At 44.5% G+C, this 534,895-nt stretch overlaps 9 protein-coding genes, 364 non-coding genes and 8 pseudogenes across 375 annotated transcripts in view; 7 read left to right on the top strand and 374 right to left on the bottom strand.

Moving 5' to 3' along the window:
- Positions 1-1,705, top strand: part of LOC121195580 (LIM homeobox transcription factor 1-beta-like) — a 39,126-nt gene extending 37,421 nt beyond the window's left edge. For both annotated transcript variants that reach the window (XM_041059140.1, XM_041059139.1), the window contains exons 7-8: positions 447-614; positions 1,548-1,705. In XM_041059140.1, coding sequence (XP_040915074.1) covers positions 447-614; positions 1,548-1,705 — 326 coding nt within the window. The remainder of the gene's footprint in view (positions 1-446; positions 615-1,547) is intronic.
- Positions 1,706-17,171: 15,466 nt separating this feature from the next.
- Positions 17,172-22,680, top strand: LOC121195449 (nuclear receptor subfamily 5 group A member 2-like). Its single transcript, XM_041058924.1, has 6 exons — positions 17,172-17,282; positions 18,369-18,510; positions 19,502-20,118; positions 20,569-20,688; positions 21,626-21,773; positions 22,427-22,680. Exons 1-6 carry the CDS (start codon positions 17,181-17,183, stop codon positions 22,678-22,680), a joined length of 1,383 nt encoding a protein of 460 aa, XP_040914858.1. The 5' UTR covers positions 17,172-17,180.
- Positions 22,681-44,986: 22,306 nt separating this feature from the next.
- Positions 44,987-101,274, top strand: slc12a2 (solute carrier family 12 member 2). Its single transcript, XM_041059061.1, has 27 exons — positions 44,987-45,979; positions 67,093-67,212; positions 68,264-68,339; positions 69,633-69,728; positions 72,657-72,796; positions 73,135-73,245; positions 73,450-73,558; positions 73,643-73,770; positions 74,028-74,112; positions 74,219-74,376; positions 74,507-74,614; positions 74,756-74,879; positions 75,598-75,699; positions 78,916-79,071; positions 80,008-80,107; positions 81,056-81,167; positions 82,834-82,974; positions 84,107-84,213; positions 85,067-85,146; positions 86,233-86,376; positions 88,259-88,306; positions 90,092-90,214; positions 90,925-91,036; positions 95,007-95,093; positions 96,283-96,418; positions 96,627-96,694; positions 97,156-101,274. Exons 1-27 carry the CDS (start codon positions 45,395-45,397, stop codon positions 97,289-97,291), a joined length of 3,492 nt encoding a protein of 1,163 aa, XP_040914995.1. The 5' UTR covers positions 44,987-45,394; the 3' UTR covers positions 97,292-101,274.
- A 3,305-nt stretch (positions 101,275-104,579) lies between these two features.
- Positions 104,580-108,842, bottom strand: LOC121195782 (major intrinsically disordered NOTCH2-binding receptor 1-like). The gene is made up of 3 exons (XM_041059445.1): positions 108,696-108,842; positions 108,026-108,274; positions 104,580-104,780 (listed from the first exon to the last, which is right to left on the bottom strand). Exons 1-3 carry the CDS (start codon positions 108,840-108,842, stop codon positions 104,580-104,582), a joined length of 597 nt encoding a protein of 198 aa, XP_040915379.1.
- A 23,019-nt stretch (positions 108,843-131,861) lies between these two features.
- Positions 131,862-135,140, top strand: LOC121195781 (apical junction component 1 homolog). Its single transcript, XM_041059443.1, has 3 exons — positions 131,862-132,738; positions 133,453-134,104; positions 134,177-135,140. The coding sequence occupies exons 1-3, from the start codon at positions 131,862-131,864 to the stop codon at positions 135,138-135,140; spliced, it is 2,493 nt and encodes an 830-aa protein (XP_040915377.1).
- Positions 135,141-150,444: 15,304 nt separating this feature from the next.
- On the bottom strand, positions 150,445-167,011 carry mapkap1 (MAPK associated protein 1). Of its 2 annotated transcripts, XM_041059557.1 has the most exons (13): positions 166,862-167,011; positions 164,483-164,955; positions 160,846-160,884; positions 160,627-160,716; positions 159,924-160,072; positions 158,273-158,445; positions 157,994-158,170; positions 156,485-156,594; positions 155,210-155,317; positions 154,255-154,395; positions 153,221-153,358; positions 151,772-151,869; positions 150,445-151,100 (listed from the first exon to the last, which is right to left on the bottom strand). In XM_041059557.1, exons 2-13 carry the CDS (start codon positions 164,763-164,765, stop codon positions 150,978-150,980), a joined length of 1,629 nt encoding a protein of 542 aa, XP_040915491.1. In that variant the 5' UTR covers positions 164,766-164,955; positions 166,862-167,011; the 3' UTR covers positions 150,445-150,977. The 2 variants fall into 2 exon arrangements, with proteins under 2 accessions (XP_040915491.1, XP_040915492.1); XM_041059558.1 differs by lacking the exon at positions 160,846-160,884 and having other exon boundaries at positions 150,446-151,100.
- A 10,027-nt stretch (positions 167,012-177,038) lies between these two features.
- On the bottom strand, positions 177,039-177,202 carry LOC121196058. Its single transcript, XR_005895540.1, has one exon. It is a non-coding gene; the product is annotated as a U1 spliceosomal RNA (small nuclear RNA).
- Positions 177,203-178,363: 1,161 nt separating this feature from the next.
- Positions 178,364-178,478, bottom strand: LOC121196242. The gene has a single exon (XR_005895714.1). It is a non-coding gene; the product is annotated as a U5 spliceosomal RNA (small nuclear RNA).
- Positions 178,479-178,875: 397 nt separating this feature from the next.
- LOC121196618 lies at positions 178,876-179,066 on the bottom strand. Its single transcript, XR_005896064.1, has one exon. It is a non-coding gene; the product is annotated as a U2 spliceosomal RNA (small nuclear RNA).
- A 576-nt stretch (positions 179,067-179,642) lies between these two features.
- Positions 179,643-179,806, bottom strand: LOC121196286. The gene has a single exon (XR_005895755.1). It is a non-coding gene; the product is annotated as a U1 spliceosomal RNA (small nuclear RNA).
- Positions 179,807-180,968: 1,162 nt separating this feature from the next.
- Positions 180,969-181,083, bottom strand: LOC121196195. Its single transcript, XR_005895669.1, has one exon. It is a non-coding gene; the product is annotated as a U5 spliceosomal RNA (small nuclear RNA).
- A 397-nt stretch (positions 181,084-181,480) lies between these two features.
- LOC121196693 lies at positions 181,481-181,680 on the bottom strand. The gene has a single exon (XR_005896134.1). It is a non-coding gene; the product is annotated as a U2 spliceosomal RNA (small nuclear RNA).
- A 576-nt stretch (positions 181,681-182,256) lies between these two features.
- LOC121196428 lies at positions 182,257-182,420 on the bottom strand. The gene has a single exon (XR_005895890.1). It is a non-coding gene; the product is annotated as a U1 spliceosomal RNA (small nuclear RNA).
- A 1,161-nt stretch (positions 182,421-183,581) lies between these two features.
- On the bottom strand, positions 183,582-183,696 carry LOC121196149. The gene has a single exon (XR_005895626.1). It is a non-coding gene; the product is annotated as a U5 spliceosomal RNA (small nuclear RNA).
- A 394-nt stretch (positions 183,697-184,090) lies between these two features.
- On the bottom strand, positions 184,091-184,281 carry LOC121196617. Its single transcript, XR_005896063.1, has one exon. It is a non-coding gene; the product is annotated as a U2 spliceosomal RNA (small nuclear RNA).
- Positions 184,282-184,857: 576 nt separating this feature from the next.
- Positions 184,858-185,021, bottom strand: LOC121196285. The gene has a single exon (XR_005895754.1). It is a non-coding gene; the product is annotated as a U1 spliceosomal RNA (small nuclear RNA).
- A 1,163-nt stretch (positions 185,022-186,184) lies between these two features.
- Positions 186,185-186,299, bottom strand: LOC121196148. Its single transcript, XR_005895625.1, has one exon. It is a non-coding gene; the product is annotated as a U5 spliceosomal RNA (small nuclear RNA).
- A 394-nt stretch (positions 186,300-186,693) lies between these two features.
- Positions 186,694-186,884, bottom strand: LOC121196626. Its single transcript, XR_005896072.1, has one exon. It is a non-coding gene; the product is annotated as a U2 spliceosomal RNA (small nuclear RNA).
- Positions 186,885-187,460: 576 nt separating this feature from the next.
- On the bottom strand, positions 187,461-187,624 carry LOC121196284. The gene has a single exon (XR_005895753.1). It is a non-coding gene; the product is annotated as a U1 spliceosomal RNA (small nuclear RNA).
- A 1,159-nt stretch (positions 187,625-188,783) lies between these two features.
- LOC121196147 lies at positions 188,784-188,898 on the bottom strand. The gene has a single exon (XR_005895624.1). It is a non-coding gene; the product is annotated as a U5 spliceosomal RNA (small nuclear RNA).
- A 394-nt stretch (positions 188,899-189,292) lies between these two features.
- Positions 189,293-189,483, bottom strand: LOC121196616. The gene has a single exon (XR_005896062.1). It is a non-coding gene; the product is annotated as a U2 spliceosomal RNA (small nuclear RNA).
- A 577-nt stretch (positions 189,484-190,060) lies between these two features.
- Positions 190,061-190,224, bottom strand: LOC121196283. The gene has a single exon (XR_005895752.1). It is a non-coding gene; the product is annotated as a U1 spliceosomal RNA (small nuclear RNA).
- A 1,162-nt stretch (positions 190,225-191,386) lies between these two features.
- On the bottom strand, positions 191,387-191,501 carry LOC121196146. The gene has a single exon (XR_005895623.1). It is a non-coding gene; the product is annotated as a U5 spliceosomal RNA (small nuclear RNA).
- A 394-nt stretch (positions 191,502-191,895) lies between these two features.
- On the bottom strand, positions 191,896-192,086 carry LOC121196615. Its single transcript, XR_005896061.1, has one exon. It is a non-coding gene; the product is annotated as a U2 spliceosomal RNA (small nuclear RNA).
- A 576-nt stretch (positions 192,087-192,662) lies between these two features.
- On the bottom strand, positions 192,663-192,826 carry LOC121196282. Its single transcript, XR_005895751.1, has one exon. It is a non-coding gene; the product is annotated as a U1 spliceosomal RNA (small nuclear RNA).
- Positions 192,827-193,989: 1,163 nt separating this feature from the next.
- Positions 193,990-194,104, bottom strand: LOC121196145. The gene has a single exon (XR_005895622.1). It is a non-coding gene; the product is annotated as a U5 spliceosomal RNA (small nuclear RNA).
- A 408-nt stretch (positions 194,105-194,512) lies between these two features.
- On the bottom strand, positions 194,513-194,703 carry LOC121196625. The gene has a single exon (XR_005896071.1). It is a non-coding gene; the product is annotated as a U2 spliceosomal RNA (small nuclear RNA).
- A 576-nt stretch (positions 194,704-195,279) lies between these two features.
- LOC121196280 lies at positions 195,280-195,443 on the bottom strand. Its single transcript, XR_005895749.1, has one exon. It is a non-coding gene; the product is annotated as a U1 spliceosomal RNA (small nuclear RNA).
- A 1,159-nt stretch (positions 195,444-196,602) lies between these two features.
- Positions 196,603-196,717, bottom strand: LOC121196230. The gene has a single exon (XR_005895703.1). It is a non-coding gene; the product is annotated as a U5 spliceosomal RNA (small nuclear RNA).
- A 393-nt stretch (positions 196,718-197,110) lies between these two features.
- On the bottom strand, positions 197,111-197,301 carry LOC121196657. The gene has a single exon (XR_005896101.1). It is a non-coding gene; the product is annotated as a U2 spliceosomal RNA (small nuclear RNA).
- An 8,546-nt stretch (positions 197,302-205,847) lies between these two features.
- On the bottom strand, positions 205,848-206,011 carry LOC121196402. Its single transcript, XR_005895865.1, has one exon. It is a non-coding gene; the product is annotated as a U1 spliceosomal RNA (small nuclear RNA).
- Positions 206,012-207,170: 1,159 nt separating this feature from the next.
- On the bottom strand, positions 207,171-207,285 carry LOC121196143. Its single transcript, XR_005895621.1, has one exon. It is a non-coding gene; the product is annotated as a U5 spliceosomal RNA (small nuclear RNA).
- Positions 207,286-207,679: 394 nt separating this feature from the next.
- On the bottom strand, positions 207,680-207,870 carry LOC121196671. Its single transcript, XR_005896114.1, has one exon. It is a non-coding gene; the product is annotated as a U2 spliceosomal RNA (small nuclear RNA).
- Positions 207,871-208,446: 576 nt separating this feature from the next.
- On the bottom strand, positions 208,447-208,610 carry LOC121196429. Its single transcript, XR_005895891.1, has one exon. It is a non-coding gene; the product is annotated as a U1 spliceosomal RNA (small nuclear RNA).
- Positions 208,611-209,770: 1,160 nt separating this feature from the next.
- On the bottom strand, positions 209,771-209,885 carry LOC121196142. The gene has a single exon (XR_005895620.1). It is a non-coding gene; the product is annotated as a U5 spliceosomal RNA (small nuclear RNA).
- Positions 209,886-210,282: 397 nt separating this feature from the next.
- On the bottom strand, positions 210,283-210,473 carry LOC121196614. The gene has a single exon (XR_005896060.1). It is a non-coding gene; the product is annotated as a U2 spliceosomal RNA (small nuclear RNA).
- A 577-nt stretch (positions 210,474-211,050) lies between these two features.
- On the bottom strand, positions 211,051-211,214 carry LOC121196399. The gene has a single exon (XR_005895862.1). It is a non-coding gene; the product is annotated as a U1 spliceosomal RNA (small nuclear RNA).
- Positions 211,215-212,378: 1,164 nt separating this feature from the next.
- Positions 212,379-212,493, bottom strand: LOC121196141. Its single transcript, XR_005895619.1, has one exon. It is a non-coding gene; the product is annotated as a U5 spliceosomal RNA (small nuclear RNA).
- A 397-nt stretch (positions 212,494-212,890) lies between these two features.
- LOC121196701 lies at positions 212,891-213,069 on the bottom strand (annotated as a pseudogene).
- A 576-nt stretch (positions 213,070-213,645) lies between these two features.
- LOC121196279 lies at positions 213,646-213,809 on the bottom strand. Its single transcript, XR_005895748.1, has one exon. It is a non-coding gene; the product is annotated as a U1 spliceosomal RNA (small nuclear RNA).
- Positions 213,810-214,969: 1,160 nt separating this feature from the next.
- Positions 214,970-215,084, bottom strand: LOC121196140. Its single transcript, XR_005895618.1, has one exon. It is a non-coding gene; the product is annotated as a U5 spliceosomal RNA (small nuclear RNA).
- Positions 215,085-215,481: 397 nt separating this feature from the next.
- On the bottom strand, positions 215,482-215,672 carry LOC121196613. Its single transcript, XR_005896059.1, has one exon. It is a non-coding gene; the product is annotated as a U2 spliceosomal RNA (small nuclear RNA).
- Positions 215,673-216,249: 577 nt separating this feature from the next.
- Positions 216,250-216,413, bottom strand: LOC121196418. The gene has a single exon (XR_005895881.1). It is a non-coding gene; the product is annotated as a U1 spliceosomal RNA (small nuclear RNA).
- A 1,159-nt stretch (positions 216,414-217,572) lies between these two features.
- On the bottom strand, positions 217,573-217,687 carry LOC121196138. The gene has a single exon (XR_005895616.1). It is a non-coding gene; the product is annotated as a U5 spliceosomal RNA (small nuclear RNA).
- A 397-nt stretch (positions 217,688-218,084) lies between these two features.
- LOC121196612 lies at positions 218,085-218,275 on the bottom strand. The gene has a single exon (XR_005896058.1). It is a non-coding gene; the product is annotated as a U2 spliceosomal RNA (small nuclear RNA).
- A 577-nt stretch (positions 218,276-218,852) lies between these two features.
- LOC121196396 lies at positions 218,853-219,016 on the bottom strand. The gene has a single exon (XR_005895860.1). It is a non-coding gene; the product is annotated as a U1 spliceosomal RNA (small nuclear RNA).
- Positions 219,017-220,178: 1,162 nt separating this feature from the next.
- LOC121196137 lies at positions 220,179-220,293 on the bottom strand. Its single transcript, XR_005895615.1, has one exon. It is a non-coding gene; the product is annotated as a U5 spliceosomal RNA (small nuclear RNA).
- Positions 220,294-220,690: 397 nt separating this feature from the next.
- Positions 220,691-220,869, bottom strand: LOC121196699 (annotated as a pseudogene).
- Positions 220,870-221,445: 576 nt separating this feature from the next.
- On the bottom strand, positions 221,446-221,609 carry LOC121196278. Its single transcript, XR_005895747.1, has one exon. It is a non-coding gene; the product is annotated as a U1 spliceosomal RNA (small nuclear RNA).
- A 1,160-nt stretch (positions 221,610-222,769) lies between these two features.
- Positions 222,770-222,884, bottom strand: LOC121196136. Its single transcript, XR_005895614.1, has one exon. It is a non-coding gene; the product is annotated as a U5 spliceosomal RNA (small nuclear RNA).
- A 397-nt stretch (positions 222,885-223,281) lies between these two features.
- LOC121196611 lies at positions 223,282-223,472 on the bottom strand. The gene has a single exon (XR_005896057.1). It is a non-coding gene; the product is annotated as a U2 spliceosomal RNA (small nuclear RNA).
- Positions 223,473-223,976: 504 nt separating this feature from the next.
- On the bottom strand, positions 223,977-224,140 carry LOC121196277. The gene has a single exon (XR_005895746.1). It is a non-coding gene; the product is annotated as a U1 spliceosomal RNA (small nuclear RNA).
- A 1,161-nt stretch (positions 224,141-225,301) lies between these two features.
- LOC121196135 lies at positions 225,302-225,416 on the bottom strand. Its single transcript, XR_005895613.1, has one exon. It is a non-coding gene; the product is annotated as a U5 spliceosomal RNA (small nuclear RNA).
- Positions 225,417-225,810: 394 nt separating this feature from the next.
- Positions 225,811-226,001, bottom strand: LOC121196610. The gene has a single exon (XR_005896056.1). It is a non-coding gene; the product is annotated as a U2 spliceosomal RNA (small nuclear RNA).
- A 576-nt stretch (positions 226,002-226,577) lies between these two features.
- On the bottom strand, positions 226,578-226,741 carry LOC121196276. Its single transcript, XR_005895745.1, has one exon. It is a non-coding gene; the product is annotated as a U1 spliceosomal RNA (small nuclear RNA).
- Positions 226,742-227,902: 1,161 nt separating this feature from the next.
- LOC121196134 lies at positions 227,903-228,017 on the bottom strand. Its single transcript, XR_005895612.1, has one exon. It is a non-coding gene; the product is annotated as a U5 spliceosomal RNA (small nuclear RNA).
- Positions 228,018-228,411: 394 nt separating this feature from the next.
- LOC121196608 lies at positions 228,412-228,602 on the bottom strand. Its single transcript, XR_005896054.1, has one exon. It is a non-coding gene; the product is annotated as a U2 spliceosomal RNA (small nuclear RNA).
- Positions 228,603-229,179: 577 nt separating this feature from the next.
- On the bottom strand, positions 229,180-229,343 carry LOC121196395. Its single transcript, XR_005895859.1, has one exon. It is a non-coding gene; the product is annotated as a U1 spliceosomal RNA (small nuclear RNA).
- Positions 229,344-230,508: 1,165 nt separating this feature from the next.
- LOC121196228 lies at positions 230,509-230,623 on the bottom strand. The gene has a single exon (XR_005895701.1). It is a non-coding gene; the product is annotated as a U5 spliceosomal RNA (small nuclear RNA).
- Positions 230,624-231,017: 394 nt separating this feature from the next.
- LOC121196607 lies at positions 231,018-231,208 on the bottom strand. Its single transcript, XR_005896053.1, has one exon. It is a non-coding gene; the product is annotated as a U2 spliceosomal RNA (small nuclear RNA).
- Positions 231,209-231,785: 577 nt separating this feature from the next.
- LOC121196394 lies at positions 231,786-231,949 on the bottom strand. Its single transcript, XR_005895858.1, has one exon. It is a non-coding gene; the product is annotated as a U1 spliceosomal RNA (small nuclear RNA).
- A 1,165-nt stretch (positions 231,950-233,114) lies between these two features.
- Positions 233,115-233,229, bottom strand: LOC121196133. The gene has a single exon (XR_005895611.1). It is a non-coding gene; the product is annotated as a U5 spliceosomal RNA (small nuclear RNA).
- A 394-nt stretch (positions 233,230-233,623) lies between these two features.
- Positions 233,624-233,814, bottom strand: LOC121196606. The gene has a single exon (XR_005896052.1). It is a non-coding gene; the product is annotated as a U2 spliceosomal RNA (small nuclear RNA).
- A 576-nt stretch (positions 233,815-234,390) lies between these two features.
- Positions 234,391-234,554, bottom strand: LOC121196393. Its single transcript, XR_005895857.1, has one exon. It is a non-coding gene; the product is annotated as a U1 spliceosomal RNA (small nuclear RNA).
- Positions 234,555-235,715: 1,161 nt separating this feature from the next.
- LOC121196237 lies at positions 235,716-235,828 on the bottom strand. Its single transcript, XR_005895710.1, has one exon. It is a non-coding gene; the product is annotated as a U5 spliceosomal RNA (small nuclear RNA).
- Positions 235,829-236,222: 394 nt separating this feature from the next.
- LOC121196640 lies at positions 236,223-236,413 on the bottom strand. Its single transcript, XR_005896085.1, has one exon. It is a non-coding gene; the product is annotated as a U2 spliceosomal RNA (small nuclear RNA).
- Positions 236,414-236,990: 577 nt separating this feature from the next.
- Positions 236,991-237,154, bottom strand: LOC121196392. Its single transcript, XR_005895856.1, has one exon. It is a non-coding gene; the product is annotated as a U1 spliceosomal RNA (small nuclear RNA).
- A 1,165-nt stretch (positions 237,155-238,319) lies between these two features.
- LOC121196132 lies at positions 238,320-238,434 on the bottom strand. The gene has a single exon (XR_005895610.1). It is a non-coding gene; the product is annotated as a U5 spliceosomal RNA (small nuclear RNA).
- A 394-nt stretch (positions 238,435-238,828) lies between these two features.
- Positions 238,829-239,019, bottom strand: LOC121196605. Its single transcript, XR_005896051.1, has one exon. It is a non-coding gene; the product is annotated as a U2 spliceosomal RNA (small nuclear RNA).
- A 577-nt stretch (positions 239,020-239,596) lies between these two features.
- LOC121196391 lies at positions 239,597-239,760 on the bottom strand. Its single transcript, XR_005895855.1, has one exon. It is a non-coding gene; the product is annotated as a U1 spliceosomal RNA (small nuclear RNA).
- A 1,165-nt stretch (positions 239,761-240,925) lies between these two features.
- On the bottom strand, positions 240,926-241,040 carry LOC121196131. The gene has a single exon (XR_005895609.1). It is a non-coding gene; the product is annotated as a U5 spliceosomal RNA (small nuclear RNA).
- Positions 241,041-241,434: 394 nt separating this feature from the next.
- On the bottom strand, positions 241,435-241,625 carry LOC121196604. Its single transcript, XR_005896050.1, has one exon. It is a non-coding gene; the product is annotated as a U2 spliceosomal RNA (small nuclear RNA).
- A 577-nt stretch (positions 241,626-242,202) lies between these two features.
- Positions 242,203-242,366, bottom strand: LOC121196390. Its single transcript, XR_005895854.1, has one exon. It is a non-coding gene; the product is annotated as a U1 spliceosomal RNA (small nuclear RNA).
- Positions 242,367-243,529: 1,163 nt separating this feature from the next.
- On the bottom strand, positions 243,530-243,644 carry LOC121196130. Its single transcript, XR_005895608.1, has one exon. It is a non-coding gene; the product is annotated as a U5 spliceosomal RNA (small nuclear RNA).
- A 394-nt stretch (positions 243,645-244,038) lies between these two features.
- Positions 244,039-244,229, bottom strand: LOC121196624. Its single transcript, XR_005896070.1, has one exon. It is a non-coding gene; the product is annotated as a U2 spliceosomal RNA (small nuclear RNA).
- Positions 244,230-244,806: 577 nt separating this feature from the next.
- LOC121196458 lies at positions 244,807-244,966 on the bottom strand. The gene has a single exon (XR_005895917.1). It is a non-coding gene; the product is annotated as a U1 spliceosomal RNA (small nuclear RNA).
- A 122-nt stretch (positions 244,967-245,088) lies between these two features.
- LOC121195780 (zinc finger BED domain-containing protein 4-like) lies at positions 245,089-246,160 on the top strand. Its single transcript, XM_041059442.1, has 4 exons — positions 245,089-245,187; positions 245,449-245,572; positions 245,787-245,926; positions 246,014-246,160. The coding sequence occupies exons 1-4, from the start codon at positions 245,089-245,091 to the stop codon at positions 246,158-246,160; spliced, it is 510 nt and encodes a 169-aa protein (XP_040915376.1).
- Positions 246,161-246,373: 213 nt separating this feature from the next.
- Positions 246,374-246,517, bottom strand: LOC121196461 (annotated as a pseudogene).
- Positions 246,518-247,678: 1,161 nt separating this feature from the next.
- Positions 247,679-247,793, bottom strand: LOC121196129. The gene has a single exon (XR_005895607.1). It is a non-coding gene; the product is annotated as a U5 spliceosomal RNA (small nuclear RNA).
- Positions 247,794-248,187: 394 nt separating this feature from the next.
- LOC121196602 lies at positions 248,188-248,378 on the bottom strand. Its single transcript, XR_005896049.1, has one exon. It is a non-coding gene; the product is annotated as a U2 spliceosomal RNA (small nuclear RNA).
- Positions 248,379-248,955: 577 nt separating this feature from the next.
- Positions 248,956-249,119, bottom strand: LOC121196275. Its single transcript, XR_005895744.1, has one exon. It is a non-coding gene; the product is annotated as a U1 spliceosomal RNA (small nuclear RNA).
- Positions 249,120-250,282: 1,163 nt separating this feature from the next.
- On the bottom strand, positions 250,283-250,397 carry LOC121196126. The gene has a single exon (XR_005895605.1). It is a non-coding gene; the product is annotated as a U5 spliceosomal RNA (small nuclear RNA).
- Positions 250,398-250,791: 394 nt separating this feature from the next.
- On the bottom strand, positions 250,792-250,982 carry LOC121196664. The gene has a single exon (XR_005896107.1). It is a non-coding gene; the product is annotated as a U2 spliceosomal RNA (small nuclear RNA).
- Positions 250,983-251,559: 577 nt separating this feature from the next.
- LOC121196457 lies at positions 251,560-251,719 on the bottom strand. The gene has a single exon (XR_005895916.1). It is a non-coding gene; the product is annotated as a U1 spliceosomal RNA (small nuclear RNA).
- Positions 251,720-251,917: 198 nt separating this feature from the next.
- On the top strand, positions 251,918-252,913 carry LOC121195825 (zinc finger BED domain-containing protein 4-like). The gene is made up of 4 exons (XM_041059493.1): positions 251,918-251,940; positions 252,202-252,325; positions 252,540-252,679; positions 252,767-252,913. Exons 2-4 carry the CDS (start codon positions 252,259-252,261, stop codon positions 252,911-252,913), a joined length of 354 nt encoding a protein of 117 aa, XP_040915427.1. The 5' UTR covers positions 251,918-251,940; positions 252,202-252,258.
- Positions 252,914-253,126: 213 nt separating this feature from the next.
- LOC121196460 lies at positions 253,127-253,270 on the bottom strand (annotated as a pseudogene).
- Positions 253,271-254,431: 1,161 nt separating this feature from the next.
- Positions 254,432-254,546, bottom strand: LOC121196125. Its single transcript, XR_005895604.1, has one exon. It is a non-coding gene; the product is annotated as a U5 spliceosomal RNA (small nuclear RNA).
- Positions 254,547-254,940: 394 nt separating this feature from the next.
- On the bottom strand, positions 254,941-255,131 carry LOC121196601. Its single transcript, XR_005896048.1, has one exon. It is a non-coding gene; the product is annotated as a U2 spliceosomal RNA (small nuclear RNA).
- A 577-nt stretch (positions 255,132-255,708) lies between these two features.
- Positions 255,709-255,872, bottom strand: LOC121196274. The gene has a single exon (XR_005895743.1). It is a non-coding gene; the product is annotated as a U1 spliceosomal RNA (small nuclear RNA).
- Positions 255,873-257,035: 1,163 nt separating this feature from the next.
- LOC121196124 lies at positions 257,036-257,150 on the bottom strand. The gene has a single exon (XR_005895603.1). It is a non-coding gene; the product is annotated as a U5 spliceosomal RNA (small nuclear RNA).
- Positions 257,151-257,544: 394 nt separating this feature from the next.
- Positions 257,545-257,735, bottom strand: LOC121196663. The gene has a single exon (XR_005896106.1). It is a non-coding gene; the product is annotated as a U2 spliceosomal RNA (small nuclear RNA).
- A 577-nt stretch (positions 257,736-258,312) lies between these two features.
- On the bottom strand, positions 258,313-258,472 carry LOC121196455. Its single transcript, XR_005895914.1, has one exon. It is a non-coding gene; the product is annotated as a U1 spliceosomal RNA (small nuclear RNA).
- Positions 258,473-258,670: 198 nt separating this feature from the next.
- On the top strand, positions 258,671-259,666 carry LOC121195828 (zinc finger BED domain-containing protein 4-like). Its single transcript, XM_041059500.1, has 4 exons — positions 258,671-258,693; positions 258,955-259,078; positions 259,293-259,432; positions 259,520-259,666. The coding sequence occupies exons 2-4, from the start codon at positions 259,012-259,014 to the stop codon at positions 259,664-259,666; spliced, it is 354 nt and encodes a 117-aa protein (XP_040915434.1). The 5' UTR covers positions 258,671-258,693; positions 258,955-259,011.
- Positions 259,667-259,879: 213 nt separating this feature from the next.
- On the bottom strand, positions 259,880-260,023 carry LOC121196459 (annotated as a pseudogene).
- A 1,161-nt stretch (positions 260,024-261,184) lies between these two features.
- On the bottom strand, positions 261,185-261,299 carry LOC121196123. The gene has a single exon (XR_005895602.1). It is a non-coding gene; the product is annotated as a U5 spliceosomal RNA (small nuclear RNA).
- A 397-nt stretch (positions 261,300-261,696) lies between these two features.
- On the bottom strand, positions 261,697-261,887 carry LOC121196600. Its single transcript, XR_005896047.1, has one exon. It is a non-coding gene; the product is annotated as a U2 spliceosomal RNA (small nuclear RNA).
- Positions 261,888-262,464: 577 nt separating this feature from the next.
- LOC121196273 lies at positions 262,465-262,628 on the bottom strand. The gene has a single exon (XR_005895742.1). It is a non-coding gene; the product is annotated as a U1 spliceosomal RNA (small nuclear RNA).
- A 1,162-nt stretch (positions 262,629-263,790) lies between these two features.
- LOC121196236 lies at positions 263,791-263,903 on the bottom strand. Its single transcript, XR_005895709.1, has one exon. It is a non-coding gene; the product is annotated as a U5 spliceosomal RNA (small nuclear RNA).
- Positions 263,904-264,297: 394 nt separating this feature from the next.
- Positions 264,298-264,488, bottom strand: LOC121196630. Its single transcript, XR_005896075.1, has one exon. It is a non-coding gene; the product is annotated as a U2 spliceosomal RNA (small nuclear RNA).
- Positions 264,489-265,064: 576 nt separating this feature from the next.
- LOC121196406 lies at positions 265,065-265,228 on the bottom strand. The gene has a single exon (XR_005895869.1). It is a non-coding gene; the product is annotated as a U1 spliceosomal RNA (small nuclear RNA).
- A 1,161-nt stretch (positions 265,229-266,389) lies between these two features.
- LOC121196235 lies at positions 266,390-266,504 on the bottom strand. Its single transcript, XR_005895708.1, has one exon. It is a non-coding gene; the product is annotated as a U5 spliceosomal RNA (small nuclear RNA).
- A 397-nt stretch (positions 266,505-266,901) lies between these two features.
- LOC121196674 lies at positions 266,902-267,092 on the bottom strand. Its single transcript, XR_005896117.1, has one exon. It is a non-coding gene; the product is annotated as a U2 spliceosomal RNA (small nuclear RNA).
- Positions 267,093-267,668: 576 nt separating this feature from the next.
- Positions 267,669-267,832, bottom strand: LOC121196272. The gene has a single exon (XR_005895741.1). It is a non-coding gene; the product is annotated as a U1 spliceosomal RNA (small nuclear RNA).
- Positions 267,833-268,995: 1,163 nt separating this feature from the next.
- Positions 268,996-269,110, bottom strand: LOC121196122. Its single transcript, XR_005895601.1, has one exon. It is a non-coding gene; the product is annotated as a U5 spliceosomal RNA (small nuclear RNA).
- A 397-nt stretch (positions 269,111-269,507) lies between these two features.
- On the bottom strand, positions 269,508-269,698 carry LOC121196656. Its single transcript, XR_005896100.1, has one exon. It is a non-coding gene; the product is annotated as a U2 spliceosomal RNA (small nuclear RNA).
- A 577-nt stretch (positions 269,699-270,275) lies between these two features.
- On the bottom strand, positions 270,276-270,439 carry LOC121196405. The gene has a single exon (XR_005895868.1). It is a non-coding gene; the product is annotated as a U1 spliceosomal RNA (small nuclear RNA).
- Positions 270,440-271,600: 1,161 nt separating this feature from the next.
- Positions 271,601-271,715, bottom strand: LOC121196121. Its single transcript, XR_005895600.1, has one exon. It is a non-coding gene; the product is annotated as a U5 spliceosomal RNA (small nuclear RNA).
- A 397-nt stretch (positions 271,716-272,112) lies between these two features.
- Positions 272,113-272,303, bottom strand: LOC121196599. Its single transcript, XR_005896046.1, has one exon. It is a non-coding gene; the product is annotated as a U2 spliceosomal RNA (small nuclear RNA).
- A 577-nt stretch (positions 272,304-272,880) lies between these two features.
- On the bottom strand, positions 272,881-273,044 carry LOC121196389. The gene has a single exon (XR_005895853.1). It is a non-coding gene; the product is annotated as a U1 spliceosomal RNA (small nuclear RNA).
- Positions 273,045-274,205: 1,161 nt separating this feature from the next.
- LOC121196120 lies at positions 274,206-274,320 on the bottom strand. Its single transcript, XR_005895599.1, has one exon. It is a non-coding gene; the product is annotated as a U5 spliceosomal RNA (small nuclear RNA).
- A 394-nt stretch (positions 274,321-274,714) lies between these two features.
- LOC121196713 lies at positions 274,715-274,859 on the bottom strand (annotated as a pseudogene).
- Positions 274,860-281,602: 6,743 nt separating this feature from the next.
- Positions 281,603-281,779, bottom strand: LOC121196709 (annotated as a pseudogene).
- Positions 281,780-282,355: 576 nt separating this feature from the next.
- Positions 282,356-282,519, bottom strand: LOC121196270. The gene has a single exon (XR_005895740.1). It is a non-coding gene; the product is annotated as a U1 spliceosomal RNA (small nuclear RNA).
- Positions 282,520-283,677: 1,158 nt separating this feature from the next.
- On the bottom strand, positions 283,678-283,792 carry LOC121196119. The gene has a single exon (XR_005895598.1). It is a non-coding gene; the product is annotated as a U5 spliceosomal RNA (small nuclear RNA).
- Positions 283,793-284,186: 394 nt separating this feature from the next.
- LOC121196598 lies at positions 284,187-284,377 on the bottom strand. The gene has a single exon (XR_005896045.1). It is a non-coding gene; the product is annotated as a U2 spliceosomal RNA (small nuclear RNA).
- A 577-nt stretch (positions 284,378-284,954) lies between these two features.
- LOC121196298 lies at positions 284,955-285,118 on the bottom strand. Its single transcript, XR_005895766.1, has one exon. It is a non-coding gene; the product is annotated as a U1 spliceosomal RNA (small nuclear RNA).
- Positions 285,119-286,278: 1,160 nt separating this feature from the next.
- On the bottom strand, positions 286,279-286,393 carry LOC121196118. The gene has a single exon (XR_005895597.1). It is a non-coding gene; the product is annotated as a U5 spliceosomal RNA (small nuclear RNA).
- A 390-nt stretch (positions 286,394-286,783) lies between these two features.
- LOC121196684 lies at positions 286,784-286,974 on the bottom strand. The gene has a single exon (XR_005896126.1). It is a non-coding gene; the product is annotated as a U2 spliceosomal RNA (small nuclear RNA).
- Positions 286,975-287,551: 577 nt separating this feature from the next.
- LOC121196268 lies at positions 287,552-287,715 on the bottom strand. The gene has a single exon (XR_005895738.1). It is a non-coding gene; the product is annotated as a U1 spliceosomal RNA (small nuclear RNA).
- A 1,161-nt stretch (positions 287,716-288,876) lies between these two features.
- On the bottom strand, positions 288,877-288,991 carry LOC121196117. The gene has a single exon (XR_005895596.1). It is a non-coding gene; the product is annotated as a U5 spliceosomal RNA (small nuclear RNA).
- A 397-nt stretch (positions 288,992-289,388) lies between these two features.
- On the bottom strand, positions 289,389-289,579 carry LOC121196596. Its single transcript, XR_005896043.1, has one exon. It is a non-coding gene; the product is annotated as a U2 spliceosomal RNA (small nuclear RNA).
- Positions 289,580-290,156: 577 nt separating this feature from the next.
- Positions 290,157-290,320, bottom strand: LOC121196267. The gene has a single exon (XR_005895737.1). It is a non-coding gene; the product is annotated as a U1 spliceosomal RNA (small nuclear RNA).
- A 1,161-nt stretch (positions 290,321-291,481) lies between these two features.
- LOC121196115 lies at positions 291,482-291,596 on the bottom strand. The gene has a single exon (XR_005895594.1). It is a non-coding gene; the product is annotated as a U5 spliceosomal RNA (small nuclear RNA).
- Positions 291,597-291,993: 397 nt separating this feature from the next.
- LOC121196659 lies at positions 291,994-292,184 on the bottom strand. Its single transcript, XR_005896103.1, has one exon. It is a non-coding gene; the product is annotated as a U2 spliceosomal RNA (small nuclear RNA).
- Positions 292,185-292,761: 577 nt separating this feature from the next.
- Positions 292,762-292,925, bottom strand: LOC121196266. The gene has a single exon (XR_005895736.1). It is a non-coding gene; the product is annotated as a U1 spliceosomal RNA (small nuclear RNA).
- A 1,162-nt stretch (positions 292,926-294,087) lies between these two features.
- On the bottom strand, positions 294,088-294,202 carry LOC121196223. Its single transcript, XR_005895696.1, has one exon. It is a non-coding gene; the product is annotated as a U5 spliceosomal RNA (small nuclear RNA).
- A 390-nt stretch (positions 294,203-294,592) lies between these two features.
- Positions 294,593-294,783, bottom strand: LOC121196595. Its single transcript, XR_005896042.1, has one exon. It is a non-coding gene; the product is annotated as a U2 spliceosomal RNA (small nuclear RNA).
- Positions 294,784-295,360: 577 nt separating this feature from the next.
- Positions 295,361-295,524, bottom strand: LOC121196388. Its single transcript, XR_005895852.1, has one exon. It is a non-coding gene; the product is annotated as a U1 spliceosomal RNA (small nuclear RNA).
- Positions 295,525-296,691: 1,167 nt separating this feature from the next.
- On the bottom strand, positions 296,692-296,806 carry LOC121196114. Its single transcript, XR_005895593.1, has one exon. It is a non-coding gene; the product is annotated as a U5 spliceosomal RNA (small nuclear RNA).
- Positions 296,807-297,200: 394 nt separating this feature from the next.
- On the bottom strand, positions 297,201-297,391 carry LOC121196594. Its single transcript, XR_005896041.1, has one exon. It is a non-coding gene; the product is annotated as a U2 spliceosomal RNA (small nuclear RNA).
- Positions 297,392-297,968: 577 nt separating this feature from the next.
- Positions 297,969-298,132, bottom strand: LOC121196297. The gene has a single exon (XR_005895765.1). It is a non-coding gene; the product is annotated as a U1 spliceosomal RNA (small nuclear RNA).
- A 1,160-nt stretch (positions 298,133-299,292) lies between these two features.
- Positions 299,293-299,407, bottom strand: LOC121196113. The gene has a single exon (XR_005895592.1). It is a non-coding gene; the product is annotated as a U5 spliceosomal RNA (small nuclear RNA).
- A 390-nt stretch (positions 299,408-299,797) lies between these two features.
- LOC121196683 lies at positions 299,798-299,988 on the bottom strand. Its single transcript, XR_005896125.1, has one exon. It is a non-coding gene; the product is annotated as a U2 spliceosomal RNA (small nuclear RNA).
- A 577-nt stretch (positions 299,989-300,565) lies between these two features.
- On the bottom strand, positions 300,566-300,729 carry LOC121196265. Its single transcript, XR_005895735.1, has one exon. It is a non-coding gene; the product is annotated as a U1 spliceosomal RNA (small nuclear RNA).
- Positions 300,730-301,890: 1,161 nt separating this feature from the next.
- On the bottom strand, positions 301,891-302,005 carry LOC121196112. The gene has a single exon (XR_005895591.1). It is a non-coding gene; the product is annotated as a U5 spliceosomal RNA (small nuclear RNA).
- A 397-nt stretch (positions 302,006-302,402) lies between these two features.
- On the bottom strand, positions 302,403-302,593 carry LOC121196593. Its single transcript, XR_005896040.1, has one exon. It is a non-coding gene; the product is annotated as a U2 spliceosomal RNA (small nuclear RNA).
- A 577-nt stretch (positions 302,594-303,170) lies between these two features.
- On the bottom strand, positions 303,171-303,334 carry LOC121196264. The gene has a single exon (XR_005895734.1). It is a non-coding gene; the product is annotated as a U1 spliceosomal RNA (small nuclear RNA).
- A 1,161-nt stretch (positions 303,335-304,495) lies between these two features.
- LOC121196111 lies at positions 304,496-304,610 on the bottom strand. Its single transcript, XR_005895590.1, has one exon. It is a non-coding gene; the product is annotated as a U5 spliceosomal RNA (small nuclear RNA).
- A 390-nt stretch (positions 304,611-305,000) lies between these two features.
- Positions 305,001-305,191, bottom strand: LOC121196592. The gene has a single exon (XR_005896039.1). It is a non-coding gene; the product is annotated as a U2 spliceosomal RNA (small nuclear RNA).
- Positions 305,192-305,768: 577 nt separating this feature from the next.
- LOC121196387 lies at positions 305,769-305,932 on the bottom strand. The gene has a single exon (XR_005895851.1). It is a non-coding gene; the product is annotated as a U1 spliceosomal RNA (small nuclear RNA).
- A 1,168-nt stretch (positions 305,933-307,100) lies between these two features.
- On the bottom strand, positions 307,101-307,215 carry LOC121196110. Its single transcript, XR_005895589.1, has one exon. It is a non-coding gene; the product is annotated as a U5 spliceosomal RNA (small nuclear RNA).
- A 394-nt stretch (positions 307,216-307,609) lies between these two features.
- LOC121196590 lies at positions 307,610-307,800 on the bottom strand. Its single transcript, XR_005896038.1, has one exon. It is a non-coding gene; the product is annotated as a U2 spliceosomal RNA (small nuclear RNA).
- Positions 307,801-308,377: 577 nt separating this feature from the next.
- LOC121196296 lies at positions 308,378-308,541 on the bottom strand. Its single transcript, XR_005895764.1, has one exon. It is a non-coding gene; the product is annotated as a U1 spliceosomal RNA (small nuclear RNA).
- Positions 308,542-309,701: 1,160 nt separating this feature from the next.
- LOC121196109 lies at positions 309,702-309,816 on the bottom strand. Its single transcript, XR_005895588.1, has one exon. It is a non-coding gene; the product is annotated as a U5 spliceosomal RNA (small nuclear RNA).
- Positions 309,817-310,206: 390 nt separating this feature from the next.
- On the bottom strand, positions 310,207-310,397 carry LOC121196682. Its single transcript, XR_005896124.1, has one exon. It is a non-coding gene; the product is annotated as a U2 spliceosomal RNA (small nuclear RNA).
- Positions 310,398-310,974: 577 nt separating this feature from the next.
- Positions 310,975-311,138, bottom strand: LOC121196263. Its single transcript, XR_005895733.1, has one exon. It is a non-coding gene; the product is annotated as a U1 spliceosomal RNA (small nuclear RNA).
- A 1,161-nt stretch (positions 311,139-312,299) lies between these two features.
- On the bottom strand, positions 312,300-312,414 carry LOC121196108. Its single transcript, XR_005895587.1, has one exon. It is a non-coding gene; the product is annotated as a U5 spliceosomal RNA (small nuclear RNA).
- Positions 312,415-312,811: 397 nt separating this feature from the next.
- On the bottom strand, positions 312,812-313,002 carry LOC121196589. Its single transcript, XR_005896037.1, has one exon. It is a non-coding gene; the product is annotated as a U2 spliceosomal RNA (small nuclear RNA).
- A 577-nt stretch (positions 313,003-313,579) lies between these two features.
- Positions 313,580-313,743, bottom strand: LOC121196262. The gene has a single exon (XR_005895732.1). It is a non-coding gene; the product is annotated as a U1 spliceosomal RNA (small nuclear RNA).
- Positions 313,744-314,904: 1,161 nt separating this feature from the next.
- On the bottom strand, positions 314,905-315,019 carry LOC121196107. The gene has a single exon (XR_005895586.1). It is a non-coding gene; the product is annotated as a U5 spliceosomal RNA (small nuclear RNA).
- Positions 315,020-315,416: 397 nt separating this feature from the next.
- LOC121196658 lies at positions 315,417-315,607 on the bottom strand. The gene has a single exon (XR_005896102.1). It is a non-coding gene; the product is annotated as a U2 spliceosomal RNA (small nuclear RNA).
- A 577-nt stretch (positions 315,608-316,184) lies between these two features.
- On the bottom strand, positions 316,185-316,348 carry LOC121196257. The gene has a single exon (XR_005895727.1). It is a non-coding gene; the product is annotated as a U1 spliceosomal RNA (small nuclear RNA).
- Positions 316,349-317,510: 1,162 nt separating this feature from the next.
- On the bottom strand, positions 317,511-317,625 carry LOC121196222. The gene has a single exon (XR_005895695.1). It is a non-coding gene; the product is annotated as a U5 spliceosomal RNA (small nuclear RNA).
- Positions 317,626-318,015: 390 nt separating this feature from the next.
- Positions 318,016-318,206, bottom strand: LOC121196588. Its single transcript, XR_005896036.1, has one exon. It is a non-coding gene; the product is annotated as a U2 spliceosomal RNA (small nuclear RNA).
- Positions 318,207-318,783: 577 nt separating this feature from the next.
- Positions 318,784-318,947, bottom strand: LOC121196385. Its single transcript, XR_005895849.1, has one exon. It is a non-coding gene; the product is annotated as a U1 spliceosomal RNA (small nuclear RNA).
- Positions 318,948-320,114: 1,167 nt separating this feature from the next.
- Positions 320,115-320,229, bottom strand: LOC121196106. The gene has a single exon (XR_005895585.1). It is a non-coding gene; the product is annotated as a U5 spliceosomal RNA (small nuclear RNA).
- Positions 320,230-320,623: 394 nt separating this feature from the next.
- On the bottom strand, positions 320,624-320,814 carry LOC121196698. Its single transcript, XR_005896138.1, has one exon. It is a non-coding gene; the product is annotated as a U2 spliceosomal RNA (small nuclear RNA).
- Positions 320,815-321,391: 577 nt separating this feature from the next.
- LOC121196417 lies at positions 321,392-321,556 on the bottom strand. The gene has a single exon (XR_005895880.1). It is a non-coding gene; the product is annotated as a U1 spliceosomal RNA (small nuclear RNA).
- Positions 321,557-322,724: 1,168 nt separating this feature from the next.
- LOC121196104 lies at positions 322,725-322,839 on the bottom strand. The gene has a single exon (XR_005895583.1). It is a non-coding gene; the product is annotated as a U5 spliceosomal RNA (small nuclear RNA).
- Positions 322,840-323,233: 394 nt separating this feature from the next.
- On the bottom strand, positions 323,234-323,424 carry LOC121196587. The gene has a single exon (XR_005896035.1). It is a non-coding gene; the product is annotated as a U2 spliceosomal RNA (small nuclear RNA).
- A 577-nt stretch (positions 323,425-324,001) lies between these two features.
- LOC121196407 lies at positions 324,002-324,165 on the bottom strand. Its single transcript, XR_005895870.1, has one exon. It is a non-coding gene; the product is annotated as a U1 spliceosomal RNA (small nuclear RNA).
- Positions 324,166-325,328: 1,163 nt separating this feature from the next.
- On the bottom strand, positions 325,329-325,443 carry LOC121196103. Its single transcript, XR_005895582.1, has one exon. It is a non-coding gene; the product is annotated as a U5 spliceosomal RNA (small nuclear RNA).
- Positions 325,444-325,837: 394 nt separating this feature from the next.
- Positions 325,838-326,028, bottom strand: LOC121196623. The gene has a single exon (XR_005896069.1). It is a non-coding gene; the product is annotated as a U2 spliceosomal RNA (small nuclear RNA).
- A 577-nt stretch (positions 326,029-326,605) lies between these two features.
- On the bottom strand, positions 326,606-326,769 carry LOC121196424. The gene has a single exon (XR_005895886.1). It is a non-coding gene; the product is annotated as a U1 spliceosomal RNA (small nuclear RNA).
- A 1,159-nt stretch (positions 326,770-327,928) lies between these two features.
- On the bottom strand, positions 327,929-328,045 carry LOC121196155. The gene has a single exon (XR_005895632.1). It is a non-coding gene; the product is annotated as a U5 spliceosomal RNA (small nuclear RNA).
- Positions 328,046-328,439: 394 nt separating this feature from the next.
- LOC121196586 lies at positions 328,440-328,630 on the bottom strand. Its single transcript, XR_005896034.1, has one exon. It is a non-coding gene; the product is annotated as a U2 spliceosomal RNA (small nuclear RNA).
- A 577-nt stretch (positions 328,631-329,207) lies between these two features.
- On the bottom strand, positions 329,208-329,371 carry LOC121196384. The gene has a single exon (XR_005895848.1). It is a non-coding gene; the product is annotated as a U1 spliceosomal RNA (small nuclear RNA).
- Positions 329,372-330,535: 1,164 nt separating this feature from the next.
- Positions 330,536-330,650, bottom strand: LOC121196101. The gene has a single exon (XR_005895581.1). It is a non-coding gene; the product is annotated as a U5 spliceosomal RNA (small nuclear RNA).
- A 394-nt stretch (positions 330,651-331,044) lies between these two features.
- LOC121196584 lies at positions 331,045-331,235 on the bottom strand. The gene has a single exon (XR_005896032.1). It is a non-coding gene; the product is annotated as a U2 spliceosomal RNA (small nuclear RNA).
- Positions 331,236-331,812: 577 nt separating this feature from the next.
- Positions 331,813-331,976, bottom strand: LOC121196383. The gene has a single exon (XR_005895847.1). It is a non-coding gene; the product is annotated as a U1 spliceosomal RNA (small nuclear RNA).
- Positions 331,977-333,144: 1,168 nt separating this feature from the next.
- On the bottom strand, positions 333,145-333,259 carry LOC121196100. The gene has a single exon (XR_005895580.1). It is a non-coding gene; the product is annotated as a U5 spliceosomal RNA (small nuclear RNA).
- A 394-nt stretch (positions 333,260-333,653) lies between these two features.
- On the bottom strand, positions 333,654-333,844 carry LOC121196697. Its single transcript, XR_005896137.1, has one exon. It is a non-coding gene; the product is annotated as a U2 spliceosomal RNA (small nuclear RNA).
- Positions 333,845-334,421: 577 nt separating this feature from the next.
- On the bottom strand, positions 334,422-334,586 carry LOC121196416. The gene has a single exon (XR_005895879.1). It is a non-coding gene; the product is annotated as a U1 spliceosomal RNA (small nuclear RNA).
- Positions 334,587-335,753: 1,167 nt separating this feature from the next.
- Positions 335,754-335,868, bottom strand: LOC121196099. The gene has a single exon (XR_005895579.1). It is a non-coding gene; the product is annotated as a U5 spliceosomal RNA (small nuclear RNA).
- A 394-nt stretch (positions 335,869-336,262) lies between these two features.
- On the bottom strand, positions 336,263-336,453 carry LOC121196583. The gene has a single exon (XR_005896031.1). It is a non-coding gene; the product is annotated as a U2 spliceosomal RNA (small nuclear RNA).
- A 577-nt stretch (positions 336,454-337,030) lies between these two features.
- Positions 337,031-337,194, bottom strand: LOC121196382. The gene has a single exon (XR_005895846.1). It is a non-coding gene; the product is annotated as a U1 spliceosomal RNA (small nuclear RNA).
- Positions 337,195-338,357: 1,163 nt separating this feature from the next.
- Positions 338,358-338,472, bottom strand: LOC121196098. The gene has a single exon (XR_005895578.1). It is a non-coding gene; the product is annotated as a U5 spliceosomal RNA (small nuclear RNA).
- A 394-nt stretch (positions 338,473-338,866) lies between these two features.
- LOC121196622 lies at positions 338,867-339,057 on the bottom strand. Its single transcript, XR_005896068.1, has one exon. It is a non-coding gene; the product is annotated as a U2 spliceosomal RNA (small nuclear RNA).
- Positions 339,058-339,634: 577 nt separating this feature from the next.
- On the bottom strand, positions 339,635-339,798 carry LOC121196422. The gene has a single exon (XR_005895885.1). It is a non-coding gene; the product is annotated as a U1 spliceosomal RNA (small nuclear RNA).
- A 1,159-nt stretch (positions 339,799-340,957) lies between these two features.
- On the bottom strand, positions 340,958-341,074 carry LOC121196154. Its single transcript, XR_005895631.1, has one exon. It is a non-coding gene; the product is annotated as a U5 spliceosomal RNA (small nuclear RNA).
- Positions 341,075-341,468: 394 nt separating this feature from the next.
- Positions 341,469-341,659, bottom strand: LOC121196582. The gene has a single exon (XR_005896030.1). It is a non-coding gene; the product is annotated as a U2 spliceosomal RNA (small nuclear RNA).
- Positions 341,660-342,236: 577 nt separating this feature from the next.
- On the bottom strand, positions 342,237-342,400 carry LOC121196380. Its single transcript, XR_005895845.1, has one exon. It is a non-coding gene; the product is annotated as a U1 spliceosomal RNA (small nuclear RNA).
- A 1,164-nt stretch (positions 342,401-343,564) lies between these two features.
- On the bottom strand, positions 343,565-343,679 carry LOC121196097. Its single transcript, XR_005895577.1, has one exon. It is a non-coding gene; the product is annotated as a U5 spliceosomal RNA (small nuclear RNA).
- A 390-nt stretch (positions 343,680-344,069) lies between these two features.
- LOC121196581 lies at positions 344,070-344,260 on the bottom strand. Its single transcript, XR_005896029.1, has one exon. It is a non-coding gene; the product is annotated as a U2 spliceosomal RNA (small nuclear RNA).
- Positions 344,261-344,837: 577 nt separating this feature from the next.
- Positions 344,838-345,001, bottom strand: LOC121196379. Its single transcript, XR_005895844.1, has one exon. It is a non-coding gene; the product is annotated as a U1 spliceosomal RNA (small nuclear RNA).
- A 518-nt stretch (positions 345,002-345,519) lies between these two features.
- LOC121196378 lies at positions 345,520-345,683 on the bottom strand. Its single transcript, XR_005895843.1, has one exon. It is a non-coding gene; the product is annotated as a U1 spliceosomal RNA (small nuclear RNA).
- Positions 345,684-346,845: 1,162 nt separating this feature from the next.
- Positions 346,846-346,960, bottom strand: LOC121196096. The gene has a single exon (XR_005895576.1). It is a non-coding gene; the product is annotated as a U5 spliceosomal RNA (small nuclear RNA).
- A 390-nt stretch (positions 346,961-347,350) lies between these two features.
- On the bottom strand, positions 347,351-347,541 carry LOC121196580. Its single transcript, XR_005896028.1, has one exon. It is a non-coding gene; the product is annotated as a U2 spliceosomal RNA (small nuclear RNA).
- A 577-nt stretch (positions 347,542-348,118) lies between these two features.
- Positions 348,119-348,282, bottom strand: LOC121196377. Its single transcript, XR_005895842.1, has one exon. It is a non-coding gene; the product is annotated as a U1 spliceosomal RNA (small nuclear RNA).
- Positions 348,283-349,447: 1,165 nt separating this feature from the next.
- Positions 349,448-349,562, bottom strand: LOC121196095. Its single transcript, XR_005895575.1, has one exon. It is a non-coding gene; the product is annotated as a U5 spliceosomal RNA (small nuclear RNA).
- A 390-nt stretch (positions 349,563-349,952) lies between these two features.
- LOC121196579 lies at positions 349,953-350,143 on the bottom strand. Its single transcript, XR_005896027.1, has one exon. It is a non-coding gene; the product is annotated as a U2 spliceosomal RNA (small nuclear RNA).
- A 577-nt stretch (positions 350,144-350,720) lies between these two features.
- Positions 350,721-350,884, bottom strand: LOC121196376. The gene has a single exon (XR_005895841.1). It is a non-coding gene; the product is annotated as a U1 spliceosomal RNA (small nuclear RNA).
- Positions 350,885-352,046: 1,162 nt separating this feature from the next.
- Positions 352,047-352,161, bottom strand: LOC121196094. The gene has a single exon (XR_005895574.1). It is a non-coding gene; the product is annotated as a U5 spliceosomal RNA (small nuclear RNA).
- A 390-nt stretch (positions 352,162-352,551) lies between these two features.
- Positions 352,552-352,742, bottom strand: LOC121196578. Its single transcript, XR_005896026.1, has one exon. It is a non-coding gene; the product is annotated as a U2 spliceosomal RNA (small nuclear RNA).
- A 577-nt stretch (positions 352,743-353,319) lies between these two features.
- LOC121196375 lies at positions 353,320-353,483 on the bottom strand. Its single transcript, XR_005895840.1, has one exon. It is a non-coding gene; the product is annotated as a U1 spliceosomal RNA (small nuclear RNA).
- A 1,165-nt stretch (positions 353,484-354,648) lies between these two features.
- Positions 354,649-354,763, bottom strand: LOC121196092. The gene has a single exon (XR_005895572.1). It is a non-coding gene; the product is annotated as a U5 spliceosomal RNA (small nuclear RNA).
- A 390-nt stretch (positions 354,764-355,153) lies between these two features.
- Positions 355,154-355,344, bottom strand: LOC121196577. Its single transcript, XR_005896025.1, has one exon. It is a non-coding gene; the product is annotated as a U2 spliceosomal RNA (small nuclear RNA).
- Positions 355,345-355,921: 577 nt separating this feature from the next.
- Positions 355,922-356,085, bottom strand: LOC121196373. The gene has a single exon (XR_005895838.1). It is a non-coding gene; the product is annotated as a U1 spliceosomal RNA (small nuclear RNA).
- Positions 356,086-357,250: 1,165 nt separating this feature from the next.
- Positions 357,251-357,365, bottom strand: LOC121196091. Its single transcript, XR_005895571.1, has one exon. It is a non-coding gene; the product is annotated as a U5 spliceosomal RNA (small nuclear RNA).
- A 394-nt stretch (positions 357,366-357,759) lies between these two features.
- LOC121196576 lies at positions 357,760-357,950 on the bottom strand. The gene has a single exon (XR_005896024.1). It is a non-coding gene; the product is annotated as a U2 spliceosomal RNA (small nuclear RNA).
- Positions 357,951-358,527: 577 nt separating this feature from the next.
- LOC121196372 lies at positions 358,528-358,691 on the bottom strand. The gene has a single exon (XR_005895837.1). It is a non-coding gene; the product is annotated as a U1 spliceosomal RNA (small nuclear RNA).
- A 1,165-nt stretch (positions 358,692-359,856) lies between these two features.
- Positions 359,857-359,971, bottom strand: LOC121196090. Its single transcript, XR_005895570.1, has one exon. It is a non-coding gene; the product is annotated as a U5 spliceosomal RNA (small nuclear RNA).
- Positions 359,972-360,361: 390 nt separating this feature from the next.
- On the bottom strand, positions 360,362-360,552 carry LOC121196575. The gene has a single exon (XR_005896023.1). It is a non-coding gene; the product is annotated as a U2 spliceosomal RNA (small nuclear RNA).
- Positions 360,553-361,129: 577 nt separating this feature from the next.
- Positions 361,130-361,293, bottom strand: LOC121196371. Its single transcript, XR_005895836.1, has one exon. It is a non-coding gene; the product is annotated as a U1 spliceosomal RNA (small nuclear RNA).
- Positions 361,294-362,455: 1,162 nt separating this feature from the next.
- Positions 362,456-362,570, bottom strand: LOC121196089. The gene has a single exon (XR_005895569.1). It is a non-coding gene; the product is annotated as a U5 spliceosomal RNA (small nuclear RNA).
- A 394-nt stretch (positions 362,571-362,964) lies between these two features.
- Positions 362,965-363,155, bottom strand: LOC121196573. Its single transcript, XR_005896021.1, has one exon. It is a non-coding gene; the product is annotated as a U2 spliceosomal RNA (small nuclear RNA).
- Positions 363,156-363,732: 577 nt separating this feature from the next.
- LOC121196370 lies at positions 363,733-363,896 on the bottom strand. Its single transcript, XR_005895835.1, has one exon. It is a non-coding gene; the product is annotated as a U1 spliceosomal RNA (small nuclear RNA).
- Positions 363,897-365,058: 1,162 nt separating this feature from the next.
- On the bottom strand, positions 365,059-365,173 carry LOC121196088. Its single transcript, XR_005895568.1, has one exon. It is a non-coding gene; the product is annotated as a U5 spliceosomal RNA (small nuclear RNA).
- A 394-nt stretch (positions 365,174-365,567) lies between these two features.
- On the bottom strand, positions 365,568-365,758 carry LOC121196572. The gene has a single exon (XR_005896020.1). It is a non-coding gene; the product is annotated as a U2 spliceosomal RNA (small nuclear RNA).
- Positions 365,759-366,335: 577 nt separating this feature from the next.
- Positions 366,336-366,499, bottom strand: LOC121196369. Its single transcript, XR_005895833.1, has one exon. It is a non-coding gene; the product is annotated as a U1 spliceosomal RNA (small nuclear RNA).
- A 1,166-nt stretch (positions 366,500-367,665) lies between these two features.
- On the bottom strand, positions 367,666-367,780 carry LOC121196087. The gene has a single exon (XR_005895567.1). It is a non-coding gene; the product is annotated as a U5 spliceosomal RNA (small nuclear RNA).
- Positions 367,781-368,174: 394 nt separating this feature from the next.
- On the bottom strand, positions 368,175-368,365 carry LOC121196571. Its single transcript, XR_005896019.1, has one exon. It is a non-coding gene; the product is annotated as a U2 spliceosomal RNA (small nuclear RNA).
- A 577-nt stretch (positions 368,366-368,942) lies between these two features.
- Positions 368,943-369,106, bottom strand: LOC121196368. Its single transcript, XR_005895832.1, has one exon. It is a non-coding gene; the product is annotated as a U1 spliceosomal RNA (small nuclear RNA).
- Positions 369,107-370,272: 1,166 nt separating this feature from the next.
- LOC121196085 lies at positions 370,273-370,387 on the bottom strand. The gene has a single exon (XR_005895566.1). It is a non-coding gene; the product is annotated as a U5 spliceosomal RNA (small nuclear RNA).
- Positions 370,388-370,781: 394 nt separating this feature from the next.
- Positions 370,782-370,972, bottom strand: LOC121196570. Its single transcript, XR_005896018.1, has one exon. It is a non-coding gene; the product is annotated as a U2 spliceosomal RNA (small nuclear RNA).
- A 577-nt stretch (positions 370,973-371,549) lies between these two features.
- On the bottom strand, positions 371,550-371,713 carry LOC121196367. The gene has a single exon (XR_005895831.1). It is a non-coding gene; the product is annotated as a U1 spliceosomal RNA (small nuclear RNA).
- A 1,162-nt stretch (positions 371,714-372,875) lies between these two features.
- On the bottom strand, positions 372,876-372,990 carry LOC121196084. Its single transcript, XR_005895565.1, has one exon. It is a non-coding gene; the product is annotated as a U5 spliceosomal RNA (small nuclear RNA).
- A 390-nt stretch (positions 372,991-373,380) lies between these two features.
- On the bottom strand, positions 373,381-373,571 carry LOC121196569. The gene has a single exon (XR_005896017.1). It is a non-coding gene; the product is annotated as a U2 spliceosomal RNA (small nuclear RNA).
- A 577-nt stretch (positions 373,572-374,148) lies between these two features.
- Positions 374,149-374,312, bottom strand: LOC121196366. Its single transcript, XR_005895830.1, has one exon. It is a non-coding gene; the product is annotated as a U1 spliceosomal RNA (small nuclear RNA).
- A 1,165-nt stretch (positions 374,313-375,477) lies between these two features.
- Positions 375,478-375,592, bottom strand: LOC121196083. The gene has a single exon (XR_005895564.1). It is a non-coding gene; the product is annotated as a U5 spliceosomal RNA (small nuclear RNA).
- A 394-nt stretch (positions 375,593-375,986) lies between these two features.
- Positions 375,987-376,177, bottom strand: LOC121196568. The gene has a single exon (XR_005896016.1). It is a non-coding gene; the product is annotated as a U2 spliceosomal RNA (small nuclear RNA).
- A 577-nt stretch (positions 376,178-376,754) lies between these two features.
- Positions 376,755-376,918, bottom strand: LOC121196364. Its single transcript, XR_005895829.1, has one exon. It is a non-coding gene; the product is annotated as a U1 spliceosomal RNA (small nuclear RNA).
- Positions 376,919-378,083: 1,165 nt separating this feature from the next.
- LOC121196082 lies at positions 378,084-378,198 on the bottom strand. The gene has a single exon (XR_005895563.1). It is a non-coding gene; the product is annotated as a U5 spliceosomal RNA (small nuclear RNA).
- A 394-nt stretch (positions 378,199-378,592) lies between these two features.
- Positions 378,593-378,783, bottom strand: LOC121196567. The gene has a single exon (XR_005896015.1). It is a non-coding gene; the product is annotated as a U2 spliceosomal RNA (small nuclear RNA).
- A 577-nt stretch (positions 378,784-379,360) lies between these two features.
- On the bottom strand, positions 379,361-379,524 carry LOC121196363. Its single transcript, XR_005895828.1, has one exon. It is a non-coding gene; the product is annotated as a U1 spliceosomal RNA (small nuclear RNA).
- Positions 379,525-380,686: 1,162 nt separating this feature from the next.
- LOC121196080 lies at positions 380,687-380,801 on the bottom strand. The gene has a single exon (XR_005895561.1). It is a non-coding gene; the product is annotated as a U5 spliceosomal RNA (small nuclear RNA).
- A 394-nt stretch (positions 380,802-381,195) lies between these two features.
- Positions 381,196-381,386, bottom strand: LOC121196566. The gene has a single exon (XR_005896014.1). It is a non-coding gene; the product is annotated as a U2 spliceosomal RNA (small nuclear RNA).
- Positions 381,387-381,963: 577 nt separating this feature from the next.
- On the bottom strand, positions 381,964-382,127 carry LOC121196361. Its single transcript, XR_005895826.1, has one exon. It is a non-coding gene; the product is annotated as a U1 spliceosomal RNA (small nuclear RNA).
- Positions 382,128-383,293: 1,166 nt separating this feature from the next.
- On the bottom strand, positions 383,294-383,408 carry LOC121196079. Its single transcript, XR_005895560.1, has one exon. It is a non-coding gene; the product is annotated as a U5 spliceosomal RNA (small nuclear RNA).
- A 394-nt stretch (positions 383,409-383,802) lies between these two features.
- On the bottom strand, positions 383,803-383,993 carry LOC121196565. Its single transcript, XR_005896013.1, has one exon. It is a non-coding gene; the product is annotated as a U2 spliceosomal RNA (small nuclear RNA).
- A 577-nt stretch (positions 383,994-384,570) lies between these two features.
- Positions 384,571-384,734, bottom strand: LOC121196360. The gene has a single exon (XR_005895825.1). It is a non-coding gene; the product is annotated as a U1 spliceosomal RNA (small nuclear RNA).
- Positions 384,735-385,899: 1,165 nt separating this feature from the next.
- On the bottom strand, positions 385,900-386,014 carry LOC121196078. The gene has a single exon (XR_005895559.1). It is a non-coding gene; the product is annotated as a U5 spliceosomal RNA (small nuclear RNA).
- A 394-nt stretch (positions 386,015-386,408) lies between these two features.
- On the bottom strand, positions 386,409-386,599 carry LOC121196564. Its single transcript, XR_005896012.1, has one exon. It is a non-coding gene; the product is annotated as a U2 spliceosomal RNA (small nuclear RNA).
- Positions 386,600-387,176: 577 nt separating this feature from the next.
- Positions 387,177-387,340, bottom strand: LOC121196359. The gene has a single exon (XR_005895824.1). It is a non-coding gene; the product is annotated as a U1 spliceosomal RNA (small nuclear RNA).
- Positions 387,341-388,505: 1,165 nt separating this feature from the next.
- LOC121196077 lies at positions 388,506-388,620 on the bottom strand. Its single transcript, XR_005895558.1, has one exon. It is a non-coding gene; the product is annotated as a U5 spliceosomal RNA (small nuclear RNA).
- Positions 388,621-389,014: 394 nt separating this feature from the next.
- LOC121196638 lies at positions 389,015-389,205 on the bottom strand. The gene has a single exon (XR_005896083.1). It is a non-coding gene; the product is annotated as a U2 spliceosomal RNA (small nuclear RNA).
- Positions 389,206-389,781: 576 nt separating this feature from the next.
- Positions 389,782-389,945, bottom strand: LOC121196245. The gene has a single exon (XR_005895717.1). It is a non-coding gene; the product is annotated as a U1 spliceosomal RNA (small nuclear RNA).
- A 1,162-nt stretch (positions 389,946-391,107) lies between these two features.
- Positions 391,108-391,222, bottom strand: LOC121196076. Its single transcript, XR_005895557.1, has one exon. It is a non-coding gene; the product is annotated as a U5 spliceosomal RNA (small nuclear RNA).
- Positions 391,223-391,616: 394 nt separating this feature from the next.
- On the bottom strand, positions 391,617-391,807 carry LOC121196669. Its single transcript, XR_005896112.1, has one exon. It is a non-coding gene; the product is annotated as a U2 spliceosomal RNA (small nuclear RNA).
- Positions 391,808-392,383: 576 nt separating this feature from the next.
- LOC121196233 lies at positions 392,384-392,547 on the bottom strand. Its single transcript, XR_005895706.1, has one exon. It is a non-coding gene; the product is annotated as a U1 spliceosomal RNA (small nuclear RNA).
- A 1,164-nt stretch (positions 392,548-393,711) lies between these two features.
- On the bottom strand, positions 393,712-393,826 carry LOC121196075. Its single transcript, XR_005895556.1, has one exon. It is a non-coding gene; the product is annotated as a U5 spliceosomal RNA (small nuclear RNA).
- Positions 393,827-394,220: 394 nt separating this feature from the next.
- On the bottom strand, positions 394,221-394,411 carry LOC121196562. The gene has a single exon (XR_005896010.1). It is a non-coding gene; the product is annotated as a U2 spliceosomal RNA (small nuclear RNA).
- Positions 394,412-394,987: 576 nt separating this feature from the next.
- Positions 394,988-395,151, bottom strand: LOC121196289. Its single transcript, XR_005895757.1, has one exon. It is a non-coding gene; the product is annotated as a U1 spliceosomal RNA (small nuclear RNA).
- Positions 395,152-396,313: 1,162 nt separating this feature from the next.
- LOC121196226 lies at positions 396,314-396,428 on the bottom strand. The gene has a single exon (XR_005895699.1). It is a non-coding gene; the product is annotated as a U5 spliceosomal RNA (small nuclear RNA).
- A 394-nt stretch (positions 396,429-396,822) lies between these two features.
- LOC121196561 lies at positions 396,823-397,013 on the bottom strand. Its single transcript, XR_005896009.1, has one exon. It is a non-coding gene; the product is annotated as a U2 spliceosomal RNA (small nuclear RNA).
- A 577-nt stretch (positions 397,014-397,590) lies between these two features.
- On the bottom strand, positions 397,591-397,754 carry LOC121196221. Its single transcript, XR_005895694.1, has one exon. It is a non-coding gene; the product is annotated as a U1 spliceosomal RNA (small nuclear RNA).
- Positions 397,755-398,916: 1,162 nt separating this feature from the next.
- On the bottom strand, positions 398,917-399,031 carry LOC121196225. The gene has a single exon (XR_005895698.1). It is a non-coding gene; the product is annotated as a U5 spliceosomal RNA (small nuclear RNA).
- A 394-nt stretch (positions 399,032-399,425) lies between these two features.
- LOC121196560 lies at positions 399,426-399,616 on the bottom strand. Its single transcript, XR_005896008.1, has one exon. It is a non-coding gene; the product is annotated as a U2 spliceosomal RNA (small nuclear RNA).
- A 577-nt stretch (positions 399,617-400,193) lies between these two features.
- Positions 400,194-400,357, bottom strand: LOC121196210. Its single transcript, XR_005895683.1, has one exon. It is a non-coding gene; the product is annotated as a U1 spliceosomal RNA (small nuclear RNA).
- A 1,160-nt stretch (positions 400,358-401,517) lies between these two features.
- Positions 401,518-401,632, bottom strand: LOC121196720. Its single transcript, XR_005896151.1, has one exon. It is a non-coding gene; the product is annotated as a U5 spliceosomal RNA (small nuclear RNA).
- Positions 401,633-402,026: 394 nt separating this feature from the next.
- On the bottom strand, positions 402,027-402,217 carry LOC121196628. Its single transcript, XR_005896074.1, has one exon. It is a non-coding gene; the product is annotated as a U2 spliceosomal RNA (small nuclear RNA).
- Positions 402,218-402,793: 576 nt separating this feature from the next.
- LOC121196198 lies at positions 402,794-402,957 on the bottom strand. The gene has a single exon (XR_005895672.1). It is a non-coding gene; the product is annotated as a U1 spliceosomal RNA (small nuclear RNA).
- A 1,161-nt stretch (positions 402,958-404,118) lies between these two features.
- Positions 404,119-404,233, bottom strand: LOC121196156. Its single transcript, XR_005895633.1, has one exon. It is a non-coding gene; the product is annotated as a U5 spliceosomal RNA (small nuclear RNA).
- A 394-nt stretch (positions 404,234-404,627) lies between these two features.
- On the bottom strand, positions 404,628-404,818 carry LOC121196559. The gene has a single exon (XR_005896007.1). It is a non-coding gene; the product is annotated as a U2 spliceosomal RNA (small nuclear RNA).
- Positions 404,819-405,394: 576 nt separating this feature from the next.
- Positions 405,395-405,558, bottom strand: LOC121196186. The gene has a single exon (XR_005895661.1). It is a non-coding gene; the product is annotated as a U1 spliceosomal RNA (small nuclear RNA).
- A 1,163-nt stretch (positions 405,559-406,721) lies between these two features.
- LOC121196229 lies at positions 406,722-406,836 on the bottom strand. Its single transcript, XR_005895702.1, has one exon. It is a non-coding gene; the product is annotated as a U5 spliceosomal RNA (small nuclear RNA).
- A 397-nt stretch (positions 406,837-407,233) lies between these two features.
- LOC121196463 lies at positions 407,234-407,424 on the bottom strand. The gene has a single exon (XR_005895919.1). It is a non-coding gene; the product is annotated as a U2 spliceosomal RNA (small nuclear RNA).
- A 577-nt stretch (positions 407,425-408,001) lies between these two features.
- On the bottom strand, positions 408,002-408,165 carry LOC121196294. The gene has a single exon (XR_005895762.1). It is a non-coding gene; the product is annotated as a U1 spliceosomal RNA (small nuclear RNA).
- A 1,162-nt stretch (positions 408,166-409,327) lies between these two features.
- LOC121196074 lies at positions 409,328-409,442 on the bottom strand. Its single transcript, XR_005895555.1, has one exon. It is a non-coding gene; the product is annotated as a U5 spliceosomal RNA (small nuclear RNA).
- A 397-nt stretch (positions 409,443-409,839) lies between these two features.
- On the bottom strand, positions 409,840-410,030 carry LOC121196668. The gene has a single exon (XR_005896111.1). It is a non-coding gene; the product is annotated as a U2 spliceosomal RNA (small nuclear RNA).
- Positions 410,031-410,607: 577 nt separating this feature from the next.
- LOC121196292 lies at positions 410,608-410,771 on the bottom strand. The gene has a single exon (XR_005895760.1). It is a non-coding gene; the product is annotated as a U1 spliceosomal RNA (small nuclear RNA).
- A 1,162-nt stretch (positions 410,772-411,933) lies between these two features.
- On the bottom strand, positions 411,934-412,048 carry LOC121196073. Its single transcript, XR_005895554.1, has one exon. It is a non-coding gene; the product is annotated as a U5 spliceosomal RNA (small nuclear RNA).
- Positions 412,049-412,445: 397 nt separating this feature from the next.
- LOC121196641 lies at positions 412,446-412,636 on the bottom strand. Its single transcript, XR_005896086.1, has one exon. It is a non-coding gene; the product is annotated as a U2 spliceosomal RNA (small nuclear RNA).
- Positions 412,637-413,213: 577 nt separating this feature from the next.
- On the bottom strand, positions 413,214-413,377 carry LOC121196291. Its single transcript, XR_005895759.1, has one exon. It is a non-coding gene; the product is annotated as a U1 spliceosomal RNA (small nuclear RNA).
- Positions 413,378-414,537: 1,160 nt separating this feature from the next.
- LOC121196072 lies at positions 414,538-414,652 on the bottom strand. The gene has a single exon (XR_005895553.1). It is a non-coding gene; the product is annotated as a U5 spliceosomal RNA (small nuclear RNA).
- A 397-nt stretch (positions 414,653-415,049) lies between these two features.
- LOC121196673 lies at positions 415,050-415,240 on the bottom strand. The gene has a single exon (XR_005896116.1). It is a non-coding gene; the product is annotated as a U2 spliceosomal RNA (small nuclear RNA).
- A 576-nt stretch (positions 415,241-415,816) lies between these two features.
- LOC121196290 lies at positions 415,817-415,980 on the bottom strand. The gene has a single exon (XR_005895758.1). It is a non-coding gene; the product is annotated as a U1 spliceosomal RNA (small nuclear RNA).
- A 1,161-nt stretch (positions 415,981-417,141) lies between these two features.
- LOC121196071 lies at positions 417,142-417,256 on the bottom strand. The gene has a single exon (XR_005895552.1). It is a non-coding gene; the product is annotated as a U5 spliceosomal RNA (small nuclear RNA).
- Positions 417,257-417,653: 397 nt separating this feature from the next.
- Positions 417,654-417,844, bottom strand: LOC121196558. Its single transcript, XR_005896006.1, has one exon. It is a non-coding gene; the product is annotated as a U2 spliceosomal RNA (small nuclear RNA).
- Positions 417,845-418,421: 577 nt separating this feature from the next.
- LOC121196175 lies at positions 418,422-418,585 on the bottom strand. Its single transcript, XR_005895650.1, has one exon. It is a non-coding gene; the product is annotated as a U1 spliceosomal RNA (small nuclear RNA).
- Positions 418,586-419,746: 1,161 nt separating this feature from the next.
- LOC121196068 lies at positions 419,747-419,861 on the bottom strand. The gene has a single exon (XR_005895550.1). It is a non-coding gene; the product is annotated as a U5 spliceosomal RNA (small nuclear RNA).
- A 397-nt stretch (positions 419,862-420,258) lies between these two features.
- Positions 420,259-420,458, bottom strand: LOC121196690. Its single transcript, XR_005896131.1, has one exon. It is a non-coding gene; the product is annotated as a U2 spliceosomal RNA (small nuclear RNA).
- A 577-nt stretch (positions 420,459-421,035) lies between these two features.
- On the bottom strand, positions 421,036-421,199 carry LOC121196358. The gene has a single exon (XR_005895823.1). It is a non-coding gene; the product is annotated as a U1 spliceosomal RNA (small nuclear RNA).
- Positions 421,200-422,362: 1,163 nt separating this feature from the next.
- LOC121196067 lies at positions 422,363-422,477 on the bottom strand. The gene has a single exon (XR_005895549.1). It is a non-coding gene; the product is annotated as a U5 spliceosomal RNA (small nuclear RNA).
- Positions 422,478-422,874: 397 nt separating this feature from the next.
- LOC121196505 lies at positions 422,875-423,065 on the bottom strand. The gene has a single exon (XR_005895958.1). It is a non-coding gene; the product is annotated as a U2 spliceosomal RNA (small nuclear RNA).
- Positions 423,066-423,642: 577 nt separating this feature from the next.
- On the bottom strand, positions 423,643-423,806 carry LOC121196164. Its single transcript, XR_005895639.1, has one exon. It is a non-coding gene; the product is annotated as a U1 spliceosomal RNA (small nuclear RNA).
- Positions 423,807-424,967: 1,161 nt separating this feature from the next.
- Positions 424,968-425,082, bottom strand: LOC121196066. The gene has a single exon (XR_005895548.1). It is a non-coding gene; the product is annotated as a U5 spliceosomal RNA (small nuclear RNA).
- A 397-nt stretch (positions 425,083-425,479) lies between these two features.
- Positions 425,480-425,679, bottom strand: LOC121196696. The gene has a single exon (XR_005896136.1). It is a non-coding gene; the product is annotated as a U2 spliceosomal RNA (small nuclear RNA).
- Positions 425,680-426,256: 577 nt separating this feature from the next.
- On the bottom strand, positions 426,257-426,420 carry LOC121196151. Its single transcript, XR_005895628.1, has one exon. It is a non-coding gene; the product is annotated as a U1 spliceosomal RNA (small nuclear RNA).
- Positions 426,421-427,584: 1,164 nt separating this feature from the next.
- LOC121196065 lies at positions 427,585-427,699 on the bottom strand. The gene has a single exon (XR_005895547.1). It is a non-coding gene; the product is annotated as a U5 spliceosomal RNA (small nuclear RNA).
- A 394-nt stretch (positions 427,700-428,093) lies between these two features.
- On the bottom strand, positions 428,094-428,284 carry LOC121196556. Its single transcript, XR_005896005.1, has one exon. It is a non-coding gene; the product is annotated as a U2 spliceosomal RNA (small nuclear RNA).
- A 577-nt stretch (positions 428,285-428,861) lies between these two features.
- Positions 428,862-429,025, bottom strand: LOC121196357. Its single transcript, XR_005895822.1, has one exon. It is a non-coding gene; the product is annotated as a U1 spliceosomal RNA (small nuclear RNA).
- Positions 429,026-430,189: 1,164 nt separating this feature from the next.
- LOC121196064 lies at positions 430,190-430,304 on the bottom strand. The gene has a single exon (XR_005895546.1). It is a non-coding gene; the product is annotated as a U5 spliceosomal RNA (small nuclear RNA).
- Positions 430,305-430,698: 394 nt separating this feature from the next.
- LOC121196555 lies at positions 430,699-430,889 on the bottom strand. Its single transcript, XR_005896004.1, has one exon. It is a non-coding gene; the product is annotated as a U2 spliceosomal RNA (small nuclear RNA).
- A 577-nt stretch (positions 430,890-431,466) lies between these two features.
- Positions 431,467-431,630, bottom strand: LOC121196355. The gene has a single exon (XR_005895821.1). It is a non-coding gene; the product is annotated as a U1 spliceosomal RNA (small nuclear RNA).
- A 1,164-nt stretch (positions 431,631-432,794) lies between these two features.
- On the bottom strand, positions 432,795-432,909 carry LOC121196063. The gene has a single exon (XR_005895545.1). It is a non-coding gene; the product is annotated as a U5 spliceosomal RNA (small nuclear RNA).
- A 394-nt stretch (positions 432,910-433,303) lies between these two features.
- LOC121196637 lies at positions 433,304-433,494 on the bottom strand. The gene has a single exon (XR_005896082.1). It is a non-coding gene; the product is annotated as a U2 spliceosomal RNA (small nuclear RNA).
- Positions 433,495-434,072: 578 nt separating this feature from the next.
- LOC121196354 lies at positions 434,073-434,236 on the bottom strand. The gene has a single exon (XR_005895820.1). It is a non-coding gene; the product is annotated as a U1 spliceosomal RNA (small nuclear RNA).
- A 1,163-nt stretch (positions 434,237-435,399) lies between these two features.
- On the bottom strand, positions 435,400-435,514 carry LOC121196062. Its single transcript, XR_005895544.1, has one exon. It is a non-coding gene; the product is annotated as a U5 spliceosomal RNA (small nuclear RNA).
- Positions 435,515-435,911: 397 nt separating this feature from the next.
- LOC121196695 lies at positions 435,912-436,111 on the bottom strand. Its single transcript, XR_005896135.1, has one exon. It is a non-coding gene; the product is annotated as a U2 spliceosomal RNA (small nuclear RNA).
- A 577-nt stretch (positions 436,112-436,688) lies between these two features.
- On the bottom strand, positions 436,689-436,852 carry LOC121196139. Its single transcript, XR_005895617.1, has one exon. It is a non-coding gene; the product is annotated as a U1 spliceosomal RNA (small nuclear RNA).
- A 1,164-nt stretch (positions 436,853-438,016) lies between these two features.
- On the bottom strand, positions 438,017-438,131 carry LOC121196061. The gene has a single exon (XR_005895543.1). It is a non-coding gene; the product is annotated as a U5 spliceosomal RNA (small nuclear RNA).
- Positions 438,132-438,525: 394 nt separating this feature from the next.
- Positions 438,526-438,716, bottom strand: LOC121196554. Its single transcript, XR_005896003.1, has one exon. It is a non-coding gene; the product is annotated as a U2 spliceosomal RNA (small nuclear RNA).
- A 577-nt stretch (positions 438,717-439,293) lies between these two features.
- On the bottom strand, positions 439,294-439,457 carry LOC121196353. Its single transcript, XR_005895819.1, has one exon. It is a non-coding gene; the product is annotated as a U1 spliceosomal RNA (small nuclear RNA).
- Positions 439,458-440,622: 1,165 nt separating this feature from the next.
- Positions 440,623-440,737, bottom strand: LOC121196060. Its single transcript, XR_005895542.1, has one exon. It is a non-coding gene; the product is annotated as a U5 spliceosomal RNA (small nuclear RNA).
- A 394-nt stretch (positions 440,738-441,131) lies between these two features.
- On the bottom strand, positions 441,132-441,322 carry LOC121196553. The gene has a single exon (XR_005896002.1). It is a non-coding gene; the product is annotated as a U2 spliceosomal RNA (small nuclear RNA).
- A 577-nt stretch (positions 441,323-441,899) lies between these two features.
- LOC121196352 lies at positions 441,900-442,063 on the bottom strand. The gene has a single exon (XR_005895818.1). It is a non-coding gene; the product is annotated as a U1 spliceosomal RNA (small nuclear RNA).
- A 518-nt stretch (positions 442,064-442,581) lies between these two features.
- LOC121196351 lies at positions 442,582-442,745 on the bottom strand. The gene has a single exon (XR_005895817.1). It is a non-coding gene; the product is annotated as a U1 spliceosomal RNA (small nuclear RNA).
- Positions 442,746-443,910: 1,165 nt separating this feature from the next.
- LOC121196059 lies at positions 443,911-444,025 on the bottom strand. Its single transcript, XR_005895541.1, has one exon. It is a non-coding gene; the product is annotated as a U5 spliceosomal RNA (small nuclear RNA).
- A 394-nt stretch (positions 444,026-444,419) lies between these two features.
- LOC121196636 lies at positions 444,420-444,610 on the bottom strand. The gene has a single exon (XR_005896081.1). It is a non-coding gene; the product is annotated as a U2 spliceosomal RNA (small nuclear RNA).
- A 578-nt stretch (positions 444,611-445,188) lies between these two features.
- On the bottom strand, positions 445,189-445,352 carry LOC121196404. Its single transcript, XR_005895867.1, has one exon. It is a non-coding gene; the product is annotated as a U1 spliceosomal RNA (small nuclear RNA).
- Positions 445,353-446,516: 1,164 nt separating this feature from the next.
- Positions 446,517-446,631, bottom strand: LOC121196057. Its single transcript, XR_005895539.1, has one exon. It is a non-coding gene; the product is annotated as a U5 spliceosomal RNA (small nuclear RNA).
- A 397-nt stretch (positions 446,632-447,028) lies between these two features.
- Positions 447,029-447,219, bottom strand: LOC121196552. The gene has a single exon (XR_005896001.1). It is a non-coding gene; the product is annotated as a U2 spliceosomal RNA (small nuclear RNA).
- Positions 447,220-447,796: 577 nt separating this feature from the next.
- LOC121196348 lies at positions 447,797-447,960 on the bottom strand. Its single transcript, XR_005895815.1, has one exon. It is a non-coding gene; the product is annotated as a U1 spliceosomal RNA (small nuclear RNA).
- Positions 447,961-449,124: 1,164 nt separating this feature from the next.
- Positions 449,125-449,239, bottom strand: LOC121196056. Its single transcript, XR_005895538.1, has one exon. It is a non-coding gene; the product is annotated as a U5 spliceosomal RNA (small nuclear RNA).
- A 390-nt stretch (positions 449,240-449,629) lies between these two features.
- On the bottom strand, positions 449,630-449,820 carry LOC121196550. The gene has a single exon (XR_005895999.1). It is a non-coding gene; the product is annotated as a U2 spliceosomal RNA (small nuclear RNA).
- A 577-nt stretch (positions 449,821-450,397) lies between these two features.
- Positions 450,398-450,561, bottom strand: LOC121196347. Its single transcript, XR_005895814.1, has one exon. It is a non-coding gene; the product is annotated as a U1 spliceosomal RNA (small nuclear RNA).
- Positions 450,562-451,726: 1,165 nt separating this feature from the next.
- LOC121196055 lies at positions 451,727-451,841 on the bottom strand. The gene has a single exon (XR_005895537.1). It is a non-coding gene; the product is annotated as a U5 spliceosomal RNA (small nuclear RNA).
- Positions 451,842-452,235: 394 nt separating this feature from the next.
- LOC121196549 lies at positions 452,236-452,426 on the bottom strand. The gene has a single exon (XR_005895998.1). It is a non-coding gene; the product is annotated as a U2 spliceosomal RNA (small nuclear RNA).
- Positions 452,427-453,003: 577 nt separating this feature from the next.
- On the bottom strand, positions 453,004-453,167 carry LOC121196346. The gene has a single exon (XR_005895813.1). It is a non-coding gene; the product is annotated as a U1 spliceosomal RNA (small nuclear RNA).
- Positions 453,168-453,685: 518 nt separating this feature from the next.
- LOC121196345 lies at positions 453,686-453,849 on the bottom strand. Its single transcript, XR_005895812.1, has one exon. It is a non-coding gene; the product is annotated as a U1 spliceosomal RNA (small nuclear RNA).
- A 1,164-nt stretch (positions 453,850-455,013) lies between these two features.
- On the bottom strand, positions 455,014-455,128 carry LOC121196053. The gene has a single exon (XR_005895536.1). It is a non-coding gene; the product is annotated as a U5 spliceosomal RNA (small nuclear RNA).
- Positions 455,129-455,522: 394 nt separating this feature from the next.
- On the bottom strand, positions 455,523-455,713 carry LOC121196548. The gene has a single exon (XR_005895997.1). It is a non-coding gene; the product is annotated as a U2 spliceosomal RNA (small nuclear RNA).
- Positions 455,714-456,290: 577 nt separating this feature from the next.
- Positions 456,291-456,454, bottom strand: LOC121196344. The gene has a single exon (XR_005895811.1). It is a non-coding gene; the product is annotated as a U1 spliceosomal RNA (small nuclear RNA).
- A 518-nt stretch (positions 456,455-456,972) lies between these two features.
- LOC121196427 lies at positions 456,973-457,136 on the bottom strand. The gene has a single exon (XR_005895889.1). It is a non-coding gene; the product is annotated as a U1 spliceosomal RNA (small nuclear RNA).
- Positions 457,137-458,297: 1,161 nt separating this feature from the next.
- Positions 458,298-458,412, bottom strand: LOC121196052. The gene has a single exon (XR_005895535.1). It is a non-coding gene; the product is annotated as a U5 spliceosomal RNA (small nuclear RNA).
- Positions 458,413-458,806: 394 nt separating this feature from the next.
- On the bottom strand, positions 458,807-458,997 carry LOC121196547. The gene has a single exon (XR_005895996.1). It is a non-coding gene; the product is annotated as a U2 spliceosomal RNA (small nuclear RNA).
- Positions 458,998-459,574: 577 nt separating this feature from the next.
- LOC121196343 lies at positions 459,575-459,738 on the bottom strand. The gene has a single exon (XR_005895810.1). It is a non-coding gene; the product is annotated as a U1 spliceosomal RNA (small nuclear RNA).
- Positions 459,739-460,256: 518 nt separating this feature from the next.
- Positions 460,257-460,420, bottom strand: LOC121196342. The gene has a single exon (XR_005895809.1). It is a non-coding gene; the product is annotated as a U1 spliceosomal RNA (small nuclear RNA).
- A 518-nt stretch (positions 460,421-460,938) lies between these two features.
- On the bottom strand, positions 460,939-461,102 carry LOC121196341. The gene has a single exon (XR_005895808.1). It is a non-coding gene; the product is annotated as a U1 spliceosomal RNA (small nuclear RNA).
- Positions 461,103-462,265: 1,163 nt separating this feature from the next.
- Positions 462,266-462,380, bottom strand: LOC121196767. Its single transcript, XR_005896195.1, has one exon. It is a non-coding gene; the product is annotated as a U5 spliceosomal RNA (small nuclear RNA).
- A 394-nt stretch (positions 462,381-462,774) lies between these two features.
- On the bottom strand, positions 462,775-462,965 carry LOC121196621. Its single transcript, XR_005896067.1, has one exon. It is a non-coding gene; the product is annotated as a U2 spliceosomal RNA (small nuclear RNA).
- A 577-nt stretch (positions 462,966-463,542) lies between these two features.
- LOC121196340 lies at positions 463,543-463,706 on the bottom strand. Its single transcript, XR_005895807.1, has one exon. It is a non-coding gene; the product is annotated as a U1 spliceosomal RNA (small nuclear RNA).
- Positions 463,707-464,868: 1,162 nt separating this feature from the next.
- LOC121196766 lies at positions 464,869-464,983 on the bottom strand. Its single transcript, XR_005896194.1, has one exon. It is a non-coding gene; the product is annotated as a U5 spliceosomal RNA (small nuclear RNA).
- Positions 464,984-465,377: 394 nt separating this feature from the next.
- LOC121196546 lies at positions 465,378-465,568 on the bottom strand. The gene has a single exon (XR_005895995.1). It is a non-coding gene; the product is annotated as a U2 spliceosomal RNA (small nuclear RNA).
- Positions 465,569-466,145: 577 nt separating this feature from the next.
- LOC121196421 lies at positions 466,146-466,309 on the bottom strand. Its single transcript, XR_005895884.1, has one exon. It is a non-coding gene; the product is annotated as a U1 spliceosomal RNA (small nuclear RNA).
- A 518-nt stretch (positions 466,310-466,827) lies between these two features.
- On the bottom strand, positions 466,828-466,991 carry LOC121196339. Its single transcript, XR_005895806.1, has one exon. It is a non-coding gene; the product is annotated as a U1 spliceosomal RNA (small nuclear RNA).
- Positions 466,992-467,509: 518 nt separating this feature from the next.
- Positions 467,510-467,673, bottom strand: LOC121196337. The gene has a single exon (XR_005895804.1). It is a non-coding gene; the product is annotated as a U1 spliceosomal RNA (small nuclear RNA).
- Positions 467,674-468,838: 1,165 nt separating this feature from the next.
- Positions 468,839-468,953, bottom strand: LOC121196765. Its single transcript, XR_005896193.1, has one exon. It is a non-coding gene; the product is annotated as a U5 spliceosomal RNA (small nuclear RNA).
- Positions 468,954-469,347: 394 nt separating this feature from the next.
- On the bottom strand, positions 469,348-469,538 carry LOC121196545. Its single transcript, XR_005895994.1, has one exon. It is a non-coding gene; the product is annotated as a U2 spliceosomal RNA (small nuclear RNA).
- Positions 469,539-470,115: 577 nt separating this feature from the next.
- On the bottom strand, positions 470,116-470,279 carry LOC121196336. Its single transcript, XR_005895803.1, has one exon. It is a non-coding gene; the product is annotated as a U1 spliceosomal RNA (small nuclear RNA).
- Positions 470,280-470,797: 518 nt separating this feature from the next.
- Positions 470,798-470,961, bottom strand: LOC121196335. Its single transcript, XR_005895802.1, has one exon. It is a non-coding gene; the product is annotated as a U1 spliceosomal RNA (small nuclear RNA).
- A 1,165-nt stretch (positions 470,962-472,126) lies between these two features.
- On the bottom strand, positions 472,127-472,241 carry LOC121196764. The gene has a single exon (XR_005896192.1). It is a non-coding gene; the product is annotated as a U5 spliceosomal RNA (small nuclear RNA).
- Positions 472,242-472,635: 394 nt separating this feature from the next.
- LOC121196635 lies at positions 472,636-472,826 on the bottom strand. Its single transcript, XR_005896080.1, has one exon. It is a non-coding gene; the product is annotated as a U2 spliceosomal RNA (small nuclear RNA).
- A 578-nt stretch (positions 472,827-473,404) lies between these two features.
- On the bottom strand, positions 473,405-473,568 carry LOC121196334. The gene has a single exon (XR_005895801.1). It is a non-coding gene; the product is annotated as a U1 spliceosomal RNA (small nuclear RNA).
- Positions 473,569-474,732: 1,164 nt separating this feature from the next.
- On the bottom strand, positions 474,733-474,847 carry LOC121196763. The gene has a single exon (XR_005896191.1). It is a non-coding gene; the product is annotated as a U5 spliceosomal RNA (small nuclear RNA).
- Positions 474,848-475,244: 397 nt separating this feature from the next.
- On the bottom strand, positions 475,245-475,419 carry LOC121196705 (annotated as a pseudogene).
- Positions 475,420-475,996: 577 nt separating this feature from the next.
- Positions 475,997-476,160, bottom strand: LOC121196332. Its single transcript, XR_005895800.1, has one exon. It is a non-coding gene; the product is annotated as a U1 spliceosomal RNA (small nuclear RNA).
- A 1,165-nt stretch (positions 476,161-477,325) lies between these two features.
- LOC121196761 lies at positions 477,326-477,440 on the bottom strand. The gene has a single exon (XR_005896189.1). It is a non-coding gene; the product is annotated as a U5 spliceosomal RNA (small nuclear RNA).
- Positions 477,441-477,834: 394 nt separating this feature from the next.
- LOC121196544 lies at positions 477,835-478,025 on the bottom strand. Its single transcript, XR_005895993.1, has one exon. It is a non-coding gene; the product is annotated as a U2 spliceosomal RNA (small nuclear RNA).
- A 577-nt stretch (positions 478,026-478,602) lies between these two features.
- On the bottom strand, positions 478,603-478,766 carry LOC121196331. Its single transcript, XR_005895799.1, has one exon. It is a non-coding gene; the product is annotated as a U1 spliceosomal RNA (small nuclear RNA).
- Positions 478,767-479,930: 1,164 nt separating this feature from the next.
- Positions 479,931-480,045, bottom strand: LOC121196760. The gene has a single exon (XR_005896188.1). It is a non-coding gene; the product is annotated as a U5 spliceosomal RNA (small nuclear RNA).
- A 390-nt stretch (positions 480,046-480,435) lies between these two features.
- LOC121196543 lies at positions 480,436-480,626 on the bottom strand. Its single transcript, XR_005895992.1, has one exon. It is a non-coding gene; the product is annotated as a U2 spliceosomal RNA (small nuclear RNA).
- A 577-nt stretch (positions 480,627-481,203) lies between these two features.
- Positions 481,204-481,367, bottom strand: LOC121196330. Its single transcript, XR_005895798.1, has one exon. It is a non-coding gene; the product is annotated as a U1 spliceosomal RNA (small nuclear RNA).
- A 1,165-nt stretch (positions 481,368-482,532) lies between these two features.
- Positions 482,533-482,647, bottom strand: LOC121196759. Its single transcript, XR_005896187.1, has one exon. It is a non-coding gene; the product is annotated as a U5 spliceosomal RNA (small nuclear RNA).
- A 394-nt stretch (positions 482,648-483,041) lies between these two features.
- On the bottom strand, positions 483,042-483,232 carry LOC121196542. The gene has a single exon (XR_005895991.1). It is a non-coding gene; the product is annotated as a U2 spliceosomal RNA (small nuclear RNA).
- A 577-nt stretch (positions 483,233-483,809) lies between these two features.
- LOC121196329 lies at positions 483,810-483,973 on the bottom strand. The gene has a single exon (XR_005895797.1). It is a non-coding gene; the product is annotated as a U1 spliceosomal RNA (small nuclear RNA).
- Positions 483,974-484,491: 518 nt separating this feature from the next.
- LOC121196328 lies at positions 484,492-484,655 on the bottom strand. The gene has a single exon (XR_005895796.1). It is a non-coding gene; the product is annotated as a U1 spliceosomal RNA (small nuclear RNA).
- Positions 484,656-485,819: 1,164 nt separating this feature from the next.
- Positions 485,820-485,934, bottom strand: LOC121196757. Its single transcript, XR_005896186.1, has one exon. It is a non-coding gene; the product is annotated as a U5 spliceosomal RNA (small nuclear RNA).
- Positions 485,935-486,328: 394 nt separating this feature from the next.
- LOC121196540 lies at positions 486,329-486,519 on the bottom strand. Its single transcript, XR_005895990.1, has one exon. It is a non-coding gene; the product is annotated as a U2 spliceosomal RNA (small nuclear RNA).
- A 577-nt stretch (positions 486,520-487,096) lies between these two features.
- Positions 487,097-487,260, bottom strand: LOC121196327. The gene has a single exon (XR_005895795.1). It is a non-coding gene; the product is annotated as a U1 spliceosomal RNA (small nuclear RNA).
- Positions 487,261-487,778: 518 nt separating this feature from the next.
- Positions 487,779-487,942, bottom strand: LOC121196426. Its single transcript, XR_005895888.1, has one exon. It is a non-coding gene; the product is annotated as a U1 spliceosomal RNA (small nuclear RNA).
- Positions 487,943-489,102: 1,160 nt separating this feature from the next.
- LOC121196756 lies at positions 489,103-489,217 on the bottom strand. The gene has a single exon (XR_005896185.1). It is a non-coding gene; the product is annotated as a U5 spliceosomal RNA (small nuclear RNA).
- A 394-nt stretch (positions 489,218-489,611) lies between these two features.
- LOC121196538 lies at positions 489,612-489,802 on the bottom strand. Its single transcript, XR_005895988.1, has one exon. It is a non-coding gene; the product is annotated as a U2 spliceosomal RNA (small nuclear RNA).
- A 577-nt stretch (positions 489,803-490,379) lies between these two features.
- LOC121196325 lies at positions 490,380-490,543 on the bottom strand. The gene has a single exon (XR_005895793.1). It is a non-coding gene; the product is annotated as a U1 spliceosomal RNA (small nuclear RNA).
- Positions 490,544-491,061: 518 nt separating this feature from the next.
- Positions 491,062-491,225, bottom strand: LOC121196324. The gene has a single exon (XR_005895792.1). It is a non-coding gene; the product is annotated as a U1 spliceosomal RNA (small nuclear RNA).
- Positions 491,226-491,743: 518 nt separating this feature from the next.
- Positions 491,744-491,907, bottom strand: LOC121196323. The gene has a single exon (XR_005895791.1). It is a non-coding gene; the product is annotated as a U1 spliceosomal RNA (small nuclear RNA).
- Positions 491,908-493,070: 1,163 nt separating this feature from the next.
- LOC121196755 lies at positions 493,071-493,185 on the bottom strand. The gene has a single exon (XR_005896184.1). It is a non-coding gene; the product is annotated as a U5 spliceosomal RNA (small nuclear RNA).
- A 394-nt stretch (positions 493,186-493,579) lies between these two features.
- Positions 493,580-493,770, bottom strand: LOC121196619. Its single transcript, XR_005896065.1, has one exon. It is a non-coding gene; the product is annotated as a U2 spliceosomal RNA (small nuclear RNA).
- Positions 493,771-494,347: 577 nt separating this feature from the next.
- LOC121196322 lies at positions 494,348-494,511 on the bottom strand. Its single transcript, XR_005895790.1, has one exon. It is a non-coding gene; the product is annotated as a U1 spliceosomal RNA (small nuclear RNA).
- Positions 494,512-495,673: 1,162 nt separating this feature from the next.
- Positions 495,674-495,788, bottom strand: LOC121196754. Its single transcript, XR_005896183.1, has one exon. It is a non-coding gene; the product is annotated as a U5 spliceosomal RNA (small nuclear RNA).
- Positions 495,789-496,182: 394 nt separating this feature from the next.
- LOC121196537 lies at positions 496,183-496,373 on the bottom strand. The gene has a single exon (XR_005895987.1). It is a non-coding gene; the product is annotated as a U2 spliceosomal RNA (small nuclear RNA).
- A 577-nt stretch (positions 496,374-496,950) lies between these two features.
- On the bottom strand, positions 496,951-497,114 carry LOC121196419. The gene has a single exon (XR_005895882.1). It is a non-coding gene; the product is annotated as a U1 spliceosomal RNA (small nuclear RNA).
- Positions 497,115-497,632: 518 nt separating this feature from the next.
- On the bottom strand, positions 497,633-497,796 carry LOC121196321. The gene has a single exon (XR_005895789.1). It is a non-coding gene; the product is annotated as a U1 spliceosomal RNA (small nuclear RNA).
- Positions 497,797-498,314: 518 nt separating this feature from the next.
- Positions 498,315-498,478, bottom strand: LOC121196320. The gene has a single exon (XR_005895788.1). It is a non-coding gene; the product is annotated as a U1 spliceosomal RNA (small nuclear RNA).
- A 1,164-nt stretch (positions 498,479-499,642) lies between these two features.
- Positions 499,643-499,757, bottom strand: LOC121196753. The gene has a single exon (XR_005896182.1). It is a non-coding gene; the product is annotated as a U5 spliceosomal RNA (small nuclear RNA).
- Positions 499,758-500,151: 394 nt separating this feature from the next.
- On the bottom strand, positions 500,152-500,342 carry LOC121196536. Its single transcript, XR_005895986.1, has one exon. It is a non-coding gene; the product is annotated as a U2 spliceosomal RNA (small nuclear RNA).
- Positions 500,343-500,919: 577 nt separating this feature from the next.
- Positions 500,920-501,083, bottom strand: LOC121196319. Its single transcript, XR_005895787.1, has one exon. It is a non-coding gene; the product is annotated as a U1 spliceosomal RNA (small nuclear RNA).
- A 1,165-nt stretch (positions 501,084-502,248) lies between these two features.
- Positions 502,249-502,363, bottom strand: LOC121196752. The gene has a single exon (XR_005896181.1). It is a non-coding gene; the product is annotated as a U5 spliceosomal RNA (small nuclear RNA).
- Positions 502,364-502,757: 394 nt separating this feature from the next.
- On the bottom strand, positions 502,758-502,948 carry LOC121196535. Its single transcript, XR_005895985.1, has one exon. It is a non-coding gene; the product is annotated as a U2 spliceosomal RNA (small nuclear RNA).
- A 577-nt stretch (positions 502,949-503,525) lies between these two features.
- Positions 503,526-503,689, bottom strand: LOC121196318. Its single transcript, XR_005895786.1, has one exon. It is a non-coding gene; the product is annotated as a U1 spliceosomal RNA (small nuclear RNA).
- A 1,164-nt stretch (positions 503,690-504,853) lies between these two features.
- LOC121196751 lies at positions 504,854-504,968 on the bottom strand. The gene has a single exon (XR_005896180.1). It is a non-coding gene; the product is annotated as a U5 spliceosomal RNA (small nuclear RNA).
- A 394-nt stretch (positions 504,969-505,362) lies between these two features.
- On the bottom strand, positions 505,363-505,553 carry LOC121196534. Its single transcript, XR_005895984.1, has one exon. It is a non-coding gene; the product is annotated as a U2 spliceosomal RNA (small nuclear RNA).
- A 577-nt stretch (positions 505,554-506,130) lies between these two features.
- On the bottom strand, positions 506,131-506,294 carry LOC121196317. The gene has a single exon (XR_005895785.1). It is a non-coding gene; the product is annotated as a U1 spliceosomal RNA (small nuclear RNA).
- Positions 506,295-507,458: 1,164 nt separating this feature from the next.
- Positions 507,459-507,573, bottom strand: LOC121196749. Its single transcript, XR_005896178.1, has one exon. It is a non-coding gene; the product is annotated as a U5 spliceosomal RNA (small nuclear RNA).
- A 390-nt stretch (positions 507,574-507,963) lies between these two features.
- LOC121196533 lies at positions 507,964-508,154 on the bottom strand. The gene has a single exon (XR_005895983.1). It is a non-coding gene; the product is annotated as a U2 spliceosomal RNA (small nuclear RNA).
- Positions 508,155-508,731: 577 nt separating this feature from the next.
- LOC121196431 lies at positions 508,732-508,895 on the bottom strand. The gene has a single exon (XR_005895893.1). It is a non-coding gene; the product is annotated as a U1 spliceosomal RNA (small nuclear RNA).
- Positions 508,896-509,413: 518 nt separating this feature from the next.
- On the bottom strand, positions 509,414-509,577 carry LOC121196437. Its single transcript, XR_005895899.1, has one exon. It is a non-coding gene; the product is annotated as a U1 spliceosomal RNA (small nuclear RNA).
- A 1,165-nt stretch (positions 509,578-510,742) lies between these two features.
- LOC121196748 lies at positions 510,743-510,857 on the bottom strand. Its single transcript, XR_005896177.1, has one exon. It is a non-coding gene; the product is annotated as a U5 spliceosomal RNA (small nuclear RNA).
- A 390-nt stretch (positions 510,858-511,247) lies between these two features.
- Positions 511,248-511,438, bottom strand: LOC121196532. The gene has a single exon (XR_005895982.1). It is a non-coding gene; the product is annotated as a U2 spliceosomal RNA (small nuclear RNA).
- A 577-nt stretch (positions 511,439-512,015) lies between these two features.
- Positions 512,016-512,179, bottom strand: LOC121196316. Its single transcript, XR_005895784.1, has one exon. It is a non-coding gene; the product is annotated as a U1 spliceosomal RNA (small nuclear RNA).
- Positions 512,180-534,895: the final 22,716 nt, after the last annotated feature.

The raw sequence follows: 534,895 nt of genomic DNA, 5'->3' as shown, positions 1-534,895 counted from the left end.
CAGTGCTTTCTAGCATTCTCCTCGTGTTTGTTACTTTGCTTTGTTACTTGGTTTTTGGATTTTTTGTCTGCTCCCTGCCTGCTATTGTTTGCCTGTGCTGGATTAAGCACCTGTGTATGACTTCCTGCTTTTTGGAGTAAAGATATTGAAGTTTGAACTTTTTACCTCCGCCTCTGATTTACTCTGCTTCTCTGTTGGTGACACTGAAGCAGCAGTCTCATGGAAAATGGTAATACTGATGTTAGCAGGCCAGCTATGTACACAACATGTGCATACTCAATAACACATTACTGTCCAACACTGTTGGTTAAGAGGTTAAAATAAAAATAGCTCACACAGAGAAAATAAAGGTTGGCGAGAGTGATTCGCCCCACAAATATAGGAAGACAATTTGTCATGTGTGATCGCTACAGCTTGGAATTGTCGCCCTGCTCTGACTGTTACAGAGGTGATATCAGGATGTATGGAGGGCCTGCTCAGCTCCTACTCAGGGCCTCTACCTCCAAACCAGCAGCGGCACCTGGGGACCATGGACCACAAAGGGTACAACATCGATCCCTTCCAGCAGGGCCTCACACCACCACAGATGCCTGGTGACCAAATGAACCCCTTTGGTGAGCATCACTGTGCCTACATGTTTAGTAGGGGGGTCTGTGTTTTTTATGCTCTCTGTATTCTCCCTGTTTCCTCCCATGTGACCATGGAGCAAATGCTGAGCAGCATTTTGGATCAAGACACTTGTTGGACCGGCCTCATAATAAGGAATAATAATAATTCAGCCTAAAAGTAACAAAAGCATGGACAAGTTTTTCTGCATTTCTTTGAAACAGGACATGCCTGATTTTTGTTATGTAACGTAGGTGGGAAAAGGCAGTACTTTAATGTTGTTTCATGTGGGGAATTAGCCTAAAGGACATACGTTGACATACTCTGATCAAAGAGTCCTTACATGTGGTGCTGGAGGTCACAGCAATACCATCTAAAGTAACTATGTCATTAGATAATGTGTTTCTGAGGTCTTTGAGGCCAAGTTCAACAGAACAAGTTGGAGGGTGTTGTTAAACCCTGAGAAAAGTCATAAAGTCTAAAAATGAGATAAATACAGAACTAAGGCTCATTATCAACATCCACATGATAAAAATCACCTGCTATAATTACTTCAGATGAAGTAATTATATTAATTCAGATGAATTTGATGAGCATGAGTCAGGAACACAGCACATTGGCTGTAGTGATTTCCAGGCTGTTCCAGGAGTTAAATGAGTTAAGACTAAGTTTAGGTTTAGAGGTGATTAATAGTCTTAAGCTGAAAATGGCTGCAGCTCCACCTCCTCGGCTGGTGCCACCAAGGAATGTGAGTATTCATATGACTGTGGGGAGAGGATTCATTTAGTCTTAGTCATAGTGAGATTAAATCAATAAGAGATATTTCGGTTTGTGTAGCTACACACAGCTTCTCAGTTCTCAGCAGTGAAGCTAGTGAGCCACACCACAGCGGTTTGTGTTTGACTTCCCCATGTCCCCATGTCTTCTTTCGCTCTTACCAGGCACTGACTCCTTTGTCCACGACATTGACAGTGATGCCTCTCTGACAAGTCTAAGTGACTGCTTCATGGGCAATACAGATGTGGGCTCCTTGCAGGCGCGGGTGGGGAACCCCATCGACCGCCTGTATTCAATGCAGAGCTCCTACTTTGCCTCCTGAGGCCCGCCGGTATTACAGTCAGTCCCCACCCCACCCGCCACACCACCACCTCCCAGGCCACAAACACTGAGCGCACAACAGTGCAGAACGCAAGACCACAGGGTTGTCCTCTAAGACGTGAACCAGCAAGCAGAGAAATATGACCGCAGGACAGAATCCACCAAATATACCTGACCAACCTCCACCAGCCAAAGGAAAGGGAACACTTGAACCTGAAACTTGACAGCCCCCCCACCCCCGCCCTTCCACTCCCACTGTCGGTATGGGTGGTTTGATTCAGCAGATTTAGCTTTTTAACTGGGTTTATTGTGTTGGAGAGACAGCTGTCAATATTTGTACAAATATCACAGCAGAAGGGTTTATCGTGGGACTAAAGTTCATGGCCAGAGATTTGTTTACTCCAAATCAAACAGATTTGCTCACAGAAACATTTGGCTCCATGCTTCTCACAAGGTAACATTAGTTTAGATCCATTATTAATGTCGTAAGTGGTATTCAATGGGACATTTCAGCCGATATAGTTTTGGTGATGTCATTTTATCCAAGCACCAGGTTTTTTCTGGTCTATAAATCAACTTGAAAGCTGTTGATGAACGTACACAGTTTGCCTGTTGTGTGTGTAAATACTGTCCTTCACAAACATCCAGTTTAGCATGTTAGGATAGACAGCCATCTATTTATTTCCTACCAGTGTGTTGGTACCCAATAAATTAAAAAAAAAAAAATCCTATTTAAAAAGACAGTATGATCCCATTGTAATGTACAAAAAAATAAATACGTCCTAACTGACTGATTATTTAGATTCGGATATTTATCATAGTATTTGTGTTGTTTTAATGAGTGTGTAAATTAGTATTGCTTTGCTATTTATTTTTCCATTGAGACCTCCATTGGAGTGCATATTAAATTTCCTAACTTGCCAAACGTGTTGGTGCTTCAAATTAAAAAAAAAAAAAAAAAAAGCATACTCTTGAGTTCTTGTTGTCTTTTTGTTGAACTACATGTGAAACAGTCAGCAAACACTGGCAGGACAAATTAGCCGATCTGATATTGTCACATATGAGCCACAAAATACTGTTTCGTCCAACAGTGGCCAACAAGCTATGAATAACGAGACCGGCAGCTCTGAGTAGCTTTGAGCTAAATGCTAATGTCGGCATGCTAACACGGTAACAGCGAAAGTGAGCTGGACTATTGCATTAGATTGTATTAAAATGTACATTAGCATGCAATGCAAAGTTACTGGGACCATGTATAACCAACAAAGCTGAATGATACTGTACTTCACCCACGCACGCGTGTGCACCATGCATTTCATCTTTAACATAAATATGTGCATTTGTAACTTCAGTGTCACACACACTGTGTCCTAACAGTTACTACACGGTAACCAAAGTTGTGTAGACCTAATGTAACCCACCTTTAATCATCTTAACTCTAAGGCCAGTCAAAATCCCATGTTTCCCCATTTTCTGACCCTTGAGACATTTGATCCTTAAACAAATAGAACACGCATACACACTTGCAGGTAGGCACTAGAAAGACCGATCAGCTACATAGTCCAGACAGTCTCTGCAAACACTCACGCCTCAGATTTGAACCCAGTTTCCCTGCAGTGTGATTTAGATTTCAAAGCTCATACATGACCGATTCACGTGCTGTTCCTGCGTCACTAAACTGCACATGTAGTTCACCCACCTCTCAACTTGGTTTCCTGACTGACAGACGGCAGCAATATTTACCCACCACGCAACAAATCCCTTCCTCCTCTTTTGTATGAGCTGTGAGTGAAGGTGAGTGGAATAACTCCATTTGTTCTGCTCCGTCAGGCTGCTGGGTGAAAGACAAACAGCCGCCTCTTTGCTAAACAATTGATCATAAAAAAAAATGATGCATACACGCGGCCGCAGACAAAGACGGCCCATGGTTTGAGTTCAGTCAGGTGGAATATACAGAGCGAGACAGATGTCAGTGGCTTTCTGCACGATGAAACCTGCCACCCAACAGCGTTTGGTTTCTGTGTTATGGCAAACATTTCCCAGGTGATTCAGAGGCCGAGGTGACAAAACACGCTCACAGCAGTCCTCACCTGGGCTCTCAACAGATACAGAGTAATAATAAAAAAGAAGAAGTACACCTGCGCACAGTTTTTCGTGGTATTCGCTTCGTGTGCTTCGTGTTCCAAGCATCTTGGAGAACTTTCCACAGTAGTTCTTCTCTGGATTTAGGTGGTTTCAGTGTTTCTGTCTCTTTATGTAGTCTCAGACTGACTCTGTGTTGTTGGGTTCAGGGTTTCTTTTAAGGCCAGACCATGTGGTGCAGGACTTTGAGTGTGTGTCTGGGCTTGCTGTCCTTCTGCAGAATGAATGTGGGACTGATCAAATGTCTTTCTGCTGATACTGTGTAAGTGAGTATAAACATCTAGAGCCAAATATTTTGTATTGTATTAAATAATGTTTTTAATGTGAGGAATACACAACCCATATGATACTATAAGGCCCCATTCACAATAGATTTATGTCTCTAGGGGAGGTAAGAGGATTTTAACATTGCCTGTGCCGGTAAGTGATGTTCAATTCCTGATTTATAGTTAAAGGTGCAAGAACCTATTTTATTACCTGTTTTATTTATTACATTTATCCATTATATTCCAGCAAACTCACTGGTCCCATGCAGAATTTGACTGTGAAAATGTGTCAGAATGAAGGAAGTGGGGATGCTAATTAGCTTTTAGCAGTTCCTGTTTGCACTGTATCCATGGATGTTCAGACAAATATCATGGATCGCTTTGATATTGAAGAAAACTTCAAAATTTGAAGATTCCCAGTTCAAGTTCTGAAGGGTCTTTTTTTTCTGAATTCTAAGTGGATTTGTGGACATTTGTTCTGGTTGGACATCAAAGGAAGTCACACTGAATCAATATGTCTTCAGATTTGACTGAGCTATGATTCCTAAAAAAGGAGGATGAAAAATCAACACCTATAATTCACCTCTGAGCTCTGGAGCATTTTTTTCCAAAATGGCTACGCTTGGCTAAGTTCGTGATAGTACTCCACATTTATATTCTTTATTTTGTGAGCTGAAATACTTTAAATGCATTTATATTAAAGGTTGAGCGTGGTTGGATGTGACGATCAGATCAGACACAGATTGTGAGTTGTTTTTTTTTTAAAGAAATGTTCAGGACTGTGTGTTGCAGTGAAGAGCAGGTGAGGTTTCATTGTTAAACGTGAGTGAAGGCAGCTTTACCTCTTCACGTATCTGTAGATTTGAGCTTGCTTACAGGAATGCTAATCCTCACACATGTCACATTCTTGGTGCTCTCATGTCAATACGAGGTACAAGGTCATAGTGAGTGTCTGTTGTCGGTGTCCCCCCCCAAGGGGCGCCGCTCTGGGGGCCCACTGTGACACAGCTCCTGACAACACGGCGTCTAATTGTCACGCTAATCTTGACTTCACAGGTGTGAGAGCGAGCACAGAGCAGTCAGTCTGGCCCAACCACTGCTCAGGCACAGCGCAGTTCTCTAACCCTGAGGGTTGCTGTTGGCTGACCCTGAGCCACTTGGCTGACACGCTGGTTGCCACAGATCTGGGAACAAACTCACTTTCTGCTCAGATCTGTTACCCTCTGCCGTCTTTCACATTACTGCCATACTTTTCCTCACCTCGGACAGTAACTCTCCATCCTGACTGAGTCTGTGTGTGAGCCGAGACAGATGAATGGCTGCCTGAGGGCAGGCTGTGCACGCGCTCCGTGCTGGATGGCTTTCACCCTGTCTTCTTTGAAACCAGGGCTGCCACATTTGACACTTCTTGTCAGACAAATTATTATACTTCAAAAAAGAGCCTGACTGCATTCTCTGAAACAACATGTCAAAGATTTGTCTTCATATATTACACACAGACCAACTTTAACCCTTAAATGCATGGGTGTTTTTTCAAGAACGTCTACCTTGCATAACACAGATTAAACCACGTATTAAAATCAAATTAATTGTAAACCCTCCAGGGCATATTCTTAAAAATTACATTTATTAAATTTTAAGTCTGTTTTTAAAGTCTCTCACTATTTCAGTAACTTATCTGTGGTTTAGAGTTTAGTCTCACTCCTGTGTTCCTGTACTTTTAGCCTTATTTTACTGGTTCCTGATTTGTGTTTAGTTGTATTGGAGTTGTGCGGATGCAAACCACACTTTTCCTGCCATCACTGTTTACTTGAGAGTTTGCTGTCTTTTCTGATGTACTCATCAGAGATGCACTTAACAAAATTAGAATTAAGTCATCTTGGATTATACTGACAAGCTCCCAGAAAAGGGGGTGGGGGGGGACTCTTATTTTCCTTCTTAAATTTCCTAAATTGTGGCTGAACTGTGTATGTAGCATGTTGTTTCATGAAGCATACACTTCCAAAGCAGATCCTTCTATGCTATATGAACCTAATATTTGAGTATATAAGGCTCAGAGCCAGTGAGTACGGCCCATTCTACAGTCTTTCATTGCATGAGGCCCCTGTGGCCCTGTTGTGGCCTGTAATTTGAGTTGTTTCCTCTAACTTATGACGCTGATTTGTTTATTGTTTCATAAAAGAGCTCTTTCTCTCCCTCGGCTGAGATCATTTGACGCTAAGGAATCAGTTTAGGCCCGAGCTCGCTCTGAAACCTAAGCCGCTGCTGCCAGACATTATTCATTAATAACAGCAGGCTCCCGATGACATCAGCGGCACACAGGGAAAAGAGCTCTGTCATAAACATTAAAGATGGCTGACACCTGTCCGCAGCTTATACATTGGCAGCTAACAGATCAGTGCCAGGACCGTGGCTTGAGAGGCTTGTCCTTCTGTGATCTGCTGCTTCAGGTGAGTCTGAGAGATGTTTGTCACCAGCTGGCACTGTCACACAGACTGCGGTTTATACCATGTGAGCTGAAACCATGGTTGTTGTGTAGCAACCAAGTTACACACTTGAAGTGCAAACTGATGCTGAAATGTAAGACCATAATAATGCATGGGTGTACAGGAGAAAGTTCAGAACACAGGTATTTTTACACAAGACATATCACAAAAAATACTGAGTTGGCCATTTTGACTTGAGACCTCAGATTAGTTAAAACAAGTAAAAATTTAAAGTCCAACATTAAAGTGTCTCTCAACACACTGACAGCAACCTGCCATCTTTTGTCAGAATAGAGACACATTCTGAGGTCTGTTTCAAACAATGAAACAGGTCTCAGGTGTCTCTCACAATGATGAAGATGAAGACAAGGAGAATTAACGCCAACTCAGACTATTCTCAAGAGCTGATGGAGACCAAAAACAGAGCTAAAAAAGGATGAGTGAAAACTGGTCTTACATTCATCAGGTGGACAAAAACATGACTCTAATGATGCTCTGTCTGCTGAATGTGCAAACAGGCAACAAATAGTCAATAGGCAAGGTTTCCTAATGCATTCATCTAATATGTCACGTTTGTTCCTCTACCCAAAAATCTGGTTACTGCAGCTTTGAGTTCTGACTACTGCTTAAACGTGTCTGAAACCATCCATTTGTCCACATGTAAAATAAATAAATAAGAACTTTATCATAATCTTGGCATCCTGAAAGTGACATGTGAAAGTATAATTTGGTTGCCAAGCATCCCTTCCAATAAGAAGTATACTTCAGGTTCATTTAATTAAGTAAACTTTACTTGATTTTGAGTCTATTTCCCAAGTATACTTTAAGTAGTAAGTGAACTAATATCCACGTACTAGTAGTATACATGTGAGTGCACTATTTAAATAACTCTTGGGACTAAACTGGGGCCATTTTTTAAATTATAAAAGTTGACTTTTAGGCAGACTTTAAATTTAAGAGTAGTAAACTTTGAGTAGTCGATTAGTTTTTACAACTAACTATACTACAAATGCACTTTAAGTCCACTGCTAGTTATGTGCTTTTAGCCTATTTGAATTACACCTTTAATGTTACTTTAAGTAGACTTGAAGTGAACTCATGTGTTCACTACCGGTGGATTACATATACAAAACACTTCACAAGACAAACTCATGATTGAGAACAAATTAGTATATAGAACAAGCATAACATGATCAGTAGATTAAGTACAGGTAGAGGCCAAATATACTTAAACTGTTCTATGTACTTGTCAGTATAAACCAAATTTACTCATCTAATTTTGTTAAGTAAATCTCTGATGAGTTCATCAAAAGTAGACTGAGAGCAGACTCTCTGATTTTAGTTTAGATCTATGAATAAACTTGAATAAACTTCAAATGTCACGCTGCTTTCCCAAAAGACCTCAAGGTGAAGAAATAATCCATGTCCATTTTTCACTCACAGCACTCACGTCTCTCCTCACAGGAACATTGGATCTCAGGGCTATTTGATCTGCTCTGTGTATTGATTGGTTCGTTATTAGTTTGGGGGGATAAATACAGAGCTCTGGGGATGAGAGAGGGGAAGGGGAAGATGAAAAGACATTGAAATATGATCAGCATAGTGTGTTTCCACCTTCTTCCTGTGCATCAAGTAACATGTAGAAAGGTAGCGTTTGAGGCTTTCTCACCTGATGAGTTGATCAGGCGAGCTGCTGTCATGAGAGGCAGACAGAGATTCCTCCATCTGTGGAACACTTAGCAAAATTAGATTGACAAGTACACCGAAAAAATCGAAGGTACTTGGCCTGTGCTTGTACTAAATCCTTTGATCAAGATACTTAAGAGGATAAGCTACATAGATAATGTATGGATGGATGTAACAGTCTACACTTACAAGTATACTACTGGTACACTGATGTTAGCATACTTAACACATGAAGTATTCAGAATCAGAATCAGAATCAGCTTTATTCGCCTACTACGCATACAAGGAGTTTTTTGCCGGCAGTTGTTGTCTCTCTACTGGTAAAAAAAACAAGGTAACAAATCTATATACAATATGTACAAATATACAAATATGCAATGAAGTGCAGCATGAAACATGAAATGGGTACCAGATATGCTCAGCAGTCCTTACAGTGCGCTGCAGTCTGATCTTTTCCTGCTTAGTGGCAGCTCTGAACCACACTGTGATGGAGGTGCACAGGACGGACTCGATGACTGCTGTGTAGAACTGCAGCAGCAGCACATGGGGGAGTCCGTCTTTCCTCAAGAGCCGCAGGAAGTACATCCTCTGCTGGACCGTCTTGAGGATGGAGCTGATGTTCTGCTTCCACTTCAGATCCTGTGAGATGATCGTGCCCAAGAATCTGAAGCTCTCCACAATGGAGACGGGGCTGTTGAGGACTGTGAGGGGGAGCTGAGCAGGGGGATGTCTAAGTTCACTATCATCTCCACCGTCCACTATCATCTCCATCGTCTTGAGGGTGTTCAGCTCGAGGTTGTTCTGACAGCACCAGAGCACCAGCTGATCCACCTGCCGTTGGTATGCAGACTCATCATCATTATGGATGAGACCAATGACAATGGTGTCGTCTGCAAACTTCAGGAGCTTCACAGAGGGGTCTGTGGAGGTGCAGTCATTTGTATAGAGGGAGAAGAGCAGTGGAGAGAGGACACATCCCTGGGGGGCGCTGGTGTTGGTGGTCCGAGTGTCTGAGGAGCCAGCAGGTGAGGAGTGTCCCAGCCTGGCTTCTGTCAGCCAGGAAGCTGTAGATCCACTTACAGAGGGCAGGTGGCACAGTGAACTGGAGCAGAGGGTGTGGGGGATGATGGTGTTGAACGGGGATGATGGGATGACTGGGACTGGGATGATGGTAGAACACTTGAAGCAGGAGGGGACTTCACCCAGCTCCAGAGATCTGTTGAAGAGCTGAGTGAAGATGGGAGCCAGTTGATCTGCACAGGCCTGCAGACAGGAGGGGGACACTCCGTCTAGGCCCGGAGCTTTCCTGGTCTTTTGCCTCGGGAGCAACCAGGTCACTTCTCCCTTGCTGATCCAGAGTGGCTGTGAGTCGGGGGGGCCTGGAGGGGGGACGAGGTGAGGTTGGTGCTGCAGTGCCAGGATCAATGTTGGTTGGGCTAGAAGGGGAGCTGCAAAGAGGTGAGGGACAGGTGTGAAGTGGTCCTTCTCAAATCTGCAGTAGAAGGTCTAATCTGTTGTAGAAGGTGTATATTTTTCAAGTATTCTTGGGAAATATACTTGAACTTTGCTTAATTTCACTTCATTTGAAAAATAATTAGATAGAATACTGTCACTGATTGATGTCAATCTGAAGAACAGAGAGAAGCCTGTGTCCTGTGTGACGTGGCCACTCCTCTCCTTTCTGTCCCAGACACGACGTGTCCTCACTGTCACCTGTGACTTCTCCACATCTCTTTATTTTCTTCGCAGTTTGGTCATATTTCCTCTCCGGTCTTCTCTCCTTTCGTCCCGCAGCTGTTCCTCAGACTCAGGCTTTACCGTGGATAACTTCATCTAGATCCTCTCCTAAACTCCTCCTTCCTCTTCCTACTGTTAGTTGATTTGAATTTCCAGATTCACACAAACATGATGCACAATTCAAATTACATTTGCGTGCGTCCTTTTATTAATTGTTGATGGTGCTTACACAATTAACCCTAGCTTACCCCCAGTGGACACCAATGTCCATCCATGTTCATGTATTTTTTTGACAGTCCACCGGCCCACTGATACGGAGGCCCACTGCTGGGATTTTTCACATACAGAGGTTATTTAATTTTTTACACAGATTTTTTTTCTTAAAAGCACTTAAAAAATTAACCTGGCAAAGAGTAAATAAAAATACCACTTGCCACTCAGGGCTTCCACAGTTAAAAGTAAGGTTTTTTTTTTCTTTGCAAACCTGAGTTGGCCTTTTTGACTCTGATCTTTCACCTCTTATGACTTCACAACGGCCAAAGTAGCCAGGAGGTCACTGCTATGCAGGCTTGATCCACTGACTTAGTCCCAACCTCCCATCTCCTTAAGGCCATGCCAAACAAACATGGTTCACAGATGTGCCAAACAGCAGCACTAAGCTGACTCAGCTTAAAATTGTTACACATTAGCATTGCTTTCACAATACCAACGAGTTCCTCTTGGTATTCCATCAATACACCTCTTTTATGGTATTGAACCCACAGTCGACCTTACAAATTTTTTCATAAAAACTGGAATAGGGAAGATGCAGAGAAGATCAGGCAGCAGTCGATGTTTGAACTTTTGGTCCTTCCAGTGTGGATCCTGATAGGAAAGCTGAGAGCTTGAGGATCTGGATGGAGTTCACAGGCGGTCAGAGCATCTGCTGGGATATAGGACAGCTTTGCAGGATCCAGGAGCTCAGGGTGACTGCAGGCGCTTCTGGCAGGAGCTGAGGTATCCAGGCTGCTCAGGGTTCCTGCACAAAGTGTATCCAAGCTTTCTTTACTTGGCAATGGCTATGGAGAAAGGTGAGTGCTCTGTTCCTCTTCTTTGAGTATGGAATGTGAGCAACTGTAACCAGCGTGCAGTGATACTAATTTAACATCTAATCATGGTGTTTTAATGTCCATAACCTTAAACCATTAAAGTTAGAGACCGGGTTTCCTCAGGTGGGCTCAGTTCCAGGAGAATTCAGTTGGCTGTTTAACTTTACTTTAGGATTCCGCTCAAACCAATCATATTTTCATAAAGTATTTCTACATGTTTGGAATGAGCTCATCTTTTAATCTGTGTTCCTGTATTAGTCACCACATCTTTTTTTTCTGTGAGTGATCCAGGAATAAAGATAGAAGGAATCTCAGCTTGTTAAATCTGCCACTGCACAGGATTTCTGTATGAAGGAGCAGAGCTTAGGAAACAGAGCTGAGGGCCAAAGTTCCCACACACATAAGGGATAAGTAAATTATGACAATACTATGGGAGTAAACCTGTGTTGTTTAGTGCAACTGAAATGGACTCTGGCTGGTTTTTCCCCTTCCCCTCTTACGATTCGTTTGGGCACATCTGAACACAGCAATTGTCCAGTTCCTTTCTCAGGTAGAGCTTGTTTCCATAAAACAAGGTGAGTGGATGCTTGAATAACTGGAGGGCTGAGGGCACAGGTAACTCAACAGACATGAGTAATAAAAACAAACAGATAAACAATCTTCAACACAAGAACGTTATTTAACAGCAGGGTCGGCCAACGTGTCTCCAATGAACGGGGTCAGACGAACTGGTGATGAGTGGACTGAAGAACTGGTCTTAAATTCATCCTGGAGCTGGGTGGAATGATGACTTGTTTCACAAAAGGTGTGCAGGTGAGTTGGCAAGAAACGTGACATCCCCACGCTCTGTCCTGACAAAAACCTGACACACACACACACACAACAGACAAAACACACATATGGGGACAAAAACCACACACACTTGTGCCAGGGGACGCAGCACAAACCCTACCTAAACCCTAACCAGCCACAGGTGGCCAAACATTTCCATATAACTGTTATGGTGTCATTGTGTGGCCTGGGATATTGTAAAGAAAGGTGCGCTCAGTGCTGCTTTGTCCTGATGAGGGTCCAGATGATCTGTAGACAGTTTTTGTGTGTGTATGAGTGTGGAATACGTTCTGGAAAATTAATCTTTGTTATCTATATCCAACTAACATTGGATATCCAACTATATATATATATCCAACTATATCTAACATTTGTTACACATGTGCAGTGGCCAGGTCCAACATCATTATGACTTGTCCTCTGGGTCCTCCTAACTGGTTGGTTAAGAGAGTGTATTTGTGTCTTGACACACATGAACCCCTCTGTTTTCTGAAGGTTGCAGGTTCCCATGGCTCTGTTCTGTGATATTTTTCATTTCAAAGGCAAAAATCTTTGCCTAGAGGTGGTTCTATCTTGCTGCAAATCTCACCCGGTATTTCTGCGCTGAAGCATTCTGAGAAGCACCTAAGTGGGATTTAGAGGAGAAAATAGGAACCATGTATATTTAGATGGAATAGCATAGCATGCAGTCCGACTTTCACCGGTTTGCTCTGTCAGAGAAAGTTAGAAGTAATTTAGAAAGTCAGAGAACCTCAGATGGTCTGTGATCAAAAACTCATCTCTCTCTCCTATAAGACGATGTGAACTTCAAAGCCGAAGAAAAAAAAAAACCCATAATCATTGATTTTTCTATCATTATTCTAACAAACTGGACAAGTCCAGGGTGGATGGTTCACATTTACAAGGACATTTACCTTAGAATATCAACATCTATTGCACATGTCTGTGCACTGTACATACAAAAAACCTTTAATGTTTCACATTCAGATTGTTAGAGTGTCTACCCCAGGGGGTCGGCAACCCGCGGCTCCAGAGCTGCATGTGGAACCCTATATTTTTATTTTAGCTCTTTCGTTTTTTTAAATGTTATTCCAAATTTGAAGATTATGGTGATCTTGTAACATTAAAATAAAACGTTTTTAATTTTTTGTCGCTCAAAATATGCGTCACAACCGCCGATGTGCGACACCCGGCGCCAATATTTTCAGATTGACAGTTGACTGCACGCTCCAGTATACACGCGATAAAGTGATGGCGGAACACAGCAGCAGACGGCAGGTGGATCGTTTGGATTTTTATTTTATAGAATAGACATTGAGTATTTTATTTGAAAGTAAGCATCAACCAAGCGTCTTTTTCGGAGTTCTGAATCTACAAAGTAAACGCATGTAAATAATTTGTGAATTGGACAAGCATCCATCACAATGTGTAAAACTGAGACTATATCATCTCCAGAAAAATGATAGAGTTGATCAAATTCTTAAAGCCACCATACGTTTACATTTCCCTGACCTATCGTGGCCGTTGAAACATAGTAACAGCTGTCTCTCAGAAGCAGGGGCCTGAGTTTGACACAGTCAGTATTTGTTTCTTTAAACCAAACCTGAACCATCAGAGGTGGAAGAAAAGAAAATGCCGCACCATTTTTAGGGGTCATGTTTATTTTATTATTATTATTTTTTTCATTTCAATATAAAGATTTATAGGAAAAACCAATGCAGTAATAATGATTCCTTTGATTCAAGGATTCAGGGGGTTTATTGTCATTTCTATTACATATGTACATGTGAATAAAAACGAAATTGGGTACTGAGGGCCTGGTAAAGTCAACAAGAACAGGTAATATCAATTGATACGCCTAAATATTATAAATACAACAACAAGAAAGTTGCAATAAAAAAAAAATATAATAAAGAAATAAAAATTGAAATATAAAATATAAATATAGACATGTAGGAGGTAGTAAGGTAACAAAAAATACAAACTACAAGGCACCTAATCACGCATGTGTGGAGCTGTTGACCAGTCCATTCCTAAGGTCTGAAAACTATCATGTGAGGACATCTTATTTTCTAGGTGCTCAGGTGGTGAACAGCCACTGCTCAGTCTATCAAGTGATATTTAAAAAAAACCACAACAAAGACGTACAACAGTGACATCTTCACTGATATTCATATTAGCTTGTTCATCCCCCATATGTAAACTGAAGAAATTGAAGTTATATGAATATATGTACCACAGTACACTGTATTAACTGTTGTCCATCATGTGCTTCAGCTTTCAGTTGGTGTTCAAGATGTTGTTTTTACAGGTCAGTTCACCCAAATCACCCAAAAACTTTTTTTTCTCCCTATTTCTCGACACAGAATTTTCAAAAACATGGATGACAAGCAAACTTTAGAGGTAACTGTCCCTTAAACTTCCTGTTTGCACACAGTTTCCAGATTTCTCCACACGTGTTCTTTGGAGAATGAACATACTGAAATCACATAAAGTGCTCAACGGGTGGTGATAACACAGTGCAACTGTATGGCAACTATTATTGTCATATTATAAAATGACGATCAAGTGATAAATGTAGTCACAGCCTCCAGGAGTTTGAATATCATTTATCTAACACAACTGTGGCGACCCCTGCTGGTGCCCGCTCAGCAATGTTCTTCTGTTTCATCTCCTGACCAACAAGATGCTCATCAGAGCCTTAAGGTGTTAATCAGTCATTAATGTGTTGTGTAGTGTTGCCTTTTTCACCCACAACAGAAACAGGGGAATCTGCTGTAGTCGCTTCTTATGGCCATTCCTATGAGACTATATTTCTATATTTCCACCATGGTGCATACACAGAGCTGTTCTGTGGCCAGACTCATCTGCACCAGTGCTCACTAAGGGAAAGGGGGATTCAGAAAATGTAGTTTCCCTGCCCAGTCTTCTTCCATCCACACTGCATATCCTCTGCACTCAGTCTCTGCGAGCTCAGCGTTGATCTCTTAGCAGTTCTTCAGGCAGAGTTTAATCCTTTCGGCATCACCTGTGCAAAGCCTTTGAGATGGCACAAAAAAAATCTGGAAGTTGGTTCTTCTAAAATAAAAAGGCTGTACGATCACCAGGCTGAACGTTGCCAGTTCAGCCCTGGAGATCACGAGAGCCGGTTCTTATGGCTTGGCTCACTAAAAAGAGCTGGATCTTTCCCAAGTGGCTCCCCCAATTTTTGAAATTAATTTATTACCAAAATAATGTACAAATTATGTGTAAAATGAATTTACTAATCTACAACACATACATGATATCAAATGTTTATTATTTATATGGCTTATTGTATATACTGTGTATACTGTGCAGGTTATTTGTAGAGCTTGCTCATTATGAGATTTTAACCTTGCATACTCTACACTCTGCCTTTGTATTATGGATGTAATTGAGATTTCGTAAGGTCACTCATTTTCTCACCTTTCCAACCTGTTGTCTCCATAGGGGCTGCTCTCTCTCTCTCTCTTTCTATTGGGTCTCCCTCTCTCCTGTTTCTCTCTCTCTCTGTGGTGTGTGTTGTGTCTGTAACCCCCCCGTCCCTCCCCCTCCTACTCAGTGAGGACACACCACACATCATGTAGTTGACCAATCACGTGCGGCTTGAACAGAAAAGAAGAAGAAGAAGAAAAACAAAAGCGGCTCTGGCTCCCAGGCAGAAGTCGGCTCCAAGTTTGCTTCAAAGAGCCGACTCTAAGAGTTGCTTCATCACACATCACTAATGACAAATCATCAAAACCCTGAGCAAAAGCTAGAAAACATGAATTAAAAAAAAAAATCTAAAACTGTAGGCATGATATTGATCCAGCGGTTTTTCCACCAAAGTGCTTTGTCTTTGATTGAATGACTGATTTCAGCCACAAGAGGTCAGCAGAGCACAGGTTTAAAGTGCCCTTGTGATGTTCACCTGTTAAAATCACAGGCACTAAGTGCACTAAGCCCCACCCAAGTGAAAACTCTTGTGCAGGTGAATACATCAGTGTAACTTCAAGGTTTGTTCCTGCTCTTAACTCACTGCATTCCGCTTTAAACATTTAAACAACTGGAGTTCCACATCTGAATGAAAACTGTCAGTGGGCCAGGGTGGATTAGAGTCTCCTAAAGCTTTTTTTCCCTTCTGTTGTCAGAACAACATCACCATAAAGATATAGATGTAGATATTAACATGATCTAAAATTTAAAGTCCTTAAAATTAGTTTTATTTTTTCGTTTGAGTGTCAGAGCTTCTGCACTCAAAAGAAAACATCCCTCAATAAATCTACTTCTTTAAATTTACACCTTTCTGTGCCTGTGTGATTTTGTTGTCATATAATTGTCATCATAGCACAGCCAGTGGATTTTGTTACTGGACCAGGTGAGAAGAAAGGGGGGGGCAGCAGAACCAACTGACCTAAAGCTGGAGGGGGGGGGACCTCATCTGGTGGTCCTCCACACACCCTCTGGCTCAGTCTCTGCACAGTCTCATTCGGTTTCATTAGTAAATTGGCAGAATAGTAATTTTCTCCAGATCACACATCTGGAATGATCTGTGGTATGAAGGTTGAGTTCCTCCTATTTGGACAGCGATGTCCAAATGTCCTCATGATGTGAATGGTATTTTCAAGCTCAGTACGGATGAATCTCTCTCTGTATTTAAAGGGTTACTCCAGAAATTCAGCGGTGCTGTCCCTCCCATTACATTGGGGAAGTAAAGCAATAAAATAATATAAACCAAACCAATATAAAAATCTAAATTTATTATGTGAAAAAATATGAAAATCAGACTGTGACTACACCTTGAAAATTAGACAACCAGTCTGGAAATATACATTAACTGTTATACAGCAGAGCATTAGAGCTTCTGTACACAAACCTATAGAAACAGGTGAGGTCAGTGACTGGACACGCTCATTGGCTGGAGATTCAGACCGGGTCAGAGAGCCGCGGGATCAGGACCCTCACACCGTCACGTACACACTCAGCGTTTCCACCAGCTGTTCACTGAACACTCAGCAGATACAGTATTCAAACCAAGGCCGGACCCTGATCCAGCAGGTGAGATGCTCACGGTCTGATGCGGTAACAGTTGTCTGCTCTGCACAGATATTTTCCAAAGGGGCTGATTCAACTTTTCCATTTCTTTATGTGCTTAAGATCTAGTTTTTATATAGTCACTGTAAGTTGATTGAAAAGGAAACACGTTAAAGTTGCCTTCTTTTTCATGTCAGTTTTCCAGAATGGAGTACGGACACGATGTGGAGTTGCAGGAGCCTTGTCCGGTCTGCGGAGATAAAGTCTCTGGATACCACTACGGCCTGCTGACCTGTGAAAGCTGCAAGGTAGATTTATTTATTTATTTTTTTATTCATTCAGTCATTTTTGATTCATTTTCTAATTTTACCGATGCGGTTCTCGTATCTGGACGGTATCTTGTGCCGAGGTCTACCCGCCAGTTCAGAACTACATGCCCCTAAGTCTCTCAGGTACGCGCACAGCCCATACACTATATATTGTACGGATTTCTGAAGCAAAGTAAAACAAATTTAATCTTCTTTGTCGTTTTCTTCAGCGATAATAAATGATCTGAATTTATTGGAGTATTTAAATCATTAGTTTTAATTAGACTCTAGTGGCAGCTGCATTTCCTGATCTCAGGAAACCAAATTCCCTCTGTCGAGCCAAAGCAGCCTGCTGTGAAAGTTTTGTCTCCACTGTATGAATTTCACACATTTTTTATAATGACCCAATTTGAACTCATGTAGAAGATGTATTACTCAACAGCTGCAGTCAGTTCTGGAATCACATATCATATCATCCGGTAAACAGGTTGACATCTGAGCCTCGCTTTACAGTAACACTTTAGTGTAACTGTTTGAAATGTTATGTATCAAAACGGTAATGGCACCAGAAACCAAACTTTGTGGAGCCTCTGGGCTCAAATAGGAGCTGGATTTGAGTTTGTTGTGAGCTGGATCTACGCTATCCCCAGTCTTTGTCTAGTCCAGTGCTTCAGTGCTTCAGACCCTGCATATAAAAATATGAATGTATCACTTTTCTGTTTAGAGTATTCAGTTTAAATGTATATTCTTCTGCAAGAATTATTCTTTCTTGTACTCAAATGTATATGTTCTTAAATATACAGTATATGATGAGGAAAGACACCTAGTAATTTTTTTAAAATGCCACATACACTATGATTAAAAACACGATACACATCCCGCGATACACAAAGGTCTGAGAGGACAATCGAGCACCAGAATTATTCTTCAGATGTTGTGTTCTGTCCTGCATGCTGTGCCAGGTACACAGGCCCAGTCTGCTTTAATTAATTTCTGTCTGACAAAACAGACATGAGCCAGTATAGACAGACATAGAATAGAACTGCCTTCTGTAAGTGGATCCTTCATTTTCACCAACATTTGCAGGGGTTTTTCAAAAGAACAGTTCAAAACAACAAGAAGTACATCTGTGCAGAAAAGCAGGAGTGCAGGATTGATAAAGCTCAGAGGAAACGGTGTCCCTACTGCAGATTTCAAAAGTGTCTTCGTGTTGGCATGAGACTGGAAGGTAAGGATGGCATCTTTTTGTACATTTGTAGTACCTGCAAAGTTAATGTGAAATAAGTGAACAGCTGCTGTGTGGAAAGCTTTGCACTGACACATATGTTTTCCTGGCGTGACATAGGATGTTCCAGATATCTAACTGTATCCTGCATCATGTAGTGTCATGGAGCTACAGTAGACAGTAGAAAGACAGGACAGAAAATCTGGTCTACATTCATCCTCTTGCCAGAGAGAGCAGGAGGAACATAGCACAGTGCAGGTTCCATGCATAACAGCAAGACTAAAAATAATGAGAAGATAATAAAAGGACTAATAAGACTAACAACAACAGTAGTAAAAGTGATAATAAGACTAATAATAATAATAGTAGGTGGCCCACAGCCATCCAGACTCTGCTCTGGAGGTAGATGAACCTATAGAGAGACGAGAAAGGACAGAACTACAGCTGAGTTACTTCCTCCCTTTGCTCTCATGGATTCAACAAAATGTTGGAAACCTTCCTCTGAGCTTCTGCTCTATGTTGACTTGATTCATCACATCATTCAAGCTGCCAATTTCCTGTTCTACCACATCCTAAAGGTGTTCTACTGGATTCAGGTCTTGAGACTGGGCAGGCCATTAGAAGACGTTAAACTGTGGCCATAAAGGGATAAACATGGTCAGCAACAATACTCAGACAGACTGTGACATTCAGACCATGATTGATTGGTATTAAGGCCCAAAGTGAACCAAAAAAACATTCCCCACACCATCACACCACCACCAGCAGCCCGGATTGTGGACACAGCTCTCTCATCAGCAAGGTGTGGCCGTCCACAGAACCCGAGATTCCATTTCTTTCCCCAGTCTGATGTTTGATTTGAACATTAAAAAACAATGGGTCCTAAAGATACGGAACATGGTGTATGTCAGTCATAATGTTTTTAGGAATCAGGAAACAGAAGGTATTATCTGTCCGAGAGAACTGTTCTAAACAAATTGACTTTTCTCCTCAGCTGTTCGTGCAGATCGGATGAGAGGGGGCAGAAATAAGTTTGGCCCCATGTACAAGAGAGATCGTGCCCTCAAGCAGCAGAGAAAGGCTTTGATACAAGCTAGTGGATTCAGACAAGAGAGCGGTCCTCCACCTCTGGTCCCCTCAACCCACTTGAGAGACTTTACCTTTGCTGGTGGCCTCAGTCCAGATACCATCCTTCACAGCACAGCACTGAATGACTGCACCAGCTACCATCCTCCATCACTGTGTCCCCTTCTGCCCTCAAACTCGCCTGGTGCCACCCAGTGCCAGTGCTTCTCCTTTTCAAACTGGACAATCAAGTCGGAGCAGTCCAGCAACTGTGCAAGTTCACCAGGCTACGCCAACTCAGACGAGTTCTACCGAAGCTCTCCACATGCTCCCAAGATGCCTCAGCTCGTGATGGAGTTCCTGCTGTGCGATCCAGATGAGCAACAGCTGCAGAGTAAGATCACTGTTCGTCTCCAGCAGGAGCAGACTAGCTGGAGGAAACACGGGAACCCCAGCACCTTTGGGATGATGTGCCTCATGGCTGACCAGACCCTGTTCTCCATCGTGGAGTGGGCTCGCAAATCCATCTTCTTCAAACATCTCAAGGTAAGGCCATCCCTGGTGATTTTGGTTTACCAGCTGCTGCTCCTGTTCTGAATCAACTTAAATGGTTTCCAGTTAAAGGTGCAGTGTGTGTACTGTATGTATTGTACGCATTCTTAGCGGATTTTTTTTTTTTTTTTTAAATGATGGAACCCGCGTCATTTACATCAGTGTTCACTTGTTAGCAGTCATCTTCTTTCCTGTCTTTGGTACATTGCTGCCACCTGCTGTAAATCATTGGAGCAGCGTGAAACCACAGTCGTCAAACACTCAAAATCATTATCAATAACTGGTGGAAAACAAATCTGTGTTTGCGCCAGAGGGTGCTGTCAATATCACTGTTCCAGGAGAACATGGAGGTGAAAGGGTCTTGTTCTAAAATGCAGATCCATGATGAGCCTGATATGACCTGTGTGTTCACAAATTGTTTTTGCTCTTTTTTTCTGCTCCAAGGTGAGTGATCAGATGAAATTACTGCACAGCTGCTGGGGTGAGCTGCTGATCCTGGACATCATTTCCAGACAGGTCCTGTACGGCAGAGAGGGCAGTCTGCTCCTGGTCACCGGGCAGGAGGTGAGATGTTTTTTTCATTTAGATCTAGATATCATGGCATCCATGTTAGTGCCTGTTAATGCCCCTTTTTCAGGCAAACAGTAGAATTTTAATACTATTCTTCAGTTCAATCAGTCAATTTCTCACATTATAGATGCAACATCTCTCTCCTTTGGGGTGTCATGACCTGAAATATCTCTTAAGGTGTTTATTCCCAAAATACAGTATGATAAATGTCTTTACAGGACCAGGGGGATTAGGGAATGATTAGCTTTCATGTGACCACACAGTTTCCAACGCTGCAGTTGAGCGTGATGTGTGATTAAAAATAACAAGTTAAAGGAAATTCCTCCAACCATATTTCCTCCTATATTTCCTGGAATTTACAGGTGTTTCGTATGTTGTGTTACAAGTTTACAGACTGCTCAGCAAACTGTAAAACAAAGATTTGAATGCTTTAATTTGATATCTTTTTAGACTGACTTTATTTTACCCCCCCCCCCAAAAAAAATCACTTGTCAGGATTTTTCTCTGTGTTTGTTTGTGTGATACTAATTTCTCCATACACTCAAAACACAAGGTACACACATATTGTAGTTATGTAACATTACTTCTACTCTACACTACTTTCTTTTGGCTTGAAATGTCTTTTAATCAGCAAAGATTTCTGTCCTTTTTTCAACATTAAAGAAGTTTCGTCCCAGTACTGTTTTCTTTCCCATCCCCAAAGGTTCACACTTTTTCCCCTCAGTGACCATGAGCGAAATATTGTCCAGAACCTGGGCTCCTGATGGGGTCACCACAGGCAAACTGCTGACAGATGAGAGGTCAGGTGGTCATCTTGAACCGGAACGCAAGGGCTCACAATTGTGGCCAATACTGAGTATAGTGCTGTTATGTAGTACAGAGTGACTTTAATGACCACTCCTGATGTCAGTACATGGATTCTTTGGTTCAGGTACAGCTGACAGACATAGCCCCTGATAATGGTCCTACCTTGGTCAGCTTGGTCCAGAGAGGGCAGGAGCTGGTTGAGAAGCTCCACATCCTAAAGGTGGATCGTCAAGAATTTGCCTGTATCAAGTTCCTCATCCTGTTTAACCCAGGTTAGTGACAGCTTTTCCTGTTTATCCATAAAGGTTCATAAAGTCTTGGAGATCCACGCAAATTTGGATTCCTGGTGAACTGTGACCTTCAGCTGAAAATATCTCATAATTCCAACATGAGAACATTTCCAGGGGCACAGGATCACCATCTCAAGAACTGTACCTGTGTCTGGACCAAAGGATCCAGGGTCTAGATACAGTTCCTCAGCCCTTCATCATGGTGTCAAAAAAAGTTCCCATTGTGGGGATAGTAGGCTACTTTACGGTGGCTGAACAGCTATCAAGGTAGAATTTGCTGTGCTTGTCTACAGCTCATTGACAATGACTTTTGGCTCCCAGTACCTCAGAGCCAAGAAGTCAAAGACAGAACTTTATTTGTTTCATTGTGGGGAGGTTCTAAAGCAGAAATAACTAATGATACTCCCAACAAACAAACTCTCTTGCACTCAGAAGATTATCCAACATAGGGACAGATGCTCTGGAGATTTGTGTAGGGGCTCCAAAATTCCTGAAACCATTTGGCCTAAAGGGGCTCTCTAAGGTGGTGCCTCAACAACTCACCAGTTCTCCACTCCATGATATGTAAAACTTTTGACAACCTTTGCTCGATGTGTATTTACAAGTTGTTGCTTTCCCTGTCCCACACTGACTAGATGTGAAAGAACTTGAGGAACATCAGCTCATAGAGAGCGTGCAGGAGCAGGCCGAAGGAGCCCTGCTGGAATACACACTGTGCAACTCTTCTCAGTACCTTGGACGCTTTACTCATCTGCTGCTATGTCTCTCTGAGCTACGCTCCCTCAGCAGCCTTGCTGAAGACTACCTGTACTGCAGACACCTGAGTGGTGAGGTGCCGTACAACAGCCTGCTCACTGAGATGCTCCACGCCAAGTGCACCTGGGCGTGAAGACTCAGAGACCGCGACCATCTGCACGTTAGCATTTAGAAGCACTAAGCTGTGATGAATGTACAATACAATGAGCTTATCTCTGATGTTTTTCTGTGCTTTAAGACTGAATTTTAGCAATAATATGCAGTACAACACGTAATATTATAAATGGGAAAATGTGACTGATCCACTGATCCGTTTAAATGAGTAACATTTTACTTAAAGGATCAATTGGACCACAAATCCAGCATCTGATGAAAAGTTTGACAATAATTCAATTTTTATCTCTGTGCATCTTGTACAGACTTTTCTTCAAAGCCAAGTATTAGTTTGGTTATAAATGGTGAAATACTTCTGAGCTCTGGTTTAAGCTGAACATCTCAGCATCTCAGTGAAATTTAGCACAGTCTCCCTGTTGTTTTCGGACCCATTCATTCCAGCATCCATAGGTCAGATCTGTGGGTGGGATGGAGTACTGTGACTTTCACACTGTCATTCTTGATATTATCACAAGGTGGCACCAACGTAAATGAGATTTAGATCCCACACTTTAAAACACAATGCAAATTAAAATAAAAGTTAATTATAATGGTTCAAGTTGTGATTCAGTCAAAACTTCAAGCACAATATTTTGGCACCATGGGGGGGTAAGCAGAAACCAGCCGTAACACACAGCAGTGAGATATTTTGTTTTAAGTCAGTGTACACATCCAGCAGGTGCTGAGCAATGCTGCCATTTATTAGAACTGTGTTTGTGCTCCCCTGATAAATGGAAGTCCAATATTCACTCTCCTTTAGCTCTGATTTGGTCTCCATGAGCTCCAGAGATGAACATGCTCTGCTCTGTTCACCAGCTGGTCTCTAACTAGTGCTGTCTGTGTGGTGCAGGACGGTGTTCAGTGGCTTTAACGTACAATTTCTCTGAAAACAGCTGTCTGCTCCTCCCTGAGATGAGGTTGATGAGTGAACTGAGACTGAACCTACGTAAGCAGTGAGCTTAGGGAACATACATGCTGTTATACACGAAGCTTGTTATTTAGACCAAGATGAATTAATGGAACATGAGGGCAGTGGATGATGGGAAAGCAGGCCCACTTCCTGCAGTTTAAAGTCAGAGCACATTAAACCTTTGTTATCGGTCACTGAGATCCCACTGATTACACCTTCAACCACCTGTTTTCCTCACTCTGCTTTAATAAAAAGCCTTAATCAACATAATGCACTCATCTTGTTGTGTGGAGGCGCCCTATCTGATCTTCACCTTCACTGGAGCCCATTTCCTACCAGACCTTGACATCCAGCTGGCATCGAGCTGGCATCCTGTTCAAGGACAAAACGTGGCAGCATGATTAAATACACAGTGTTACAAGCGCAGAGCAGAGCTTCTGCTGGGACGAGGGAGAATCTGATCTAGCGGTACACTTGCAGAAAGTGAAAAATACTTCATAATTCATTGAAGTTAATGGACAAAGTGAACCAGGTAAAATGATGTTATTGATATAATAAATTAATATCTTTGATTGCACTTCTGATTTCTTTTACTGCTCAGTAGGCTAGTTGTAATTAAGTACAAAGTATGAGAAATAAGTGAATTAGAATTAGTTTCATCAATACAATTAAGTTCACTGTCATTTTCTGCCACTTATCTGGAGTCAGGCTGTGGTGGCAGCAGGTGAAATAAGGTACTCCAGCTGCTCTCCCCAGTAACGCTTTCCAGTTTCTCCTGGGGAGCCCCAAGGCGTCCCCAGAAAAGGTATCCAGGAAGTATCCTGATGGCTGAATAACCTCAACTGCTTCCTTTCAATGTGAAGGAGCACTAACTCTATTCCAAAATTTGACTAAAGTGAAACAGTCATTGTTACCTTGTTTCATTAAAATAATGGGTTTGTGAATATCTGAATTTTAGGTAACCTACATGAAAATAAAAAGGTTTAATGACAATGACAATGAATCAAGATTAGAACGAGGCATTCTTAATAAGCACAGCCATCTTTTCGAGGACATGCAGCACTGTTGAACTTTGGCTCATCCAGATTATGATCCTTCCAGTGCTGTCTATCCATGCAAATAGTTTTGGTTTTATTTGTCCAGGTTTTCAAATATCTGTCTGTGACACCTCTGCTTCCAAAGTGTTATAAATGGAATTCTATCTGTGCCGCTCACAGCATTGAAAGTGGTGTGTGAAACATTCCTCTGCATGGTTGTATACATGTTGAATGCAGAGCAGCAAGGGCACATTTGTTTTTAGTTGTATGGAAATACACAGGGTTGCATTTTAATGCGTATGACAACCCTTCATCTGAATAGCTTGAAGTTATAGTTAAAAATTCAAAGCGACATTGTTCAGTGTATTTTACAGGTTGACATGGGAACAGCACAGAATATGCTCCTGTAAATAAATCCTATTATTGTTTATGGCTCCAAACTTATCTGAACATTTTTGCTTACCTGTATATGTTTTTCAAATCATTTAATTCTTTTCAGTGTCATTAAAAATCTAGTGTTCTTTTGTCGCCCTGTAATAGATCTATCCAGGGGCGGGCTGGCCATCGGGAGGTTTCCCGGTGGTCGGAACATTTTTTTTACCCCATAAAATGCAGCATCAGTGTACCGCAGCAGCCTGTCCTTGCAGCCGCAGGTGGCACAGAGTGGAACGTAACGTTAGTCTGGGATGATTCCGCACCGCTGGACTGGGTCAAACTAATATTTGGCATATTAAGGGGGGATACGAGCGGCCCCTCCTGATTTGAACTGATCCCTGTTTCTACTGAAATGTGATTGCCTCAGCCGCTCAGTCAGTCATCACACTGTCAAAAGAAAAGAAAGACGAGAGGGGTAAATTAAGAAAGAAGCCACAGACACACAGACACAGACACACACACACACACACACACACACACACACACACACACACACACACACACACACACACACACACACACTTAATTGCTTTTATTTGACCAAAACCACATGCAAGGAACACAAAAAGCACGTTTTCTATGCTTTGTGTGTTTCTATGTTTTCACGCTACCAAATAAAGCAGAAATTGAACAGAGTTTTGCCAGTCTTTTTGCTACTGTTCTCTGCACACACACACACACACACAGTAGTTTTAAGTTTTAAATAAACATAGTGTTTGAGTATGCATAGTATGTGTGAGCATATGTAGCTTACTTTAGTACACTCTACTGACTGTATATCATGTATATCATTAGATTGTTTTTATATTGCAAATAAAGTATTCATGTTAAAATCACAGTTCCACTTGTGTCCATCGTGCGATCGGATAAAAAGGCCTCTCCAAACCAAACTCCCAGGCTCGTTGCTGCTTGAGCTCTGTCCTTTCTGCAGAAACTGATTACTCTGGAAACCTTATTTTGTTTACCATCTAAAGAATTTTATTTCACTTCTCATCAGGGAGAAAGTATTTTTCCACCACAATCTCAAATGTGAATCCCAAAAAAGGCACAAATACAAAAGATCAAAACAAACAAAAAAATCACTCATATGAGGAACAATGAAAAACAAAGGCCACAGACCACTGATCAAAACAAGAACGATCAAAGTACAAAAGAATAACAAAACCTGACATGGGATACAAGAGCTAGATACAGATGCTGGTTCTCTTGACAAAGGACAAGACAAACTGGCACAGAACAAAGGGAGACGCAGACAATATATAGACACAAGGTAATGGGGAACAGGTGGAAACAATTAGGGCGGGGAAAACAATCACACTGGCGGGAAACAAGAGGAAGGGCAAGCAACCTGAAACAAGAGCAAAACTCACAGGACAACATGAACACAAGACAAAATGACAGAGCATTACTTCCTGACTATGACAATGTTTTCATTAAAGAATGGTACTTCTTCCAGAGTATCTAAATTATGTAAACCTATGAGCACAACTGAATATAGAAAGAGTTGTAGGTGTCCATAATCATTCCTCCTGACTATACTGGCAGTACAGAGATCCCTTCCTAAAGCAGTTTCAGTGCAAGAGGTGGGTGATTATATTCCACAGTCCTGGTTCTGTGTAAAATGTGTTCTTCAGTTCAGCTGAACCCCATCACTTACACTGAAACAATGTCAGGACGTGATTTTTTTTTTTTACACCTGGTATGGACAAGAGGAATAATTAAAGATCTTTCAGTGTACATATGGGAGGGTCAGTATTGTTTTAAGACATTCATCAGTTTGTTGCTAACCTTGTCTGTCTGCTGTTTGCTGTTCTTGCTGAAAACAGTAGTTAAGTTGATGAAAGTTTGTGGAAAAAAAAAGCTCCATGGAACTGAGGTTTGAGTCCATGACACCTTTCACATTAGACATACTCATTTTTCCATTGTCACATGTAACATGACAGCAAACTTAACAAAAATACTCACAAACACACACATTTGGGGCTCTTGTGTGGTCTTCACAAGATTTCCCCCTTCCTGGGCTGATAGGTACCTTGTGGGAAGCATTACAGAAATTGGAGGATTGTATTTATGTGGCTACTGACTACTGACTACTACACACTGCGGCCTTAAACACCCAAGATGACCAGGAGACTGCCAACAACACCGAAGACCCCAGGACCAAAGAGAAGGACCAGGACACATGTACATTACCAAAGACACAAGGACGACAGAGGACAGGGACACCGCCTACAACACCAAAGACCCAAAGAACACCGCCTACAACACTTTACTGTGGTTTTGCCACGTCATGTGCAGTATCTCAACAGAGCCTTTCTATGACACTTGTGTTTAAGTACTGAGCCTGTAGGTTTATCACTGTATTACTCATTCCACATTCCACGACACTTTGAGCCTTTGAAGTGCAAAGATCTTAAATTTTAGTGTCAACACTAATAAGTACAACGGTTCTTGGTTTCTTCATCTTCCACCACGGACAAAAAAAAAAAAAGAAACAGAATAAGAGATGGGCCGAGGTAGATGATGCACCTTAGAGCACCTCACTGAAGATGGAGTGGATTCAGTGTTTTTCATGTCATTGTGGCTCCGGGTGTTTTGTTTTCTGTGGGAGACGGTCCAAATGGCTCTTTGAGTATTTAAGGTTGCCGACCCCTGGTCTAGTCTCTAATAGCACAGATATTACTACAGTAATACAGATGCCACTTGTTGATGATTAAGGATAAGAACTCTTTCGATTTGTTTCAACATCCTGTTTTGTGTGCCTTGGTGCTTGTAAAGATAGCAGCTGTCTTGACTATATTTATAACTGTATGTATCCGGCTTTCCAATGGTTACAGTGAATCGCTGCAGCTGCATGTGTGATAGATTGAAGATTTTTTTTTATTTTTTTATTGTCCATGCAGTGAGTACAGAAGCTCATCGAGCATTTAAACTGTCTTTAAAATAGACAGTGACACAGAAAATTCATTTATCATACTTCATGGCTATAAAGGTAAAAATGTCCTATTAAAATAGCAGTCATGTAGAAAAAGAGTGCAAATGGGTAAAAAAAAATGTAAAAATCCTGCAAAAGGGTTTAAAATGTTAGAAACAGTTCGTGTGGATTTCAAAAACATGTAAAAAGGTTTAAATATACCTACATTTACTGAATTAATCTACGATCGACTTGTTGATTCTTTGAGATTAAAAATCTGTTATTGATTAGTTACGTCTGTGAGGTCCGACAGGGGGAGCTCTCGCCACGATGCTTCATCCTCGATCCTGCTGCCAGAGAGGAAGCTTCGTGTTTGAGAGTGTTTATTAAAATCTCCCCTTTTCAGGTAAAAAAAATGAGTATCAATCCTCCTGAACTTCGATACGTTTGCTGACACATATTGCTGATGTTCTCTTAACCAGTTTGAGTGTTTGAGCAAGTTTTACTGACGTTATTTATACCGTTTCTGTTAATTGAGGTACGGTTAGCCGGCAGCTAATTCCCGTTTCTGCGGTAGCTAGCATCGGAAGGCACGTGATTAGCACCGCTACAGTATACATTGTGTGCTGTTTGATTGTGCTTGATTTGATTAGATTAAAAAAAAAATTAAATTAAATTTGAAATCATTGTAATACTGTAAAGGAAACTGATCATTTTATTGTAATATGTTGCATCTAAAGACATTTTGTAACTGTGTGAACAATTTTGAAAACGATACAAGATCCTCGATCCTGCTGCCAGAGAGGAAGCTTTGTGTTTGAGAGTGTTTATTAATATCTCCCCTTTTCAGGGTGTAATACATGTACTACATTTATAAAATGTGCACTTATTAAAAAAAAAAACTGAATGAGTCACAAACTAGTGTTTCAAGATGAGTATTTATGTTATGGTATGGTATTTCTTGGAGTGCAGTTCCCCAGGTGGCGTTGTTGGTAATTTCAGTCCCCCCCCTTTCGTGTCCCTTGCCGGACTGTGCTTGTGTTCTTCCTCAGGTTTTCTGCATCACCACCGTCATAAAAGTGCCAGTTGTACAATATGGTAAGACAACGCAAACTGTCTGTGGGACTAAACGCTGTATCTCTCACATAAGAAGACAGCAGGGACAGCCAAAGGGTTTTGATAGTCTCTGAATACTGGCGATGTACCTGGAGTTAAACCTGAAATTACCACACTAACCCCAAATCCTGCTTTGTAGTACAGGACTCTGCTCCAGGTTTTTTTTTTTTTGCCTTAAGAACAGACCTTTCTGCTTTTTCCCCCTTCTCCTTCAAAGAATAGGCCATTTGTTTTTCATTTGAAATTTTCAAATGAAAGCTTTTGTTCTACTTTTGTTCTACTGTTCGTTCCCCATGCCTGGAAATAAATTCAGTTATAGAATTGCTTTCTTCATACTCTAGTGTCTCCACCTTGAGTTTCACTTTTGTCATCAGAAGTTTTTGTACTCTATGTCCATTTTTTCGTACTTTGTGTCAAGTTTTTGAAATTTAGATCCACCTTTAAGTTAGTTGTAGAGAGACCTTACATTATCTGCTCCAACCTGAAACAAATAACACATAATACAGTTGCTTTAACATTTAAGCTTTGTCCCTTTTGCAAGGCTCAACTTAAGAAGGGTGCAAAGATCACACTGACTAGCAGTTTAAATTGAGCTTAATTCATTAACACTTATGATCCTCTTGATCTAGAGGTGGAAGCCAAAGGCTCAGAGGGAGGAAGATTTCCCTTCTCTTGCAAAATTAACTTCATGGCAAAGGAAGCAATTCATTTATTTTCCCGTGTCCCATGTATAGACCACTACCATTCCAAAGTAATTAAAGATAAATCAATTACAATCTCCACACCCTAACTGTGTGTTACAATGGACAAATTAAAAAACTGCATGATATTGGTAACAAAGGACTAAAGCTCTCTGAGCATACAGAGAGTTACAGAAAGCTGACCTTGAATCAGCTTTAGGAGACGGTCCTGGCACTTGCTGAACTTTCTTGAGCTCCCTGAAGCCTTTCTTCACAACAATTGAACCTCTCACTCTTGAAGTTCTTGATGATCCGATAGATGGTTGATTTAGGTGCAGTCTTACTAGCAACAATATCTTTGCCTGTGAAGCCCTTTTTCTGCAAAGCAATGATGACTGTAAGTGTTTCCTTGCAGGTAACCATGGTTAACAGAGGAAGAACAATGATTTCAAGCACCACCCTCCCTGTAAAGCTTTCAGTCTGTTATTAAGTCAGTCAGCATGACAGAGTGATATCCAGCCTTGTCCCCGTCAACACTCTCACCTGTGTTAACGAAAGAATTACTGACATGATGTCAGCCGGTCCTTTTGTGACAGGCTGAAATGCAGTTGAAATGTTTTTTTTTTTTTGGATTAAGTTCATTTTCATGGCAGCAAACACTATGTTGCTTTTAGGCTGGATAATGTGTTTGAAGTCCTTGTATGTTTGTAACATTATAGGTCACTGAAAATATGCCGCTCTGCTCCCAGTACACTTGTCCATATTTGCAATTGGTGATATGCTGCAAACACTTCCCCGCCGCAGATGTCATCACGACATGTTTTGTGTGTATGCATTTCAAACCCCACCACTGAGAGTGAAATGGAAAAAAGTAGCAGCTGATAACCCAAAACCTCAGTATGGTGCCAACATACAAATCACGGAAGATGTGTACCTTCAGAATGAACTTGTTTCAGCTGAATTCAAGCTCTCTCAAGTGTGAAATGGCTTATAAAAGATAGCTTTATGTTTGATTTCCAGAGTGTAAGAAGTATCCACTTTAACAAAGGGAGAAATGCTACAATGTAAACATGCTCCAGTTCAAGTGATTGGTCTTCTTTCCAGGTAGTGAAACACAAGTCTGTTTTCAGTTTCTGGAATTTTCTCTTTTTTTTTTTTTTCTTTTTTTTTAATTTTTGATAGTCTAAGAAGTTTACAAGAGAAAATGATCTTTGGTGGAACTGCAAACCAGTCATAGAAATCTGAAATATGGAACCATCACTACACACTGATATTATATGGGAGATTACAACTCAGAAAAGTTGGGAACCATGGGTAAAAATTATTGTCTGTGTCTTTATGCAAAATATTAATCAGAATTTGCAGTCAAAGTTTAGTGGAGTCAAATTATTAAGTCATATAAATTGGAAATACCCAAGTACAAGTAGCTCAAATTTGTACTTAATGACTATACTTAAGTCAATGTACTTAGCTACGTTCTACCACTTGCCACAATATTTCCCAAAGTGGACGACAAATAGCATGAAATGGAAGGTTTACTCCCAAATTCTATAAGTGTGAGTAAATGTTCTTAGTGACTCCACACCAACAGAAATTACAGGTAGGTTTGTAATACGTTATAAGTGTATAAATTATACTCATATACTGCATAACTGCTTAAAAGATATTCTGATATTCTACCAGTATGTGCTTACAGCTAAATCACAGTGGGTAGTGTGTAATTTGGGGGTTGGAGGATTTAAACAGCAGATGGCACCAAAATGTTCTGAACAGTCACACAGTCAACTGCAGTGTCGTGACAGCCTGTTACACACACTGACGCCATTAAGTTACATTGGTGAGGCATGCGATGAAAACTAGATCTTCCTTGTAATTCCTGCATACTTTCACGTTTTTTGCTGTTGCCTGTATATTTGGAATTTTTTGCATTTCCTTGTGTGTGCTTTGTGAAAACAATGTCAGGGTCTAATCCTGCAGAGGGAAAACTTAGACCGGGTACTGTGAATCAAGTCTTTAATTTCATACAGCATGGAGACAAGACATACAGTTCACAGTGTGTTCTGTAGTGTTCTGTAGTCAGTGTGCCATAAATACCTTCCCCCAGCAGGAGGAACAATAAAGGATATCTTCTGATCACAGCGACTGTAAATAGTCAGGACAACCAAAAGGGGTTCACTCCCAGGGCATCTAAGATATTTCCAGATCAGCAGTTCCAGACAACAGTTCATCCAAGGGGACACCTGTTCTAAATGACCATAAGGTATAATCTTTATTTTCTTCAAACACCACTGGGGAGAGTTTTACAACCTGAAAGAATGTGGGAAAATGTGTACACAATCCTAAATTTATTATCACTAAGCACAGGTACATTTAAAAAAAAATTCCACAACTTCCACAATGAAGTACAGGTGCTGTCTATAGACCAGCAGACATCTACAAACTCAAACTGTACTACCTGAGGCGCTGTCGTTTTTACCAGGGGAATCCAGTGTTTAACATCAAAGAAATGATCCTCTGCTGCCACCCTCAGGAATGTTACAGTAACAGCAGGCATGCTGTTGTCCCAGTAAACATCGTATGAATAAATAAATGGGATAACACCGGTCTCCAGTATTATCAGACCATTCTATCAGCTGGGACTCTTGTGTGACAGGGACTATGACTACAGTGACTATGAAAATGCTACACAGAATGATCTGATCATCATGACAGCATTTATGGTCTAAACCCCAAATTATGGTTAATAAGGTATTACATCAATATTACCCTTGTAATAGTTTATTACATCATTTTAAAGCAGGTATTTCTCCAGTATGTTCTTGCTGTAAAACAGAAATTGAATTAATTGAATGTACTGTTCTTGGTTGAAGTTACTCCACTGTACACATGTCTGTCTTACCAGTAAATATTACATCCATGAAGCAGGAATACTTCAAACCACACCCAACATCTGTCTGTCCTGTGTCCAACCAGAACAGCCACATTGGTTGTTTGTTCTGACCCTTTGAGGGCAACCCATTGAAATAGTTAAAGGTAAATGACAGTGGTGCCCCTGTGTGAAGCTGATTCTATGTCCATGGAGAGCCACTGTGGTGGCTGGCTCTAAAACCTGCAGCTGCCTTGACTTCCCGAGGTCATTGCTGCCTACATTTTACACGACTTAAGAGCAAGTTGGGATCAAGTCTGCACGCACTGTGTGGTCATCACTAGTGATTGATTCTTGCACAGACACCGAACAAACCTGTTTTGACTTGTCAAAGCAGGAAAAGCAAGTCTCCATTCCATTAAGCATTCCAGTAAGTCATGCCAGTGTCATGTGTGTCAGTGTCATGCCAGCCAGTGTTAACATCTTTAATTCCAGCCTCTGCTTTTCCTGCTTTGACAAGTCAAAGAGTCTGTAAAGAGTCTGTTAGATTTCAAAATAGCTGGTACTGATCCAGTCTGAAGGTGACGTTGACTGGAGCAGGAGCAGAAGAAGTGCAGGGACTGCTGCCACGCCCAGAGACAGACACAAGCGTCATGGGGAAGGGGAAAACAGGAGAACACAAGGAGAGGGGAAATATCCTGCAGTCCATACAGGTACTATGACAGAAACATGTATTGCCAACTGATTGGCTGACATTTGTCTGCTGTTTATAAGGTCAAGAACGAACTTTGAAGCTCTCCATTCGATTCAATGGACAAGATGTTGCTAAAAAAAAAAATCCACATCTTCAATTCAAAAGTCTATCCCCCTGATGGAGAGCAGCTACATGGATATCTTGCACATTTCAGTCACAGATGCATTTGTAAATGGGATGGAAGTAAATCCTCTTGGACCAAATACTGGGAAAAACATCAGGCCCCTGTGAAGTAGCTTATTCCAAAGCAGAAAAACTCCTCCGCCCTTCTGGCTGGCCCCTGCCAGAGAAAATAGCCAGAAATCTATAGATAATTTTTTAGTATTTGGACAACGCACCAAGAAAAAAAAAAGTTTTGTATAGATAGCTTTTATGGTATACTGGACACGTAAGGTCCGAGCACCATTAGACTGGTGGGACATCAGCATGTATAGAGCTGTTTGCAGATGTGCGTGTAACAGAGCACAACACTGACAATCTTCACTGGAATGGAACATGCCTTCAGGAGCCCTTCTTGACATTTTACCTCCTGTAGAGCACCATCAATATTGACATCCATAATGTTTACTGTGATTCAAAGTTCAGCCGGTGATCTCAACACTCCACGCTCCATCTGGAAGGATAAATGCTGGCTGTGCCACACAGTGTGTAAGCTGACAACAAGTAGCAGTTTATATGGGGTATCCAGGGAAAAATTTCCACTCTGCTCAGCCCGTACTCACAGTGGGTGTGACCCTCTGTGCCCTGATTTTGTTGGTCAGTAATGTTTGTTAATGAATTGCAAACCCAGCAAGTCTGATCACTCAGACCACGTTTGCAGGGGGTCTGGGCTGCATATGGCCACATTCTTTTAGGACGCAAGTGTGTCCTGGTCCACACCAAAGGGCTACCTTCTCAACTGATGTCCTCTGTGTAAGCAGATGTATGCACTCGTTGCAAACAAATATAATTTGCACATTGTGTGAGCTGGCTTTGTTCATGATATCTGAAATATTTGAAAAGCCCATAGAGATAAATCACGAGTGCATCAAACAACGTGGGCTGTTTGGTTTGTCTGGAACACTCAGAGGAACAAACCCAGTCTGTCATAGGAGTGGTGAGGCTCTGCCATTTTTTTTTTTTTTTTTTTGTCCAAGAGAGCAAATACAATATTCAAAGTTCACATGATCTGGTTGAAAATCATTTTGATTTCTTAAAGTGAAAATCCAATCATCACTAAAGCGTATATCATACAAGAGCCAATAAAAACAAATGGAATGGTAGCTGTTAGTAGCCTTTGAGCAAGATTTGAGTAAAAGTAAAAGTAAAAAAGAATAGGTAGCAAAGCATTCTTTATTCATCCTTCACGCTTCTGACTGTTCCTTTATTTGTACTGGAGATGAAAGTCTGCATAGCATGTGGAGATGCTTGTTAATTCCAGGTGTCAACTGATTTACTTCGAGCTGTCCACTTGTCTCTGTTTCAAGAACATTGTGTATTATTGAAAGTTAAAGGGTCAGTTCACCCAAGCTGCAGTAAAAGGCATATTTTCCCCCAGACGCTGAAGCTGAAACTAAAGGGCAAAAGGAATCAGTGATTTTAATCTCACTGTACGTGAAGTCTAACATATATTTCCTTTGATTCCAGACAATGAATTCTTGCTACAGTCAAAACTGTAATGTATCTGCTGCACTTTGCATCTGCTCAGAGTGTGCATAAAAATATTTTCACCTGCATGCTGTTTGTGATGGTAACCCACTTGTTTTGTGTTTGGCAGAGTATCTGCTCATAGGGAGAGGGAAGGCTCACTGCATCAGTACAAAAATGACTACAAAGATACGTAAAATGATTACAAGGAGATGCAAAATGACCACAAAGAGATACAAAATGACTCTAAAGGGATGCAAATTGACTACAGAGACCCAAAATGACTACACAGAGTTGTAAAATGATTCTAAAGAGATGCGAAATGGCCACAAAGAGACAAAAATCACACAAAACTCAAAATGACCACAGACATCCAAAATAACTACAAAGTTTTGTATTGAGTTTGGACAGTCTGCCTTTATTATGTGCAATCCGCTCAGAGTAGTAGTAGAAATATTTGCCTCTATACTATGACCCTGTGTCTCTGAGACTTCTTTCTCTCCATAGAACATGCACTGAATACATTTTACACATATTTTGTGCAGTCTTTCAAAATCTTCCCCACAGTTTGACACAGTTCATGGGCTCCCCCCCTGCTCAACAGTCAGAGCATGAGCCTTGTTCAGATGGTGATAAGAGGCAGAGTGAAGCAGTCCTCAGTGAAAGTCATAGCACCCTGTTAACTGAAAGGCCACAGATATGGTCAAAACAAACAAAATATGATGATGATACATAAACTCTATCACACCACCATGCAACATAGTTCTCTGCTGGGAAGGAACGAAAACATTTATCACCCATCGAGCTGCAGAACTGAAATTAATATTTTCATCAAAAAAAACGTGTGTTCTGTTGAAGGAAAGGTTTATCTGAGGTACAACTGTACCTCTGAAACTGCTACTGTGTTTTTTTTAACACCAGGCTGTGACTGTAGCAGTATTTGAAGGTGACTTGGCAGAAATCCATTTGTCATCAGAGGTGCTTCATTTGCAAAATTGAAATTATTCACAAAACATCCACAAAATAATGCAAAACAACCATAAGAGGCCTACATTGCGTATGAAGAGACACAAAACAATTACAAAGAGATACAAAATGACTCCAAAGAGATGTAAAATGACTCTAAAGAACACAAACCAGCTACAAAGAGACCCAAAATGAGTACAAAGAGATGCAAGATGACCACAAAGAGACTCAAAATCAGAGGTGTCGAAACTGTCCCATGAAGGGCCATGTGTGATTGGTCAAACTGTATGCTCTTCATCGGTTGGAATAAAAACCTGCAGCCACACGGCCCTTTGTGGAACAGTTTGGACACCACTGCTCAACAACTGTCTGACCGGTGTGGTCACCGGTGTGTGTGCTGAACTTTCCGTTGTTTGCGGCTTACTGAGAGTTCCAATGGGCTTCAGTTAGTTTTACTGTTAACCCACATATGGCTATGACTTAGCATCGAAAACCAAAGTCGATCATGGAAAAAGTAATTTGTTTGAGTAAAACTGACCGTGCTCAAAGATTGGCTGTAACATTACAAGATCAGTTCAGTAGCCAAACCATTCAACTCAGCATTTGAAGTTACAATGACTAGCTTTTCCTGTTTTTTTGTCGATGCTGTAATCTGCAGTGCACAGCATACACACTACATCACACACTTTGGACAAATGGTCCACATTAACTTACAACACATTAACAACAACATCAAAATGTACCCACATCTGTCTGTTACAGTAATTCTGGAACATCATTTTCAATTCAATTCAATTCAATTCAATTCAATTTTATTTATATAGCGCCTTCCACAATCAAAATTGTCTCAAAGGGCTTTACAGAGACCCAGAGCCTGACCCCAGAGCAAGCACTTAAGGCGGCAGTGGCAAGGAAAAACTCCCCTTTAACAGGAAGAAACCTTGAGCAGAACCTGGCTCAGATGGGGGACCCTCCTGCTGATGGCCGGGCTGGGTGAAAGGAGGAAGGTAGGACAGCTAGGAATGGAGGAGAGGAAGAGAAGGACATGAAGCATAATACAGACAGGGTTGGCAATGGACAATGTTAGAGGGTCAGCATTTACATTACAGTTAGTGAACAGTTCAGCACATGATTGGTAATTATTTACATTACAGTCTGCATAGAATATTAATCCAATATTTATCTGAAGCAGAATGGAACATTAAACATGTTAGAAATAGATCATTGTAAACAATAAACAGCAGCAGGTGGGTGGAGCCAGGACCATAGAACATGCAGCTCCGGAGCCAGAGATACCTGCAGAAAGGTACAGAGAAAGGGACTACGGGACAGAGAGGACACAGAGTTAATGACATGGAATAAAGGCTAATAAATGTGAGAGTGGGTCTGAGGAGAGAAAGAGAGAAAACAAGAAGTGCGCAGTAGATCATGGGATGTCCCCCAGCAGCCTAGGCCTATAGCAGCATAACTATGGAATTATTCGGTTACCTGAGCCAGCCCTACTAAGGGCTATATCCTTAAGTGTAACAGTGTCTATAGAGATAATTGTGACTAACTATAAGTTTAGTCATAATAACTAGGACTGTATCTACAACTAATTATAAGCTTTGTCAAACAAAAAGGTTTTAAGCTTAATTTTAAAATTAGAGAGGGTGTCTGCTTCCCGAACCCAAACTGGCAGTTGGTTCCACAGGAGAGGGGCCTGATAGCTAAAGGCTCGGCCTCCCATTCTACTTTTAGAGATTTTGGGAACCATAAGCAAACCTGCCATTGAGGGCCTTATTTATAAGGAGAAGGATTTTAAAATCAATTCTGGATTTTACAGGAAGCCAATGAAGAGAAGTTAGTACAGGAGTAATATGAGCTCTCTTGCTAATTCCAGTCAGTACTCTCGCTGCAGCATTTTGGATCAGCTGGAAGCTTTTTAGAGAGTTAACTGGACATCCTGATAATAGGGAATTATAGTAATCCAGCCTAGAAGTAACAAAATGGGATGTCATGATATAAACATTTACAAGATACAACAAGAACCGTAGGTACAACTAAACCATTTTCTAAAAAACATCAAAATAATAATGTCGATGTTTATTGTTTTTATTTTTACTCTATGCGCCCTACAGTTCCAACATGCATAGCAACAACAACAAAAATGTTTTGTTTTGGCCAGAAATGTCCAAAGAATCACGTCCAGTGGTCCAAAATACAGTCAAAAAGGTCCATAAATGATCAGAAGTTGCAATCGGATCGTTCCAGTTTGAAAATATATCCCTCTTTTTCTCCTTTGTTTCTTCGTTTTGTCGCCTTTGTTTTGTGTTGAAAGTTGACAGGCAAATTTGGCAGGAATGTTAAGCGGTTAATTCTACAGTGACAGATAAAATAACCAATGACTCTTCTATTTGCTTAGATCTCGCTTGAAACATGCTGCAGACATTCCCAGGGTATGTGGTAATTTAATAGGTCTCCCTAGATTGACGCTGGAGGTCACAAAGCTCAGAACCATTACCTTCTGACTAGTATGGATGACTATGCGGGGGTCCATCTGTCAACCTGTTGATTTAGACATGGTCATGACAGAAATAACTCGGATGGGAGGTCAAAACCTGTGGCACACTTCTCATCTTACAGTGAACTAAGAGAAGACACAGCAATTACAGAGCTGATTGAGGAAAAGGGTAGGATTCTATCTTATCTTCTATCTTACCATTCAGATTTTTTTGCTAAAATTTCAAACCTCATTGTAACGACAGATGTGGGATATTGAAAGAATTTTTTCCTTTCAGTCTGGGGCTTATTTTTGTCATTTTGACCTTTCATTGCTGAAATATGTAGTATGCAGGAAGACTCTTAATCCCAAATGTCTTTAAAAAATAGTAAAGCTACAAAGCACTGAACACATTAATGGATATTTTGGGGGAAATGTGGTCATAAACAAAGAACAGTAGAAATACTAAATCTAAAATTACTGTGTAGCAAGATTATAATGCAGTAAGTCCTGCAGGAAGTCCAGTGAAGTGGGTCCATGAGAATGTATTCCCACCATCCTCCATTGCTGCTGTAGCAGATAGCAGCAGTCATGTGTTGCTGTTTGTTTTTCTTTCTAAATGCTTCCATGTTGTCAAAGTGGTGGAGCCCTCTTAGTCACTACAATATGGTGCAGTACAGCTCTTTGTAAGGGGAAGAGACTGTGGATGTCAGGTCTGTCTGTTGACTGCGTGGTGATTTTTCATGGAACTGAACACAAGAGCTCAGGCTTCAGAATGGGTGAAAATTTGGGTGTAACTGGTGTAAATGACAACAGCTCCAAGGTGTTTTGGTGAACGTTGAATATATATTTGTTTAGAGTGAAAACTTCACAAGGTACATTTAAAGGATTCTGACCACATGCAAGTCAACTGTACATGAAGAGTCTGTGAAATCACCCATAGGTTCTTGATGACACTTTCTGCAGGATCTTTTTCAAATCATGAAAAACAGGGAATGTTTTATTATTATTTTTTCGCCATATATTAATTTCTGTATTAATATTTCCGTTTTCCATAAACTGTCTTGATTCTGTAGCCTGGTACTTGGTGCTCTCCTGTATTTTATACTCAGTACAGATTTCTTACATCTCTACAGTATTGTAGAAATCCTTCTTTGACTGATATGAATTTAAGCAGCACACCAAACATGTTACAATACTGACTGAAACATCTGTTTCAATATAAAAACATCATATTAAGGGATATACAGAGAATAAGTCTGGTCTGGTGCAGACCTAAACCAACAATGAATGTGTTGTGTGTGTCTTAGTCCTCTCTGCTGTAGAGCTCCATTGTTGTTTAAAAACCATCACAAGCACATTAATGAGCCATGTACACTGTACACCCTACTCTTGCCAGAAATACTCACAGGAGCACCAAATATGGATTCATCCACCACTGACAATTGTCCCCAAGAAATGAAACTATATTCTTGTGATGTGTCCTCCTCCAGAAGGAACCAATGGGCTTAGTTCCATAGATCATAAGGTGAACAATATCAGTCCAAGCACAGAACCATGTGGAACTCCATGACTAACTCTAGTATAAATGGAGGAATCGTCATTAACATGAACAAACTGGTATCTATCTGATATGAAATCAAACTCTGTTATGTTTTAACTGTTAAGTGCACTCAAGTTCCGACCACCACCTTGGAAGTTTTCCATCCTGGTTGAGGGTGGTGATGATAATGTGTAAATCCCCTGGCAAGCGGGGTTGATTGGCTCTGACAATGATGATGGTGAAGATCTAGTGACGTGAAGATGATGATGATGTTAATCAGCACTAATGAAGACTATCATACTCTCAACCACTCACATTCTCAACAGATCACTCAAACACTTAACAAGAAAACAAGTTTCTGATTCTCAGTTTGTGATAGTGCATATTAAAAGCCCTAAGAGTTTTTTAATGCAATTTTGATCAGAAAAGGATCCAAGTCAAACATAGAGCAATTATTTGAAGCACAAATGCTCTGTTACAGTGTAGAGGCAGTGCCAATAGCAGAGGACTTAGTGTTTGCTACAATAATGATCTTGTGCTGTAGAGAGAGGCATTAACTGGATGAGCAGTCCTCTTGGCTAATGAGCAGGAAAAACTGTCTGGGGGGGGGGGGGGGGGGGGGGGTCTGACCTTCCACACTGCTGTGAAAAGATATAGCAGAGCCTGTCACAGTGATATTATCACCATGACACCCTGCTGAAGTACAGGCAGCCAGCCAGACCTGGCTAGGAAACTGTAGACCTGATGGAGGATGTCATGGAGCAGCATGAGATCTATTTCAATGTTCCTATGTGCTACTTGTGTGCTAGCTGAGCAGTTAAAACGTTGCCTTTGCAGTCCAGCCACCCGCATTTCTCTTTTCTTACCTCGCTGTGAGGATAGTAATGTTGTTGTTGGTTTGTGTGTCCATCAGTTTGAGGGGCCCTGTAAGCCTGACCACCTTCCAGGCCTCTCACATACATTTAGCTTTTAGTTGACTGGGTGGCTTGCTTATATTATTTGAATGGTTTGTTTTTATGTTATTTTATTGGTTTGGTTTTACATTATTTTATTAAGTAGTATTTATGTTGTGTTATTTTAATTGTTTTATTTTTATCTATTTTATCTCTGCGCTTTTGTTGTAAAGCACTTTGAGATCTTTATCTGTGAAAAGTGCTAAATAAAGAAAGTTTACTTACTTACTACTAATTTTCAAATAAACATCATACGCTCACTCCTATATTCATGTATTATACCACCTACAGACTTAGAATTCTTCTCTCAGAGTACATCCACATTAAGCACATCCTTTTTGTCTCTGCTTTAGCCCCCCATCCACACCAAAATAGCCCAAATTGAGAGATGAGTTGCATTAAAACACAGTGATACTGACCACAGAGAGCTGGAGGACTCTGAACAGAGGTGTAATGAGCTAACACTCGGCTGAATAACCAGCTGTGTATGCAGCCTATGGACAGATTCGATTTTCAGTTGCTTATAAAATTCAAATTATTATGGTTTTCCTTTGTTTCCGTTTACATAGCCCCTCATAATGATCCAATGGCAGATAAACCAGACAACTACCACTCAAACTGCCATAAATATTTGGTATCAAGATCCATAGTCCATAGTCCTAATCCTAATGACTTTGCCCATCTGACCTTTCTCTGAGTGTCACCCTAAGACCAAAATGCCCACTTGTCCAACACGGTGGTACGAAGCAGTACTGATAAATACAGTGCACCAAACTTTGCCATGGATAATTCAATTCAATTCAATTTTATTTATATAGCACCTTCCACAATCAAATTGTCTCAAAGCACTCCTCAGAATATTTTGCAAGCAATAAATATAACAAATGAATAGGCAATAAATTTGATATGAAATGTCATGAAAATTGTTTCTCATGAAAACTGTTCAGACTTCTGTTTGCCTTATTTCTTACTTGTTTCACTCAAAGGTTGTTCAGTTTCACATCAACTTGTTTTCACCACACCCACCTCTAATGGTCTAGGCTGTTCTCAGTGTAACAATGACGTTATTCATGAGACCCTGACTGGCTGAGAGAATCTTTAGCTCCTTCATTTGATGGAAACAATAGCTGCTCAACCAGAGACAAAAGATGCTTGTCAGTATACAAACAAACCTGGTCAAGAATTATTGACACAACAAACAACATTATTTGTTCCCAACTCTACATACTGTGATTTATCCCCATCTGTCTTACTGTGTGACAACTTGTGACTACACTCAACCCTGTGCACTCATTTTATAAACAAATCATAAAAACACTAGATAAAAAGCCAAGGGGTCATCATCAGTGTAACATCCAGGAAGAAATATATCATCTCCTCAATTCTGTTCACTTCTTATTTTGCTCTGATGCATGCTTGATTTTTGAAATTCAGAATCTCGCACCCCCTCTTCTTAGGGGACACCCGGCCTATCCTGGCAATGGCAGTGCCTGTGGGACAGTGGCCAGTTCAGAAAGACAGCCTTTGACCAGTCTGCTTTCCCAGGTTAAAGCAGAGGGTAGGTGGAGTTGCCCAGGGACGAGAGTTAGCAACTAGCTAACTCTGTTGCAATACATTTAATTATGTATTGCCCCCTGCAAAAACTAAACAATAAATTACATGATGATTGCAAACAGGCAATATTAGATCCTTTATGGGACAGCAGATATTGCTTCCACTTCATTACCCTTCTCATTGATGTCTTTTTTTGGCTTTAACTGGTCAAGCGCTGCTTGTCTTGCTTGTTCTAACCGCATCATAACTCATGTGTTGACACAACAGCAACGAATATTCACTGGGTGATGATGAACTGCGTAAATTCTGTAGCCTACATTGTTTAAGGAGCAACAGGTATTGTCTAGCGCGTAAATACCACAGATGACAAAACACATCTTTAACAGTTTGTTCCACTAAATAACACGTTTGATTTTGACAAGAGCAAATACTAAACCTTATATAAACGTTCAGAGTTTGTAATAAAACTTGTAACTCTGAGTTCATTTATCCTTAAAGTTGGCCTTTGGCCCAAAAAAGCTGTTATGGTCTTTCAACTGCTGCCAGCCTAGTTTTCACCCTCTACCTATACTAACTGTGAGATGCCCTGAGGTAATGATAGGGGTGTATTCACCTACTTTGTACATACAAAAGCTGTAAAAATAAGGCAGTATATATTAAAGGCCTTTATTAGACCATAAAGTCATTAAGTGCATGAGTTCCACGAGTATGAGGTCAAACAGTTTTCACCGGTCTAATTTAATGTCCCACCAAAACACCAACCAAACTTGATTGTTGTGATTCGATTTGAGAGGACAAAGTGTATCGATGACTTCTCACACGGTATTGTTATAAGGCCAGTGTAATAAATAGGTAATTGTAAAGTCAGCTTAAGGGGAGCACTGGTCCTGATGGCTCCTTCAAGTGACCTGTTTCCATCTGCCTTCACATTATTTCAGCTTGGCTTTTTACTCTAAGACACTGGGATGAAAAGCAACTTCAAAATTAGACTCTGTTTTGAGGAAAGACATCTTGTAATACTGAAGTGGTGATGGAGAATTGCAATTGAATTTTCACTTATAATTTTGCTGATAATGCTTCTACAGAACCTTTCCTTGTAAGGATGTATTCTTAGATTGTGGCATTAGTGTTACTTACACTAAGAATTCCTCTACCCTTGGGGGGAAACTTTAAAGTGGTGTTGTGTTGGTGTCAATTGATGATGAATTAACAGTAAGTAAAATATTACCCATTTTTTAGCCCTCTTTTTGGCCTCCACCAACCCCTAAGAAAAAAAAATCTTGCTCTTTAGCTGCTAAAGGTTCCACTGTGTTCACCAGTTGCTCTCTGACTGTGTCTGTCCATTGTTTGCTGTTGAGCAGGTAGTGGACCCCCACAGCAAAGTGCTAATTACACATCTATGCATCAGTAATAATATTAATCCAAAAACAAAACAAGACAGGGGCTGTTGTTTTTCATAAATACTTTTGATACTTTAAATACATGTAGTTACTAATACTTCTATATTTTTGCGTAAATCATAGTTTAAATGCAGGTATTTTACTTGTAAATGAGTATTTTACATTGTTTTATTGTTTTACTTAAGTAGGCTAAAAGATATGAGTACTTCTTGCACTACTCCCCATCAGCCAGTAAGGATTCCCAACCAATATTAAAAGGCAAACTGATAATTTTAAAATTTCTTTCTCAACTATTTTGAGCAATAGTTGAGAAACAAATTTCAAAATTATCAATCCTTACATTTTACTGTATATAATGTACAATAAGCTCAAGCTCAAGTTAAATGCACTTCGTCGCTTTATATACTGCACCTTGTTTACACTTCTATACTTTATACCTAGATTTCATACTTTAGAATTTGTTCTACTTTTTATAACTGTGAACTTACTCTGTTCTATTCTGTGAATTTCTTTTTCCCTTGTTAATATATATCATTGCACACTGTAGTGGTCAGACCATCCTGCGAGATTAGCCTGCTTAGATTCCTGTGTGACCATACGTGCACTGCAGTCGCTGAGCCATATGTTTTAAGTGTGCTCTGACAGAGAGGTGAACGTGTGTGTGCTGGGGCCTAAGGCACAGGTGTGGTGAATAAATGTATGTGTTCTGTTTTGGGTCCTAAAAGGAAAGCGTTAACCCAACTACACACTAAATTCTGTCCGTGAAAATCACCATGATATTAATTGTTAGACCGCCACTGTAAAACACAAAGATGCATTGGTAGGCCTGTTGGTGCAGTTTTACCCGCTGCCCTCCTCCGCCCCGTCTCTTCCTCCCACGGGAGACTAACGACGTCACGCCTACTGTTTGTGTATTGTGATGTCTTCTCGCGACACTTCCGTCCTCTGGAAAAAAATGAGACACGATAGATGACATCTCGCGAGGTCCTTCACAGCGGGAGCCCACCCTTTAGTGATGCCGACTGCAGTGTGTATAATACCAGCGAGAGAAGCCCTGGGAGTCTAGGAGGAGCTGCGGCAAGGTCGACAACAGCATCTTACTCTGTACAACAGAAAGACCAGAGGTGGACGGGATTTAGTCCAGTGGCTCCGAGCGAGCTAGTGACCGGGGTAATTTTGGATTTACTGCCGCAGAAGAGGAAGGAGGAGAGCGGCTGAAAGTTTCCAGCTTGTAGCCTCATGTTCCGAGTTAGCTAACAAGCTATTCTTCACTACAACCGCTCTCCGAACGTCTCCCGTGCGCGTTTTCTGACCAGGCAAAGCAACGTGTTCTTCCCTGTAAATAGGAAGCCAGCTGTGCCCCGACTCCTGGGCTACCACACTTCCTCCTTTTGATTTTACTAGCCATAACGTGGCTTTTTCTATACATTTTTCGCGTGCATTTGTGTTATTGGTGCCATGTCTGCGCCATCCTCCGCTCCTTCCGCCCTGACAGACAACGCCGTGTCAGAATGTGATTTTCTAGCCCCTGATGCGGGGCCGAAGCCACCCGGCCCGACGCCCAGTCAGAGCCGGTTCCAGGTGGACCTTGTGGCTGAGGCAGCGGGCGCCACCGAAGACAAGTCCCCGAACTCCGACGCCTCCTCCACGCTCCCATCCAGCGATAAGACCACTCCCGGCGCTCCTCAAGAGTGCCCGGGTGCTGATCCAGCGGTCGGCGGAGAGGAAGCCAAGGGCCGGTTTCGGGTGGTGAACTTCGCAGATCCGAGCGGAGCGGGGAGCGCGGCCTCTCCGGAGGCAGCGCCGGCTGATGGGCTGCAGAACGGGGACACGGTGATGAGCGAGACGAGCTTGCATTCATCCACAGGGGGCCAGCATCACTATCACTATGACACCCATACCAACACCTATTACCTGAGGACTTTTGGTCACAATACTATCGATGCTGTGCCCAACATCGATTTCTACCGGCAGACAGCAGCACCGTTGGGGGAGAAACTCATCAGACCCACCCTATCGGAACTGCACGACGAGCTGGACAAGGTAAGCCGCCACACATGGCTGTGAGAGCACGAACTTGTGCAGTCGTGATGCCGGGTAGGTTTACCGCGCATTACCTTAATCTATAGTACAGCAATGTACCCACTGAAAAGGGTACTATAATGTACTTAAAAGGGTACCACCTCAGTGACAAGCTATTCTGTACCTTAAGGAGACAAATGCACCAAGAATCACCCACAATAATTGCTTTTTGACCATTTATTGACAACAAAAGTTCATAAACTATATGGTTTTACATAAAATGTAACCACATCCATCTTTACATTGTGTGTACAGTATGCATCAAAAATATCCACATATCAACATGTTTCAACAGAAAAACTTCAAGGTAAAATATACATTAAGATGAACACATTTATACAGAATATCTGATTGAAACAAACAGTCTATCCAGTCTTTGTCAAGTAAGATGTGGTCAGCATGAAAATGACTGTCATAGCAACAAAGGAAACTACAGTTTTCCACACAAGTGGTGATATAGTGATTTTGATTTTGATGAGGAGCTTCACATGTTTGTTCTTTTGGATTGACTGGCTCCAAAGTAAGGATGACCTCCTTGTAGTGGTTTGTGAAATCTCTGAACTTCAGCTGCTTTTTAAAAGATTTCTCCGAGAGCTATGCAATCATACTCTCTGTTAGACCGCAGTCTACCATTTGTCCATCCACTTCATTGTCTGCAATGTGAATAAAAAACACTATCAAAAATACGGAAGCGCTGAAACTCTGGACATGCTAGGCAAGATAACTAAACTGACAATTCATATTTTTTTCCATCCACATAATGAATAAAACTTTTATCTTAAAATAAATATATATATGGGTACAAGTAATAAAGGAGTCCTTAAGCCTATTTCTCTGCTTTCTCTGATACAAAAAATGTTATTTTAACTATTCAACTTGAAAAGCTGGTTGTTTATGAGCTGCAGACAATAGATGTGAACCACTTAGCAACACCGGCTAATTAGCTTTAATATTTAGGCTGTCTATGAACACAATGCAATTTTCAATGCTGTGTGTACCCTTGTAGTTGAAAAGTTGACAAAATTGTACTCTTTGTTTCAAGTCTCTCTGGGTAGGAAAACACGACCCTTTGCTAACATAAGCTTCACTGTGAAGAAGCTAATATCTGTAAATCATGAGCTACACGTTTCTCAATACTACACGTTCCCTTAGGTTGAAATGATACAGAGTTCTACCTTCGTTTGTAAAAAATCACTTTGTACCCTTTCTGTTAGTCAAAAGGTTCTGACCTCCTAAAGTGCAATGCTGTGCTTTTGAGGGAGCATATGTAAAAAGTGTACCTGTAAGTACAAAAATGTTCTTCTCTTGTACCTCCATTTTTGAGTGTGTAAAGACCCTCTTAATTTATTCCAGGCCATGTGTTGTGCACATCTGCATATGTGCAGACAGAAACAGCATGCACTTTTCCTTGAATACTTCTTCTAGGTCACAGCAAGCCTGCACCACTGCTTTTTTTGTAGCATTTAAGCCCTAAGACAGAATCTGTGCTTGAAAGGAGGTAAACGTCTGATCAAAACGACTTGAGCTTGGTTGGTGTGCAGCTGATGATTCTCATTATGAGCTGTAAGCTTATTAAAGAAATATTGCAGTTTGGGCTTGTTGTAACTGGTAAGCTGATTTTCTTGTGAATGGCACATTTTGACCGAAAGCCATTTTTTGTCACAAGTGCTCTTTTTTTGTAGTGTGTAGTAAAAATTGTCAGATGTTTTCTCTGCCTCGAAATTTGGGCATTAATGTGCTGCATAACATTCTCTACACTCCTCATAGAGTTTTCCACCACAGAGATGAACTGGCTACTCCCATATAGCCAGTTGATCCCAATGCTGTTGGGTAGGGTTGAGGTCAGGGCTCTATGTTCGCCAAACCATTTCTTTTTGGAGCTGGCTTTGTGTAGTGGGGACATTGTCATGTTGACACAGGAAAGGGACAAACACCAACTGTTGACACAGACACTGAAAAACATTGTGTACGGTAGCATCCCGTGTCCACTCCTGACCTCTAACCTCAAGTGCGTGGGCCATCATGTCTGCTTACTGATGGTGTAGCTGATTTCTTAAGACTCTTCTTCCACCAAGAGTCCCTTAAACAAACATTAAAACATAACTAAAATTATGTGGACACACTGGTCTATATACTTCTGGTCATACATCAGATCAAATCAAATCAGGCTTTATTGTGACAGTGTTTCCTGGGGTCAGGAGAGTGAAGGTAAAAAAACAAAAGAAATAAAAATCATCATAATAAATACTAAAGAAAATAAAACAAACACACTCAAATCCCTGCAAACAGCCCCCATCCCCCTGAGCCTCCATCCTTAAGACCCCAACCCCCACTCCCCACAGCTCCCCACAGACCTCCCCAAACATACTGCAAGATGCCCATTGTAAGGTTTGAATAGAAATCTTGGTTATATCACTAAAGCACCCATACACACAATTTCTTCCATCTTATCTGTCGGTTGGTTAACTCAACAACAGTCGACTTGACTGATTAGTTTCTCCTGTGTTGAGATTGTTTTTGGTGAAATCAGCCGCTGTGTTTCAATGGAAGGACACTTGGGTCATGACTGTTCTTGAAGACAATCTTGCTGAAGTAACTTTAAGTGCCCAGATCTCTGGATTTTAGAGAGTTGTTTCTATTGGAGCACAGTGAACTGGAGTGTGTTTATGTGACCCTGAGTTGCCTTTAATTGTCAAGGTTAAATTTTGATAAACTTCAAAGTGACTGTTGGCAGCAATAGCCTGGCTAATACATCATAACCCTGATGAATTTGCATTGGCTGCTCATTCTGGTATAGAGAGCTATTCTAATCCCTGTACTGTAAACATCTAGGCTATGAATAGAAGACATTCATGAAATGCAGTACATAATCTGTGGCCATCCTTTTTTACTATCTGTCCCCAAGTGCCTTTTCTAAATTAGAAATACATTTCTTTGAGTCAACTCCACTTTCAGAACTATTAAAGAAGCCTGACTGATACTGACTGAGTCTGATACTGATATTTCTGAGTAAAAAAATCTGATGACAATTTGCTCTTTTTTTTCACAGAAATGTCTTTGGTAAGGATCCCTTAAATTTGGTTATTCAGGAGTTTTAATCAAATTATGTAATGAGTGGGACATTTTACGTTGTAAAAATGTGTAATGGAGAAACTTGAAAATGTTTTCCATTTCTGTTCAAATACATGTTGTTGCTTATCAGCAGTCTCAGCATACTTTATCACCTCTGAACAAAACCCACGTGATTCTTGAATGTATAATTTGTGGCTGGTGTAACTTCCTATAGGCGCATCTTCTTGCCATCACTAGTTGGCTGATTACAGCCCGTGAATCTAATAAAAGGTTACATTTGTTTACCCTTTAAATCCCTGATGCTCAGGAATGATAATGTGTAAGTGGACAGATGAACTTCAAGCAGTTCTTCTGATAGTAGAATCTGAATGCTGGGAAGTCAACCACTACTATATTCTGTTTATTTTTTCTTTGGGAAGAAAATCAGCATGTACAGACTTGAACTTAGAATAAGTTAGGCAATCTGTCATGCTTAGCATCCTGTCTTCCTGCGTTACCATTATAAGTGCACATAAATCTGAAGATTCTGTTCTACATTACAATATAACAGGACAAACAGGTTTAATGTTCACTATGATGGGTTACTCAGGCATGGCTGACTCAACTGGTGTAGTCCTTTAAATGTGGTAGTGTAGTGCAATTTGGTACTTGTTAGAGGCCCAGTTTGGCCCAGTCCAAGATTACTATACTGCTTTAGTGGTCACTTGATGGTTGAGTCTACATGGTCCACATTCCAGTAGTACAAATAAATTTGAATCATTTCCAATGTAATCAAGGTAATTTTTTTTTACAAAATTTTCAATTTAGTTTCAAGTCAGTTTTAGTTATATAGCGCCAAATCATAAAAGAAGTCATCTGAAGGCACTTTCCATATCGAGTAGATCTAGACTGTACTCTTTATTAAAAATAATTTTACAGTATGAAACAATTTTTCTTGGTTGAGATGGTCTTTAATTTCAATTATCCAATTTAGGTAGCTGCTCTGGGACTCTTGATTATATCACATGATCTTCATTTGCAGATGGAGTTGCAGTTGTCCATGCTAATTTTTGATATTTGCAATTCCATTTCTTCAGAGCACTTTAAGGGCTGTCAAGTGGTCAAGAGGGAACTTCATTCTTTAAGACAACATGAACAAGAAGTCATCATAAAAATGGAAATGGAGCTTCATTAGTTGTCTAATTTCTTTTGAGAAGTTGCATATCTGAGTGCTAATTGGTGACAGATGCCTTGAGTTAATATTTGACCCTTCTCGGTACCAGTTTTTGGACTTGTGATGAAATTAGTTCAATGTTATCCACAAGGGGTTTAAACTATTTAGTCTACCTACTGTATATCTGTATGGAGACAACCAAAGAGATGTTGTTAAACATAACAAATGAAATGATAAAAAGTACAAGACTGCTGCTTTTTATCAACATGTTTTGAGTGCTGTTATCTATCCAAAAGTGAGTGTTTGTTGCCAGATGATGATTTAGAAAAGTGATGACTAACACACTGTCCAGGGTCCAAGCCCATCGTTAGGACTGACTGTTATTAGTAAATCAAAAGCAGCATATGTAGTAGTTAAGCTCGTAATGTCAGTGATCCCACTGACCTTGTTTTCAGTTGATCAGATTAGCGCGCTAAATTATCAGGCTGTTCAAGGGAAGGCCATGATGTGGAATGCCATGTTAACATTCCAGAGAGAGATATGACTTTGAGAATAAAATGGCCAGGACATAAACTGTGGTAAATAGGGCTGCACATCTCTAGAAATATGGCTGCATTGTTGTTTATATCCAAAAACTTTTTTCCACTTGAATTATATTTCATTACAGCTAACTACTGTAAAATGCTATGTCAGTTCTCAACCAAAAATCAGCTACTTGGCGAAATGCAAGAACACGTTCCAAAATGTGTTCTGAATTCTACAGTGTAAAAATCCCAGAACAACAGGGATAGTAATTGGATCAGGTCTGGGTAATAACTACATCCTAAGATTAAAATGTGCAGATTCTATGCACCAACCTATTAAAGCTATGTATCTACATTTCCCACCCTTGTTTGATATAGTTTATTGCTTAGCTGTAAAATTTCCTTAATCAATCCCTGTTTTGGCACAATTTATAAATACCCAGATTCAATGGATTGTTGCCAGAGATGTGTATGTTTAAAAAAAACTGGTCCAAGTGGTCCCATACATGCTGACTTGCATGCAAATTTAGGAAGACATTTACTGCCCTGAACCATACTTTTACTACTGGAAATGGTATACCATTTAGTGCATCAGGAAACAGGATGTGATGCAACATGCACTGGATTATGCATGGTGTTGCTGCATTGAGAGGAGTAAAACACAGCCATTACTAGTGTGTAAGTTGTTCCTGTCCAATACCCCAAGCTATAGTTTTGCTTTGTTTGTTCCATTGCAGATCTTTAGCTTGTCTGGCTAATGCAGTGCTGTGACTACACTCTTGTAAATGGTAAATGGACTGCATTTCTATAGGTTTTCTATTCTTATTGACCACTTAAAGCGCTTTTTACACTACAAGTTATGTTCACCCATTCATACAAGGCTTTTTCTGTACATACAGCTCTTTTACTAATACATTCAGACACCGACATACAGATCAGAGGAGTCAGGCCACATATACCACTTCCTCTGTGCATTGCATTGTGTAAAGTCTTAAGAAAATTAACTGTGAAAACAACTAAACCTAAGTCATATCAGTAGAAGCTTTGTGCAACCCTGAAGCTGACCAAACTTGACTGGTCCTGGGTTTCAGGTCAAGCCAGTTTGTATAGCTTAGGGTCTTGGGTTGACTTATGGTTGCAAATTGGGCACTACCAGTCAGATTTAGCTGAGCAGGGTTCAGATGGATCAGGTCTTATAGATAACATGGGTATGGGTTAGGTTCTGGATCCACACTAGGTTTTCTGGTATATCCATCAACATGAGCAGGATGCCTTTGCCCAAGATCACTACCCTCAGTCGGTTGTATTATAAATTAAAAATGGTGGAAAACAATCTTCCTTCAGTGTTCCTTAATCTCTGAAGCAGTTGAGGAGCTGCTCCTATATCCAGCCATCGAGTAGTTGGTGATGAAAAATGGGTCTCATACTCTCAAGGTTGCGTAGCTGAAAGAGGGCTCCTGTTGTGTTCCCTGGTCAGACTACATCGGGTCTTGATGGCAAGAATCTAGTATAGTAGTAGGAGTTGAGCCAGTTTCATTAACACAAAATTACTGCTGCTAGCAGATATCTATCAACTGATAGACAACAGTATTTAATTAGCTGCTGTGGTTGACTCACATTCATAGAGGCAGCACTGTTTGGCTCAATATCTGGGAATTAGCTTTGGACTTTGAAATTCAGGGGGTTTGTGGCAGTTTGAAGGTCATGTTGACCCTGGAGTATCCGCTTTATCTAGCCTAACACTGAAGAGTTTTCCGCCTCTCTGTACAACATGCTTGGATCAAAATGTGGAATGGAAATTCCACTGTACCAATTGACTGTAACCCATAGACTTTTTCTCACCAATCAATGAGTCATTCAGTGTAGTGTTGGGCAGTTAAAGAGACTGAGTGCCTCCTCATTTCGCTGATGGCAGCTGAACACTTCTTCACGTAACCTGTTTGGGGCAGTGATGGTAAGTTCCATAAGTAGGAAACTGGGTGTATATCGTGGGATAGGACATCACCAGAAGGGACAAGAATGTCTCACTATCCCGGTATATTGGGCCTTTAAAAAGGCAGCAGCAACAACCACAATAGCAGTGTGCTGTATGTCCATATTGACAAGCCAAAAGGGTGACAGGGCAGATTTATTCAACCAAGCATAAACACATTGCGCTTACATATTGATGTCATCCGCAGTGTAGCAGCTACACTGTGTCTGAAAAGCCTGGGACATCATGTGTAGTTGTAGCATGCCCTTTACATGGTATGCATGGGATTACAAACCTAAACTAAACGCACCTCTTATCTTTTACATTTTAATGTAAAAAATAAGAGGTTTCTTGTAAACATGGTTTACATTACTCACCAAGGCACACTGAGTATGTGGTTGAGATCACAAAATCAAAAAAGATCAAAAAATACTGATATAGATCACTATGGTATTAAAAAAAAAATGCTCTCCCAGCCCTACTAGCAGAACCATCTGTAAATGAATTAGTTTTTCTTTTTTATTAAGTGTAACTGCACAGTTTTCATTTTCATATTATGTATTGTTAAAACAGTATGAATTACTGATTATTGAATTAAATAACTGACAAAATGAAAGCTTCACTTATCATGTACCCGAATACTTTTTTGTGAATACTTTCTTCTGGTATATTTTCTGATGAAGTACTGAAAACTTTCAAACAGCGCTCTACTCTGTAACTCGAATTTGTTCAATGTACCAAAGGATAGGCCTGGATAAAAAACTTCCATGACCTTCGATAAGTTGTAAAAACATGGTAGATATGCACCTCTAGTTTTAACTAAATGTAGCTCTAAAGTCACCAAGAGGCTTGAGGCGAGTTTGTCCTCTACAACAAAGTTTATTATTGTGTCAAGCATAACTTGAATTAGAGTTTATTCAGGAAGTTCTCAGCTTTTGTTGTATAAAGTATGATTTAAACAGAGTATAGTTTGCCTGAGTGGCAATGAGGGACAACTGTTGCAGAGTTAAATGTTGAGATGTTTTGAGATTAGTTTACACAATGGAACCTCTGTTTGGGTGTTAGATTTTTTTTTTTTTTTGGGCAAATCTCTCGCTCCCTCTGTTTCTTGCCCCCCTAGTTTGCTACACAGATTGTACACTGAAACAGGAAGCGAAGGACGCCCTGGGCTTCTGGTGTGGCCTTTGACAGGAGAGGGAGTCCTTTTGTCTCAGCATCAGCCATGGCTGATGACCTTACAGCTGTTGTAACACACACACACACACATACACACACACACACACACACACACACACACACACACACGCACAAGCTGTTTGGCACCAGCTCATAAACTTCTTTGTGTGTGCGTGTGAGAGTATATGCTTTTTGTCAGCTGAGGAGCTGGCTTCCTTCTTAAGCCCCACATCCAAGTGCGTCACATGGAGCCTGATGTCAGAAATAGCACAACAACCCCACCCCCTACCCCCCTTGAGACCATTTGTACTAGCTTACATGTACAGTAATTAAACTGGGAGTATACAGACTTTGGGTTTTTTCCCCTTACCTTACAGTATAGGGAGGTATCAGCAAGAATAACTGTAGAAATAAGACCTGGAAATTATCCATGGAGTTTACGTAACATTCCAGTCTCATATGTGGTCTTTTCCATGAGCAAAACATTACATTTACATTTGACACCTTTGGTATTTTTTTGTAACTCTATAGAGTGGTTAAAAATCTAGCTCAGCCTTAACGGTTATAAACCGCTATGGTGCTCTTTCACTTTCCTCATTTAGATGTATTCTGCTAAAAAGGCTGCAAAGTTGCCAGACTGTCTCTAACCCTTTCATGAATGTTTGTCATTATTATTTTTTTTAAATTTTGTGTACCAAAAAAGTGAGTATGATTGTTTGTGCAGCTTTATTGTGTTGTGTTGCTGAGAAGATGAGAACATGAGTAATACTCTACACAGTTTGGTGTTGGCTGGAATGAAAATGTGTTATCACTTGCCTGAAAGTGACTGGTGTCCCGTTCAGCCCATATGCCAGTGGTGGTTAGTGCAGATATAATTTATGGCCTGATAGGCTCGCCTCATCATCACTCAGCTTATACTTTTAATATCTGTGTGATTTTGAATGGTGTCATTGGTTCAAATGGAGTAGCTCAGCTCCTGTCAGATATACTGAGATATACTTATACACTCAAGGGCTTACTAGATGGGTTTCCATCCACCTGCTTTTATGTGTGCTTTCAATTTATCCATTAAAAAAACCAGAGTGAAAATGCTGGGAACTTGAGTATTTTAATACTGCAAAAAAGATTTTACAGTTGGCTGAAGTTGCATTGACAAAAAGCAAAATGGAAACAGACCAAGTGAAACTATTATGACATATATGAAGCATGACCTAAGTTTCCACTGAAGAGACTGAAAATAACTTCAGATGAAAGCATCAGAACATTCCTTCAATTCATACATAAATCGTGAAACGTAAACACCATATTTCCATCATGTTTTCTACATTGCACTTCACTTTTTGAGTTTGAGTTTGAATGTGTCATCTTGTTGCTCTCTATTCTTCTGCATTGGATTTAATGGCATCTGACTGGAGAATTAGCATCTGGAGAATTTGCAAGGATTAGCGTCTTGAAATTTGGTTAAAATGGAGGGAAACACACCTACTGTCCTAACTGAACCACAAAAAGAATAAAAACTGCTGTGAAGGACATGCTTAGCCTGTATATTTGGCCTAATGTCACTTCTGACCTGACCTTCTGACCTTTGGAACATGTATACATGCCACCCTTTATTTTTATAGACCTGTCACAGAAATTGTAGCATTGCTCTGACAGTGACAAAGCAGGAACATGGATCTGGAAACAGGCCATTACAGAATAATTTGTTGAGTGTGTTGAGTTGAGTGTTTGAGTTGAGTTGAGCTGTTTGGAGTTTTGGCCATTTCTGTGGGTATCTACCCCTACTCTTAACCCTAACCCCAAATCGCACCTTATCAGGCTGGTGAGGGAATTTATTTCAAAGTGAAGATTATTTCATAATTGATTTTTGACAATTACATTTATGTATAGAAAATGTCTGGAAAATCAAGTAAAAGCAAGAAAAACCTGATATGTACAACCAAAGTATATCACCCAATTGATTTTCTGCTCCCCACTCTCACCCACATGCAAAATATTTCCCTCCTCTGCTTTCTCAAAAACATGGGATTTTCTCCCCTTCACAGAAGACAACAGTGATGACCTTTATAATTACATTTCCTGTTGCCTGCAGTCCTCGCCCCTGCAGTACTGTGCACTACACGACAGATCGACTGTCCGCTCCCAGCACTGCTAAGCTCAGCACTTCACAAAGCACATGCGCTATTTTCACTTAGGGGCTCAGTCACGGTATGAGGGGTGAATGTTGACATTACTTTCTCACATGATATCGCTCCCCACCCCTATAGAGTGGCACAACAAACTCTCTACTGTGTATGCCTGAGAAAAACAAAGAAACGTGTTTAAAAACTGTCAATGTCAAAACAGTTGACTGCAGTCAGTACATTAATTTGACACTGACAACTGGCAGCATTAAAAATGTGGCCAGAAATTGGGTCTCCTGGCAAATAAATGTAGATCTGTATTAATTCAATTTCTCAGAATGCGTGCTAAGAGGCAAGCTGAAAACAGCAAAAAGCCTGCGCAAATTTATAGTCTTCACTTAATCTTTGAACAGATAGTTTCTGGTTTATATATTTTTTTTTTTTGCCAGTTTCAGACTGTTTTATTTAAGCAAAGGTTTTGTATGACTGTGTGTTTAGACAGCACTCAACATTTGAGAACCTTGGTTTCTTTTTTCAGTGAAAGAGGGTTTTTTAGGAAAATGTTTGTTCTTCATTGTTGGGTATTGGTACCAAAACTCAGGTGGCTGGCACTAGTATAGAAAAGTATAGAAAAACTATACTAGTATAGAAAAACTAGTATAGAAAATTTTCAAATGATATACAGTCCTAAATATATCTTAACACTAAACAACCAACACACTCTATGCATTTGTAGGAGCGTTAAAGATAGTCTTGTCCCTAAACAGGAAATAAGTGCTGTCTCTTGTCCCATTCAATAACCTTTTAAGAAGAAAGTCAAGGCTCCCAGTTCCTAATTATTCACCTTGAACTGAGGACACTCTAACAAAGAGAGCTTCTGTCTGTGTAGATCAGTTAACATACCAAACATCTAAAGAGCTGACATGTGCGTCTTGTTCAGAAGGAAACTGTTCCAAGTCAAGATGTTTGGAGGTCAGTTTCATGTGACAGCAGTAGCCTCTCACTCTGCTTATTGAAGCAGCCTGTGCCACGAGGAGGGAGCTAAAATCAACTTCCTGTGAGATCACAGTTGGCATCATGGAAAATTGGCAGATGTCCTTTATAGACAAGTTTACAAGCTTCCACGTGTGTTTGTGTGTACACATGCAATTTGCATGGCAGGATGTGCCTGCAATCTGGTTACTTTTCATTCAATTACCAAATGAAGTCGCTCTTGGTGGCCCACTTCTGTAAACATACACAAAACAGGTATGATGAAAAATTGGGTATGTGTATTGGGAAGTATTTCTGCCTGTTTGGGACACAATGTTCTGCTTAAAGTCATGAATGTAATTAAACTAAGCACAATAACTGATTTTGTGTCAGACTTCTTTAAACAGACCTACAAAGAACGAAACAGTAATATCATCATAGTAAATGGTAAAAATTGTAAATAGACTGAAATTAAAAGTATACCACAGACTATAAGAGTAAAACATTGTGACAGGAAGAGTTCTTCTCTAAATAATTAACATTACAAAATAGTGAGGTGAGGCTCAGCGCACACACCAGTAACCAAGACAACAGCTTACATCAGGTTCAGACTCAGCCGTCAGCTGGCAGCTGTTTTCAGACAAAAAAAAATAACTCTAAAAAGCTTCTGTTCACCACCTGCTCAGCAGCAAACAGCAGACAGACAGTCAGAGAGCAGCTGGTGAACAAAGTGGAGCATTTAGCGGCTAAAGAGCCAGATATTTCCCCCTGAAGGTGGTGGAGACCAAAAATAGAGCTAAAAGCGAGGGAATGCTGGACTTTGATTCAGTAGGTGAACACAAACACCACAAAGACTGTTTACTGTATCAGCTTATAAATTGATGATAACTTCTTGTGTTTACAGCTTATTCCTGTGACCAAGCAAAACAGACAAAAAAATGCAGGTTTAAAGGTAGGTTTCAGTGCACCGAATTATACTCATAATCTAGTTTTAGTTTACGATAACAGTTCACTCTCCACTTTTGTTCCAGGGATTTAAGTAAACAGTTTGAGTTTAAGCTGATGTGTCTACTGATAGTCTGCATATGAGGAATTCAATCTGTAAATTCAATCTGTACAGAAAATATTCTGGGTTACACGCTTCCCCTCTAAACTGCATGAGTCTCTGCTTGCACACTCTTTGGAAATGTGTACTTGCATTATTATGCTGTTATATGTTATATATATTATTGGGTACCATAGTAGATAAAAACTGCTAAACCAGTAATGGACCTATACCTGCTTCCATTTCCAAACACATACTCCCTTTCACCCCAAAGTTAAAACTGCGTGTTCCCAAAAACTGCCTCTCATTCCGAATCTATCCACAGATGCCATTACTTTGCAGATCAACAAAGCTCCTTTCTGTTTGCAGGTGCCTCACTCGTCACCTCTTTCACACCAGAGTCAAGCAGTAATTTGACACAATTCCAAAACAAAAATCTCTCCAGTGTGAGGCCAGGCTGCTTCAGTTCCATCAGCAGGCCTCAGTGGGCAGCAGGGAATCCAACTCTGTGAGAGTTTCAGAATAATGGACTGAGTGGTGGGAGGTTTTTCCAAACAATGGGAAGATGTCTGAGTTGGTGGATATCTGATCGTTCCTCTCAGTAACTGATTGAGTCATGCAGAGATGGCGGGGAACTGTCTGTACCACTGAGATGTAAACTAATACGTATATTGGACACAGTGTACCAATGGACAGTGCTACTGAGGTATTAGCAAATGCTAGTTTTATAAGCCATTTTAACAGCACATTCTCTCAGAAGCAAATTAAAGAAGTCTTCCAACACCTTGCTTTAAATGTAGGCATGAGTAAGTCACCTTCAGCATATGGCTTTCAATTCAGAAGTGCTCTACTCTTGCGCAACCCCACACAATCCTCTCTGTTCAGGAAAACTAAGTGCCCGTAGTGATGTCTGTTTTTCCATGATGTGGTGTGTAGTTCAGAGGAAAACTGGCAGCTCCAGCCTCACTGACAAACAGGGGCATTTGTTTTTTGATTAGGAGTGTTGCGTCAGTCCTGATAATTTATATGGCATGAATTATTCATTAATATGTAGCCAGCACAACATTGCCAGTGTTTCCTGGAAATGAAACTCTGGCCCTTCCTGGCTTGAAAGGTCTCTTAAAACCTTACTTTGATGTCTGTGTTTGCCCAAAGTTAACTTTTTTAAAATCTAATTGCATCATTACGTTTTCTTTTTTGTAACAATGCCTTTCGTGGCAAGTCATGGTACAGTTTGCACTGCCGTGCTAAGCTCTCGATGCTTTGTCATTGTTGTGCAAAGCCAGCCATTGTGTTGCTTCAGCCATGTAGATAATGTTCACTAACTCATCCTGTGTCACCTACATTGTTCTCTAGGCTGTGCATTCAGCAGTGAGAGCTCTCAGCCACACAACATACAGTTCTTGAGGTGAATTTAGAGCATCTGCATCTAATAACTGCTAAGTGACATATAGAGCTGGTATTGCACAAGAAGAACGCCAAACTGTGGAAGAATGTTAGGGCTGGCTTGAAATCTGATGACTCCAATGTGTTCCTATTATAGACCATGTTTAGACCTGGCATCAGCATGCGTCTCAGGTGATCCCTTCACAATGTGGACAGCTCTAAGTACGTCAGTTCACATTAAAATGCATTGTCACCTGTGTCTTCAGTGACCACTTGAGATCAGATCTCACCTCCCCACTTTCTATGCAAATAAACACGTACATCACTTCTGTTTGCAAAGACCAAATGTGTTGTTTTTAACAATGAACACAAGGATTTTGTTTTGAATGTTTTCATTTACTCACTTGTGCCAAGCAAATGAAGCCTCATTGGAAACATCCATTCAGAGGAAAAGTATTAGTGCAGTGGATTAGATAACTAGGTAGGAAAAAAGTCATTTCAACACCAGTGACTTTTAAGGTGGAATGTTTTCATGCATGTTACTCAATGCATGAGTTGGCATTGTGAGTCAAAACACCTTAAATGTCAATATGACAACTTTGACTCTTCCATTTTTTATTGGCTCTTGCATGATGTATGCTTTAATGATGATTGGATCTTCATCTTAAAAAATATAAATGAATTTCAACTGGATCATGTGAATTGTGAATATTTGCTCATTTGGACAAAAACATGGCTGGGTCTGTTCCTCATGTTCCAGTCAAACCAAATCACCCAAGATGTTTCACGCTCTTGTGATATATCTCTATGGGCTTTTCAAAAACATGGACAAACCAGCTTACAGGATTTGTATGACTTCTATTTGTTTATAAATGAATACGTGGCCCAGACCACCTCTGCGTGTAGTCTGAGTGATCGGATCTCAAATGCGTCCTCAATGCACCGCCACAGATCAAGCATATGAACTCATTCACAAATTTTCCTAATATACAAGGGCTGGGCGATATTGACCAAAAATCATGTCTCATTGTTTTTAGGCTGGATGGTGAGACACGATATGTATCTCTGTATTTTCTTCGAAGTTAAAGCCACACGTGAGATGTCACCTATTTATTAAAACAGAGTGCAATCAGAATAAAATTTAAAGACAGGGTTTCCTGTCTTTCCCCTTTCCTTTTCCCTGTTTGAAAATATGTAGCTGCAAAACATGTAAATGAAAAATTATATAAAATAAAAAGACTTGTCAATAGGCCTATCTCTGAGAATGCTCCTTCAGTTGTTTTCATCAACAACCGAGAGTGCAATTACAGGATTTCTTCCCCTGCGTAACAAAACACACAGCTGTGCAAATGATGAAAATGTAAACAGAACTGCTCATCTGATCTTTTAAATCCAAATAAATGAATCATTGTATTTTTTTTAATTTACAAACCATGGCTTCACTGTTTCTCACAGGTATACAGAGCATAAAGAGACTCATGTAGTTTAGAGGGGGAGTGTGTGACCCAGGTTATTTTCTGTAGCCACAAGTTACAGATATCCCCTAAACTCCTCATATGCTGACTATCTGTAGACTGTACAATTAACCAATGTCCGATATACCGCCCAGCCCTGTAATATACAGAATCTGTTGTAGCTTTCCTCATTTTCATCCAATGCTCACTGACATTGCTAAAAGTTTTTCAGTTTTTGTAGGTCCCACCTGCTTCCCAAGAAGATGTTGTTTTGTGTAGTTTCCTGTAGTGATTTAGAGTCATTAGTGTGGAACTGCTGTGGCAGGATGATTTGGACATCCTCTCTTGATCCCCAACAAAAACAAAATGCTGTAAATGAAATGCAGATTTCAACCAACATCAGGGATTCAGACCTGTTTCCACATTAGTTTCCCAGGTTTTGTGTCACTTTTAAAAACAGCTGGTTGCTATTTTTGTCTGCTGCTCTGTGATTTTTCTCATTGGCTCTAAGGAGTGGGAAAGATTTCAAACAGCAATGAGCAAAAGTTTTGCCTTCTGTTTTACTGTTTTTTTTTTTTTTTTGTATTCCAGTTCCACCCACTGTTTCTGTTGCAAATTGACCTAATGGACAAAATTTGTCAAAACCCTTGATCATTCCTGACAGTTTGGTGTAGTTGTGCTGATAATGAAGATGATGCTGAGAAGTCAGTGCTTTCATATTCCAGAGCTTGAACATAATTAGTGTCCTAAAGATAAATTGGTCAAACCAGACAGGACCCATAAATTGAATAAAAGCATTCTTTCAGTAGTCTGTAGAAGACAAACAGAAAATATACCAGAACAGTGAGGAACACCGTTCTTTGTTAGATAGGACATGAAGGGAACATGTCCCATCTAATGAACATGTTCAGAATCAAGTCTGACCCCGTTCTTTAAACCAACCTAACAGATTGTCCCTGCTAAGCAGCGTCCCTCTTGCCACACAAGGGCAGCAGACCTTGATTTCAGTATTGCATGATGACATAAGCAGAGGTGACATCACCGTTGGCTAAGAATGTCATGTCCCATTGCCCAGCTGTTTTAATCATTTGTGCCAAGAGCAGATGTAATTAGTTTTGAATTGTTAGGCCAATCTCATGCACATAAAGATGTGCAGGAGCTCAAAATGCTAGAGTCATTTTAATGAATTTTGTTGTCATTTAACCTGCTAAGGTTTTATTGGATGTACAGAAACGAGCATAGTTGTTGTCTTACTTGCGTATGTGCAGTCCGCTCTGCGAGCTTACCATAAACACCAAAACCACATTCCTGATTGGCTAAACTCATTCACTAACCTCATACTAATTATTTCTGTGGCTGCAGATCAGTCCTGCTCAACATTCAGAGGGAGTTTTCCTACAGAGCTGCTGCTACAGAGCCGCTTCAGCTCAGCCTTTTTCTTTGGAGGTTTGGTGTGATTATCTCTCTGAGTTCATTCCATGGCATCTCTTTTGGGATAACGTCTGGGTTCTAACTGGAACACTCCACAGATTTTTTTTTCTCCAGCCTACACTGTGACTTTTTGAATGACGTATTCTGTGTTGACAGCAACAATACAATTATTTGTGTGTTATTAGTTCAAATGGGTTGTGTTTGTTCTTTGTTCTAACTTGGATGAAGATCCGACGAAATTGTAGGACAAATTTGTACATAAATACAGGTGATGTCATGGTTGGTATGGCAGGTATGTCATTACTTATAATTCATTTAGGCTAATAAGGCTACCAGGTAGAGTGCACTGTGCCCTATTCAGTTAATCTAGAAAGAATTTCCTTTTCCCTTCGACCATTTGATTGGTTGAATAGATGATTTCAGTCGATCAAGGTTTTCTTTGTTTGACTACAGCCGTAATTATTAAGCCTTCATTATATGTTCTCAGCGAACTGTGTCTTTTGCACACCTTAGGATTTTCTTTTTGCCCTTGCACCTGTATCCATTAACAGAGACTCTGTGTCATTACCCAGAGCTGGATGATATCGTTACTTCTTCACATTTGTCCTGGGGGGTTTCTTTCAAAGAACAATGGGTGAGATGGCACATAATTGAAGGATAGGAGTATGACTCATGTAGATTCAGAGATTTAGAGTGGAAGCACACTGTCTGTGTCATGGCCTATTGACTGTTAAGAAAGGAATTCATCCTTTAATTTCCTGCTTTGCACCGTGAGCCTGTGTGGACCGGCCCGCTTTTGGACTTATCCCAACACAGCTCCTGCCAAGAATTTTATTTTTAGCCCTACTGATTTGTGTGTTTGATACCTGGCATTTAGTTTGATCCCAACAGACTGTTTGCATTGTAAAGTCTTTTGTGTTGAACTAGTTATCAATATACCTTAGGGCTGGGGAATGCTATGTCCTATATAAGATATATCCTGTCCCTTCTAACACATAGACATGAATGCATTCAATTACCACAACAGATATAAATGCTTCCTTGATTTACAAGTTTAGCTTCTGCCTGGAAATACTTCTGTACTAGTCAGACCTCATGACAGCAGAGTTTTGGTAAAGATACCAAAACAATAACAAAAGCCTTTAATAAATGTAACCACATTTACATGTATTTTATTTATATTGAAGTTTGTTACCCAACCCTAATTAAAGAACCTGCATATGCAGCATTATTATTACCTGAAGTTGTATTCAGTGACAAAGTGTTTTGAGAGCTCCTATACCATGACAGTCCAGCCCCACTTCCACACTAGCCTCTGGTCCCCTAAGCCTCTATTCCTTTATGTATAATAAAAGACCATGATATGTTAATAAAGAAATCCCTTTCGCTTTTAGCAGTGTAGCAACATCAGAAAATCTCAGTCATTTAAATGTTGACAAAATAATCTCTATCTATCTTTGTTGACTTTTATTAGATCAATAGCTGGCCCTTTAGCTGAACAAAATACCCTAGTACACAGTCATAGCCATAAATGCAATGGTACTAATAATTGCCATAATAATTTCTGTGTTTCGTTTTTTGGCCAAGAATTTTTATTTCAGTGCATCCCTAGTAAGAATATTAATAATACTGTACACTTGGAACAGAAGCTAACCTCCCGGCCCTGTTGGGGATTCTGGTTCTCAACAGCCTGTCTAGCTGCCATGGCCATATTGCAGCAGTTTTTGCTGAGTCACTGAAGGGACACAGGCAGGGTGTTGATGTTGACAGATGGTTCAGGTGAAGTGATGCTCAAGGCCTCCCTCCCACAGCTCAGCCTCACACATGCCAGAGGCCCAGCAGTCTTGGATAATTTATGACACCTATTTATGCGCCCATTGGAACAGAGCCTCTCTGCTGAGAGATGTTCATTCACATTTGTTTCATGTTTTCTCTTCTTTCTCTCCCATAGAACTTAGAGCAAGGTCTATGGGAACTGTGTTAGTCTGGGTACAGTAAGTTTCTCATATGAAATACAGGCTATTTGCTAATAAAGAAATGGGGGCTAGTGGCTAAAATAGAACATTTAGCCTCACTTGCCACATCATTTCAGGACCATTAGTGCCATCAGTACAGCGGTCATGTCATAAGTCATAGTCAGCTCTCTGGTCTTCTTTGTTTCTCTTATTTTAACATAAATGCAGTTTCATTAAATGTTTGGAGTTGGTTCTACTTTATTTTCTTTCTTTTCTTTCTTCTTCTACTCTCTTTTTTTGACTGTTAAGATCATAATCATGTGTTGCATAAAACTTCCTACAGAAGTTTCACATTAAAATACTAACAAGAAAGGGGGGGGATTATGCCGTTGAGCCACAGGAAAGCTTTTAATGTGAAAATTTTGTACAAGAAGGGATTACTTCGATTAGCACAATGCTTACCCCATCTTTTAGAGAGATTTGTTCCCATCAATGGACATGCGCACATCACTGCAAAGCAGGCCAGGGCTATATGATAACACTGTCCATTACTGTAAAATGACACTGTATGTGGATCCATAAACCCAAGGTCATTCATTCCCAGAGAACTGAATATGACTTGTAACAAGACACGTTTTCAAGTGGGAATGCATATTATTCATTTGAACTGGACATCCAGAGAATAAAAATACTGAGAGCACTGCAAACATATGAAATTGTTGCCCATAATAATAGCAGCGAACATGGAATTTCAAATTTCGTAGCATAATGTGACACATACATTCTTTTTAATGGGGTTATATAACCTACCCCTGACATGTCCAGTCAGTTATGACCTAAAAATAAAGCATGTATAGACCGTGCATACCTCTGGTGCTGGCAGTGGAAATTTATTGAGCATTGGCAGTAGTCAGTAACCTCCAGAGTGAATGAGTAAACTTTTGTTTTGGTAACTTTTCAATGAGCTTTTATTTAGAAAACTTTGGCCAAATGTCCCTTGCCGCTACTGTATTTCAGCAGGCAGATAAACAGAAGGTTTCACCAAAAGATCTAGGGCCATGTTACAGAACAAGGTCTAGGCTTTTAGAAACTGTCATATGCTGAGAGTTGGCATCAAACTGGACAGATACTTCCTGATTTATGTGGCATTTCTTTGACCATGGAAGTAGATTTGCTTTTCTGTGCTGTGCACAGGTTTCCCACCTGGTGGGAGGTGTAATCAGGTGGGAGGTTCAGATGAGCTACCCTGAAAGCGTGTTGTTGGGATTTTGTGGTAAAAATGGGGTCTTAGGCTTAGTGTTTCTGGAGCAATATCAGTCTGTTGCTGCTTTTGGTGATTGTGTTAACGAGAGGAATTTCACAGAGAAAGAATGTCTTTGTATGTCCAAAACATGTGTGCTTCACGATTTGGGGACGAACCTTAAAACCCAACATCCCACTTACACACATTACAGAATGTCATGTCCTTACGATTTACTGAACACGTTCATGGTCCTCAGAGGACCAATCTGAGGATAAACATATGCGGCTTTCTAAGCAGGAAGGTTGTAAGAACAGCAGCGTTTTCAGTATGTTCTGTTGTGGATTGCAATAAGCATTGTAGCCTGCGAGGTAACCGACTGCCATACAACACTATGCCATGAAAATGATGGTAATGGCTCACCTTTGTTCAGCTGTTGTAAAGGATGTCTGAGCTGGTCTGTTCCAAAGTCATGCTGTCAAGCATACGTTTTGTCTGGCACCTTTTATGTGCAATCCTCCCGGTCAGCTGAGGCAGGAAATGCAGTGAAAACGTCAGAGGATTGTTCTGCAGACATCCTGTGTTCATCCTGAGGTCATTACATGTGCTATAAATGCAGGAAGGACTGTATGCTGTCTCCCCAGAGAGTCCTGACAGGGAGGCCACCAATGTCTCAACATTGTCTGTGAATAGGAGGAAGGCTTTGTGTGTTTTAACTGCCGTAGTCTGTTTTAAATAGTGTTGCCAAGAGAAACGTGACCTGTCTGCCTGAAGGTTTTTTTTTTTAAATCACATATACATTACGTTATTATTTAGCATTTTTAAAGGCTTTTCAGGTAGTTATATTGTGGTAAAAGTAGCCCAAATACAAGAAGGAAATACAGTCAAGTCAAATCTCTATGTTTCACTATTTCCAAAAAATCACTAAAATCATCTTGACTGAGAAGACTATCAATCATCACAATGAAGCACTGTAAACCAACTCTAAGTTCACTTCAGGCAATCAAAACAAGTATTGATGTATTGACGTGGGGAAAAAAAACGTATTTTTTTTCTAAAATCTACAGTTTGAGTATTTACTGTATTTCTATTTCACTTTTACTTCTACTTGATTTTGAGAGTAATTGTTCTGTTAAGGAGATATTAAGGCTGAAAATGTCTAATCAGCCTAACACACTCAGGCAAGAGGGTTGCTTCCTTGCCCCACCAGAGCTACACTCAGGATTCAGCCTTGTGACTAAATATGAATTGGCTCCAAGGTTACCATCTAATCTAACTATAAATGGAGGAATCTCTGTCTATCTGTCTGTCTGTCTGGATTTATTTCCATTTTCTTGACAAACACTTATCAGATCGACTTGTCGTGTCAACTGTAAATGTGTTTTTTGTGTGAGTGGAACTTTAGAAAATTTCAAACGTGAGCGGGCACTGCAATACGGAATAGCAATGCTAAAATCCAGCTTTTAAAAATGTCTTTTCAGTGGTCTATGGGTCACAACACCAATTTTCCTCCACAGTCTATATTCCACATATAATCATTTTATACATTTTTATTTTTTTGTACTTTTTAGGAGCCGTTTGAGGATGGGTTTGCCAATGGTGACGAGTTAACCCCGGCTGAGGAGGCTGCTGCTAAAGAAGCAGCTGAGTCCAAAGGAGTGGTGAAGTTTGGCTGGATTAAGGGGGTGCTGGTGAGTCACTATTGAAATGCACAGATTTTTTTTTTCTTTTGTAGTCATTAAATATTCCGTTTTCTTTACCTGTCTTTACACTGGTCATTGGGTTATTGAATCGTTCTGTGAGTTCTATTGGATGAGTTCTAAGACGGTCTATCCATCCATCTGTTTCTCTACTGTTTTAACTTTTGCTATTCTGAAACCCAGTCAACAGCCAATGTAAGAGAACTAAAGTTGCAAGTTACAAAACATTACCACAATAATACCACACAAACTGCAAAAATTGACACTAAATGTTACTTAAAGTTTTGTAGCTGTATTAATTTTAATGCTTTGTCCTTATATTCTCACTCTTGTTCATATGTCTAAGTGGTCGGTTCAACTTAGTGTATTGGATCACAGGTGACAAGTGTGCCACTATGCAGTATAATTTGAACTGTATGTGCAAACAGGTGACACTTTGTAAAGGATTTTGGACCGTGAGTGTGAATTGCTAGTGGCTCAGATCGTGGTTTGTTTAAAGGAGGAGGAAGAAATCACTCACAACAGCTGAGAGATGTGGCTCGTGTTGAGCTGTATTTGACACATTTAATTTTATTGAAAGTACAGAGAGGAGCAGCAGAGGAGGAATTTTTCCATGGTGTCTGGATATTATTATCCTGCTTTTATTTTGACATGACTGGTCCTTACTTCCTCCCTAATATAAATCTTGCACTAATTCTAATGTTTCTGGGTTTCTAATTGCTTTTATCAAATGGTATAAGACATTTTCTTAATACAATCTTACAATCTTCTCACCAATGGTGTGGCATTTAAGCTCCAAAGATCGTCTTACTGTTTTTTTACTTCATGTGCAGCACACCAATACTGTCAGCCCTTGACTGCTGATAGTAACACTCGGCATGAACCACACTGGCATGAACCACAGGGAGCTTTCATTTGTCTTGTGAACACTTATCTCAGTCTCTCCCTTAAAAACAAGCGATGGAAAAAATCCCAACTGTCTGGTTATAGTGAACCTGTTCTCTGCTCATGCACCCACAGTAACAGCCCCTCTTCCCTGTAGGTGCGCTGCATGTTGAACATTTGGGGTGTGATGCTCTTCATCCGCATGACATGGATTGTGGGTCAGGCTGGAATCGGTAAGTAGAGGTCATCTATGAAGAGCTGACCATTTACCTGAAGTTCTGAATCATTTTTATTAGTATATACCTAGTGTCCTTCAAAAAAAAAAGGAGAAAAAGGAGACTTTGACTTTGTTGAAAGCTGTGTAACAATCTGCCTGTGGTGTAATAACCTTGTTGTATAAGAAAAAGTATATGGTGTAAGACTGCTTGTTCCCTCACAAAACTGTTGTATAATGTTGTTTCCTGCATTGCAATATCATGCTGAGGAACATTCAGAGTAGACAACATCCTTGACTTTGTCTCATATTGGATCTGGCATCAAAACAACACTCAAAACATCACTCTTGAACTTAGAAGTCACAGACCATTTCTGCTTTACCGTGAAACATGTAAACCACAACATTTTATGGCATATGTTGTATGTATAAGTGTTTCATCCTCACTGTTTTGATGCTCTGTCCTTCCAGCTATCACATCACACCATTGAATCCCCCAAACATCTTGAGCAAATTAAGGCAACAAACAACCAGACACCTATCATGTGATAAGAACCTTTAATGTCATTTTTCCAGTGCTGCTTCCCCTGTGAACTAAATTTCATTCACAGTAATCTTTTAAAAAACCCAGGTAACAGTATTTCCCAAAAGACAACAAAATAAGAAATTATGAAGTCAAAGATAAAATCAAATTAAATGGGCAAACTGTAGGTAACAAAAGACATTAACTGGATCTGAACTGATTTCAAGTAAAACAAAAAAAAAGTCATATCATGGTGAGATGCCATTGGAGAAAAGAGAGAACATTGTATTTTTATTTCATTTTGATACTTACCTTTAAATGATGTTTGGTCAGTCAGGCAGGAGACTGTTTGATACACAGCCCGTGTTTCCCCTTTGATGTGACAAAGGCTGCACATAACTGACAAAATATAACTGTGTAGAAAAGTTTGGCACGCAGTCCAGAGTTTACACTTGACATTTTGGTGCTCACTGGGTGGTAATTTCAGCCCCTGTGACACTCCGCTACACTCACTTCACACACAACATACCACCTCTAATGTCCTTGGCCCCACCACCCCACCCCCCCAAACATTTGTTGATTAATTCTCCACTTTGAAGTGAAATATCACCACAAAGTGACATGTGGCAGGCTTCATGGCAGCCGCTCGTCTTTAGGGTGGTGCTGTTAACTTTTCACAGAGCCCTCGGGGGCGTTTGGAAGGCCTGCTAGAAAACTGTTAACAGTGCTGGACATTGTTTTTCATTCCAGAGGTTTGTAAAGCTCATACCGTGTGTTTTTCTTCCGCAGCTCTCGCCTGTGTGATCGTCGCAATGGCTACCGTAGTGACTACCATCACTGGCCTCTCCACCTCTGCCATTGCCACCAATGGATTTGTACGAGGAGGTACCCATCACTTCCTTCTCTAGAGTAACACCCGTAGTCGTAAGAGAGTATGGAGCAGCAGAGTTCTCATGTAACATTTGACCTCATCATATGGTGTGAAACAGGGTGAAACACCTGTGTGGTTTTAACCAGCATGACCAGCCATCAGTCATTCATTAGTCGGAGTCGGATGAAAGAAGGGTTAAACACACATCTCTCTCAGTTGTCTCAGTGAGAGGAGAAATTCAAGACTGCAAAATGAAGTTGAATGGAGGCAGTGGTAGACTGGGTGGTCTGACATGGATATTAACACATTCCTCTTTTATTGGTTCGGGCAAAACAGGCTTGTAATTAGATCAGTAAATCATAGTGAGATGAAAATAAAATCATTGTGACATAGAAATGATAGTTTTGTTGTTTAGCTTTCCGGACGTACTCTCTCTTGGTTAATGAGAGTCCACTCTCTTCTCCATTTGGGAAGTCCCAGTTTAGAGCTACTGAGCTCCCATATCACCAGATTTATCTCCATGATAACTGTGCACTTTGCTTCATGGAATGTGGTTGAAAGTTCCGGGAAAAAAAAAAAGGCTATCATGCGGACCTTGAGTTGGGATTGTTGTGTTATCATCAAGGTTTGGTTTGTAATAGCGATGGAAACAAATGGAACTGGTAGTGATGAAAACATGAAACAGGAATCCAAACCCTGAAATGCTGATATAAAGTAGAAGATCCAAGAATTTGAAGGTGTACCACATAACTGTACAGCAGTTAACAACACACTGCACAGCAGTTCATAATACTACACAGGGTATAAGACAGTATTTTACTACTCTGGAAATTAAATTACCCTGTTCATGTTACAAGGTAATCTACAGGGAATTTCAACTGGCATATATCTGATTAGCCAGCGTAACACCTTGCGGGATGGCATCACTTAGAGAGAGAGCTGTGTTTGAACACGGCCTTACAGTCCCAGCACAGCCAGTTTTTATCTGTACATTATATTAGCTACTTTAAGATCACTTACACTCATACCATTTTATAGCCTTTTTAGCAACTCCTGCCCTGCCATTAAGCACTGCATTCAAGAGAAGGCCTGCACAGTGGCCTAATTTTGATGTTAGGTTTGTCACTGACGTTCCTGGGTAATTGATGCAGAGATTTATGTATTGTTGTCACATTAGAGTTAGTTTTAGCCGTTGTGACATTTGGTCAAAATGTTCCTAAAAACAGGAGGTGTTGAGTCACTTTTACTGTTAAACTGAAACTTGCTTTTCTTTTCTTTTCTATTCTTTTGTTTCTCCGCCTGTTACTTCCACCTTATTCAGTAGGTCACTGCGCCCCTTTTGTATATGGTTCCATTTACAAGCACGTACATGATACCGAAAGAGAGCATCGTTGTTTGTCCTGTGTTTTAAAAGATCAGCGAATGTCTTTTTATTGAACTTGGTATGGAGTAATAGAGCAGAGTTTCCACTGTTGACACATAATGGGTGGTGAAGTGAAACAAAAGTCTTTTCTGCCCAGCATGGTCATACAGTGGATTTAATTACATGCCTTGAGACTTCTTGTAATGCAGTCAGCTGAAACAAAATGTTGTTTCTCACCAACTTCTGACAGTGCAAATAACAAAATATGACACATTAGTCATGACCCATGACTGCCATTATAGTAAGAGCATGCTAAAGTTTAAGTTTAATCCTTTATTATGTTTCGCAACGTGTTAAACTTGTGGGCTACCCTAGCACTGTAAATCCACTGCCCCTTCTGTTGGGTGTGGAAGCTAATGTCTCCACTTGTATGAGTGTTTAAACAACGCTGCATGTGCATCAAGGAAATTAAATCATCACAAAGTTTACTTAGGCTGGTTTCCACCAGTAAGGATTAAGTCTTTAATCATTGTAAATCAGCGTTGACATGAATATAAACTAAATGGAAAATTTTTGTGAGTGGACTAGAGCCAAACCCTAATCATGGGTCTAGAATCTAGACTCTCATTTACACCGTGTCCCCACCAGACACATTCCTGCAGCGTGTAGAAAAACATGTGCTTCAGTTTCCCAGAGGGGAATCAAAATTAATTTCTCTGATTGTGTCCCTGTCATGTCTCCCGATGCGAGCCGTGATGTTTCAGCCTTGATGTGTGACTACAAAAGCTGTGCTGCTCCCACTATGCAGCACATCTAGACAAGTTGAAAGGGGGAGTTTGGCAGTGAAGGGAAACAAGACACATAATACTTAAGGTGTACTACTTAAGTATTATGTCATAATGATCTTCATTTGTGCACGGGAGCCATAAAATTAAAAACATTTCATTCCACAACACCATCCACAACACAATTGCAACTATGTGCTGCTGAATTCTCCAGCCAGGCCTCTTGGTAATTTTAATCTGCTTTGTTGCAGGAAAGTGTATGAATACAGACCATGAGCCCAGTAGTTAGAAGTTAGTTAGAAGTTAGTTAGAAGTAGCTCGCCCAAGCCAACATGCTGTTTCAAACAGCTGACCGAGTGATACGTGATCCTGGAACTAAAATAACCATGATATGGCGTGCGGGCTGCCCTGGAAACTTCTCCCAACCGTTGATTTTGTGTGTGCCCGTGGTGTTCTAAAACACATCACATGAGAGGAGAGTGCATAATTGACCATTGTGCTAATTGTGCTAATGGAAGCCTCTGATGGCCCTATGTGGCCCAAACAACAGAGAAGTCACAGAAGGGTGTGTAAGAATCAGAATCAGCTTTATTCGCCAAGTACGCATACACCATACATGGAACAGGCTGCTGACAGTCATTCACCGGTGCAATACTTTCAGGTGCAAACATTGCAATGTCATCCTACTGTATGCCAGTAAAAGAAAAGCAAATCCATACCATCTGTTTATTTCAAATTGGTTTTCACAGCAGTTAACTTTTCCTAACGTCTTGTCAATTTCTTTTCATTTTCAGGTGGAGCCTATTACTTAATATCGAGGAGTCTGGGCCCAGAGTTTGGAGGCTCTATTGGTCTGATATTCGCCTTCGCCAACGCAGTGGCTGTAGCCATGTATGTGGTGGGCTTCGCTGAAACTGTTGTGGACCTTCTTGCTGTAAGTCTCTCAAAAGACCTTGTGGTATGATTTTGACAGTTTGTGTCTCTTGTCCTGTTGGTGCAATTCAACCATTTTGGCTCTGAGTATACCTCAGACCTTCCCCAGGTCCAACAGACCTGGTTAGCAATATGACACCATTTATATAGCAAGTTTAAAGCAAGGCTAAACCCAATCCCGCTGACACTAGCGCAAGAGGTGGGGGGCAATTTACAGTTGCCATTTAACCTATATTGCTATTTTGCAATATCAAGTAAATGTAAAAATACCTTCAAACTTTAGGAACTGGCAGTTCAATGTTACTTAATTTAATAACTCCATGTAATTCTGTCTCTCAGGGTGCAGGGGCCCTAATGACGGACCCAACAAACGATATCCGAATCATCGGCACCATCACAGTTATCGCTCTCCTGGGCATCTCCGTGGCAGGAATGGAATGGGAGGCCAAGGTACGGGAGCAGGATCTCATCTCTGATACACTGCCAACTAAACATTAAACTCCATGAGAACCTAAAAGAGCTATGTCTATGTCCTGATGAAAAAATGCCACGGCAGGCTTTAAGAAAACCCATTTAGACTCAGGACACGCACTGTAATTGATTTATACATTGATCAGTGGTGACTAATCCACTAGTTCATTTGCTTCTCTGTAGGCCCAGATCTTCTTGCTTGTTGTCCTCATCACAGCCATCATCAACTTCTTCATTGGAACCTTCATTCCTGTCAAGTCGAAGGAACCTATGGGCTTCTTTGGCTATGACGGTATGACACGCCCTGATTTCTCATGTGAAGCTACTTATAAGGCAGAATTAACATCTGTACAATGTCTTTTTTTTATCCTGTCAGGGGCAATCATGTGGGAGAACATGGGTCCGGACTTCAGAGGAGAGGAGACGTTCTTTTCTGTCTTTGCCATCTTCTTCCCTGCAGCCACTGGTATTTTGGCCGGAGCCAACATTTCAGGAGACCTTGCTGTAAGTCACCTGGGGAATGAATAAATGAATCTCCCCCACCCCACCAGTTTATCTTTGACTAAAGCAGTAAAATCCAGCTAACTCACTGTAAGTACAATCTTCTGAGCAGGTGAATGTGATTGGTGCTTTCAGAGATTTACTCTGCTCGGAAATAGCGAAACAATGATTGTGTTGATGACCTTCAGTGGCGTCATCTGAAATTCCTTCATCGATAAGGATCAGAAGGCTTAAATCCGTGTTGTGGTGCTTTGTTGCAGGACCCACAGCTAGCCATTCCGAGAGGAACCCTTCTGGCCATATTGATCACAGGAATAGTCTACCTGGGTGTTGCTGTCTCCACAGGTGCGACTACTGTTTTTCATATTCTGCATAGCTTAATTTTTTTCCCCAAGTTTACCTCATTCCTTAGCAGAGTTTTAACACATACATAATACTTTCGTAACAACAGGCTCCTGTATTTTGAGAGACGCCAGTGGAAATTTGAACGACACGGTCAGTTCTCAGTTCATGAGTAACTGCACTGGCGCTGCCTGCAAATTTGGCTATGACTTCTCTGCCTGTAAGAGTGAAAAGGACTGCTCCTACGGACTCCATAATGACTTCCAGGTATGACAGCAGCTCTAAGTGACGTCTGAAGAATATTTGGAACATTTCAGAGGACAGAGGTTAAAGTAACCGCGTCAGTTGTTGGATACAGAAGTCAAACGACTGACTTTGAATTGAATCTTCTGTTCAGGTGATGAGCCTGGTTTCTGGTTTTGGGCCCATCATCAGTGCTGGAATCTTCTCTGCCACTCTGTCCTCAGCTCTGGCCTCTTTAGTCAGTGCCCCTAAAGTTTTTCAGGTGAGAGCCCCAACCTGAACTTCATCATCAAGGAATCTAATGAATTATGCAAATAACCAGCCAGCAATTCATTTTTAGATTTTTTTTAAATATTTGTTGCAGTTTTTCTTTATGTACAAGTACTGATTTCTGTTTTCACAGGCTTTATGTAAGGACAACATTTACCCTGGTCTGGGCATGTTCGCCAAAGGCTATGGCAAGAACAACGAGCCCCTCCGAGGCTATATCCTGACCTTCTGTATCGCTCTAGCCTTCATCCTTATTGGTATGGCTGTGGCACACCCGCTTGTTTATTTGAGATATTTTTATATGATGATATGAGATATCTTTATATGAGATCACACTTCACACTACTTAAAAGCTTTCAGCCGAGAAGCCATGGTGTTTGTTGCCCTCCACTATATGAAAATGTTAGACTCGATTATTAACAACATTAACAACATTAAGTGATATTTGCCGTAAGGTTTTACTGCACAGGTTTGTAATTTTCAGAAAGTTTTCCGGGAAAGAACAATGCAGTTTGGTACTAATTATGGGGAAAATGAAGACAGTGTCCAGCTGATGCTTTTCTAGTTCATTTCAACAGTTTTAACATATGAACCATGAAGTTTCCAATAATAAGTGAACAAATGAACTTTGGCTGAAATGGTGTCTATGATTAGTACCAAATGACATAGTTCTATCAGGAAGATTTTCTTGAAAAATATTTTTAGTTTAAGAAATGACGTAGCTGTAAAATAAAGCACTGTCACGTCTATTTAGCTGTTTTCAGAGACCTTATCTTTTGACAGACTAAAAAAGATACAAGTTTGACAGTAATATGGCACTACAGGACATGGGCATGGTTTCCAGTATAACGAAACTGAGGTTTTGAAGTCCACCTGTATTTTGGCTTTTGCTGAATGGACTGGAGAGCATGAAATTGCAGGTGGGAGTGTTGGCCCATTCTGAGCTTGACATTGCCTGATGTTTTCTTATTGCAGCTGAGCTGAACACCATTGCCCCCATCATCTCCAACTTCTTCTTGGCATCCTATGCTCTGATCAACTTCTCTGTGTTCCATGCCTCACTGGCTAACTCACCAGGTAAGATCAGATAAGACCCTGAAACAGGAGAAAATAAGTTAAAAAAAAAAAATCGATCCAGAACCAAGACGTCAAAGGAACTTATCATAAGACACATCCGTTGTCTGATTTTAAAAACAGCAGTTCATCGGCCACAAGAGCAGAGTCACGAGTCATGGTGTTTAACAGTGACTGTTATGGGAAATGATGGGGTTTCAGAAGGAATTACTTGAAGCACTTAGACATGTCGTGAGCTACAGAGTGCCTCACAGAGCTTAGAGCCAGTGCTTGACTGCTCACAAGACAGGTCACGTCAGACTGCTCATGAAAAAGCTAACAGAACATCTGATGTAGAACTACTGTGTATTTCTTCAGTGCGTTGCAGGAGCAGTCAGATGATCATTTACATTAGTAAACTGAACATTGCACTTATATACCAGTAATATAAGTGCAGTGTTCAGTTTCTGAAAAAAGGAAGTCAAGAAATACAGTAGAAACACACACTGACAACATGCTACACACAAATATAAGGTCTGTATATCAAAATTCTATTATCTATAGTTTCTTCAGTTTTCAGAAAGATAACCAAACAGTTTAACCTGAGGTTCACTGACTCGCTCGTTCCTCAGTGTCCATCAGTAAAATCTCACACGCAAAATCCATCTTTTGCAGCTCCATTTTCACGAAACTGTAGGATTTATAACTTTTGTTATTTGTTACTTTTAAATTGTTCATTTGGAAAAGTCTTACTTTGTCTAAATTATCTGATTTTCACTTTGTACAATAAGCTTTTATAAAGAAACTATAATGAAGAGACTATGAAATAGTTTCTAAATGACTGGGGGTACATTTTCTTTCAAAAGTCAAGTTCACAATTTGCTCCCCACTTCCTCATTACTGTAACTATAACTATATAATGCGGTCTGATGAAGTCTGATGAGATCTCAGTGTTGTAACAGGCTGTTAATATTATTAATATTATTCAAATATTTATGATGAGGTTTATTAAGACCCCCCCCCCCCCCCCACCCTCCAGTGACGCTCACTTAATCACTGTAGTGTTTCACTGAAACATGTTTCTGTAGAAGTGTATGGGGCACTGTTACTGAAACACTGCCATAAAATCAGATGAGTTATTTTTAAACGATTCACTGAGGAATGACTATGAGTGACAGCTGTGTTAAAATGGAACAAAAACACTCTGGCACTTTGAAAGCCCTTTTAAATGTAGATGTACATCATCATTTGGCTGTTGTTGTGTTGCTTTGCCCTGCTGTCTAATGACAGATGCATCAGACCAGTTTGCCAGGAGTAATGTTACTGGGACAATACGCCAGCATGAATTATCTCTGGCTGACACAAGCTGGGTATTGACGGTTTACACTGAGGGTAAGGGGCTGATTTCTGCTCACATAGAACTACAGAACCACATAGAAACATCTGAAGATGTTTGTTGGTTTTTCAGAGGTGATGTTGTAAGACCGTGCAAAAAAAAAAAAATGCTATCATATAAATTAGCTAGTTATTTGTTCGTACAAGGTTGGTTCACCAAAATTACAGAAAAAGCGTTGTCACTGTTATTTCCATCTGTGCGGATAGTTAAGGTTTTATTTTTCCAGGTTTAGAGAGAGATGTCTCTTACTCCGATACAATCCAACAGAATTCAGCTTGTGATGCATACATCCTTTTTATTAGCAAAGAGAAATGTACAAAATGTTCAGGTTACATGAGCAAGGCTTCTCATTTTTTTTGCTGTCACTTTACCAGTTGAATGAATTATCTTTGATTCTGTAAGTAATTTGATCAAAAAGCCAAAATAAAACTTAGCTCTTGTCTGGATAATGTGTTTTTCTGCAGGCCAGGATCATTTGGGATTGAAAAGAAGCCTGGTTCTATAAACACCACTCTGTGATCATTAACAGAGTGGGTCCATCAATGTAGTCCAGCAAAACTAGCAAACTCACAAGTTGTCTTGACTGAAACAATATTTGTATTACTTCAGCTTCAGGAGTCAGAATATCTCAGTTCAGCTTTTTCTTTTTCTTCTTCTGGCTGTTTTTCTGACGTAGTGTATTAGTTGGGAATCTCAAAACTGTTTCAGGCTTCTCACCTAACAAAAGATCTCAACTTTATCTTTGAGTTTTACTTATTTATATAAGTGTTTACATATTCAGGTTTGATAAGAGGATGCAATACTGGACTTAAATTTTGTACCATGCTATCAAACCCTGACTTAAACTAAAATTCTTGAATTGTCCAGAACGATGGAAACATTGTTTCTGGAAAGAGATGGACAACTGCAATGCAAACCATCTGCATGGATTTTTGTAATTTGGGTGAACTAACCCTTTAGACTGTAGTCTGAATAGCTGAATGAAATGCGCACAGTTTTTTTTTTTTTTTTTTTTTTTTTTTTGTTTGGTTTTTTTATACTGAGCTCTGTACTTTTCTCCCCCCTCAACACCAAAGCTCTAGCAGAACTTCAGGTACAGATTCTTTATCTGCTTCTAATTCCTTCAAACAGGTCATATAATTACATGGACTTAAATGGTACATGACTCAATTAAAGGCCAGCAGTAATACAGATGTTGGATAATGTATTTTTTTCCTGGCTCTACAACCACAGACTATAAATTTGGTGTTCTGGCCTCTTGGGGGTCAGTCTGTCCCCACTCTTGGGAACACACAAAAAACCCCTGCACGGTACTGAGAAGAACAGCACCATCAATGTACCCTTTATGTCCTGTGGTTTGGTTTTAGACTCTGTCATTGTGTAACCACACACAGTCCAACTCTATCCCATTACTAAAATCCCACTAGTCTAGTTTCTGTGGAACCCAGTATATAAAAATGGTCCCTAATAGTTGGTATAACCTTCTGGTGTCCAGTCTAACAGGCTGCTAACTCCTGCTGCTAACTCCCAACTTCAACTTTAACTTTATCCATACTCTTTAACAGCAACATTTACTATGTTTACTATGTTTGATAATGAAAATGATTGGAAAAGGTCTCCCCTGTTTTCTAGCCTTTTGAATTGCAGGTCTGACCCCGGTCAGTTAAGGAGTCTTTGACAAATCAGAACTTGTGCTCAACCTTGACACGACGTGCATCTCCTCATAATCATTAATTATGCATTAATAATACCCAACACACACAGTCTTGACTACCACTCTTGACTTTGTTTTATGTATTTGTGTTTGTTACTTTGTTGTGACTTGTATTCATTTGGTGCTGCAGGATGGCGACCCAGCTTCAAATACTACAACATGTGGGTTTCTCTTGCTGGAGCCATAATGTGTTGTGTGGTGATGTTTGTCATCAACTGGTGGGCTGCTCTTTTCACCAACGTCATTGTTATGGGTCTGTACATCTACGTCAGTTACAAGAAGCCAGGTGAGTTATTAAGAATTAAACTGGCACAGTTTGGCCTGTCACTTCACTGTGGCACCATTTCTTGATTGTAGCCACTGTTTATCAAGGAGTTTCAGACTTTGGTGCTAGTGAGCATTTATGTCCTCAGAGTAATTTAAAAGATGCTATAATTCTGAAAACATGAGATAAATGACAGTTATTTTTGCTTCACTGTAACCTGCATTCACTTCAGGAAAAAAATTAAAAGGGACAAAATGAAATATTTAAAAGACTTGAAGCAGAGGAAGTCATTTATTCTAATTTATTTTAAATGTTTGTATTTGTGGTTTATTATGCTATACCATAAATCAGCATTTATTCATTGGTCAGGCACCTATGTGGATTATCTCCACCTATAGCAGGTGTTCCCAGATGTGGGTCTGCTAGCATTGCAGTGGAGCATGAACAAGCTAGCATCGTAGCTTTCACAACAAAATTTGATATGAAAAAGAAATATAGCAAAAGTTTACTTCTATAGATAAACCAAATTACATTCCAAACATTACAAGCTGAAATGTGTGTGTACACCACCTGCACACATCTCTGTTGTGACATTTCCAAGAATGTTTGAATGTTAACAGTTTACCAAAGTGAAAATGAAGACTTGCAAAACAAATTAATTCATATATCACACTGCTACATGATACTGAGCTGTCAGGTTGCCCCCACCTCCCAAAAAAAAAAAAAAAACACAAAAAAAAACAAAAACACACACATCCATGCACCTCTTCAAACACAAAGCTGGCCTTTGTCACCTGTGTGGCTCTCAGTTTGACATGCAGCTACACACACATAGGGGGCCTTCTCAGTGCCTGTAACACCACATGAGTCAGATGGCCTTTGACCTGTCAGGATGACCTGTAAACACACTTCCTAGTTGCACTGTGTGTTTCTGTCTGCATGCGTCCTCCCCTCCAGATGTGAACTGGGGCTCATCAACCCAGGCTCTGACCTACCACCAGGCCCTGACCCACACTCTGCACCTCAGTGGAGTGGAGGACCATATCAAGAACTTCAGGTACCAAAAAGGACGTCAACTAACTAACTAACTAGCTAACTAACCTTTGATTAGTTAGCCAGACTAATCAGATATTTGTTAGCATGCTAAAACGGTACCTGTAAAGTGTATTGACACACACTGTGTCTGTGTGACACCAATGGACATTTATGGCAAAAGTTTGAGCAGTTATGTTACAGGTTGCATCTTCTTCCATACTTTTGAATGGGACCCCAACTGTATAGAGTATATTGGGATACAGTACTTACAAACTACAAACTTTATTGTCAACGATACTGATACACATTACATGAGACCCCTTTTCATCTGTAACATAGACACTTAATTGACTAATTTTGTTAATTTTGAATCATTGGAAGAACAATTCGGGAATATTATTCCCCTATAAGCTGCTAGATGATAATTTTGAATCACCCGCCACCCTATTTGTGGCAGTAAGTAACCAGGTAAAAGTTACCTAAATCAGGTTCTAGTATTTAACCGCAAGAAGCCTATGTTATTTATTTATCCATTGTGCTACATGCGTTCATTCTCTGAATGCTTGCACATGGTGCAGTGGTGTTTTTGTGGATGTATTAGTGATAATGTGCCTTTGGACTGTTCCCATGGCAGCAAACCAAGCAAGAGATTAAAAGGGCGGCATCTGATGGTGTCCTCAGAATGACTTGTGTGCTCCTCTGAGCTCCTTCACGTCTCCTCTCACTTGCCTCCATTAAATCCCATGGTGCTTAACATATTTGCTTTGATGTGCGCTACTCTGCTCCTGTTTGTTTTTTTCTGCACTGTGCTAAGAAGACTAGAGGCCACTGTGAAGCTCAGAGGAAAAAAAAAATGGTTGCAAATTTAAAACTTAGCACTTCTGTAAATATCACAGCACAAGATAAACAATAAAATCTGACATAAATGGTGACATATTGATGTTTTCTCTTGTATTTGTCTTGACTGTAGACCCCAGTGTTTGGTGATGACTGGTTACCCGAACTCTCGACCAGCTCTTTTGGACCTGGTCCACTCCTTCACCAAGAATGTAGGCCTAATGATCTGTGGTCATATTCGCACGGTGAGCAGATACTCTTATTGTTGTTTGTTGTTTTTGCCTTTTTGTGGTTCTTTAAAAGACATTCTATAAACCCTTAGATGGTCCTAAATTGCTTCAGAAGCTCAATGATCACCATTAATGATGATAACATCTAATTAAATATTACAGATGTTTTGATAAAAAGCTTTCAGACAGACTATCTAAAGTAAACATGTTGACTACAGTGTCACACGGTCAATAGTAAATAACATCATTAAGGATATTGGTCTGAATGGGAACTAATGGAACTGTAATCAGAATTTCTCTCTCTATTCTAATTCTCTAACTCTTTGCATTCCTGATGCAGCAGCTGTCACACAGATATTTTATATGAGCGGATCAATGTCGTCAAGAAGACCCCAGGTCTTTTGTCGGTGGAATCACTGTGTCACTAGCTGCATCATAACACACAGAGCAATACAGGCACAGCAACACAGAAGACTGTAAAACTTTACAAACCTAAAAATGACTGAACCACAAGCCTAACTGTGATGGAAGCAGAGAGGGTGGCGTCCTGCTGGACAACACAACTCGTGTCCACAATCGTGTTTTCTGAGCTAGTCTGCAACTGAGCTGATGATGTTGACGATGCTGGTTGATTAGGATTATCAGATTTTGAGTCTGACTGCAGTCTGCACAGTATAATTGGAGCATACACCACGTTTTGGACAGTGGTTAAGTCTTATGGGCAGGTCAAATATCTTGTCCATTGTCTCCACCTATTCCACCAACTCTTAGAAAGTTATATTCATAAGAGAATACTGGATATAGAAGAATAAAAAAAAACAAAAAACATTCAGTAACAATGTATTAATGCAAACACACAACATAACGAATATTTTTGATAAGAATTCCATAGATTTGTTTAATTTTTGTTTATATATTTTTTTTTTAACTATGTTGACCAAGACATGTAGTGTTGTGGACATAAAGTTCAGATGAAAAGTTTGGAGATACTGTCATATGCAGCATATCTGTTTGTGCTCTAAATTTCTTATTTAGTCAATTGAAGCTAATTTTCCCTTTCACACATCATCAGAGCTGTGATTTGATTTACCTGTCTTTCCTTTAGGCACTGTATTACTCTCTTAGAACCCCAAAATGGGCTCAGTGAGCCACAGTGGTGATATGGTTGATGTGTTAGTTCCACTCCTGTTTACACAGAGTTAAAAAAACACAGCCTTTTACAAATCCAGGCCAGGCATAAGGGCTTCACAATAGAAAGGCCATTTTGTTTGAATGAATGCAAGGCTCTGTGCAGTCCAGGAGCTTTGGCTCTGCAGAACACACCGCCTCTGCACAACACGCCACCCCTCCACCACTGGCCTCTGATCTGCCTTCGTGCACGCATATGTTGCCTCCATTAGGACAGAAAAAAAAGACCTCAGAACAGGTTAAATGGTGTAAACATTCCCAGCTAATAGCACTGCAGTTTCCTGACTGGAGAACAGCTTTGTGAATTCTGTAGAAATAAACAAACTCCCTGATGAGGGGATTCAAAGGAAGACTTTGTTCTACATGCTGAATTCTTCAGTCTGTGATCAAAATTGGATTACATTAAGCGTCCTGTGACATCTGAGCTCGGAAAAGGTGGACCTGCAAATGTATGTGTGCTAACATCTGTGTGTGTGTGTGTGTGTGTCCATAGGGCTACAGAAGGCCAAACTTCAAAGATCTAGCCACAGAGCAGTCCCGGTACCAGCGCTGGCTGCTTAAGAATGAGACAAAAGCCTTCTACACGCCGGTGTTCGCTGAAGACATGAGGCAGGGCACGCAGTACCTGCTCCAGGTAGGAAAAGAGCACTGCTGTAATGGTGCTAGAGATTAGATCTCAAATTCCTGGGTTTCTCTGAAGGATATCGCCGAGTAAACAGCAAACAACTGACTGCTCTGAGACAAGTTAGCTGTCTACATGCAGCAATTAATTTCCCAGGAAGCACTGTTCAAGCTTCAAGTACCAACAGCCAGTGGTGTTGGCTCACTGCGCACTCACATACATACCAATAGCATGTTTTTCATAATTGTCGCAAAAACGTTGCTTGTCTAGAATCGTTCATCTCTTCATTTTGCAAGAGGCTGTACATTTTATTGAATTTAATCTTTCTCAAATGATCTCAGTGCACTTCAAATCAAATGAAAATTCTTTTTATACCCCAATATCACACACAGCATCTCATTAGGCTGCAAAGTCCCATATAAACAACTGTTCCCATGCAAGAAAAGGAAAGAAGAAATTTAGAAGATAAAGATTAAAGACTGGCATTACTCTGTATTTTTCTTATTGTCAGCAAATGCCATGAAAAGTACGATCTGTTAGGCTGTCTTTGAACACCTCCCTACATCTCTAGCCGGTCTGTGGCACTCATCTCCGAGCCCATTGGTTACAAATAGTTATATATTTTGATTTGTTAAGCTGCAGATTAACCAGCATTGGGTGCTCTGGTGAGTATTCCTGGCAGCAGGACATTGTGGTTAATGTCTTTGGTCTAATGTCTTTAGTCTTTGGACAACAATGGAGCTCTGTGGCACAGAGGATATAAGATATATTGGACTTTGGATACTCAATACTAGTAGGATACATTCATTGTTGGTTTGGCTCTGCACATTACATTTGTTAGCAAGAAGGAAAATAAATTGTGATGTTGTGGTGTGCTGTTCTTCTGGTGAGAAATTAAACTGGCAGGCACCAGTGAAATAGTTCTCACAGAGGTGAGTCATACACAACGTTGCCAAAGTTTCCATCTCAAGTGTTAAAGTTGGAAGTGATAACCAGCCTGAGAGTGTCACCATGGCACCAGTGATGGGCTAAACAGTCCAATTAAAATTTGTTTGGTTCTTATTGCTCCAGAATGACCGTGACAGTGATTCTTTGGTGTGAATTCGTTTTAATTGTGTCTCCCACTCCCACTGTCCCTCTCAAGGCTGCTGGCCTGGGTCGCCTCAAGCCGAATACCCTGGTCCTGGGCTTCAAGAACGACTGGAGGGACGGTGACATGATGAACGTGGAGACTTACATCAGTATGATTCAGTGAGTAGAACTGCTTCAAAGATGAAACTTATCCAAGCCTAAGTGGAAAGAGTCACCAGTTTCCAGTTAAAGATATACTGTTTTGAAGTATTATTTCATTACATTTTTAAATAATCAATAAGCAAATTATTCGTCAGCAACCCATTCGTCTTTAACCCGTTCAGCTCAGACTTTGAAAAGCAGTGTAAAATAGTATTAGGCAATATAGTCAGACATGCACACACACAGGACCATAGACATAGGTTTTTGTTTCTTTTTTTTCAAATAACCAGATCATTTTGTCATAATATTCTTTATTTATGCATGAATTATTATTAACAAACATATTTTCCATGAATTAAATTGCGACAAATCTATTGCCACCATGAACATGGAGCTCTCAGGCTCTCCCGTTTGGCACAGGGCACAGACACTACACCCACAGCCAGTCCCCTTACTTGAGCACAGGAATACAGTGTTTGTTCATGTGAAATCTTTTTTCCCTTCTGAACCCTATATCAGTCATGTGAGACTATGAGTGAAGGACTTAAGATGAATGAGTACCTCATTGTAGAGTGTGGGGATTATGGCATTAGGGCTGAAGGTCAGAGATAGTCCAGCTGTACAATATTAAAATCACAGCTAATACGCTTAGCAATGTGCCCTTTACTTTCCATCTAGTGTGCAACCGTGGCAATTTACACACTGTAAGGTTCAACTAAGAGAGATGTCTGAACCTGGCATTTGTTGTGTACAGTTCCCTCAGCAGAGCCTTTGTGATTTCAGTCTCTTTTTTTAGGTTTAGTGAGCATGTCATGCTTCAATCTGTCCACTGCTGATGTGAATCTTTTATTTATGTGTTTTTCTCTCTCAGCGATGCCTTTGACTTTCAGTTTGGTGCTGTTATTCTGCGACTGAAAGAGGGTCTGGATGTGTCCCATATCCAAGGACAAGGTATCACATCCAAATCCAGACACAACATTGTTCCAGAGGAGTATTTAGCAACATGGTGGAAATCAATATGAATTTTCCAGTATAGAGTGTAACACAACATGGCAGATCATATCCAGAATGACATATAAAGTAATTAAATCCATCATCAATACAATGACCTTTTTTCCTTCCACATATATAAAATCACACAAATAAACGCACAATAAACTTGAATAATGTAACTTAACAGATGATTTTCAAATAATGGTTGAATTTACAATGATAGCATGAACAACTAAAGGTCTGTTAAAGCATTTAGTATCATGCGTCATGGGTGAGAAAAGAAATGTGGTCAAATATCAAAACAGCAATGGTTGATATTCTAACTATTAGCCTTTCTTATGGATCAAGCTCCGAAATGGCTGAATCATACATTTCCAGTAATGCAACTTTGAAAGCCTCTGTTGTTGAAAAATCCCTTCCGACTGCTCCTAATGATAAAATCACCAGTTGCCACAGAGCTGTTTGCTGGCTGAAGGCTGGCTGCGAACAGCTAGTTAGCAACTACCATTAGCCTTAACATGATGGCTGAGGAAAGAGCGCTCACAGCTAGTTAACAGCTAGCATTAGCCTTAACACGCTAGCTTGTCCAAGATAGCAGGCCTTACGAGATGCAACCCTTTTACACTCACGCATATGCAACTCACATTCACGTTTGACACAGATTGTGTAGTGACAGGGAGAGTCTAATGAAGAGATCCTCTGTGGGAAAGGTAGGATCCAGTGTTTTTGGAGTCCTTACTTATAGGGACTAAAATTCAGAATATCTCAAATTTGATGATTCTTATTTAAAATAGATTTATAAACTTAAATAAATCTGTCGTGAGTTCCCCCCATCTTTATGGAAGTCCACTGCTAAGAGCCTTTATAACCCTTTCATCCAAAAGTGGTGCTTTTTCTGTCACTTCAGTGATTTGTGTGAGGGCTGCATGACTTTGTACTATAGTTTTGTTCTTGATTTATTGTTTTCTCACCCTCGCACTCTTTCCTTCTCCTTATTTTCTCTTCGTTGTCACTATCTGTCCCTTCTGTTCCATTTCCTCCCAGATGAGTTGCTGTCCTCCCAGGACAAATCTTCAGGGATGAAGGATGTGATCGTATCCATAGACACCAGCAAAGACTCTGACGCTGATTCATCCAAGCCGTCCTCCAAGGCCACCAGCCTGCAGAACAGCCCGGCTATACAGAAAGGTCTGCCAGCCTCAGTGTGAACAGCTCCACATTCATCTCAATTGCTTCTTATAGTAACACTGTGTGTGTGTGTGTGTGTGAGATAATGTTTCTCAAACACTATTTCAGTTCATGACAGAGGAAGTTTTTTCATCCAGGAAATCAGTTTAACTCCATTCTCACAGATCCCTTTTAATCCATTAACAGCCTCCCTTATTATGCCCCCCCCCCCCCACACACACACACACACACACACACAGTATGGCCCAAGACATCTGTGCACTAACAAACTGGGCCCAGTGGGACCACAGGGGTCATGGGTCACTAAGGCAGCGGCAGTGTGTTTGTTTGTGTGTGCATGTGAGTGAAAGAGAGAGAGAGAGAGAAAGAGGCTGCAGAGAGAGCGAGAGAGATCAGCATCAGTATAGCGGATGACTGCGGCCCACACAACTCAGAGCAGAGCAAGCAAGCAAGCAAACAAACAAACAAACAAACGGCTCCCAGGTTGTGGGAACTGTAGTTCCAGACATTCCCAACGCCAGGCCTCATCGTCAGGCCTGCCGTTGGGAATGTCGGAAGCGGAACTGTTTTGTGTTGATATTTATTGTTCTTAAGTTTGGTCAAGCGTTTCATATATGAACAGCAAAGAACTCTACCACTGTATGCTTAGTTTACTGTCTTCAGTGGCACAAGCCAAATGAAATCATGCCAAACAAATCCCCCCCTCAAGGACATACCATTCTCGAATCTATTACAGCCATTACAGTTTTACTGTATGTTTGTAGTTGTAACCAAAATTTGTATCACTTGTCTATATTTTACCAAGACCCTGTTTTCTGTTTGGCTCCTGTTTTAATTTATTGTTGACGTTATTAGCCATGTAAACGCAATCATTCTTACATATTCACCTGCTCTCTTGATAAATTCGCTGACATACAGATTTCCACTTCATATTCTGAATCAATACATCACTGTGCCTTAATTGCTCCAACATTTTTTATTTTTTTTAATCACTATAATTTTTTGTCATTGTTATTAAGTTACTGTCAATGAAATTCAACACTTCCTGTATGTTTCATATTTTAAAAGAAAAACATTCTAGAGGCTCAAAAGGGCCACAATCCCTTTAACTTGGAAGTGTGGACTTTCACTGACAGTAGCTTAACAGCGATAGAACAAAAGGCAAAGTTTAAAAAAAATGGAAACTGTGTTTCTGTTAGAAGGAGAAAGTCAGAGTGGTGTGTATGGCATGAGTCTATTGGTGGTAGGAAAATGAAGATAAATGCTTTGATTTGGGTAATCCTCTTAGTCCCAGCCAAAGCTCCTACCTGAGGTGTCATTAAGACAGAATCTTTGCCTGGTTCCCCTCTTCTAATTTCTGTTCTGAATCACCCTCCTAACTGTTGTGAGATTTTCATTATAACCCAAGCCCAAGTCTGAGTGGAGGAGTTCAGCTTTGAGAATCCGAACTGATTCATACATATTGAATACTCTCCCACGTCCATGGTGATTTTGCTCACCAGTCCTGACTCAGAGCCTCTGGTTTTATGGCTCAGACCAGGCCTGAGGTCTCTGTTAAAACTCCTGCAAGTAGAGAAACTTCAGCAGAGGTTGTTTTTTTTTTTTTTTTTTTTTTTTTTTTTTTCCTTGAACATGCATGCCAGTCTGCATGAAGCTCACAGCTAACTGTGCTCATCAGGAACACACTGTATGTGTATGTCTGCTTTGTTGTAGTAGTTTGTTGAAGTATTGTATTACTGTACATTTTCTGTTAAAACTTACCTTCATCTTAATTCATGACCAGGAAACCTTGGTTGTAAGTTGATGGCACATCAAAACAGCATTTCACCTCAGTTATGATTTATTTATTTTTTTCTCTCTCCTTTTCTTTCAAATTTCCCAGATGACGATGATGATGGCAAAGCTACAACTCAGCCCCTGTTGAAAAAAGGCAGGAAATCCACTTTATTGGGTTGCCTTAAACTCTTTCTTTCTTTCTTTCTTTCTTTCTCTGCTTTGTTTTGATCTTTCTCCATCTCTTTTCGTTCTCTTTGGTTGTGCTACTTTCCTCTCGAGTCATATTTTCCTTTCCTCATGCTCTCTCTTTCCATCAGCTCATTTTTCACAGTATATTTTTGAATTCCTCTTGTATTAACATACCATCCTGCACCCCGCTGTCTCTGTCTTGTGTCTCTCTGCGTCTGTCCCGTGTTTCCGGCCCACTAGCTTCTTTGGCTTTAGGTAATAACATTTTTTCCTCTGTTTCCCCCCTGCTCTCCTGTTAACAGTCTCCAGCTTTTAGCTCAAGCCTACTCTCTGAAGCTATACTGTATGTGATAGTGCCTTTAACTCGATCCAAGTCTTGAGTATTTAATGTTGTACGTGTGTGCCAACATTTCAATTTCCTCCAAACTGTCTTCAGTCTCTCGCCTGCTGTTTCTTCTCTCTCTGAAAATGACAGTTTGTCTGTGGCTTTCTCTTCCAGGATGAAAACTGCTCTCCTGTTTTCATGTTTTCAGCCCTGTCCAGCTCCAACTCCTGTGGCTCTCACAGCTTTTTTTTCCCCCCTGTTTGCTTGCTGTTCAATATTGATGGTGTCTCCCCTGTGGTTCATTAAACCCAAATTTAAGAAATCATATATTAGACATTAGAAAAATAGTACCTGCATCAAACGAGAAGCTAAATTTAAAAGCACTAAGATTTGCCCCCTTGCTCAGTTCTGGACACTCATAGGTTTTAATGCTACAGACTTGCTTGGTCTGAGAATACGTAAAATACCATAATATCACAACAGAGGATTCACTTTTACGCATAAAACAATGCAAAAATACAAAATATTTTAAAATAATAAACACACGGGTTTAAAGGTGTGACCAATCCTTAGCTGGCTGATGGACAGATTTGTTTTTTAATACAGTGGAACCAGAGCTGTTTGGAAGGGAAGAACTCAATCTAAAAACCTACACCATGGAATGCTTTTCAAAGTACAGAACTTTTTATTATTGAATTATTATTATTAACATTTTATCAGTGTTTCTGCACACCTTGGCTTCTTGACAATTGTTCTAAAAATTACAAAACACTGATTCATTAAACCAAAACGTGAAAAGCCTACCTAAGAGTTGTCAGTCTGCAGCTTTTTAGTCTCCATACTTTGATGCTGTGGAAAACATTTTTAAATGAAAATAAATAATACATTACATAACATTTGGCTCAAAATAAAACTGCTGGCATGGTATTTTTTTTAAGGCCCTTTAGAAAAGAGCCGCTCTAAAACCACAATTCTAAAAACTACCAAAGAAAAATCTACAGGGGAAACACTGACAGTAGCTGTAGTGCTGGGGTTTGATAGCTTGCCTTTTTTTTAAAAATTTTGTTCAAATTGTTTAATGTGTGTTTTGAGCTCACCATCACACCTTTTTTCTAAAATAACACTCGTTGTACTATCATTCAAACACAAGATGTTATTCTACAGCCACACTAAAGAGTATAGAGCCAAACACCACACATGTCTGTCCAGAGCTGACAAATATACACAAACCACACATTGTTTGTCCACTTGGTTTCTGTCCAACATGAGTTAACACTCTCAGGACTCCCAACAGGCCAACAAATGATTGCAGTTAGTTTTGTCTTGCCATTTAAATGAATTTTCCTCTGTCTGTGTTGTTGTGTGTGTGCGTGGTGTGGTGTGGTGTGTGTTACATACATCTGTTTTGCAACACAATCCCTGCAGACAAGAGGAGTCCCACCGTACCGTTGAATGTGTCTGACCAGAGGCTTCTGGAAGCTGGCCAGCAGTTCCAGAAGAAACAAGGGAAGGGCACAGTGGATGTCTGGTGGCTGTTTGATGATGGAGGTGAGTCTGTGAGAGATTTGTCCAGTGGTGAATGTCACCAAAGTTAGCCTGGCACCCAGGAATCAACTTTGGGGTACCAAAGTAATAGAATTCTGTTGGTAGGTTATCCATTTCTACGCTTTTAGTGTCCTTACCTCACAGAAAAAAAAAAAAAAGAGTTTGAGTAAATAAATAAATGATTTGTTGTAATACAAACTGAAATTTGGAATGGAAAAAAAAAACTTTGCACACACACATCTTCAAAACACATGGACACAGACATACATGTGCTCAGAACAATATGAATAAGATGAAGAAACAACACAATGACATGGATGAGTGAACGGATACTTAGCACAGTACCCACTGATTCACACATACAGTATGTCAATATGACTCAGTCTTTATTGGGCGGAATGATTTGGGGTTTTTTGTCATAGTTGTTGCAGCAGTGACTCCTACTGGTTGGTCAGGGGGGCCTGTACAGCTGTACAGTGGGGGTCTCCTCCTGTTTAAATCATCTTCCCACGGGGTTTGGCCTTTTTGAAAAATAACAGAAGAAAGAAAAGGGGCAAAAACCTGCGCATCCATGTAGAAAGAGTGTCCGTAGCGATTCTGTAGCTCTAAATGTTTCGACTTTAGCTCCCACCAGCGGAGACACAGCAGATGTTTAATGTTTACATCATGGAAGCTCTGCGTCAAGCACCTGTTTGACCTCGTCTCCTCTCCAGGCCTGACCCTGTTGATCCCCTACCTGCTGACCAACAAGAAGAGGTGGAAGGAGTGCAAGATCCGTGTCTTCATTGGAGGCAAGATCAACAGGATTGATCACGACCGCCGAGCGTGAGTATTCCACATTGTTCTCGTCCTCGGTGTCTGGTTATGAATATTTACACAAATACGTTGTGTGAAGTTACAGCACAATTAGCATTTGCTTCCTTTTCTAACTCTACTTCACCTGCGAGGCATGACCTGAAGCCTGTGCTATGAAGCAGGATTTGGGGTTAGCGCTGTAATTTCAGGTTTAACCCTGGGTTTTCAGGGTTACGTCGGTAGTTCACTTCTGACCGGGTCACATTGCCATGGTAACTTATGCTGCACACCCCGACCTGCTCTGAAGCAAGTTAACTTCAGAGGATCAGATCAAAACCCATCAACACCCCAAATACCAACCAATCAGATCACTGGATCACAGGCATCGTTTTTACAGGATTCCCAGACAGGGACAAAAAACTTTAAAATAAAATGACAAGTAATAAAGAACATCACATATTTTTGAAGAATGGAATGGTTTTACTGTTTGAGGTTTTCCATGTGTTCTCTCTGGTTTTAAAACACATGGAGGGAGAGTTTATCACTAAATAACTACACGATAAACATTATAGCTTCATTTTAATTGAACAAAGATTCTTTAACAGAATTAATAATAAAAGTGACTCATGCACTGTTAAATATTTCACAAGATTCTAAAGGAACATTTGAGTCAGATTGGCCTCATCAGACCTTAACCACTTCTCTCTTCTTCCCGCTGCTTTGGCAGCAGAAACAGTCTGACATGACTTGAACTTTTTTTTTTTATCTTCATCACATGTTCATAACAGTTTGTTACTAATTCAGTAAGAAACATAATAATAATTCTTGTACTTATTTACAGTAAATCCTCAGTCGGACTTTATCAATTGTAAATGATTTCTAGCATTAGCTTTTTTTTTATTCTAAATATGTAGTTGCGTTGTTTACATTTCACCTTGTTGAATATCACCTTTGGATGTTGATATAACTGAATTTCTCTGCAGGTATCACCGTTTCTTTTCATATCATGTTAAGTCATTTATTCGTAATAGTTCACGAGTTAACCAAGCCAGTTGATAACCAGCTTCATAGTACAGGTGAAGCCAGATAACTGCTACTACTATCCTGTTCTGGTGGCCCAGACATTAGAAAGCATTGTTATATAAAAGCAGGCTTGCAGCTCTTTAGCAGTGGACATAGTTCAGCCATCTGCTTTCCTTTCAGCACCACACTCCTCTGCTCAGCTGCTGCTGACAACATGACACATTGACACTGTGCTTGTCTGCTGTTACAGATACAGTATGCTCTGCTGATGCTGTTTGCACACGGGTTTGTTTTTCAGCATTTGGAAATTGGAAATTTAGTCATAAATGAAAAAAAAAAACAAAAAACATTTTTGTTTGTAACATTTTCAGATTTTACATTGGCTTTTCAGAAAGTGACAGTTTGGTTTGATATCCTTGGCACATGCTTTTGGACACAGCATAATCAGGGGTAATTGATAAGTATGTGGCCTCCTGTCCCCTCCTAGATTCACACACTTAGGGTGAAAGAGTGCTCCTCTTGTCCGCTTCCCATGCTCAATCTTCATGATTTTCTCCTGTAGTTGTCTCAAGAGTTCAACATATTAGGCCCTGTAATACTCCAGATAGTCCACCACCAGGACTCCTTTTGCATCCCCAAAAAAAAAAAACTGGGACCTATCTTGCCAGTGTACATGATGATTCGGCTTTCTTGCCATTCGTGGCATAGATACACTGGGTGTTTCCACTGTTTCCGTTGTTCTTTCATCTCTGTTTGGAGGTGGCGGACTCAGCACTCATTTTCTGTGGTAGCACTGCAATTTTCAGTGACATGAAACAGAAACACCACAAAATTTACTTCAGAGTTTCTGCAGAATTACCCACAGAGTTGAACTTCGCGTGCTGACAATGAGAGCTGTATGACCCGTCTGCTACCTTAGGCCACAAAGTTTGGGAATAGCAAAACGTTCCCAGAACACAAGCTGCAACTGAAAGCTCCAGAAAGTTGTCATTAAGTGGATCTTGTGCTCAAAATTCTTTGACAGTTTTTCAGACTGATTTCTCTGTCTGCCTGCATAGAAAAAAAAGTGTATCTAAAATGTTACGAGTTGTTGCTGAAAGCCGTCATCAGTAATGAAAATGATATTTTGTGGTTAATGAGTGAAAACAGAAAAAAAAAAAACAACCAGTAATTGTCCTTAAAAGGAGGTTTCATAATAGACAAACTAAATAGTGGAGACGCCAGTGTTTGGAACAACAAACCATGTGAACATCCTGTCCAACTTTGTGGTTGCGTTGATTCTGGGTTAAGCCTTCATCAGAGCCATTAGTGTTTGACCAGCAACAGTCATTTCCTTGTTATTGTCGGGGGGGGGGAAGCTTTCTCATCGGATTTCATGACTCTCTGTTGATTATATAACTTTGTTGATATGAAGGCGCGTTTTCTGCAAATGAGATGAGAAAGTTGATATCAGTCTCAAGTGTGTTACAAGTACAGAGCTGGAGACAGGACTTGGTTAGCTTAGCTCCGCATGAACACAGGAAGCAAAGACGGGGACTACCAGCCCAACCTCTGTAATCTGTGAATGAACAGAAATGGAAAAAACAGCTGTTTGTGTTTTCAGAAGGAGTTATGTGCTGGAACTATTTTTTTTGACAACAGTGTTTCCATTCACCCAGTACTTCTGTACAGAATCTTCACCTATTGGGTGACCATAACTTGTCATTTTTAAATTTCAGTTGGTGAACAGGTTAAACAAACAAAATACAACATGTTAGCTGCGAGCTGCTGCAGACACCAGGTACATGTCATTGTTGGAGTCCATGCACTCTCACACTTTTCATGCAGGACTTGCCCAAACGGTCACAGCAAATTGGTGGGAACACGGATGTCCACACATGTCTCGCACCTCACACCCTCTGATGATGACATCTATGTCACTGAGACGCTTGCAGACCCTCTATCCACAAACTATACTCTCATCCTCTTACACATTTAAACACACTCACTCACTCACTCACTCACTCACACACACACACACACACACACTCCTCCTTCTCTATCTCCCTGTCTCTCATGGTCCCCTACAGCTGCCTCCCACCTCCTTTTACTGGATAAAATTAGCTCAGTGCGAGCACACTGAGCACACAGCTCACTTTGAATTCCCCTTTGTATTTACTGCAAAACTACAAGCTGCACATTTCAACGGATATCTGACTGATTGTTGTATATATTTCTATATAATTCTTCATTTTTTTTTTTACACTTTTTTTTTCATCATAAAGGTACCTGCACGTATATTCAACTTTTAACTATGGTTTTCTGCTTTATTTGAATTAATTTTAAAAGGGTCAGTTCAACCAAATGACATACCTATAGACGCACACATGCACATGTTCACCAGCTGGTCTCTGACTGTGTCTGTGGTGGACAGTGGCTTAATCAGATTTTCTTCGTTGCTGCTGCTGCAAGGAACCAGCATTTTTCAGTCATCCGTCTCGCACATATCTTATCGAACAGATACACTCTTATTTTAATGAATATTAACAAGGCTTTAATTTTCACGCTCCAGGTCTGTTTTATGTGTGTATATACTAGCACTTAAAGTGCTGCTTGTGTAGATATGTTGTAAGATGATAGCTGTATTGATGCCAGGAACATGACAGTAGAACAAAAACAATCTAACGTAAACAGCTGGAACGTGTAGTGGGTATAAAGCTCTCCATCTGTGGCAGGTAATTCTTTCATGCACTGAGCTTCTTTGAAGTTGAAAGATAAAGGAAATGACTCTCATACCCAGAATGCCACAGCGCTCCCAGTTAAACCCTTCCTTACTTGCCTCCATCCTCCCAGAAACTTCATGTTCAAACAGGGCTTCAGGATGACTCAGTACTGTCAGCTCCTTTGATTGAAAATGCCTGCTGGTTTACAATATCTATCCCAAAACTCTTTGATGTTTTTGTTTTTGTTTTTGTTTTTGTTTTTTTTTCTTGTGCAGGATGGCCACTCTGCTGAGCAAGTTCAGGATAGACTTTTCCGACATCACCGTCCTGGGAGACATAAACACCAAGCCCAAGAAAGAGCAGTAAGTCCTCTTTCATAAACTTCAAAGAGCACGGTGTTCTCACACTTTCGCACGTTCCCACCATTCCTACGCCCACCATACAATACTGAAAGGTGGAGTAGGGGATTCTGGAGTATGACTGTTGACCCCCTCATGAACTAGCCACTTGCTTTGATGTCACAAACATTAGCAAACAGGAGAAAATAAAGTTGACCTATTAGCTCTGTGAAAGACAAACTAATGTTTTGCACGCCTGGTATATCTCAGCTGTGCTGTCATGGCTTAAATAGTAAATTTAAGCTAATACACATTTATACAACACTCTCTTTTCATTCACTAATTATGTCCCATTGTTTCTACTTTTGTCATTTTTTTTTTTTTTTTTTAACATTTATTAAGGTACTGTCAATGACATTGCCACTCCCTGCAGATGTTTCACATTAAAACCTTACTAAGAAAAATGAAGAACTATGCCCATTGAGTCACTGGAAGACTTTTGACTTGAGTGTTGAGTTTCATTCACAGCAACTTAACAGTGTTTAAAAAAAAAAAAAAAAGTTGAATTTGCATTAATCTGCGAACAGGGAAAATTAGGACTGAAGACCATTATCTAATAAAGGGCTGCCTAAACAAAGGCCCCTGTATCGTGGCCAACAAGGCTTTGACAACCAAACAGGTTTCATCAAATCCCCAGATAAAATGAATCACATTAGCCGCTTTTTTTGGAAGTGACAACAAACTTGAGGACTCACTTTAAGCCATCACACACACACACACACACACACACACACGCCCATCTAGGTTAAGTTGAACCTGGTAGCAGCTGCGCGAGATTTAATTGATGTTGACCGGAGACAGTTTGTTTAATAAAGTTTACACAGACTTTTGGATTCACATCAAGAATGTTCTAAATGTATTAAAAAAAAAAAAAAACTGTGGATTTGTTTTTAAATGTGCCCAGTCACCATTCACCATGTACCCAGATCTCCACAATGAAACTGTCAGATGTCAGTGCAATTTATGTTGCTGAAACTACAAAAGTATGACCTGAATTTTAAAAAAAAAACACATTTTCTTTGCCACATTTAATAAAAAAAAGTATAAACAACTGCTGATTTTCATTGATAGATTGTCTTCATGAAAATACTCTCATCCTCTTACACATTACCCCCCCAGTAACCATGAAGCTGTTGTTGTTGTTGTTGTGTAGTGTGTCGGCCTTTGAGGAGATGATCGAGCCGTATCGGCTGAAGGAAGACGACATGGAGCAGGAGGCAGCTGAGAGGCTAAAGAACAGTGAACCTTGGAGGATCACCGACAACGAGCTGGAGCTGTACAGGGCCAAGGTCTGCACCATCCCACTCACTGTATCATTCTACTTTTCTGATCCACTGCAGCCCAATTTAACCGGTTCTATAAACAGAGTGGAAGCAGTGGAGTGTATGTGAGCAGCTGTGCTGCTGGCTCAGGGTCAGTGTTGCAGCAGTTTGAGATAATTATCCGGTAAGCTGATACCTTTGTTTTGAAGACGTGTGTTTTTATTTTGCTCTTCAGACTAATCGTCAGATCAGACTCAACGAGCTACTGAAGGAGCACTCGAGCACAGCCAACCTCATCGTCATGTAAGCCGCTGCTATCTATTCTGCTTCTGTGTGTATTTGTCCGATCCCCTGAGTAGGAGGGGTTGCGTTGGTGGGACTAAAAAAAAAAAATGTGTCTGCTTCTGTGTTGTCATGACGGAGCACCTAGCGGCCATCACGCCACAGTTCAGTATATTTGGGTAGATGCACACCTGTTAGTGGTGACAAAAAAAAAAAACAAAAAAAAAAACATGTAGCACAGGTCCTGATGTTGATCATGTGACATAACGCGCAATGCTGCCTCACGAAAGTTATTGCACACTCATTTGCAACAATCTTTCGATCAGATCTCGTATCCGTTCCTCGAAGAAAAAAAGCAGTTCAAATTATTAGTTTGATATCAGCACTGAAACTTGGGTATCATACTGGCATTTGTATCAAGTGGTTTAAATGAATCCAGCTGGACTGATGATTGCCTTTTTTTCCCTGCTTCCTCTGTGCAGGAGCCTGCCATTGGCCAGGAAGGGCGCGGTGTCCAGCGCCCTCTACATGGCCTGGCTGGAGGTGTTGTCCAAGGACCTGCCGCCCATGCTCCTGGTGCGTGGCAACCACCAGAGCGTCCTGACCTTTTACTCTTAAAAAAATACACACAGGGTGAAGAAAAACACGTTTTTAAGTCTCACAATCCCCTTTCTGCTTCTGGGAGCAGATACGCACCACACATCCCGGTTCCAGCCCACACCTAAAAGGTGCACCACATTACACTTAAGAGACAAAGGCACTGATGGAAACAACGCTGGTAATACGAATAAAGAGGAGAGATACTGGTTGAAATGCTCACAAGTGATGGAGGAACGTTGAGGTTGGGGGTGGGTGGAGGTTGTTAGGTGGCCCACTCTGCTCCTTTCTTTCTATTTATTCCAAGATGTCTGGGTTTTCCCTCTTGTAGCTCTAGTTTCTTCTAATTTCCTCATGAAATTCTTTTTTTTTTGTTGAAGTTGATTTTTCTCAGGCTCCAAACCAGTCGTGCACAATGCTCATGTAGTAGTTGTTCAGATGATATGGAATATGGGATGTCAGACTTGTTAATAATAAGTTCACTGGACCAGTCATTTGTGTTTGTGATGCAGCAATAATCATCCTGTTGTTTTCCTTAACTCTTTGGGAGAGAACCACGCAGAATGCTTTGTAACACCTTCTAAAGCCTTATGGATGTGCCTTCCAGTTGAATCAGATGAAATAATTATTATCTCTATCCAGACTGAAAATATTACCTATTAAATTGGTGGATAATAGTTAGTTTTACTGAGTTTTTAAATGTGATTCCTTCTTAGTTGGAGCATTATATTTATATGAGTGGATTGCATGAATTTAATGAAGGGTGTCCACTTGATTGCATAGACTTTCTCTTGTAATTTCTCTTTCTTTATATTTTACCCTAATCACCATATTTTATTTTGGGGCCGTAGTAGTTGGTTAGTAGTTAGTTTTTTTTTTTTATTCACTTTTGGGTCTTCCTTTTTAAAACTGTTGAATATTTACGATAGACTCAGCTACTTCAACACGAAACACGTTTTGTTTGTTTTGTTTGTTTTTTTTTTTAGGCACAGAGCCTAAATAATTGTATTAAACTGACTTTAATACAATTCTCTCTCTTTTTTTTGTCTGAAAAAAATGTGAAACTAATTTTTCATTTGCCTTGTCAGGTGGAAAAGCTTACTCTCCCATGTAGCTACTGATTGACTAAATGAAAATGTTTCTTATTCAGCCTGTTTTTATGTGTCTACATGTATGATTTTTTTTTTTTTTTTTTTCCCCCTGTAAGAAATTGTACTACCCAACAAGCTAGTTAAAACCTTGCCTTAATTCTCGAACTAACAATTGTCATGAGTTCCTTTGCTCTTATAAGCCATACTGGCTGAATGGGTTGTGGGTAAGCTCTCATAACAAATCCATTTAGTGACATGTTTCGGCACAGTTGTATTGTAGGTGACTCTTCATTTTCCTCCACACAGTCCACCTGCATTAGTGTATGTTACTTACTGTGAGTGAAATCAGTGTTGGTTGCCACAGCAGACGTTTTGCACTGCCGTCTGGCTGTATGATTGATCGATTGATTGATCGATTGATCGATCGCTGGTTTCCCATTCCCACAAAGCCTCCATAGAATGAATGACTTTGCTGGCAGGAAGAATGTGACGTTAGAATGTGTGAAGGCTGAGTAAAGATATAACTCTATGCATATGAGCTTGTGTCGCGTAAGTTATTGTAATAAAAGTCTGTGGCTCCTTCATGTGAAAGGATCTGCCCCGCCACTTTAGGCACATCTCTTTCCTTTACTCTAATGTTTTCCTTCAAGAACGCTGGCTTGTAACCTTTTTAAGGATTAAATTCCAGCGTTAGCGTGGCTCCAGTAAAACCCATCTAGAGACCATTTCACAGTTTGAAACACCAATGTTCTAAATAGGTCAAACGTATTCCCTGTTCCGTGAATGTTCACTTGGCCAGAGGATTCAAACTTTTTTTTTTTTTCCTGAGCTACAACTGCTACTCTTTGGAGTGATAAAGTTACATTTATTGCAAAAGGTGTGTTCAAACTGAATACAAATGAATTGATAATGAAATCTATTCTATTGATAATGAAATATTTTAACATTTAAAAAAGAAAAAAAAAAAACCTTATAAAAAAAAACTGGTCTTATCTCAAATTCTGAGGGTCTGGTTCATGAAAATGAAGCAAAATAAAATAAGATGAGACTTTAGAAAAAAGAATGAATTGGATGTTTCTGTGCAGAAAACAAACCATTAAAACACAATAACTGATTTGTGTTGAGTCTGAACACACCTTTAAGGTCGGCTGAAGTTCTGCCTGCTGAAAAGTGTTCTGTTTGAGTGAACTGTTCTGGAAAATGTCCATAGCTTAGGGCCCTTGGTGTAAGCAGGATAAAGTTTTACCGGCTGTACAGTTTATCAAAAAAAAAAATAACGTTGCAGCTCTTTGTGGATTATCCCATAACTCCACAGTTCATGTTGGTAGCTAACAAGAATGCGAACTTGACTTTTGACAATTCAGAAGAAAAGGTCTGTTATTGGCTGATGAAATAAACCAGGACTTAGTCACCTGTAATGTGCTTCATTTTCTCTACGTTTCCCCGAGGAAACAAGCTGTTTTTACCATTTAGCTCATTACTTTCATGTATTCTGTCCTTTTACTGTATGCCAATTTCAAAAGAGGAATGTATGTGACACTAGAAAGTAGCATACATAAGCTCACTTTGCTTTCCATTCACTTGCATATAAAGTGTTTGCTGCATAGACTGTAGTTAACACACGCACCGTGTACTGTGTGTTAGTTCCACTGTGCTGATAACACCCATACAGCTGCATCCCATTACTCTGAGTGTGTATATCCATTCTTCAGTACATACACATAAACTATAATACACATATGCTCACCAGAGCATTAAATATTATACTCTGAGTACTTTCCAAGTGTGTGAGGAACTGTAAAAAAAAAAAAAAAAAAAAAACATTTAAACTTTAAAGGCACAATCAAACACCTGGTTAAGTTATAGCATACAAAAGTCCCCCCCACAAAAAAAATGAAAATGTTTTCCCCGCTGTTTGTAGGGGTCTTTATATTGGAGTCCAAAATAGACCAGAGGAAAATGAAACCTGATCCAATCCAGAAATGTGGTCAACCCAAACTGACCCAGAGCTGTGAGAGTCCCATCAGAGTCACTCGGGTCATGTACCACTTGAGAATCACACTGCATTTCATTTAGACCTTGCTTTCTAGGAACCAAGTGGACTGGTAAAACGTGTGTACTGTGTGTTGTGTTTTGTCCTTGTGACCCAAACGATGAACTAAAAAAAAAAAAAAAAAAGTCTAAATATCTCTACCTCTGCTGCCATTTTTCCAAAAGAATTTTCTTGTAAGTCGCTGCGGTTCCGCGTCCTGCCAGTGCACATACTGCATCATTACCTGGTAGTTCAAAGTAGTAAAGTACGTTGATTTTTTTTTGTGTCCTAACTGCTAAACCAATGTACTATGTCAGTTCATATATAATATACACTGTACATTTTGTCCGATTTGTTCTTAAATATGTGTTTGGATCTGCAAATATCCATGAGCGGAGGTTCTGAGGTTTGGGGGCGGGAGGCTATTGTGAACTATAACAAAATCAAGGAGTGTAGTATTGAAGTCCACTCATTGTTCTGCTGTGAAAGCACTGACTCTCCACTGCTGTTAGAGAACATCATTACAAACAAGAACACATTACGTTTGTATATTAAAGAATATAGAGACACACACACACACACACACACACACACACACACACACACGTCTGTGTATACATATATATATATATATCTACCAGCTGGACCTAGAAGGGATCTTTGTCTTTATGCCGCAGTAGATGAAGCAAAAGACCTCCTGTCAACATTTTACAACCAAATAATAGTGTTTGTGTGTCATGTTTTCTTCATTTATGTCCTGATAGATAGATTCTAAAGACTGTCTAATAATATACTGTGTTCTCTGAAGAAACCAAATGTCACCTGTTCTCATTATTTTAGCCACTATGTCATTTGATATCTCCTAATCATTGGGTTTTTTGTTTTTGTTTTTTCCAAAGCACCACCCCCCCCAGTCCTCATAAACTCATAAACTGCATAAACTAATCATAAACTTTAGTCTTAGTATAATAAATATCTTACGCAGTGGACCTCATGTCCACACTGCAAACTTAAAATAACCTGTAAATAAACTTTGTAGTCCAATGACATATATTAAGGGAGTGGAAAAATTATGTCAAATTTCAGTATGGAGAAAGATATTTATTTTAGTTTAGACTTTTCTCCACTTTTTTTTCTGTCTTTAATATTTTGGTTATAGTTGTAAGTTAATTTGCATGTTGATTTTTTTTGCCTTTTGATTTTAGCAGATTGTGTCTTTTTCTCTTATTTTGACTGTGTATTTCTATCTTTTCAATGCCCTTTTGAAGAAAAGACTGAAAAGACTTGGTGACAAAAGCAGATCAAACCTGTTTTCTCCTGCCTTCACACAAATGTGGATGGAATCGACCCAGACAGTTGAAGCAGTAATGTTTTGATACACTGTACTGTTAACAGTTACAGATATGCTTTTTCTAACATTTTAACATTTATGATTACCAATACTTTGTACATCTTTATTGCAATAAATAAATCCAATGAAATCAGTTACATTTGAAGTTTCCTTTTGTGCTCAGTATTATTTATAATGTCATTGAATAGACAGAAAGGAGAGTGGTTACAATGTCAACCAGGTAAAATGCCAGGTAGCAACTTTATTTTTGCATCTCCCAAAACACTTAAATTGTGCACTACAACAATCAGCTACAATTACGATCCTTTAAAGAGAGTATACACTCATCCTACACTTTATTAGGAACTGGTTAGTTCCTCCCTTTGTTCTCACGGATTTCTCAAGATGTTGGAGACCTTCCTTTGAGCTTTTCTGCTCCATGTTGACATGATTCATCGCATTATTCAAGCTGTCAATCTCTCTGTTCTACCACACACCCCAAAAGGTGTTCTACTGGATTCAGGTCTGTTCATTAAACCAGTTTGAGACGACTCTAGCTTTGTGGCATGGAGCATTATCCTGCTGGAAGTTGCCATTAGAAGATGGTAAACTGTGGCCATAAAGGGATGAACATGATCAGCAACAATACTCAGACTGTGACATTCAGACCATGATGTATTGATATTAAGGCCCAAAGTGAACCAAGAAAACATGATGTTTGAACATTGGTGCAAAATTCCGATCCTACCATCTGCAGCCTCAGCAGAAATCCAGATCCATCAGACCAGGCTACGTTTTTCCAGTCTTCAGCTGTCCAGTTGTGGTGAACCTGTGTCCACTGCAGCCTCAGATCTCCGTTCTTGACTGACAGGACTGGAACCTGATGTGGTCTCTGTAGTCCATCCTCCTCAAGGCTGGACATGTTCATTCTTAGACGCTTCTCTGCTCTGCACAGTTGTAAAGAGTGATTATCTGAGTTAGAGTAGCCTTTCTGTCTGCTCCAACCAGTCTGACCTCTGACCTCTCTCATCAACAAAGTGTTTCTGTCCTCAGAGCTGCTGCTTCACTGGATGTTTTTTGTTTCTGGCTCCGTTCAAATCAGTTTCAGAAACACTCAAACCAACAATCACTCCACAGTCCAAGTCATTGAGATCAGATTTTTACATTCTGATGTTTGATGCCACCCAAGGTGTGAACAGTTCCACCGAAATGGAAGGAGGTACCACCCACGAGGTGGGATAGGGATGAGTTTAAATGTTTGGGCTCTGAAGAAGCTTCTCGGATGAGAAGTGAAGTTAGTACTTATTTAGTATTTATTATTACAATTTTATTTTTTATGTTGATCTTCACTCTCCTGATCCCAGGAAACTCTCTCATTAGTCTCTGTCTCATTAATGGTGCATTGCTTCGCATGCACGCTGTGTGTGTATGTGTGTGTGTGTGCGTTGTCAGCTCTAACTTAATACCTAAAACAAAAGAGTTATTCAATTCAATTCAGTTCAATTCAATTTTCAATTCCATTTTATTTATATAGCTCCTTCCACAATCAAAATGGTCTCAAAGCGCTTTAGCGAGACCCAGAGCCTGACCCCAGAGCAAGTACTTAAGGCGACAGTGGCAAGGAAAACTCCCTTTTAACAGGAAGAAACCTTGAGCAGAACCTGGCTCAGATGGGGGACCCTCCTGCTGATGGCTGGGCTGGGTGAAAGGAGGAAAAGGAGGAAGATAGGACAGCTAGGAATGGAGGAGAGGGGGAGAAGGACATGCAGCATATAAAACATGATACAAACAGGGTTGGCAATGGACAATGTTAGAGGGCCAGCATTTAGATTACAGTTAGTGAACAGTTATTGGATAATGTATGCTCAGCAGATTACAGTTATGATAGGAGACAGAGCACAGAAGCAAAAAACTGTCATAACTGGTAATTATTTACATTCTGCATAGAATATTAATCCAAAATTTATCTGTAGCAGAGTGGAATATTAAACATGTGTTAGAAATGGATCATTGTAGACAATAAACAGCAGCAGGTGGGTGGAGCCAGGACCAAAAAGAAGGAACCTCCCACAGGAGGCAGAGGGAAAAAAACACAAAAGCACAAGCACGCAAAAGGAATAGTCCAAACCCAACAGTTTTTGGCACTACAATGCCATAGCTATTGATTTAAGAACTTAAGTGATTTTGGTTATTATCAAGAAAACAATGGAAAATGGCTCTTAAACTCTTACAAGCTATTTTTGTTGTTATCATTATATTTGTCCAAACAAATGTACCTTTAGTTGTACCGGGCATTAAAATGAACAAGAAATTGAAGAAAACAAGGTTGGTCTAATATTTTTTCAATGACTGTATGTATATATATATATATGTGTGTGTGTGTGTGTGTAAAAACTATATACCAAAAACTTGGCTGCTCCTGTGTTCTGTATGGCTTAACAACTTAAAAGCAAGGTCTCACTTCCCAGTCTGTTCAGACTGTGTACATCACTTCAGTGAGGTCAGAATTTAAACCACTGGAGGTCACCAAAAACTAGATATTCAAAACCACTGGAACTTGTGTGCTTATGTCATTGAAGTTTAAATGTTTCTGAATTGCAAGTTTTTTTCTTCTCCGGTCATATGTGTGTATTATCAACATATTGGTGCAGAACCAGATATTTCAACAACCCACAGTAGTTGTCAGGTTATAGTACAATTTGCAAGCAAAAACTGTTTTGCCAAAACATGTCCATTATCATGACTCCAGCCAGATTTAAAGTTCTAGCTCTCCATCAAAATAAAATAAGAACAGAGAAATATGTGACCACCACTTACAAAAAAAAAAGTATTGTTGTATTATTCCATCCTCATCAATCAGTTTCTCTTCTGTAAAACCACAACTGGCACTATGATAACAACAAGTATTGCACAAACAGACAAAGTGATTGAAAAAATTACTTTACAAAGTCTTTTTCTTTTCTGTTCTGCTTCTTTCTTCTTCAGTAAAGAGTCAAATCCTGGTGTGTAGAGATCCTCCAACCAAAAGTCCATATCTTTAGGAGTCTTCTCTTCCCCCTGAAAGGAAATTAAAAATACACTTAACTATGAAACATCGCCATGGACACAGAAGCTTTGTGATTTGTCAGATTAATTGTGCTCTAGATGTCACATCAACATGAATAAATTTACTAAACCCCAAACAATTATTCCCATGTTTTTTGTGAGGTAAAAAAAAAAACACCAACAAAAGAAACCAAAACTTAAATAAAAAGTATTTCCTATTTTTCCATTGTTTATATGATAAAGACATGGGTGTAATGGGAGAAATGATTGGTTCTAGGTTATGTGCAATGACTGAAATAACTTTTCAGATCATCAATCATGGTGACTACTATAGTTTAAAGTTCTCACAGTTTCTCACAATTTCCAGTCTTATTCAATTTTGGTTTTATTTACAACATGAATTCTGACAGAAGTCATATTTAATTGATCATAATAGTGTCAGCCTACAAATGACCCACAATATGCTGGTTTTTATGAGTGAAAATCCTCAGAAAAAAAAAAAAAAGAAACGTACATAACACAGCTGAATGCAGACTAGAACAATGGAAAGGAGTTTGTGGGCGGTTAAGGACCCCATACCTAAGGCCCTTTACGGCTAATATGAACAGAGGGTGGCAGTAATGCATCACGTCATTATGTCTGATACAATCCAGTTAATCACCATGAAGCAGAGACAGAAGTTTGTTTTTAAGGTTGCAAATTGCCACATTAGAAAAAGGAAACAAAAAATGTTAAATTAGCCACAAAATTCATTGAGAAAATTGAGAAGAAGGTAAAACAAATTAGTCATCTTAATATTTTAACTCTTTTTAATATCAGCAAACTACTGATTTGTACATTTATTTATAACATTTTATTTCAGCACTATTTCCAAACTAATTCCAATTTGAAATTTATTCCAATGAATATCCAGCTAGAGAGGCTGAATGTCTTCATCATCCTTATGTTTGTGGTAAAATTTTCATTTAGATACAGATTTAAAAATGACATTATCTATCATTCACAGTGTGTGGAGCCTTTGGGGTAAGCTGGTTTCAGCATTAATTGATCATAAAATGTGTTCTGATCTGACAAGTACACAATGTGCTTCACTTTTTTATTTTTTATTTTGCAGCAGTATTTTGTAGTAGCCTTTTTCTTTCTTACCGTTCTTTATATTATTTTATATTCATGTTAATGAAGAAATTAACTAGTTTCAAGAGTATATTTGTATATTTTGATGCAGACTCTGTTTAGACTCTATGTAAATCCTTTAAATTGGTAATTATTCCGTTCAAAAACTGTTGATAGATAGGTAGGACATTGACTAATACTTGTGACTAGTTGGTAAAAAAAAAAAAAAAAAGAAAAAGAAAAAGTAATTGTCAGTGTTACAGGGTATGCAGGGAAGTGGTTCAGTCCAGACATTTGACAATTGAGAGTCTCTACTGGACATCAGAGACCGCTGTAGGAATTGGATATTAGAGTATGGCCACAGAAGGCTATTCCCTCCCTACATTCATAAACAAATGCATAGATGATGTGACTGTTCAATTCAATTCAATTCAATTCAGTTTTATTTATATAGCGCCTTCCACAATCAAAATTGTCTCAAAGCGCTTTACAGAGACCCAAAGCCTGACCCCAGAGCAAGCACTTAAGGCGACGGTGGCAAAGAAAAACTTTTACAGGAAGAAACCTTGAGCAGAACCTGGCTCAGATGGGGACCCTCCTGCCAATGGCCGGGCTGGGTGAAAGGAGGAAAAGGAGGAAGATAGGACAGCTAGGAATGGAGGAGAGGAGGAGAAGGACATGCAGCATAATACAAACAGGGTTGGCAATGGACAATGTAGAGGCTCAGCATATTACAGTTAGTGAACAAACAGTTAGTGACTGTTAAGAAAACTGTTAAACTACATCCCACCAACAAGCCTTGATTGACTGGGAAGGTCTGCTCCTTGCTTAGGCTTTGTGATGCTGCTTTTAAATCTGGTGAAACTGAAGCATACAATACGGCAAGGTACAACCTAAAAAGAGGCATCAGGGAAGCAAAAAGGCTTTGTCACAAGCTGACAAGTCACTTCACCAACAGTAAGGACGCACAATGCTTGTGGCAGGGATTCCAGACAGCCACCGGGTACAACCCAACTCTATGGTCAATACATAACGACCCCTCGCTACCAGATAACCTCAATACATTTTTCTTGAGCAGCACACAGACGGACTCAGACACCCATCTGCCAGGCCCTCCTGCTGACTGCAGACAGAGTGAACAACACCACAGTCGTAGGCCTCATTACCAACAAAGATGAGTCAGCATACAGGAGTGAGGTGGAGCGGCTGACAGCCTGGTGTAGAATACACAACCTTGCCCTCAACACCAGTAAGACTAAGGAGATGCTTATTGACTGACTAGGAGGACCAGTCAGAGGCACCATCCTCAATTGACCATCTGTGGCTCTGAGGTGGAGCGGGTACACAGCACCAAGTTCCTGGTGATCCATCTCAAGAATGAACTGACCTCCAGTGGCAACACCGCAGCTGTCATTAAGAAGGCCCAAAAGCGCCTCCACCTTCCCTGCAGACTGAAGAAGATGGATCTCCAGACTCCAGCCATGACCATCTTTTACAGATGCGCCATAAGCGTATTCTCACTTACTGCATCTCTTCCTGGTTTTCAAACAGTAGAGCAGAGGAGCAACACAGACTGAACAGGGTAGTGAGAACAGTGGAGAAGATCATTGGTGCCTCGCTTGCCGTCTCTGTAGGATATGTACACCCGGTGCTGTATTTGCTGAGCGGACAACATCAGAAAAGAGGTCAACGTGGAATTGTTTTTAGTGGCACTTTATTCACATTAATTCCTCTCTTTTACCCTCACAGTTTTAGTTTATTTATTATTGTTCTTGTGTACTGATTTATTGCTTTTATCATATTTTAAGTGCGCTGAAGTATATTATCTACTGGTGGCATGTGTGAAACAACATGTAGTTTTTTTTATGCAAAACATAAAAAATGACAATAAAGGAAATGTGTTTGGGAAAGTAATATTCCCTATAGTAATTAAGGCAATCAAGCAAAACTGGGTGACGTGTGTCATTTGTTGTGGAGTGGTGCAAATTTCCTTGGAACAACAACATCAAAAACTGTGTCACATGCAGTGAACCTGAGGCTGAACTGCTAACAGTCTGTATCAGTCCATGTGTCTCTCTTTTTTTGTCTTGTCACTCATCCATCCTGTTAACCATCTACAGGCTCTCAACCTCTCACCAGATTACCTTTAAAAAACTTGCAAGGTTGCCATGGGTCGTTTGTGTGCTGTACTCCTCGACAGTCCAGGAAGGCTTGGACTTCTCGTTGTCCACTGTGTCCGTCAATCTCATGTCCATGTACAGAGGGTTCCTTTTAATGTTGGACTTCAGAGTGACCGGAGTGATGTGCTTCTCCAGGTATCTGTCCACAAATACCACAGGAGTACCCTCTGGGGACGGAGGAGACCTGGTGTCAGGCTTTACCCTTTGCTCCCTCTGTGGAGACAATGAGGACTTTAATTCTCATCACATCTCACCTTTCAGAACTTCCTAAAGACAAAGGTGACACCCATTTTTTCAGTTTGTCATAGCGCACCAGAACATGCTGAACATGCCAAATGTATTTTTTTTAAAAAGACATTTGTTACGTTATTTTATTATTAACTGTTTTTTTTTATTTTGGGCAGTATTAACTATCCCAAGCCTCACAGTGCTGCAGTGGTTAGCTATGTCACCTCACAGCAAGAAGGTTTTGGGTTTGAATCCACCTGTTCAGGGTGTATCCCGCCTCTCGCCCAAAGTTGGAATATGATTTAAAGACTTAATTACAGCTACCTATGTCAAAGGGGAGAAAGAAGATGCAAACACACATATAGAGAGGACCATACAGTAAGAGTGGCTGTGGAATAGTCCATACCTGGTAGTAGACCCTGTTCTGCCAGTGTCTGTGACTGGACATGACCACCCCAACCTGGAACATGCCATGTGTGGCTGGCAGCATCCCAACATCCAGCTGGAGGAACTTCTCTGGGTTGTTGTTGTTGGGCAGAACAGAGATGTCCATCCTGGCTCTGCTGCTCCATCCACACTGACTGCTTCACCTGCTTTGCAGCCCAGCTGGATAGAATATGTTCACTACAACTTGCAAGCTCTGTAATAATTCATGAAGAGCAAGATATTTATGACCCTGTATCACTTGCAGGTGTGTGTAACCCAACCTGGCCATTAAGAGCCTGAGGCTGAGAAGCAGCAGTGTCAGTGGGTGGAGAGAGAGAGAGAGAGAGAGAGAGAGAGAGAGAGAGAGAGAGAGAGAGAGAGAGAGAGAGAAAGAGAGAGGTAGAGGTACCGTCCAAAGTCATCAGAGCCTGATGACTTTGGTAACACAATCTAAATTGTGTTACATAAAACCTGCTGCTGTCTGAAGAAGAATTAGGCGTCTCTGTGTGATGTTTGATACAACACACAGCCTGCCATCCCTGATCTTTCATGTCATTTCTGCTGCGCTATAGTGGAGTCTGAGGATGGTGATACCAGTTTATCAGCTCAGTCCAGCCACTACAGACAATTCTAACATCTGATTCACCTCCTGGTTTTTCCCTGGCCTTTCTACCAGCACTGTGATCAGGCCACTATTTACTGTTGATCAAACATTTTGGCTAATAATATTGAATATTCTGAAAGCCAACAGGCAGAATTGTATGCAGTCTTTCTCTGGATCTTCATGATCACAGATTTCTCTTTCCTCTGGTGCCACCATCAGGTCAAATTTGCCACTGATATACAAGGAAAATTGAAATTGAAATGACAGATTGGCATAAAAGTTGCAGAACACATTCTGAGAGGAGAAAACGTTTAACGAACCCATAGCTGCAGGGGAAAATGCCTGCCAAACCCATTGCAGGTGAAATCACAATCCATGTTTTAACAGTGTATTGAATTTAATAGAAGTGGATTACCAAATTACCAATATTTATACTGATATTAATATTAGTTGGAAGGAATAATAACAAGCCAAAAGGGCCTTTTTCACAACATGGCAAACCCTAATTTCTTTTGTACTGGATTAAATATAACATTATAACATACTAAGTTATTAGTAAATTCCAGCTGACTACAGCTCATCACAACATCCGAAAATTTTCGGTGGCTGAATATTTGGTGCATCCCTAGTACACGGCTAGGGGCAATGTAGAGTATCCAATTAATCTAATATGCATGTATGTGGGAGGAAGCCAGAGTACCTGGAGAAAACCCACGCAGGCACAGGGAGAACATGCACAGAAGAGCCCAGACCACGGTTCAAACCTGAAACCCTCTTGCGGTGTGAGGGGATAGTGCTAACCACTGCACAGCCTGCCCAGGGTGTTCATTATTAGTGATACTGAGGTATAAAAATGAAGATGAATTTTAGGATATCTTAGCATTTGGTTTGTTCCCCTTTCGCTTTAATGGCAGCACTCGAGCTGCACGGACTCCGCAGGCCTGTGCTTTACTGATGACTCATGTTATCCCAGCATGATCTGACATTCTTGGCTTTCTCAATCTTCAAGTTCTCCCATGACTTTTCAGGTGAGCAATAGAGCAGAGTCTGAAATATTTCCTCTTTATTTTCCATGGCATAACTTTAAGCAATTTTAAATGTTTCTGATGTGATATATATATACAAGGAGTGACTGAGAAGTTAGTGAAGGAGGCAGTTTTAGAAAACCCAGCACATTTATTTTTCAACATCCTACATTTATAAACTTGGTCCAATGGTTGAGGAGCATACGGATCCCTTCTTTGTCAGAACCTTAGATCTCCAGAAACCGGTCCACAGCAGTGATGACATCATCTTCATGTACATTGTTCTATGTATAATTGTGCATGTGACAAATAAAGCTTATCTTATATACACACACACACACACACACATACATACAGTACCAGTCAAAAGTTTGGACACACCTTCTCATTCAGTGTTTTTTCTTTATTCTTATTACTTTCTACATTGTAGATTCATACTGAAGACATTGAGAGAATGCCAAGAGTGTGCAAAGGTGTCATCAAAGCAAAAGGTGGCTACCTCGAAGAATCTGAAATATAAAACATACTCTGTTTGGTTTAACACTTTTTTGTTAACTACATAATTCCATATGTGTTCCTTCATAGTTTCCATGTATCCATATATACATACATGTATATACATTATATGTATGTATGTACATATTGTTAACCTGAACTGCAGCTGGCTCCATCCTGATCTGATAACCAGATCCTAAACCTAAACCACTTATCTGTGCCTTCTCTCCACCGTTGGAAATTCATGTTTGGAAATGAACATGCAAAACAGATTTCCCTGTTGGAAATACAGTATGTTTGTGAGTGGCAGACAGATGGAAGACGGAGGCAATCACAGCCTCCTTGGCGAACGTTTAAAGCGTGCGCAGTGGAGGCAGAGAGAGAGAGAGAGAGAGAGAGAGAGAGAGAGAGAGAGAGAGAGAGAGAGAGAGAGAGAGGGGTGGGGGGCGGGGGGCGGAGAGGGGATTGCGGTCACATAGATGTGGATGGTGCAACGAGGTTGCGCCATCGTGGGATTGCTCCAACGATGTAATGATAGGGAGAAAAACAGAAAAAAAAACAAAAACCCAAGAGTCTGACCAATAAGACGGAGATTTTAGTTTTACCTTTTGCACATGTCCGATGTCGTTATTGGGAAACCACGATCGTACTGCCTCGGATCGCATCCTCTCCAAAAAAAAAAAAAAAAATGGATAAGCACAGGCTGGAAGTGCGGACTGATGCGGTAAGACATGGGAGCTTTTCGTATGCAGTGCCATGTTGTCGAGCTCTGTGCACGGCTGCTCTGCAGGGAGACACAGATCAGATGATGCTTTTTTTTTTTTTTTTTTACCTCCATAACCTGCAACACACGGTGTTGCGTTGCCTCCCCTCTGCATTTCTTTATGATTCGACATCATTGCGTCGGTCATATAGATTGAACACGTTTATGGATTGTGCAGATTTTATCATTTGCAGCATTTATCAAATTGCGTTTAGCCTTTCTTAGCGTGTCTTTTTGTTTGTGATTCCATGTTTAAGAACGAGGGATGCGGCGGGTTATCTGTCCTCTCCCCGTTACTGTTTTGTGAAGTCATTTCCTTTTGCTGGCTGATGCTGGACTAATGTGTTCCCATACTCTGACACACTGACATCATCCTCCTCATCAGGATTCTGGCTCCAGGCAGCAAGCTCTTCATGCAGCAGTCAGGAAATACTACGCAGTAGTATGCTAGCTCAGCGCGTCAATGCGACGTTTGTTGGACTTGATACATTACTCCTCCATCCAAATTCATGCCGTTTTGAATAAGGCAGGTCCCCCAGCATTTGCTCTGTTGCGGGTGTTACAGAGGTTGCATGGCTTGTTCTGATTTTTGTCACGATAACACCGGCAGGATAGCATAGCCAGATGTAGGAGAGCTGTACAGAGGCCACAGTATGCAGACAGACAGACTGACTGACTGACTGACTGATCATAGGTGTAAGTGTCCAACTACAACAGTTTTACAATTTCAGTACAATTTTCATGTCCTCGTATTAATTTACACTTGAAACTTAATTCTATAATTTTTGGAACAATTGTAAGAATTTCTGTATTTTTCATCATGACAAACGTTGCTAACTTTTACATAGAAGCACATCTTTATGTTTTCATGGTATTTTTTTTTCTAACAAAAGAATTTAGCTTGGTATTTTTTTGCCCAGTTAGTTGTAAGATTAGTCATGAATGCATTTTCAGTCAGTTCCTCACCAGTTTATCAATTCCAGCACTATCTCTGTATAAGAAGTGATGCGGAAGCAGTGAAGTGAAGGAGCTCTCCTTGAGCCTGCAGTATGCAGGTGGCCTAATCTGGCTTAGTCTCTGAAGACAGATAGTGATGGGGGGAAACAGCAGAGGCAAATCCAGACACAAACCTAATGCCTACGCCCATCAGTTAGTGAGTCTGTTACTTCAGGTTATTTTTTAATTATATTTTATTCCTGTCAGTTCATTTTCTTAAATTTGTTTTAAAAAGACTAGTGATGACGGTACCATGCAAAGTTTGGCCCTAATTATTTTCTAATCCATTATTAAACCATGGGATAGCAGGCACCAAAGACTGACGAGTGACACTGAAAATATGATGGGGGTCAAAAGTCAGAAACATTGTGCAAATGAAGGCAAAAATGGTGGGCAGGAAGTTCAGTCATAAACCAGTGTGGTAGTTTCCTGTTTTGACACACACATAAACAAAGTGAGGGGCTGTTTGGAACAAAGTTATGTGAATTGTTTGAGAAAGTGGTCTTTACACAGTTTTTTGCTATCATACAAGCTACTCACGAGCTTGTGAATGCTGATACTGCGACAAACTGATTGTGGTTGAGAGGATTTGTGAGGCACTGCAAAGGCACCGCCATACAGTGCACAGCACGTCGCTCAGCCAGAGAAGCTCCTGTCACATGGCTGATCGATGGACAGGCTGAGGAAATCCCTCACCGCCAGTGCCATGCACACTTAGGCTTCTTAAAACCAGGATTAAGAGGTTTACCAGGATAATCCAAAATATGTTACTCTTAGATTTGGAATGAAATCAGTAATTTAGTCTGGGAGGGGCCACCTTTTTGGAAAGGAATATCTGTAGTCAGTTGTAGCTGTAGTGAGGAGAAACAATTCCAGACATTAGTTGTTGGTGAATGGGCTCCACCGGAGCAACTGCTGCCATGGGAAGAAAGTCAGCAATAGCTGTCCCTTTATCATTTTCTCAAGAATCTATAGCTAATGGTATGTTGGAATTTACATACAGATGCTAACGTTCAGCGCCAATGCAGGAAATAGTGTGCCTCTATGAAGCCTTCTTCATCCTCACTTCCATGTCCGCAGAGTACGGGAGTGGATGGAGGTTAGGGTGGCAGATGAGCTTGTAGCACATCTGACTTTCTTGGGGGAAACAGAGCTTGAGTCCATAATCCAACAATCTGCCTTTGCATTTTATTGAACTGTAGTCATGGTTGCAGATACAGTCCAGCCAAGTAATCCAGCTGACTGACCTTAGCAAAGCTTATTTGCACAGATATATGTGAGAACATTGTTCAGTTTAAATATTCTGTCTGGTGGTAAGGTTACGTTAACCAGAGCAGAGTGCTACCTTTGCTGAGGTCATTTATTAAGAATTGACATTGGGATGGTGAACAGGCCTCTAATGTTTATGCCCGTTGTCCAGGAAGTAGGAGTTTGCGTCCTGTCTCAATCAACAGTTACATTCAACTTTTAAAAAAAGCCTCATTCTATTTGTACTTTAATCACGTCTCCAATACCTAACCTTAACCGTAATTCAGTTGATGCACAGTTATTGAAGAAACAGATAAAAACACAATCTGCAGAATCAGGCAATCTGCGGAATCAGGCAGTATCACAGTTCAATTCTGATGATGGGGTTGGAGGCACACAACACAATGAACTTGATTTATACTTATTTTGAATAGTTTGACCTGAAAGTGCAACACTGAAAGAAACAAGATAATATGCATATCCATATATAGAGCTATATGAAGTCCCAGCCACTGACCACATTTGTGCTATAAGTAGCTGATGTGTGAATCTTATTTACAGCAGAGACACATCACCTCATGTTACAGCATGCCTCATGACTATAAGAAGTGCAGTTAACACTTCATTGTGATGTAATAACAATAGGAAGAACTGTCAATTCTTTTGGATTGAACTTGTGTTTAGGTGCTACGTGATATGGAAAATAGTATTTGAGCAACAAAATCAAATACTGTAGCAGAGAACACAGGCCATCCAAGAAATGCTCCTGAAGCATGAAGTATCTTGGGGCTAGTGAACTACAGTAAGCCAGATTTATCCCCAAAGTGGCCACTACATCAGAAGCATTGAAGAGACTCATGAGACAATTCTGCAAATGGACACAGGAAATAGAGCAGGAAACAGCACATATAGAAAGGATGAAGAGTCAGCTAGCCCAGCTCCAATGTAATGGCATACTTCAGTCAAGAGGCTCAGACACGTGATGCTAGAGGCTGCTCCAGTGGAAAGAGGAACAAAAGCAAAGAGTTGGAGCACTGATTTAAAGATGTTTGATGCCTAGAATAAACAACAAACCCTTGCCTTTGATATGTGAGAAACTGAATGTTTGACAGAGATAAATATAGAGAATATAAGTATTTGCCAAAGTCAAACAGGTGAATACTGAGTTTGCAGTTATTTAAAAATTTCACCCTCTCTACCACATCTAGTGGCATCTGTACGCATTGATTGTTTTGGTTTTATTTGCCGAGGTCACTGATATATTGCCTCCCAAGTTTTCATTGCTCACGGCATTGATTGGTCTCTTTCAGCTTTATGCTTCAGCATAGAGGATGGTGGTTGGTGCTTGGCACACATATGGTTGCAGGAGAAAAGATTTTGTTCCTTGCATGTTGCCATAATACACAGGATTTTACAACAGCCTCCTTGTTGTTATTCCTAAATATCACATGCAAACATGGTGGCAGATCAAATTGTTGTGAAGCAGATACCAACATGTACAGTACTTTGTCAGATTAGTTTATTGTGAATGCACTTGTGGAAATGTCACTGGAGGCAATCTAGCTCGGCTAGGCTGTCCATGTTATGTTTAGTAAAGTCTTTTGGACACAATGTGAGGTATACAGTACCATAGACCTGCAGTATGTGCAAACACGGTCTCTTAACTCCAGAGTACCAGGGAAGCCAATGGTGGAAGTCCACCATTGGCGTAAAGTAAGCTTTCTCAAAAAGGAAACCTTTAAGCTTACTCTCAAATGTGGGTGAGGGTGTCTACCTCCAAAGACTCAAATTGGTAAATGATTCCACAGGAGCCTGATAGCTGAAGGCTCTGTTGGACACGGTGTGCCAGATTTTTGCAATGTTACGTAGACAAAAAGGCAGTCCTTTAAGTATGTTTTATGAGAGTTAAAGGACAAGTTCTGATCAAAAATAAGGCACTGGAGGCTAGGACATCGCCATCTAGAGTAACTATATCATTAGACAATGTGCTTCTGAGGTATTTGGGGCCAAATACAATAAGTTCAGTTTTGTCTCTGTACATACATCTTCTGATGCCTAAGGACATCAGTGATGTTCCTGGGTCTTTTCAGTCTTTAAACATCATACACCCTTCTCCAGGAGTGTCCACACTGAGTGTAATAGCAAAAAATGCAGGTAAACCAGGTCTTTATGTCCTTAAGGTATGCTTGAAGTTTAGCTACCTGATTGGTTTCATCTGGCCTCATTCATAAATATAATTGGGTTTCATTCGCATTACAGTTAAAGTGTATGGAGTGTGAACAGAATTGGTCCAAGCACAGAGCCTTGTGTGACAAACTTTTGTGTGTCTACAAACTGAAATCTGATAAGTAGAACTTAAACCAGTCTCTGTAATACGATGTTATGGTCAATAGTCTCAAATGCAGCACTAAGATCTAACAAAACAAGTACATAGATGAGGTCATTTATCATTTCTCACCAGTGCTGTGATTCACTCTGAATCCTGACTGAAAAACCCCAAATAAACTTTTAGTTGAAAGCTACACAACTGATAGCTCAAGAATTTTGGAAAGGAAAGGAAGATTAGATATAGGTCTTTAGTTGACTAAAACAACTGGATAAAGAGAAAGCTTTTTAAGACAAGGTTTATATTCATTTATATTCTAATTTATGATTGACCTCATGCGGGCCGGACAGGGACGCACAAAGGGCCGGGTGTGGCCCATGGGGCCCAGGTCTGAACTACAGGAGTACATGGATCAATAGAGCTGTGACTCTGTCAGTTTGGCTGCAGAACTGAAAAGAATCCGAGGGTTGTTTTTTATTTTCTTCTTTTATTGATGATAATAGGTGGCTCTGGCATTAGAGAGGGCCTTCCTATATGTTTAAGTCTATCTTGTCAGGCTAAACGAGATTCTTTCAGTTTGGTGAAGCACCATATCCTTTCAAGTTTTCATGATGTTTGCTTTTGTGGCTTTGTGAATTAAGCCTCCTTTTATTATCATTCACTTTATTACCTTATATAGGGGCAATAGAGTCAAGTGTCATTCGCAGTGAGCCTGCAGCACTGTGAAGAAGATGATCACTTTGTTAGCATAGTTAGCATAGGAGTCTTCTGCTATACTGAAACATGGCATTGAATATTGCTGATGGAATCACTTCCTTAAATTTATCTACAGCATCAGATGGACAGCAAGTCAAGACATTTTTTTTTGGCGTGTAGTCCAGTCATATGAATTCAAAAGTTATTAAATAGTGGTCATATAACCGAGAATTCTGTGGAAAATTAGGAAGAAGAAATTAGTTGAGCAGGTATGTACAAAGCCCATGTCATTTGCTGGACACCACATTGACAGCCAATGGCTAAATGATGACACAGATGGCTAAACATGCTGTCACTGGTCATATTTGGCATATTTGTCTTTGCATATGTACATAGAGACTTAACATTCACTTTAGTTACCTCCGATTGGTGTAATCTGGTGTTGTCACTGCTGATGAGAATAACAGTTTTGCTATATTTACGATTATGCTTAGCCAGCAGTTTTAAATATGATTCAATGTCACCCACTGTGGTTGCAGGAATGTGTTGGACTATAGTTGCCGGTGTTGCTAACTTCATATTTCTCAGGGTACACTGTAAACCAGACCTGTGCAAAATACCGTCCGCAGGCCGCATGCATCCATATGTAAAACATCATGCTCTTGGCTTTTCTAAATAAAAGCAACACAGTTGTATTACATGCACGGCATGAATATTTTTTCATTTATATTCTAATTTATGATTGGCCTCATGTGGGCCGGACAGGGACGCACAAAGGGCCAGGTGTGACCTGTGGGGCCCAGGTCTGAACTACAGGAGTACATGGATTAATAGAGCTGTGACTCTGTCAGTCTGGCTGCAGAGCTGAAAAGAAACCGAGGGTTGTTTTTATTTTCTTCTATTATTGAGGTGTACACTCAAAAAGTAAGGACTGAGGACTGAGCCATACAAAATGAAAACTAGATTACTTGTTCAGAGACATGAAAATATGCATGAATGAATAATTATGAGTTACATTAACTTTTTGACAGTTTTTAATTATAGCGCCCTCAGTCTTTATGAGTCAGTAGTACTGTAGGGGTTTACAGTGTAGGGTTGCCAATAATCAGAGGTTTATCAGTGGGTCTGCCGCTGAGTGGGGAGAACATGAACTGTTTGGTGGTGACCTGTGGTCTTCTGCTTAGGTCTCCCAGCCACCCAGGGTTCCCAGCTACTTGGAACTGCAAGGGATAGTAGGATCTACACTAGCAAGGGCTGGTTAACTACAGCAGCTAAGGACTGGGTTTCCATGGCACAGAGCCGCACCTCCAATTCTTCCATCAAATAAACAAGATTGACTGACCTTCATATCTTAACGTAATGATGGACTGTCATAGGGGTGGGCGATATGGCAAAAATATCACATCACGATTTTTTAATGGTAAAATCACGATCACGATTTTATCACAGTTCATTTTTACAGTGAAGTTAATTTACAACCAAACTATTTTCTTTGTAAAAACTTAGTTATAAAGGCACCGTTTGCTACTTCTCTCATATGGCGTGCTTTTATCAAATGCTTGTGTTATAGTTGGTTGTTTCTGTGTAATGTCTTTAGCCGTTACCACTGGCTGATGTGTGGTCGGCCTCGCTGCTTGGCTCTCAGCAAATTGTTTCGGATGCTGCCTCTTCAGGTGGTTAAAGAGGTTCGTTGTGTTTGCGCTTTGTCGTTTGGAGAAAACCCAAACCAGTTCCATATGCAGTGTTGGGGAGTAACGGAATACATGTAACGGCGTTATGTATTCAGAATACAAATCATGAGTAACTGCATTCCATTACAGTTACAGTTTAAATAGATAGTATTCAGAATACAGTTACATTGTTGAAATCAATGAATTACGTGACGATACTTCTTGGTTTCACGAGTTTATATTTAAACCCCAGCTCCACAAAAACAAACATAAATAAATGAGCTATTCGCCTGATCAGTCGGTCAGAATGGAGTTGGACGAGGAGCACCAGGAGCGAGAGCTTGAGCCACAGCCGGCAAAACAGAGCCGGGACAATTCAATTCAATTCAATTCAATTCAATTCAATTCAATTTTATTTATATAGCGCCTTCCACAATCAAAATTGTCTCAAAGCGCTTTACAGAGACCCAGAGCCTGACCCCAGAGCACAGGAATGCGTTGGCCAAGACAGAAACGGCGTTACGTATTCTGGATACGTAACGCCCGTAATCCCCGTGGATACGTAATCCCCGTTACCATTCCCCGTGACACCACCTACCAGCTCCAACCCAACGGCCCCTCCTCCCCCACCACAACTGCATCCCTCTCCATCCTGGAGAGAGATGTAAACAGACTTAGGAAGCAGAACCCCCGCAAGGCAGCCGGTCCTGACTCCGTCTCTCCATCCACCCTGAAGTCCTGGATCCCCTGCAGTTCACCTACAGAGCCAACAGGTCTGTGGACGATGCAGTAAACCTGGACCTGCACTTCATGTCTCCAGGACTCTGCAGGAACCTACGCCAGGATCCTGTTTGTGGACTTCAGTTCCGCATTCAACACCATCATTCCAGCTCTGCTGCAGGACAAGCTCTCTTAGCTAAACGTGCCTGACTCCACCTGCAGGTGGATCACAGACTTCCTGTCAGACAGGAGGCAGCACGTGAAGCTGGGAAAGCACATTTCTGACTCCTGGGCCATCAACACCGGTTCCCCTCAAGGCTGCGTTCTCTCTCCTCTACTCTTCTCCCTGCACACCAACAGCTGCACCTCCTAGTCATCACCTCAGACCTCAAGTGGGAGCTGGACATCAGCCCACCAGAGGATGTACTTCCTCCGGCAGCTGAAGAAGTTCAACCTGCCGAGGTAATTTCTACATCTCCATCATTCAGTCCATCCTCACCTCCTCCATCACCACCTGGTACACTGCTGCCACTGCCAAGGACAGTGAAAGGGGAAGGACAGGAAAGCTGCAGCATATCATCCACTCTCCTGAGAAGGTGATTGGCTGCAATCTGCCAACTCTCCAGGACCCTGAGGTGTGCAGGTAAGATTGCAGCTGATCCCTCCCACCCTGGACACAGACTCTTTGAGACACTTCCCTCCGGCAGGAGGGTGCGGTCCATCAGGACCAAAACCTCACGCTCCTTCTGCTGCCACCCTCATCAACACCGCCCCCCCCCAAACAGCATGGACCCTCATTTCTCCACAATAGACTATGTTACATTAACATAATTCAGCTCTGTATGCATTATAGTAACACTCCTATGGATATTACTGCACTACTATCTCTTTGCACTACATCTACTGCAACATGGCACAGACTGTTTCTTTTCTTCCTCTTAGTACTTTCTTTTTTTACTTCTTTCCTTTATTTAGTATGTTTGACTTGAGTGATATGGGACTAGTCAGTCCAATTCTTCTTTTTGCACCAACAACACCACGCCAAATTCCTTGTATGTGTAACATACCTGGCAATAAAGTGTTTCTGATTCTGATGAATCTACAATGTAGAAAGTAATAAAAATAAAGAAAAACCACTGAATGAGAAGGTGTGTCTAAACTTTTGACTGGTACTGTATACTACTTTGTATAGTGAATATCGTATGTTATGTTCTTCTGATATTTCATTTTTTGATCTCTTCTGATTTTGATTTATGTACTCTTTGAGTACATGTCTGTAAGATGTCTGTAAGATGCCGGCCTTTTTTTCTACCAAAAGAGCTAACAGTAGTGATCGTCACGGCTGTGTATATTCCACCCGACTCTAATAACCTGGGCTTGTAGGTATGGATTAGATGATAACATATTTCTGTAGACTGAAGTCCTACCCATTCCATGTTAAAATTTCATAGTAATTGTACAAAAAAATGACTGTTTTGCACAGGTTTTTCAGGGGTATGTCCAGGCGTTCTCAAGAGCTATCCAAAATGGGCACTTTGGATAGCTCTTGGACACGCCAGGATAAAAAAAGTGTATAACTGCTGAATGCTTCAACATACAGACATCAATGAGGGCTCTAATGAAAGGTGACACTTAGAGGAATCATATTCCATATTCCATATTAATATTCATATTAATATTCATATTCACAATTAGTAGTACTGAAATAAAGTTATGGAAGAAAAAACACATTGAATGCTCATTATTCTATTGAAACTAAACGTGCATTATAAGAAATGAGTCAGAAAAAGTGCTCTGGTCAGAAATCAACACCTTTATGTGAATGAAACACACACAAACTATTCACAGCAAACTGTTTACATATTTACAATTTCACCTTCCTCAGTTTGGCTGCCTGGTTAGCTCAGTTGGTAGAACATGAGCCTCAATCTCTCAAGGTCATGGGTTTGAGTCCCACTCTGGATGGCACCACCTCCACCTCACCAGGTGGTGAGCCCACAGGTGGTGAGCCCACCGTAGAATTTCGGTGTGGATTGGGTGGCAGTTGCCCTGGGCCTGCACCCAGATAAGCGGCAGATGATGACATCATCACATATTATTCTCAGCATGCCATGCAGTAAAGTAAGAGACTTGACTCATTTTATCAACTGATCTCAGTCTTCAGACAGTTGATTGGTCAAACTGTGTGCTCTTGATTGGTGGGAACAAAAACCTACAGCCACATGGCCCTTTGTGGAACAGTTTGGACACCTCTGAGATAGACGCTCTCTCCTGTTTTTTAGTGATGTGTCGGCTCTTTGAAGTGAACAACAGGAGCCGCAGCCGCTTTGTTTTTGTTTTTTCTGTTCACGTGATTGGTCAACTACCTGATGTGAGGAGTGTCCCCACTGAGCCGGGGGGGTTGTAGATACAGGGAGACCTGAGAGAAACAGAGAGAGAACAGCGCCTAAAGAGACAACACTCTGGGAAGGTGACAAAATGAGTGACCGCAGGAAAATTAATTCATTTTACACGTAATTTTACATTATTTTGTTAATAATTTAAGCAACAAAAAAAATCTGCGGAGTCCCTTGGGAGCCGAAAGAACCGGCACTTTTTAGTGAGCCGAGCCATAAGAAAATCACTACTGTTTTTACGCATGTACGCACGGCTAGCTGACATCCAGTATATTTGTTTAGGCACAGTCTTGTAGCCCCTCCTCCTTCCGCAACCCCAACATGTGACACGTCCCCGTGACTGGAATTTCATTGGCTACACGACCATTAGATCAGATTCAGCGTAAGATATGATAGGCGAAAACGACAAGCATAAGAGTAGGGGGTGTACTTTCACATGATAGAGTCGCCCATTCACTATATCTGTCTGTGGTGGGGGCATAGACCTTCCTGGATGGTCAAATGAGGTGTCAATCAAAAGTAGAGGGCAGGGACTACAAACCAAGCTCCATGGGATCAACTTTCAACGCAAAACTAAGGCGACAAAACGTAGCAACGAAGGAGAAATAGTGGGATGTGTTTTTGAGTCGGAATGATACAATTGCAACTTTTGATCATTTATGCACCTAAAAACATGTTTTTGATTGTATTTTTCCACTGGATGGGATTCTTTGGACATTTCCTGACAAAACAAGACCATTTTTGTTGTTGTTGCCCTGCGTGTTGAACCGCAGGTTGACTAGTAAAAAGATAAAAACAATAAGCGACGACTAGTTATTACTTTGATGTTTTTTCGAAGATGGTTTAGTTGTACCTACAATTGTTGTTGTATCTTGTAAAGGTTTATATCACTGAAAAGATAAGACTTTCAGTTTTCAAATGATGTGCTGCATGTGCACCACCTTAAATGTAGTAGTTATGTTGGTAGAATAAAACACAGACATGTCCAAGAAATAGCATGACGGCCCGCCAGCGGGCCGTCGGAATGTTAAGGGGTTAATAGCACCCCCTTTTTGGTGGTAGTAACATTATGGTGATGCCTGAGAGAAAACGGCTTTGATGTTGTTCTTCAGCCTGGGCCTTAGGTCACACCACATGCAAATCAAAATACTACACAATGAAATGTGTTTTAGCTTTCTGTTAATATGTTGGGGTAAACAGGGAAAATAATAACAACACAAGAATTACTTTTTTTCTAACTTAAGAATGTTTAAGATTTAAGGCTAAAGATTGAATCAGACTTGATACTGGTCCATTGTTGAAGGGGCCTGGATGGTAACACAATTTCATATCCTCTCTGGCATAAAAGGCTTAATTATTTAACCCTCAACTAACAGCTTCTTTACACAGGGCACAAAAAAAGCATATTGCTCATTGAGTGGATTATAATGGAGCTTCTTACCCATTCTTAGCATGTTGCTTAGTATCACTGCCTTTCTTTAGGACACAGTGTCCATGAGTATAGTTACTTGCCAGCTGAATGAGCAGGAGAGTGGGAGAATGACATGTAACCTAATTTTTGCTACGAGCAACATAGCGGAAGACATGAAAATCTATTTTCTTTCTGTCCTCTCTAACCTTGCGATTGTAGTGTTCTTTAGTATACATTTTCTTACACCTTCCTGCAAGCATTGGGTTCTCATCGTACATCTTATTGCAAGTCAAGTCAGTTTTATTTATATAGCACCAAATCGTAAAGAAGACAGAAGAAGAATTATTATGTATGAACATTTTCTTATCTAAGAATAAGAATCTAAATCAAAACAAATCATAAAACAGAACCTTAAACATTAAGATCCATTGTGTTTTGAAAACAATTTTTAAGGCATACCTACCATTTTACCACATTCAAGTCCTGTCTAAAATTTGTTGCAATGGTTCCAATGATTCTGGCAGTACAAACCCTAAGAAGTGAAACCAGATGTTGTACAGCACTTTTGAAATCACTTGCGGACCCCAGTGATGTCATACAGAGGTCATATGTGCTTTGAAATGAAATGAAAGCAGTGTACCCAATAAAAAGAATGAGTGGGATTCTTTGTATGCTCATTAATCTAAGCTGTGCTTGGTCATGCATTTTAATGCTCTCATCTCGTGTAACCAGGTTACACAGTACAGTAGATTTTGCTGGCTGATTAATCTTGCAAATACAGGTGAATCATTTCACCTGACTTGAAATGATTCAATGTGAATTGAATTTGAACTGTACAGCAGTTTGTCTGGATGATGAATCAGTAATGAGGACTTAATTAAAGACAACTGAACAAGGACAATTTGATGCGATAGTTTTCAGTAAGATTGGAGATTACTTTTACCTGTGTACCTCAGTGGCTAGGGTCTCTCATTTCTCTCAGTTGCAGAGAGAACCTGACCTGTTTTGTACATGTTCCATCTTTTTTTTTTGACCTAGGCTATTAATTGCTCTCCAGTATTGAGTGGTATACTGTTTGTAAAAATATTTTGGGGGTGTCCACAAAATATTTTGTGTTTTTGAATAAATTTCATAATTTATTTTTTGCTGGTTTTAGTTGCAGATTGTGAAAACAATGTGAGGGTCTAATCCTGCAGCATGGAGACAAGACATACAGTTCACAGTGTGTTCTGCAATGTTGTCTGAAGAGTGTTCTCCTAGTATGACTCTTTATACCTGTAGTCAGTATACCATTTCCCAGCAGGAGAGACAATAACGGATGTCTTCTGATCACACCTATTGTAAACACTCAGGACAACCAAATGGGGTTCACTCCCAGGCCATCTAAGATATTTCCAGATCAGCGGTTTTAGATAAACAGTTCATTCTAGGAAACATCTGTTATCACACCTACTGTAAGCACTCAGGACAATTAACTGGGGTTCACTCCCAGGTCAGCTAAGGTCTTTCCAGATCAACAGTTATAGATGTTATTTCACTTTAAGGGACGTCTGTTTTAAATGACCACAAGGTATAATCCTTATTTCCAACCCTGGGGAGAATTTTACAACCTGAAAGAATGTGGGAAAACTCGTACAAAGGATTCAATTCAATTCAATTTTATTTATATAGCGCCTTCCACAATCAAAATTGTCTCAAAGCGCTTTACAGAGACCCAGAGCCTGACCACAGAGCAAGCACTTAAGGCGACAGTGGCAAGGAAAAACTCCCTTTTAACAGGAAGAAACCTTGAGCAGAACCTGGCTCAGAAGGGGGGCCCTCCTGCTGATGGCCGGGCTGGGTGAAAGGAGGAAAAGGAGGAAGATAGGATAGCTAGGAATGGAGGAGAGGGGGAGAAGGACATGTAGCATAATACAGACAATGGACAATGTTAGAGGGTCAGCATTTACATTTCAGTTTGTGAACAGTGGATAATGCGTGCTCAGCAGATTACAGTTATGATAGGAAACAGAGCACAGAGGCAAAAAGCTGTCATGACTGGTAATTATTTACATAATTCTGCAGTCTGCAAGGAATATTAATCCAATATTTATCTGTAGCAGAATGGAACATTAAATATGTTAGAAATAGATCATTGTAAACAATAAACAGCAGCAGGTGGGTGGAGCCAGGACCACAGAACATGCAGCTCCGGAGCCAGAGGTACCTGCAGAAAGGTACAGAGAAAGAGAGACCAGAGAGAAACAAACACAGGACTACGGGACAGAGAGGACACAGAGTTAATGATATGTAATAAAGGCTAATAAATTTGAGAGCGGGACTGAGGAGAGAAAGAGAAAGAAGAAGTGTGCAGTAGATCATGGGATGTCCCCCAGCAGCCTAGGCCTATAGCAGCATAACTAAGGGATGGTTCAGTTGCCTGAGCCAGCCCTACTAAGGGCTGTATCCTTAACTGTAACAGTGTCTATAGAGATAATTGTGACTAACTATAAGTTTAATAAATAACTAGGACTGTAACTACAACTAATTATAAGCTTTGTCAAACAAAAAGGTTTTAAGCTAATTTTAAAATTAGAGAGGGTGTCTGCTTCCCGAACCCAAACTGGCAGTTGGATGGTTTTGGGTACAGCTTAGTTCTAAATTAATAATCCTAAACTTAGTATCACTAAGCACAGATACATTGGAAAAAAATTTCCACAAGATCCAACTCATAAATTGTTTTTTGCTGTTTCATTGGTTCGGTAGTAACCAGTAAGCTAATTTGGGTCTTTCTTGGAAAGTATATTCAAGAATGTTATCTTAAGATGTCGAGTTAGTGACCTCTGCAGCATCTGTGTGCTTATCTCTCTCAAACACTTGGTGTACTTTTGAGCCATCCATTCTTGTGACGTATTTAAATTGAAGTTTCTTTGTGCGAGTAATGACATTCTCATCACCACCACGGTTTCCTGCCTGGGAAGATGGCTGTAGCTCAGGCACGATTTATAATTGGAAGACAATTCATGAGCACTAATCAGAAGGTTGGCGCTTTGATCCTTGGTTCCTCCAGTCTGTGTGTGGAAAATACTGAACCCTAAATTGCCCCTGATGTGCTCATCGGTGTGTGAACGTGTGTTTGTAAGGAGCATAGAAAAGCATGTATGAATGTGTGTGTGAATGGGTGAATGTGACTTGTAGTGTAAAAGCACCTTGTGTAGCGAACCCCGGCCAGACAATGGTGAAACTTACTTATGTCTCAGAGGTTTTTATTCATGTTCATTCCTTAGCCCTTTTTTATAGAACACAAATAAAAATTCCTTTCCTTTCCACTCCTTCCCTCTGTGAACACCGTAAGAGCTAAGAACCAGACAAATAACAAAAAATAAGCTCTTACAAACACAAACAACCACAAAAAGAAACCATACACTGCGTAAATAATATAAGTTAACATTAATAACAGAACCGCTAATCTAAACTACTTAGGCAAGATGCGCAGAAAATGCTAAAGCTAGCGAAAAAGAAAAAGGAAGCTAACTCACGAGATAACTTTGTTTAATGTAAAATGACCGGACAAAAAGAAAAAAAATCTAATATAATGTACAGAGAACATCCCATATTATCATCCCAAAACAGACTGAACAATGGATTTCGTGTACACTTACTCTCCTATCACTGACAGACATACCCTGGGTACTTTAAGTCAGCAAGGTTTGCAGAGTGGGAGACCACACACGGAATCAAAAGGCAAAATGTGGCAACATAGAACTACATAACCCACAAACATAGTGATTAAAAAAGAATGTGCATTATGGAATGGGATGAATCAATGTGTAGTGTTGAATGCTGGTGTTGAGGGAGGGTAATTCTAGAGGGGATGAATTTGTTCTGCACAGGGAGTCACAGGGCATTTTCTAGGGTGTTCAGTGCCAATGGTGCAGTGTCACAGAGCGCTGAGAGTTGAGCTCCATAGAAAATAGCCACAACAGACCATAAAAGCCATCGCTCACAATGCTCACTGACCATAAGTAATGCCACCACTCTTCCACTGGAGAAGTGACATCCATTACCACACTGGATAGTCATTCACTATCTCTTGAACAAGACCCTCATTTGAGGCAGCTCTTTGTCTCTAGTGTCTCCATGCCAGGAGTTACTGACCAAAGGAATGACCCACCTTTCGATGACCTAATGACCTATAAATGAAGAGATTCATCATGTTATATTAGCAGCAGTAAAACAACCAGCTAAGTAGTATTAGACAATTCCATGGATGTACCAGGTTGTAGTTAGTGTGGCATTAAGAAATATATATAAATTAGATATTAGATAAAATATATATAAATTTCTACTTAGCAATAGCTAGGCTCAATCAATACACCTTGAATGTCAATGTGACAGCTTTGACCATTGTATTGTCTTTTATTGGATCTCTTGCATGACACAAGATTTGCTGATGATTAGATCTTCAGGCACCTAAAATATAAAAGTATATGAATTTCAACCTGATGATGCAAACTGTGAATCTTCTTTTCTCCTCACTTGGGGGAAAAAGCGGTACAGCCTCTTTCTGGCAATCTTCTGCCAATGTGTCCAGACATCCCGCATTCATCATGTCCAAGGGGGACATCTGATCAAAAATGTTTTACCTCTGTAGGGCTGAGGAAAGGACAGTAAGGTGGAAGGAGAAGTGGCATCCTGGGATGGGCTGCAAACCCAGGGGCGCTGCTTGCCAAGAGGCAAGGCAGGCAAATGCTTGGGGGGCCCCTGAGGGCTGACCAACTTTGAATCACTAAGGCAGTGACAAGTTTGCAATGACAGTGGTAGGGCATCGCAGACTCCCTAAAGGGGCCCCACCCCCACCACTCACTCTCGCAGCAAGTGCTTTTTATATTTTTAAATTGCACGTTTTTAATCTTCATATTCTCATTTTAAAAAGATGTCAGTGTGCTTTTTTGAAATAAAAGATATTTACATTTTACATTTTTTTGTTAGTGTCACATTATTTATTATGTAAAGGTGATGAATGCTGGTTGGAGGGCCAACTGTAAATTTTTGCCTAGGGACCCAAGAGATTCTAGAATCGCCTCAGTGTAAATCAGTCTGTGACTGGGAGAGAATGGTGAAACACACACAGCGCCTTTAGTTTGAATTGGAAGTTTATGAAACTCATCATCTTCATCTGCTTATCCGGGGCTGTCGCGGGGGCAGCAGTCTAAGCAGGGACACCCAGACCCTGAGAGGCGTTCCCAGGCCAGCCGAGAGACATAGTCCCTCCAGCGTGTCCTAGATCTTCCCCGGGGCCTCCTCCCGGTAAGACATGCCCGAAACACCTCCCTCCTGTACTCCAAGCTCCTCCCGGATGACCGAGCTCCTCACCCTATCTCTAAGGGAGCGCCCAGTCACCCTGCGGAGGAAACTCATTTCGGCCGCTTGTATCCGAGATCTTGTCCTTTCGGTCATGACCCAAAGCTCATGTCCATAGGTGATCGTAGGAACGTAGATCGACCGGTAAATTGAGAGCTTCGCCTTTTGGCTCAGCTCCTTCTTCATCACGATGGACCGGTACATCGACCGCATTACTGTGGAAGCTGCACCGATCCGCCTGTCAATCTCACGCTCCGTCCTTCCCCCACTCGTGAACAAGACCCCAAGATACTTAAACTCCTCCACTTGAGGAAGGAACTCTATGAAACAAGAACATTGTTTTTGTGTGTAAACCTAAAAAAACCTTAACGACAGCAATGTCACATCATAAAACAGATTTTATTTTGCAACAGTTTCTAGAGGCCAACTTTCTAGACACCATGGACAAACTATGTATGCTGTTGTTTAATGTGGAGGAGTTGTTGTGTCTTTATTCATATATGAAGGCGAAGGATGCAAATAAAACAGGGACATGAGTGTGTTTGATTCAGCAGTCTGCTGGATTTATTTACATTCATTAAAATAGTAAGTGGGGTTGGGTATTGTAAAGCTGCTTTGGATCCAGTCCACATATCCATGTGAACTGATAGTGTTCACAGTATGGTGGACTGGAGCAAAACTTGTGGTCATTTAATTTAAAAAATTACCGTCACTTGAACTGTTGCTGCACTCTGACAGCTGCGCTCTTTTAAAAGGGCATTTACCAAGAGCAGTTAGTGCAGGATTTTTAGGAAGACATCAGTCATCTCAAAACCATAATCACCCACCATCTCCTCTGGTCTGAGTGTCCGCACGACCAGTTGCTCAGGGTCAGCTCCTTCTCCTGTGGTGGGCTCTATTGAGGATGCACACAGCTTGTCACTTTTCGACTGCTGCCTTTTGAACTGTGTTAAATTCATGCTGGGATTGCATGTACAGCCAACTGGGATTGCCACCAAACGGCACAATTTATAATTGACAGATGATTCATGAGTAATTCAGATTAAGGGATCTTTATGGTCTTCTACTAATCCTTAAAAAGATTTAACAGAAGCCAATATAAAGAAATTTACTGTAAAGAAAACTTAAGACAATTGTGCTCTAAATATCCCCCAAATAGGAAAGTCTATCATTGGGAACCCAAACTGAACATACACACCAGCTCTGCACCTGTCTGACAAGAAGCATTTTAAACAGCTTAGAATTAATATGTGTTTTGTGCATCTTTTTCCCTACATTTTTGCTTTTGGCTTGCTTTTGGAAAATGGATGTAAGTCTGCTCAGACATAATCATTAAGGAAACAGTTTAATTTCTTCTCTAACCCTTTTGGTGATCATTCATTTAAAGTGTCAGTATAGCTGATCACACATTGTAATTGTGGTTCACAATCTGTGATTTAGGTTATTTTACCAGATGACTGACATGAATATAAAATAGTGATTTGGCATATTCTTGGCATATTCTTGCCCTGTTAACCAGAGCCAACAAGCTGTCCACTGCTGACCAAATGCTGACTGTGCTGCAAAAAACAACCTCAAAACACTTGTGAGGATTGTTGTCACATGTAAATATCATTTTCAAAATCAACCCGTTCAGGGTGGATGTCATCTTGATGAGTCATCTTGGCTGTAGAGCTGAAGAAAATAAGGACTTGAGATTTGATTTTGACTTGTCTTATGATACTTGACCTACTGAGTCTTGATTGCCTTTAGACTTGACTCAAAGAAGAAGATGAGAGAGGCTCAGGTATTCACTGATTCTTGAATACCTGAACAGATACAAATGATTTATATATATCTCTACTGTGCGTCGAGTTCTATGTACCCACTGACCTGGTGATTCCTGAGGAGGCAACTAAAATTGTAATGTGTAACATTATAACTATTACTATTAAAATAGACAGAATAGCATTCTGTTTTCTTTATATTCTGGCTCGGTCATGCTGAGATTTACAAGTATGTTAAGTGTGACAGTGACATAATCAGAACACATGTTGGGTTCATTTGGGAATTCCTGAGTGAGGTAACAGTTGAATGTGTGTCCTAATTTAGCAAATTTGCATTCAACTGAACTGCATTAAAATTCTATGCATGCATGCTGTTTCCATCTAATGAATGGACAGTGAACGGTGAACAGTGAATACCAAGTACAAATCTGAATGTAATGTAAATGCTATGTGTAAAAAGCACTTGTTTTCAATCCTATCCATAGCATCGCTTAAAAAAAATCATTTCAGAGAATGTGTTGCATTTCAGCAAGTTGTTATGATTCTAACAAAATGGGCCCCCACATTCCATAAGATCAAAAACTTCACAGGTTACCTTAAAGTTGACTTTGGTGTAAAGTTGTGGGCATTTAAAACCTGTTATTATATTGACATTTGGCTACACGTTAACTTAGATTACTGCACACGCAAAAAACTTAAACAGCTCTATGTTTTAAACTAGATAATACAGCCTCTGTGTTGCTTGTTATTGTTATAACCAGTGCTGGATGCTTTAATACAGGTTTAGACTCATGTATTTATATTTGGGCATACTTTTGATTCTGTTGCCATCATTTATGAAGTAAAAAATAAGCTATTTTAAACTTCAAATGAGAAATTATGTCAAAATATGTTTTGGATCTCAGAATAGCTTGTTCAATTCTTTCAAAACCCTTCAATCTTTAGTAACCCCAGGAGCATTCATCGTTTTTTTTTCTTTTTGAAGTGAAGAAGCTCTAAAGCCATGGATGCTTTATATAAATAATATATTTCCCCACAATAGTGTTTTTTAGTACTTGACTATAGCCCAATCAAGGTGAGATATGGTAGTCAGGCCTGTTGGTTTTTCACATAAAAGAGATGACATCACTGACTATGGGCTGTGCCACAGAAAAATCATGATGTGACAAGTTTAGGTCAGAATTCATTAATGTTTCTGCATAATGCTGACCTTACAGTTAAGGGCTTATAAGGGTTATGAAATATTGACATCTCCATTTGTTTCTCAATGACCCTTTAGCCCTTCAGAGTTCCACAGAAAGCTTTCCAAAACTCCTTCACCACATTAGAACACCAAAATGAATTTCAAAGCATATATCCATCAGCATGTTTCCACATGAATGATAATTGCAAGCAGAAAATCCTTGGACTAAATTTGCAATACAGTGCTTTTTAATCTACAGCTATACCTGCCAGATTGCACGTGTTGTGGATATTCTAAATTTTGTTTAATATTTCTGCCAAAGTTTATAGACTAGAGACTAATCTGTTAATAAATAACCCAAACTGAGCTGTATACTTCTCCATAGTTAGAGGAATACATTTTTATTTTTGCACAAATGTCACTGACTGAAATTCTTTGTTATCTCTCCAGGCAACGTCAACATTAAAACAACTTGATGGAGAAAACTAGAGGAGTCCCTTTAAGATGACACGTACAGACCCACCTGACATACTGGTATCAACTGTACATCGAGATATAAAAGTGATTCCCATTTCTTCACACTACAAGTCCTTGCAACCCTCCAAACAATGTGATTCTATAAATTACAGCACAGTGGAGGACAGTAAGAGCAAAGTCAATAAGAGGCACTGCCGTACCTTTGACTACAAGTCATTGGAGTATCCGAAATCACACATATACTCAATGGAGTCCCCATACAGGAAGGCTGATAGGCATGCAGCCAATCCAGATGTTGCCTGGAATGCCTTGGGGCGCCAGCAGAGATACCGCTTCTCTGCTCCAGACATTTTTAGTCATAGGTTAACTCCTCAACCGATGGCTGCTGATATGGCTAGTGATATAGTTGTCCCTGAGCAAAAAAGAAGGACAAGGTCAAAAAGTGCCCCTCGGGTCCAGACCAGCCTCACTCCTGTGTCTTTTGAAGGGTCCTCATCTTCGGGGAGGAAGGGAAGGGAGTCCCAAAGGGCTCCAAGAGACTCTCGGTGGAGACCAGAGGTATCACCACGTCGGGAGTCATCCTATGCAGCAACTCGGGCTCATATGCATGAAGTACATCCCATTAAGTTGCAGCCTCAAATGAGTGACAGTAGTAGATATTCACCTCACTTTGCTGCTGATAATTCTGAGGGAGGAGGGCTAGATAAACCAGCAACTAGTCCTCATGTCAGATGTCGGGTGGACATCAAACCTGATGATGCAGAATTGCATCATCCAGGACAGAAACAAGCTACACCTCAAGTGGACATACCATGGCAGAGGCATCACAGTGGAGGAAGTAGGAGTCTGACTGTACCACGCCATTTCTCCTACTCTAGGACACCAACTCCCACTGACTCATTAGGTACAGAGAGTAGGCTAACTTATCATTATTCCCACAGCATGCCAAATAGTTACTTACAGCCCATGGAAATTCCCTTGCAAAGAATGCCTTCATCAGGTGATTATTATGGAAGAGAACGAAGAGCTCATTCCAGTCCTAATGTGCCAACCAAGTTCTTTTATGCAGACGACCCAGGGAGATATGTTACTACTGCTCCTCCTCAACCAAGTTCTTACTTTCATGATGAACGTTACACACCAGGCCAAACATATACTCCAAAAGTGCAATATGTTCAAGATCCAAGGACTCGCATGGTGCATGCTGTAGCTACAAGACCCTATTATCCTGAAATGGAGTCCTATCCATACTCTGTGCAGACAGGATATCCCAAACCCTATACAGCAAATGAACCAGGGCCATACATCATACAGACACCTCCAACTAGAATATTTTATGGGGATGATCCAAGGTCTTATCAAATCCAGACTGCTCCACCAAGGTTTTATTATTCCAGTGACATGTATACAATGCCACCCGAGCACCATATCCCAGCAAGGGCATATTACACAGAGGGCCGAAGACATGCTAGAGTTATTCAGGCACAAACAGATGACTGGTATGGCTCAGATGCATCTGGTTATTCCACCAATCCTGCTTCTTATGTATCCCAAGTCACTCCAACCAGAGTCCGGCAAGAGCCTGTGTTGACACACTGGTATGCCAACCCATGTGTAGAACCTCAAAGAATTGGCACAGATTCAAAATCTTACTCAAGGTCCTGGGACAATATTCTCAACTCTCGTGTAGAGAGGGAACAACCTCTTCCTGTGCAGCGGGGTCAGAGCTATGATGATCTCCTTGACTCCAGGAAGCCTGCAGCAGCCTCAGGTGACAAACCACAACCAGTGGTAGTCAATCTCTCCAGTTCACCAAGACGCTATGCAGCCTTATCAATGTCTGACAACTCACTAATTGACAAAAGCCCAACAGAGATGTCAAAGAGCACTACCAGTAAACTCTGGTTTGTCACTCCTGAAATAACAATCACTGATAATGACATTCGACCTGGGAACCTTAACAAGGCTGAAGGACGGTCTGCCAGTTGGGACATTCTTGACTCCAGAAGTACTGAGGGTCCAGAACTGTCTCAGCGTGACTTTGAAAGCTCAACCAAAGAGAAGACACATGATAATGCCTCATTACAGCAAAGCCTCGAACAACTTGATGAGCTTCTGGCAGATCTTGTGACTGACTACAAGCCACCCAGTAGAAGGGCAAGTGAGGATATCCTGGATCAACTAAAGAAGTTAATTGATGAGGAAGAAGCAGTATCTCTGTCCAGAAAGAGCTCAAAGGCAGGTTCAGAAGAACCAGCTCCCCTTGACAAGCAGCCAACCTCAATAAGGATGAACCCTGATGCTTTTCAAGATATGGATGGAGCCAGTGATGCAATGAAGAGTGCAGATGAGTGCTCCCCAGACCAGAGCCCAGATGAGGACGATACAATGATGTGCTCTAACAACAAATGTCGGAGGACAGAGACCCTGTTCAATGCTTGCCTATATTTTAAATCCTGCCACAGCTGCTACACCTACTACTGCTCTCGTAACTGTCGCAGGGAGGACTGGGATATTCATAAAGAAAGCTGCCTGTATGGAAGAATTGGCAGCACATGCCGTCACATCATCAAACACTGCCGGGAGACTGTCGAAGTCCACAAAGCCTTCTCCCGTATTGCCAAAGTTGGCTATCTTTCTCGAGGTAGAGGAGTTCTCTTCCTTGGTTTTCCAAACCCTGCGTCGTCCAGTCATTTCCTGCAGTACGGCCTGGATAGTCTGCTTATGTCTCCTACATACCTGTCCCTTCGAGAGCTTGAAAGCTTCAAGGACAATCTAGGGGAGTACTGTAAGGAGCTGCAGGAGGCTGGCAAAGAGTATGACCCAAACGAATGTTTCATCTTGAATGTATCGATTGCTGTTGGTGAACAATTGCCTGATGGGCCATCACCAAGGAACCAAGCTCCTACTGTCCGAAAATATGCAAAGGTTGCCCTGGCTTCCTTCAGCCCTGAAAGAAAGGTTCACAAGAAAGAGAGTGACATGGAAACGCTGATCCTCACTCCACCCCCAGGAACAGCAGATATCGACAAAGTGGGAGAGGAAGGCAGGAAGGCGAGGGAAATCTGTTTCATCAACATACAACGAGAGTTAAGGATTCGAGGGGTTTTCCTACGCCACGAATACCCACAGGTGTATCAGCAGCTCTGTGAGTTTGTAGAAAGTAACAGAAGGTTCACACCCACAACTATCTATCCCATCGATAAGAGGACTGGTAAACAGTTCATGTGCATGATAATGGCTGCCTCTGAGCCCAGGACATTAGACTGGGTAGGCACCCCGCATCTCCTTGATGACATTATTTAAGTGCACCTTTTGTTGTAAATATATATGTATAGAAATACATATATATTGTTACACATATTTATATATCAATCCAATTACAAACATTTGTAGATAAGTATTTTGTTATCAAAATGATATATATTCATGTCTGCTTGGTCAGTATTATTCTTTGTCAGAATATTTCCTGTCAGGTGCAGAATGAGTACAGTACATTATTTATTTTAGTCTTTTTAACAAGTACATACTTTTTATCCACCACAAGTTGTTTCTCTGTATCCTGGTCATGTACTGTTAAAAACACATTAACTTTGGTAGGGATACCTACCTAAGCTGACATTTTGGTGTTTTGTTTTTTTTTTTCAAATTATTATCAACTGCTGTATGTTCTTTGTAACTTAGCCTCTTTAAATGTCAGAGTCTGTTTCTGTAAGTGAGTACAACATGACTATTTTTCATATGCATACTTTAATGGTGTATCATTCAGAAAATATTAATATTATTTTCTTAGCTAAGATAAACACTTTCTATGCAAAGTTGTGTCATGAGTTAGTACCACATTCCTGTACAAGGAGTTGTTTCTGTTATTATATTATATTATATTATATTACACATCTGTTAAGAAAGTTTTTGTCAATTCAGATAAAATGTTGAAATATGATGAAATGCTGAAAATTGAAAAACAGACAGTTGTGCTACTTGAAACATCAAACAGGTACAAAATCTTACTGTTGCTTTGGTAGGCGTACTGTGTTGAAAGTTACCATTTTCCTTTTTACTGAATCTAATGGCAAACTTTGGATAAAGGCTAATTGTCAGTGGTTCTGTAATCCTGCTCTGCTCTGCAGAATTACTGCAGCAGTGCTGGACTTGAAAGCGAACCTCCACAATGGATACTGAAATGGTGCCAGTTACCAGCCATGTAGTAGGTGTTGCCTGTATTGTTTCAGTTTTGAACACTGTGAATAGTGAGAGTTATTTACAACAAAAAGAAAACTTGGAATAATGCCAAAACATCATGCAATTTCCTATAATACTGAAGGTGATGAGTTGTATTTTTGAATATATTTACAAATTTAAAATATATGAATTAGGTGCAAGAGTTATTGTCCTTAGAACAAGGTGAGCCAGGTTTGGCACAGTAGCTATATGGTACATAAATGCTTGAAGATGACATTAGTTGTGTATTTGTGCTGCACTAGGTTTATTACGTGTGATTTATACGGTCCTTTTTGGTTTTAGCCAGTCAGAACCATTACAGTGCTCAGTGGTTGCTGACATTAGAAACATTTATCAATGCAACTTAGCCATGTTGCCTCATGCTTTTTAAGAAATAGTTCATTTCTTGAGTTGGTTTTTGTAGCATCCTAAAAGTCTCAAATTTTCCTGCCAGCATACTGATTTGAAACTTACAGCTAAGTTTTAGAAAATCACCAGTCTAGGTGGGACATTGTGCGTTTGAAATGCTAATATCCAAACTTATTAACTGACCCCATTTGACAAATGACTCAACATATCTGGAAGATGTGAAGGACCATTTGTCAATCAGTTCCCATTAAAAGTTGAATAAGCTGTTTTCTCATAGTCATTAATCCTTCTTCTCCATTTAAACTTTTTTCCTTGTCAGATTATCTTTCCCTAGAGTTTTCAAGACAAAGTATAATGAAACTGGAAGCACATATATATTTGAAAATTCATTGTTTGACTAACAGGATGTGCTGTACAGATTCAGTGAGAAGTTGCTGGCTGCATGTGATTCTGTTTCCTATGCTCTGATCTCATTTAACATGACACTGATGATAGTAACTTGCTTGAAGAATGGACTTGTGAAAGTGAAAACTACCATGCTGTATAAGAAAAAAAAAAAAGACTTTTCCATTTTTGTCAGCCATTTAAATTAAAATAACGTGTCAAAGGCAATGAAGAAGAGACCTCACTTAAAATGTTGAGAAAATCCAGTAATCTTGTATTTTTTATACTTTCAACATATGTGTCTGAGTGTGTCTATTTATAAACCATATCTAATAAATGGAACGGGAACTCTGGGTTCTGCTGTCTGCCTGTTCTTTAGATGAAGTCTGTGCAGGTTTATCCGACAACCATGGCCCTCTTATTTCTTCAAAGGAAGACTGTAACAGGAAGTGAGGTTATCAAGATAATGTCATCTTTATACATGGAGAATTTAGTTGGCATGATGATATAAAATCTTCATATTTGTATTTTTAGATGTCAAATGAAAAACAGTGGGAAACCTTTTAGATAATGTTTGTGTAATTATACCAATTGAATTTTCACAATACAACCTATCCACAATACATTTAATCATATGCTATACAATAAAATAAATTCAGTTCACATAAAAAGAGCACTAATCCAAATGTTTTTTGGCATTATATATGAGCAAATTAATTCAAATATTCAAATAAATGTTTTTACAATTAAATGTCCAAAGTATTAACCTATTTTATGAAAAATTTCAAGTTGAATCAAATGTCAGGTTCACAGCTCAAAAGCTCCAGAAAAAGTTAGTGAGTACACTTGAAATATAGAATGTTTTACCAAATAACATACTCTGTCAGCAAATATAAAGTTTTTCCTCAATATGGTACTAGAGGTTGTGTAAGTCAAACAGCTTCATCTCTTTGAGGCATGTACATGTTCAGCAAATTTGGGAGTAATCTGAATTTAAGATTTTGAGTTGTTGATAACCATATTTTTCAATTTCCAAACATATTCACACTATTTAAAAAAGTACATCCATTTATTTATTTATTTATTTATTTATTTATATTTTTTGTATCCAAATATTATTGGGTTTCTTTCATGATGAAGACACTGTGTCCACTTTTGATGAGCCAGGTCAGAAAATCCAGCAAAAGAGATTTTTTCATTGTCTTCCTGAGCTTTTTTTTTCACCAGTTTGCAAATATAGCTGCACACAGGTCCACAGTCACAGGTCTACATTATCAATATCTCTGAGAATTTTGGTCTCAATGAGAGGGAAAAAATATAGTAGAAATAAAATAGTGGAGAATATAGACAGATACTGGGATATATGGGATGAATAAGAAAATATACACGTTCTATTCTCAAACAAATCCCACACTCTGAGCATCTTTGTGGGCCAGTAGTCAAAATGTACTCTCACCCCCACCTCAACCAACATTTCATGTTTGTCTTCATTGTGAAAGTAAAGCCAATTTGAAAACCAAAACCATCTTTAAGAGAAAGAAAACTCAGTGGCTGCTGTCTGCACACATTGACTGTGAGGTTATTTGCAGAGTGATAGCACTTTAATGATGGAGGACAAAATCAGCAGTGCTAGTTCTTTATACAGATATAGTCTTTAGTTCATCTAAACCAGGGGTCGGCAACTGTAGCGGCATCATATTTTCCAAAAAATAAAAAAAGCCACTTAGGCTGTGCTGAATCAGGCTTGTTTGACGCATGTCCATATACATATCTGATTGAAAGAATCCCACAGTCAGCGTCGACTTCATTCATTTAATTTAATCTTTGTTTCTTCTTATATAATGTCCATTTCAAAACTCATTACAATAACAAAAATTGATCAAACTGCACGGTCAAAAACTTTTTTGGCGAGGCACCACACAGCCTTCCAACTAATTACTTCAGCGCACCTGTGCGCCTCACCAGACCTAAATAACTTTGGCTCCACCCAAAGACAAACGGGACGGCCGACCACATTGAGACTCAAAATAACATAAATTCACAATTTGCATTTAAATACATGAAATATAGTCTAACAAAAACGGGAAGAAATACACAAAATAAATTACTCTCATTTTGGCATCTACACACCGGGCCCCTATTTATGGGGCAGTAAGACACATAATTACCTAACCTAAATGATTTAACCATTCTACCAATAACTAAAGAGTTCATGCCATCAATACAGAGAAAATACAGCATACAAAGTACAATCATGAACACTAATTTTCAATCCAAAGTGCCTTTATGGGGCAGCGATCCGCCTACACCCCTTAGCTGGCATCACAGACCAGGCACAGCATGGTAACAGGCCTTTCCAGAATACTTGATTTTGTCTTCACAAATACACTCCGCACCAGGCCCTTTGCATCCAGCCTAGTTTGCACTACTCTTCCCAACAGCCAAGAACTGTGTGGGGCCTTTTCATCAAGGATCATTACAATGTCACCAGGTTTGAGGTTTTGCTTGACCTGATTCCATTTCTGGCGCTGTTGCAAACCAGGCAGGTACTCCCGCACCCACCTTTTCCAGAACAAATCTGAGAGATACTGAGTCTTTTTCCATCTCTTACGTCCATAACAGTCTTCTATATTGAACAACCCAGGCGGCAGTAATGGCTGCTTCTTTAGTAGCAGTAGATGATTTGGGGTTAGCGCTTCAAGGTCGTTTGGGTCATCTGAAGATGCAGTGATTGGCCTATCATTGATTACTGCTTCCACTTCCCAAGTCAGAGTTTGCAGACATTCATCATCCATTGTCTGTTCCTGGAGCACTGACCTTAAGACCTTTTTAATCAGCCTTACTTGCCTCTCCCACACACCACCAAAGTGTGATCCAGCAGGTGGATTAAACACCCACTGGACTCCTCTTTCTGCAAGAGCGTCATGTACCTTTGTTTGATTTATCTTGAGTATGGAAGCACGCAGCTCTCTTTCAGCTCTGACTAGATTCGTACCATTATCAGACCTTATCAGAGACACTTGACCTCTTCTGCACATGAAACGTCAAAGAGCATTTATACATGAATCTGTGTCCAGTATGTGGGAAACTTATATGTGCAGGGCACAAGTTGTAAACAACACATCATATCTTTTAACAATGTTACGACCTCGCTTGACCTCTAAAGGCCCAAAGTAGTCCATGCCTACACTTGTGAAGGGAGGCTTATCAGGCAACAGTCTATCTATAGGGAGGTCAGCCATTTTTTGGTTTTGGGCTCTTGCCTGATCTTTCCTGCACACACTTGGAGAGGACTTTTCTTACTGCTGAATTTGCCACAGGTACCCAGTATCTTTGACGGAGGCGGGCCAGCATGTAATTCCTGCCGGAGTGGCCTGTTTTTTTTTATGTATATCCAACAACAGCAATGTTGTTGCATGGTGATTTTTTGGCATGATAACAGGATGTTTGGCCTCTTCTGGCAGAGCAGATCTACTTAATCGGCCACCAACTCTCAGTATGCCATCTTGAAGTACTGGGTCCAGTTTGCGGATCGCGCTTTTTTTCGAAGCGTTAATTTTTTTAAAGCAACGACCTAATCCTTGAAGCTCTGGTACGGACAGTGCCGAACAATCTCTGCTTCTGCTGCAGCAAGCTCTTTTACTGTCAGAGGACCTTGGAACAAAGGTTTGACCTTTTGACCCTGATTTTTGATGTTGGTGTCATAATGCTCCATTGTAGAATCAGAACCTCTTCTTCTTTTAGTTATGAACGTCAGTGATTTATTAATTTGTCCATTACACACGGGCCTTCATTTATCTTTGCATGATATACAGCAACTGCTTTTCTCACTTCATCATCATCTTCAGATAGTTTAAAATCTTTGCAGCCATTTATTTCCAAGATCTTTTAGGAATGATGGTCCTTCTATCCAAGTCTTGTAGGCCAGAAATTTCTCTGCTGAGAAGCACAATCTGCTGGGTTTTCACGGGTTTCAACATGATTCCACTGGTTGACACTCGTAGCTTCTCTGATAACCGCAACTCTGTTAGCAACAAATGTCTTCAGCCTCAGTGCATCATTTGCAATATATTTTAGCACTGATGCACTATCCGCCCAGAAAGCTGAGGGCTGAAGATCCAGCTGAATTGATTTTAACTTAACGTTCTCAGAGTTGCATCCATCCACCATAAGCTCTTCAATATCATTACCCTTTGTAGTGAGCTGTCTCAGCTTTACTCTCATTTTGGCATCTACAGCAACCTAAAATACTCAAAGAGCCATTTGGACCATTGGTTGATGCTTACTTTCAAATAAAATACTCAATGTCTATCATATGAAATAAAAATCCAAACTATCCACCTGCCGTCTGCTTCTGTGTTCCACCATCACTTTATCGCGTGTGCTGGAGCATGCAGTCAGCTGTCAACCTGAACATATTGCCACCAGGTGTCACACATCGGCGCTTGTGACGCATATTTTGAGCGACAAAAAATGTAAAACTTTTTATTTTAACGTTACAAGATCACCATAATCTTCAAATTTGGAATTACATTTAAAAAACGAACGAGCTAAAATAAAAATACATTTAAATGAAATACTCATTATTTATTTTCCAAAGTCACAGGGAGCCACAGCAGAGGGATGAAAGAGCCACATGCGGCTCCGGACCCGCGGGCTGCCGACCCCTGATCTAAACTTAATAACTCAGTAGTCTGAGTTAGATTAAGTGGTTGGTGTTTCAGATTTAGTCTTTTCAGGATGAATTTTACTTTGTGTTCTTTGCCCCCTTCCTCGTCTCTTGTCCTCTCTTGTCTCTCCCTTTCTTTCATCAGGGACCTCAGTGGGACTTGATGGAGCCTCAGACTCTGAAGATGAGATGAACTTCCAGCCACCATTCTGGGCACTGATCTCTGATCAGTCCAACACCCCTGCATGCACCACCTTCGATTTCACAATCAATCAATAAATCACTGAACTTCCTCAAGTACAATCATAGAACTTCCTCAAGTATTCATTACATTTGTGTGTATGTATTCACACGGAATGTAGGCCAAGACACTGACAGACTGTAAAGCAGTAAAAGTAAAACAGAGAAGGCCTCATTCTTTTGGCTGGATATCAAGCTGCTCAGCTCAGCATCTTTTGTGACTGCTGGCAGTCTGACAGGACTGTGGAGGCTCAGATAAGTGCAGCACAGTAGTGCACTGTAGTTCATTCAAGAGACCAGCTCAGCTGTAGTCAATGTCAGTGCTCTGAAAATCACACCAGTGAATATGTGTGTGTGTGTGCGTGTGTGTGTGTGTGTCTTCACGTGCAATGTGGGCCACGTGAGTAAAATAATCTAGGGCAAAAAGGGGGAAGTGGACAGGGCCTCAGTGTTTTGGCTGAGTTGTTCCCTTTAGTACACTGTAGGACTGCTGACAGAGTGGGCTGCTTATTATACTGATTGAATGGACTTGACCACAAAGCATGACAGTCAATTTGTAATGTGGAGCCAAAAGTTTACAACAATTTAATTTAATTAACAGCGGAACAGGCTGTAAAGAATACATTCTTTTAGGTCTGACTTCTGAAGTGCCAGACCGCTCTTCTGCTCAACCCAAGTGGTCCTCTGATTGAATGAAACCTACTTTATGTTAACGTTTAACTGACAGACACCCTCTAGGTCTTGTGAAGAACGACTCTTTGTCTGTCAGCGGGGAAGCAGTGGGTTGTACCTCATGTGGAGGTAGTCACTGAAATGTATTATTTTGACATAAGAGCCTGTTGCTTGTTTTCATTATCCAAGACCATAATCATTCCCTGAACTAAAAGAATGCTTAGAAAATGTATTTTATTAGGGTCAGCATGGTGGTGCAGTAGTTTGTACTGTTCCCTCACAGCAAGAAGGTTCTGTGTTCAAATCTTTCTCTGTGGAGTTTTCCCAATGTTTGCATGCATTCCCTCCGGCTTCTTCCCACAGTCCAAACATATGCAGATTCGGTCAAGTGGCCATTCTAAATTGCTCATAGTTGTGAATGTGAGTGTGAATGGTCAACCCTGTGTACCCTGTCTCTCACCCAAAGTCAGCGGAGAGCCCCCAGCCCAGCCCCCCGTGACCCTTTATAAGTAGTATAGAAAACAGACGGATGAATGGATAGTTTTATAATGGGTAGCTAATAGTGGGTAGCTTAGCTTAGCATAAGGACAAGAAGCAGGGCTAAATAGCCAGCCTGGCTCTATCCACAGTACAAAAGTACATGCTCGAAATTGTACTGGTAAACATGCTGTATCTTGTTTGTTTAATCAGTACAGACGTGGATTTTAGGGGGATTTTATGAGCTCAAATTATTTTAAATTTTGAACAACAACCATGTGCAAAGTCTTCCTGGAGTGCTGCAGTTACAATATGGTTGCCAAGTTTTCTATCGTTGAACCTCTACAAAGAGCCACAACCTAAACTGAAGTCTAAAAGGGCTGGATGGATGGGTAAACTGCTGTTCATCAAGAAACTCCCCCTTTTACTCATTAAGATCCATGTTTCCAAGCTGCTGCTCTACTACTGCTAAAATCCTGATTTTATAAGTTAAAGGTGATTTGATTTCAGGTATATTTACCTGGAAAATGATCAGTCAGAGAGAACGTTAGAAACTCATTCATGTCTGTCAGCTGCTCTGAGGCCAGTTGAATGAGACATATATAGAGGTGTGTCTGTGGCGGGAAAACTCAGCCTCGTGTTCGCAGGGAAAAACTAAGACTCTTCTCTACAGAAATTTTGTCCAGAATGCCTTTGGATTTGTTGCAAATCCTGTCCTGTGAAGCGACTCATTATGAACATATCAGTTAGTAATTAGTTTTGGTAATATGACTTTTTTTTTTAGAAGCATGCATTATATAAGCAAAAATAAAAATGTACTCGATGAAGGCCTTAAAGTAGGTCTTACTCTCAGATCTTACCTCACGGCCCTCTACAAGACAGGGTCCTATACATCAGGTAATAATGAAGCGTCAGCTCAAGGCCCTGGAGACTCCAGACTTTCTCTTGGGTCCTGTAGCAGTTGCTCACTTTGCCCAGTTGATAATCCAGCCTGCTGAAATCTTAATGTTTAATTAGCACAAAAACGTAACTATAAATGTTTGTTAAGTTGTGAGGAGAGAAGTTTCTTTTTAAAGAGATACTTTACTTTTCCCCCACACACAGCATTCATCTGTTCATTAAGGCAGAGGAGACAGTTCTGCTGTTTTGGTCTAATGCATTTAAAATGCATCTAAGTGATCTCAGTCTGTAGACTTTAATCAGCAAACGCCTGTGCTGTTATCCCACTACACATGGGAAATGCCGTTCAATACATTTGTAGTTCTAAAGACCCTGTGAGTTAACCTCAATTACATATTCTCTCACAATTACAGGTGAATAAAGAACACATCGGAAATAATGAAGTTCAAATCAAATCAAATCAGTCAATCAAAGACAAGCATTAAAACAAATCAGGGCATCCGAGCCTAACTCTGATCCCACCCCTCTGAGTCACAAGGTCGTGAGATTGGATTTGAAAAACTGTTTATCTCTACACAGAGGAATTAATGCCAACATTTCAAATGGGATCACTTTCAGTTTGACCTCCAAATAAAATGGTTTAGATAAAATCAGACCTGGCAGAACACTGATTACTGGATGATTGCCCTGTATAAGTCTGTATAATATTCAGTGTTACTGTTTGTTGAACTACAGTAATATAGTTCAACAAATAATAGTTATTTGAACTATTCATTAGCAATGTTCCCAAAAAAAAACCTCTTTTAGTATGAATCCCTATCCTTACCTTTTCTGCCAATTCCCTCTGGGATTTCCCTGCTGCAAAGACCAGCAGAGTGTCCCTGGGCTGAGCCTCTTTAAGGCTGAGTCCAGTACAGTAAGTTCCACAGCTTTTGATAACTGAAATCAGCCAAGTCAATAAGTTGGGCCAAGAAACCTTGGATAGTAAATGGTGAATAGTGAATAGCGGCTCATCATAAGCCCTTCATTTCCATAATCCTTTAACTGTGCTTCATTATACAGCATCAGCACTCATCCTTAACAGTGAACTGTTTAACAGCCTCAAATGCAGCAAAAAAAGGAGACCAGATGAGGCTCTGTTGAAACAATGTCATGTATGAAAATTTAAAAAATGCATAAAATGACTTTTGTTTCATAGATGATTTCTAGTGATCAGTAGCAGTCAGCACTAACTTGACCATTACACCATTATTATTATTTCTGCCAGCGACACATGTATCAACAGACAAAAAGTGTATTAAAGTGACTGAAATTTTTGTTGGACTGTGCAAACTTTTCAATTTTAATTCATTTCAGTTCAATTTTATTTATATAGCATCTTCCACAATCAAAATTGTCTCAAAGTGCTTTACAGAGACCCAGAGCCTGACCCCAGAGCAAGCACTTAAGGCGACAGTGACAAGAAAAAACTCCCTTTTAACAGGAAGAAACCTTGAGCGGAACCTGGCTCATATAGGGGAACCTCCTGGCGATGGCTGGGCTAGGCGAAAGGAGGAAAAGGAGGAAGATGGGACAGCTAGGAATGGAGGAGAGGCGTTGGAGGAGAGAAGAGAGACTGCAAAAATCCACATGTTGAGGTCATACTGCTATTGACCACCAGGTGGCAGTGTAACCACAAAATGAGAAAACGGCCTGTGCAGGAAGATATAATATTATAGAATAATACGCTTGACCAAAATAAACTGCAATGACACAGTTAAGAAAGTTATACTTAATAAACATCACAAAATCATAATATAATGTGCGTTGTTGCAATAATGTGAATTGTTTTTTGTTTGTTTGCTTTTAAAAAAAAAACATGAAAAGTTTCTAGGTGGCAATTTTATGTGATTTTTTTTTTTTTAACTGATTGTATTGTATTTTGATGAAAGAGCTTGTGGAACAACTCAATGCACAATTTTGTGAACCAGCTCCATACCATCATTATGATAATGATGATGGCATGTCTTTTTTATAGGATAGTGGACAGTGGAAAGCAGGGGAGACAGTAATGACATAATGTACTGGAGGTCCTTCAGGCTGGATCTAAACTCAGAAATTATGTATATGATGCATATAATGATGATGATGATGATGATGATGATGATATATACAACATGTGCCTTCAGGCCTGAATGTAAATGTTCAGATTTCCCTGCATTTAAAGACTCAAAGTCCAGACTGCTTAGGAAGATTACTGCTAATCCATCGGAATGTGGATGTGACAACGTAAATAATAATGATAATAATGATAATGATGATGATGACAATAAGTACCATATTTATTTTTGCAGACATTTGTTTTTTTTTTTTAATTCTTGTTGTTAGCTACAAGTTTGATATAGTGAGGGTTGATAATGAACACAGAATATGGACAGGTTGAATTGTGTATTTGCTTGTTAGAATCTGTAAAAATGAACAAAGGTCATTTTTTTGTCAACCTCTAGTGTGAGGATCCTCACTTGAGGATTTACTGTGAATATCATTTTTAGTTCAGCAGCTACTGATCATATCCATTACAGCTACTACTCAATGCGACAGACCTGCACACCTTCTGTATAAGTTGACATCATCATTACAGTTAAGAGCTCACTTGAAATCCAGTCTCATAATGCACTTCATCTGCTCTCTGCCCTGTCGCCTTGCAGACCTAATGTGAACACAGAGAACTCATCACGGTATATATGACAAAAGTCTGTGAGCGCTTCATTCTGCAAGTGTGGATGGTGTAAGATGGGGCCAGACAACAGGTTGTGCAAACTACTTCATGCTTGTCATGAGGTGGTTTGTGCAAACCAGAGTCCACATTAAAGATTCTGGCCCAGGTGCCACTGGCTACTCAATGAAACAGAAAACAAATTAAAGTCTACCTGCCTGTGATCCTGTGTACAAGCCAAAATAACTGATATATAACATAGAAATGTACAGAAGCACATTGTTTCTTGTGCAAAAAGGAGAAGTTCCCTCATTATTATTCATTTCATATAAAAGAATTATGACATCTTGAATGAATGAATGAAATTTTCATGAACTTCTTCCTCAAATTGGACATTTTTTTCACTTTAAGTTGACCTGACTCTCTAGGCAACAACAGCATAATCCTTGTTATTCATAGATGAACTCTAATGAATTTACACGGTTTGATTAATTGAGAAGGCAGTCATTGTGGCAATGTTAATTACTACAATGTAAATTCAAACCAAATTACATACTACAGTCCTTACACAAAACCCCTTCATAAAATTACAATTAAAATTCAGTTCATTTTCAGGACATAGGATCTTTGACATAAAGTGTCACCAAAATATCTCTTTCTATGATTTCCTTAAATCTTGCGATTTGCAAAGACACAATTGTGAGATATGAAACTAATAGAAAGAGCATCTGAATTTTTGATGAAGGATTGCCCTTCCTTGGAAATCTGCCACTCTATTTGTGGAGGTACTGTGTGAAACATACACCAGAGGGCAACTGTACAGGTTAAATTAACCCTTGCTAAGTGACTTCTACAGCGGATCACATTTTTGCTGCGGCCTTCAACTGCTGGCTGCTGTAGGCTGACACAAGAAAATCTGTGGTTCGATTTCAAGTAAGATTAGTCTAACTGCATTAGTCTAAGCAACAAAGAATTTTATGTACACGGACACAGGGTGTAAAAGTTGTGAAGTACATGAATAATAATTTTAAAAAAAAACTGTTAGAAAGAAACTGTGCTGCTTTGATTTGTTACACCAGAGGTCTCAAACCTGTTCCACAAAGGGCCATGTGGCTGCAGGTTTTTGTTCCAACCAAGCAGCAGCACACCAGACTGGACTCATTTAATCAACTGATCTCATTCTTCAGACAGCTGATTGGTCAAACTGTGTGCTCTTGATCGGTTGGAACAAAAACCAGCAGCCCCACGTGGCCCTTTGTGGAACAGGTTTGAGACCTTTGTGTTACACACACAAAGAGGTAGCAACTACTACAACTAAACACCTCCTCCACTGGCCACCAGATGGCTCTAAGAAAACTGGCTGTATTGAAGTGAGTATGAGGACCTCATAGGGTCCTCTTTTGAAGAGAAAGGAACCAGTCCGTTCTTCCGTTTCAGATTTTCTTCTTTCGCTCTTTCAAGTTCAGCTGCAGAAAAAACAACGATCCAGAAGTCTAAATTATTCATTCATCTCCTATACCACTTGATCTGTCAGGGTCGTGGGGTGGGGGGCTGGAGGTGAGAGGCGGGGTACACCCTGGACTGGCCACCAGTGAATCGCAGGGCTGACACACAAAGGCAGACAACCACTCATGCTCACACTCACACCTAGGGGCAATGTAGAGTAGCCAATCAAGTTAATGTGGATTTTTTTGGCGATTGTTGGAGGAAACCAGAGCACCCGGAGAAAACCCTGGCACAGGGAGAACATGCAAACTCCACACAGGCCCAGGCTAGGGTTCAAACCTGGAACCCTCTTGCTGTGAGTCTAAATGCAATGCAAATGCAGTCATGCAATCAAATGGGTATCTTCTAGGAGTTTGGTTGGATGTTTGGTTGGATATTGGCATTTTATCCAATCTGAATCCAATCCAATCTGAATCTTTCAAATCCTTTATCAAAAGTTTTTTGGTAGTTTGTTTTGTGGGGAATGAAGACATCTCATACGTAACCCAAAGAGATCCTACTGGGATGACAGGGTGTATTTTATCCCTGCAGGACTACAGAGTCCTGACTCTTTTCCTTTAGCTACAGGTCACAGAATAAGGTTTAAGGTATGCAGTCAGTGTACCTTGTCCTGATATTAGCTTCTGTTAAGTGTACCTGCACAGGACTGTGGATTTTGTCCTCTATCTTTACAGTGTAGTGACTTTACAAAGGGACTGCTTCACAGGAAGTACAGACAGAAGGAATGATAACAGCAACCAAAACTTTCAACCATATATACATATGGTATGTGAGTGTTATTAAAATGGACCTGAAAATATCCCATAAAAATAGCCTTGAAAATGTACCACATGGAGTTTTCTTGTAACCACTTACACACGTTTAGTGTTTCTCTCCAGCATGTTCATTGGAGGTATGACAAGATGTCATTCATTGTGAACTGATGCTTGAAAAATCAGCTGGCTCCTCTCACCACTACTCAAAGACTCAGTCACCGAGTGACATGATGTGGGGAAGCTGAGAAAAAATCAGTAGAGTCCCCCCCCCCCCCAATTCTCTCTGGTATGTAACTTCAACAAGCTACTGGGATTTGAAGAAGAAAAAGACAGCAAACGAACTCCTTCCTCATCCATATTTGCATTGCTTCAAGCTCATGAGCAACAGGAGACTTGCCCCCCTCTTTGTATCTGTATGTGTGAATCCAGCGTAACAATATTGAAATCATTCAGGTCATGGTATTTCCAAAAAGCTATACAAAGGCAACTGGACTTGCTTGAGGATCTTAAAGACATTTCACCTCTCACCTCAAAGGCTTCTTCAGTTCCATAAAAATCCCTCATTGTACTGGAAACAGATGTTTAGTCAGGAAGAGGTCAAGTAGGATGCAAATGTGGCTGAGGTGAGGTTGAGGTGAGGTTGTTCTGTTGTCCTGTAGCAGTTGATTCCTTACAGTTTTCACTGCTTCCAGGGTGGGAATGGATGTGAAGAGTGACCTGACATCATAGGGTATCTGAGTTTTATCTGGATCCAGTTGTATTTTCCCAACTTTACTGGCAAAATCCTGGGAATTTTTGATGTGGTGTGGGGTGTTACCAAGGCAATGTGGTAAGTGACCGAGTTGATGCTACTGAGAAGAAAAATTGAAGAACCCTTTCGGACGAGACGCGAAACGTCTTCAAGAACCTCAAGCAAGTCCAGTCCATAGCTTTTGGAAAAATCCTCCCTTAAAACACAACAAACAACATCAGTGATTTTTTGTAATATTTCCAACCCTGCATTTTTTTGTATGAATGTCAGATTAGCCAGCAGTGTTCTACACTCAGACTTCTTGCTGGGAAAATTGCTACATTTCCTGGTGCGACCACTGAGACATGCCACCAAATGTGGATCATAGGAAAAAGGCAGGAATTGCAAACACTTGATTCCAAGGCTAAGGCAGTAGGAAAGGGTTCAGGTAAGGTTTACGCTCCGGTTAAGCATCATAGAACAAGTTAAAGGTTAGGGATAAGGGTGGGTTCAGCATAAAGTATCGTCAGGGAAACAGATTTAAATCTACTCCTGAGTCTTTGAATCTAACATCAAGCATGGTGTCACATGTGTCTTCATCTAAACAGTGCTTCACAGCACCACTAGTGGTCATAAACTTCACAGGCTATCTTAAAGACTTTGAACAGATTGACTGACAGGTGTCTTTGCCCAACACGCTCGGCCATGGTGCTTGCTGCTTAACTCGACCAACCTCAGCTCCACCACAATACCCCAAATATGGATTTGATTTTCTAAGTGTGCAATGCGAAGCAACAGTGTGGCAATTTATTGTGCGGTGTTACCGAAAACAACTGCAGGAAAAAAAGAACAATCTGACCTTCATAAAGGTATTTGCTTTGTATAAGTCTGCATTACCTTTAGCTAGGTTTAACTAATAACTGAGTGTGGATGTGTAATGTTAAAGGATTTGTGATCAATTCTGGCAGAAGGATACTGATCTATTTTTAAAAAATCCAGACTACTGGGCTATTTAAGGATTCTTATTTCACTTCATGAATGGAAAATGTCTAGGCACAGTACATTAAAAATGTGAAGATTTTCTTCTTTATTTTGTGTTAAATATGTTAAAGACAGAAGCAAAGATGTAGCATGTAGCTAAACCAACAAACCAACTTGTTGCAGCTGTATAAATCCATCCTGGAGGACGGAGCTTAAGTTCAGAGGCAGTGAATAAACAAACTGATGGCAACATGACAACCAAAACTCAGTTTTTTCTTTTGTAAAAAAAAAAAAAAAAAGAATAATGCATTTTTTTTTCTTTTTTGCTTGTGTACACTTGCTGGCTTTCAGAGGCTGAAGCAGAGACATGTCTGCCTGCTCTGTTTTCTTTTCTCCTGCTCTCATCTTTTCTGATTTGACTGTCCTGTCAGTCCCCATTTCTGTTTAGCCCGATGCTGTCTGCGTATGAAAATCCCAGGCTTTGTTTATGTGTGTGTCTGTGCATAAAAAAAGACAGACAGGTGGCTGAGCAGCTTCAATCTGTCTACTGGCCGGCCTTCTTGTCCTTCTGGAAACTGAAGCTGGTCCGGCGGCTCAGTTTCCGCTGCTTCTGGGCAAAGTAATCAGCCCGAGAGGTGCTGGCCCGGGACTCTAAGATATAATTAACCTGAAAAACAAAAACAGTGGCAAAAAACCTGTTTTATTCATGAAATGTTTTATAATGATAATGCGATGCATTCAGTTTTCAGGTCTTTGCCATAGATACAAAGACAAAATGATCTCCATTGTGGTAACCCACCATCATGTTGTTGTAAGCAGATGGAAGGAGCTTTTTAAGTGTCTAATTATATATCAACAATCTAAAACAGGTGCACTAGCAGATAAGAAATCACTGACCATCTGACACAGTTGTAATATAAAATATGCCCTTATATTTTGATTAGGAAATATTAAGTATTTAATTTGATATGAAAATACAAAGCATATATTTATTATCAAAACAATGAGCTGAGAGATGCTATAAAGCTCTGGAGAGGTGAGGGGCACTGTAGAGTTGGCGGTAATGTTTTGTGGATTCATCATTAATTCAATTTCAGTTCAGAAAAAGAACCTGTCTCCTCTGGTAGTGCAGTCTACAAACTGAGTGAAAGTGGGAAGTTTTGTCCAGTTGAAGTTAAAAAGCTGGAAAACAACCAGGACCAACTGCAACAGGAGACAAAGATGTGCTGGAACAGCTCATGAAAGGCAGAACTATAGACTAGAAGAGTTTTTCATGCCTAAACTAAAGTCTAAACCGTTTAACCTTTGACATGGCACAGACCTTCAGCCAGAACTCACCTTTAGTACTATTTCATTTACAGTAGCAGCATCAGACTCAAAGTAGAGAGGCTTGTAGTCATGGTTGCTGAGATAGGTGAGCTTAAATATTGCATGACCTACAAGACAGAGAAGGAAAAGATCACGTGTAATGAAACAGAAGCTGACAGCAGAAAAGATGCAGCCTATCATCACTTCTGTCCCTGTCTTCAGCCATGTCTGTATGAACTGAAAGGTTGACCATGAACATGTCAGATCTCTTCAAAGCTGAGGAGGACAACTGGCAGCTGAGTAAGAAAAGAATGAATAAATAAATAAATAAATAAATAAAATAAAAATATGAAAATATCTTTACATGACAAAAAAGGCAAAGAATATTCACATTATGTGAATGTATTCAAGACCTCACTGACTCACTGTCATATCTAACATGATCTCATGTAATCAAATGACATGCATATTTTAATGGATTAGTATCAGCTAAAGTAATACAGGATCTTGTCTGGATTCTACTCCTTTATCACACTGAGCCTCTACAATGTATATCATGAAGTACCAATGCTAACAAATCACCTCTCTATACCCTGGCTGACTGACTGCTGACGCCAGTGAATTAGTATATGACAGTGAGAAGTGGTATAAAACAGTGGACATGAGTTACATACCATTTGTAACTACCAATAGCTGGTGACGTAACACAAAGAATCGGCACATTACGAGAATAAGAGTGCCATTCCATTTTGTATACTCATTTGTAAACAAGACGTACAAATCTTCTAAGCTGGCTCTGTCCATAACATCTGATAATTTCAAAAAGCCCATACAGATATATTATGAGTGAATCAAAAATCCGCAGACTAAGCACAGGAAGTGCACTGCTGCCTTCGGATTAAAAACAAATAATGTACTTGGTCTTCGCAATTGGAAGTCATGTACATTTTTATTAGAATATAGCGCAGGAACATGAGAGCTAATCACAAGAGGTCACTGGAGACGCATGTGGAGATGATTTTAGTGCCAGGTGTGAACTGACGGTACTTAGAAGCTGTCCTGCTTTTGATCCGATCACCCGAGGCGCATGTAGATGCCATGTCTGAACGGGGCCTTGGCATCACTCTGGACAAAAGTCAGGGAGGTGGTATCTACTATAAATCTCATGTAGAGATGAGGAAAGTAAGCCTCTAACCCCTTTTAAACAGAGATTCTGCTATTTTGCCGTCAAGAAGACCGCCTTCACTTGTTTACACTGAACCTAAAAAAGCCTGCACAATTCTGCCCCAGTATGTGATCTTAGATAGAACGCCAGTGTTCTGCAATCAGAGGCATGACGTGTAACGCAACATCCGTCCACGTCCGGCATGCTAGCTCTACCTATCATTTTGTGTTTGTACCTTTTAAACAGAACGGCGCACCATACTGCCTTGAACAAGCTGTAGAAAAAGGGACAAACTGTTTCTGTGGCACACTCACTTGGGCTTCTTTCCTCTACAAGGTCACAGGCACAGAGGTGGTCCGAGTCAATAGAGATGGGTTTCTGCCGAATCCAAAATTTGGTACTGGCCTTCTGATTGGTGACAGGATCGATCTCCACCTTCTCTCCTGAAATGCCTGAAGAAACAGCTGTATGTCAAATCCTTGAATGAAAACCACATTTCATACACACAATAACCACTCACTGTTGGACTAGTTCAAGAGAACTGGGAGTTTATGTTTTAAATCTTATAATGGACAAACATAACCGATGCACTGCAATATATCAGAAACATTTCCTGATATTGTTCTCCCACGCTGGCATGGCTCTAAGGGTGGAAATGTCAGTCAGTCCATCTACCCACAAATGGTTGAGAGTGAAATACCTAAATAACTATTGGATAGATTGTCAAAAAAAAATGACTCAAACATTCGTGTCCCTCTGAGGATGACAACTGTTTTTTTTGCATTGTATTGTATTTTTATTTATAGTTAAATAATGTATGTTCACCCTGCTGATATTACATACTTTGTGAAGCTGACATACACTTGTAAATTTTTTGAAAAATCAAGATTCACTGTTTAGTTTCCTGTTTTATTGTTTTAAATGGTAACAAACAGCATGTGAAGGCTTACAATACTCTGCTAAAACACTAGGGCTAACAAGCAATTGCATATTTAGGAGTCAGGGTTTTCATATTAAAATGACTATAAGAAAAAAAAAAGACTGAGTTTCCAACCAACTTACCAAGCTAATTTCCTAGTAAGCTGCAGCTGATACAGTCTACTAGTGCTAGTGGCTACAAATAGCATTTTACTCTTGCCTTTTATAAAACGGAGATGCTACTTCTGTCATCTGCCTGGAATCAAGGACCCAATGTTTTAAGAATTACCAAGAATTTGGAGTGGTAAATCTGCCAGTGACAGCACTGCAGAACGATTAAGAATGATTTCCAACAAACATTGTCCTTTTAGAATCTGGAGAAAAATAATTACACATCTGAGTTTGACAGTCTGCAGTAACCAGTATGTACCTAGCTGGACATCTGTGGTGAAGCGCAGCTTGTGGATCATACTGATCTTGAAGGACTTATAGTGGTGACTGCTCAACATGTCCTGGACTGTGGTGATGTCAATAGGAGGGTCTTCCTCTGAGCTCTCCTCGCCCCTCGAGCCTGGAGACAAAAGAAAAAAAAAAAAGAGCATAAATACGTTTTAGTCAGGGTAACTCAAATGAGGTTTAACCAAAATAAAATCACAGTTTCGATTCAAGGCCTTTCTGTGATTTCATTTTTATGTTGACAATGATACCACTGTGTTTGTATGAGGAGGAAGATCTGTTGAATAACAACAAACAATTTTTCCTGAGCAGCTTCGAAAAAACATGACAAGTGTATGTTCCTCCATGTGACAAACTGTGACAAAGAACAAGGGGTGGAAGGTCATCAATGCACATAAATCTATTATTTTGTTTGTACTGTCTACATCAGAGGTGTCCAAACGGTTCCACAAAGGGCCGTGTGGCTGCAGGTTTTTGTCCCAACCAAGCAGCAGCAGCAGCACACCAGACTTGACTCATTTAATCAACTGATCTCAGTCTTCAGACAGTTGACTGGTCAAACTGTGTGCTCTTCATTGGTTGGAACAAAAAACCTGCAGCCACACGGCCCTTTGTGGAACAGTTTGGACACCACTGGTCTACATAAAGACAATATGGATTGCAATACATTTTTTTGTTTAAAAAATTGTGTCCCTAAAAACCAATGGTAGAAGTGATCTGGCCTCTGAGCGGAAATAATTGTGAATCTTGTTTTGTGGAGGTCCAGAGTGATTCATCCTTTTAGTGAAATCACTGTTCAAATATTTACATTTACTGTCAGATAAGAGGTGAAGTGAAGGTGGTGGAGTGTAACCAAGTGTGGGTCATTCACTGAGACGATGAGGCAGTTGTGGTTTGCGTAACCCAACCGACCTACTGAGATTACGTACTGTTTTCTCTGACCAGGCAAAACTCCAGAGTGCTCTGGCTCTCTAGCGTTGAGTCCAGGTCCACTGCGACGTTGGGCTCAGTCTGCTTCTCCAGACGATACATGGGTCCTGTTGGAGTTAGACAAGAGAAGAACACCTCAGCTTTTTTGTTAAAAGTTTTGGAGTTGGGTGGGGGGACAGCTCTCATTCTTGTTGATGCCCTGCCCTCTGGCTGCTGTCACACTCATCAAAGACCAGTGTTACTTGGGACACTGTAGCTCTACTCCACCTCAATCCCAAAGCTCTTTTGGCAGAACAATAAAATCTTGTATTCTGTGTTTGTTTCTCTCTCTCTTCCTCTATCAATTATTAGATTTCCTTCTCCTGTATAATGTCTTTAGCATCAGAATGCGGAAGAAAGGTGATTTAAGTGACTTTGAAGTAGGGCTGGGCGATTAATTGAAATTCGATTACGATTTCGGCTTCCCCCGATTAAGAAAAAAAGATAATTGACATAGAACGATTATTGTGCCACATGCCTTGCTCCTGTGTTGCTCTCATTCTGTCCTGTGACATAAACGTAGCAGCGCACACTACCTTTTACAGGGGTGCGCTGCACCCCGTCCCCGAACACAAACAGTAGTTTACTTTCAGCACGTTTTGAGAGAGAGGAGGGAGCAGCTAATTTAGCAACCTGGGAAGAATGGCAGAAGAAAGGCAGCCTTTAGTTGAAAAGAAAGGGAGGAAAAATTGACTGCATTGTGCCAAGTGTAAAGTTTGGTGGAGGGGGGGGATTATGGTGTGGGGTTGTTTTTCAGGAGCTGGGCTCGGCCCCCTTAGCTCCAGTGAAAGGAACTGTTAATGCTTCAGCATGCCAAGAGATTTTGGACAATTTCATGCTTCCCAACTTTGTGAAAATAGTTTGGGGATAGCCCTTTCCTGTTCCAACATGACTGCGCACCAGTGCACAAAGCAAGGTCCTGACCTCAACCCAACAGAACACCTTGTTCCCATAAACACAGTCCTAAACCTTGTGGAAAGCCTTCCCAGAAAAGATGAAGCTGCAAAGGATGGGGCGACATCATATTAAACCCTATGGATTAAGATTGGGATGTCACTCAAGTTCAAATGTGTGTGAAGGCAGATGAGTGAATACTTTTGGCAATATAGTTATAAAGATTTACTCAATGTACATTCTCAAAGATAAAGAAGACCTCACACTTTCCTGTATCTGGTCTGGCTGTAGTGTCATTCTTATAATGGGAGAGGGCAGTGATTTGATGCAAGTGTCATTACCTGAGCCTTTCTGTGAGCCTTTTCTCTTCTTGAGTGCTTTCTGGAGAATTTCCTTCATGGTTACCTTCAGACTGTCCACAGGGATCAGAGAGAAACCATGAGCAGCATTTCTAAAATGGAAAAGGCAGAAGAGCAGGGTTAAGCACATCTGTCTATTTATCTCAATCATCCAGACGGACAAAAATGTAGTAAACAACCCTCCACTGAACTTTAAAGACTGTTCATCTCAATGGCTTCTTCAGTTCCGACTCACACGAAGTCACATACTGTATGAGCCTTTGTTTTCAAAGCAATAAACTGGCAGCGACCAAATCTCCCTTTTGGCGATCCTGATGTTTCTGTGTTATAAATATTCTGTCTATTCTATTCTGTAATTGCGATAAAAGGAACCATCATTAAGTGTTTATTAGCCCCAAATACAACACAAACTGCTCCGTTTTCAGTTGCTGTTGTTTGAAAACTAAGAAATTCAACACAGTGGAAGAAAAGCGGTGTAGTTGCAGAGCAACACAGACACACCAGCGCACGGGTCTAAATGCTCACATAACAGGCAACCTGTGTAGGCTACGGCGCTGGGTCTGCATCCATCCTAAGCAGAAGTATTAAGCAGGATTTATCTGGGGAGTATGCACAGACTGACCGTGATGACAATATTATAGAGCTATAGTATGAAAAATATTTACAAGTCACTGTTGACTTGTATGTAAGTGGGGAATTACAGCCACACGTAACACTCATTAGATAAACTCTTTTCTAGGATTGTAACAGGCACCAACATTAATATCCATCACCAATTATATTAAAAGCCAGTTTACATCACTGTAAAAAAAAAAAAAATTGCACATGCACACCTTCCAAAACCAGGCCTGAGAAATGTTTCCATTTTATATGAAAATAAAAAACAATGTAATGGATTAGAGATGAGAGTAGCAGGTAGCAGCCCATCAAAGTCAGGTAAATATCATAACTCGATAAAAACACAACAAAATTTTTCTCTGCTTTGAGAAACAGAAACATGTTTTTCTAAAAAACTTTTCTTCCCCACATAATAAAAGGAGCCAAAACTCTAATGTTTAGTGCTTTCTACAAACAAGAACACATGTAAGAACTACACCTAAATAACATACTAAAGTCCAGTCTGAAGTGAAAAAATGGCTGCAATAATGATTTAAATCATGATTTTCCTGATCAAAGAATAAATTATGAATCTGAAGACACATTTGATGCTAACTTTAGTACTTGACAGATTATGGTACTCAGCATTACACAAACATTTCAATAGATACCAAAGGAGTATTTTGTTTGTATATTTCTTTGAAAAACGTTATTTGGTTCAGCCATGATATCTGTTAACCTTTGCAATCTTAGAACATACAGTTCAAAGACAACATACTAAACAGTGAAGATGTTGTGCAGTATGATTTTACCATAGGCCTGGAAAAACTAAGATAAGCACCACATTCACATATTCATCCACGTATTGATTATATGCACAAATATGTTTCTTACATTCTGACAAACAGTGACTGTCTGGAAGCGAGGCCAGGTGAGGAGTATTTCTCCACCAAGGCCAGAGTGCTGAAACCAAACTTGTGGATTGGCTCATTGGAGTCGAGTGGAGGGAAGTCAGTGTCCACCTCACCATCATCCTCTGCAATGTGGAGGCAGTAGGCGTTCACATTCTCGCTGTGATGAGACAAATGCAGAAAGAGACAGAAGAAGAAGAAGAATGTGTTACGCAAAAACACACATTGCAGGAAACTGCTGTTTTTATATGTTTGTACTCACTTAAGTTTGGGTTCGCGTCCCTCACTCGTGTACTGCCAACAAATGAGACCGATGAGGTCATGCACGCGGGCATTTGCGATGGTCACCACTGTCATTGGATGTACTTTCTCCTGAGTCATCTGCATTGAGAGGTAGACGTCGATCTTTTTTGTAGCTGTCGTGCCAATGTGGCCCTAAAACGTGAAGAGACAGTGAGTACATCTGATTACAGAAAGTAAAAAAGAGTGGGATAAAGAGGGGCTAGAACTAAGACTTCAGTATTTAACCTCAAGGGGAGTTTCTTTACAGAGCAAATCAGTAGTTAATCACATGGTAGAAACTGTCTGCTTAACTTGGTTCCATTTTGTATTTATGACAAGAAAAAAACTCAACAGGTGATTTAATAATTCTCAGGAAGATTCTCAGGAAGATAGGTAGGATGTAAGTGTGAGTTGGATGCTGAAATTGATGCTGAAATAAGTGAGTATTTCCTTGCCACTGTCGCCTTAAGTGCTTGCTCTGGGATCACGCTCTGGGTCTCTGTAAAGCACTTTGAGACTATTTTGACTGTGGAAGGCGCTATATAAATAAAGTTGAATTGAAATATACACCTGCACTTTTTTTTTTTTTAACTGTTCTTATCATGTGCATTATTACCATGGGGGCTAAGGCCCCATAAACCTGCAAACCACCCTTGTTGATCCCACCTTCCCCTTACAGCCAGCAGAGCACACCGCACCACCCAGCCCAGGCCAGGATGCCTGCAGGCTTACACTGAGTGAATAATCCACTAATGGGGGTATGGTGGTGAAGGAAAAAACAACAACAAAAACAAGCACACACACAACAAAAAGAAATAAAAGAACTGGTGTTCAAGACATGCTTGAAATTTTATACCTCTGGAGAACAATGCAGGAGAACCTATACTTTGGTATGTTCCAATGGATTATTTTTATTAACAGAATCAGATCAACATAATCATTGTTAAAATATTAGACATATAAATAAAGGTTAAGTGAAATCTTCAAATCACAGCAAGCACTTTTCATTTCAAAGGTTGGCTGTATTGGATTAATTCAGTCAAAAAGAAGAAAGATAAGCTGCAAGTAGCATTGCCCTCGCACTTTGAGCCCGTTGGGAGAGAGAGCCAGCCACAATGTTAATGCAGGGAAATGTTGGGCAGTTCTGACGTGAACCAATCGTCATGGGTTTTCGAGCATCTAAAGCCCTTCAAAAATGAAAATAAGCAGAGGAATAACAATAACTAATAATTATAAATTATAATAATAATCTAATCAAACAATAGGTTCGTTGCACTTTTTTGTATCATGTTGTTAGATGACTCTTATCAAATGTAAAGTTTGGGGCAAATTGGATAGTGTATATTTGAGTTTTTCTAACCTCCTGTTCAACAACAACAACATTTATAAATCGCCATGCCGCCACAGACAGTGATGGTAATAGCTTCACAATTTACCATCGCAAAAGTCCACAGACTTAATTCTAAATGGCTGACTTCATGTCTGGTTTAAGCTATGGCTCGAGTTTGCAAGCAAAAGTAATGAATCCGCATACTTTTCTGCTTTGCTACCTAATGAGATACACTTATTTTTAAATGAGTTTTGCTTAAAGAAGATACAAATAAACAGGAATTAAAAATGGAATAACTCACCTTGCCATCAAACTTTGAGTATTCATTGAAGGGGTTGTTGAGCTGCTGGGGACACTGTTCCAGTCGCAATGAAAGGGTGGATTTTGTACCTACTGTCCGCAGCCTTTCTTTAAAGTCCCGTTTTTCAAACAGAGACCCGAGATCCTCCACTGCACACAAAGAATAACAACCAAAACAACAAGAAGCAAACAGTTGATTATTTTCAAGTACACTGACATAACAGTACTTTTTCTTTCTTATAGCTGGAGCATTTCCAGATATGAAAGGATTTCATGTGTGGATGGAAAACAATTTTGTCATCTTTGGGTCAAAACCAGTAAAGACTGATGCAGGATATTCTGTTACGCAGGCATGTGTTTACCATTTGTTACCAGAATGGTTTACTTCTGTATTTACTTGAATTTTAAAATGATAAAATTATCTAACATCTTTCCTCTGATCCAAAACAAAGCTTAAATTGTCTGGTCACCTCTTGGGCAGCCTGACCCCCAGCTTGGGAACTTGGGAATTTTGAGGTGTTTCATCTAATATTTTAAGGTATGTCATAGATAATAATTTGAACGTTCAAATTCCTCAGCAACCATTTTATTCACAATAAAGTTATTTAGAAATTTCACTACACACAGAAACAGTAATACATGTAAAGTGAAAGGCAGTGCTTTAAAACAAAATGAGTGTGAATCATGAGTGTATGAAGCAGTACCTGACTGGGAGGATGTCCTGTCTTTCCACTGAATGTTTTTACATTTGATTTGGTTCTGTCGTTCTTTCCTTAGCCTTTCAAGTCTCTGGGCTGAAAAGAAAGAACAACTTTTTAATTTTATGTCACAGGCAAACAAATCAAAGTCGCTAAAAACCTGGTGAAATAGAAAAAAAATTCTCTTTTTTTTTGTTTGTTTTTTGCTCATCCCTCTTATCTTACCAGCTGCCCCAGGTTTCTCACGGCTGTCTTGTTGGAGTCCTGATGAGACAGCCACCACAGGTCAGTTCTCAATCTCAAGTCTCAGAGGATTGCAGCTTTCTACCCACAACCCAGAACCATGACCAGCACTCCACCACACTTAGTACAAAAGTCAAGGGAGCCAAAAGGAGACGTGCTGTCTACCTTTGGACTTCCTCTACCACCAAAACCACTTTTACCTTTAACCTTTAAATAAAACACCTGAATGTAGCTTAGAATAATTTCACACACACTTTACATTCAGCTGAGACTCAGCTCAACTCAGTATACTCAGCTTTTACAACGTGTTACATTACACACCCACGACCCAACTTCAACATATATTTGATGACCGACTTGATGATTTGATGTTGATTAAGATACCAAACCTTGAGATTTGACTTTCACAAGAACATCTGGTGACTGAGTCTGGATTCTGATAAACATTGTCAGTGAAAATTAAAAGGAACCAATAATTGTTGCCTAGTATAAAGTACACCTCACAACAGTAGCAATCAAGGGCGGGATATTTTGTCATTAAACAAATCAGAACTAAAGTACCCACATTTGCTGTCTTTCACACAAACATGTGTCTCTGTCCTGGAGAAAACTGACTCTCAGATTTTTTCCAGGGCTCAGTGGTACTAAAACATTGTTTTTTGTGATTAGCACCCATTACCTTTGGTGTCTTGGGAAGGAGACAGCTGCTGCTTTACTGACATCTAAAACATCAAAACTGAAAGTAGATGTAGGGAGTGGCACCCAACATTGTCACAGGATAGCCAATAAGACCAGTGCCGAAGTAGCTGAACCCAGAAATGGTTCTGGCTCCACCAACCTGCCGCTGTTTATTCATTCTATGCCGACTGTAATGTAAATAATTACCCATTATGACAGTTTTTTGCTTCTGTGCTCTGTTTCCTATCATAACTGTAATCTGCTGAACACAAAGTATCCACTATCTGTTCTGTAATCTGAATGCTGGCCCTCTAACATTGTTCACTTCCAACCCTGTTTGTATCATGTTTTATATGCTGCATGTCCTTCTCCCCCTCTCCTCCATTCCTAGCTGTCCTATCTTCCTCCTTTTCCTCCTTTCACCCAGCCCGGCCATCAGCAGGAGGGTCCCTCATCTGAGCCAGGTTCTGCTCAAGGTTTCTTCCTGTTAAAAGGGAGTTTTTTTCTTGCCACTGTTGCCTTGTGCTTGCTCTGGGGTCAGGCTCTGGGTCTCGCTAAAGCGCTTTAAGACAATTTTGATTGCGGAAGGAACTATATAAATAAAATTGAATAGAATTGAATAGAAATGTAATCAAAGTAAACAGGTCAACACGGGTAAAATGCAAAGGACAGAGCAAATAAAACTAGCAGACACACACCATGAAGGAATTGACTTTTCGTCATTTCATTGGTTATGGGAAAGTTTTACAAATACATTCACTAAGCACTTTATTAAAGACACCTGTACCTGTGCTTGTTCATGCAATTATCCAGTCAGCCAAAGATATGGCAGCACTGGAATACATAAAATCATGCAAATACAGGTGAATACAAGGAGATTCTGTAACTCTTTAAACATCAGAAGGGGAAGAAACTGTGATCTCTGTGATTTTGACCTTGGCATGACTGTTGGTGGCAGACGTGCTGGTTTGAGTATTTGTGAAACTGCAGATCTCCTGGGATTCTCACACACAACAGTCACTAGAGTTTAACACCGAATAAAGCCAGAAACAGAAAACTAGAAAGATACTGTTGTTGATCATGTTCATCCCTTTATGGCCAAAGTTCACCATGTTCTAATGGCTACTTCTAGCATGATAATGCTCCATGTCACAAATCAAAAAAGTCATCTCAAGCGTCATGAACATGACAGTGAGGTCAATGATACTAGGGGTGTGCCCAATTCATCAATTCATAGATATCAAATTGTAATAGAAGTGGAAATATTGTCAATTTCCTTTCCCTATTTTTTTCTTTACTTTTTTAACAGATATTTTTTTCATTTACATGTTCATAATAAAATAATCAGATCGGAATCATGTCAGTACAGCCACACAATATATATTTTTGTTTTAGTATTATTATCATTGTTTTTAATGTACATCAATAAATGAAACAGACATTTAGAACTACATGTGCGAGCTAATGTTTTTTTCTTCTTTTATCAGAGGAGTTGAAAACTAATACTTTTTTGTGGATGTTGTTTTCATTGATAGATGCAACTACTCAACAGTTAAATTCTATTTAATTTGTGTACATTTTAGTCATTTACATTAAAAGCACACTGTTTTTGGATAGATTCCCAAAAACTATAATGGAACAAAAATTAAAATGGAAAAAACTTGGGAATTTGGGAAAAACTAAAACGGAATTTATAGGGCCCCAATTTTAGGAGATGGACCTCAGTCCAAGAGATGGCGGCGTGTAATGTGTCACAGTGTGCAGTTCACACGTCGGGTTTAAAAGCGACAGTGTGGAGACATTTTGTTTAAAAGAAGTTTTATATTTTCTAAATGCTGGGAAATTGCTAAAGTTAATAATAAAGAAAAGACAGAGATAAACGTGTTTTACTTCAATGAATGGATATTTAAAAATATACATTATTTTACAAGTAACTAAAGAGTGAGAAAAGAAACATTCTATGTGGGGAAAAAAAGATTAATCGAGATGCATCGATAATCGGTGAATCATCAAATCGTAGCACTGTGAATCGTAATCGAATCATGAGGTGACTTAGATGGCACACCCCCACAATGATCTAGCTATCATTTCTATCAGTAACAATAGCACTACACACACCAAAACAACAGTTGAGATCTGGTGCAGTAAAAGCAATAAGAATGAAAAACACTCCAAGGAGAAGGAGACAGGACATATTTTTCTGCCTGATGTATATAAATGTGATACAACCTGAGGGACACACGTGTGCACACACACACATAATTTACTGTAAATATGTAATTCATGTATATCAATCTTGTTCTTTGTTGTTCACTTGAATAAACTTAATTTTGATGCTTATGCAATGTTGTTTTTGAACCTTTTTTGCCAATAAAGCACCTTGAATTTGATTTTTTTTTTTGTGAGGAAAGATGCAAATACTAAGGCTTTACGTAAGAAACAGATCAATGCAACATCCAACTATACTGATAAATGGTTTGGAAATATATCAAGATACCTAAAACAATTGTTGCAGCTATACTCTCATCTCATATTTCTACATCTATCTCTACTGTCAAGCTGTGTAATAAAGGCATGAATGCCCCAAAAAAGAACACATGGTGGGCACCAGATGTTTGGGTCCCACTCCTTTGCAATAGCTGTGAGTGCTGGATTTACAAAACACATTGGCATACAAGAGGGGTATTAATCATAATAATCAGTACCATTCACACAGTGAGCTGCAGTCTAACCCCATGCTTTGCACCTGTACAGCAACAACATTTAATGGCACACACAATTTGACTTAAGCTTCACTAAACCTCTGGCCCAGATTAAACACACAAACCCTTTCCAAACAACAGCAGAATAGGTTTTCTGGCTGCCCCCATCCAAATGACAGGAGGTGTACCTGACAGAAAGCCTGCCCTGCTAACCAGCCAGAGCCTAGACGTGAGCCTACCTGTGTTGGAACGTCGACGGATACCAAAGTCCCAGCTGGAGGTGATGTCCATGGACTGGGAGAGGTCACAGGCATGACTGTCTGTCACACTGTTGCCCTCCTCACTCAGGGGGCCCGATCCTGTTGACCCACAGCTGCTGCCAGGCACCAGAGCCAGCTGGCACTTCTCCAAATCCACATCCTGATCTATTAGTACCATCTCACACATTCCTGTGTCATCACTGGTCACATGAGACTGTCTGATATGGGCCAGAATAATGGCTGGATTGTCCAAGAAAGCCATTCCAACTGCTTTAAAAAGTGCAACTTATAGCTCTGGATGTTTTCTCTTGGTCTCACTGTCTTGCCTGTATGCCAGAGGATCCCTTTCACTTCCTTGTGACAGTGACGGATGACAAGTGGAGAGCAGCCATTTTTTCCACCTCCTTTTCCTGATTATTCTCTTTGCTCCAAGGTAGGAAAAGCGCTCATACCTGTTTGGAGTAAGTTAACAGCTGTTACATGGAAGCTTGAGAATTAGTTTAAAAAATATTTGTTTTTTTAAAAAATAAACTAACATTTCCAACACTATGGTTCTAAAGCTCAGTTAGCTATGGTAGCATGTTCCAAACATGTAATGGGGAGCTTTTTTATAAAATAATCATTTTAATCTAATGCTTAAGGGAAGACGAGCGACACAAAACATAGGATCAGTGTTTCTCAAAATGGACTATTCACTATTGTTTTGGCAAATTTTTTTTGTAACTTACATCATATAGTCCCATAAAAAAGAAGTAAAGCACATCCTGTTGACACAGTCCTATGAACAGTCAGCCTTGCAGTCTGTACAGTACAGTAGGGCTGAATGATTAATCGCTTTTGAATCACAATCTCAATTTAAACTTCTCTTCAATCTCACTTTAAAATGACGATCTGCCATTTTTGCATTAGCAGGGAGATCCACTGCATCAAACTAGGCGCTCCCTTCTCTCCATAAGCTGTTACAGCAAATGGCAGAACTGTGTTACACCACGTGATGATTAGTGCACAGGAAGATTGTGAAGATTTAAACATAAACATTTAAATCTAATGTGTTTGTCACAGTGAAATAAAAAGCAAACTGAGTCAGCTAGATTATGATATGCAGCTGCTGTGTGCAGCTTATATTTGTCATGTTGTCATGTCATGTTTTACTGTCACTGGCATATTGTTGAAATGAAACATGTAAGGCAATTATAATAGTAAAGAGAATATGTTGCTCAAGAATTGTGGTCTCAATTCTGATTAAAAAAATTGTTACCTATTGTTTACCTATAACTGTGCAGCCCTAATGTACAGTACAGGCCCTTATTACAGTGTAAATCCGGTGTGTATGTTTATTAGTGGAAAGGAGTAGACTATCCCCACATACAATGATGTTGTAAATCATCTGCCATTTAACATGTTTCATCAACATATTAGATCATTTCACTGGCCAGGACCATATGGGTTGCTTGGACAGCAGTCAAAACAATGATGTGAAAATTATGTTGTCACAACACAGATATTTTGTCAATGACTCCTTGAATTGGGAGTTAGTAGCCATCACTGGACCCTTGCATTCAACAGTAAACAAATCATATCCCTCCTCAAAAAACAGTGCACTGTCCTGGGTATTTACACTGTGAACACAAAGCTGTTGATAATTTCAACAAGGTGATGAGAGCTGTGAGCAAGGACAAAAACAATACCATTCCACGGTGTTACACTGGCCTGACAGCCAAGTTAGCATGTCATATGTAGAATGCTGTGTCACACTACAGAGCTACGACTTGTAACATTAGCAACCAAACACCAGATGGCCAGCAATATATTGTTACAATGATATCTAATGGTTTTCACTGCGTGCGGGGCCTTTTTTCATATTTAAAAAGGCAGTTCACGCGAAGAGCATCTCCAACTGATGCTAACTGCAGTTACTGCTCAGATGCAGTTTGCTTTGTCGCTTGAGACAAACCATTATATGACGACAGTTTAATGATCAGCAGAAGTGGCTTATATTTGGTATAAAATAAAACATTTGGTCATAAATACCTTCACCCAACAATCTATTTAAGTAGTGATTATTTCCAGTAGCAAGTCTGGCGTTCGCAGCTGTAGCTATTGTATTTCCTATATATTCTGAACCTTACTAATTGGCTAACTTAAAAGTCCTCCACTTTCGCTAAATAGGCGTTCTCCAGGTAAAAGTAGCAAGGTATAAATCTGGTATCCACACTGTAAAACATACTACAAATGTAGTTGCTTCGTAAGGTAGTTAGCTCGTAAGCTTGTTTGGGCTAAAATCTCTGAAGCTTTCTTTGGTTAGCTGGCTGTGGTTAGCTGCTATCATAGCCTATTTAGCTCATGATGGCGTCCCACCTTTAGAGATCCCGTCCGAAGAAATGTCCACAATATCCCATTTTATCCATGCATATTCCCAGTGATGAAGAGAACTCTTTTCATTAGTCCAACGTTATATAGCAATATCATCTGTGCTCAGCCTCGCAGCAGTAGCTCAGTCTCACTTCCGTTTCCATTTTTTTTTTTTTTGTAGAACTTTATTGAACAAGTACACAACACGTGAACAACATCTCGATTACAGGTTGTCTAAATATGTCAGGGGACTAAGAGATGTAGAAATAAATGTGTAAATAATAATAATAACAATAACAATAATAATAATAATAATAATAATAATAATAAACATTTTCTAAAACTTAAGATAGTTATACATTTTAACAAGCGTTTGGTTAGAACATTCATCTATATAAGAAATGTAGAATTTTCTAAAAATAAAATCTATCCAAAATGATAACGAAATTAATAACAGAAAATTGAGAGCTTATATTCCCCTCACAATCCATGAAACCAATCAACAATTTACAATCAAGTAAACATAGGGTAGATATTATTTTAAAGTAAGACAATTTATGTGTTATTTATGTTATTGTTATTTATACCCCAAAAAATGCACCAGCAATCTCTGTGAGAGTATTTTCAGGATATTCTGACATTCCTAAGAAAAGTGGAGCAAAAGTTTGATAGCTTTGGATCAATCATCTGTTTGCATTTCTTCAGCGTATAAGCTAGTGACCTTTACTATTTAGTTTTTGGATTAAAAAAAACATGTAATTAATCAACAAAATGCAACCAGACATTATTTTCAATATTTCTATGCTAAAGAATGTTACATATAAAAAAGTCTCCATTAATGAGAGAAATGCTGGTGTTTGGCTACATGAATGCAGGAGCCAAATCCAGCTGAGACAAACAAACATTTCACACTCATATTATGGACCATTTAGAGTCATCAGTTAAACTAATCTGCATGTCTGTGGACTGTGGGAGGAAGCTGGAGTACCCGGACAGAATCCACACAAGCACAGGGAGAAAATGCAAACTCCAGACAGAAAAGAGATAGTAGGCGCATTTAAACCCTGAGCCTTGCTGCTATGAGCTGACAGTGTGTGTGTGTGTTGCTTTATACTTGTATCTTATATCTCTTTTTCCTTATTCTTTTGTTTTCTTTTTACATCTGATTTTTGCAACATTTTCTTTGACAGGAAAATGGCACAACCAACTTTAAAACAGAGTGTAACTTCAGCACATGTTCACAGGGCTCATTAAAACAGCACAGAGAAATTATGAAAGCAAATGTAGGATGTGCTGTTAAATAAATTATGAAGGCTAAAGTTATGGAGGCTATATATAGTCAATTCAGATTTTGTTTTTTTCATACCCTTCTTTTCTTATCCCATGGAAAAATAAAGTTGTAAAAACTTGGGAAGACCTGTGTTCTATTTTGTTATTTTTACTCAGTATTGTTTTTTAAGAACGCCAAACTAAGGGTTAGGATTAGGAATGTCCTATGGGTTCATTGAAGGCAACTGGACTTATTTTAGCTGGAGAAACTGGTTTATTACGAGTGTTTTACAGTTGGATGTAGTTTTTTAAAATCAGGATGAGGTTTGAAACAGTCGTCGTCTCAAACTGACATATCAGCCATGAATGCCAAGATGGCCATCTGTTCATGACACTCGTGTGTGTGTGTGTGTGTGTGTGTGTGTGTGCAGGGAAAATAAACTGTGATGACCCTAAAAAGCAGATCAGTGAAAATGTTAAAGTCCTGATGAACTTTACAGACGATATTGAGCCATGGTGAAATTACAGGATATGGTCTGTAACAGACGTGGATTCATGGTCCTCCTTCTCAGATCAGGAGCAGCTGATATCTCTACTGAAGAAATGATGGAGATGATGATTCATGTAAAACATTTGAAGTTCAGGTTTTAGTCTCTTGGAGAAACAGAATGTTCACTGAATAAAAGCTTTGTTACACTTTTTGATCCAAGCAGATAAAACATTTTTAAAATTGACCAACTAAATCACCACAGTAACTGCAACTGTAGCTACATTTTCTCTGTCTGAAGGTAAATATCAGCGGTGTTAATGTTTTATATGTCAGCACTACCTGTTGTTATATGAGTTTTCTGACATTTGTGTTTTTGTGGGGTTGTCGTGGAGTTGTTGTTAAACCTGAAGTTACTGTGCCAAACCCAAATCCTGCTTCGTAGTACAGGCCTCAGGCCTCTGGTCCTCCTCCAACAGAAACTAGGTTATTTAAATTGTACTTAAATGTGATCAATGATTAAATGAAAGAGATTTCCTTAAAAAAAAAAAAAAAAAAAAGGATAATATTATTGAGAAGGCTTTATTGAAATTGTCAGTCTTTTAATTTGAAAAGCATGTACAAGTTGTTTGGAATGTAATACTTTTGTAGTGAAAAGTAACTCAGTACTTTTATTGCAGTGCTGCACTGAAACTCCAGTGTTTCCATTTTCTGCTTCTTTGACTTCACAACTTTTCAGAGGGAAATATTTCCCTGTTTTACTACATTTATTTCACAGCTACAGTTACTTTTCAGATTAAGATTTGAAATAAAAACCAAATGAGTCTGTTCCGCATGATCAGCACTTTCACTTTTGACAGTATATTTTACTTATTACACTCGTGGACTTTTACTCAAGTGAAACTACAAAGCAGGATTTTTAGATTGTGTCAGATAAAACCAGTGGATCTCAGTCTGTCTGTGTGTCAGTGAACGGAAATGCTCGTCCCTGGATCCTGTGTGTGCTGCTCTGCACTTCACTGCAGCTTCATGACCCCATCTAGTGGACTGACAGTGGAATTACAGCAGCATAATAAACACACGGGTAAAAATACGGGTAACCGAATCCAGTACCGTTCTCCCGATGAAAAAATTCATTCTCCTTTTCATCGTGGAAGACCGAGTGCAGGGAACATCCCCGGTCAGGCTGTTCCCGTCCCTTCAACCTCATAGGTACCCCCCACAGCTCCTATCTACAGTCTGCGCCCGTCCACCCGGAAAGGCCCAGGACACAGGAGATAATAACAGAACAGAATGTATTTCAATTTAAAGAGTAATATCCCTTCCAGCAGTAGCCATAATATTACTCCCTTCAAAGCCACCAGACTTCATTAACAAAAACGGCAATTTTAACGTTACCGCGCAAGGTTATTGTGCGACTGCGATATCTTTAAGATTGTTGCGAGACTTTTGTCCGAGTATTTTGACCCGTACATACAGTGTGTTTATTATCTCGTCATTGCTTGTGTGCCGACTCTAAGTTTCAAGCTGATTCGCTCATGGTGTGTCATCTTCATCCGTAGCCTGTAATCCCATCGAAAACACAACATGGCGGTAGTGACGTGAAACTTTCATTCTATATATTCAAGTTTCATTCCATATAAAGGCCTAAATAATTTCCTAAACGGCATGCCATTATATATATATATGTGTGTGTGTGTGTGTGTGTGTGTGTGTGTATGTGTATATAAGACACCCTCCTGTATATATTGTGTTTCTTTTCCAAGTTTATTTTTCCTTTATAGAGTGTATTTAGTGTCTCCTTGTGACTGCTGCTACAAACGAATTTCCCCACGGGGATTAATAAAGTATCTCTTAATCTTAATCTTAATCTAAATGTCCATGACTCTTCTCCATGTCAGAGCTCAGCACTCACATCACTGCACCATCATTATTCACACTCAAAGCTCTGTGTGTGTTGTGTTGAAGGCCAGAGCAGCAGCACACACCAGACTCTGCTGGACCTGGACCTGAACATGGACCTGAGCCCAGCTGTGTGTCCATGAAGAGACAGGTCGATGGGTCTCCTCATTCATATCGAAGGACAGCCTCCCTCTGCTGCAAAGAAGTGAGCTGCAGCTGAGTTTAAAATGTATCAGACAGCTGCCCTGTCTTCCAGTGTGAGTCCTTAAAACTCATCATTTAAAAGGTGGACTTGTTGTGATGACTCTAGGTCATGAGGTACAGAATTGATTGCTTGTTTCCTCTCATTGAGAATGTCACAGCACAGTAGTGTTTGCTTTAATCAGGACAGTCACCACAGAACATAAAAGCAGCTGTTGTTTGTGTACAAAGCATAAAACACTCACAGATGCTGCAAACATAATGTGAGCTAATTCTTCATGATTCCTCCGCAGAGTGGACCAGGAGAGCTCAGAGGTTCCCAGTGCTCAGTCTGCCCAGCAGCATCAAACACACCTGGACTCCATATTTATGGTCTGTACATGGACAACAACTACTTTGACATCTGTTATGTTGACAATAATCTCCATGCTGCACTTGAAGATCACAGTGAACTTCCTGAGGAGAATGAAGCAGGAGGAGCTGGCTGACTGTCTGCACAGCAGTAAGAGGATTTCTCTAAAGATTCAACATGATGGACAAATGGGACATTTACTAACGTATCAAGACATGGAGGGAAATATGTTCATGTGTGTTCTTTAGGGGGATGAACATGTCATGTTTTCTTTATGAATCAGTCATTGATGTTTCTTGTTTGTTCATTCAGGACATGTTGCTCCAGTTTGTCAACGTAAACTTAAATCTACTCTGAAGAAGAAGTTCCAGTGTGTGTTTGAGGGGATCTCTAAAGCAGGAAACCCAACCCTTCTGAATCAGATCTACACAGAGCTCTACATCACAGAGGGAGGGACTGGAGAAGTCAATGATGAACATGAGGTCAGACAGATTGAAACAGCATCCAGGAAACCAGCCAGACCAGAAACAAGCATCAGACAAGAAGACATCTTTAAAGCCTCACCTGGAAGAGATGGACCAATCAGAACAGTGATGACAAAGGGAGTGGCTGGCATTGGGAAAACAGAAGTTGACTCTGGACTGAGTCAACTTCTGGGCTGAAGACAAAGCCAACCAGGACATACACTTCACATTTCCATTCATGTTCAGAGAGCTGAATGTGCTGAAAGAGAAAAAGTTCAGCTTGGTGGAACTTGTTCATCTGTTCTTTACTGAAACCAAAGAAGCAGGACTCTGCAGGTTTGAAGAGGTCCAGGTTCTGTTCATCTTTGACGGTCTGGATGAGTGTCGACTTCCTCTGGACTTCCACAACACTGAGATCCTGACTGATGTTACAGAGTCCACCTCAGTGGATGTGCTGCTGACAAACCTCATCAGGGGGAAACTACTTCCCTCTGCTCGCCTCTGGATAACCACACGACCTGAAGCAGCCAATCAGATTCCTCCTGAGTGTGTTGACATGGTGACAGAGGTCAGAGGGTTCACTGACCCACAGAAGGAGGAGTACTTCAGGAAGAGGTTCAGAGAGGAGGAGCAGATCAGAAGGATCATCTCCCACATCAAGACCTCACGAAGCCTCCACATCATGTGCCACATCCCGGTCTTCTGCTGGATCACTGCTACAGTTCTGGAAGATGTGTTGAAAACCAGAGAGGAAGGAGGGCTGCCCAAGACCCTGACTGAGATGTACATCCACTTCTGGTTCAGTCCAAACTGAAGAACGCTAAGTATGATGGAGGAGCTGAAACAGATCCACACTGGAGTCCCGAGACCAGGAAGATGATTGAGTCTCTGGGAAAACTGGCTTTTGAGCAGCTGCAGAAAGGAAACCTGATCTTCTATGAATCAGACCTGACAGAGTGTGGCATCGATATCAGAGCAGCCTCAGTGTATTCAGGAGTGTTCACACAGGTCTTTAAAGAGGAGAGAGGACTGTACCAGGACAAGGTGTTCTGCTTCGTCTATCTGAGTCTTCAGGAGTTCCTGGCTGCTCTTCATGTCCATCTGACCTTCATCAAGTCTGGAGTCAATCTGCTGTCAGAAGAACAATCAACCTCCAACTGGTCTAAACTGTTCAGATACAAACCTGATACAACACAGCTCTATCAGAGGGCTGTGGACAAGGCCTCACAGAGTCCAAATGGACTTGTTCCTCCGCTTCCTCCTGGATCTTTCACTGCAGACCAATCAGACTCTCCTACGAGATCTGCTGACACAGACAGGAAGTGGCTCACAGACCAATCAGCAAACAGTCCAGTACATCAAGAAGAAGATTGAAGAGACTCCCTCTGCAGAGCAATGCATCAACCTGTTCCACTGTCTGAATGAACTGAATGATCGTTCTCTGGTGGAGCAGATCCAACAGTCCCTGAGTTCAGAACATCTCTCCACAGATGAACTGTCTCCTGCTCAATGGTCAGCTCTGGTCTTCATCTTACTGTCATCAGAAAAAGATCTGGACGTGTTTGACCTGAAGAAATACTCTGCTTCAGAGGAGGCTCTTCTGAAGCTGCTGCCAGTTGTCAAAGCCTCTAACAAAGCTCTGTAAGTGTAGAGATAGTTGGATTTATTCATCATTATATAAAGACTCTGCTATTTTATTCAGCAGGAGGGAAAATAAATTCCTCTCTGCTTTAATTCCTTATCATCATCTCTGAGCTTCATCACATTGAATCTGAATTAAAATAATGGATCCTACATTAAAGAGCCAAGTCTCAGCTTTAATTTGAGCAGGTTGACATCAGTATAGAAAGAACTGTGTGGGAGATTCAGCCCTTTTAGTGGTTCAAAAGTAACTGGACAAATACACATGAAACAAACTAATCAGATTTAATATTTATTGTAAAATCCTTTGGAGTCATTGACTGTAGTATCCATTATTATATTTTAAAGTGAATGTGCTGAGAGCCCGAAGAACAAAACATGTCTAACTGTCCATATACTTACGGCCTTGACTGTACATGTCTGTTTATTACTGATTGTGTCATATTTAATTGTCATGTCTCCAACTTGTTGAGAATAAAACAGAAAGAATTTGAATCAGAGCCAATGAAAGATGATCATCAATGTAGAAACTCCTCATTGGTTAGCAGGTGGATAAAGAGCTGATATTTCTGCTTCACTCAACAAATCTGTGTTTGATGTTTGGCCCAGTTTTCAAATGCAGGTCTGTTAGTTTGCTGTGAGCTGCAGAGCAAACTGAGAGTTTTGTTCCTTTGATTGTCCTTTCAACACAAATGTTATTTGACTTTTTCTTCATTGTTTCCTCTTCAGACTGAGCAGCTGTAACCTCTCAGAGAGAAGCTGTGAAGCTCTGTCCTCAGTTCTTAGCTCCCAGTCCTCTAGTCTGAGACACCTGGACCTGAGTAACAATGACCTGCAGGATTCAGGGGTAAAGCTTCTGTCTGCTGGATTGAAGAGTCCACACTGTAGACTGAAGACTCTGAGGTCAGTTCACTGTCTGTTACTGTTGTAGATCTTATATCTTTAATCCACAACTGAACCTGTTTTATCTTCATACAGAACTCGAATCCATTCATCTTGAATGAATGAATGAGATTTGAAATAGTTGTTGTTCCATACTGTGACTTTTTCTTCTCTCAGAGTAAAAATTATTCCTTCAGTTTCACTTCATTTCAGTCAGTTGTCATGAATAATGTCTGTTGACTTCAATGAAACCTTCAGAACTCACACACTCGTATTTGTCACAGTCAGCAGACTAATGTTTTCTAAATGAAGTGTAGAAAATGTGAGTTGTTAAAAATCCATTTTTATCACAACAATATACAGAAGATCCTCAGAACTATTTGTACACATCAATTGAAAAACACTTGAAGTTCATTTCAATGAAGTGTCAGGACTAATGTCAGTTCTTCAATGTTGTGTGTGTGTGTGTGTGTGTGTGTGTGTGTGTCTTTTGAGTGTAGTAATTTTGGTAAATTGTGGTAAGTGTGTAAATCGTGGTCTTTTCTCATTGAGTTGAATTGACTTGTTAAATGTGTTACTTAAAGGACCACACTGTTGGTTTGACATGTTTCAGTCCATTAACTGCAAATCTTGTTTTAATTTAAATTGTCATTGGGTGTTTGGAAAGACACCAACAAATAAAATGCACTATTTTATTATTATTATTATTATTATTATTATTATTATTATTATTATTATTATTATCAGTAGTAGTAGTAGTGTTAAATTGTGTGTATGTGACTTTGCTGCTGAGCATTTTCCAAAGTTTTCCATTAAATCCATCTGTAATTTGGGATCAAAAAGTTGTTGTTCAGTTGAATATGTGTTTAGTTGTGGATTTCCTGAGCTGATCTGCAGGATAGAGACCAGGACCAAGCAAGACATTTTTCCTGGATCAGGACTGAACATTTGAATTTTGATCCATTTCAGTGGTGAATCAAAGTCAGTTTTTAGTCCAACATGTCTGATTTGATCTTTGTCTTCTAATTCCAGACTTGACTGAGGTCAGCAGCATGGTATGAATCTGTGTTGACAAGAATAGTTGTATGAATGTTGTGGTGATATTTGGATGATGTCTGTAGAAGGCTGACATCATGATGATCCACAAAAATAATAATAAGAGAAGGACAAAGTCCCTCTACTCATGTTAGTGAAAGCTCATTGATTAGGACATATCTGATTGGATTAGAAATGATTTTTAGCCACATGATTTATTCTTTATTCAGATTGAGTTCCTGCAGTTTGTCAGAGATCAGCTGTGCTTCTCTGGTCTCAGCTATGAAGTCCAACCCCTCCCATCTGAGACACCTGGACCTGAGCTACAATGAGCTGCAGTATCAGAAAGGATCTGTCTGATCTTGTGGAGAGTCCAGACTGTAGACTGCAGACTCTAAGGTCAGTAGAGGGTTGGAGTCAGTCCATGCTGCTTTCAGCTGTATTGTACTAAACACAGTTTGTATCAAAGCAAAGATCCAGTGTCTCCTGTAAACCTCCAGCCTTCTCAGTGGCTGCTTTCCTCATTGAAGCTGTGAGAGGAGAACGGGGACAGGCCTCAGGATGGGACAGAAAGACAGAGACGCAGAGGACAGTCAGCCAGTCACAGCAGCCACAAGCCTGATTGTGTGTTGAAGTGATGTGAAGACGACTGTAGTTACTGTGTTCATGTCTACAGGAAATAAAGCTGGATTACAGCTGACAGCCTCCCAAGATGTGTAGAGACAGTGGTCCTCATTCATCAAAGTGTCGTAGCATCACATCTAATCTGAGACTGTTTGTTGTCTCATTTCAACACTAAAGAATTGATGAGTTTGATCTTTGTCACAGCTCTAAGATCAGTCTGACTGCAGCCTGCAAATCACTGGCTCTGATTTCAGAGAAGCATCATGACATTTTGTAAGCATGTGGTCTGATACAGAGCAGAACCTCTGCTGAAGTCCAGTGATCACATCTGTATATGTGTCCATCTGTCAGATACTTTCAGTGACAGCCTCCATGTTTATTTGTCAGCTGATATTTCAGAAGCAGATCAGATGTTCATCAACACACAGAGACTCTTTCTTTAAATGGAACATGAGTTGACATGTAACAGCAGTGAATCCATCACTAAACTGTGCAGTAATGAAGCTTCATGACTCAGCAGTTTATTTCCACTGTGGACTTGAGTGAAATGTTCAGAGGAAACAGACTTGATGCTAAAAGTCTCTGCAGGTGTGTGAGCTTCCAGCTCAGTGTCTTCACTCCAATACGTTAACATGAGAGCTGAGAGGAAGCTGCTACACTACACAGCTGCTCCACTTCTGCTCTGAACAGGACTGAAGTCCCTGCTGCTCTTTATACTGGATGTGCTGCATCAGTGACTGACAGCTGATGAAGTGAGTCTCTGTAAACACTGATTTATCACCTTTATTGTCTGTCTTCTTCTCTAAAAAGATGGAGGTAGTGATCTTTCTAAAGGAGAGAGTGAAGAGGACGGTGTGTGTGTTGAGAGAGGACGAGCTGTGTCCTGATGATCCAGAGAGGTTGAAGCAGCAGCAGCTTGTGTGTAGAGAGGCTCTGATTGGTCCATGTTACTGGGAGGTAGAGTGGAGAGGAGAGCTTCATCCAGCAGTGACTGACAGAGGAACCAGAAGAAGTGGAGAAGACTCTCAGTGCTGCAGTCTGAACTGCTCTGAGAACAGTCCACTGGACTGAAGTCGGACAGGGGAGCTCCCACTTGTGGCGCTCTATAAAGATGTTTGACTTTTCACCAACTCAAAAAGGCTCAGCCATAAGGCCGAGCCAGCCAAAAATAACTTCAACTCATTGGTGTTCCTCTCCACGGAAGTCTTTAGTAAAAGGCGAAAGCGTTTGACGTCCAAATCAAGCTCTTGGTACAACCGTCACTTGTCGCGGTGTCCCGTTTGTAAGCCAGCTTTTTTTTTTTTTTCTTCTTCTACACGCACGCAACAGGGGAGAGCGCGAACGCAGTCCCCCACTACCAGAAATTATGCAGTCGAGATTCCCACATTTGGGGAATTCGCAGGGGTCAGCACAGCCGGAGTGCAATGGCTGAGCCTCACCCTGGGTGAACCACCTTGTTGATCATGGTATCTCCCCTGCCAGGTAAGTATGAGCTGCAGTTGGAAGAGAGCGGGTGGTGGTCACCAGGCACAGCGCTCTGGCTGACGGTGCCTACAATGCATAATCCCACATTTCAGCGCCTTGAGCATCAGCTCCCCTTTGTCTGTTACATTTATGGCTGAAAAGACACAAACACTGCTGCAAATAGGCTGTGGCGTGCGGCAAACGCGCTTTGTTGGATCTACCCATCATGCACTGCTCTGCCAAAAACAAAGGAACACTGTGTGAAATGCCACTAGTCAAGCTGTCTCTTGGGAAAGAAAGCAAAGGCCCACGTGGGACACTTTTCAAAACATTTGACTAAATGAACTAAACACTGACATGAACTACTAACATGTATTGACTCAGCGAAAACCTTGGAGCTGATCTGGACTTTCCTGTGGTTTCCTCTTGTCCTTGTAACAGCAGTAGCTCCTCCCTTCCTTGTCAATAATTGTGCAGAAATATCTGAGGGCTTCTTTCTTCCTAAATCATAAGCAAGTCCTGTCCAGTCCAACTGTTTCTGCTCCTGTTTGACTTCTGAACTTGTCTCTGGCTGTGTGTCCACTTACTGCAGCCTCTGACATCAGACTGTAGAATCTTGATACATCAAAGGCATCAAAGGACAAACACACGCTCACACATACCGGTACTTATATCTTTGTGAGGACACTCTCTGGCATAATGCTTTCCCTCGCCCTAACCTCTCTCTCTCTTAGCATCTCAGACCTATGTCAGTACCTGTGCCTCTGTCAAAGAATACAAAAAAAAAAAAACACTAGACCTGTACACACATAAAGTCATGTATTCATGTAGTCATCTGTGAATGTGTGTTTGATGAGTGCAAAGTGAAAATGCTGCATGAACCTTGTTTTTGTAAAAGCTTCTCTTGTTTCCTTTGCTTCTTACAACTGTATATTTTTCAAGCATCATCTGTCATATTGAAGAAATAAGTTCATTCAGTAGCGTTATTTCTTTTTTTACTGTCATCATGTACACTTTTCTTGTCTCGAAGACGGCAGCATCCCCACCAAAGCCTAAAAATAAAGTATACCAGCGAAATGACAACATCTAGCACACATTTCTTCCGCAAAGAAAGAGCAAAGTCGGACAGGGGAGCTCCCACTTGTGGCGCTCTATAAAGATGTTTGACTTTTCACCAACTCAAAAGGCTCAGCCATAAGGCCGAGCCAGCCAAAAATAACTTCAACTCATTGGTGTTCCTCTCCACGGAAGTCTTTAATAAAAGGCGAAAGACTTGTGCGTTATGAAGAGAAACAAGAGTCAGAACAGGCCTGTCTCAGAGAGCAGCTGAGGACCCTAGTCGTCCCAGCTACCACCGTCGCGGTGCGCCTCCCTTGGCTTGCCGCGTGCTAAATCCCAGCCTCCCCTCCATTGCCTCCCCCCCAGCATCTCCAGCCTGAAAAATCCAGGCCTGGCTTTTACATGGACACTACAAAGTCTGGGAAACGATCAGGCGTCTTCAGGGAGTCCGCGACCAATCATCGTAGCTGAAGTGCACTGTGTTGTTGAGCGGGGTTCCCTGGGTGATATCAGTAAATCAACTGACTGGTTGTGCACAATTCACTTGATCAAAACTTAGCCGCATTTTCCTTCAGCCACTGTAAAAGTTTGACTCCTAACTAAACATGCGTGTCAGAGCTTGATTTTCTACAAAGCAAGAGAAAGGTGCACCGTTCCCGGCGGCACTGCAATGCCAGGTCGATGCGTGGAGTGAGCGGAGCAAGCTCCCTTTTCAGCTCCCTCTCCTAAAAATGGGTTTAATACGTTATCCCCATATAGGGGACATATCAGATATTAAACTGATAAGAACAGATACTACACTTGATCTTAGCCAAAAGGCCGAGAAGCGATGAGGCCCAAGCGTTTGACGTCCAAATCAAGCTCTTGGTACAACCGTCACTTGTCGCGGTGTCCCGTTTGTAAGCCAGCTTATCAATTGCCGCCACTTAGCAACTCCGCCCATCTGTCTGCCGTGTACTTTTCCCTGCCGCTATACAAAGATGTTTGACCTTTCACCAACTCAAAAGGCTCAGCCATACGGCAAACCGGCCAAAAATAGCTTCAACTCATTGCTGTTCCACACCAAAGCCTAGAAATAAAGCATACTAGAACAACATCTAGCACACATTTCTTCCACAAACAAGCAGCACAGTCGGACAGGAGAGCTCACACTTCATTTTGTCATGGAAAGGCCACGCCCACTTCCCCAATTCCAATGGGAACACGGGGAATTGTCATGACTAAACACGCCACTCTGTAGCGTACGCCAGAGAGCTTCTGCAGAGCAACACTGCCGCTTTGTGGACAGACTGCAAAAGCTGACATGTAACTCCAAATCAACAAAGCCACTTCACAAAATGGAGAGCCTTCAAGAGGTTAGCGCATGGACATTCCTGACACATTGTGTTTTCTTCTACACGCACGCAACAGGGGAGAGCGCGAACGCAGTCCCCCACTACCAGAAATTATGCAGTCGAGATTCCCACATTTGGGGAATTCGCAGGGGTCAGCACAGCCGGAGTGCAATGGCTGAGCCTCGCCCTGGGTGAACCACCTTGTTGATCATGGTATCTCCCCTGCCAGGTAAGTATGAGCTGCAGTTGGAAGAGAGCGGGTGGTGGTCACCAGGCACAGCGCTCTGGCTGACGGTGCCTACAATGCATAATCCCACATTTCAGCGCCTTGAGCATCGGCTCCCCTTTGTCTGTTACATTTATGGCTGAAAAGACACAAACACTGCTGCAAATAGGCTGCGGCGTGCGGCAAACGCGCTTTGTTGGATCTACCCATCATGCACTGCTCTGCCAAAAACAAAGGAACACTGTGTGAAATGCCACTAGTCAAGCTGTCTCTTGGGAAAGAAAGCAAAGGCCCACGTGGGACACTTTTCAAAACATTTGACTAAATGAACTAAACACTGACATGAACTACTAACATGTATTGACTCAGCGAAAACCTTGGAGCTGATCTGGACTTTCCTGTGGTTTCCTCTTGTCCTTGTAACAGCAGTAGCTCCTCCCTTCCTTGTCAATAATTGTGCAGAAATATCTGAGGGCTTCTTTCTTCCTAAATCATAAGCAAGTCCTGTCCAGTCCAACTGTTTCTGCTCCTGTTTGACTTCTAAACTTGTCTCTGGCTGTGTGTCCACTTACTGCAGCCTCTGACATCAGACTGTAGAATCTTGATACATCAAAGGCATCAAAGGACAAACACACGCTCACACATACCGGTACTTATATCTTTGTGAGGACACTCTCTGGCATAATGCTTTCCCTCGCCCTAACCTCTCTCTCTCTTAGCATCTCAGACCTATGTCAGTACCTGTGTCTCTGTCAAAGAATACAAAAAAAAAAAAAACACTAGACCTGTACACACATAAAGTCATGTATTCATGTAGTCATCTGTGAATGTGTGTTTGATGAGTGCAAAGTGAAAATGCTGCATGAACCTTGTTTTTGTAAAAGCTTCTCTTGTTTCCTTTGCTTCTTACAACTGTATATTTTTCAAGCATCATCTGTCATATTGAAGAAATAAGTTCATTCAGTAGCGTTATTTCTTTTTTTACTGTCATCATGTACACTTTTCTTGTCTCGAAGACGGCAGCATCCCCACCAAAGCCTAAAAATAAAGTATACCAGCGAAATGACAACATCTAGCACACATTTCTTCCGCAAAGAAAGAGCAAAGTCGGACAGGGGAGCTCCCACTTGTGGCGCTCTATAAAGATGTTTGACTTTTCACCAACTCAAAAGGCTCAGCCATAAGGCCGAGCCAGCCAAAAATAACTTCAACTCATTGGCGTTCCTCTCCACGGAAGTCTTTAGTAAAAGGCGAAAGACTTGTGCGTTATGAAGAGAAACAAGAGTCAGAACAGGCCTGTCTCAGAGAGCAGCTGAGGACCCTAGTCGTCCCAGCTACCACCGTCGCGGTGCGCCTCCCTTGGCTTGCCGCGTGCTAAATCCCAGCCTCCCCTCCATTGCCTCCCCCCCAGCATCTCCAGCCTGAAAAATCCAGGCCTGGCTTTTACATGGACACTACAAAGTCTGGGAAACGATCAGGCGTCTTCAGGGAGTCCGCGACCAATCATCGTAGCTGAAGTGCACTGTGTTGTTGAGCGGGGTTCCCTGGGTGATATCAGTAAATCAACTGACTGGTTGTGCACAATTCACTTGATAAAAACTTAGCCGCATTTTCCTTCAGCCACTGTAAAAGTTTGACTCCTAACTAAACGTGTGTGTCAGAGCTTGATTTTCTACAAAGCAAGAGAAAGGTGCACCGTTCCCGGCGGCACTGCAATGCCAGGTCGATGCGTGGAGTGAGTGGAGTGAGCGGAGCAAGCTCCCTTTTCAGCTCCCTCTCCTAAAAATGGGTTTAATACGTTATCCCCATATAGGGGACATATCAGATATTAAACTGATAAGAACAGATACTACACTTGATCTTAGCCAAAAGGCCGAGAAGCGATGAGGCCCAAGCGTTTGACGTCCAAATCAAGCTCTTGGTACAACCGTCACTTGTCGCGGTGTCCCGTTTGTAAGCCAGCTTATCAATTGCCGCCACTTAGCAACTCCGCCCATCTGTCTGCTGTGTACTTTTCCCTGCCGCTATACAAAGATGTTTGACCTTTCACCAACTCAAAAGGCTCAGCCATACGGCAAACCGGCCAAAAATAGCTTCAACTCATTGCTGTTCCACACCAAAACCTAGAAATAAAGCATACTAGAACAACATCTAGCACACATTTCTTCCACAAACAAGCAGCACAGTCGGACAGGAGAGCTCACACTTCATTTTGTCATGGAAAGGCCACGCCCACTTCCCCAATTCCAATGGGAACACGGGGAATTGTCATGACTAAACATGCCACTCTGTAGCGTACGCCAGAGAGCTTCTGCAGAGCAACACTGCCGCTTTGTGGACAGACTGCAAAAGCTGACATGTAACTCCAAATCAACAAAGCCACTTCACAAAATGGAGAGTCTTCAACAGGTTAGCGCATGGGCATTTCTGACACATTGTGTTTTCTTCTACACGCACGCAACAGGGGAGAGCGCGAACGCAGTCCCCCACTACCAGAAATTATGCAGTGGAGATTCCCACATTTGGGGAATTCGCAGGGGTCAGCACAGCCGGAGTGCAATGGCTGAGCCTCACCCTGGGTGAACCACCTTGTTGATCATGGTATCTCCCCTGCCAGGTAAGTATGAGCTGCAGTTGGAAGAGAGCGGGTGGTGGTCACCAGGCACAGCGCTCTGGCTGACGGTGCCTACAATGCATAATCCCACATTTCAGCGCCTTGAGCATCAGCTCCCCTTTGTCTGTTACATTTATGGCTGAAAAGACACAAACACTGCTGCAAATAGGCTGCGGCGTGCGGCAAACGCGCTTTGTTGGATCTACCCATCATGCACTGCTCTGCCAAAAACAAAGGAACACTGTGTGAAATGCCACTAGTCAAGCTGTCTCTTGGGAAAGAAAGCAAAGGCCCACGTGGGACACTTTTCAAAACATTTGACTAAATGAACTAAACACTGACATGAACTACTAACATGTATTGACTCAGCGAAAACCTTGGAGCTGATCTGGACTTTCCTGTGGTTTCCTCTCGTCCTTGTAACAGCAGTAGCTCCTCCCTTCCTTGTCAATAATTGTGCAGAAATATCTGAGGGCTTCTTTCTTCCTAAATCATAAGCAAGTCCTGTCCAGTCCAACTGTTTCTGCTCCTGTTTGACTTCTGAACTTGTCTCTGGCTGTGTGTCCACTTACTGCAGCCTCTGACATCAGACTGTAGAATCTTGATACATCAAAGGCATCAAAGGACAAACACACGCTCACACATACCGGTACTTATATCTTTGTGAGGACACTCTCTGGCATAATGCTTTCCCTCGCCCTAACCTCTCTCTCTCTTAGCATCTCAGACCTATGTCAGTACCTGTGCCTCTGTCAAAGAATACAAAAAAAAAAAAACACTAGACCTGTACACACATAAAGTCATGTATTCATGTAGTCATCTGTGAATGTGTGTTTGATGAGTGCAAAGTGAAAATGCTGCATGAACCTTGTTTTTGTAAAAGCTTCTCTTGTTTCCTTTGTTTCTTACAACTGTATATTTTTCAAGCATCATCTGTCATATTGAAGAAATAAGTTCATTCAGTAGCGTTATTTCTTTTTTTACTGTCATCATGTACACTTTTCTTGTCTCGAAGACGGCAGCATCCCCACCAAAGCCTAAAAAGAAAGTATACCAGCGAAATGACAACATCTAGCACACATTTCTTCCGCAAAGAAAGAGCAAAGTCGGACAGGGGAGCTCCCACTTGTGGCGCTCTATAAAGATGTTTGACTTTTCACCAACTCAAAAGGCTCAGCCATAAGGCCGAGCCAGCCAAAAATAACTTCAACTCATTGGTGTTCCTCTCCACGGAAGTCTTTAGTAAAAGGCGAAAGACTTGTGCGTTATGAAGAGAAACAAGAGTCAGAACAGGCCTGTCTCAGAGAGCAGCTGAGGACCCTAGTCGTCCCAGCTACCACCGTCGCGGTGCGCCTCCCTTGGCTTGCCGCGTGCTAAATCCCAGCCTCCCCTCCATTGCCCCCCCAGCATCTCCAGCCTGAAAAATCCAGGCCTGGCTTTTACATGGACACTACAAAGTCTGGGAAACGATCAGGCGTCTTCAGGGAGTCCGCGACCAATCATCGTAGCTGAAGTGCACTGTGTTGTTGAGCGGGGTTCCCTGGGTGATATCAGTAAATCAACTGACTGGTTGTGCACAATTCACTTGATAAAAACTTAGCCGCATTTTCCTTCAGCCACTGTAAAAGTTTGACTCCTAACTAAACGTGTGTGTCAGAGCTTGATTTTCTACAAAGCAAGAGAAAGGTGCACCGTTCCCGGCGGCACTGCAATGCCAGGTCGATGCGTGGAGTGAGCGGAGCAAGCTCCCTTTTCAGCTCCCTCTCCTAAAAATGGGTTTAATACGTTATCCCCATATAGGGGACATATCAGATATTAAACTGATAAGAACAGATACTACACTTGATCTTAGCCAAAAGGCCGAGAAGCGATGAGGCCCAAGCGTTTGACGTCCAAATCAAGCTCTTGGTACAACCGTCACTTGTCGCGGTGTCCCGTTTGTAAGCCAGCTTATCAATTGCCGCCACTTAGCAACTCCGCCCATCTGTCTGCTGTGTACTTTTCCCTGCCGCTATACAAAGATGTTTGACCTTTCACCAACTCAAAAGGCTCAGCCATACGGCAAACCGGCCAAAAATAGCTTCAACTCATTGCTGTTCCACACCAAAGCCTAGAAATAAAGCATACTAGAACAACATCTAGCACACATTTCTTCCACAAACAAGCAGCACAGTCGGACAGGAGAGCTCACACTTCATTTTGTCATGGAAAGGCCACGCCCACTTCCCCAAGTCCAATGGGAACACGGGGAATTGTCATGACTAAACACGCCACTCTGTAGCGTACGCCAGAGAGCTTCTGCAGAGCAACACTGCCGCTTTGTGGACAGACTGCAAAAGCTGACATGTAACTCCAAATCAACAAAGCCACTTCACAAAATGGAGAGCCTTCAACAGGTTAGCGCATGGGCATTCCTGACACATTGTGTTTTCTTCTACACGCACGCAACAGGGGAGAGCGCGAACGCAGTCCCCCACTACCAGAAATTATGCAGTCGAGATTCCCACATTTGGGGAATTCGCAGGGGTCAGCACAGCCGGAGTGCAATGGCTGAGCCTCGCCCTGGGTGAACCACCTTGTTGATCATGGTATCTCCCCTGCCAGGTAAGTATGAGCTGCAGTTGGAAGAGAGCGGGTGGTGGTCACCAGGCACAGCGCTCTGGCTGACGGTGCCTACAATGCATAATCCCACATTTCAGCGCCTTGAGCATCAGCTCCCCTTTGTCTGTTACATTTATGGCTGAAAAGACACAAACACTGCTGCAAATAGGCTGCGGCGTGCGGCAAACGCGCTTTGTTGGATCTACCCATCATGCACTGCTCTGCCAAAAACAAAGGAACACTGTGTGAAATGCCCCTAGTCAAGCTGTCTCTTGGGAAAGAAAGCAAAGGCCCACGTGGGACACTTTTCAAAACATTTGACTAAATGAACTAAACACTGACATGAACTACTAACATGCATTGACTCACCGAAAACCTTGGAGCTGATCTGGACTTTCCTGTGGTTTCCTCTTGTCCTTGTAACAGCAGTAGCTCCTCCCTTCCTTGTCAATAATTGTGCAGAAATATCTGAGGGCTTCTTTCTTCCTAAATCATAAGCAAGTCCTGTCCAGTCCAACTGTTTCTGCTCCTGTTTGACTTCTGAACTTGTCTCTGGCTGTGTGTCCACTTACTGCAGCCTCTGACATCAGACTGTAGAATCTTGATACATCAAAGGCATCAAAGGACAAACACACGCTCACACATACCGGTACTTATATCTTTGTGAGGACACTCTCTGGCATAATGCTTTCCCTCGCCCTAACCTCTCTCTCTCTTAGCATCTCAGACCTATGTCAGTAGCAGTGCCTCTGTCAAAGAATACAAAAAAAAAAAAAAACACTAGACCTGTACACACATAAAGTCATGTATTCATGTAGTCATCTGTGAATGTGTGTTTGATGAGTGCAAAGTGAAAATGCTGCATGAACCTTGTTTTTGTAAAAGCTTCTCTTGTTTCCTTTGCTTCTTACAACTGTATATTTTTCAAGCATCATCTGTCATATTGAAGAAATAAGTTCATTCAGTAGCGTTATTTCTTTTTTTACTGTCATCATGTACACTTTTCTTGTCTCGAAGACGGCAGCATCCCCACCAAAGCCTAAAAATAAAGTATACCAGCGAAATGACAACATCTAGCACACATTTCTTCCGCAAAGAAAGAGCAAAGTCGGACAGGGGAGCTCCCACTTTTGGCGCTCTATAAAGATGTTTGACTTTTCACCAACTCAAAAGGCTCAGCCATAAGGCCGAGCCAGCCAAAAATAACTTCAACTCATTGGTGTTCCTCTCCACGGAAGTCTTTAGTAAAAGGCGAAAGACTTGTGCGTTATGAAGAGAAACAAGAGTCAGAACAGGCCTGTCTCAGAGAGCAGCTGAGGACCCTAGTCGTCCCAGCTACCACCGTCGCGGTGCGCCTCCCTTGGCTTGCCGCGTGCTAAATCCCAGCCTCCCCTCCATTGCCCCCCCAGCATCTCCAGCCTGAAAAATCCAGGCCTGGCTTTTACATGGACACTACAAAGTCTGGGAAACGATCAGGCGTCTTCAGGGAGTCCGCGACCAATCATCGTAGCTGAAGTGCACTGTGTTGTTGAGCGGGGTTCCCTGGGTGATATCAGTAAATCAACTGACTGGTTGTGCACAATTCACTTGATAAAAACTTAGCCGCATTTTCCTTCAGCCACTGTAAAAGTTTGACTCCTAACTAAACATGTGTGTCAGAGCTTGATTTTCTACAAAGCAAGAGAAAGGTGCACCGTTCCCGGCGGCACTGCAATGCCAGGTCGATGCGTGGAGTGAGCAGAGCAAGCTCCCTTTTCAGCTCCCTCTCCTAAAAATGGGTTTAATACGTTATCCCCATATAGGGGATATATCAGATATTAAACTGATAAGAACAGATACTACACTTGATCTTAGCCAAAAGGCCGAGAAGCGATGAGGCCCAAGCGCTTGACGTCCAAATCAAGCTCTTGGTACAACCGTCACTTGTCGCGGTGTCCCGTTTGTAAGCCAGCTTATCAATTGCCGCCACTTAGCAACTCCGCCCATCTGTCTGCTGTGTACTTTTCCCTGCCGCTATACAAAGATGTTTGACCTTTCACCAACTCAAAAGGCTCAGCCATACGGCAAACCGGCCAAAAATAGCTTCAACTCATTGCTGTTCCACACCAAAGCCTAGAAATAAAGCATACTAGAACAACATCTAGCACACATTTCTTCCACAAACAAGCAGCACAGTCGGACAGGAGAGCTCACACTTCATTTTGTCATGGAAAGGCCACGCCCACTTCCCCAATTCCAATGGGAACACGGGGAATTGTCATGACTAAACACGCCACTCTGTAGCGCACGCCAGAGAGCTTCTGCAGAGCAACACTGCCGCTTTGTGGACAGACTGCAAAAGCTGACATGTAACTCCAAATCAACAAAGCCACTTCACAAAATGGAGAGCCTTCAAGAGGTTAGCGCATGGGCATTCCTGACACATTGTGTTTTCTTCTACACGCACGCAACAGGGGAGAGCGCGAACGCAGTCCCCCACTACCAGAAATTATGCAGTCGAGATTCCCACATTTGGGGAATTCGCAGGGGTCAGCACAGCCGGAGTGCAATGGCTGAGCCTCGCCCTGGGTGAACCACCTTGTTGATCATGGTATCTCCCCTGCCAGGTAAGTATGAGCTGCAGCTGGAAGAGAGCGGGTGGTGGTCACCAGGCACAGCGCTCTGGCTGACGGTGCCTACAATGCATAATCCCACATTTCAGCGCCTTGAGCATCAGCTCCCCTTTGTCTGTTACATTTATGGCTGAAAAGACACAAACACTGCTGCAAATAGGCTGCGGCGTGCGGCAAACGCGCTTTGTTGGATCTACCCATCATGCACTGCTCTGCCAAAAACAAAGGAACACTGTGTGAAATGCCACTAGTCAAGCTGTCTCTTGGGAAAGAAAGCAAAGGCCCACGTGGGACACTTTTCAAAACATTTGACTAAATGAACTAAACACTGACATGAACTACTAACATGTATTGACTCAGCGAAAACCTTGGAGCTGATCTGGACTTTCCTGTGGTTTCCTCTTGTCCTTGTAACAGCAGTAGCTCCTCCCTTCCTTGTCAATAATTGTGCAGAAATATCTGAGGGCTTCTTTCTTCCTAAATCATAAGCAAGTCCTGTCCAGTCCAACTGTTTCTGCTCCTGTTTGACTTCTGAACTTGTCTCTGCCTGTGTGTCCACTTACTGCAGCCTCTGACATCAGACTGTAGAATCTTGATACATCAAAGGCATCAAAGGACAAACACACGCTCACACATACCGGTACTTATATCTTTGTGAGGACACTCTCTGGCATAATGCTTTCCCTCGCCCTAACCTCTCTCTCTCTTAGCATCTCAGACCTATGTCAGTAGCAGTGCCTCTGTCAAAGAATACAAAAAAAAAAACACTAGACCTGTACACACATAAAGTCATGTATTCATGTAGTCATCTGTGAATGTGTGTTTGATGAGTGCAAAGTGAAAATGCTGCATGAACCTTGTTTTTGTAAAAGCTTCTCTTGTTTCCTTTGCTTCTTACAACTGTATATTTTTCAAGCATCATCTGTCATATTGAAGAAATAAGTTCATTCAGTAGCGTTATTTCTTTTTTTACTGTCATCATGTACACTTTTCTTGTCTCGAAGACGGCAGCATCCCCACCAAAGCCTAAAAATAAAGTATACCAGCGAAATGACAACATCTAGCACACATTTCTTCCGCAAAGAAAGAGCAAAGTCGGACAGGGGAGCTCCCACTTGTGGCGCTCTATAAAGATGTTTGACTTTTCACCAACTCAAAAGGCTCAGCCATAAGGCCGAGCCAGCCAAAAATAACTTCAACTCATTGGTGTTCCTCTCCACGGAAGTCTTTAGTAAAAGGCGAAAGACTTGTGCGTTATGAAGAGAAACAAGAGTCAGAACAGGCCTGTCTCAGAGAGCAGCTGAGGACCCTAGTCGTCCCAGCTACCACCGTCGCGGTGCGCCTCCCTTGGCTTGCCGCGTGCTAAATCCCAGCCTCCCCTCCATTGCCCCCCCAGCATCTCCAGCCTGAAAAATCCAGGCCTGGCTTTTACATGGACACTACAAAGTCTGGGAAACGATCAGGCGTCTTCAGGGAGTCCGCGACCAATCATCGTAGCTGAAGTGCACTGTGTTGTTGAGCGGGGTTCCCTGGGTGATATCAGTAAATCAACTGACTGGTTGTGCACAATTCACTTGATAAAAACTTAGCCGCATTTTCCTTCAGCCACTGTAAAAGTTTGACTCCTAACTAAACGTGTGTGTCAGAGCTTGATTTTCTACAAAGCAAGAGAAAGGTGCACCGTTCCCGGCGGCACTGCAATGCCAGGTCGATGCGTGGAGTGAGCGGAGCAAGCTCCCTTTTCAGCTCCCTCTCCTAAAAATGGGTTTAATACGTTATCCCCATATAGGGGACATATCAGATATTAAACTGATAAGAACAGATACTACACTTGATCTTAGCCAAAAGGCCGAGAAGCGATGAGGCCCAAGCGTTTGACGTCCAAATCAAGCTCTTGGTACAACCGTCACTTGTCGCGGTGTCCCGTTTGTAAGCCAGCTTGTCAATTGCCGCCACTTAGCAACTCCGCCCATCTGTCTGCCGTGTACTTTTCCCTGCCGCTATACAAAGATGTTTGACCTTTCACCAACTCAAAAGGCTCAGCCATACGGCAAAGCCGGCCAAAAATAGCTTCAACTCATTGCTGTTCCACACCAAAACCTAGAAATAAAGCATACTAGAACAACATCTAGCACACATTTCTTCCACAAACAAGCAGCACAGTCGGACAGGAGAGCTCACACTTCATTTTGTCATGGAAAGGCCACGCCCGCTTCCCCAATTCCAATGGGAACACGGGGAATTGTCATGACTAAACACGCCACTCTGTAGCGTACGCCAGAGAGCTTCTGCAGAGCAACACTGCCGCTTTGTGGACAGACTGCAAAAGCTGACATGTAACTCCAAATCAACAAAGCCACTTCACAAAATGGAGAGCCTTCAGCAGGTTAGCACATGGGCATTCCTGACACATTGTGTTTTCTTCTACACGCACGCAACAGGGGAGAGCGCGAACGCAGTCCCCCACTACCAGAAATTATGCAGTCGAGATTCCCACATTTGGGGAATTCGCAGGGGTCAGCACAGCCGGAGTGCAATGGCTGAGCCTCGCCCTGGGTGAACCACCTTGTTGATCATGGTATCTCCCCTGCCAGGTAAGTATGAGCTGCAGCTGGAAGAGAGCGGGTGGTGGTCACCAGGCACAGCGCTCTGGCTGACGGTGCCTACAATGCATAATCCCACATTTCAGCGCCTTGAGCATCAGCTCCCCTTTGTCTGTTACATTTATGGCTGAAAAGACACAAACACTGCTGCAAATAGGCTGCGGCGTGCGGCAAACGCGCTTTGTTGGATCTACCCATCATGCACTGCTCTGCCAAAAACAAAGGAACACTGTGTGAAATGCCACTAGTCAAGCTGTCTCTTGGGAAAGAAAGCAAAGGCCCACGTGGGACACTTTTCAAAACATTTGACTAAATGAACTAAACACTGACATGAACTACTAACATGTATTGACTCAGCGAAAACCTTGGAGCTGATCTGGACTTTCCTGTGGTTTCCTCTTGTCCTTGTAACAGCAGTAGCTCCTCCCTTCCTTGTCAATAATTGTGCAGAAATATCTGAGGGCTTCTTTCTTCCTAAATCATAAGCAAGTCCTGTCCAGTCCAACTGTTTCTGCTCCTGTTTGACTTCTAAACTTGTCTCTGGCTGTGTGTCCACTTACTGCAGCCTCTGACATCAGACTGTAGAATCTTGATACATCAAAGGCATCAAAGGACAAACACACGCTCACACATACCGGTACTTATATCTTTGTGAGGACACTCTCTGGCATAATGCTTTCCCTCGCCCTAACCTCTCTCTCTCTTAGCATCTCAGACCTATGTCAGTACCTGTGCCTCTGTCAAAGAATACAAAAAAAAAAAAAACACTAGACCTGTACACACATAAAGTCATGTATTCATGTAGTCATCTGTGAATGTGTGTTTGATGAGTGCAAAGTGAAAATGCTGCATGAACCTTGTTTTTGTAAAAGCTTCTCTTGTTTCCTTTGTTTCTTACAACTGTATATTTTTCAAGCATCATCTGTCATATTGAAGAAATAAGTTCATTCAGTAGCGTTATTTCTTTTTTTACTGTCATCATGTACACTTTTCTTGTCTCGAAGACGGCAGCATCCCCACCAAAGCCTAAAAAGAAAGTATACCAGCGAAATGACAACATCTAGCACACATTTCTTCCGCAAAGAAAGAGCAAAGTCGGACAGGGGAGCTCCCACTTGTGGCGCTCTATAAAGATGTTTGACTTTTCACCAACTCAAAAGGCTCAGCCATAAGGCCGAGCCAGCCAAAAATAACTTCAACTCATTGGTGTTCCTCTCCACGGAAGTCTTTAGTAAAAGGCGAAAGACTTGTGCGTTATGAAGAGAAACAAGAGTCAGAACAGGCCTGTCTCAGAGAGCAGCTGAGGACCCTAGTCGTCCCAGCTACCACCGTCGCGGTGCGCCTCCCTTGGCTTGCCGCGTGCTAAATCCCAGCCTCCCCTCCATTGCCCCCCCAGCATCTCCAGCCTGAAAAATCCAGGCCTGGCTTTTACATGGACACTACAAAGTCTGGGAAACGATCAGGCGTCTTCAGGGAGTCCGCGACCAATCATCGTAGCTGAAGTGCACTGTGTTGTTGAGCGGGGTTCCCTGGGTGATATCAGTAAATCAACTGACTGGTTGTGCACAATTCACTTGATAAAAACTTAGCCGCATTTTCCTTCAGCCACTGTAAAAGTTTGACTCCTAACTAAACGTGTGTGTCAGAGCTTGATTTTCTACAAAGCAAGAGAAAGGTGCACCGTTCCCGGCGGCACTGCAATGCCAGGTCGATGCGTGGAGTGAGCGGAGCAAGCTCCCTTTTCAGCTCCCTCTCCTAAAAATGGGTTTAATACGTTATCCCCATATAGGGGACATATCAGATATTAAACTGATAAGAACAGATACTACACTTGATCTTAGCCAAAAGGCCGAGAAGCGATGAGGCCCAAGCGTTTGACGTCCAAATCAAGCTCTTGGTACAACCGTCACTTGTCGCGGTGTCCCGTTTGTAAGCCAGCTTATCAATTGCCGCCACTTAGCAACTCCGCCCATCTGTCTGCTGTGTACTTTTCCCTGCCGCTATACAAAGATGTTTGACCTTTCACCAACTCAAAAGGCTCAGCCATACGGCAAACCGGCCAAAAATAGCTTCAACTCATTGCTGTTCCACACCAAAGCCTAGAAATAAAGCATACTAGAACAACATCTAGCACACATTTCTTCCACAAACAAGCAGCACAGTCGGACAGGAGAGCTCACACTTCATTTTGTCATGGAAAGGCCACGCCCACTTCCCCAAGTCCAATGGGAACACGGGGAATTGTCATGACTAAACACGCCACTCTGTAGCGTACGCCAGAGAGCTTCTGCAGAGCAACACTGCCGCTTTGTGGACAGACTGCAAAAGCTGACATGTAACTCCAAATCAACAAAGCCACTTCACAAAATGGAGAGCCTTCAACAGGTTAGCGCATGGGCATTCCTGACACATTGTGTTTTCTTCTACACGCACGCAACAGGGGAGAGCGCGAACGCAGTCCCCCACTACCAGAAATTATGCAGTCGAGATTCCCACATTTGGGGAATTCGCAGGGGTCAGCACAGCCGGAGTGCAATGGCTGAGCCTCGCCCTGGGTGAACCACCTTGTTGATCATGGTATCTCCCCTGCCAGGTAAGTATGAGCTGCAGTTGGAAGAGAGCGGGTGGTGGTCACCAGGCACAGCGCTCTGGCTGACGGTGCCTACAATGCATAATCCCACATTTCAGCGCCTTGAGCATCAGCTCCCCTTTGTCTGTTACATTTATGGCTGAAAAGACACAAACACTGCTGCAAATAGGCTGCGGCGTGCGGCAAACGCGCTTTGTTGGATCTACCCATCATGCACTGCTCTGCCAAAAACAAAGGAACACTGTGTGAAATGCCCCTAGTCAAGCTGTCTCTTGGGAAAGAAAGCAAAGGCCCACGTGGGACACTTTTCAAAACATTTGACTAAATGAACTAAACACTGACATGAACTACTAACATGCATTGACTCACCGAAAACCTTGGAGCTGATCTGGACTTTCCTGTGGTTTCCTCTTGTCCTTGTAACAGCAGTAGCTCCTCCCTTCCTTGTCAATAATTGTGCAGAAATATCTGAGGGCTTCTTTCTTCCTAAATCATAAGCAAGTCCTGTCCAGTCCAACTGTTTCTGCTCCTGTTTGACCTCTGAACTTGTCTCTGGCTGTGTGTCCACTTACTGCAGCCTCTGACATCAGACTGTAGAATCTTGATACATCAAAGGCATCAAAGGACAAACACACGCTCACACATACCGGTACTTATATCTTTGTGAGGACACTCTCTGGCATAATGCTTTCCCTCGCCCTAACCTCTCTCTCTCTTAGCATCTCAGACCTATGTCAGTAGCAGTGCCTCTGTCAAAGAATACAAAAAAAAAAAAAAACACTAGACCTGTACACACATAAAGTCATGTATTCATGTAGTCATCTGTGAATGTGTGTTTGATGAGTGCAAAGTGAAAATGCTGCATGAACCTTGTTTTTGTAAAAGCTTCTCTTGTTTCCTTTGCTTCTTACAACTGTATATTTTTCAAGCATCATCTGTCATATTGAAGAAATAAGTTCATTCAGTAGCGTTATTTCTTTTTTTACTGTCATCATGTACACTTTTCTTGTCTCGAAGACGGCAGCATCCCCACCAAAGCCTAAAAATAAAGTATACCAGCGAAATGACAACATCTAGCACACATTTCTTCCGCAAAGAAAGAGCAAAGTCGGACAGGGGAGCTCCCACTTGTGGCGCTCTATAAAGATGTTTGACTTTTCACCAACTCAAAAGGCTCAGCCATAAGGCCGAGCCAGCCAAAAATAACTTCAACTCATTGGTGTTCCTCTCCACGGAAGTCTTTAGTAAAAGGCGAAAGACTTGTGCGTTATGAAGAGAAACAAGAGTCAGAACAGGCCTGTCTCAGAGAGCAGCTGAGGACCCTAGTCGTCCCAGCTACCACCGTCGCGGTGCGCCTCCCTTGGCTTGCCTCCCTTGGCTTGCCGCGTGCTAAATCCCAGCCTCCCCTCCATTGCCCCCCCAGCATCTCCAGCCTGAAAAATCCAGGCCTGGCTTTTACATGGACACTACAAAGTCTGGGAAACGATCAGGCGTCTTCAGGGAGTCCGCGACCAATCATCGTAGCTGAAGTGCACTGTGTTGTTGAGCGGGGTTCCCTGGGTGATATCAGTAAATCAACTGACTGGTTGTGCACAATTCACTTGATAAAAACTTAGCCGCATTTTCCTTCAGCCACTGTAAAAGTTTGACTCCTAACTAAACATGTGTGTCAGAGCTTGATTTTCTACAAAGCAAGAGAAAGGTGCACCGTTCCCGGCGGCACTGCAATGCCAGGTCGATGCGTGGAGTGAGCAGAGCAAGCTCCCTTTTCAGCTCCCTCTCCTAAAAATGGGTTTAATACGTTATCCCCATATAGGGGATATATCAGATATTAAACTGATAAGAACAGATACTACACTTGATCTTAGCCAAAAGGCCGAGAAGCGATGAGGCCCAAGCGCTTGACGTCCAAATCAAGCTCTTGGTACAACCGTCACTTGTCGCGGTGTCCCGTTTGTAAGCCAGCTTATCAATTGCCGCCACTTAGCAACTCCGCCCATCTGTCTGCTGTGTACTTTTCCCTGCCGCTATACAAAGATGTTTGACCTTTCACCAACTCAAAAGGCTCAGCCATACGGCAAACCGGCCAAAAATAGCTTCAACTCATTGCTGTTCCACACCAAAGCCTAGAAATAAAGCATACTAGAACAACATCTAGCACACATTTCTTCCACAAACAAGCAGCACAGTCGGACAGGAGAGCTCACACTTCATTTTGTCATGGAAAGGCCACGCCCACTTCCCCAATTCCAATGGGAACACGGGGAATTGTCATGACTAAACACGCCACTCTGTAGCGCACGCCAGAGAGCTTCTGCAGAGCAACACTGCCGCTTTGTGGACAGACTGCAAAAGCTGACATGTAACTCCAAATCAACAAAGCCACTTCACAAAATGGAGAGCCTTCAAGAGGTTAGCGCATGGGCATTCCTGACACATTGTGTTTTCTTCTACACGCACGCAACAGGGGAGAGCGCGAACGCAGTCCCCCACTACCAGAAATTATGCAGTCGAGATTCCCACATTTGGGGAATTCGCAGGGGTCAGCACAGCCGGAGTGCAATGGCTGAGCCTCGCCCTGGGTGAACCACCTTGTTGATCATGGTATCTCCCCTGCCAGGTAAGTATGAGCTGCAGCTGGAAGAGAGCGGGTGGTGGTCACCAGGCACAGCGCTCTGGCTGACGGTGCCTACAATGCATAATCCCACATTTCAGCGCCTTGAGCATCAGCTCCCCTTTGTCTGTTACATTTATGGCTGAAAAGACACAAACACTGCTGCAAATAGGCTGCGGCGTGCGGCAAACGTGCTTTGTTGGATCTACCCATCATGCACTGCTCTGCCAAAAACAAAGGAACACTGTGAAATGCCACTAGTCAAGCTGTCTCTTGGGAAAGAAAGCAAAGGCCCACGTGGGACACTTTTCAAAACATTTGACTAAATGAACTAAACACTGACATGAACTACTAACATGTATTGACTTACTGAAAACCTTGGAGCTGATCTGGACTTTCCTGTGGTTTCCTCTTGTCCTTGTAACAGCAGTAGCTCCTCCCTTCCTTGTCAATAATTGTGCAGAAATATCTGAGGGCTTCTTTCTTCCTAAATCATAAGCAAGTCCTGTCCAGTCCAACTGTTTCTGCTCCTGTTTGACTTCTAAACTTGTCTCTGGCTGTGTGTCCACTTACTGCAGCCTCTGACATCAGACTGTAGAATCTTGATACATCAAAGGCATCAAAGGACAAACACACGCTCACACATACCGGTACTTATATCTTTGTGAGGACACTCTCTGGCATAATGCTTTCCCTCGCCCTAACCTCTCTCTCTCTTAGCATCTCAGACCTATGTCAGTACCTGTGCCTCTGTTAAAGAATACAAAAAAAAAAAAACACTAGACCTGTACACACATAAAGTCATGTATTCATGTAGTCATCTGTGAATGTGTGTTTGATGAGTGCAAAGTGAAAATGCTGCATGAACCTTGTTTTTGTAAAAGCTTCTCTTGTTTCCTTTGCTTCTTACAACTGTATATTTTTCAAGCATCATCTGTCATATTGAAGAAATAAGTTCATTCAGTAGCGTTATTTCTTTTTTTACTGTCATCATGTACACTTTTCTTGTCTCGAAGACGGCAGCATCCCCACCAAAGCCTAAAAATAAAGTATACCAGCGAAATGACAACATCTAGCACACATTTCTTCCGCAAAGAAAGAGCAAAGTCGGACAGGGGAGCTCCCACTTGTGGCGCTCTATAAAGATGTTTGACTTTTCACCAACTCAAAAGGCTCAGCCATAAGGCCGAGCCAGCCAAAAATAACTTCAACTCATTGGTGTTCCTCTCCACGGAAGTCTTTAGTAAAAGGCGAAAGACTTGTGTGTTATGAAGAGAAACAAGAGTCAGAACAGGCCTGTCTCAGAGAGCAGCTGAGGACCCTAGTCGTCCCAGCTACCACCGTCGCGGTGCGCCTCCCTTGGCTTGCCGCGTGCTAAATCCCAGCCTCCCCTCCATTGCCCCCCAGCATCTCCAGCCTGAAAAATCCAGGCCTGGCTTTTACATGGACACTACAAAGTCTGGGAAACGATCAGGCGTCTTCAGGGAGTCCGCGACCAATCATCGTAGCTGAAGTGCACTGTGTTGTTGAGCGGGGTTCCCTGGGTGATATCAGTAAATCAACTGACTGGTTGTGCACAATTCACTTGATAAAAACTTAGGCGCATTTTCCTTCAGCCACTGTAAAAGTTTGACTCCTAACTAAACGTGTGTGTCAGAGCTTGATTTTCTACAAAGCAAGAGAAAGGTGCACCGTTCCCGGCGGCACTGCAATGCCAGATCGATGCGTGGAGTGAGCGGAGCAAGCTCCCTTTTCAGCTCCCTCTCCTAAAAATGGGTTTAATACGTTATCCCCATATAGGGGACATATCAGATATTAAACTGATAAGAACAGATACTACACTTGATCTTAGCCAAAAGGCCGAGAAGCGATGAGGCCCAAGCGTTTGACGTCCAAATCAAGCTCTTGGTACAACCGTCACTTGTCGCGGTGTCCCGTTTGTAAGCCAGCTTATCAATTGCCACCACTTAGCAACTCCGCCCATCTGTCTGCCGTGTACTTTTCCCTGCCGCTATACAAAGATGTTTGACCTTTCACCAACTCAAAAGGCTCAGCCATACGGCAAACCGGCCAAAAATAGCTTCAACTCATTGCTGTTCCACACCAAAGCCTAGAAATAAAGCATACTAGAACAACATCTAGCACACATTGTAGCAAACCCCGGCCAGACAATGGTTTCGTGTACAGATGCTTCAGAGGATTTTTATTGAGGTTCACAATTTAGCCGTTAGTATCGAACAAAAATAAATTCCTTTCCTTTTTCCCTTTCCTTCTCCTCTGTGAACACCGTAAGAGCTAAAAGACAGACAATAACAAAAAAGCTCTTACAAACACAACCAAGCACAAAAATAATAATACGCTACATTAATAATACAAATAAACCCTAATTTCAAAACCGTTAACGTAAACTACTTAGCAGAGATGCGCCGAAAAAATGCTAAAGCTAGCTTGAGACGAAAACTAACGTTCGGCGTAACATTTACAACAAAATTACACAAACATTCTCTCACCGTTACATTTATGAGTACGAACAAAATAATACAACATTGCAAAATAAAATTACCTTGTTCCCATATCCAGCCAAGGAGCTAAAATTACCGAAGTGTATGAGTGTCCGTAGGTCGGTAAAAACAACGTTAAACCGGAAGTACATTCAAAATAAAAGTCTTCGAACAAAGTAGGACTTACAAGAATAAAAGCATACGAAAAGAACTAGAATCATTTACACTCCCACCAATCATGAGTGAATAATGGAACAGTATACAATTTACATTAGGCACGAATGATTTTTAACTGAAATGATTCCCTTTTCATGCACCATAAAGGAATAAATGAACCATGTACTACATAAGCTTACGATCTATAGAGGGAGAGCATCATAAACTAAAGGGAGAATTAGCACATTTAGTCACTTTCCAGCAGCAAGACTAACTTCTGGACTGGACGTTCAACTTCTGACAGTTTGCTAAGACGTTCTCCCTTCTTGCCGAGCTGCTTGTCACCAAGGCAGACTTTGACTCTCCTTACTAGTCCATCCTTGCCAGCCACAGCTTGTGAAACTCTACCAAGCCTCCATTCATTTCGGTGAGCATCTTCTGCCTTCAGGATCACAATATCTCCTACTTGCAGATTTCTTCTCGGCTTATGCCACCGCTGTCTGAGAGTAATGTTGGCAAGGTATTCCTTTCGCCATCGACTCCAGAACTGTTCTGCCAGGTACTGAACATGACGCCATCTTTTCTTGCCATACATGTCCTCCTTAACGAATACACCTGGAGGAGGTAAGACCTTGCTGGATTTCAGAGTCAAAAGGTGATTAGGGGTGAGTGGCTCGAGACTATGGGGATCACTAAGGTTCTCAACAGTCAGTGGCCGACCATTAACAATCGCCATGGCTTCATAGAAGAACGCACGTAGTGAAGCATCATTTAGCCTACCAGGGGAAAGGGCGAGTGTGGACCTCAGGATGCCTCTCACTGTTCTTATTTGCCTTTCCCACACTCCTCCAACGTGGCTTGAGTAAGGTGCATTCATGCTAAAGTCACATTGCTTCTCAGCAAGAAATGCAGTCAGCCGGTCTGCATCAAGTTCCTTTAGAGCCCCTTTGAGTTCATTTTTGGCTCCAACAAAGTTGCTGCCTTGGTCAGATTTGATCTGACGTACAGAGCCACGTATGGAGATGAAACATCGAAGGCCATTTATGAGAGAGTCCGTTGACATGTCTTCAAGCATTTCCAGATGAATAGCACGGGAGCTGAGGCAAGTGAAGAGAAGACCGTACCTCTTGTTCTCCTTTCTTCCTTGCTTGGTGATGAACGGACCAAAACAATCCATACCACAGTGAGTGAAAGGAGGGGATGGTTCTACACGTTCAGGAGGTAGATCAGCCATCCTTTGCTCTTCAGTTGGTTTCCGTTGCCGCCTGCAGGTGACACACTGATGAATGTAGGATGCCACTGCCCGGTTAATTCCTGGAATCCAGTAGCCGTTGGACCTGATTTCATTGATGGTGAGACCTTTACCTTGATGTTTTGTCCTTTCATGGTAATGAGCGATGATCATCCTTGTGATGTGATGACCTTTAGGTATGATGGCAGGATGTTTGATTGATTCTGGGAGAGAAGAATGGCGAAGTCTCCCTCCTACCCGAAGGACACCGTCTTCGTCAAGGAAAGCATCAAGAGAGTACAGTTCGCTGCGAGATGTTAGAGAACTCCCTTTGCTGAGCAGATGTAGCTCCTCTTGATATGCACTTTTCTGCAGATCTTTGATTATGTGATGTTCTGCTTCTTCTCGTTCTGTCACTGTGGTGAGGTCATTTGATTTGTTCTTGCTGATGCGTCTTAGAAGGCGCGCTACAGCTCGAGTAGCCAGTGACCAAGATGAGAGCTTGGACAAGCGATCAACGAGGCTTACTTGTTCCGTGGTTCTTGTGCTAAGCACCGCAGCATGTCTGATTTCTGGATCTCCAATAGTCAGCTCTGGAACTTCCTCTGCTGACAGCGTGATCTCCTTGTTCCATAAGAACTCGGGTCCAGTGAACCAAGTTGATGAGAGAAGCTCACTGGGAGTCAAACCCCGAGAAGCGTGGTCAGCAGGATTCTCGTTGGTTGGAACATATCTCCATTGTTGAGGCAGTGAACTGAGATGAATTTTCTGAACCCGGTTGGCTACAAAGGTGTGGAATCGCCGTGCTTCATTTCTTATGTAACCTAAGACCACTTTGGAGTCAGTCCAGAAAAACTCCTCAGCATCAGTGAATCCAAGTTCCTCCTTGAGCAAGTTGCTCATCTTCACTGAGACAACTGCCGCTGTCAATTCCAGTCTTGGAATAGTTGTGACCTTTGTTGGTGAGACACGTGATTTCCCTATGATTAGGACACAGTGAACATCTCCTTCTTCGTTTTGCAGTCTCAGGTATGAACACTGGCCATAACCTTTCAAACTTGCATCTGAGAAATGATGCAGCTCCATCTTCAAGACCTTGCCAAAGCCAGCAGGTGCGTAAGTGCGAGATATAGTGACCTTATCCAAGTGGGCTAGATCCCTTCTCCACCTTTCCCATTTTGGACGAAGTTCGTCTGACAGAGGGTCATCCCAGTCCGTACCACGCCTACATGTCTCCTGAAGGATGACCTTTGCTTTGAGGAGAACTGGTGCTACAAACCCAAGGGGATCATACAGGGAAGCCACTGTAGACAGAACGCCACGCCGCGTTGCAGGCTGATCCTTGAGGTTGACATTAATCTGAAAGTGGTCAGATTCAACATCCCATTTAAGTCCAAGAGCTCTCTCAAGTGGCAGATCTTCAAATGAGAGGTCGATGTTGCTTACATTGGTTGCTCGTTCGGATGGTGGTATGCTCTCTAAAACCTTCCTGTCATTTGACATAAACTTGTGGAGTCGGAGACCACCCATGGCACAGAGTTCACGTGCTTCTCTGGCAAGCTGAATAGCATCTTCAGTGCTTTGGACGCTTGTGACTCCATCATCTACATAAAAGTCCCTCATGACAAACTGTGAGCCTTGTGGGTAGATGTGACAATTTTCCTTTGCTAGATGCTTAAGCCCGTAACTTGCACATCCAGGAGAGGAGGCTGCGCCGAAGAGATGTACTTTCATGCGGAACTCACTAGGCTGGGCAGTGAAGTCTCCTTTCTTCCACCAAAGAAAGCGCAGGTAGTTGCGATCTGCTTCATCCACATGAAACTGATGGAACATTTTTTCAATGTCACACATCAAAGCGACAGGGTGCTGTCGAAAGCGGATGAGAACTCCGCACAAGTTGTTCAGCATGTCAGGACCAGAGAGAAGGTGATCGTTTAAGCTGGTTCCTTTGTATCTGGCTGAACAGTCAAATACTACACGAAGTTTATCTGGCTTCTTGGCATGACGAACACCATGATGAGGAATGTACCATCTCTCCCCTTCACTCCCACCATCCTCGATCTGCTCTGCATCGCCCCTTTCAATGACCTCTTCCATGGTCTCAACATACTGCCTTTTGTACCTTTCATCCCTTTGCAGTTTCCTTTTGAGGTGATTCAGGCGTATTTCAGCAGAGCTTTTATTGTCAGGCAAGCTGGGTCTGTCTTTAAAGGGCAGAGGCATTTCGTAGTGCCCCTGTATGTTTTTCCTTATGCCCTTTTGCAACTTGTCGAGGAAGGTGATGTCATCCTGGGACACAGTTTTGGCGTCGACACAGCCATCCTTAAAGTCAGATTCCAGAATACGAATAGCATCAGCGGGGGTTGATGGAGGGAGCTCTTTAACAGAAGTCCTGTGACACAAGTGACTTGTACTTGGAGAATCATGGCCTTGTGATGAGCGCCCCACAATACTCCAACCCAAGTCTGTGCGCACTGCGTATGGTTCATCCTCTCCTCCTAGAATGACCTGCCTTGGTGCCATGGCTCTAGAGCAGTTGTAGCCGATCAGGAGGCCCACTTCGCAGTTCTTTAGTGGTTGGATCTCATCAGCTATCTCCACAAGATGACTCCACTGTTTAGCTGTCTCACATGTAGGAATGTGAGCACGGTTGACAGGTATGCAGTTCTTTGTGTAGGTGACTGGTAGATCAACTTGAATGGTTGAACTGTATCCTCTTACACGAAGACCAGAAACACTCTCACTTGTGATAACTGTGTCTTTTCCGCTCATGGTTGTCAACTTTAGCTTCACAGGATACTTGCTAGCATTTAGACTGTCACTCACTTCTTGGTCAACGAATGTAGTGTCACTTTGGGTATCGAGGAGAGCGTAGACAAGTTTCTCAGTAGTTGGATCATTCTTAGATGACACCCACACTGGCAACACCATGGATGTGTAGGATGAGCCTTCACCTGCGACACTGAGTGATGTTGCAGTAACACCTTGATTTGTCCCCGTCACTGGAGAAGATTTTTCCTTCCCGTAGTCATCATCATGGAGTGCAGTAGGATGTTTTCCCTTGCAGGTCTCACAGAAGTGACGGTGACGACAGTCCTTAGCACTGTGGCCATGTTTTAGGCATCCGTAGCAGAGTTTTTTGTCCTTCACATAGTTACGTCGCTCAGCCAAAGACATCTTCATAAACTTGGGACATGCGTGAAGCTGGTGTCTATTATCTTGACAAAGAGTGCATGGAGCCTTCACCTTTCTTTGATCTGATCCTTGTTTCTCCCCATCTGTAACCATTTGAGTGGCAAGGACACTGGCCCTGTTTCTCCTTGCGTCCCTGAGACCTTTCTTCTCAGAGGTAGAGTCTGTTGAATGGAGAGCATGAAAGGACGTGATTGGATTGCAGGCAATCTCAGCTTCAGTTGACAGGAATAAGGCAAAGTCTTTGAAACTTGGGAACTCTTGATTCTGGTTCAGACTTTGTGTCACTTGTCGGTTCCAACGTGATGCTGCCCAATCTGGAAGTTTATGAATCAACTTTTGATTCTCTTCACAGTCGTTTAGTATCTCCAAACCTTTAACATGAGGCATAGCATCTTGGCAGGCATTCAGGAAATCTGAGAAGTTTCTAAGACCTTCAGCATCCTTTGAATGAATTCTTGGCCAGCTGGCGAGCTTTTCCCTGAATGCTCTTTGAATAGCAAATGGCTGCCCAAACCGACGGTTCAGCTTGTTCCAGGCATCTTGATAAGCATCATTATCATTCCTGTAGAACGTACCATCAAGAATCTGGCGTGCTGGGCCACCAACATATTTCTTCAGATAGTAGAGTTTCTCAGCAGGAGTGATCGGTCTTTGGTCGATGAGTGAGGTGAATGCTGCTTTCCATTCGAAGAACCGTATGGGATCACCACTGAAGACGAATGGTTCTGGAACAGGGAGCCTATTTAAGGCTATGTTGTCTTGGAAGACCTGAGCTAAAGAGGAGATATCTGCATGAGGGAGGGTCGCAGCAGGAGACTGAGGGACTGAGGTTGTAGAGATGTTGTTGACTTCTTCCTTGTTTCCACAGTTAATATAGTTTGCAACTTCCTGTTCCGTTTCCTTATTGTAAACCTTTAACTTAACTTGAGCTGCTCGCACTTCTTTCTCTGCTCTCAGTCGCTCCAACTCACGCTTCTGTGCCTCTAAAGCTTTCCTTTGTTGTTCCTCTAATTCCCGTATTGATTCCATTTGTCTCTCTTCCTTTAGCATCATCTCATAATTCACCTCCTTTGCTGCTAGTTCGGCTGCAGCGTCTGCACGCCTAGCTGCTATTGACGAAGCCATGGACTGATGATCAGACATGCTGTGATTTGTCAGAGAAGCTGCAGATCCATAAACAGACCTTGCATGATCACGATGGAGCAGCTCATGCAGGCGGCTTCTCTCCTGAGCTTCATCGAACTCGTCTTCTTCATCTATAGCTCTGCTGTAAGCAATGCTTACAATTTCTTTGGTTACTGATTCACATGTGTCCACTCGCCTTCGTATGTCGGTGGAGGATGTGATGAGGTCTCGAATTTCACTATATACATTCATTATATCGTCCTTACTCTTCTTAAGATCTTCTACAAGAGGCCAGAGTTCAGTATCAGGCATATAGGATCTCAGCTGATTTCTTGCTTCGCGGACTTGCAATTTCCATTTTTCATACATGGAGAGCAGCCTTTTTTCCCTTTTCTTGGCCTCTTCGTGTTGGAGAGCACGCATCTTCTCTGTGGGGTTGCGAGTGCGCTCAGAGCGCCTGACATATTCAGGTGGAACAGTGTCCCTTTGAAGCTTGCCTTGGACATCTGTCATACTTTGTAGTTCATGTTCAGTTATTAGATCACCTGACTCTCTCACACTGCCTAACTCTGACATTGTCAACAAAATTTTCTAAACTTCAAAGTTAGAAGAAAACTCTTTAGCAGATAGTCAAACTTAGCAATTAACAGTATAAACATATAGCATTAGAGCGTTCATGTAAATGACTAGTGGAGAAGCTTTTAACCCTAGTCACTCAGCTGTAGAACAGAACCTTCAAAGGACAATGTTCTTTAAAGTACCTTAAATGAGAACTCCAGGTAATATGAAATGTTGAAATATTAGTACAGAATAAACGCAAGTCTAGTAACTATAAATGTCCATGAAACACCACAATAATCACAATTTTTTTTTTTTTTTTTTTTTTTTTTTTTTAGTGTTCAAATGCAGAGTCCTCAAAATGAAAAAATACTCTCGGTTATAGAGTCCATTTATCATGTGAAATGTCAGTTAGTGTTCATGACAGTTTCTCCCTTTGCTGTTGCTAGGCAGGTGAGTAGGTCACTGGATCAGTCTCAGAAACTGTTCGTATATCACTCTCAGACCGTGTAGTAGTGGAGCTGTAATACTCACAGTTCTCTAGCAGTGTTAGTGAAGGAGTCTGTACTTGACCATTGCACCGAATCGAGAAGACTGCTGCTGAATCGTTAAAGACGGATCCTGCGCAGGCCCGGGAACCGCGGCTTGACGAAGTCCTCCGTGTAGCAAGCGGCGATGTAGCGGGAGCAATAGGCGCGCCGTGGAGGCCCTCCGTTATGGTCCGTTATCCAGGCAGCACGTCGTCAGATCGATGAGGGTCAAGCTCTTACTGTAGCAAACCCCGGCCAGACAATGGTTTCGTGTACAGATGCTTCAGAGGATTTTTATTGAGGTTCACAATTTAGCCGTTAGTATCGAACAAAAATAAATTCCTTTCCTTTTTCCCTTTCCTTCTCCTCTGTGAACACCGTAAGAGCTAAAAGACAGACAATAACAAAAAAGCTCTTACAAACACAACCAAGCACAAAAATAATAATACGCTACATTAATAATACAAATAAACCCTAATTTCAAAACCGTTAACGTAAACTACTTAGCAGAGATGCGCCGAAAAAATGCTAAAGCTAGCTTGAGACGAAAACTAACGTTCGGCGTAACATTTACAACAAAATTACACAAACATTCTCTCACCGTTACATTTATGAGTACGAACAAAATAATACAACATTGCAAAATAAAATTACCTTGTTCCCATATCCAGCCAAGGAGCTAAAATTACCGAAGTGTATGAGTGTCCGTAGGTCGGTAAAAACAACGTTAAACCGGAAGTACATTCAAAATAAAAGTCTTCGAACAAAGTAGGACTTACAAGAATAAAAGCATACGAAAAGAACTAGAATCATTTACACACATTTCTTCCACAAACAAGCAGCACAGTCGGACAGGAGAGCTCACACTTCATTTTGTCATGGAAAGGCCACGCCCACTTCCCCAATTCCAATGGGAACACGGGGAATTGTCATGACTAAACACGCCACTCTGTAGCGTACGCCAGAGAGCTTCTGCAGAGCAACACTGCCGCTTTGTGGACAGACTGCAAAAGCTGACATGTAACTCCAAATCAACAAAGCCACTTCACAAAATGGAGAGCCTTCAACAGGTTAGCGCATGGGCATTCCTGACACATTGTGTTTTCTTCTACACGCACGCAACAGGGGAGAGCGCGAACGCAGTCCCCCACTACCAGAAATTATGCAGTCAAGATTCCCACATTTGGGGAATTCGCAGGGGTCAGCACAGCCGGAGTGCAATGGCTGAGCCTCACCCTGGGTGAACCACCTTGTTGATCATGGTATCTCCCCTGCCAGGTAAGTATGAGCTGCAGTTGGAAGAGAGCGGGTGGTGGTCACCAGGCACAGCGCTCTGGCTGACGGTGCCTACAATGCATAATCCCACATTTCAGCGCCTTGAGCATCAGCTCCCCTTTGTCTGTTACATTTATGGCTGAAAAGACACAAACACTGCTGCAAATAGGCTGCGGCGTGCGGCAAACGCGCTTTGTTGGATCTACCCATCATGCACTGCTCTGCCAAAAACAAAGGAACACTGTGTGAAATGCCACTAGTCAAGCTGTCTCTTGGGAAAGAAAGCAAAGGCCCACGTGGGACACTTTTCAAAACATTTGACTAAATGAACTAAACACTGACATGAACTACTAACATGTATTGACTCAGCGAAAACCTTGGAGCTGATCTGGACTTTCCTGTGGTTTCCTCTTGTCCTTGTAACAGCAGTAGCTCCTCCCTTCCTTGTCAATAATTGTGCAGAAATATCTGAGGGCTTCTTTCTTCCTAAATCATAAGCAAGTCCTGTCCAGTCCAACTGTTTCTGCTCCTGTTTGACTTCTGAACTTGTCTCTGGCTGTGTGTCCACTTACTGCAGCCTCTGACATCAGACTGTAGAATCTTGATACATCAAAGGCATCAAAGGACAAACACACGCTCACACATACCGGTACTTATATCTTTGTGAGGACACTCTCTGGCATAATGCTTTCCCTCGCCCTAACCTCTCTCTCTCTTAGCATCTCAGACCTATGTCAGTAGCAGTGCCTCTGTCAAAGAATACAAAAAAAAAAACACTAGACCTGTACACACATAAAGTCATGTATTCATGTAGTCATCTGTGAATGTGTGTTTGATGAGTGCAAAGTGAAAATGCTGCATGAACCTTGTTTTTGTAAAAGCTTCTCTTGTTTCCTTTGCTTCTTACAACTGTATATTTTTCAAGCATCATCTGTCATATTGAAGAAATAAGTTCATTCAGTAGCGTTATTTCTTTTTTTACTGTCATCATGTACACTTTTCTTGTCTCGAAGACGGCAGCATCCCCACCAAAGCCTAAAAATAAAGTATACCAGCGAAATGACAACATCTAGCACACATTTCTTCCACAAAGAAAGAGCAAAGTCGGACAGGGGAGCTCCCACTTGTGGCGCTCTATAAAGATGTTTGACTTTTCACCAACTCAAAAGGCTCAGCCATAAGGCCGAGCCAGCCAAAAATAACTTCAACTCATTGGTGTTCCTCTCCACGGAAGTCTTTAGTAAAAGGCGAAAGACTTGTGCGTTATGAAGAGAAACAAGAGTCAGAACAGGCCTGTCTCAGAGAGCAGCTGAGGACCCTAGTCGTCCCAGCTACCACCGTCGCGGTGCGCCTCCCTTGGCTTGCCGCGTGCTAAATCCCAGCCTCCCCTCCATTGCCCCCCCAGCATCTCCAGCCTGAAAAATCCAGGCCTGGCTTTTACATGGACACTACAAAGTCTGGGAAACGATCAGGCGTCTTCAGGGAGTCCGCGACCAATCATCGTAGCTGAAGTGCACTGTGTTGTTGAGCGGGGTTCCCTGGGTGATATCAGTAAATCAACTGACTGGTTGTGCACAATTCACTTGATCAAAACTTAGCCGCATTTTCCTTCAGCCACTGTAAAAGTTTGACTCCTAACTAAACGTGTGTGTCAGAGCTTGATTTTCTACAAAGCAAGAGAAAGGTGCACTGTTCCCGGCGGCACTGCAATGCCAGGTCGATGCGTGGAGTGAGCGGAGCAAGCTCCCTTTTCAGCTCCCTCTCCTAAAAATGGGTTTAATACGTTATCCCCATATAGGGGACATATCAGATATTAAACTGATAAGAACAGATACTACACTTGATCTTAGCCAAAAGGCCGAGAAGCGATGAGGCCCAAGCGTTTGACGTCCAAATCAAGCTCTTGGTACAACCGTCACTTGTCGCGGTGTCCCGTTTGTAAGCCAGCTTATCAATTGCCGCCACTTAGCAACTCCGCCCATCTGTCTGCTGTGTACTTTTCCCTGCCGCTATACAAAGATGTTTGACCTTTCACCAACTCAAAAGGCTCAGCCATACGGCAAACCGGCCAAAAATAGCTTCAACTCATTGCTGTTCCACACCAAAGCCTAGAAATAAAGCATACTAGAACAACATCTAGCACACATTTCTTCCACAAACAAGCAGCACAGTCGGACAGGAGAGCTCACACTTCATTTTGTCATGGAAAGGCCACGCCCACTTCCCCAATTCCAATGGGAACACGGGGAATTGTCATGACTAAACACGCCACTCTGTAGCGTACGCCAGAGAGCTTCTGCAGAGCAACACTGCCGCTTTGTGGACAGACTGCAAAAGCTGACATGTAACTCCAAATCAACAAAGCCACTTCACAAAATGGAGAGCCTTCAACAGGTTAGCGCATGGGCATTCCTGACACATTGTGTTTTCTTCTACACGCACGCAACAGGGGAGAGCGCGAACGCAGTCCCCCACTACCAGAAATTATGCAGTGGAGATTCCCACATTTGGGGAATTCGCAGGGGTCAGCACAGCCGGAGTGCAATGGCTGAGCCTCGCCCTGGGTGAACCACCTTGTTGATCATGGTATCTCCCCTGCCAGGTAAGTATGAGCTGCAGTTGGAAGAGAGCGGGTGGTGGTCACCAGGCACAGCGCTCTGGCTGACGGTGCCTACAATGCATAATCCCACATTTCAGCGCCTTGAGCATCAGCTCCCCTTTGTCTGTTACATTTATGGCTGAAAAGACACAAACACTGCTGCAAATAGGCTGCGGCGTGCGGCAAACGCGCTTTGTTGGATCTACCCATCATGCACTGCTCTGCCAAAAACAAAGGAACACTGTGTGAAATGCCACTAGTCAAGCTGTCTCTTGGGAAAGAAAGCAAAGGCCCACGTGGGACACTTTTCAAAACATTTGACTAAATGAACTAAACACTGACATGAACTACTAACATGTATTGACTCAGCGAAAACCTTGGAGCTGATCTGGACTTTCCTGTGGTTTCCTCTTGTCCTTGTAACAGCAGTAGCTCCTCCCTTCCTTGTCAATAATTGTGCAGAAATATCTGAGGGCTTCTTTCTTCCTAAATCATAAGCAAGTCCTGTCCAGTCCAACTGTTTCTGCTCCTGTTTGACTTCTGAACTTGTCTCTGGCTGTGTGTCCACTTACTGCAGCCTCTGACATCAGACTGTAGAATCTTGATACATCAAAGGCATCAAAGGACAAACACACGCTCACACATACCGGTACTTATATCTTTGTGAGGACACTCTCTGGCATAATGCTTTCCCTCGCCCTAACCTCTCTCTCTCTTAGCATCTCAGACCTATGTCAGTACCTGTGCCTCTGTCAAAGAATACAAAAAAAAAAAACACTAGACCTGTACACACATAAAGTCATGTATTCATGTAGTCATCTGTGAATGTGTGTTTGATGAGTGCAAAGTGAAAATGCTGCATGAACCTTGTTTTTGTAAAAGCTTCTCTTGTTTCCTTTGCTTCTTACAACTGTATATTTTTCAAGCATCATCTGTCATATTGAAGAAATAAGTTCATTCAGTAGCGTTATTTCTTTTTTTACTGTCATCATGTACACTTTTCTTGTCTCGAAGACGGCAGCATCCCCACCAAAGCCTAAAAATAAAGTATACCAGCGAAATGACAACATCTAGCACACATTTCTTCCGCAAAGAAAGAGCAAAGTCGGACAGGGGAGCTCCCACTTGTGGCGCTCTATAAAGATGTTTGACTTTTCACCAACTCAAAAGGCTCAGCCATAAGGCCGAGCCAGCCAAAAATAACTTCAACTCATTGGTGTTCCTCTCCACGGAAGTCTTTAGTAAAAGGCGAAAGACTTGTGCGTTATGAAGAGAAACAAGAGTCAGAACAGGCCTGTCTCAGAGAGCAGCTGAGGACCCTAGTCGTCCCAGCTACCACCGTCGCGGTGCGCCTCCCTTGGCTTGCCGCGTGCTAAATCCCAGCCTCCCCTCCATTGCCTCCCCCCCAGCATCTCCAGCCTGAAAAATCCAGGCCTGGCTTTTACATGGACACTACAAAGTCTGGGAAACGATCAGGCGTCTTCAGGGAGTCCGCGACCAATCATCGTAGCTGAAGTGCACTGTGTTGTTGAGCGGGGTTCCCTGGGTGATATCAGTAAATCAACTGACTGGTTGTGCACAATTCACTTGATCAAAACTTAGCCGCATTTTCCTTCAGCCACTGTAAAAGTTTGACTCCTAACTAAACGTGTGTGTCAGAGCTTGATTTTCTACAAAGCAAGAGAAAGGTGCACCGTTCCCGGCGGCACTGCAATGCCAGGTCGATGCGTGGAGTGAGCGGAGCAAGCTCCCTTTTCAGCTCCCTCTCCTAAAAATGGGTTTAATACGTTATCCCCATATAGGGGACATATCAGATATTAAACTGATAAGAACAGATACTACACTTGATCTTAGCCAAAAGGCCGAGAAGCGATGAGGCCCAAGCGTTTGACGTCCAAATCAAGCTCTTGGTACAACCGTCACTTGTCGCGGTGTCCCGTTTGTAAGCCAGCTTATCAATTGCCGCCACTTAGCAACTCCGCCCATCTGTCTGCTGTGTACTTTTCCCTGCCGCTATACAAAGATGTTTGACCTTTCACCAACTCAAAAGGCTCAGCCATACGGCAAAGCCGGCCAAAAATAGCTTCAACTCATTGCTGTTCCACACCAAAGCCTAGAAATAAAGCATACTAGAACAACATCTAGCACACATTTCTTCCACAAACAAGCAGCACAGTCGGACAGGAGAGCTCACACTTCATTTTGTCATGGAAAGGCCACGCCCACTTCCCCAATTCCAATGGGAACACGGGGAATTGTCATGACTAAACACGCCACTCTGTAGCGTACGCCAGAGAGCTTCTGCAGAGCAACACTGCCGCTTTGTGGACAGACTGCAAAAGCTGACATGTAACTCCAAATCAACAAAGCCACTTCACAAAATGGAGAGCCTTCAGCAGGTTAGCACATGGGCATTCCTGACACATTGTGTTTTCTTCTACACGCACGCAACAGGGGAGAGCGCGAACGCAGTCCCCCACTACCAGAAATTATGCAGTCGAGATTCCCACATTTGGGGAATTCGCAGGGGTCAGCACAGCCGGAGTGCAATGACTGAGCCTCGCCCTGGGTGAACCACCTTGTTGATCATGGTATCTCCCCTGCCAGGTAAGTATGAGCTGCAGCTGGAAGAGAGCGGGTGGTGGTCACCAGGCACAGCGCTCTGGCTGACGGTGCCTACAATGCATAATCCCACATTTCAGCGCCTTGAGCATCAGCTCCCCTTTGTCTGTTACATTTATGGCTGAAAAGACACAAACACTGCTGCAAATAGGCTGCGGCGTGCGGCAAACGCGCTTTGTTGGATCTACCCATCATGCACTGCTCTGCCAAAAACAAAGGAACACTGTGTGAAATGCCACTAGTCAAGCTGTCTCTTGGGAAAGAAAGCAAAGGCCCACGTGGGACACTTTTCAAAACATTTGACTAAATGAACTAAACACTGACATGAACTACTAACATGTATTGACTCAGCGAAAACCTTGGAGCTGATCTGGACTTTCCTGTGGTTTCCTCTTGTCCTTGTAACAGCAGTAGCTCCTCCCTTCCTTGTCAATAATTGTGCAGAAATATCTGAGGGCTTCCTTCTTCCTAAATCATAAGCAAGTCCTGTCCAGTCCAACTGTTTCTGCTCCTGTTTGACTTCTGAACTTGTCTCTGGCTGTGTGTCCACTTACTGCAGCCTCTGACATCAGACTGTAGAATCTTGATACATCAAAGGCATCAAAGGACAAACACACGCTCACACATACCGGTACTTATATCTTTGTGAGGACACTCTCTGGCATAATGCTTTCCCTCGCCCTAACCTCTCTCTCTCTTAGCATCTCAGACCTATGTCAGTACCTGTGCCTCTGTCAAAGAATACAAAAAAAAAAAAAAAACACTAGACCTGTACACACATAAAGTCATGTATTCATGTAGTCATCTGTGAATGTGTGTTTGATGAGTGCAAAGTGAAAATGCTGCATGAACCTTGTTTTTGTAAAAGCTTCTCTTGTTTCCTTTGCTTCTTACAACTGTATATTTTTCAAGCATCATCTGTCATATTGAAGAAATAAGTTCATTCAGTAGCGTTATTTCTTTTTTTACTGTCATCATGTACACTTTTCTTGTCTCGAAGACGGCAGCATCCCCACCAAAGCCTAAAAATAAAGTATACCAGCGAAATGACAACATCTAGCACACATTTCTTCCGCAAAGAAAGAGCAAAGTCGGACAGGGGAGCTCCCACTTGTGGCGCTCTATAAAGATGTTTGACTTTTCACCAACTCAAAAGGCTCAGCCATAAGGCCGAGCCAGCCAAAAATAACTTCAACTCATTGGTGTTCCTCTCCACGGAAGTCTTTAGTAAAAGGCGAAAGACTTGTGCGTTATGAAGAGAAACAAGAGTCAGAACAGGCCTGTCTCAGAGAGCAGCTGAGGACCCTAGTCGTCCCAGCTACCACCGTCGCGGTGCGCCTCCCTTGGCTTGCCGCGTGCTAAATCCCAGCCTCCCCTCCATTGCCTCCCCCCCAGCATCTCCAGCCTGAAAAATCCAGGCCTGGCTTTTACATGGACACTACAAAGTCTGGGAAACGATCAGGCGTCTTCAGGGAGTCCGCGACCAATCATCGTAGCTGAAGTGCACTGTGTTGTTGAGCGGGGTTCCCTGGGTGATATCAGTAAATCAACTGACTGGTTGTGCACAATTCACTTGATCAAAACTTAGCCGCATTTTCCTTCAGCCACTGTAAAAGTTTGACTCCTAACTAAACATGCGTGTCAGAGCTTGATTTTCTACAAAGCAAGAGAAAGGTGCACCGTTCCCGGCGGCACTGCAATGCCAGGTCGATGCGTGGAGTGAGCGGAGCAAGCTCCCTCTCCTAAAAATGGGTTTAATACGTTATCCCCATATAGGGAACATATCAGATATTAAACTGATAAGAACAGATACTACACTTGATCTTAGCCAAAAGGCCGAGAAGCGATGAGGCCCAAGCGTTTGACGTCCAAATCAAGCTCTTGGTACAACCGTCACTTGTCGCGGTGTCCCGTTTGTAAGCCAGCTTATCAATTGCCGCCACTTAGCAACTCCGCCCATCTGTCTGCTGTGTACTTTTCCCTGCCGCTATACAAAGATGTTTGACCTTTCACCAACTCAAAAGGCTCAGCCATACGGCAAACCGGCCAAAAATAGCTTCAACTCATTGCTGTTCCACACCAAAGCCTAGAAATAAAGCATACTAGAACAACATCTAGCACACATTTCTTCCACAAACAAGCAGCACAGTCGGACAGGAGAGCTCACACTTCATTTTGTCATGGAAAGGCCACGCCCACTTCCCCAATTCCAATGGGAACACGGGGAATTGTCATGACTAAACACGCCACTCTGTAGCGTACGCCAGAGAGCTTCTGCAGAGCAACACTGCCGCTTTGTGGACAGACTGCAAAAGCTGACATGTAACTCCAAATCAACAAAGCCACTTCACAAAATGGAGAGCCTTCAAGAGGTTAGCGCATGGGCATTCCTGACACATTGTGTTTTCTTCTACACGCACGCAACAGGGGAGAGCGCGAACGCAGTCCCCCACTACCAGAAATTATGCAGTCGAGATTCCCACATTTGGGGAATTCGCAGGGGTCAGCACAGCCGGAGTGCAATGGCTGAGCCTCGCCCTGGGTGAACCACCTTGTTGATCATGGTATCTCCCCTGCCAGGTAAGTATGAGCTGCAGTTGGAAGAGAGCGGGTGGTGGTCACCAGGCACAGCGCTCTGGCTGACGGTGCCTACAATGCATAATCCCACATTTCAGCGCCTTGAGCATCAGCTCCCCTTTGTCTGTTACATTTATGGCTGAAAAGACACAAACACTGCTGCAAATAGGCTGCGGCGTGCGGCAAACGCGCTTTGTTGGATCTACCCATCATGCACTGCTCTGCCAAAAACAAAGGAACACTGTGTGAAATGCCACTAGTCAAGCTGTCTCTTGGGAAAGAAAGCAAAGGCCCACGTGGGACACTTTTCAAAACATTTGACTAAATGAACTAAACACTGACATGAACTACTAACATGTATTGACTCAGCGAAAACCTTGGAGCTGATCTGGACTTTCCTGTGGTTTCCTCTTGTCCTTGTAACAGCAGTAGCTCCTCCCTTCCTTGTCAATAATTGTGCAGAAATATCTGAGGGCTTCTTTCTTCCTAAATCATAAGCAAGTCCTGTCCAGTCCAACTGTTTCTGCTCCTGTTTGACTTCTGAACTTGTCTCTGGCTGTGTGTCCACTTACTGCAGCCTCTGACATCAGACTGTAGAATCTTGATACATCAAAGGCATCAAAGGACAAACACACGCTCACACATACCGGTACTTATATCTTTGTGAGGACACTCTCTGGCATAATGCTTTCCCTCGCCCTAACCTCTCTCTCTCTTAGCATCTCAGACCTATGTCAGTACCTGTGCCTCTGTCAAAGAATACAAAAAAAAAAAACACTAGACCTGTACACACATAAAGTCATGTATTCATGTAGTCATCTGTGAATGTGTGTTTGATGAGTGCAAAGTGAAAATGCTGCATGAACCTTGTTTTTGTAAAAGCTTCTCTTGTTTCCTTTGCTTCTTACAACTGTATATTTTTCAAGCATCATCTGTCATATTGAAGAAATAAGTTCATTCAGTAGCGTTATTTCTTTTTTTACTGTCATCATGTACACTTTTCTTGTCTCGAAGACGGCAGCATCCCCACCAAAGCCTAAAAATAAAGTATACCAGCGAAATGACAACATCTAGCACACATTTCTTCCGCAAAGAAAGAGCAAAGTCGGACAGGGGAGCTCCCACTTGTGGCGCTCTATAAAGATGTTTGACTTTTCACCAACTCAAAAGGCTCAGCCATAAGGCCGAGCCAGCCAAAAATAACTTCAACTCATTGGTGTTCCTCTCCACGGAAGTCTTTAGTAAAAGGCGAAAGACTTGTGCGTTATGAAGAGAAACAAGAGTCAGAACAGGCCTGTCTCAGAGAGCAGCTGAGGACCCTAGTCGTCCCAGCTACCACCGTCGCGGTGCGCCTCCCTTGGCTTGCCGCGTGCTAAATCCCAGCCTCCCCTCCATTGCCTCCCCCCCAGCATCTCCAGCCTGAAAAATCCAGGCCTGGCTTTTACATGGACACTACAAAGTCTGGGAAACGATCAGGCGTCTTCAGGGAGTCCGCGACCAATCATCGTAGCTGAAGTGCACTGTGTTGTTGAGCGGGGTTCCCTGGGTGATATCAGTAAATCAACTGACTGGTTGTGCACAATTCACTTGATCAAAACTTAGCCGCATTTTCCTTCAGCCACTGTAAAAGTTTGACTCCTAACTAAACGTGTGTGTCAGAGCTTGATTTTCTACAAAGCAAGAGAAAGGTGCACCGTTCCCGGCGGCACTGCAATGCCAGGTCGATGCGTGGAGTGAGCGGAGCAAGCTCCCTTTTCAGCTCCCTCTCCTAAAAATGGGTTTAATACGTTATCCCCATATAGGGGACATATCAGATATTAAACTGATAAGAACAGATACTACACTTGATCTTAGCCAAAAGGCCGAGAAGCGATGAGGCCCAAGCGTTTGACGTCCAAATCAAGCTCTTGGTACAACCGTCACTTGTCGCGGTGTCCCGTTTGTAAGCCAGCTTATCAATTGCCGCCACTTAGCAACTCCGCCCATCTGTCTGCTGTGTACTTTTCCCTGCCGCTATACAAAGATGTTTGACCTTTCACCAACTCAAAAGGCTCAGCCATACGGCAAAGCCGGCCAAAAATAGCTTCAACTCATTGCTGTTCCACACCAAAACCTAGAAATAAAGCATACTAGAACAACATCTAGCACACATTTCTTCCACAAACAAGCAGCACAGTCGGACAGGAGAGCTCACACTTCATTTTGTCATGGAAAGGCCACGCCCACTTCCCCAATTCCAATGGGAACACGGGGAATTGTCATGACTAAACACGCCACTCTGTAGCGTACGCCAGAGAGCTTCTGCAGAGCAACACTGCCGCTTTGTGGACAGACTGCAAAAGCTGACATGTAACTCCAAATCAACAAAGCCACTTCACAAAATGGAGAGCCTTCAGCAGGTTAGCACATGGGCATTCCTGACACATTGTGTTTTCTTCTACACGCACGCAACAGGGGAGAGCGCGAACGCAGTCCCCCACTACCAGAAATTATGCAGTCGAGATTCCCACATTTGGGGAATTCGCAGAGGTCAGCACAGCCGGAGTGCAATGACTGAGCCTCGCCCTGGGTGAACCACCTTGTTGATCATGGTATCTCCCCTGCCAGGTAAGTATGAGCTGCAGCTGGAAGAGAGCGGGTGGTGGTCACCAGGCACAGCGCTCTGGCTGACGGTGCCTACAATGCATAATCCCACATTTCAGCGCCTTGAGCATCAGCTCCCCTTTGTCTGTTACATTTATGGCTGAAAAGACACAAACACTGCTGCAAATAGGCTGCGGCGTGCGGCAAACGCGCTTTGTTGGATCTACCCATCATGCACTGCTCTGCCAAAAACAAAGGAACACTGTGTGAAATGCCACTAGTCAAGCTGTCTCTTGGGAAAGAAAGCAAAGGCCCACGTGGGACACTTTTCAAAACATTTGACTAAATGAACTAAACACTGACATGAACTACTAACATGTATTGACTCAGCGAAAACCTTGGAGCTGATCTGGACTTTCCTGTGGTTTCCTCTTGTCCTTGCAACAGCAGTAGCTCCTCCCTTCCTTGTCAATAATTGTGCAGAAATATCTGAGGGCTTCCTTCTTCCTAAATCATAAGCAAGTCCTGTCCAGTCCAACTGTTTCTGCTCCTGTTTGACTTCTAAACTTGTCTCTGGCTGTGTGTCCACTTACTGCAGCCTCTGACATCAGACTGTAGAATCTTGATACACCAAAGGCATCAAAGGACAAACACACGCTCACACATACCGGTACTTATATCTTTGTGAGGACACTCTCTGGCATAATGCTTTCCCTCGCCCTAACCTCTCTCTCTCTTAGCATCTCAGACCTATGTCAGTACCTGTGCCTCTGTCAAAGAATACAAAAAAAAAAACACTAGACCTGTACACACATAAAGTCATGTATTCATGTAGTCATCTGTGAATGTGTGTTTGATGAGTGCAAAGTGAAAATGCTGCATGAACCTTGTTTTTGTAAAAGCTTCTCTTGTTTCCTTTGCTTCTTACAACTGTATATTTTTCAAGCATCATCTGTCATATTGAAGAAATAAGTTCATTCAGTAGCGTTATTTCTTTTTTTACTGTCATCATGTACACTTTTCTTGTCTCAAAGACGGCAGCATCCCCACCAAAGCCTAAAAATAAAGTATACCAGCGAAATGACAACATCTAGCACACATTTCTTCCGCAAAGAAAGAGCAAAGTCGGACAGGGGAGCTCCCACTTGTGGCGCTCTATAAAGATGTTTGACTTTTCACCAACTCAAAAGGCTCAGCCATAAGGCCGAGCCAGCCAAAAATAACTTCAACTCATTGGTGTTCCTCTCCACGGAAGTCTTTAGTAAAAGGCGAAAGACTTGTGCGTTATGAAGAGAAACAAGAGTCAGAACAGGCCTGTCTCAGAGAGCAGCTGAGGACCCTAGTCGTCCCAGCTACCACCGTCGCGGTGCGCCTCCCTTGGCTTGCCGCGTGCTAAATCCCAGCCTCCCCTCCATTGCCTCCCCCCCAGCATCTCCAGCCTGAAAAATCCAGGCCTGGCTTTTACATGGACACTACAAAGTCTGGGAAACGATCAGGCGTCTTCAGGGAGTCCGCGACCAATCATCGTAGCTGAAGTGCACTGTGTTGTTGAGCGGGGTTCCCTGGGTGATATCAGTAAATCAACTGACTGGTTGTGCACAATTCACTTGATCAAAACTTAGCCGCATTTTCCTTCAGCCACTGTAAAAGTTTGACTCCTAACTAAACATGCGTGTCAGAGCTTGATTTTCTACAAAGCAAGAGAAAGGTGCACCGTTCCCGGCGGCACTGCAATGCCAGGTCGATGCGTGGAGTGAGCGGAGCAAGCTCCCTTTTCAGCTCCCTCTCCTAAAAATGGGTTTAATACGTTATCCCCATATAGGGGACATATCAGATATTAAACTGATAAGAACAGATACTACACTTGATCTTAGCCAAAAGGCCGAGAAGCGATGAGGCCCAAGCGTTTGACGTCCAAATCAAGCTCTTGGTACAACCGTCACTTGTCGCGGTGTCCCGTTTGTAAGCCAGCTTATCAATTGCCGCCACTTAGCAACTCCGCCCATCTGTCTGCCGTGTACTTTTCCCTGCCGCTATACAAAGATGTTTGACCTTTCACCAACTCAAAAGGCTCAGCCATACGGCAAAGCCGGCCAAAAATAGCTTCAACTCATTGCTGTTCCACACCAAAGCCTAGAAATAAAGCATACTAGAACAACATCTAGCACACATTTCTTCCACAAACAAGCAGCACAGTCGGACAGGAGAGCTCACACTTCATTTTGTCATGGAAAGGCCACGCCCACTTCCCCAATTCCAATGGGAACACGGGGAATTGTCATGACTAAACACGCCACTCTGTAGCGTACGCCAGAGAGCTTCTGCAGAGCAACACTGCCGCTTTGTGGACAGACTGCAAAAGCTGACATGTAACTCCAAATCAACAAAGCCACTTCACAAAATGGAGAGCCTTCAGCAGGTTAGCACATGGGCATTCCTGACACATTGTGTTTTCTTCTACACGCACGCAACAGGGGAGAGCGCGAACGCAGTCCCCCACTACCAGAAATTATGCAGTCGAGATTCCCACATTTGGGGAATTCGCAGGGGTCAGCACAGCCGGAGTGCAATGACTGAGCCTCGCCCTGGGTGAACCACCTTGTTGATCATGGTATCTCCCCTGCCAGGTAAGTATGAGCTGCAGCTGGAAGAGAGCGGGTGGTGGTCACCAGGCACAGCGCTCTGGCTGACGGTGCCTACAATGCATAATCCCACATTTCAGCGCCTTGAGCATCAGCTCCCCTTTGTCTGTTACATTTATGGCTGAAAAGACACAAACACTGCTGCAAATAGGCTGCGGCGTGCGGCAAACGCGCTTTGTTGGATCTACCCATCATGCACTGCTCTGCCAAAAACAAAGGAACACTGTGTGAAATGCCACTAGTCAAGCTGTCTCTTGGGAAAGAAAGCAAAGGCCCACGTGGGACACTTTTCAAAACATTTGACTAAATGAACTAAACACTGACATGAACTACTAACATGTATTGACTCAGCGAAAACCTTGGAGCTGATCTGGACTTTCCTGTGGTTTCCTCTTGTCCTTGTAACAGCAGTAGCTCCTCCCTTCCTTGTCAATAATTGTGCAGAAATATCTGAGGGCTTCCTTCTTCCTAAATCATAAGCAAGTCCTGTCCAGTCCAACTGTTTCTGCTCCTGTTTGACTTCTGAACTTGTCTCTGGCTGTGTGTCCACTTACTGCAGCCTCTGACATCAGACTGTAGAATCTTGATACATCAAAGGCATCAAAGGACAAACACACGCTCACACATACCGGTACTTATATCTTTGTGAGGACACTCTCTGGCATAATGCTTTCCCTCGCCCTAACCTCTCTCTCTCTTAGCATCTCAGACCTATGTCAGTACCTGTGCCTCTGTCAAAGAATACAAAAAAAAAAAAAACACTAGACCTGTACACACATAAAGTCATGTATTCATGTAGTCATCTGTGAATGTGTGTTTGATGAGTGCAAAGTGAAAATGCTGCATGAACCTTGTTTTTGTAAAAGCTTCTCTTGTTTCCTTTGCTTCTTACAACTGTATATTTTTCAAGCATCATCTGTCATATTGAAGAAATAAGTTCATTCAGTAGCGTTATTTCTTTTTTTACTGTCATCATGTACACTTTTCTTGTCTCGAAGACGGCAGCATCCCCACCAAAGCCTAAAAATAAAGTATACCAGCGAAATGACAACATCTAGCACACATTTCTTCCGCAAAGAAAGAGCAAAGTCGGACAGGGGAGCTCCCACTTGTGGCGCTCTATAAAGATGTTTGACTTTTCACCAACTCAAAAGGCTCAGCCATAAGGCCGAGCCAGCCAAAAATAACTTCAACTCATTGGTGTTCCTCTCCACGGAAGTCTTTAGTAAAAGGCGAAAGACTTGTGCGTTATGAAGAGAAACAAGAGTCAGAACAGGCCTGTCTCAGAGAGCAGCTGAGGACCCTAGTCGTCCCAGCTACCACCGTCGCGGTGCGCCTCCCTTGGCTTGCCGCGTGCTAAATCCCAGCCTCCCCTCCATTGCCTCCCCCCCAGCATCTCCAGCCTGAAAAATCCAGGCCTGGCTTTTACATGGACACTACAAAGTCTGGGAAACGATCAGGCGTCTTCAGGGAGTCCGCGACCAATCATCGTAGCTGAAGTGCACTGTGTTGTTGAGCGGGGTTCCCTGGGTGATATCAGTAAATCAACTGACTGGTTGTGCACAATTCACTTGATCAAAACTTAGCCGCATTTTCCTTCAGCCACTGTAAAAGTTTGACTCCTAACTAAACATGCGTGTCAGAGCTTGATTTTCTACAAAGCAAGAGAAAGGTGCACCGTTCCCGGCGGCACTGCAATGCCAGGTCGATGCGTGGAGTGAGCGGAGCAAGCTCCCTCTCCTAAAAATGGGTTTAATACGTTATCCCCATATAGGGGACATATCAGATATTAAACTGATAAGAACAGATACTACACTTGATCTTAGCCAAAAGGCCGAGAAGCGATGAGGCCCAAGCGTTTGACGTCCAAATCAAGCTCTTGGTACAACCGTCACTTGTCGCGGTGTCCCGTTTGTAAGCCAGCTTATCAATTGCCGCCACTTAGCAACTCCGCCCATCTGTCTGCTGTGTACTTTTCCCTGCCGCTATACAAAGATGTTTGACCTTTCACCAACTCAAAAGGCTCAGCCATACGGCAAACCGGCCAAAAATAGCTTCAACTCATTGCTGTTCCACACCAAAGCCTAGAAATAAAGCATACTAGAACAACATCTAGCACACATTTCTTCCACAAACAAGCAGCACAGTCGGACAGGAGAGCTCACACTTCATTTTGTCATGGAAAGGCCACGCCCACTTCCCCAATTCCAATGGGAACACGGGGAATTGTCATGACTAAACACGCCACTCTGTAGCGTACGCCAGAGAGCTTCTGCAGAGCAACACTGCCGCTTTGTGGACAGACTGCAAAAGCTGACATGTAACTCCAAATCAACAAAGCCACTTCACAAAATGGAGAGCCTTCAAGAGGTTAGCGCATGGGCATTCCTGACACATTGTGTTTTCTTCTACACGCACGCAACAGGGGAGAGCGCGAACGCAGTCCCCCACTACCAGAAATTATGCAGTCGAGATTCCCACATTTGGGGAATTCGCAGGGGTCAGCACAGCCGGAGTGCAATGGCTGAGCCTCGCCCTGGGTGAACCACCTTGTTGATCATGGTATCTCCCCTGCCAGGTAAGTATGAGCTGCAGTTGGAAGAGAGCGGGTGGTGGTCACCAGGCACAGCGCTCTGGCTGACGGTGCCTACAATGCATAATCCCACATTTCAGCGCCTTGAGCATCAGCTCCCCTTTGTCTGTTACATTTATGGCTGAAAAGACACAAACACTGCTGCAAATAGGCTGCGGCGTGCGGCAAACGCGCTTTGTTGGATCTACCCATCATGCACTGCTCTGCCAAAAACAAAGGAACACTGTGTGAAATGCCACTAGTCAAGCTGTCTCTTGGGAAAGAAAGCAAAGGCCCACGTGGGACACTTTTCAAAACATTTGACTAAATGAACTAAACACTGACATGAACTACTAACATGTATTGACTCAGCGAAAACCTTGGAGCTGATCTGGACTTTCCTGTGGTTTCCTCTTGTCCTTGTAACAGCAGTAGCTCCTCCCTTCCTTGTCAATAATTGTGCAGAAATATCTGAGGGCTTCTTTCTTCCTAAATCATAAGCAAGTCCTGTCCAGTCCAACTGTTTCTGCTCCTGTTTGACTTCTGAACTTGTCTCTGGCTGTGTGTCCACTTACTGCAGCCTCTGACATCAGACTGTAGAATCTTGATACATCAAAGGCATCAAAGGACAAACACACGCTCACACATACCGGTACTTATATCTTTGTGAGGACACTCTCTGGCATAATGCTTTCCCTCGCCCTAACCTCTCTCTCTCTTAGCATCTCAGACCTATGTCAGTACCTGTGCCTCTGTCAAAGAATACAAAAAAAAAAAACACTAGACCTGTACACACATAAAGTCATGTATTCATGTAGTCATCTGTGAATGTGTGTTTGATGAGTGCAAAGTGAAAATGCTGCATGAACCTTGTTTTTGTAAAAGCTTCTCTTGTTTCCTTTGCTTCTTACAACTGTATATTTTTCAAGCATCATCTGTCATATTGAAGAAATAAGTTCATTCAGTAGCGTTATTTCTTTTTTTACTGTCATCATGTACACTTTTCTTGTCTCGAAGACGGCAGCATCCCCACCAAAGCCTAAAAATAAAGTATACCAGCGAAATGACAACATCTAGCACACATTTCTTCCGCAAAGAAAGAGCAAAGTCGGACAGGGGAGCTCCCACTTGTGGCGCTCTATAAAGATGTTTGACTTTTCACCAACTCAAAAGGCTCAGCCATAAGGCCGAGCCAGCCAAAAATAACTTCAACTCATTGGTGTTCCTCTCCACGGAAGTCTTTAGTAAAAGGCGAAAGACTTGTGCGTTATGAAGAGAAACAAGAGTCAGAACAGGCCTGTCTCAGAGAGCAGCTGAGGACCCTAGTCGTCCCAGCTACCACCGTCGCGGTGCGCCTCCCTTGGCTTGCCGCGTGCTAAATCCCAGCCTCCCCTCCATTGCCTCCCCCCCAGCATCTCCAGCCTGAAAAATCCAGGCCTGGCTTTTACATGGACACTACAAAGTCTGGGAAACGATCAGGCGTCTTCAGGGAGTCCGCGACCAATCATCGTAGCTGAAGTGCACTGTGTTGTTGAGCGGGGTTCCCTGGGTGATATCAGTAAATCAACTGACTGGTTGTGCACAATTCACTTGATAAAAACTTAGCCGCATTTTCCTTCAGCCACTGTAAAAGTTTGACTCCTAACTAAACGTGTGTGTCAGAGCTTGATTTTCTACAAAGCAAGAGAAAGGTGCACCGTTCCCGGCGGCACTGCAATGCCAGGTCGATGCGTGGAGTGAGCGGAGCAAGCTCCCTTTTCAGCTCCCTCTCCTAAAAATGGGTTTAATACGTTATCCCCATATAGGGGACATATCAGATATTAAACTGATAAGAACAGATACTACACTTGATCTTAGCCAAAAGGCCGAGAAGCGATGAGGCCCAAGCGTTTGACGTCCAAATCAAGCTCTTGGTACAACCGTCACTTGTACTTTTCCCTGCCGCTATACAAAGATGTTTGACCTTTCACCAACTCAAAAGGCTCAGCCATACGGCAAACCGGCCAAAAATAGCTTCAACTCATTGCTGTTCCACACCAAAGCCTAGAAATAAAGCATACTAGAACAACATCTAGCACACATTTCTTCCACAAACAAGCAGCACAGTCGGACAGGAGAGCTCACACTTCATTTTGTCATGGAAAGGCCACGCCCACTTCCCCAATTCCAATGGGAACACGGGGAATTGTCATGACTAAACACGCCACTCTGTAGCGTACGCCAGAGAGCTTCTGCAGAGCAACACTGCCGCTTTGTGGACAGACTGCAAAAGCTGACATGTAACTCCAAATCAACAAAGCCACTTCACAAAATGGAGAGCCTTCAGCAGGTTAGCACATGGGCATTCCTGACACATTGTGTTTTCTTCTACACGCACGCAACAGGGGAGAGCGCGAACGCAGTCCCCCACTACCAGAAATTATGCAGTCGAGATTCCCACATTTGGGGAATTCGCAGGGGTCAGCACAGCCGGAGTGCAATGGCTGAGCCTCGCCCTGGGTGAACCACCTTGTTGATCATGGTATCTCCCCTGCCAGGTAAGTATGAGCTGCAGCTGGAAGAGAGCGGGTGGTGGTCACCAGGCACAGCGCTCTGGCTGACGGTGCCTACAATGCATAATCCCACATTTCAGCGCCTTGAGCATCAGCTCCCCTTTGTCTGTTACATTTATGGCTGAAAAGACACAAACACTGCTGCAAATAGGCTGCGGCGTGCGGCAAACGCGCTTTGTTGGATCTACCCATCATGCACTGCTCTGCCAAAAACAAAGGAACACTGTGTGAAATGCCACTAGTCAAGCTGTCTCTTGGGAAAGAAAGCAAAGGCCCACGTGGGACACTTTTCAAAACATTTGACTAAATGAACTAAACACTGACATGAACTACTAACATGTATTGACTCAGCGAAAACCTTGGAGCTGATCTGGACTTTCCTGTGGTTTCCTCTTGTCCTTGTAACAGCAGTAGCTCCTCCCTTCCTTGTCAATAATTGTGCAGAAATATCTGAGGGCTTCTTTCTTCCTAAATCATAAGCAAGTCCTGTCCAGTCCAACTGTTTCTGCTCCTGTTTGACTTCTGAACTTGTCTCTGGCTGTGTGTCCACTTACTGCAGCCTCTGACATCAGACTGTAGAATCTTGATACATCAAAGGCATCAAAGGACAAACACACGCTCACACATACCGGTACTTATATCTTTGTGAGGACACTCTCTGGCATAATGCTTTCCCTCGCCCTAACCTCTCTCTCTCTTAGCATCTCAGACCTATGTCAGTAGCAGTGCCTCTGTCAAAGAATACAAAAAAAAAAAAACACTAGACCTGTACACACATAAAGTCATGTATTCATGTAGTCATCTGTGAATGTGTGTTTGATGAGTGCAAAGTGAAAATGCTGCATGAACCTTGTTTTTGTAAAAGCTTCTCTTGTTTCCTTTGCTTCTTACAACTGTATATTTTTCAAGCATCATCTGTCATATTGAAGAAATAAGTTCATTCAGTAGCGTTATTTCTTTTTTTACTGTCATCATGTACACTTTTCTTGTCTCGAAGACGGCAGCATCCCCACCAAAGCCTAAAAATAAAGTATACCAGCGAAATGACAACATCTAGCACACATTTCTTCCGCAAAGAAAGAGCAAAGTCGGACAGGGGAGCTCCCACTTGTGGCGCTCTATAAAGATGTTTGACTTTTCACCAACTCAAAAGGCTCAGCCATAAGGCCGAGCCAGCCAAAAATAACTTCAACTCATTGGTGTTCCTCTCCACGGAAGTCTTTAGTAAAAGGCGAAAGACTTGTGCGTTATGAAGAGAAACAAGAGTCAGAACAGGCCTGTCTCAGAGAGCAGCTGAGGACCCTAGTCGTCCCAGCTACCACCGTCGCGGTGCGCCTCCCTTGGCTTGCCGCGTGCTAAATCCCAGCCTCCCCTCCATTGCCCCCCCAGCATCTCCAGCCTGAAAAATCCAGGCCTGGCTTTTACATGGACACTACAAAGTCTGGGAAACGATCAGGCGTCTTCAGGGAGTCCGCGACCAATCATCGTAGCTGAAGTGCACTGTGTTGTTGAGCGGGGTTCCCTGGGTGATATCAGTAAATCAACTGACTGGTTGTGCACAATTCACTTGATCAAAACTTAGCCGCATTTTCCTTCAGCCACTGTAAAAGTTTGACTCCTAACTAAACATGCGTGTCAGAGCTTGATTTTCTACAAAGCAAGAGAAAGGTGCACCGTTCCCGGCGGCACTGCAATGCCAGGTCGATGCGTGGAGTGAGCGGAGCAAGCTCCCTTTTCAGCTCCCTCTCCTAAAAATGGGTTTAATACGTTATCCCCATATAGGGGACATATCAGATATTAAACTGATAAGAACAGATACTACACTTGATCTTAGCCAAAAGGCCGAGAAGCGATGAGGCCCAAGCGTTTGACGTCCAAATCAAGCTCTTGGTACAACCGTCACTTGTCGCGGTGTCCCGTTTGTAAGCCAGCTTATCAATTGCCGCCACTTAGCAACTCCGCCCATCTGTCTGCTGTGTACTTTTCCCTGCCGCTATACAAAGATGTTTAACCTTTCACCAACTCAAAAGGCTCAGCCATACGGCAAACCGGCCAAAAATAGCTTCAACTCATTGCTGTTCCACACCAAAGCCTAGAAATAAAGCATACTAGAACAACATCTAGCACACATTTCTTCCACAAACAAGCAGCACAGTCGGACAGGAGAGCTCACACTTCATTTTGTCATGGAAAGGCCACGCCCACTTCCCCAATTCCAATGGGAACACGGGGAATTGTCATGACTAAACACGCCACTCTGTAGCGTACGCCAGAGAGCTTCTGCAGAGCAACACTGCCGCTTTGTGGACAGACTGCAAAAGCTGACATGTAACTCCAAATCAACAAAGCCACTTCACAAAATGGAGAGCCTTCAACAGGTTAGCGCATGGGCATTCCTGACACATTGTGTTTTCTTCTACACGCACGCAACAGGGGAGAGCGCGAACGCAGTCCCCCACTACCAGAAATTATGCAGTCGAGATTCCCACATTTGGGGAATTCGCAGGGGTCAGCACAGCCGGAGTGCAATGGCTGAGCCTCGCCCTGGGTGAACCACCTTGTTGATCATGGTATCTCCCCTGCCAGGTAAGTATGAGCTGCAGCTGGAAGAGAGCGGGTGGTGGTCACCAGGCACAGCGCTCTGGCTGACGGTGCCTACAATGCATAATCCCACATTTCAGCGCCTTGAGCATCAGCTCCCCTTTGTCTGTTACATTTATGGCTGAAAAGACACAAACACTGCTGCAAATAGGCTGCGGCGTGCGGCAAACGCGCTTTGTTGGATCTACCCATCATGCACTGCTCTGCCAAAAACAAAGGAACACTGTGTGAAATGCCACTAGTCAAGCTGTCTCTTGGGAAAGAAAGCAAAGGCCCACGTGGGACACTTTTCAAAACATTTGACTAAATGAACTAAACACTGACATGAACTACTAACATGTATTGACTCAGCGAAAACCTTGGAGCTGATCTGGACTTTCCTGTGGTTTCCTCTTGTCCTTGTAACAGCAGTAGCTCCTCCCTTCCTTGTCAATAATTGTGCAGAAATATCTGAGGGCTTCTTTCTTCCTAAATCATAAGCAAGTCCTGTCCAGTCCAACTGTTTCTGCTCCTGTTTGACTTCTGAACTTGTCTCTGGCTGTGTGTCCACTTACTGCAGCCTCTGACATCAGACTGTAGAATCTTGATACATCAAAGGCATCAAAGGACAAACACACGCTCACACATACCGGTACTTATATCTTTGTGAGGACACTCTCTGGCATAATGCTTTCCCTCGCCCTAACCTCTCTCTCTCTTAGCATCTCAGACCTATGTCAGTAGCAGTGCCTCTGTCAAAGAATACAAAAAAAAAAAAACACTAGACCTGTACACACATAAAGTCATGTATTCATGTAGTCATCTGTGAATGTGTGTTTGATGAGTGCAAAGTGAAAATGCTGCATGAACCTTGTTTTTGTAAAAGCTTCTCTTGTTTCCTTTGCTTCTTACAACTGTATATTTTTCAAGCATCATCTGTCATATTGAAGAAATAAGTTCATTCAGTAGCGTTATTTCTTTTTTTACTGTCATCATGTACACTTTTCTTGTCTCGAAGACGGCAGCATCCCCACCAAAGCCTAAAAATAAAGTATACCAGCGAAATGACAACATCTAGCACACATTTCTTCCGCAAAGAAAGAGCAAAGTCGGACAGGGGAGCTCCCACTTGTGGCGCTCTATAAAGATGTTTGACTTTTCACCAACTCAAAAGGCTCAGCCATAAGGCCGAGCCAGCCAAAAATAACTTCAACTCATTGGTGTTCCTCTCCACGGAAGTCTTTAGTAAAAGGCGAAAGACTTGTGCGTTATGAAGAGAAACAAGAGTCAGAACAGGCCTGTCTCAGAGAGCAGCTGAGGACCCTAGTCGTCCCAGCTACCACCGTCGCGGTGCGCCTCCCTTGGCTTGCCGCGTGCTAAATCCCAGCCTCCCCTCCATTGCCCCCCCAGCATCTCCAGCCTGAAAAATCCAGGCCTGGCTTTTACATGGAGACTACAAAGTCTGGGAAACGATCAGGCGTCTTCAGGGAGTCCGCGACCAATCATCGTAGCTGAAGTGCACTGTGTTGTTGAGCGGGGTTCCCTGGGTGATATCAGTAAATCAACTGACTGGTTGTGCACAATTCACTTGATAAAAACTTAGCCGCATTTTCCTTCAGCCACTGTAAAAGTTTGACTCCTAACTAAACATGCGTGTCAGAGCTTGATTTTCTACAAAGCAAGAGAAAGGTGCACCGTTCCCGGCGGCACTGCAATGCCAGGTCGATGCGTGGAGTGAGCGGAGCAAGCTCCCTTTTCAGCTCCCTCTCCTAAAAATGGGTTTAATACGTTATCCCCATATAGGGGACATATCAGATATTAAACTGATAAGAACAGATACTACACTTGATCTTAGCCAAAAGGCCGAGAAGCGATGAGGCCCAAGCGTTTGACGTCCAAATCAAGCTCTTGGTACAACCGTCACTTGTCGCGGTGTCCCGTTTGTAAGCCAGCTTATCGATTGCCGCCACTTAGCAACTCCGCCCATCTGTCTGCCGTGTACTTTTCCCTGCCGCTATACAAAGATGTTTGACCTTTCACCAACTCAAAAGGCTCAGCCATACGGCAAAGCCGGCCAAAAATAGCTTCAACTCATTGCTGTTCCACACCAAAGCCTAGAAATAAAGCATACTAGAAGAACATCTAGCACACATTTCTTCCACAAACAAGCAGCACAGTCGGACAGGAGAGCTCACACTTCATTTTGTCATGGAAAGGCCACGCCCACTTCCCCAATTCCAACGGGAACACGGGGAATTGTCATGACTAAACACGCCACTCTGTAGCGCACGCCAGAGAGCTTCTGCAGAGCAACACTGCCGCTTTGTGGACAGACTGCAAAAGCTGACATGTAACTCCAAATCAACAAAGCCACTTCACAAAACGGAGAGCCTTCAGCAGGTTAGCACATGGGCATTCCTGACACATTGTGTTTTCTTCTACACGCACGCAACAGGGGAGAGCGCGAACGCAGTCCCCCACTACCAGAAATTATGCAGTCGAGATTCCCACATTTGGGGAATTCGCAGGGGTCAGCACAGCCGGAGTGCAATGACTGAGCCTCGCCCTGGGTGAACCACCTTGTTGATCATGGTATCTCCCCTGCCAGGTAAGTATGAGCTGCAGCTGGAAGAGAGCGGGTGGTGGTCACCAGGCACCGCGCTCTGGCTGACGGTGCCTACAATGCATAATCCCACATTTCAGCGCCTTGAGCATCAGCTCCCCTTTGTCTGTTACATTTATGGCTGAAAAGACACAAACACTGCTGCAAATAGGCTGCGGCGTGCGGCAAACGCGCTTTGTTGGATCTACCCATCATGCACTGCTCTGCCAAAAACAAAGGAACACTGTGTGAAATGCCACTAGTCAAGCTGTCTCTTGGGAAAGAAAGCAAAGGCCCACGTGGGACACTTTTCAAAACATTTGACTAAATGAACTAAACACTGACATGAACTACTAACATGTATTGACTCAGCGAAAACCTTGGAGCTGATCTGGACTTTCCTGTGGTTTCCTCTTGTCCTTGTAACAGCAGTAGCTCCTCCCTTCCTTGTCAATAATTGTGCAGAAATATCTGAGGGCTTCTTTCTTCCTAAATCATAAGCAAGTCCTGTCCAGTCCAACTGTTTCTGCTCCTGTTTGACTTCTGAACTTGTCTCTGGCTGTGTGTCCACTTACTGCAGCCTCTGACATCAGACTGTAGAATCTTGATACATCAAAGGCATCAAAGGACAAACACACGCTCACACATACCGGTACTTATATCTTTGTGAGGACACTCTCTGGCATAATGCTTTCCCTCGCCCTAACCTCTCTCTCTCTTAGCATCTCAGACCTATGTCAGTACCAGTGCCTCTGTCAAAGAATACAAAAAAAAAAAAAAAAACACTAGACCTGTACACACATAAAGTCATGTATTCATGTAGTCATCTGTGAATGTGTGTTTGATGAGTGCAAAGTGAAAATGCTGCATGAACCTTGTTTTTGTAAAAGCTTCTCTTGTTTCCTTTGCTTCTTACAACTGTATATTTTTCAAGCATCATCTGTCATATTGAAGAAATAAGTTCATTCAGTAGCGTTATTTCTTTTTTTACTGTCATCATGTACACTTTTCTTGTCTCAAAGACGGCAGCATCCCCACCAAAGCCTAAAAATAAAGTATACCAGCAAAATGACAACATCTAGCACATATTTCTTCCGCAAAGAAAGAGCAAAGTCGGACAGGGGAGCTCCCACTTGTGGCGCTCTATAAAGATGTTTGACTTTTCACCAACTCAAAAGGCTCAGCCATAAGGCCGAGCCAGCCAAAAATAACTTCAACTCATTGGTGTTCCTCTCCACGGAAGTCTTTAGTAAAAGGCGAAAGACTTGTGCTTTATGAAGAGAAACAAGAGTCAGAACAGGCCTGTCTCAGAGAGCAGCTGAGGACCCTAGTCGTCCCAGCTACCACCGTCGCGGTGTGCCTCCCTTGGCTTGCCGCGTGCTAAATCCCAGCCTCCCCTCCATTGCCCCCCCAGCATCTCCAGCCTGAAAAATCCAGGCCTGGCTTTTACATGGAGACTACAAAGTCTGGGAAACGATCAGGCGTCTTCAGGGAGTCCGCGACCAATCATCGTAGCTGAAGTGCACTGTGTTGTTGAGCGGGGTTCCCTGGGTGATATCAGTAAATCAACTGACTGGTTGTGCACAATTCACTTGATAAAAACTTAGCCGCATTTTCCTTCAGCCACTGTAAAAGTTTGACTCCTAACTAAACATGCGTGTCAGAGCTTGATTTTCTACAAAGCAAGAGAAAGGTGCACCGTTCCCGGCGGCACTGCAATGCCAGGTCGATGCGTGGAGTGAGCGGAGCAAGCTCCCTTTTCAGCTCCCTCTCCTAAAAATGGGTTTAATACGTTATCCCCATATAGGGGACATATCAGATATTAAACTGATAAGAACAGATACTACACTTGATCTTAGCCAAAAGGCCGAGAAGCGATGAGGCCCAAGCGTTTGACGTCCAAATCAAGCTCTTGGTACAACCGTCACTTGTCGCGGTGTCCCGTTTGTAAGCCAGCTTATCGATTGCCGCCACTTAGCAACTCCGCCCATCTGTCTGCCGTGTACTTTTCCCTGCCGCTATACAAAGATGTTTGACCTTTCACCAACTCAAAAGGCTCAGCCATACGGCAAAGCCGGCCAAAAATAGCTTCAACTCATTGCTGTTCCACACCAAAGCCTAGAAATAAAGCATACTAGAAGAACATCTAGCACACATTTCTTCCACAAACAAGCAGCACAGTCGGACAGGAGAGCTCACACTTCATTTTGTCATGGAAAGGCCACGCCCACTTCCCCAATTCCAACGGGAACACGGGGAATTGTCATGACTAAACACGCCACTCTGTAGCGCACGCCAGAGAGCTTCTGCAGAGCAACACTGCCGCTTTGTGGACAGACTGCAAAAGCTGACATGTAACTCCAAATCAACAAAGCCACTTCACAAAACGGAGAGCCTTCAGCAGGTTAGCACATGGGCATTCCTGACACATTGTGTTTTCTTCTACACGCACGCAACAGGGGAGAGCGCGAACGCAGTCCCCCACTACCAGAAATTATGCAGTCGAGATTCCCACATTTGGGGAATTCGCAGGGGTCAGCACAGCCGGAGTGCAATGACTGAGCCTCGCCCTGGGTGAACCACCTTGTTGATCATGGTATCTCCCCTGCCAGGTAAGTATGAGCTGCAGCTGGAAGAGAGCGGGTGGTGGTCACCAGGCACCGCGCTCTGGCTGACGGTGCCTACAATGCATAATCCCACATTTCAGCGCCTTGAGCATCAGCTCCCCTTTGTCTGTTACATTTATGGCTGAAAAGACACAAACACTGCTGCAAATAGGCTGCGGCGTGCGGCAAACGCGCTTTGTTGGATCTACCCATCATGCACTGCTCTGCCAAAAACAAAGGAACACTGTGTGAAATGCCACTAGTCAAGCTGTCTCTTGGGAAAGAAAGCAAAGGCCCACGTGGGACACTTTTCAAAACATTTGACTAAATGAACTAAACACTGACATGAACTACTAACATGTATTGACTCAGCGAAAACCTTGGAGCTGATCTGGACTTTCCTGTGGTTTCCTCTTGTCCTTGTAACAGCAGTAGCTCCTCCCTTCCTTGTCAATAATTGTGCAGAAATATCTGAGGGCTTCTTTCTTCCTAAATCATAAGCAAGTCCTGTCCAGTCCAACTGTTTCTGCTCCTGTTTGACTTCTGAACTTGTCTCTGGCTGTGTGTCCACTTACTGCAGCCTCTGACATCAGACTGTAGAATCTTGATACATCAAAGGCATCAAAGGACAAACACACGCTCACACATACCGGTACTTATATCTTTGTGAGGACACTCTCTGGCATAATGCTTTCCCTCGCCCTAACCTCTCTCTCTCTTAGCATCTCAGACCTATGTCAGTACCAGTGCCTCTGTCAAAGAATACAAAAAAAAAAAAAAAAACACTAGACCTGTACACACATAAAGTCATGTATTCATGTAGTCATCTGTGAATGTGTGTTTGATGAGTGCAAAGTGAAAATGCTGCATGAACCTTGTTTTTGTAAAAGCTTCTCTTGTTTCCTTTGCTTCTTACAACTGTATATTTTTCAAGCATCATCTGTCATATTGAAGAAATAAGTTCATTCAGTAGCGTTATTTCTTTTTTTACTGTCATCATGTACACTTTTCTTGTCTCAAAGACGGCAGCATCCCCACCAAAGCCTAAAAATAAAGTATACCAGCAAAATGACAACATCTAGCACATATTTCTTCCGCAAAGAAAGAGCAAAGTCGGACAGGGGAGCTCCCACTTGTGGCGCTCTATAAAGATGTTTGACTTTTCACCAACTCAAAAGGCTCAGCCATAAGGCCGAGCCAGCCAAAAATAACTTCAACTCATTGGTGTTCCTCTCCACGGAAGTCTTTAGTAAAAGGCGAAAGACTTGTGCGTTATGAAGAGAAACAAGAGTCAGAACAGGCCTGTCTCAGAGAGCAGCTGAGGACCCTAGTCGTCCCAGCTACCACCGTCGCGGTGTGCCTCCCTTGGCTTGCCGCGTGCTAAATCCCAGCCTCCCCTCCATTGCCCCCCCAGCATCTCCAGCCTGAAAAATCCAGGCCTGGCTTTTACATGGAGACTACAAAGTCTGGGAAACGATCAGGCGTCTTCAGGGAGTCCGCGACCAATCATCGTAGCTGAAGTGCACTGTGTTGTTGAGCGGGGTTCCCTGGGTGATATCAGTAAATCAACTGACTGGTTGTGCACAATTCACTTGATAAAAACTTAGCCGCATTTTCCTTCAGCCACTGTAAAAGTTTGACTCCTAACTAAACATGCGTGTCAGAGCTTGATTTTCTACAAAGCAAGAGAAAGGTGCACCGTTCCCGGCGGCACTGCAATGCCAGGTCGATGCGTGGAGTGAGCGGAGCAAGCTCCCTTTTCAGCTCCCTCTCCTAAAAATGGGTTTAATACGTTATCCCCATATAGGGGACATATCAGATATTAAACTGATAAGAACAGATACTACACTTGATCTTAGCCAAAAGGCCGAGAAGCGATGAGGCCCAAGCGTTTGACGTCCAAATCAAGCTCTTGGTACAACCGTCACTTGTCGCGGTGTCCCGTTTGTAAGCCAGCTTATCAATTGCCGCCACTTAGCAACTCCGCCCATCTGTCTGCCGTGTACTTTTCCCTGCCGCTATACAAAGATGTTTGACCTTTCACCAACTCAAAAGGCTCAGCCATACGGCAAACCGGCCAAAAATAGCTTCAACTCATTGCTGTTCCACACCAAAGCCTAGAAATAAAGCATACTAGAACAACATCTAGCACACATTTCTTCCACAAACAAGCAGCACAGTCGGACAGGAGAGCTCACACTTCATTTTGTCATGGAAAGGCCACGCCCACTTCCCCAATTCCAATGGGAACACGGGGAATTGTCATGACTAAACACGCCACTCTGTAGCGTACGCCAGAGAGCTTCTGCAGAGCAACACTGCCGCTTTGTGGACAGACTGCAAAAGCTGACATGTAACTTCAAATCAACAAAGCCACTTCACAAAATGGAGAGCCTTCAGCAGGTTAGCACATGGGCATTCCTGACACATTGTGTTTTCTTCTACACGCACGCAACAGGGGAGAGCGCGAACGCAGTCCCCCACTACCAGAAATTATGCAGTCGAGATTCCCACATTTGGGGAATTCGCAGGGGTCAGCACAGCCGGAGTGCAATGACTGAGCCTCGCCCTGGGTGAACCACCTTGTTGATCATGGTATCTCCCCTGCCAGGTAAGTATGAGCTGCAGCTGGAAGAGAGCGGGTGGTGGTCACCAGGCACAGCGCTCTGGCTGACGGTGCCTACAATGCATAATCCCACATTTCAGCGCCTTGAGCATCAGCTCCCCTTTGTCTGTTACATTTATGGCTGAAAAGACACAAACACTGTTGCAAATAGGCTGCGGCGTGCGGCAAACGCGCTTTGTTGGATCTACCCATCATGCACTGCTCTGCCAAAAACAAAGGAACACTGTGTGAAATGCCACTAGTCAAGCTGTCTCTTGGGAAAGAAAGCAAAGGCCCACGTGGGACACTTTTCAAAACATTTGACTAAATGAACTAAACACTGACATGAACTACTAACATGTATTGACTCAGCGAAAACCTTGGAGCTGATCTGGACTTTCCTGTGGTTTCCTCTTGTCCTTGTAACAGCAGTAGCTCCTCCCTTCCTTGTCAATAATTGTGCAGAAATATCTGAGGGCTTCTTTCTTCCTAAATCATAAGCAAGTCCTGTCCAGTCCAACTGTTTCTGCTCCTGTTTGACTTCTGAACTTGTCTCTGGCTGTGTGTCCACTTACTGCAGCCTCTGACATCAGACTGTAGAATCTTGATACATCAAAGGCATCAAAGGACAAACACACGCTCACACATACCGGTACTTATATCTTTGTGAGGACACTCTCTGGCATAATGCTTTCCCTCGCCCTAACCTCTCTCTCTCTTAGCATCTCAGACCTATGTCAGTACCAGTGCCTCTGTCAAAGAATACAAAAAAAAAAAAACACTAGACCTGTACACACATAAAGTCATGTATTCATGTAGTCATCTGTGAATGTGTGTTTGATGAGTGCAAAGTGAAAATGCTGCATGAACCTTGTTTTTGTAAAAGCTTCTCTTGTTTCCTTTGCTTCTTACAACTGTATATTTTTCAAGCATCATCTGTCATATTGAAGAAATAAGTTCATTCAGTAGCGTTATTTCTTTTTTTACTGTCATCATGTACACTTTTCTTGTCTCGAAGACGGCAGCATCCCCACCAAAGCCTAAAAATAAAGTATACCAGCGAAATGACAACATCTAGCACACATTTCTTCCGCAAAGAAAGAGCAAAGTCGGACAGGGGAGCTCCCACTTGTGGCGCTCTATAAAGATGTTTGACTTTTCACCAACTCAAAAGGCTCAGCCATAAGGCCGAGCCAGCCAAAAATAACTTCAACTCATTGGCGTTCCTCTCCACGGAAGTCTTTAGTAAAAGGCGAAAGACTTGTGCGTTATGAAGAGAAACGAGTCAGAACAGGCCTGTCTCAGAGAGCAGCTGAGGACCCTAGTCGTCCCAGCTACCACCGTCGCGGTGCGCCTCCCTTGGCTTGCCGCGTGCTAAATCCCAGCCTCCCCTCCATTGCCCCCCCAGCATCTCCAGCCTGAAAAATCCAGGCCTGGCTTTTACATGGACACTACAAAGTCTGGGAAACGATCAGGCGTCTTCAGGGAGTCCGCGACCAATCATCGTAGCTGAAGTGCACTGTGTTGTTGAGCGGGGTTCCCTGGGTGATATCAGTAAATCAACTGACTGGTTGTGCACAATTCACTTGATAAAAACTTAGCCGCATTTTCCTTCAGCCACTGTAAAAGTTTGACTCCTAACTAAACATGCGTGTCAGAGCTTGATTTTCTACAAAGCAAGAGAAAGGTGCACCGTTCCCGGGGGCACTGCAATGCCAGGTCGATGCGTGGAGTGAGCGGAGCAAGCTCCCTTTTCAGCTCCCTCTTCTAAAAATGGGTTTAATACGTTATCCCCATATAGGGGACATATCAGATATTAAACTGATAAGAACAGATACTACACTTGATCTTAGCCAAAAGGCCGAGAAGCGATGAGGCCCAAGCGTTTGACGTCCAAATCAAGCTCTTGGTACAACCGTCACTTGTCGCGGTGTCCCGTTTGTAAGCCAGCTTATCGATTGCCGCCACTTAGCAACTCCGCCCATCTGTCTGCCGTGTACTTTTCCCTGCCGCTATACAAAGATGTTTGACCTTTCACCAACTCAAAAGGCTCAGCCATACGGCAAAGCCGGCCAAAAATAGCTTCAACTCATTGCTGTTCCACACCAAAGCCTAGAAATAAAGCATACTAGAAGAACATCTAGCACACATTTCTTCCACAAACAAGCAGCACAGTCGGACAGGAGAGCTCACACTTCATTTTGTCATGGAAAGGCCACGCCCACTTCCCCAATTCCAACGGGAACACGGGGAATTGTCATGACTAAACACGCCACTCTGTAGCGCACGCCAGAGAGCTTCTGCAGAGCAACACTGCCGCTTTGTGGACAGACTGCAAAAGCTGACATGTAACTCCAAATCAACAAAGCCACTTCACAAAACGGAGAGTCTTCAACAGGTTAGCGCATGGGCATTCCTGACACATTGTGTTTTCTTCTACACGCACGCAACAGGGGAGAGCGCGAACGCAGTCCCCCACTACCAGAAATTATGCAGTCGAGATTCCCACATTTGGGGAATTCGCAGGGGTCAGCACAGCCGGAGTGCAATGACTGAGCCTCGCCCTGGGTGAACCACCTTGTTGATCATGGTATCTCCCCTGCCAGGTAAGTATGAGCTGCAGCTGGAAGAGAGCGGGTGGTGGTCACCAGGCACCGCGCTCTGGCTGACGGTGCCTACAATGCATAATCCCACATTTCAGCGCCTTGAGCATCAGCTCCCCTTTGTCTGTTACATTTATGGCTGAAAAGACACAAACACTGCTGCAAATAGGCTGCGGCGTGCGGCAAACGCGCTTTGTTGGATCTACCCATCATGCACTGCTCTGCCAAAAACAAAGGAACACTGTGTGAAATGCCACTAGTCAAGCTGTCTCTTGGGAAAGAAAGCAAAGGCCCACGTGGGACACTTTTCAAAACATTTGACTAAATGAACTAAACACTGACATGAACTACTAACATGTATTGACTCAGCGAAAACCTTGGAGCTGATCTGGACTTTCCTGTGGTTTCCTCTTGTCCTTGTAACAGCACTAGCTCCTCCCTTCCTTGTCAATAATTGTGCAGAAATATCTGAGGGCTTCTTTCTTCCTAAATCATAAGCAAGTCCTGTCCAGTCCAACTGTTTCTGCTCCTGTTTGACTTCTGAACTTGTCTCTGGCTGTGTGTCCACTTACTGCAGCCTCTGACATCAGACTGTAGAATCTTGATACATCAAAGGCATCAAAGGACAAACACACGCTCACACATACCGGTACTTATATCTTTGTGAGGACACTCTCTGGCATAATGCTTTCCCTCGCCCTAACCTCTCTCTCTCTTAGCATCTCAGACCTATGTCAGTACCAGTGCCTCTGTCAAAGAATACAAAAAAAAAAAAAAAAACACTAGACCTGTACACACATAAAGTCATGTATTCATGTAGTCATCTGTGAATGTGTGTTTGATGAGTGCAAAGTGAAAATGCTGCATGAACCTTGTTTTTGTAAAAGCTTCTCTTGTTTCCTTTGCTTCTTACAACTGTATATTTTTCAAGCATCATCTGTCATATTGAAGAAATAAGTTCATTCAGTAGCGTTATTTCTTTTTTTACTGTCATCATGTACACTTTTCTTGTCTCAAAGACGGCAGCATCCCCACCAAAGCCTAAAAATAAAGTATACCAGCGAAATGACAACATCTAGCACACATTTCTTCCGCAAAGAAAGAGCAAAGTCGGACAGGGGAGCTCCCACTTGTGGCGCTCTATAAAGATGTTTGACTTTTCACCAACTCAAAAGGCTCAGCCATAAGGCCGAGCCAGCCAAAAATAACTTCAACTCATTGGTGTTCCTCTCCACGGAAGTCTTTAGTAAAAGGCGAAAGACTTGTGCGTTATGAAGAGAAACAAGAGTCAGAACAGGCCTGTCTCAGAGAGCAGCTGAGGACCCTAGTCGTCCCAGCTACCACCGTCGCGGTGTGCCTCCCTTGGCTTGCCGCGTGCTAAATCCCAGCCTCCCCTCCATTGCCCCCCCAGCATCTCCAGCCTGAAAAATCCAGGCCTGGCTTTTACATGGAGACTACAAAGTCTGGGAAACGATCAGGCGTCTTCAGGGAGTCCGCGACCAATCATCGTAGCTGAAGTGCACTGTGTTGTTGAGCGGGGTTCCCTGGGTGATATCAGTAAATCAACTGACTGGTTGTGCACAATTCACTTGATAAAAACTTAGCCGCATTTTCCTTCAGCCACTGTAAAAGTTTGATTCCTAACTAAACATGCGTGTCAGAGCTTGATTTTCTACAAAGCAAGAGAAAGGTGCACCGTTCCCGGCGGCACTGCAATGCCAGGTCGATGCGTGGAGTGAGCGGAGCAAGCTCCCTTTTCAGCTCCCTCTCCTAAAAATGGGTTTAATACGTTATCCCCATATAGGGGACATATCAGATATTAAACTGATAAGAACAGATACTACACTTGATCTTAGCCAAAAGGCCGAGAAGCGATGAGGCCCAAGGTTTTGACGTCCAAATCAAGCTCTTGGTACAACCGTCACTTGTCGCGGTGTCCCGTTTGTAAGCCAGCTTATCGATTGCCGCCACTTAGCAACTCCGCCCATCTGTCTGCCGTGTACTTTTCCCTGCCGCTATACAAAGATGTTTGACCTTTCACCAACTCAAAAGGCTCAGCCATACGGCAAAGCCGGCCAAAAATAGCTTCAACTCATTGCTGTTCCACACCAAAGCCTAGAAATAAAGCATACTAGAACAACATCTAGCACACATTTCGTCCACAAACAAGCAGCAAAGTCGGACAGGAGAGCTCACACTTCATTTTGTCATGGAAAGGCCACGCCCACTTCCCCAATTCCAACGGGAACACGGGGAATTGTCATGACTAAACACGCCACTCTGTAGCGCACGCCAGAGAGCTTCTGCAGAGCAACACTGCCGCTTTGTGGACAGACTGCAAAAGCTGACATGTAACTCCAAATCAACAAAGCCACTTCACAAAACGGAGAGTCTTCAACAGGTTAGCGCATGGGCATTCCTGACACATTGTGTTTTCTTCTACACGCACGCAACAGGGGAGAGCGCGAACGCAGTCCCCCACTACCAGAAATTATGCAGTCGAGATTCCCACATTTGGGGAATTCGCAGGGGTCAGCACAGCCGGAGTGCAATGACTGAGCCTCGCCCTGGGTGAACCACCTTGTTGATCATGGTATCTCCCCTGCCAGGTAAGTATGAGCTGCAGCTGGAAGAGAGCGGGTGGTGGTCACCAGGCACCGCGCTCTGGCTGACGGTGCCTACAATGCATAATCCCACATTTCAGCGCCTTGAGCATCAGCTCCCCTTTGTCTGTTACATTTATGGCTGAAAAGACACAAACACTGCTGCAAATAGGCTGCGGCGTGCGGCAAACGCGCTTTGTTGGATCTACCCATCATGCACTGCTCTGCCAAAAACAAAGGAACACTGTGTGAAATGCCACTAGTCAAGCTGTCTCTTGGGAAAGAAAGCAAAGGCCCACGTGGGACACTTTTCAAAACATTTGACTAAATGAACTAAACACTGACATGAACTACTAACATGTATTGACTCAGCGAAAACCTTGGAGCTGATCTGGACTTTCCTGTGGTTTCCTCTTGTCCTTGTAACAGCACTAGCTCCTCCCTTCCTTGTCAATAATTGTGCAGAAATATCTGAGGGCTTCTTTCTTCCTAAATCATAAGCAAGTCCTGTCCAGTCCAACTGTTTCTGCTCCTGTTTGACTTCTGAACTTGTCTCTGGCTGTGTGTCCACTTACTGCAGCCTCTGACATCAGACTGTAGAATCTTGATACATCAAAGGCATCAAAGGACAAACACACGCTCACACATACCGGTACTTATATCTTTGTGAGGACACTCTCTGGCATAATGCTTTCCCTCGCCCTAACCTCTCTCTCTCTTAGCATCTCAGACCTATGTCAGTACCAGTGCCTCTGTCAAAGAATACAAAAAAAAAAAAAAAAACACTAGACCTGTACACACATAAAGTCATGTATTCATGTAGTCATCTGTGAATGTGTGTTTGATGAGTGCAAAGTGAAAATGCTGCATGAACCTTGTTTTTGTAAAAGCTTCTCTTGTTTCCTTTGCTTCTTACAACTGTATATTTTTCAAGCATCATCTGTCATATTGAAGAAATAAGTTCATTCAGTAGCGTTATTTCTTTTTTTACTGTCATCATGTACACTTTTCTTGTCTCAAAGACGGCAGCATCCCCACCAAAGCCTAAAAATAAAGTATACCAGCGAAATGACAACATCTAGCACACATTTCTTCCGCAAAGAAAGAGCAAAGTCGGACAGGGGAGCTCCCACTTGTGGCGCTCTATAAAGATGTTTGACTTTTCACCAACTCAAAAGGCTCAGCCATAAGGCCGAGCCAGCCAAAAATAACTTCAACTCATTGGTGTTCCTCTCCACGGAAGTCTTTAGTAAAAGGCGAAAGACTTGTGCGTTATGAAGAGAAACAAGAGTCAGAACAGGCCTGTCTCAGAGAGCAGCTGAGGACCCTAGTCGTCCCAGCTACCACCGTCGCGGTGTGCCTCCCTTGGCTTGCCGCGTGCTAAATCCCAGCCTCCCCTCCATTGCCCCCCCAGCATCTCCAGCCTGAAAAATCCAGGCCTGGCTTTTACATGGAGACTACAAAGTCTGGGAAACGATCAGGCGTCTTCAGGGAGTCCGCGACCAATCATCGTAGCTGAAGTGCACTGTGTTGTTGAGCGGGGTTCCCTGGGTGATATCAGTAAATCAACTGACTGGTTGTGCACAATTCACTTGATAAAAACTTAGCCGCATTTTCCTTCAGCCACTGTAAAAGTTTGATTCCTAACTAAACATGCGTGTCAGAGCTTGATTTTCTACAAAGCAAGAGAAAGGTGCACCGTTCCCGGCGGCACTGCAATGCCAGGTCGATGCGTGGAGTGAGCGGAGCAAGCTCCCTTTTCAGCTCCCTCTCCTAAAAATGGGTTTAATACGTTATCCCCATATAGGGGACATATCAGATATTAAACTGATAAGAACAGATACTACACTTGATCTTAGCCAAAAGGCCGAGAAGCGATGAGGCCCAAGGTTTTGACGTCCAAATCAAGCTCTTGGTACAACCGTCACTTGTCGCGGTGTCCCGTTTGTAAGCCAGCTTATCGATTGCCGCCACTTAGCAACTCCGCCCATCTGTCTGCCGTGTACTTTTCCCTGCCGCTATACAAAGATGTTTGACCTTTCACCAACTCAAAAGGCTCAGCCATACGGCAAAGCCGGCCAAAAATAGCTTCAACTCATTGCTGTTCCACACCAAAGCCTAGAAATAAAGCATACTAGAACAACATCTAGCACACATTTCGTCCACAAACAAGCAGCAAAGTCGGACAGGAGAGCTCACACTTCATTTTGTCATGGAAAGGCCACGCCCACTTCCCCAATTCCAACGGGAACACGGGGAATTGTCATGACTAAACACGCCACTCTGTAGCGCACGCCAGAGAGCTTCTGCAGAGCAACACTGCCGCTTTGTGGACAGACTGCAAAAGCTGACATGTAACTCCAAATCAACAAAGCCACTTCACAAAACGGAGAGTCTTCAACAGGTTAGCGCATGGGCATTCCTGACACATTGTGTTTTCTTCTACACGCACGCAACAGGGGAGAGCGCGAACGCAGTCCCCCACTACCAGAAATTATGCAGTCGAGATTCCCACATTTGGGGAATTCGCAGGGGTCAGCACAGCCGGAGTGCAATGACTGAGCCTCGCCCTGGGTGAACCACCTTGTTGATCATGGTATCTCCCCTGCCAGGTAAGTATGAGCTGCAGCTGGAAGAGAGCGGGTGGTGGTCACCAGGCACCGCGCTCTGGCTGACGGTGCCTACAATGCATAATCCCACATTTCAGCGCCTTGAGCATCAGCTCCCCTTTGTCTGTTACATTTATGGCTGAAAAGACACAAACACTGCTGCAAATAGGCTGCGGCGTGCGGCAAACGCGCTTTGTTGGATCTACCCATCATGCACTGCTCTGCCAAAAACAAAGGAACACTGTGTGAAATGCCACTAGTCAAGCTGTCTCTTGGGAAAGAAAGCAAAGGCCCACGTGGGACACTTTTCAAAACATTTGACTAAATGAACTAAACACTGACATGAACTACTAACATGTATTGACTCAGCGAAAACCTTGGAGCTGATCTGGACTTTCCTGTGGTTTCCTCTTGTCCTTGTAACAGCAGTAGCTCCTCCCTTCCTTGTCAATAATTGTGCAGAAATATCTGAGGGCTTCTTTCTTCCTAAATCATAAGCAAGTCCTGTCCAGTCCAACTGTTTCTGCTCCTGTTTGACTTCTGAACTTGTCTCTGGCTGTGTGTCCACTTACTGCAGCCTCTGACATCAGACTGTAGAATCTTGATACATCAAAGGCATCAAAGGACAAACACACGCTCACACATACCGGTACTTATATCTTTGTGAGGACACTCTCTGGCATAATGCTTTCCCTCGCCCTAACCTCTCTCTCTCTTAGCATCTCAGACCTATGTCAGTACCAGTGCCTCTGTCAAAGAATACAAAAAAAAAAAAAAACACTAGACCTGTACACACATAAAGTCATGTATTCATGTAGTCATCTGTGAATGTGTGTTTGATGAGTGCAAAGTGAAAATGCTGCATGAACCTTGTTTTTGTAAAAGCTTCTCTTGTTTCCTTTGCTTCTTACAACTGTATATTTTTCAAGCATCATCTGTCATATTGAAGAAATAAGTTCATTCAGTAGCGTTATTTCTTTTTTTACTGTCATCATGTACACTTTTCTTGTCTCAAAGACGGCAGCATCCCCACCAAAGCCTAAAAATAAAGTATACCAGCAAAATGACAACATCTAGCACATATTTCTTCCGCAAAGAAAGAGCAAAGTCGGACAGGGGAGCTCCCACTTGTGGCGCTCTATAAAGATGTTTGACTTTTCACCAACTCAAAAGGCTCAGCCATAAGGCCGAGCCAGCCAAAAATAACTTCAACTCATTGGTGTTCCTCTCCACGGAAGTCTTTAGTAAAAGGCGAAAGACTTGTGCGTTATGAAGAGAAACAAGAGTCAGAACAGGCCTGTCTCAGAGAGCAGCTGAGGACCCTAGTCGTCCCAGCTACCACCGTCGCGGTGTGCCTCCCTTGGCTTGCCGCGTGCTAAATCCCAGCCTCCCCTCCATTGCCCCCCCAGCATCTCCAGCCTGAAAAATCCAGGCCTGGCTTTTACATGGAGACTACAAAGTCTGGGAAACGATCAGGCGTCTTCAGGGAGTCCGCGACCAATCATCGTAGCTGAAGTGCACTGTGTTGTTGAGCGGGGTTCCCTGGGTGATATCAGTAAATCAACTGACTGGTTGTGCACAATTCACTTGATAAAAACTTAGCCGCATTTTCCTTCAGCCACTGTAAAAGTTTGACTCCTAACTAAACATGCGTGTCAGAGCTTGATTTTCTACAAAGCAAGAGAAAGGTGCACCGTTCCCGGCAGCACTGCAATGCCAGGTCGATGCGTGGAGTGAGCGGAGCAAGCTCCCTTTTCAGCTCCCTCTCCTAAAAATGGGTTTAATACGTTATCCCCATATAGGGGACATATCAGATATTAAACTGATAAGAACAGATACTACACTTGATCTTAGCCAAAAGGCCGAGAAGCGATGAGGCCCAAGCGTTTGACGTCCAAATCAAGCTCTTGGTACAACCGTCACTTGTCGCGGTGTCCCGTTTGTAAGCCAGCTTATCGATTGCCGCCACTTAGCAACTCCGCCCATCTGTCTGCCGTGTACTTTTCCCTGCCGCTATACAAAGATGTTTGACCTTTCACCAACTCAAAAGGCTCAGCCATACGGCAAAGCCGGCCAAAAATAGCTTCAACTCATTGCTGTTCCACACCAAAGCCTAGAAATAAAGCATACTAGAAGAACATCTAGCACACATTTCTTCCACAAACAAGCAGCACAGTCGGACAGGAGAGCTCACACTTCATTTTGTCATGGAAAGGCCACGCCCACTTCCCCAATTCCAACGGGAACACGGGGAATTGTCATGACTAAACACGCCACTCTGTAGCGCACGCCAGAGAGCTTCTGCAGAGCAACACTGCCGCTTTGTGGACAGACTGCAAAAGCTGACATGTAACTCCAAATCAACAAAGCCACTTCACAAAATGGAGAGCCTTCAGCAGGTTAGCACATGGGCATTCCTGACACATTTTGTTTTCTTCTACACGCACGCAACAGGGGAGAGCGCGAACGCAGTCCCCCACTACCAGAAATTATGCAGTCGAGATTCCCACATTTGGGGAATTCGCAGGGGTCAGCACAGCCGGAGTGCAATGGCTGAGCCTAGTGATGGGACGAGCGACACTGGTGCATCAGCACTGTGCCGAGAGCTCAAGAGGGAAACCTCGTATCGGTGCGTGTATTGCTTTAAGAAAGAATCACGTGACCGATACAGGAACTGTATCGTTTGGATGTGCCGCGCCAAAGTGTGTTTATCAGGAAACAAACTGTATCAACATGTCGTGGGTTTGTCGGATGGAGTTTTGCTTGATCATGGATCGTTCTAGGAAGTTTTCCCCGTTGTGGAATAATTTTGATCTCGTGACGCCAAACAAGGTAAATCTTTTTCTCCTTTATATACTATTTTTTACGGTGGCGCATTGCACTCACTTTATCAGTTTATCAAGTGAATGACCTGTGATACATATGATAGTCAGTTAAAGAGCCTTAGAGTTGCTTTATTCATGTAATCATGTAATTATGAGATCCTGATCTCGTAATCATGAGAGGGTGTCTATTTTTTTAACAAGTGAATGCAATGTTCTGGTAAGAGGTTTGAATTGTTTTCAGATAAATTAACTTTTTATGTTATTGTAGGTGAAGTGTCGGCTCTGCTCTACAGAGCTATCTTATATCAATAAGAGCACTTCATCAATGCTGAGGCATTATAGAGCTCGGCATGGCAATGAAGAATTGGCAGATACTCGTGAGAGTACCCCAGGTATGTTGAAAGTCTCTCTAAAAATTGTGCTAAAAAAAACATGCATGCAAACAGACAGGCTCCAGGGCTGGTATCGAACCTCCAACCCTTTTGCTGTGAGGCGACAGTGCTAACCACTACACCACCACGTCGTCTTATGTCTATTTGATATTGTTTGTAAAAATTACAGTCCTTTTATTAAGCTTTTGACAAAATAGTTCCTTTTGGCTTGCAGTTCCTAACAAGCAAGCAGTGGATGAGGCAGTGGTCAATATGATCATCAAAGACTGTCAGCCACTCAGCTTTGTTGAAAATGAGGGATTCAGGGAGCTCCTGAAGCTTATTCTACCCTCGTATGCTCTACCAAGCAGGAAGGTATGTTTAAGAATTTTTATTATATGTTTGTACTAACTATATAACTATATTTTATTGGTGTAACAGTATTTGTATGGTTATTTTCAGACCATCAAGGACTTGGTGAGCCAGAGATATGAGGAGGAAAAGGAGAAAACCAAAAAGGACCTCCAGAGTGCCGTTGCTGTTACTTTAACAGCTGATATGTGGACGTCTATGAATATGGAGGCATATCTAACTTTTGTTTCTCAATAAAAATTCATGAACTAATCACTTTTTTGTCTTTTATTTCATACGATTTAACAGTTAAGTTGATAAATGTGCACATAAGTTAAAAAATTGTAACTCTGAATTTTAACTCTAATTTGCTATATTTTACATACCAACTCAGTTTTAGCATTTACACGAACAAGGAATTTCTTTACCTGCAATGATTTTATAACTACTGCAGGGGTCACTATTGGGTGACCAACACAGTATCAATACAGTGCCGACACAGTTTGTTTAGTGTGTCAATACACTCCTTGAGGTATCATCGTCCCATCACTAGCTGAGCCTCGCCCTGGGTGAACCACCTTGTTGATCATGGTATCTCCCCTGCCAGGTAAGTATGAGCTGCAGCTGGAAGAGAGCGGGTGGTGGTCACCAGGCACAGCGCTCTGGCTGACGGTGCCTACAATGCATAATCCCACATTTCAGCGCCTTGAGCATCAGCTCCCCTTTGTCTGTTACATTTATGGCTGAAAAGACACAAACACTGCTGCAAATAGGCTGCGGCGTGCGGCAAACGCGCTTTGTTGGATCTACCCATCATGCACTGCTCTGCCAAAAACAAAGGAACACTGTGTGAAATGCCACTAGTCAAGCTGTCTCTTGGGAAAGAAAGCAAAGGCCCACGTGGGACACTTTTCAAAACATTTGACTAAATGAACTAAACACTGACATGAACTACTAACATGTATTGACTCAGCGAAAACCTTGGAGCTGATCTGGACTTTCCTGTGGTTTCCTCTTGTCCTTGTAACAGCAGTAGCTCCTCCCTTCCTTGTCAATAATTGTGCAGAAATATCTGAGGGCTTCTTTCTTCCTAAATCATAAGCAAGTCCTGTCCAGTCCAACTGTTTCTGCTCCTGTTTGACTTCTGAACTTGTCTCTGGCTGTGTGTCCACTTACTGCAGCCTCTGACATCAGACTGTAGAATCTTGATACATCAAAGGCATCAAAGGACAAACACACGCTCACACATACCGGTACTTATATCTTTGTGAGGACACTCTCTGGCATAATGCTTTCCCTCGCCCTAACCTCTCTCTCTCTTAGCATCTCAGACCTATGTCAGTACCTGTGCCTCTGTCAAAGAATACAAAAAAAAAAAAACACTAGACCTGTACACACATAAAGTCATGTATTCATGTAGTCATCTGTGAATGTGTGTTTGATGAGTGCAAAGTGAAAATGCTGCATGAACCTTGTTTTTGTAAAAGCTTCTCTTGTTTCCTTTGCTTCTTACAACTGTATATTTTTCAAGCATCATCTGTCATATTGAAGAAATAAGTTCATTCAGTAGCGTTATTTCTTTTTTTACTGTCATCATGTACACTTTTCTTGTCTCGAAGACGGCAGCATCCCCACCAAAGCCTAAAAATAAAGTATACCAGCGAAATGACAACATCTAGCACACATTTCTTCCGCAAAGAAAGAGCAAAGTCGGACAGGGGAGCTCCCACTTGTGGCGCTCTATAAAGATGTTTGACTTTTCACCAACTCAAAAGGCTCAGCCATAAGGCCGAGCCAGCCAAAAATAACTTCAACTCATTGGTGTTCCTCTCCACGGAAGTCTTTAGTAAAAGGCGAAAGACTTGTGCGTTATGAAGAGAAACAAGAGTCAGAACAGGCCTGTCTCAGAGAGCAGCTGAGGACCCTAGTCGTCCCAGCTACCACCGTCGCGGTGCGCCTCCCTTGGCTTGCCGCGTGCTAAATCCCAGCCTCCCCTCCATTGCCCCCCCAGCATCTCCAGCCTGAAAAATCCAGGCCTGGCTTTTACATGGACACTACAAAGTCTGGGAAACGATCAGGCGTCTTCAGGGAGTCCGCGACCAATCATCGTAGCTGAAGTGCACTGTGTTGTTGAGCGGGGTTCCCTGGGTGATATCAGTAAATCAACTGACTGGTTGTGCACAATTCCCTTGATAAAAACTTAGCCGCATTTTCCTTCAGCCACTGTAAAAGTTTGACTCCTAACTAAACGTGTGTGTCAGAGCTTGATTTTCTACAAAGCAAGAGAAAGGTGCACCGTTCCCGGCGGCACTGCAATGCCAGGTCGATGCGTGGAGTGAGCGGAGCAAGCTCCCTTTTCAGCTCCCTCTCCTAAAAATGGGTTTAATACGTTATCCCCATATAGGGGACATATCAGATATTAAACTGATAAGAACAGATACTACACTTGATCTTAGCCAAAAGGCCGAGAAGCGATGAGGCCCAAGCGTTTGACGTCCAAATCAAGCTCTTGGTACAACCGTCACTTGTCGCGGTGTCCCGTTTGTAAGCCAGCTTATCAATTGCCGCCACTTAGCAACTCCGCCCATCTGTCTGCCGTGTACTTTTCCCTGCCGCTATACAAAGATGTTTGACCTTTCACCAACTCAAAAGGCTCAGCCATACGGCAAAGCCGGCCAAAAATAGCTTCAACTCATTGCTGTTCCACACCAAAGCCTAGAAATAAAGCATACTAGAAGAACATCTAGCACACATTTCTTCCACAAACAAGCAGCACAGTCGGACAGGAGAGCTCACACTTCATTTTGTCATGGAAAGGCCACGCCCACTTCCCCAATTCCAATGGGAACACGGGGAATTGTCATGACTAAACACGCCACTCTGTAGCGTACGCCAGAGAGCTTCTGCAGAGCAACACTGCCGCTTTGTGGACAGACTGCAAAAGCTGACATGTAACTCCAAATCAACAAAGCCACTTCACAAAATGGAGAGCCTTCAAGAGGTTAGCGCATGGACATTCCTGACACATTTTGTTTTCTTCTACACGCACGCAACAGGGGAGAGCGCGAACGCAGTCCCCCACTACCAGAAATTATGCAGTCGAGATTCCCACATTTGGGGAATTCGCAGGGGTCAGCACAGCCGGAGTGCAATGGCTGAGCCTCGCCCTGGGTGAACCACCTTGTTGATCATGGTATCTCCCCTGCCAGGTAAGTATGAGCTGCAGTTGGAAGAGAGCGGGTGGTGGTCACCAGGCACAGCGCTCTGGCTGACGGTGCCTACAATGCATAATCCCACATTTCAGCGCCTTGAGCATCAGCTCCCCTTTGTCTGTTACATTTATGGCTGAAAAGACACAAACACTGCTGCAAATAGGCTGTGGCGTGCGGCAAACGCGCTTTGTTGGATCTACCCATCATGCACTGCTCTGCCAAAAACAAAGGAACACTGTGTGAAATGCCACTAGTCAAGCTGTCTCTTGGGAAAGAAAGCAAAGGCCCACGTGGGACACTTTTCAAAACATTTGACTAAATGAACTAAACACTGACATGAACTACTAACATGTATTGACTCAGCGAAAACCTTGGAGCTGATCTGGACTTTCCTGTGGTTTCCTCTTGTCCTTGTAACAGCAGTAGCTCCTCCCTTCCTTGTCAATAATTGTGCAGAAATATCTGAGGGCTTCTTTCTTCCTAAATCATAAGCAAGTCCTGTCCAGTCCAACTGTTTCTGCTCCTGTTTGACTTCTGAACTTGTCTCTGGCTGTGTGTCCACTTACTGCAGCCTCTGACATCAGACTGTAGAATCTTGATACATCAAAGGCATCAAAGGACAAACACACGCTCACACATACCGGTACTTATATCTTTGTGAGGACACTCTCTGGCATAATGCTTTCCCTCGCCCTAACCTCTCTCTCTCTTAGCATCTCAGACCTATGTCAGTACCAGTGCCTCTGTCAAAGAATACAAAAAAAAAAAAAAACACTAGACCTGTACACACATAAAGTCATGTATTCATGTAGTCATCTGTGAATGTGTGTTTGATGAGTGCAAAGTGAAAATGCTGCATGAACCTTGTTTTTGTAAAAGCTTCTCTTGTTTCCTTTGCTTCTTACAACTGTATATTTTTCAAGCATCATCTGTCATATTGAAGAAATAAGTTCATTCAGTAGCGTTATTTCTTTTTTTACTGTCATCATGTACACTTTTCTTGTCTCAAAGACGGCAGCATCCCCACCAAAGCCTAAAAATAAAGTATACCAGCAAAATGACAACATCTAGCACATATTTCTTCCGCAAAGAAAGAGCAAAGTCGGACAGGGGAGCTCCCACTTGTGGCGCTCTATAAAGATGTTTGACTTTTCACCAACTCAAAAGGCTCAGCCATAAGGCCGAGCCAGCCAAAAATAACTTCAACTCATTGGTGTTCCTCTCCACGGAAGTCTTTAGTAAAAGGCGAAAGACTTGTGCGTTATGAAGAGAAACAAGAGTCAGAACAGGCCTGTCTCAGAGAGCAGCTGAGGACCCTAGTCGTCCCAGCTACCACCGTCGCGGTGTGCCTCCCTTGGCTTGCCGCGTGCTAAATCCCAGCCTCCCCTCCATTGCCCCCCCAGCATCTCCAGCCTGAAAAATCCAGGCCTGGCTTTTACATGGAGACTACAAAGTCTGGGAAACGATCAGGCGTCTTCAGGGAGTCCGCGACCAATCATCGTAGCTGAAGTGCACTGTGTTGTTGAGCGGGGTTCCCTGGGTGATATCAGTAAATCAACTGACTGGTTGTGCACAATTCACTTGATAAAAACTTAGCCGCATTTTCCTTCAGCCACTGTAAAAGTTTGACTCCTAACTAAACATGCGTGTCAGAGCTTGATTTTCTACAAAGCAAGAGAAAGGTGCACCGTTCCCGGCAGCACTGCAATGCCAGGTCGATGCGTGGAGTGAGCGGAGCAAGCTCCCTTTTCAGTTCCCTCTCCTAAAAATGGGTTTAATACGTTATCCCCATATAGGGGACATATCAGATATTAAACTGATAAGAACAGATACTACACTTGATCTTAGCCAAAAGGCCGAGAAGCGATGAGGCCCAAGCGTTTGACGTCCAAATCAAGCTCTTGGTACAACCGTCACTTGTCGCGGTGTCCCGTTTGTAAGCCAGCTTATCGATTGCCGCCACTTAGCAACTCCGCCCATCTGTCTGCCGTGTACTTTTCCCTGCCGCTATACAAAGATGTTTGACCTTTCACCAACTCAAAAGGCTCAGCCATACGGCAAAGCCGGCCAAAAATAGCTTCAACTCATTGCTGTTCCACACCAAAGCCTAGAAATAAAGCATACTAGAAGAACATCTAGCACACATTTCTTCCACAAACAAGCAGCACAGTCGGACAGGAGAGCTCACACTTCATTTTGTCATGGAAAGGCCACGCCCACTTCCCCAATTCCAACGGGAACACGGGGAATTGTCATGACTAAACACGCCACTCTGTAGCGCACGCCAGAGAGCTTCTGCAGAGCAACACTGCCGCTTTGTGGACAGACTGCAAAAGCTGACATGTAACTCCAAATCAACAAAGCCACTTCACAAAATGGAGAGCCTTCAGCAGGTTAGCACATGGGCATTCCTGACACATTTTGTTTTCTTCTACACGCACGCAACAGGGGAGAGCGCGAACGCAGTCCCCCACTACCAGAAATTATGCAGTCGAGATTCCCACATTTGGGGAATTCGCAGGGGTCAGCACAGCCGGAGTGCAATGGCTGAGCCTAGTGATGGGACGAGCGACACTGGTGCATCAGCACTGTGCCGAGAGCTCAAGAGGGAAACCTCGTATCGGTGCGTGTATTGCTTTAAGAAAGAATCACGTGACCGATACAGGAACTGTATCGTTTGGATGTGCCGCGCCAAAGTGTGTTTATCAGGAAACAAACTGTATCAACATGTCGTGGGTTTGTCGGATGGAGTTTTGCTTGATCATGGATCGTTCTAGGAAGTTTTCCCCGTTGTGGAATAATTTTGATCTCGTGACGCCAAACAAGGTAAATCTTTTTCTCCTTTATATACTATTTTTTACGGTGGCGCATTGCACTCACTTTATCAGTTTATCAAGTGAATGACCTGTGATACATATGATAGTCAGTTAAAGAGCCTTAGAGTTGCTTTATTCATGTAATCATGTAATTATGAGATCCTGATCTCGTAATCATGAGAGGGTGTCTATTTTTTTAACAAGTGAATGCAATGTTCTGGTAAGAGGTTTGAATTGTTTTCAGATAAATTAACTTTTTATGTTATTGTAGGTGAAGTGTCGGCTCTGCTCTACAGAGCTATCTTATATCAATAAGAGCACTTCATCAATGCTGAGGCATTATAGAGCTCGGCATGGCAATGAAGAATTGGCAGATACTCGTGAGAGTACCCCAGGTATGTTGAAAGTCTCTCTAAAAATTGTGCTAAAAAAAACATGCATGCAAACAGACAGGCTCCAGGGCTGGTATCGAACCTCCAACCCTTTTGCTGTGAGGCGACAGTGCTAACCACTACACCACCACGTCGTCTTATGTCTATTTGATATTGTTTGTAAAAATTACAGTCCTTTTATTAAGCTTTTGACAAAATAGTTCCTTTTGGCTTGCAGTTCCTAACAAGCAAGCAGTGGATGAGGCAGTGGTCAATATGATCATCAAAGACTGTCAGCCACTCAGCTTTGTTGAAAATGAGGGATTCAGGGAGCTCCTGAAGCTTATTCTACCCTCGTATGCTCTACCAAGCAGGAAGGTATGTTTAAGAATTTTTATTATATGTTTGTACTAACTATATAACTATATTTTATTGGTGTAACAGTATTTGTATGGTTATTTTCAGACCATCAAGGACTTGGTGAGCCAGAGATATGAGGAGGAAAAGGAGAAAACCAAAAAGGACCTCCAGAGTGCCGTTGCTGTTACTTTAACAGCTGATATGTGGACGTCTATGAATATGGAGGCATATCTAACTTTTGTTTCTCAATAAAAATTCATGAACTAATCACTTTTTTGTCTTTTATTTCATACGATTTAACAGTTAAGTTGATAAATGTGCACATAAGTTAAAAAATTGTAACTCTGAATTTTAACTCTAATTTGCTATATTTTACATACCAACTCAGTTTTAGCATTTACACGAACAAGGAATTTCTTTACCTGCAATGATTTTATAACTACTGCAGGGGTCACTATTGGGTGACCAACACAGTATCAATACAGTGCCGACACAGTTTGTTTAGTGTGTCAATACACTCCTTGAGGTATCATCGTCCCATCACTAGCTGAGCCTCGCCCTGGGTGAACCACCTTGTTGATCATGGTATCTCCCCTGCCAGGTAAGTATGAGCTGCAGCTGGAAGAGAGCGGGTGGTGGTCACCAGGCACAGCGCTCTGGCTGACGGTGCCTACAATGCATAATCCCACATTTCAGCGCCTTGAGCATCAGCTCCCCTTTGTCTGTTACATTTATGGCTGAAAAGACACAAACACTGCTGCAAATAGGCTGCGGCGTGCGGCAAACGCGCTTTGTTGGATCTACCCATCATGCACTGCTCTGCCAAAAACAAAGGAACACTGTGTGAAATGCCACTAGTCAAGCTGTCTCTTGGGAAAGAAAGCAAAGGCCCACGTGGGACACTTTTCAAAACATTTGACTAAATGAACTAAACACTGACATGAACTACTAACATGTATTGACTCAGCGAAAACCTTGGAGCTGATCTGGACTTTCCTGTGGTTTCCTCTTGTCCTTGTAACAGCAGTAGCTCCTCCCTTCCTTGTCAATAATTGTGCAGAAATATCTGAGGGCTTCTTTCTTCCTAAATCATAAGCAAGTCCTGTCCAGTCCAACTGTTTCTGCTCCTGTTTGACTTCTGAACTTGTCTCTGGCTGTGTGTCCACTTACTGCAGCCTCTGACATCAGACTGTAGAATCTTGATACATCAAAGGCATCAAAGGACAAACACACGCTCACACATACCGGTACTTATATCTTTGTGAGGACACTCTCTGGCATAATGCTTTCCCTCGCCCTAACCTCTCTCTCTCTTAGCATCTCAGACCTATGTCAGTACCTGTGCCTCTGTCAAAGAATACAAAAAAAAAAAAACACTAGACCTGTACACACATAAAGTCATGTATTCATGTAGTCATCTGTGAATGTGTGTTTGATGAGTGCAAAGTGAAAATGCTGCATGAACCTTGTTTTTGTAAAAGCTTCTCTTGTTTCCTTTGCTTCTTACAACTGTATATTTTTCAAGCATCATCTGTCATATTGAAGAAATAAGTTCATTCAGTAGCGTTATTTCTTTTTTTACTGTCATCATGTACACTTTTCTTGTCTCGAAGACGGCAGCATCCCCACCAAAGCCTAAAAATAAAGTATACCAGCGAAATGACAACATCTAGCACACATTTCTTCCGCAAAGAAAGAGCAAAGTCGGACAGGGGAGCTCCCACTTGTGGCGCTCTATAAAGATGTTTGACTTTTCACCAACTCAAAAGGCTCAGCCATAAGGCCGAGCCAGCCAAAAATAACTTCAACTCATTGGTGTTCCTCTCCACGGAAGTCTTTAGTAAAAGGCGAAAGACTTGTGCGTTATGAAGAGAAACAAGAGTCAGAACAGGCCTGTCTCAGAGAGCAGCTGAGGACCCTAGTCGTCCCAGCTACCACCGTCGCGGTGCGCCTCCCTTGGCTTGCCGCGTGCTAAATCCCAGCCTCCCCTCCATTGCCCCCCCAGCATCTCCAGCCTGAAAAATCCAGGCCTGGCTTTTACATGGACACTACAAAGTCTGGGAAACGATCAGGCGTCTTCAGGGAGTCCGCGACCAATCATCGTAGCTGAAGTGCACTGTGTTGTTGAGCGGGGTTCCCTGGGTGATATCAGTAAATCAACTGACTGGTTGTGCACAATTCCCTTGATAAAAACTTAGCCGCATTTTCCTTCAGCCACTGTAAAAGTTTGACTCCTAACTAAACGTGTGTGTCAGAGCTTGATTTTCTACAAAGCAAGAGAAAGGTGCACCGTTCCCGGCGGCACTGCAATGCCAGGTCGATGCGTGGAGTGAGCGGAGCAAGCTCCCTTTTCAGCTCCCTCTCCTAAAAATGGGTTTAATACGTTATCCCCATATAGGGGACATATCAGATATTAAACTGATAAGAACAGATACTACACTTGATCTTAGCCAAAAGGCCGAGAAGCGATGAGGCCCAAGCGTTTGACGTCCAAATCAAGCTCTTGGTACAACCGTCACTTGTCGCGGTGTCCCGTTTGTAAGCCAGCTTATCAATTGCCGCCACTTAGCAACTCCGCCCATCTGTCTGCCGTGTACTTTTCCCTGCCGCTATACAAAGATGTTTGACCTTTCACCAACTCAAAAGGCTCAGCCATACGGCAAAGCCGGCCAAAAATAGCTTCAACTCATTGCTGTTCCACACCAAAGCCTAGAAATAAAGCATACTAGAAGAACATCTAGCACACATTTCTTCCACAAACAAGCAGCACAGTCGGACAGGAGAGCTCACACTTCATTTTGTCATGGAAAGGCCACGCCCACTTCCCCAATTCCAATGGGAACACGGGGAATTGTCATGACTAAACACGCCACTCTGTAGCGTACGCCAGAGAGCTTCTGCAGAGCAACACTGCCGCTTTGTGGACAGACTGCAAAAGCTGACATGTAACTCCAAATCAACAAAGCCACTTCACAAAATGGAGAGCCTTCAAGAGGTTAGCGCATGGACATTCCTGACACATTTTGTTTTCTTCTACACGCACGCAACAGGGGAGAGCGCGAACGCAGTCCCCCACTACCAGAAATTATGCAGTCGAGATTCCCACATTTGGGGAATTCGCAGGGGTCAGCACAGCCGGAGTGCAATGGCTGAGCCTCGCCCTGGGTGAACCACCTTGTTGATCATGGTATCTCCCCTGCCAGGTAAGTATGAGCTGCAGTTGGAAGAGAGCGGGTGGTGGTCACCAGGCACAGCGCTCTGGCTGACGGTGCCTACAATGCATAATCCCACATTTCAGCGCCTTGAGCATCAGCTCCCCTTTGTCTGTTACATTTATGGCTGAAAAGACACAAACACTGCTGCAAATAGGCTGTGGCGTGCGGCAAACGCGCTTTGTTGGATCTACCCATCATGCACTGCTCTGCCAAAAACAAAGGAACACTGTGTGAAATGCCACTAGTCAAGCTGTCTCTTGGGAAAGAAAGCAAAGGCCCACGTGGGACACTTTTCAAAACATTTGACTAAATGAACTAAACACTGACATGAACTACTAACATGTATTGACTCAGCGAAAACCTTGGAGCTGATCTGGACTTTCCTGTGGTTTCCTCTTGTCCTTGTAACAGCAGTAGCTCCTCCCTTCCTTGTCAATAATTGTGCAGAAATATCTGAGGGCTTCTTTCTTCCTAAATCATAAGCAAGTCCTGTCCAGTCCAACTGTTTCTGCTCCTGTTTGACTTCTGAACTTGTCTCTGGCTGTGTGTCCACTTACTGCAGCCTCTGACATCAGACTGTAGAATCTTGATACATCAAAGGCATCAAAGGACAAACACACGCTCACACATACCGGTACTTATATCTTTGTGAGGACACTCTCTGGCATAATGCTTTCCCTCGCCCTAACCTCTCTCTCTCTTAGCATCTCAGACCTATGTCAGTACCAGTGCCTCTGTCAAAGAATACAAAAAAAAAAAAAAACACTAGACCTGTACACACATAAAGTCATGTATTCATGTAGTCATCTGTGAATGTGTGTTTGATGAGTGCAAAGTGAAAATGCTGCATGAACCTTGTTTTTGTAAAAGCTTCTCTTGTTTCCTTTGCTTCTTACAACTGTATATTTTTCAAGCATCATCTGTCATATTGAAGAAATAAGTTCATTCAGTAGCGTTATTTCTTTTTTTACTGTCATCATGTACACTTTTCTTGTCTCAAAGACGGCAGCATCCCCACCAAAGCCTAAAAATAAAGTATACCAGCAAAATGACAACATCTAGCACATATTTCTTCCGCAAAGAAAGAGCAAAGTCGGACAGGGGAGCTCCCACTTGTGGCGCTCTATAAAGATGTTTGACTTTTCACCAACTCAAAAGGCTCAGCCATAAGGCCGAGCCAGCCAAAAATAACTTCAACTCATTGGTGTTCCTCTCCACGGAAGTCTTTAGTAAAAGGCGAAAGACTTGTGCGTTATGAAGAGAAACAAGAGTCAGAACAGGCCTGTCTCAGAGAGCAGCTGAGGACCCTAGTCGTCCCAGCTACCACCGTCGCGGTGTGCCTCCCTTGGCTTGCCGCGTGCTAAATCCCAGCCTCCCCTCCATTGCCCCCCCAGCATCTCCAGCCTGAAAAATCCAGGCCTGGCTTTTACATGGAGACTACAAAGTCTGGGAAACGATCAGGCGTCTTCAGGGAGTCCGCGACCAATCATCGTAGCTGAAGTGCACTGTGTTGTTGAGCGGGGTTCCCTGGGTGATATCAGTAAATCAACTGACTGGTTGTGCACAATTCACTTGATAAAAACTTAGCCGCATTTTCCTTCAGCCACTGTAAAAGTTTGACTCCTAACTAAACATGCGTGTCAGAGCTTGATTTTCTACAAAGCAAGAGAAAGGTGCACCGTTCCCGGCAGCACTGCAATGCCAGGTCGATGCGTGGAGTGAGCGGAGCAAGCTCCCTTTTCAGTTCCCTCTCCTAAAAATGGGTTTAATACGTTATCCCCATATAGGGGACATATCAGATATTAAACTGATAAGAACAGATACTACACTTGATCTTAGCCAAAAGGCCGAGAAGCGATGAGGCCCAAGCGTTTGACGTCCAAATCAAGCTCTTGGTACAACCGTCACTTGTCGCGGTGTCCCGTTTGTAAGCCAGCTTATCGATTGCCGCCACTTAGCAACTCCGCCCATCTGTCTGCCGTGTACTTTTCCCTGCCGCTATACAAAGATGTTTGACCTTTCACCAACTCAAAAGGCTCAGCCATACGGCAAAGCCGGCCAAAAATAGCTTCAACTCATTGCTGTTCCACACCAAAGCCTAGAAATAAAGCATACTAGAAGAACATCTAGCACACATTTCTTCCACAAACAAGCAGCACAGTCGGACAGGAGAGCTCACACTTCATTTTGTCATGGAAAGGCCACGCCCACTTCCCCAATTCCAACGGGAACACGGGGAATTGTCATGACTAAACACGCCACTCTGTAGCGCACGCCAGAGAGCTTCTGCAGAGCAACACTGCCGCTTTGTGGACAGACTGCAAAAGCTGACATGTAACTCCAAATCAACAAAGCCACTTCACAAAATGGAGAGCCTTCAGCAGGTTAGCACATGGGCATTCCTGACACATTTTGTTTTCTTCTACACGCACGCAACAGGGGAGAGCGCGAACGCAGTCCCCCACTACCAGAAATTATGCAGTCGAGATTCCCACATTTGGGGAATTCGCAGGGGTCAGCACAGCCGGAGTGCAATGGCTGAGCCTAGTGATGGGACGAGCGACACTGGTGCATCAGCACTGTGCCGAGAGCTCAAGAGGGAAACCTCGTATCGGTGCGTGTATTGCTTTAAGAAAGAATCACGTGACCGATACAGGAACTGTATCGTTTGGATGTGCCGCGCCAAAGTGTGTTTATCAGGAAACAAACTGTATCAACATGTCGTGGGTTTGTCGGATGGAGTTTTGCTTGATCATGGATCGTTCTAGGAAGTTTTCCCCGTTGTGGAATAATTTTGATCTCGTGACGCCAAACAAGGTAAATCTTTTTCTCCTTTATATACTATTTTTTACGGTGGCGCATTGCACTCACTTTATCAGTTTATCAAGTGAATGACCTGTGATACATATGATAGTCAGTTAAAGAGCCTTAGAGTTGCTTTATTCATGTAATCATGTAATTATGAGATCCTGATCTCGTAATCATGAGAGGGTGTCTATTTTTTTAACAAGTGAATGCAATGTTCTGGTAAGAGGTTTGAATTGTTTTCAGATAAATTAACTTTTTATGTTATTGTAGGTGAAGTGTCGGCTCTGCTCTACAGAGCTATCTTATATCAATAAGAGCACTTCATCAATGCTGAGGCATTATAGAGCTCGGCATGGCAATGAAGAATTGGCAGATACTCGTGAGAGTACCCCAGGTATGTTGAAAGTCTCTCTAAAAATTGTGCTAAAAAAAACATGCATGCAAACAGACAGGCTCCAGGGCTGGTATCGAACCTCCAACCCTTTTGCTGTGAGGCGACAGTGCTAACCACTACACCACCACGTCGTCTTATGTCTATTTGATATTGTTTGTAAAAATTACAGTCCTTTTATTAAGCTTTTGACAAAATAGTTCCTTTTGGCTTGCAGTTCCTAACAAGCAAGCAGTGGATGAGGCAGTGGTCAATATGATCATCAAAGACTGTCAGCCACTCAGCTTTGTTGAAAATGAGGGATTCAGGGAGCTCCTGAAGCTTATTCTACCCTCGTATGCTCTACCAAGCAGGAAGGTATGTTTAAGAATTTTTATTATATGTTTGTACTAACTATATAACTATATTTTATTGGTGTAACAGTATTTGTATGGTTATTTTCAGACCATCAAGGACTTGGTGAGCCAGAGATATGAGGAGGAAAAGGAGAAAACCAAAAAGGACCTCCAGAGTGCCGTTGCTGTTACTTTAACAGCTGATATGTGGACGTCTATGAATATGGAGGCATATCTAACTTTTGTTTCTCAATAAAAATTCATGAACTAATCACTTTTTTGTCTTTTATTTCATACGATTTAACAGTTAAGTTGATAAATGTGCACATAAGTTAAAAAATTGTAACTCTGAATTTTAACTCTAATTTGCTATATTTTACATACCAACTCAGTTTTAGCATTTACACGAACAAGGAATTTCTTTACCTGCAATGATTTTATAACTACTGCAGGGGTCACTATTGGGTGACCAACACAGTATCAATACAGTGCCGACACAGTTTGTTTAGTGTGTCAATACACTCCTTGAGGTATCATCGTCCCATCACTAGCTGAGCCTCGCCCTGGGTGAACCACCTTGTTGATCATGGTATCTCCCCTGCCAGGTAAGTATGAGCTGCAGCTGGAAGAGAGCGGGTGGTGGTCACCAGGCACAGCGCTCTGGCTGACGGTGCCTACAATGCATAATCCCACATTTCAGCGCCTTGAGCATCAGCTCCCCTTTGTCTGTTACATTTATGGCTGAAAAGACACAAACACTGCTGCAAATAGGCTGCGGCGTGCGGCAAACGCGCTTTGTTGGATCTACCCATCATGCACTGCTCTGCCAAAAACAAAGGAACACTGTGTGAAATGCCACTAGTCAAGCTGTCTCTTGGGAAAGAAAGCAAAGGCCCACGTGGGACACTTTTCAAAACATTTGACTAAATGAACTAAACACTGACATGAACTACTAACATGTATTGACTCAGCGAAAACCTTGGAGCTGATCTGGACTTTCCTGTGGTTTCCTCTTGTCCTTGTAACAGCAGTAGCTCCTCCCTTCCTTGTCAATAATTGTGCAGAAATATCTGAGGGCTTCTTTCTTCCTAAATCATAAGCAAGTCCTGTCCAGTCCAACTGTTTCTGCTCCTGTTTGACTTCTGAACTTGTCTCTGGCTGTGTGTCCACTTACTGCAGCCTCTGACATCAGACTGTAGAATCTTGATACATCAAAGGCATCAAAGGACAAACACACGCTCACACATACCGGTACTTATATCTTTGTGAGGACACTCTCTGGCATAATGCTTTCCCTCGCCCTAACCTCTCTCTCTCTTAGCATCTCAGACCTATGTCAGTACCTGTGCCTCTGTCAAAGAATACAAAAAAAAAAAAACACTAGACCTGTACACACATAAAGTCATGTATTCATGTAGTCATCTGTGAATGTGTGTTTGATGAGTGCAAAGTGAAAATGCTGCATGAACCTTGTTTTTGTAAAAGCTTCTCTTGTTTCCTTTGCTTCTTACAACTGTATATTTTTCAAGCATCATCTGTCATATTGAAGAAATAAGTTCATTCAGTAGCGTTATTTCTTTTTTTACTGTCATCATGTACACTTTTCTTGTCTCGAAGACGGCAGCATCCCCACCAAAGCCTAAAAATAAAGTATACCAGCGAAATGACAACATCTAGCACACATTTCTTCCGCAAAGAAAGAGCAAAGTCGGACAGGGGAGCTCCCACTTGTGGCGCTCTATAAAGATGTTTGACTTTTCACCAACTCAAAAGGCTCAGCCATAAGGCCGAGCCAGCCAAAAATAACTTCAACTCATTGGTGTTCCTCTCCACGGAAGTCTTTAGTAAAAGGCGAAAGACTTGTGCGTTATGAAGAGAAACAAGAGTCAGAACAGGCCTGTCTCAGAGAGCAGCTGAGGACCCTAGTCGTCCCAGCTACCACCGTCGCGGTGCGCCTCCCTTGGCTTGCCGCGTGCTAAATCCCAGCCTCCCCTCCATTGCCTCCCCCCCAGCATCTCCAGCCTGAAAAATCCAGGCCTGGCTTTTACATGGACACTACAAAGTCTGGGAAACGATCAGGCGTCTTCAGGGAGTCCGCGACCAATCATCGTAGCTGAAGTGCACTGTGTTGTTGAGCGGGGTTCCCTGGGTGATATCAGTAAATCAACTGACTGGTTGTGCACAATTCACTTGATCAAAACTTAGCCGCATTTTCCTTCAGCCACTGTAAAAGTTTGACTCCTAACTAAACATGCGTGTCAGAGCTTGATTTTCTACAAAGCAAGAGAAAGGTGCACCGTTCCCGGCGGCACTGCAATGCCAGGTCGATGCGTGGAGTGAGCGGAGCAAGCTCCCTTTTCAGCTCCCTCTCCTAAAAATGGGTTTAATACGTTATCCCCATATAGGGGACATATCAGATATTAAACTGATAAGAACAGATACTACACTTGATCTTAGCCAAAAGGCCGAGAAGCGATGAGGCCCAAGCGTTTGACGTCCAAATCAAGCTCTTGGTACAACCGTCACTTGTCGCGGTGTCCCGTTTGTAAGCCAGCTTGTCAATTGCCGCCACTTAGCAACTCCGCCCATCTGTCTGCCGTGTACTTTTCCCTGCCGCTATACAAAGATGTTTGACCTTTCACCAACTCAAAAGGCTCAGCCATACGGCAAAGCCGGCCAAAAATAGCTTCAACTCATTGCTGTTCCACACCAAAACCTAGAAATAAAGCATACTAGAACAACATCTAGCACACATTTCTTCCACAAACAAGCAGCACAGTCGGACAGGAGAGCTCACACTTCATTTTGTCATGGAAAGGCCACGCCCACTTCCCCAATTCCAATGGGAACACGGGGAATTGTCATGACTAAACACGCCACTCTGTAGCGTACGCCAGAGAGCTTCTGCAGAGCAACACTGCCGCTTTGTGGACAGACTGCAAAAGCTGACATGTAACTCCAAATCAACAAAGCCACTTCACAAAATGGAGAGCCTTCAGCAGGTTAGCACATGGGCATTCCTGACACATTGTGTTTTCTTCTACACGCACGCAACAGGGGAGAGCGCGAACGCAGTCCCCCACTACCAGAAATTATGCAGTCGAGATTCCCACATTTGGGGAATTCGCAGGGGTCAGCACAGCCGGAGTGCAATGGCTGAGCCTCGCCCTGGGTGAACCACCTTGTTGATCATGGTATCTCCCCTGCCAGGTAAGTATGAGCTGCAGCTGGAAGAGAGCGGGTGGTGGTCACCAGGCACAGCGCTCTGGCTGACGGTGCCTACAATGCATAATCCCACATTTCAGCGCCTTGAGCATCAGCTCCCCTTTGTCTGTTACATTTATGGCTGAAAAGACACAAACACTGCTGCAAATAGGCTGCGGCGTGCGGCAAACGCGCTTTGTTGGATCTACCCATCATGCACTGCTCTGCCAAAAACAAAGGAACACTGTGTGAAATGCCACTAGTCAAGCTGTCTCTTGGGAAAGAAAGCAAAGGCCCACGTGGGACACTTTTCAAAACATTTGACTAAATGAACTAAACACTGACATGAACTACTAACATGTATTGACTCAGCGAAAACCTTGGAGCTGATCTGGACTTTCCTGTGGTTTCCTCTTGTCCTTGTAACAGCAGTAGCTCCTCCCTTCCTTGTCAATAATTGTGCAGAAATATCTGAGGGCTTCTTTCTTCCTAAATCATAAGCAAGTCCTGTCCAGTCCAACTGTTTCTGCTCCTGTTTGACTTCTAAACTTGTCTCTGGCTGTGTGTCCACTTACTGCAGCCTCTGACATCAGACTGTAGAATCTTGATACATCAAAGGCATCAAAGGACAAACACACGCTCACACATACCGGTACTTATATCTTTGTGAGGACACTCTCTGGCATAATGCTTTCCCTCGCCCTAACCTCTCTCTCTCTTAGCATCTCAGACCTATGTCAGTACCTGTGCCTCTGTCAAAGAATACAAAAAAAAAAAAAACACTAGACCTGTACACACATAAAGTCATGTATTCATGTAGTCATCTGTGAATGTGTGTTTGATGAGTGCAAAGTGAAAATGCTGCATGAACCTTGTTTTTGTAAAAGCTTCTCTTGTTTCCTTTGCTTCTTACAACTGTATATTTTTCAAGCATCATCTGTCATATTGAAGAAATAAGTTCATTCAGTAGCGTTATTTCTTTTTTTACTGTCATCATGTACACTTTTCTTGTCTCGAAGACGGCAGCATCCCCACCAAAGCCTAAAAATAAAGTATACCAGCGAAATGACAACATCTAGCACACATTTCTTCCGCAAAGAAAGAGCAAAGTCGGACAGGGGAGCTCCCACTTGTGGCGCTCTATAAAGATGTTTGACTTTTCACCAACTCAAAAGGCTCAGCCATAAGGCCGAGCCAGCCAAAAATAACTTCAACTCATTGGCGTTCCTCTCCACGGAAGTCTTTAGTAAAAGGCGAAAGACTTGTGCGTTATGAAGAGAAACGAGTCAGAACAGGCCTGTCTCAGAGAGCAGCTGAGGACCCTAGTCGTCCCAGCTACCACCGTCGCGGTGCGCCTCCCTTGGCTTGCCGCGTGCTAAATCCCAGCCTCCCCTCCATTGCCCCCCCAGCATCTCCAGCCTGAAAAATCCAGGCCTGGCTTTTACATGGACACTACAAAGTCTGGGAAACGATCAGGCGTCTTCAGGGAGTCTGCGACCAATCATCGTAGCTGAAGTGCACTGTGTTGTTGAGCGGGGTTCCCTGGGTGATATCAGTAAATCAACTGACTGGTTGTGCACAATTCACTTGATAAAAACTTAGCCGCATTTTCCTTCAGCCACTGTAAAAGTTTGACTCCTAACTAAACGTGTGTGTCAGGGCTTGATTTTCTACAAAGCAAGAGAAAGGTGCACCGTTCCCGGCGGCACTGCAATGCCAGGTCGATGCGTGGAGTGAGCGGAGCAAGCTCCCTTTTCAGCTCCCTCTCTTAAAAATGGGTTTAATACGTTATCCCCATATAGGGGACATATCAGATATTAAACTGATAAGAACAGATACTACACTTGATCTTAGCCAAAAGGCCGAGAAGCGATGAGGCCCAAGCGTTTGACGTCCAAATCAAGCTCTTGGTACAACCGTCACTTGTCGCGGTGTCCCGTTTGTAAGCCAGCTTATCAATTGCCGCCACTTAGCAACTCCGCCCATCTGTCTGCTGTGTACTTTTCCCTGCCGCTATACAAAGATGTTTAACCTTTCACCAACTCAAAAGGCTCAGCCATACGGCAAACCGGCCAAAAATAGCTTCAACTCATTGCTGTTCCACACCAAAGCCTAGAAATAAAGCATACTAGAACAACATCTAGCACACATTTCTTCCACAAACAAGCAGCACAGTCGGACAGGAGAGCTCACACTTCATTTTGTCATGGAAAGGCCACGCCCGCTTCCCCAATTCCAATGGGAACACGGGGAATTGTCATGACTAAACACGCCACTCTGTAGCGTACGCCAGAGAGCTTCTGCAGAGCAACACTGCCGCTTTGTGGACAGACTGCAAAAGCTGACATGTAACTCCAAATCAACAAAGCCACTTCACAAAATGGAGAGCCTTCAACAGGTTAGCGCATGGGCATTCCTGACACATTGTGTTTTCTTCTACACGCACGCAACAGGGGAGAGCGCGAACGCAGTCCCCCACTACCAGAAATTATGCAGTCGAGATTCCCACATTTGGGGAATTCGCAGGGGTCAGCACAGCCGGAGTGCAATGGCTGAGCCTCGCCCTGGGTGAATCACCTTGTTGATCATGGTATCTCCCCTGCCAGGTAAGTATGAGCTGCAGTTGGAAGAGAGCGGGTGGTGGTCACCAGGCACAGCGCTCTGGCTGACGGTGCCTACAATGCATAATCCCACATTTCAGCGCCTTGAGCATCAGCTCCCCTTTGTCTGTTACATTTATGGCTGAAAAGACACAAACACTGCTGCAAATAGGCTGCGGCGTGCGGCAAACGCGCTTTGTTGGATCTACCCATCATGCACTGCTCTGCCAAAAACAAAGGAACACTGTGTGAAATGCCACTAGTCAAGCTGTCTCTTGGGAAAGAAAGCAAAGGCCCACGTGGGACACTTTTCAAAACATTTGACTAAATGAACTAAACACTGACATGAACTACTAACATGTATTGACTCAGCGAAAACCTTGGAGCTGATCTGGACTTTCCTGTGGTTTCCTCTTGTCCTTGTAACAGCAGTAGCTCCTCCCTTCCTTGTCAATAATTGTGCAGAAATATCTGAGGGCTTCTTTCTTCCTAAATCATAAGCAAGTCCTGTCCAGTCCAACTGTTTCTGCTCCTGTTTGACTTCTAAACTTGTCTCTGGCTGTGTGTCCACTTACTGCAGCCTCTGACATCAGACTGTAGAATCTTGATACATCAAAGGCATCAAAGGACAAACACACGCTCACACATACCGGTACTTATATCTTTGTGAGGACACTCTCTGGCATAATGCTTTCCCTCGCCCTAACCTCTCTCTCTCTTAGCATCTCAGACCTATGTCAGTAGCAGTGCCTCTGTCAAAGAATACAAAAAAAAAAAAACACTAGACCTGTACACACATAAAGTCATGTATTCATGTAGTCATCTGTGAATGTGTGTTTGATGAGTGCAAAGTGAAAATGCTGCATGAACCTTGTTTTTGTAAAAGCTTCTCTTGTTTCCTTTGCTTCTTACAACTGTATATTTTTCAAGCATCATCTGTCATATTGAAGAAATAAGTTCATTCAGTAGCGTTATTTCTTTTTTTACTGTCATCATGTACACTTTTCTTGTCTCAAAGACGGCAGCATCCCCACCAAAGCCTAAAAATAAAGTATACCAGCGAAATGACAACATCTAGCACACATTTCTTCCGCAAAGAAAGAGCAAAGTCGGACAGGGGAGCTCCCACTTGTGGCGCTCTATAAAGATGTTTGACTTTTCACCAACTCAAAAGGCTCAGCCATAAGGCCGAGCCAGCCAAAAATAACTTCAACTCATTGGTGTTCCTCTCCACGGAAGTCTTTAGTAAAAGGCGAAAGACTTGTGCGTTAAGAAGAGAAACAAGAGTCAGAACAGGCCTGTCTCAGAGAGCAGCTGAGGACCCTAGTCGTCCCAGCTACCACCGTCGCGGTGCGCCTCCCTTGGCTTGCCGCGTGCTAAATCCCAGCCTCCCCTCCATTGCCTCCCCCCCAGCATCTCCAGCCTGAAAAATCCAGGCCTGGCTTTTACATGGACACTACAAAGTCTGGGAAACGATCAGGCGTCTTCAGGGAGTCCGCGACCAATCATCGTAGCTGAAGTGCACTGTGTTGTTGAGCGGGGTTCCCTGGGTGATATCAGTAAATCAACTGACTGGTTGTGCACAATTCACTTGATAAAAACTTAGCCGCATTTTCCTTCAGCCACTGTAAAAGTTTGACTCCTAACTAAACATGCGTGTCAGAGCTTGATTTTCTACAAAGCAAGAGAAAGGTGCACCGTTCCCGGCGGCACTGCAATGCCAGGTCGATGCGTGGAGTGAGCGGCGCAAGCTCCCTTTTCAGCTCCCTCTCCTAAAAATGGGTTTAATACGTTATCCCCATATAGGGGACATATCAGATATTAAACTGATAAGAACAGATACTACACTTGATCTTAGCCAAAAGGCCGAGAAGCGATGAGGCCCAAGCGTTTGACGTCCAAATCAAGCTCTTGGTACAACCGTCACTTGTCGCGGTGTCCCGTTTGTAAGCCAGCTTATCAATTGCCGCCACTTAGCAACTCCGCCCATCTGTCTGCTGTGTACTTTTCCCTGCCGCTATACAAAGATGTTTAACCTTTCACCAACTCAAAAGGCTCAGCCATACGGCAAACCGGCCAAAAATAGCTTCAACTCATTGCTGTTCCACACCAAAGCCTAGAAATAAAGCATACTAGAACAACATCTAGCACACATTTCTTCCACAAACAAGCAGCACAGTCGGACAGGAGAGCTCACACTTCATTTTGTCATGGAAAGGCCACGCCCACTTCCCCAATTCCAATGGGAACACGGGGAATTGTCATGACTAAACACGCCACTCTGTAGCGTACGCCAGAGAGCTTCTGCAGAGCAACACTGCCGCTTTGTGGACAGACTGCAAAAGCTGACATGTAACTCCAAATCAACAAAGCCACTTCACAAAATGGAGAGCCTTCAAGAGGTTAGCGCATGGACATTCCTGACACATTGTGTTTTCTTCTACACGCACGCAACAGGGGAGAGCGCGAACGCAGTCCCCCACTACCAGAAATTATGCAGTCGAGATTCCCACATTTGGGGAATTCGCAGGGGTCAGCACAGCCGGAGTGCAATGGCTGAGCCTCGCCCTGGGTGAACCACCTTGTTGATCATGGTATCTCCCCTGCCAGGTAAGTATGAGCTGCAGTTGGAAGAGAGCGGGTGGTGGTCACCAGGCACAGCGCTCTGGCTGACGGTGCCTACAATGCATAATCCCACATTTCAGCGCCTTGAGCATCAGCTCCCCTTTGTCTGTTACATTTATGGCTGAAAAGACACAAACACTGCTGCAAATAGGCTGTGGCGTGCGGCAAACGCGCTTTGTTGGATCTACCCATCATGCACTGCTCTGCCAAAAACAAAGGAACACTGTGTGAAATGCCACTAGTCAAGCTGTCTCTTGGGAAAGAAAGCAAAGGCCCACGTGGGACACTTTTCAAAACATTTGACTAAATGAACTAAACACTGACATGAACTACTAACATGTATTGACTCAGCGAAAACCTTGGAGCTGATCTGGACTTTCCTGTGGTTTCCTCTTGTCCTTGTAACAGCAGTAGCTCCTCCCTTCCTTGTCAATAATTGTGCAGAAATATCTGAGGGCTTCCTTCTTCCTAAATCATAAGCAAGTCCTGTCCAGTCCAACTGTTTCTGCTCCTGTTTGACTTCTAAACTTGTCTCTGGCTGTGTGTCCACTTACTGCAGCCTCTGACATCAGACTGTAGAATCTTGATACACCAAAGGCATCAAAGGACAAACACACGCTCACACATACCGGTACTTATATCTTTGTGAGGACACTCTCTGGCATAATGCTTTCCCTCGCCCTAACCTCTCTCTCTCTTAGCATCTCAGACCTATGTCAGTACCTGTGCCTCTGTCAAAGAATACAAAAAAAAAAAAAAACACTAGACCTGTACACACATAAAGTCATGTATTCATGTAGTCATCTGTGAATGTGTGTTTGATGAGTGCAAAGTGAAAATGCTGCATGAACCTTGTTTTTGTAAAAGCTTCTCTTGTTTCCTTTGCTTCTTACAACTGTATATTTTTCAAGCATCATCTGTCATATTGAAGAAATAAGTTCATTCAGTAGCGTTATTTCTTTTTTTACTGTCATCATGTACACTTTTCTTGTCTCGAAGACGGCAGCATCCCCACCAAAGCCTAAAAATAAAGTATACCAGCGAAATGACAACATCTAGCACACATTTCTTCCGCAAAGAAAGAGCAAAGTCGGACAGGGGAGCTCCCACTTGTGGCGCTCTATAAAGATGTTTGACTTTTCACCAACTCAAAAGGCTCAGCCATAAGGCCGAGCCAGCCAAAAATAACTTCAACTCATTGGTGTTCCTCTCCACGGAAGTCTTTAGTAAAAGGCGAAAGACTTGTGCGTTATGAAGAGAAACAAGAGTCAGAACAGGCCTGTCTCAGAGAGCAGCTGAGGACCCTAGTCGTCCCAGCTACCACCGTCGCGGTGCGCCTCCCTTGGCTTGCCGCGTGCTAAATCCCAGCCTCCCCTCCATTGCCTCCCCCCCAGCATCTCCAGCCTGAAAAATCCAGGCCTGGCTTTTACATGGACACTACAAAGTCTGGGAAACGATCAGGCGTCTTCAGGGAGTCCGCGACCAATCATCGTAGCTGAAGTGCACTGTGTTGTTGAGCGGGGTTCCCTGGGTGATATCAGTAAATCAACTGACTGGTTGTGCACAATTCACTTGATCAAAACTTAGCCGCATTTTCCTTCAGCCACTGTAAAAGTTTGACTCCTAACTAAACATGCGTGTCAGAGCTTGATTTTCTACAAAGCAAGAGAAAGGTGCACCGTTCCCGGCGGCACTGCAATGCCAGGTCGATGCGTGGAGTGAGCGGAGCAAGCTCCCTTTTCAGCTCCCTCTCCTAAAAATGGGTTTAATACATTATCCCCATATAGGGGACATATCAGATATTAAACTGACAAGAACAGATACTACACTTGATCTTAGCCAAAAGGCCGAGAAGCGATGAGGTCCAAGCGTTTGACGTCCAAATCAAGCTCTTGGTACAACCGTCACTTGTCGCGGTGTCCCGTTTGTAAGCCAGCTTGTCAATTGCCGCCACTTAGCAACTCCGCCCATCTGTCTGCCGTGTACTTTTCCCTGCCGCTATACAAAGATGTTTGACCTTTCACCAACTCAAAAGGCTCAGCCATACGGCAAAGCCGGCCAAAAATAGCTTCAACTCATTGCTGTTCCACACCAAAACCTAGAAATAAAGCATACTAGAACAACATCTAGCACACATTTCTTCCACAAACAAGCAGCACAGTCGGACAGGAGAGCTCACACTTCATTTTGTCATGGAAAGGCCACGCCCGCTTCCCCAATTCCAATGGGAACACGGGGAATTGTCATGACTAAACACGCCACTCTGTAGCGTACGCCAGAGAGCTTCTGCAGAGCAACACTGCCGCTTTGTGGACAGACTGCAAAAGCTGACATGTAACTCCAAATCAACAAAGCCACTTCACAAAATGGAGAGCCTTCAGCAGGTTAGCACATGGGCATTCCTGACACATTGTGTTTTCTTCTACACGCACGCAACAGGGGAGAGCGCGAACGCAGTCCCCCACTACCAGAAATTATGCAGTCGAGATTCCCACATTTGGGGAATTCGCAGGGGTCAGCACAGCCGGAGTGCAATAGCTGAGCCTCGCCCTGGGTGAACCACCTTGTTGATCATGGTATCTCCCCTGCCAGGTAAGTATGAGCTGCAGTTGGAAGAGAGCGGGTGGTGGTCACCAGGCACAGCGCTCTGGCTGACGGTGCCTACAATGCATAATCCCACATTTCAGCGCCTTGAGCATCAGCTCCCCTTTGTCTGTTACATTTATGGCTGAAAAGACACAAACACTGCTGCAAATAGGCTGTGGCGTGCGGCAAACGCGCTTTGTTGGATCTACCCATCATGCACTGCTCTGCCAAAAACAAAGGAACACTGTGTGAAATGCCACTAGTCAAGCTGTCTCTTGGGAAAGAAAGCAAAGGCCCACGTGGGACACTTTTCAAAACATTTGACTAAATGAACTAAACACTGACATGAACTACTAACATGTATTGACTCAGCGAAAACCTTGGAGCTGATCTGGACTTTCCTGTGGTTTCCTCTTGTCCTTGTAACAGCAGTAGCTCCTCCCTTCCTTGTCAATAATTGTGCAGAAATATCTGAGGGCTTCCTTCTTCCTAAATCATAAGCAAGTCCTGTCCAGTCCAACTGTTTCTGCTCCTGTTTGACTTCTAAACTTGTCTCTGGCTGTGTGTCCACTTACTGCAGCCTCTGACATCAGACTGTAGAATCTTGATACACCAAAGGCATCAAAGGACAAACACACGCTCACACATACCGGTACTTATATCTTTGTGAGGACACTCTCTGGCATAATGCTTTCCCTCGCCCTAACCTCTCTCTCTCTTAGCATCTCAGACCTATGTCAGTAGCAGTGCCTCTGTCAAAGAATACAAAAAAAAAAAAACACTAGACCTGTACACACATAAAGTCATGTATTCATGTAGTCATCTGTGAATGTGTGTTTGATGAGTGCAAAGTGAAAATGCTGCATGAACCTTGTTTTTGTAAAAGCTTCTCTTGTTTCCTTTGCTTCTTACAACTGTATATTTTTCAAGCATCATCTGTCATATTGAAGAAATAAGTTCATTCAGTAGCGTTATTTCTTTTTTTACTGTCATCATGTACACTTTTCTTGTCTCGAAGACGGCAGCATCCCCACCAAAGCCTAAAAATAAAGTATACCAGCGAAATGACAACATCTAGCACACATTTCTTCCGCAAAGAAAGAGCAAAGTCGGACAGGGGAGCTCCCACTTGTGGCGCTCTATAAAGATGTTTGACTTTTCACCAACTCAAAAGGCTCAGCCATAAGGCCGAGCCAGCCAAAAATAACTTCAACTCATTGGTGTTCCTCTCCACGGAAGTCTTTAGTAAAAGGCGAAAGACTTGTGCGTTATGAAGAGAAACAAGAGTCAGAACAGGCCTGTCTCAGAGAGCAGCTGAGGACCCTAGTCGTCCCAGCTACCACCGTCGCGGTGCGCCTCCCTTGGCTTGCCGCGTGCTAAATCCCAGCCTCCCCTCCATTGCCTCCCCCCCAGCATCTCCAGCCTGAAAAATCCAGGCCTGGCTTTTACATGGACACTACAAAGTCTGGGAAACGATCAGGCGTCTTCAGGGAGTCCGCGACCAATCATCGTAGCTGAAGTGCACTGTGTTGTTGAGCGGGGTTCCCTGGGTGATATCAGTAAATCAACTGACTGGTTGTGCACAATTCACTTGATCAAAACTTAGCCGCATTTTCCTTCAGCAACTGTAAAAGTTTGACTCCTAACTAAACATGCGTGTCAGAGCTTGATTTTCTACAAAGCAAGAGAAAGGTGCACCGTTCCCGGCGGCACTGCAATGCCAGGTCGATGCGTGGAGTGAGCGGAGCAAGCTCCCTTTTCAGCTCCCTCTCCTAAAAATGGGTTTAATACGTTATCCCCATATAGGGGACATATCAGATATTAAACTGATAAGAACAGATACTACACTTGATCTTAGCCAAAAGGCCGAGAAGCGATGAGGCCCAAGCGTTTGACGTCCAAATCAAGCTCTTGGTACAACCGTCACTTGTCGCGGTGTCCCGTTTGTAAGCCAGCTTATCAATTGCCGCCACTTAGCAACTCCGCCCATCTGTCTGCTGTGTACTTTTCCCTGCCGCTATACAAAGATGTTTGACCTTTCACCAACTCAAAAGGCTCAGCCATACGGCAAAGCCGGCCAAAAATAGCTTCAACTCATTGCTGTTCCACACCAAAGCCTAGACATAAAGCATACTAGAACAACATCTAGCACACATTTCTTCCACAAACAAGCAGCACAGTCGGACAGGAGAGCTCACACTTCATTTTGTCATGGAAAGGCCACGCCCACTTCCCCAATTCCAATGGGAACACGGGGAATTGTCATGACTAAACACGCCACTCTGTAGCGTACGCCAGAGAGCTTCTGCAGAGCAACACTGCCGCTTTGTGGACAGAATGCAAAAGCTGACATGTAACTCCAAATCAACAAAGCCACTTCACAAAATGGAGAGCCTTCAGCAGGTTAACACATGGGCATTCCTGACACATTGTGTTTTCTTCTACACGCACGCAACAGGGGAGAGCGCGAACGCAGTCCCCCACTACCAGAAATTATGCAGTCGAGATTCCCACATTTGGGGAATTCGCAGGGGTCAGCACAGCCGGAGTGCAATGACTGAGCCTCGCCCTGGGTGAACCACCTTGTTGATCATGGTATCTCCCCTGCCAGGTAAGTATGAGCTGCAGTTGGAAGAGAGCGGGTGGTGGTCACCAGGCACAGCGCTCTGGCTGACGGTGCCTACAATGCATAATCCCACATTTCAGCGCCTTGAGCATCAGCTCCCCTTTGTCTGTTACATTTATGGCTGAAAAGACACAAACACTGCTGCAAATAGGCTGTGGCGTGCGGCAAACGCGCTTTGTTGGATCTACCCATCATGCACTGCTCTGCCAAAAACAAAGGAACACTGTGTGAAATGCCACTAGTCAAGCTGTCTCTTGGGAAAGAAAGCAAAGGCCCACGTGGGACACTTTTCAAAACATTTGACTAAATGAACTAAACACTGACATGAACTACTAACATGTATTGACTTACTGAAAACCTTGGAGCTGATCTGGACTTTCCTGTGGTTTCCTCTTGTCCTTGTAACAGCAGTAGCTCCTCCCTTCCTTGTCAATAATTGTGCAGAAATATCTGAGGGCTTCTTTCTTCCTAAATCATAAGCAAGTCCTGTCCAGTCCAACTGTTTCTGCTCCTGTTTGACTTCTAAACTTGTCTCTGGCTGTGTGTCCACTTACTGCAGCCTCTGACATCAGACTGTAGAATCTTGATACATCAAAGGCATCAAAGGACAAACACACGCTCACACATACCGGTACTTATATCTTTGTGAGGACACTCTCTGGCATAATGCTTTCCCTCGCCCTAACCTCTCTCTCTCTTAGCATCTCAGACCTATGTCAGTACCTGTGCCTCTGTCAAAGAATACAAAAAAAAAAAAACACTAGACCTGTACACACATAAAGTCATGTATTCATGTAGTCATCTGTGAATGTGTGTTTGATGAGTGCAAAGTGAAAATGCTGCATGAACCTTGTTTTTGTAAAAGCTTCTCTTGTTTCCTTTGCTTCTTACAACTGTATATTTTTCAAGCATCATCTGTCATATTGAAGAAATAAGTTCATTCAGTAGCGTTATTTCTTTTTTTACTGTCATCATGTACACTTTTCTTGTCTCGAAGACGGCAGCATCCCCACCAAAGCCTAAAAATAAAGTATACCAGCGAAATGACAACATCTAGCACACATTTCTTCCGCAAAGAAAGAGCAAAGTCGGACAGGGGAGCTCCCACTTGTGGCGCTCTATAAAGATGTTTGACTTTTCACCAACTCAAAAGGCTCAGCCATAAGGCCGAGCCAGCCAAAAATAACTTCAACTCATTGGTGTTCCTCTCCACGGAAGTCTTTAGTAAAAGGCGAAAGACTTGTGCGTTATGAAGAGAAACAAGAGTCAGAACAGGCCTGTCTCAGAGAGCAGCTGAGGACCCTAGTCGTCCCAGCTACCACCGTCGCGGTGCGCCTCCCTTGGCTTGCCGCGTGCTAAATCCCAGCCTCCCCTCCATTGCCCCCCCAGCATCTCCAGCCTGAAAAATCCAGGCCTGGCTTTTACATGGACACTACAAAGTCTGGGAAACGATCAGGCGTCTTCAGGGAGTCCGCGACCAATCATCGTAGCTGAAGTGCACTGTGTTGTTGAGCGGGGTTCCCTGGGTGATATCAGTAAATCAACTGACTGGTTGTGCACAATTCACTTGATAAAAACTTAGCCGCATTTTCCTTCAGCCACTGTAAAAGTTTGACTCCTAACTAAACGTGTGTGTCAGAGCTTGATTTTCTACAAAGCAAGAGAAAGGTGCACCGTTCCCGGCGGCACTGCAATGCCAGGTCGATGCGTGGAGTGAGCGGAGCAAGCTCCCTTTTCAGCTCCCTCTCCTAAAAATGGGTTTAATAGACCCTTTTACTGTTTGTACACAATGATGACGTAAAACGTATGCGCGCGCATGTTGGCAACGGAAGTATGGCAGGAATCAGTAGTTTGTCAACCTACGCGAGTGGATTATCCATCAAAGATCGCGAATGTTACTTTAACAAGCTGACTTTGTCAAATGGTATCCGGCTACCAGATCCGTGTGCAATAGTGGAGTGGGTAGAAGATGTTAGTAAGTGGCCGAATATACAGTGGCCAGACATTTATACGTATTTGGTTGAGAAACCGAGCGTGTACACCAGAGAGAAATTACGAGCTTACAAGTCACTGGATGCTTATGAATACGTACTCTGTGGTCATGTACAGAACGTCAAATATCATGAAATAGACTCGGAGTTTTGTGTGTTGAAATCCGAGGTTCTACCTAGTCAAAGACAAGGACACAAGACAACCATGTATGAGGCTTGGGTTATAATCAACCAACAACAAAACTACGTCCTCACAGCGAACTGCACCTGTATGGCGGGGTAAGTAGTAGCTTATTTTGGTGTTGTGGGCTTGTAGCTAACATACTTCAGAGCTCTATACGTAGCTGACATGCAAAGGCAAATTATGCTTCTGTGTTACTGTCCTTTCAGATTTAAGCTAGGCTATACTCTCCTTTCCATATCAAAAAGTCGTATGCCTTGCCTCTGAGACATTCTCATAACCAGGGTTTGAAACAATATTTTAATGAAATACACAGTGGCAACAGGTTCAAAATTCAACAGTTCAATTCAAACAATTCAAAATCAACCAGTATGTATGTTCTTGTGAATTTTCAGGCTTGGGTCATGCTGCAGTCATGCAGCTTCAATCTTATTCAAAGTTGAGCTCTATGGTAGGATGGGGAGGAGTGAGAGTGCAGCAGTTACCTCTGGCATGTGCATGTGGAAAGACATGAGCAGGAAAGAAGTCAGACCAGCTCCACTGAAGGAAATCAGCTTCCACAAACCAAAGAGGCTAGGCAGGCAGCTTCCAACAGCTTCAGCATCTGCCAGGAAGAATAGTATCACACCCAGAGGCATGTAATAGTTGACAGAGCCTAGATAAGCTTTCTATTGCCATATAGTATTTAATAGCCCTGTGATGTACTTCCATTTTACCCAGTGACTCGCAGATTAGTTTCCGGTTTACTTCCTGCCACATCGGCGGTAAATATTACTCAAAGTGAACAAATGACAGCTGTAACCGTAAGAAAACAAAATATTATGTCAGAGATTTATACAAGTTGCGACCACGACTGTGGAGCAAGTCCCACAGTGTGTGTTGACCAGGAGCGATATGAGAAGCTACTTCAACTACAATACTGTATCATATCGTATTATAGATTCTTCTCATATGAGCATCTGATGGTATTTTGGGACTTGATCAGTTCTGCTACAGTGAAAATGGTTATGGTCAAAAGCACTAGAGCTAAGACAATGATGAGCACAACAACTGTAAGTAGCAGGCTCATGCACAAATGCACACATCTATGAATGATTGTGTTTATGATGCTTATGATCTAATTTTACTTTAACATTTCCCCACAGAAACTGTTGCCAATAGATGAACTTTTCCTCTTCCTCTGTCTACTGGCTGTACTCAGAGGAAGCTGGGCCATAGATTCAACATCCGTCGAGCAACAGCAAAATTATTGTGACCTGGGCCAACTTTCTCTACAGCATACTGGGCTCGGTATGTACCAGGATGTCTCCTGCAGCTGTGAAGGCCAGTCTTCCAGAGGACTTTCATGGCAGCTACAGTGACACACATGTGGTCCTTGACTGCACAGAGCTACGCTGTCAGACTCCTTCATCTCTGCTCCTTCAGAGTGAGGTCTTTTCCCTCTGCAAGTCCCACTGCACCTTCAAAGCCATGGTGGGAATACATCACTCTTAGCACCAGACACGGCCATCGTGGTTGACAAGGGCTTCTTGGTGGATGACCTTGTACCTGGGACTGTTCATCGTCCTGCCTTTCTCTCCAAGAGGACAGAAATGTCAGAGGTGGATGTTCTGAAGATGCAGTCCATTGCTCGTTTAAGAGTGCATGTTGAGAAGAGGATAATCCGAAGATTCAAAGAAAATAAACTGAATGAGAATAACAGAACTGATGAAGCTGCTTGGATGAGCAGTGAAACGTCTTCAAGAGTTGCCTTGCTTCAACCTTCTAAATGAATATGACCTGGATGACTGAGAACCTTCATCAACAATACACTTTTTGATACAATTCTACTGTATAGATAAGCAATGGGTAATGAACCAGAAGATTGTGAATAAATGCACTGGATGTCTGCTGAGTCTCTTTGTCATTCAGTACGGGCATAGTAGCCACTTGGTGGCTTATAGGTTTTGGTAAAATCAAGTCACTACAGTCAGTGTTGCATCATAAATGTATAGTTAATTTCAATTTACGTTCAAATTAAACATTTACATCATACATTACATTTCATTACATTCTTCCTGGTGACTGGATTCATGTACATTGCATACATTTCTGCATGTATACACGGAAATAGAACCAGTCTACCTTTTCTTTGATAACATTTAACATGTCACTGTCTCTGTAAATTATTTGAATTAGCATGTCTTCCTCAGCTGAGACAACAAAGTCATGAGATAAGTGTAAAGAGTTTAAGGTAAAACAGAAGTACATCACAGGGCTTGTGCACAGAGCTTCTCAGAGATTTCTTTCCAAGGTGTTACTTGGTGATGCAGAGATGAAAAGGCCTACAGACAGTTTAAATATTGTCAGTATATATGTTTGCATTTGTCTTCAGGTTTGTGTTTTTTATCTATTGTACATCCTTGGGTTTAAAGCTCTGTTTAACTCATTTAAGAATAATTCAGTCAGTATTCTTAAAATGTGAATATTATGCAGCACAGTAATTGTGTGCTTTTGTTCCTGTATTATCAGTGTTGACAGATGATGACATCCGAGAACTTCAGGTTGTGGACCCAGGGGCTGCAGTGCTGACAAGCCTAGAAAATAGTGACACAGACACTGCATCATCTGACACTGATTCAGAGGAGCATCTTGACTTACCTGAACCCTTGACTGCTTTATTTAATGTAACACACAGGGAACTCTCACCACAGGAAATGCAGGTGAAATGTGAGGATACGTTTCAAAGACTTAAAAGTACACTTCAACCTCATCAATGTGAGAAATTGGAATTTGTGACACGGCAACAGTCAAAGTCAAAGGATTGGTACACTTACAGGGCTGGCCGGATCACAAGCACTAAATTTCACCATGCGACCACAACTGACAAGATCAGCAAAACATGCTTAAATGATATTATGCAGTATAACAGCACAGACTTGAATGTCCCATCTGTTCTCTGGGGTAAAAACATGGAAGAAACGGCAAGACAAGCATACACTGCATTTATGTCACAGAACCATCCAGATTTCAGCATCAGATCATGTGGCTTAGTAGTGCAACCTTCTGAGCCACACCTTGGATCGTCCCCAGATGGGATAGCAAGATGTACTTGCTGTGGCAAAGGGGTGGTAGAGATAAAGTGTCCCTACAAATATCGTGATAGCTTTCAAGGATGTACAGAAGACAAGCAGTTTTGTCTGGACAAGTCATTGACATTGAAACATTCACACACATACTACTATCAAACTCAACTTCACATGTTTATGTGTGATGTTAAGTATTGTGACTTTGTGTTGTGGTCTAAGGAGGAGTTCTTTGTGCAGCGTATCCTAAAAAATGAAGAGTTTCTAAAGGAAGCTTTGCCAAAAGCACAAGACTTCTTTATCTCAAGTGTGCTGCCTGAACTATTGACAAGAAGTCATGACCCTGAGCTGGTATCACAGAGAGCCTGCAAATACTGTGAAAGGCCTGATTTTGGAAAAATGATAATCTGTGTCAAATGCAGCAACCATTTTCACTACAGCTGTGCACTTATAAAAAGGAAGCCAGCAACATGGTTATGTAGGGAATGTGTGAAAGTTGAGGTTTGAATGCCTTCATTTAGGACTGGGAAATGTATTGTATTGTGATATAAATCTGGTTCATAACACCCAGACCTACATTTATGTACATTTGAAACAATTAATTAATCCACAGCCTTTTCCTTACTTGTTATGTGTTATTGACTGCTGTGTGATGATGCACTTCAGTGCAACTAAACATTAGTTTTATACTGTAATGCTATGTATCCATTAAATAGAGATAATTTACAACGTAAAATGATCATTTACTGTTAACAACATACAAAACCAGTTTGATTCTAATATTTTGTACATACTCCCACTTTTAATGTTATTAACTTTAAGTCATACTATGCAACTATGTTGCTTGTATACATTTCTCAAACAGTTGAAAGAAACTGTGAATAAAATTGTTACAAATGAAGGTGGGTAATTTAGTTTTAATTACAGTAAATACATGTTTTACAAATGTAGATCACTTTATAACTAGTATTCTGAAGGTTGAAGAGGTTTTTAAAAAAAAAAAAAAAAAAAAAAAAAAAACTCTACAAGTCCAGTTGCCTTGCATCAACATTCAGAATGAATTATGAGCTGGATGACTGAGAACATTCATCAACATACTAATAATAACTAATAACTAATACATATAGTACATGGTCATGTGTTACTCATTTGGAAACAACACTTTTACAGAGGTTTGTGAGTGCACCACATACAGTCACCATATCGTCTAGCATGTTAACTTGCGACAATGGAATAACTGTTTGCAAAATCTTAAAGTTTTTCCACCGACCAATAACTCGCTCCACATGAATTCTCACGCGAGACAGTTGCCTGGAGGTGTCTACTTCCTGCGCAGAAAGCTGTTTTTTTCCTTTTGTGAAATGAGGGATGCGGAGGGTTGCACCACAAGCTGCAAGCTCGTCTCTGATGAGAAACCCTCTGTCTGCTAAAACCTCATCCCTAGGTTCCAAAAGTTCTAAGAAACCGCACTCTTTAGTGATCTGCTTGTCTGAGACCCGTCCACCCCACCCAGGAGACAGAAATGAAATTGCTCCAGCTGGAGTGATGCCAATTAAATATTTAATGGTGTTGTTGTGTTTATAATTTGACCATGTCTGGGCCCTGGCAGTCAGATTACTGGGTCTAGCTATGAAAATTTCTGTGCAATCTATTATGCACCGGCATTTTTTAAAGTTTTGTTTGAATGTTTTTGGCATATTTTTAAGTATTGCATCCTTACTTGGCCATTTAATGAGTGGCTTGAGGACCAAAGCCATAAGAGGGACCCAGCTCCGCAAAATATTTGAAATTGTAGTTTTGGATACCTTAAATCGATATGCCAAGTCAGTATTACATAGGCCCAACCTTAATTTCATCAATATAAGCAATAGGTGGTCTTCCAGTGAAAGTTTTTGGCTAATTCTTTCTATGCTGCCCGCTATTTTTGTAAGCAGCCATTCAAAGAGCACCGAGGTCAGTCCTGTGAGAAAAATCAATTGTCCAATGTTGCACTTAACAGTGGTGTAGGAAAACGTGGATTTTTGCAGCTCTTCTTTCAGCTTTGCGTTTTCTGCCTGTAGTGTGTCAAACTTCTGATGCAGGTGGGCATAGTCCTCCTGAAGTTGACTGTGTCTGTGGTTGAGGTCATCATACTCCCTCTTTGGAACTGAGATGTCCTCTTCAGCTTTAATACAGAAGTGAAAAATTAGCATGTGCTGTGACGAATGCATGTACACATACACATGGACATGCAATTGGAGCACAGAGCACTGACTCTTCTAGTTTCTATTATATGTTACCCAATTCCAATAACTTTTAAGTTGTTTAAAATAGGTAGGCCTACATTGTTGTATGATTACAAGGGCAGTAGGAGAACAGGAAAAGTAGAGGTGGAGTAAGTGGGGTATAATACAGGAGGAGGTGAGGCGTGGGAGAAACAAAATCCAATGGTGGAAACCCTGACAACCATCATCAGTTAATTGTAAGATGAAATATATTACCATCACAATGATCCATTCTGCATTCTTGTTGAGGAGTTTCAGAAGGAACATGCTGATTTGCTGCAATGTTAGGTCTGTCATCTCTTCTCCTTTTCCTATGGTACCTACGGTAAAAATAGCAGAAATGTACAGTTAGACCAATCTATCTAAAAACATCAGCTAAAGGCACCAAAAGCTTATGCAAGAGAGCAAAACAAACAGAGGGAGAAAACTCTAATTATTCTTACCTGTCCATCTTTGCTCCTGGGTTCTGACTTTGTTTTGTGTACACAAACACAGAAGGCACAAAATCAGGACTGCTGGAGTCCAATGATGCCTCACCTGCAAATCACATACAAACACACGTACACACGTTTGTTTACTAGCCAAATTTTTATTTTCATTCATATCTGACAGTGTTCATCAAACTTTAGCCGATTTGATATGGTACATCGTAAAGACAATCACTAATGTAAAACAGGATTACAAGAGTCCAATGACGCCTCATCCGCAAACACACGCGTTTGTTTACTAGCGAAATTTAACACCAGCATATGAAACTCTAACTGCATGCGATCAAATTTAGGTAGCATTGATGGACAGACTACTACTACAAGAGTAGGTAGATAAACTTACCTGATATAAAGTGGGCGCTGCAGACACGAGCATTTTTGATTATTTCCTCATTCCAATCAGCCCGTTTAATCGCCTGCAGCCACAGGCGCCGCCGGTTCTTCTGAAACGGCCGTGATCCTGTCGGAATCCTATAAAACTTCAGCCCACCTGTGGAGTATCGATTAATGCAACCGTAAACGCAACAACCAGACATTTTGATGCTGGGAAACAACTGGCTGCGTTGTCAGAGCGACTGGTGAACAACACCGCTTCCGTTGCCAAAATGCGCGCGCAACTATTTGATCACGTGGGCTGTAAAAGGGTCTATACGTTATCCCCATATAGGGGACATATCAGATATTAAACTGATAAGAACAGATACTACACTTGATTTTAGCCAAAAGGCCGAGAAGCGATGAGGCCCAAGGTTTTGACGTCCAAATCAAGCTCTTGGTACAACCGTCACTTGTCGCGGTGTCCCGTTTGTAAGCCAGCTTATCAATTGCCGCCACTTAGCAACTCCGCCCATCTGTCTGCCGTGTACTTTTCCCTGCCGCTATACAAAGATGTTTGACCTTTCACCAACTCAAAAGGCTCAGCCATACGGCAAACCGGCCAAAAATAGCTTCAACTCATTGCTGTTCCACACCAAAGCCTAGAAATAAAGCATACTAGAACAACATCTAGCACACATTTCTTCCACAAACAAGCAGCACAGTCGGACAGGAGAGCTCACACTTCATTTTGTCATGGAAAGGCCACGCCCACTTCCCCAATTCCAATGGGAACACGGGGAATTGTCATGACTAAACACGCCACTCTGTAGCGTACGCCAGAGAGCTTCTGCAGAGCAACACTGCCGCTTTGTGGACAGACTGCAAAAGCTGACATGTAACTCCAAATCAACAAAGCCACTTCACAAAATGGAGAGCCTTCAACAGGTTAGCGCATGGGCATTCCTGACACATTGTGTTTTCTTCTACACGCACGCAACAGGGGAGAGCGCGAACGCAGTCCCCCACTACCAGAAATTATGCAGTCGAGATTCCCACATTTGGGGAATTCGCAGGGGTCAGCACAGCCGGAGTGCAATGGCTGAGCCTCGCCCTGGGTGAACCACCTTGTTGATCATGGTATCTCCCCTGCCAGGTAAGTATGAGCTGCAGTTGGAAGAGAGCGGGTGGTGGTCACCAGGCACAGCGCTCTGGCTGACGGTGCCTACAATGCATAATCCCACATTTCAGCGCCTTGAGCATCAGCTCCCCTTTGTCTGTTACATTTATGGCTGAAAAGACACAAACACTGCTGCAAATAGGATGCGGCGTGCGGCAAACGCGCTTTGTTGGATCTACCCATCATGCACTGCTCTGCCAAAAACAAAGGAACACTGTGTGAAATGCCACTAGTCAAGCTGTCTCTTGGGAAAGAAAGCAAAGGCCCACGTGGGACACTTTTCAAAACATTTGACTAAATGAACTAAACACTGACATGAACTACTAACATGTATTGACTCAGCGAAAACCTTGGAGCTGATCTGGACTTTCCTGTGGTTTCCTCTTGTCCTTGTAACAGCAGTAGCTCCTCCCTTCCTTGTCAATAATTGTGCAGAAATATCTGAGGGCTTCTTTCTTCCTAAATCATAAGCAAGTCCTGTCCAGTCCAACTGTTTCTGCTCCTGTTTGACTTCTGAACTTGTCTCTGGCTGTGTGTCCACTTACTGCAGCCTCTGACATCAGACTGTAGAATCTTGATACATCAAAGGCATCAAAGGACAAACACACGCTCACACATACCGGTACTTATATCTTTGTGAGGACACTCTCTGGCATAATGCTTTCCCTCGCCCTAACCTCTCTCTCTCTTAGCATCTCAGACCTATGTCAGTACCTGTGCCTCTGTCAAAGAATACAAAAAAAAAACACTAGACCTGTACACACATAAAGTCATGTATTCATGTAGTCATCTGTGAATGTGTGTTTGATGAGTGCAAAGTGAGAATGCTGCATGAACCTTGTTTTTGTAAAAGCTTCTCTTGTTTCCTTTGCTTCTTACAACTGTATATTTTTCAAGCATCATCTGTCATATTGAAGAAATAAGTTCATTCAGTAGCGTTATTTCTTTTTTTACTGTCATCATGTACACTTTTCTTGTCTCGAAGACGGCAGCATCCCCACCAAAGCCTAAAAATAAAGTATACCAGCGAAATGACAACATCTAGCACACATTTCTTCCGCAAAGAAAGAGCAAAGTCGGACAGGGGAGCTCCCACTTGTGGCGCTCTATAAAGATGTTTGACTTTTCACCAACTCAAAAGGCTCAGCCATAAGGCCGAGCCAGCCAAAAATAACTTCAACTCATTGGTGTTCCTCTCCACGGAAGTCTTTAGTAAAAGGCGAAAGACTTGTGCGTTATGAAGAGAAACAAGAGTCAGAACAGGCCTGTCTCAGAGAGCAGCTGAGGACCCTAGTCGTCCCAGCTACCACCGCCGCGGTGCGCCTCCCTTGGCTTGCCGCGTGCTAAATCCGAGCCTCCCCTCCATTGCCCCCCCAGCATCTCCAGCCTGAAAAATCCAGGCCTGGCTTTTACATGGACACTACAAAGTCTGGGAAACGATCAGGCGTCTTCAGGGAGTCCGCGACCAATCATCGTAGCTGAAGTGCACTGTGTTGTTGAGCGGGGTTCCCTGGGTGATATCAGTAAATCAACTGACTGGTTGTGCACAATTCACTTGATAAAAACTTAGCCGCATTTTCCTTCAGCCACTGTAAAAGTTTGACTCCTAACTAAACATGCGTGTCAGAGCTTGATTTTCTACAAAGCAAGAGAAAGGTGCACCGTTCCCGGCGGCACTGCAATGCCAGGTCGATGCGTGGAGTGAGCGGAGCAAGCTCCCTTTTCAGCTCCCTCTCCTAAAAATGGGTTTAATACGTTATCCCCATATAGGGGACATATCAGATATTAAACTGATAAGAACAGATACTACACTTGATCTTAGCCAAAAGGCCGAGAAGCGATGAGGCCCAAGCGTTTGACGTCCAAATCAAGCTCTTGGTACAACCGTCACTTGTCGCGGTGTCCCGTTTGTAAGCCAGCTTATCAATTGCCGCCACTTAGCAACTCCGCCCATCTGTCTGCCGTGTACTTTTCCCTGCCGCTATACAAAGATGTTTGACCTTTCACCAACTCAAAAGGCTCAGCCATACGGCAAAGCCGGCCAAAAATAGCTTCAACTCATTGCTGTTCCACACCAAAGCCTAGAAATAAAGCATACTAGAACAACATCTAGCACACATTTCTTCCACAAACAAGCAGCACAGTCGAACAGGAGAGCTCACACTTCATTTTGTCATGGAAAGGCCACGCCCACTTCCCCAATTCCAATGGGAACACGGGGAATTGTCATGACTAAACACGCCACTCTGTAGCGCACGCCAGAGAGCTTCTGCAGAGCAACACTGCCGGTTTGTGGACAGACTGCAAAAGCTGACATGTAACTCCAAATCAACAAAGCCACTTCACAAAACGGAGAGTCTTCAACAGGTTAGCGCATGGGCATTCCTGACACATTGTGTTTTCTTCTACACGCACGCAACAGGGGAGAGCGCGAACGCAGTCCCCCACTACCAGAAATTATGCAGTCGAGATTCCCACATTTGGGGAATTCGCAGGGGTCAGCACAGCCGGAGTGCAATGGCTGAGCCTCGCCCTGGGTGAACCACTTTGTTGATCATGGTATCTCCCCTGCCAGGTAAGTATGAGCTGCAGCTGGAAGAGAGCGGGTGGTGGTCACCAGGCACAGCGCTCTGGCTGACGGTGCCTACAATGCATAATCCCACATTTCAGCGCCTTGAGCATCAGCTCCCCTTTGTCTGTTACATTTATGGCTGAAAAGACACAAACACTGCTGCAAATAGGTTGCGGCGTGCGGCAAACGCGCTTTGTTGGATCTACCCATCATGCACTGCTCTGCCAAAAACAAAGGAACACTGTGTGAAATGCCACTAGTCAAGCTGTCTCTTGGGAAAGAAAGCAAAGGCCCACGTGGGACACTTTTCAAAACATTTGACTAAATGAACTAAACACTGACATGAACTACTAACATGTATTGACTCAGCGAAAACCTTGGAGCTGACCTGGACTTTCCTGTGGTTTCCTCTTGTCCTTGTAACAGCAGTAGCTCCTCCCTTCCTTGTCAATAATTGTGCAGAAATATCTGAGGGCTTCTTTCTTCCTAAATCATAAGCAAGTCCTGTCCAGTCCAACTGTTTCTGCTCCTGTTTGACTTCTGAACTTGTCTCTGGCTGTGTGTCCACTTACTGCAGCCTCTGACATCAGACTGTAGAATCTTGATACATCAAAGGCATCAAAGGACAAACACACGCTCACACATACCGGTACTTATATCTTTGTGAGGACACTCTCTGGCATAATGCTTTCCCTCGCCCTAACCTCTCTCTCTCTTAGCGTCTCAGACCTATGTCAGTACCAGTGCCTCTGTCAAAGAATACAAAAAAAACAAACACTAGACCTGTACACACATAAAGTCATGTATTCATGTAGTCATCTGTGAATGTGTGTTTGATGAGTGCAAAGTGAAAATGCTGCATGAACCTTGTTTTTGTAAAAGCTTCTCTTGTTTCCTTTGCTTCTTACAACTGTATATTTTTCAAGCATCATCTGTCATATTGAAGAAATAAGTTCATTCAGTGGCGTTATTTCTTTTTTTACTGTCATCATGTCCACTTTTCTTGTCTCAAAGACGGCAGCATCCCCACCAAAGCCTAAAAATAAAGTATACCAGCGAAATGACAACATCTAGCACACATTTCTTCCGCAAAGAAAGAGCAAAGTCGGACAGGGGAGCTCCCACTTGTGGCGCTCTATAAAGATGTTTGACTTTTCACCAACTCAAAAGGCTCAGCCATAAGGCCGAGCCAGCCAAAAATAACTTCAACTCATTGGTGTTCCTCTCCACGGAAGTCTTTAGTAAAAGGCGAAAGACTTGTGCGTTATGAAGAGAAACAAGAGTCAGAACAGGCCTGTCTCAGAGAGCAGCTGCAGACCCTAGTCGTCCCAGCTACCACCGTCGCGGTGCGCCTCCCTTGGCTTGCCGCGTGCTAAATCCCAGCCTCCCCTCCACCCCCCACCACCTCCAGCCTGAAAAATCCAGGCCTGGCTTTTACATGGAGACTACAAAGTCTGGGAAACGATCAGGCGTCTTCAGGGAGTCCGCGACCAATCATCGTAGCTGAAGTGCACTGTGTTGTTGAGCGGGGTTCCCTGGGTGATATCAGTAAATCAACTGACTGGTTGTGCACAATTCACTTGATCAAAACTTAGCCGCATTTTCCTTCAGCCACTGTAAAAGTTTGACTCCTAATTAAACATGCGTGTCAGAGCTTGATTTTCTACAAAGCAAGAGAAAGGTGCACCATTCCCGGCGGCACTGCAATGCCAGGTCGATGCGTGGAGTGAGCGGAGCAAACTCCCTTTTCAGCTCCCTCTCCTAAAAATGGGTTTAATACGTTATCCCCATATAGGGGACATATCAGATATTAAACTGATAAGAACAGATACTACACTTGATCTTAGCCAAAAGGCCGAGAAGCGATGAGGCCCAAGCGTTTGACGTCCAAATCAAGCTCTTGGTACAACCGTCACTTGTCGCGGTGTCCCGTTTGTAAGCCAGCTTGTCAATTGCCGCCACTTAGCAACTCCGCCCATCTGTCTGCCGTGTACTTTTCCCTGCCGCTATACAAAGATGTTTGACCTTTCACCAACTCAAAAGGCTCAGTCATACGGCAAAGCCGGCCAAAAATAGCTTCAACTCATTGCTGTTCCACACCAAAACCTAGAAATAAAGCATACTAGAACAACATCTAGCACACATTTCTTCCACAAACAAGCAGCACAGTCGGACAGGAGAGCTCACACTTCATTTTGTCATGGAAAGGCCACGCCCGCTTCCCCAATTCCAATGGGAACACGGGGAATTGTCATGACTAAACACGCCACTCTGTAGCGTACGCCAGAGAGCTTCTGCAGAGCAACACTGCCGCTTTGTGGACAGACTGTAAAAGCTGACATGTAACTCCAAATCAACAAAGCCACTTCACAAAATGGAGAGCCTTCAGCAGGTTAGCACATGGGCATTCCTGACACATTGTGTTTTCTTCTACACGCACGCAACAGGGGAGAGCGCGAACGCAGTCCCCCACTACCAGAAATTATGCAGTCGAGATTCCCACATTTGGGGAATTCGCAGGGGTCAGCACAGCCGGAGTGCAATGGCTGAGCCTCGCCCTGGGTGAACCACCTTGTTGATCATGGTATCTCCCCTGCCAGGTAAGTATGAGCTGCAGCTGGAAGAGAGCGGGTGGTGGTCACCAGGCACAGCGCTCTGGCTGACGGTGCCTACAATGCATAATCCCACATTTCAGCGCCTTGAGCATCAGCTCCCCTTTGTCTGTTACATTTATGGCTGAAAAGACACAAACACTGCTGCAAATAGGCTGCGGCGTGCGGCAAACGCGCTTTGTTGGATCTACCCATCATGCACTGCTCTGCCAAAAACAAAGGAACACTGTGTGAAATGCCACTAGTCAAGCTGTCTCTTGGGAAAGAAAGCAAAGGCCCACGTGGGACACTTTTCAAAACATTTGACTAAATGAACTAAACACTGACATGAACTACTAACATGTATTGACTCAGCGAAAACCTTGGAGCTGATCTGGACTTTCCTGTGGTTTCCTCTTGTCCTTGTAACAGCAGTAGCTCCTCCCTTCCTTGTCAATAATTGTGCAGAAATATCTGAGGGCTTCTTTCTTCCTAAATCATAAGCAAGTCCTGTCCAGTCCAACTGTTTCTGCTCCTGTTTGACTTCTAAACTTGTCTCTGGCTGTGTGTCCACTTACTGCAGCCTCTGACATCAGACTGTAGAATCTTGATACATCAAAGGCATCAAAGGACAAACACACGCTCACACATACCGGTACTTATATCTTTGTGAGGACACTCTCTGGCATAATGCTTTCCCTCGCCCTAACCTCTCTCTCTCTTAGCATCTCAGACCTATGTCAGTACCTGTGCCTCTGTCAAAGAATACAAAAAAAAAAAAACACTAGACCTGTACACACATAAAGTCATGTATTCATGTAGTCATCTGTGAATGTGTGTTTGATGAGTGCAAAGTGAAAATGCTGCATGAACCTTGTTTTTGTAAAAGCTTCTCTTGTTTCCTTTGCTTCTTACAACTGTATATTTTTCAAGCATCATCTGTCATATTGAAGAAATAAGTTCATTCAGTAGCGTTATTTCTTTTTTTACTGTCATCATGTACACTTTTCTTGTCTCGAAGACGGCAGCATCCCCACCAAAGCCTAAAAATAAAGTATACCAGCGAAATGACAACATCTAGCACACATTTCTTCCGCAAAGAAAGAGCAAAGTCGGACAGGGGAGCTCCCACTTGTGGCGCTCTATAAAGATGTTTGACTTTTCACCAACTCAAAAGGCTCAGCCATAAGGCCGAGCCAGCCAAAAATAACTTCAACTCATTGGTGTTCCTCTCCACGGAAGTCTTTAGTAAAAGGCGAAAGACTTGTGCGTTATGAAGAGAAACAAGAGTCAGAACAGGCCTGTCTCAGAGAGCAGCTGAGGACCCTAGTCGTCCCAGCTACCACCGTCGCGGTGCGCCTCCCTTGGCTTGCCGCGTGCTAAATCCCAGCCTCCCCTCCATTGCCTCCCCCCCAGCATCTCCAGCCTGAAAAATCCAGGCCTGGCTTTTACATGGACACTACAAAGTCTGGGAAACGATCAGGCGTCTTCAGGGAGTCCGCGACCAATCATCGTAGCTGAAGTGCACTGTGTTGTTGAGCGGGGTTCCCTGGGTGATATCAGTAAATCAACTGACTGGTTGTGCACAATTCACTTGATCAAAACTTAGCCGCATTTTCCTTCAGCCACTGTAAAAGTTTGACTCCTAACTAAACATGCGTGTCAGAGCTTGATTTTCTACAAAGCAAGAGAAAGGTGCACCGTTCCCGGCGGCACTGCAATGCCAGGTCGATGCGTGGAGTGAGCGGAGCAAGCTCCCTTTTCAGCTCCCTCTCCTAAAAATGGGTTTAATACGTTATCCCCATATAGGGGACATATCAGATATTAAACTGATAAGAACAGATACTACACTTGATCTTAGCCAAAAGGCCGAGAAGCGATGAGGCCCAAGCGTTTGACGTCCAAATCAAGCTCTTGGTACAACCGTCACTTGTCGCGGTGTCCCGTTTGTAAGCCAGCTTGTCAATTGCCGCCACTTAGCAACTCCGCCCATCTGTCTGCCGTGTACTTTTCCCTGCCGCTATACAAAGATGTTTGACCTTTCACCAACTCAAAAGGCTCAGCCATACGGCAAAGCCGGCCAAAAATAGCTTCAACTCATTGCTGTTCCACACCAAAACCTAGAAATAAAGCATACTAGAACAACATCTAGCACACATTTCTTCCACAAACAAGCGGCACAGTCGGACAGGAGAGCTCACACTTCATTTTGTCATGGAAAGGCCACGCCCGCTTCCCCAATTCCAATGGGAACACGGGGAATTGTCATGACTAAACACGCCACTCTGTAGCGTACGCCAGAGAGCTTCTGCAGAGCAACACTGCCGCTTTGTGGACAGACTGCAAAAGCTGACATGTAACTCCAAATCAACAAAGCCACTTCACAAAATGGAGAGCCTTCAGCAGGTTAGCACATGGGCATTCCTGACACATTGTGTTTTCTTCTACACGCACGCAACAGGGGAGAGCGCGAACGCAGTCCCCCACTACCAGAAATTATGCAGTCGAGATTCCCACATTTGGGGAATTCGCAGGGGTCAGCACAGCCGGAGTGCAATGGCTGAGCCTCGCCCTGGGTGAACCACCTTGTTGATCATGGTATCTCCCCTGCCAGGTAAGTATGAGCTGCAGCTGGAAGAGAGCGGGTGGTGGTCACCAGGCACAGCGCTCTGGCTGACGGTGCCTACAATGCATAATCCCACATTTCAGCGCCTTGAGCATCAGCTCCCCTTTGTCTGTTACATTTATGGCTGAAAAGACACAAACACTGCTGCAAATAGGCTGCGGCGTGCGGCAAACGCGCTTTGTTGGATCTACCCATCATGCACTGCTCTGCCAAAAACAAAGGAACACTGTGTGAAATGCCACTAGTCAAGCTGTCTCTTGGGAAAGAAAGCAAAGGCCCACGTGGGACACTTTTCAAAACATTTGACTAAATGAACTAAACACTGACATGAACTACTAACATGTATCGACTCAGCGAAAACCTTGGAGCTGATCTGGACTTTCCTGTGGTTTCCTCTTGTCCTTGTAACAGCAGTAGCTCCTCCCTTCCTTGTCAATAATTGTGCAGAAATATCTGAGGGCTTCTTTCTTCCTAAATCATAAGCAAGTCCTGTCCAGTCCAACTGTTTCTGCTCCTGTTTGACTTCTAAACTTGTCTCTGGCTGTGTGTCCACTTACTGCAGCCTCTGACATCAGACTGTAGAATCTTGATACATCAAAGGCATCAAAGGACAAACACACGCTCACACATACCGGTACTTATATCTTTGTGAGGACACTCTCTGGCATAATGCTTTCCCTCGCCCTAACCTCTCTCTCTCTTAGCATCTCAGACCTATGTCAGTACCTGTGCCTCTGTCAAAGAATACAAAAAAAAAAAAACACTAGACCTGTACACACATAAAGTCATGTATTCATGTAGTCATCTGTGAATGTGTGTTTGATGAGTGCAAAGTGAAAATGCTGCATGAACCTTGTTTTTGTAAAAGCTTCTCTTGTTTCCTTTGCTTCTTACAACTGTATATTTTTCAAGCATCATCTGTCATATTGAAGAAATAAGTTCATTCAGTAGCGTTATTTCTTTTTTTACTGTCATCATGTACACTTTTCTTGTCTCGAAGACGGCAGCATCCCCACCAAAGCCTAAAAATAAAGTATACCAGCGAAATGACAACATCTAGGACACATTTCTTCCGCAAAGAAAGAGCAAAGTCGGACAGGGGAGCTCCCACTTGTGGCGCTCTATAAAGATGTTTGATTTTTCACCAACTCAAAAGGCTCAGCCATAAGGCCGAGCCAGCCAAAAATAACTTCAACTCATTGGTGTTCCTCTCCACGGAAGTCTTTAGTAAAAGGCGAAAGACTTGTGCGTTATGAAGAGAAACAAGAGTCAGAACAGGCCTGTCTCAGAGAGCAGCTGAGGACCCTAGTCGTCCCAGCTACCACCGTCGCGGTGCGCCTCCCTTGGCTTGCCGCGTGCTAAATCCCAGCCTCCCCTCCATTGCCTCCCCCCCAGCATCTCCAGCCTGAAAAATCCAGGCCTGGCTTTTACATGGACACTACAAAGTCTGGGAAACGATCAGGCGTCTTCAGGGAGTCCGCGACCAATCATCGTAGCTGAAGTGCACTGTGTTGTTGAGCGGGGTTCCCTGGGTGATATCAGTAAATCAACTGACTGGTTGTGCACAATTCACTTGATCAAAACTTAGCCGCATTTTCCTTCAGCCACTGTAAAAGTTTGACTCCTAACTAAACATGCGTGTCAGAGCTTGATTTTCTACAAAGCAAGAGAAAGGTGCACCGTTCCCGGCGGCACTGCAATGCCAGGTCGATGCGTGGAGTGAGCGGAGCAAGCTCCCTTTTCAGCTCCCTCTCCTAAAAATGGGTTAAATACGTTATCCCCATATAGGGGACATATCAGATATTAAACTGATAAGAACAGATACTACACTTGATCTTAGCCAAAAGGCCGAGAAGCGATGAGGCCCAAGCGTTTGACGTCCAAATCAAGCTCTTGGTACAACCGTCACTTGTCGCGGTGTCCCGTTTGTAAGCCAGCTTGTCAATTGCCGCCACTTAGCAACTCCGCCCATCTGTCTGCCGTGTACTTTTCCCTGCCGCTATACAAAGATGTTTGACCTTTCACCAACTCAAAAGGCTCAGCCATACGGCAAAGCCGGCCAAAAATAGCTTCAACTCATTGCTGTTCCACACCAAAACCTAGAAATAAAGCATACTAGAACAACATCTAGCACACATTTCTTCCACAAACAAGCGGCACAGTCGGACAGGAGAGCTCACACTTCATTTTGTCATGGAAAGGCCACGCCCGCTTCCCCAATTCCAATGGGAACACGGGGAATTGTCATGACTAAACACGCCACTCTGTAGCGTACGCCAGAGAGCTTCTGCAGAGCAACACTGCCGCTTTGTGGACAGACTGCAAAAGCTGACATGTAACTCCAAATCAACAAAGCCACTTCACAAAATGGAGAGCCTTCAGCAGGTTAGCACATGGGCATTCCTGACACATTGTGTTTTCTTCTACACGCACGCAACAGGGGAGAGCGCGAACGCAGTCCCCCACTACCAGAAATTATGCAGTCGAGATTCCCACATTTGGGGAATTCGCAGGGGTCAGCACAGCCGGAGTGCAATGGCTGAGCCTCGCCCTGGGTGAACCACCTTGTTGATCATGGTATCTCCCCTGCCAGGTAAGTATGAGCTGCAGCTGGAAGAGAGCGGGTGGTGGTCACCAGGCACAGCGCTCTGGCTGACGGTGCCTACAATGCATAATCCCACATTTCAGCGCCTTGAGCATCAGCTCCCCTTTGTCTGTTACATTTATGGCTGAAAAGACACAAACACTGCTGCAAATAGGCTGCGGCGTGCGGCAAACGCGCTTTGTTGGATCTACCCATCATGCACTGCTCTGCCAAAAACAAAGGAACACTGTGTGAAATGCCACTAGTCAAGCTGTCTCTTGGGAAAGAAAGCAAAGGCCCACGTGGGACACTTTTCAAAACATTTGACTAAATGAACTAAACACTGACATGAACTACTAACATGTATCGACTCAGCGAAAACCTTGGAGCTGATCTGGACTTTCCTGTGGTTTCCTCTTGTCCTTGTAACAGCAGTAGCTCCTCCCTTCCTTGTCAATAATTGTGCAGAAATATCTGAGGGCTTCTTTCTTCCTAAATCATAAGCAAGTCCTGTCCAGTCCAACTGTTTCTGCTCCTGTTTGACTTCTAAACTTGTCTCTGGCTGTGTGTCCACTTACTGCAGCCTCTGACATCAGACTGTAGAATCTTGATACATCAAAGGCATCAAAGGACAAACACACGCTCACACATACCGGTACTTATATCTTTGTGAGGACACTCTCTGGCATAATGCTTTCCCTCGCCCTAACCTCTCTCTCTCTTAGCATCTCAGACCTATGTCAGTACCTGTGCCTCTGTCAAAGAATACAAAAAAAAAAAAAACACTAGACCTGTACACACATAAAGTCATGTATTCATGTAGTCATCTGTGAATGTGTGTTTGATGAGTGCAAAGTGAAAATGCTGCATGAACCTTGTTTTTGTAAAAGCTTCTCTTGTTTCCTTTGCTTCTTACAACTGTATATTTTTCAAGCATCATCTGTCATATTGAAGAAATAAGTTCATTCAGTAGCGTTATTTCTTTTTTTACTGTCATCATGTACACTTTTCTTGTCTCAAAGACGGCAGCATCCCCACCAAAGCCTAAAAATAAAGTATACCAGCGAAATGACAACATCTAGCACACATTTCTTCCGCAAAGAAAGAGCAAAGTCGGACAGGGGAGCTCCCACTTGTGGCGCTCTATAAAGATGTTTGACTTTTCACCAACTCAAAAAGCTCAGCCATAAGGCCGAGGCAGCCAAAAATAACTTCAACTCATTGGTGTTCCTCTCCACGGAAGTCTTTAGTAAAAGGCGAAAGACTTGTGCGTTATGAAGAAAAACAAGAGTCAGAACAGGCCTGTCTCAGAGAGCAGCTGAGGACCCTAGTCGTCCCAGCTACCACCGTCGCGGTGCGCCTCCCTTGGCTTGCCGCGTGCTAAATCCCAGCCTCCCCTCCATGCCCCACCACCTCCAGCCTGAAAAATCCAGGCCTGGCTTTTACATGGAGACTACAAAGTCTGGGAAACGATCAGGCGTCTTCAGGGAGTCCGCGACCAATCATCGTAGCTGAAGTGCACTGTGTTGTTGAGCGGGGTTCCCTGGGTGATATCAGTAAATCAACTGACTGGTTGTGCACAATTCACTTGATAAAAACTTAGCCGCATTTTCCTTCAGCCACTGTAAAAGTTTGACTCCTAACTAAACATGCGTGTCAGAGCTTGATTTTCTACAAAGCAAGAGAAAGGTGCACCGTTCCCGGCGGCACTGCAATGCCAGGTCGATGCGTGGAGTGAGCGGAGCAAGCTCCCTTTTCAGCTCCCTCTCCTAAAAATGGGTTTAATACGTTATCCCCATATAGGGGACATATCAGATATTAAACTGATAAGAACAGATACTACACTTGATCTTAGCCAAAAGGCCGAGAAGCGATGAGGCCCAAGCGTTTGACGTCCAAATCAAGCTCTTGGTACAACCGTCACTTGTCGCGGTGTCCCGTTTGTAAGCCAGCTTATCGATTGCCGCCACTTAGCAACTCCGCCCATCTGTCTGCCGTGTACTTTTCCCTGCCGCTATACAAAGATGTTTGACCTTTCACCAACTCAAAAGGCTCAGCCATACGGCAAAGCCGGCCAAAAATAGCTTCAACTCATTGCTGTTCCACACCAAAGCCTAGAAATAAAGCATACTAGAACAACATCTAGCACACATTTCTTCCACAAACAAGCAGCACAGTCGGACAGGAGAGCTCACACTTCATTTTGTCATGGAAAGGCCACGCCCACTTCCCCAATTCCAACGGGAACACGGGGAATTGTCATGACTAAACACGCCACTCTGTAGCGCACGCCAGAGAGCTTCTGCAGAGCAACACTGCCGCTTTGTGGACAGACTGCAAAAGCTGACATGTAACTCCAAATCAACAAAGCCACTTCACAAAACGGAGAGTCTTCAACAGGTTAGCGCATGGGCATTCCTGACACATTGTGTTTTCTTCTACACGCACGCAACAGGGGAGAGCGCGAACGCAGTCCCCCACTACCAGAAATTATGCAGTCGAGATTCCCACATTTGGGGAATTCGCAGGGGTCAGCACAGCCGGAGTGCAATGACTGAGCCTCGCCCTGGGTGAACCACCTTGTTGATCATGGTATCTCCCCTGCCAGGTAAGTATGAGCTGCAGCTGGAAGAGAGCGGGTGGTGGTCACCAGGCACCGCGCTCTGGCTGACGGTGCCTACAATGCATAATCCCACATTTCAGCGCCTTGAGCATCAGCTCCCCTTTGTCTGTTACATTTATGGCTGAAAAGACACAAACACTGCTGCAAATAGGCTGCGGCGTGCGGCAAACGCGCTTTGTTGGATCTACCCATCATGCACTGCTCTGCCAAAAACAAAGGAACACTGTGTGAAATGCCACTAGTCAAGCTGTCTCTTGGGAAAGAAAGCAAAGGCCCACGTGGGACACTTTTCAAAACATTTGACTAAATGAACTAAACACTGACATGAACTACTAACATGTATTGACTCAGCGAAAACCTTGGAGCTGATCTGGACTTTCCTGTGGTTTCCTCTTGTCCTTGTAACAGCAGTAGCTCCTCCCTTCCTTGTCAATAATTGTGCAGAAATATCTGAGGGCTTCTTTCTTCCTAAATCATAAGCAAGTCCTGTCCAGTCCAACTGTTTCTGCTCCTGTTTGACTTCTGAACTTGTCTCTGGCTGTGTGTCCACTTACTGCAGCCTCTGACATCAAACTGTAGAATCTTGATACATCAAAGGCATCAAAGGACAAACACACGCTCACACATACCGGTACTTATATCTTTGTGAGGACACTCTCTGGCATAATGCTTTCCCTCGCCCTAACCTCTCTCTCTCTTAGCATCTCAGACCTATGTCAGTACCAGTGCCTCTGTCAAAGAATACAAAAAAAAAAAAAAAAAAACACTAGACCTGTACACACATAAAGTCATGTATTCATGTAGTCATCTGTGAATGTGTGTTTGATGAGTGCAAAGTGAGAATGCTGCATGAACCTTGTTTTTGTAAAAGCTTCTCTTGTTTCCTTTGCTTCTTACAACTGTATATTTTTCAAGCATCATCTGTCATATTGAAGAAATAAGTTCATTCAGTAGCGTTATTTCTTTTTTTACTGTCATCATGTACACTTTTCTTGTCTCGAAGACGGCAGCATCCCCACCAAAGCCTAAAAATAAAGTATACCAGCGAAATGACAACATCTAGCACACATTTCTTCCGCAAAGAAAGAGCAAAGTCGGACAGGGGAGCTCCCACTTGTGGCGCTCTATAAAGATGTTTGACTTTTCACCAACTCAAAAGGCTCAGCCATAAGGCCGAGCCAGCCAAAAATAACTTCAACTCATTGGTGTTCCTCTCCACGGAAGTCTTTAGTAAAAGGCGAAAGACTTGTGCGTTATGAAGAGAAACAAGAGTCAGAACAGGCCTGTCTCAGAGAGCAGCTGAGGACCCTAGTCGTCCCAGCTACCACCGCCGCGGTGCGCCTCCCTTGGCTTGCCGCGTGCTAAATCCGAGCCTCCCCTCCATTGCCCCCCCAGCATCTCCAGCCTGAAAAATCCAGGCCTGGCTTTTACATGGACACTACAAAGTCTGGGAAACGATCAGGCGTCTTCAGGGAGTCCGCGACCAATCATCGTAGCTGAAGTGCACTGTGTTGTTGAGCGGGGTTCCCTGGGTGATATCAGTAAATCAACTGACTGGTTGTGCACAATTCACTTGATAAAAACTTAGCCGCATTTTCCTTCAGCCACTGTAAAAGTTTGACTCCTAACTAAACATGCGTGTCAGAGCTTGATTTTCTACAAAGCAAGAGAAAGGTGCACCGTTCCCGGCGGCACTGCAATGCCAGGTCGATGCGTGGAGTGAGCGGAGCAAGCTCCCTTTTCAGCTCCCTCTCCTAAAAATGGGTTTAATACGTTATCCCCATATAGGGGACATATCAGATATTAAACTGATAAGAACAGATACTACACTTGATCTTAGCCAAAAGGCCGAGAAGCGATGAGGCCCAAGCGTTTGACGTCCAAATCAAGCTCTTGGTACAACCGTCACTTGTCGCGGTGTCCCGTTTGTAAGCCAGCTTATCAATTGCCGCCACTTAGCAACTCCGCCCATCTGTCTGCCGTGTACTTTTCCCTGCCGCTATACAAAGATGTTTGACCTTTCACCAACTCAAAAGGCTCAGCCATACGGCAAAGCCGGCCAAAAATAGCTTCAACTCATTGCTGTTCCACACCAAAGCCTAGAAATAAAGCATACTAGAACAACATCTAGCACACATTTCTTCCACAAACAAGCAGCACAGTCGAACAGGAGAGCTCACACTTCATTTTGTCATGGAAAGGCCACGCCCACTTCCCCAATTCCAATGGGAACACGGGGAATTGTCATGACTAAACACGCCACTCTGTAGCGCACGCCAGAGAGCTTCTGCAGAGCAACACTGCCGGTTTGTGGACAGACTGCAAAAGCTGACATGTAACTCCAAATCAACAAAGCCACTTCACAAAACGGAGAGTCTTCAACAGGTTAGCGCATGGGCATTCCTGACACATTGTGTTTTCTTCTACACGCACGCAACAGGGGAGAGCGCGAACGCAGTCCCCCACTACCAGAAATTATGCAGTCGAGATTCCCACATTTGGGGAATTCGCAGGGGTCAGCACAGCCGGAGTGCAATGGCTGAGCCTCGCCCTGGGTGAACCACTTTGTTGATCATGGTATCTCCCCTGCCAGGTAAGTATGAGCTGCAGCTGGAAGAGAGCGGGTGGTGGTCACCAGGCACAGCGCTCTGGCTGACGGTGCCTACAATGCATAATCCCACATTTCAGCGCCTTGAGCATCAGCTCCCCTTTGTCTGTTACATTTATGGCTGAAAAGACACAAACACTGCTGCAAATAGGTTGCGGCGTGCGGCAAACGCGCTTTGTTGGATCTACCCATCATGCACTGCTCTGCCAAAAACAAAGGAACACTGTGTGAAATGCCACTAGTCAAGCTGTCTCTTGGGAAAGAAAGCAAAGGCCCACGTGGGACACTTTTCAAAACATTTGACTAAATGAACTAAACACTGACATGAACTACTAACATGTATTGACTCAGCGAAAACCTTGGAGCTGACCTGGACTTTCCTGTGGTTTCCTCTTGTCCTTGTAACAGCAGTAGCTCCTCCCTTCCTTGTCAATAATTGTGCAGAAATATCTGAGGGCTTCTTTCTTCCTAAATCATAAGCAAGTCCTGTCCAGTCCAACTGTTTCTGCTCCTGTTTGACTTCTGAACTTGTCTCTGGCTGTGTGTCCACTTACTGCAGCCTCTGACATCAGACTGTAGAATCTTGATACATCAAAGGCATCAAAGGACAAACACACGCTCACACATACCGGTACTTATATCTTTGTGAGGACACTCTCTGGCATAATGCTTTCCCTCGCCCTAACCTCTCTCTCTCTTAGCGTCTCAGACCTATGTCAGTACCAGTGCCTCTGTCAAAGAATACAAAAAAAACAAACACTAGACCTGTACACACATAAAGTCATGTATTCATGTAGTCATCTGTGAATGTGTGTTTGATGAGTGCAAAGTGAAAATGCTGCATGAACCTTGTTTTTGTAAAAGCTTCTCTTGTTTCCTTTGCTTCTTACAACTGTATATTTTTCAAGCATCATCTGTCATATTGAAGAAATAAGTTCATTCAGTGGCGTTATTTCTTTTTTTACTGTCATCATGTCCACTTTTCTTGTCTCAAAGACGGCAGCATCCCCACCAAAGCCTAAAAATAAAGTATACCAGCGAAATGACAACATCTAGCACACATTTCTTCCGCAAAGAAAGAGCAAAGTCGGACAGGGGAGCTCCCACTTGTGGCGCTCTATAAAGATGTTTGACTTTTCACCAACTCAAAAGGCTCAGCCATAAGGCCGAGCCAGCCAAAAATAACTTCAACTCATTGGTGTTCCTCTCCACGGAAGTCTTTAGTAAAAGGCGAAAGACTTGTGCGTTATGAAGAGAAACAAGAGTCAGAACAGGCCTGTCTCAGAGAGCAGCTGCAGACCCTAGTCGTCCCAGCTACCACCGTCGCGGTGCGCCTCCCTTGGCTTGCCGCGTGCTAAATCCCAGCCTCCCCTCCACCCCCCACCACCTCCAGCCTGAAAAATCCAGGCCTGGCTTTTACATGGAGACTACAAAGTCTGGGAAACGATCAGGCGTCTTCAGGGAGTCCGCGACCAATCATCGTAGCTGAAGTGCACTGTGTTGTTGAGCGGGGTTCCCTGGGTGATATCAGTAAATCAACTGACTGGTTGTGCACAATTCACTTGATCAAAACTTAGCCGCATTTTCCTTCAGCCACTGTAAAAGTTTGACTCCTAATTAAACATGCGTGTCAGAGCTTGATTTTCTACAAAGCAAGAGAAAGGTGCACCATTCCCGGCGGCACTGCAATGCCAGGTCGATGCGTGGAGTGAGCGGAGCAAACTCCCTTTTCAGCTCCCTCTCCTAAAAATGGGTTTAATACGTTATCCCCATATAGGGGACATATCAGATATTAAACTGATAAGAACAGATACTACACTTGATCTTAGCCAAAAGGCCGAGAAGCGATGAGGCCCAAGCGTTTGACGTCCAAATCAAGCTCTTGGTACAACCGTCACTTGTCGCGGTGTCCCGTTTGTAAGCCAGCTTGTCAATTGCCGCCACTTAGCAACTCCGCCCATCTGTCTGCCGTGTACTTTTCCCTGCCGCTATACAAAGATGTTTGACCTTTCACCAACTCAAAAGGCTCAGTCATACGGCAAAGCCGGCCAAAAATAGCTTCAACTCATTGCTGTTCCACACCAAAACCTAGAAATAAAGCATACTAGAACAACATCTAGCACACATTTCTTCCACAAACAAGCAGCACAGTCGGACAGGAGAGCTCACACTTCATTTTGTCATGGAAAGGCCACGCCCGCTTCCCCAATTCCAATGGGAACACGGGGAATTGTCATGACTAAACACGCCACTCTGTAGCGTACGCCAGAGAGCTTCTGCAGAGCAACACTGCCGCTTTGTGGACAGACTGTAAAAGCTGACATGTAACTCCAAATCAACAAAGCCACTTCACAAAATGGAGAGCCTTCAGCAGGTTAGCACATGGGCATTCCTGACACATTGTGTTTTCTTCTACACGCACGCAACAGGGGAGAGCGCGAACGCAGTCCCCCACTACCAGAAATTATGCAGTCGAGATTCCCACATTTGGGGAATTCGCAGGGGTCAGCACAGCCGGAGTGCAATGGCTGAGCCTCGCCCTGGGTGAACCACCTTGTTGATCATGGTATCTCCCCTGCCAGGTAAGTATGAGCTGCAGCTGGAAGAGAGCGGGTGGTGGTCACCAGGCACAGCGCTCTGGCTGACGGTGCCTACAATGCATAATCCCACATTTCAGCGCCTTGAGCATCAGCTCCCCTTTGTCTGTTACATTTATGGCTGAAAAGACACAAACACTGCTGCAAATAGGCTGCGGCGTGCGGCAAACGCGCTTTGTTGGATCTACCCATCATGCACTGCTCTGCCAAAAACAAAGGAACACTGTGTGAAATGCCACTAGTCAAGCTGTCTCTTGGGAAAGAAAGCAAAGGCCCACGTGGGACACTTTTCAAAACATTTGACTAAATGAACTAAACACTGACATGAACTACTAACATGTATTGACTCAGCGAAAACCTTGGAGCTGATCTGGACTTTCCTGTGGTTTCCTCTTGTCCTTGTAACAGCAGTAGCTCCTCCCTTCCTTGTCAATAATTGTGCAGAAATATCTGAGGGCTTCTTTCTTCCTAAATCATAAGCAAGTCCTGTCCAGTCCAACTGTTTCTGCTCCTGTTTGACTTCTAAACTTGTCTCTGGCTGTGTGTCCACTTACTGCAGCCTCTGACATCAGACTGTAGAATCTTGATACATCAAAGGCATCAAAGGACAAACACACGCTCACACATACCGGTACTTATATCTTTGTGAGGACACTCTCTGGCATAATGCTTTCCCTCGCCCTAACCTCTCTCTCTCTTAGCATCTCAGACCTATGTCAGTACCTGTGCCTCTGTCAAAGAATACAAAAAAAAAAAAACACTAGACCTGTACACACATAAAGTCATGTATTCATGTAGTCATCTGTGAATGTGTGTTTGATGAGTGCAAAGTGAAAATGCTGCATGAACCTTGTTTTTGTAAAAGCTTCTCTTGTTTCCTTTGCTTCTTACAACTGTATATTTTTCAAGCATCATCTGTCATATTGAAGAAATAAGTTCATTCAGTAGCGTTATTTCTTTTTTTACTGTCATCATGTACACTTTTCTTGTCTCGAAGACGGCAGCATCCCCACCAAAGCCTAAAAATAAAGTATACCAGCGAAATGACAACATCTAGCACACATTTCTTCCGCAAAGAAAGAGCAAAGTCGGACAGGGGAGCTCCCACTTGTGGCGCTCTATAAAGATGTTTGACTTTTCACCAACTCAAAAGGCTCAGCCATAAGGCCGAGCCAGCCAAAAATAACTTCAACTCATTGGTGTTCCTCTCCACGGAAGTCTTTAGTAAAAGGCGAAAGACTTGTGCGTTATGAAGAGAAACAAGAGTCAGAACAGGCCTGTCTCAGAGAGCAGCTGAGGACCCTAGTCGTCCCAGCTACCACCGTCGCGGTGCGCCTCCCTTGGCTTGCCGCGTGCTAAATCCCAGCCTCCCCTCCATTGCCTCCCCCCCAGCATCTCCAGCCTGAAAAATCCAGGCCTGGCTTTTACATGGACACTACAAAGTCTGGGAAACGATCAGGCGTCTTCAGGGAGTCCGCGACCAATCATCGTAGCTGAAGTGCACTGTGTTGTTGAGCGGGGTTCCCTGGGTGATATCAGTAAATCAACTGACTGGTTGTGCACAATTCACTTGATCAAAACTTAGCCGCATTTTCCTTCAGCCACTGTAAAAGTTTGACTCCTAACTAAACATGCGTGTCAGAGCTTGATTTTCTACAAAGCAAGAGAAAGGTGCACCGTTCCCGGCGGCACTGCAATGCCAGGTCGATGCGTGGAGTGAGCGGAGCAAGCTCCCTTTTCAGCTCCCTCTCCTAAAAATGGGTTTAATACGTTATCCCCATATAGGGGACATATCAGATATTAAACTGATAAGAACAGATACTACACTTGATCTTAGCCAAAAGGCCGAGAAGCGATGAGGCCCAAGCGTTTGACGTCCAAATCAAGCTCTTGGTACAACCGTCACTTGTCGCGGTGTCCCGTTTGTAAGCCAGCTTGTCAATTGCCGCCACTTAGCAACTCCGCCCATCTGTCTGCCGTGTACTTTTCCCTGCCGCTATACAAAGATGTTTGACCTTTCACCAACTCAAAAGGCTCAGCCATACGGCAAAGCCGGCCAAAAATAGCTTCAACTCATTGCTGTTCCACACCAAAACCTAGAAATAAAGCATACTAGAACAACATCTAGCACACATTTCTTCCACAAACAAGCGGCACAGTCGGACAGGAGAGCTCACACTTCATTTTGTCATGGAAAGGCCACGCCCGCTTCCCCAATTCCAATGGGAACACGGGGAATTGTCATGACTAAACACGCCACTCTGTAGCGTACGCCAGAGAGCTTCTGCAGAGCAACACTGCCGCTTTGTGGACAGACTGCAAAAGCTGACATGTAACTCCAAATCAACAAAGCCACTTCACAAAATGGAGAGCCTTCAGCAGGTTAGCACATGGGCATTCCTGACACATTGTGTTTTCTTCTACACGCACGCAACAGGGGAGAGCGCGAACGCAGTCCCCCACTACCAGAAATTATGCAGTCGAGATTCCCACATTTGGGGAATTCGCAGGGGTCAGCACAGCCGGAGTGCAATGGCTGAGCCTCGCCCTGGGTGAACCACCTTGTTGATCATGGTATCTCCCCTGCCAGGTAAGTATGAGCTGCAGCTGGAAGAGAGCGGGTGGTGGTCACCAGGCACAGCGCTCTGGCTGACGGTGCCTACAATGCATAATCCCACATTTCAGCGCCTTGAGCATCAGCTCCCCTTTGTCTGTTACATTTATGGCTGAAAAGACACAAACACTGCTGCAAATAGGCTGCGGCGTGCGGCAAACGCGCTTTGTTGGATCTACCCATCATGCACTGCTCTGCCAAAAACAAAGGAACACTGTGTGAAATGCCACTAGTCAAGCTGTCTCTTGGGAAAGAAAGCAAAGGCCCACGTGGGACACTTTTCAAAACATTTGACTAAATGAACTAAACACTGACATGAACTACTAACATGTATCGACTCAGCGAAAACCTTGGAGCTGATCTGGACTTTCCTGTGGTTTCCTCTTGTCCTTGTAACAGCAGTAGCTCCTCCCTTCCTTGTCAATAATTGTGCAGAAATATCTGAGGGCTTCTTTCTTCCTAAATCATAAGCAAGTCCTGTCCAGTCCAACTGTTTCTGCTCCTGTTTGACTTCTAAACTTGTCTCTGGCTGTGTGTCCACTTACTGCAGCCTCTGACATCAGACTGTAGAATCTTGATACATCAAAGGCATCAAAGGACAAACACACGCTCACACATACCGGTACTTATATCTTTGTGAGGACACTCTCTGGCATAATGCTTTCCCTCGCCCTAACCTCTCTCTCTCTTAGCATCTCAGACCTATGTCAGTACCTGTGCCTCTGTCAAAGAATACAAAAAAAAAAAAACACTAGACCTGTACACACATAAAGTCATGTATTCATGTAGTCATCTGTGAATGTGTGTTTGATGAGTGCAAAGTGAAAATGCTGCATGAACCTTGTTTTTGTAAAAGCTTCTCTTGTTTCCTTTGCTTCTTACAACTGTATATTTTTCAAGCATCATCTGTCATATTGAAGAAATAAGTTCATTCAGTAGCGTTATTTCTTTTTTTACTGTCATCATGTACACTTTTCTTGTCTCGAAGACGGCAGCATCCCCACCAAAGCCTAAAAATAAAGTATACCAGCGAAATGACAACATCTAGGACACATTTCTTCCGCAAAGAAAGAGCAAAGTCGGACAGGGGAGCTCCCACTTGTGGCGCTCTATAAAGATGTTTGATTTTTCACCAACTCAAAAGGCTCAGCCATAAGGCCGAGCCAGCCAAAAATAACTTCAACTCATTGGTGTTCCTCTCCACGGAAGTCTTTAGTAAAAGGCGAAAGACTTGTGCGTTATGAAGAGAAACAAGAGTCAGAACAGGCCTGTCTCAGAGAGCAGCTGAGGACCCTAGTCGTCCCAGCTACCACCGTCGCGGTGCGCCTCCCTTGGCTTGCCGCGTGCTAAATCCCAGCCTCCCCTCCATGCCCCACCACCTCCAGCCTGAAAAATCCAGGCCTGGCTTTTACATGGAGACTACAAAGTCTGGGAAACGATCAGGCGTCTTCAGGGAGTCCGCGACCAATCATCGTAGCTGAAGTGCACTGTGTTGTTGAGCGGGGTTCCCTGGGTGATATCAGTAAATCAACTGACTGGTTGTGCACAATTCACTTGATAAAAACTTAGCCGCATTTTCCTTCAGCCACTGTAAAAGTTTGACTCCTAACTAAACATGCGTGTCAGAGCTTGATTTTCTACAAAGCAAGAGAAAGGTGCACCGTTCCCGGCGGCACTGCAATGCCAGGTCGATGCGTGGAGTGAGCGGAGCAAGCTCCCTTTTCAGCTCCCTCTCCTAAAAATGGGTTTAATACGTTATCCCCATATAGGGGACATATCAGATATTAAACTGATAAGAACAGATACTACACTTGATCTTAGCCAAAAGGCCGAGAAGCGATGAGGCCCAAGCGTTTGACGTCCAAATCAAGCTCTTGGTACAACCGTCACTTGTCGCGGTGTCCCGTTTGTAAGCCAGCTTATCGATTGCCGCCACTTAGCAACTCCGCCCATCTGTCTGCCGTGTACTTTTCCCTGCCGCTATACAAAGATGTTTGACCTTTCACCAACTCAAAAGGCTCAGCCATACGGCAAAGCCGGCCAAAAATAGCTTCAACTCATTGCTGTTCCACACCAAAGCCTAGAAATAAAGCATACTAGAACAACATCTAGCACACATTTCTTCCACAAACAAGCAGCACAGTCGGACAGGAGAGCTCACACTTCATTTTGTCATGGAAAGGCCACGCCCACTTCCCCAATTCCAACGGGAACACGGGGAATTGTCATGACTAAACACGCCACTCTGTAGCGCACGCCAGAGAGCTTCTGCAGAGCAACACTGCCGCTTTGTGGACAGACTGCAAAAGCTGACATGTAACTCCAAATCAACAAAGCCACTTCACAAAACGGAGAGTCTTCAACAGGTTAGCGCATGGGCATTCCTGACACATTGTGTTTTCTTCTACACGCACGCAACAGGGGAGAGCGCGAACGCAGTCCCCCACTACCAGAAATTATGCAGTCGAGATTCCCACATTTGGGGAATTCGCAGGGGTCAGCACAGCCGGAGTGCAATGACTGAGCCTCGCCCTGGGTGAACCACCTTGTTGATCATGGTATCTCCCCTGCCAGGTAAGTATGAGCTGCAGCTGGAAGAGAGCGGGTGGTGGTCACCAGGCACCGCGCTCTGGCTGACGGTGCCTACAATGCATAATCCCACATTTCAGCGCCTTGAGCATCAGCTCCCCTTTGTCTGTTACATTTATGGCTGAAAAGACACAAACACTGCTGCAAATAGGCTGCGGCGTGCGGCAAACGCGCTTTGTTGGATCTACCCATCATGCACTGCTCTGCCAAAAACAAAGGAACACTGTGTGAAATGCCACTAGTCAAGCTGTCTCTTGGGAAAGAAAGCAAAGGCCCACGTGGGACACTTTTCAAAACATTTGACTAAATGAACTAAACACTGACATGAACTACTAACATGTATTGACTCAGCGAAAACCTTGGAGCTGATCTGGACTTTCCTGTGGTTTCCTCTTGTCCTTGTAACAGCAGTAGCTCCTCCCTTCCTTGTCAATAATTGTGCAGAAATATCTGAGGGCTTCTTTCTTCCTAAATCATAAGCAAGTCCTGTCCAGTCCAACTGTTTCTGCTCCTGTTTGACTTCTGAACTTGTCTCTGGCTGTGTGTCCACTTACTGCAGCCTCTGACATCAAACTGTAGAATCTTGATACATCAAAGGCATCAAAGGACAAACACACGCTCACACATACCGGTACTTATATCTTTGTGAGGACACTCTCTGGCATAATGCTTTCCCTCGCCCTAACCTCTCTCTCTCTTAGCATCTCAGACCTATGTCAGTACCAGTGCCTCTGTCAAAGAATACAAAAAAAAAAAAAAAAAAAACACTAGACCTGTACACACATAAAGTCATGTATTCATGTAGTCATCTGTGAATGTGTGTTTGATGAGTGCAAAGTGAGAATGCTGCATGAACCTTGTTTTTGTAAAAGCTTCTCTTGTTTCCTTTGCTTCTTACAACTGTATATTTTTCAAGCATCATCTGTCATATTGAAGAAATAAGTTCATTCAGTAGCGTTATTTCTTTTTTTACTGTCATCATGTACACTTTTCTTGTCTCGAAGACGGCAGCATCCCCACCAAAGCCTAAAAATAAAGTATACCAGCGAAATGACAACATCTAGCACACATTTCTTCCGCAAAGAAAGAGCAAAGTCGGACAGGGGAGCTCCCACTTGTGGCGCTCTATAAAGATGTTTGACTTTTCACCAACTCAAAAGGCTCAGCCATAAGGCCGAGCCAGCCAAAAATAACTTCAACTCATTGGTGTTCCTCTCCACGGAAGTCTTTAGTAAAAGGCGAAAGACTTGTGCGTTATGAAGAGAAACAAGAGTCAGAACAGGCCTGTCTCAGAGAGCAGCTGAGGACCCTAGTCGTCCCAGCTACCACCGCCGCGGTGCGCCTCCCTTGGCTTGCCGCGTGCTAAATCCGAGCCTCCCCTCCATTGCCCCCCCAGCATCTCCAGCCTGAAAAATCCAGGCCTGGCTTTTACATGGACACTACAAAGTCTGGGAAACGATCAGGCGTCTTCAGGGAGTCCGCGACCAATCATCGTAGCTGAAGTGCACTGTGTTGTTGAGCGGGGTTCCCTGGGTGATATCAGTAAATCAACTGACTGGTTGTGCACAATTCACTTGATAAAAACTTAGCCGCATTTTCCTTCAGCCACTGTAAAAGTTTGACTCCTAACTAAACATGCGTGTCAGAGCTTGATTTTCTACAAAGCAAGAGAAAGGTGCACCGTTCCCGGCGGCACTGCAATGCCAGGTCGATGCGTGGAGTGAGCGGAGCAAGCTCCCTTTTCAGCTCCCTCTCCTAAAAATGGGTTTAATACGTTATCCCCATATAGGGGACATATCAGATATTAAACTGATAAGAACAGATACTACACTTGATCTTAGCCAAAAGGCCGAGAAGCGATGAGGCCCAAGCGTTTGACGTCCAAATCAAGCTCTTGGTACAACCGTCACTTGTCGCGGTGTCCCGTTTGTAAGCCAGCTTATCAATTGCCGCCACTTAGCAACTCCGCCCATCTGTCTGCCGTGTACTTTTCCCTGCCGCTATACAAAGATGTTTGACCTTTCACCAACTCAAAAGGCTCAGCCATACGGCAAAGCCGGCCAAAAATAGCTTCAACTCATTGCTGTTCCACACCAAAGCCTAGAAATAAAGCATACTAGAACAACATCTAGCACACATTTCTTCCACAAACAAGCAGCACAGTCGAACAGGAGAGCTCACACTTCATTTTGTCATGGAAAGGCCACGCCCACTTCCCCAATTCCAATGGGAACACGGGGAATTGTCATGACTAAACACGCCACTCTGTAGCGCACGCCAGAGAGCTTCTGCAGAGCAACACTGCCGGTTTGTGGACAGACTGCAAAAGCTGACATGTAACTCCAAATCAACAAAGCCACTTCACAAAACGGAGAGTCTTCAACAGGTTAGCGCATGGGCATTCCTGACACATTGTGTTTTCTTCTACACGCACGCAACAGGGGAGAGCGCGAACGCAGTCCCCCACTACCAGAAATTATGCAGTCGAGATTCCCACATTTGGGGAATTCGCAGGGGTCAGCACAGCCGGAGTGCAATGGCTGAGCCTCGCCCTGGGTGAACCACTTTGTTGATCATGGTATCTCCCCTGCCAGGTAAGTATGAGCTGCAGCTGGAAGAGAGCGGGTGGTGGTCACCAGGCACAGCGCTCTGGCTGACGGTGCCTACAATGCATAATCCCACATTTCAGCGCCTTGAGCATCAGCTCCCCTTTGTCTGTTACATTTATGGCTGAAAAGACACAAACACTGCTGCAAATAGGTTGCGGCGTGCGGCAAACGCGCTTTGTTGGATCTACCCATCATGCACTGCTCTGCCAAAAACAAAGGAACACTGTGTGAAATGCCACTAGTCAAGCTGTCTCTTGGGAAAGAAAGCAAAGGCCCACGTGGGACACTTTTCAAAACATTTGACTAAATGAACTAAACACTGACATGAACTACTAACATGTATTGACTCAGCGAAAACCTTGGAGCTGACCTGGACTTTCCTGTGGTTTCCTCTTGTCCTTGTAACAGCAGTAGCTCCTCCCTTCCTTGTCAATAATTGTGCAGAAATATCTGAGGGCTTCTTTCTTCCTAAATCATAAGCAAGTCCTGTCCAGTCCAACTGTTTCTGCTCCTGTTTGACTTCTGAACTTGTCTCTGGCTGTGTGTCCACTTACTGCAGCCTCTGACATCAGACTGTAGAATCTTGATACATCAAAGGCATCAAAGGACAAACACACGCTCACACATACCGGTACTTATATCTTTGTGAGGACACTCTCTGGCATAATGCTTTCCCTCGCCCTAACCTCTCTCTCTCTTAGCGTCTCAGACCTATGTCAGTACCAGTGCCTCTGTCAAAGAATACAAAAAAAACAAACACTAGACCTGTACACACATAAAGTCATGTATTCATGTAGTCATCTGTGAATGTGTGTTTGATGAGTGCAAAGTGAAAATGCTGCATGAACCTTGTTTTTGTAAAAGCTTCTCTTGTTTCCTTTGCTTCTTACAACTGTATATTTTTCAAGCATCATCTGTCATATTGAAGAAATAAGTTCATTCAGTGGCGTTATTTCTTTTTTTACTGTCATCATGTCCACTTTTCTTGTCTCAAAGACGGCAGCATCCCCACCAAAGCCTAAAAATAAAGTATACCAGCGAAATGACAACATCTAGCACACATTTCTTCCGCAAAGAAAGAGCAAAGTCGGACAGGGGAGCTCCCACTTGTGGCGCTCTATAAAGATGTTTGACTTTTCACCAACTCAAAAGGCTCAGCCATAAGGCCGAGCCAGCCAAAAATAACTTCAACTCATTGGTGTTCCTCTCCACGGAAGTCTTTAGTAAAAGGCGAAAGACTTGTGCGTTATGAAGAGAAACAAGAGTCAGAACAGGCCTGTCTCAGAGAGCAGCTGCAGACCCTAGTCGTCCCAGCTACCACCGTCGCGGTGCGCCTCCCTTGGCTTGCCGCGTGCTAAATCCCAGCCTCCCCTCCACCCCCCACCACCTCCAGCCTGAAAAATCCAGGCCTGGCTTTTACATGGAGACTACAAAGTCTGGGAAACGATCAGGCGTCTTCAGGGAGTCCGCGACCAATCATCGTAGCTGAAGTGCACTGTGTTGTTGAGCGGGGTTCCCTGGGTGATATCAGTAAATCAACTGACTGGTTGTGCACAATTCACTTGATCAAAACTTAGCCGCATTTTCCTTCAGCCACTGTAAAAGTTTGACTCCTAATTAAACATGCGTGTCAGAGCTTGATTTTCTACAAAGCAAGAGAAAGGTGCACCATTCCCGGCGGCACTGCAATGCCAGGTCGATGCGTGGAGTGAGCGGAGCAAACTCCCTTTTCAGCTCCCTCTCCTAAAAATGGGTTTAATACGTTATCCCCATATAGGGGACATATCAGATATTAAACTGATAAGAACAGATACTACACTTGATCTTAGCCAAAAGGCCGAGAAGCGATGAGGCCCAAGCGTTTGACGTCCAAATCAAGCTCTTGGTACAACCGTCACTTGTCGCGGTGTCCCGTTTGTAAGCCAGCTTGTCAATTGCCGCCACTTAGCAACTCCGCCCATCTGTCTGCCGTGTACTTTTCCCTGCCGCTATACAAAGATGTTTGACCTTTCACCAACTCAAAAGGCTCAGTCATACGGCAAAGCCGGCCAAAAATAGCTTCAACTCATTGCTGTTCCACACCAAAACCTAGAAATAAAGCATACTAGAACAACATCTAGCACACATTTCTTCCACAAACAAGCAGCACAGTCGGACAGGAGAGCTCACACTTCATTTTGTCATGGAAAGGCCACGCCCGCTTCCCCAATTCCAATGGGAACACGGGGAATTGTCATGACTAAACACGCCACTCTGTAGCGTACGCCAGAGAGCTTCTGCAGAGCAACACTGCCGCTTTGTGGACAGACTGTAAAAGCTGACATGTAACTCCAAATCAACAAAGCCACTTCACAAAATGGAGAGCCTTCAGCAGGTTAGCACATGGGCATTCCTGACACATTGTGTTTTCTTCTACACGCACGCAACAGGGGAGAGCGCGAACGCAGTCCCCCACTACCAGAAATTATGCAGTCGAGATTCCCACATTTGGGGAATTCGCAGGGGTCAGCACAGCCGGAGTGCAATGGCTGAGCCTCGCCCTGGGTGAACCACCTTGTTGATCATGGTATCTCCCCTGCCAGGTAAGTATGAGCTGCAGCTGGAAGAGAGCGGGTGGTGGTCACCAGGCACAGCGCTCTGGCTGACGGTGCCTACAATGCATAATCCCACATTTCAGCGCCTTGAGCATCAGCTCCCCTTTGTCTGTTACATTTATGGCTGAAAAGACACAAACACTGCTGCAAATAGGCTGCGGCGTGCGGCAAACGCGCTTTGTTGGATCTACCCATCATGCACTGCTCTGCCAAAAACAAAGGAACACTGTGTGAAATGCCACTAGTCAAGCTGTCTCTTGGGAAAGAAAGCAAAGGCCCACGTGGGACACTTTTCAAAACATTTGACTAAATGAACTAAACACTGACATGAACTACTAACATGTATTGACTCAGCGAAAACCTTGGAGCTGATCTGGACTTTCCTGTGGTTTCCTCTTGTCCTTGTAACAGCAGTAGCTCCTCCCTTCCTTGTCAATAATTGTGCAGAAATATCTGAGGGCTTCTTTCTTCCTAAATCATAAGCAAGTCCTGTCCAGTCCAACTGTTTCTGCTCCTGTTTGACTTCTAAACTTGTCTCTGGCTGTGTGTCCACTTACTGCAGCCTCTGACATCAGACTGTAGAATCTTGATACATCAAAGGCATCAAAGGACAAACACACGCTCACACATACCGGTACTTATATCTTTGTGAGGACACTCTCTGGCATAATGCTTTCCCTCGCCCTAACCTCTCTCTCTCTTAGCATCTCAGACCTATGTCAGTACCTGTGCCTCTGTCAAAGAATACAAAAAAAAAAAAACACTAGACCTGTACACACATAAAGTCATGTATTCATGTAGTCATCTGTGAATGTGTGTTTGATGAGTGCAAAGTGAAAATGCTGCATGAACCTTGTTTTTGTAAAAGCTTCTCTTGTTTCCTTTGCTTCTTACAACTGTATATTTTTCAAGCATCATCTGTCATATTGAAGAAATAAGTTCATTCAGTAGCGTTATTTCTTTTTTTACTGTCATCATGTACACTTTTCTTGTCTCGAAGACGGCAGCATCCCCACCAAAGCCTAAAAATAAAGTATACCAGCGAAATGACAACATCTAGCACACATTTCTTCCGCAAAGAAAGAGCAAAGTCGGACAGGGGAGCTCCCACTTGTGGCGCTCTATAAAGATGTTTGACTTTTCACCAACTCAAAAGGCTCAGCCATAAGGCCGAGCCAGCCAAAAATAACTTCAACTCATTGGTGTTCCTCTCCACGGAAGTCTTTAGTAAAAGGCGAAAGACTTGTGCGTTATGAAGAGAAACAAGAGTCAGAACAGGCCTGTCTCAGAGAGCAGCTGAGGACCCTAGTCGTCCCAGCTACCACCGTCGCGGTGCGCCTCCCTTGGCTTGCCGCGTGCTAAATCCCAGCCTCCCCTCCATTGCCTCCCCCCCAGCATCTCCAGCCTGAAAAATCCAGGCCTGGCTTTTACATGGACACTACAAAGTCTGGGAAACGATCAGGCGTCTTCAGGGAGTCCGCGACCAATCATCGTAGCTGAAGTGCACTGTGTTGTTGAGCGGGGTTCCCTGGGTGATATCAGTAAATCAACTGACTGGTTGTGCACAATTCACTTGATCAAAACTTAGCCGCATTTTCCTTCAGCCACTGTAAAAGTTTGACTCCTAACTAAACATGCGTGTCAGAGCTTGATTTTCTACAAAGCAAGAGAAAGGTGCACCGTTCCCGGCGGCACTGCAATGCCAGGTCGATGCGTGGAGTGAGCGGAGCAAGCTCCCTTTTCAGCTCCCTCTCCTAAAAATGGGTTTAATACGTTATCCCCATATAGGGGACATATCAGATATTAAACTGATAAGAACAGATACTACACTTGATCTTAGCCAAAAGGCCGAGAAGCGATGAGGCCCAAGCGTTTGACGTCCAAATCAAGCTCTTGGTACAACCGTCACTTGTCGCGGTGTCCCGTTTGTAAGCCAGCTTGTCAATTGCCGCCACTTAGCAACTCCGCCCATCTGTCTGCCGTGTACTTTTCCCTGCCGCTATACAAAGATGTTTGACCTTTCACCAACTCAAAAGGCTCAGCCATACGGCAAAGCCGGCCAAAAATAGCTTCAACTCATTGCTGTTCCACACCAAAACCTAGAAATAAAGCATACTAGAACAACATCTAGCACACATTTCTTCCACAAACAAGCGGCACAGTCGGACAGGAGAGCTCACACTTCATTTTGTCATGGAAAGGCCACGCCCGCTTCCCCAATTCCAATGGGAACACGGGGAATTGTCATGACTAAACACGCCACTCTGTAGCGTACGCCAGAGAGCTTCTGCAGAGCAACACTGCCGCTTTGTGGACAGACTGCAAAAGCTGACATGTAACTCCAAATCAACAAAGCCACTTCACAAAATGGAGAGCCTTCAGCAGGTTAGCACATGGGCATTCCTGACACATTGTGTTTTCTTCTACACGCACGCAACAGGGGAGAGCGCGAACGCAGTCCCCCACTACCAGAAATTATGCAGTCGAGATTCCCACATTTGGGGAATTCGCAGGGGTCAGCACAGCCGGAGTGCAATGGCTGAGCCTCGCCCTGGGTGAACCACCTTGTTGATCATGGTATCTCCCCTGCCAGGTAAGTATGAGCTGCAGCTGGAAGAGAGCGGGTGGTGGTCACCAGGCACAGCGCTCTGGCTGACGGTGCCTACAATGCATAATCCCACATTTCAGCGCCTTGAGCATCAGCTCCCCTTTGTCTGTTACATTTATGGCTGAAAAGACACAAACACTGCTGCAAATAGGCTGCGGCGTGCGGCAAACGCGCTTTGTTGGATCTACCCATCATGCACTGCTCTGCCAAAAACAAAGGAACACTGTGTGAAATGCCACTAGTCAAGCTGTCTCTTGGGAAAGAAAGCAAAGGCCCACGTGGGACACTTTTCAAAACATTTGACTAAATGAACTAAACACTGACATGAACTACTAACATGTATCGACTCAGCGAAAACCTTGGAGCTGATCTGGACTTTCCTGTGGTTTCCTCTTGTCCTTGTAACAGCAGTAGCTCCTCCCTTCCTTGTCAATAATTGTGCAGAAATATCTGAGGGCTTCTTTCTTCCTAAATCATAAGCAAGTCCTGTCCAGTCCAACTGTTTCTGCTCCTGTTTGACTTCTAAACTTGTCTCTGGCTGTGTGTCCACTTACTGCAGCCTCTGACATCAGACTGTAGAATCTTGATACATCAAAGGCATCAAAGGACAAACACACGCTCACACATACCGGTACTTATATCTTTGTGAGGACACTCTCTGGCATAATGCTTTCCCTCGCCCTAACCTCTCTCTCTCTTAGCATCTCAGACCTATGTCAGTACCTGTGCCTCTGTCAAAGAATACAAAAAAAAAAAAACACTAGACCTGTACACACATAAAGTCATGTATTCATGTAGTCATCTGTGAATGTGTGTTTGATGAGTGCAAAGTGAAAATGCTGCATGAACCTTGTTTTTGTAAAAGCTTCTCTTGTTTCCTTTGCTTCTTACAACTGTATATTTTTCAAGCATCATCTGTCATATTGAAGAAATAAGTTCATTCAGTAGCGTTATTTCTTTTTTTACTGTCATCATGTACACTTTTCTTGTCTCGAAGACGGCAGCATCCCCACCAAAGCCTAAAAATAAAGTATACCAGCGAAATGACAACATCTAGGACACATTTCTTCCGCAAAGAAAGAGCAAAGTCGGACAGGGGAGCTCCCACTTGTGGCGCTCTATAAAGATGTTTGATTTTTCACCAACTCAAAAGGCTCAGCCATAAGGCCGAGCCAGCCAAAAATAACTTCAACTCATTGGTGTTCCTCTCCACGGAAGTCTTTAGTAAAAGGCGAAAGACTTGTGCGTTATGAAGAGAAACAAGAGTCAGAACAGGCCTGTCTCAGAGAGCAGCTGAGGACCCTAGTCGTCCCAGCTACCACCGTCGCGGTGCGCCTCCCTTGGCTTGCCGCGTGCTAAATCCCAGCCTCCCCTCCATTGCCTCCCCCCCAGCATCTCCAGCCTGAAAAATCCAGGCCTGGCTTTTACATGGACACTACAAAGTCTGGGAAACGATCAGGCGTCTTCAGGGAGTCCGCGACCAATCATCGTAGCTGAAGTGCACTGTGTTGTTGAGCGGGGTTCCCTGGGTGATATCAGTAAATCAACTGACTGGTTGTGCACAATTCACTTGATCAAAACTTAGCCGCATTTTCCTTCAGCCACTGTAAAAGTTTGACTCCTAACTAAACATGCGTGTCAGAGCTTGATTTTCTACAAAGCAAGAGAAAGGTGCACCGTTCCCGGCGGCACTGCAATGCCAGGTCGATGCGTGGAGTGAGCGGAGCAAGCTCCCTTTTCAGCTCCCTCTCCTAAAAATGGGTTAAATACGTTATCCCCATATAGGGGACATATCAGATATTAAACTGATAAGAACAGATACTACACTTGATCTTAGCCAAAAGGCCGAGAAGCGATGAGGCCCAAGCGTTTGACGTCCAAATCAAGCTCTTGGTACAACCGTCACTTGTCGCGGTGTCCCGTTTGTAAGCCAGCTTGTCAATTGCCGCCACTTAGCAACTCCGCCCATCTGTCTGCCGTGTACTTTTCCCTGCCGCTATACAAAGATGTTTGACCTTTCACCAACTCAAAAGGCTCAGCCATACGGCAAAGCCGGCCAAAAATAGCTTCAACTCATTGCTGTTCCACACCAAAACCTAGAAATAAAGCATACTAGAACAACATCTAGCACACATTTCTTCCACAAACAAGCGGCACAGTCGGACAGGAGAGCTCACACTTCATTTTGTCATGGAAAGGCCACGCCCGCTTCCCCAATTCCAATGGGAACACGGGGAATTGTCATGACTAAACACGCCACTCTGTAGCGTACGCCAGAGAGCTTCTGCAGAGCAACACTGCCGCTTTGTGGACAGACTGCAAAAGCTGACATGTAACTCCAAATCAACAAAGCCACTTCACAAAATGGAGAGCCTTCAGCAGGTTAGCACATGGGCATTCCTGACACATTGTGTTTTCTTCTACACGCACGCAACAGGGGAGAGCGCGAACGCAGTCCCCCACTACCAGAAATTATGCAGTCGAGATTCCCACATTTGGGGAATTCGCAGGGGTCAGCACAGCCGGAGTGCAATGGCTGAGCCTCGCCCTGGGTGAACCACCTTGTTGATCATGGTATCTCCCCTGCCAGGTAAGTATGAGCTGCAGCTGGAAGAGAGCGGGTGGTGGTCACCAGGCACAGCGCTCTGGCTGACGGTGCCTACAATGCATAATCCCACATTTCAGCGCCTTGAGCATCAGCTCCCCTTTGTCTGTTACATTTATGGCTGAAAAGACACAAACACTGCTGCAAATAGGCTGCGGCGTGCGGCAAACGCGCTTTGTTGGATCTACCCATCATGCACTGCTCTGCCAAAAACAAAGGAACACTGTGTGAAATGCCACTAGTCAAGCTGTCTCTTGGGAAAGAAAGCAAAGGCCCACGTGGGACACTTTTCAAAACATTTGACTAAATGAACTAAACACTGACATGAACTACTAACATGTATCGACTCAGCGAAAACCTTGGAGCTGATCTGGACTTTCCTGTGGTTTCCTCTTGTCCTTGTAACAGCAGTAGCTCCTCCCTTCCTTGTCAATAATTGTGCAGAAATATCTGAGGGCTTCTTTCTTCCTAAATCATAAGCAAGTCCTGTCCAGTCCAACTGTTTCTGCTCCTGTTTGACTTCTAAACTTGTCTCTGGCTGTGTGTCCACTTACTGCAGCCTCTGACATCAGACTGTAGAATCTTGATACATCAAAGGCATCAAAGGACAAACACACGCTCACACATACCGGTACTTATATCTTTGTGAGGACACTCTCTGGCATAATGCTTTCCCTCGCCCTAACCTCTCTCTCTCTTAGCATCTCAGACCTATGTCAGTACCTGTGCCTCTGTCAAAGAATACAAAAAAAAAAAAAACACTAGACCTGTACACACATAAAGTCATGTATTCATGTAGTCATCTGTGAATGTGTGTTTGATGAGTGCAAAGTGAAAATGCTGCATGAACCTTGTTTTTGTAAAAGCTTCTCTTGTTTCCTTTGCTTCTTACAACTGTATATTTTTCAAGCATCATCTGTCATATTGAAGAAATAAGTTCATTCAGTAGCGTTATTTCTTTTTTTACTGTCATCATGTACACTTTTCTTGTCTCAAAGACGGCAGCATCCCCACCAAAGCCTAAAAATAAAGTATACCAGCGAAATGACAACATCTAGCACACATTTCTTCCGCAAAGAAAGAGCAAAGTCGGACAGGGGAGCTCCCACTTGTGGCGCTCTATAAAGATGTTTGACTTTTCACCAACTCAAAAAGCTCAGCCATAAGGCCGAGGCAGCCAAAAATAACTTCAACTCATTGGTGTTCCTCTCCACGGAAGTCTTTAGTAAAAGGCGAAAGACTTGTGCGTTATGAAGAAAAACAAGAGTCAGAACAGGCCTGTCTCAGAGAGCAGCTGAGGACCCTAGTCGTCCCAGCTACCACCGTCGCGGTGCGCCTCCCTTGGCTTGCCGCGTGCTAAATCCCAGCCTCCCCTCCATGCCCCACCACCTCCAGCCTGAAAAATCCAGGCCTGGCTTTTACATGGAGACTACAAAGTCTGGGAAACGATCAGGCGTCTTCAGGGAGTCCGCGACCAATCATCGTAGCTGAAGTGCACTGTGTTGTTGAGCGGGGTTCCCTGGGTGATATCAGTAAATCAACTGACTGGTTGTGCACAATTCACTTGATAAAAACTTAGCCGCATTTTCCTTCAGCCACTGTAAAAGTTTGACTCCTAACTAAACATGCGTGTCAGAGCTTGATTTTCTACAAAGCAAGAGAAAGGTGCACCGTTCCCGGCGGCACTGCAATGCCAGGTCGATGCGTGGAGTGAGCGGAGCAAGCTCCCTTTTCAGCTCCCTCTCCTAAAAATGGGTTTAATACGTTATCCCCATATAGGGGACATATCAGATATTAAACTGATAAGAACAGATACTACACTTGATCTTAGCCAAAAGGCCGAGAAGCGATGAGGCCCAAGCGTTTGACGTCCAAATCAAGCTCTTGGTACAACCGTCACTTGTCGCGGTGTCCCGTTTGTAAGCCAGCTTATCGATTGCCGCCACTTAGCAACTCCGCCCATCTGTCTGCCGTGTACTTTTCCCTGCCGCTATACAAAGATGTTTGACCTTTCACCAACTCAAAAGGCTCAGCCATACGGCAAAGCCGGCCAAAAATAGCTTCAACTCATTGCTGTTCCACACCAAAGCCTAGAAATAAAGCATACTAGAACAACATCTAGCACACATTTCTTCCACAAACAAGCAGCACAGTCGGACAGGAGAGCTCACACTTCATTTTGTCATGGAAAGGCCACGCCCACTTCCCCAATTCCAACGGGAACACGGGGAATTGTCATGACTAAACACGCCACTCTGTAGCGCACGCCAGAGAGCTTCTGCAGAGCAACACTGCCGCTTTGTGGACAGACTGCAAAAGCTGACATGTAACTCCAAATCAACAAAGCCACTTCACAAAACGGAGAGTCTTCAACAGGTTAGCGCATGGGCATTCCTGACACATTGTGTTTTCTTCTACACGCACGCAACAGGGGAGAGCGCGAACGCAGTCCCCCACTACCAGAAATTATGCAGTCGAGATTCCCACATTTGGGGAATTCGCAGGGGTCAGCACAGCCGGAGTGCAATGACTGAGCCTCGCCCTGGGTGAACCACCTTGTTGATCATGGTATCTCCCCTGCCAGGTAAGTATGAGCTGCAGCTGGAAGAGAGCGGGTGGTGGTCACCAGGCACCGCGCTCTGGCTGACGGTGCCTACAATGCATAATCCCACATTTCAGCGCCTTGAGCATCAGCTCCCCTTTGTCTGTTACATTTATGGCTGAAAAGACACAAACACTGCTGCAAATAGGCTGCGGCGTGCGGCAAACGCGCTTTGTTGGATCTACCCATCATGCACTGCTCTGCCAAAAACAAAGGAACACTGTGTGAAATGCCACTAGTCAAGCTGTCTCTTGGGAAAGAAAGCAAAGGCCCACGTGGGACACTTTTCAAAACATTTGACTAAATGAACTAAACACTGACATGAACTACTAACATGTATTGACTCAGCGAAAACCTTGGAGCTGATCTGGACTTTCCTGTGGTTTCCTCTTGTCCTTGTAACAGCAGTAGCTCCTCCCTTCCTTGTCAATAATTGTGCAGAAATATCTGAGGGCTTCTTTCTTCCTAAATCATAAGCAAGTCCTGTCCAGTCCAACTGTTTCTGCTCCTGTTTGACTTCTGAACTTGTCTCTGGCTGTGTGTCCACTTACTGCAGCCTCTGACATCAAACTGTAGAATCTTGATACATCAAAGGCATCAAAGGACAAACACACGCTCACACATACCGGTACTTATATCTTTGTGAGGACACTCTCTGGCATAATGCTTTCCCTCGCCCTAACCTCTCTCTCTCTTAGCATCTCAGACCTATGTCAGTACCAGTGCCTCTGTCAAAGAATACAAAAAAAAAAAAAAAAAAACACTAGACCTGTACACACATAAAGTCATGTATTCATGTAGTCATCTGTGAATGTGTGTTTGATGAGTGCAAAGTGAAAATGCTGCATGAACCTTGTTTTTGTAAAAGCTTCTCTTGTTTCCTTTGCTTCTTACAACTGTATATTTTTCAAGCATCATCTGTCATATTGAAGAAATAAGTTCATTCAGTAGCGTTATTTCTTTTTTTACTGTCATCATGTACACTTTTCTTGTCTCAAAGACACCAGCATCCCCACCAAAGCCTAAAAATAAAGTATACCAGCGAAATGACAACATCTAGCACACATTTCTTCCGCAAAGAAAGAGCAAAGTCGGACAGGGGAGCTCCCACTTGTGGCGCTCTATAAAGATGTTTGACTTTTCACCAACTCAAAAGGCTCAGCCATAAGGCCGAGCCAGCCAAAAATAACTTCAACTCATTGGTGTTCCTCTCCACGGAAGTCTTTAGTAAAAGGCGAAAGACTTGTGCGTTATGAAGAGAAACAAGAGTCAGAACAGGCCTGTCTCAGAGAGCAGCTGAGGACCCTAGTCGTCCCAGCTACCACCGTCGCGGTGTGCCTCCCTTGGCTTGCCGCGTGCTAAATCCCAGCCTCCCCTCCATTGCCCCCCCAGCATCTCCAGCCTGAAAAATCCAGGCCTGGCTTTTACATGGAGACTACAAAGTCTGGGAAACGATCAGGCGTCTTCAGGGAGTCCGCGACCAATCATCGTAGCTGAAGTGCACTGTGTTGTTGAGCGGGGTTCCCTGGGTGATATCAGTAAATCAACTGACTGGTTGTGCACAATTCACTTGATAAAAACTTAGCCGCATTTTCCTTCAGCCACTGTAAAAGTTTGACTCCTAACTAAACATGCGTGTCAGAGCTTGATTTTCTACAAAGCAAGAGAAAGGTGCACCGTTCCCGGCGGCACTGCAATGCCAGGTCGATGCGTGGAGTGAGCGGAGCAAGCTCCCTTTTCAGCTCCCTCTCCTAAAAATGGGTTTAATACGTTATCCCCATATAGGGGACATAACAGGTATTAAACTGATAAGAACAGATACTAGACTTGATCTTAGCCAAAAGGCCGAGAAGCGATGAGGCCCAAGCGTTTGACGTCCAAATCAAGCTCTTGGTACAACCGTCACTTGTCGCGGTGTCCCGTTTGTAAGCCAGCTTATCGATTGCCGCCACTTAGCAACTCCGCCCATCTGTCTGCCGTGTACTTTTCCCTGCCGCTATACAAAGATGTTTGACCTTTCACCAACTCAAAAGGCTCAGCCATACGGCAAAGCCGGCCAAAAATAGCTTCAACTCATTGCTGTTCCACACCAAAGCCTAGAAATAAAGCATACTAGAAGAACATCTAGCACACATTTCTTCCACAAACAAGCAGCACAGTCGGACAGGAGAGCTCACACTTCATTTTGTCATGGAAAGGCCACGCCCACTTCCCCAATTCCAACGGGAACACGGGGAATTGTCATGACTAAACACGCCACTCTGTAGCGCACGCCAGAGAGCTTCTGCAGAGCAACACTGCCGCTTTGTGGACAGACTGCAAAAGCTGACATGTAACTCCAAATCAACAAAGCCACTTCACAAAACGGAGAGTCTTCAACAGGTTAGCGCATGGGCATTCCTGACACATTGTGTTTTCTTCTACACGCACGCAACAGGGGAGAGCGCGAACGCAGTCCCCCACTACCAGAAATTATGCAGTCGAGATTCCCACATTTGGGGGAATTCGCAGGGGTCAGCACAGCCGGAGTGCAATGACTGAGCCTCGCCCTGGGTGAACCACCTTGTTGATCATGGTATCTCCCCTGCCAGGTAAGTATGAGCTGCAGCTGGAAGAGAGCGGGTGGTGGTCACCAGGCACCGCGCTCTGGCTGACGGTGCCTACAATGCATAATCCCACATTTCAGCGCCTTGAGCATCAGCTCCCCTTTGTCTGTTACATTTATGGCTGAAAAGACACAAACACTGCTGCAAATAGGCTGCGGCGTGCGGCAAACGCGCTTTGTTGGATCTACCCATCATGCACTGCTCTGCCAAAAACAAAGGAACACTGTGTGAAATGCCACTAGTCAAGCTGTCTCTTGGGAAAGAAAGCAAAGGCCCACGTGGGACACTTTTCAAAACATTTGACTAAATGAACTAAACACTGACATGAACTACTAACATGTATTGACTCAGCGAAAACCTTGGAGCTGATCTGGACTTTCCTGTGGTTTCCTCTTGTCCTTGTAACAGCAGTAGCTCCTCCCTTCCTTGTCAATAATTGTGCAGAAATATCTGAGGGCTTCTTTCTTCCTAAATCATAAGCAAGTCCTGTCCAGTCCAACTGTTTCTGCTCCTGTTTGACTTCTGAACTTGTCTCTGGCTGTGTGTCCACTTACTGCAGCCTCTGACATCAAACTGTAGAATCTTGATACATCAAAGGCATCAAAGGACAAACACACGCTCACACATACCGGTACTTATATCTTTGTGAGGACACTCTCTGGCATAATGCTTTCCCTCGCCCTAACCTCTCTCTCTCTTAGCATCTCAGACCTATGTCAGTACCAGTGCCTCTGTCAAAGAATACAAAAAAAAAAAAAAAAAAAACACTAGACCTGTACACACATAAAGTCATGTATTCATGTAGTCATCTGTGAATGTGTGTTTGATGAGTGCAAAGTGAAAATGCTGCATGAACCTTGTTTTTGTAAAAGCTTCTCTTGTTTCCTTTGCTTCTTACAACTGTATATTTTTCAAGCATCATCTGTCATATTGAAGAAATAAGTTCATTCAGTAGCGTTATTTCTTTTTTTACTGTCATCATGTACACTTTTCTTGTCTCAAAGACACCAGCATCCCCACCAAAGCCTAAAAATAAAGTATACCAGCGAAATGACAACATCTAGCACACATTTCTTCCGCAAAGAAAGAGCAAAGTCGGACAGGGGAGCTCCCACTTGTGGCGCTCTATAAAGATGTTTGACTTTTCACCAACTCAAAAGGCTCAGCCATAAGGCCGAGCCAGCCAAAAATAACTTCAACTCATTGGTGTTCCTCTCCACGGAAGTCTTTAGTAAAAGGCGAAAGACTTGTGCGTTATGAAGAGAAACAAGAGTCAGAACAGGCCTGTCTCAGAGAGCAGCTGAGGACCCTAGTCGTCCCAGCTACCACCGTCGCGGTGTGCCTCCCTTGGCTTGCCGCGTGCTAAATCCCAGCCTCCCCTCCATTGCCCCCCCAGCATCTCCAGCCTGAAAAATCCAGGCCTGGCTTTTACATGGAGACTACAAAGTCTGGGAAACGATCAGGCGTCTTCAGGGAGTCCGCGACCAATCATCGTAGCTGAAGTGCACTGTGTTGTTGAGCGGGGTTCCCTGGGTGATATCAGTAAATCAACTGACTGGTTGTGCACAATTCACTTGATAAAAACTTAGCCGCATTTTCCTTCAGCCACTGTAAAAGTTTGACTCCTAACTAAACATGCGTGTCAGAGCTTGATTTTCTACAAAGCAAGAGAAAGGTGCACCGTTCCCGGCGGCACTGCAATGCCAGGTCGATGCGTGGAGTGAGCGGAGCAAGCTCCCTTTTCAGCTCCCTCTCCTAAAAATGGGTTTAATACGTTATCCCCATATAGGGGACATATCAGATATTAAACTGATAAGAACAGATACTACACTTGATCTTAGCCAAAAGGCCGAGAAGCGATGAGGCCCAAGCGTTTGACGTCCAAATCAAGCTCTTGGTACAACCGTCACTTGTCGCGGTGTCCCGTTTGTAAGCCAGCTTATCGATTGCCGCCACTTAGCAACTCCGCCCATCTGTCTGCCGTGTACTTTTCCCTGCCGCTATACAAAGATGTTTGACCTTTCACCAACTCAAAAGGCTCAGCCATACGGCAAAGCCGGCCAAAAATAGCTTCAACTCATTGCTGTTCCACACCAAAGCCTAGAAATAAAGCATACTAGAAGAACATCTAGCACACATTTCTTCCACAAACAAGCAGCACAGTCGGACAGGAAAACTCACACTTCATTTTGTCATGGAAAGGCCACGCCCACTTCCCCAATTCCAACGGGAACACGGGGAATTGTCATGACTAAACACGCCACTCTGTAGCGCACGCCAGAGAGCTTCTGCAGAGCAACACTGCCGCTTTGTGGACAGACTGCAAAAGCTGACATGTAACTCCAAATCAACAAAGCCACTTCACAAAACGGAGAGCCTTCAGCAGGTTAGCACATGGGCATTCCTGACACATTGTGTTTTCTTCTACACGCACGCAACAGGGGAGAGCGCGAACGCAGTCCCCCACTACCAGAAATTATGCAGTCGAGATTCCCACATTTGGGGAATTCGCAGGGGTCAGCACAGCCGGAGTGCAAAGACTGAGCCTCGCCCTGGGTGAACCACCTTGTTGATCATGGTATCTCCCCTGCCAGGTAAGTATGAGCTGCAGCTGGAAGAGAGCGGGTGGTGGTCACCAGGCACCGCGCTCTGGCTGACGGTGCCTACAATGCATAATCCCACATTTCAGCGCCTTGAGCATCAGCTCCCCTTTGTCTGTTACATTTATGGCTGAAAAGACACAAACACTGCTGCAAATAGGCTGCGGCGTGCGGCAAACGCGCTTTGTTGGATCTACCCATCATGCACTGCTCTGCCAAAAACAAAGGAACACTGTGTGAAATGCCACTAGTCAAGCTGTCTCTTGGGAAAGAAAGCAAAGGCCCACGTGGGACACTTTTCAAAACATTTGACTAAATGAACTAAACACTGACATGAACTACTAACATGTATTGACTCAGCGAAAACCTTGGAGCTGATCTGGACTTTCCTGTGGTTTCCTCTTGTCCTTGTAACAGCAGTAGCTCCTCCCTTCCTTGTCAATAATTGTGCAGAAATATCTGAGGGCTTCTTTCTTCCTAAATCATAAGCAAGTCCTGTCCAGTCCAACTGTTTCTGCTCCTGTTTGACTTCTGAACTTGTCTCTGGCTGTGTGTCCACTTACTGCAGCCTCTGACATCAGACTGTAGAATCTTGATACATCAAAGGCATCAAAGGACAAACACACGCTCACACATACCGGTACTTATATCTTTGTGAGGACACTCTCTGGCATAATGCTTTCCCTCGCCCTAACCTCTCTCTCTCTTAGCATCTCAGACCTATGTCAGTACCAGTGCCTCTGTCAAAGAATACAAAAAAAAAAAAAAACACTAGACCTGTACACACATAAAGTCATGTATTCATGTAGTCATCTGTGAATGTGTGTTTGATGAGTGCAAAGTGAAAATGCTGCATGAACCTTGTTTTTGTAAAAGCTTCTCTTGTTTCCTTTGCTTCTTACAACTGTATATTTTTCAAGCATCATCTGTCATATTGAAGAAATAAGTTCATTCAGTAGCGTTATTTCTTTTTTTACTGTCATCATGTACACTTTTCTTGTCTCAAAGACACCAGCATCCCCACCAAAGCCTAAAAATAAAGTATACCAGCAAAATGACAACATCTAGCACATATTTCTTCCGCAAAGAAAGAGCAAAGTCGGACAGGGGAGCTCCCACTTGTGGCGCTCTATAAAGATGTTTGACTTTTCACCAACTCAAAAGGCTCAGCCATAAGGCCGAGCCAGCCAAAAATAACTTCAACTCATTGGTGTTCCTCTCCACGGAAGTCTTTAGTAAAAGGCGAAAGACTTGTGCGTTATGAAGAGAAACAAGAGTCAGAACAGGCCTGTCTCAGAGAGCAGCTGAGGACCCTAGTCGTCCCAGCTACCACCGTCGCGGTGTGCCTCCCTTGGCTTGCCGCGTGCTAAATCCCAGCCTCCCCTCCATTGCCCCCCCAGCATCTCCAGCCTGAAAAATCCAGGCCTGGCTTTTACATGGAGACTACAAAGTCTGGGAAACGATCAGGCGTCTTCAGGGAGTCCGCGACCAATCATCGTAGCTGAAGTGCACTGTGTTGTTGAGCGGGGTTCCCTGGGTGATATCAGTAAATCAACTGACTGGTTGTGCACAATTCACTTGATAAAAACTTAGCCGCATTTTCCTTCAGCCACTGTAAAAGTTTGACTCCTAACTAAACATGCGTGTCAGAGCTTGATTTTCTACAAAGCAAGAGAAAGGTGCACCGTTCCCGGCAGCACTGCAATGCCAGGTCGATGCGTGGAGTGAGCGGAGCAAGCTCCCTTTTCAGCTCCCTCTCCTAAAAATGGGTTTAATACGTTATCCCCATATAGGGGACATATCAGATATTAAACTGATAAGAACAGATACTACACTTGATCTTAGCCAAAAGGCCGAGAAGCGATGAGGCCCAAGCGTTTGACGTCCAAATCAAGCTCTTGGTACAACCGTCACTTGTCGCGGTGTCCCGTTTGTAAGCCAGCTTATCGATTGCCGCCACTTAGCAACTCCGCCCATCTGTCTGCCGTGTACTTTTCCCTGCCGCTATACAAAGATGTTTGACCTTTCACCAACTCAAAAGGCTCAGCCATACGGCAAAGCCGGCCAAAAATAGCTTCAACTCATTGCTGTTCCACACCAAAGCCTAGAAATAAAGCATACTAGAACAACATCTAGCACACATTTCTTCCACAAACAAGCAGCACAGTCGGACAGGAGAGCTCACACTTCATTTTGTCATGGAAAGGCCACGCCCACTTCCCCAATTCCAACGGGAACACGGGGAATTGTCATGACTAAACACGCCACTCTGTAGCGCACGCCAGAGAGCTTCTGCAGAGCAACACTGCCGCTTTGTGGACAGACTGCAAAAGCTGACATGTAACTCCAAATCAACAAAGCCACTTCACAAAACGGAGAGTCTTCAACAGGTTAGCGCATGGGCATTCCTGACACATTGTGTTTTCTTCTACACGCACGCAACAGGGGAGAGCGCGAACGCAGTCCCCCACTACCAGAAATTATGCAGTCGAGATTCCCACATTTGGGGAGTTCGCAGGGGTCAACACAGCCGGAGTGCAATGACTGAGCCTCGCCCTGGGTGAACCACCTTGTTGATCATGGTATCTCCCCTGCCAGGTAAGTATGAGCTGCAGCTGGAAGAGAGCGGGTGGTGGTCACCAGGCACCGCGCTCTGGCTGACGGTGCCTACAATGCATAATCCCACATTTCAGCGCCTTGAGCATCAGCTCCCCTTTGTCTGTTACATTTATGGCTGAAAAGACACAAACACTGCTGCAAATAGGCTGCGGCGTGCGGCAAACGCGCTTTGTTGGATCTACCCATCATGCACTGCTCTGCCAAAAACAAAGGAACACTGTGTGAAATGCCACTAGTCAAGCTGTCTCTTGGGAAAGAAAGCAAAGGCCCACGTGGGACACTTTTCAAAACATTTGACTAAATGAACTAAACACTGACATGAACTACTAACATGTATTGACTCAGCGAAAACCTTGGAGCTGATCTGGACTTTCCTGTGGTTTCCTCTTGTCCTTGTAACAGCACTAGCTCCTCCCTTCCTTGTCAATAATTGTGCAGAAATATCTGAGGGCTTCTTTCTTCCTAAATCATAAGCAAGTCCTGTCCAGTCCAACTGTTTCTGCTCCTGTTTGACTTCTGAACTTGTCTCTGGCTGTGTGTCCACTTACTGCAGCCTCTGACATCAGACTGTAGAATCTTGATACATCAAAGGCATCAAAGGACAAACACACGCTCACACATACCGGTACTTATATCTTTGTGAGGACACTCTCTGGCATAATGCTTTCCCTCGCCCTAACCTCTCTCTCTCTTAGCATCTCAGACCTATGTCAGTACCTGTGCCTCTGTCAAAGAATACAAAAAAAAAAAAACACTAGACCTGTACACACATAAAGTCATGTATTCATGTAGTCATCTGTGAATGTGTGTTTGATGAGTGCAAAGTGAAAATGCTGCATGAACCTTGTTTTTGTAAAAGCTTCTCTTGTTTCCTTTGCTTCTTACAACTGTATATTTTTCAAGCATCATCTGTCATATTGAAGAAATAAGTTCATTCAGTAGCGTTATTTCTTTTTTTACTGTCATCATGTACACTTTTCTTGTCTCGAAGACGGCAGCATCCCCACCAAAGCCTAAAAATAAAGTATACCAGCGAAATGACAACATCTAGCACACATTTCTTCCGCAAAGAAAGAGCAAAGTCGGACAGGGGAGCTCCCACTTGTGGCGCTCTATAAAGATGTTTGACTTTTCACCAACTCAAAAGGCTCAGCTATAAGGCCGAGCCAGCCAAAAATAACTTCAACTCATTGGTGTTCCTCTCCACGGAAGTCTTTAGTAAAAGGCGAAAGACTTGTGCGTTATGAAGAGAAACAAGAGTCAGAACAGGCCTGTCTCAGAGAGCAGCTGAGGACCCTAGTCGTCCCAGCTACCACCGTCGCGGTGTGCCTCCCTTGGCTTGCCGCGTGCTAAATCCCAGCCTCCCCTCCATTGCCCCCCCAGCATCTCCAGCCTGAAAAATCCAGGCCTGGCTTTTACATGGAGACTACAAAGTCTGGGAAACGATCAGGCGTCTTCAGGGAGTCCGCGACCAATCATCGTAGCTGAAGTGCACTGTGTTGTTGAGCGGGGTTCCCTGGGTGATATCAGTAAATCAACTGACTGGTTGTGCACAATTCACTTGATAAAAACTTAGCCGCATTTTCCTTCAGCCACTGTAAAAGTTTGACTCCTAACTAAACATGCGTGTCAGAGCTTGATTTTCTACAAAGCAAGAGAAAGGTGCACCGTTCCCGGCGGCACTGCAATGCCAGGTCGATGCGTGGAGTGAGCGGAGCAAGCTCCCTTTTCAGCTCCCTCTCCTAAAAATGGGTTTAATACGTTATCCCCATATAGGGGACATATCAGATATTAAACTGATAAGAACAGATACTACACTTGATCTTAGCCAAAAGGCCGAGAAGCGATGAGGCCCAAGCGTTTGACGTCCAAATCAAGCTCTTGGTACAACCGTCACTTGTCGCGGTGTCCCGTTTGTAAGCCAGCTTATCGATTGCCGCCACTTAGCAACTCCGCCCATCTGTCTGCCGTGTACTTTTCCCTGCCGCTATACAAAGATGTTTGACCTTTCACCAACTCAAAAGGCTCAGCCATACGGCAAAGCCGGCCAAAAATAGCTTCAACTCATTGCTGTTCCACACCAAAGCCTAGAAATAAAGCATACTAGAACAACATCTAGCACACATTTCGTCCACAAACAAGCAGCAAAGTCGGACAGGAGAGCTCACACTTCATTTTGTCATGGAAAGGCCACGCCCACTTCCCCAATTCCAACGGGAACACGGGGAATTGTCATGACTAAACACGCCACTCTGTAGCGCACGCCAGAGAGCTTCTGCAGAGCAACACTGCCGCTTTGTGGACAGACTGCAAAAGCTGACATGTAACTCCAAATCAACAAAGCCACTTCACAAAACGGAGAGTCTTCAACAGGTTAGCGCATGGGCATTCCTGACACATTGTGTTTTCTTCTACACGCACGCAACAGGGGAGAGCGCGAACGCAGTCCCCCACTACCAGAAATTATGCAGTCGAGATTCCCACATTTGGGGAATTCGCAGGGGTCAGCACAGCCGGAGTGCAATGACTGAGCCTCGCCCTGGGTGAACCACCTTGTTGATCATGGTATCTCCCCTGCCAGGTAAGTATGAGCTGCAGCTGGAAGAGAGCGGGTGGTGGTCACCAGGCACCGCGCTCTGGCTGACGGTGCCTACAATGCATAATCCCACATTTCAGCGCCTTGAGCATCAGCTCCCCTTTGTCTGTTACATTTATGGCTGAAAAGACACAAACACTGCTGCAAATAGGCTGCGGCGTGCGGCAAACGCGCTTTGTTGGATCTACCCATCATGCACTGCTCTGCCAAAAACAAAGGAACACTGTGTGAAATGCCACTAGTCAAGCTGTCTCTTGGGAAAGAAAGCAAAGGCCCACGTGGGACACTTTTCAAAACATTTGACTAAATGAACTAAACACTGACATGAACTACTAACATGTATTGACTCAGCGAAAACCTTGGAGCTGATCTGGACTTTCCTGTGGTTTCCTCTTGTCCTTGTAACAGCAGTAGCTCCTCCCTTCCTTGTCAATAATTGTGCAGAAATATCTGAGGGCTTCTTTCTTCCTAAATCATAAGCAAGTCCTGTCCAGTCCAACTGTTTCTGCTCCTGTTTGACTTCTGAACTTGTCTCTGGCTGTGTGTCCACTTACTGCAGCCTCTGACATCAGACTGTAGAATCTTGATACATCAAAGGCATCAAAGGACAAACACACGCTCACACATACCGGTACTTATATCTTTGTGAGGACACTCTCTGGCATAATGCTTTCCCTCGCCCTAACCTCTCTCTCTCTTAGCATCTCAGACCTATGTCAGTACCAGTGCCTCTGTCAAAGAATACAAAAAAAAAAAAAAAACACTAGACCTGTACACACATAAAGTCATGTATTCATGTAGTCATCTGTGAATGTGTGTTTGATGAGTGCAAAGTGAAAATGCTGCATGAACCTTGTTTTTGTAAAAGCTTCTCTTGTTTCCTTTGCTTCTTACAACTGTATATTTTTCAAGCATCATCTGTCATATTGAAGAAATAAGTTCATTCAGTAGCGTTATTTCTTTTTTTACTGTCATCATGTACACTTTTCTTGTCTCAAAGACGGCAGCATCCCCACCAAAGCCTAAAAATAAAGTATACCAGCGAAATGACAACATCTAGCACACATTTCTTCCGCAAAGAAAGAGCAAAGTCGGACAGGGGAGCTCCCACTTGTGGCGCTCTATAAAGATGTTTGACTTTTCACCAACTCAAAAGGCTCAGCCATAAGGCCGAGCCAGCCAAAAATAACTTCAACTCATTGGTGTTCCTCTCCACGGAAGTCTTTAGTAAAAGGCGAAAGACTTGTGCGTTATGAAGAGAAACAAGAGTCAGAACAGGCCTGTCTCAGAGAGCAGCTGAGGACCCTAGTCGTCCCAGCTACCACCGTCGCGGTGTGCCTCCCTTGGCTTGCCGCGTGCTAAATCCCAGCCTCCCCTCCATTGCCCCCCCAGCATCTCCAGCCTGAAAAATCCAGGCCTGGCTTTTACATGGAGACTACAAAGTCTGGGAAACGATCAGGCGTCTTCAGGGAGTCCGCGACCAATCATCGTAGCTGAAGTGCACTGTGTTGTTGAGCGGGGTTCCCTGGGTGATATCAGTAAATCAACTGACTGGTTGTGCACAATTCACTTGATAAAAACTTAGCCGCATTTTCCTTCAGCCACTGTAAAAGTTTGACTCCTAACTAAACATGCGTGTCAGAGCTTGATTTTCTACAAAGCAAGAGAAAGGTGCACCGTTCCCGGCGGCACTGCAATGCCAGGTCGATGCGTGGAGTGAGCGGAGCAAGCTCCCTTTTCAGCTCCCTCTCCTAAAAATGGGTTTAATACGTTATCCCCATATAGGGGACATATCAGATATTAAACTGATAAGAACAGATACTACACTTGATCTTAGCCAAAAGGCCGAGAAGCGATGAGGCCCAAGCGTTTGACATCCAAATCAAGCTCTTGGTACAACCGTCACTTGTCGCGGTGTCCCGTTTGTAAGCCAGCTTATCGATTGCCGCCACTTAGCAACTCCGCCCATCTGTCTGCCGTGTACTTTTCCCTGCCGCTATACAAAGATGTTTGACCTTTCACCAACTCAAAAGGCTCAGCCATACGGCAAAGCCGGCCAAAAATAGCTTCAACTCATTGCTGTTCCACACCAAAGCCTAGAAATAAAGCATACTAGAAGAACATCTAGCACACATTTCGTCCACAAACAAGCAGCAAAGTCGGACAGGAGAGCTCACACTTCATTTTGTCATGGAAAGGCCACGCCCACTTCCCCAATTCCAACGGGAACACGGGGAATTGTCATGACTAAACACGCCACTCTGTAGCGCACGCCAGAGAGCTTCTGCAGAGCAACACTGCCGCTTTGTGGACAGACTGCAAAAGCTGACATGTAACTCCAAATCAACAAAGCCACTTCACAAAACGGAGAGTCTTCAACAGGTTAGCGCATGGGCATTCCTGACACATTGTGTTTTCTTCTACACGCACGCAACAGGGGAGAGCGCGAACGCAGTCCCCCACTACCAGAAATTATGCAGTCGAGATTCCCACATTTGGGGAATTCGCAGGGGTCAGCACAGCCGGAGTGCAATGACTGAGCCTCGCCCTGGGTGAACCACCTTGTTGATCATGGTATCTCCCCTGCCAGGTAAGTATGAGCTGCAGCTGGAAGAGAGCGGGTGGTGGTCACCAGGCACCGCGCTCTGGCTGACGGTGCCTACAATGCATAATCCCACATTTCAGCGCCTTGAGCATCAGCTCCCCTTTGTCTGTTACATTTATGGCTGAAAAGACACAAACACTGCTGCAAATAGGCTGCGGCGTGCGGCAAACGCGCTTTGTTGGATCTACCCATCATGCACTGCTCTGCCAAAAACAAAGGAACACTGTGTGAAATGCCACTAGTCAAGCTGTCTCTTGGGAAAGAAAGCAAAGGCCCACGTGGGACACTTTTCAAAACATTTGACTAAATGAACTAAACACTGACATGAACTACTAACATGTATTGACTCAGCGAAAACCTTGGAGCTGATCTGGACTTTCCTGTGGTTTCCTCTTGTCCTTGTAACAGCAGTAGCTCCTCCCTTCCTTGTCAATAATTGTGCAGAAATATCTGAGGGCTTCTTTCTTCCTAAATCATAAGCAAGTCCTGTCCAGTCCAACTGTTTCTGCTCCTGTTTGACTTCTGAACTTGTCTCTGGCTGTGTGTCCACTTACTGCAGCCTCTGACATCAAACTGTAGAATCTTGATACATCAAAGGCATCAAAGGACAAACACACGCTCACACATACCGGTACTTATATCTTTGTGAGGACACTCTCTGGCATAATGCTTTCCCTCGCCCTAACCTCTCTCTCTCTTAGCATCTCAGACCTATGTCAGTACCAGTGCCTCTGTCAAAGAATACAAAAAAAAAAAAAAAAAAAACACTAGACCTGTACACACATAAAGTCATGTATTCATGTAGTCATCTGTGAATGTGTGTTTGATGAGTGCAAAGTGAAAATGCTGCATGAACCTTGTTTTTGTAAAAGCTTCTCTTGTTTCCTTTGCTTCTTACAACTGTATATTTTTCAAGCATCATCTGTCATATTGAAGAAATAAGTTCATTCAGTAGCGTTATTTCTTTTTTTACTGTCATCATGTACACTTTTCTTGTCTCAAAGACACCAGCATCCCCACCAAAGCCTAAAAATAAAGTATACCAGCGAAATGACAACATCTAGCACACATTTCTTCCGCAAAGAAAGAGCAAAGTCGGACAGGGGAGCTCCCACTTGTGGCGCTCTATAAAGATGTTTGACTTTTCACCAACTCAAAAGGCTCAGCCATAAGGCCGAGCCAGCCAAAAATAACTTCAACTCATTGGTGTTCCTCTCCACGGAAGTCTTTAGTAAAAGGCGAAAGACTTGTGCGTTATGAAGAGAAACAAGAGTCAGAACAGGCCTGTCTCAGAGAGCAGCTGAGGACCCTAGTCGTCCCAGCTACCACCGTCGCGGTGTGCCTCCCTTGGCTTGCCGCGTGCTAAATCCCAGCCTCCCCTCCATTGCCCCCCCAGCATCTCCAGCCTGAAAAATCCAGGCCTGGCTTTTACATGGAGACTACAAAGTCTGGGAAACGATCAGGCGTCTTCAGGGAGTCCGCGACCAATCATCGTAGCTGAAGTGCACTGTGTTGTTGAGCGGGGTTCCCTGGGTGATATCAGTAAATCAACTGACTGGTTGTGCACAATTCACTTGATAAAAACTTAGCCGCATTTTCCTTCAGCCACTGTAAAAGTTTGACTCCTAACTAAACATGCGTGTCAGAGCTTGATTTTCTACAAAGCAAGAGAAAGGTGCACCGTTCCCGGCGGCACTGCAATGCCAGGTCGATGCGTGGAGTGAGCGGAGCAAGCTCCCTTTTCAGCTCCCTCTCCTAAAAATGGGTTTAATACGTTATCCCCATATAGGGGACATAACAGGTATTAAACTGATAAGAACAGATACTAGACTTGATCTTAGCCAAAAGGCCGAGAAGCGATGAGGCCCAAGCGTTTGACGTCCAAATCAAGCTCTTGGTACAACCGTCACTTGTCGCGGTGTCCCGTTTGTAAGCCAGCTTATCGATTGCCGCCACTTAGCAACTCCGCCCATCTGTCTGCCGTGTACTTTTCCCTGCCGCTATACAAAGATGTTTGACCTTTCACCAACTCAAAAGGCTCAGCCATACGGCAAAGCCGGCCAAAAATAGCTTCAACTCATTGCTGTTCCACACCAAAGCCTAGAAATAAAGCATACTAGAACAACATCTAGCACACATTTCTTCCACAAACAAGCAGCACAGTCGGACAGGAGAGCTCACACTTCATTTTGTCATGGAAAGGCCACGCCCACTTCCCCAATTCCAACGGGAACACGGGGAATTGTCATGACTAAACACGCCACTCTGTAGCGCACGCCAGAGAGCTTCTGCAGAGCAACACTGCCGCTTTGTGGACAGACTGCAAAAGCTGACATGTAACTCCAAATCAACAAAGCCACTTCACAAAACGGAGAGTCTTCAACAGGTTAGCGCATGGGCATTCCTGACACATTGTGTTTTCTTCTACACGCACGCAACAGGGGAGAGCGCGAACGCAGTCCCCCACTACCAGAAATTATGCAGTCGAGATTCCCACATTTGGGGGAATTCGCAGGGGTCAGCACAGCCGGAGTGCAATGACTGAGCCTCGCCCTGGGTGAACCACCTTGTTGATCATGGTATCTCCCCTGCCAGGTAAGTATGAGCTGCAGCTGGAAGAGAGCGGGTGGTGGTCACCAGGCACCGCGCTCTGGCTGACGGTGCCTACAATGCATAATCCCACATTTCAGCGCCTTGAGCATCAGCTCCCCTTTGTCTGTTACATTTATGGCTGAAAAGACACAAACACTGCTGCAAATAGGCTGCGGCGTGCGGCAAACGCGCTTTGTTGGATCTACCCATCATGCACTGCTCTGCCAAAAACAAAGGAACACTGTGTGAAATGCCACTAGTCAAGCTGTCTCTTGGGAAAGAAAGCAAAGGCCCACGTGGGACACTTTTCAAAACATTTGACTAAATGAACTAAACACTGACATGAACTACTAACATGTATTGACTCAGCGAAAACCTTGGAGCTGATCTGGACTTTCCTGTGGTTTCCTCTTGTCCTTGTAACAGCAGTAGCTCCTCCCTTCCTTGTCAATAATTGTGCAGAAATATCTGAGGGCTTCTTTCTTCCTAAATCATAAGCAAGTCCTGTCCAGTCCAACTGTTTCTGCTCCTGTTTGACTTCTGAACTTGTCTCTGGCTGTGTGTCCACTTACTGCAGCCTCTGACATCAAACTGTAGAATCTTGATACATCAAAGGCATCAAAGGACAAACACACGCTCACACATACCGGTACTTATATCTTTGTGAGGACACTCTCTGGCATAATGCTTTCCCTCGCCCTAACCTCTCTCTCTCTTAGCATCTCAGACCTATGTCAGTACCAGTGCCTCTGTCAAAGAATACAAAAAAAAAAAAAAAAAAACACTAGACCTGTACACACATAAAGTCATGTATTCATGTAGTCATCTGTGAATGTGTGTTTGATGAGTGCAAAGTGAAAATGCTGCATGAACCTTGTTTTTGTAAAAGCTTCTCTTGTTTCCTTTGCTTCTTACAACTGTATATTTTTCAAGCATCATCTGTCATATTGAAGAAATAAGTTCATTCAGTAGCGTTATTTCTTTTTTTACTGTCATCATGTACACTTTTCTTGTCTCAAAGACACCAGCATCCCCACCAAAGCCTAAAAATAAAGTATACCAGCGAAATGACAACATCTAGCACACATTTCTTCCGCAAAGAAAGAGCAAAGTCGGACAGGGGAGCTCCCACTTGTGGCGCTCTATAAAGATGTTTGACTTTTCACCAACTCAAAAGGCTCAGCCATAAGGCCGAGCCAGCCAAAAATAACTTCAACTCATTGGTGTTCCTCTCCACGGAAGTCTTTAGTAAAAGGCGAAAGACTTGTGCGTTATGAAGAGAAACAAGAGTCAGAACAGGCCTGTTTCAGAGAGCAGCTGAGGACCCTAGTCGTCCCAGCTACCACCGTCGCGGTGTGCCTCCCTTGGCTTGCCGCGTGCTAAATCCCAGCCTCCCCTCCATTGCCCCCCCAGCATCTCCAGCCTGAAAAATCCAGGCCTGGCTTTTACATGGAGACTACAAAGTCTGGGAAACGATCAGGCGTCTTCAGGGAGTCCGCGACCAATCATCGTAGCTGAAGTGCACTGTGTTGTTGAGCGGGGTTCCCTGGGTGATATCAGTAAATCAACTGACTGGTTGTGCACAATTCACTTGATAAAAACTTAGCCGCATTTTCCTTCAGCCACTGTAAAAGTTTGACTCCTAACTAAACATGCGTGTCAGAGCTTGATTTTCTACAAAGCAAGAGAAAGGTGCACCGTTCCCGGCGGCACTGCAATGCCAGGTCGATGCGTGGAGTGAGCGGAGCAAGCTCCCTTTTCAGCTCCCTCTCCTAAAAATGGGTTTAATACGTTATCCCCATATAGGGGACATATCAGATATTAAACTGATAAGAACAGATACTACACTTGATCTTAGCCAAAAGGCCGAGAAGCGATGAGGCCCAAGCGTTTGACGTCCAAATCAAGCTCTTGGTACAACCGTCACTTGTCGCGGTGTCCCGTTTGTAAGCCAGCTTATCGATTGCCGCCACTTAGCAACTCCGCCCATCTGTCTGCCGTGTACTTTTCCCTGCCGCTATACAAAGATGTTTGACCTTTCACCAACTCAAAAGGCTCAGCCATACGGCAAAGCCGGCCAAAAATAGCTTCAACTCATTGCTGTTCCACACCAAAGCCTAGAAATAAAGCATACTAGAAGAACATCTAGCACACATTTCTTCCACAAACAAGCAGCACAGTCGGACAGGAAAACTCACACTTCATTTTGTCATGGAAAGGCCACGCCCACTTCCCCAATTCCAACGGGAACACGGGGAATTGTCATGACTAAACACGCCACTCTGTAGCGCACGCCAGAGAGCTTCTGCAGAGCAACACTGCCGCTTTGTGGACAGACTGCAAAAGCTGACATGTAACTCCAAATCAACAAAGCCACTTCACAAAACGGAGAGCCTTCAGCAGGTTAGCACATGGGCATTCCTGACACATTGTGTTTTCTTCTACACGCACGCAACAGGGGAGAGCGCGAACGCAGTCCCCCACTACCAGAAATTATGCAGTCGAGATTCCCACATTTGGGGAATTCGCAGGGGTCAGCACAGCCGGAGTGCAATGACTGAGCCTCGCCCTGGGTGAACCACCTTGTTGATCATGGTATCTCCCCTGCCAGGTAAGTATGAGCTGCAGCTGGAAGAGAGCGGGTGGTGGTCACCAGGCACCGCGCTCTGGCTGACGGTGCCTACAATGCATAATCCCACATTTCAGCGCCTTGAGCATCAGCTCCCCTTTGTCTGTTACATTTATGGCTGAAAAGACACAAACACTGCTGCAAATAGGCTGCGGCGTGCGGCAAACGCGCTTTGTTGGATCTACCCATCATGCACTGCTCTGCCAAAAACAAAGGAACACTGTGTGAAATGCCACTAGTCAAGCTGTCTCTTGGGAAAGAAAGCAAAGGCCCACGTGGGACACTTTTCAAAACATTTGACTAAATGAACTAAACACTGACATGAACTACTAACATGTATTGACTCAGCGAAAACCTTGGAGCTGATCTGGACTTTCCTGTGGTTTCCTCTTGTCCTTGTAACAGCAGTAGCTCCTCCCTTCCTTGTCAATAATTGTGCAGAAATATCTGAGGGCTTCTTTCTTCCTAAATCATAAGCAAGTCCTGTCCAGTCCAACTGTTTCTGCTCCTGTTTGACTTCTGAACTTGTCTCTGGCTGTGTGTCCACTTACTGCAGCCTCTGACATCAGACTGTAGAATCTTGATACATCAAAGGCATCAAAGGACAAACACACGCTCACACATACCGGTACTTATATCTTTGTGAGGACACTCTCTGGCATAATGCTTTCCCTCGCCCTAACCTCTCTCTCTCTTAGCATCTCAGACCTATGTCAGTACCAGTGCCTCTGTCAAAGAATACAAAAAAAAAAAAAAACACTAGACCTGTACACACATAAAGTCATGTATTCATGTAGTCATCTGTGAATGTGTGTTTGATGAGTGCAAAGTGAAAATGCTGCATGAACCTTGTTTTTGTAAAAGCTTCTCTTGTTTCCTTTGCTTCTTACAACTGTATATTTTTCAAGCATCATCTGTCATATTGAAGAAATAAGTTCATTCAGTAGCGTTATTTCTTTTTTTACTGTCATCATGTACACTTTTCTTGTCTCAAAGACACCAGCATCCCCACCAAAGCCTAAAAATAAAGTATACCAGCAAAATGACAACATCTAGCACATATTTCTTCCGCAAAGAAAGAGCAAAGTCGGACAGGGGAGCTCCCACTTGTGGCGCTCTATAAAGATGTTTGACTTTTCACCAACTCAAAAGGCTCAGCCATAAGGCCGAGCCAGCCAAAAATAACTTCAACTCATTGGTGTTCCTCTCCACGGAAGTCTTTAGTAAAAGGCGAAAGACTTGTGCGTTATGAAGAGAAACAAGAGTCAGAACAGGCCTGTCTCAGAGAGCAGCTGAGGACCCTAGTCGTCCCAGCTACCACCGTCGCGGTGTGCCTCCCTTGGCTTGCCGCGTGCTAAATCCCAGCCTCCCCTCCATTGCCCCCCCAGCATCTCCAGCCTGAAAAATCCAGGCCTGGCTTTTACATGGAGACTACAAAGTCTGGGAAACGATCAGGCGTCTTCAGGGAGTCCGCGACCAATCATCGTAGCTGAAGTGCACTGTGTTGTTGAGCGGGGTTCCCTGGGTGATATCAGTAAATCAACTGACTGGTTGTGCACAATTCACTTGATAAAAACTTAGCCGCATTTTCCTTCAGCCACTGTAAAAGTTTGACTCCTAACTAAACATGCGTGTCAGAGCTTGATTTTCTACAAAGCAAGAGAAAGGTGCACCGTTCCCGGCAGCACTGCAATGCCAGGTCGATGCGTGGAGTGAGCGGAGCAAGCTCCCTTTTCAGCTCCCTCTCCTAAAAATGGGTTTAATACGTTATCCCCATATAGGGGACATATCAGATATTAAACTGATAAGAACAGATACTACACTTGATCTTAGCCAAAAGGCCGAGAAGCGATGAGGCCCAAGCGTTTGACGTCCAAATCAAGCTCTTGGTACAACCGTCACTTGTCGCGGTGTCCCGTTTGTAAGCCAGCTTATCGATTGCCGCCACTTAGCAACTCCGCCCATCTGTCTGCCGTGTACTTTTCCCTGCCGCTATACAAAGATGTTTGACCTTTCACCAACTCAAAAGGCTCAGCCATACGGCAAAGCCGGCCAAAAATAGCTTCAACTCATTGCTGTTCCACACCAAAGCCTAGAAATAAAGCATACTAGAAGAACATCTAGCACACATTTCTTCCACAAACAAGCAGCACAGTCGGACAGGAGAGCTCACACTTCATTTTGTCATGGAAAGGCCACGCCCACTTCCCCAATTCCAACGGGAACACGGGGAATTGTCATGACTAAACACGCCACTCTGTAGCGCACGCCAGAGAGCTTCTGCAGAGCAACACTGCCGCTTTGTGGACAGACTGCAAAAGCTGACATGTAACTCCAAATCAACAAAGCCACTTCACAAAACGGAGAGTCTTCAACAGGTTAGCGCATGGGCATTCCTGACACATTGTGTTTTCTTCTACACGCACGCAACAGGGGAGAGCGCGAACGCAGTCCCCCACTACCAGAAATTATGCAGTCGAGATTCCCACATTTGGGGAGTTCGCAGGGGTCAACACAGCCGGAGTGCAATGACTGAGCCTCGCCCTGGGTGAACCACCTTGTTGATCATGGTATCTCCCCTGCCAGGTAAGTATGAGCTGCAGCTGGAAGAGAGCGGGTGGTGGTCACCAGGCACCGCGCTCTGGCTGACGGTGCCTACAATGCATAATCCCACATTTCAGCGCCTTGAGCATCAGCTCCCCTTTGTCTGTTACATTTATGGCTGAAAAGACACAAACACTGCTGCAAATAGGCTGCGGCGTGCGGCAAACGCGCTTTGTTGGATCTACCCATCATGCACTGCTCTGCCAAAAACAAAGGAACACTGTGTGAAATGCCACTAGTCAAGCTGTCTCTTGGGAAAGAAAGCAAAGGCCCACGTGGGACACTTTTCAAAACATTTGACTAAATGAACTAAACACTGACATGAACTACTAACATGTATTGACTCAGCGAAAACCTTGGAGCTGATCTGGACTTTCCTGTGGTTTCCTCTTGTCCTTGTAACAGCAGTAGCTCCTCCCTTCCTTGTCAATAATTGTGCAGAAATATCTGAGGGCTTCTTTCTTCCTAAATCATAAGCAAGTCCTGTCCAGTCCAACTGTTTCTGCTCCTGTTTGACTTCTGAACTTGTCTCTGGCTGTGTGTCCACTTACTGCAGCCTCTGACATCAGACTGTAGAATCTTGATACATCAAAGGCATCAAAGGACAAACACACGCTCACACATACCGGTACTTATATCTTTGTGAGGACACTCTCTGGCATAATGCTTTCCCTCGCCCTAACCTCTCTCTCTCTTAGCATCTCAGACCTATGTCAGTACCTGTGCCTCTGTCAAAGAATACAAAAAAAAAAAAACACTAGACCTGTACACACATAAAGTCATGTATTCATGTAGTCATCTGTGAATGTGTGTTTGATGAGTGCAAAGTGAAAATGCTGCATGAACCTTGTTTTTGTAAAAGCTTCTCTTGTTTCCTTTGCTTCTTACAACTGTATATTTTTCAAGCATCATCTGTCATATTGAAGAAATAAGTTCATTCAGTAGCGTTATTTCTTTTTTTACTGTCATCATGTACACTTTTCTTGTCTCGAAGACGGCAGCATCCCCACCAAAGCCTAAAAATAAAGTATACCAGCGAAATGACAACATCTAGCACACATTTCTTCCGCAAAGAAAGAGCAAAGTCGGACAGGGGAGCTCCCACTTGTGGCGCTCTATAAAGATGTTTGACTTTTCACCAACTCAAAAGGCTCAGCTATAAGGCCGAGCCAGCCAAAAATAACTTCAACTCATTGGTGTTCCTCTCCACGGAAGTCTTTAGTAAAAGGCGAAAGACTTGTGCGTTATGAAGAGAAACAAGAGTCAGAACAGGCCTGTCTCAGAGAGCAGCTGAGGACCCTAGTCGTCCCAGCTACCACCGTCGCGGTGTGCCTCCCTTGGCTTGCCGCGTGCTAAATCCCAGCCTCCCCTCCATTGCCCCCCCAGCATCTCCAGCCTGAAAAATCCAGGCCTGGCTTTTACATGGAGACTACAAAGTCTGGGAAACGATCAGGCGTCTTCAGGGAGTCCGCGACCAATCATCGTAGCTGAAGTGCACTGTGTTGTTGAGCGGGGTTCCCTGGGTGATATCAGTAAATCAACTGACTGGTTGTGCACAATTCACTTGATAAAAACTTAGCCGCATTTTCCTTCAGCCACTGTAAAAGTTTGACTCCTAACTAAACATGCGTGTCAGAGCTTGATTTTCTACAAAGCAAGAGAAAGGTGCACCGTTCCCGGCGGCACTGCAATGCCAGGTCGATGCGTGGAGTGAGCGGAGCAAGCTCCCTTTTCAGCTCCCTCTCCTAAAAATGGGTTTAATACGTTATCCCCATATAGGGGACATATCAGATATTAAACTGATAAGAACAGATACTACACTTGATCTTAGCCAAAAGGCCGAGAAGCGATGAGGCCCAAGCGTTTGACGTCCAAATCAAGCTCTTGGTACAACCGTCACTTGTCGCGGTGTCCCGTTTGTAAGCCAGCTTATCGATTGCCGCCACTTAGCAACTCCGCCCATCTGTCTGCCGTGTACTTTTCCCTGCCGCTATACAAAGATGTTTGACCTTTCACCAACTCAAAAGGCTCAGCCATACGGCAAAGCCGGCCAAAAATAGCTTCAACTCATTGCTGTTCCACACCAAAGCCTAGAAATAAAGCATACTAGAACAACATCTAGCACACATTTCGTCCACAAACAAGCAGCAAAGTCGGACAGGAGAGCTCACACTTCATTTTGTCATGGAAAGGCCACGCCCACTTCCCCAATTCCAACGGGAACACGGGGAATTGTCATGACTAAACACGCCACTCTGTAGCGCACGCCAGAGAGCTTCTGCAGAGCAACACTGCCGCTTTGTGGACAGACTGCAAAAGCTGACATGTAACTCCAAATCAACAAAGCCACTTCACAAAACGGAGAGTCTTCAACAGGTTAGCGCATGGGCATTCCTGACACATTGTGTTTTCTTCTACACGCACGCAACAGGGGAGAGCGCGAACGCAGTCCCCCACTACCAGAAATTATGCAGTCGAGATTCCCACATTTGGGGAATTCGCAGGGGTCAGCACAGCCGGAGTGCAATGACTGAGCCTCGCCCTGGGTGAACCACCTTGTTGATCATGGTATCTCCCCTGCCAGGTAAGTATGAGCTGCAGCTGGAAGAGAGCGGGTGGTGGTCACCAGGCACCGCGCTCTGGCTGACGGTGCCTACAATGCATAATCCCACATTTCAGCGCCTTGAGCATCAGCTCCCCTTTGTCTGTTACATTTATGGCTGAAAAGACACAAACACTGCTGCAAATAGGCTGCGGCGTGCGGCAAACGCGCTTTGTTGGATCTACCCATCATGCACTGCTCTGCCAAAAACAAAGGAACACTGTGTGAAATGCCACTAGTCAAGCTGTCTCTTGGGAAAGAAAGCAAAGGCCCACGTGGGACACTTTTCAAAACATTTGACTAAATGAACTAAACACTGACATGAACTACTAACATGTATTGACTCAGCGAAAACCTTGGAGCTGATCTGGACTTTCCTGTGGTTTCCTCTTGTCCTTGTAACAGCAGTAGCTCCTCCCTTCCTTGTCAATAATTGTGCAGAAATATCTGAGGGCTTCTTTCTTCCTAAATCATAAGCAAGTCCTGTCCAGTCCAACTGTTTCTGCTCCTGTTTGACTTCTGAACTTGTCTCTGGCTGTGTGTCCACTTACTGCAGCCTCTGACATCAGACTGTAGAATCTTGATACATCAAAGGCATCAAAGGACAAACACACGCTCACACATACCGGTACTTATATCTTTGTGAGGACACTCTCTGGCATAATGCTTTCCCTCGCCCTAACCTCTCTCTCTCTTAGCATCTCAGACCTATGTCAGTACCAGTGCCTCTGTCAAAGAATACAAAAAAAAAAAAAAAACACTAGACCTGTACACACATAAAGTCATGTATTCATGTAGTCATCTGTGAATGTGTGTTTGATGAGTGCAAAGTGAAAATGCTGCATGAACCTTGTTTTTGTAAAAGCTTCTCTTGTTTCCTTTGCTTCTTACAACTGTATATTTTTCAAGCATCATCTGTCATATTGAAGAAATAAGTTCATTCAGTAGCGTTATTTCTTTTTTTACTGTCATCATGTACACTTTTCTTGTCTCAAAGACGGCAGCATCCCCACCAAAGCCTAAAAATAAAGTATACCAGCGAAATGACAACATCTAGCACACATTTCTTCCGCAAAGAAAGAGCAAAGTCGGACAGGGGAGCTCCCACTTGTGGCGCTCTATAAAGATGTTTGACTTTTCACCAACTCAAAAGGCTCAGCCATAAGGCCGAGCCAGCCAAAAATAACTTCAACTCATTGGTGTTCCTCTCCACGGAAGTCTTTAGTAAAAGGCGAAAGACTTGTGCGTTATGAAGAGAAACAAGAGTCAGAACAGGCCTGTCTCAGAGAGCAGCTGAGGACCCTAGTCGTCCCAGCTACCACCGTCGCGGTGCGCCTCCCTTGGCTTGCCGCGTGCTAAATCCCAGCCTCCCCTCCACCCCCCACCACCTCCAGCCTGAAAAATCCAGGCCTGGCTTTTACATGGAGACTACAAAGTCTGGGAAACGATCAGGCGTCTTCAGGGAGTCCGCGACCAATCATCGTAGCTGAAGTGCACTGTGTTGTTGAGCGGGGTTCCCTGGGTGATATCAGTAAATCAACTGACTGGTTGTGCACAATTCACTTGATAAAAACTTAGCCGCATTTTCCTAAAGCCACTGTAAAAGTTTGACTCCTAACTAAACATGCGTGTCAGAGCTTGATTTTCTACAAAGCAAGAGAAAGGTGCACCGTTCCCGGCGGCACTGCAATGCCAGGTCGATGCGTGGAGTGAGCGGAGCAAGCTCCCTTTTCAGCTCCCTCTCCTAAAAATGGGTTTAATACGTTATCCCCATATAGGGGACATATCAGATATTAAACTGATAAGAACAGATACTACACTTGATCTTAGCCAAAAGGCCGAGAAGCGATGAGGCCCAAGCGTTTGACGTCCAAATCAAGCTCTTGGTACAACCGTCACTTGTCGCGGTGTCCCGTTTGTAAGCCAGCTTATCGATTGCCGCCACTTAGCAACTCCGCCCATCTGTCTGCCGTGTACTTTTCCCTGCCGCTATACAAAGATGTTTGACCTTTCACCAACTCAAAAGGCTCAGCCATACGGCAAAGCCGGCCAAAAATAGCTTCAACTCATTGCTGTTCCACACCAAAGCCTAGAAATAAAGCATACTAGAAGAACATCTAGCACACATTTCTTCCACAAACAAGCAGCACAGTCGGACAGGAGAGCTCACACTTCATTTTGTCATGGAAAGGCCACGCCCACTTCCCCAATTCCAACGGGAACACGGGGAATTGTCATGACTAAACACGCCACTCTGTAGCGCACGCCAGAGAGCTTCTGCAGAGCAACACTGCCGCTTTGTGGACAGACTGCAAAAGCTGACATGTAACTCCAAATCAACAAAGCCACTTCACAAAACGGAGAGTCTTCAACAGGTTAGCGCATGGGCATTCCTGACACATTGTGTTTTCTTCTACACGCACGCAACAGGGGAGAGCGCGAACGCAGTCCCCCACTACCAGAAATTATGCAGTCGAGATTCCCACATTTGGGGAATTCGCAGGGGTCAGCACAGCCGGAGTGCAATGACTGAGCCTCGCCCTGGGTGAACCACCTTGTTGATCATGGTATCTCCCCTGCCAGGTAAGTATGAGCTGCAGCTGGAAGAGAGCGGGTGGTGGTCACCAGGCACCGCGCTCTGGCTGACGGTGCCTACAATGCATAATCCCACATTTCAGCGCCTTGAGCATCAGCTCCCCTTTGTCTGTTACATTTATGGCTGAAAAGACACAAACACTGCTGCAAATAGGCTGCGGCGTGCGGCAAACGCGCTTTGTTGGATCTACCCATCATGCACTGCTCTGCCAAAAACAAAGGAACACTGTGTGAAATGCCACTAGTCAAGCTGTCTCTTATCATTTTGTCATGGAAAGGCCACGCCCACTTCCCCAATTCCAACGGGAACACGGGGAATTGTCATGACTAAACACGCCACTCTGTAGCGCACGCCAGAGAGCTTCTGCAGAGCAACACTGCCGCTTTGTGGACAGACTGCAAAAGCTGACATGTAACTCCAAATCAACAAAGCCACTTCACAAAACGGAGAGTCTTCAACAGGTTAGCGCATGGGCATTCCTGACACATTGTGTTTTCTTCTACACGCACGCAACAGGGGAGAGCGCGAACGCAGTCCCCCACTACCAGAAATTATGCAGTCGAGATTCCCACATTTGGGGAATTCGCAGGGGTCAGCACAGCCGGAGTGCAATGACTGAGCCTCGCCCTGGGTGAACCACCTTGTTGATCATGGTATCTCCCCTGCCAGGTAAGTATGAGCTGCAGCTGGAAGAGAGCGGGTGGTGGTCACCAGGCACCGCGCTCTGGCTGACGGTGCCTACAATGCATAATCCCACATTTCAGCGCCTTGAGCATCAGCTCCCCTTTGTCTGTTACATTTATGGCTGAAAAGACACAAACACTGCTGCAAATAGGCTGCGGCGTGCGGCAAACGCGCTTTGTTGGATCTACCCATCATGCACTGCTCTGCCAAAAACAAAGGAACACTGTGTGAAATGCCACTAGTCAAGCTGTCTCTTGGGAAAGAAAGCAAAGGCCCACGTGGGACACTTTTCAAAACATTTGACTAAATGAACTAAACACTGACATGAACTACTAACATGTATTGACTCAGCGAAAACCTTGGAGCTGATCTGGACTTTCCTGTGGTTTCCTCTTGTCCTTGTAACAGCAGTAGCTCCTCCCTTCCTTGTCAATAATTGTGCAGAAATATCTGAGGGCTTCTTTCTTCCTAAATCATAAGCAAGTCCTGTCCAGTCCAACTGTTTCTGCTCCTGTTTGACTTCTGAACTTGTCTCTGGCTGTGTGTCCACTTACTGCAGCCTCTGACATCAGACTGTAGAATCTTGATACATCAAAGGCATCAAAGGACAAACACACGCTCACACATACCGGTACTTATATCTTTGTGAGGACACTCTCTGGCATAATGCTTTCCCTCGCCCTAACCTCTCTCTCTCTTAGCATCTCAGACCTATGTCAGTACCAGTGCCTCTGTCAAAGAATACAAAAAAAAAAAAAAAACACTAGACCTGTACACACATAAAGTCATGTATTCATGTAGTCATCTGTGAATGTGTGTTTGATGAGTGCAAAGTGAAAATGCTGCATGAACCTTGTTTTTGTAAAAGCTTCTCGTTTCCTTTGCTTCTTACAACTGTATATTTTTCAAGCATCATCTGTCATATTGAAGAAATAAGTTCATTCAGTAGCGTTATTTCTTTTTTTACTGTCATCATGTACACTTTTCTTGTCTCAAAGACGGCAGCATCCCCACCAAAGCCTAAAAATAAAGTATACCAGCGAAATGACAACATCTAGCACACATTTCTTCCGCAAAGAAAGAGCAAAGTCGGACAGGGGAGCTCCCACTTGTGGCGCTCTATAAAGATGTTTGACTTTTCACCAACTCAAAAGGCTCAGCCATAAGGCCGAGCCAGCCAAAAATAACTTCAACTCATTGGTGTTCCTCTCCACGGAAGTCTTTAGTAAAAGGCGAAAGACTTGTGCGTTATGAAGAGAAACAAGAGTCAGAACAGGCCTGTCTCAGAGAGCAGCTGAGGACCCTAGTCGTCCCAGCTACCACCGTCGCGGTGCGCCTCCCTTGGCTTGCCGCGTGCTAAATCCCAGCCTCCCCTCCACCCCCCACCACCTCCAGCCTGAAAAATCCAGGCCTGGCTTTTACATGGAGACTACAAAGTCTGGGAAACGATCAGGCGTCTTCAGGGAGTCCGCGACCAATCATCGTAGCTGAAGTGCACTGTGTTGTTGAGCGGGGTTCCCTGGGTGATATCAGTAAATCAACTGACTGGTTGTGCACAATTCACTTGATAAAAACTTAGCCGCATTTTCCTTCAGCCACTGTAAAAGTTTGACTCCTAACTAAACATGCGTGTCAGAGCTTGATTTTCTACAAAGCAAGAGAAAGGTGCACCGTTCCCGGCGGCACTGCAATGCCAGGTCGATGCGTGGAGTGAGCGGAGCAAGCTCCCTTTTCAGCTCCCTCTCCTAAAAATGGGTTTAATACGTTATCCCCATATAGGGGACATATCAGATATTAAACTGATAAGAACAGATACTACACTTGATCTTAGCCAAAAGGCCGAGAAGCGATGAGGCCCAAGCGTTTGACGTCCAAATCAAGCTCTTGGTACAACCGTCACTTGTCGCGGTGTCCCGTTTGTAAGCCAGCTTATCGATTGCCGCCACTTAGCAACTCCGCCCATCTGTCTGCCGTGTACTTTTCCCTGCCGCTATACAAAGATGTTTGACCTTTCACCAACTCAAAAGGCTCAGCCATACGGCAAAGCCGGCCAAAAATAGCTTCAACTCATTGCTGTTCCACACCAAAGCCTAGAAATAAAGCATACTAGAAGAACATCTAGCACACATTTCTTCCACAAACAAGCAGCACAGTCGGACAGGAGAGCTCACACTTCATTTTGTCATGGAAAGGCCACGCCCACTTCCCCAATTCCAACGGGAACACGGGGAATTGTCATGACTAAACACGCCACTCTGTAGCGCACGCCAGAGAGCTTCTGCAGAGCAACACTGCCGCTTTGTGGACAGACTGCAAAAGCTGACATGTAACTCCAAATCAACAAAGCCACTTCACAAAACGGAGAGTCTTCAACAGGTTAGCGCATGGGCATTCCTGACACATTGTGTTTTCTTCTACACGCACGCAACAGGGGAGAGCGCGAACGCAGTCCCCCACTACCAGAAATTATGCAGTCGAGATTCCCACATTTGGGGAATTCGCAGGGGTCAGCACAGCCGGAGTGCAATGACTGAGCCTCGCCCTGGGTGAACCACCTTGTTGATCATGGTATCTCCCCTGCCAGGTAAGTATGAGCTGCAGCTGGAAGAGAGCGGGTGGTGGTCACCAGGCACCGCGCTCTGGCTGACGGTGCCTACAATGCATAATCCCACATTTCAGCGCCTTGAGCATCAGCTCCCCTTTGTCTGTTACATTTATGGCTGAAAAGACACAAACACTGCTGCAAATAGGCTGCGGCGTGCGGCAAACGCGCTTTGTTGGATCTACCCATCATGCACTGCTCTGCCAAAAACAAAGGAACACTGTGTGAAATGCCACTAGTCAAGCTGTCTCTTGGGAAAGAAAGCAAAGGCCCACGTGGGACACTTTTCAAAACATTTGACTAAATGAACTAAACACTGACATGAACTACTAACATGTATTGACTCAGCGAAAACCTTGGAGCTGATCTGGACTTTCCTGTGGTTTCCTCTTGTCCTTGTAACAGCAGTAGCTCCTCCCTTCCTTGTCAATAATTGTGCAGAAATATCTGAGGGCTTCTTTCTTCCTAAATCATAAGCAAGTCCTGTCCAGTCCAACTGTTTCTGCTCCTGTTTGACTTCTGAACTTGTCTCTGGCTGTGTGTCCACTTACTGCAGCCTCTGACATCAGACTGTAGAATCTTGATACATCAAAGGCATCAAAGGACAAACACACGCTCACACATACCGGTACTTATATCTTTGTGAGGACACTCTCTGGCATAATGCTTTCCCTCGCCCTAACCTCTCTCTCTCTTAGCATCTCAGACCTATGTCAGTACCAGTGCCTCTGTCAAAGAATACAAAAAAAAAAAACAAAACACTAGACCTGTACACACATAAAGTCATGTATTCATGTAGTCATCTGTGAATGTGTGTTTGATGAGTGCAAAGTGAAAATGCTGCATGAACCTTGTTTTTGTAAAAGCTTCTCTTGTTTCCTTTGCTTCTTACAACTGTATATTTTTCAAGCATCATCTGTCATATTGAAGAAATAAGTTCATTCAGTAGCGTTATTTCTTTTTTTACTGTCATCATGTACACTTTTCTTGTCTCAAAGACGGCAGCATCCCCACCAAAGCCTAAAAATAAAGTATACCAGCGAAATGACAACATCTAGCACACATTTCTTCCGCAAAGAAAGAGCAAAGTCGGACAGGGGAGCTCCCACTTGTGGCGCTCTATAAAGATGTTTGACTTTTCACCAACTCAAAAGGCTCAGCCATAAGGCCGAGCCAGCCAAAAATAACTTCAACTCATTGGTGTTCCTCTCCACGGAAGTCTTTAGTAAAAGGCGAAAGACTTGTGCGTTATGAAGAGAAACAAGAGTCAGAACAGGCCTGTCTCAGAGAGCAGCTGAGGACCCTAGTCGTCCCAGCTACCACCGTCGCGGTGCGCCTCCCTTGGCTTGCCGCGTGCTAAATCCCAGCCTCCCCTCCACCCCCCACCACCTCCAGCCTGAAAAATCCAGGCCTGGCTTTTACATGGAGACTACAAAGTCTGGGAAACGATCAGGCGTCTTCAGGGAGTCCGCGACCAATCATCGTAGCTGAAGTGCACTGTGTTGTTGAGCGGGGTTCCCTGGGTGATATCAGTAAATCAACTGACTGGTTGTGCACAATTCACTTGATAAAAACTTAGCCGCATTTTCCTAAAGCCACTGTAAAAGTTTGACTCCTAACTAAACATGCGTGTCAGAGCTTGATTTTCTACAAAGCAAGAGAAAGGTGCACCGTTCCCGGCGGCACTGCAATGCCAGGTCGATGCGTGGAGTGAGCGGAGCAAGCTCCCTTTTCAGCTCCCTCTCCTAAAAATGGGTTTAATACGTTATCCCCATATAGGGGACATATCAGATATTAAACTGATAAGAACAGATACTACACTTGATCTTAGCCAAAAGGCCGAGAAGCGATGAGGCCCAAGCGTTTGACGTCCAAATCAAGCTCTTGGTACAACCGTCACTTGTCGCGGTGTCCCGTTTGTAAGCCAGCTTATCGATTGCCGCCACTTAGCAACTCCGCCCATCTGTCTGCCGTGTACTTTTCCCTGCCGCTATACAAAGATGTTTGACCTTTCACCAACTCAAAAGGCTCAGCCATACGGCAAAGCCGGCCAAAAATAGCTTCAACTCATTGCTGTTCCACACCAAAGCCTAGAAATAAAGCATACTAGAAGAACATCTAGCACACATTTCTTCCACAAACAAGCAGCACAGTCGGACAGGAGAGCTCACACTTCATTTTGTCATGGAAAGGCCACGCCCACTTCCCCAATTCCAACGGGAACACGGGGAATTGTCATGACTAAACACGCCACTCTGTAGCGCACGCCAGAGAGCTTCTGCAGAGCAACACTGCCGCTTTGTGGACAGACTGCAAAAGCTGACATGTAACTCCAAATCAACAAAGCCACTTCACAAAACGGAGAGTCTTCAACAGGTTAGCGCATGGGCATTCCTGACACATTGTGTTTTCTTCTACACGCACGCAACAGGGGAGAGCGCGAACGCAGTCCCCCACTACCAGAAATTATGCAGTCGAGATTCCCACATTTGGGGAATTCGCAGGGGTCAGCACAGCCGGAGTGCAATGACTGAGCCTCGCCCTGGGTGAACCACCTTGTTGATCATGGTATCTCCCCTGCCAGGTAAGTATGAGCTGCAGCTGGAAGAGAGCGGGTGGTGGTCACCAGGCACCGCGCTCTGGCTGACGGTGCCTACAATGCATAATCCCACATTTCAGCGCCTTGAGCATCAGCTCCCCTTTGTCTGTTACATTTATGGCTGAAAAGACACAAACACTGCTGCAAATAGGCTGCGGCGTGCGGCAAACGCGCTTTGTTGGATCTACCCATCATGCACTGCTCTGCCAAAAACAAAGGAACACTGTGTGAAATGCCACTAGTCAAGCTGTCTCTTGGGAAAGAAAGCAAAGGCCCACGTGGGACACTTTTCAAAACATTTGACTAAATGAACTAAACACTGACATGAACTACTAACATGTATTGACTCAGCGAAAACCTTGGAGCTGATCTGGACTTTCCTGTGGTTTCCTCTTGTCCTTGTAACAGCAGTAGCTCCTCCCTTCCTTGTCAATAATTGTGCAGAAATATCTGAGGGCTTCTTTCTTCCTAAATCATAAGCAAGTCCTGTCCAGTCCAACTGTTTCTGCTCCTGTTTGACTTCTGAACTTGTCTCTGGCTGTGTGTCCACTTACTGCAGCCTCTGACATCAGACTGTAGAATCTTGATACATCAAAGGCATCAAAGGACAAACACACGCTCACACATACCGGTACTTATATCTTTGTGAGGACACTCTCTGGCATAATGCTTTCCCTCGCCCTAACCTCTCTCTCTCTTAGCATCTCAGACCTATGTCAGTACCAGTGCCTCTGTCAAAGAATACAAAAAAAAAAAAAAAACACTAGACCTGTACACACATAAAGTCATGTATTCATGTAGTCATCTGTGAATGTGTGTTTGATGAGTGCAAAGTGAAAATGCTGCATGAACCTTGTTTTTGTAAAAGCTTCTCGTTTCCTTTGCTTCTTACAACTGTATATTTTTCAAGCATCATCTGTCATATTGAAGAAATAAGTTCATTCAGTAGCGTTATTTCTTTTTTTACTGTCATCATGTACACTTTTCTTGTCTCAAAGACGGCAGCATCCCCACCAAAGCCTAAAAATAAAGTATACCAGCGAAATGACAACATCTAGCACACATTTCTTCCGCAAAGAAAGAGCAAAGTCGGACAGGGGAGCTCCCACTTGTGGCGCTCTATAAAGATGTTTGACTTTTCACCAACTCAAAAGGCTCAGCCATAAGGCCGAGCCAGCCAAAAATAACTTCAACTCATTGGTGTTCCTCTCCACGGAAGTCTTTAGTAAAAGGCGAAAGACTTGTGCGTTATGAAGAGAAACAAGAGTCAGAACAGGCCTGTCTCAGAGAGCAGCTGAGGACCCTAGTCGTCCCAGCTACCACCGTCGCGGTGCGCCTCCCTTGGCTTGCCGCGTGCTAAATCCCAGCCTCCCCTCCACCCCCCACCACCTCCAGCCTGAAAAATCCAGGCCTGGCTTTTACATGGAGACTACAAAGTCTGGGAAACGATCAGGCGTCTTCAGGGAGTCCGCGACCAATCATCGTAGCTGAAGTGCACTGTGTTGTTGAGCGGGGTTCCCTGGGTGATATCAGTAAATCAACTGACTGGTTGTGCACAATTCACTTGATAAAAACTTAGCCGCATTTTCCTTCAGCCACTGTAAAAGTTTGACTCCTAACTAAACATGCGTGTCAGAGCTTGATTTTCTACAAAGCAAGAGAAAGGTGCACCGTTCCCGGCGGCACTGCAATGCCAGGTCGATGCGTGGAGTGAGCGGAGCAAGCTCCCTTTTCAGCTCCCTCTCCTAAAAATGGGTTTAATACGTTATCCCCATATAGGGGACATATCAGATATTAAACTGATAAGAACAGATACTACACTTGATCTTAGCCAAAAGGCCGAGAAGCGATGAGGCCCAAGCGTTTGACGTCCAAATCAAGCTCTTGGTACAACCGTCACTTGTCGCGGTGTCCCGTTTGTAAGCCAGCTTATCGATTGCCGCCACTTAGCAACTCCGCCCATCTGTCTGCCGTGTACTTTTCCCTGCCGCTATACAAAGATGTTTGACCTTTCACCAACTCAAAAGGCTCAGCCATACGGCAAAGCCGGCCAAAAATAGCTTCAACTCATTGCTGTTCCACACCAAAGCCTAGAAATAAAGCATACTAGAAGAACATCTAGCACACATTTCTTCCACAAACAAGCAGCACAGTCGGACAGGAGAGCTCACACTTCATTTTGTCATGGAAAGGCCACGCCCACTTCCCCAATTCCAACGGGAACACGGGGAATTGTCATGACTAAACACGCCACTCTGTAGCGCACGCCAGAGAGCTTCTGCAGAGCAACACTGCCGCTTTGTGGACAGACTGCAAAAGCTGACATGTAACTCCAAATCAACAAAGCCACTTCACAAAACGGAGAGTCTTCAACAGGTTAGCGCATGGGCATTCCTGACACATTGTGTTTTCTTCTACACGCACGCAACAGGGGAGAGCGCGAACGCAGTCCCCCACTACCAGAAATTATGCAGTCGAGATTCCCACATTTGGGGAATTCGCAGGGGTCAGCACAGCCGGAGTGCAATGACTGAGCCTCGCCCTGGGTGAACCACCTTGTTGATCATGGTATCTCCCCTGCCAGGTAAGTATGAGCTGCAGCTGGAAGAGAGCGGGTGGTGGTCACCAGGCACCGCGCTCTGGCTGACGGTGCCTACAATGCATAATCCCACATTTCAGCGCCTTGAGCATCAGCTCCCCTTTGTCTGTTACATTTATGGCTGAAAAGACACAAACACTGCTGCAAATAGGCTGCGGCGTGCGGCAAACGCGCTTTGTTGGATCTACCCATCATGCACTGCTCTGCCAAAAACAAAGGAACACTGTGTGAAATGCCACTAGTCAAGCTGTCTCTTGGGAAAGAAAGCAAAGGCCCACGTGGGACACTTTTCAAAACATTTGACTAAATGAACTAAACACTGACATGAACTACTAACATGTATTGACTCAGCGAAAACCTTGGAGCTGATCTGGACTTTCCTGTGGTTTCCTCTTGTCCTTGTAACAGCAGTAGCTCCTCCCTTCCTTGTCAATAATTGTGCAGAAATATCTGAGGGCTTCTTTCTTCCTAAATCATAAGCAAGTCCTGTCCAGTCCAACTGTTTCTGCTCCTGTTTGACTTCTGAACTTGTCTCTGGCTGTGTGTCCACTTACTGCAGCCTCTGACATCAGACTGTAGAATCTTGATACATCAAAGGCATCAAAGGACAAACACACGCTCACACATACCGGTACTTATATCTTTGTGAGGACACTCTCTGGCATAATGCTTTCCCTCGCCCTAACCTCTCTCTCTCTTAGCATCTCAGACCTATGTCAGTACCAGTGCCTCTGTCAAAGAATACAAAAAAAAAAAACAAAACACTAGACCTGTACACACATAAAGTCATGTATTCATGTAGTCATCTGTGAATGTGTGTTTGATGAGTGCAAAGTGAAAATGCTGCATGAACCTTGTTTTTGTAAAAGCTTCTCTTGTTTCCTTTGCTTCTTACAACTGTATATTTTTCAAGCATCATCTGTCATATTGAAGAAATAAGTTCATTCAGTAGCGTTATTTCTTTTTTTACTGTCATCATGTACACTTTTCTTGTCTCAAAGACGGCAGCATCCCCACCAAAGCCTAAAAATAAAGTATACCAGCGAAATGACAACATCTAGCACACATTTCTTCCGCAAAGAAAGAGCAAAGTCGGACAGGGGAGCTCCCACTTGTGGCGCTCTATAAAGATGTTTGACTTTTCACCAACTCAAAAGGCTCAGCCATAAGGCCGAGCCAGCCAAAAATAACTTCAACTCATTGGTGTTCCTCTCCACGGAAGTCTTTAGTAAAAGGCGAAAGACTTGTGCGTTATGAAGAGAAACAAGAGTCAGAACAGGCCTGTCTCAGAGAGCAGCTGAGGACCCTAGTCGTCCCAGCTACCACCGTCGCGGTGCGCCTCCCTTGGCTTGCCGCGTGCTAAATCCCAGCCTCCCCTCCACCCCCCACCACCTCCAGCCTGAAAAATCCAGGCCTGGCTTTTACATGGAGACTACAAAGTCTGGGAAACGATCAGGCGTCTTCAGGGAGTCCGCGACCAATCATCGTAGCTGAAGTGCACTGTGTTGTTGAGCGGGGTTCCCTGGGTGATATCAGTAAATCAACTGACTGGTTGTGCACAATTCACTTGATAAAAACTTAGCCGCATTTTCCTAAAGCCACTGTAAAAGTTTGACTCCTAACTAAACATGCGTGTCAGAGCTTGATTTTCTACAAAGCAAGAGAAAGGTGCACCGTTCCCGGCGGCACTGCAATGCCAGGTCGATGCGTGGAGTGAGCGGAGCAAGCTCCCTTTTCAGCTCCCTCTCCTAAAAATGGGTTTAATACGTTATCCCCATATAGGGGACATATCAGATATTAAACTGATAAGAACAGATACTACACTTGATCTTAGCCAAAAGGCCGAGAAGCGATGAGGCCCAAGCGTTTGACGTCCAAATCAAGCTCTTGGTACAACCGTCACTTGTCGCGGTGTCCCGTTTGTAAGCCAGCTTATCGATTGCCGCCACTTAGCAACTCCGCCCATCTGTCTGCCGTGTACTTTTCCCTGCCGCTATACAAAGATGTTTGACCTTTCACCAACTCAAAAGGCTCAGCCATACGGCAAAGCCGGCCAAAAATAGCTTCAACTCATTGCTGTTCCACACCAAAGCCTAGAAATAAAGCATACTAGAAGAACATCTAGCACACATTTCTTCCACAAACAAGCAGCACAGTCGGACAGGAGAGCTCACACTTCATTTTGTCATGGAAAGGCCACGCCCACTTCCCCAATTCCAACGGGAACACGGGGAATTGTCATGACTAAACACGCCACTCTGTAGCGCACGCCAGAGAGCTTCTGCAGAGCAACACTGCCGCTTTGTGGACAGACTGCAAAAGCTGACATGTAACTCCAAATCAACAAAGCCACTTCACAAAACGGAGAGTCTTCAACAGGTTAGCGCATGGGCATTCCTGACACATTGTGTTTTCTTCTACACGCACGCAACAGGGGAGAGCGCGAACGCAGTCCCCCACTACCAGAAATTATGCAGTCGAGATTCCCACATTTGGGGAATTCGCAGGGGTCAGCACAGCCGGAGTGCAATGACTGAGCCTCGCCCTGGGTGAACCACCTTGTTGATCATGGTATCTCCCCTGCCAGGTAAGTATGAGCTGCAGCTGGAAGAGAGCGGGTGGTGGTCACCAGGCACCGCGCTCTGGCTGACGGTGCCTACAATGCATAATCCCACATTTCAGCGCCTTGAGCATCAGCTCCCCTTTGTCTGTTACATTTATGGCTGAAAAGACACAAACACTGCTGCAAATAGGCTGCGGCGTGCGGCAAACGCGCTTTGTTGGATCTACCCATCATGCACTGCTCTGCCAAAAACAAAGGAACACTGTGTGAAATGCCACTAGTCAAGCTGTCTCTTGGGAAAGAAAGCAAAGGCCCACGTGGGACACTTTTCAAAACATTTGACTAAATGAACTAAACACTGACATGAACTACTAACATGTATTGACTCAGCGAAAACCTTGGAGCTGATCTGGACTTTCCTGTGGTTTCCTCTTGTCCTTGTAACAGCAGTAGCTCCTCCCTTCCTTGTCAATAATTGTGCAGAAATATCTGAGGGCTTCTTTCTTCCTAAATCATAAGCAAGTCCTGTCCAGTCCAACTGTTTCTGCTCCTGTTTGACTTCTGAACTTGTCTCTGGCTGTGTGTCCACTTACTGCAGCCTCTGACATCAGACTGTAGAATCTTGATACATCAAAGGCATCAAAGGACAAACACACGCTCACACATACCGGTACTTATATCTTTGTGAGGACACTCTCTGGCATAATGCTTTCCCTCGCCCTAACCTCTCTCTCTCTTAGCATCTCAGACCTATGTCAGTACCAGTGCCTCTGTCAAAGAATACAAAAAAAAAAAAAAAAACACTAGACCTGTACACACATAAAGTCATGTATTCATGTAGTCATCTGTGAATGTGTGTTTGATGAGTGCAAAGTGAAAATGCTGCATGAACCTTGTTTTTGTAAAAGCTTCTCTTGTTTCCTTTGCTTCTTACAACTGTATATTTTTCAAGCATCATCTGTCATATTGAAGAAATAAGTTCATTCAGTAGCGTTATTTCTTTTTTTACTGTCATCATGTACACTTTTCTTGTCTCAAAGACGGCAGCATCCCCACCAAAGCCTAAAAATAAAGTATACAAGCAAAATGACAACATCTAGCACACATTTCTTCCGCAAAGAAAGAGCAAAGTCGGACAGGGGAGCTCCCACTTGTGGCGCTCTATAAAGATGTTTGACTTTTCACCAACTCAAAAGGCTCAGCCATAAGGCCGAGCCAGCCAAAAATAACTTCAACTCATTGGTGTTCCTCTCCACGGAAGTCTTTAGTAAAAGGCGAAAGACTTGTGCGTTATGAAGAGAAACAAGAGTCAGAACAGGCCTGTCTCAGAGAGCAGCTGAGGACCCTAGTCGTCCCAGCTACCACCGTCGCGGTGTGCCTCCCTTGGCTTGCCGCGTGCTAAATCCCAGCCTCCCCTCCATTGCCCCCCCAGCATCTCCAGCCTGAAAAATCCAGGCCTGGCTTTTACATGGAGACTACAAAGTCTGGGAAACGATCAGGCGTCTTCAGGGAGTCCGCGACCAATCATCGTAGCTGAAGTGCGCTGTGTTGTTGAGCGGGGTTCCCTGGGTGATATCAGTAAATCAACTGACTGGTTGTGCACAATTCACTTGATAAAAACTTAGCCGCATTTTCCTTCAGCCACTGTAAAAGTTTGACTCCTAACTAAACATGCGTGTCAGAGCTTGATTTTCTACAAAGCAAGAGAAAGGTGCACCGTTCCCGGCGGCACTGCAATGCCAGGTCGATGCGTGGAGTGAGCGGAGCAAGCTCCCTTTTCAGCTCCCTCTCCTAAAAATGGGTTTAATACGTTATCCCCATATAGGGGACATATCAGATATTAAACTGATAAGAACAGATACTACACTTGATCTTAGCCAAAAGGCCGAGAAGCGATGAGGCCCAAGCGTTTGACATCCAAATCAAGCTCTTGGTACAACCGTCACTTGTCGCGGTGTCCCGTTTGTAAGCCAGCTTATCGATTGCCGCCACTTAGCAACTCCGCCCATCTGTCTGCCGTGTACTTTTCCCTGCCGCTATACAAAGATGTTTGACCTTTCACCAACTCAAAAGGCTCAGCCATACGGCAAAGCCGGCCAAAAATAGCTTCAACTCATTGCTGTTCCACACCAAAGCCTAGAAATAAAGCATACTAGAAGAACATCTAGCACACATTTCGTCCACAAACAAGCAGCAAAGTCGGACAGGAGAGCTCACACTTCATTTTGTCATGGAAAGGCCACGCCCACTTCCCCAATTCCAACGGGAACACGGGGAATTGTCATGACTAAACACGCCACTCTGTAGCGCACGCCAGAGAGCTTCTGCAGAGCAACACTGCCGCTTTGTGGACAGACTGCAAAAGCTGACATGTAACTCCAAATCAACAAAGCCACTTCACAAAACGGAGAGTCTTCAACAGGTTAGCGCATGGGCATTCCTGACACATTGTGTTTTCTTCTACACGCACGCAACAGGGGAGAGCGCGAACGCAGTCCCCCACTACCAGAAATTATGCAGTCGAGATTCCCACATTTGGGGAATTCGCAGGGGTCAGCACAGCCGGAGTGCAATGACTGAGCCTCGCCCTGGGTGAACCACCTTGTTGATCATGGTATCTCCCCTGCCAGGTAAGTATGAGCTGCAGCTGGAAGAGAGCGGGTGGTGGTCACCAGGCACCGCGCTCTGGCTGACGGTGCCTACAATGCATAATCCCACATTTCAGCGCCTTGAGCATCAGCTCCCCTTTGTCTGTTACATTTATGGCTGAAAAGACACAAACACTGCTGCAAATAGGCTGCGGCGTGCGGCAAACGCGCTTTGTTGGATCTACCCATCATGCACTGCTCTGCCAAAAACAAAGGAACACTGTGTGAAATGCCACTAGTCAAGCTGTCTCTTGGGAAAGAAAGCAAAGGCCCACGTGGGACACTTTTCAAAACATTTGACTAAATGAACTAAACACTGACATGAACTACTAACATGTATTGACTCAGCGAAAACCTTGGAGCTGACCTGGACTTTCCTGTGGTTTCCTCTTGTCCTTGTAACAGCAGTAGCTCCTCCCTTCCTTGTCAATAATTGTGCAGAAATATCTGAGGGCTTCTTTCTTCCTAAATCATAAGCAAGTCCTGTCCAGTCCAACTGTTTCTGCTCCTGTTTGACTTCTGAACTTGTCTCTGGCTGTGTGTCCACTTACTGCAGCCTCTGACATCAGACTGTAGAATCTTGATACATCAAAGGCATCAAAGGACAAACACACGCTCACACATACCGGTACTTATATCTTTGTGAGGACACTCTCTGGCATAATGCTTTCCCTCGCCCTAACCTCTCTCTCTCTTAGCATCTCAGACCTATGTCAGTACCAGTGCCTCTGTCAAAGAATACAAAAAAAAAAAAAAAAACACTAGACCTGTACACACATAAAGTCATGTATTCATGTAGTCATCTGTGAATGTGTGTTTGATGAGTGCAAAGTGAAAATGCTGCATGAACCTTGTTTTTGTAAAAGCTTCTCTTGTTTCCTTTGCTTCTTACAACTGTATATTTTTCAAGCATCATCTGTCATATTGAAGAAATAAGTTCATTCAGTAGCGTTATTTCTTTTTTTACTGTCATCATGTACACTTTTCTTGTCTCAAAGACGGCAGCATCCCCACCAAAGCCTAAAAATAAAGTATACCAGCGAAATGACAACATCTAGCACACATTTCTTCCGCAAAGAAAGAGCAAAGTCGGACAGGGGAGCTCCCACTTGTGGCGCTCTATAAAGATGTTTGACTTTTCACCAACTCAAAAGGCTCAGCCATAAGGCCGAGCCAGCCAAAAATAACTTCAACTCATTGGTGTTCCTCTCCACGGAAGTCTTTAGTAAAAGGCGAAAGACTTGTGCGTTATGAAGAGAAACAAGAGTCAGAACAGGCCTGTCTCAGAGAGCAGCTGAGGACCCTAGTCGTCCCAGCTACCACCGTCGCGGTGCGCCTCCCTTGGCTTGCCGCGTGCTAAATCCCAGCCTCCCCTCCACCCCCCACCACCTCCAGCCTGAAAAATCCAGGCCTGGCTTTTACATGGAGACTACAAAGTCTGGGAAACGATCAGGCGTCTTCAGGGAGTCCGCGACCAATCATCGTAGCTGAAGTGCACTGTGTTGTTGAGCGGGGTTCCCTGGGTGATATCAGTAAATCAACTGACTGGTTGTGCACAATTCACTTGATAAAAACTTAGCCGCATTTTCCTTCAGCCACTGTAAAAGTTTGACTCCTAACTAAACATGCGTGTCAGAGCTTGATTTTCTACAAAGCAAGAGAAAGGTGCACCGTTCCCGGCGGCACTGCAATGCCAGGTCGATGCGTGGAGTGAGCGGAGCAAGCTCCCTTTTCAGCTCCCTCTCCTAAAAATGGGTTTAATACGTTATCCCCATATAGGGGACATATCAGATATTAAACTGATAAGAACAGATACTACACTTGATCTTAGCCAAAAGGCCGAGAAGCGATGAGGCCCAAGCGTTTGACGTCCAAATCAAGCTCTTGGTACAACCGTCACTTGTCGCGGTGTCCCGTTTGTAAGCCAGCTTATCGATTGCCGCCACTTAGCAACTCCGCCCATCTGTCTGCCGTGTACTTTTCCCTGCCGCTATACAAAGATGTTTGACCTTTCACCAACTCAAAAGGCTCAGCCATACGGCAAAGCCGGCCAAAAATAGCTTCAACTCATTGCTGTTCCACACCAAAGCCTAGAAATAAAGCATACTAGAAGAACATCTAGCACACATTTCTTCCACAAACAAGCAGCACAGTCGGACAGGAGAGCTCACACTTCATTTTGTCATGGAAAGGCCACGCCCACTTCCCCAATTCCAACGGGAACACGGGGAATTGTCATGACTAAACACGCCACTCTGTAGCGCACGCCAGAGAGCTTCTGCAGAGCAACACTGCCGCTTTGTGGACAGACTGCAAAAGCTGACATGTAACTCCAAATCAACAAAGCCACTTCACAAAACGGAGAGTCTTCAACAGGTTAGCGCATGGGCATTCCTGACACATTGTGTTTTCTTCTACACGCACGCAACAGGGGAGAGCGCGAACGCAGTCCCCCACTACCAGAAATTATGCAGTCGAGATTCCCACATTTGGGGAATTCGCAGGGGTCAGCACAGCCGGAGTGCAATGACTGAGCCTCGCCCTGGGTGAACCACCTTGTTGATCATGGTATCTCCCCTGCCAGGTAAGTATGAGCTGCAGCTGGAAGAGAGCGGGTGGTGGTCACCAGGCACCGCGCTCTGGCTGACGGTGCCTACAATGCATAATCCCACATTTCAGCGCCTTGAGCATCAGCTCCCCTTTGTCTGTTACATTTATGGCTGAAAAGACACAAACACTGCTGCAAATAGGCTGCGGCGTGCGGCAAACGCGCTTTGTTGGATCTACCCATCATGCACTGCTCTGCCAAAAACAAAGGAACACTGTGTGAAATGCCACTAGTCAAGCTGTCTCTTGGGAAAGAAAGCAAAGGCCCACGTGGGACACTTTTCAAAACATTTGACTAAATGAACTAAACACTGACATGAACTACTAACATGTATTGACTCAGCGAAAACCTTGGAGCTGATCTGGACTTTCCTGTGGTTTCCTCTTGTCCTTGTAACAGCAGTAGCTCCTCCCTTCCTTGTCAATAATTGTGCAGAAATATCTGAGGGCTTCTTTCTTCCTAAATCATAAGCAAGTCCTGTCCAGTCCAACTGTTTCTGCTCCTGTTTGACTTCTGAACTTGTCTCTGGCTGTGTGTCCACTTACTGCAGCCTCTGACATCAGACTGTAGAATCTTGATACATCAAAGGCATCAAAGGACAAACACACGCTCACACATACCGGTACTTATATCTTTGTGAGGACACTCTCTGGCATAATGCTTTCCCTCGCCCTAACCTCTCTCTCTCTTAGCATCTCAGACCTATGTCAGTACCAGTGCCTCTGTCAAAGAATACAAAAAAAAAAAAAACACTAGACCTGTACACACATAAAGTCATGTATTCATGTAGTCATCTGTGAATGTGTGTTTGATGAGTGCAAAGTGAAAATGCTGCATGAACCTTGTTTTTGTAAAAGCTTCTCTTGTTTCCTTTGCTTCTTACAACTGTATATTTTTCAAGCATCATCTGTCATATTGAAGAAATAAGTTCATTCAGTAGCGTTATTTCTTTTTTTACTGTCATCATGTACACTTTTCTTGTCTCAAAGACGGCAGCATCCCCACCAAAGCCTAAAAATAAAGTATACAAGCAAAATGACAACATCTAGCACACATTTCTTCCGCAAAGAAAGAGCAAAGTCGGACAGGGGAGCTCCCACTTGTGGCGCTCTATAAAGATGTTTGACTTTTCACCAACTCAAAAGGCTCAGCCATAAGGCCGAGCCAGCCAAAAATAACTTCAACTCATTGGTGTTCCTCTCCACGGAAGTCTTTAGTAAAAGGCGAAAGACTTGTGCGTTATGAAGAGAAACAAGAGTCAGAACAGGCCTGTCTCAGAGAGCAGCTGAGGACCCTAGTCGTCCCAGCTACCACCGTCGCGGTGTGCCTCCCTTGGCTTGCCGCGTGCTAAATCCCAGCCTCCCCTCCATTGCCCCCCCAGCATCTCCAGCCTGAAAAATCCAGGCCTGGCTTTTACATGGAGACTACAAAGTCTGGGAAACGATCAGGCGTCTTCAGGGAGTCCGCGACCAATCATCGTAGCTGAAGTGCACTGTGTTGTTGAGCGGGGTTCCCTGGGTGATATCAGTAAATCAACTGACTGGTTGTGCACAATTCACTTGATAAAAACTTAGCCGCATTTTCCTTCAGCCACTGTAAAAGTTTGACTCCTAACTAAACATGCGTGTCAGAGCTTGATTTTCTACAAAGCAAGAGAAAGGTGCACCGTTCCCGGCGGCACTGCAATGCCAGGTCGATGCGTGGAGTGAGCGGAGCAAGCTCCCTTTTCAGCTCCCTCTCCTAAAAATGGGTTTAATACGTTATCCCCATATAGGGGACATATCAGATATTAAACTGATAAGAACAGATACTACACTTGATCTTAGCCAAAAGGCCGAGAAGCGATGAGGCCCAAGCGTTTGACGTCCAAATCAAGCTCTTGGTACAACCGTCACTTGTCGCGGTGTCCCGTTTGTAAGCCAGCTTATCGATTGCCGCCACTTAGCAACTCCGCCCATCTGTCTGCCGTGTACTTTTCCCTGCCGCTATACAAAGATGTTTGACCTTTCACCAACTCAAAAGGCTCAGCCATACGGCAAAGCCGGCCAAAAATAGCTTCAACTCATTGCTGTTCCACACCAAAGCCTAGAAATAAAGCATACTAGAAGAACATCTAGCACACATTTCGTCCACAAACAAGCAGCAAAGTCGGACAGGAGAGCTCACACTTCATTTTGTCATGGAAAGGCCACGCCCACTTCCCCAATTCCAACGGGAACACGGGGAATTGTCATGACTAAACACGCCACTCTGTAGCGCACGCCAGAGAGCTTCTGCAGAGCAACACTGCCGCTTTGTGGACAGACTGCAAAAGCTGACATGTAACTCCAAATCAACAAAGCCACTTCACAAAACGGAGAGTCTTCAACAGGTTAGCGCATGGGCATTCCTGACACATTGTGTTTTCTTCTACACGCACGCAACAGGGGAGAGCGCGAACGCAGTCCCCCACTACCAGAAATTATGCAGTCGAGATTCCCACATTTGGGGAATTCGCAGGGGTCAGCACAGCCGGAGTGCAATGACTGAGCCTCGCCCTGGGTGAACCACCTTGTTGATCATGGTATCTCCCCTGCCAGGTAAGTATGAGCTGCAGCTGGAAGAGAGCGGGTGGTGGTCACCAGGCACCGCGCTCTGGCTGACGGTGCCTACAATGCATAATCCCACATTTCAGCGCCTTGAGCATCAGCTCCCCTTTGTCTGTTACATTTATGGCTGAAAAGACACAAACACTGCTGCAAATAGGCTGCGGCGTGCGGCAAACGCGCTTTGTTGGATCTACCCATCATGCACTGCTCTGCCAAAAACAAAGGAACACTGTGTGAAATGCCACTAGTCAAGCTGTCTCTTGGGAAAGAAAGCAAAGGCCCACGTGGGACACTTTTCAAAACATTTGACTAAATGAACTAAACACTGACATGAACTACTAACATGTATTGACTCAGCGAAAACCTTGGAGCTGACCTGGACTTTCCTGTGGTTTCCTCTTGTCCTTGTAACAGCAGTAGCTCCTCCCTTCCTTGTCAATAATTGTGCAGAAATATCTGAGGGCTTCTTTCTTCCTAAATCATAAGCAAGTCCTGTCCAGTCCAACTGTTTCTGCTCCTGTTTGACTTCTGAACTTGTCTCTGGCTGTGTGTCCACTTACTGCAGCCTCTGACATCAGACTGTAGAATCTTGATACATCAAAGGCATCAAAGGACAAACACACGCTCACACATACCGGTACTTATATCTTTGTGAGGACACTCTCTGGCATAATGCTTTCCCTCGCCCTAACCTCTCTCTCTCTTAGCATCTCAGACCTATGTCAGTAGCAGTGCCTCTGTCAAAGAATACAAAAAAAAAAAAAACACTAGACCTGTACACACATAAAGTCATGTATTCATGTAGTCATCTGTGAATGTGTGTTTGATGAGTGCAAAGTGAAAATGCTGCATGAACCTTGTTTTTGTAAAAGCTTCTCTTGTTTCCTTTGCTTCTTACAACTGTATATTTTTCAAGCATCATCTGTCATATTGAAGAAATAAGTTCATTCAGTAGCGTTATTTCTTTTTTTACTGTCATCATGTACACTTTTCTTGTCTCAAAGACGGCAGCATCCCCACCAAAGCCTAAAAATAAAGTATACCAGCGAAATGACAACATCTAGCACACATTTCTTCCGCAAAGAAAGAGCAAAGTCGGACAGGGGAGCTCCCACTTGTGGCGCTCTATAAAGATGTTTGACTTTTCACCAACTCAAAAGGCTCAGCCATAAGGCCGAGCCAGCCAAAAATAACTTCAACTCATTGGTGTTCCTCTCCACGGAAGTCTTTAGTAAAAGGCGAAAGACTTGTGCGTTATGAAGAGAAACAAGAGTCAGAACAGGCCTGTCTCAGAGAGCAGCTGAGGACCCTAGTCGTCCCAGCTACCACCGTCGCGGTGCGCCTCCCTTGGCTTGCCGCGTGCTAAATCCCAGCCTCCCCTCCATTGCCCCCCCAGCATCTCCAGCCTGAAAAATCCAGGCCTGGCTTTTACATGGAGACTACAAAGTCTGGGAAACGATCAGGCGTCTTCAGGGAGTCCGCGACCAATCATCGTAGCTGAAGTGCACTGTGTTGTTGAGCGGGGTTCCCTGGGTGATATCAGTAAATCAACTGACTGGTTGTGCACAATTCACTTGATAAAAACTTAGCCGCATTTTCCTTCAGCCACTGTAAAAGTTTGACTCCTAACTAAACATGCGTGTCAGAGCTTGATTTTCTACAAAGCAAGAGAAAGGTGCACCGTTCCCGGCGGCACTGCAATGCCAGGTCGATGCGTGGAGTGAGCGGAGCAAGCTCCCTTTTCAGCTCCCTCTCCTAAAAATGGGTTTAATACGTTATCCCCATATAGGGGACATATCAGATATTAAACTGATAAGAACAGATACTACACTTGATCTTAGCCAAAAGGCCGAGAAGCGATGAGGCCCAAGCGTTTGACGTCCAAATCAAGCTCTTGGTACAACCGTCACTTGTCGCGGTGTCCCGTTTGTAAGCCAGCTTATCGATTGCCGCCACTTAGCAACTCCGCCCATCTGTCTGCCGTGTACTTTTCCCTGCCGCTATACAAAGATGTTTGACCTTTCACCAACTCAAAAGGCTCAGCCATACGGCAAAGCCGGCCAAAAATAGCTTCAACTCATTGCTGTTCCACACCAAAGCCTAGAAATAAAGCATACTAGAAGAACATCTAGCACACATTTCTTCCACAAACAAGCAGCACAGTCGGACAGGAGAGCTCACACTTCATTTTGTCATGGAAAGGCCACGCCCACTTCCCCAATTCCAACGGGAACACGGGGAATTGTCATGACTAAACACGCCACTCTGTAGCGCACGCCAGAGAGCTTCTGCAGAGCAACACTGCCGCTTTGTGGACAGACTGCAAAAGCTGACATGTAACTCCAAATCAACAAAGCCACTTCACAAAACGGAGAGTCTTCAACAGGTTAGCGCATGGGCATTCCTGACACATTGTGTTTTCTTCTACACGCACGCAACAGGGGAGAGCGCGAACGCAGTCCCCCACTACCAGAAATTATGCAGTCGAGATTCCCACATTTGGGGAATTCGCAGGGGTCAGCACAGCCGGAGTGCAATGACTGAGCCTCGCCCTGGGTGAACCACCTTGTTGATCATGGTATCTCCCCTGCCAGGTAAGTATGAGCTGCAGCTGGAAGAGAGCGGGTGCTGGTCACCAGGCACAGCGCTCTGGCTGACGGTGCCTACAATGCATAATCCCACATTTCAGCGCCTTGAGCATCAGCTCCCCTTTGTCTGTTACATTTATGGCTGAAAAGACACAAACACTGCTGCAAATAGGCTGCGGCGTGCGGCAAACGCGCTTTGTTGGATCTACCCATCATGCACTGCTCTGCCAAAAACAAAGGAACACTGTGTGAAATGCCACTAGTCAAGCTGTCTCTTGGGAAAGAAAGCAAAGGCCCACGTGGGACACTTTTCAAAACATTTGACTAAATGAACTAAACACTGACATGAACTACTAACATGTATTGACTCAGCGAAAACCTTGGAGCTGATCTGGACTTTCCTGTGGTTTCCTCTTGTCCTTGTAACAGCACTAGCTCCTCCCTTCCTTGTCAATAATTGTGCAGAAATATCTGAGGGCTTCTTTCTTCCTAAATCATAAGCAAGTCCTGTCCAGTCCAACTGTTTCTGCTCCTGTTTGACTTCTGAACTTGTCTCTGGCTGTGTGTCCACTTACTGCAGCCTCTGACATCAGACTGTAGAATCTTGATACATCAAAGGCATCAAAGGACAAACACACGCTCACACATACCGGTACTTATATCTTTGTGAGGACACTCTCTGGCATAATGCTTTCCCTCGCCCTAACCTCTCTCTCTCTTAGCATCTCAGACCTATGTCAGTACCAGTGCCTCTGTCAAAGAATACAAAAAAAAAAAAAAAAAACACTAGACCTGTACACACATAAAGTCATGTATTCATGTAGTCATCTGTGAATGTGTGTTTGATGAGTGCAAAGTGAAAATGCTGCATGAACCTTGTTTTTGTAAAAGCTTCTCTTGTTTCCTTTGCTTCTTACAACTGTATATTTTTCAAGCATCATCTGTCATATTGAAGAAATAAGTTCATTCAGTAGCGTTATTTCTTTTTTTACTGTCATCATGTACACTTTTCTTGTCTCAAAGACGGCAGCATCCCCACCAAAGCCTAAAAATAAAGTATACCAGCGAAATGACAACATCTAGCACACATTTCTTCCGCAAAGAAAGAGCAAAGTCGGACAGGGGAGCTCCCACTTGTGGCGCTCTATAAAGATGTTTGACTTTTCACCAACTCAAAAGGCTCAGCCATAAGGCCGAGCCAGCCAAAAATAACTTCAACTCATTGGTGTTCCTCTCCACGGAAGTCTTTAGTAAAAGGCGAAAGACTTGTGCGTTATGAAGAGAAACAAGAGTCAGAACAGGCCTGTCTCAGAGAGCAGCTGAGGACCCTAGTCGTCCCAGCTACCACCGTCGCGGTGCGCCTCCCTTGGCTTGCCGCGTGCTAAATCCCAGCCTCCCCTCCATTGCCCCCCCAGCATCTCCAGCCTGAAAAATCCAGGCCTGGCTTTTACATGGAGACTACAAAGTCTGGGAAACGATCAGGCGTCTTCAGGGAGTCCGCGACCAATCATCGTAGCTGAAGTGCACTGTGTTGTTGAGCGGGGTTCCCTGGGTGATATCAGTAAATCAACTGACTGGTTGTGCACAATTCACTTGATAAAAACTTAGCCGCATTTTCCTTCAGCCACTGTAAAAGTTTGACTCCTAACTAAACATGCGTGTCAGAGCTTGATTTTCTACAAAGCAAGAGAAAGGTGCACCGTTCCCGGCGGCACTGCAATGCCAGGTCGATGCGTGGAGTGAGCGGAGCAAGCTCCCTTTTCAGCTCCCTCTCCTAAAAATGGGTTTAATACGTTATCCCCATATAGGGGACATATCAGATATTAAACTGATAAGAACAGATACTACACTTGATCTTAGCCAAAAGGCCGAGAAGCGATGAGGCCCAAGCGTTTGACGTCCAAATCAAGCTCTTGGTACAACCGTCACTTGTCGCGGTGTCCCGTTTGTAAGCCAGCTTATCGATTGCCGCCACTTAGCAACTCCGCCCATCTGTCTGCCGTGTACTTTTCCCTGCCGCTATACAAAGATGTTTGACCTTTCACCAACTCAAAAGGCTCAGCCATACGGCAAAGCCGGCCAAAAATAGCTTCAACTCATTGCTGTTCCACACCAAAGCCTAGAAATAAAGCATACTAGAAGAACATCTAGCACACATTTCGTCCACAAACAAGCAGCAAAGTCGGACAGGAGAGCTCACACTTCATTTTGTCATGGAAAGGCCACGCCCACTTCCCCAATTCCAACGGGAACACGGGGAATTGTCATGACTAAACACGCCACTCTGTAGCGCACGCCAGAGAGCTTCTGCAGAGCAACACTGCCGCTTTGTGGACAGACTGCAAAAGCTGACATGTAACTCCAAATCAACAAAGCCACTTCACAAAACGGAGAGTCTTCAACAGGTTAGCGCATGGGCATTCCTGACACATTGTGTTTTCTTCTACACGCACGCAACAGGGGAGAGCGCGAACGCAGTCCCCCACTACCAGAAATTATGCAGTCGAGATTCCCACATTTGGGGAATTCGCAGGGGTCAGCACAGCCGGAGTGCAATGACTGAGCCTCGCCCTGGGTGAACCACCTTGTTGATCATGGTATCTCCCCTGCCAGGTAAGTATGAGCTGCAGCTGGAAGAGAGCGGGTGGTGGTCACCAGGCACCGCGCTCTGGCTGACGGTGCCTACAATGCATAATCCCACATTTCAGCGCCTTGAGCATCAGCTCCCCTTTGTCTGTTACATTTATGGCTGAAAAGACACAAACACTGCTGCAAATAGGCTGCGGCGTGCGGCAAACGCGCTTTGTTGGATCTACCCATCATGCACTGCTCTGCCAAAAACAAAGGAACACTGTGTGAAATGCCACTAGTCAAGCTGTCTCTTGGGAAAGAAAGCAAAGGCCCACGTGGGACACTTTTCAAAACATTTGACTAAATGAACTAAACACTGACATGAACTACTAACATGTATTGACTCAGCGAAAACCTTGGAGCTGATCTGGACTTTCCTGTGGTTTCCTCTTGTCCTTGTAACAGCACTAGCTCCTCCCTTCCTTGTCAATAATTGTGCAGAAATATCTGAGGGCTTCTTTCTTCCTAAATCATAAGCAAGTCCTGTCCAGTCCAACTGTTTCTGCTCCTGTTTGACTTCTGAACTTGTCTCTGGCTGTGTGTCCACTTACTGCAGCCTCTGACATCAGACTGTAGAATCTTGATACATCAAAGGCATCAAAGGACAAACACACGCTCACACATACCGGTACTTATATCTTTGTGAGGACACTCTCTGGCATAATGCTTTCCCTCGCCCTAACCTCTCTCTCTCTTAGCATCTCAGACCTATGTCAGTAGCAGTGCCTCTGTCAAAGAATACAAAAAAAAAAAAAAAAAACACTAGACCTGTACACACATAAAGTCATGTATTCATGTAGTCATCTGTGAATGTGTGTTTGATGAGTGCAAAGTGAAAATGCTGCATGAACCTTGTTTTTGTAAAAGCTTCTCTTGTTTCCTTTGCTTCTTACAACTGTATATTTTTCAAGCATCATCTGTCATATTGAAGAAATAAGTTCATTCAGTAGCGTTATTTCTTTTTTTACTGTCATCATGTACACTTTTCTTGTCTCAAAGACGGCAGCATCCCCACCAAAGCCTAAAAATAAAGTATACCAGCGAAATGACAACATCTAGCACACATTTCTTCCGCAAAGAAAGAGCAAAGTCGGACAGGGGAGCTCCCACTTGTGGCGCTCTATAAAGATGTTTGACTTTTCACCAACTCAAAAGGCTCAGCCATAAGGCCGAGCCAGCCAAAAATAACTTCAACTCATTGGTGTTCCTCTCCACGGAAGTCTTTAGTAAAAGGCGAAAGACTTGTGCGTTATGAAGAGAAACAAGAGTCAGAACAGGCCTGTCTCAGAGAGCAGCTGAGGACCCTAGTCGTCCCAGCTACCACCGTCGCGGTGCGCCTCCCTTGGCTTGCCGCGTGCTAAATCCCAGCCTCCCCTCCATTGCCCCCCCAGCATCTCCAGCCTGAAAAATCCAGGCCTGGCTTTTACATGGAGACTACAAAGTCTGGGAAACGATCAGGCGTCTTCAGGGAGTCCGCGACCAATCATCGTAGCTGAAGTGCACTGTGTTGTTGAGCGGGGTTCCCTGGGTGATATCAGTAAATCAACTGACTGGTTGTGCACAATTCACTTGATAAAAACTTAGCCGCATTTTCCTTCAGCCACTGTAAAAGTTTGACTCCTAACTAAACATGCGTGTCAGAGCTTGATTTTCTACAAAGCAAGAGAAAGGTGCACCGTTCCCGGCGGCACTGCAATGCCAGGTCGATGCGTGGAGTGAGCGGAGCAAGCTCCCTTTTCAGCTCCCTCTCCTAAAAATGGGTTTAATACGTTATCCCCATATAGGGGACATATCAGATATTAAACTGATAAGAACAGATACTACACTTGATCTTAGCCAAAAGGCCGAGAAGCGATGAGGCCCAAGCGTTTGACGTCCAAATCAAGCTCTTGGTACAACCGTCACTTGTCGCGGTGTCCCGTTTGTAAGCCAGCTTATCGATTGCCGCCACTTAGCAACTCCGCCCATCTGTCTGCCGTGTACTTTTCCCTGCCGCTATACAAAGATGTTTGACCTTTCACCAACTCAAAAGGCTCAGCCATACGGCAAAGCCGGCCAAAAATAGCTTCAACTCATTGCTGTTCCACACCAAAGCCTAGAAATAAAGCATACTAGAAGAACATCTAGCACACATTTCGTCCACAAACAAGCAGCAAAGTCGGACAGGAGAGCTCACACTTCATTTTGTCATGGAAAGGCCACGCCCACTTCCCCAATTCCAACGGGAACACGGGGAATTGTCATGACTAAACACGCCACTCTGTAGCGCACGCCAGAGAGCTTCTGCAGAGCAACACTGCCGCTTTGTGGACAGACTGCAAAAGCTGACATGTAACTCCAAATCAACAAAGCCACTTCACAAAACGGAGAGTCTTCAACAGGTTAGCGCATGGGCATTCCTGACACATTGTGTTTTCTTCTACACGCACGCAACAGGGGAGAGCGCGAACGCAGTCCCCCACTACCAGAAATTATGCAGTCGAGATTCCCACATTTGGGGAATTCGCAGGGGTCAGCACAGCCGGAGTGCAATGACTGAGCCTCGCCCTGGGTGAACCACCTTGTTGATCATGGTATCTCCCCTGCCAGGTAAGTATGAGCTGCAGCTGGAAGAGAGCGGGTGGTGGTCACCAGGCACCGCGCTCTGGCTGACGGTGCCTACAATGCATAATCCCACATTTCAGCGCCTTGAGCATCAGCTCCCCTTTGTCTGTTACATTTATGGCTGAAAAGACACAAACACTGCTGCAAATAGGCTGCGGCGTGCGGCAAACGCGCTTTGTTGGATCTACCCATCATGCACTGCTCTGCCAAAAACAAAGGAACACTGTGTGAAATGCCACTAGTCAAGCTGTCTCTTGGGAAAGAAAGCAAAGGCCCACGTGGGACACTTTTCAAAACATTTGACTAAATGAACTAAACACTGACATGAACTACTAACATGTATTGACTCAGCGAAAACCTTGGAGCTGACCTGGACTTTCCTGTGGTTTCCTCTTGTCCTTGTAACAGCAGTAGCTCCTCCCTTCCTTGTCAATAATTGTGCAGAAATATCTGAGGGCTTCTTTCTTCCTAAATCATAAGCAAGTCCTGTCCAGTCCAACTGTTTCTGCTCCTGTTTGACTTCTGAACTTGTCTCTGGCTGTGTGTCCACTTACTGCAGCCTCTGACATCAGACTGTAGAATCTTGATACATCAAAGGCATCAAAGGACAAACACACGCTCACACATACCGGTACTTATATCTTTGTGAGGACACTCTCTGGCATAATGCTTTCCCTCGCCCTAACCTCTCTCTCTCTTAGCATCTCAGACCTATGTCAGTAGCAGTGCCTCTGTCAAAGAATACAAAAAAAAAAAAAACACTAGACCTGTACACACATAAAGTCATGTATTCATGTAGTCATCTGTGAATGTGTGTTTGATGAGTGCAAAGTGAAAATGCTGCATGAACCTTGTTTTTGTAAAAGCTTCTCTTGTTTCCTTTGCTTCTTACAACTGTATATTTTTCAAGCATCATCTGTCATATTGAAGAAATAAGTTCATTCAGTAGCGTTATTTCTTTTTTTACTGTCATCATGTACACTTTTCTTGTCTCAAAGACGGCAGCATCCCCACCAAAGCCTAAAAATAAAGTATACCAGCGAAATGACAACATCTAGCACACATTTCTTCCGCAAAGAAAGAGCAAAGTCGGGCAGGGGAGCTCCCACTTGTGGCGCTCTATAAAGATGTTTGACTTTTCACCAACTCAAAAGGCTCAGCCATAAGGCCGAGCCAGCCAAAAATAACTTCAACTCATTGGTGTTCCTCTCCACGGAAGTCTTTAGTAAAAGGCGAAAGACTTGTGCGTTATGAAGAGAAACAAGAGTCAGAACAGGCCTGTCTCAGAGAGCAGCTGAGGACCCTAGTCGTCCCAGCTACCACCGTCGCGGTGCGCCTCCCTTGGCTTGCCGCGTGCTAAATCCCAGCCTCCCCTCCACGCCCCACCACCTCCAGCCTGAAAAATCCAGGCCTGGCTTTTACATGGAGACTACAAAGTCTGGGAAACGATCAGGCGTCTTCAGGGAGTCCGCGACCAATCATCGTAGCTGAAGTGCACTGTGTTGTTGAGCGGGGTTCCCTGGGTGATATCAGTAAATCAACTGACTGGTTGTGCACAATTCACTTGATCAAAACTTAGCCGCATTTTCCTTCAGCCACTGTAAAAGTTTGACTCCTAACTAAACATGCGTGTCAGAGCTTGATTTTCTACAAAGCAAGAGAAAGGTGCACCGTTCCCGGCGGCACTGCAATGCCAGGTCGATGCGTGGAGTGAGCGGAGCAAGCTCCCTTTTCAGCTCCCTCTCCTAAAAATGGGTTTAATACGTTATCCCCATATAGGGGACATATCAGATATTAAACTGATAAGAACAGATACTACACTTGATCTTAGCCAAAAGGCCGAGAAGCGATGAGGCCCAAGCGTTTGACGTCCAAATCAAGCTCTTGGTACAACCGTCACTTGTCGCGGTGTCCCGTTTGTAAGCCAGCTTATCGATTGCCGCCACTTAGCAACTCCGCCCATCTGTCTGCCGTGTACTTTTCCCTGCCGCTATACAAAGATGTTTGACCTTTCACCAACTCAAAAGGCTCAGCCATACGGCAAAGCCGGCCAAAAATAGCTTCAACTCATTGCTGTTCCACACCAAAGCCTAGAAATAAAGCATACTAGAACAACATCTAGCACACATTTCTTCCACAAACAAGCAGCACAGTCGGACAGGAGAGCTCACACTTCATTTTGTCATGGAAAGGCCACGCCCACTTCCCCAATTCCAACGGGAACACGGGGAATTGTCATGACTAAACACGCCACTCTGTAGCGCACGCCAGAGAGCTTCTGCAGAGCAACACTGCCGCTTTGTGGACAGACTGCAAAAGCTGACATGTAACTCCAAATCAACAAAGCCACTTCACAAAACGGAGAGTCTTCAACAGGTTAGCGCATGGGCATTCCTGACACATTGTGTTTTCTTCTACACGCACGCAACAGGGGAGAGCGCGAACGCAGTCCCCCACTACCAGAAATTATGCAGTCGAGATTCCCACATTTGGGGAATTCGCAGGGGTCAGCACAGCCGGAGTGCAATGACTGAGCCTCGCCCTGGGTGAACCACCTTGTTGATCATGGTATCTCCCCTGCCAGGTAAGTATGAGCTGCAGCTGGAAGAGAGCGGGTGGTGGTCACCAGGCACCGCGCTCTGGCTGACGGTGCCTACAATGCATAATCCCACATTTCAGCGCCTTGAGCATCAGCTCCCCTTTGTCTGTTACATTTATGGCTGAAAAGACACAAACACTGCTGCAAATAGGCTGCGGCGTGCGGCAAACGCGCTTTGTTGGATCTACCCATCATGCACTGCTCTGCCAAAAACAAAGGAACACTGTGTGAAATGCCACTAGTCAAGCTGTCTCTTGGGAAAGAAAGCAAAGGCCCACGTGGGACACTTTTCAAAACATTTGACTAAATGAACTAAACACTGACATGAACTACTAACATGTATTGACTCAGCGAAAACCTTGGAGCTGACCTGGACTTTCCTGTGGTTTCCTCTTGTCCTTGTAACAGCAGTAGCTCCTCCCTTCCTTGTCAATAATTGTGCAGAAATATCTGAGGGCTTCTTTCTTCCTAAATCATAAGCAAGTCCTGTCCAGTCCAACTGTTTCTGCTCCTGTTTGACTTCTGAACTTGTCTCTGGCTGTGTGTCCACTTACTGCAGCCTCTGACATCAGACTGTAGAATCTTGATACATCAAAGGCATCAAAGGACAAACACACGCTCACACATACCGGTACTTATATCTTTGTGAGGACACTCTCTGGCATAATGCTTTCCCTCGCCCTAACCTCTCTCTCTCTTAGCATCTCAGACCTATGTCAGTACCAGTGCCTCTGTCAAAGAATACAAAAAAAAAAAAAAAAACACTAGACCTGTACACACATAAAGTCATGTATTCATGTAGTCATCTGTGAATGTGTGTTTGATGAGTGCAAAGTGAAAATGCTGCATGAACCTTGTTTTTGTAAAAGCTTCTCTTGTTTCCTTTGCTTCTTACAACTGTATATTTTTCAAGCATCATCTGTCATATTGAAGAAATAAGTTCATTCAGTAGCGTTATTTCTTTTTTTACTGTCATCATGTACACTTTTCTTGTCTCAAAGACGGCAGCATCCCCACCAAAGCCTAAAAATAAAGTATACCAGCGAAATGACAACATCTAGCACACATTTCTTCCGCAAAGAAAGAGCAAAGTCGGACAGGGGAGCTCCCACTTGTGGCGCTCTATAAAGATGTTTGACTTTTCACCAACTCAAAAGGCTCAGCCATAAGGCCGAGCCAGCCAAAAATAACTTCAACTCATTGGTGTTCCTCTCCACGGAAGTCTTTAGTAAAAGGCGAAAGACTTGTGCGTTATGAAGAGAAACAAGAGTCAGAACAGGCCTGTCTCAGAGAGCAGCTGAGGACCCTAGTCGTCCCAGCTACCACCGTCGCGGTGCGCCTCCCTTGGCTTGCCGCGTGCTAAATCCCAGCCTCCCCTCCATTGCCCCCCCAGCATCTCCAGCCTGAAAAATCCAGGCCTGGCTTTTACATGGAGACTACAAAGTCTGGGAAACGATCAGGCGTCTTCAGGGAGTCCGCGACCAATCATCGTAGCTGAAGTGCACTGTGTTGTTGAGCGGGGTTCCCTGGGTGATATCAGTAAATCAACTGACTGGTTGTGCACAATTCACTTGATAAAAACTTAGCCGCATTTTCCTTCAGCCACTGTAAAAGTTTGACTCCTAACTAAACATGCGTGTCAGAGCTTGATTTTCTACAAAGCAAGAGAAAGGTGCACCGTTCCCGGCGGCACTGCAATGCCAGGTCGATGCGTGGAGTGAGCGGAGCAAGCTCCCTTTTCAGCTCCCTCTCCTAAAAATGGGTTTAATACGTTATCCCCATATAGGGGACATATCAGATATTAAACTGATAAGAACAGATACTACACTTGATCTTAGCCAAAAGGCCGAGAAGCGATGAGGCCCAAGCGTTTGACGTCCAAATCAAGCTCTTGGTACAACCGTCACTTGTCGCGGTGTCCCGTTTGTAAGCCAGCTTATCGATTGCCGCCACTTAGCAACTCCGCCCATCTGTCTGCCGTGTACTTTTCCCTGCCGCTATACAAAGATGTTTGACCTTTCACCAACTCAAAAGGCTCAGCCATACGGCAAAGCCGGCCAAAAATAGCTTCAACTCATTGCTGTTCCACACCAAAGCCTAGAAATAAAGCATACTAGAAGAACATCTAGCACACATTTCTTCCACAAACAAGCAGCACAGTCGGACAGGAGAGCTCACACTTCATTTTGTCATGGAAAGGCCACGCCCACTTCCCCAATTCCAACGGGAACACGGGGAATTGTCATGACTAAACACGCCACTCTGTAGCGCACGCCAGAGAGCTTCTGCAGAGCAACACTGCCGCTTTGTGGACAGACTGCAAAAGCTGACATGTAACTCCAAATCAACAAAGCCACTTCACAAAACGGAGAGTCTTCAACAGGTTAGCGCATGGGCATTCCTGACACATTGTGTTTTCTTCTACACGCACGCAACAGGGGAGAGCGCGAACGCAGTCCCCCACTACCAGAAATTATGCAGTCGAGATTCCCACATTTGGGGAATTCGCAGGGGTCAGCACAGCCGGAGTGCAATGACTGAGCCTCGCCCTGGGTGAACCACCTTGTTGATCATGGTATCTCCCCTGCCAGGTAAGTATGAGCTGCAGCTGGAAGAGAGCGGGTGGTGGTCACCAGGCACCGCGCTCTGGCTGACGGTGCCTACAATGCATAATCCCACATTTCAGCGCCTTGAGCATCAGCTCCCCTTTGTCTGTTACATTTATGGCTGAAAAGACACAAACACTGCTGCAAATAGGCTGCGGCGTGCGGCAAACGCGCTTTGTTGGATCTACCCATCATGCACTGCTCTGCCAAAAACAAAGGAACACTGTGTGAAATGCCACTAGTCAAGCTGTCTCTTGGGAAAGAAAGCAAAGGCCCACGTGGGACACTTTTCAAAACATTTGACTAAATGAACTAAACACTGACATGAACTACTAACATGTATTGACTCAGCGAAAACCTTGGAGCTGACCTGGACTTTCCTGTGGTTTCCTCTTGTCCTTGTAACAGCAGTAGCTCCTCCCTTCCTTGTCAATAATTGTGCAGAAATATCTGAGGGCTTCTTTCTTCCTAAATCATAAGCAAGTCCTGTCCAGTCCAACTGTTTCTGCTCCTGTTTGACTTCTGAACTTGTCTCTGGCTGTGTGTCCACTTACTGCAGCCTCTGACATCAGACTGTAGAATCTTGATACATCAAAGGCATCAAAGGACAAACACACGCTCACACATACCGGTACTTATATCTTTGTGAGGACACTCTCTGGCATAATGCTTTCCCTCGCCCTAACCTCTCTCTCTCTTAGCATCTCAGACCTATGTCAGTAGCAGTGCCTCTGTCAAAGAATACAAAAAAAAAAAAAAAAACACTAGACCTGTACACACATAAAGTCATGTATTCATGTAGTCATCTGTGAATGTGTGTTTGATGAGTGCAAAGTGAAAATGCTGCATGAACCTTGTTTTTGTAAAAGCTTCTCTTGTTTCCTTTGCTTCTTACAACTGTATATTTTTCAAGCATCATCTGTCATATTGAAGAAATAAGTTCATTCAGTAGCGTTATTTCTTTTTTTACTGTCATCATGTACACTTTTCTTGTCTCAAAGACGGCAGCATCCCCACCAAAGCCTAAAAATAAAGTATACCAGCGAAATGACAACATCTAGCACACATTTCTTCCGCAAAGAAAGAGCAAAGTCGGACAGGGGAGCTCCCACTTGTGGCGCTCTATAAAGATGTTTGACTTTTCACCAACTCAAAAGGCTCAGCCATAAGGCCGAGCCAGCCAAAAATAACTTCAACTCATTGGTGTTCCTCTCCACGGAAGTCTTTAGTAAAAGGCGAAAGACTTGTGCGTTATGAAGAGAAACAAGAGTCAGAACAGGCCTGTCTCAGAGAGCAGCTGAGGACCCTAGTCGTCCCAGCTACCACCGTCGCGGTGCGCCTCCCTTGGCTTGCCGCGTGCTAAATCCCAGCCTCCCCTCCATTGCCCCCCCAGCATCTCCAGCCTGAAAAATCCAGGCCTGGCTTTTACATGGAGACTACAAAGTCTGGGAAACGATCAGGCGTCTTCAGGGAGTCCGCGACCAATCATCGTAGCTGAAGTGCACTGTGTTGTTGAGCGGGGTTCCCTGGGTGATATCAGTAAATCAACTGACTGGTTGTGCACAATTCACTTGATAAAAACTTAGCCGCATTTTCCTTCAGCCACTGTAAAAGTTTGACTCCTAACTAAACATGCGTGTCAGAGCTTGATTTTCTACAAAGCAAGAGAAAGGTGCACCGTTCCCGGCGGCACTGCAATGCCAGGTCGATGCGTGGAGTGAGCGGAGCAAGCTCCCTTTTCAGCTCCCTCTCCTAAAAATGGGTTTAATACGTTATCCCCATATAGGGGACATATCAGATATTAAACTGATAAGAACAGATACTACACTTGATCTTAGCCAAAAGGCCGAGAAGCGATGAGGCCCAAGCGTTTGACGTCCAAATCAAGCTCTTGGTACAACCGTCACTTGTCGCGGTGTCCCGTTTGTAAGCCAGCTTATCGATTGCCGCCACTTAGCAACTCCGCCCATCTGTCTGCCGTGTACTTTTCCCTGCCGCTATACAAAGATGTTTGACCTTTCACCAACTCAAAAGGCTCAGCCATACGGCAAAGCCGGCCAAAAATAGCTTCAACTCATTGCTGTTCCACACCAAAGCCTAGAAATAAAGCATACTAGAAGAACATCTAGCACACATTTCTTCCACAAACAAGCAGCACAGTCGGACAGGAGAGCTCACACTTCATTTTGTCATGGAAAGGCCACGCCCACTTCCCCAATTCCAACGGGAACACGGGGAATTGTCATGACTAAACACGCCACTCTGTAGCGCACGCCAGAGAGCTTCTGCAGAGCAACACTGCCGCTTTGTGGACAGACTGCAAAAGCTGACATGTAACTCCAAATCAACAAAGCCACTTCACAAAACGGAGAGTCTTCAACAGGTTAGCGCATGGGCATTCCTGACACATTGTGTTTTCTTCTACACGCACGCAACAGGGGAGAGCGCGAACGCAGTCCCCCACTACCAGAAATTATGCAGTCGAGATTCCCACATTTGGGGAATTCGCAGGGGTCAGCACAGCCGGAGTGCAATGACTGAGCCTCGCCCTGGGTGAACCACCTTGTTGATCATGGTATCTCCCCTGCCAGGTAAGTATGAGCTGCAGCTGGAAGAGAGCGGGTGGTGGTCACCAGGCACCGCGCTCTGGCTGACGGTGCCTACAATGCATAATCCCACATTTCAGCGCCTTGAGCATCAGCTCCCCTTTGTCTGTTACATTTATGGCTGAAAAGACACAAACACTGCTGCAAATAGGCTGCGGCGTGCGGCAAACGCGCTTTGTTGGATCTACCCATCATGCACTGCTCTGCCAAAAACAAAGGAACACTGTGTGAAATGCCACTAGTCAAGCTGTCTCTTGGGAAAGAAAGCAAAGGCCCACGTGGGACACTTTTCAAAACATTTGACTAAATGAACTAAACACTGACATGAACTACTAACATGTATTGACTCAGCGAAAACCTTGGAGCTGACCTGGACTTTCCTGTGGTTTCCTCTTGTCCTTGTAACAGCAGTAGCTCCTCCCTTCCTTGTCAATAATTGTGCAGAAATATCTGAGGGCTTCTTTCTTCCTAAATCATAAGCAAGTCCTGTCCAGTCCAACTGTTTCTGCTCCTGTTTGACTTCTGAACTTGTCTCTGGCTGTGTGTCCACTTACTGCAGCCTCTGACATCAGACTGTAGAATCTTGATACATCAAAGGCATCAAAGGACAAACACACGCTCACACATACCGGTACTTATATCTTTGTGAGGACACTCTCTGGCATAATGCTTTCCCTCGCCCTAACCTCTCTCTCTCTTAGCATCTCAGACCTATGTCAGTAGCAGTGCCTCTGTCAAAGAATACAAAAAAAAAAAAAACACTAGACCTGTACACACATAAAGTCATGTATTCATGTAGTCATCTGTGAATGTGTGTTTGATGAGTGCAAAGTGAAAATGCTGCATGAACCTTGTTTTTGTAAAAGCTTCTCTTGTTTCCTTTGCTTCTTACAACTGTATATTTTTCAAGCATCATCTGTCATATTGAAGAAATAAGTTCATTCAGTAGCGTTATTTCTTTTTTTACTGTCATCATGTACACTTTTCTTGTCTCAAAGACGGCAGCATCCCCACCAAAGCCTAAAAATAAAGTATACCAGCGAAATGACAACATCTAGCACACATTTCTTCCGCAAAGAAAGAGCAAAGTCGGACAGGGGAGCTCCCACTTGTGGCGCTCTATAAAGATGTTTGACTTTTCACCAACTCAAAAGGCTCAGCCATAAGGCCGAGCCAGCCAAAAATAACTTCAACTCATTGGTGTTCCTCTCCACGGAAGTCTTTAGTAAAAGGCGAAAGACTTGTGCGTTATGAAGAGAAACAAGAGTCAGAACAGGCCTGTCTCAGAGAGCAGCTGAGGACCCTAGTCGTCCCAGCTACCACCGTCGCGGTGCGCCTCCCTTGGCTTGCCGCGTGCTAAATCCCAGCCTCCCCTCCATTGCCCCCCCAGCATCTCCAGCCTGAAAAATCCAGGCCTGGCTTTTACATGGAGACTACAAAGTCTGGGAAACGATCAGGCGTCTTCAGGGAGTCCGCGACCAATCATCGTAGCTGAAGTGCACTGTGTTGTTGAGCGGGGTTCCCTGGGTGATATCAGTAAATCAACTGACTGGTTGTGCACAATTCACTTGATAAAAACTTAGCCGCATTTTCCTTCAGCCACTGTAAAAGTTTGACTCCTAACTAAACATGCGTGTCAGAGCTTGATTTTCTACAAAGCAAGAGAAAGGTGCACCGTTCCCGGCGGCACTGCAATGCCAGGTCGATGCGTGGAGTGAGCGGAGCAAGCTCCCTTTTCAGCTCCCTCTCCTAAAAATGGGTTTAATACGTTATCCCCATATAGGGGACATATCAGATATTAAACTGATAAGAACAGATACTACACTTGATCTTAGCCAAAAGGCCGAGAAGCGATGAGGCCCAAGCGTTTGACGTCCAAATCAAGCTCTTGGTACAACCGTCACTTGTCGCGGTGTCCCGTTTGTAAGCCAGCTTATCGATTGCCGCCACTTAGCAACTCCGCCCATCTGTCTGCCGTGTACTTTTCCCTGCCGCTATACAAAGATGTTTGACCTTTCACCAACTCAAAAGGCTCAGCCATACGGCAAAGCCGGCCAAAAATAGCTTCAACTCATTGCTGTTCCACACCAAAGCCTAGAAATAAAGCATACTAGAAGAACATCTAGCACACATTTCTTCCACAAACAAGCAGCACAGTCGGACAGGAGAGCTCACACTTCATTTTGTCATGGAAAGGCCACGCCCACTTCCCCAATTCCAACGGGAACACGGGGAATTGTCATGACTAAACACGCCACTCTGTAGCGCACGCCAGAGAGCTTCTGCAGAGCAACACTGCCGCTTTGTGGACAGACTGCAAAAGCTGACATGTAACTCCAAATCAACAAAGCCACTTCACAAAACGGAGAGTCTTCAACAGGTTAGCGCATGGGCATTCCTGACACATTGTGTTTTCTTCTACACGCACGCAACAGGGGAGAGCGCGAACGCAGTCCCCCACTACCAGAAATTATGCAGTCGAGATTCCCACATTTGGGGAATTCGCAGGGGTCAGCACAGCCGGAGTGCAATGACTGAGCCTCGCCCTGGGTGAACCACCTTGTTGATCATGGTATCTCCCCTGCCAGGTAAGTATGAGCTGCAGCTGGAAGAGAGCGGGTGGTGGTCACCAGGCACAGCGCTCTGGCTGACGGTGCCTACAATGCATAATCCCACATTTCAGCGCCTTGAGCATCAGCTCCCCTTTGTCTGTTACATTTATGGCTGAAAAGACACAAACACTGCTGCAAATAGGCTGCGGCGTGCGGCAAACGCGCTTTGTTGGATCTACCCATCATGCACTGCTCTGCCAAAAACAAAGGAACACTGTGTGAAATGCCACTAGTCAAGCTGTCTCTTGGGAAAGAAAGCAAAGGCCCACGTGGGACACTTTTCAAAACATTTGACTAAATGAACTAAACACTGACATGAACTACTAACATGTATTGACTCAGCGAAAACCTTGGAGCTGATCTGGACTTTCCTGTGGTTTCCTCTTGTCCTTGTAACAGCACTAGCTCCTCCCTTCCTTGTCAATAATTGTGCAGAAATATCTGAGGGCTTCTTTCTTCCTAAATCATAAGCAAGTCCTGTCCAGTCCAACTGTTTCTGCTCCTGTTTGACTTCTGAACTTGTCTCTGGCTGTGTGTCCACTTACTGCAGCCTCTGACATCAGACTGTAGAATCTTGATACATCAAAGGCATCAAAGGACAAACACACGCTCACACATACCGGTACTTATATCTTTGTGAGGACACTCTCTGGCATAATGCTTTCCCTCGCCCTAACCTCTCTCTCTCTTAGCATCTCAGACCTATGTCAGTAGCAGTGCCTCTGTCAAAGAATACAAAAAAAAAAAAAAAAAACACTAGACCTGTACACACATAAAGTCATGTATTCATGTAGTCATCTGTGAATGTGTGTTTGATGAGTGCAAAGTGAAAATGCTGCATGAACCTTGTTTTTGTAAAAGCTTCTCTTGTTTCCTTTGCTTCTTACAACTGTATATTTTTCAAGCATCATCTGTCATATTGAAGAAATAAGTTCATTCAGTAGCGTTATTTCTTTTTTTACTGTCATCATGTACACTTTTCTTGTCTCAAAGACGGCAGCATCCCCACCAAAGCCTAAAAATAAAGTATACCAGCGAAATGACAACATCTAGCACACATTTCTTCCGCAAAGAAAGAGCAAAGTCGGACAGGGGAGCTCCCACTTGTGGCGCTCTATAAAGATGTTTGACTTTTCACCAACTCAAAAGGCTCAGCCATAAGGCCGAGCCAGCCAAAAATAACTTCAACTCATTGGTGTTCCTCTCCACGGAAGTCTTTAGTAAAAGGCGAAAGACTTGTGCGTTATGAAGAGAAACAAGAGTCAGAACAGGCCTGTCTCAGAGAGCAGCTGAGGACCCTAGTCGTCCCAGCTACCACCGTCGCGGTGCGCCTCCCTTGGCTTGCCGCGTGCTAAATCCCAGCCTCCCCTCCATTGCCCCCCCAGCATCTCCAGCCTGAAAAATCCAGGCCTGGCTTTTACATGGAGACTACAAAGTCTGGGAAACGATCAGGCGTCTTCAGGGAGTCCGCGACCAATCATCGTAGCTGAAGTGCACTGTGTTGTTGAGCGGGGTTCCCTGGGTGATATCAGTAAATCAACTGACTGGTTGTGCACAATTCACTTGATAAAAACTTAGCCGCATTTTCCTTCAGCCACTGTAAAAGTTTGACTCCTAACTAAACATGCGTGTCAGAGCTTGATTTTCTACAAAGCAAGAGAAAGGTGCACCGTTCCCGGCGGCACTGCAATGCCAGGTCGATGCGTGGAGTGAGCGGAGCAAGCTCCCTTTTCAGCTCCCTCTCCTAAAAATGGGTTTAATACGTTATCCCCATATAGGGGACATATCAGATATTAAACTGATAAGAACAGATACTACACTTGATCTTAGCCAAAAGGCCGAGAAGCGATGAGGCCCAAGCGTTTGACGTCCAAATCAAGCTCTTGGTACAACCGTCACTTGTCGCGGTGTCCCGTTTGTAAGCCAGCTTATCGATTGCCGCCACTTAGCAACTCCGCCCATCTGTCTGCCGTGTACTTTTCCCTGCCGCTATACAAAGATGTTTGACCTTTCACCAACTCAAAAGGCTCAGCCATACGGCAAAGCCGGCCAAAAATAGCTTCAACTCATTGCTGTTCCACACCAAAGCCTAGAAATAAAGCATACTAGAAGAACATCTAGCACACATTTCTTCCACAAACAAGCAGCACAGTCGGACAGGAGAGCTCACACTTCATTTTGTCATGGAAAGGCCACGCCCACTTCCCCAATTCCAACGGGAACACGGGGAATTGTCATGACTAAACACGCCACTCTGTAGCGCACGCCAGAGAGCTTCTGCAGAGCAACACTGCCGCTTTGTGGACAGACTGCAAAAGCTGACATGTAACTCCAAATCAACAAAGCCACTTCACAAAACGGAGAGTCTTCAACAGGTTAGCGCATGGGCATTCCTGACACATTGTGTTTTCTTCTACACGCACGCAACAGGGGAGAGCGCGAACGCAGTCCCCCACTACCAGAAATTATGCAGTCGAGATTCCCACATTTGGGGAATTCGCAGGGGTCAGCACAGCCGGAGTGCAATGACTGAGCCTCGCCCTGGGTGAACCACCTTGTTGATCATGGTATCTCCCCTGCCAGGTAAGTATGAGCTGCAGCTGGAAGAGAGCGGGTGGTGGTCACCAGGCACCGCGCTCTGGCTGACGGTGCCTACAATGCATAATCCCACATTTCAGCGCCTTGAGCATCAGCTCCCCTTTGTCTGTTACATTTATGGCTGAAAAGACACAAACACTGCTGCAAATAGGCTGCGGCGTGCGGCAAACGCGCTTTGTTGGATCTACCCATCATGCACTGCTCTGCCAAAAACAAAGGAACACTGTGTGAAATGCCACTAGTCAAGCTGTCTCTTGGGAAAGAAAGCAAAGGCCCACGTGGGACACTTTTCAAAACATTTGACTAAATGAACTAAACACTGACATGAACTACTAACATGTATTGACTCAGCGAAAACCTTGGAGCTGACCTGGACTTTCCTGTGGTTTCCTCTTGTCCTTGTAACAGCAGTAGCTCCTCCCTTCCTTGTCAATAATTGTGCAGAAATATCTGAGGGCTTCTTTCTTCCTAAATCATAAGCAAGTCCTGTCCAGTCCAACTGTTTCTGCTCCTGTTTGACTTCTGAACTTGTCTCTGGCTGTGTGTCCACTTACTGCAGCCTCTGACATCAGACTGTAGAATCTTGATACATCAAAGGCATCAAAGGACAAACACACGCTCACACATACCGGTACTTATATCTTTGTGAGGACACTCTCTGGCATAATGCTTTCCCTCGCCCTAACCTCTCTCTCTCTTAGCATCTCAGACCTATGTCAGTACCAGTGCCTCTGTCAAAGAATACAAAAAAAAAAAAAAAAACACTAGACCTGTACACACATAAAGTCATGTATTCATGTAGTCATCTGTGAATGTGTGTTTGATGAGTGCAAAGTGAAAATGCTGCATGAACCTTGTTTTTGTAAAAGCTTCTCTTGTTTCCTTTGCTTCTTACAACTGTATATTTTTCAAGCATCATCTGTCATATTGAAGAAATAAGTTCATTCAGTAGCGTTATTTCTTTTTTTACTGTCATCATGTACACTTTTCTTGTCTCAAAGACGGCAGCATCCCCACCAAAGCCTAAAAATAAAGTATACCAGCGAAATGACAACATCTAGCACACATTTCTTCCGCAAAGAAAGAGCAAAGTCGGACAGGGGAGCTCCCACTTGTGGCGCTCTATAAAGATGTTTGACTTTTCACCAACTCAAAAGGCTCAGCCATAAGGCCGAGCCAGCCAAAAATAACTTCAACTCATTGGTGTTCCTCTCCACGGAAGTCTTTAGTAAAAGGCGAAAGACTTGTGCGTTATGAAGAGAAACAAGAGTCAGAACAGGCCTGTCTCAGAGAGCAGCTGAGGACCCTAGTCGTCCCAGCTACCACCGTCGCGGTGCGCCTCCCTTGGCTTGCCGCGTGCTAAATCCCAGCCTCCCCTCCATTGCCCCCCCAGCATCTCCAGCCTGAAAAATCCAGGCCTGGCTTTTACATGGAGACTACAAAGTCTGGGAAACGATCAGGCGTCTTCAGGGAGTCCGCGACCAATCATCGTAGCTGAAGTGCACTGTGTTGTTGAGCGGGGTTCCCTGGGTGATATCAGTAAATCAACTGACTGGTTGTGCACAATTCACTTGATAAAAACTTAGCCGCATTTTCCTTCAGCCACTGTAAAAGTTTGACTCCTAACTAAACATGCGTGTCAGAGCTTGATTTTCTACAAAGCAAGAGAAAGGTGCACCGTTCCCGGCGGCACTGCAATGCCAGGTCGATGCGTGGAGTGAGCGGAGCAAGCTCCCTTTTCAGCTCCCTCTCCTAAAAATGGGTTTAATACGTTATCCCCATATAGGGGACATATCAGATATTAAACTGATAAGAACAGATACTACACTTGATCTTAGCCAAAAGGCCGAGAAGCGATGAGGCCCAAGCGTTTGACGTCCAAATCAAGCTCTTGGTACAACCGTCACTTGTCGCGGTGTCCCGTTTGTAAGCCAGCTTATCGATTGCCGCCACTTAGCAACTCCGCCCATCTGTCTGCCGTGTACTTTTCCCTGCCGCTATACAAAGATGTTTGACCTTTCACCAACTCAAAAGGCTCAGCCATACGGCAAAGCCGGCCAAAAATAGCTTCAACTCATTGCTGTTCCACACCAAAGCCTAGAAATAAAGCATACTAGAAGAACATCTAGCACACATTTCTTCCACAAACAAGCAGCACAGTCGGACAGGAGAGCTCACACTTCATTTTGTCATGGAAAGGCCACGCCCACTTCCCCAATTCCAACGGGAACACGGGGAATTGTCATGACTAAACACGCCACTCTGTAGCGCACGCCAGAGAGCTTCTGCAGAGCAACACTGCCGCTTTGTGGACAGACTGCAAAAGCTGACATGTAACTCCAAATCAACAAAGCCACTTCACAAAACGGAGAGTCTTCAACAGGTTAGCGCATGGGCATTCCTGACACATTGTGTTTTCTTCTACACGCACGCAACAGGGGAGAGCGCGAACGCAGTCCCCCACTACCAGAAATTATGCAGTCGAGATTCCCACATTTGGGGAATTCGCAGGGGTCAGCACAGCCGGAGTGCAATGACTGAGCCTCGCCCTGGGTGAACCACCTTGTTGATCATGGTATCTCCCCTGCCAGGTAAGTATGAGCTGCAGCTGGAAGAGAGCGGGTGGTGGTCACCAGGCACCGCGCTCTGGCTGACGGTGCCTACAATGCATAATCCCACATTTCAGCGCCTTGAGCATCAGCTCCCCTTTGTCTGTTACATTTATGGCTGAAAAGACACAAACACTGCTGCAAATAGGCTGCGGCGTGCGGCAAACGCGCTTTGTTGGATCTACCCATCATGCACTGCTCTGCCAAAAACAAAGGAACACTGTGTGAAATGCCACTAGTCAAGCTGTCTCTTGGGAAAGAAAGCAAAGGCCCACGTGGGACACTTTTCAAAACATTTGACTAAATGAACTAAACACTGACATGAACTACTAACATGTATTGACTCAGCGAAAACCTTGGAGCTGACCTGGACTTTCCTGTGGTTTCCTCTTGTCCTTGTAACAGCAGTAGCTCCTCCCTTCCTTGTCAATAATTGTGCAGAAATATCTGAGGGCTTCTTTCTTCCTAAATCATAAGCAAGTCCTGTCCAGTCCAACTGTTTCTGCTCCTGTTTGACTTCTGAACTTGTCTCTGGCTGTGTGTCCACTTACTGCAGCCTCTGACATCAGACTGTAGAATCTTGATACATCAAAGGCATCAAAGGACAAACACACGCTCACACATACCGGTACTTATATCTTTGTGAGGACACTCTCTGGCATAATGCTTTCCCTCGCCCTAACCTCTCTCTCTCTTAGCATCTCAGACCTATGTCAGTAGCAGTGCCTCTGTCAAAGAATACAAAAAAAAAAAAAAAAACACTAGACCTGTACACACATAAAGTCATGTATTCATGTAGTCATCTGTGAATGTGTGTTTGATGAGTGCAAAGTGAAAATGCTGCATGAACCTTGTTTTTGTAAAAGCTTCTCTTGTTTCCTTTGCTTCTTACAACTGTATATTTTTCAAGCATCATCTGTCATATTGAAGAAATAAGTTCATTCAGTAGCGTTATTTCTTTTTTTACTGTCATCATGTACACTTTTCTTGTCTCGAAGACGGCAGCATCCCCACCAAAGCCTAAAAATAAAGTATACCAGCGAAATGACAACATCTAGCACACATTTCTTCCGCAAAGAAAGAGCAAAGTCGGACAGGGGAGCTCCCACTTGTGGCGCTCTATAAAGATGTTTGACTTTTCACCAACTCAAAAGGCTCAGCCATAAGGCCGAGCCAGCCAAAAATAACTTCAACTCATTGGTGTTCCTCTCCACGGAAGTCTTTAGTAAAAGGCGAAAGACTTGTGCGTTATGAAGAGAAACAAGAGTCAGAACAGGCCTGTCTCAGAGAGCAGCTGAGGACCCTAGTCGTCCCAGCTACCACCGTCGCGGTGCGCCTCCCTTGGCTTGCCGCGTGCTAAATCCCAGCCTCCCCTCCATTGCCCCCCCAGCATCTCCAGCCTGAAAAATCCAGGCCTGGCTTTTACATGGACACTACAAAGTCTGGGAAACGATCAGGCGTCTTCAGGGAGTCCGCGACCAGTCATCGTAGCTGAAGTGCACTGTGTTGTTGAGCGGGGTTCCCTGGGTGATATCAGTAAATCAACTGACTGGTTGTGCACAATTCACTTGATAAAAACTTAGCCGCATTTTCCTTCAGCCACTGTAAAAGTTTGACTCCTAACTAAACATGCGTGTCAGAGCTTGATTTTCTACAAAGCAAGAGAAAGGTGCACCGTTCCCGGCGGCACTGCAATGCCAGGTCGATGCGTGGAGTGAGCGGAGCAAGCTCCCTTTTCAGCTCCCTCTCCTAAAAATGGGTTTAACACGTTATCCCCATATAGGGGACATATCAGATATTAAACTGATAAGAACAGATACTACACTTGATCTTAGCCAAAAGGCCGAGAAGCGATGAGGCCCAAGCGTTTGACGTCCAAATCAAGCTCTTGGTACAACCGTCACTTGTCGCGGTGTCCCGTTTGTAAGCCAGCTTATCAATTGCCGCCACTTAGCAACTCCGCCCATCTGTCTGCTGTGTACTTTTCCCTGCCGCTATACAAAGATGTTTGACCTTTCACCAACTCAAAAGGCTCAGCCATACGGCAAACCAGCCAAAAATAGCTTCAACTCATTGCTGTTCCACACCAAAGCCTAGAAATAAAGCATACTAGAACAACATCTAGCACACATTTCTTCCACAAACAAGCAGCACAGTCGGACAGGAGAGCTCACACTTCATTTTGTCATGGAAAGGCCACGCCCACTTCCCCAATTCCAATGGGAACACGGGGAATTGTCATGACTAAACACGCCACTCTGTAGCGTACACCAGAGAGCTTCTGCAGAGCAACACTGCCGCTTTGTGGACAGACTGCAAAAGCTGACATGTAACTCCAAATCAACAAAGCCACTTCACAAAATGGAGAGCCTTCAAGAGGTTAGCGCATGGACATTCCTGACACATTGTGTTTTCTTCTACACGCACGCAACAGGGGAGAGCGCGAACGCAGTCCCCCACTACCAGAAATTATGCAGTCGAGATTCCCACATTTGGGGAATTCGCAGGGGTCAGCACAGCCGGAGTGCAATGGCTGAGCCTCGCCCTGGGTGAACCACCTTGTTGATCATGGTATCTCCCCTGCCAGGTAAGTATGAGCTGCAGTTGGAAGAGAGCGGGTGGTGGTCACCAGGCACAGCGCTCTGGCTGACGGTGCCTACAATGCATAATCCCACATTTCAGCGCCTTGAGCATCAGCTCCCCTTTGTCTGTTACATTTATGGCTGAAAAGACACAAACACTGCTGCAAATAGGCTGTGGCGTGCGGCAAACGCGCTTTGTTGGATCTACCCATCATGCACTGCTCTGCCAAAAACAAAGGAACACTGTGTGAAATGCCACTAGTCAAGCTGTCTCTTGGGAAAGAAAGCAAAGGCCCACGTGGGACACTTTTCAAAACATTTGACTAAATGAACTAAACACTGACATGAACTACTAACATGTATTGACTCAGCGAAAACCTTGGAGCTGATCTGGACTTTCCTGTGGTTTCCTCTTGTCCTTGTAACAGCAGTAGCTCCTCCCTTCCTTGTCAATAATTGTGCAGAAATATCTGAGGGCTTCTTTCTTCCTAAATCATAAGCAAGTCCTGTCCAGTCCAACTGTTTCTGCTCCTGTTTGACTTCTGAACTTGTCTCTGGCTGTGTGTCCACTTACTGCAGCCTCTGACATCAGACTGTAGAATCTTGATACATCAAAGGCATCAAAGGACAAACACACGCTCACACATACCGGTACTTATATCTTTGTGAGGACACTCTCTGGCATAATGCTTTCCCTCGCCCTAACCTCTCTCTCTCTTAGCATCTCAGACCTATGTCAGTACCTGTGCCTCTGTCAAAGAATACAAAAAAAAAAAAAACACTAGACCTGTACACACATAAAGTCATGTATTCATGTAGTCATCTGTGAATGTGTGTTTGATGAGTGCAAAGTGAGAATGCTGCATGAACCTTGTTTTTGTAAAAGCTTCTCTTGTTTCCTTTGCTTCTTACAACTGTATATTTTTCAAGCATCATCTGTCATATTGAAGAAATAAGTTCATTCAGTAGCGTTATTTCTTTTTTTACTGTCATCATGTACACTTTTCTTGTCTCGAAGACGGCAGCATCCCCACCAAAGCCTAAAAATAAAGTATACCAGCGAAATGACAACATCTAGCACACATTTCTTCCGCAAAGAAAGAGCAAAGTCGGACAGGGGAGCTCCCACTTGTGGCGCTCTATAAAGATGTTTGACTTTTCACCAACTCAAAAGGCTCAGCCATAAGGCCGAGCCAGCCAAAAATAACTTCAACTCATTGGTGTTCCTCTCCACGGAAGTCTTTAGTAAAAGGCGAAAGACTTGTGCGTTATGAAGAGAAACAAGAGTCAGAACAGGCCTGTCTCAGAGAGCAGCTGAGGACCCTAGTCGTCCCAGCTACCACCGTCGCGGTGCGCCTCCCTTGGCTTGCCGCGTGCTAAATCCCAGCCTCCCCTCCATTGCCCCCCCAGCATCTCCAGCCTGAAAAATCCAGGCCTGGCTTTTACATGGACACTACAAAGTCTGGGAAACGATCAGGCGTCTTCAGGGAGTCCGCGACCAATCATCGTAGCTGAAGTGCACTGTGTTGTTGAGCGGGGTTCCCTGGGTGATATCAGTAAATCAACTGACTGGTTGTGCACAATTCACTTGATAAAAACTTAGCCGCATTTTCCTTCAGCCACTGTAAAAGTTTGACTCCTAACTAAACGTGTGTGTCAGAGCTTGATTTTCTACAAAGCAAGAGAAAGGTGCACCGTTCCCGGCGGCACTGCAATGCCAGGTCGATGCGTGGAGTGAGCGGAGCAAGCTCCCTTTTCAGCTCCCTCTCCTAAAAATGGGTTTAACACGTTATCCCCATATAGGAGACATATCAGATATTAAACTGATAAGAACAGATACTACACTTGATCTTAGCCAAAAGGCCGAGAAGCGATGAGGCCCAAGCGTTTGACGTCCAAATCAAGCTCTTGGTACAACCGTCACTTGTCGCGGTGTCCCGTTTGTAAGCCAGCTTATCAATTGCCGCCACTTAGCAACTCCGCCCATCTGTCTGCTGTGTACTTTTCCCTGCCGCTATACAAAGATGTTTGACCTTTCACCAACTCAAAAGGCTCAGCCATACGGCAAACCGGCCAAAAATAGCTTCAACTCATTGCTGTTCCACACCAAAGCCTAGAAATAAAGCATACTAGAACAACATCTAGCACACATTTCTTCCACAAACAAGCAGCACAGTCGGACAGGAGAGCTCACACTTCATTTTGTCATGGAAAGGCCACGCCCACTTCCCCAATTCCAATGGGAACACGGGGAATTGTCATGACTAAACACGCCACTCTGTAGCGTACGCCAGAGAGCTTCTGCAGAGCAACACTGCCGCTTTGTGGACAGACTGCAAAAGCTGACATGTAACTCCAAATCAACAAAGCCACTTCACAAAATGGAGAGCCTTCAAGAGGTTAGCGCATGGACATTCCTGACACATTGTGTTTTCTTCTACACGCACGCAACAGGGGAGAGCGCGAACGCAGTCCCCCACTACCAGAAATTATGCAGTCGAGATTCCCACATTTGGGGAATTCGCAGGGGTCAGCACAGCCGGAGTGCAATGGCTGAGCCTCGCCCTGGGTGAACCACCTTGTTGATCATGGTATCTCCCCTGCCAGGTAAGTATGAGCTGCAGTTGGAAGAGAGCGGGTGGTGGTCACCAGGCACAGCGCTCTGGCTGACGGTGCCTACAATGCATAATCCCACATTTCAGCGCCTTGAGCATCAGCTCCCCTTTGTCTGTTACATTTATGGCTGAAAAGACACAAACACTGCTGCAAATAGGCTGTGGCGTGCGGCAAACGCGCTTTGTTGGATCTACCCATCATGCACTGCTCTGCCAAAAACAAAGGAACACTGTGTGAAATGCCACTAGTCAAGCTGTCTCTTGGGAAAGAAAGCAAAGGCCCACGTGGGACACTTTTCAAAACATTTGACTAAATGAACTAAACACTGACATGAACTACTAACATGTATTGACTCAGCGAAAACCTTGGAGCTGATCTGGACTTTCCTGTGGTTTCCTCTTGTCCTTGTAACAGCAGTAGCTCCTCCCTTCCTTGTCAATAATTGTGCAGAAATATCTGAGGGCTTCTTTCTTCCTAAATCATAAGCAAGTCCTGTCCAGTCCAACTGTTTCTGCTCCTGTTTGACTTCTGAACTTGTCTCTGGCTGTGTGTCCACTTACTGCAGCCTCTGACATCAGACTGTAGAATCTTGATACATCAAAGGCATCAAAGGACAAACACACGCTCACACATACCGGTACTTATATCTTTGTGAGGACACTCTCTGGCATAATGCTTTCCCTCGCCCTAACCTCTCTCTCTCTTAGCATCTCAGACCTATGTCAGTACCTGTGCCTCTGTCAAAGAATACAAAAAAAAAAAAAAAACACTAGACCTGTACACACATAAAGTCATGTATTCATGTAGTCATCTGTGAATGTGTGTTTGATGAGTGCAAAGTGAAAATGCTGCATGAACCTTGTTTTTGTAAAAGCTTCTCTTGTTTCCTTTGCTTCTTACAACTGTATATTTTTCAAGCATCATCTGTCATATTGAAGAAATAAATTCATTCAGTAGCGTTATTTCTTTTTTTACTGTCATCATGTACACTTTTCTTGTCTCGAAGACGGCAGCATCCCCACCAAAGCCTAAAAATAAAGTATACCAGCGAAATGACAACATCTAGCACACATTTCTTCCGCAAAGAAAGAGCAAAGTCGGACAGGGGAGCTCCCACTTGTGGCGCTCTATAAAGATGTTTGACTTTTCACCAACTCAAAAGGCTCAGCCATAAGGCCGAGCCAGCCAAAAATAACTTCAACTCATTGGTGTTCCTCTCCACGGAAGTCTTTAGTAAAAGGCGAAAGACTTGTGCGTTATGAAGAGAAACAAGAGTCAGAACAGGCCTGTCTCAGAGAGCAGCTGAGGACCCTAGTCGTCCCAGCTACCACCGTCGCGGTGCGCCTCCCTTGGCTTGCCGCGTGCTAAATCCCAGCCTCCCCTCCATTGCCCCCCCAGCATCTCCAGCCTGAAAAATCCAGGCCTGGCTTTTACATGGACACTACAAAGTCTGGGAAACGATCAGGCGTCTTCAGGGAGTCCGCGACCAATCATCGTAGCTGAAGTGCACTGTGTTGTTGAGCGGGGTTCCCTGGGTGATATCAGTAAATCAACTGACTGGTTGTGCACAATTCACTTGATAAAAACTTAGCCGCATTTTCCTTCAGCCACTGTAAAAGTTTGACTCCTAACTAAACATGCGTGTCAGAGCTTGATTTTCTACAAAGCAAGAGAAAGGTGCACCGTTCCCGGCGGCACTGCAATGCCAGGTCGATGCGTGGAGTGAGCGGAGCAAGCTCCCTTTTCAGCTCCCTCTCCTAAAAATGGGTTTAATACGTTATCCCCATATAGGGGACATATCAGATATTAAACTGATAAGAACAGATACTACACTTGATCTTAGCCAAAAGGCCGAGAAGCGATGAGGCCCAAGCGTTTGACGTCCAAATCAAGCTCTTGGTACAACCGTCACTTGTCGCGGTGTCCCGTTTGTAAGCCAGCTTATCAATTGCCGCCACTTAGCAACTCCGCCCATCTGTCTGCCGTGTACTTTTCCCTGCCGCTATACAAAGATGTTTGACCTTTCACCAACTCAAAAGGCTCAGCCATACGGCAAACCGGCCAAAAATAGCTTCAACTCATTGCTGTTCCACACCAAAGCCTAGAAATAAAGCATACTAGAACAACATCTAGCACACATTTCTTCCACAAACAAGCAGCACAGTCGGACAGGAGAGCTCACACTTCATTTTGTCATGGAAAGGCCACGCCCACTTCCCCAATTCCAATGGGAACACGGGGAATTGTCATGACTAAACACGCCACTCTGTAGCGTACGCCAGAGAGCTTCTGCAGAGCAACACTGCCGCTTTGTGGACAGACTGCAAAAGCTGACATGTAACTCCAAATCAACAAAGCCACTTCACAAAATGGAGAGCCTTCAAGAGGTTAGCGCATGGACATTCCTGACACATTGTGTTTTCTTCTACACGCACGCAACAGGGGAGAGCGCAAACGCAGTCCCCCACTACCAGAAATTATGCAGTCGAGATTCCCACATTTGGGGAATTCGCAGGGGTCAGCACAGCCGGAGTGCAATGGCTGAGCCTCGCCCTGGGTGAACCACCTTGTTGATCATGGTATCTCCCCTGCCAGGTAAGTATGAGCTGCAGTTGGAAGAGAGCGGGTGGTGGTCACCAGGCACAGCGCTCTGGCTGACGGTGCCTACAATGCATAATCCCACATTTCAGCGCCTTGAGCATCAGCTCCCCTTTGTCTGTTACATTTATGGCTGAAAAGACACAAACACTGCTGCAAATAGGCTGTGGCGTGCGGCAAACGCGCTTTGTTGGATCTACCCATCATGCACTGCTCTGCCAAAAACAAAGGAACACTGTGTGAAATGCCACTAGTCAAGCTGTCTCTTGGGAAAGAAAGCAAAGGCCCACGTGGGACACTTTTCAAAACATTTGACTAAATGAACTAAACACTGACATGAACTACTAACATGTATTGACTCAGCGAAAACCTTGGAGCTGATCTGGACTTTCCTGTGGTTTCCTCTTGTCCTTGTAACAGCAGTAGCTCCTCCCTTCCTTGTCAATAATTGTGCAGAAATATCTGAGGGCTTCTTTCTTCCTAAATCATAAGCAAGTCCTGTCCAGTCCAACTGTTTCTGCTCCTGTTTGACTTCTGAACTTGTCTCTGGCTGTGTGTCCACTTACTGCAGCCTCTGACATCAGACTGTAGAATCTTGATACATCAAAGGCATCAAAGGACAAACACACGCTCACACATACCGGTACTTATATCTTTGTGAGGACACTCTCTGGCATAATGCTTTCCCTCGCCCTAACCTCTCTCTCTCTTAGCATCTCAGACCTATGTCAGTAGCAGTGCCTCTGTCAAAGAATACAAAAAAAAAAAAAACACTAGACCTGTACACACATAAAGTCATGTATTCATGTAGTCATCTGTGAATGTGTGTTTGATGAGTGCAAAGTGAAAATGCTGCATGAACCTTGTTTTTGTAAAAGCTTCTCTTGTTTCCTTTGCTTCTTACAACTGTATATTTTTCAAGCATCATCTGTCATATTGAAGAAATAAGTTCATTCAGTAGCGTTATTTCTTTTTTTACTGTCATCATGTACACTTTTCTTGTCTCGAAGACGGCAGCATCCCCACCAAAGCCTAAAAATAAAGTATACCAGCGAAATGACAACATCTAGCACACATTTCTTCCGCAAAGAAAGAGCAAAGTCGGACAGGGGAGCTCCCACTTGTGGCGCTCTATAAAGATGTTTGACTTTTCACCAACTCAAAAGGCTCAGCCATAAGGCCGAACCAGCCAAAAATAACTTCAACTCATTGGTGTTCCTCTCCACGGAAGTCTTTAGTAAAAGGCGAAAGACTTGTGCGTTACGAAGAGAAACAAGAGTCAGAACAGGCCTGTCTCAGAGAGCAGCTGAGGACCCTAGTCGTCCCAGCTACCACCGTCGCGGTGCGCCTCCCTTGGCTTGCCGCGTGCTAAATCCCAGCCTCCCCTCCATTGCCCCCCCAGCATCTCCAGCCTGAAAAATCCAGGCCTGGCTTTTACATGGACACTACAAAGTCTGGGAAACGATCAGGCGTCTTCAGGGAGTCCGCGACCAGTCATCGTAGCTGAAGTGCACTGTGTTGTTGAGCGGGGTTCCCTGGGTGATATCAGTAAATCAACTGACTGGTTGTGCACAATTCACTTGATAAAAACTTAGCCGCATTTTCCTTCAGCCACTGTAAAAGTTTGACTCCTAACTAAACATGCGTGTCAGAGCTTGATTTTCTACAAAGCAAGAGAAAGGTGCACCGTTCCCGGCGGCACTGCAATGCCAGGTCGATGCGTGGAGTGAGCGGAGCAAGCTCCCTTTTCAGCTCCCTCTCCTAAAAATGGGTTTAATACGTTATCCCCATATAGGGGACATATCAGATATTAAACTGATAAGAACAGATACTACACTTGATCTTAGCCAAAAGGCCGAGAAGCGATGAGGCCCAAGCGTTTGACGTCCAAATCAAGCTCTTGGTACAACCGTCACTTGTCGCGGTGTCCTGTTTGTAAGCCAGCTTGTCAATTGCCGCCACTTAGCAACTCCGCCCATCTGTCTGCTGTGTACTTTTCCCTGCCGCTATACAAAGATGTTTGACCTTTCACCAACTCAAAAGGCTCAGCCATACGGCAAAGCCGGCCAAAAATAGCTTCAACTCATTGCTGTTCCACACCAAAACCTAGAAATAAAGCATACTAGAACAACATCTAGCACACATTTCTTCCACAAACAAGCAGCACAGTCGGACAGGAGAGCTCACACTTCATTTTGTCATGGAAAGGCCACGCCCGCTTCCCCAATTCCAATGGGAACACGGGGAATTGTCATGACTAAACACGCCACTCTGTAGCGTACGCCAGAGAGCTTCTGCAGAGCAACACTGCCGCTTTGTGGACAGACTGCAAAAGCTGACATGTAACTCCAAATCAACAAAGCCACTTCACAAAATGGAGAGCCTTCAAGAGGTTAGCGCATGGACATTCCTGACACATTGTGTTTTCTTCTACACGCACGCAACAGGGGAGAGCGCGAACGCAGTCCCCCACTACCAGAAATTATGCAGTCGAGATTCCCACATTTGGGGAATTCGCAGGGGTCAGCACAGCCGGAGTGCAATGGCTGAGCCTCGCCCTGGGTGAACCACCTTGTTGATCATGGTATCTCCCCTGCCAGGTAAGTATGAGCTGCAGTTGGAAGAGAGCGGGTGGTGGTCACCAGGCACAGCGCTCTGGCTGACGGTGCCTACAATGCATAATCCCACATTTCAGCGCCTTGAGCATCAGCTCCCCTTTGTCTGTTACATTTATGGCTGAAAAGACACAAACACTGCTGCAAATAGGCTGTGGCGTGCGGCAAACGCGCTTTGTTGGATCTACCCATCATGCACTGCTCTGCCAAAAACAAAGGAACACTGTGTGAAATGCCACTAGTCAAGCTGTCTCTTGGGAAAGAAAGCAAAGGCCCACGTGGGACACTTTTCAAAACATTTGACTAAATGAACTAAACACTGACATGAACTACTAACATGTATTGACTCAGCGAAAACCTTGGAGCTGATCTGGACTTTCCTGTGGTTTCCTCTTGTCCTTGTAACAGCAGTAGCTCCTCCCTTCCTTGTCAATAATTGTGCAGAAATATCTGAGGGCTTCTTTCTTCCTAAATCATAAGCAAGTCCTGTCCAGTCCAACTGTTTCTGCTCCTGTTTGACTTCTGAACTTGTCTCTGGCTGTGTGTCCACTTACTGCAGCCTCTGACATCAGACTGTAGAATCTTGATACATCAAAGGCATCAAAGGACAAACACACGCTCACACATACCGGTACTTATATCTTTGTGAGGACACTCTCTGGCATAATGCTTTCCCTCGCCCTAACCTCTCTCTCTCTTAGCATCTCAGACCTATGTCAGTAGCAGTGCCTCTGTCAAAGAATACAAAAAAAAAAAAAACACTAGACCTGTACACACATAAAGTCATGTATTCATGTAGTCATCTGTGAATGTGTGTTTGATGAGTGCAAAGTGAAAATGCTGCATGAACCTTGTTTTTGTAAAAGCTTCTCTTGTTTCCTTTGCTTCTTACAACTGTATATTTTTCAAGCATCATCTGTCATATTGAAGAAATAAGTTCATTCAGTAGCGTTATTTCTTTTTTTACTGTCATCATGTACACTTTTCTTGTCTCGAAGACGGCAGCATCCCCACCAAAGCCTAAAAATAAAGTATACCAGCGAAATGACAACATCTAGCACACATTTCTTCCGCAAAGAAAGAGCAAAGTCGGACAGGGGAGCTCCCACTTGTGGCGCTCTATAAAGATGTTTGACTTTTCACCAACTCAAAAGGCTCAGCCATAAGGCCGAACCAGCCAAAAATAACTTCAACTCATTGGTGTTCCTCTCCACGGAAGTCTTTAGTAAAAGGCGAAAGACTTGTGCGTTACGAAGAGAAACAAGAGTCAGAACAGGCCTGTCTCAGAGAGCAGCTGAGGACCCTAGTCGTCCCAGCTACCACCGTCGCGGTGCGCCTCCCTTGGCTTGCCGCGTGCTAAATCCCAGCCTCCCCTCCATTGCCCCCCCAGCATCTCCAGCCTGAAAAATCCAGGCCTGGCTTTTACATGGACACTACAAAGTCTGGGAAACGATCAGGCGTCTTCAGGGAGTCCGCGACCAGTCATCGTAGCTGAAGTGCACTGTGTTGTTGAGCGGGGTTCCCTGGGTGATATCAGTAAATCAACTGACTGGTTGTGCACAATTCACTTGATAAAAACTTAGCCGCATTTTCCTTCAGCCACTGTAAAAGTTTGACTCCTAACTAAACATGCGTGTCAGAGCTTGATTTTCTACAAAGCAAGAGAAAGGTGCACCGTTCCCGGCGGCACTGCAATGCCAGGTCGATGCGTGGAGTGAGCGGAGCAAGCTCCCTTTTCAGCTCCCTCTCCTAAAAATGGGTTTAATACGTTATCCCCATATAGGGGACATATCAGATATTAAACTGATAAGAACAGATACTACACTTGATCTTAGCCAAAAGGCCGAGAAGCGATGAGGCCCAAGCGTTTGACGTCCAAATCAAGCTCTTGGTACAACCGTCACTTGTCGCGGTGTCCTGTTTGTAAGCCAGCTTGTCAATTGCCGCCACTTAGCAACTCCGCCCATCTGTCTGCTGTGTACTTTTCCCTGCCGCTATACAAAGATGTTTGACCTTTCACCAACTCAAAAGGCTCAGCCATACGGCAAAGCCGGCCAAAAATAGCTTCAACTCATTGCTGTTCCACACCAAAACCTAGAAATAAAGCATACTAGAACAACATCTAGCACACATTTCTTCCACAAACAAGCAGCACAGTCGGACAGGAGAGCTCACACTTCATTTTGTCATGGAAAGGCCACGCCCGCTTCCCCAATTCCAATGGGAACACGGGGAATTGTCATGACTAAACACGCCACTCTGTAGCGTACGCCAGAGAGCTTCTGCAGAGCAACACTGCCGCTTTGTGGACAGACTGCAAAAGCTGACATGTAACTCCAAATCAACAAAGCCACTTCACAAAATGGAGAGCCTTCAAGAGGTTAGCGCATGGACATTCCTGACACATTGTGTTTTCTTCTACACGCACGCAACAGGGGAGAGCGCGAACGCAGTCCCCCACTACCAGAAATTATGCAGTCGAGATTCCCACATTTGGGGAATTCGCAGGGGTCAGCACAGCCGGAGTGCAATGGCTGAGCCTCGCCCTGGGTGAACCACCTTGTTGATCATGGTATCTCCCCTGCCAGGTAAGTATGAGCTGCAGTTGGAAGAGAGCGGGTGGTGGTCACCAGGCACAGCGCTCTGGCTGACGGTGCCTACAATGCATAATCCCACATTTCAGCGCCTTGAGCATCAGCTCCCCTTTGTCTGTTACATTTATGGCTGAAAAGACACAAACACTGCTGCAAATAGGCTGTGGCGTGCGGCAAACGCGCTTTGTTGGATCTACCCATCATGCACTGCTCTGCCAAAAACAAAGGAACACTGTGTGAAATGCCACTAGTCAAGCTGTCTCTTGGGAAAGAAAGCAAAGGCCCACGTGGGACACTTTTCAAAACATTTGACTAAATGAACTAAACACTGACATGAACTACTAACATGTATTGACTCAGCGAAAACCTTGGAGCTGATCTGGACTTTCCTGTGGTTTCCTCTTGTCCTTGTAACAGCAGTAGCTCCTCCCTTCCTTGTCAATAATTGTGCAGAAATATCTGAGGGCTTCTTTCTTCCTAAATCATAAGCAAGTCCTGTCCAGTCCAACTGTTTCTGCTCCTGTTTGACTTCTGAACTTGTCTCTGGCTGTGTGTCCACTTACTGCAGCCTCTGACATCAGACTGTAGAATCTTGATACATCAAAGGCATCAAAGGACAAACACACGCTCACACATACCGGTACTTATATCTTTGTGAGGACACTCTCTGGCATAATGCTTTCCCTCGCCCTAACCTCTCTCTCTCTTAGCATCTCAGACCTATGTCAGTAGCAGTGCCTCTGTCAAAGAATACAAAAAAAAAAAACACTAGACCTGTACACACATAAAGTCATGTATTCATGTAGTCATCTGTGAATGTGTGTTTGATGAGTGCAAAGTGAAAATGCTGCATGAACCTTGTTTTTGTAAAAGCTTCTCTTGTTTCCTTTGCTTCTTACAACTGTATATTTTTCAAGCATCATCTGTCATATTGAAGAAATAAGTTCATTCAGTAGCGTTATTTCTTTTTTTACTGTCATCATGTACACTTTTCTTGTCTCGAAGACGGCAGCATCCCCACCAAAGCCTAAAAATAAAGTATACCAGCGAAATGACAACATCTAGCACACATTTCTTCCGCAAAGAAAGAGCAAAGTCGGACAGGGGAGCTCCCACTTGTGGCGCTCTATAAAGATGTTTGACTTTTCACCAACTCAAAAGGCTCAGCCATAAGGCCGAACCAGCCAAAAATAACTTCAACTCATTGGTGTTCCTCTCCACGGAAGTCTTTAGTAAAAGGCGAAAGACTTGTGCGTTATGAAGAGAAACAAGAGTCAGAACAGGCCTGTCTCAGAGAGCAGCTGAGGACCCTAGTCGTCCCAGCTACCACCGTCGCGGTGCGCCTCCCTTGGCTTGCCGCGTGCTAAATCCCAGCCTCCCCTCCATTGCCCCCCCAGCATCTCCAGCCTGAAAAATCCAGGCCTGGCTTTTACATGGACACTACAAAGTCTGGGAAACGATCAGGCGTCTTCAGGGAGTCCGCGACCAGTCATCGTAGCTGAAGTGCACTGTGTTGTTGAGCGGGGTTCCCTGGGTGATATCAGTAAATCAACTGACTGGTTGTGCACAATTCACTTGATAAAAACTTAGCCGCATTTTCCTTCAGCCACTGTAAAAGTTTGACTCCTAACTAAACATGCGTGTCAGAGCTTGATTTTCTACAAAGCAAGAGAAAGGTGCACCGTTCCCGGCGGCACTGCAATGCCAGGTCGATGCGTGGAGTGAGCGGAGCAAGCTCCCTTTTCAGCTCCCTCTCCTAAAAATGGGTTTAATACGTTATCCCCATATAGGGGACATATCAGATATTAAACTGATAAGAACAGATACTACACTTGATCTTAGCCAAAAGGCCGAGAAGTGATGAGGCCCAAGCGTTTGACGTCCAAATCAAGCTCTTGGTACAACCGTCACTTGTCGCGGTGTCCCGTTTGTAAGCCAGCTTATCAATTGCCGCCACTTAGCAACTCCGCCCATCTGTCTGCTGTGTACTTTTCCCTGCCGCTATACAAAGATGTTTGACCTTTCACCAACTCAAAAGGCTCAGCCATACGGCAAACCGGCCAAAAATAGCTTCAACTCATTGCTGTTCCACACCAAAACCTAGAAATAAAGCATACTAGAACAACATCTAGCACACATTTCTTCCACAAACAAGCAGCACAGTCGGACAGGAGAGCTCACACTTCATTTTGTCATGGAAAGGCCACGCCCACTTCCCCAATTCCAATGGGAACACGGGGAATTGTCATGACTAAACACGCCACTCTGTAGCGTACGCCAGAGAGCTTCTGCAGAGCAACACTGCCGCTTTGTGGACAGACTGCAAAAGCTGACATGTAACTCCAAATCAACAAAGCCACTTCACAAAATGGAGAGCCTTCAAGAGGTTAGCGCATGGACATTCCTGACACATTGTGTTTTCTTCTACACGCACGCAACAGGGGAGAGCGCGAACGCAGTCCCCCACTACCAGAAATTATGCAGTCGAGATTCCCACATTTGGGGAATTCGCAGGGGTCAGCACAGCCGGAGTGCAATGGCTGAGCCTCGCCCTGGGTGAACCACCTTGTTGATCATGGTATCTCCCCTGCCAGGTAAGTATGAGCTGCAGTTGGAAGAGAGCGGGTGGTGGTCACCAGGCACAGCGCTCTGGCTGACGGTGCCTACAATGCATAATCCCACATTTCAGCGCCTTGAGCATCAGCTCCCCTTTGTCTGTTACATTTATGGCTGAAAAGACACAAACACTGCTGCAAATAGGCTGTGGCGTGCGGCAAACGCGCTTTGTTGGATCTACCCATCATGCACTGCTCTGCCAAAAACAAAGGAACACTGTGTGAAATGCCACTAGTCAAGCTGTCTCTTGGGAAAGAAAGCAAAGGCCCACGTGGGACACTTTTCAAAACATTTGACTAAATGAACTAAACACTGACATGAACTACTAACATGTATTGACTCAGCGAAAACCTTGGAGCTGATCTGGACTTTCCTGTGGTTTCCTCTTGTCCTTGTAACAGCAGTAGCTCCTCCCTTCCTTGTCAATAATTGTGCAGAAATATCTGAGGGCTTCTTTCTTCCTAAATCATAAGCAAGTCCTGTCCAGTCCAACTGTTTCTGCTCCTGTTTGACTTCTGAACTTGTCTCTGGCTGTGTGTCCACTTACTGCAGCCTCTGACATCAGACTGTAGAATCTTGATACATCAAAGGCATCAAAGGACAAACACACGCTCACACATACCGGTACTTATATCTTTGTGAGGACACTCTCTGGCATAATGCTTTCCCTCGCCCTAACCTCTCTCTCTCTTAGCATCTCAGACCTATGTCAGTAGCAGTGCCTCTGTCAAAGAATACAAAAAAAAAAAAACACTAGACCTGTACACACATAAAGTCATGTATTCATGTAGTCATCTGTGAATGTGTGTTTGATGAGTGCAAAGTGAAAATGCTGCATGAACCTTGTTTTTGTAAAAGCTTCTCTTGTTTCCTTTGCTTCTTACAACTGTATATTTTTCAAGCATCATCTGTCATATTGAAGAAATAAGTTCATTCAGTAGCGTTATTTCTTTTTTTACTGTCATCATGTACACTTTTCTTGTCTCGAAGACGGCAGCATCCCCACCAAAGCCTAAAAATAAAGTATACCAGCGAAATGACAACATCTAGCACACATTTCTTCCGCAAAGAAAGAGCAAAGTCGGACAGGGGAGCTCCCACTTGTGGCGCTCTATAAAGATGTTTGACTTTTCACCAACTCAAAAGGCTCAACCATAAGGCCGAGCCAGCCAAAAATAACTTCAACTCATTGGTGTTCCTCTCCACGGAAGTCTTTAGTAAAAGGCGAAAGACTTGTGCGTTATGAAGAGAAACAAGAGTCAGAACAGGCCTGTCTCAGAGAGCAGCTGAGGACCCTAGTCGTCCCAGCTACCACCGTCGCGGTGCGCCTCCCTTGGCTTGCCGCGTGCTAAATCCCAGCCTCCCCTCCATTGCCCCCCCAGCATCTCCAGCCTGAAAAATCCAGGCCTGGCTTTTACATGGACACTACAAAGTCTGGGAAACGATCAGGCGTCTTCAGGGAGTCCGCGACCAGTCATCGTAGCTGAAGTGCACTGTGTTGTTGAGCGGGGTTCCCTGGGTGATATCAGTAAATCAACTGACTGGTTGTGCACAATTCACTTGATAAAAACTTAGCCGCATTTTCCTTCAGCCACTGTAAAAGTTTGACTCCTAACTAAACATGCGTGTCAGAGCTTGATTTTCTACAAAGCAAGAGAAAGGTGCACCGTTCCCGGCGGCACTGCAATGCCAGGTCGATGCGTGGAGTGAGCGGAGCAAGCTCCCTTTTCAGCTCCCTCTCCTAAAAATGGGTTTAATACGTTATCCCCATATAGGGGACATATCAGATATTAAACTGATAAGAACAGATACTACACTTGATCTTAGCCAAAAGGCCGAGAAGCGATGAGGCCCAAGCGTTTGACGTCCAAATCAAGCTCTTGGTACAACCGTCACTTGTCGCGGTGTCCCGTTTGTAAGCCAGCTTATCAATTGCCGCCACTTAGCAACTCCGCCCATCTGTCTGCTGTGTACTTTTCCCTGCCGCTATACAAAGATGTTTGACCTTTCACCAACTCAAAAGGCTCAGCCATACGGCAAACCGGCCAAAAATAGCTTCAACTCATTGCTGTTCCACACCAAAACCTAGAAATAAAGCATACTAGAACAACATCTAGCACACATTTCTTCCACAAACAAGCAGCACAGTCGGACAGGAGAGCTCACACTTCATTTTGTCATGGAAAGGCCACGCCCACTTCCCCAATTCCAATGGGAACACGGGGAATTGTCATGACTAAACACGCCACTCTGTAGCGTACGCCAGAGAGCTTCTGCAGAGCAACACTGCCGCTTTGTGGACAGACTGCAAAAGCTGACATGTAACTCCAAATCAACAAAGCCACTTCACAAAATGGAGAGCCTTCAAGAGGTTAGCGCATGGACATTCCTGACACATTGTGTTTTCTTCTACACGCACGCAACAGGGGAGAGCGCGAACGCAGTCCCCCACTACCAGAAATTATGCAGTCGAGATTCCCACATTTGGGGAATTCGCAGGGGTCAGCACAGCCGGAGTGCAATGGCTGAGCCTCGCCCTGGGTGAACCACCTTGTTGATCATGGTATCTCCCCTGCCAGGTAAGTATGAGCTCTAGTTGGAAGAGAGCGGGTGGTGGTCACCAGGCACAGCGCTCTGGCTGACGGTGCCTACAATGCATAATCCCACATTTCAGCGCCTTGAGCATCAGCTCCCCTTTGTCTGTTACATTTATGGCTGAAAAGACACAAACACTGCTGCAAATAGGCTGTGGCGTGCGGCAAACGCGCTTTGTTGGATCTACCCATCATGCACTGCTCTGCCAAAAACAAAGGAACACTGTGTGAAATGCCACTAGTCAAGCTGTCTCTTGGGAAAGAAAGCAAAGGCCCACGTGGGACACTTTTCAAAACATTTGACTAAATGAACTAAACACTGACATGAACTACTAACATGTATTGACTCAGCGAAAACCTTGGAGCTGATCTGGACTTTCCTGTGGTTTCCTCTTGTCCTTGTAACAGCAGTAGCTCCTCCCTTCCTTGTCAATAATTGTGCAGAAATATCTGAGGGCTTCTTTCTTCCTAAATCATAAGCAAGTCCTGTCCAGTCCAACTGTTTCTGCTCCTGTTTGACTTCTGAACTTGTCTCTGGCTGTGTGTCCACTTACTGCAGCCTCTGACATCAGACTGTAGAATCTTGATACATCAAAGGCATCAAAGGACAAACACACGCTCACACATACCGGTACTTATATCTTTGTGAGGACACTCTCTGGCATAATGCTTTCCCTCGCCCTAACCTCTCTCTCTCTTAGCATCTCAGACCTATGTCAGTACCTGTGCCTCTGTCAAAGAATACAAAAAAAAAAAAAAACACTAGACCTGTACACACATAAAGTCATGTATTCATGTAGTCATCTGTGAATGTGTGTTTGATGAGTGCAAAGTGAAAATGCTGCATGAACCTTGTTTTTGTAAAAGCTTCTCTTGTTTCCTTTGCTTCTTACAACTGTATATTTTTCAAGCATCATCTGTCATATTGAAGAAATAAGTTCATTCAGTAGCGTTATTTCTTTTTTTACTGTCATCATGTACACTTTTCTTGTCTCAAAGACGGCAGCATCCCCACCAAAGCCTAAAAATAAAGTATACCAGCGAAATGACAACATCTAGCACACATTTCTTCCGCAAAGAAAGAGCAAAGTCGGACAGGGGAGCTCCCACTTGTGGCGCTCTATAAAGATGTTTGACTTTTCACCAACTCAAAAGGCTCAGCCATAAGGCCGAGCCAGCCAAAAATAACTTCAACTCATTGGTGTTCCACTCCACGGAAGTCTTTAGTAAAAGGCGAAAGACTTGTGCGTTATGAAGAGAAACAAGAGTCAGAACAGGCCTGTCTCAGAGAGCAGCTGAGGACCCTAGTCGTCCCAGCTACCACCGTCGCGGTGCGCCTCCCTTGGCTTGCCGCGTGCTAAATCCCAGCCTCCCCTCCATTGCCTCCCCCCCAGCATCTCCAGCCTGAAAAATCCAGGCCTGGCTTTTACATGGACACTACAAAGTCTGGGAAACGATCAGGCGTCTTCAGGGAGTCCGCGACCAGTCATCGTAGCTGAAGTGCACTGTGTTGTTGAGCGGGGTTCCCTGGGTGATATCAGTAAATCAACTGACTGGTTGTGCACAATTCACTTGATAAAAACTTAGCCGCATTTTCCTTCAGCCACTGTAAAAGTTTGACTCCTAACTAAACATGCGTGTCAGAGCTTGATTTTCTACAAAGCAAGAGAAAGGTGCACCGTTCCCGGCGGCACTGCAATGCCAGGTCGATGCGTGGAGTGAGCGGAGCAAGCTCCCTTTTCAGCTCCCTTTTCTAAAAATGGGTTTAATACGTTATCCCCATATAGGGGACATATCAGATATTAAACTGATAAGAACAGATACTACACTTGATCTTAGCCAAAAGGCCGAGAAGCGATGAGGCCCAAGGTTTTGACGTCCAAATCAAGCTCTTGGTACAACCGTCACTTGTCGCGGTGTCCCGTTTGTAAGCCAGCTTATCAATTGCCGCCACTTAGCAACTCCGCCCATCTGTCTGCCGTGTACTTTTCCCTGCCGCTATACAAAGATGTTTGACCTTTCACCAACTCAAAAGGCTCAGCCATACGGCAAAGCCGGCCAAAAATAGCTTCAACTCATTGCTGTTCCACACCAAAGCCTAGAAATAAAGCATACTAGAACAACATCTAGCACACATTTCTTCCACAAACAAGCAGCACAGTCGGACAGGAGAGCTCACACTTCATTTTGTCATGGAAAGGCCACGCCCACTTCCCCAATTCCAATGGGAACACGGGGAATTGTCATGACTAAACACGCCACTCTGTAGCGTACGCCAGAGAGCTTCTGCAGAGCAACACTGCCGCTTTGTGGACAGACTGCAAAAGCTGACATGTAACTCCAAATCAACAAAGCCACTTCACAAAATGGAGAGCCTTCAGCAGGTTAGCACATGGGCATTCCTGACACATTGTGTTTTCTTCTACACGCACGCAACAGGGGAGAGCGCGAACGCAGTCCCCCACTGCCAGAAATTATGCAGTCGAGATTCCCACATTTGGGGAATTCGCAGGGGTCAGCACAGCCGGAGTGCAATGGCTGAGCCTCGCCCTGGGTGAACCACCTTGTTGATCATGGTATCTCCCCTGCCAGGTAAGTATGAGCTGCAGTTGGAAGAGAGCGGGTGGTGGTCACCAGGCACAGCGCTCTGGCTGACGGTGCCTACAATGCATAATCCCACATTTCAGCGCCTTGAGCATCAGCTCCCCTTTGTCTGTTACATTTATGGCTGAAAAGACACAAACACTGCTGCAAATAGGCTGCGGCGTGCGGCAAACGCGCTTTGTTGGATCTACCCATCATGCACTGCTCTGCCAAAAACAAAGGAACACTGTGTGAAATGCCACTAGTCAAGCTGTCTCTTGGGAAAGAAAGCAAAGGCCCACGTGGGACACTTTTCAAAACATTTGACTAAATGAACTAAACACTGACATGAACTACTAACATGTATTGACTCAGCGAAAACCTTGGAGCTGATCTGGACTTTCCTGTGGTTTCCTCTTGTCCTTGTAACAGCAGTAGCTCCTCCCTTCCTTGTCAATAATTGTGCAGAAATATCTGAGGGCTTCTTTCTTCCTAAATCATAAGCAAGTCCTGTCCAGTCCAACTGTTTCTGCTCCTGTTTGACTTCTGAACTTGTCTCTGGCTGTGTGTCCACTTACTGCAGCCTCTGACATCAGACTGTAGAATCTTGATACATCAAAGGCATCAAAGGACAAACACACGCTCACACATACCGGTACTTATATCTTTGTGAGGACACTCTCTGGCATAATGCTTTCCCTCGCCCTAACCTCTCTCTCTCTTAGCATCTCAGACCTATGTCAGTAGCAGTGCCTCTGTCAAAGAATACAAAAAAAAAAAAAAACACTAGACCTGTACACACATAAAGTCATGTATTCATGTAGTCATCTGTGAATGTGTGTTTGATGAGTGCAAAGTGAAAATGCTGCATGAACCTTGTTTTTGTAAAAGCTTCTCTTGTTTCCTTTGCTTCTTACAACTGTATATTTTTCAAGCATCATCTGTCATATTGAAGAAATAAGTTCATTCAGTAGCGTTATTTTTTTTTTACTGTCATCATGTACACTTTTCTTGTCTCGAAGACGGCAGCATCCCCACCAAAGCCTAAAAATAAAGTATACCAGCGAAATGACAACATCTAGCACACATTTCTTCCACAAAGAAAGAGCAAAGTCGGACAGGGGAGCTCCCACTTGTGGCGCTCTATAAAGATGTTTGACTTTTCACCAACTCAAAAGGCTCAGCCATAAGGCCGAGCCAGCCAAAAATAACTTCAACTCATTGGTGTTCCTCTCCACGGAAGTCTTTAGTAAAAGGCGAAAGACTTGTGCGTTATGAAGAGAAACAAGAGTCAGAACAGGCCTGTCTCAGAGAGCAGCTGAGGACCCTAGTCGTCCCAGCTACCACCGTCGCGGTGCGCCTCCCTTGGCTTGCCGCGTGCTAAATCCCAGCCTCCCCTCCATTGCCTCCCCCCCAGCATCTCCAGCCTGAAAAATCCAGGCCTGGCTTTTACATGGACACTACAAAGTCTGGGAAACGATCAGGCGTCTTCAGGGAGTCCGCGACCAATCATCGTAGCTGAAGTGCACTGTGTTGTTGAGCGGGGTTCCCTGGGTGATATCAGTAAATCAACTGACTGGTTGTGCACAATTCACTTGATCAAAACTTAGCCGCATTTTCCTTCAGCCACTGTAAAAGTTTGACTCCTAACTAAACATGCGTGTCAGAGCTTGATTTTCTACAAAGCAAGAGAAAGGTTCACCGTTCCCGGCGGCACTGCAATGCCAGGTCGATGCGTGGAGTGAGCGGAGCAAGCTCCCTTTTCAGCTCCCTCTCCTAAAAATGGGTTTAATACGTTATCCCCATATAGGGGACATATCAGATATTAAACTGATAAGAACAGATACTACACTTGATCTTAGCCAAAAGGCCGAGAAGCGATGAGGCCCAAGCGTTTGACGTCCAAATCAAGCTCTTGGTACAACCGTCACTTGTCGCGGTGTCCCGTTTGTAAGCCAGCTTGTCAATTGCCGCCACTTAGCAACTCCGCCCATCTGTCTGCCGTGTACTTTTCCCTGCCGCTATACAAAGATGTTTGACCTTTCACCAACTCAAAAGGCTCAGCCATACGGCAAAGCCGGCCAAAAATAGCTTCAACTCATTGCTGTTCCACACCAAAACCTAGAAATAAAGCATACTAGAACAACATCTAGCACACATTTCTTCCACAAACAAGCAGCACAGTCGGACAGGAGAGCTCACACTTCATTTTGTCATGGAAAGGCCACGCCCGCTTCCCCAATTCCAATGGGAACACGGGGAATTGTCATGACTAAACACGCCACTCTGTAGCGTACGCCAGAGAGCTTCTGCAGAGCAACACTGCCGCTTTGTGGACAGACTGCAAAAGCTGACATGTAACTCCAAATCAACAAAGCCACTTCACAAAATGGAGAGCCTTCAGCAGGTTAGCACATGGGCATTCCTGACACATTGTGTTTTCTTCTACACGCACGCAACAGGGGAGAGCGCGAACGCAGTCCCCCACTGCCAGAAATTATGCAGTCGAGATTCCCACATTTGGGGAATTCGCAGGGGTCAGCACAGCCGGAGTGCAATGGCTGAGCCTCGCCCTGGGTGAACCACCTTGTTGATCATGGTATCTCCCCTGCCAGGTAAGTATGAGCTGCAGTTGGAAGAGAGCGGGTGGTGGTCACCAGGCACAGCGCTCTGGCTGACGGTGCCTACAATGCATAATCCCACATTTCAGCGCCTTGAGCATCAGCTCCCCTTTGTCTGTTACATTTATGGCTGAAAAGACACAAACACTGCTGCAAATAGGCTGCGGCGTGCGGCAAACGCGCTTTGTTGGATCTACCCATCATGCACTGCTCTGCCAAAAACAAAGGAACACTGTGTGAAATGCCACTAGTCAAGCTGTCTCTTGGGAAAGAAAGCAAAGGCCCACGTGGGACACTTTTCAAAACATTTGACTAAATGAACTAAACACTGACATGAACTACTAACATGTATTGACTCAGCGAAAACCTTGGAGCTGATCTGGACTTTCCTGTGGTTTCCTCTTGTCCTTGTAACAGCAGTAGCTCCTCCCTTCCTTGTCAATAATTGTGCAGAAATATCTGAGGGCTTCTTTCTTCCTAAATCATAAGCAAGTCCTGTCCAGTCCAACTGTTTCTGCTCCTGTTTGACTTCTGAACTTGTCTCTGGCTGTGTGTCCACTTACTGCAGCCTCTGACATCAGACTGTAGAATCTTGATACATCAAAGGCATCAAAGGACAAACACACGCTCACACATACCGGTACTTATATCTTTGTGAGGACACTCTCTGGCATAATGCTTTCCCTCGCCCTAACCTCTCTCTCTCTTAGCATCTCAGACCTATGTCAGTAGCAGTGCCTCTGTCAAAGAATACAAAAAAAAAAAAAAACACTAGACCTGTACACACATAAAGTCATGTATTCATGTAGTCATCTGTGAATGTGTGTTTGATGAGTGCAAAGTGAAAATGCTGCATGAACCTTGTTTTTGTAAAAGCTTCTCTTGTTTCCTTTGCTTCTTACAACTGTATATTTTTCAAGCATCATCTGTCATATTGAAGAAATAAGTTCATTCAGTAGCGTTATTTTTTTTTTACTGTCATCATGTACACTTTTCTTGTCTCGAAGACGGCAGCATCCCCACCAAAGCCTAAAAATAAAGTATACCAGCGAAATGACAACATCTAGCACACATTTCTTCCACAAAGAAAGAGCAAAGTCGGACAGGGGAGCTCCCACTTGTGGCGCTCTATAAAGATGTTTGACTTTTCACCAACTCAAAAGGCTCAGCCATAAGGCCGAGCCAGCCAAAAATAACTTCAACTCATTGGTGTTCCTCTCCACGGAAGTCTTTAGTAAAAGGCGAAAGACTTGTGCGTTATGAAGAGAAACAAGAGTCAGAACAGGCCTGTCTCAGAGAGCAGCTGAGGACCCTAGTCGTCCCAGCTACCACCGTCGCGGTGCGCCTCCCTTGGCTTGCCGCGTGCTAAATCCCAGCCTCCCCTCCATTGCCTCCCCCCCAGCATCTCCAGCCTGAAAAATCCAGGCCTGGCTTTTACATGGACACTACAAAGTCTGGGAAACGATCAGGCGTCTTCAGGGAGTCCGCGACCAATCATCGTAGCTGAAGTGCACTGTGTTGTTGAGCGGGGTTCCCTGGGTGATATCAGTAAATCAACTGACTGGTTGTGCACAATTCACTTGATCAAAACTTAGCCGCATTTTCCTTCAGCCACTGTAAAAGTTTGACTCCTAACTAAACATGCGTGTCAGAGCTTGATTTTCTACAAAGCAAGAGAAAGGTTCACCGTTCCCGGCGGCACTGCAATGCCAGGTCGATGCGTGGAGTGAGCGGAGCAAGCTCCCTTTTCAGCTCCCTTTTCTAAAAATGGGTTTAATACGTTATCCCCATATAGGGGACATATCAGATATTAAACTGATAAGAACAGATACTACACTTGATCTTAGCCAAAAGGCCGAGAAGCGATGAGGCCCAAGGTTTTGACGTCCAAATCAAGCTCTTGGTACAACCGTCACTTGTCGCGGTGTCCCGTTTGTAAGCCAGCTTATCAATTGCCGCCACTTAGCAACTCCGCCCATCTGTCTGCCGTGTACTTTTCCCTGCCGCTATACAAAGATGTTTGACCTTTCACCAACTCAAAAGGCTCAGCCATACGGCAAAGCCGGCCAAAAATAGCTTCAACTCATTGCTGTTCCACACCAAAGCCTAGAAATAAAGCATACTAGAACAACATCTAGCACACATTTCTTCCACAAACAAGCAGCACAGTCGGACAGGAGAGCTCACACTTCATTTTGTCATGGAAAGGCCACGCCCACTTCCCCAATTCCAATGGGAACACGGGGAATTGTCATGACTAAACACGCCACTCTGTAGCGTACGCCAGAGAGCTTCTGCAGAGCAACACTGCCGCTTTGTGGACAGACTGCAAAAGCTGACATGTAACTCCAAATCAACAAAGCCACTTCACAAAATGGAGAGCCTTCAGCAGGTTAGCACATGGGCATTCCTGACACATTGTGTTTTCTTCTACACGCACGCAACAGGGGAGAGCGCGAACGCAGTCCCCCACTGCCAGAAATTATGCAGTCGAGATTCCCACATTTGGGGAATTCGCAGGGGTCAGCACAGCCGGAGTGCAATGGCTGAGCCTCGCCCTGGGTGAACCACCTTGTTGATCATGGTATCTCCCCTGCCAGGTAAGTATGAGCTGCAGTTGGAAGAGAGCGGGTGGTGGTCACCAGGCACAGCGCTCTGGCTGACGGTGCCTACAATGCATAATCCCACATTTCAGCGCCTTGAGCATCAGCTCCCCTTTGTCTGTTACATTTATGGCTGAAAAGACACAAACACTGCTGCAAATAGGCTGTGGCGTGCGGCAAACGCGCTTTGTTGGATCTACCCATCATGCACTGCTCTGCCAAAAACAAAGGAACACTGTGTGAAATGCCACTAGTCAAGCTGTCTCTTGGGAAAGAAAGCAAAGGCCCACGTGGGACACTTTTCAAAACATTTGACTAAATGAACTAAACACTGACATGAACTACTAACATGTATTGACTCAGCGAAAACCTTGGAGCTGATCTGGACTTTCCTGTGGTTTCCTCTTGTCCTTGTAACAGCAGTAGCTCCTCCCTTCCTTGTCAATAATTGTGCAGAAATATCTGAGGGCTTCTTTCTTCCTAAATCATAAGCAAGTCCTGTCCAGTCCAACTGTTTCTGCTCCTGTTTGACTTCTGAACTTGTCTCTGGCTGTGTGTCCACTTACTGCAGCCTCTGACATCAGACTGTAGAATCTTGATACATCAAAGGCATCAAAGGACAAACACACGCTCACACATACCGGTACTTATATCTTTGTGAGGACACTCTCTGGCATAATGCTTTCCCTCGCCCTAACCTCTCTCTCTCTTAGCATCTCAGACCTATGTCAGTACCTGTGCCTCTGTCAAAGAATACAAAAAAAAAAAACACTAGACCTGTACACACATAAAGTCATGTATTCATGTAGTCATCTGTGAATGTGTGTTTGATGAGTGCAAAGTGAAAATGCTGCATGAACCTTGTTTTTGTAAAAGCTTCTCTTGTTTCCTTTGCTTCTTACAACTGTATATTTTTCAAGCATCATCTGTCATATTGAAGAAATAAGTTCATTCAGTAGCGTTATTTCTTTTTTTACTGTCATCATGTACACTTTTCTTGTCTCAAAGACGGCAGCATCCCCACCAAAGCCTAAAAATAAAGTATACCAGCGAAATGACAACATCTAGCACACATTTCTTCCGCAAAGAAAGAGCAAAGTCGGACAGGGGAGCTCCCACTTGTGGCGCTCTATAAAGATGTTTGACTTTTCACCAACTCAAAAGGCTCAGCCATAAGGCCGAGCCAGCCAAAAATAACTTCAACTCATTGGTGTTCCTCTCCACGGAAGTCTTTAGTAAAAGGCGAAAGACTTGTGCGTTATGAAGAGAAACAAGAGTCAGAACAGGCCTGTCTCAGAGAGCAGCTGAGGACCCTAGTCGTCCCAGCTACCACCGCCGCGGTGCGCCTCCCTTGGCTTGCCGCGTGCTAAATCCCAGCCTCCCCTCCATTGCCTCCCCCCCAGCATCTCCAGCCTGAAAAATCCAGGCCTGGCTTTTACATGGACACTACAAAGTCTGGGAAACGATCAGGCGTCTTCAGGGAGTCCGCGACCAATCATCGTAGCTGAAGTGCACTGTGTTGTTGAGCGGGGTTCCCTGGGTGATATCAGTAAATCAACTGACTGGTTGTGCACAATTCACTTGATCAAAACTTAGCCGCATTTTCCTTCAGCCACTGTAAAAGTTTGACTCCTAACTAAACATGCGTGTCAGAGCTTGATTTTCTACAAAGCAAGAGAAAGGTGCACCGTTCCCGGCGGCACTGCAATGCCAGGTCGATGCGTGGAGTGAGCGGCGCAAGCTCCCTTTTCAGCTCCCTCTCCTAAAAATGGGTTTAATACGTTATCCCCATATAGGGGACATATCAGATATTAAACTGATAAGAACAGATACTACACTTGATCTTAGCCAAAAGGCCGAGAAGCGATGAGGCCCAAGCGTTTGACGTCCAAATCAAGCTCTTGGTACAACCGTCACTTGTCGCGGTGTCCCGTTTGTAAGCCAGCTTATCAATTGCCGCCACTTAGCAACTCCGCCCATCTGTCTGCTGTGTACTTTTCCCTGCCGCTATACAAAGATGTTTAACCTTTCACCAACTCAAAAGGCTCAGCCATACGGCAAACCGGCCAAAAATAGCTTCAACTCATTGCTGTTCCACACCAAAGCCTAGAAATAAAGCATACTAGAACAACATCTAGCACACATTTCTTCCACAAACAAGCAGCACAGTCGGACAGGAGAGCTCACACTTCATTTTGTCATGGAAAGGCCACGCCCACTTCCCCAATTCCAATGGGAACACGGGGAATTGTCATGACTAAACACGCCACTCTGTAGCGTACGCCAGAGAGCTTCTGCAGAGCAACACTGCCGCTTTGTGGACAGACTGCAAAAGCTGACATGTAACTCCAAATCAACAAAGCCACTTCACAAAATGGAGAGCCTTCAACAGGTTAGCGCATGGGCATTCCTGACACATTGTGTTTTCTTCTACACGCACGCAACAGGGGAGAGCGCGAACGCAGTCCCCCACTGCCAGAAATTATGCAGTCGAGATTCCCACATTTGGGGAATTCGCAGGGGTCAGCACAGCCGGAGTGCAATGGCTGAGCCTCGCCCTGGGTGAACCACCTTGTTGATCATGGTATCTCCCCTGCCAGGTAAGTATGAGCTGCAGTTGGAAGAGAGCGGGTGGTGGTCACCAGGCACAGCGCTCTGGCTGACGGTGCCTACAATGCATAATCCCACATTTCAGCGCCTTGAGCATCAGCTCCCCTTTGTCTGTTACATTTATGGCTGAAAAGACACAAACACTGCTGCAAATAGGCTGCGGCGTGCGGCAAACGCGCTTTGTTGGATCTACCCATCATGCACTGCTCTGCCAAAAACAAAGGAACACTGTGTGAAATGCCACTAGTCAAGCTGTCTCTTGGGAAAGAAAGCAAAGGCCCACGTGGGACACTTTTCAAAACATTTGACTAAATGAACTAAACACTGACATGAACTACTAACATGTATTGACTCAGCGAAAACCTTGGAGCTGATCTGGACTTTCCTGTGGTTTCCTCTTGTCCTTGTAACAGCAGTAGCTCCTCCCTTCCTTGTCAATAATTGTGCAGAAATATCTGAGGGCTTCTTTCTTCCTAAATCATAAGCAAGTCCTGTCCAGTCCAACTGTTTCTGCTCCTGTTTGACTTCTGAACTTGTCTCTGGCTGTGTGTCCACTTACTGCAGCCTCTGACATCAGACTGTAGAATCTTGATACATCAAAGGCATCAAAGGACAAACACACGCTCACACATACCGGTACTTATATCTTTGTGAGGACACTCTCTGGCATAATGCTTTCCCTCGCCCTAACCTCTCTCTCTCTTAGCATCTCAGACCTATGTCAGTAGCAGTGCCTCTGTCAAAGAATACAAAAAAAAAAAAAACACTAGACCTGTACACACATAAAGTCATGTATTCATGTAGTCATCTGTGAATGTGTGTTTGATGAGTGCAAAGTGAAAATGCTGCATGAACCTTGTTTTTGTAAAAGCTTCTCTTGTTTCCTTTGCTTCTTACAACTGTATATTTTTCAAGCATCATCTGTCATATTGAAGAAATAAGTTCATTCAGTAGCGTTATTTTTTTTTTACTGTCATCATGTACACTTTTCTTGTCTCGAAGACGGCAGCATCCCCACCAAAGCCTAAAAATAAAGTATACCAGCGAAATGACAACATCTAGCACACATTTCTTCCGCAAAGAAAGAGCAAAGTCGGACAGGGGAGCTCCCACTTGTGGCGCTCTATAAAGATGTTTGACTTTTCACCAACTCAAAAGGCTCAGCCATAAGGCCGAGCCAGCCAAAAATAACTTCAACTCATTGGTGTTCCTCTCCACGGAAGTCTTTAGTAAAAGGCGAAAGACTTGTGCGTTATGAAGAGAAACAAGAGTCAGAACAGGCCTGTCTCAGAGAGCAGCTGAGGACCCTAGTCGTCCCAGCTACCACCGTCGCGGTGCGCCTCCCTTGGCTTGCCGCGTGCTAAATCCCAGCCTCCCCTCCATTGCCTCCCCCCCAGCATCTCCAGCCTGAAAAATCCAGGCCTGGCTTTTACATGGACACTACAAAGTCTGGGAAACGATCAGGCGTCTTCAGGGAGTCCGCGACCAATCATCGTAGCTGAAGTGCACTGTGTTGTTGAGCGGGGTTCCCTGGGTGATATCAGTAAATCAACTGACTGGTTGTGCACAATTCACTTGATCAAAACTTAGCCGCATTTTCCTTCAGCCACTGTAAAAGTTTGACTCCTAACTAAACATGCGTGTCAGAGCTTGATTTTCTACAAAGCAAGAGAAAGGTGCACCGTTCCCGGCGGCACTGCAATGCCAGGTCGATGCGTGGAGTGAGCGGAGCAAGCTCCCTTTTCAGCTCCCTCTCCTAAAAATGGGTTTAATACGTTATCCCCATATAGGGGACATATCAGATATTAAACTGATAAGAACAGATACTACACTTGATCTTAGCCAAAAGGCCGAGAAGCGATGAGGCCCAAGGTTTTGACGTCCAAATCAAGCTCTTGGTACAACCGTCACTTGTCGCGGTGTCCCGTTTGTAAGCCAGCTTATCAATTGCCGCCACTTAGCAACTCCGCCCATCTGTCTGCCGTGTACTTTTCCCTGCCGCTATACAAAGATGTTTGACCTTTCACCAACTCAAAAGGCTCAGCCATACGGCAAAGCCGGCCAAAAATAGCTTCAACTCATTGCTGTTCCACACCAAAGCCTAGAAATAAAGCATACTAGAACAACATCTAGCACACATTTCTTCCACAAACAAGCAGCACAGTCGGACAGGAGAGCTCACACTTCATTTTGTCATGGAAAGGCCACGCCCACTTCCCCAATTCCAATGGGAACACGGGGAATTGTCATGACTAAACACGCCACTCTGTAGCGTACGCCAGACAGCTTCTGCAGAGCAACACTGCCGCTTTGTGGACAGACTGCAAAAGCTGACATGTAACTCCAAATCAACAAAGCCACTTCACAAAATGGAGAGCCTTCAGCAGGTTAGCACATGAGCATTCCTGACACATTGTGTTTTCTTCTACACGCACGCAACAGGGGAGAGCGCGAACGCAGTCCCCCACTACCAGAAATTATGCAGTCGAGATTCCCACATTTGGGGAATTCGCAGGGGTCAGCACAGCCGGAGTGCAATGGCTGAGCCTCGCCCTGGGTGAACCACCTTGTTGATCATGGTATCTCCCCTGCCAGGTAAGTATGAGCTGCAGTTGGAAGAGAGCGGGTGGTGGTCACCAGGCACAGCGCTCTGGCTGACGGTGCCTACAATGCATAATCCCACATTTCAGCGCCTTGAGCATCAGCTCCCCTTTGTCTGTTACATTTATGGCTGAAAAGACACAAACACTGCTGCAAATAGGCTGCGGCGTGCGGCAAACGCGCTTTGTTGGATCTACCCATCATGCACTGCTCTGCCAAAAACAAAGGAACACTGTGTGAAATGCCACTAGTCAAGCTGTCTCTTGGGAAAGAAAGCAAAGGCCCACGTGGGACACTTTTCAAAACATTTGACTAAATGAACTAAACACTGACATGAACTACTAACATGTATTGACTCAGCGAAAACCTTGGAGCTGATCTGGACTTTCCTGTGGTTTCCTCTTGTCCTTGTAACAGCAGTAGCTCCTCCCTTCCTTGTCAATAATTGTGCAGAAATATCTGAGGGCTTCTTTCTTCCTAAATCATAAGCAAGTCCTGTCCAGTCCAACTGTTTCTGCTCCTGTTTGACTTCTGAACTTGTCTCTGGCTGTGTGTCCACTTACTGCAGCCTCTGACATCAGACTGTAGAATCTTGATACATCAAAGGCATCAAAGGACAAACACACGCTCACACATACCGGTACTTATATCTTTGTGAGGACACTCTCTGGCATAATGCTTTCCCTCGCCCTAACCTCTCTCTCTCTTAGCATCTCAGACCTATGTCAGTACCTGTGCCTCTGTCAAAGAATACAAAAAAAAAAAAACACTAGACCTGTACACACATAAAGTCATGTATTCATGTAGTCATCTGTGAATGTGTGTTTGATGAGTGCAAAGTGAAAATGCTGCATGAACCTTGTTTTTGTAAAAGCTTCTCTTGTTTCCTTTGCTTCTTACAACTGTATATTTTTCAAGCATCATCTGTCATATTGAAGAAATAAGTTCATTCAGTAGCGTTATTTCTTTTTTTACTGTCATCATGTACACTTTTCTTGTCTCAAAGACGGCAGCATCCCCACCAAAGCCTAAAAATAAAGTATACCAGCGAAATGACAACATCTAGCACACATTTCTTCCGCAAAGAAAGAGCAAAGTCGGACAGGGGAGCTCCCACTTGTGGCGCTCTATAAAGATGTTTGACTTTTCACCAACTCAAAAGGCTCAGCCATAAGGCCGAGCCAGCCAAAAATAACTTCAACTCATTGGTGTTCCTCTCCACGGAAGTCTTTAGTAAAAGGCGAAAGACTTGTGCGTTATGAAGAGAAACAAGAGTCAGAACAGGCCTGTCTCAGAGAGCAGCTGAGGACCCTAGTCGTCCCAGCTACCACCGTCGCGGTGCGCCTCCCTTGGCTTGCCGCGTGCTAAATCCCAGCCTCCCCTCCATTGCCTCCCCCCCAGCATCTCCAGCCTGAAAAATCCAGGCCTGGCTTTTACATGGACACTACAAAGTCTGGGAAACGATCAGGCGTCTTCAGGGAGTCCGCGACCAATCATCGTAGCTGAAGTGCACTGTGTTGTTGAGCGGGGTTCCCTGGGTGATATCAGTAAATCAACTGACTGGTTGTGCACAATTCACTTGATCAAAACTTAGCCGCATTTTCCTTCAGCCACTGTAAAAGTTTGACTCCTAACTAAACATGCGTGTCAGAGCTTGATTTTCTACAAAGCAAGAGAAAGGTGCACCGTTCCCGGCGGCACTGCAATGCCAGGTCGATGCGTGGAGTGCGTGGAGTGAGCGGAGCAAGCTCCCTTTTCAGCTCCCTCTTCTAAAAATGGGTTTAATACGTTATCCCCATATAGGGGACATATCAGATATTAAACTGATAAGAACAGATACTACACTTGATCTTAGCCAAAAGGCCGAGAAGCGATGAGGCCCAAGCGTTTGACGTCCAAATCAAGCTCTTGGTACAACCGTCACTTGTCGCGGTGTCCCGTTTGTAAGCCAGCTTATCAATTGCCGCCACTTAGCAACTCCGCCCATCTGTCTGCCGTGTACTTTTCCCTGCCGCTATACAAAGATGTTTGACCTTTCACCAACTCAAAAGGCTCAGCCATACGGCAAAGCCGGCCAAAAATAGCTTCAACTCATTGCTGTTCCACACCAAAGCCTAGAAATAAAGCATACTAGAACAACATCTAGCACACATTTCTTCCACAAACAAGCAGCACAGTCGGACAGGAGAGCTCACACTTCATTTTGTCATGGAAAGGCCACGCCCACTTCCCCAATTCCAATGGGAACACGGGGAATTGTCATGACTAAACACGCCACTCTGTAGCGTACGCCAGAGAGCTTCTGCAGAGCAACACTGCCGCTTTGTGGACAGACTGCAAAAGCTGACATGTAACTCCAAATCAACAAAGCCACTTCACAAAATGGAGAGCCTTCAGCAGGTTAGCACATGGGCATTCCTGACACATTGTGTTTTCTTCTACACGCACGCAACAGGGGAGAGCGCGAACGCAGTCCCCCACTACCAGAAATTATGCAGTCGAGATTCCCACATTTGGGGAATTCGCAGGGGTCAGCACAGCCGGAGTGCAATGACTGAGCCTCGCCCTGGGTGAACCACCTTGTTGATCATGGTATCTCCCCTGCCAGGTAAGTATGAGCTGCAGCTGGAAGAGAGCGGGTGGTGGTCACCAGGCACAGCGCTCTGGCTGACGGTGCCTACAATGCATAATCCCACATTTCAGCGCCTTGAGCATCAGCTCCCCTTTGTCTGTTACATTTATGGCTGAAAAGACACAAACACTGCTGCAAATAGGCTGCGGCGTGCGGCAAACGCGCTTTGTTGGATCTACCCATCATGCACTGCTCTGCCAAAAACAAAGGAACACTGTGTGAAATGCCACTAGTCAAGCTGTCTCTTGGGAAAGAAAGCAAAGGCCCACGTGGGACACTTTTCAAAACATTTGACTAAATGAACTAAACACTGACATGAACTACTAACATGTATTGACTCAGCGAAAACCTTGGAGCTGATCTGGACTTTCCTGTGGTTTCCTCTTGTCCTTGTAACAGCAGTAGCTCCTCCCTTCCTTGTCAATAATTGTGCAGAAATATCTGAGGGCTTCCTTCTTCCTAAATCATAAGCAAGTCCTGTCCAGTCCAACTGTTTCTGCTCCTGTTTGACTTCTAAACTTGTCTCTGGCTGTGTGTCCACTTACTGCAGCCTCTGACATCAGACTGTAGAATCTTGATACATCAAAGGCATCAAAGGACAAACACACGCTCACACATACCGGTACTTATATCTTTGTGAGGACACTCTCTGGCATAATGCTTTCCCTCGCCCTAACCTCTCTCTCTCTTAGCATCTCAGACCTATGTCAGTACCTGTGCCTCTGTCAAAGAATACAAAAAAAAAAAAAAACACTAGACCTGTACACACATAAAGTCATGTATTCATGTAGTCATCTGTGAATGTGTGTTTGATGAGTGCAAAGTGAAAATGCTGCATGAACCTTGTTTTTGTAAAAGCTTCTCTTGTTTCCTTTGCTTCTTACAACTGTATATTTTTCAAGCATCATCTGTCATATTGAAGAAATAAGTTCATTCAGTAGCGTTATTTCTTTTTTTACTGTCATCATGTACACTTTTCTTGTCTCGAAGACGGCAGCATCCCCACCAAAGCCTAAAAATAAAGTATACCAGCGAAATGACAACATCTAGCACACATTTCTTCCGCAAAGAAAGAGCAAAGTCGGACAGGGGAGCTCCCACTTGTGGCGCTCTATAAAGATGTTTGACTTTTCACCAACTCAAAAGGCTCAGCCATAAGGCCGAGCCAGCCAAAAATAACTTCAACTCATTGGTGTTCCTCTCCACGGAAGTCTTTAGTAAAAGGCGAAAGACTTGTGCGTTATGAAGAGAAACAAGAGTCAGAACAGGCCTGTCTCAGAGAGCAGCTGAGGACCCTAGTCGTCCCAGCTACCACCGTCGCGGTGCGCCTCCCTTGGCTTGCCGCGTGCTAAATCCCAGCCTCCCCTCCATTGCCTCCCCCCCAGCATCTCCAGCCTGAAAAATCCAGGCCTGGCTTTTACATGGACACTACAAAGTCTGGGAAACGATCAGGCGTCTTCAGGGAGTCCGCGACCAGTCATCGTAGCTGAAGTGCACTGTGTTGTTGAGCGGGGTTCCCTGGGTGATATCAGTAAATCAACTGACTGGTTGTGCACAATTCACTTGATCAAAACTTAGCCGCATTTTCCTTCAGCCACTGTAAAAGTTTGACTCCTAACTAAACATGCGTGTCAGAGCTTGATTTTCTACAAAGCAAGAGAAAGGTGCACCGTTCCCGGCGGCACTGCAATGCCAGGTCGATGCGTGGAGTGAGCGGAGCAAGCTCCCTTTTCAGCTCCCTCTTCTAAAAATGGGTTTAATACGTTATCCCCATATAGGGGACATATCAGATATTAAACTGATAAGAACAGATACTACACTTGATCTTAGCCAAAAGGCCGAGAAGCGATGAGGCCCAAGGTTTTGACGTCCAAATCAAGCTCTTGGTACAACCGTCACTTGTCGCGGTGTCCCGTTTGTAAGCCAGCTTATCAATTGCCGCCACTTAGCAACTCCGCCCATCTGTCTGCCGTGTACTTTTCCCTGCCGCTATACAAAGATGTTTGACCTTTCACCAACTCAAAAGGCTCAGCCATACGGCAAAGCCGGCCAAAAATAGCTTCAACTCATTGCTGTTCCACACCAAAGCCTAGAAATAAAGCATACTAGAACAACATCTAGCACACATTTCTTCCACAAACAAGCAGCACAGTCGGACAGGAGAGCTCACACTTCATTTTGTCATGGAAAGGCCACGCCCACTTCCCCAATTCCAATGGGAACACGGGGAATTGTCATGACTAAACACGCCACTCTGTAGCGTACGCCAGAGAGCTTCTGCAGAGCAACACTGCCGCTTTGTGGACAGACTGCAAAAGCTGACATGTAACTCCAAATCAACAAAGCCACTTCACAAAATGGAGAGCCTTCAGCAGGTTAGCACATGGGCATTCCTGACACATTGTGTTTTCTTCTACACGCACGCAACAGGGGAGAGCGCGAACGCAGTCCCCCACTACCAGAAATTATGCAGTCGAGATTCCCACATTTGGGGAATTCGCAGGGGTCAGCACAGCCGGAGTGCAATGGCTGAGCCTCGCCCTGGGTGAACCACCTTGTTGATCATGGTATCTCCCCTGCCAGGTAAGTATGAGCTGCAGCTGGAAGAGAGCGGGTGGTGGTCACCAGGCACAGCGCTCTGGCTGACGGTGCCTACAATGCATAATCCCACATTTCAGCGCCTTGAGCATCAGCTCCCCTTTGTCTGTTACATTTATGGCTGAAAAGACACAAACACTGCTGCAAATAGGCTGCGGCGTGCGGCAAACGCGCTTTGTTGGATCTACCCATCATGCACTGCTCTGCCAAAAACAAAGGAACACTGTGTGAAATGCCACTAGTCAAGCTGTCTCTTGGGAAAGAAAGCAAAGGCCCACGTGGGACACTTTTCAAAACATTTGACTAAATGAACTAAACACTGACATGAACTACTAACATGTATTGACTCAGCGAAAACCTTGGAGCTGATCTGGACTTTCCTGTGGTTTCCTCTTGTCCTTGTAACAGCAGTAGCTCCTCCCTTCCTTGTCAATAATTGTGCAGAAATATCTGAGGGCTTCTTTCTTCCTAAATCATAAGCAAGTCCTGTCCAGTCCAACTGTTTCTGCTCCTGTTTGACTTCTAAACTTGTCTCTGGCTGTGTGTCCACTTACTGCAGCCTCTGACATCAGACTGTAGAATCTTGATACATCAAAGGCATCAAAGGACAAACACACGCTCACACATACCGGTACTTATATCTTTGTGAGGACACTCTCTGGCATAATGCTTTCCCTCGCCCTAACCTCTCTCTCTCTTAGCATCTCAGACCTATGTCAGTACCTGTGCCTCTGTCAAAGAATACAAAAAAAAAAAAACACTAGACCTGTACACACATAAAGTCATGTATTCATGTAGTCATCTGTGAATGTGTGTTTGATGAGTGCAAAGTGAAAATGCTGCATGAACCTTGTTTTTGTAAAAGCTTCTCTTGTTTCCTTTGCTTCTTACAACTGTATATTTTTCAAGCATCATCTGTCATATTGAAGAAATAAGTTCATTCAGTAGCGTTATTTCTTTTTTTACTGTCATCATGTACACTTTTCTTGTCTCGAAGACGGCAGCATCCCCACCAAAGCCTAAAAATAAAGTATACCAGCGAAATGACAACATCTAGCACACATTTCTTCCGCAAAGAAAGAGCAAAGTCGGACAGGGGAGCTCCCACTTGTGGCGCTCTATAAAGATGTTTGACTTTTCACCAACTCAAAAGGCTCAGCCATAAGGCCGAGCCAGCCAAAAATAACTTCAACTCATTGGTGTTCCTCTCCACGGAAGTCTTTAGTAAAAGGCGAAAGACTTGTGCGTTATGAAGAGAAACAAGAGTCAGAACAGGCCTGTCTCAGAGAGCAGCTGAGGACCCTAGTCGTCCCAGCTACCACCGTCGCGGTGCGCCTCCCTTGGCTTGCCGCGTGCTAAATCCCAGCCTCCCCTCCATTGCCTCCCCCCCAGCATCTCCAGCCTGAAAAATCCAGGCCTGGCTTTTACATGGACACTACAAAGTCTGGGAAACGATCAGGCGTCTTCAGGGAGTCCGCGACCAATCATCGTAGCTGAAGTGCACTGTGTTGTTGAGCGGGGTTCCCTGGGTGATATCAGTAAATCAACTGACTGGTTGTGCACAATTCACTTGATCAAAACTTAGCCGCATTTTCCTTCAGCCACTGTAAAAGTTTGACTCCTAACTAAACATGCGTGTCAGAGCTTGATTTTCTACAAAGCAAGAGAAAGGTGCACCGTTCCCGGCGGCACTGCAATGCCAGGTCGATGCGTGGAGTGAGCGGAGTGAGCGGAGCAAGCTCCCTTTTCAGCTCCCTCTCCTAAAAATGGGTTTAATACGTTATCCCCATATAGGGGACATATCAGATATTAAACTGATAAGAACAGATACTACACTTGATCTTAGCCAAAAGGCCGAGAAGCGATGAGGCCCAAGCGTTTGACGTCCAAATCAAGCTCTTGGTACAACCGTCACTTGTCGCGGTGTCCCGTTTGTAAGCCAGCTTGTCAATTGCCGCCACTTAGCAACTCCGCCCATCTGTCTGCCGTGTACTTTTCCCTGCCGCTATACAAAGATGTTTGACCTTTCACCAACTCAAAAGGCTCAGCCATACGGCAAAGCCGGCCAAAAATAGCTTCAACTCATTGCTGTTCCACACCAAAACCTAGAAATAAAGCATACTAGAACAACATCTAGCACACATTTCTTCCACAAACAAGCGGCACAGTCGGACAGGAGAGCTCACACTTCATTTTGTCATGGAAAGGCCACGCCCGCTTCCCCAATTCCAATGGGAACACGGGGAATTGTCATGACTAAACACGCCACTCTGTAGCGTACGCCAGAGAGCTTCTGCAGAGCAACACTGCCGCTTTGTGGACAGACTGCAAAAGCTGACATGTAACTCCAAATCAACAAAGCCACTTCACAAAATGGAGAGCCTTCAGCAGGTTAGCACATGGGCATTCCTGACACATTGTGTTTTCTTCTACACGCACGCAACAGGGGAGAGCGCGAACGCAGTCCCCCACTACCAGAAATTATGCAGTCGAGATTCCCACATTTGGGGAATTCGCAGGGGTCAGCACAGCCGGAGTGCAATGGCTGAGCCTCGCCCTGGGTGAACCACCTTGTTGATCATGGTATCTCCCCTGCCAGGTAAGTATGAGCTGCAGCTGGAAGAGAGCGGGTGGTGGTCACCAGGCACAGCGCTCTGGCTGACGGTGCCTACAATGCATAATCCCACATTTCAGCGCCTTGAGCATCAGCTCCCCTTTGTCTGTTACATTTATGGCTGAAAAGACACAAACACTGCTGCAAATAGGCTGCGGCGTGCGGCAAACGCGCTTTGTTGGATCTACCCATCATGCACTGCTCTGCCAAAAACAAAGGAACACTGTGTGAAATGCCACTAGTCAAGCTGTCTCTTGGGAAAGAAAGCAAAGGCCCACGTGGGACACTTTTCAAAACATTTGACTAAATGAACTAAACACTGACATGAACTACTAACATGTATTGACTCAGCGAAAACCTTGGAGCTGATCTGGACTTTCCTGTGGTTTCCTCTTGTCCTTGTAACAGCACTAGCTCCTCCCTTCCTTGTCAATAATTGTGCAGAAATATCTGAGGGCTTCTTTCTTCCTAAATCATAAGCAAGTCCTGTCCAGTCCAACTGTTTCTGCTCCTGTTTGACTTCTAAACTTGTCTCTGGCTGTGTGTCCACTTACTGCAGCCTCTGACATCAGACTGTAGAATCTTGATACATCAAAGGCATCAAAGGACAAACACACGCTCACACATACCGGTACTTATATCTTTGTGAGGACACTCTCTGGCATAATGCTTTCCCTCGCCCTAACCTCTCTCTCTCTTAGCATCTCAGACCTATGTCAGTACCAGTGCCTCTGTCAAAGAATACAAAAAAAAAAAAAAAACACTAGACCTGTACACACATAAAGTCATGTATTCATGTAGTCATCTGTGAATGTGTGTTTGATGAGTGCAAAGTGAAAATGCTGCATGAACCTTGTTTTTGTAAAAGCTTCTCTTGTTTCCTTTGCTTCTTACAACTGTATATTTTTCAAGCATCATCTGTCATATTGAAGAAATAAGTTCATTCAGTAGCGTTATTTCTTTTTTTACTGTCATCATGTACACTTTTCTTGTCTCAAAGACGGCAGCATCCCCACCAAAGCCTAAAAATAAAGTATACCAGCGAAATGACAACATCTAGCACACATTTCTTCCGCAAAGAAAGAGCAAAGTCGGACAGGGGAGCTCCCACTTGTGGCGCTCTATAAAGATGTTTGACTTTTCACCAACTCAAAAGGCTCAGCCATAAGGCCGAGCCAGCCAAAAATAACTTCAACTCATTGGTGTTCCTCTCCACGGAAGTCTTTAGTAAAAGGCGAAAGACTTGTGCGTTATGAAGAGAAACAAGAGTCAGAACAGGCCTGTCTCAGAGAGCAGCTGAGGACCCTAGTCGTCCCAGCTACCACCGTCGCGGTGTGCCTCCCTTGGCTTGCCGCATGCTAAATCCCAGCCTCCCCTCCATTGCCCCCCCAGCATCTCCAGCCTGAAAAATCCAGGCCTGGCTTTTACATGGACACTACAAAGTCTGGGAAACGATCAGGCGTCTTCAGGGAGTCCGCGACCAATCATCGTAGCTGAAGTGCACTGTGTTGTTGAGCGGGGTTCCCTGGGTGATATCAGTAAATCAACTGACTGGTTGTGCACAATTCACTTGATAAAAACTTAGCCGCATTTTCCTTCAGCCACTGTAAAAGTTTGACTCCTAACTAAACATGCGTGTCAGAGCTTGATTTTCTACAAAGCAAGAGAAAGGTGCACCGTTCCCGGCGGCACTGCAATGCCAGGTCGATGCGTGGAGTGAGCGGAGCAAGCTCCCTTTTCAGCTCCCTCTCCTAAAAATGGGTTTAATACGTTATCCCCATATAGGGGACATATCAGATATTAAACTGATAAGAACAGATACTACACTTGATCTTAGCCAAAAGGCCGAGAAGCGATGAGGCCCAAGCGTTTGACATCCAAATCAAGCTCTTGGTACAACCGTCACTTGTCGCGGTGTCCCGTTTGTAAGCCAGCTTATCGATTGCCGCCACTTAGCAACTCCGCCCATCTGTCTGCCGTGTACTTTTCCCTGCCGCTATACAAAGATGTTTGACCTTTCACCAACTCAAAAGGCTCAGCCATACGGCAAAGCCGGCCAAAAATAGCTTCAACTCATTGCTGTTCCACACCAAAGCCTAGAAATAAAGCATACTAGAAGAACATCTAGCACACATTTCGTCCACAAACAAGCAGCAAAGTCGGACAGGAGAGCTCACACTTCATTTTGTCATGGAAAGGCCACGCCCACTTCCCCAATTCCAACGGGAACACGGGGAATTGTCATGACTAAACACGCCACTCTGTAGCGCACGCCAGAGAGCTTCTGCAGAGCAACACTGCCGCTTTGTGGACAGACTGCAAAAGCTGACATGTAACTCCAAATCAACAAAGCCACTTCACAAAACGGAGAGTCTTCAACAGGTTAGCGCATGGGCATTCCTGACACATTGTGTTTTCTTCTACACGCACGCAACAGGGGAGAGCGCGAACGCAGTCCCCCACTACCAGAAATTATGCAGTCGAGATTCCCACATTTGGGGAATTCGCAGGGGTCAGCACAGCCGGAGTGCAATGACTGAGCCTCGCCCTGGGTGAACCACCTTGTTGATCATGGTATCTCCCCTGCCAGGTAAGTATGAGCTGCAGCTGGAAGAGAGCGGGTGGTGGTCACCAGGCACCGCGCTCTGGCTGACGGTGCCTACAATGCATAATCCCACATTTCAGCGCCTTGAGCATCAGCTCCCCTTTGTCTGTTACATTTATGGCTGAAAAGACACAAACACTGCTGCAAATAGGCTGCGGCGTGCGGCAAACGCGCTTTGTTGGATCTACCCATCATGCACTGCTCTGCCAAAAACAAAGGAACACTGTGTGAAATGCCACTAGTCAAGCTGTCTCTTGGGAAAGAAAGCAAAGGCCCACGTGGGACACTTTTCAAAACATTTGACTAAATGAACTAAACACTGACATGAACTACTAACATGTATTGACTCAGCGAAAACCTTGGAGCTGATCTGGACTTTCCTGTGGTTTCCTCTTGTCCTTGTAACAGCAGTAGCTCCTCCCTTCCTTGTCAATAATTGTGCAGAAATATCTGAGGGCTTTTTTCTTCCTAAATCATAAGCAAGTCCTGTCCAGTCCAACTGTTTCTGCTCCTGTTTGACTTCTGAACTTGTCTCTGGCTGTGTGTCCACTTACTGCAGCCTCTGACATCAGACTGTAGAATCTTGATACATCAAAGGCATCAAAGGACAAACACACGCTCACACATACCGGTACTTATATCTTTGTGAGGACACTCTCTGGCATAATGCTTTCCCTCGCCCTAACCTCTCTCTCTCTTAGCATCTCAGACCTATGTCAGTACCAGTGCCTCTGTCAAAGAATACAAAAAAAAAAAAAAAACACTAGACCTGTACACACATAAAGTCATGTATTCATGTAGTCATCTGTGAATGTGTGTTTGATGAGTGCAAAGTGAAAATGCTGCATGAACCTTGTTTTTGTAAAAGCTTCTCTTGTTTCCTTTGCTTCTTACAACTGTATATTTTTCAAGCATCATCTGTCATATTGAAGAAATAAGTTCATTCAGTAGCGTTATTTCTTTTTTTACTGTCATCATGTACACTTTTCTTGTCTCAAAGACACCAGCATCCCCACCAAAGCCTAAAAATAAAGTATACAAGCAAAATGACAACATCTAGCACACATTTCTTCCGCAAAGAAAGAGCAAAGTCGGACAGGGGAGCTCCCACTTGTGGCGCTCTATAAAGATGTTTGACTTTTCACCAACTCAAAAGGCTCAGCCATAAGGCCGAGCCAGCCAAAAATAACTTCAACTCATTGGTGTTCCTCTCCACGGAAGTCTTTAGTAAAAGGCGAAAGACTTGTGCGTTATGAAGAGAAACAAGAGTCAGAACAGGCCTGTCTCAGAGAGCAGCTGAGGACCCTAGTCGTCCCAGCTACCACCGTCGCGGTGTGCCTCCCTTGGCTTGCCGCGTGCTAAATCCCAGCCTCCCCTCCATTGCCCCCCCAGCATCTCCAGCCTGAAAAATCCAGGCCTGGCTTTTACATGGAGACTACAAAGTCTGGGAAACGATCAGGCGTCTTCAGGGAGTCCGCGACCAATCATCGTAGCTGAAGTGCACTGTGTTGTTGAGCGGGGTTCCCTGGGTGATATCAGTAAATCAACTGACTGGTTGTGCACAATTCACTTGATAAAAACTTAGCCGCATTTTCCTTCAGCCACTGTAAAAGTTTGACTCCTAACTAAACATGCCTGTCAGAGCTTGATTTTCTACAAAGCAAGAGAAAGGTGCACCGTTCCCGGCGGCACTGCAATGCCAGGTCGATGCGTGGAGTGAGCGGAGCAAGCTCCCTTTTCAGCTCCCTCTCCTAAAAATGGGTTTAATACGTTATCCCCATATAGGGGACATATCAGATATTAAACTGATAAGAACAGATACTACACTTGATCTTAGCCAAAAGGCCGAGAAGCGATGAGGCCCAAGCGTTTGACATCCAAATCAAGCTCTTGGTACAACCGTCACTTGTCGCGGTGTCCCGTTTGTAAGCCAGCTTATCGATTGCCGCCACTTAGCAACTCCGCCCATCTGTCTGCCGTGTACTTTTCCCTGCCGCTATACAAAGATGTTTGACCTTTCACCAACTCAAAAGGCTCAGCCATACGGCAAAGCCGGCCAAAAATAGCTTCAACTCATTGCTGTTCCACACCAAAGCCTAGAAATAAAGCATACTAGAAGAACATCTAGCACACATTTCGTCCACAAACAAGCAGCAAAGTCGGACAGGAGAGCTCACACTTCATTTTGTCATGGAAAGGCCACGCCCACTTCCCCAATTCCAACGGGAACACGGGGAATTGTCATGACTAAACACGCCACTCTGTAGCGCACGCCAGAGAGCTTCTGCAGAGCAACACTGCCGCTTTGTGGACAGACTGCAAAAGCTGACATGTAACTCCAAATCAACAAAGCCACTTCACAAAACGGAGAGTCTTCAACAGGTTAGCGCATGGGCATTCCTGACACATTGTGTTTTCTTCTACACGCACGCAACAGGGGAGAGCGCGAACGCAGTCCCCCACTACCAGAAATTATGCAGTCGAGATTCCCACATTTGGGGAATTCGCAGGGGTCAGCACAGCCGGAGTGCAATGACTGAGCCTCGCCCTGGGTGAACCACCTTGTTGATCATGGTATCTCCCCTGCCAGGTAAGTATGAGCTGCAGCTGGAAGAGAGCGGGTGGTGGTCACCAGGCACCGCGCTCTGGCTGACGGTGCCTACAATGCATAATCCCACATTTCAGCGCCTTGAGCATCAGCTCCCCTTTGTCTGTTACATTTATGGCTGAAAAGACACAAACACTGCTGCAAATAGGCTGCGGCGTGCGGCAAACGCGCTTTGTTGGATCTACCCATCATGCACTGCTCTGCCAAAAACAAAGGAACACTGTGTGAAATGCCACTAGTCAAGCTGTCTCTTGGGAAAGAAAGCAAAGGCCCACGTGGGACACTTTTCAAAACATTTGACTAAATGAACTAAACACTGACATGAACTACTAACATGTATTGACTCAGCGAAAACCTTGGAGCTGATCTGGACTTTCCTGTGGTTTCCTCTTGTCCTTGTAACAGCACTAGCTCCTCCCTTCCTTGTCAATAATTGTGCAGAAATATCTGAGGGCTTCTTTCTTCCTAAATCATAAGCAAGTCCTGTCCAGTCCAACTGTTTCTGCTCCTGTTTGACTTCTGAACTTGTCTCTGGCTGTGTGTCCACTTACTGCAGCCTCTGACATCAGACTGTAGAATCTTGATACATCAAAGGCATCAAAGGACAAACACACGCTCACACATACCGGTACTTATATCTTTGTGAGGACACTCTCTGGCATAATGCTTTCCCTCGCCCTAACCTCTCTCTCTCTTAGCATCTCAGACCTATGTCAGTACCAGTGCCTCTGTCAAAGAATACAAAAAAAAAAAAAAAACACTAGACCTGTACACACATAAAGTCATGTATTCATGTAGTCATCTGTGAATGTGTGTTTGATGAGTGCAAAGTGAAAATGCTGCATGAACCTTGTTTTTGTAAAAGCTTCTCTTGTTTCCTTTGCTTCTTACAACTGTATATTTTTCAAGCATCATCTGTCATATTGAAGAAATAAGTTCATTCAGTAGCGTTATTTCTTTTTTTACTGTCATCATGTACACTTTTCTTGTCTCAAAGACACCAGCATCCCCACCAAAGCCTAAAAATAAAGTATACCAGCAAAATGACAACATCTAGCACACATTTCTTCCGCAAAGAAAGAGCAAAGTCGGACAGGGGAGCTCCCACTTGTGGCGCTCTATAAAGATGTTTGACTTTTCACCAACTCAAAAGGCTCAGCCATAAGGCCGAGCCAGCCAAAAATAACTTCAACTCATTGGTGTTCCTCTCCACGGAAGTCTTTAGTAAAAGGCGAAAGACTTGTGCGTTATGAAGAGAAACAAGAGTCAGAACAGGCCTGTCTCAGAGAGCAGCTGAGGACCCTAGTCGTCCCAGCTACCACCGTCGCGGTGTGCCTCCCTTGGCTTGCCGCGTGCTAAATCCCAGCCTCCCCTCCATTGCCCCCCCAGCATCTCCAGCCTGAAAAATCCAGGCCTGGCTTTTACATGGAGACTACAAAGTCTGGGAAACGATCAGGCGTCTTCAGGGAGTCCGCGACCAATCATCGTAGCTGAAGTGCACTGTGTTGTTGAGCGGGGTTCCCTGGGTGATATCAGTAAATCAACTGACTGGTTGTGCACAATTCACTTGATAAAAACTTAGCCGCATTTTCCTTCAGCCACTGTAAAAGTTTGACTCCTAACTAAACATGCGTGTCAGAACTTGATTTTCTACAAAGCAAGAGAAAGGTGCACCGTTCCCGGCAGCACTGCAATGCCAGGTCGATGCGTGGAGTGAGCGGAGCAAGCTCCCTTTTCAGCTCCCTCTCTTAAAAATGGGTTTAATACGTTATCCCCATATAGGGGACATATCAGATATTAAACTGATAAGAACAGATACTACACTTGATCTTAGCCAAAAGGCCGAGAAGCGATGAGGCCCAAGCCTTTTGACGTCCAAATCAAGCTCTTGGTACAACCGTCACTTGTCGCGGTGTCCCGTTTGTAAGCCAGCTTATCGATTGCCGCCACTTAGCAACTCCGCCCATCTGTCTGCCGTGTACTTTTCCCTGCCGCTATACAAAGATGTTTGACCTTTCACCAACTCAAAAGGCTCAGCCATACGGCAAAGCCGGCCAAAAATAGCTTCAACTCATTGCTGTTCCACACCAAAGCCTAGAAATAAAGCATACTAGAAGAACATCTAGCACACATTTCTTCCACAAACAAGCAGCACAGTCGGACAGGAGAGCTCACACTTCATTTTGTCATGGAAAGGCCACGCCCACTTCCCCAATTCCAACGGGAACACGGGGAATTGTCATGACTAAACACGCCACTCTGTAGCGCACGCCAGAGAGCTTCTGCAGAGCAACACTGCCGCTTTGTGGACAGACTGCAAAAGCTGACATGTAACTCCAAATCAACAAAGCCACTTCACAAAACGGAGAGTCTTCAACAGGTTAGCGCATGGGCATTCCTGACACATTGTGTTTTCTTCTACACGCACGCAACAGGGGAGAGCGCGAACGCAGTCCCCCACTACCAGAAATTATGCAGTCGAGATTCCCACATTTGGGGAATTCGCAGGGGTCAGCACAGCCGGAGTGCAATGACTGAGCCTCGCCCTGGGTGAACCACCTTGTTGATCATGGTATCTCCCCTGCCAGGTAAGTATGAGCTGCAGCTGGAAGAGAGCGGGTGGTGGTCACCAGGCACCGCGCTCTGGCTGACGGTGCCTACAATGCATAATCCCACATTTCAGCGCCTTGAGCATCAGCTCCCCTTTGTCTGTTACATTTATGGCTGAAAAGACACAAACACTGCTGCAAATAGGCTGCGGCGTGCGGCAAACGCGCTTTGTTGGATCTACCCATCATGCACTGCTCTGCCAAAAACAAAGGAACACTGTGTGAAATGCCACTAGTCAAGCTGTCTCTTGGGAAAGAAAGCAAAGGCCCACGTGGGACACTTTTCAAAACATTTGACTAAATGAACTAAACACTGACATGAACTACTAACATGTATTGACTCAGCGAAAACCTTGGAGCTGACCTGGACTTTCCTGTGGTTTCCTCTTGTCCTTGTAACAGCAGTAGCTCCTCCCTTCCTTGTCAATAATTGTGCAGAAATATCTGAGGGCTTCTTTCTTCCTAAATCATAAGCAAGTCCTGTCCAGTCCAACTGTTTCTGCTCCTGTTTGACTTCTGAACTTGTCTCTGGCTGTGTGTCCACTTACTGCAGCCTCTGACATCAGACTGTAGAATCTTGATACATCAAAGGCATCAAAGGACAAACACACGCTCACACATACCGGTACTTATATCTTTGTGAGGACACTCTCTGGCATAATGCTTTCCCTCGCCCTAACCTCTCTCTCTCTTAGCATCTCAGACCTATGTCAGTAGCAGTGCCTCTGTCAAAGAATACAAAAAAAAAAAAAAACACTAGACCTGTACACACATAAAGTCATGTATTCATGTAGTCATCTGTGAATGTGTGTTTGATGAGTGCAAAGTGAAAATGCTGCATGAACCTTGTTTTTGTAAAAGCTTCTCTTGTTTCCTTTGCTTCTTACAACTGTATATTTTTCAAGCATCATCTGTCATATTGAAGAAATAAGTTCATTCAGTAGCGTTATTTCTTTTTTTACTGTCATCATGTACACTTTTCTTGTCTCAAAGACGGCAGCATCCCCACCAAAGCCTAAAAATAAAGTATACCAGCGAAATGACAACATCTAGCACACATTTCTTCCGCAAAGAAAGAGCAAAGTCGGACAGGGGAGCTCCCACTTGTGGCGCTCTATAAAGATGTTTGACTTTTCACCAACTCAAAAGGCTCAGCCATAAGGCCGAGCCAGCCAAAAATAACTTCAACTCATTGGTGTTCCTCTCCACGGAAGTCTTTAGTAAAAGGCGAAAGACTTGTGCGTTATGAAGAGAAACAAGAGTCAGAACAGGCCTGTCTCAGAGAGCAGCTGAGGACCCTAGTCGTCCCAGCTACCACCGTCGCGGTGCGCCTCCCTTGGCTTGCCGCGTGCTAAATCCCAGCCTCCCCTCCATTGCCTCCCCCCCAGCATCTCCAGCCTGAAAAATCCAGGCCTGGCTTTTACATGGACACTACAAAGTCTGGGAAACGATCAGGCGTCTTCAGGGAGTCCGCGACCAATCATCGTAGCTGAAGTGCACTGTGTTGTTGAGCGGGGTTCCCTGGGTGATATCAGTAAATCAACTGACTGGTTGTGCACAATTCACTTGATCAAAACTTAGCCGCATTTTCCTTCAGCCACTGTAAAAGTTTGACTCCTAACTAAACATGCGTGTCAGAGCTTGATTTTCTACAAAGCAAGAGAAAGGTGCACCGTTCCCGGCGGCACTGCAATGCCAGGTCGATGCGTGGAGTGAGCGGAGTGAGCGGAGCAAGCTCCCTTTTCAGCTCCCTCTCCTAAAAATGGGTTTAATACGTTATCCCCATATAGGGGACATATCAGATATTAAACTGATAAGAACAGATACTACACTTGATCTTAGCCAAAAGGCCGAGAAGCGATGAGGCCCAAGCGTTTGACGTCCAAATCAAGCTCTTGGTACAACCGTCACTTGTCGCGGTGTCCCGTTTGTAAGCCAGCTTGTCAATTGCCGCCACTTAGCAACTCCGCCCATCTGTCTGCCGTGTACTTTTCCCTGCCGCTATACAAAGATGTTTGACCTTTCACCAACTCAAAAGGCTCAGCCATACGGCAAAGCCGGCCAAAAATAGCTTCAACTCATTGCTGTTCCACACCAAAACCTAGAAATAAAGCATACTAGAACAACATCTAGCACACATTTCTTCCACAAACAAGCGGCACAGTCGGACAGGAGAGCTCACACTTCATTTTGTCATGGAAAGGCCACGCCCGCTTCCCCAATTCCAATGGGAACACGGGGAATTGTCATGACTAAACACGCCACTCTGTAGCGTACGCCAGAGAGCTTCTGCAGAGCAACACTGCCGCTTTGTGGACAGACTGCAAAAGCTGACATGTAACTCCAAATCAACAAAGCCACTTCACAAAACGGAGAGTCTTCAACAGGTTAGCGCATGGGCATTCCTGACACATTGTGTTTTCTTCTACACGCACGCAACAGGGGAGAGCGCGAACGCAGTCCCCCACTACCAGAAATTATGCAGTCGAGATTCCCACATTTGGGGAATTCGCAGGGGTCAGCACAGCCGGAGTGCAATGGCTGAGCCTCGCCCTGGGTGAACCACCTTGTTGATCATGGTATCTCCCCTGCCAGGTAAGTATGAGCTGCAGCTGGAAGAGAGCGGGTGGTGGTCACCAGGCACAGCGCTCTGGCTGACGGTGCCTACAATGCATAATCCCACATTTCAGCGCCTTGAGCATCAGCTCCCCTTTGTCTGTTACATTTATGGCTGAAAAGACACAAACACTGCTGCAAATAGGCTGCGGCGTGCGGCAAACGCGCTTTGTTGGATCTACCCATCATGCACTGCTCTGCCAAAAACAAAGGAACACTGTGTGAAATGCCACTAGTCAAGCTGTCTCTTGGGAAAGAAAGCAAAGGCCCACGTGGGACACTTTTCAAAACATTTGACTAAATGAACTAAACACTGACATGAACTACTAACATGTATTGACTCAGCGAAAACCTTGGAGCTGATCTGGACTTTCCTGTGGTTTCCTCTTGTCCTTGTAACAGCACTAGCTCCTCCCTTCCTTGTCAATAATTGTGCAGAAATATCTGAGGGCTTCTTTCTTCCTAAATCATAAGCAAGTCCTGTCCAGTCCAACTGTTTCTGCTCCTGTTTGACTTCTAAACTTGTCTCTGGCTGTGTGTCCACTTACTGCAGCCTCTGACATCAGACTGTAGAATCTTGATACATCAAAGGCATCAAAGGACAAACACACGCTCACACATACCGGTACTTATATCTTTGTGAGGACACTCTCTGGCATAATGCTTTCCCTCGCCCTAACCTCTCTCTCTCTTAGCATCTCAGACCTATGTCAGTACCAGTGCCTCTGTCAAAGAATACAAAAAAAAAAAAAAAACACTAGACCTGTACACACATAAAGTCATGTATTCATGTAGTCATCTGTGAATGTGTGTTTGATGAGTGCAAAGTGAAAATGCTGCATGAACCTTGTTTTTGTAAAAGCTTCTCTTGTTTCCTTTGCTTCTTACAACTGTATATTTTTCAAGCATCATCTGTCATATTGAAGAAATAAGTTCATTCAGTAGCGTTATTTCTTTTTTTACTGTCATCATGTACACTTTTCTTGTCTCAAAGACACCAGCATCCCCACCAAAGCCTAAAAATAAAGTATACCAGCGAAATGACAACATCTAGCACACATTTCTTCCGCAAAGAAAGAGCAAAGTCGGACAGGGGAGCTCCCACTTGTGGCGCTCTATAAAGATGTTTGACTTTTCACCAACTCAAAAGGCTCAGCCATAAGGCCGAGCCAGCCAAAAATAACTTCAACTCATTGGTGTTCCTCTCCACGGAAGTCTTTAGTAAAAGGCGAAAGACTTGTGCGTTATGAAGAGAAACAAGAGTCAGAACAGGCCTGTCTCAGAGAGCAGCTGAGGACCCTAGTCGTCCCAGCTACCACCGTCGCGGTGTGCCTCCCTTGGCTTGCCGCATGCTAAATCCCAGCCTCCCCTCCATTGCCCCCCCAGCATCTCCAGCCTGAAAAATCCAGGCCTGGCTTTTACATGGAGACTACAAAGTCTGGGAAACGATCAGGCGTCTTCAGGGAGTCCGCGACCAATCATCGTAGCTGAAGTGCACTGTGTTGTTGAGCGGGGTTCCCTGGGTGATATCAGTAAATCAACTGACTGGTTGTGCACAATTCACTTGATAAAAACTTAGCCGCATTTTCCTTCAGCCACTGTAAAAGTTTGACTCCTAACTAAACATGCGTGTCAGAGCTTGATTTTCTACAAAGCAAGAGAAAGGTGCACCGTTCCCGGCGGCACTGCAATGCCAGGTCGATGCGTGGAGTGAGCGGAGCAAGCTCCCTTTTCAGCTCCCTCTCCTAAAAATGGGTTTAATACGTTATCCCCATATAGGGGACATATCAGATATTAAACTGATAAGAACAGATACTACACTTGATCTTAGCCAAAAGGCCGAGAAGCGATGAGGCCCAAGCGTTTGACATCCAAATCAAGCTCTTGGTACAACCGTCACTTGTCGCGGTGTCCCGTTTGTAAGCCAGCTTATCGATTGCCGCCACTTAGCAACTCCGCCCATCTGTCTGCCGTGTACTTTTCCCTGCCGCTATACAAAGATGTTTGACCTTTCACCAACTCAAAAGGCTCAGCCATACGGCAAAGCCGGCCAAAAATAGCTTCAACTCATTGCTGTTCCACACCAAAGCCTAGAAATAAAGCATACTAGAAGAACATCTAGCACACATTTCGTCCACAAACAAGCAGCAAAGTCGGACAGGAGAGCTCACACTTCATTTTGTCATGGAAAGGCCACGCCCACTTCCCCAATTCCAACGGGAACACGGGGAATTGTCATGACTAAACACGCCACTCTGTAGCGCACGCCAGAGAGCTTCTGCAGAGCAACACTGCCACTTTGTGGACAGACTGCAAAAGCTGACATGTAACTCCAAATCAACAAAGCCACTTCACAAAACGGAGAGTCTTCAACAGGTTAGCGCATGGGCATTCCTGACACATTGTGTTTTCTTCTACACGCACGCAACAGGGGAGAGCGCGAACGCAGTCCCCCACTACCAGAAATTATGCAGTCGAGATTCCCACATTTGGGGAATTCGCAGGGGTCAGCACAGCCGGAGTGCAATGACTGAGCCTCGCCCTGGGTGAACCACCTTGTTGATCATGGTATCTCCCCTGCCAGGTAAGTATGAGCTGCAGCTGGAAGAGAGCGGGTGGTGGTCACCAGGCACCGCGCTCTGGCTGACGGTGCCTACAATGCATAATCCCACATTTCAGCGCCTTGAGCATCAGCTCCCCTTTGTCTGTTACATTTATGGCTGAAAAGACACAAACACTGCTGCAAATAGGCTGCGGCGTGCGGCAAACGCGCTTTGTTGGATCTACCCATCATGCACTGCTCTGCCAAAAACAAAGGAACACTGTGTGAAATGCCACTAGTCAAGCTGTCTCTTGGGAAAGAAAGCAAAGGCCCACGTGGGACACTTTTCAAAACATTTGACTAAATGAACTAAACACTGACATGAACTACTAACATGTATTGACTCAGCGAAAACCTTGGAGCTGATCTGGACTTTCCTGTGGTTTCCTCTTGTCCTTGTAACAGCACTAGCTCCTCCCTTCCTTGTCAATAATTGTGCAGAAATATCTGAGGGCTTCTTTCTTCCTAAATCATAAGCAAGTCCTGTCCAGTCCAACTGTTTCTGCTCCTGTTTGACTTCTGAACTTGTCTCTGGCTGTGTGTCCACTTACTGCAGCCTCTGACATCAGACTGTAGAATCTTGATACATCAAAGGCATCAAAGGACAAACACACGCTCACACATACCGGTACTTATATCTTTGTGAGGACACTCTCTGGCATAATGCTTTCCCTCGCCCTAACCTCTCTCTCTCTTAGCATCTCAGACCTATGTCAGTACCAGTGCCTCTGTCAAAGAATACAAAAAAAAAAAAAAAAACACTAGACCTGTACACACATAAAGTCATGTATTCATGTAGTCATCTGTGAATGTGTGTTTGATGAGTGCAAAGTGAAAATGCTGCATGAACCTTGTTTTTGTAAAAGCTTCTCTTGTTTCCTTTGCTTCTTACAACTGTATATTTTTCAAGCATCATCTGTCATATTGAAGAAATAAGTTCATTCAGTAGCGTTATTTCTTTTTTTACTGTCATCATGTACACTTTTCTTGTCTCAAAGACACCAGCATCCCCACCAAAGCCTAAAAATAAAGTATACCAGCGAAATGACAACATCTAGCACACATTTCTTCCGCAAAGAAAGAGCAAAGTCGGACAGGGGAGCTCCCACTTGTGGCGCTCTATAAAGATGTTTGACTTTTCACCAACTCAAAAGGCTCAGCCATAAGGCCGAGCCAGCCAAAAATAACTTCAACTCATTGGTGTTCCTCTCCACGGAAGTCTTTAGTAAAAGGCGAAAGACTTGTGCGTTATGAAGAGAAACAAGAGTCAGAACAGGCCTGTCTCAGAGAGCAGCTGAGGACCCTAGTCGTCCCAGCTACCACCGTCGCGGTGTGCCTCCCTTGGCTTGCCGCGTGCTAAATCCCAGCCTCCCCTCCATTGCCCCCCCAGCATCTCCAGCCTGAAAAATCCAGGCCTGGCTTTTACATGGAGACTACAAAGTCTGGGAAACGATCAGGCGTCTTCAGGGAGTCCGCGACCAATCATCGTAGCTGAAGTGCACTGTGTTGTTGAGCGGGGTTCCCTGGGTGATATCAGTAAATCAACTGACTGGTTGTGCACAATTCACTTGATAAAAACTTAGCCGCATTTTCCTTCAGCCACTGTAAAAGTTTGACTCCTAACTAAACATGCGTGTCAGAGCTTGATTTTCTACAAAGCAAGAGAAAGGTGCACCGTTCCCGGCGGCACTGCAATGCCAGGTCGATGCGTGGAGTGAGCGGAGCAAGCTCCCTTTTCAGCTCCCTCTCCTAAAAATGGGTTTAATACGTTATCCCCATATAGGGGACATATCAGATATTAAACTGATAAGAACAGATACTACACTTGATCTTAGCCAAAAGGCCGAGAAGCGATGAGGCCCAAGCGTTTGACGTCCAAATCAAGCTCTTGGTACAACCGTCACTTGTCGCGGTGTCCCGTTTGTAAGCCAGCTTATCGATTGCCGCCACTTAGCAACTCCGCCCATCTGTCTGCCGTGTACTTTTCCCTGCCGCTATACAAAGATGTTTGACCTTTCACCAACTCAAAAGGCTCAGCCATACGGCAAAGCCGGCCAAAAATAGCTTCAACTCATTGCTGTTCCACACCAAAGCCTAGAAATAAAGCATACTAGAAGAACATCTAGCACACATTTCGTCCACAAACAAGCAGCAAAGTCGGACAGGAGAGCTCACACTTCATTTTGTCATGGAAAGGCCACGCCCACTTCCCCAATTCCAACGGGAACACGGGGAATTGTCATGACTAAACACGCCACTCTGTAGCGCACGCCAGAGAGCTTCTGCAGAGCAACACTGCCGCTTTGTGGACAGACTGCAAAAGCTGACATGTAACTCCAAATCAACAAAGCCACTTCACAAAACGGAGAGTCTTCAACAGGTTAGCGCATGGGCATTCCTGACACATTGTGTTTTCTTCTACACGCACGCAACAGGGGAGAGCGCGAACGCAGTCCCCCACTACCAGAAATTATGCAGTCGAGATTCCCACATTTGGGGAATTCGCAGGGGTCAGCACAGCCGGAGTGCAATGACTGAGCCTCGCCCTGGGTGAACCACCTTGTTGATCATGGTATCTCCCCTGCCAGGTAAGTATGAGCTGCAGCTGGAAGAGAGCGGGTGGTGGTCACCAGGCACCGCGCTCTGGCTGACGGTGCCTACAATGCATAATCCCACATTTCAGCGCCTTGAGCATCAGCTCCCCTTTGTCTGTTACATTTATGGCTGAAAAGACACAAACACTGCTGCAAATAGGCTGCGGCGTGCGGCAAACGCGCTTTGTTGGATCTACCCATCATGCACTGCTCTGCCAAAAACAAAGGAACACTGTGTGAAATGCCACTAGTCAAGCTGTCTCTTATCATTTTGTCATGGAAAGGCCACGCCCACTTCCCCAATTCCAACGGGAACACGGGGAATTGTCATGACTAAACACGCCACTCTGTAGCGCACGCCAGAGAGCTTCTGCAGAGCAACACTGCCGCTTTGTGGACAGACTGCAAAAGCTGACATGTAACTCCAAATCAACAAAGCCACTTCACAAAACGGAGAGTCTTCAACAGGTTAGCGCATGGGCATTCCTGACACATTGTGTTTTCTTCTACACGCACGCAACAGGGGAGAGCGCGAACGCAGTCCCCCACTACCAGAAATTATGCAGTCGAGATTCCCACATTTGGGGAATTCGCAGGGGTCAGCACAGCCGGAGTGCAATGACTGAGCCTCGCCCTGGGTGAACCACCTTGTTGATCATGGTATCTCCCCTGCCAGGTAAGTATGAGCTGCAGCTGGAAGAGAGCGGGTGGTGGTCACCAGGCACCGCGCTCTGGCTGACGGTGCCTACAATGCATAATCCCACATTTCAGCGCCTTGAGCATCAGCTCCCCTTTGTCTGTTACATTTATGGCTGAAAAGACACAAACACTGCTGCAAATAGGCTGCGGCGTGCGGCAAACGCGCTTTGTTGGATCTACCCATCATGCACTGCTCTGCCAAAAACAAAGGAACACTGTGTGAAATGCCACTAGTCAAGCTGTCTCTTGGGAAAGAAAGCAAAGGCCCACGTGGGACACTTTTCAAAACATTTGACTAAATGAACTAAACACTGACATGAACTACTAACATGTATTGACTCAGCGAAAACCTTGGAGCTGATCTGGACTTTCCTGTGGTTTCCTCTTGTCCTTGTAACAGCACTAGCTCCTCCCTTCCTTGTCAATAATTGTGCAGAAATATCTGAGGGCTTCTTTCTTCCTAAATCATAAGCAAGTCCTGTCCAGTCCAACTGTTTCTGCTCCTGTTTGACTTCTGAACTTGTCTCTGGCTGTGTGTCCACTTACTGCAGCCTCTGACATCAGACTGTAGAATCTTGATACATCAAAGGCATCAAAGGACAAACACACGCTCACACATACCGGTACTTATATCTTTGTGAGGACACTCTCTGGCATAATGCTTTCCCTCGCCCTAACCTCTCTCTCTCTTAGCATCTCAGACCTATGTCAGTACCAGTGCCTCTGTCAAAGAATACAAAAAAAAAAAAAAAAACACTAGACCTGTACACACATAAAGTCATGTATTCATGTAGTCATCTGTGAATGTGTGTTTGATGAGTGCAAAGTGAAAATGCTGCATGAACCTTGTTTTTGTAAAAGCTTCTCTTGTTTCCTTTGCTTCTTACAACTGTATATTTTTCAAGCATCATCTGTCATATTGAAGAAATAAGTTCATTCAGTAGCGTTATTTCTTTTTTTACTGTCATCATGTACACTTTTCTTGTCTCAAAGACACCAGCATCCCCACCAAAGCCTAAAAATAAAGTATACCAGCAAAATGACAACATCTAGCACACATTTCTTCCGCAAAGAAAGAGCAAAGTCGGACAGGGGAGCTCCCACTTGTGGCGCTCTATAAAGATGTTTGACTTTTCACCAACTCAAAAGGCTCAGCCATAAGGCCGAGCCAGCCAAAAATAACTTCAACTCATTGGTGTTCCTCTCCACGGAAGTCTTTAGTAAAAGGCGAAAGACTTGTGCGTTATGAAGAGAAACAAGAGTCAGAACAGGCCTGTCTCAGAGAGCAGCTGAGGACCCTAGTCGTCCCAGCTACCACCGTCGCGGTGTGCCTCCCTTGGCTTGCCGCGTGCTAAATCCCAGCCTCCCCTCCATTGCCCCCCCAGCATCTCCAGCCTGAAAAATCCAGGCCTGGCTTTTACATGGAGACTACAAAGTCTGGGAAACGATCAGGCGTCTTCAGGGAGTCCGCGACCAATCATCGTAGCTGAAGTGCACTGTGTTGTTGAGCGGGGTTCCCTGGGTGATATCAGTAAATCAACTGACTGGTTGTGCACAATTCACTTGATAAAAACTTAGCCGCATTTTCCTTCAGCCACTGTAAAAGTTTGACTCCTAACTAAACATGCGTGTCAGAACTTGATTTTCTACAAAGCAAGAGAAAGGTGCACCGTTCCCGGCAGCACTGCAATGCCAGGTCGATGCGTGGAGTGAGCGGAGCAAGCTCCCTTTTCAGCTCCCTCTCTTAAAAATGGGTTTAATACGTTATCCCCATATAGGGGACATATCAGATATTAAACTGATAAGAACAGATACTACACTTGATCTTAGCCAAAAGGCCGAGAAGCGATGAGGCCCAAGCCTTTTGACGTCCAAATCAAGCTCTTGGTACAACCGTCACTTGTCGCGGTGTCCCGTTTGTAAGCCAGCTTATCGATTGCCGCCACTTAGCAACTCCGCCCATCTGTCTGCCGTGTACTTTTCCCTGCCGCTATACAAAGATGTTTGACCTTTCACCAACTCAAAAGGCTCAGCCATACGGCAAAGCCGGCCAAAAATAGCTTCAACTCATTGCTGTTCCACACCAAAGCCTAGAAATAAAGCATACTAGAAGAACATCTAGCACACATTTCTTCCACAAACAAGCAGCACAGTCGGACAGGAGAGCTCACACTTCATTTTGTCATGGAAAGGCCACGCCCACTTCCCCAATTCCAACGAGAACACGGGGAATTGTCATGACTAAACACGCCACTCTGTAGCGCACGCCAGAGAGCTTCTGCAGAGCAACACTGCCGCTTTGTGGACAGACTGCAAAAGCTGACATGTAACTCCAAATCAACAAAGCCACTTCACAAAACGGAGAGTCTTCAACAGGTTAGCGCATGGGCATTCCTGACACATTGTGTTTTCTTCTACACGCACGCAACAGGGGAGAGCGCGAACGCAGTCCCCCGCTACCAGAAATTATGCAGTCGAGATTCCCACATTTGGGGAATTCGCAGGGGTCAGCACAGCCGGAGTGCAATGACTGAGCCTCGCCCTGGGTGAACCACCTTGTTGATCATGGTATCTCCCCTGCCAGGTAAGTATGAGCTGCAGCTGGAAGAGAGCGGGTGGTGGTCACCAGGCACCGCGCTCTGGCTGACGGTGCCTACAATGCATAATCCCACATTTCAGCGCCTTGAGCATCAGCTCCCCTTTGTCTGTTACATTTATGGCTGAAAAGACACAAACACTGCTGCAAATAGGCTGCGGCGTGCGGCAAACGCGCTTTGTTGGATCTACCCATCATGCACTGCTCTGCCAAAAACAAAGGAACACTGTGTGAAATGCCACTAGTCAAGCTGTCTCTTGGGAAAGAAAGCAAAGGCCCACGTGGGACACTTTTCAAAACATTTGACTAAATGAACTAAACACTGACATGAACTACTAACATGTATTGACTCAGCGAAAACCTTGGAGCTGACCTGGACTTTCCTGTGGTTTCCTCTTGTCCTTGTAACAGCAGTAGCTCCTCCCTTCCTTGTCAATAATTGTGCAGAAATATCTGAGGGCTTCTTTCTTCCTAAATCATAAGCAAGTCCTGTCCAGTCCAACTGTTTCTGCTCCTGTTTGACTTCTGAACTTGTCTCTGGCTGTGTGTCCACTTACTGCAGCCTCTGACATCAGACTGTAGAATCTTGATACATCAAAGGCATCAAAGGACAAACACACGCTCACACATACCGGTACTTATATCTTTGTGAGGACACTCTCTGGCATAATGCTTTCCCTCGCCCTAACCTCTCTCTCTCTTAGCATCTCAGACCTATGTCAGTAGCAGTGCCTCTGTCAAAGAATACAAAAAAAAAAAAAAAACACTAGACCTGTACACACATAAAGTCATGTATTCATGTAGTCATCTGTGAATGTGTGTTTGATGAGTGCAAAGTGAAAATGCTGCATGAACCTTGTTTTTGTAAAAGCTTCTCTTGTTTCCTTTGCTTCTTACAACTGTATATTTTTCAAGCATCATCTGTCATATTGAAGAAATAAGTTCATTCAGTAGCGTTATTTCTTTTTTTACTGTCATCATGTACACTTTTCTTGTCTCAAAGACGGCAGCATCCCCACCAAAGCCTAAAAATAAAGTATACCAGCGAAATGACAACATCTAGCACACATTTCTTCCGCAAAGAAAGAGCAAAGTCGGACAGGGGAGCTCCCACTTGTGGCGCTCTATAAAGATGTTTGACTTTTCACCAACTCAAAAGGCTCAGCCATAAGGCCGAGCCAGCCAAAAATAACTTCAACTCATTGGTGTTCCTCTCCACGGAAGTCTTTAGTAAAAGGCGAAAGACTTGTGCGTTATGAAGAGAAACAAGAGTCAGAACAGGCCTGTCTCAGAGAGCAGCTGAGGACCCTAGTCGTCCCAGCTACCACCGTCGCGGTGCGCCTCCCTTGGCTTGCCGCGTGCTAAATCCCAGCCTCCCCTCCATTGCCTCCCCCCCAGCATCTCCAGCCTGAAAAATCCAGGCCTGGCTTTTACATGGACACTACAAAGTCTGGGAAACGATCAGGCGTCTTCAGGGAGTCCGCGACCAATCATCGTAGCTGAAGTGCACTGTGTTGTTGAGCGGGGTTCCCTGGGTGATATCAGTAAATCAACTGACTGGTTGTGCACAATTCACTTGATCAAAACTTAGCCGCATTTTCCTTCAGCCACTGTAAAAGTTTGACTCCTAACTAAACATGCGTGTCAGAGCTTGATTTTCTACAAAGCAAGAGAAAGGTGCACCGTTCCCGGCGGCACTGCAATGCCAGGTCGATGCGTGGAGTGAGCGGAGCAAGCTCCCTTTTCAGCTCCCTCTCCTAAAAATGGGTTTAATACGTTATCCCCATATAGGGGACATATCAGATATTAAACTGATAAGAACAGATACTACACTTGATCTTAGCCAAAAGGCCGAGAAGCGATGAGGCCCAAGCGTTTGACATCCAAATCAAGCTCTTGGTACAACCGTCACTTGTCGCGGTGTCCCGTTTGTAAGCCAGCTTATCGATTGCCGCCACTTAGCAACTCCGCCCATCTGTCTGCCGTGTACTTTTCCCTGCCGCTATACAAAGATGTTTGACCTTTCACCAACTCAAAAGGCTCAGCCATACGGCAAAGCCGGCCAAAAATAGCTTCAACTCATTGCTGTTCCACACCAAAGCCTAGAAATAAAGCATACTAGAAGAACATCTAGCACACATTTCGTCCACAAACAAGCAGCAAAGTCGGACAGGAGAGCTCACACTTCATTTTGTCATGGAAAGGCCACGCCCACTTCCCCAATTCCAACGGGAACACGGGGAATTGTCATGACTAAACACGCCACTCTGTAGCGCACGCCAGAGAGCTTCTGCAGAGCAACACTGCCGCTTTGTGGACAGACTGCAAAAGCTGACATGTAACTCCAAATCAACAAAGCCACTTCACAAAACGGAGAGTCTTCAACAGGTTAGCGCATGGGCATTCCTGACACATTGTGTTTTCTTCTACACGCACGCAACAGGGGAGAGCGCGAACGCAGTCCCCCACTACCAGAAATTATGCAGTCGAGATTCCCACATTTGGGGAATTCGCAGGGGTCAGCACAGCCGGAGTGCAATGACTGAGCCTCGCCCTGGGTGAACCACCTTGTTGATCATGGTATCTCCCCTGCCAGGTAAGTATGAGCTGCAGCTGGAAGAGAGCGGGTGGTGGTCACCAGGCACCGCGCTCTGGCTGACGGTGCCTACAATGCATAATCCCACATTTCAGCGCCTTGAGCATCAGCTCCCCTTTGTCTGTTACATTTATGGCTGAAAAGACACAAACACTGCTGCAAATAGGCTGCGGCGTGCGGCAAACGCGCTTTGTTGGATCTACCCATCATGCACTGCTCTGCCAAAAACAAAGGAACACTGTGTGAAATGCCACTAGTCAAGCTGTCTCTTGGGAAAGAAAGCAAAGGCCCACGTGGGACACTTTTCAAAACATTTGACTAAATGAACTAAACACTGACATGAACTACTAACATGTATTGACTCAGCGAAAACCTTGGAGCTGATCTGGACTTTCCTGTGGTTTCCTCTTGTCCTTGTAACAGCACTAGCTCCTCCCTTCCTTGTCAATAATTGTGCAGAAATATCTGAGGGCTTCTTTCTTCCTAAATCATAAGCAAGTCCTGTCCAGTCCAACTGTTTCTGCTCCTGTTTGACTTCTGAACTTGTCTCTGGCTGTGTGTCCACTTACTGCAGCCTCTGACATCAGACTGTAGAATCTTGATACATCAAAGGCATCAAAGGACAAACACACGCTCACACATACCGGTACTTATATCTTTGTGAGGACACTCTCTGGCATAATGCTTTCCCTCGCCCTAACCTCTCTCTCTCTTAGCATCTCAGACCTATGTCAGTACCAGTGCCTCTGTCAAAGAATACAAAAAAAAAAAAAAAACACTAGACCTGTACACACATAAAGTCATGTATTCATGTAGTCATCTGTGAATGTGTGTTTGATGAGTGCAAAGTGAAAATGCTGCATGAACCTTGTTTTTGTAAAAGCTTCTCTTGTTTCCTTTGCTTCTTACAACTGTATATTTTTCAAGCATCATCTGTCATATTGAAGAAATAAGTTCATTCAGTAGCGTTATTTCTTTTTTTACTGTCATCATGTACACTTTTCTTGTCTCAAAGACGGCAGCATCCCCACCAAAGCCTAAAAATAAAGTATACCAGCGAAATGACAACATCTAGCACACATTTCTTCCGCAAAGAAAGAGCAAAGTCGGACAGGGGAGCTCCCACTTGTGGCGCTCTATAAAGATGTTTGACTTTTCACCAACTCAAAAGGCTCAGCCATAAGGCCGAGCCAGCCAAAAATAACTTCAACTCATTGGTGTTCCTCTCCACGGAAGTCTTTAGTAAAAGGCGAAAGACTTGTGCGTTATGAAGAGAAACAAGAGTCAGAACAGGCCTGTCTCAGAGAGCAGCTGAGGACCCTAGTCGTCCCAGCTACCACCGTCGCGGTGCGCCTCCCTTGGCTTGCCGCGTGCTAAATCCCAGCCTCCCCTCCACCCCCCACCACCTCCAGCCTGAAAAATCCAGGCCTGGCTTTTACATGGAGACTACAAAGTGTGGGAAACGATCAGGCGTCTTCAGGGAGTCCGCGACCAATCATCGTAGCTGAAGTGCACTGTGTTGTTGAGCGGGGTTCCCTGGGTGATATCAGTAAATCAACTGACTGGTTGTGCACAATTCACTTGATAAAAACTTAGCCGCATTTTCCTTCAGCCACTGTAAAAGTTTGACTCCTAACTAAACATGCGTGTCAGAGCTTGATTTTCTACAAAGCAAGAGAAAGGTGCACCGTTCCCGGCGGCACTGCAATGCCAGGTCGATGCGTGGAGTGAGCGGAGCAAGCTCCCTTTTCAGCTCCCTCTCCTAAAAATGGGTTTAATACGTTATCCCCATATAGGGGACATATCAGATATTAAACTGATAAGAACAGATACTACACTTGATCTTAGCCAAAAGGCCGAGAAGCGATGAGGCCCAAGCGTTTGACATCCAAATCAAGCTCTTGGTACAACCGTCACTTGTCGCGGTGTCCCGTTTGTAAGCCAGCTTATCGATTGCCGCCACTTAGCAACTCCGCCCATCTGTCTGCCGTGTACTTTTCCCTGCCGCTATACAAAGATGTTTGACCTTTCACCAACTCAAAAGGCTCAGCCATACGGCAAAGCCGGCCAAAAATAGCTTCAACTCATTGCTGTTCCACACCAAAGCCTAGAAATAAAGCATACTAGAAGAACATCTAGCACACATTTCGTCCACAAACAAGCAGCAAAGTCGGACAGGAGAGCTCACACTTCATTTTGTCATGGAAAGGCCACGCCCACTTCCCCAATTCCAACGGGAACACGGGGAATTGTCATGACTAAACACGCCACTCTGTAGCGCACGCCAGAGAGCTTCTGCAGAGCAACACTGCCGCTTTGTGGACAGACTGCAAAAGCTGACATGTAACTCCAAATCAACAAAGCCACTTCACAAAACGGAGAGTCTTCAACAGGTTAGCGCATGGGCATTCCTGACACATTGTGTTTTCTTCTACACGCACGCAACAGGGGAGAGCGCGAACGCAGTCCCCCACTACCAGAAATTATGCAGTCGAGATTCCCACATTTGGGGAATTCGCAGGGGTCAGCACAGCCGGAGTGCAATGACTGAGCCTCGCCCTGGGTGAACCACCTTGTTGATCATGGTATCTCCCCTGCCAGGTAAGTATGAGCTGCAGCTGGAAGAGAGCGGGTGGTGGTCACCAGGCACCGCGCTCTGGCTGACGGTGCCTACAATGCATAATCCCACATTTCAGCGCCTTGAGCATCAGCTCCCCTTTGTCTGTTACATTTATGGCTGAAAAGACACAAACACTGCTGCAAATAGGCTGCGGCGTGCGGCAAACGCGCTTTGTTGGATCTACCCATCATGCACTGCTCTGCCAAAAACAAAGGAACACTGTGTGAAATGCCACTAGTCAAGCTGTCTCTTGGGAAAGAAAGCAAAGGCCCACGTGGGACACTTTTCAAAACATTTGACTAAATGAACTAAACACTGACATGAACTACTAACATGTATTGACTCAGCGAAAACCTTGGAGCTGATCTGGACTTTCCTGTGGTTTCCTCTTGTCCTTGTAACAGCAGTAGCTCCTCCCTTCCTTGTCAATAATTGTGCAGAAATATCTGAGGGCTTTTTTCTTCCTAAATCATAAGCAAGTCCTGTCCAGTCCAACTGTTTCTGCTCCTGTTTGACTTCTGAACTTGTCTCTGGCTGTGTGTCCACTTACTGCAGCCTCTGACATCAGACTGTAGAATCTTGATACATCAAAGGCATCAAAGGACAAACACACGCTCACACATACCGGTACTTATATCTTTGTGAGGACACTCTCTGGCATAATGCTTTCCCTCGCCCTAACCTCTCTCTCTCTTAGCATCTCAGACCTATGTCAGTACCAGTGCCTCTGTCAAAGAATACAAAAAAAAAAAAAAAAACACTAGACCTGTACACACATAAAGTCATGTATTCATGTAGTCATCTGTGAATGTGTGTTTGATGAGTGCAAAGTGAAAATGCTGCATGAACCTTGTTTTTGTAAAAGCTTCTCTTGTTTCCTTTGCTTCTTACAACTGTATATTTTTCAAGCATCATCTGTCATATTGAAGAAATAAGTTCATTCAGTAGCGTTATTTCTTTTTTTACTGTCATCATGTACACTTTTCTTGTCTCAAAGACACCAGCATCCCCACCAAAGCCTAAAAATAAAGTATACAAGCAAAATGACAACATCTAGCACACATTTCTTCCGCAAAGAAAGAGCAAAGTCGGACAGGGGAGCTCCCACTTGTGGCGCTCTATAAAGATGTTTGACTTTTCACCAACTCAAAAGGCTCAGCCATAAGGCCGAGCCAGCCAAAAATAACTTCAACTCATTGGTGTTCCTCTCCACGGAAGTCTTTAGTAAAAGGCGAAAGACTTGTGCGTTATGAAGAGAAACAAGAGTCAGAACAGGCCTGTCTCAGAGAGCAGCTGAGGACCCTAGTCGTCCCAGCTACCACCGTCGCGGTGTGCCTCCCTTGGCTTGCCGCGTGCTAAATCCCAGCCTCCCCTCCATTGCCCCCCCAGCATCTCCAGCCTGAAAAATCCAGGCCTGGCTTTTACATGGAGACTACAAAGTCTGGGAAACGATCAGGCGTCTTCAGGGAGTCCGCGACCAATCATCGTAGCTGAAGTGCACTGTGTTGTTGAGCGGGGTTCCCTGGGTGATATCAGTAAATCAACTGACTGGTTGTGCACAATTCACTTGATAAAAACTTAGCCGCATTTTCCTTCAGCCACTGTAAAAGTTTGACTCCTAACTAAACATGCGTGTCAGAGCTTGATTTTCTACAAAGCAAGAGAAAGGTGCACCGTTCCCGGCGGCACTGCAATGCCAGGTCGATGCGTGGAGTGAGCGGAGCAAGCTCCCTTTTCAGCTCCCTCTCCTAAAAATGGGTTTAATACGTTATCCCCATATAGGGGACATATCAGATATTAAACTGATAAGAACAGATACTACACTTGATCTTAGCCAAAAGGCCGAGAAGCGATGAGGCCCAAGCGTTTGACATCCAAATCAAGCTCTTGGTACAACCGTCACTTGTCGCGGTGTCCCGTTTGTAAGCCAGCTTATCGATTGCCGCCACTTAGCAACTCCGCCCATCTGTCTGCCGTGTACTTTTCCCTGCCGCTATACAAAGATGTTTGACCTTTCACCAACTCAAAAGGCTCAGCCATACGGCAAAGCCGGCCAAAAATAGCTTCAACTCATTGCTGTTCCACACCAAAGCCTAGAAATAAAGCATACTAGAAGAACATCTAGCACACATTTCGTCCACAAACAAGCAGCAAAGTCGGACAGGAGAGCTCACACTTCATTTTGTCATGGAAAGGCCACGCCCACTTCCCCAATTCCAACGGGAACACGGGGAATTGTCATGACTAAACACGCCACTCTGTAGCGCACGCCAGAGAGCTTCTGCAGAGCAACACTGCCGCTTTGTGGACAGACTGCAAAAGCTGACATGTAACTCCAAATCAACAAAGCCACTTCACAAAACGGAGAGTCTTCAACAGGTTAGCGCATGGGCATTCCTGACACATTGTGTTTTCTTCTACACGCACGCAACAGGGGAGAGCGCGAACGCAGTCCCCCACTACCAGAAATTATGCAGTCGAGATTCCCACATTTGGGGAATTCGCAGGGGTCAGCACAGCCGGAGTGCAATGACTGAGCCTCGCCCTGGGTGAACCACCTTGTTGATCATGGTATCTCCCCTGCCAGGTAAGTATGAGCTGCAGCTGGAAGAGAGCGGGTGGTGGTCACCAGGCACCGCGCTCTGGCTGACGGTGCCTACAATGCATAATCCCACATTTCAGCGCCTTGAGCATCAGCTCCCCTTTGTCTGTTACATTTATGGCTGAAAAGACACAAACACTGCTGCAAATAGGCTGCGGCGTGCGGCAAACGCGCTTTGTTGGATCTACCCATCATGCACTGCTCTGCCAAAAACAAAGGAACACTGTGTGAAATGCCACTAGTCAAGCTGTCTCTTATCATTTTGTCATGGAAAGGCCACGCCCACTTCCCCAATTCCAACGGGAACACGGGGAATTGTCATGACTAAACACGCCACTCTGTAGCGCACGCCAGAGAGCTTCTGCAGAGCAACACTGCCGCTTTGTGGACAGACTGCAAAAGCTGACATGTAACTCCAAATCAACAAAGCCACTTCACAAAACGGAGAGTCTTCAACAGGTTAGCGCATGGGCATTCCTGACACATTGTGTTTTCTTCTACACGCACGCAACAGGGGAGAGCGCGAACGCAGTCCCCCACTACCAGAAATTATGCAGTCGAGATTCCCACATTTGGGGAATTCGCAGGGGTCAGCACAGCCGGAGTGCAATGACTGAGCCTCGCCCTGGGTGAACCACCTTGTTGATCATGGTATCTCCCCTGCCAGGTAAGTATGAGCTGCAGCTGGAAGAGAGCGGGTGGTGGTCACCAGGCACCGCGCTCTGGCTGACGGTGCCTACAATGCATAATCCCACATTTCAGCGCCTTGAGCATCAGCTCCCCTTTGTCTGTTACATTTATGGCTGAAAAGACACAAACACTGCTGCAAATAGGCTGCGGCGTGCGGCAAACGCGCTTTGTTGGATCTACCCATCATGCACTGCTCTGCCAAAAACAAAGGAACACTGTGTGAAATGCCACTAGTCAAGCTGTCTCTTGGGAAAGAAAGCAAAGGCCCACGTGGGACACTTTTCAAAACATTTGACTAAATGAACTAAACACTGACATGAACTACTAACATGTATTGACTCAGCGAAAACCTTGGAGCTGATCTGGACTTTCCTGTGGTTTCCTCTTGTCCTTGTAACAGCACTAGCTCCTCCCTTCCTTGTCAATAATTGTGCAGAAATATCTGAGGGCTTCTTTCTTCCTAAATCATAAGCAAGTCCTGTCCAGTCCAACTGTTTCTGCTCCTGTTTGACTTCTGAACTTGTCTCTGGCTGTGTGTCCACTTACTGCAGCCTCTGACATCAGACTGTAGAATCTTGATACATCAAAGGCATCAAAGGACAAACACACGCTCACACATACCGGTACTTATATCTTTGTGAGGACACTCTCTGGCATAATGCTTTCCCTCGCCCTAACCTCTCTCTCTCTTAGCATCTCAGACCTATGTCAGTACCAGTGCCTCTGTCAAAGAATACAAAAAAAAAAAAAAAACACTAGACCTGTACACACATAAAGTCATGTATTCATGTAGTCATCTGTGAATGTGTGTTTGATGAGTGCAAAGTGAAAATGCTGCATGAACCTTGTTTTTGTAAAAGCTTCTCTTGTTTCCTTTGCTTCTTACAACTGTATATTTTTCAAGCATCATCTGTCATATTGAAGAAATAAGTTCATTCAGTAGCGTTATTTCTTTTTTTACTGTCATCATGTACACTTTTCTTGTCTCAAAGACACCAGCATCCCCACCAAAGCCTAAAAATAAAGTATACCAGCAAAATGACAACATCTAGCACACATTTCTTCCGCAAAGAAAGAGCAAAGTCGGACAGGGGAGCTCCCACTTGTGGCGCTCTATAAAGATGTTTGACTTTTCACCAACTCAAAAGGCTCAGCCATAAGGCCGAGCCAGCCAAAAATAACTTCAACTCATTGGTGTTCCTCTCCACGGAAGTCTTTAGTAAAAGGCGAAAGACTTGTGCGTTATGAAGAGAAACAAGAGTCAGAACAGGCCTGTCTCAGAGAGCAGCTGAGGACCCTAGTCGTCCCAGCTACCACCGTCGCGGTGTGCCTCCCTTGGCTTGCCGCGTGCTAAATCCCAGCCTCCCCTCCATTGCCCCCCCAGCATCTCCAGCCTGAAAAATCCAGGCCTGGCTTTTACATGGAGACTACAAAGTCTGGGAAACGATCAGGCGTCTTCAGGGAGTCCGCGACCAATCATCGTAGCTGAAGTGCACTGTGTTGTTGAGCGGGGTTCCCTGGGTGATATCAGTAAATCAACTGACTGGTTGTGCACAATTCACTTGATAAAAACTTAGCCGCATTTTCCTTCAGCCACTGTAAAAGTTTGACTCCTAACTAAACATGCGTGTCAGAGCTTGATTTTCTACAAAGCAAGAGAAAGGTGCACCGTTCCCGGCGGCACTGCAATGCCAGGTCGATGCGTGGAGTGAGCGGAGCAAGCTCCCTTTTCAGCTCCCTCTCCTAAAAATGGGTTTAATACGTTATCCCCATATAGGGGACATATCAGATATTAAACTGATAAGAACAGATACTACACTTGATCTTAGCCAAAAGGCCGAGAAGCGATGAGGCCCAAGCGTTTGACGTCCAAATCAAGCTCTTGGTACAACCGTCACTTGTCGCGGTGTCCCGTTTGTAAGCCAGCTTATCGATTGCCGCCACTTAGCAACTCCGCCCATCTGTCTGCCGTGTACTTTTCCCTGCCGCTATACAAAGATGTTTGACCTTTCACCAACTCAAAAGGCTCAGCCATACGGCAAAGCCGGCCAAAAATAGCTTCAACTCATTGCTGTTCCACACCAAAGCCTAGAAATAAAGCATACTAGAAGAACATCTAGCACACATTTCTTCCACAAACAAGCAGCACAGTCGGACAGGAGAGCTCACACTTCATTTTGTCATGGAAAGGCCACACCCACTTCCCCAATTCCAACGGGAACACGGGGAATTGTCATGACTAAACACGCCACTCTGTAGCGCACGCCAGAGAGCTTCTGCAGAGCAACACTGCCGCTTTGTGGACAGACTGCAAAAGCTGACATGTAACTCCAAATCAACAAAGCCACTTCACAAAACGGAGAGTCTTCAACAGGTTAGCGCATGGGCATTCCTGACACATTGTGTTTTCTTCTACACGCACGCAACAGGGGAGAGCGCGAACGCAGTCCCCCACTACCAGAAATTATGCAGTCGAGATTCCCACATTTGGGGAATTCGCAGGGGTCAGCACAGCCGGAGTGCAATGACTGAGCCTCGCCCTGGGTGAACCACCTTGTTGATCATGGTATCTCCCCTGCCAGGTAAGTATGAGCTGCAGCTGGAAGAGAGCGGGTGGTGGTCACCAGGCACCGCGCTCTGGCTGACGGTGCCTACAATGCATAATCCCACATTTCAGCGCCTTGAGCATCAGCTCCCCTTTGTCTGTTACATTTATGGCTGAAAAGACACAAACACTGCTGCAAATAGGCTGCGGCGTGCGGCAAACGCGCTTTGTTGGATCTACCCATCATGCACTGCTCTGCCAAAAACAAAGGAACACTGTGTGAAATGCCACTAGTCAAGCTGTCTCTTATCATTTTGTCATGGAAAGGCCACGCCCACTTCCCCAATTCCAACGGGAACACGGGGAATTGTCATGACTAAACACGCCACTCTGTAGCGCACGCCAGAGAGCTTCTGCAGAGCAACACTGCCGCTTTGTGGACAGACTGCAAAAGCTGACATGTAACTCCAAATCAACAAAGCCACTTCACAAAACGGAGAGTCTTCAACAGGTTAGCGCATGGGCATTCCTGACACATTGTGTTTTCTTCTACACGCACGCAACAGGGGAGAGCGCGAACGCAGTCCCCCACTACCAGAAATTATGCAGTCGAGATTCCCACATTTGGAGAATTCGCAGGGGTCAGCACAGCCGGAGTGCAATGACTGAGCCTCGCCCTGGGTGAACCACCTTGTTGATCATGGTATCTCCCCTGCCAGGTAAGTATGAGCTGCAGCTGGAAGAGAGCGGGTGGTGGTCACCAGGCACCGCGCTCTGGCTGACGGTGCCTACAATGCATAATCCCACATTTCAGCGCCTTGAGCATCAGCTCCCCTTTGTCTGTTACATTTATGGCTGAAAAGACACAAACACTGCTGCAAATAGGCTGCGGCGTGCGGCAAACTCGCTTTGTTGGATCTACCCATCATGCACTGCTCTGCCAAAAACAAAGGAACACTGTGTGAAATGCCACTAGTCAAGCTGTCTCTTGGGAAAGAAAGCAAAGGCCCACGTGGGACACTTTTCAAAACATTTGACTAAATGAACTAAACACTGACATGAACTACTAACATGTATTGACTCAGCGAAAACCTTGGAGCTGACCTGGACTTTCCTGTGGTTTCCTCTTGTCCTTGTAACAGCAGTAGCTCCTCCCTTCCTTGTCAATAATTGTGCAGAAATATCTGAGGGCTTCTTTCTTCCTAAATCATAAGCAAGTCCTGTCCAGTCCAACTGTTTCTGCTCCTGTTTGACTTCTGAACTTGTCTCTGGCTGTGTGTCCACTTACTGCAGCCTCTGACATCAGACTGTAGAATCTTGATACATCAAAGGCATCAAAGGACAAACACACGCTCACACATACCGGTACTTATATCTTTGTGAGGACACTCTCTGGCATAATGCTTTCCCTCGCCCTAACCTCTCTCTCTCTTAGCATCTCAGACCTATGTCAGTAGCAGTGCCTCTGTCAAAGAATACAAAAAAAAAAAAAACACTAGACCTGTACACACATAAAGTCATGTATTCATGTAGTCATCTGTGAATGTGTGTTTGATGAGTGCAAAGTGAAAATGCTGCATGAACCTTGTTTTTGTAAAAGCTTCTCTTGTTTCCTTTGCTTCTTACAACTGTATATTTTCAAGCATCATCTGTCATATTAAAGAAATAAGTTCATTCAGTAGCGTTATTTCTTTTTTTACTGTCATCATGTACACTTTTCTTGTCTCAAAGACGGCAGCATCCCCACCAAAGCCTAAAAATAAAGTATACCAGCGAAATGACAACATCTAGCACACATTTCTTCCGCAAAGAAAGAGCAAAGTCGGACAGGGGAGCTCCCACTTGTGGCGCTCTATAAAGATGTTTGACTTTTCACCAACTCAAAAGGCTCAGCCATAAGGCCGAGCCAGCCAAAAATAACTTCAACTCATTGGTGTTCCTCTCCACGGAAGTCTTTAGTAAAAGGCGAAAGACTTGTGCGTTATGAAGAGAAACAAGAGTCAGAACAGGCCTGTCTCAGAGAGCAGCTGAGGACCCTAGTCGTCCCAGCTACCACCGTCGCGGTGTGCCTCCCTTGGCTTGCCGCGTGCTAAATCCCAGCCTCCCCTCCATTGCCCCCCCAGCATCTCCAGCCTGAAAAATCCAGGCCTGGCTTTTACATGGAGACTACAAAGTCTGGGAAACAATCAGGCGTCTTCAGGGAGTCCGCGACCAATCATCGTAGCTGAAGTGCACTGTGTTGTTGAGCGGGGTTCCCTGGGTGATATCAGTAAATCAACTGACTGGTTGTGCACAATTCACTTGATAAAAACTTAGCCGCATTTTCCTTCAGCCACTGTAAAAGTTTGACTCCTAACTAAACATGCGTGTCAGAGCTTGATTTTCTACAAAGCAAGAGAAAGGTGCACCGTTCCCGGCGGCACTGCAATGCCAGGTCGATGCGTGGAGTGAGCGGAGCAAGCTCCCTTTTCAGCTCCCTCTCCTAAAAATGGGTTTAATACGTTATCCCCATATAGGGGACATATCAGATATTAAACTGATAAGAACAGATACTACACTTGATCTTAGCCAAAAGGCCGAGAAGCGATGAGGCCCAAGCGTTTGACGTCCAAATCAAGCTCTTGGTACAACCGTCACTTGTCGCGGTGTCCCGTTTGTAAGCCAGCTTATCGATTGCCGCCACTTAGCAACTCCGCCCATCTGTCTGCCGTGTACTTTTCCCTGCCGCTATACAAAGATGTTTGACCTTTCACCAACTCAAAAGGCTCAGCCATACGGCAAAGCCGGCCAAAAATAGCTTCAACTCATTGCTGTTCCACACCAAAGCCTAGAAATAAAGCATACTAGAAGAACATCTAGCACACATTTCGTCCACAAACAAGCAGCAAAGTCGGACAGGAGAGCTCACACTTCATTTTGTCATGGAAAGGCCACGCCCACTTCCCCAATTCCAACGGGAACACGGGGAATTGTCATGACTAAACACGCCACTCTGTAGCGCACGCCAGAGAGCTTCTGCAGAGCAACACTGCCGCTTTGTGGACAGACTGCAAAAGCTGACATGTAACTCCAAATCAACAAAGCCACTTCACAAAACGGAGAGTCTTCAACAGGTTAGCGCATGGGCATTCCTGACACATTGTGTTTTCTTCTACACGCACGCAACAGGGGAGAGCGCGAACGCAGTCCCCCACTACCAGAAATTATGCAGTCGAGATTCCCACATTTGGGGAATTCGCAGGGGTCAGCACAGCCGGAGTGCAATGACTGAGCCTCGCCCTGGGTGAACCACCTTGTTGATCATGGTATCTCCCCTGCCAGGTAAGTATGAGCTGCAGCTGGAAGAGAGCGGGTGGTGGTCACCAGGCACCGCGCTCTGGCTGACGGTGCCTACAATGCATAATCCCACATTTCAGCGCCTTGAGCATCAGCTCCCCTTTGTCTGTTACATTTATGGCTGAAAAGACACAAACACTGCTGCAAATAGGCTGCGGCGTGCGGCAAACGCGCTTTGTTGGATCTACCCATCATGCACTGCTCTGCCAAAAACAAAGGAACACTGTGTGAAATGCCACTAGTCAAGCTGTCTCTTATCATTTTGTCATGGAAAGGCCACGCCCACTTCCCCAATTCCAACGGGAACACGGGGAATTGTCATGACTAAACACGCCACTCTGTAGCGCACGCCAGAGAGCTTCTGCAGAGCAACACTGCCGCTTTGTGGACAGACTGCAAAAGCTGACATGTAACTCCAAATCAACAAAGCCACTTCACAAAACGGAGAGTCTTCAACAGGTTAGCGCATGGGCATTCCTGACACATTGTGTTTTCTTCTACACGCACGCAACAGGGGAGAGCGCGAACGCAGTCCCCCACTACCAGAAATTATGCAGTCGAGATTCCCACATTTGGGGAATTCGCAGGGGTCAGCACAGCCGGAGTGCAATGACTGAGCCTCGCCCTGGGTGAACCACCTTGTTGATCATGGTATCTCCCCTGCCAGGTAAGTATGAGCTGCAACTGGAAGAGAGCGGGTGGTGGTCACCAGGCACCGCGCTCTGGCTGACGGTGCCTACAATGCATAATCCCACATTTCAGCGCCTTGAGCATCAGCTCCCCTTTGTCTGTTACATTTATGGCTGAAAAGACACAAACACTGCTGCAAATAGGCTGCGGCGTGCGGCAAACGCGCTTTGTTGGATCTACCCATCATGCACTGCTCTGCCAAAAACAAAGGAACACTGTGTGAAATGCCACTAGTCAAGCTGTCTCTTATCATTTTGTCATGGAAAGGCCACGCCCACTTCCCCAATTCCAACGGGAACACGGGGAATTGTCATGACTAAACACGCCACTCTGTAGCGCACGCCAGAGAGCTTCTGCAGAGCAACACTGCCGCTTTGTGGACAGACTGCAAAAGCTGACATGTAACTCCAAATCAACAAAGCCACTTCACAAAACGGAGAGTCTTCAACAGGTTAGCGCATGGGCATTCCTGACACATTGTGTTTTCTTCTACACGCACGCAACAGGGGAGAGCGCGAACGCAGTCCCCCACTACCAGAAATTATGCAGTCGAGATTCCCACATTTGGGGAATTCGCAGGGGTCAGCACAGCCGGAGTGCAATGACTGAGCCTCGCCCTGGGTGAACCACCTTGTTGATCATGGTATCTCCCCTGCCAGGTAAGTATGAGCTGCAGCTGGAAGAGAGCGGGTGGTGGTCACCAGGCACCGCGCTCTGGCTGACGGTGCCTACAATGCATAATCCCACATTTCAGCGCCTTGAGCATCAGCTCCCCTTTGTCTGTTACATTTATGGCTGAAAAGACACAAACACTGCTGCAAATAGGCTGCGGCGTGCGGCAAACGCGCTTTGTTGGATCTACCCATCATGCACTGCTCTGCCAAAAACAAAGGAACACTGTGTGAAATGCCACTAGTCAAGCTGTCTCTTGGGAAAGAAAGCAAAGGCCCACGTGGGACACTTTTCAAAACATTTGACTAAATGAACTAAACACTGACATGAACTACTAACATGTATTGACTCAGCGAAAACCTTGGAGCTGATCTGGACTTTCCTGTGGTTTCCTCTTGTCCTTGTAACAGCACTAGCTCCTCCCTTCCTTGTCAATAATTGTGCAGAAATATCTGAGGGCTTCTTTCTTCCTAAATCATAAGCAAGTCCTGTCCAGTCCAACTGTTTCTGCTCCTGTTTGACTTCTGAACTTGTCTCTGGCTGTGTGTCCACTTACTGCAGCCTCTGACATCAGACTGTAGAATCTTGATACATCAAAGGCATCAAAGGACAAACACACGCTCACACATACCGGTACTTATATCTTTGTGAGGACACTCTCTGGCATAATGCTTTCCCTCGCCCTAACCTCTCTCTCTCTTAGCATCTCAGACCTATGTCAGTACCAGTGCCTCTGTCAAAGAATACAAAAAAAAAAAAAAACACTAGACCTGTACACACATAAAGTCATGTATTCATGTAGTCATCTGTGAATGTGTGTTTGATGAGTGCAAAGTGAAAATGCTGCATGAACCTTGTTTTTGTAAAAGCTTCTCTTGTTTCCTTTGCTTCTTACAACTGTATATTTTTCAAGCATCATCTGTCATATTGAAGAAATAAGTTCATTCAGTAGCGTTATTTCTTTTTTTACTGTCATCATGTACACTTTTCTTGTCTCAAAGACACCAGCATCCCCACCAAAGCCTAAAAATAAAGTATACCAGCAAAATGACAACATCTAGCACACATTTCTTCCGCAAAGAAAGAGCAAAGTCGGACAGGGGAGCTCCCACTTGTGGCGCTCTATAAAGATGTTTGACTTTTCACCAACTCAAAAGGCTCAGCCATAAGGCCGAGCCAGCCAAAAATAACTTCAACTCATTGGTGTTCCTCTCCACGGAAGTCTTTAGTAAAAGGCGAAAGACTTGTGCGTTATGAAGAGAAACAAGAGTCAGAACAGGCCTGTCTCAGAGAGCAGCTGAGGACCCTAGTCGTCCCAGCTACCACCGTCGCGGTGTGCCTCCCTTGGCTTGCCGCGTGCTAAATCCCAGCCTCCCCTCCATTGCCCCCCCAGCATCTCCAGCCTGAAAAATCCAGGCCTGGCTTTTACATGGAGACTACAAAGTCTGGGAAACGATCAGGCGTCTTCAGGGAGTCCGCGACCAATCATCGTAGCTGAAGTGCACTGTGTTGTTGAGCGGGGTTCCCTGGGTGATATCAGTAAATCAACTGACTGGTTGTGCACAATTCACTTGATAAAAACTTAGCCGCATTTTCCTTCAGCCACTGTAAAAGTTTGACTCCTAACTAAACATGCGTGTCAGAACTTGATTTTCTACAAAGCAAGAGAAAGGTGCACCGTTCCCGGCAGCACTGCAATGCCAGGTCGATGCGTGGAGTGAGCGGAGCAAGCTCCCTTTTCAGCTCCCTCTCCTAAAAATGGGTTTAATACGTTATCCCCATATAGGGGACATATCAGATATTAAACTGATAAGAACAGATACTACACTTGATCTTAGCCAAAAGGCCGAGAAGCGATGAGGCCCAAGCGTTTGACGTCCAAATCAAGCTCTTGGTACAACCGTCACTTGTCGCGGTGTCCCGTTTGTAAGCCAGCTTATCGATTGCCGCCACTTAGCAACTCCGCCCATCTGTCTGCTGTGTACTTTTCCCTGCCGCTATACAAAGATGTTTGACCTTTCACCAACTCAAAAGGCTCAGCCATACGGCAAAGCCGGCCAAAAGTAGCTTCAACTCATTGCTGTTCCACACCAAAGCCTAGAAATAAAGCATACTAGAAGAACATCTAGCACACATTTCTTCCACAAACAAGCAGCACAGTCGGACAGGAGAGCTCACACTTCATTTTGTCATGGAAAGGCCACGCCCACTTCCCCAATTCCAACGGGAACACGGGGAATTGTCATGACTAAACACGCCACTCTGTAGCGCACGCCAGAGAGCTTCTGCAGAGCAACACTGCCGCTTTGTGGACAGACTGCAAAAGCTGACATGTAACTCCAAATCAACAAAGCCACTTCACAAAACGGAGAGTCTTCAACAGGTTAGCGCATGGGCATTCCTGACACATTGTGTTTTCTTCTACACGCACGCAACAGGGGAGAGCGCGAACGCAGTCCCCCACTACCAGAAATTATGCAGTCGAGATTCCCACATTTGGGGAATTCGCAGGGGTCAGCACAGCCGGAGTGCAATGACTGAGCCTCGCCCTGGGTGAACCACCTTGTTGATCATGGTATCTCCCCTGCCAGGTAAGTATGAGCTGCAGCTGGAAGAGAGCGGGTGGTGGTCACCAGGCACCGCGCTCTGGCTGACGGTGCCTACAATGCATAATCCCACATTTCAGCGCCTTGAGCATCAGCTCCCCTTTGTCTGTTACATTTATGGCTGAAAAGACACAAACACTGCTGCAAATAGGCTGCGGCGTGCGGCAAACGCGCTTTGTTGGATCTACCCATCATGCACTGCTCTGCCAAAAACAAAGGAACACTGTGTGAAATGCCACTAGTCAAGCTGTCTCTTGGGAAAGAAAGCAAAGGCCCACGTGGGACACTTTTCAAAACATTTGACTAAATGAACTAAACACTGACATGAACTACTAACATGTATTGACTCAGTGAAAACCTTGGAGCTGATCTGGACTTTCCTGTGGTTTCCTCTTGTCCTTGTAACAGCAGTAGCTCCTCCCTTCCTTGTCAATAATTGTGCAGAAATATCTGAGGGCTTCTTTCTTCCTAAATCATAAGCAAGTCCTGTCCAGTCCAACTGTTTCTGCTCCTGTTTGACTTCTGAACTTGTCTCTGGCTGTGTGTCCACTTACTGCAGCCTCTGACATCAGACTGTAGAATCTTGATACATCAAAGGCATCAAAGGACAAACACACGCTCACACATACCGGTACTTATATCTTTGTGAGGACACTCTCTGGCATAATGCTTTCCCTCGCCCTAACCTCTCTCTCTCTTAGCATCTCAGACCTATGTCAGTACCAGTGCCTCTGTCAAAGAATACAAAAAAAAAAAAAACACTAGACCTGTACACACATAAAGTCATGTATTCATGTAGTCATCTGTGAATGTGTGTTTGATGAGTGCAAAGTGAAAATGCTGCATGAACCTTGTTTTTGTAAAAGCTTCTCTTGTTTCCTTTGCTTCTTACAACTGTATATTTTTCAAGCATCATCTGTCATATTGAAGAAATAAGTTCATTCAGTAGCGTTATTTCTTTTTTTACTGTCATCATGTACACTTTTCTTGTCTCAAAGACACCAGCATCCCCACCAAAGCCTAAAAATAAAGTATACCAGCGAAATGACAACATCTAGCACACATTTCTTCCGCAAAGAAAGAGCAAAGTCGGACAGGGGAGCTCCCACTTGTGGCGCTCTATAAAGATGTTTGACTTTTCACCAACTCAAAAGGCTCAGCCATAAGGCCGAGCCAGCCAAAAATAACTTCAACTCATTGGTGTTCCTCTCCACGGAAGTCTTTAGTAAAAGGCGAAAGACTTGTGCGTTATGAAGAGAAACAAGAGTCAGAACAGGCCTGTCTCAGAGAGCAGCTGAGGACCCTAGTCGTCCCAGCTACCACCGTCGCGGTGCGCCTCCCTTGGCTTGCCGCGTGCTAAATCCCAGCCTCCCCTCCATTGCCCCCCCAGCATCTCCAGCCTGAAAAATCCAGGCCTGGCTTTTACATGGAGACTACAAAGTCTGGGAAACGATCAGGCATCTTCAGGGAGTCCGCGACCAATCATCGTAGCTGAAGTGCACTGTGTTGTTGAGCGGGGTTCCCTGGGTGATATCAGTAAATCAACTGACTGGTTGTGCACAATTCACTTGATAAAAACTTAGCCGCATTTTCCTTCAGCCACTGTAAAAGTTTGACTCCTAACTAAACATGCGTGTCAGAGCTTGATTTTCTACAAAGCAAGAGAAAGGTGCACCGTTCCCGGCGGCACTGCAATGCCAGGTCGATGCGTGGAGTGAGCGGAGCAAGCTCCCTTTTCAGCTCCCTCTCCTAAAAATGGGTTTAATACGTTATCCCCATATAGGGGACATATCAGATATTAAACTGATAAGAACAGATACTACACTTGATCTTAGCCAAAAGGCCGAGAAGCGATGAGGCCCAAGCGTTTGACGTCCAAATCAAGCTCTTGGTACAACCGTCACTTGTCGCGGTGTCCCGTTTGTAAGCCAGCTTATCGATTGCCGCCACTTAGCAACTCCGCCCATCTGTCTGCCGTGTACTTTTCCCTGCCGCTATACAAAGATGTTTGACCTTTCACCAACTCAAAAGGCTCAGCCATACGGCAAAGCCGGCCAAAAATAGCTTCAACTCATTGCTGTTCCACACCAAAGCCTAGAAATAAAGCATACTAGAAGAACATCTAGCACACATTTCGTCCACAAACAAGCAGCAAAGTCGGACAGGAGAGCTCACACTTCATTTTGTCATGGAAAGGCCACGCCCACTTCCCCAATTCCAACGGGAACACGGGGAATTGTCATGACTAAACACGCCACTCTGTAGCGCACGCCAGAGAGCTTCTGCAGAGCAACACTGCCGCTTTGTGGACAGACTGCAAAAGCTGACATGTAACTCCAAATCAACAAAGCCACTTCACAAAACGGAGAGTCTTCAACAGGTTAGCGCATGGGCATTCCTGACACATTGTGTTTTCTTCTACACGCACGCAACAGGGGAGAGCACGAACGCAGTCCCCCACTACCAGAAATTATGCAGTCGAGATTCCCACATTTGGGGAATTCGCAGGGGTCAGCACAGCCGGAGTGCAATGACTGAGCCTCGCCCTGGGTGAACCACCTTGTTGATCATGGTATCTCCCCTGCCAGGTAAGTATGAGCTGCAGCTGGAAGAGAGCGGGTGGTGGTCACCAGGCACCGCGCTCTGGCTGACGGTGCCTACAATGCATAATCCCACATTTCAGCGCCTTGAGCATCAGCTCCCCTTTGTCTGTTACATTTATGGCTGAAAAGACACAAACACTGCTGCAAATAGGCTGCGGCGTGCGGCAAACGCGCTTTGTTGGATCTACCCATCATGCACTGCTCTGCCAAAAACAAAGGAACACTGTGTGAAATGCCACTAGTCAAGCTGTCTCTTATCATTTTGTCATGGAAAGGCCACGCCCACTTCCCCAATTCCAACGGGAACACGGGGAATTGTCATGACTAAACACGCCACTCTGTAGCGCACGCCAGAGAGCTTCTGCAGAGCAACACTGCCGCTTTGTGGACAGACTGCAAAAGCTGACATGTAACTCCAAATCAACAAAGCCACTTCACAAAACGGAGAGTCTTCAACAGGTTAGCGCATGGGCATTCCTGACACATTGTGTTTTCTTCTACACGCACGCAACAGGGGAGAGCGCGAACGCAGTCCCCCACTACCAGAAATTATGCAGTCGAGATTCCCACATTTGGGGAATTCGCAGGGGTCAGCACAGCCGGAGTGCAATGACTGAGCCTCGCCCTGGGTGAACCACCTTGTTGATCATGGTATCTCCCCTGCCAGGTAAGTATGAGCTGCAACTGGAAGAGAGCGGGTGGTGGTCACCAGGCACCGCGCTCTGGCTGACGGTGCCTACAATGCATAATCCCACATTTCAGCGCCTTGAGCATCAGCTCCCCTTTGTCTGTTACATTTATGGCTGAAAAGACACAAACACTGCTGCAAATAGGCTGCGGCGTGCGGCAAACGCGCTTTGTTGGATCTACCCATCATGCACTGCTCTGCCAAAAACAAAGGAACACTGTGTGAAATGCCACTAGTCAAGCTGTCTCTTATCATTTTGTCATGGAAAGGCCACGCCCACTTCCCCAATTCCAACGGGAACACGGGGAATTGTCATGACTAAACACGCCACTCTGTAGCGCACGCCAGAGAGCTTCTGCAGAGCAACACTGCCGCTTTGTGGACAGACTGCAAAAGCTGACATGTAACTCCAAATCAACAAAGCCACTTCACAAAACGGAGAGTCTTCAACAGGTTAGCGCATGGGCATTCCTGACACATTGTGTTTTCTTCTACACGCACGCAACAGGGGAGAGCGCGAACGCAGTCCCCCACTACCAGAAATTATGCAGTCGAGATTCCCACATTTGGGGAATTCGCAGGGGTCAGCACAGCCGGAGTGCAATGACTGAGCCTCGCCCTGGGTGAACCACCTTGTTGATCATGGTATCTCCCCTGCCAGGTAAGTATGAGCTGCAGCTGGAAGAGAGCGGGTGGTGGTCACCAGGCACCGCGCTCTGGCTGACGGTGCCTACAATGCATAATCCCACATTTCAGCGCCTTGAGCATCAGCTCCCCTTTGTCTGTTACATTTATGGCTGAAAAGACACAAACACTGCTGCAAATAGGCTGCGGCGTGCGGCAAACGCGCTTTGTTGGATCTACCCATCATGCACTGCTCTGCCAAAAACAAAGGAACACTGTGTGAAATGCCACTAGTCAAGCTGTCTCTTGGGAAAGAAAGCAAAGGCCCACGTGGGACACTTTTCAAAACATTTGACTAAATGAACTAAACACTGACATGAACTACTAACATGTATTGACTCAGCGAAAACCTTGGAGCTGACCTGGACTTTCCTGTGGTTTCCTCTTGTCCTTGTAACAGCAGTAGCTCCTCCCTTCCTTGTCAATAATTGTGCAGAAATATCTGAGGGCTTCTTTCTTCCTAAATCATAAGCAAGTCCTGTCCAGTCCAACTGTTTCTGCTCCTGTTTGACTTCTGAACTTGTCTCTGGCTGTGTGTCCACTTACTGCAGCCTCTGACATCAGACTGTAGAATCTTGATACATCAAAGGCATCAAAGGACAAACACACGCTCACACATACCGGTACTTATATCTTTGTGAGGACACTCTCTGGCATAATGCTTTCCCTCGCCCTAACCTCTCTCTCTCTTAGCATCTCAGACCTATGTCAGTACCAGTGCCTCTGTCAAAGAATACAAAAAAAAAACAAAAAACACTAGACCTGTACACACATAAAGTCATGTATTCATGTAGTCATCTGTGAATGTGTGTTTGATGAGTGCAAAGTGAAAATGCTGCATGAACCTTGTTTTTGTAAAAGCTTCTCTTGTTTCCTTTGCTTCTTACAACTGTATATTTTTCAAGCATCATCTGTCATATTGAAGAAATAAGTTCATTCAGTAGCGTTATTTCTTTTTTTACTGTCATCATGTACACTTTTCTTGTCTCAAAGACACCAGCATCCCCACCAAAGCCTAAAAATAAAGTATACCAGCGAAATGACAACATCTAGCACACATTTCTTCCGCAAAGAAAGAGCAAAGTCGGACAGGGGAGCTCCCACTTGTGGCGCTCTATAAAGATGTTTGACTTTTCACCAACTCAAAAGGCTCAGCCATAAGGCCGAGCCAGCCAAAAATAACTTCAACTCATTGGTGTTCCTCTCCACGGAAGTCTTTAGTAAAAGGCGAAAGACTTGTGCGTTATGAAGAGAAACAAGAGTCAGAACAGGCCTGTCTCAGAGAGCAGCTGAGGACCCTAGTCGTCCCAGCTACCACCGTCGCGGTGTGCCTCCCTTGGCTTGCCGCGTGCTAAATCCCAGCCTCCCCTCCATTGCCCCCCCAGCATCTCCAGCCTGAAAAATCCAGGCCTGGCTTTTACATGGAGACTACAAAGTCTGGGAAACGATCAGGCGTCTTCAGGGAGTCCGCGACCAATCATCGTAGCTGAAGTGCACTGTGTTGTTGAGCGGGGTTCCCTGGGTGATATCAGTAAATCAACTGACTGGTTGTGCACAATTCACTTGATAAAAACTTAGCCGCATTTTCCTTCAGCCACTGTAAAAGTTTGACTCCTAACTAAACATGCGTGTCAGAGCTTGATTTTCTACAAAGCAAGAGAAAGGTGCACCGTTCCCGGCGGCACTGCAATGCCAGGTCGATGCGTGGAGTGAGCGGAGCAAGCTCCCTTTTCAGCTCCCTCTCCTAAAAATGGGTTTAATACGTTATCCCCATATAGGGGACATATCAGATATTAAACTGATAAGAACAGATACTACACTTGATCTTAGCCAAAAGGCCGAGAAGCGATGAGGCCCAAGCGTTTGACGTCCAAATCAAGCTCTTGGTACAACCGTCACTTGTCGCGGTGTCCCGTTTGTAAGCCAGCTTATCGATTGCCGCCACTTAGCAACTCCGCCCATCTGTCTGCCGTGTACTTTTCCCTGCCGCTATACAAAGATGTTTGACCTTTCACCAACTCAAAAGGCTCAGCCATACGGCAAAGCCGGCCAAAAATAGCTTCAACTCATTGCTGTTCCACACCAAAGCCTAGAAATAAAGCATACTAGAAGAACATCTAGCACACATTTCGTCCACAAACAAGCAGCAAAGTCGGACAGGAGAGCTCACACTTCATTTTGTCATGGAAAGGCCACGCCCACTTCCCCAATTCCAACGGGAACACGGGGAATTGTCATGACTAAACACGCCACTCTGTAGCGCACGCCAGAGAGCTTCTGCAGAGCAACACTGCCGCTTTGTGGACAGACTGCAAAAGCTGACATGTAACTCCAAATCAACAAAGCCACTTCACAAAACGGAGAGTCTTCAACAGGTTAGCGCATGGGCATTCCTGACACATTGTGTTTTCTTCTACACGCACGCAACAGGGGAGAGCGCGAACGCAGTCCCCCACTACCAGAAATTATGCAGTCGAGATTCCCACATTTGGGGAATTCGCAGGGGTCAGCACAGCCGGAGTGCAATGACTGAGCCTCGCCCTGGGTGAACCACCTTGTTGATCATGGTATCTCCCCTGCCAGGTAAGTATGAGCTGCAGCTGGAAGAGAGCGGGTGGTGGTCACCAGGCACCGCGCTCTGGCTGACGGTGCCTACAATGCATAATCCCACATTTCAGCGCCTTGAGCATCAGCTCCCCTTTGTCTGTTACATTTATGGCTGAAAAGACACAAACACTGCTGCAAATAGGCTGCGGCGTGCGGCAAACGCGCTTTGTTGGATCTACCCATCATGCACTGCTCTGCCAAAAACAAAGGAACACTGTGTGAAATGCCACTAGTCAAGCTGTCTCTTATCATTTTGTCATGGAAAGGCCACGCCCACTTCCCCAATTCCAACGGGAACACGGGGAATTGTCATGACTAAACACGCCACTCTGTAGCGCACGCCAGAGAGCTTCTGCAGAGCAACACTGCCGCTTTGTGGACAGACTGCAAAAGCTGACATGTAACTCCAAATCAACAAAGCCACTTCACAAAACGGAGAGTCTTCAACAGGTTAGCGCATGGGCATTCCTGACACATTGTGTTTTCTTCTACACGCACGCAACAGGGGAGAGCGCGAACGCAGTCCCCCACTACCAGAAATTATGCAGTCGAGATTCCCACATTTGGGGAATTCGCAGGGGTCAGCACAGCCGGAGTGCAATGACTGAGCCTCGCCCTGGGTGAACCACCTTGTTGATCATGGTATCTCCCCTGCCAGGTAAGTATGAGCTGCAGCTGGAAGAGAGCGGGTGGTGGTCACCAGGCACCGCGCTCTGGCTGACGGTGCCTACAATGCATAATCCCACATTTCAGCGCCTTGAGCATCAGCTCCCCTTTGTCTGTTACATTTATGGCTGAAAAGACACAAACACTGCTGCAAATAGGCTGCGGCGTGCGGCAAACGCGCTTTGTTGGATCTACCCATCATGCACTGCTCTGCCAAAAACAAAGGAACACTGTGTGAAATGCCACTAGTCAAGCTGTCTCTTGGGAAAGAAAGCAAAGGCCCACGTGGGACACTTTTCAAAACATTTGACTAAATGAACTAAACACTGACATGAACTACTAACATGTATTGACTCAGCGAAAACCTTGGAGCTGATCTGGACTTTCCTGTGGTTTCCTCTTGTCCTTGTAACAGCACTAGCTCCTCCCTTCCTTGTCAATAATTGTGCAGAAATATCTGAGGGCTTCTTTCTTCCTAAATCATAAGCAAGTCCTGTCCAGTCCAACTGTTTCTGCTCCTGTTTGACTTCTGAACTTGTCTCTGGCTGTGTGTCCACTTACTGCAGCCTCTGACATCAGACTGTAGAATCTTGATACATCAAAGGCATCAAAGGACAAACACACGCTCACACATACCGGTACTTATATCTTTGTGAGGACACTCTCTGGCATAATGCTTTCCCTCGCCCTAACCTCTCTCTCTCTTAGCATCTCAGACCTATGTCAGTACCAGTGCCTCTGTCAAAGAATACAAAAAAAAAAAAAAAAACACTAGACCTGTACACACATAAAGTCATGTATTCATGTAGTCATCTGTGAATGTGTGTTTGATGAGTGCAAAGTGAAAATGCTGCATGAACCTTGTTTTTGTAAAAGCTTCTCTTGTTTCCTTTGCTTCTTACAACTGTATATTTTTCAAGCATCATCTGTCATATTGAAGAAATAAGTTCATTCAGTAGCGTTATTTCTTTTTTTACTGTCATCATGTACACTTTTCTTGTCTCAAAGACACCAGCATCCCCACCAAAGCCTAAAAATAAAGTATACCAGCAAAATGACAACATCTAGCACACATTTCTTCCGCAAAGAAAGAGCAAAGTCGGACAGGGGAGCTCCCACTTGTGGCGCTCTATAAAGATGTTTGACTTTTCACCAACTCAAAAGGCTCAGCCATAAGGCCGAGCCAGCCAAAAATAACTTCAACTCATTGGTGTTCCTCTCCACGGAAGTCTTTAGTAAAAGGCGAAAGACTTGTGCGTTATGAAGAGAAACAAGAGTCAGAACAGGCCTGTCTCAGAGAGCAGCTGAGGACCCTAGTCGTCCCAGCTACCACCGTCGCGGTGTGCCTCCCTTGGCTTGCCGCGTGCTAAATCCCAGCCTCCCCTCCATTGCCCCCCCAGCATCTCCAGCCTGAAAAATCCAGGCCTGGCTTTTACATGGAGACTACAAAGTCTGGGAAACGATCAGGCGTCTTCAGGGAGTCCGCGACCAATCATCGTAGCTGAAGTGCACTGTGTTGTTGAGCGGGGTTCCCTGGGTGATATCAGTAAATCAACTGACTGGTTGTGCACAATTCACTTGATAAAAACTTAGCCGCATTTTCCTTCAGCCACTGTAAAAGTTTGACTCCTAACTAAACATGCGTGTCAGAACTTGATTTTCTACAAAGCAAGAGAAAGGTGCACCGTTCCCGGCAGCACTGCAATGCCAGGTCGATGCGTGGAGTGAGCGGAGCAAGCTCCCTTTTCAGCTCCCTCTCTTAAAAATGGGTTTAATACGTTATCCCCATATAGGGGACATATCAGATATTAAACTGATAAGAACAGATACTACACTTGATCTTAGCCAAAAGGCCGAGAAGCGATGAGGCCCAAGCCTTTTGACGTCCAAATCAAGCTCTTGGTACAACCGTCACTTGTCGCGGTGTCCCGTTTGTAAGCCAGCTTATCGATTGCCGCCACTTAGCAACTCCGCCCATCTGTCTGCCGTGTACTTTTCCCTGCCGCTATACAAAGATGTTTGACCTTTCACCAACTCAAAAGGCTCAGCCATACGGCAAAGCCGGCCAAAAATAGCTTCAACTCATTGCTGTTCCACACCAAAGCCTAGAAATAAAGCATACTAGAAGAACATCTAGCACACATTTCTTCCACAAACAAGCAGCACAGTCGGACAGGAGAGCTCACACTTCATTTTGTCATGGAAAGGCCACGCCCACTTCCCCAATTCCAACGAGAACACGGGGAATTGTCATGACTAAACACGCCACTCTGTAGCGCACGCCAGAGAGCTTCTGCAGAGCAACACTGCCGCTTTGTGGACAGACTGCAAAAGCTGACATGTAACTCCAAATCAACAAAGCCACTTCACAAAACGGAGAGTCTTCAACAGGTTAGCGCATGGGCATTCCTGACACATTGTGTTTTCTTCTACACGCACGCAACAGGGGAGAGCGCGAACGCAGTCCCCCACTACCAGAAATTATGCAGTCGAGATTCCCACATTTGGGGAATTCGCAGGGGTCAGCACAGCCGGAGTGCAATGACTGAGCCTCGCCCTGGGTGAACCACCTTGTTGATCATGGTATCTCCCCTGCCAGGTAAGTATGAGCTGCAGCTGGAAGAGAGCGGGTGGTGGTCACCAGGCACCGCGCTCTGGCTGACGGTGCCTACAATGCATAATCCCACATTTCAGCGCCTTGAGCATCAGCTCCCCTTTGTCTGTTACATTTATGGCTGAAAAGACACAAACACTGCTGCAAATAGGCTGCGGCGTGCGGCAAACGCGCTTTGTTGGATCTACCCATCATGCACTGCTCTGCCAAAAACAAAGGAACACTGTGTGAAATGCCACTAGTCAAGCTGTCTCTTGGGAAAGAAAGCAAAGGCCCACGTGGGACACTTTTCAAAACATTTGACTAAATGAACTAAACACTGACATGAACTACTAACATGTATTGACTCAGCGAAAACCTTGGAGCTGACCTGGACTTTCCTGTGGTTTCCTCTTGTCCTTGTAACAGCAGTAGCTCCTCCCTTCCTTGTCAATAATTGTGCAGAAATATCTGAGGGCTTCTTTCTTCCTAAATCATAAGCAAGTCCTGTCCAGTCCAACTGTTTCTGCTCCTGTTTGACTTCTGAACTTGTCTCTGGCTGTGTGTCCACTTACTGCAGCCTCTGACATCAGACTGTAGAATCTTGATACATCAAAGGCATCAAAGGACAAACACACGCTCACACATACCGGTACTTATATCTTTGTGAGGACACTCTCTGGCATAATGCTTTCCCTCGCCCTAACCTCTCTCTCTCTTAGCATCTCAGACCTATGTCAGTAGCAGTGCCTCTGTCAAAGAATACAAAAAAAAAAAAAAAACACTAGACCTGTACACACATAAAGTCATGTATTCATGTAGTCATCTGTGAATGTGTGTTTGATGAGTGCAAAGTGAAAATGCTGCATGAACCTTGTTTTTGTAAAAGCTTCTCTTGTTTCCTTTGCTTCTTACAACTGTATATTTTTCAAGCATCATCTGTCATATTGAAGAAATAAGTTCATTCAGTAGCGTTATTTCTTTTTTTACTGTCATCATGTACACTTTTCTTGTCTCAAAGACGGCAGCATCCCCACCAAAGCCTAAAAATAAAGTATACCAGCGAAATGACAACATCTAGCACACATTTCTTCCGCAAAGAAAGAGCAAAGTCGGACAGGGGAGCTCCCACTTGTGGCGCTCTATAAAGATGTTTGACTTTTCACCAACTCAAAAGGCTCAGCCATAAGGCCGAGCCAGCCAAAAATAACTTCAACTCATTGGTGTTCCTCTCCACGGAAGTCTTTAGTAAAAGGCGAAAGACTTGTGCGTTATGAAGAGAAACAAGAGTCAGAACAGGCCTGTCTCAGAGAGCAGCTGAGGACCCTAGTCGTCCCAGCTACCACCGTCGCGGTGCGCCTCCCTTGGCTTGCCGCGTGCTAAATCCCAGCCTCCCCTCCATTGCCTCCCCCCCAGCATCTCCAGCCTGAAAAATCCAGGCCTGGCTTTTACATGGACACTACAAAGTCTGGGAAACGATCAGGCGTCTTCAGGGAGTCCGCGACCAATCATCGTAGCTGAAGTGCACTGTGTTGTTGAGCGGGGTTCCCTGGGTGATATCAGTAAATCAACTGACTGGTTGTGCACAATTCACTTGATCAAAACTTAGCCGCATTTTCCTTCAGCCACTGTAAAAGTTTGACTCCTAACTAAACATGCGTGTCAGAGCTTGATTTTCTACAAAGCAAGAGAAAGGTGCACCGTTCCCGGCGGCACTGCAATGCCAGGTCGATGCGTGGATGCTTTTCAGCTCCCTCTCCTAAAAATGGGTTTAATACGTTATCCCCATATAGGGGACATATCAGATATTAAACTGATAAGAACAGATACTACACTTGATCTTAGCCAAAAGGCCGAGAAGCGATGAGGCCCAAGCGTTTGACGTCCAAATCAAGCTCTTGGTACAACCGTCACTTGTCGCGGTGTCCCGTTTGTAAGCCAGCTTATCGATTGCCGCCACTTAGCAACTCCGCCCATCTGTCTGCCGTGTACTTTTCCCTGCCGCTATACAAAGATGTTTGACCTTTCACCAACTCAAAAGGCTCAGCCATACGGCAAAGCCGGCCAAAAATAGCTTCAACTCATTGCTGTTCCACACCAAAGCCTAGAAATAAAGCATACTAGAAGAACATCTAGCACACATTTCGTCCACAAACAAGCAGCAAAGTCGGACAGGAGAGCTCACACTTCATTTTGTCATGGAAAGGCCACGCCCACTTCCCCAATTCCAACGGGAACACGGGGAATTGTCATGACTAAACACGCCACTCTGTAGCGCACGCCAGAGAGCTTCTGCAGAGCAACACTGCCGCTTTGTGGACAGACTGCAAAAGCTGACATGTAACTCCAAATCAACAAAGCCACTTCACAAAACGGAGAGTCTTCAACAGGTTAGCGCATGGGCATTCCTGACACATTGTGTTTTCTTCTACACGCACGCAACAGGGGAGAGCGCGAACGCAGTCCCCCACTACCAGAAATTATGCAGTCGAGATTCCCACATTTGGGGAATTCGCAGGGGTCAGCACAGCCGGAGTGCAATGACTGAGCCTCGCCCTGGGTGAACCACCTTGTTGATCATGGTATCTCCCCTGCCAGGTAAGTATGAGCTGCAGCTGGAAGAGAGCGGGTGGTGGTCACCAGGCACCGCGCTCTGGCTGACGGTGCCTACAATGCATAATCCCACATTTCAGCGCCTTGAGCATCAGCTCCCCTTTGTCTGTTACATTTATGGCTGAAAAGACACAAACACTGCTGCAAATAGGCTGCGGCGTGCGGCAAACGCGCTTTGTTGGATCTACCCATCATGCACTGCTCTGCCAAAAACAAAGGAACACTGTGTGAAATGCCACTAGTCAAGCTGTCTCTTGGGAAAGAAAGCAAAGGCCCACGTGGGACACTTTTCAAAACATTTGACTAAATGAACTAAACACTGACATGAACTACTAACATGTATTGACTCAGCGAAAACCTTGGAGCTGATCTGGACTTTCCTGTGGTTTCCTCTTGTCCTTGTAACAGCAGTAGCTCCTCCCTTCCTTGTCAATAATTGTGCAGAAATATCTGAGGGCTTCTTTCTTCCTAAATCATAAGCAAGTCCTGTCCAGTCCAACTGTTTCTGCTCCTGTTTGACTTCTAAACTTGTCTCTGGCTGTGTGTCCACTTACTGCAGCCTCTGACATCAGACTGTAGAATCTTGATACATCAAAGGCATCAAAGGACAAACACACGCTCACACATACCGGTACTTATATCTTTGTGAGGACACTCTCTGGCATAATGCTTTCCCTCGCCCTAACCTCTCTCTCTCTTAGCATCTCAGACCTATGTCAGTACCAGTGCCTCTGTCAAAGAATACAAAAAAAAAAAAAAAAACACTAGACCTGTACACACATAAAGTCATGTATTCATGTAGTCATCTGTGAATGTGTGTTTGATGAGTGCAAAGTGAAAATGCTGCATGAACCTTGTTTTTGTAAAAGCTTCTCTTGTTTCCTTTGCTTCTTACAACTGTATATTTTTCAAGCATCATCTGTCATATTGAAGAAATAAGTTCATTCAGTAGCGTTATTTCTTTTTTTACTGTCATCATGTACACTTTTCTTGTCTCAAAGACGGCAGCATCCCCACCAAAGCCTAAAAATAAAGTATACCAGCGAAATGACAACATCTAGCACACATTTCTTCCGCAAAGAAAGAGCAAAGTCGGACAGGGGAGCTCCCACTTGTGGCGCTCTATAAAGATGTTTGACTTTTCACCAACTCAAAAGGCTCAGCCATAAGGCCGAGCCAGCCAAAAATAACTTCAACTCATTGGTGTTCCTCTCCACGGAAGTCTTTAGTAAAAGGCGAAAGACTTGTGCGTTATGAAGAGAAACAAGAGTCAGAACAGGCCTGTCTCAGAGAGCAGCTGAGGACCCTAGTCGTCCCAGCTACCACCGTCGCGGTGTGCCTCCCTTGGCTTGCCGCATGCTAAATCCCAGCCTCCCCTCCATTGCCCCCCCAGCATCTCCAGCCTGAAAAATCCAGGCCTGGCTTTTACATGGAGACTACAAAGTCTGGGAAACGATCAGGCGTCTTCAGGGAGTCCGCGACCAATCATCGTAGCTGAAGTGCACTGTGTTGTTGAGCGGGGTTCCCTGGGTGATATCAGTAAATCAACTGACTGGTTGTGCACAATTCACTTGATAAAAACTTAGCCGCATTTTCCTTCAGCCACTGTAAAAGTTTGACTCCTAACTAAACATGCGTGTCAGAGCTTGATTTTCTACAAAGCAAGAGAAAGGTGCACCGTTCCCGGCGGCACTGCAATGCCAGGTCGATGCGTGGAGTGAGCGGAGCAAGCTCCCTTTTCAGCTCCCTCTCCTAAAAATGGGTTTAATACGTTATCCCCATATAGGGGACATATCAGATATTAAACTGATAAGAACAGATACTACACTTGATCTTAGCCAAAAGGCCGAGAAGCGATGAGGCCCAAGCGTTTGACATCCAAATCAAGCTCTTGGTACAACCGTCACTTGTCGCGGTGTCCCGTTTGTAAGCCAGCTTATCGATTGCCGCCACTTAGCAACTCCGCCCATCTGTCTGCCGTGTACTTTTCCCTGCCGCTATACAAAGATGTTTGACCTTTCACCAACTCAAAAGGCTCAGCCATACGGCAAAGCCGGCCAAAAATAGCTTCAACTCATTGCTGTTCCACACCAAAGCCTAGAAATAAAGCATACTAGAAGAACATCTAGCACACATTTCGTCCACAAACAAGCAGCAAAGTCGGACAGGAGAGCTCACACTTCATTTTGTCATGGAAAGGCCACGCCCACTTCCCCAATTCCAACGGGAACACGGGGAATTGTCATGACTAAACACGCCACTCTGTAGCGCACGCCAGAGAGCTTCTGCAGAGCAACACTGCCGCTTTGTGGACAGACTGCAAAAGCTGACATGTAACTCCAAATCAACAAAGCCACTTCACAAAACGGAGAGTCTTCAACAGGTTAGCGCATGGGCATTCCTGACACATTGTGTTTTCTTCTACACGCACGCAACAGGGGAGAGCGCGAACGCAGTCCCCCACTACCAGAAATTATGCAGTCGAGATTCCCACATTTGGGGAATTCGCAGGGGTCAGCACAGCCGGAGTGCAATGACTGAGCCTCGCCCTGGGTGAACCACCTTGTTGATCATGGTATCTCCCCTGCCAGGTAAGTATGAGCTGCAGCTGGAAGAGAGCGGGTGGTGGTCACCAGGCACCGCGCTCTGGCTGACGGTGCCTACAATGCATAATCCCACATTTCAGCGCCTTGAGCATCAGCTCCCCTTTGTCTGTTACATTTATGGCTGAAAAGACACAAACACTGCTGCAAATAGGCTGCGGCGTGCGGCAAACGCGCTTTGTTGGATCTACCCATCATGCACTGCTCTGCCAAAAACAAAGGAACACTGTGTGAAATGCCACTAGTCAAGCTGTCTCTTGGGAAAGAAAGCAAAGGCCCACGTGGGACACTTTTCAAAACATTTGACTAAATGAACTAAACACTGACATGAACTACTAACATGTATTGACTCAGCGAAAACCTTGGAGCTGATCTGGACTTTCCTGTGGTTTCCTCTTGTCCTTGTAACAGCACTAGCTCCTCCCTTCCTTGTCAATAATTGTGCAGAAATATCTGAGGGCTTCTTTCTTCCTAAATCATAAGCAAGTCCTGTCCAGTCCAACTGTTTCTGCTCCTGTTTGACTTCTGAACTTGTCTCTGGCTGTGTGTCCACTTACTGCAGCCTCTGACATCAGACTGTAGAATCTTGATACATCAAAGGCATCAAAGGACAAACACACGCTCACACATACCGGTACTTATATCTTTGTGAGGACACTCTCTGGCATAATGCTTTCCCTCGCCCTAACCTCTCTCTCTCTTAGCATCTCAGACCTATGTCAGTACCAGTGCCTCTGTCAAAGAATACAAAAAAAAAAAAAAAACACTAGACCTGTACACACATAAAGTCATGTATTCATGTAGTCATCTGTGAATGTGTGTTTGATGAGTGCAAAGTGAAAATGCTGCATGAACCTTGTTTTTGTAAAAGCTTCTCTTGTTTCCTTTGCTTCTTACAACTGTATATTTTTCAAGCATCATCTGTCATATTGAAGAAATAAGTTCATTCAGTAGCGTTATTTCTTTTTTTACTGTCATCATGTACACTTTTCTTGTCTCAAAGACGGCAGCATCCCCACCAAAGCCTAAAAATAAAGTATACCAGCGAAATGACAACATCTAGCACACATTTCTTCCGCAAAGAAAGAGCAAAGTCGGACAGGGGAGCTCCCACTTGTGGCGCTCTATAAAGATGTTTGACTTTTCACCAACTCAAAAGGCTCAGCCATAAGGCCGAGCCAGCCAAAAATAACTTCAACTCATTGGTGTTCCTCTCCACGGAAGTCTTTAGTAAAAGGCGAAAGACTTGTGCGTTATGAAGAGAAACAAGAGTCAGAACAGGCCTGTCTCAGAGAGCAGCTGAGGACCCTAGTCGTCCCAGCTACCACCGTCGCGGTGCGCCTCCCTTGGCTTGCCGCGTGCTAAATCCCAGCCTCCCCTCCACCCCCCACCACCTCCAGCCTGAAAAATCCAGGCCTGGCTTTTACATGGAGACTACAAAGTGTGGGAAACGATCAGGCGTCTTCAGGGAGTCCGCGACCAATCATCGTAGCTGAAGTGCACTGTGTTGTTGAGCGGGGTTCCCTGGGTGATATCAGTAAATCAACTGACTGGTTGTGCACAATTCACTTGATAAAAACTTAGCCGCATTTTCCTTCAGCCACTGTAAAAGTTTGACTCCTAACTAAACATGCGTGTCAGAGCTTGATTTTCTACAAAGCAAGAGAAAGGTGCACCGTTCCCGGCGGCACTGCAATGCCAGGTCGATGCGTGGAGTGAGCGGAGCAAGCTCCCTTTTCAGCTCCCTCTCCTAAAAATGGGTTTAATACGTTATCCCCATATAGGGGACATATCAGATATTAAACTGATAAGAACAGATACTACACTTGATCTTAGCCAAAAGGCCGAGAAGCGATGAGGCCCAAGCGTTTGACATCCAAATCAAGCTCTTGGTACAACCGTCACTTGTCGCGGTGTCCCGTTTGTAAGCCAGCTTATCGATTGCCGCCACTTAGCAACTCCGCCCATCTGTCTGCCGTGTACTTTTCCCTGCCGCTATACAAAGATGTTTGACCTTTCACCAACTCAAAAGGCTCAGCCATACGGCAAAGCCGGCCAAAAATAGCTTCAACTCATTGCTGTTCCACACCAAAGCCTAGAAATAAAGCATACTAGAAGAACATCTAGCACACATTTCGTCCACAAACAAGCAGCAAAGTCGGACAGGAGAGCTCACACTTCATTTTGTCATGGAAAGGCCACGCCCACTTCCCCAATTCCAACGGGAACACGGGGAATTGTCATGACTAAACACGCCACTCTGTAGCGCACGCCAGAGAGCTTCTGCAGAGCAACACTGCCGCTTTGTGGACAGACTGCAAAAGCTGACATGTAACTCCAAATCAACAAAGCCACTTCACAAAACGGAGAGTCTTCAACAGGTTAGCGCATGGGCATTCCTGACACATTGTGTTTTCTTCTACACGCACGCAACAGGGGAGAGCGCGAACGCAGTCCCCCACTACCAGAAATTATGCAGTCGAGATTCCCACATTTGGGGAATTCGCAGGGGTCAGCACAGCCGGAGTGCAATGACTGAGCCTCGCCCTGGGTGAACCACCTTGTTGATCATGGTATCTCCCCTGCCAGGTAAGTATGAGCTGCAGCTGGAAGAGAGCGGGTGGTGGTCACCAGGCACCGCGCTCTGGCTGACGGTGCCTACAATGCATAATCCCACATTTCAGCGCCTTGAGCATCAGCTCCCCTTTGTCTGTTACATTTATGGCTGAAAAGACACAAACACTGCTGCAAATAGGCTGCGGCGTGCGGCAAACGCGCTTTGTTGGATCTACCCATCATGCACTGCTCTGCCAAAAACAAAGGAACACTGTGTGAAATGCCACTAGTCAAGCTGTCTCTTGGGAAAGAAAGCAAAGGCCCACGTGGGACACTTTTCAAAACATTTGACTAAATGAACTAAACACTGACATGAACTACTAACATGTATTGACTCAGCGAAAACCTTGGAGCTGATCTGGACTTTCCTGTGGTTTCCTCTTGTCCTTGTAACAGCAGTAGCTCCTCCCTTCCTTGTCAATAATTGTGCAGAAATATCTGAGGGCTTTTTTCTTCCTAAATCATAAGCAAGTCCTGTCCAGTCCAACTGTTTCTGCTCCTGTTTGACTTCTGAACTTGTCTCTGGCTGTGTGTCCACTTACTGCAGCCTCTGACATCAGACTGTAGAATCTTGATACATCAAAGGCATCAAAGGACAAACACACGCTCACACATACCGGTACTTATATCTTTGTGAGGACACTCTCTGGCATAATGCTTTCCCTCGCCCTAACCTCTCTCTCTCTTAGCATCTCAGACCTATGTCAGTACCAGTGCCTCTGTCAAAGAATACAAAAAAAAAAAAAAAAACACTAGACCTGTACACACATAAAGTCATGTATTCATGTAGTCATCTGTGAATGTGTGTTTGATGAGTGCAAAGTGAAAATGCTGCATGAACCTTGTTTTTGTAAAAGCTTCTCTTGTTTCCTTTGCTTCTTACAACTGTATATTTTTCAAGCATCATCTGTCATATTGAAGAAATAAGTTCATTCAGTAGCGTTATTTCTTTTTTTACTGTCATCATGTACACTTTTCTTGTCTCAAAGACACCAGCATCCCCACCAAAGCCTAAAAATAAAGTATACAAGCAAAATGACAACATCTAGCACACATTTCTTCCGCAAAGAAAGAGCAAAGTCGGACAGGGGAGCTCCCACTTGTGGCGCTCTATAAAGATGTTTGACTTTTCACCAACTCAAAAGGCTCAGCCATAAGGCCGAGCCAGCCAAAAATAACTTCAACTCATTGGTGTTCCTCTCCACGGAAGTCTTTAGTAAAAGGCGAAAGACTTGTGCGTTATGAAGAGAAACAAGAGTCAGAACAGGCCTGTCTCAGAGAGCAGCTGAGGACCCTAGTCGTCCCAGCTACCACCGTCGCGGTGTGCCTCCCTTGGCTTGCCGCGTGCTAAATCCCAGCCTCCCCTCCATTGCCCCCCCAGCATCTCCAGCCTGAAAAATCCAGGCCTGGCTTTTACATGGAGACTACAAAGTCTGGGAAACGATCAGGCGTCTTCAGGGAGTCCGCGACCAATCATCGTAGCTGAAGTGCACTGTGTTGTTGAGCGGGGTTCCCTGGGTGATATCAGTAAATCAACTGACTGGTTGTGCACAATTCACTTGATAAAAACTTAGCCGCATTTTCCTTCAGCCACTGTAAAAGTTTGACTCCTAACTAAACATGCGTGTCAGAGCTTGATTTTCTACAAAGCAAGAGAAAGGTGCACCGTTCCCGGCGGCACTGCAATGCCAGGTCGATGCGTGGAGTGAGCGGAGCAAGCTCCCTTTTCAGCTCCCTCTCCTAAAAATGGGTTTAATACGTTATCCCCATATAGGGGACATATCAGATATTAAACTGATAAGAACAGATACTACACTTGATCTTAGCCAAAAGGCCGAGAAGCGATGAGGCCCAAGCGTTTGACATCCAAATCAAGCTCTTGGTACAACCGTCACTTGTCGCGGTGTCCCGTTTGTAAGCCAGCTTATCGATTGCCGCCACTTAGCAACTCCGCCCATCTGTCTGCCGTGTACTTTTCCCTGCCGCTATACAAAGATGTTTGACCTTTCACCAACTCAAAAGGCTCAGCCATACGGCAAAGCCGGCCAAAAATAGCTTCAACTCATTGCTGTTCCACACCAAAGCCTAGAAATAAAGCATACTAGAAGAACATCTAGCACACATTTCGTCCACAAACAAGCAGCAAAGTCGGACAGGAGAGCTCACACTTCATTTTGTCATGGAAAGGCCACGCCCACTTCCCCAATTCCAACGGGAACACGGGGAATTGTCATGACTAAACACGCCACTCTGTAGCGCACGCCAGAGAGCTTCTGCAGAGCAACACTGCCGCTTTGTGGACAGACTGCAAAAGCTGACATGTAACTCCAAATCAACAAAGCCACTTCACAAAACGGAGAGTCTTCAACAGGTTAGCGCATGGGCATTCCTGACACATTGTGTTTTCTTCTACACGCACGCAACAGGGGAGAGCGCGAACGCAGTCCCCCACTACCAGAAATTATGCAGTCGAGATTCCCACATTTGGGGAATTCGCAGGGGTCAGCACAGCCGGAGTGCAATGACTGAGCCTCGCCCTGGGTGAACCACCTTGTTGATCATGGTATCTCCCCTGCCAGGTAAGTATGAGCTGCAGCTGGAAGAGAGCGGGTGGTGGTCACCAGGCACCGCGCTCTGGCTGACGGTGCCTACAATGCATAATCCCACATTTCAGCGCCTTGAGCATCAGCTCCCCTTTGTCTGTTACATTTATGGCTGAAAAGACACAAACACTGCTGCAAATAGGCTGCGGCGTGCGGCAAACGCGCTTTGTTGGATCTACCCATCATGCACTGCTCTGCCAAAAACAAAGGAACACTGTGTGAAATGCCACTAGTCAAGCTGTCTCTTATCATTTTGTCATGGAAAGGCCACGCCCACTTCCCCAATTCCAACGGGAACACGGGGAATTGTCATGACTAAACACGCCACTCTGTAGCGCACGCCAGAGAGCTTCTGCAGAGCAACACTGCCGCTTTGTGGACAGACTGCAAAAGCTGACATGTAACTCCAAATCAACAAAGCCACTTCACAAAACGGAGAGTCTTCAACAGGTTAGCGCATGGGCATTCCTGACACATTGTGTTTTCTTCTACACGCACGCAACAGGGGAGAGCGCGAACGCAGTCCCCCACTACCAGAAATTATGCAGTCGAGATTCCCACATTTGGGGAATTCGCAGGGGTCAGCACAGCCGGAGTGCAATGACTGAGCCTCGCCCTGGGTGAACCACCTTGTTGATCATGGTATCTCCCCTGCCAGGTAAGTATGAGCTGCAGCTGGAAGAGAGCGGGTGGTGGTCACCAGGCACCGCGCTCTGGCTGACGGTGCCTACAATGCATAATCCCACATTTCAGCGCCTTGAGCATCAGCTCCCCTTTGTCTGTTACATTTATGGCTGAAAAGACACAAACACTGCTGCAAATAGGCTGCGGCGTGCGGCAAACGCGCTTTGTTGGATCTACCCATCATGCACTGCTCTGCCAAAAACAAAGGAACACTGTGTGAAATGCCACTAGTCAAGCTGTCTCTTGGGAAAGAAAGCAAAGGCCCACGTGGGACACTTTTCAAAACATTTGACTAAATGAACTAAACACTGACATGAACTACTAACATGTATTGACTCAGCGAAAACCTTGGAGCTGATCTGGACTTTCCTGTGGTTTCCTCTTGTCCTTGTAACAGCACTAGCTCCTCCCTTCCTTGTCAATAATTGTGCAGAAATATCTGAGGGCTTCTTTCTTCCTAAATCATAAGCAAGTCCTGTCCAGTCCAACTGTTTCTGCTCCTGTTTGACTTCTGAACTTGTCTCTGGCTGTGTGTCCACTTACTGCAGCCTCTGACATCAGACTGTAGAATCTTGATACATCAAAGGCATCAAAGGACAAACACACGCTCACACATACCGGTACTTATATCTTTGTGAGGACACTCTCTGGCATAATGCTTTCCCTCGCCCTAACCTCTCTCTCTCTTAGCATCTCAGACCTATGTCAGTACCAGTGCCTCTGTCAAAGAATACAAAAAAAAAAAAAAAACACTAGACCTGTACACACATAAAGTCATGTATTCATGTAGTCATCTGTGAATGTGTGTTTGATGAGTGCAAAGTGAAAATGCTGCATGAACCTTGTTTTTGTAAAAGCTTCTCTTGTTTCCTTTGCTTCTTACAACTGTATATTTTTCAAGCATCATCTGTCATATTGAAGAAATAAGTTCATTCAGTAGCGTTATTTCTTTTTTTACTGTCATCATGTACACTTTTCTTGTCTCAAAGACACCAGCATCCCCACCAAAGCCTAAAAATAAAGTATACCAGCAAAATGACAACATCTAGCACACATTTCTTCCGCAAAGAAAGAGCAAAGTCGGACAGGGGAGCTCCCACTTGTGGCGCTCTATAAAGATGTTTGACTTTTCACCAACTCAAAAGGCTCAGCCATAAGGCCGAGCCAGCCAAAAATAACTTCAACTCATTGGTGTTCCTCTCCACGGAAGTCTTTAGTAAAAGGCGAAAGACTTGTGCGTTATGAAGAGAAACAAGAGTCAGAACAGGCCTGTCTCAGAGAGCAGCTGAGGACCCTAGTCGTCCCAGCTACCACCGTCGCGGTGTGCCTCCCTTGGCTTGCCGCGTGCTAAATCCCAGCCTCCCCTCCATTGCCCCCCCAGCATCTCCAGCCTGAAAAATCCAGGCCTGGCTTTTACATGGAGACTACAAAGTCTGGGAAACGATCAGGCGTCTTCAGGGAGTCCGCGACCAATCATCGTAGCTGAAGTGCACTGTGTTGTTGAGCGGGGTTCCCTGGGTGATATCAGTAAATCAACTGACTGGTTGTGCACAATTCACTTGATAAAAACTTAGCCGCATTTTCCTTCAGCCACTGTAAAAGTTTGACTCCTAACTAAACATGCGTGTCAGAGCTTGATTTTCTACAAAGCAAGAGAAAGGTGCACCGTTCCCGGCGGCACTGCAATGCCAGGTCGATGCGTGGAGTGAGCGGAGCAAGCTCCCTTTTCAGCTCCCTCTCCTAAAAATGGGTTTAATACGTTATCCCCATATAGGGGACATATCAGATATTAAACTGATAAGAACAGATACTACACTTGATCTTAGCCAAAAGGCCGAGAAGCGATGAGGCCCAAGCGTTTGACGTCCAAATCAAGCTCTTGGTACAACCGTCACTTGTCGCGGTGTCCCGTTTGTAAGCCAGCTTATCGATTGCCGCCACTTAGCAACTCCGCCCATCTGTCTGCCGTGTACTTTTCCCTGCCGCTATACAAAGATGTTTGACCTTTCACCAACTCAAAAGGCTCAGCCATACGGCAAAGCCGGCCAAAAATAGCTTCAACTCATTGCTGTTCCACACCAAAGCCTAGAAATAAAGCATACTAGAAGAACATCTAGCACACATTTCTTCCACAAACAAGCAGCACAGTCGGACAGGAGAGCTCACACTTCATTTTGTCATGGAAAGGCCACACCCACTTCCCCAATTCCAACGGGAACACGGGGAATTGTCATGACTAAACACGCCACTCTGTAGCGCACGCCAGAGAGCTTCTGCAGAGCAACACTGCCGCTTTGTGGACAGACTGCAAAAGCTGACATGTAACTCCAAATCAACAAAGCCACTTCACAAAACGGAGAGTCTTCAACAGGTTAGCGCATGGGCATTCCTGACACATTGTGTTTTCTTCTACACGCACGCAACAGGGGAGAGCGCGAACGCAGTCCCCCACTACCAGAAATTATGCAGTCGAGATTCCCACATTTGGGGAATTCGCAGGGGTCAGCACAGCCGGAGTGCAATGACTGAGCCTCGCCCTGGGTGAACCACCTTGTTGATCATGGTATCTCCCCTGCCAGGTAAGTATGAGCTGCAGCTGGAAGAGAGCGGGTGGTGGTCACCAGGCACCGCGCTCTGGCTGACGGTGCCTACAATGCATAATCCCACATTTCAGCGCCTTGAGCATCAGCTCCCCTTTGTCTGTTACATTTATGGCTGAAAAGACACAAACACTGCTGCAAATAGGCTGCGGCGTGCGGCAAACGCGCTTTGTTGGATCTACCCATCATGCACTGCTCTGCCAAAAACAAAGGAACACTGTGTGAAATGCCACTAGTCAAGCTGTCTCTTATCATTTTGTCATGGAAAGGCCACGCCCACTTCCCCAATTCCAACGGGAACACGGGGAATTGTCATGACTAAACACGCCACTCTGTAGCGCACGCCAGAGAGCTTCTGCAGAGCAACACTGCCGCTTTGTGGACAGACTGCAAAAGCTGACATGTAACTCCAAATCAACAAAGCCACTTCACAAAACGGAGAGTCTTCAACAGGTTAGCGCATGGGCATTCCTGACACATTGTGTTTTCTTCTACACGCACGCAACAGGGGAGAGCGCGAACGCAGTCCCCCACTACCAGAAATTATGCAGTCGAGATTCCCACATTTGGAGAATTCGCAGGGGTCAGCACAGCCGGAGTGCAATGACTGAGCCTCGCCCTGGGTGAACCACCTTGTTGATCATGGTATCTCCCCTGCCAGGTAAGTATGAGCTGCAGCTGGAAGAGAGCGGGTGGTGGTCACCAGGCACCGCGCTCTGGCTGACGGTGCCTACAATGCATAATCCCACATTTCAGCGCCTTGAGCATCAGCTCCCCTTTGTCTGTTACATTTATGGCTGAAAAGACACAAACACTGCTGCAAATAGGCTGCGGCGTGCGGCAAACTCGCTTTGTTGGATCTACCCATCATGCACTGCTCTGCCAAAAACAAAGGAACACTGTGTGAAATGCCACTAGTCAAGCTGTCTCTTGGGAAAGAAAGCAAAGGCCCACGTGGGACACTTTTCAAAACATTTGACTAAATGAACTAAACACTGACATGAACTACTAACATGTATTGACTCAGCGAAAACCTTGGAGCTGACCTGGACTTTCCTGTGGTTTCCTCTTGTCCTTGTAACAGCAGTAGCTCCTCCCTTCCTTGTCAATAATTGTGCAGAAATATCTGAGGGCTTCTTTCTTCCTAAATCATAAGCAAGTCCTGTCCAGTCCAACTGTTTCTGCTCCTGTTTGACTTCTGAACTTGTCTCTGGCTGTGTGTCCACTTACTGCAGCCTCTGACATCAGACTGTAGAATCTTGATACATCAAAGGCATCAAAGGACAAACACACGCTCACACATACCGGTACTTATATCTTTGTGAGGACACTCTCTGGCATAATGCTTTCCCTCGCCCTAACCTCTCTCTCTCTTAGCATCTCAGACCTATGTCAGTAGCAGTGCCTCTGTCAAAGAATACAAAAAAAAAAAAACACTAGACCTGTACACACATAAAGTCATGTATTCATGTAGTCATCTGTGAATGTGTGTTTGATGAGTGCAAAGTGAAAATGCTGCATGAACCTTGTTTTTGTAAAAGCTTCTCTTGTTTCCTTTGCTTCTTACAACTGTATATTTTCAAGCATCATCTGTCATATTAAAGAAATAAGTTCATTCAGTAGCGTTATTTCTTTTTTTACTGTCATCATGTACACTTTTCTTGTCTCAAAGACGGCAGCATCCCCACCAAAGCCTAAAAATAAAGTATACCAGCGAAATGACAACATCTAGCACACATTTCTTCCGCAAAGAAAGAGCAAAGTCGGACAGGGGAGCTCCCACTTGTGGCGCTCTATAAAGATGTTTGACTTTTCACCAACTCAAAAGGCTCAGCCATAAGGCCGAGCCAGCCAAAAATAACTTCAACTCATTGGTGTTCCTCTCCACGGAAGTCTTTAGTAAAAGGCGAAAGACTTGTGCGTTATGAAGAGAAACAAGAGTCAGAACAGGCCTGTCTCAGAGAGCAGCTGAGGACCCTAGTCGTCCCAGCTACCACCGTCGCGGTGTGCCTCCCTTGGCTTGCCGCGTGCTAAATCCCAGCCTCCCCTCCATTGCCCCCCCAGCATCTCCAGCCTGAAAAATCCAGGCCTGGCTTTTACATGGAGACTACAAAGTCTGGGAAACAATCAGGCGTCTTCAGGGAGTCCGCGACCAATCATCGTAGCTGAAGTGCACTGTGTTGTTGAGCGGGGTTCCCTGGGTGATATCAGTAAATCAACTGACTGGTTGTGCACAATTCACTTGATAAAAACTTAGCCGCATTTTCCTTCAGCCACTGTAAAAGTTTGACTCCTAACTAAACATGCGTGTCAGAGCTTGATTTTCTACAAAGCAAGAGAAAGGTGCACCGTTCCCGGCGGCACTGCAATGCCAGGTCGATGCGTGGAGTGAGCGGAGCAAGCTCCCTTTTCAGCTCCCTCTCCTAAAAATGGGTTTAATACGTTATCCCCATATAGGGGACATATCAGATATTAAACTGATAAGAACAGATACTACACTTGATCTTAGCCAAAAGGCCGAGAAGCGATGAGGCCCAAGCGTTTGACGTCCAAATCAAGCTCTTGGTACAACCGTCACTTGTCGCGGTGTCCCGTTTGTAAGCCAGCTTATCGATTGCCGCCACTTAGCAACTCCGCCCATCTGTCTGCCGTGTACTTTTCCCTGCCGCTATACAAAGATGTTTGACCTTTCACCAACTCAAAAGGCTCAGCCATACGGCAAAGCCGGCCAAAAATAGCTTCAACTCATTGCTGTTCCACACCAAAGCCTAGAAATAAAGCATACTAGAAGAACATCTAGCACACATTTCGTCCACAAACAAGCAGCAAAGTCGGACAGGAGAGCTCACACTTCATTTTGTCATGGAAAGGCCACGCCCACTTCCCCAATTCCAACGGGAACACGGGGAATTGTCATGACTAAACACGCCACTCTGTAGCGCACGCCAGAGAGCTTCTGCAGAGCAACACTGCCGCTTTGTGGACAGACTGCAAAAGCTGACATGTAACTCCAAATCAACAAAGCCACTTCACAAAACGGAGAGTCTTCAACAGGTTAGCGCATGGGCATTCCTGACACATTGTGTTTTCTTCTACACGCACGCAACAGGGGAGAGCGCGAACGCAGTCCCCCACTACCAGAAATTATGCAGTCGAGATTCCCACATTTGGGGAATTCGCAGGGGTCAGCACAGCCGGAGTGCAATGACTGAGCCTCGCCCTGGGTGAACCACCTTGTTGATCATGGTATCTCCCCTGCCAGGTAAGTATGAGCTGCAGCTGGAAGAGAGCGGGTGGTGGTCACCAGGCACCGCGCTCTGGCTGACGGTGCCTACAATGCATAATCCCACATTTCAGCGCCTTGAGCATCAGCTCCCCTTTGTCTGTTACATTTATGGCTGAAAAGACACAAACACTGCTGCAAATAGGCTGCGGCGTGCGGCAAACGCGCTTTGTTGGATCTACCCATCATGCACTGCTCTGCCAAAAACAAAGGAACACTGTGTGAAATGCCACTAGTCAAGCTGTCTCTTATCATTTTGTCATGGAAAGGCCACGCCCACTTCCCCAATTCCAACGGGAACACGGGGAATTGTCATGACTAAACACGCCACTCTGTAGCGCACGCCAGAGAGCTTCTGCAGAGCAACACTGCCGCTTTGTGGACAGACTGCAAAAGCTGACATGTAACTCCAAATCAACAAAGCCACTTCACAAAACGGAGAGTCTTCAACAGGTTAGCGCATGGGCATTCCTGACACATTGTGTTTTCTTCTACACGCACGCAACAGGGGAGAGCGCGAACGCAGTCCCCCACTACCAGAAATTATGCAGTCGAGATTCCCACATTTGGGGAATTCGCAGGGGTCAGCACAGCCGGAGTGCAATGACTGAGCCTCGCCCTGGGTGAACCACCTTGTTGATCATGGTATCTCCCCTGCCAGGTAAGTATGAGCTGCAACTGGAAGAGAGCGGGTGGTGGTCACCAGGCACCGCGCTCTGGCTGACGGTGCCTACAATGCATAATCCCACATTTCAGCGCCTTGAGCATCAGCTCCCCTTTGTCTGTTACATTTATGGCTGAAAAGACACAAACACTGCTGCAAATAGGCTGCGGCGTGCGGCAAACGCGCTTTGTTGGATCTACCCATCATGCACTGCTCTGCCAAAAACAAAGGAACACTGTGTGAAATGCCACTAGTCAAGCTGTCTCTTATCATTTTGTCATGGAAAGGCCACGCCCACTTCCCCAATTCCAACGGGAACACGGGGAATTGTCATGACTAAACACGCCACTCTGTAGCGCACGCCAGAGAGCTTCTGCAGAGCAACACTGCCGCTTTGTGGACAGACTGCAAAAGCTGACATGTAACTCCAAATCAACAAAGCCACTTCACAAAACGGAGAGTCTTCAACAGGTTAGCGCATGGGCATTCCTGACACATTGTGTTTTCTTCTACACGCACGCAACAGGGGAGAGCGCGAACGCAGTCCCCCACTACCAGAAATTATGCAGTCGAGATTCCCACATTTGGGGAATTCGCAGGGGTCAGCACAGCCGGAGTGCAATGACTGAGCCTCGCCCTGGGTGAACCACCTTGTTGATCATGGTATCTCCCCTGCCAGGTAAGTATGAGCTGCAGCTGGAAGAGAGCGGGTGGTGGTCACCAGGCACCGCGCTCTGGCTGACGGTGCCTACAATGCATAATCCCACATTTCAGCGCCTTGAGCATCAGCTCCCCTTTGTCTGTTACATTTATGGCTGAAAAGACACAAACACTGCTGCAAATAGGCTGCGGCGTGCGGCAAACGCGCTTTGTTGGATCTACCCATCATGCACTGCTCTGCCAAAAACAAAGGAACACTGTGTGAAATGCCACTAGTCAAGCTGTCTCTTGGGAAAGAAAGCAAAGGCCCACGTGGGACACTTTTCAAAACATTTGACTAAATGAACTAAACACTGACATGAACTACTAACATGTATTGACTCAGCGAAAACCTTGGAGCTGATCTGGACTTTCCTGTGGTTTCCTCTTGTCCTTGTAACAGCACTAGCTCCTCCCTTCCTTGTCAATAATTGTGCAGAAATATCTGAGGGCTTCTTTCTTCCTAAATCATAAGCAAGTCCTGTCCAGTCCAACTGTTTCTGCTCCTGTTTGACTTCTGAACTTGTCTCTGGCTGTGTGTCCACTTACTGCAGCCTCTGACATCAGACTGTAGAATCTTGATACATCAAAGGCATCAAAGGACAAACACACGCTCACACATACCGGTACTTATATCTTTGTGAGGACACTCTCTGGCATAATGCTTTCCCTCGCCCTAACCTCTCTCTCTCTTAGCATCTCAGACCTATGTCAGTACCAGTGCCTCTGTCAAAGAATACAAAAAAAAAAAAAAACACTAGACCTGTACACACATAAAGTCATGTATTCATGTAGTCATCTGTGAATGTGTGTTTGATGAGTGCAAAGTGAAAATGCTGCATGAACCTTGTTTTTGTAAAAGCTTCTCTTGTTTCCTTTGCTTCTTACAACTGTATATTTTTCAAGCATCATCTGTCATATTGAAGAAATAAGTTCATTCAGTAGCGTTATTTCTTTTTTTACTGTCATCATGTACACTTTTCTTGTCTCAAAGACACCAGCATCCCCACCAAAGCCTAAAAATAAAGTATACCAGCAAAATGACAACATCTAGCACACATTTCTTCCGCAAAGAAAGAGCAAAGTCGGACAGGGGAGCTCCCACTTGTGGCGCTCTATAAAGATGTTTGACTTTTCACCAACTCAAAAGGCTCAGCCATAAGGCCGAGCCAGCCAAAAATAACTTCAACTCATTGGTGTTCCTCTCCACGGAAGTCTTTAGTAAAAGGCGAAAGACTTGTGCGTTATGAAGAGAAACAAGAGTCAGAACAGGCCTGTCTCAGAGAGCAGCTGAGGACCCTAGTCGTCCCAGCTACCACCGTCGCGGTGTGCCTCCCTTGGCTTGCCGCGTGCTAAATCCCAGCCTCCCCTCCATTGCCCCCCCAGCATCTCCAGCCTGAAAAATCCAGGCCTGGCTTTTACATGGAGACTACAAAGTCTGGGAAACGATCAGGCGTCTTCAGGGAGTCCGCGACCAATCATCGTAGCTGAAGTGCACTGTGTTGTTGAGCGGGGTTCCCTGGGTGATATCAGTAAATCAACTGACTGGTTGTGCACAATTCACTTGATAAAAACTTAGCCGCATTTTCCTTCAGCCACTGTAAAAGTTTGACTCCTAACTAAACATGCGTGTCAGAACTTGATTTTCTACAAAGCAAGAGAAAGGTGCACCGTTCCCGGCAGCACTGCAATGCCAGGTCGATGCGTGGAGTGAGCGGAGCAAGCTCCCTTTTCAGCTCCCTCTCCTAAAAATGGGTTTAATACGTTATCCCCATATAGGGGACATATCAGATATTAAACTGATAAGAACAGATACTACACTTGATCTTAGCCAAAAGGCCGAGAAGCGATGAGGCCCAAGCGTTTGACGTCCAAATCAAGCTCTTGGTACAACCGTCACTTGTCGCGGTGTCCCGTTTGTAAGCCAGCTTATCGATTGCCGCCACTTAGCAACTCCGCCCATCTGTCTGCTGTGTACTTTTCCCTGCCGCTATACAAAGATGTTTGACCTTTCACCAACTCAAAAGGCTCAGCCATACGGCAAAGCCGGCCAAAAATAGCTTCAACTCATTGCTGTTCCACACCAAAGCCTAGAAATAAAGCATACTAGAAGAACATCTAGCACACATTTCTTCCACAAACAAGCAGCACAGTCGGACAGGAGAGCTCACACTTCATTTTGTCATGGAAAGGCCACGCCCACTTCCCCAATTCCAACGGGAACACGGGGAATTGTCATGACTAAACACGCCACTCTGTAGCGCACGCCAGAGAGCTTCTGCAGAGCAACACTGCCGCTTTGTGGACAGACTGCAAAAGCTGACATGTAACTCCAAATCAACAAAGCCACTTCACAAAACGGAGAGTCTTCAACAGGTTAGCGCATGGGCATTCCTGACACATTGTGTTTTCTTCTACACGCACGCAACAGGGGAGAGCGCGAACGCAGTCCCCCACTACCAGAAATTATGCAGTCGAGATTCCCACATTTGGGGAATTCGCAGGGGTCAGCACAGCCGGAGTGCAATGACTGAGCCTCGCCCTGGGTGAACCACCTTGTTGATCATGGTATCTCCCCTGCCAGGTAAGTATGAGCTGCAGCTGGAAGAGAGCGGGTGGTGGTCACCAGGCACCGCGCTCTGGCTGACGGTGCCTACAATGCATAATCCCACATTTCAGCGCCTTGAGCATCAGCTCCCCTTTGTCTGTTACATTTATGGCTGAAAAGACACAAACACTGCTGCAAATAGGCTGCGGCGTGCGGCAAACGCGCTTTGTTGGATCTACCCATCATGCACTGCTCTGCCAAAAACAAAGGAACACTGTGTGAAATGCCACTAGTCAAGCTGTCTCTTGGGAAAGAAAGCAAAGGCCCACGTGGGACACTTTTCAAAACATTTGACTAAATGAACTAAACACTGACATGAACTACTAACATGTATTGACTCAGTGAAAACCTTGGAGCTGATCTGGACTTTCCTGTGGTTTCCTCTTGTCCTTGTAACAGCAGTAGCTCCTCCCTTCCTTGTCAATAATTGTGCAGAAATATCTGAGGGCTTCTTTCTTCCTAAATCATAAGCAAGTCCTGTCCAGTCCAACTGTTTCTGCTCCTGTTTGACTTCTGAACTTGTCTCTGGCTGTGTGTCCACTTACTGCAGCCTCTGACATCAGACTGTAGAATCTTGATACATCAAAGGCATCAAAGGACAAACACACGCTCACACATACCGGTACTTATATCTTTGTGAGGACACTCTCTGGCATAATGCTTTCCCTCGCCCTAACCTCTCTCTCTCTTAGCATCTCAGACCTATGTCAGTACCAGTGCCTCTGTCAAAGAATACAAAAAAAAAAAAAACACTAGACCTGTACACACATAAAGTCATGTATTCATGTAGTCATCTGTGAATGTGTGTTTGATGAGTGCAAAGTGAAAATGCTGCATGAACCTTGTTTTTGTAAAAGCTTCTCTTGTTTCCTTTGCTTCTTACAACTGTATATTTTTCAAGCATCATCTGTCATATTGAAGAAATAAGTTCATTCAGTAGCGTTATTTCTTTTTTTACTGTCATCATGTACACTTTTCTTGTCTCAAAGACACCAGCATCCCCACCAAAGCCTAAAAATAAAGTATACCAGCGAAATGACAACATCTAGCACACATTTCTTCCGCAAAGAAAGAGCAAAGTCGGACAGGGGAGCTCCCACTTGTGGCGCTCTATAAAGATGTTTGACTTTTCACCAACTCAAAAGGCTCAGCCATAAGGCCGAGCCAGCCAAAAATAACTTCAACTCATTGGTGTTCCTCTCCACGGAAGTCTTTAGTAAAAGGCGAAAGACTTGTGCGTTATGAAGAGAAACAAGAGTCAGAACAGGCCTGTCTCAGAGAGCAGCTGAGGACCCTAGTCGTCCCAGCTACCACCGTCGCGGTGCGCCTCCCTTGGCTTGCCGCGTGCTAAATCCCAGCCTCCCCTCCATTGCCCCCCCAGCATCTCCAGCCTGAAAAATCCAGGCCTGGCTTTTACATGGAGACTACAAAGTCTGGGAAACGATCAGGCATCTTCAGGGAGTCCGCGACCAATCATCGTAGCTGAAGTGCACTGTGTTGTTGAGCGGGGTTCCCTGGGTGATATCAGTAAATCAACTGACTGGTTGTGCACAATTCACTTGATAAAAACTTAGCCGCATTTTCCTTCAGCCACTGTAAAAGTTTGACTCCTAACTAAACATGCGTGTCAGAGCTTGATTTTCTACAAAGCAAGAGAAAGGTGCACCGTTCCCGGCGGCACTGCAATGCCAGGTCGATGCGTGGAGTGAGCGGAGCAAGCTCCCTTTTCAGCTCCCTCTCCTAAAAATGGGTTTAATACGTTATCCCCATATAGGGGACATATCAGATATTAAACTGATAAGAACAGATACTACACTTGATCTTAGCCAAAAGGCCGAGAAGCGATGAGGCCCAAGCGTTTGACGTCCAAATCAAGCTCTTGGTACAACCGTCACTTGTCGCGGTGTCCCGTTTGTAAGCCAGCTTATCGATTGCCGCCACTTAGCAACTCCGCCCATCTGTCTGCCGTGTACTTTTCCCTGCCGCTATACAAAGATGTTTGACCTTTCACCAACTCAAAAGGCTCAGCCATACGGCAAAGCCGGCCAAAAATAGCTTCAACTCATTGCTGTTCCACACCAAAGCCTAGAAATAAAGCATACTAGAAGAACATCTAGCACACATTTCGTCCACAAACAAGCAGCAAAGTCGGACAGGAGAGCTCACACTTCATTTTGTCATGGAAAGGCCACGCCCACTTCCCCAATTCCAACGGGAACACGGGGAATTGTCATGACTAAACACGCCACTCTGTAGCGCACGCCAGAGAGCTTCTGCAGAGCAACACTGCCGCTTTGTGGACAGACTGCAAAAGCTGACATGTAACTCCAAATCAACAAAGCCACTTCACAAAACGGAGAGTCTTCAACAGGTTAGCGCATGGGCATTCCTGACACATTGTGTTTTCTTCTACACGCACGCAACAGGGGAGAGCACGAACGCAGTCCCCCACTACCAGAAATTATGCAGTCGAGATTCCCACATTTGGGGAATTCGCAGGGGTCAGCACAGCCGGAGTGCAATGACTGAGCCTCGCCCTGGGTGAACCACCTTGTTGATCATGGTATCTCCCCTGCCAGGTAAGTATGAGCTGCAGCTGGAAGAGAGCGGGTGGTGGTCACCAGGCACCGCGCTCTGGCTGACGGTGCCTACAATGCATAATCCCACATTTCAGCGCCTTGAGCATCAGCTCCCCTTTGTCTGTTACATTTATGGCTGAAAAGACACAAACACTGCTGCAAATAGGCTGCGGCGTGCGGCAAACGCGCTTTGTTGGATCTACCCATCATGCACTGCTCTGCCAAAAACAAAGGAACACTGTGTGAAATGCCACTAGTCAAGCTGTCTCTTATCATTTTGTCATGGAAAGGCCACGCCCACTTCCCCAATTCCAACGGGAACACGGGGAATTGTCATGACTAAACACGCCACTCTGTAGCGCACGCCAGAGAGCTTCTGCAGAGCAACACTGCCGCTTTGTGGACAGACTGCAAAAGCTGACATGTAACTCCAAATCAACAAAGCCACTTCACAAAACGGAGAGTCTTCAACAGGTTAGCGCATGGGCATTCCTGACACATTGTGTTTTCTTCTACACGCACGCAACAGGGGAGAGCGCGAACGCAGTCCCCCACTACCAGAAATTATGCAGTCGAGATTCCCACATTTGGGGAATTCGCAGGGGTCAGCACAGCCGGAGTGCAATGACTGAGCCTCGCCCTGGGTGAACCACCTTGTTGATCATGGTATCTCCCCTGCCAGGTAAGTATGAGCTGCAACTGGAAGAGAGCGGGTGGTGGTCACCAGGCACCGCGCTCTGGCTGACGGTGCCTACAATGCATAATCCCACATTTCAGCGCCTTGAGCATCAGCTCCCCTTTGTCTGTTACATTTATGGCTGAAAAGACACAAACACTGCTGCAAATAGGCTGCGGCGTGCGGCAAACGCGCTTTGTTGGATCTACCCATCATGCACTGCTCTGCCAAAAACAAAGGAACACTGTGTGAAATGCCACTAGTCAAGCTGTCTCTTATCATTTTGTCATGGAAAGGCCACGCCCACTTCCCCAATTCCAACGGGAACACGGGGAATTGTCATGACTAAACACGCCACTCTGTAGCGCACGCCAGAGAGCTTCTGCAGAGCAACACTGCCGCTTTGTGGACAGACTGCAAAAGCTGACATGTAACTCCAAATCAACAAAGCCACTTCACAAAACGGAGAGTCTTCAACAGGTTAGCGCATGGGCATTCCTGACACATTGTGTTTTCTTCTACACGCACGCAACAGGGGAGAGCGCGAACGCAGTCCCCCACTACCAGAAATTATGCAGTCGAGATTCCCACATTTGGGGAATTCGCAGGGGTCAGCACAGCCGGAGTGCAATGACTGAGCCTCGCCCTGGGTGAACCACCTTGTTGATCATGGTATCTCCCCTGCCAGGTAAGTATGAGCTGCAGCTGGAAGAGAGCGGGTGGTGGTCACCAGGCACCGCGCTCTGGCTGACGGTGCCTACAATGCATAATCCCACATTTCAGCGCCTTGAGCATCAGCTCCCCTTTGTCTGTTACATTTATGGCTGAAAAGACACAAACACTGCTGCAAATAGGCTGCGGCGTGCGGCAAACGCGCTTTGTTGGATCTACCCATCATGCACTGCTCTGCCAAAAACAAAGGAACACTGTGTGAAATGCCACTAGTCAAGCTGTCTCTTGGGAAAGAAAGCAAAGGCCCACGTGGGACACTTTTCAAAACATTTGACTAAATGAACTAAACACTGACATGAACTACTAACATGTATTGACTCAGCGAAAACCTTGGAGCTGACCTGGACTTTCCTGTGGTTTCCTCTTGTCCTTGTAACAGCAGTAGCTCCTCCCTTCCTTGTCAATAATTGTGCAGAAATATCTGAGGGCTTCTTTCTTCCTAAATCATAAGCAAGTCCTGTCCAGTCCAACTGTTTCTGCTCCTGTTTGACTTCTGAACTTGTCTCTGGCTGTGTGTCCACTTACTGCAGCCTCTGACATCAGACTGTAGAATCTTGATACATCAAAGGCATCAAAGGACAAACACACGCTCACACATACCGGTACTTATATCTTTGTGAGGACACTCTCTGGCATAATGCTTTCCCTCGCCCTAACCTCTCTCTCTCTTAGCATCTCAGACCTATGTCAGTACCAGTGCCTCTGTCAAAGAATACAAAAAAAAACAAAAAACACTAGACCTGTACACACATAAAGTCATGTATTCATGTAGTCATCTGTGAATGTGTGTTTGATGAGTGCAAAGTGAAAATGCTGCATGAACCTTGTTTTTGTAAAAGCTTCTCTTGTTTCCTTTGCTTCTTACAACTGTATATTTTTCAAGCATCATCTGTCATATTGAAGAAATAAGTTCATTCAGTAGCGTTATTTCTTTTTTTACTGTCATCATGTACACTTTTCTTGTCTCAAAGACGGCAGCATCCCCACCAAAGCCTAAAAATAAAGTATACCAGCGAAATGACAACATCTAGCACACATTTCTTCCGCAAAGAAAGAGCAAAGTCGGACAGGGGAGCTCCCACTTGTGGCGCTCTATAAAGATGTTTGACTTTTCACCAACTCAAAAGGCTCAGCCATAAGGCCGAGCCAGCCAAAAATAACTTCAACTCATTGGTGTTCCTCTCCACGGAAGTCTTTAGTAAAAGGCGAAAGACTTGTGCGTTATGAAGAGAAACAAGAGTCAGAACAGGCCTGTCTCAGAGAGCAGCTGAGGACCCTAGTCGTCCCAGCTACCACCGTCGCGGTGCGCCTCCCTTGGCTTGCCGCGTGCTAAATCCCAGCCTCCCCTCCATTGCCCCCCCAGCATCTCCAGCCTGAAAAATCCAGGCCTGGCTTTTACATGGAGACTACAAAGTCTGGGAAACGATCAGGCGTCTTCAGGGAGTCCGCGACCAATCATCGTAGCTGAAGTGCACTGTGTTGTTGAGCGGGGTTCCCTGGGTGATATCAGTAAATCAACTGACTGGTTGTGCACAATTCACTTGATAAAAACTTAGCCGCATTTTCCTTCAGCCACTGTAAAAGTTTGACTCCTAACTAAACATGCGTGTCAGAGCTTGATTTTCTACAAAGCAAGAGAAAGGTGCACCGTTCCCGGCGGCACTGCAATGCCAGGTCGATGCGTGGAGTGAGCGGAGCAAGCTCCCTTTTCAGCTCCCTCTCCTAAAAATGGGTTTAATACGTTATCCCCATATAGGGGACATATCAGATATTAAACTGATAAGAACAGATACTACACTTGATCTTAGCCAAAAGGCCGAGAAGCGATGAGGCCCAAGCGTTTGACGTCCAAATCAAGCTCTTGGTACAACCGTCACTTGTCGCGGTGTCCCGTTTGTAAGCCAGCTTATCGATTGCCGCCACTTAGCAACTCCGCCCATCTGTCTGCCGTGTACTTTTCCCTGCCGCTATACAAAGATGTTTGACCTTTCACCAACTCAAAAGGCTCAGCCATACGGCAAAGCCGGCCAAAAATAGCTTCAACTCATTGCTGTTCCACACCAAAGCCTAGAAATAAAGCATACTAGAAGAACATCTAGCACACATTTCGTCCACAAACAAGCAGCAAAGTCGGACAGGAGAGCTCACACTTCATTTTGTCATGGAAAGGCCACGCCCACTTCCCCAATTCCAACGGGAACACGGGGAATTGTCATGACTAAACACGCCACTCTGTAGCGCACGCCAGAGAGCTTCTGCAGAGCAACACTGCCGCTTTGTGGACAGACTGCAAAAGCTGACATGTAACTCCAAATCAACAAAGCCACTTCACAAAACGGAGAGTCTTCAACAGGTTAGCGCATGGGCATTCCTGACACATTGTGTTTTCTTCTACACGCACGCAACAGGGGAGAGCGCGAACGCAGTCCCCCACTACCAGAAATTATGCAGTCGAGATTCCCACATTTGGGGAATTCGCAGGGGTCAGCACAGCCGGAGTGCAATGACTGAGCCTCGCCCTGGGTGAACCACCTTGTTGATCATGGTATCTCCCCTGCCAGGTAAGTATGAGCTGCAGCTGGAAGAGAGCGGGTGGTGGTCACCAGGCACCGCGCTCTGGCTGACGGTGCCTACAATGCATAATCCCACATTTCAGCGCCTTGAGCATCAGCTCCCCTTTGTCTGTTACATTTATGGCTGAAAAGACACAAACACTGCTGCAAATAGGCTGCGGCGTGCGGCAAACGCGCTTTGTTGGATCTACCCATCATGCACTGCTCTGCCAAAAACAAAGGAACACTGTGTGAAATGCCACTAGTCAAGCTGTCTCTTGGGAAAGAAAGCAAAGGCCCACGTGGGACACTTTTCAAAACATTTGACTAAATGAACTAAACACTGACATGAACTACTAACATGTATTGACTCAGCGAAAACCTTGGAGCTGATCTGGACTTTCCTGTGGTTTCCTCTTGTCCTTGTAACAGCAGTAGCTCCTCCCTTCCTTGTCAATAATTGTGCAGAAATATCTGAGGGCTTCTTTCTTCCTAAATCATAAGCAAGTCCTGTCCAGTCCAACTGTTTCTGCTCCTGTTTGACTTCTGAACTTGTCTCTGGCTGTGTGTCCACTTACTGCAGCCTCTGACATCAGACTGTAGAATCTTGATACATCAAAGGCATCAAAGGACAAACACACGCTCACACATACCGGTACTTATATCTTTGTGAGGACACTCTCTGGCATAATGCTTTCCCTCGCCCTAACCTCTCTCTCTCTTAGCATCTCAGACCTATGTCAGTACCAGTGCCTCTGTCAAAGAATACAAAAAAAAAAAAAAAAACACTAGACCTGTACACACATAAAGTCATGTATTCATGTAGTCATCTGTGAATGTGTGTTTGATGAGTGCAAAGTGAAAATGCTGCATGAACCTTGTTTTTGTAAAAGCTTCTCTTGTTTCCTTTGCTTCTTACAACTGTATATTTTTCAAGCATCATCTGTCATATTGAAGAAATAAGTTCATTCAGTAGCGTTATTTCTTTTTTTACTGTCATCATGTACACTTTTCTTGTCTCAAAGACGGCAGCATCCCCACCAAAGCCTAAAAATAAAGTATACCAGCGAAATGACAACATCTAACACACATTTCTTCCCCAAAGAAAGAGCAAAGTCGGACAGGGGAGCTCCCACTTGTGGCGCTCTATAAAGATGTTTGACTTTTCACCAACTCAAAAGGCTCAGCCATAAGGCCGAGCCAGCCAAAAATAACTTCAACTCATTGGTGTTCCTCTCCACGGAAGTCTTTAGTAAAAGGCGAAAGACTTGTGCGTTATGAAGAGAAACAAGAGTCAGAACAGGCCTGTCTCAGAGAGCAGCTGAGGACCCTAGTCGTCCCAGCTACCACCGTCGCGGTGTGCCTCCCTTGGCTTGCCGCGTGCTAAATCCCAGCCTCCCCTCCATTGCCCCCCCAGCATCTCCAGCCTGAAAAATCCAGGCCTGGCTTTTACATGGAGACTACAAAGTCTGGGAAACGATCAGGCGTCTTCAGGGAGTCCGCGACCAATCATCGTAGCTGAAGTGCACTGTGTTGTTGAGCGGGGTTCCCTGGGTGATATCAGTAAATCAACTGACTGGTTGTGCACAATTCACTTGATAAAAACTTAGCCGCATTTTCCTTCAGCCACTGTAAAAGTTTGACTCCTAACTAAACATGCGTGTCAGAGCTTGATTTTCTACAAAGCAAGAGAAAGGTGCACCGTTCCCGGCGGCACTGCAATGCCAGGTCGATGCGTGGAGTGAGCGGAGCAAGCTCCCTTTTCAGCTCCCTCTCCTAAAAATGGGTTTAATACGTTATCCCCATATAGGGGACATATCAGATATTAAACTGATAAGAACAGATACTACACTTGATCTTAGCCAAAAGGCCGAGAAGCGATGAGGCCCAAGCGTTTGACGTCCAAATCAAGCTCTTGGTACAACCGTCACTTGTCGCGGTGTCCCGTTTGTAAGCCAGCTTATCGATTGCCGCCACTTAGCAACTCCGCCCATCTGTCTGCCGTGTACTTTTCCCTGCCGCTATACAAAGATGTTTGACCTTTCACCAACTCAAAAGGCTCAGCCATACGGCAAAGCCGGCCAAAAATAGCTTCAACTCATTGCTGTTCCACACCAAAGCCTAGAAATAAAGCATACTAGAAGAACATCTAGCACACATTTCTTCCACAAACAAGCAGCACAGTCGGACAGGAGAGCTCACACTTCATTTTGTCATGGAAAGGCCACGCCCACTTCCCCAATTCCAACGGGAACACGGGGAATTGTCATGACTAAACACGCCACTCTGTAGCGCACGCCAGAGAGCTTCTGCAGAGCAACACTGCCGCTTTGTGGACAGACTGCAAAAGCTGACATGTAACTCCAAATCAACAAAGCCACTTCACAAAACGGAGAGTCTTCAACAGGTTAGCGCATGGGCATTCCTGACACATTGTGTTTTCTTCTACACGCACGCAACAGGGGAGAGCGCGAACGCAGTCCCCCACTACCAGAAATTATGCAGTCGAGATTCCCACATTTGGGGAATTCGCAGGGGTCAGCACAGCCGGAGTGCAATGACTGAGCCTCGCCCTGGGTGAACCACCTTGTTGATCATGGTATCTCCCCTGCCAGGTAAGTATGAGCTGCAGCTGGAAGAGAGCGGGTGGTGGTCACCAGGCACCGCGCTCTGGCTGACGGTGCCTACAATGCATAATCCCACATTTCAGCGCCTTGAGCATCAGCTCCCCTTTGTCTGTTACATTTATGGCTGAAAAGACACAAACACTGCTGCAAATAGGCTGCGGCGTGCGGCAAACGCGCTTTGTTGGATCTACCCATCATGCACTGCTCTGCCAAAAACAAAGGAACACTGTGTGAAATGCCACTAGTCAAGCTGTCTCTTGGGAAAGAAAGCAAAGGCCCACGTGGGACACTTTTCAAAACATTTGACTAAATGAACTAAACACTGACATGAACTACTAACATGTATTGACTCAGCGAAAACCTTGGAGCTGACCTGGACTTTCCTGTGGTTTCCTCTTGTCCTTGTAACAGCAGTAGCTCCTCCCTTCCTTGTCAATAATTGTGCAGAAATATCTGAGGGCTTCTTTCTTCCTAAATCATAAGCAAGTCCTGTCCAGTCCAACTGTTTCTGCTCCTGTTTGACTTCTGAACTTGTCTCTGGCTGTGTGTCCACTTACTGCAGCCTCTGACATCAGACTGTAGAATCTTGATACATCAAAGGCATCAAAGGACAAACACACGCTCACACATACCGGTACTTATATCTTTGTGAGGACACTCTCTGGCATAATGCTTTCCCTCGCCCTAACCTCTCTCTCTCTTAGCATCTCAGACCTATGTCAGTACCAGTGCCTCTGTCAAAGAATACAAAAAAAAAAAAAAAACACTAGACCTGTACACACATAAAGTCATGTATTCATGTAGTCATCTGTGAATGTGTGTTTGATGAGTGCAAAGTGAAAATGCTGCATGAACCTTGTTTTTGTAAAAGCTTCTCTTGTTTCCTTTGCTTCTTACAACTGTATATTTTTCAAGCATCATCTGTCATATTGAAGAAATAAGTTCATTCAGTAGCGTTATTTCTTTTTTTACTGTCATCATGTACACTTTTCTTGTCTCAAAGACGGCAGCATCCCCACCAAAGCCTAAAAATAAAGTATACCAGCGAAATGACAACATCTAGCACACATTTCTTCCGCAAAGAAAGAGCAAAGTCGGACAGGGGAGCTCCCACTTGTGGCGCTCTATAAAGATGTTTGACTTTTCACCAACTCAAAAGGCTCAGCCATAAGGCCGAGCCAGCCAAAAATAACTTCAACTCATTGGTGTTCCTCTCCACGGAAGTCTTTAGTAAAAGGCGAAAGACTTGTGCGTTATGAAGAGAAACAAGAGTCAGAACAGGCCTGTCTCAGAGAGCAGCTGAGGACCCTAGTCGTCCCAGCTACCACCGTCGCGGTGCGCCTCCCTTGGCTTGCCGCGTGCTAAATCCCAGCCTCCCCTCCATTGCCCCCCCAGCATCTCCAGCCTGAAAAATCCAGGCCTGGCTTTTACATGGAGACTACAAAGTCTGGGAAACGATCAGGCGTCTTCAGGGAGTCCGCGACCAATCATCGCAGCTGAAGTGCACTGTGTTGTTGAGCGGGGTTCCCTGGGTGATATCAGTAAATCAACTGACTGGTTGTGCACAATTCACTTGATAAAAACTTAGCCGCATTTTCCTTCAGCCACTGTAAAAGTTTGACTCCTAACTAAACATGCGTGTCAGAGCTTGATTTTCTACAAAGCAAGAGAAAGGTGCACCGTTCCCGGCGGCACTGCAATGCCAGGTCGATGCGTGGAGTGAGCGGAGCAAGCTCCCTTTTCAGCTCCCTCTCCTAAAAATGGGTTTAATACGTTATCCCCATATAGGGGACATATCAGATATTAAACTGATAAGAACAGATACTACACTTGATCTTAGCCAAAAGGCCGAGAAGCGATGAGGCCCAAGCGTTTGACGTCCAAATCAAGCTCTTGGTACAACCGTCACTTGTCGCGGTGTCCCGTTTGTAAGCCAGCTTATCGATTGCCGCCACTTAGCAACTCCGCCCATCTGTCTGCCGTGTACTTTTCCCTGCCGCTATACAAAGATGTTTGACCTTTCACCAACTCAAAAGGCTCAGCCATATGGCAAAGCCGGCCAAAAATAGCTTCAACTCATTGCTGTTCCACACCAAAGCCTAGAAATAAAGCATACTAGAAGAACATCTAGCACACATTTCGTCCACAAACAAGCAGCAAAGTCGGACAGGAGAGCTCACACTTCATTTTGTCATGGAAAGGCCACGCCCACTTCCCCAATTCCAACGGGAACACGGGGAATTGTCATGACTAAACACGCCACTCTGTAGCGCACGCCAGAGAGCTTCTGCAGAGCAACACTGCCGCTTTGTGGACAGACTGCAAAAGCTGACATGTAACTCCAAATCAACAAAGCCACTTCACAAAACGGAGAGTCTTCAACAGGTTAGCGCATGGGCATTCCTGACACATTGTGTTTTCTTCTACACGCACGCAACAGGGGAGAGCGCGAACGCAGTCCCCCACTACCAGAAATTATGCAGTCGAGATTCCCACATTTGGGGAATTCGCAGGGGTCAGCACAGCCGGAGTGCAATGACTGAGCCTCGCCCTGGGTGAACCACCTTGTTGATCATGGTATCTCCCCTGCCAGGTAAGTATGAGCTGCAGCTGGAAGAGAGCGGGTGGTGGTCACCAGGCACCGCGCTCTGGCTGACGGTGCCTACAATGCATAATCCCACATTTCAGCGCCTTGAGCATCAGCTCCCCTTTGTCTGTTACATTTATGGCTGAAAAGACACAAACACTGCTGCAAATAGGCTGCGGCGTGCGGCAAACGCGCTTTGTTGGATCTACCCATCATGCACTGCTCTGCCAAAAACAAAGGAACACTGTGTGAAATGCCACTAGTCAAGCTGTCTCTTGGGAAAGAAAGCAAAGGCCCACGTGGGACACTTTTCAAAACATTTGACTAAATGAACTAAACACTGACATGAACTACTAACATGTATTGACTCAGCGAAAACCTTGGAGCTGATCTGGACTTTCCTGTGGTTTCCTCTTGTCCTTGTAACAGCAGTAGCTCCTCCCTTCCTTGCCAATAATTGTGCAGAAATATCTGAGGGCTTCTTTCTTCCTAAATCATAAGCAAGTCCTGTCCAGTCCAACTGTTTCTGCTCCTGTTTGACTTCTGAACTTGTCTCTGGCTGTGTGTCCACTTACTGCAGCCTCTGACATCAGACTGTAGAATCTTGATACATCAAAGGCATCAAAGGACAAACACACGCTCACACATACCGGTACTTATATCTTTGTGAGGACACTCTCTGGCATAATGCTTTCCCTCGCCCTAACCTCTCTCTCTCTTAGCATCTCAGACCTATGTCAGTAGCAGTGCCTCTGTCAAAGAATACAAAAAAAAAAAAAAAACACTAGACCTGTACACACATAAAGTCATGTATTCATGTAGTCATCTGTGAATGTGTGTTTGATGAGTGCAAAGTGAAAATGCTGCATGAACCTTGTTTTTGTAAAAGCTTCTCTTGTTTCCTTTGCTTCTTACAACTGTATATTTTTCAAGCATCATCTGTCATATTGAAGAAATAAGTTCATTCAGTAGCGTTATTTCTTTTTTTACTGTCATCATGTACACTTTTCTTGTCTCAAAGACGGCAGCATCCCCACCAAAGCCTAAAAATAAAGTATACCAGCGAAATGACAACATCTAGCACACATTTCTTCCGCAAAGAAAGAGCAAAGTCGGACAGGGGAGCTCCCACTTGTGGCGCTCTATAAAGATGTTTGACTTTTCACCAACTCAAAAGGCTCAGCCATAAGGCCGAGCCAGCCAAAAATAACTTCAACTCATTGGTGTTCCTCTCCACGGAAGTCTTTAGTAAAAGGCGAAAGACTTGTGCGTTATGAAGAGAAACAAGAGTCAGAACAGGCCTGTCTCAGAGAGCAGCTGAGGACCCTAGTCGTCCCAGCTACCACCGTCGCGGTGCGCCTCCCTTGGCTTGCCGCGTGCTAAATCCCAGCCTCCCCTCCACCCCCCACCACCTCCAGCCTGAAAAATCCAGGCCTGGCTTTTACATGGAGACTACAAAGTCTGGGAAACGATCAGGCGTCTTCAGGGAGTCCGCGACCAATCATCGTAGCTGAAGTGCACTGTGTTGTTGAGCGGGGTTCCCTGGGTGATATCAGTAAATCAACTGACTGGTTGTGCACAATTCACTTGATAAAAACTTAGCCGCATTTTCCTTCAGCCACTGTAAAAGTTTGACTCCTAACTAAACATGCGTGTCAGAGCTTGATTTTCTACAAAGCAAGAGAAAGGTGCACCGTTCCCGGCGGCACTGCAATGCCAGGTCGATGCGTGGAGTGAGCGGAGCAAGCTCCCTTTTCAGCTCCCTCTCCTAAAAATGGGTTTAATACGTTATCCCCATATAGGGGACATATCAGATATTAAACTGATAAGAACAGATACTACACTTGATCTTAGCCAAAAGGCCGAGAAGCGATGAGGCCCAAGCGTTTGACGTCCAAATCAAGCTCTTGGTACAACCGTCACTTGTCGCGGTGTCCCGTTTGTAAGCCAGCTTATCGATTGCCGCCACTTAGCAACTCCGCCCATCTGTCTGCCGTGTACTTTTCCCTGCCGCTATACAAAGATGTTTGACCTTTCACCAACTCAAAAGGCTCAGCCATACGGCAAAGCCGGCCAAAAATAGCTTCAACTCATTGCTGTTCCACACCAAAGCCTAGAAATAAAGCATACTAGAAGAACATCTAGCACACATTTCGTCCACAAACAAGCAGCAAAGTCGGACAGGAGAGCTCACACTTCATTTTGTCATGGAAAGGCCACGCCCACTTCCCCAATTCCAACGGGAACACGGGGAATTGTCATGACTAAACACGCCACTCTGTAGCGCACGCCAGAGAGCTTCTGCAGAGCAACACTGCCGCTTTGTGGACAGACTGCAAAAGCTGACATGTAACTCCAAATCAACAAAGCCACTTCACAAAACGGAGAGTCTTCAACAGGTTAGCGCATGGGCATTCCTGACACATTGTGTTTTCTTCTACACGCACGCAACAGGGGAGAGTGCGAACGCAGTCCCCCACTACCAGAAATTATGCAGTCGAGATTCCCACATTTGGGGAATTCGCAGGGGTCAGCACAGCCGGAGTGCAATGACTGAGCCTCGCCCTGGGTGAACCACCTTGTTGATCATGGTATCTCCCCTGCCAGGTAAGTATGAGCTGCAGCTGGAAGAGAGCGGGTGGTGGTCACCAGGCACCGCGCTCTGGCTGACGGTGCCTACAATGCATAATCCCACATTTCAGCGCCTTGAGCATCAGCTCCCCTTTGTCTGTTACATTTATGGCTGAAAAGACACAAACACTGCTGCAAATAGGCTGCGGCGTGCGGCAAACGCGCTTTGTTGGATCTACCCATCATGCACTGCTCTGCCAAAAACAAAGGAACACTGTGTGAAATGCCACTAGTCAAGCTGTCTCTTATCATTTTGTCATGGAAAGGCCACGCCCACTTCCCCAATTCCAACGGGAACACGGGGAATTGTCATGACTAAACACGCCACTCTGTAGCGTACGCCAGAGAGCTTCTGCAGAGCAACACTGCCGCTTTGTGGAAAGACTGCAAAAGCTGACATGTAACTCCAAATCAACAAAGCCACTTCACAAAACGGAGAGTCTTCAACAGGTTAGCGCATGGGCATTCCTGACACATTGTGTTTTCTTCTACACGCACGCAACAGGGGAGAGCGCGAACGCAGTCCCCCACTACCAGAAATTATGCAGTCGAGATTCCCACATTTGGAGAATTCGCAGGGGTCAGCACAGCCGGAGTGCAATGACTGAGCCTCGCTCTGGGTGAACCACCTTGTTGATCATGGTATCTCCCCTGCCAGGTAAGTATGAGCTGCAACTGGAAGAGAGCGGGTGGTGGTCACCAGGCACCGCGCTCTGGCTGACGGTGCCTACAATGCATAATCCCACATTTCAGCGCCTTGAGCATCAGCTCCCCTTTGTCTGTTACATTTATGGCTGAAAAGACACAAACACTGCTGCAAATAGGCTGCGGCGTGCGGCAAACGCGCTTTGTTGGATCTACCCATCATGCACTGCTCTGCCAAAAACAAAGGAACACTGTGTGAAATGCCACTAGTCAAGCTGTCTCTTGGGAAAGAAAGCAAAGGCCCACGTGGGACACTTTTCAAAACATTTGACTAAATGAACTAAACACTGACATGAACTACTAACATGTATTGACTCAGCGAAAACCTTGGAGCTGATCTGGACTTTCCTGTGGTTTCCTCTTGTCCTTGTAACAGCAGTAGCTCCTCCCTTCCTTGTCAATAATTGTGCAGAAATATCTGAGGGCTTCTTTCTTCCTAAATCATAAGCAAGTCCTGTCCAGTCCAACTGTTTCTGCTCCTGTTTGACTTCTGAACTTGTCTCTGGCTGTGTGTCCACTTACTGCAGCCTCTGACATCAGACTGTAGAATCTTGATACATCAAAGGCATCAAAGGACAAACACACGCTCACACATACCGGTACTTATATCTTTGTGAGGACACTCTCTGGCATAATGCTTTCCCTCGCCCTAACCTCTCTCTCTCTTAGCATCTCAGACCTATGTCAGTACCAGTGCCTCTGTCAAAGAATACAAAAAAAAAAAAAAAAACACTAGACCTGTACACACATAAAGTCATGTATTCATGTAGTCATCTGTGAATGTGTGTTTGATGAGTGCAAAGTGAAAATGCTGCATGAACCTTGTTTTTGTAAAAGCTTCTCTTGTTTCCTTTGCTTCTTACAACTGTATATTTTTCAAGCATCATCTGTCATATTGAAGAAATAAGTTCATTCAGTAGCGTTATTTCTTTTTTTACTGTCATCATGTACACTTTTCTTGTCTCAAAGACACCAGCATCCCCACCAAAGCCTAAAAATAAAGTATACCAGCGAAATGACAACATCTAGCACACATTTCTTCCGCAAAGAAAGAGCAAAGTCGGACAGGGGAGCTCCCACTTGTGGCGCTCTATAAAGATGTTTGACTTTTCACCAACTCAAAAGGCTCAGCCATAAGGCCGAGCCAGCCAAAAATAACTTCAACTCATTGGTGTTCCTCTCCACGGAAGTCTTTAGTAAAAGGCGAAAGACTTGTGCGTTATGAAGAGAAACAAGAGTCAGAACAGGCCTGTCTCAGAGAGCAGCTGAGGACCCTAGTCGTCCCAGCTACCACCGTCGCGGTGCGCCTCCCTTGGCTTGCCGCGTGCTAAATCCCAGCCTCCCCTCCACCCCCCACCACCTCCAGCCTGAAAAATCCAGGCCTGGCTTTTACATGGAGACTACAAAGTCTGGGAAACGATCAGGCGTCTTCAGGGAGTCCGCGACCAATCATCGTAGCTGAAGTGCACTGTGTTGTTGAGCGGGGTTCCCTGGGTGATATCAGTAAATCAACTGACTGGTTGTGCACAATTCACTTGATAAAAACTTAGCCGCATTTTCCTTCAGCCACTGTAAAAGTTTGACTCCTAACTAAACATGCGTGTCAGAGCTTGATTTTCTACAAAGCAAGAGAAAGGTGCACCGTTCCCGGCGGCACTGCAATGCCAGGTCGATGCGTGGAGTGAGCGGAGCAAGCTCCCTTTTCAGCTCCCTCTCCTAAAAATGGGTTTAATACGTTATCCCCATATAGGGGACATATCAGATATTAAACTGATAAGAACAGATACTACACTTGATCTTAGCCAAAAGGCCGAGAAGCGATGAGGCCCAAGCGTTTGACGTCCAAATCAAGCTCTTGGTACAACCGTCACTTGTCGCGGTGTCCCGTTTGTAAGCCAGCTTATCGATTGCCGCCACTTAGCAACTCCGCCCATCTGTCTGCCGTGTACTTTTCCCTGCCGCTATACAAAGATGTTTGACCTTTCACCAACTCAAAAGGCTCAGCCATACGGCAAAGCCGGCCAAAAATAGCTTCAACTCATTGCTGTTCCACACCAAAGCCTAGAAATAAAGCATACTAGAAGAACATCTAGCACACATTTCTTCCACAAACAAGCAGCACAGTCGGACAGGAGAGCTCACACTTCATTTTGTCATGGAAAGGCCACGCCCACTTCCCCAATTCCAACGGGAACACGGGGAATTGTCATGACTAAACACGCCACTCTGTAGCGCACGCCAGAGAGCTTCTGCAGAGCAACACTGCCGCTTTGTGGACAGACTGCAAAAGCTGACATGTAACTCCAAATCAACAAAGCCACTTCACAAAACGGAGAGCCTTCAGCAGGTTAGCACATGGGCATTCCTGACACATTGTGTTTTCTTCTACACGCACGCAACAGGGGAGAGCGCGAACGCAGTCCCCCACTACCAGAAATTATGCAGTCGAGATTCCCACATTTGGGGAATTCGCAGGGGTCAGCACAGCCGGAGTGCAATGACTGAGCCTCGCCCTGGGTGAACCACCTTGTTGATCATGGTATCTCCCCTGCCAGGTAAGTATGAGCTGCAGCTGGAAGAGAGCGGGTGGTGGTCACCAGGCACCGCGCTCTGGCTGACGGTGCCTACAATGCATAATCCCACATTTCAGCGCCTTGAGCATCAGCTCCCCTTTGTCTGTTACATTTATGGCTGAAAAGACACAAACACTGCTGCAAATAGGCTGCGGCGTGCGGCAAACGCGCTTTGTTGGATCTACCCATCATGCACTGCTCTGCCAAAAACAAAGGAACACTGTGTGAAATGCCACTAGTCAAGCTGTCTCTTGGGAAAGAAAGCAAAGGCCCACGTGGGACACTTTTCAAAACATTTGACTAAATGAACTAAACACTGACATGAACTACTAACATGTATTGACTCAGCGAAAACCTTGGAGCTGATCTGGACTTTCCTGTGGTTTCCTCTTGTCCTTGTAACAGCACTAGCTCCTCCCTTCCTTGTCAATAATTGTGCAGAAATATCTGAGGGCTTCTTTCTTCCTAAATCATAAGCAAGTCCTGTCCAGTCCAACTGTTTCTGCTCCTGTTTGACTTCTGAACTTGTCTCTGGCTGTGTGTCCACTTACTGCAGCCTCTGACATCAGACTGTAGAATCTTGATACATCAAAGGCATCAAAGGACAAACACACGCTCACACATACCGGTACTTATATCTTTGTGAGGACACTCTCTGGCATAATGCTTTCCCTCGCCCTAACCTCTCTCTCTCTTAGCATCTCAGACCTATGTCAGTACCAGTGCCTCTGTCAAAGAATACAAAAAAAAAAAAAAAAAACACTAGACCTGTACACACATAAAGTCATGTATTCATGTAGTCATCTGTGAATGTGTGTTTGATGAGTGCAAAGTGAAAATGCTGCATGAACCTTGTTTTTGTAAAAGCTTCTCTTGTTTCCTTTGCTTCTTACAACTGTATATTTTTCAAGCATCATCTGTCATATTGAAGAAATAAGTTCATTCAGTAGCGTTATTTCTGTTTTATTGTCATCATGTACAGTGGACTGGTAACCTCGCTCACAGCTGCTTCTTAGTTACACAGTTTACATTTCCTGATTTGAGAGGAATACACTGTGGAGGGTGTGTGGAGGAAAAACAAAGCAGTAGCTCTGTCAGAGAGGATCAATAAATGAGGTCAACTGATTGTTTGTATAATAACCATCTGTGGTTATACACCTGAGAGCAGAAAGATAAATGAATGACATCTACTTTGCACCTATGTTGCTGGGACAAAAGATGATGAAAGAATGATGAAGAATTATACCATGATCAGAATTATTTTCCTTCTGGTGAAGAACAGATTGAATATGGAGGCTCCATTGGACATAATAGCTGTTTATCAAAGAGCTGCTGGTGTCAATATTATGTGTTGATTTTTCTAAACATTGGTTTAATAAGAATCTCTGTGCAATGTGAAACCAATTTTGTGGGAAGGCTGAGTTACCTTGAAGCATTTCACCACCTGACAGCAGCAAAGCTGGAGCCTTTTTTTCACATGTCTGATGATTTAACAAACTGATATTGAAGGGTCACTTCACTGCTACAGACGGCTCCTCTATGGCTCTGATTTGTCTGCTAAATAAAGCTGTTTGACAGTTGATTTAAACACCATGTACAGTTCAGCAGCTCTGAGGAGAAGAAGTGAATCAGTGTCTCAGTGTCCTGGTAAATGGGAGCTTCACCTTTTTGTCTCTGTGTCTTCTGTGAGCCAGTGGAGGAGTTTCTGTGGATGAAGATACTGAATGTTAGTTGGAACCTCTGCACAGATTATAGTACAATGTGACTCACAGAGAACTACATCAGATCAATGAAGCAGATGCATCATAAAACAATAAAACTGTCAATTGTATCAATGTCAGTGTTTCAGTATATAGAGTTTTTCTTGTCAGTGAGGTTGTGAATAATTTTCAGTGTTGAAAAGTTAAAACGCTTTCAACAGTAGTTTTCAACATCAGTTCTAAAATCAGCAGACTAACACAGAGGCCACAGAGTTTTCTCTGAAAATAAAGTTGCTGTGAGCATCTTCTGTATTTTCAGAGAAGCTCACCAGGGAGTCCAGAACTGTACCAAGACATCTGAAGTTTTCCTCAGCTTCAGCATGTTGGCTATCAAGTGAAACTGGCTCTGTGTTCACATCTTGTTTTGTACTGATAAATAATTATTTATTGATTTCCAGCTGGCTAATGAAACAGCATGTTTGAAAGTTGACAGTACAGTGATATTCATTTTGTCTTTTCAGATCTCACCAATCACTGTACACATTTGTTTTTATTGTGACATTTATTCCTAATTGCAGCTTTGAACTGATGATCCATCACCTCAGAGGATGTTTTTTTTTCTGATTTGTTGTTGTTGTTCCAGATGGTTGAACACTGACACCAACAGTCCCTACAAAGATCCCATTATTCTGTGTTGACTGGCTGTGGATCATCTTTCTTCCTCCTTTAACTCTTCTATGAACAGACACTGCAGCTGGTGTCTCTGTTCACAGCAGAGTGAACTCCTGTAAAGGAGAATAAGTGAAGTGGACAGAGAAGATGGAGACTCACTTCTCTCTCTGCCAGGATATTTAGGATTGTTTCCATTAATGATGAGATCCACTTCTCTCTGTGGAGTAAAGGCCCAGTGACAGAGACCAACACACTTTAAACTGGATCTGAACCAGAAAGTGATGCTCTGCTCTACAGTCGCTTGGCTCTCAGTCAGAGGCAACGTGTTATTAAAACCAGGTCTTTAGGGAAGTTTTCACAGGTTTTACATGCCAGCTGAGAGCTGCAGTGCTGCAACACAGAGCTGAAGAACAACAACAGCACAAACAGTCAGAAATCAAACGCTCTCAGCAGAGTCACAGGTAATCAGCTGGGGGTCTGGTGTGATGGAAACCACTGGGATGGAGTCACCAGAAATAGATGAGGAGCTCTTTATTCAGGACAGAGACCAACACATTTACAGTGTGAACCATGTGTGAATGCATTACACCATCACACTGAAGCTCCACTCTAGCAGGTGAAAAGTAGCAGCTGACCTGCAGCATGTGGACAGAAGGAGGAATATATCTGTCTACACCCTGCAACAGTAGAGTCAGTGGAGACGAGGCTGCAGTGCAGGAGAACTGGACTTGGGATCTGGGAAAAAAAGGATAGGATGGAAATAAGAAATGATAGAGAGATGACTGTACAACTGTGATTTCATCAATTTGAAGTAACACTGAAAAAATGGAACCATATGAGAAAAATAAAGAGTGTAAACAGTGATAATTGTTTTGTACTGTAGAGAGAACAGCAGTCGTCTCTGCCTCTTTCCATGGTGCTGACTGAGAGCTTGTTAATGCTTCACTTCACAGTCCACATTGTTTGGAGTTGAGGAAAATCTACAGCAACAGGATTAAAAATAAAGTCGCAACTCTCATAAACATTCAAATGATTATTTTTTAAAACTAATTGTCTTCATCCTGTGTTGCAAATAATAATATGTGTGAACTTCATTATAGAGGCCAATGGGCTCATTATTGGCTAATTGCAGCAGGTTACTGCCATCAGCCTGGAGGCCACTTTATGCTACTTCCAACAGGATTTCAGCAGATATATTAACATGAATGTTGTACACACTCCATCTATCTGTTAGTAGTTGTGTACAGTTCAGCTGCTGCTGTCCTTGGTGCTGAATTCACCAACCCAGCTGAATGGTCCTGAGTGAACAGTGAACACATGAATATCTCTTTGACCAAAAGCAGCTTCAGTTCCTGCAGACAGTCCCTATGAGGAGTAGTAGTTAGTTGAGTGGAGAAGCACTTTTATTTGTGGAGCATCTATCAAATCAGTCCAGAGTGAGTCCTCAGGGTCTAAAAGATCTCACAGCTTCTTCTCTCAGTCAACACAGCCTCAGATTCACCAACATCAGCTTGACACACTGACATCCAAAGGTTTGCTGGAGGACAGAAACACTGTGGGCTGGAAATGAATTATGAAACAAGGCTCTTAGTGAAGTTCTTTGTTCTTTCTATCCTGTGACAGTGGAAATAAAAAGTTGTGTTGAGTAAATGTCCATCATTTACACTTTACTGTGTTGGACAGTAAATAATAATAATAATGTTTCTTCTGTAGATGTTCTCACTGCAGCTGGAGGGAAGAATAAAAAGTAAAGAAACAGCTTCAGTGGCTCTGACAGAACTAAGTGGAATAAATCTGCTGTCACGCTTGTTTGCACACAGATAACTGGCTTTATCCAATGAGACCAACTAGACTGTCTTCACTTTGACCTCTGACATATACTGGAACACCACTGTATATATGGGACTAATCAGCTCCTGTAGATACACTAGAAGGATTTTAGACTGAAAAGACATATATATTTTTATAATACCATCGTATATCAAAACTGGAAAATATGCACTAATGTTATTCACACAAATAATATATATAAACTTTTAAACTACACATGGTCAGTGTCAGTGAACATCACACAGCTTTAATATGTGATAAAAGAACTTTTTTTTCCTCTGGACATTAGACAGTGTCCACAGTGACTGTCCACCTGAGTATGAATGTTTAACGGTGCAGAGACAGAATAACACAGAGACAAACTGCTGGCTAAGATCCCATCAGAGACCAGCAAACACTTTGTGTTGCGTCCTCCTCCCATTCCCCTCCTCTTCACTGGCTTCACTTCGCTCCATGTGACAAATCATGGTTGTGGAGCTGAATGAAATGAGTTGGACTTGTCCAGATTAGTCCTGCTGTCAGTCCTGAACCATGAAACGCTGCTTCAGTAGCAACATACTGAGCACACACACACACACAGAGGACTCACACACAGACACAGTCTCTTCCTCTCTGGATAACAGTTCCGGTAGGGGTCGCTAATGTCCGTGTGAAAGCAGCAGAAGAAGCAGCGACAGAGTCTCCAGCTCTTGTGTTCATCAGCAGCGTTCACACTGGGATTTCTTCCTCCGCTCGGCTTCATCTGCAGCGCTTTCTCTTCTGGAAATGAACCGCTGGACACGGAGCTTCGTCGGGAAGAGCGTGGAGCTTTTGCAGCTGATTAAAGGACACCATGCTTTACTTCTGGATACACACCGTGTGGATCCCCGCCGTCGCTTTCCTTTTTGAATTTCAAGGCAAGGGATCGTTTCATTCTTTTCATTTCATGTCCTGGCGTTTTCCACTAGGAAACACCGGAGCTGAGAGGGAAATTCCAGCTACCGTGGATATTTATTGTGCGTGTGTCCGTCTGATGCTGACTCGAGTTGTGAAGGTATGTGAAGTGACGTCCCTTCCTGAAAACACCTGACATGACAGAGAGGTCTGCGCTCCTCACGGCGAAGCCTCTGACTTTCTGCTGCTTCCTGTTACAGCAGAGCTCTGTTTGCTCTAAATGAAGTTAGTGATGAGTGGAGCTGAGCCGAGCTGACAGCAGTCTTCATGTACAGTAGCAGTGTGTGACACAGAGAGCAGAGCAGCCTCAGAGGCTGATGGTACAGCTGACAGCTTCAGTACAGTCTCCTCTCAGCACAGTAGTAGAGTAGTGCAGAAACATGTGGAGCCTGTTGGACTGTCTCCACTGCTGGACTTATTTCTGAGAGCTGGTCTCTCTGATCAAATGTGTGTGTGGGACATTTGTATTAGGCCACATGCAAGTTAGCTTGTGTGTATTGTTAAATAGCTGTAAATACCAAACCTAACCACAGAGTGGACTCTGGATACAAACCCCAGTCTCCCACCTCCACTGCTGTTAATAAACTTCATTACCTCATTCATTCAGAAAATCTGTTTCCTCTGAACATCATCCAGCCACATTATGTTTCACACATAATGGATTTACCACAGTTTAGTGTATTTAGTGTATGTGGTTGTAGTGAGCGAGGGAGTGAGAGAATGAATACAGGAAGACAGATGGATCAACACGGTGAACAAAACATACAGGTGTACAATGACAGTGTTGTGGTAAAGCTGAGTTACAATCCAATATCATAATACAGAGAGGGAATATATACTTCATTAAAATGAGCAGTGAAAGAGCACAGACGAGTCACATCAATTCACTGAACTCCTCCTGTCACAGTCACAGAATAATGATCACATTACTATAGAAACTTCTGGATAAATGATGGAACAGTTCATCATTTTTCTCTGACCAACAAGAAAATGTGTTTTTCTTTGAATCATGAAAATCTTTAAAACGAGTGTTGTGGGGAAAAAAAAGGCAAAAATGACAGAAGAAATTTTCTCCTCTCTCTTCAATAAGTTTCAAGAGTCATCATGAAGAAATAAAGTACATCATTGTGTGGTGAATGGTGAACTGGAAACACAGAGCCTGTAAATGACAGAGTCAAACTGGCTCTTGTGGTGTAATTGTGCTCATAATAATAAAATTCTACAGCTGCTGCAGTGACAACTTTTCCTTCATCCTTCTTTTCCCATCACACACACACACACACCATCATGGAGAATATAGGACTTGCAGCAAATCAGGATCTGTATTGATCATTCTTCATTGTTTTACCTGATGCTGCTCTGACATAACAAACTATAACTACTTGCAGAACAAAGTGTGTGTGTGCATCTTAAAATAAGGGTTAGTAGAAACATAATGTCTCACACAAGCTGCTCCACATAGACCTAGCATAGCATTTGGAGCAGGCACACAATTAAATTCCTCAAAGGCCAAATGTATTTTCTGATTGTGTCATTCTTCAGAATGGCTGTGGGCTCTGTTACATCTAAACAAGATGTGTGTGTGTGTGTGTGTGTGTCCCACTTTACTTCAACACACCATCAAATATTTCATTAGTGCTTCAGGACTGTGCAGTTTGTTAGAGTTAAATTTAGGATCCATTTTTCAAGAGAACTTCTCAGAACCTTTTCAGTCTATGAACTTTTAAACATATCAGCTCTCTCACACTGACTGAGGCAGAATTCTGAACAGCTACAAGATTTGGAGCTTAGTGACCATCATCAAAAGACAAGGAAACAGAAGAAAGAAAACATTTCAAAGAATGAATGCACCATTTCCTCATATGAAATAGTTTCACTGCTTAATAATTAAGATCCTTCAACAACTAGGACTTAATACAGTCCTGTAGATGAGCTGCATGGAGCAGAAAACAAGAATCAGAGCTGAGAGTCTAAAGTGGCAGAGTTAAACTTCCAAACTTATTCTGTCCTCACAGTCATCAACAGTTTTCCTCCTACACTCAAAACACAGCAAATGAACACTCATCCAAATGCATCACATGCCACCTCAAACACATCAACATATTTTAGATTCCAGTTTCAGGACTAAGGTTTTCAAGGCAGGAAGGAAATCACTGATTGTTTTACTGTCCCCTAACCAAAGAGGGTGAACATGAACACAGACTGAAACGCTTCATGCAACAGCTGATCCAGCTTTAAGTCCTACGACTCATTCTGGAGATTTACTACAGGACATAATTGTATTGCACTGGAAATTAACTAAAAATCAAGGCTCAAAGCCAAAAGGAGATTTGAACCTAGTGTTCAGTATAAGACACAAGTGGACTCAGTGATAGGTAAATGTAAGAAGGCTGAAACTTTAAAGCACAATAATAAGTAGATGATTGTAGAAGTGGAAACAGTGTGTGCTGGTTAGTTTGCATTGGACTGGGAGATTATTTCTCCTGAGTCTTAAACTGTGCTTCTTTGTTTTTGGGCCAAATCTTGAGAGATGATGAAAGTGATTCACACATTGGAAATAAGAAGATTTTACCAACACGTCAAACTGTTTCCTGTTTACAGCACTTAAAGTGAAGTCCTCCATCAAGTATCATGATACATCACAGACCTGACCTACAGTACATTGACGTATTTTCATAAAATAACACACAGCACTCTCCACTTTGTGCTGTGACATCCAACTCCATCATTTCCATTAGAATTTCTTTAGAAAGGATCTTGTTGCAGACAGTACAGACTTCCTAGAAATCCTTTCCTTTAACACAAACTACAGTGCATCACACCAAAACAAAGTTAAGAAGTTGAGCAACCATGAGAATATCTCACAGTCATGATCAGCATAAAAAAAAAACAATATTGTCCATGAATGATAAGCACACAATCAAACCACCGGGCTTATGGGTATGATTACTTGCCGTCACAGTTTCATAAACATATTATTTGGACAAAAACATTTCAAAACATTAACTTCTAAACTAAACACTGACATGAACTACTAACATGTACTGACTTACTGAAAACCTTGGAGGTGATCTGGACTTTCCTGTGGTTTCCTCTTGTCCTTGTAACAGCAGTAGCTCCTCCCTTCCTCGTCAATAATTGTGCAGAAATATCTGAGTGCTTCTTTCTTCCTAAATCATGAGCAAGTCCTGTCCAGTCCAACTGTTTCTGCTCCTGTTTGACTTCTGAACTTGTCTCTGGCTGTGTGTCCACTTACTGCAGCCTGTGACATCAGACTGTAGAATGTTGATACATCAAAGGCATCAAAGGACAAACTCTCTCTCTCTCTCTCTCTCTCTCTCTCTCATACACACACACACACACACACACACACACACACACACTCACACACATACTTGTACTTATTTATTTGTGAGGACACTTGCTGACATAATGCATTCCCTAGCTCTTACCCTAACTCTAACCAAAACCCAATTCTAACCCTGAAGCCAAGTCTTAACCCTCAAACAGCAACATGAACACAGATGGAAACACTGCAGAGCTGCTTTGGATGGTTTAACAGGTAGAGATCATCAGATAATGGAATGACCTGATACCTTCATCTGTTTCCATAAACACATGGAGGAAATCTCCCAAACACAAACTTAACCACAATGTGATTCACAGTTAACAAACACACTTGCATGTAAACTCTCACACCAGCATAAAAATAAGTCATTGTTTTAGGATCTGAAGAAGAAGATCCAGGATGAAGGAGATCAGGAGACAGGAGCCCCACAACAGAAGAGAGAGAAATAAAAGAAATACAATGAAAACACAAACTTATAAACAGATGAAGAATCCCCTTAAAGTCATTGTAGTAAACAAAGAAAGTTTTGTTTCTGGACCCAGACTGAGAAAATACCAGTAACTGATTATAATGATGAAAAAAATGCTTCCTCCTTCCATCCAGCCTGGTTATACAGCTTCTACTCCCAGAACATGATGGTATAGTGTCAGCTTTAACTTTCACCATCAGCTTCCTACTTGATTCAGGTGACAGGTGTAACTGTTATCTCAGTGTGATGCAGAGAAGAGACCAACATACAGCAGGACTCTGTGGATTTAAGGTCTAACAGCACAAGAGAAGTTGAACGAGATCTAAAAGAAACATGAGTCAAAATGATTCTCTGTGCAGCAGCTGATCTGTTGCAGAAACAACAACTAAAACTGTCTGTGGCAATGGAGAGATAGTGAATATCACTCCTCACTTTCAATAAAGAGGTGAAGACAGAAAATAATGTCTACTGCAAAGTCACAGGAAAACCAGAGTGTGAGGAAAGAGCACATTACTGTATTGATGAAAAAACAAAGATCTGATGGACAAAAACTCTTCTCAAAGTTGGAATGTAGGTGGTGCAAAGCACAGAGAGCAGAGAGAGATGAAGAACCCTCTGAAACCAGTCCTGAAGTCCTTGAAGGAGGACTTATTATGGACTTACAGGAGACAGAAAGACACTTTACACTTTACCGCAGCTATCGGCATCGGTCTTTTTTTTTTTTTTAATCCGACGGCCGATGAGAGATCAATTTTAAAACGAGGTTATTTTGGCTCTGTCTGCAGTCACGACTCTGTCTCCAGCATTGTCCCGCCCACAGCACCATCTGATTGGTTACAAGCAGAGTTGATTGGCACGGGGAACAGCCATTCAGCAGTGAAACCTGTGCCAGCACAGTGCTCACACACGGCGGAGAGGAGAAGTTCTGGCGAGTGGAGAAGCTCCGGAGAGCAGATGTGTCACAACTACTACTAACGTTACTGTGAGGCCTAATAACGTTTATATAAACAGAGCAGCAGCTCTGCTCGCTCGCAGTCCCTCCAGACGTGTCTGTTAATCACTGGAAAAAGGCTGCTGATAATATCGATATGGAAATGATGATAGTAGAATGATAGTAGAAGTATGTGTATGTGAGTGAGAGAGAGAGTAAAAACCTAACAAACTCAATTCAGTCCAGTTCTATTGCAGGGAAGCACGTAGAAGTGAAGGCTGATTAGCTTTTAGCATAACGTTAGCTCACCGATCCGCTTTCTCCTCCTCTGGCTCCAGACGCTCAGCAGACTGTAGCAATGGGCAGGATGTGTGTTATGGTAGAGAACAGTGTGTGTTTGTGTGGAAGCTACATGAGAAACTCTACAACTCAGGACTACTAATGTTTATTGTGGCTGCACCATAAAGCCTATATGAACTGCATGGTGTTCAGGGCTCAATAGTCTCTCCTATTGCTACTGTAGGCCTACTATGTTTTCAGCTATAGTAACATTAATCATTAGTAGCCTAATGTAGCAGCTTAGTTTTGAATGACAGGGTCCACATGTTGTTAAAATATAACATTTACAAAATAAAATCAACTACAGGCTTCACACATGCTGTAATGAATTAAGCATGATGAGTTGAACATATGTAAACATGTGGCCCCACTTTTAACTCTCTCTCTTTTTTCAAACCCTCATTGCAGATGAATAGATTTCAGTGAAGTCTGCAATTTGTGAGAGCAAGAGAAGCCGTCTCACTGGAGAGCACGCTGAACAACTCTGCTTTTTGCACCACAATCTGAAATTTTAATTTAAATTTATTTACTTTATAAAACTTCAGGAACCTATTTATTTATTTAAATTTTCAGTTAGCTTTATAAGAGATGCTACCGACCCTGGGAACGCCCTGAACTTTTTGTTAGAATTTTAAAACTAAGATGTCTGTTGTCTAAGATTAAAAAAAAAAAAAAAACCTTTAACAGCTGCGAGCAATCTGACAGATGACATCCGATCCTCTGAAGTGACTGAGTGCTTGTGGTCTCCCAAACATGAACGGATTCACATCAGGCACATCACAGTTACGGCGAGTCTTGACAAGTAACTCCATTGATGCCAGCATTTCAGGTGTGACATCATACCCATGCTTGTTGAAGAGGTGTTCCCCTAATTTCAGTATGGTCTTCTCTTTGCGGACGACATTTATTATGTCATCTTTATTCATGCCAGGCACCAGTTTCCAAAATTGAGCATTCACACTGTCTGGGTATGGCTGAGCATATGCACAAAGGGCCTGGATTCTAGTTCTTCCTGGCTTTAAAGCTTTGACTTTCTTCTGTAGTTGACATCTCTGCATGTCCCTCCATAGTGATTTCTTCTTGAGGTAAGCCTCACAGTTCACACAGTGCATGTAATCACTGGCTTTTACAGGGTTCTTGGATTGTTGACAGGGTATTACCAGTCCTTTTCCATCTTTAATCACCTGATTATTGTGGGAACGGTTTCCTCTATTTCTCAATAAACCGAACTGTATTCTTCGCTCCTTAGATCCCTTAGGAAATATAATTGCTCTTGCCACTTCTGGTGTATCTTTGTGTTTTGATTCCAAATGGCGTGCCATTTTGCTGAATGGCTTAGAGTAAAGCATAGCGTCATGACCATCCCATCCGAACTATGAGGTGAAGACAATTCTCCAGCATGATTTCCAGACAGGGAACTAGAACATGTTAAACGTCTTCTCTTGTGAGTGGACACTTAATGCCTGGGAGTTATCCAGAGATGTTTTCTGTACCTTTTTCTTCTTACCCCCTGTACTGTTTGCCATCTGCTGAACTGTCACTTTCTTTTTCCTCCACAGATTGAGGAACATACTCATCTTCGCTGATATCAGAACTTGACAGAGAGTCTTCTGTCGTGCATCCTTCCATTTGCGTGTTCGGCTGGAAAAAAGCTATATAGTTTAGTATAACCAGTAGCAGCACTAAAGCTTGTAGTATTAGCTGGAATTGGGATTGAAAATACCAGCCTTGTGGTTGTGTGCACTTCCATTCATTTCCAATTAAAGTTTTTAAACAGCTTAATACTGCAGTATGAGGTAGACAAAGGCTGAATAAAAGTATGTGTCAATAAAGCCCTTAACATTTTCACATTCTGGTAACATACAGAAATGGAATAAGTTTAAGTAATACAACTAAAATCCTCTATGCTCTCTAAAATGTTAATCTTCTCCTCTGCAAATTAGTGCGGTCCCTTTTGCACTCCACATGCAGCAGGAGGACACAGACAGAAACTCAGGGTTTGCTGAAGAAAACCTAGCATGGCAGGTTACTTTCACAGAGAAAATGCAGGAAAAATTGTGATGTTTTACATTTACACGGTCTGATGGAGTGGGGTCAAGGATAAAGGTACTGTCACTGGGGTACTGGTCTACTTCCTGAAAAACAAGCATCTAAAAGTATTTTTTTCTAACTGTGACAGTATCTGAAGAGCACTCGAAATGATAAACAATACAGATCTACAAAGATTGGGATTGTGGAGTTGCATGCAACAGTATCACACTTGTTCCCTTGACTCTATTGCCCCTCTGAAAAATTGGGTCATAAATCAGAGGAAGCCCCAGTATTTCAACTGTTAATGTTCATTGCTGGTGTTCACTTCCTGTTTTACTTTGAAATTACTTGCCAAGTGTGTGGGTGTTTTACTCTCTGCCCTTATGTCTTTTTCCCTCTTCTGTGATTGTCTGCCCCGCCCTGATGTGTTTCTCTTGTTACACAGTTCCCTTGTGTATTTAAGTCTCTGTGTTTCCTTCATTCCTCTGAGTTTCCTCATGCTTCTGCTTAAAAGTTCCTGTTCCTGTTTTGGTTTTTGCTCCTGTTCTGCTTCCAGGGTGTATCTTTTTGACTAGTGGTGTTCCTGCCAGTCATCATGGTCTGCTCATCTACTTGCAAACCTGCTGTTCTGTTATTAAAATATCTTCACTTTACCGTCCTGGAGTCAGCATCTGGGTCTAAACTAACTGAGCCATTACAGATATGTAACTGTGATCCCAGGCAGATTCTGATTCTGATCACAAAAAAGAATTGTTGAAACTCAAATATGCAGTCCAATCTGCTCCAACCTTCACACGTTTGTTGAGAGTCCTGGCCTGAAGACACCTATAGGCCAGTATCCAGTTATAGTCATAGCACCATTTACTGGCAACATGAATTGTCATGTTTTATACTTTGATGTACTCGTCCTCGCAGGTCGACCAGATCCATTTAAACACTAGGACAGAAAAGCACCATGATTATTCTAAATTGTGAAGCTTGTCTGAAGTCACAATAACAGGGGGCCCAGTCCCATTATGGTCTATCTGCACACATATCTGTCTTCATTCAAGATACAAATATGGAACTGGTTGAAACTAAGTGTTGTTTATCACATGGCTTCTGTCTCAGACAGTCATACAAATTCAGAGCCATGTAATATGACCTGTTATTATTACTGTTACTAGGACTTGAAAACTAATGGGTGGCACAAAAGGTGTCAAGGAATTAGTGTGATAAGTACTTAAACCAGCTTAGTGAGGTTCCTTTGATGCCAATTAACAGTTCCAGTCTCTGTAATAGGATGTGATGATCAGTGGTGTCAAATGCAACATTAGGATACGACAAGTACAGAGACAAGTTCTTTGTCTGATGTACTTAAAAGGTCATTTGTAACCTCAGAGTTATTTTTGATCAAGACTTGTCCTTTAACTTCCTCATCAAAGAAACTTCAAGGACTGCTGCCTTTTTTACCTCCTTAATATGAAAACAATCAGAAACATCCTGTCTCAGAATGATGCAGAAAAACTGCTCCATGCTTTTGTTACTTCTAGGCTGGACTATTGCTATTCTATTATTATCTAAAGACTCTCCAGCTGATTCTAAATGTTGCAGTGTGAGCACTGACAGGAACAAGGAAAAGTGTGTCAGTGTGGTGTGTTCAGAGTTGTAGTTACTGACAGTGACCACTGGAGGGCAGTGATCATGGTAGTTTCTCTGTGAACAGTCCAGTTCCATCCACATTAATGTGAAGCCTGAACGTCTGTGTTGAAGACATCACTGTTGAAATGGAGAATTTAGTTCCATTGGAGCTCAGCTGATTCAACTGATTAATAATCAATAATAATGAAAACATCAAACAGCAGCAGAGTTTGTGTGTGTTCACACTGGGAGTCATGAGGAGGTTACATGTCTTAATAACACTTCAGCATGTGAACTTCAGTCTGACTGAGACTCAGTTCAACCAGTCACACTGCATATTTGGATAATGAAGAGATAACACACACACACACACACACACACACACACACCTCTGGGCAAAGCCTTGGAGTTTACTTTCACTTTGACCAAACTTTGTGGCACAGATGATTTTCTCCATCTGAAGGTAAATGTCAACAGTTTTAACTCGCTTTACTCGTCAACACAACGTTGTTATCTGGGATTTCTGATGTTTGACTTATTGTGGGGTTTCTTTTCAGGTTTGTTTTTTTGTGTGTCAGTAAAAGTGCGCACACACACACGCATAAGAAGCTGAGGAAAAAGAAGCCTGAACTGAAGAACTAAGAGCCTTTCCTACACTGACAGGAGAGAGCTACAGAGGGATGAAGTTCATGGGAATAATTGAGTAAGTGGAGCTCTTCATTGGTTTGATTTGTCTTCATTTAAAGGGCCATCGTTTTCTCTAGTTTGTGGAAAATGTTGACAGTGACATCAGTAGTTCTTCTGGTTATTTTGGCTGGAGAAACTGGTTTATTATGTGTGTTTTACAGTTGAATGGAGTTTGTTTAAATCAGGAGGAGGTTTGAAAAAGTCGTCTCAAACTGAAACATCAGCTTGGAAACTTTAGACAAGTAAAGATGGCTGTCTGTTAGGGGTGTGCATCTCTCCAATATAAGGCGATCCGATACGTATCTCGATACAGGGGTATGAAACGATTCAGAAATGATACATTTTAAAATGGAACGATTCAGTTCGATTTGGTAGGATTTCACTACGATACGATAGGATTCGATACACTTCAATTCGATGGGGTATGACACAATCTCAGTTTCTTGGTCATCTTCTTCATTTTTACATTATGATTTGTTTAAAAACTAGAGAACAAGTATATTGTAACTTTTGACATGTGAATTCAGAAACATGTCATGTTTATTAGTGTAGCATATTGCACTGTAAGAACTTTACAAAGCCCTTCTGACAATGAAAAACAAACAATATTCAAGTTCATTAGGGTTCATTCAGGCTCCAGTATTTTTATCATGTCCCGAAAGCCCTCGTTCTCCACAACAGAGTATGGTCTCAAGTCTTTAACAATAAACCGGGTTATTGAAGCCGTTATTACCTTGGCTCTAGCTGAGTTGTGGCTGAGTTTCGGCTGGAAAAACTCTTGTATGCCTGTGTCCTGTCGTGTCTTTGTGCTAGCTGTGCTAGCCTCCTCATCGCCTGTTTCTCCATGTCGCCTCACCAAGTGAGTGTTGAGATTTGTCGTACTACCGGTGTACCTCACTGCGGTTTTACACTCTTTGCATATCGCAACGGTTTTATCCAGTGCTCCATTCCTCATATAAAATCCAAATTTCTTCCAGACCTTTGACTTTAAACTTGACGGTGCGTTGTAGATGGTGTCGGTGTCGGACATGTTTTTCCCTCGTATACACAGCGACAGAGTAATCACGCTCTTTGGCGCTCTGGAAAGCGCAATCTGACGTCTCGCGAGAGTTTTATGGGAAGTAGCGAAAGAAAGTCAGAGAGGGAGATGCAGTCAGGGAACAACGTTAAACCGATTTAAAACTTTGTAATCGGGCCATCGGCCGGTTCACCCTACGTTTAGACCAATTCAGGGCTCCGTGTACCGATGCACTCACATCTTTTAAATCAAAACCGATTTTCCGAATCAAATTGATTATTGTTACACCCCTACTGTCTGTTGATGAGTGTGTTTGTGTGTGTGTCTGTGTGAGCAGGAACAGAAACTGTGACGAGTCTACAAGGCAGATCAGTGAAAATGTTAGTCAGGATGAACTTTACAGACAATATTGAACCATGGTGAAATTACAGGATTACAGGAAATGGTCTGTAACAGACATGGACTCATGGGCCTCCTTCTCAGAGCAGGAGGAGCAGCTGATATTTCTACAGAAGAAATGATGGAGAGGATGATTTCAGTTGATGTGCAGATGAATGATTTGTGTTTTCTCTCCAGATGAAGGTAGAAAGTGTGTGTGAGCTGATGTGGATGTGAATTCAGCATCATGAATCAGTGTGAGGACAGAGAGGAGGGAGCCCCTCCCCCTAAAAGCAGTCTGTGTGGGGACCATGAGATCCAGACCAAAGCTCAGAGGTGAGATGAGGATCTCTAACTGTCCATGACTCTTCTCCATGTCAGAGCTCAGCACTCACATCACTGCACCATCATTATTCACACTCAAAGCTCTGTGTGTGTTGTGTTGAAGGCCAGAGCAGCAGCACACACCAGACTCTGCTGGACCTGGACCTGAACATGGACCTGAGCCCAGCTGTGTGTCCATGAAGAGTGACAGGTCAAGGCGTGACCCCATTAATTTCAAAGGACAACCTCCCTCTGCTGCAAAGATGTGAGCTGCAACTAACTACATGTTTTCTTCTTTACTATGAGAAAACTGTATGAATAATAGGCATGTTGTCTCTGTCTCCATGTCCCTGATAGTCTTAATCTCTGTGCCCGCCAGGATCCATCAGAGACCAGACTTCCCTGTACCTGAGCCAAGCTGTGTGTCCATGAAGAGTGACAGGTCAAGGCGTGACCCCATTAATTTCAAAGGACAGCCTCCCTCTGCTGCAAAGAAGTGAGCTGCAGCTGAGTTTAAAATGTATCAGACAGCTGTCCTGTATAACTGGTCTTCTATGAAAGATGAAGTGATTGTGTTTTGTCTCCAGGCTTCATGAATGACACAGTATATGAACATGATCAGGCTGAAACACAGGCTTTAGTGGCAAAGTTGATGTTTCTCTTTTCAAGAAAAGCACTTCTTATGTTCTTATATGTGTCATTCAGATCAGAACTAAAACTCCCTGTAACTCAGCACCTATCCAGTTCCAGTGTTTGTGTTAGTGTCCTGTAGCAGAGGTGAGACTTCTGTCAAACCCAGTGTGAGTCCTTAAAACTCATCATTTAAAAGGTGGACTTGATGACTCTAGGTCATGAGGTACAGAAGTGATTGCTTGTTTCCTCTCATTGAGAATGTCACAGCACAGTAGTGTTTGCTTTAATCAGGACAGTCACCACAGAACATAAAAGCAGCTGTTGTTTGTGTACAAAGCATAAAACGCTCACAGATGCTGCAAACATAATGTGAGCTAATTCTTCATGATTCCTCCACAGAGTGGACCAGGAGAGCTCAGAGGTTCCCAGTGCTCAGTCTGCCCAGCAGCATCAAACACACCTGGACTCCATATTTATGGTCTGTACATGGACAACAACTACTTTGACATCTGTTGTGTTGACAATAATCTCCATGCTGCACTTTTTAGAGCAGTGGATTGTCAGTGTGTCCAACATGGTTTTACTTTGATTGTGTCATTCATATAGTTTTCTGTTCCAGCTGCTGGAGGAGAACATTGTCACTTTTGTGAAGAAGGAGCTGAAGAAGATCCAGAAGGTTGTGAGTCCAGATTACCCAGAATGCTCAGAGAGTCAGAGGGAGGATGAGGAGGTGTTGGACGGTGAGGATGAAGAGCAGAGGAGGAGCAGCAGAGAGGCTTTTGTGAAGATCACAGTGGACTTCCTGAGGAGAATGAAGCAGGAGGAGCTGGCTGACTGTCTGCACATCAGTAAGAGGATTTCTCTAAAGATTCAACATGATGGACAAATGGGACATTTACTAATGTCTCAAGACATGGAGTTCATGTGTGTTCTTTAGAGGGATGAACATGCCATGTTTTCTTTATGAATCAGTCATTGATGTTGTTTCTTGTTTGTTCATTCAGGACATGATGCTGCAGTTTGTCAACGTAAACTTAAATCTACTCTGAAGAAGAAGTTCCAGTGTGTGTTTGAGGGGATCTCTAAAGCAGGAAACCCAACCCTTCTGAATCAGATCTACACAGAGCTCTACATCACAGAGGGAGGGACTGGAGAGGTCAATGATGAACATGAGGTCAGACAGATTGAAACAGCATCCAGGAAACCAGCCAGACCAGAAACAATCATCGGACAAGAAGACATCTTTAAAGCCTCACCTGGAAGAGATGGACCAATCAGAACAGTGATGACAAAGGGAGTGGCTGGCATTGGGAAAACAGTCTTAACACAGAAGTTGACTCTGGACTGGGCTGAAGACAAAGCCAACCAGGACATACACTTCACATTTCCATTCACATTCAGAGAGCTGAATGTGCTGAAAGAGAAAAAGTTCAGCTTGGTGGAACTTGTTCATCACTTCTTTACTGAAATCAAAGAAGCAGGACTCTGCAGGTTTGAAGAGGTCCAGGTTCTGTTCATCTTTGACGGTCTGGATGAGTGTCGACTTCCTCTGGACTTCCACAACACTGAGATCCTGACTGATGTTACAGAGTCCACCTCAGTGGATGTGCTGCTGACAAACCTCATCAGGGGGAAACTGCTTGCCTCTGCTCGCCTCTGGATAACCACACGACCTGCAGCAGCCAATCAGATCCCTCCTGAGTGTGTTGACATGGTGACAGAGGTCAGAGGGTTCACTGACCCACAGAAGGAGGAGTACTTCAGGAAGAGGTTCAGAGAGGAGGAGCAGGCCAGAAGGATCATCTCCCACATCAAGACTTCACGAAGCCTCCACATCATGTGCCACATCCCGGTCTTCTGCTGGATCACTGCTACAGTTCTGGAGGATGTGTTGGAAACCAGAGAGGGAGGAGAGCTGCCCAAGACCCTGACTGAGATGTACATCCACTTCCTGGTGGTTCAGTCCAAACTGAAGAATGTTAAGTATGATGGAGGAGCTGAGACAGATCCACACTGGAGTCCAGAGACCAGGAAGATGATTGAGTCTCTGGGAAAACTGGCTTTTGAGCAGCTGCAGAAAGGAAACCTGATCTTCTATGAATCAGACCTGACAGAGTGTGGCATCCATATCAGAGCAGCCTCAGTGTACTCAGGAGTGTTCACACAGGTCTTTAAAGAGGAGAGAGGACTGTACCAGGACAAGGTGTTCTGCTTCGTCCATCTGAGTCTTCAGGAGTTTCTGGCTGCTCTTCATGTCCATCTGACCTTCATCAAGTCTGGAGTCAATCTGCTGTCAAAAAAGAAATCATCTTCCCAAAGACTGAAAATAATAACAGGTAAATTTGCAGCCTTCTATCAGAGGGCTGTGGACAAGGCCTTACAGAGTCCAAATGGACACCTGGACTTGTTCCTCCGCTTCCTCCTGGGTCTTTCACTGCAGACCAATCAGACTCTCTTACGAGGTCTGCTGACACAGACAGGAAGTGGCTCACAGACCAATCAGCAAACAGTCCAGTACATCAAGAAGAAGTTTGAAGAGACTTCCTCTGCAGAGCAAAGCATCAACCTGTTCCACTGTCTGAATGAACTGAATGATCGTTCTCTAGTGGAGCAGATCCAACAGTCCCTGAGTTCAGGACGTCTCTCCACAGGTGAACTGTCTCCTGCTCAATGGTCAGCTCTGGTCTTCATCTTACTGTCATCAGAAAAAGATCTGGACGTGTTTGACCTGGAGAAATACTCTGCTTCAGAGGAGGCTCTTCTGAAGCTGCTGCCAGTTGTCAAAGCCTCTAACAAAGCTCTGTAAGTGTATAGATAGTTGGATTTGTTCATCATTATATAAAGACTCTGCTATTTTATTCAGCAGGAGGGAAAATAAATTCCTCTCTTCTTTAATTTCTTATCTAATCTAATTTCTATCTAATCTAATCTCTGAGCTTCATCACACTGAATCTGAATTAAAATAATGGATCCTACATTAAAGAGCCAAGTCTCAGCTTTAATTTGAGCAGGTTGACATCAGTATAGAAAGAACTGTGTGGGAGATTCAGCCCTTTTAGTGGTTCAAAAGTAACTGGACAAATACACATGAAACAAACTCATCAGATTTAATATTTATTGTAAAATCCTTTGCAGTCATTGACTGTAGTATCCATTATTATATTTTAAAGTTAAAGTGCTGAGATCCCAAATAACATATCATGTCTAACTGTCCAAATACTTACGGCATTGACTGTACATGTACTGTTTATTACTGATTGTGTCATATTTAACTGTCATGTCTCCAACTTGTTGAGTATAAAACAGAAAGGATTTGAATCAGAGCCAATGAAAGATGATCATCAATGTAGAAACTCCTCAGTGGTTAGCAGGTGGATAAAGAGCTGATATTTCTGCTTCACTCAACAAATCTGTGTTTGATGTTTGGCCCAGTTTTCAAATGCAGGTCTGTTAGTTTGCTGTGAGCTGCAGAGCAAACTGAGAGTTTTGTTCCTTTGATTGTCCTTTCAACACAAATGTTATTTGACTTTTTCTTCATTGTTTCCTCTTCAGACTGAGCAGCTGTAACCTCTCAGAGAGAAGCTGTGAAGCTCTGTCCTCAGTTCTCAGCTCCCAGTCCTCTAGTCTGAGACACCTGGACCTGAGCTACAACAAGCTGCAGGATTCAGGGGTAAAGCTTCTGTCTGCTGGACTGAAGAGTCCACACTGTAGACTGGAGACTCTGAGGTCAGTTCACTGTCTGTTACTGTTGTAGATCTTTTATCTTTAATCCACAACTCAATTTGGTTTATCTTCATCCAGAACTTGAATCCATTCATCATGAATGAATGAGATTTGAAATAGTTGTTGTTCCATATTGTGACTTTTTCTTCTCTCAGACTAAGAATTATTCCTTCAGTTTCACTTCATTTCAGTCAGTTGTCATGAATAATGTCTGTTGACTTCAATGAAACCTTCAGAACTCACACACTCGTATTTGTCACAGTCAGCAGACTAATGTTTTCTAAATGAATGAACTTACTGTACTACTACCACAGTCAGATGCATATGTTAAATCAATAGTAGGCAGTTTGACAGCTGATTACTCTGAAAGTACACCGTGGCAGGACTTCATATGACTTGTGGTAGTAGTACAGTAAGTACTGCATCTAAAAATATCAAAGTCATTGACTACTTATGGACAGAAAAAAAATTAACCCTTGCTCAAAGTTCAACACAGATGTATATGTTAAATCAATAGTAGGCAGTTTGACAGCTGATTACTCTGAAAGTACACAGTGGCAAGACTTCATATGACTTATCGTAGCTGTACAGTAAGTACTGCATCTAAAAATATTAAAGTCATTGACTATATATATATATATATATATATATATATAATATGGCATGCCGTTTAGGAAATTATTACACATATATATGGAATGAAACTTTGAATATATGGAATGAAAGTTTCACGTCACTACCGCCATGTTGTGTTTAAACACAATAAACACACTGTATGTAGGCCTATGGGTCAAAATACAGGTGACCGAATCCAGTGCCGTGCTCCCGGTACTTTGTGTTATTGTGTGACTTTGATGGTTAAAATATTAGTTCGGACAAAAGTCTCGCAACAATCTTAAAGATACCAGAGTCGCACAATAACCTAGAGCGGCAACGTTAAAATTGCTGTTTTTGTTAATGGAGTCTGGTGGCTTTGAAGAGAGTAAGATTATGGCTACTGCTGGAAGGGATATTACTCTTTAAATTGAAATGCATTCTGTTCTGTTATTACCTCCCGGCCTTTCCGGCTGGACGGGCGCAGACTGTAGGTAGGAGCTGTGGGGGGTACTTGTGAAGTTGAAGGGACGGGAACAGCCTAACCGGGGACATTCCCTGCACTCGGTCTTCCACGATGAAAAAGAGAATTAATTTTTTCATCGGGAGAACGGTACTGGATTCGGTTACCTTTATTTTGACCCGTACATACAGTCGCCAGTGTGTTTATTATCTCATCGCTGCTTAAAAATGTCGACACTAAATTTTTAGCTGATTTGCTCATGATTTGTCACCTTCATCCGTAGCCTGTAATCACAGGGAAAACACAACATAGCGGTAGTGACGTGAAACTTTCATTCTATATAGGGGTGGGCGATATGGCAAAAATATCACATCACGATTTTTTAATGGTAAAATCACCATCACGATTTTATCACAGTTCATTTTTACAGTGAAGTTAATTTAGAACCAAACTATTTTCTTTGTAAAAACTTAGTTATAAAGGCAAAAAAGTCACCTCTTTCCACCGTTTGCTACTTCTCTCATATGTCCTGCTTTTATCAAAGGCTTGTGTTATAGTTGGTCGTTTCTGTGTAATGTCTTTAGCCGTTACCACTGGCTGATGTGTGGTTGGTCTCGCTGCTTGGCTCTCAGCTAATTGTTTCGGATGCTGCCTCTTCAAGTGGTTAAAGAGGTTCGTTGTGTTTGCGCTTTGTCGTTTGGAGAAAACCCAAACCAGTTCCATACGCAGTGTTGAGGAGTAACGGAATACATGTAACGGCGTTACGTATTCAGAATACAAATTCTGAGTAACTGTATTCCATTACAGTTACAGTTTAAATAGATAGTATTCAGAATACAGTTACATTGTTGAAATCAATGGATTACGTGACGATATTTCTCTGTTTCACGAGTTGATATTTATTCTCTAAATAAACGAAGGCAACCCGATACATTTCCCAGAAGCCCCAGCTCCACGAAAACAAACGGAAATAAACCATAGACTGTATAAGACATGGACGTAACACCCGTGA

The sequence above is a fragment of the Toxotes jaculatrix genome, chromosome 16, assembly GCF_017976425.1.
Source record: "Toxotes jaculatrix isolate fToxJac2 chromosome 16, fToxJac2.pri, whole genome shotgun sequence".
NCBI classification, from domain to species: Eukaryota; Metazoa; Chordata; class Actinopteri; family Toxotidae; genus Toxotes; species Toxotes jaculatrix.
Note: the sequence above shows the minus strand (reverse complement) of the source record. Positions and strands in the feature narration are given on the sequence as shown.

Bases quoted from the DNA above. Each gene is read 5' to 3' on its own strand.
- LOC121195449 (XM_041058924.1), top strand. From the start codon at position 17,181: ATGGAGTACGGACACGATGTGGAGTTGCAGGAGCCTTGTCCGGTCTGC. The intron at 20,689-21,625 runs GTGAGATGTTTT...TCTTTGGTTCAG, and splicing joins TCCTGGTCACCGGGCAGGAG to GTACAGCTGACAGACATAGC. The intron at 21,774-22,426 runs GTTAGTGACAGC...CACACTGACTAG, and splicing joins CCTCATCCTGTTTAACCCAG to ATGTGAAAGAACTTGAGGAA.
- slc12a2 (XM_041059061.1), top strand. From the start codon at position 45,395: ATGTCTGCGCCATCCTCCGCTCCTTCCGCCCTGACAGACAACGCCGTG. The intron at 80,108-81,055 runs GTACCAAAAAGG...TCTTGACTGTAG, and splicing joins GACCATATCAAGAACTTCAG to ACCCCAGTGTTTGGTGATGA. The intron at 82,975-84,106 runs GTAGGAAAAGAG...GTCCCTCTCAAG, and splicing joins GCACGCAGTACCTGCTCCAG to GCTGCTGGCCTGGGTCGCCT.
- LOC121195782 (XM_041059445.1), bottom strand. From the start codon at position 108,842: ATGGACATCTCTGTTCTGCCCAACAACAACAACCCAGAGAAGTTCCTC. The intron at 108,275-108,695 runs GTATGGACTATT...TTGTCTCCACAG, and splicing joins AGAACAGGGTCTACTACCAG to AGGGAGCAAAGGGTAAAGCC. The intron at 104,781-108,025 runs GTAATCTGGTGA...ATTTCCTTTCAG, and splicing joins ACCTTGCAAGTTTTTTAAAG to GGGGAAGAGAAGACTCCTAA.
- LOC121195781 (XM_041059443.1), top strand. From the start codon at position 131,862: ATGACACGTACAGACCCACCTGACATACTGGTATCAACTGTACATCGA. The intron at 132,739-133,452 runs GTACAGAGAGTA...ACCCATGTGTAG, and splicing joins AACTCCCACTGACTCATTAG to AACCTCAAAGAATTGGCACA. The intron at 134,105-134,176 runs GCAGCCAACCTC...TGCAATGAAGAG, and splicing joins GAACCAGCTCCCCTTGACAA to TGCAGATGAGTGCTCCCCAG.
- mapkap1 (XM_041059557.1), bottom strand. From the start codon at position 164,765: ATGGCTTTCTTGGACAATCCAGCCATTATTCTGGCCCATATCAGACAG. The intron at 158,446-159,923 runs GTGAGTTATTCC...TTCACGTTTTAG, and splicing joins ACTCAAAGTTTGATGGCAAG to GGCCACATTGGCACGACAGC. The intron at 154,396-155,209 runs GTACGTAATCTC...TTTTGTCTCCAG, and splicing joins TTGCCTGGTCAGAGAAAACA to GCTCGAGGGGCGAGGAGAGC.
- LOC121195780 (XM_041059442.1), top strand. From the start codon at position 245,089: ATGTCGTGGGTTTGTCGGATGGAGTTTTGCTTGATCATGGATCGTTCT. The intron at 245,573-245,786 runs GTATGTTGAAAG...TTTGGCTTGCAG, and splicing joins TACTCGTGAGAGTACCCCAG to TTCCTAACAAGCAAGCAGTG. The intron at 245,927-246,013 runs GTATGTTTAAGA...GGTTATTTTCAG, and splicing joins ATGCTCTACCAAGCAGGAAG to ACCATCAAGGACTTGGTGAG.
- LOC121195825 (XM_041059493.1), top strand. From the start codon at position 252,259: ATGCTGAGGCATTATAGAGCTCGGCATGGCAATGAAGAATTGGCAGAT. The intron at 252,326-252,539 runs GTATGTTGAAAG...TTTGGCTTGCAG, and splicing joins TACTCGTGAGAGTACCCCAG to TTCCTAACAAGCAAGCAGTG. The intron at 252,680-252,766 runs GTATGTTTAAGA...GGTTATTTTCAG, and splicing joins ATGCTCTACCAAGCAGGAAG to ACCATCAAGGACTTGGTGAG.
- LOC121195828 (XM_041059500.1), top strand. From the start codon at position 259,012: ATGCTGAGGCATTATAGAGCTCGGCATGGCAATGAAGAATTGGCAGAT. The intron at 259,079-259,292 runs GTATGTTGAAAG...TTTGGCTTGCAG, and splicing joins TACTCGTGAGAGTACCCCAG to TTCCTAACAAGCAAGCAGTG. The intron at 259,433-259,519 runs GTATGTTTAAGA...GGTTATTTTCAG, and splicing joins ATGCTCTACCAAGCAGGAAG to ACCATCAAGGACTTGGTGAG.